This window comes from Eurosta solidaginis, chromosome 2 (genome assembly GCF_040869045.1).
Source record: "Eurosta solidaginis isolate ZX-2024a chromosome 2, ASM4086904v1, whole genome shotgun sequence".
Taxonomy (NCBI): domain Eukaryota; kingdom Metazoa; phylum Arthropoda; class Insecta; order Diptera; family Tephritidae; genus Eurosta; species Eurosta solidaginis.
Window position 1 is genome coordinate 9,088,447 of NC_090320.1, and position 487,587 is coordinate 9,576,033.

General features: G+C 36.2%; 4 protein-coding genes and 3 long non-coding RNA genes across 10 annotated transcripts in view; 3 read left to right on the forward strand and 4 right to left on the reverse strand.

Annotated features, from left to right (window-relative positions):
- The window catches only part of nAChRalpha6 (nicotinic acetylcholine receptor alpha6), a 694,673-nt gene extending 682,811 nt beyond the window's left edge, over nucleotides 1-11,862 (reverse strand). For both annotated transcript variants that reach the window (XM_067764329.1, XM_067764328.1), the window contains exon 1: nucleotides 11,566-11,862. The gene's annotated coding sequence lies outside the window, so the exon portion shown is untranslated. The remainder of the gene's footprint in view (nucleotides 1-11,565) is intronic.
- Nucleotides 11,863-23,795: 11,933 nt separating this feature from the next.
- dgt1 (dim gamma-tubulin 1) lies at nucleotides 23,796-28,474 on the reverse strand. Its single transcript, XM_067764317.1, has 2 exons — nucleotides 24,908-28,474; nucleotides 23,796-24,105 (listed from the first exon to the last, which is right to left on the reverse strand). The coding sequence occupies exons 1-2, from the start codon at nucleotides 25,127-25,129 to the stop codon at nucleotides 23,908-23,910; spliced, it is 420 nt and encodes a 139-aa protein (XP_067620418.1). The 5' UTR covers nucleotides 25,130-28,474; the 3' UTR covers nucleotides 23,796-23,907.
- An 8,225-nt stretch (nucleotides 28,475-36,699) lies between these two features.
- On the forward strand, nucleotides 36,700-480,009 carry LOC137239250 (uncharacterized). The gene is made up of 3 exons (XR_010949311.1): nucleotides 36,700-36,887; nucleotides 199,879-199,939; nucleotides 479,900-480,009. It is a non-coding gene; the product is annotated as an uncharacterized lncRNA (long non-coding RNA).
- LOC137241964 (uncharacterized) lies at nucleotides 72,093-73,092 on the forward strand. Its single transcript, XR_010950038.1, has 2 exons — nucleotides 72,093-72,557; nucleotides 72,630-73,092. It is a non-coding gene; the product is annotated as an uncharacterized lncRNA (long non-coding RNA).
- On the reverse strand, nucleotides 138,976-286,904 carry LOC137239247 (putative uncharacterized protein DDB_G0293878). 2 transcript variants are annotated; one of them, XM_067764318.1, is made up of 8 exons: nucleotides 286,709-286,904; nucleotides 265,906-266,851; nucleotides 231,654-231,887; nucleotides 167,973-168,079; nucleotides 165,976-166,072; nucleotides 146,636-146,773; nucleotides 143,520-144,222; nucleotides 138,976-140,259 (listed from the first exon to the last, which is right to left on the reverse strand). In XM_067764318.1, exons 2-8 carry the CDS (start codon nucleotides 266,359-266,361, stop codon nucleotides 139,649-139,651), a joined length of 2,346 nt encoding a protein of 781 aa, XP_067620419.1. In that variant the 5' UTR covers nucleotides 266,362-266,851; nucleotides 286,709-286,904; the 3' UTR covers nucleotides 138,976-139,648. The 2 variants fall into 2 exon arrangements, with proteins under 2 accessions (XP_067620419.1, XP_067620420.1); XM_067764319.1 differs by lacking the exon at nucleotides 231,654-231,887.
- LOC137241965 (snaclec coagulation factor IX/factor X-binding protein subunit A-like) lies at nucleotides 159,777-163,668 on the forward strand. Of its 2 annotated transcripts, XM_067769335.1 has the most exons (5): nucleotides 159,777-159,937; nucleotides 159,998-160,102; nucleotides 163,014-163,066; nucleotides 163,152-163,260; nucleotides 163,392-163,668. In XM_067769335.1, exons 1-5 carry the CDS (start codon nucleotides 159,859-159,861, stop codon nucleotides 163,640-163,642), a joined length of 597 nt encoding a protein of 198 aa, XP_067625436.1. In that variant the 5' UTR covers nucleotides 159,777-159,858; the 3' UTR covers nucleotides 163,643-163,668. The 2 variants fall into 2 exon arrangements, with proteins under 2 accessions (XP_067625436.1, XP_067625437.1); XM_067769336.1 differs by lacking the exon at nucleotides 159,998-160,102.
- On the reverse strand, nucleotides 309,749-310,645 carry LOC137241966 (uncharacterized). The gene is made up of 3 exons (XR_010950039.1): nucleotides 310,495-310,645; nucleotides 310,247-310,433; nucleotides 309,749-309,892 (listed from the first exon to the last, which is right to left on the reverse strand). It is a non-coding gene; the product is annotated as an uncharacterized lncRNA (long non-coding RNA).
- Nucleotides 480,010-487,587: the final 7,578 nt, after the last annotated feature.

Below are 487,587 nucleotides of genomic sequence, written 5' to 3' on the forward strand. Positions count from 1 at the left end.
TGTCCATGTTGTAAATAAGGACGCGGCGGTTTTAGTCGGTGATAACGCCATGTTTCGCGTGGCGGAAAAACTGAAGAGATCAGGGAGGTAGCCGTTTATTCTGTGGCAAAGCTCATCGATCTGTGGGCCTGGACCTGTGACCATTATTGTGCAGTCATTGGCTTAGGAAACGATAGTAACTCCTTTTGGTGGCGAAGCTAGCTTTGATATGTAGAAGTTAAACAAAAGTGGGGATAGAACACCACCCTGTGGCACCCCTTGTTTAATTCTTCTTGGTTTTGATGTTTCGTTTCTAAATTGCACCGATGCCTGCCGACCACCCAGATAATTTGCGATCCACCTTTTAAGACATGGGGGAAGGGTAGATAGGGCAGGTATTGCAGTAATGTGCCATTAGTTAGTTAGCTAGTTAGTTTTTGGAGACACTCCTACCGCAATCGCTTTAATTTTAATTGCAGCTAATCGCTACCCAGAACCGTTAATTGTTTCTAGAACCGGTAAATTGATTGGAATCAGTTTTTTCCGGAACCGCTCCCCTTTTATTGGAACTAGTTACTTCTTGGAAGTTAATATTTTTGAAACCGGTTGGTTTTTGGAACAGCTTAATTTCTTGAAGCCAGTTGTTTTCGTTGGAAACGGTAACCTTTCCCGAAAAAGTAGCTTTTTAAGAACCGGTTACTTATTTAACACTGATAATTTTTGTGAGCTTACTTATTCGGAATGGGGTCATCCTACAGGAGAACCTTGCAGAAAATATCTAGGAATCATCCCTGACAGTAAGGTGTCGTTGAAGCTCAACGTAAAGGAGAGGGTGAAGAAGGCCTCGACGGAACTTTATGTGCATGTAAAAGAATGTCGGGGAGTACGTGCGATTTATCGTCCTCTCTTTCTCATTGTGTATTTACAGCGATTCTAATGTCTATCCTCTACTATTGAGTTCTTGTTTGGTGGAAAGCCACACAAAAAATAAGCTACCTCAAAAATTATAGGGGGTATGTAGGCTATCAATGCTTAGCATAACGTTAGCCCTGATAACAACCCTGACGGTTGCACTGTATGCTATTCTGCACATTCCACCTATAAACCTGAGCATAGCTTTAACAACTGCAACGACGATCAGTGCCTCGGGCAGCTTGAGCGCAGACCATACGGCCATAGTACTATAGCCTCATCCATCACAGGGCCAACAGACTACTTGATTCCTATCTCAGCTTAGAGGGGGATCTTAAAGCCACAACATAGATAGAAATAATAAACAGATCCTACATGCTGCCAGATCACTGGAGCGCTTTTCAAGCTGAAGTATTAGCCGTAAATAAAGCAATAGAAAGACTGGAAGGAAATATCTTAAACTGCAGCCGTGTTAACTTTTATATTGACAGCCAAGCAGCAATTAAGGCAATAATCTCGCATAGCACCTAAAAGTCTGTTAGAGTATAAGCAGTCCCTGGAAAGAACCGAGACTGGGAAAAGCATCACGGGCATGCTTGAAGCTTGCTCCGTGGACGTCCCAATTAGATTGGACGTGATTAAGAGAAGAAGCGAGTTGCACATGATCGACGAAGCGGGAAAGGCGTGGGTCCAAGCGCGGGGCTTTAAAGTGTCGAATATTATGTGTGGGTCTTACAACCTTTGACTAACAAATTGCTTCTGTTATTAAAAATAAAGGACTGTAGACTCATGACTGTTAGTCTGACTTGACACTGCCTCGTGGCATCACATGCCCTTAAATTAGGCTTGGTCAGTCATAGCAGATGTAAAAAAAGATCGAGCACGTTTTGTGCACGTGCCTTGCGATTGCAAGGCTAAGACTCCAGCTATAAGAAGTGATATAGCTGTCAGAGCCAGAAGCAGCAAGTGACATATTTCCTATTTGCCAAGTGGACGGAGTTATTTTATAATATAGGTCCTGATTTTTATTGTTGTTTTTCATTTTGGTCGTTGAATAAAGTTCTGGTAAATCTATGGTCTCATTCAGTCTATGTAAGACCCTCATGGACCGGTCAGTTCAACCTAACCTAACCTATTCGGTATCGGTTACATATTTCCATTTCATTTAGAACAAGTTAAGTTTTCGAACAAGCTGCTTTCCTGGAACAGGTTTTTTGTGTGTAACCGGTAATTTTTTGGAGCAGGTTGTTTATCTTGACCCGTTTACTTTTTTCAACCCCTCGGTTTCTGAAAAGAGATTACCAAGCAAGTAACCGCTTCCTAGTAAATACCCGTTTTCATAATGGGAGCAACGTTTCAATGAGTGCTTGGTTCAAAATAACATTTGCATGAAAAGGCTCTGCTACAATTCGCTATATCTATTGTAAAAGTAAAGTGATGATCTATTACAAAATTTTGTTCAAAAATTGCTCTCAATAAAAATTTAGCGCATCGCTGCTTTAAAAGTTAATTACAAAAAAAAAAAACACCATTCTCCAGACCACTTTCTTTTGCCAACTTTCATATCTCTTTTGCGACGTAAATTCGAAATTCCATAAATAAACTTTGCTTCCTCTACAAATTCGCGATTAATGCGCATGCAAAAGAGTGTGAGTGAAAACAAAAATAAAATACTCTCCCTTGGCAGCAGCAGTTAGATGGCGTGAAAATTAAATTCATACAACCTTTTGCTGACTTTTAACATTTGACAGTCTGACACTAAAGGAGCAGACGCAAATTGTTGGTCTTTGCAGAATATTTGACATTATACAAAAAGTTATTGTGAGTAACAATTAAACAAAAACAAGGGAAGTGAAAAAATTTTAAAATTTGCTGATGGACATCAAATATTTAGAAGTTTGAAAAGGGAAAAGATTCGAATTTTATTTTATTTCACGAAGTAATGCTCATAATATTTTTAACAACTGAAGGTGGTACATAAAACACTTTCTCTAAAGTAGATTACAACTTATTTTCTATAAAAACAAATATCACTTATTTCAAGCAATCCTTGGTCCTTCTTTTCAAACGCATCACTGCCAGTTATAAGAAACTAATTGCGAAATTTAACTCTTTCTAACTGTTCAAAAGTTATTTAAAAAAAACAGGCGTTTTCGATGTCAGCTTAACACGGACTTTACATCGCCCAATTTACCAAGTTATTAAAACAAAACACTAAAAGGAAAGTTTAATAATAAATTTATATGCGCACTTTGCATATTTTTATTTTATTTTTTCAAAAATTAATAATCAACAATGAATTCAAATAAAATGACCCTCAAGTTTTTAAAAAAAGCAAATTGTCCAAAAAAGGTGGCGATTTAAAAAAAAAAATTTATATTCCGATTGGTTGAAAGAATAAGCGAAACTGGTGATGCAAAATCATTTATCCTTAATCCTGATTCTTACCTCATACGTTGGCAATACGAACAAGTTTTACATGGAGCTTTGCGAGTCATTTATTGCAGCTGATATCCCATTATTGAAGTTAACGAACCAGCATTTAATCAATTTTTTCAAAAAATACACCACGGAATCCATTCCATCTGAGTCTACTTTGAGAAAAACCTATGTCCATGATATCTATTTATCGCAAATTGAAGAAATCAAAGGGCAATTGAAGAACCACTTTTTGTGGGTATCAATTGATGACATACAAGGCCGTTTCGTAGAAAACGAATTAGTGGGAATATTACATCCAGACAAAAGATGTGAGCTCCAAATTTTTTTTATTAAACGTCGTTTATCTAGAACGCACAAATCACTCCACAATTGCAAGAGCATTTGATGATTCCATGCAATTATTGGGCCCTGACTTCGAAAAGTCGAAAATTCTTTTATATGTCACTGACGCAGCTCCATATATGGTAAAGTCAGCAAAAGCGCTGAAGGTATTTTATCCAGAATTACTGCACGTTACTTGTTTGGCACATGCAATGCATCGAGAGGCCGAATATGTTAGAACCCGTTTTAGTGATGTGGACGACTTAATATCTAATGGAAAGAAAATATTCTTAAAATCTGCTTTGCGTGTTGAAGCGTTTAAAAACATGTTTCCCAATATCGCTCTTCCGCCACAGCCAATATTAGGAAGATCAGGAACCTGGTTAGAGGCGGCAAAATATTATTGCGAAAATTTTAACGAGTTTCAAACCTTTCTTAAAGATCTAAATTATGGCGACGCTTCTCTATATTGAACGCAAAAAAAGCAATGGCTTCAAATTCTGTTGAAGCACATTTAGCCTATATTAATTCAAACTATATAACTTGCCAGATATTATAATTAAATTTGAAGGGAAAAAATCGTTGGCTGAACAATTGTATATTGTGGAGGCTGCTGTTACAACTATTGAAGGGGTGCAAGGTGAACTTGGTAAAAAGATAAGTGAGAAATTGAACACCGTTCTGCAAAAAAATATTGGGTTCCAGGAACTTAAGGTAATATCCGGTGTGCTAAATTCAAGTGACCAAATGGAATCAAGTGGCAGCTGTAACGAAAGTAGTTATGACCCCCACGAATTATCTTGCTTCAAGTACACCCCAATCACCAGTGTTGAAGTAGAAAGAACGTTCTCCTTGTACAAAACATTTTTACGCCCAAATAGGGAAGGCTTTGACTTTGAAAATTTTAAAGAACAATTTATCTTGTTTGCCAATAAAGCCATCAACAAAGAAGACTGAAAATTTTAAGTATGTGTACATATGTATGTATGGATTTGAAAATAATTTATTGGTATTTTACTTTTAAAAGTGCTTAGCTATTTATTTTATTGTATACTTTAAAAATGTATATGTATGTTTATTTTATTAATTTGGAGTCTTTCACACTAAGAGTACAAAATATCCTTGCGTTAATTAAAATCTTAAAAAAAAGTAAAAACGAATAAAAAAAATTAAAAAAAAAAGTGAAGTGTTTTTGCATATTCTTTATGTGTTTAGTGCATATTTTTGATTTTTAGGTCATATTATATGCGCATATTTTCCAGTTTATAGTGCATAAAAATCCGGGCCCTGGTAATGATCATTTGAAAGCGAGTTAAAGTCAGTGACATTGCGGCAATGGCAATGTCAGAATCATTTGGGAATCAACTGTTGGCAACTCATGTATTTGATATTGACTTTTGAAGATACATGGCAAGCATACATGTGAAGCTATGTTAGTTAACACAGATAATATTCAAGAATGTTCTACATTGCATGACAAAAGCAAATTGCAATATTCATTATAGCAATGTTAAGTTTATATGCTATGTAAAACTTAACATTGAAAGATTGATTCAGTTTTGTAACGCCTGTGTGACAAGTTTTCTGAAAGAATTAAAATAAGAAAAGATAAAAGAAATTTAAGTGGAATCAATAAATTTTGATAAATAGCTAATGTGTTGTGATTTTTATTGTCTCTGTACGATGGTGTACAAAGTGTTCCTTAAAGTTTGATTATTATAAAGGAAATCTTGGTTGCTGTTGTTGTCTTTGTTGCATAGGAGTTGCTGAATGTGGTGGTCTGGTTGCTGTGGAGGATTGGTCTGTTTGGACTGCGGTGTCCTGGTTTGGTGTTATATAATATAAATTTAATAGGTTATGGGCCCAGTCCATGCCTAGGAACTTCAGATAAGTATCAATACAATTTATAAATAGAAATGGAGAAAGGTAAGCGCAATATTAAACCATTTGATGGGGAAAAATATTCCATATGGAAATTTCGTGTTAGAGCACTTTTAAGGGAAAATGACGCGCTTCAAGTTGTTGATCAAGATGGTGAAAAAACGGATGAGTGGGAGAAACTAAATAGATGCGCTAAAAGTTTGATTATAGAGTATCTAAGTGATTCCTTTCTTGGTTTTGCTAAAAGCGAAAGCAGTGCTAGAGAAATTTTCAAAAATCTGGATGCAATATATGAAAGGAAAAGCTTAGCTTCACAGCTCTCTATACGCAAACAATTATTATCATTAAAACTAAAGGGTGAAACAACATTGCTAAATCATTTTAATACATTTGATGATTTAGTAACAGAATTGCTGGCATCCGGAGCTCAAGTGGATGAAATGGATAAAATATCCCATTTGCTTTTAACCCTACCTTCCCCATATGATGGGATTATTACAGCGATTGAAACTTTGTCTGAAAGCAATTTGACTTTAGCCTTCGTGAAGAACAGATTATTAGATCAGGAAATTAAATTAAAGCAATATTGTAAGGACACTAGTCTTAAAGTTTTGCAAGCGACTAGAAACGAAAATAAACACGCAATAACAAAACACAGAAATCAAAATTTTCAAAAGAACAAATACAAGTTTAATAAAACTAAATTTAATAGTAAACTAAAATGTTTTCATTGCGGCAAAGCAGGACATTTAAAAAGGAATTGCTTTATATATAAAAAAGAAAAAGGTGGAGAAGATAGTCAGGCAAGCCACAAACAAGTGCAAATGGTGTCTATTCAACCAGAGTCAGGCCAGTCAGGCCAGGCAGGCCAGTCAGGCCAGTCAGACTTTGCATTTATGCTAAAACGTGTGTGTTATGCAAATGACAATATTTCTTTTCTCTTGGACTCCGGAGCGTCAGATCATATAATTAATGACGAAAATCTTTTTACCATTTTTACGTATTTGGATTCACCTATCAAAATCTCTGTGGCAAAATGTGGTGAATTTATATATGCATCAAAGAAAGGAGAAATTGAGCTATGTAGTAGTACTCAAGCTAAAATTTGTTTAAAGGAGGTATTGTTCTGCCCTGAGGTTCCTCACAATCTAATATCTGTTAAAAAGATGCAGGATGCTGGTTTGACAGTTATGTTTCATCCAGGAGGTGTAATGATCAATAAAGGTCATACAACTATTATGGAGGGTAAATATAGTAACAATGTTCCTATTGTTAATTTTAATTTACCAAATAGGGCATACGTATCGACTGCAAATAAAAATAATTATAGTTTGTGGCATGAGAGGTTAGGTCATATGAGTAAAGGAAAATTTGTAGAAATGAAATCAAAGAAAATGGTTGATAACATTGAGTTAATTGAAAATATACAACCTAATGATGATTTATGTGAGGTATGTATAAAAGGAAGACAGGCTAGGCTAAGTTTTAAAAAATACAAGAATAAAGACCACATAAATAGACCGTTGTTCGTAGTTCATTCGGATGTATGTGGACCGATATCACCTTCAACTATGAATAAAAGAAATTACTATGTAATTTTTGTTGACGAATATACCCATTACTGTGTTACATATTTACTAACTTATAAGTCTGATGTTTTTGCTATATTTAAAGACTTCCTTGCGAAAAGTGAAGCACATTTTAACCTTAAAGTTGTAAATCTATATATTGATAATGGAGGGGAATATTTGTCGAATGAAATGAGGGAGTTCTGTGTTCAAAAAGGCATTAGTTACCATTTAACAGTTCCGCATACCCCGCAATTGAATGGTGTATCCGAAAGGATGATTAGATCTATAACCAAAAAAGCTCGTTCTTTGGTTATAGGAGCGAAATTACCAAAATATTTCTGGGGCGGAGCTGTATTGACAGCTACATATTTAATTAATAGAAGCCCAAGTAATGCATTGAGAGAATGCAATAAAACACCATATGAAATGTGGCATAATAAAAAGCCAAGTCTCAAATATTTAAAAGTTTTTGGTTCAACAGTATACGTTCATAAAAAATAAGAAAAGGAAAGTTTGATGAAAAATCATGGAAAGGTTTACTGGTAGGATATGAACCAAATGGTTATAAGGTGTGGGATGCGGAAACTGGAAAATTTGAGATTGCTAGAGATGTCATTGTAGATGAAGCAAATATGATTAATTCTAGAGCTGTGTTTGACCATAAGAATGCTGAATTAAATAATGAAGAAAGCATGGTTGATATTGGAAACGAGAATACACTCTCAGATATGGGTACTTCCTCAGGTATCTGTGAGAATAAAACTGTAAATAAGAAAAATAATAAACAGTTAGATGAACAGCCTAGAAATATGGTAACAGAAGAATTAAATGCCGATCCAGTTTCGACTGGTGATACTATATGTGAAGATATAGGTGAACCAGGTAATAATAAACTGTTGACAAATATAAGAAAAAGTGATAGGTTAAAAGATAAACCAAAAATTTCATATAAAGATCTTTTGGAAAATTGTATTATGAATGCTCAGTCTTCTATAGAGAATACCCCTCTTTCTTTTGATGAGATAAAATATAGAAGTGATAAGAAAAGTTGGGAAGAAGCAATAAGGGATGACCTAGACTCCCATTTGATTAACGAAACGTGGTCATTGGTTAAGATACCAGATAACAAAAATATAGTAGATTGCAGATGGGTATTTACAATTAAGCAAAATGAAGTTGGCGAACCAATTAAGTATAAAGCAAGGCTTGTTGCGCGTGGATTTACGCAAGAATACTTGATTGATTATGATGAAACATTTGCGCCAGTTGCTCGAATTTCGAGTTTTAGGCTTATGATGTCTTTTTCAAATCAATATGGATTGAAAGTACATCATATGGATGTAAAAACTGCATTTTTGAATGGTGTTTTAAAAGAAGAAATACACATGACAGTTCCCCAAGGAGTAGATTGTGAAAAAGATCAAGTATGTAAGTTGAATAAAGCTATTTATGGGCTAAAGCAAGCTACTAGATGTTGGTTCGAGGTATTTGAACAAGCTTAAAAAGAAATTGGTTTCATAAATTCGCCTGTGGATCGATGTATATATATATTAGTAAAAGGGAATATTAAAAAGAATATATATGTTTTATTGTATGTTGATGATTTAGTTATATCAACAGAAAATATTCATACAATGAACAATTTTAAATATTATTTGAAGAATAAATTTCGGATGACTGATCTTTTAGAAATTAAATATTTTGTCGGAATAAAAATTGATAGAGACGATAATCAAATAAGATTGAGTCAATCAGCTTATATTAATAAGGTTTTAAATAAATTTGGAATGGTTGAATGTAATCCAGTAAATTCTCCACTTCCAAGCAAACTAAATCAGGAAGCATTGAATTCTGATAATAAGTATGATGCACCGTGTCGTAGTTTGATAGGATGCTTAATGTATGTTATGATATGTACAAGACCGGACTTAAGTACATCTGTTAACTTGTTAAGTCGATATTGTCAGAAAAATAACCAAGAACTATGGCAATGTTTGAAAAGAGTTTTAAGATATTTAAAAGGAACAATAGATTCAAAATTAGTATATAGAAAGAATATTAACTATGAAAATCTCTTAATTGGATACGTAGACTCAGATTGGGGTGGTAGTGAGAGTGATAGAAAGAGCACAACAGGGTACTTATTCAAAATGTTTGAATCGAATGTGATCTGTTGGAATACACGAAAACAAAATTCTGTAGCTGCTTCATCTACTGAAGCAGAGTATATGGCTTTATTCGAGGCAGTTAGGGAAGCACTGTGGCTTAAATCATTATTAGAAAGTTTGAAAATAGAATTTACAAAATCAATTAAATTGTTTGAAGATAACCAGGGTTGTATAAGTATTGCAAATAACCCCTCTAGTCACAAACGATCTAAACATATAGATATAAAATATCATTTTACTAGAGAACAAATTGAAAATAAACTAATAAAAGTTGTTTATATTTCCACAGAGAAACAGATTGCAGATATATTAACTAAACCACTTCCAGCTCCACGTTTCAATGAACTAAGATGCCAAATGGATATTACTGAAGAAAACTATGAGACTGAACTTGGCATATACAGTATTCAATTAATATTTTATATAATATATGTAATTTTTTTATTTTGGTCTGATTAGGTTTTTCTGGATTTTTCCTAATCCTTGCAACAAATGTTGGACTAATATTATTACTCCCAGATAATATCAGGCTTGTCACATCTATATTTTAATTATAAGATTAAAAACAATGAATTTGGACTGATAGTATATGTAATTTAACTCATAGATATATATATTTATCTAAACTTTAATATATCTAAACTTTAATATGATTATTGCAATTTGAGGAGGTGTGTTGGTAACTCATGTATTTGATATTGACTTTTGAAGATACATGGCAAGCATACATGTGAAGCTATGTTAGTTAACACAGATAATATTCAAGAATGTTCTACATTGCATGACAAAAGCAAATTGCAATATTCATTATAGCAATGTTAAGTTTATATGCTATGTAAAACTTAACATTGAAAGATTGATTCAGTTTTGTAACGCCGGTGTGACAAGTTTTCTGAAAGAATTAAAATAAGAAAAGATAAAAGAAATTTAAGTGGAATCAATAAATTTTGATAAATAGCTAATGTGTTGTGATTTTTATTGTCTCTGTACGATGGTGTACAAAGTGTTCCTTAAAGTTTGATTATTATAAAGGAAATCTTGGTTGCTGTTGTTGTCTTTGTTGCATAGGAGTTGCTGAATGTGGTAGTCTGGTTGCTGTGGAGGATTGGTCTGTTTGGACTGCGGTGTCCTGGTTTGGTGTTATATAATATAAATTTAATATCAACGTCGTTGAAATTAATTTGCTTGCGAAATGAGAAATACTTTACCTCGCTAAAAGGGCGTAATTTTTTTTTCAAATTTTCGAGCACAGCGCGTTTTTGGTAAAAGTCTAAAACGGGGGTCGACTGCTAATATGCGTCAAAAATTTCGAGGTGTCAAGAACCGCGTGTTGACTTCGACAACAATAACCCCGAGCGGAAAAGAAAAATTGTGTCTCTGTCCGGAGATATCTGCACTTGAAGTTGGCACTTTCATGTAGTTGTTTTAATGTTGTTGTGCACTGAAAAAAAATTGTGCATGGATTTAATTTTGATCCCACCCCATTTGTGGACCGCCCAGGGTAATTTTTTATAAGTGCCAACGCAGAAATGGGTTCTGCGTAAAAACACTATGGATCCCATCCCCGATTTCGGAGGGACCCCGGGCCATTTTTCGGTTTTTTGTTACTATCCTTTGAACGAGTTAAATTTTTTTATTTTCCGCCTTCGAATTAATCAAGACGCGTAGTTTGAGACCTCTCTAGATATTTTTGGTAGCGTATTAGCAGTCAACCCCTGTTCTAGACTATTACAGGCCGATTCAACCCCGGTAACTGAAATAACAGTATATTTTTGTCCGGCTGCGGTTGTACACTATTCAAATAATTTTTCGGTAAATCTCTTTTGGGTTGCGAAATAGGAAATTAAATATTTTGCTTCTGGGAGACCCATAGTATTTTTACCCGAAAAAAAACAAAGAAAAATACTATGAGCTTCACTCCCCATTTCGGAGTGGCCCGGGTAATTTTTTTTCGCATTTGGATTATTGATGCTGATGTAATAACGCTTATTTTAAGAGAGCGCTCCCGATATTTTTGGATGCGCATAAGCAATCGGTCGCTCTTTTAGAATTTTTTTCGCCACATTTGTATGCATTCGACCTAATTGTTAAACCGAAAGTTATTCCATAATGGGATTCTAATTTGACCTTACACTTATCTAACCGTTACCGACTAGATTACAATTCTAGTTTTCCAACACTAGCCAATGAAAATGTATCTGCCGTTAGAGATTTTGTTTGCTCTGACAAACTGGCAAAGGGTAAGTGCGCTTGTTAAGAATTTTTAAACATATTTAAGTCATAAATTCTACCTTTTTTGATTTGCACCCCAAATTTGGCCGTCTAACAGCTTTCCGAAACACTTGTTGCTTTGGCCGCCATTTTTTCATTTTAGTGGCTCATATTCTCCATTTTTCACTAGACCTACGCAACAATGCACATACCGGTAAAATGCTTTGAAAACTTTTCCACAAACACTGGCACAATTTATTTAACACAAACATAGCACAATAACAACATAACATCGATTTTTAACTAAAACTAATACAAACACACGCGCCGCACGTTAATACAAACAGAAAATTCGCGTTGTTTAAAAAATGAACAGCTTTTTGCTTAACTACAGATGGAACTAAACATACGCGTCTGTTATCGAAAGCGATATAAATAGCGATGCAAGCAAGCGACGATTTTTTTGTTGGACCAATTGAATGTTTGAACAAGGGTGTGGCAAGACATTTTGGAAATTCAAGTGCCGGAAACGGATGTTCATCCATATATAGAGCGAAATGAATGTCGCTAGGTTGCACGAGGCGTGCGTCCGTAGTTCCGTTTTACGCCATTCAAGTCTTGAATTCAACTCTGTTGGCGTTACCTTTTTTGTTTTACTATTATAAATTTTTCTTGAAAGCAAGGAAAAAGTTGAAACCAATTTTTTAAAGAGCCAAAACGCTGTTATTTTCATCAGGCGAGCACAGAACATGAACGCAGAACGCGCTCAATCGCTTCCTCTTGTGTCATTTTTCACCCTCGCGCTTGACTCCACGCGTTTCATTTTTATTTGATCATGTACAACTCTAGCCTCATTTTTATCTCGACCAATCTGATAAGGGCATATACGGCATGATCTTCGGAGGTGAGCCTTCCTTAGCCAGCACATCTGCTATTTTATTACCACGTATATGTATTTCAGCTTTGAAATAGAGCGAAGAATCACTCTTGCCAATAAATGCTACTTTGGACTAGGTAGGCAAATGAAAAGTAAAGTCCTCTCGGCAAACGAAAATCATACTCTAAAAGTCACTTATCGTACCCGTCGTGCTATATGGGGCAGAAGCATGGACCATGACAACAGCAGATGAAGCGGCTCTAGGAGTGTTCGAGAGAAAAGTTCTGCGAAAGATTTATGGACCTTTACGCGTTGGCGATGGCGAGTACCGAAGAAGATTTAACGATGAGCTGTACGAGCTATACGCAGACATCAACATGGTCCAACCAATTTAAATGCAGCGACTGCGCTGGCTAGCCATGTTATGCGAATGAAAGATGACGCTCCGGCCAAGAAAGTGTTTCTATCGGAACCCGCCTATGGAAGTAGAGGTAGAGTGCGGCCGCCACTCCGTTGGAAGGAACAGGTGGAAAACGATTTAAACTCACTTGGTGTGAGAAACCAATTGGCGCCCTTTGGCAGAGAGAAGAAGCGACTGGCGCGCCTTGTTGGACGGCCATAACCGTTTAAACGGTTAAGCGTAAATTAGGTAAGTAAGTATTCCCATATGAGCTGGCAAAGCAATAAGAATATACTGGCGGCAAGTATGCCTGTCGAAAGAAGCGACTAAAATACCCAATCGAATCGAGAGGTTGTGTAACGCAACCCTTTCAGGGGGATGAGAGTGCACTTTATAGCTACTCCAATCCATTGTCAACCACACCTACCCATGGTGAATACTATTTATTAAGAAGCCGCCTGGCGACCAAAGTTCCTCATGGTGGACAGCATAGAGTGCAAACTTACATGTGGTCAAACTAGATCCTTCCCGAGATGATCGGGATAGTGTCTTAGTGGTAATTAAAATCGGTAACACTCCCAAAAACTTACGGGAAGCGTATTTTCCAGCAACAACAACTTCAAAGTCGATGTAGTGTTTAATTTTAAAGTCGGCGCCATAAAGAACCTTACGTACAACTTTTATTTTGACAATAAAGTTAAAGCCTACGAATTTCGTGAATGAATGGTTTGGCGCAAACGCGTAACGAAAAGTTAGGCTACTTCAGTTTTTTTATAAATTTGACATCTGTCGTATTTTATTTTGGTTTAATTGCAGTGGTTTTCAAGTTTTAGAATAACAGGAACAGCAGATCAACCTAAAATTATTTCTTGGAACTAAAATTACTGAAAAACATGTTTCAGTACAATTTTTACTGGTGCAAAAAGTGTGCTGTGATGTTTGTTTTTGACATAGATTTGTGCTCGTCGCTTTGAAGCCCTCATTTCCGAAAGTTCAAGTGTGGTGACGTAAAATGCTTTCTGCCGCGGCATTAAGTGCTTCAAAGAAACGAACAAGCTATCGAAAGTGCTCGTCGATTGCTCACTACTATAGGAGTGACGTATTTGAAAACAGCTGATAAATTCAATGAAGATTTATTTTGATTTTGTTCCACCAGTTGGAATTCTCGTATTAATACGCATCACATTCCAGCAATATTTACAAAGTAATTTGAACCATTCGGATTTTGGACACGAGTCTGTGTGGTCTCGAGCGCGCTTTATTTTTGTGATTAATTTTGGTGATCTGAGCAAGTTTATTTTGGCTAATCTAACGGCAAATTTGATATTAAATATAGACGCATCATTAATTAATGCATTTTCCAAAATTAACAAAAGCTGCAATCAGGTGAGTGTTTTTGGCGTCCATTAAAGAATTTTTGTGCTAAATAAAACGGCATTAAGTGCCTTAAGCATTGCTGACAAATCTTTTCTAAAGTGTTGTGAAAAAAAAAAAAGGCTGCATAGTGCCTTCAAAAAAGAGGTATAAAGTGCGTTTAGCACTGCTGAAAAGTACAAGACGGAAAATGGCGTCGCCGGCACAAAAGTCGGTGGCGTCACTTTCAAATGAAGATAAAGACAAAGCCACTATGGCAAAAAAACCTAAAATATTGGAGAACTCCAATGTGACAGGTTTTTATGAATTATCACCAAATGGTTTAGTGGAAATGAAAAAAATGGAAAATGACCAATTAGCAACCGATATAACTGTGCAAAGCAGCGACATGGAGACAGAAAATGATACAGCAAACATAACGGTGAATTACAATTCGGCTGAAAAAGTTCAGTCAAAAGAAGAGGAAAAAAAAGAAGCGGTAAAACCAACAATAACATACCCGCCAAATTTTCGCGGAGAAATTTTTGTACTTGTGGACACCACAGAGTGTCACGACATGAAAAATGAAAAAGTAACGAGTGGCTTAACTTTATACAGCCAAATAAAGAATTTGCGTATTAAAGATCTTGACTTAATATACTCAATAGGAAAATCCCTTTATAAAGTATTCTTCAAAACCACATATGCAGCAAACAGCTTCATAATCGATGATAGAGTAAGAAAACGTGGACTAAAACCATTCATTCCCAGGACAGCACTGGAAATATATGGAGTAGTACGTGGGGTTCCACAAAGCTACACAGAATATGATATACTCAAAAATTCAATTTCTTCGGTACCTATAGTATCAGTACAGCGCTTCACGCGCAAAGATCGCGATAGCGATTCCTGCATTCCAACAACCACATTAAAGATAGGTTTTATGGGAAATGAAATTTCCAAAGAAATCATTTTCGAATATACTCGTCTAACAGTCGAGTTTTATGTACCTACATTGAGACAATGTAACAAATGTGGCAGATTAGGACACACCAAATTTGGATGCAAATCCAAAGAAAGATGTCTTCAATGCGGAAAAAGTGAGTGTAAGAATGGCGAATGTAACAATAATACCTGCATTCTCTGTGGCAGGGAGGGACATACAGCCAAAAATAAAAATAATTGTCCACATTGGCAAAAGGAGTTGGAGGTGAACCGCATCAAAACGGTTAAAAAATTGTCCAGAAAGGAAGTTTTAGATAAATACTTCCCAAGAAATACAAATCGTTTTGATATATTAAGTGAAGATGATGAAGAGTTTCCTGTTTTAGTGCAGGATAATGACATTTTAGACACAAATAAATATATAAATAGGCATTTAATTAAAAAATCATATAGCTCTGTAGTAAAGAAGACTAGTCCGGCTAAACTAAAAAGGGAAAATTATAAAACGGTAAATCCAAAACCACAAATCATTCCTGTTTTTAACTCTTTTCATTACCAAAAAAACTTGGTTACACAATATGAAAAACTAATGAGTGAAATGATCAATATCACTCAAAAACTCTCACAACAACAAGGTAGCTCTGGTACCTTACAAGAAATTCAAAAAATCAAAAACACTTTCGAAGCTCTAGTAATGAGTCGCGAAAATTCTAACATACAATCTCTAAACTCTTTTTACTCTAATCATGAAGATGATGCAATATAATTGTCAAAGCTTTAAGGCAAACATAGATACAATAGAATATTATATAAACAAGTATAATATAGAAATTGCAGCTTTTAGCGAAATTTTCTTTTCAACACAATCAACACATAGAAAACTTTTAAATTTTAATATTATTAAAAAACATAGAAACGATGGGTACGGTGGCGTTGCCATTGCCCTTAGGAAATATATCAAATTCAAAAAAATAACTTACAATACTGACTACGATATTTTAATAATTACAACATCAAATCTTCAACCTAATATCACAATAGTTTCAATTTACCTTCCTCCTAATATCCCTATAGGAAATTTTAAATCGGAAATTCACAGACTGTTGGAATTTCTAGAACCTTTTTCAAACACCTTCATTCTTGGAGATTTCAATGCAAGAGCTGCTTTGTTTGGTGATAGAATTGACAAATATAAGGGTAAACATTTGGTTAGTATGATTCAAGAATCCAATTTTCATCATTTAAATAATGGAAATCATACCTTCTTAATAGATCTACGCACCATGAACACATCTGTGCTAGATCTTTCTTTTACAAACTGCACCTTTCACTGCTCCTGGAAAGTTGACACAACACGAATAGGAGGCAGTCACCATCTACCTATCTTAATTGAAACTGATCATTGTGCAATCAAAAAATCGGTATTTCTAGCGAGAAATAAACTTTTACAATCTCTAGAAGTTCTTGAAAATTACACTACAATCACAGACTTAGAAAACAAAATCCAAGATGAAATTAGAAAAGCAACTTACACGATTGATAACACCAGAAACCCAAAATCTTGGTGGAACAAAAGTCTTGACAAGAGCTACCGCTTCCTAAAAATAGCAAATCAGAAGGTCAAAGCTTTACCGAGTCCGGAAAATATGGATAATATGATAGCTGAGAGAAAGAAATGGAAAAAGGCAGTTAAAAAGGCCAAAAAAGAAAATTTCAAGGAAAAAATAGAAGAAATAAATACCAATATGGGAAGGAAATCTTGGCGCTTTGTCAAGTCATTGAGGGGAGATTTTAATCAAATAGAAGTAGGCATGTGGAATGAATCCAACAACCAAAATTTTTTAAATATGCTTAATCAACAAGTACCAGTTATGGTTCAAAGACTACCTCTTAACAATGAAGTAGAACCAAATACCAATCTCACGTTTTCATTTGAGGAAATAAAAGAAACGCTTTTTAAAAAGAACATAAACTCAGCAGCCGGTACTGACAAAATATCGTACAGGATGTTAAGAGCACTTCCTGATATAACTTTAGACAACATCAAAACATGTTTGAATGACATTTTTATTTCTAATACCATTCCAGAACACTGGAGACAAATTAAAGTAGTACCTATACCCAAAAAAGGTAAAGATCTAAACAATTTTGAAAATTTCAGGCCAATGGCCTTAATAACAGTTTTTCTTAAAATAATAAATTCCTGTCTTAAAGATAGAATTAACTTATACATGGACAACAACAAAATACTCCCAACCACAACCTTTGCCTTCAGGAAAAACATGTCCACATCAACCTGTTTAAATCACATAATACATCAAATCACTCTACTCAAAAGCGAAAATAAACATGTAATTTTTTGCACAACTGACATTTCAAATGCATATAACTGTGTGAATATAAATATTTTAAAAGATCAACTTTTTGATATTGGCTTAGAAAAGTTGTATACTGAATGGATAATAAACTTTCTTAGCTATAGGATTCTCAAAATTGGCGACAAAACAACAGAGATTTTCAATGGTCTTCCTCAAGGCAGTTGCCTTTCACCACTTTTATTTAATATATACACTGCCAAACTCCATGATCTTCAAGATGAAAATATTCAAGTATACCAATTTGCTGACGATTTCTTTTTTATATCCTCAGATTTTACATTAGAAAATGCAAAATCCAATCTTCAAAACTTTCTTAACTCCTTTGCATCAAATTGCAACACTCTTAATCTGAATTTTAATGCTAGCAAAACTAAAGTCATGCACATAACCAAAGGTCCAACGAAGGAAGTCAACGTAACCATAAATGGTTCAACACTTGAACAAACAAAATCAGCAACAATTTTAGGCAGAGTCATAAACAGTTCCTTAACTGCAAAAGCACACTATCAAAAAGTAATAGAATCATCTTCAAACAACTTAAAACTTTTTAAATACATTACCAATATCAAATCAGGGTTACATCCACAAAAGGCATTAAACATCTACAAAGCAATGGTCAGATCAAAGATTGAATATTGCAGTACCACACTTGCAAATAGGGCCAATGCATCATTTCACAGTATACAAGTCTTACAAAATAAAATCTTGAGAAGATGTTTAGGTCTAACACCATCAACGCCAATACCATTAATATATGCTTTAGCTAATGAACTACTTCCCAATGAACGAACCCTATGGCTAGTTGCCAAAGAAGTAGTGAAACTAATTGCTTTTAACAATCCAATAGCAGATACTATAAAATCTAACTCACACCTCAATACCAGTTATGCAATTGCATACAACACTTTCTCTAACGTCATTGATGACATTGATGCGGTTCACCCCCATCCCCTGATCTCCAACCTTGTCATTTTTGAAAAAACTACAAATACTAAAAAATCTAACATGACACAAGAAGAGATTATTGCCCAGCACTCATCAATGCTGGCAGAATACAGAAGTACAAGTTTTAATTTAATATATACTGATTGCTCAGTAGGAGAAGAAAAAACAGGCTGTGGAATTTATTTACTAAACACAGACACCGAACACTCTTTCCATATTTCATTTAAATCATCCTCAGCTTTTGGAGAATTACTAGCAATAGAAGAAGCTATCGACATTGCAATACGAAACAATTACTCATCCGTCGTTATTTTTACAGATAGCCAAATAGCATGCCAAACACTTAAAAAACATACATCTACGAATAGCATTGCAGCTAAAATTCTTAATAAAATTTCAAATCACAATTTCAGCAATGTACACGTCAGATGGATACCCAGTCACAAAAACATATTTGGCAACGAAAAAGCGGATGCTTTAGCCAAATCAGCTATTATAAACAGCTCTTGTAAAACAGTAAAACTTACGATAGATGAAGCTTGCAAACGTATAAAGAATTATATATACGACCAGTCTTTTCAAAATTTTTTAAATTACTCCAATACAAACCAAAATCTGTATGCCACCATCTGTCCTTCTAGGAGGAATTTTGCGTGGTTCAAAAATTTTAAATTTAATCCAAAAGACATCAAAACCTTAAACCGTATACTAACCGGACATACATATGATAAGAAATATTTAGTCAAGATCAAAGCTACAAATTCGTCTCTATGTCGCTGCGGTGATACAGATTGCTATGAGCATCAAACCTTCCAATGCCCACTTTTAAACAACATTAGAGTCACCTTCAATGTCTTTAATGAAGCACATAATTTTAAGGAAGTCTTTAAAGACAAAAACAACGCCAAAATCACTCAATTAGTAAAGTTTTTCCAAAAAGCTGATCTTAAATTTTGAAAAATAAATTAAATAAAAAAAAAAAAATCTAAGACAATAATAATAAAAGCAGCTATCATAAATACACATAAAAACTTTTACTCTGTTTATATTTTAATGTTCGTCTTATATGTTTTTATGTTTTTTGTACATAAATCTCGATTCCACCTTACTCAAAAATTTTTTTTTATGAATAAAACTTCGAAACAATTTTACATAAATTTCAAACTGCAATTTTCATTGCATTCATCATTAACTGCAATTCTCATTGCATTCATCAAAATGCAACTTTTTGCAATCATCAAATAACTGCAATTGTCATTGCAATCATCAAATAACCTTTTATACAACTGCAATACTCAGTGCATTCATCATAAAATCAACAGTTGAATTCAAACAAGTACATAAATGAAAAACACATATATAAATCACCAAGCAATACACTTTGCATTCATTTCATCTACAACGCCCTGTGGATCTCAAAATCAATACATTTTACTTTGGTTTTAATCATCAACACGCTCATTGTGAAATAGTACAAATAGCAAGCTGCTACACAGGGTTCTGGCCTTGTTGGTATTACCCTTGTGTACTAGTGGAGCCAAAGTTACACATACACATTGGAAAGTTAATCCAGTAATTAATCATTACATACCTTGGACAATAACCTGGAACTGGGACTTTCAATTATAAGAAGGTCTTCATCCATACAACCAAATCTCAAAAAAAAAAAAAAAAAAAAAAAAAAGTAATTTGAATAAGGAAATAAGTACACTAAAAGGGATATAGCAAGTATGCATTATTTTGATTGCCTGTGCCGAACTTGTATGCAGGAGGTAGCTGAAGAGTCCTCGAAAGACGCAAACACTAGACAAAATCAAAGTTGGATGTGTATATTTGATACAATTGCTGAATGTGACGCTTTACTTATCGCAGAGCTACTGACCAATACAATACCACAAATAGAAGTGCAGCTAAGTGACCTGCTGCCAAAGAAAATTTGTTTTAGTTGTCTGGACCAATTGCAAACTATTTACCGATTTCAGCAAATGTGCATACGATCCGATACAAAAATGCGTGAACTGATTACTCAAGGAAATGTGGAATCAAAAATGTTTACAACGCATCCCTCAAGCGTAAAATGTGAAATAAACAACAGCAAAGTTCTAAAACATGAGGCACATATATCAGCTACTGAAGAAACCGTTGAGTTTGCGTCGGTGAACACTTTATCAGAAACACGACAAATACATTCTGTGGACCCACTACACCACATCGAATTTGTAAAGGAAGATTGTGCAGAGGATGCTAGCACATTTGTTAAAAATGAACCATGTGATGAAAACAGTATTGAATATAACGATGATGTAATCCCGCTTGCAATGCTAGCAGTATACAACAAAGTTTTGAAGGTAGATAAAGAGACAGGAAAAGTAAACTTGCTGTGAGTACCACTTGCCTTTAGATATATTACTTCCAATCAGTTATATGCACATACGTATGTTTATCACTATCTACAGTACGTCCCAACATAACTGTCACCTATGCGATGAATCTTTTGAAAAGGAACGCTGTTTAAAAAACATTTGAAGCAACATAAAAATAAGAGTAAAGAAAAAGGAAAGCCTGTGCAGCACAAGAAGAAATACGAATCTTATCGTTTTAAATGTGATATTTATAATCGCCACTTTCATAAACCTGAATCTTTACATAGTCATCGACTGACTCTTGCTGTGCAAAAGGATAATCAGCAAACGGACAATACTTGTGAAATTTGTGAAAAGGCATGTAGCTCGAAGCGTGCATTAGTGAGTCACAAAAAGAATCATCACAATCCAGAAAACTCAAAGAAAATTTTGAAACAACATCCTTGTGAATACTGCGATAAAAGTAAGATTTTTGTTTTAAGTTTAATAAGTAAAAATTTATTTACCCAAATTAAGAAATTAATTTACAGGTTATAATAGGTGTGATTCATTAAAGGTTCATTTGCGTACACATACAGGAGAAAGGCCGTACTTATGTCCTGAATGTGGCAAAGCATTCAGTCAAGCGGGGTATTCATTAGAGGATAGTAACAAAAGTTCGCTGAGTCTGCAATTTTTTTTTTATTTTAAAAAAATACTTATCATTTTCTTTCTTTTTGATTTTCAGAATGATGAGTTGAAATTCCACCAGCTAAAATAGTTTTCTGCTAAAACTAAAGATATTGCACACATTTTTAAAGAACGCTTTATTATCCCTACATATTGTCTTGTTTCAAGACAACAGAAAGATTAGAAAGCTGGATCGGTTGGTTCTATGAACCCATTGCAGCATATTTCCTTTGTCAGCCATTTAATTTACGTAGATAATAGCAGACGCTTAATTGTAAAGTACAAGCAGTTATCTAAGTTTTCGGTTTAAATGCAGAACTTACTAAGCCTAGAGCTAGAGCTTTAAGACGATGCACTTCAGGGCCTCATAAATTTATTAGAATAAATGGCGGCTATTTGAAAAAGACTGAGCAAACTTTTCTTAGTCCCCTTTACATATAAGTACTTATATTCTATACTATATTTTATACATTTTATCCTCAGAAATCTGAAACAGCATCGCTTACGCCACAATGGCGACAAGTCATTCGAGTGCCCATACTGCCCAGCAAAGTTTACTTGTCCGAATGATGTATGTAAACATAAAGCAATACACGTAAGGATCAAAAGACACATTTGCGATATTTGTGGTGCTAATTTTGGCATAGCGGGTGACTTGAAGCGTCATAAAAATATGCATAGCGGTGTAAAGCCGTATAAATGTGACTATTGCGAAATGCGGTAAGTTGTACTACTTTTATAAATATATAACATAATTTTATTTTGGTACTATCTAATAAAGATTTCCTCGCATGGAATATCAACGAGTTCATAAGCGTATTCATACAGGAGAAAAACCCTACAAATGCAAATACTGCGAACGCGTATTTGGTCAAAGTAAAAATCATATTAAACATTTACGTATCCATCTAGGTGCTAATGTCCTTAGGTGTGAGCTCTGCCCGTTGACATTTCGTTTGGCTGCAGAGGTGCGTACACACTTTGCTATTCATAAAAATGAAGATCCTGAGACATGTGAGCGAAATTTAAATGCTTTGAAGGAGGATGAGGTTAAATTGATATTAAAATGTGCTGAGTCAAAAATTACTAACTAGTATCTAGCGGTGAATATTTAGTTTATAAATTATATAAAAATAATTTGTTTAATGTACATATATTTTTGAATTGCCATTTATTTGATACTTTTATTATCCAATACAGAGAGGATAAGATACCCAAGGATGATAGGGAATTTGTGAAAACGTCAAGTTTGGAAATTCGTTTTTCGGTATGACAAACTTTCGTACAATTCTGTGTAGCTAACGATATTTTCTTTTAAATTTATTTGAAAAGACATTCATTACTGCAAAGATCGTACCGAAGGTATGAACTGGAGAAGTAAATAAAAAGAAACAGTACACAACGGCGCTAAGATCAAATCACAAACTTCAACGCAGGCATGGCAGCCATGTGGTTAATCACTTTTATTTCCTTATTCAGGGCTGTCTCACTCTGTTTCGCAGTGCAGTTTTGCGTTCAAAGCATGCTTGATTTGAAAAAAAACGTATGTCAGCTTGCTGCGCACTAGGGGATCCATTAATTTAGCCCTTAGCTTCCGAAAAGCGACTTGAAGGATTTTGCTGCTGCCCTGCACCTTAGATGGAATTAAGACAACCTTGAAGTTAAGACTTTTGACGAACGTTATACCTAAGATGTATTCGACTGATTGTATAGCGCCAGCGCAATTCCCTCGAGGAACTAGGGGGTGGGGGCGGGTTGGCTTATAAGGTTCAATGTGGTCATATTAAATCGTTCCTGAAATAGCCGGGCATATACCGTAATAATGCTTGTTACCGGATCTATATCCGACAAAATGTTGATGGTTAACTTCGATAACACTTGCCAAAACCTTCGGGGATGGTATTCATCGCTAAAACAACATACCTAAGATATTCCGTCCGGCAGTCAGTAGCGTAATACATCAACGTCCAATATTTGCGTCATCTTCTCTTTCCGCGTCGTGAAGATAGTGGTCATGGAACTTGGGGGTGGGGAGGGAGGGATGGCCTGAAGGTTTAATGTGGCCATATAAATCGTTCCCGATATGGTCGGGCTAGCACCTTAATGGTGCTGTGTTACCGGAGCGTACCGGATCTGTATCCGGAAAAGAACCATCACATCGATAACACTCCCCAAAGCCTTCGGGGAGTAACCTTATCGCTACAACAACAACAACAACAACAACAATTAACATGATAAATTCTATATTTCATAGGCCTAGTAAGTACATTCTCTTCTAAATAGTTCCCATGCAATGTTTTGAAGGTTGAAAGTCACAGATGGCATAGTAAAAAGCATGCCACATTACATAAATCAGGTGAAGCTAGTAATGAATACAAGATTAATTCTCTAAGATAAAATATATTAAAATGGAATTTTAATGTCTATTAAAACCGCTAAATGCCCTTATAGCTCTGTTTAAGGTTGGTTTAAGACATTGTTTTAAAAAGTAGCTATATTCTAGATAATCGATTTTGATATGATATCAACGCCCTTAGTATCGTGTGTAAAGTTATATTGGCACCTGGTGAAGCTGCTGCTGTACTACTTTGCGAATCGTCTTCGCTTGGTTTCAAACTATATTCCAACGACGGTTTCGGATCAACATCTACATCCTTCATATCGTCTTCCTCAGTTTCTGATTCATATTTCTGTAATGAAAAGTGATGAATGAAAATTTTAAAAACAATTAATACTAGGCGTAATCCACAGTTTACTTAGCGCTTAAGTTCCATAAAGTGGCAGTGCATTTTTACTTTGGTTTTGTTTTGTTAACATTAGTACCTAAATTTGATTTGATTTACGCGCATTACATACAGACATACATACATATTTGCCATAGTAAAAGCAATAATCAAAAACTATTTTTAAACAGATTTCATTTAATTATACAATAATAATAATAGAAATTCATATTTGCTCTTGTTTTGCTCTTTGCTGTCACAATTTCACAGTCTTAAATTACCCTTTCCCTGTATTTTTTAGGCTCCGCCGCTTGTTGGAGCATATTTAGGGTAACCCTGTAAGATGGAGGAGAACGTTTGTGTTTTTACAAAATTTAAGCAAACTTAGACATGTTTTGCAGATACAAAAAAAAAAAAAAATACAAAACTATAGAAAACTGTGTAGCAACAGACGCTAGATAAGAATGCATAAATTCTAAACAGTAACACAATGCAATGCTGTAAATTTCTTTATCTTTCTTGACAAGAAACCAATAAAAATTCAATCAATTCAAATTTGCCAAAGGTACATACAAAGCCTAAGCTGTAAGCTAAGCTCTAGTAAATAAATCTTGAATATTCAAAAGCATAATATTCAAAAAATATTTACACAATGAAATTCTAATGTAATAATTTTGCAAAGCAACAATACGCAAAAAAAAAATATTTAGCGCATAAAAATCTAATTTATAACAATAGTATATTGTGCTTATCTTCACGGCGCACACACCTTTTGTATATATTGACGACGAGCTGGTATGGACAAATGCAAGACACATGTCGCTGCATCATCAAAGATGCATGGTATTGGCTCCTGGCACACAACGCCGCTCTTCTCCACCTCACAGGCTCGAAATAGTATCTGTTTCTTATCTTCCAAAATATGTTTGCGACAAAATTTGCAACAAGGCATAGCACGTTCGCCGCACTTAACACCACCTTCTGTGAACATGCATTTGGTGAAGCTTGGTCCCTTTTGTACATAGCCTTCGGTGGCTCGCGAGCGTTTTTCCTTAAATTTCTTGTAGAGTACAGCCTCAACGCCATAGCGACGATGATAGGTATTGAGTGCTTTAAGTTGATCATAGAGTATACGCTCTTTTGGTGTGTCCTTCAGTTTTTTCTCTACATAAATCCACACACAAATAATTTTTTTTTTTTTTTTTTTTGGGGTTTGGTTGAATGGCACGGACGTTAGTCCATAACGCCAGGTTATATATCAGATTGTTTTTTCTTCAGCTTGTTGTTGTCTTCGGATTGTTCCTGTTTTCCGTTTGTTGTTTTCTTTGTAGAGGTTGGTTTAGTTTTGCCAGGATGAATCTTTACAATGATTGCTTTGCCTTTGTAACGAAATTACAAAGATTGTATGTTGAACGATAGCTTTCATGTACTAAGTAGGGTTGCATTTTTTATATCTGTTTTATTGATTTGGTTTTTGTCTTAAAGCGAAAACACATATGTTGACTTTTAAGTGCTTTGAATTTATACTGTATCGCGAATGAGATCAGTGGATACGTATGAATGCCCATTTTGGCATGTTCGTTTAAATGAAAGTTTTGTATGTACATATACATATAATTATCGATATTGGTATCTTGAAGTTTTATATTACAATAATATAATTAAAAATGAGAAAAGTATACAAAAGTGTATATTGCTCTTGTAATTTTTGATCACAGATTTTAGAATTTAACTTGTGCCTTTTTTAAAAATGAGGCAAGTTGAGTAATTTTGGTTGTGTTGTTACCACTAAAAATATCTTCAAAACTGAAGTTGTTGTTAAATAAATTGAATTCAGATCTTATATCATTTAGGTTTCTGCATAGGAAGGTTTGGTGATAGTAGCTGTCTGTTTGACCACAGCTACACCGTGTCGAGTTGATTGCCTTTATTTTTTGTAAGTATTGCTTGTCATAGGTATGACCGGTGAGGATTCTATTTATTGTTTTAATTTCTGTAGTAGGTATATCTATGTTTTTGAACCAAGTTTTGTTTTTTCTAATGGGGTATGTTGTTGCGAATAAGTTGAGTTTATCACTCGCATAATTTAAAAATTCTTCATACCAGTCATCATGAATATTAGTATTTATTAGCTTGAGAGCTTCGTCAATTGTAAGTTTAAAATTTTTATTCGGACTATTAATCGTTGCTTTTTTGGCTATTTCATCAGCTTTTTCGTTGCCTGGGATACCTTTATGGCTAGGTATCCAGACAATGTGGATCTGTCTAAAACTATAATTCATGATGTCTTGATGAATATTATATACAATGCTATTGGTTGCTTTTGGGTTTAGGAGTGCTTGGCACGAACCCAAACTGTCCGTAAATATCACCAGTTTATCACATTTGTTATTTATGGCTATGTTGATGGCTTCTTGTATAGCCATCAATTCGCCAAAAATAGATGAGGATTTAAAATTAAAATTAAAGCTATGTTCTAGATTCGAGGAATAGTTATATATGCCACATCCAGTCGTGTTGTGTGAAAGAGATGTATCGGTGAACATTATGTGAAAAAGATTGGCTTTGTAGTCGTTTAGAATGCTTGAGAAATTGGCCTGAACACTTTCACTTGTCATATTTGCTTTCTTTCCAGAAAACAATTTATCTAGTACCACCAGGTCAGAAATAGGACACAGTACATGGGGATTCACCACGTCAAGGCTGTCAAGAATCGCAGAGAAATGATTGTAGGTTTTGGAGTAGCTAGAATTGAGACTAGCATTATTGCAAATGGAATCCTTGATAGGATCATCATATGCAAAAATTTTTACCAACTCTTTAGCTGTCAGCCACGTTGCACGTTCAGAGGCAGGAAGTTCATTTGCAATTGCATAAAGCAAGGGAATGGGTGTGGAAGGGGTGACTCCTAAACACCTTAGAAATTTATTTTGCAAAGTAATTATTTTCTTGGTACTTGAGTTAGGGCTATTGGATGCCGTGGTACCACAGTATTCTATTTTTGATCTAATTAACGTTTTATAAATATTTAAAGCTTTTTGTGGATGTAGCCCTGATTTAATATTGGTGAGATATTTGAAAAAGTTAATGTTGTTGTCTGTTTTTTTAATTACAGACTCGTAATGATCTTTGATTGTGAGGGAACTGTTTATGATTCTTCCCAATATTTTTAAGTTTTGAACTTGTGGTAGTGTTTGGTTGTGAACACTAATTTGAATATCTTTTATCGGGCCTCTATTTAGGTGCATAATTTTTGTTTTACTTGAATTGAAGCTTAGGTTCAGTTCAGAGCACTTGTCTGCAAACCGGTTTAGGGTATATTGTAGATTTATCTTGGCGGCATCTATGGTTTCACCAGAAGCAACAAAGAAAAAATCGTCTGCGAATTGATATATTTGAGTGTTGGTATTAGTAGTATCATGAAGTTTGGATGTATAAATGTTGAACAGTATGGGAGATAGACAGCTACCTTGGGGAATTCCATTGTAAATATTAATGACCTCCTTGCCTATGTTAAGAGTTCTGAGGGCTAGGAAGTTTGTTATCCATTCAATGTATAGCTGATCAATTAGTAGTTCAGAAAGCATATCTTTAAGAGCGCTTATGTTGACGCAGTTGTATGCGTTGGATATGTCGGTGGAGCAGAGAATTACATGTTTTTTATCATTTTTTGATACACTGATATTGTGTAGGATGTAATTTAGACATACAGAGCATGATTTGTTTTTCCTGTAAGCAAAGGAATTTTTGGGAAGGCAATTGTTGGTTTCTAGAAAGTTGTATAATCTGTTTTTTATACATGAATTAATAATTTTTAAGAGTACAGGTATTAAGGAAATCGGTCTGAAATTTTGATATTGACTGAGATCAGCATCTTTTTTTGGAATCGGAACTACTTTAATTGCTCTCCAATGGTCAGGAATTTGATTTGATAAGAAAAGGTCATTTAGTATTGTTTTTAAATTGTTTAGTGTCAGCTCTGGTAACGCTTTGATCATATTGTATGAGATGCCGTCAATACCCGCAGCAGAGTCCTTTTTTTTATTGGCCAAAACTAGTTGGATTTCTTCAAATGTGAAAGCTAAGTCAAGGTTTGGTTCCACTTCGGTGTTTATTGCAAGTCTTACAGAGTTACTTGGTACTTGGTCATTTAACATATTCAAGAAATCTTGATTGTAGTTATCACACCATGTTTGAGAGATATTTTGACTGAAGTCACCTCTAAGGGCCTTTACAAATTTCCACGCACCTTTGCCTTTACTCAGATCTAATTCTTCAATTTTATTATTGAAATTGTTTTTTTTTGCCCTTTTCACATCTTTTTTCCATTGTTTTTTGGTTGTGATAAAATTTTCAAAATTTTCGGGATTGGGGATGAGTTTGGCCTTCTTGAATGCCACAATAAGAAGTCTGTATGACTTGTTTATTTCCTCATTCCACCAAGATTTGGGGACTCTGTTATTCTTAACAACATATGTAGCATCTTTGATTTCATCTTTGATTTTTTCTTCAAAAACACCTAGAGACGAGTCGCATTCGAGTTCACTTAGTGACTTGATAAGTTTTTTTTTGGAAATGAATTTAGTGATGTATGTACTAACGTTGTTAGTTTCTATTGTAATAGGAAAGTGATGGCTTCCTCCAATTCTGGTTTGATCTACAGAGAATTTGTATATGAAATTGTTATTGACGAAACATAAGTCGAGTACTGATCCGTTGTTTGTACGGATGTCACTTTTAAATGTGTAGGTGCCATCATTTATATTGGTAAAGTTGGATTGTTGTATGAGATGATTTAAGTGCTTTCCCTTATTTGACTCACATGTGTCACCCCAAGCAGTGGATCTTGCATTAAAATCACCAATTAAAAAAACATTGTTGTATCGTTCTAAAAAATTTAAAATTCTGGAAATTTCACCAGTGAAGTTACTGGTATTTATATTTGGAGGGAAGTATACGCTGCAAATTATTATGTTTGGACTTAAGTTTTTTGTTTGTATAATTAAAACATCATATTCACTATTGAAATTAATTTTGCGGAATTTGATTTCTCTTTTGACAGCTATGGCTACGCCACCATAGCCATCATTCCTATGTTTTTTACATAAATTATAATTGAGTATTTTTCTATGAGATGTGTTTCTGGATAAAAATACTTCGCTTAAGCAAGCGAAGTCAAAATTGTATTTGTTTAGGTAAAATTCTATTGTGTTTATATTAGCTTTTAATGATTGACAATTATATTGCATTATTTTCATGATTTTTGAAGGGATTTGATTGTTGAATATGGAGGGTATCTTTTTGAGCAATTATTGCTTCAAATTGGCCTTTGAGGCCTTGAATTTCTTCAAGAGCGTTGGAATTGTTATGTTCTAGAGATATTTTTTGGGAGATTTTAATTAATTGATTTATGAACTTTTCAAATTGGGATACTAATCCTTTTTGGTATTCAGGAGAGTTGAATACAGGATTAATTGGATTTTTTTGTCTAACTATTTTGGGAGGAGATTCTCTGAGAGGTGGGGTTTTGTATCTTTCATTGCCCTTTTTGGCCACATGGCTATATTGTTTTTTGGTGAAATTTCTATTTATTTCAGTGTCTTTATCAACAATATTTGAATATTCATTTTCCAACGCAGGGAAGTCTGTTTCCTCAACTTCAAGAATTTCAAATCTGTTACCACCACGAGGGTAGTACAAATCCAGTGCCTCCTTTCTTGTTAGCTTCTTGACAGCCCTGACGCGGGCAATCTTTGCTTCTTTTTCCCACTGTGGGCATATATTCCTATCTCTGGCAGAGTGGCCCTGATTGTTGCATAGAATACAGGTGTTAGATACACATTTTGGATTTTGACATTCAGCTTTACCACATGTTAAGCAACGTGTCTTCGTTTTACACGACATCTTTGTGTGACCAATTCTGCCACAATTTTCACATTGTCTGAGGGAGGGATGAAAAACTCAACATTTAGCTTTGTGTAGTTGTATATAATGTGGGTAGGAATGTTATTTCCTGAAAAACCAATTTTTAAAGTCATAGTCGCAATATACTTGTCAGTGTTGGGGTCTTTTCGTGTAAAGCGTTTCACCGACACTATAGGTATAGTCGTGATTGCTTCTTTGGCAACATCATCATCTGAGAAGCAGAGTGGGACTCCTTTTACAATTCCGTATATTTCCAAGGCAGTTCTTGGAATGAATGGTTTCAAGTCTCTTTGGATGACACGTTGGTCTATAACAAAGTTATTAGCATGATATGTACTTTTGAAGATAATTTTATATAACGTTCTTCCAATGGCTTGGATGTGGTCAATGTCTTTTATACGCAAGTCTCTTATTTGACTGAATAGTGTGAGACCATTTGTCATTTTTTCATTTTTCAATGTGGTATGTGACGAAGAGTCTACTAGCACAAAAATTTCACCTTGGAAATTTTGAGGGTATTGTATTAATGGTCTGTCCTCATATTTTTGTCTTGCACTGTTTTGTGCATTACCTATATTTGTGGTTGTAACTGTACTTATGTTTGGGTTCGTGCCCTTAGCTGTGTCTGTTTCATTTCCTTCCATTTCTACACTACCACTAGCATTGCCTAATGTCACACTACTATTGTTGCTTTCTTCTTTCCCGCCATTTTTGGCGTTTTTGGCGCCTTTTTTGCTTTCATCATCCCCAAATTTCAATTCTATATCCATGGCTTGAGCCATGTTGAAATTAACATTAGAATTTTCATTTGCTTTGATGGATGCAACACTCGATTTTTCATTGATTTTGGACATTACCTTGCACATGGAATCCCCACCTTTATATTTCACCAAACCCTCACTACTAAGCTCAAAGAAACCAGTTACATTTTCATTTTTTTCTATTTTAGGTTTTTTGTTAGCTCCGGTTGCACTAGGTACATCCTTTGCATCCGTGGACGTCACCGACCGTCGGGTCGGCGACGCCATAGTGTCTTTAAGATTTCTAGGTGCCTTGTAAGACACCTTTGCCTTTTTTTCTTTGGGCACTGTAATAAATTGCTTCTTTCTTTTTTTTTTTATTAATTTATCCAAAAGTATACTATATATTTTTTGTCACACAACCAAAATACTCACCAATTTAATATATGTATCGTACACAATAAATTCAACTTGAGAACAGTTCTAAATATATTTGTCACACACAAAACTTGTCAGTCACTAACACGCAACACTTAAAGAAAAACGCGGGACGATCCAATTTACTCCACGATTAAAGTCCGAATGCACACACAAATAAAATTACAAATTTCGTTTAACGTTTGCAAATTAGAGCTGGAATCATATTGATAGCCAACTTCTTATTATGTTATCGATTATTTTAGCGCTTTACGTAGTTGCCGGACACTAATTACCACCCATTGTGAATAGTTAAATGATGTCCACACTATTTAAGTATGAAGAGAAATAGTTTAAAAAGTAAATCTCAAAAAAAATTTTGGACGATTATTCAAGGTTCTGCCATTCATTGCCTTATAATTACGTTTGAGCATTAAAAAATCTTGTAGATAATTTACTAATAATGCACAAGGGCACAAACGCCAGACAACAATGAGAAGTATCAAACCAGCCAAAGGATTATCAAAAAAGAACGTTGTTTTCGTTGAAACTTCACAAAAAAATAAATATACGAGTTACATAATATTTAAATTTTCTGTCAATTGTTCTCTATGCTTCTTCTAAACTAGATTCTCTGGTTTAGAAAGATACCGTCATGGAAATTGAAGGCATGTATTTGGATCAAAAGGTTGAACCAAAAAATATCGATGATTTGGGATTCACCTCAAAGCATTGTGTTGCTGCCGCTGTCTGGCCTACACAGTTACGTGAGTTGAAATCCAATTTAGAAGGAAACTTTTTTTTACATGAGAACCAAATTACATGTTAAGTACTTTCGCAATTCGCGTTATACAACTATCATAAAAAATGGTAGTTTACTTTATAAACATCTGTAAGGTCTCTACCAATTTCCGGAAAAGAGCTTTGCACTATAAAGGACTCAGATCAACCCGCGACTAGAGCCAACTCCTAGTCATTTGCCATTTCATGAAAATGAAATGAAATGTTTGATCTTTCAAATAACTCCAGTAACGTGCATAAACTAGAATTAATCCAAGACAGAGCATTACTTCATTAGTAGGTAAGATATGGGACGTGAAAGCCTCTGTGTCCACGAAAAGTATTTGCAATTATCAGCAGATAGGAGTCGAACTAGTGATACATTGATAGAGTCATATCTGTTTATCTAAAAATCATTGAACCATAATACTATTTAAATTTATGCATAACCTGCAGCTGGTTTTTCGAATGATCAATGAGCTGTAATACTGCTCAAGATTTTCTCCTCTGTTCTCTGAGCTTTGATACTCCTATCAGCATCATTTATTTTTTCGAGCATTGGTGTGCACTTTTCAACGCAACGTATCGATTGACATTCGAATACAATGGTCGCTTTGTTATCACTTGATAAGTATTGCACAGAATTTATTGCTAATGAACATCAGCGCTGCAGAGACCCGAAACCGTGAAACCGGCTCCTGAGTCCAGAAAATTTATTTTCGTATGGGAAAATTTAGAACTAAATTTGTGATGACGGTTCTTATCATAGGAACTATTGAGCCCCTATGGCTTGGTTTCTCAGTGCAAGTTTAGACAATAGTTAAAGTTGACAAGAAGGTTGAAACCATGCCAATTCAGTCATTTGCATACAACTTTCTTCCTCGTCGTAGTTTAAAATTTCCGGCTTATATTTAAACCTTGACAGATAAGCGCCATATGCCAAAAACACTTTAACCTTGGTTTCGCTTTCGATTCCACAAATTCTGTGTGGTATACATCGCCTTAACCATGAATTGAATTTATAGGTCAAAGGAAAAGGATTAATTGTATATCCACCTTTACGGCGTATAAAGAAGATTCATCGTACATCTTCAATATGTAGTTAAAATAGCTACCCGAAATTGAAACATTCCAAATACTCGGGTCTACCTCGAACCAAGTTCGACGAATGCGGTTGTAAAAATATTCGAAATATCACATCACCAGTGGGCATGTCCATATGCAGATTTCGCGTATATGTCTGTTTATTGTGTGGGTTTCTTATCTTTCCTTTATTTTACCATAAATGTCTTTATCTCTTGTGAACTCGGTTTTACTTTGAAAACGATGAGAACGGAAATCAAATCCTAGATAATTATGTTTTTGCGTCACATTAAATACATTTGCAAAATACATTCATTCATACACACTTTTGTGGTGATGTAATGCGGGGTGGACAACTCCAGGTCTATTGTGCTTTGATTCTATGCATCCACCCGTGGGTTTATAATTTTTAATGGCCTATAGCTTGGTCAGCTGATATGGGAATATTTGATATGTTTGTGTGAAGATTATAACTCTCACTCGAGAACAGTGGCAGATCTAGGGGGGGTGGCTATGGGGCTAAACCCACACCACCCCTCCGTCCGAACTAAGTCATTACGTGCAAGGTTGAGGTATCATACGTGCGAGTTACGTGCATTTTGCACGTAACGGCATACTGAGGACACACGGTATGGTTTTAAATTTTGTATGCCAACATTTTTCTACTGTGAATATTTTTACCGAATGCATCTCGCATTTTTTACAGAAATTTAATTAAACTCACTTTCTTATGGTTAGGAAGCTCTGAAAGTTCAATTAAATGGCATAGAGGGCTCTACTCGTTAAAAACTTAACAGCATGTTGTCAGCCCCGTCCTTACTTGTTATAATTATATTTATATTTTTTAATAAAAAAAATACGTTAAGTAAGCAGTAATTACTTTGTTCCGACAAATATAAGAAACAACTTAATGCCGGCACATATGGCTCGTCTTGTCATCGAAACGACTTTCATCCTTTCATCGCTTTCTTCATTTTCGAAGTTTTCTGCTGTTGCTGGCACTTGCTTTTTTATTAAATATCTGATAAAAAAATTCTTTAGTGGCGTTTTATGCAAAATATTTCCTTACCTTTTCATTTCTACGTTGTGTAAGTCATAACACTTTATAATCGATTAATGTTTTATTATCAGCTGATTACCAAGCTGCCGCATCATCATAACGAAAAAAATAAAACTAAATGTCAGTGTCATTTGATACACACATTACAAATTTCACAATCCGAGTTGCCCAAATAAAGTTGGAGCCAAAAAGGGCAAACATTTTAAAGAGGGCAAAAAAAAAAGAGCTAGGGGTTAAACCCGAATTACAGAGCTACAATTTACTACCCTTTCCTGGACTACATGATTTCTTCCTTGACGTCAAGGTTCAAAGGTGAATTTTTGAAAATACTGCCTCTGGAGGGACTGATTTCAGCATACTCTGCAAGAGTAACGATTGAAGAAATTGTACTTGCTGCTAAAGTTTATAAAGAAGATCTCACCAGTCACAATGAGACAGTGCTGAAAAATGAGATTTTATTGTGGCATAACCATTGCAAAAGTGATCCATTCAAGAGTGCTCAAACAGCTACTGATGCCTTGAAAATCATTAAATCAGCACACTTTTCTTCATTTTTTCCAAACGTGACGACACTTTTGCAAATATTTGCGACTATCCCCGTGATATCAGCGACCGCGGAGCGTTCTTTTTCTGTTCTTAAGCGCTTGAAGACTTATCTGAGAGTCAATATGTCTGAAAATCGACTGACTGGCCTGGCACTAGGGAACGTCCACAAAGAAATATAAACGGACATTGAAGAAATAAGCGATCTTTTCTGTAAATCGAAGTCCCGGCGACTCGAATCTTTGAATTGGTCGATAGAATATTGAACCAGCAATAAGTGGGTTTGAAAGAAATGTTTTTATAACTATTTTTATATGGTTGTTATATCATTATGCCGAGTGTGCTGAATAAAAGAAGAACTTCATTTCAGAAAATATTGCTTGTACTTTATTAGTAAGTTATTTAATTTTTTTAATTTTTAAAATCCTCTTTTTGTCATGTCATTTTATATTCTATATGCATTTATTTAACACATCATGGAAAACAAAATTTAAAAATGAAAAAATTTCAAGCCCCCACCAGTACCAAATCCTAGATCTGCCACTGCTCGAGAATAATTGCTGTTTCGGACTCGCTCTTTGCCATAAAAAAGACGATTCTATCTCTTAATAATTAAAAAATTATATTTATACTTTTAATCTATTGTATTTTGTGAAACTTTATTTCTCAGCTTTTCTCAGCTGATGAGTTTCTTTGTAGCTGAGCGGTTTTGGATCTCGGCGCTTAAGAAGCTACTGCCTGTCAAAGACTCGGTAACAAAACAAATTTGAAATAACACATAAATAAGACTTAGGACCAAAAAAAAAAAAAAAAACAGGATTAGCCTGGTTTCATCGGGCTACTTGAGGGCAGTGCGCTGCCACAACGTCCGAGAAAAAAAAAAAAAAACAGCGGACGGGATAGGTAAGGAAGGCTCAGCCCCGAAGATTTTACCATAGACATCCTAATCAAGCGCGAGGCTGCAAAACGTCGCAGTACACAGCAATTGGGCACGCTCTGTATTCGTGTACTGAGCTCGCTAGATTAAAACAAAAGTTACTAGGAATAAAATAGCTATCGAATCTATTTTCTAATATTTGACAAGAGGTCTGAGTAATTTTTTCACAAAAGTCCTGGTTTTTGAAGGAGTTATCTCAGATAGCCATGAAGTAAACTTCTGGTAACACTATGGAGACATTCAGTCCATGTAAGATATTTACAGACTGCAATCTTCAGCGGCCACCGTGGTCTGATGGTAGCGTTCTCCGCCTACCACACCGTATGCCCTGGGTTCACACCCCAGAAAAAGCAACATCAAATTTTTAGAAATAAGGTTTTTCAATTAGAAGAAAATTTTTCTAAGCGGGGTCGGCCCTCGGTAGTGTTTGGCAAGCGCTCCGGGTGTATTTCTGCCATGAAATGCTCTCAGTGAAAACTCATCTGCCTTGCACATGCCGTGCGGAGTCGGCATAAGACATGTAGGCCCCGTGCGGCCAATTTGTAGGGAAAATCAAGAGGAGCACGACGCAAATTGGAAGAGAAGCTCGGCCTTAGATCTCTTCGGAGGTTATCGCGCCTTACATTTTAATCTTCGAAATAAACCTCACTTTGAAATATTTTAACGTCATTTATTCACCTTTTGCTGCTGGCTGCTCCAAATACAAAAGCTTCGATGTTTGCAATATACGTTTTTTTCTTTGATATCAATGTGTACACATTTTTTTAAAATCAAATTGGGCTATTTTTTATTCCAATTGGATTTTGAGCAAGGAATTTCCAAGGTGTCTTGCTACTCCTTTGATCAAGCATTCAAATTGGGCCAATAACAAAAAATCGTTAGTTGCTCTCATCGCTATTAATATCGCCTTCGATAACGTACGCGTGTTTTCTTGTTCCATCTGTAGTTAAGCAAAAAGCAGTTATTGAAACCGCGTATTTTTTGTTTGTATTACCGTGCGTCGCGTGTGCTTAATATTAGTTTTAATTGTTAATGAAAGTAATTGTGTTGTTGTGATGTTTGTGTTTAATGTGTTGTTTATTGTGCTTGTGTTTGTGGAGAAGCTTTTAAAGCATTTTACCGGCGTGCATTGTTGCTTGGCCAGCGAAAAAATTAAGTGTCAATGGTGGAAAGAATATGGGCCATTAAAATGAAAAATGGCAACCAAAGCAACAAGTGTTTTAAAAAGCAGTTAGACGGCCAAATTCAAAGCAAATTAAACAAGGTACTATTTATAACTTAAATATTTTTGTTTTGCATGAATTCTTTGTCCGAAAATTGTTAACAAGCGCATTTACCCTTTGTCCCAGCAAACGCAATCTTTAATGTTAGACATTTTTTCGTTGTCCATTGGATACCTACTGTTGGAAAACTACGATAGAAATCTAGATAGTCAATAACAACACTAGTGAGAAAACTAGTACAATTTCAAAATCACATTAGAAGAATAGGTAACGTTTTAAAAGAGGGTGCACCACCTAATTTTTATTAAAAATTATCGAACTTGGCATCAAAAGACGCGTTTCGACCGTTTCCGTTTTTAACGCGCTTATATTAGCTTCACTTGTATGTTTGTAATTCTCTAGGCTAGGCGCGCAAAGAGACCCATCTAGCGGCAGTTATTGAAGATGGCAGTGATTAATAGCGGAGACTGCGGGGTGTTGGTTCGTTTTTTAAACTATATTTATGTTATTAGAATCCGAAAGCGAAAATTAACACTAATGCAGAAATTTGTTCTGCGTGGATATAATTTTGATTCCAAAACCGGTGTTGGACCCACGCAATGTTATTTTAAATCGCGACCGATGACCTCCAACGCAGAAAGGTGTTCTGTGCAAAAACCATATGGATACGGCCCCCGATTTCGGACCCTCTTGGGGTCATTTTCTGCTTTTTTGTAAATATCCTTCGATAGAAACAAATATTTTAATTTTCGCTTTCGGATTCTAAAAACGGAGCCGAAACGCGCCTTTTGATACCACCTTTGATAATGTTTGATAAAAATTAAGTGGTGCACCGTCTTGTAATACGTTACCGAAAAATGCATTACATTTCAAAAGGAACATAATGTTTTTATTCGATTTGATGATTAGGTCCAATGCGTAAAGAGAAAAGCAACATCGAAACTCTAGAAACAAGTTTTTTCAGCAAGAAGAACGTTTTTCAGAGCGGGTTCGCCCTTCGGCAGCGATTTGGCAAGAACTCCTATTTTATTTCTGCCATGTAAAGATTCTCAGTGAAAACTCATCTGCCTTGCAGATGCCGTTCGGAGTCGGCGTAAAACGTATAGGTCCCCTTCCGCCAATTTGTAGGAAAAATGTAAAGAGCACGACGCAAATTGAATAGAAGCTCGGCCGAAAATCTCTTCGAAGGTTATCGTGCCTTACATTTATTTATTATTTATTTGTTACCCTATAATGTCATTGGAATTAAAACCATTTGACATTATTTCTCTTTTAATGGCGATAAAATGTCATTGACATTAATGCTCAATCCAAAAGAGAATTAATGGCAAATGACTCCAAGGTGATTTGCCATTGTTTCCCGCCTCCAAAGTAAAGGTGGACAAAAAAAAATACTGTTATTTAAGTTCCCAGTGTTAAATCGGCCAAATTAAAAATGCATTTAAATTTAATATACATACATACATATGACCCGATTTGAAAACAATTAATTTAATGATTGAAAAATAAAGTCCTTTCCGCCGGGTAGAATTATGTACATACTGAAGAAATTAACATCAAATAAGTATTGGGAGATTCGGGGAAAAGTGCTTCTAAGGCAGCCCACACCGAATGACTGTTTGTTGATGCCAAGCTTTCAGCGGAAGGGTAATTGGATTTTTGACGGAGCGTTGTTGAATACATTTGATTCGGGTCAGTGTTTTGGATAACCCCAGCTATGTTAGTTCTGTTGAGGATGACGAGAGGGAGTGGTCTAGTCTCTTTGCTTAAGTGCCAGGTTTTCCAAAGGCAAGATGCAAATATCTACGAGTAGATATAAACGAAGAATGGAAGGAAATTTAAGGGCCGATGTTTTGTCTTATGTTGTTTTTGTTGTTATTTTAGCCATAAAGACACATTCTGAACGTTTTTGGGAGAGTTATCGATGTTAAAGGTCCTTTGCGGGATATAGATCCGGCAGGTTCTGGTAACAAGCACCATTAGGGTACAAGCCCAATGATCTCGGGAGACGATTTAATTAGACCACACCTAACCCGCTATACCATCCCGTCCCACCCCCTACTTCCATGAGAAACGTGGGGTCGCCAGAGCTTCGTCTGCTAAAAAACAGCCTTCGTCACGGGTGTGTGAGCTTGACAATTAGGTTGGAGAAGTCTTTTTTTTTTAATGGACGTTGGGGTAGCGTACTACCCTCAAGTGGCCCAATGAAACCTCGCTAATCCTGTTCATGTGTCCGCACCCCGTGGGATCGCGTTTAGGCATAACGTCACGGAGGTGGGAAAGGCGAATTAGTCGCCACTACTTCGTATGCGCATTTTTCTGCGCTCCCTTTCAGCATGCATCAACTGCGTCATAACTATAAAGGCCATCTTGCTCACAGCAGTCCAACAATCTATTTGTCCGCACATTCGGGGAACTAAATTCCTAATGGAAGGCTCCTCTCCAAAAACTCTGTGTACAGAGAATCTTTAGCCGTGAAAACGAGGGCAGTGAAACATTACATGATCAGCGTTTTCCAATTTGAAGGGACAGTGTGGACAGAAAGGATCCTCCTCTATCCCACGCATATGTAGATATTCCTGGAAGCCGCCGTGCCCGCTCAATATCTGTATGAGGTGGTAATTTAGTTCGCCGTGTTTTCGCTCGTACCATTCCGCTATATTCCGAACTAGCATTAAGATCCAGCACCCTTTTCTCGATTCTTCCCACTGTTCTTGCCACCTAACTATTGTTCGTGACTTTGCGCTTTTCTTAGCATCTTCAGATGGTCGGCTGATTTCAATGCCATACAGATCGGCCATTTCTCCTGAAAGTAAATCTACTGGGATTTTCCTGGATAAAACATGGATCGCGTTACATCTTTACTTCATCTGCAGTGGTCATTATGCGTAGTAGCTATCTTTTTCACATGCGTTACTAAAGCCCAATGATCTGTGCAGATCGTTATTAGTTTTTGGGTGTCTACTTAGCGAACTCTTTGTTTTTCTTTCTTTATAGTGCGGTCAAGTAACTCTTGAAATTGCAAAGCTGGTAGAGCTCTTCCTCCTTTGCTGAGCTTTGTACATGTAAAAGTTTCGAGCTTCCCCCCTGCATGCCCCTAGGAGTATGCCAACTTCGACGTTGGTTATTTCCTCATTTCATGACTAATTCAAAGCTGGGATCATTTTTTATCTAGAAACACATGTGTATGTAGCTACAAAGCAAAGATTTCATAAGTAATTGGAAGCTGGTAGATAATGTGAGTTTCCGCTTTAACGGAGAGCCGAACCCCCAAACGAATTGTTGTGCTGACGTCCTTCGAAATCCAGTCATGCATAATACAATTTCTTGCTTAGCCGTATGCCATTTTTCTTTGCCCTTCCATGAAGCGTAGTATTCCAGTTAAGTATTTCCATTAATTACCGTGCAAAAAATGCGAGTAGTCTAGGATGAATTCGGAATGAATTGCAAAGGAGTATACGACTATAGTCAGTTATGATATCTTTATATGGGTTGGGGTGTTCCCTTTTGTTTGAGCATGTCCTATGGAGAGACCAATTGTACCTGTTTATGCCTGAACGGGTAGTGTCGGACTGGTCCTCTTTATACCCTTATGGGTACTGTCCGTTTTGTAATGTTTGACACTACCTTTTTGTTCCTATTTGGGTACTGTTCGACACGCCCTCTTTTTACCACTACGGGTACTGTCGGAAAGATCTTTCCTGTACTGTTCGACACTTCCTCTTTGTACCCTGTGGGAAGTGTTTGACAGGCCCTTTTTGTATCCAGACGGTTAACGCCGGACATATTATCTTCGTGCCTCTACAGCCAGAGTCACACACGCCTCTTTTATTCGGCTTATGGGTACTGTCGGACAAGTCCTCTTTCTACCCGTACGAAATTTCTTACGGATTTTATAATTTTTTTTTTTAACTCTAATGCAATATTCTTATTTTTTTTCGTATTGGTGTAGAATAATAAAAAGAAAAACAAATATTACGATAATGGAACATATGGTCCTAGTATTTTAGGTTCGGTATAGAGCTGCGCATTTTTCTTAAATAACGCTTTTCAATCACATTTGAAACTTTTTATTTATTCATTCCATTGCTGTTTATTTTTTTTGTTTTTTTTTTTTCAATTGGCTACATGAATTTCAAACTGACTGATGCCAAATATAGCCAAAAGGGACTATAGGGGATCAATTATACCCCAATATGGACAAAAGAGATCAAACGCAGACCGCTCTCTTTAGGGATATATCGCACAATTTTTTGCAAGGTATCGAAACTTATTTCGAACCATTTTTTTAGGAATAGTTTTGCCCCTCTTATTTTCCCACAAATAAATTTTATACACTCCCTTAACTAACTTTTCTGAGTATCACTCTATTTGGTCAGAACGTGTTTAAGTGTTCGTCTAGACCACGGCAGGTAAATGAGCAACATATATGAACCGTTGAAGTTGCCTTTTCAGTTTTTACTCATTGAAGCGTTAATGACTCGGACTTGTGTTGAAAACTTATTCAAAAAGCACGAAGGAAAAAAAATGAGAAACTCGGCTATGTGGGAAAGTACTTACACTTACCAGGTAGTAAACGCCTAAAAGTGTGCTAACGAAATTATGCACTGTTGTGAAGTATTTGCATAATAATTATAAAAGCGAAAATTTGCATCTACGTAAATACATATATATGAATTTTGAAGCGGTAGATTTTTATATGTGTAAATGCATGTACATACATATATACTCCTCGTATAGTGCATATATGAGAGAGAGTTAAAAAAAGAAATAAATAATAAAATAAATTTAAATAGGGGCAAATTAATGAAATGTTTATACATACGTACATACATTCCCATATGATGTAATTACATATATAAATGGAAATGTTTGCTTTACTTCCCATTTTATGTAAAAATTCTCACTCCGAAGTATATAAACAAGAGGAATTGAAAATTTCAAAAGATTCGTTTGTTTGTTTTTATTTTTACTTTTATTATTTGCCGCTACTCAAAATGAGTGGCAACAGAGCAAAGCACCCGGAAGCACATTATCATCTCATTTTATAAAGGCAAACTGCAAAAAACAACAACAAAATATTAGCAAATGATGCAATTGGCGATGCTACTGCTATATAAAACTGCCAACTCTATCACACATACACACACACACACTACTGTGCATAACTTATATATTTTACATATAGATCTACCTTTTTTTGTGCAGACAAGTTAATTTCAAAAGTTGACTGCACCAAAGCGAATAAAAACGCTTGAGGCTTTCGTTTGAGAGCTTTGTTAATATTTGCAATTGTCATGAACCTAAGCGACACTCAATCGATGAAATTTACTGGGATGGTGGAAGGCTTGGAGTATATTTAGGATTAACTGAAAATGTATATGCATATATGAACTAAATTAAGGAAAATGTGACTGACTTAATCGTCATGGGCTTGTTCTGATTTTAGAAACTCGGCAAAATTTTTTGGAACCTTAATTCCAAAAACTTGGACTGAATTTTGCATTTGGGCTCTTGTAAATAAATGAAGTTCGATATGCTGAGTCTGAATCTGATGTCACTTTAGCTCGTATGTAGCAGCAATATATAACGTTTTTAGCAATAAGGTCGTAATTTGGGAAGTCTTCCAGCTCTACGGACTTCAAACATATATAGACTGACTGCTAGGAAATATGTACGTGCATAGGTCAAGTTAAATGCGCAGTGAGTGATAAGTTTGACTTGAGTACCTGCCACTGTCGGCTTTGCCTCATAACCCTCATTAATTACCACTTATCTGCCTGGGTGAATTTGGCCGTTGTCGAACAAATTGTTCCCGTTATGCCTGTCTCACAATAACTAACGTCAATTGGAAGATCCAAGGGACTTCAAGTCTTCCCCACCTGTCCGTCTTCATTCGATAGAAGGCTCCCCCTCCTTTGCGTAATTTAACATTGCTCACGAATACTCCCAAGAGCTTTACATCAGGCCATATAGTAAATGTGAGAAATTTCTAGAATTCGACCGTGGAATTGGTGGCGGTGCTCAAAGTCATTTGGTGAAATCTTCTAGGCCTTGCAGCATACAGACTACTCTCGCTATCAAGAGCTACCTTGAAGTCGACAAACAGATGGTGCTTAGATTTTCTTGTAGTAAGTCTTCTACAAGATCTGGCGCATCGTGACGATCTGGTCGATAGCATATTTATCAGATACGAATCCTTACTGATAAGGTTCAATCGCTTCCTTGACTTTGAACTTGAGTTTTTCCCACAATACTGTAAATAGAACCTTACATGCGACATTTAGCTGGCTGTTTAGGTTCTGCAAAAATTTGTCCCTACTGGCAGCGCAACATTCCTTTTAACCAGTTTATTTTGCGGGCTAGCTCGGAATCCATGATGTCTGCGACAGTTTCACGTAAGAGAAATGTGAACTCACTGCTCAGTTATATCATCAGATCGAAGATTGATGTAGTGAGCAGCTGTGATAGCCGAGTGGAGTGAATATCAGCTGTAGCTTTTCGACGACGAAATTAGCATGTGCGTATCTTGGCAGCCACAAGGCAGTGGTCCGAGTTAATAACTAGACTTCGTAGCATGTGAAACTGCATCAATCTAGAGCAATGTCTGACGTCAACCAAGACGTTATCAATTTAGTTTTGTGTTCTTCCATCCGGAGACATCCCAGTAGCTTAGAGCGTTTGCATTCTGGAAGACATCAACCAGCCGGGCATTTTCACCTTCTCCTGCAACAGTTCGGATGTTCCAGGTATAGTTCTTTTAGTTGGACGCTTTTCAACCTTTCTGAAATACATTTGCCGTCTTCTTAAAAATATTTGCTTTATCTCAAACACATTTGCTGTTTTCTCAACAAAAGTTGGACAATGTGTAGTAGTAAATGGCAGAAGTCAGCCTATTTTTCGGTTTTGTCAACAGAGCTTCAATAGAGTGCACACAAAAACTATATTTGTATCATATATGTACCAATTAAACCATTTCTCCTACTAATACACTCACGTACAATATTTCCATAGAACACTTTTATTAATAAGCATCAAAGACTAAACAAATACCACAGGTTTGTGGTGGAGAATCGTTAATTCAAAGCATATTTCATGGCGTTTTTGCAAATCAGTAAGCAGCTACTGATTTGTAATCTTAAGTAAGCGATAAAATGCATACATCTATAGGGACACATTTACATATATATGTACATATCAGGGGCGGATTCAGGTCTCCAGATGAGGGGGGCGATCATGGCCGAAAGCTCAAAATCCATTTTTGCCATGGAAGTCAGTAATATAAATCAATGATTAACTTCAGAACACCATTTTGACATAATTACAAATAAACGTATCGAATTTATCTTTAAGCACTCAAATTAGCTCAACTAATTGAAAGAATTCGAACAAAAAACAATCAAGAAATGATTTTATACAGCTCAAAGGTAGAAGCTAGTTCTTTCTGATAAGAGAGTTTCACTTGTGGCTTTAACTAAGTGGAGTTATTTTGAATCTATATCTATTGCAGCAATCAAAAAAGGAAAAAAAGGGATGAATAATTTGACTTCAGACCCCATTCTTGGAAACGAATGAACTTTTGTTTACAACGAATGAACTTTTGTTTACAATTGAATGAAAAGACAGCTGATTTCGAGCCCCATTCCTGGAAACGAATTGAGAGAGAATAAAAGTTTCGTATCAGGTCATCAGTGGCTCTGATATTGCATAAACGAAATGACATATTAGGTGTGTACCGGAACTTTTATAAAAAAAAAATGAAGTTGGTTGGTGATATGAAGAATTTTTGTTTACAATTGAATGAACAGACAGCTGATTTCGAGCCCCATTCCTGGAAACGAATTGAAAGAGAATACAAGTTTCGTATCAGGTCATCAGTGGCTCTGATATTGCATAAATGAAACGACATATTAGGTGTGTTCCGGAACTTTTATAAAAAAAAATGAAGTTGGTTGGTGATATGAAGAATTTTTGTTTACAATTGAATGAACAGGCAGCTGATTTCGAGCCCCATTCCTGGAAACGAATTGAGAGAGAATAAAAGTTTCGTATCAGGTCATCAGTGGCTCTGATATTGCATAAATGAAACGACATATTAGGTGTGTACCGGAACTTTTATAAAAAAAAAATGAAGTTGGTTGGTGATATGAAGAATTTTTGTTTACAATTGAATGAACAGACAGCTGATTTCGAGCCCCATTCCTGGAAACGAATTGAAAGAGAATACAAGTTTCGTATCAGGTCATCAGTGGCTCTGATATTGCATAAATGAAACGACATATTAGGTGTGTTCCGGAACTTTTATAAAAAAAAACGAAGTTGGTTGGTGATATGAAGAATTTTTGTTTACAATTGAATGAACAGACAGCTGATTTCGAGCCCCATTCCTGGAAACGAATTGAGAGAGAATAAAAGTTTCGTATCAGGTCATCAGTGGCTCTGATATTGCATAAATGAAACGACATATTAGGTTTGTACCGGAACTTTTATAAAAAAAATGAAGTTGGTTGGTGATATGAAGAATTTTTGTTTACAATTGAATGAACAGACATCTGATTTCGAGCCCCATTCCTGAAACGAATTGAAAGAGAATACAAGTTTCATATCAGGTCATCAGTGGCTCTGATATTGCATAAATGAAACGACATATTAGGTTTGTACCGGAACTTTTATAAAAAAAAATGAAGTTGGTTGGTGATATGAAGAATTTTTGTTTACAATTGAATGAACAGACAGCTGATTTCGAGCCCCATTCCTGGAAACGAATTGAGAGAGAAAAAAAGTTTCGTTTCAGGTCATCAGTGGCTCTGATATTGCATAAATGAAACGACATATTAGGTGTGTACCGGAACTTTTATAAAAAAAAATGAAGTTGGTTGGTGATATGAAGAATTTTTGTTTACAATTGAATGAACAGACAGCTGATTTCGAGCCCCATTCCTGGAAACGAATTGAAAGAGAATACAAGTTTCGTATCAGGTCATCAGTGGCTCTGATATTGCATAAATGAAGCGACATATTAGGTTTGTACCGGAACTTTTATAAAAAAAAATGAAGTTGGTTGGTGATATGAAGAATTTTTGTTTACAATTGAATGAACAGACAGCTGATTTCGAGCCCCATTCCTGGAAACGAATTGAGAGAGAAAAAAAGTTTCGTGTCAGGTCATCAGTGGCTCTGATATTGCATAAATGAAACGACATATTAGGTGTGTACCGGAACTTTTATAAAAAAAAATGAAGTTGGTTGGTGATATGAAGAATTTTTGTTTACAATTGAATGAACAGACAGCTGATTTCGAGCCCCATTCCTGGAAACGAATTGAGAGAGAATAAAAGTTTCGTATCAGGTCATCAGTGGCTCTGATATTGCATAAATGAAACGACATATTAGGTGTGTACCGGAACTTTTATAAAAAAAAAATGAAGTTGGTTGGTGATATGAAGAATTTTTGTTTACAATTGAATGAACAGACAGCTGATTTCGAGCCCCATTCCTGGAAACGAATTGAAAGAGAATACAAGTTTCGTATCAGGTCATCAGTGGCTCTGATATTGCATAAATGAAACGACATAATAGGTGTGTTCCGGAACTTTTATAAAAAAAAACGAAGTTGGTTGGTGATATGAAGAATTTTTGTTTACAATTGATTGAACAGACAGCTGATTTCGAGCCCCATTCCTGGAAACGAATTGAGAGAGAATAAAAGTTTCGTATCAGGTCATCAGTGGCTCTGATATTGCATAAATGAAACGACATATTAGGTTTGTACCGGAACTTTTATAAAAAAAATGAAGTTGGTTGGTGATATGAAGAATTTTTGTTTACAATTGAATGAACAGACAGCTGATTTCGAGCCCCATTCCTGAAACGAATTGAAAGAGAATACAAGTTTCACATCAGGTCATCAGTGGCTCTGATATTGCATAAATGAAACGACATATTAGGTTTGTACCGGAACTTTTATAAAAAAAAATGAAGTTGGTTGGTGATATGAAGAATTTTTGTTTACAATTGAATGAACAGACAGCTGATTTCGAGCCCCATTCCTGGAAACGAATTGAGAGAGAAAAAAAGTTTCGTGTCAGGTCATCAGTGGCTCTGATATTGCATAAATGAAACGACATATTAGGTGTGTACCGGAACTTTTATAAAAAAAAATGAAGTTGGTTGGTGATATGAAGAATTTTTGTTTACAATTGAATGAACGGACAGCTGATTTCGAGCCCCATTCCTGGAAACGAATTGAAAGAGAATACAAGTTTCGTATCAGGTCATCAGTGGCTCTGATATTGCATAAATGAAACGACATATTAGGTTTGTACCGGAACTTTTATAAAAAAAAATGAAGTTGGTTGGTGATATGAAGAATTTTTGTTTACAATTGAATGAACAGACAGCTGATTTCGAGCCCTATTCCTGGAAACGAATTGAGAGAGAAAAAAAGTTTCGTGTCAGGTCATCAGTGGCTCTGATATTGCATAAATGAAACGACATATTAGGTGTGTACCGGAACTTTTATAAAAAAAAATGAAGTTGGTTGGTGATATGAAGAATTTTTGTTTACAATTGAATGAACAGACAGCTAATTTCGAGCCCCATTCCTGGAAACGAATTGAGAGAGAAAAAGAGTTTCGTGTCAGGTCATCAGTGGCTCTGATATTGCATAAATGAAACGACATATTAGGTTTGTACCGGAACTTTTATAAAAAAAATGAAGTTGGTTTGTGATATGAAGAATTTTTGTTTACAATTGAATGAACAGACAGCTGATTTCGAGCCCCATTCCTGGAAACGAATTGAAAGAGAATACAAGTTTCGTATCAGGTCATCAGTGGCTCTGATATTGCATAAATGAAACGACATATTAGGTGTGTTCCGGAACTTTTATAAAAAAAAATGAAGTTGGTTGGTGATATGAAGAATTTTTGTTTACAATTGAATGAACAGACAGCTGATTTCGAGCCTCATTCCTGGAAACGAATTGAGAGAGAATAAAAGTTTCGTATCAGGTCATCAGTGGCTCTGATATTGCATAAATGAAACGACATATTAGGTGTGTACCGGAACTTTTATAAAAAAAAAATGAAGTTGGTTGGTGATATGAAGAATTTTTGTTTACAATTGAATGAACAGACAGCTGATTTCGAGCCCCATTCCTGGAAACGAATTGAAAGAGAATACAAGTTTCGTATCAGATCATCAGTGGCTCTGATATTGCATAAATGAAACGACATATTAGGTGTGTTCCGGAACTTTTATAAAAAAAAATGAAGTTGGTTGGTGATATGAAGAATTTTTGTTTACAATTGAATGAACAGACAGCTGATTTCGAGCCCCATTCCTGGAAACGAATTGAGAGAGAATAAAAGTTTCGTATCAGGTCATCAGTGGCTCTGATATTGCATAAATGAAACGACATATTAGGTGTGTACCGGAACTTTTATAAAAAAAAATGAAGTTTGTTGGTGATATGAAGAATTTTTGTTTACAATTGAATGAACAGACAGCTGATTTCGAGCCCCATTCCTGGAAACGAATTGAGAGAGAATACAAGTTTCGTATCAGGTCATCAGTGGCTCTGATATTGCATAAATGAAACGACATATTAAGTGTGTTCCGGAACTTTTATAAAAAAAAAATGAAGTTGGTTGGTGATATGAAGAATTTTTTTATGTTTTGCAAGGTCACCATGTTCCAACTATTTTATTCACAAACCATGGCATATCTGCGTCAATAAGCGGAAAAAGCAAAACTCACTTATTTATTATTTACCTTTTTTCGCTAGACAAGCAGACAAAAGAAGATAAGAAATATTTCATTCAATCTCAATTTTACGGAAATCTAAAAAATGCATTTCAATTTCTGGCAAATTAAGCACGTCCAATATTTATTCAGGTAGGTCTGGGGGTATCCGCCATTGGTACATATACACATGACATTAAGGTAAACAAAATTTGGTAAATAAGTATGTGCAAACCAGGGACGTATATGTATATAGAATCACCAATGAGGAACAGAATTGGGAGGTTCCAAACTGGCGATGGGTGATTCACTACCTTATCTGCCTGAAGACAATTGAAACAAGTAAGGAAGTCTAAGTTCGGGTGAAACCGAACATTACATACCCAGCTGTATACTTGAAATGCTGTTGTTGTTTGTTTTGTGTGCTTAATAGTGTTACAAGGCTGCGCTATAATACATATAAATATGGTTCTATTCTGAACTAATTTTCGTTTAAAAGAAGCAAAAAGGATAAAGAGGCTAACACCAATGACTTCGATCGTGTAATAATGCAGTTTTCCTTCAGATATGGAGATTTCCGTATTGTTTATTTTAAAATAAAAATATAACAGAATAATAAAAATACGATTGGTACAAAACTATTTTTCGCTAAGACTTAACTTATTATTTTTCCCTACGACCCTTTTTAAAGTCATTTATATAAAAGTGGGCGTGGTCCTTAACCAATCGTATAAATTTTTTCTAGAAATATTTCCTTCTATAGGGAAAATTTGTGTACCCAATTTTATTACGATCCGTTAATTTTTCTTCGAGTTATGGCTCCCGAAACATAGAAAATTGCTTAGTCATACAAGGGGCGGTGCCACGCCCATTTTTTAATTTTAAGTTTTTCCTATTTATTGTTATAAATCCACTTGGGAAATGAAATTCCATCGATATAAAGCTATTTTTTGCAAAGATATAGCTTATTTTATTCGTCCACTACTCTTTTAAAAATCTTTTATATAAAAGTGGGCGTGGTCCTTAACAGATTACGTAATTTTTTTTTCAAAGCATTCCTTATAGAAAAGGCAACCTCTCTGCCGAATTTTGTTATGATAGGTTTAACGATTTTTGATTTATGATTAATAATATTTCATCACAAGTCGGCGGTGCCACGCCCATTTAAAATAAATGTTTTCAAATTTTTATCAAGAGTCTCAATATCAGTCCACACGTCAAATTTCAACATTCTAGTTGTATTATTTACTATAAAATCAGGTTTATTTGTGTTTTCCAAAATGTTATATATATAAAAAGTGGGCGTGGTTATCAAAAACTGAATTTCAATACCCATCTATTCTGGGTCCAGATAAGCTCGTGTACCAAATTTGGTGAAGATATCTCAATATCTACTCAAGTTATCGTGTTAACGGGCAGGCGGACGGACATGGATCAATCAAATCTTTTTTCGATACTGATGATTTTGATATATGAAAGTCTATATCTATCTCGATTCCTTTACACCTGTACAACCAACCGTTATCCAATCAAAGTTATAATACCCTGTGGACAAGTACAGCGGATATAAAAAGCACAGTAGTTATCTGTGATACAAGTGTTTATGGCGTTAAAATTGACCTTGAGTAAGCTTCCTACCAAAAATGTGTGAAAACGATGTATAATCAGGTCTTATTTTAATGTATCAAAAATTTGCCATAAATAAAATTCTTAAAAATTTCAATCCTTAATTGACCATGTTGTTCTAGCAACAGTTAAGATACCCAATTCGACAAGCACTTTCCCAAGGTCCCATTACCATGCCCATTATTAAGGCCCTTCGGTGAATATTTTTTTTGTGTATAGGCGGTGTTGCCTCTGCTACAATGGCCAAAAGAACTCTCATGCCTAGTGGCTGGAGACCTGCAAAACTACAGGGAAGTTATTATCTTCCAATTTTCCATGTAGCTCCCTGTTGTTCTAGCAGTGGCAAGATATCCAATTCGTCAAGCACTTTCTCATTGCCATATTACCATCAAAGCATTTGTTGCCGCACGTCCAAGTTATAAGGGCAAGGATGTGATATTTCCCAAGGTATTTAGTTTGCTACGTGTCACAGGGCGCCACCTCCAGTGACATGCAAATGTTAAAAATGCAAAAAATGTGTATAGGCGGGGATTATCACTGGTACAACGGTTATAAGGATTCCCATGCCTGGTGGCTGACCTGAAAAACTTCAGGGTTGTCAACGTACAGCCTATTAAATCTGCAAAAAACTCAAAACTATAACGTAACAACGTCTACTAGTTTGAATAGCTTTTTATGAGTTCTCGGTAGCGATCTATTGAGAACGGTTAAAGGTACATTGACGAAATTAGGTGTACATGTTTCCTATGCAAGGCGAAACCTGAACTCTGAAGAAAATCGCAAGAACCGTAAATAAGTAATCCCCACTTTCATTATGAAAATAAAATAACACGTACTAGAGGCATATAAATCGTGAAATCTATATAATTAAAAAAAAAAAAACAATGCCAAAACAAAGGCACACACAATTACAGTTCCTTATCTCAAATTGCAAGGTAAAACGCTCAAAAGGCTGGCCTATTAATTTTCTTTTGAATATCGATAAAATAAACCAAAATTGAACTTATTTACTAATATTTAGTGCGAAAAGTTCAAGTTCATCTCAATTTCCGTGTAACCAACACGTAATGTTTTGAACATTCAACACGCTCTTCTGGAAATCATTTCAACTTTGGCTGTTATGACTTGTAGCCATAGATATATTTTGGGAACACTGCTGACATTTTTTTTTAAATGGAATACAGTTTTCCTAAGCGGGTCGTCGGTAGTGATTTAGCAAACACTGCGACGTGTATTTTTGCCATGAAAAGCTTCCAAGTGAAAACTTATCTGCTGCTGCCGTGAAGACGCCATTAAAATTTTTTTAAATATGTATTTTCTGAAATAATATATTCCTTTTTATATAGTTTAAACAACTGTATTACTTATACCAATCTAACATGTGCAGGAATACTTACCCCTTATTTCGCTTCAATTAAAGCAAAAGCAAAATAATTGTTATGTGCATAAATTCTCAGAAAATAACAAGATTAACGTACGAGTATATAGCTTTCTCGGATAGTCGTACATATAGTTGCGGAATATGTAATATGAAAATGTAGCTACTTACTTAAGCTATGTTCAAACTAAAACACAAATTACTTAGTTGAATAGAAATTGCCAAGAGCGTTTATATTTGATATATTTGTAAATATTCTAACGATAGCGATGCTTATACTAGGATCGTAAATTGATCAGTCGGTAGCTGATTGTTTTTTTAAGTGTATTTTGCTTTCAAAATTTTATCAAATCGCAACTCAAAATACACGTAAAATATTGCCGGCTAACGACCAACTGAACCAGGTATGAACGCCGTCTAGGAACTAAGAACATAAGTGTAAATATAGTTTTAACTATAGTCCACATGACAGCTTATTGTGTTCCGAAATTATTCAGTACATAGCTCGCGAAAATTACGTTAAAACATTACGTTCTTGAGAGGTTTCTTTTAGGAAATTTCAAAAGTGTGTGTGGATCAGTAGCGGGTTTGAGGGGGGGGGGGGGGCGAATCTTAAGAGCTTGTCCAAGATCTTGGTAAAGGATACGCATCTCTTATTGGAGGAAATAAAATTAATCTAGATGGAGAGTACGAAGTGTGGTCAGAACGCTGGTCCGATAAGCAACACATAATATCAATTCCACTATCACCTGAAAAAGTTTTAAATGATTGCAATGAATATGCGTTTCCATCAATAAATGCTCTTATCAAAATTCTGGCCACGCTTCCAGCTAGCAATGCTTGTGCTGAAAGCAGTTTTTCGACACTTCGCCGGTTGAAAACGTGGTGACGGTCCACAATGTCCGAGAAGAAACTCACTGGTCTTGCACCTTTAAACACTCATTTCGATATTGAGATTGATATTGATCATATAATTGAAAGATATGTAAACAAGTAAGGAAGGCTAAGTTCGGGTGTAACCGAACATTACATACTCAGTTGAGAGCTATGGAGACAAAATAAGGAAAAATCACCATGTAGGAAAATGCACCTAGGGTATCTCGGGAATGTGTTTGCACGACATGGGTATCAAATGAAAGGTGTTAATGAGTATTTTAAAAGGAAATGGGCTTTAGTTCTATAGGTGAACGCCTTTTCGAGAATTCGCCATTAAGGTGGACCAAGGGTGACTCTAGAATGTTTGAACGATATGGGTATCAAACGAAAGGTGTTACTGAGCATTTTAAGATGGAGTGGGTCTTAGGTCTATAGGCGGACGCCTTTTCGAGATATCGCCATTAAGGTGGACCAGGGGTGACTCTAGAATGTGTTTGCACGACATGGGTATCAAATGAAAGGTGTTAATGAGTATTTTAAAAGGGAATGGGCTTTAGTTCTATAAGTGAACGCCTTTTCGAGATATCGCCATAAAGGTGGACCAGGGGTGACTCTAGAATGTGCTTGTACGATATGGGTATCAAATGAAAGGTGTTACTGAGCATTTTAAGAGGGAGTGGGCCTTAGGTCTATAGGCGGACGCCTTTTCGAGATATCGCCATTAAGGTGGGCCAGGGGTGACTCTAGAATGTGTTTGCAAGACATGGGTATCACATGAAAGGTGTTAATGAGTATTTTAAAAGGGAATGGGCTTTAGTTCTATAGGTGAACGCCTTTTCGAGATATCGCCATAAAGGTGGACCAGGGGTGACTCTAGAATGTGCTTTTACGATATGGGTATCAAACGAAAGGTTTTACTGAGCATTTTAAGAGGGAGTGGGCCTTAGGTCTATAGGTGGACGCCTTTTCGAGATATCGCCATTAAGGTGGGCCAGGGGTGACTCTAGAATGTGTTTGTACGATATGGGTATCAAATGAAAGGTGGTAATGAGTATTTTAAAAGGGAGTGATCCTTATTTCTATAGGTGGACGCCTTTTCGAGATATCGCCATAAAGGTGGGCCAGGGGTGACTCTAGAATGTGTTTGTACGATAAGGGTATCAAATAAAAGGTGGTAATGAGTATTTTAAAAAGGAGTGATCCTTATTTCTATAGGTGGACGCCTTTTCGAGATATCGCCATAAAGGTGGGCCAGGAGTGACTCTAGAATGTGTTTGTACGATATGGGTATCAAATGAAAGGTGGTAATGAGTATTTTAAAAGGGAGTGATCCTTATTTCTATAGGTGGGCGCCTTTTCGAGATATCGCCATAAAGGTGTACCAGGGGTGACTCTAGAATGTGTTTGTACGACATGGGTATCAAAAGAAAAGTGTTGGTGAAAATTTTAAAAGCGAGTGGGCCTTCGGTGTATAGGTGGACGCCTTTTCGAGGATTCGCCATTAAGGTGGACCAAGGGTGACTCTAGAATGTTTGAACGATATGGGTATCAAACGAAAGGTTTTACTGAGCATTTTAAGAGGGAGTGGGCCTTAGGTCTATAGGTGGACGCCTTTTCGAGATATCGCCATTAAGGTGGGCCAGGGGTGACTCTATAATATGTTTGTACGATATGGGTATCAAATGAAAGGTGGTAATGAGTATTTTAAAAGGGAGTGATCCTTATTTCTATAGGTGGGCGCCTTTTCGAGATATCGCCATAAAGGTGGACCAGGGGTGACTCTAGAATGTGTTTGTACGATATGGGTATCAAATGAAAGATGGTAATGAGTATTTTAAAAGGGAGTGATCCTTATTTCTATAGGTGGGCCCCTTTTCGAGATATCGCCATAAAGGTGGACCAGGGGTGACTCTAGAATGTGTTTGTACGATATGGGTATCAAATGAAAGGTGGTAATGAGTATTTTAAAAGGGAGTGATCCTTATTTCTATAGGTGGACGCCTTTTCGAGATATCGCCATAAAGGTGGACCAGGGGTGACTCTAGAATGTGTTTGTACGATATGGGTATCAAATGAAAGGTGGTAATGAGTATTTTAAAAGGGAGTGATCCTTAGTTCTATAGGTGGACGATTTTTCCAGATATCGCCATAAAGGTGGACCAGGGGTGACTCTAGAATGGGTTTGTACGATATGGGAATCAAATGAAAAGTGTTGGTGAAAATTTTAAAAGCGAGTGGGCCTTCGGTGTATAGGTGGACGCCTTTTCGAGAATTCGCCATTAAGGTGGACCAAGGGTGACTCTAGAATGTTTGTACGATATGGGTATCAAACGAAATGTGTTACTGAGCATTTTAAGAGGGAGTGGGCCTTAGGTCTATAGGTGGACGCCTTTTCGAGAAATCGCCATTAAGGTGGGTCAGGGGTGACTCTAGAATGTTTGTACGATATGGGTATCAAATGAAAAGTAGTAATGAGTATTTTAAAAGGGAGTGGGCCTTATTTCTATATGTGGACGCCTTTTCAATATATCGCCATAAAGGTGGACCAGGGGTGACTCTATAATGTGTTTGTGCGATATGGGTATCAAATTAAAGGTATTAATGAGGGTTTTAAAAGCGAGTGGCCCTTAGATGTATATGTGAAGGCGTTTTCGCGGTATCGACCAAAATGTGGACCAGGGTGATCCAGAAAATCATCTGTCGGGTACTGCTAATTTATTTATATATGCAATACCACGAACAATATTCCTGCCAAAATTCCAAGGGCTGTTGATTTCGCCCTGCAGAACTTTTTCATTTTTTTCTATTTAATATGGTAGGTGTCACACCCATTTTACAAAGTTTTTTCTAAAGTTATATTTTGCGTCAATAAACCAAGCAAATTACCATGTCCTTTTTTTCGTATTTGGTTTAGAATTATGGCATTTTTTTCATTTTTCGTAATTTTCGATATCGAAAACCTGGGCGTGGTTATAGTCGGATTTCGGCAATTTTTTATACCAAGATAAAGTGAGTTCGAATAAGTACGTGGACTAAGTTTAGTAAAGATATATCGGTTTTTGCTCAAGTTATCGTGTTAAAGGCCGAGCGGGAGGACAGGCGGTGGACTGTGTTTAAAAACTGGGCGTGGCTTAAACCGATTTCGCCCATTTTCACAGAAAACAGTTACCGTCATAGAGTCTATTCCCCTACCAAATTTCAGAAGGATTGGTAAATCTTTGTTCGACTTATGGCATTAAAAGTATTTTAGACAAACTAAATGAAAATGGGCGGACCCACGCTCATTTTGAAATTTTCTTTTATTTTTGTATTTTGTTGCACCACATCATTACTGGAGTTGAATTTTGACACAATTTACTTATATACAGTAAAGATATTAAATTTTTTGTTAAAATTTGACTTAAAAAAATTTTTTTTTTTAAAAAGTGGGCGTGTTCTTCATCCGATTTTGCTCATTTTTATTCAGCACATATATAGTAATAGTAGTAACGTTTCTGCCAAATTTCATCATGATATCTTCAACGACTGCCAAATTACAGCTTGCAAAACTTTTAAATTACCTTCTTTTAAAAGTGGGCGGTGCCACTCCCATTGTCCAAAAACTTACCACTTTTCTATTCTGCGTCATAAGGTAAACCCACCTACCAAGTTTCATCGCTTTATCCGTCTTTGACAATGAATTATCGCATTTTTTCGGAGCGCCCAGGAATCTACATACCAAATTTCATCAAGATACCTCAAAATTTACTCAAGTTATCGTGTTAACGGACAGACGGACGGACGGTCGGACGGACATGGCTCAATCAAATTTTTTTTCGATACTGATGCTTTTGACATATGGAAGTCTATATCTATCTCGATTCCTTTATACCTGTACAATTAATAAATTTACCCCTAAAAAATAATGGTCTGCTATACGTTTCCCTTGTTGTTTTGTCCTGGATCCGCCACAGGTGGGGATCATATGAGAGGATCGCATTTGCAGGCCAAATAAGTAATTTCGGAAATACATGTAAATGTAGCATTATGCGTAAATTGTAATTGTATCATGCTAGTCTGAACCTTGTCTTACGTTTGCTATTTAGATGCATGTGCACTCTAATCTATGACAAGAAAACAGATATTTATTTATGTACATGTACGTATATGCAAAGGTATTAATGTGAATTAACGCGCTTGTGTCAGACCACACAATACGACAACCAAGCTTGTGTGCTTACTCTAAAGTACTCCTAAAGACATTAAGTGAATTGTTGATGAAGTACTTGTGTGTATTTCGAGAATCAACGTTATTGCTTCGTATCTAGAAGAACATGGATTTAAGTAAGACTTATTGTGAATAAAAATGGAATTAAATTCAAACGGATAAGAAATCTTTAAAAAATTATTGTAATAGAAAAAAATATTATAGTTCGAATGTAGTAGATAATATAATTTAAAGTTTACTAAATGAATAAAAAATGATATATAATATGACGTTAGAGCCACCAGTTCGGTATTGCCAAGAGTACCACTTGAATATTAAGTGACGTGAAATTTTTAAAACTTCGAAAAGCCTAGGATTCGTTATCTATTTGGTTCACGTCTATTTCCACATGATCACCAAAATATATTGCATCCTGTTTCCTGTATGTATTAGAGTCCCTGCTCGAGCGCCGCAAAATTAAATGTAATATTTTTGGAATTTAAAAAGCGGTGCTATGTTCCGGCTTTCGCAATTTCCAGGTGCGTCAAGCTGAACCCCCCTACGCTGAATTCGCCAGGAATTATGTGCTATTTATGTGGTAATGGTCGAAACTTCAGTACTTATTTCTTAGTCTCAAAATGGGGGTCCAGCTGGACGTCCAGCACATAAAAAGCACAAAATGTTGCACATATCCCGTTTCAATTCTGTCGTTTGGGCTATATCCTCCGCTCCCCTTTGCCACTCCCTTTGTTTTTCTGGGCAAACCGTAGCTCATCTTCGAGCACATAAATAGTACATAATTCCCACGTTTAAATTTTTATACTCAGCTGAGCACAGCTCACATGGTATATTAATTTTATTCGCATAACGGTACTCCGTAACTGCATAAACTAATCGAGATAGATATAGACTTCTTTATATCAAAATGGTCTGGGCGAAAAAAGAAATTCATTCAGCCAACTTAAGTAAATTTTGAGGTATCTTAATGAAATTTGGTATGTTAGTTCCTGGGCACTCATCTCAGATCACCATTTACAATTAACGAAATCTGACTATAACCACGCCCACTTTTTCGATATCGAAAATTCCGAAAAACCGAATAAAAATTTAATATCTTTACAGTATACTAGCAGAACCGGCAGACGTTGTTCTGCCCTAAATTTGGCCTATCTGCATACATTTTAATAAGCTTTTTCCGTCTAACTCTGCCCTCCCCCTCTTCACTTTTTCTTAATACTTTTATTCACTCCATCTTTTTCCCTTCATCTCCATCTTCGTCTCATTCTATCTCTTTCTCAGTCTCCTTCTCCCTTTCTCTTCTCCCAAGTTTTTCTCCTTCTTCTTCATCTCTTATTGCCAGTCCCAGAGGGTGGTATGTATTTTGGTTCAGTCCCATTCCGAGTCTCAGTCCCAGTCCCACTCCGTCTCTGGTATACTTCCCGGAAAAAAGCATCGTAAATACTAATATAGGCAAATTTATATACGAAATTTCAGGCAAATCGAATAGGACGAATGTAAATAGGTATGTGGGTATTATTAATTCTTGTCTTTATTTCGGCTTCGCATGCATATTTATCAGTTTTGCCAGGTTGATGCGACTAAATCGAATCTCACAATGCACTTTAGAGCTCTCAGCAACAGCTTTCATTTGATATCCATAATACACACACATTCTAGGGGTATCCGGGTCCATGGTTTGGCCTATATCTCGAGACCCTGGTCACCCAAGGGTATGAAAATTATCCTGTACTATAGCACTCATCAACGGCTTTCATTTGATATCCATATTGTTTAAACACATTCTAAGGGTACCCGGCTCCACGTTTTGATCTAAAGACCCTAGGCACGTAGCGAAAAAAGGTAGACGTTGGCCGATTCTCAGACCTACCCAATATGCTCACAAAATTTCATGAGAATCGGTTCAGCCGTTTCGGAGGAGTTAAGCCTCTAAAACCGTGACAGAAGAATTTCATATATTAGATAAGTAAATAATGTCAACATTCAACTTCAGTAATGATATGGTGCAGCCAAATAAAAACATAAAAGACAATTTCAAAATGGGTATGCCTCCGCCCTTTTTAATTTAATTTGTCTAGAATACTTTTAATGCCATAAGTCGAACAAAAATTTACCAATCCTTGTGAAATTTGGTAAGGGCATAGCTTCTATGACGATAACTGTTTCCTGTGAAAATTGGCGAAATGGGTTGAAGCCACGCCCAATTTTTATACACAGTCGGCCGTCTGTCCTTCCACTCGGCCGTTAATACGATAACTTGAGCAAAAATCGATATATCTTTACTAAACTCAGTTCACGTACTTATCTGAACTCACTTTATATTGGTGTAAAAATGGCCGAAATCCGACTATGACCACGCCCACTTTTTCGATATCGAAAATTACTAAAAATGAAAAAAATGCCATAATAATATACCAAATACGAAAAAAGGGATGAAACATGGTAATTTGATTGGTCTATTGACGCAAAATATAACTTTAGAAAAAAACTTTGTAAAATGGGTGTGACACCTACCATATTAAGTAGAAGAAAATGAAAAGGTTCTGCAGGGCGAAATAAAAAACCCTTGAAATCTTGACAGGTATTACATATAAAAATAAATTAGCGGTATCCAACAGATGATGTTCTGGGTCACCCTGGTCCACATTTTGGTCGATATCTGGCGTCCACCTATGGAACTAAGGCTCACTCCCTTTTAAAATACTCATTATCACCTTTCGTTTGATACCCATATCGTACAAACAAATTAAGGCGTCCACCTATAGAACTAAGGCCAACTCCCTTTTAAAATACTTATTAACACTTTTCATTTGATACCCATATCGTACAAACAAATTCTAGAGTATGCCCTGGTCCACCTTTATGGCGATATCCCTAAATGGCGTCCATCCATAGAACTATGGCCTACTCTCTCTTAAAATACTCTTTAATACCTTCCATTTGATACACGTGTCATACAACCACATTCCAGGGTTACCCTTGGTTCATTTTCCTACATGGTGATTTCCCCTTATTTGAAAAAGGATGTATGTATGTATGTATGTATTTATTTAATGATCAAATTATTAGTACAATAAGATTTGAGGTCTTTTATAGTACAACATGAAAGGAAAGATAGTTATAAGTAGTAGTACAAAAAGAAAATAAACAGTTACATGATACTGATATAAACAGATATATATAAGCCTATCCATAAAAGCTAATTTGTAATTTATTCTAGTATCGTGATCAAATACACGGTCAGTCTACATACTATTATCAGAAAAATAGTTATAGATAACATTCTTATAGTTGCTCCTACTTATACTATTTCTTATAGCATTGGGAATAGAATTCCAGGTGCGTATAGTGTTCACGAAGAATAGTCTAGTCGACGCAACAGATTTAAATGTGGGTACTATAAGGTCGTTTGAACGAGCGGATCTTGTGAAAGAAAGCTTTTATATTATAAAATAAGGGCGTCTTAGTGAGCATGAGTCGGAAAAGTAAAATGCAGCTCCTGGCTTTGAGATAGTCGGATATTTGACATCCCAGAAGGCTAGATTTCCAACGGGATATGTGGTCGAACTTCGAAAGCCCATACATATAGCGTATTATATGGTTAAAGGCCACGTCTAACCGATGAGCCGAGTGCGAGTCTAGCTTATTATATATCAACTCGGAAGATGTCAAATAAGGTAAAATTAATTGGATAGCCAATTTATGGCGGATGTTACGAGGAGTAAACATCGCCGATAGCCTCAGATTTCGCAGTGTGCCATACACCCTTCCTATAGCCTGGTTAACGTGGTCAACACAAGTCAAACTGGAGTTGACTACAAAGCCAAGGTTTGTAATTTTACTGACCAGTTTAATTTGGTCGGTACCAATACAAATCGGCGGAATACCCGTCTCAGCCAACTTTTTCTTTGATATAGGTAAGACGTAAGTTTTATTTGCGTTAAAGCGAAGCCCGTTGTGATTAGCCCAATGGAAAATTTCTGAGATGTCAGCGTTAAGTTTAGAACCGAGATCATCGACGTCATCAGTACGACTAGAAAGGTAAAGCTGAACATCGTCTGCATAAGCGTGCATAGTAACAAATTTACAGACTGTAAAAATGTCGTGGATAAATAAGCTAAACAGCAACGGCCCAAGAATTGACCCCTGAGGCACACCGCAGACTACTGCACTAAGTCGTGACATTTGGGACCCAATAATTACCCGTTGGTATCGGTTGGCTAAATAACTTTTAATTAACGCTAATGAAATGAACAAAAGTAGGACTTCAGCTTAGCGCAGAGCAAATCGTGGTCAACTGAGTCAAATGCCTTGGAAAAGTCAAGCAGACACAGCAAAGTTAGTAAGTTTTCATCGAAGTGACTACGAATATCGTCGAGGATCTTAAGCATAGCTGTTGCACATCCATGATTAGCCCTAAATCCAGACTGCAAAGGTGACAGAAGTTGATATCTATGCACGTGGTTTGAGATTTGTTCGGCTATTAATGCCTCAAATGCTTTGGACAGGGCAGGTAGTATACTAATAGGACGGAACTCAGAAGGAGTGCCGGCATACTTCTTCTTTGCAATGGGTCGAACTGATGCAATCTTCCATTGATTAGGGAAGTTACGGCTCCAAAGATGAATGGTAACACCATTTTTATAAATCTTATGGGAATCCCTTCCACACCAGTTCCATTCGATTTAATTTTTGATATACACTTTATGACGTCCAAGTACGATACAGCTTCAAATTCAAACGTATTAATGGAATAACAGGCGTTATCAGGGTGGTTTAACGCACGGTGATCGCCGGGTGTAGGGCAGATAACAAAGGATTCATTAAGCAGGTCAGGATCTAGTGTGTAAGCTTCATCATTGTCACTACCACATACACGCAGGCGTTTAAGGTTACGCCATAAAACATTAGGAGGCAGGGAGGGGTCAAGCTTGGCAACATAAAAATTACGCTTTTCACATCTGATAACGGAAGTTGCTCTGTTCCTCGCGGCTTTCAACGAATTCCAGTTAGACTGGTAAGGCTTTGCTTTCCATTTAGATAAAGCCTTGTTACGCGCCTTGATTGCTGCCAACACTCTAGGCGTGAACCAGGGCGACACCGATGATTTTTTCTTACCAAATCGCTCGGGGACATGCTTGTTAAAAATACTTAGCAGATTCTCATTGAGGAACTCAAGCATATCATTAACACTACTAAAATACCAACAATTGGGCCAGTTCACAGAGCTAACATCCATAGCCAATAAGTTCACGTCAATGTTTCGAAAGTCCCTAAATGAGAACGTGACTTCAGACTCACATTGTCCAAGATTTAGGTCAAGTGTACAGAATATTAAGTCATGATCCGATATAAATGCAAATTGGTCAAATGCAGAGACAAAGGAAAGTTCAGAGACAATAAAATAGTCCAATAAGCTTGGCTTATTTATGTTGAAATACCTTGTGGGAATGGATGAATTTACTACAAAGAGACCAAACACAGACAAATTGTTCAACAAGCTAGAAGTATTGGAGTCACGAACAAGAAGATTAACGTTAAAATTACCGTATAAGATTATACTTTGGTAATCAACAACAAGCGGAGATAGGGAGGCAAAGAACGGTTCAAGACCACTTTCTCTCTATAGACCACATATCAAATTTAGACGACTATGGATTCGGTGTAAGCCAGCGGTAAAGAGTACATGTGCTAAGGGAACAAAATCCACTGACAGGGTAGTCAGGATAATACTAGAAAGTGTTGGTATCGAAGCATACCAAAATATCTCTGTGAAGTTGGCACCTACATGTGCGAGTAATTAAAAAAACCATATCTCATTCGTTTGTCCATCGTTTGTCCACGTTTGTCCAGGAAACATTTTCGATTGTCCACCTTTTGTTCCCCCTGTGGGTTAGGGGTTAGAATATGCCCACGGTAAGTATACCGGTCGTAAAAGGCGACCATAATACCATGGCTAACCAATCCATGAGTAAGGTGATTTTACTCGAAAGGGAGCAGGGTGGACGCTGGTATCACCCTGTGGGACCCTAGGCATGGTCTTTATAAAAACTGCTACCGCGGGAGCAGGAAAAGCCAGTTGTGACCTGATGCACTGTATCGTACGATGCTTGTATTCAGGCCTCATCTCCTGTCCTGGGATGGCCCTTTGTGGGAGCATCGCGGTGGCTGTGGTTTCAAATAAGAGTTCACTTTATGACACGCTCTGAGTAGACTTGTTTTCCCTTGGGGCGTGCAAACCCATGGGAATTCGGTCTCTTGCTTGTCACAGTATATCTAATTTCATTGAAAAACTGACCGTGAGGGGCAGACGAAAGAGTTGGTCACATCCCATAATTGTGGCAACCGGAGTGTAAACCGTTGAGAGATGGTGAAACGTATGTCTATCGTCAGCTGAAAACAATCGATAATTGTACGAGCGGGCCGGTGCTCATCTGGTTTTTTGAGATATTTGAAGCTGCTTTAGACTGCGTTGCGAATAGGAGGCGTTCGCAGAATGGATGGCTACATCCAAAAAATGTGGCAGATTTGACGTTGTCAGATCAGTGCAATGTGGCCGACTGCTATGCGAAGATATTGCTGAGGCAGGCACTCGGTACTTACAGGTCTGTGTGTGGAAAAGGTTGATCACATCCCTTGATTATAATTGTAATGGAGTGTAAAACGGAGCATAATTGGTGCAGTAATTGGAGTGGAAATTGGAGTGAAGATAATGGTAGCGAAAATGGAAGCGAAAGTGAAACGCAATAAGGCTCACATTGTTTGTCAACGTAGTGCGGCCTTTAAGCAATATCCCAGCAAAACCAGCTCCGTCGTCAACAATGTATTGTACATTGTTGTCACACTGCAGGACAGAAAAGGTTGGTCACATTCCTAAATTGCGACAAAACACAAATCTCAATCTGATTGACTTGTCAATTAGATGCTCGAGATTATAAAATCAATGAAAGAGGGACACTGAGACAAGAACGGAACTCGCGGTGGAGTTGCCATGCAACCGGGTGCCATTAACCCGAAATGGAAGGGAGGGTGGATAGTCTTCCCCGGCCAAACCAAGGCTGGTCGACTTGAACACCCAGCTCACCGATTGGTACCAACTTGTTGGGCCGAAGATCAACGGACATTAATCTGTGTTTAACACCGTGGGGTAGGTCTTCTAAGATAGGTACCCACGTTAAGCACTTATCGCCTATCCACCTTTTGTTAAAAAGTTATTAAAAAAAAAATCGTGTGTGAAGTTGCTACCTCCATTTGCGAGTAATTAAAAACCATATGTCATTCGCTTGTCCATGTTTCTCCAGGAAAAATTTTCGTTTGTCTACCTTTTGTTAAAAAGTTATAACAAAAATATTTTTTTTTTTCGAAAAGACCCCAAAATTTTCTTTTCGCTTTATTGTGCTAAATCATATGTCCGTCGTTTGCTCATCGTTTCTTCATGTTTTTCCAGGAAAGATTTACTATTGTCCACCCTTTGTTAAAAAGTTATAACAAAATAATTTTTTTCGAAAAAACCTAAAAAATTGCTGCTCATGAAATGATGTTTAATTCAATACCGGCATTTAGTGTTTTTTATGTGGAAATATATGAAAAACATTTTCTAACGTAACGGGTTATAAAATTCAGCTTGCTCTTCTAACTCTGGAGGATCGATGGACAAACAAATGACATCTGGTTTTTTAATTACTCGAAAATGGAGGTGCCAACTTCACACACAATTTTTTGTTTTTGAAATAACTTTTTAACAAAAGGTGGAAAAGCGAAAATGTTTCCTAGACAAACGTGGACAAACGATGTGCAAACGACGGACATTTGGGGTTTTTGATTACTCGCAAATGGAGGAGCCAACGTCACACGCAATTTTTTTTTTTAAATAACTTTTTAACAAAAGGTGGACAAACGAAAATTTTGCCTGGACAAACATGGACAACGATGTACCAACGAATGACATTTGTGTTTTTCAATTACTCGCACATGTAGGTGCCAACTTCACAGAGCTTACCAAAATTCTATAAAGAAAGGAACTATTAATATGCGTAACTAAAAGCCAAGGCTTGTATTTGGTTTTCAACACAGATTCTTGTATAATGAGCTTATCCTCCGCTTCTAGTCCTCATCCTCCTCCTAAAAAATTAACGTCTCATTAATACTTAAGCAAGATCTTGATTATGTCGGCCCATTTAAATTGTAAGTGTTGTTACTCAAAATTTAGTGCACTGCTCCCAACTCTGGTTTTGTAGTTGTGTACGATGGAATAATACCAACTTGAAAACAAATACAACTAATTAAGTGTCCCCTTTGTTCTTTTCATTAAAAAGACATACATTGTACACATGTCAACTTAATAACACACTTTGCAAATTTTTATGGGCAATTCCTTGGCAGCGGGGACGGCATTCGCACTCACTTTAATTTGCATAAAAGAGAACATGTGCCGCGGACTGAGCGGATATTACAATATTTGAAGCAACAATTGGGTATATATATATGACCATATATATATATGACCATATATATATGACCATATATGATGAGGTTCGGACGCGGCAATAATTGAAGAAATTTTTTAATGCTTGTGAAAGTATGCAAAACTTAAATGAGAGACAGATGGTGAAATAAAATCCCAGTGCCCGTAATTTTTCGAAATCTGATATATATTTTTAAAACGCTGGATATAAGCTTAAGTACGGTTACGGACGCGAAAATATTTTCTCAATGAATTACACTATATGACATTGAAAATATATTCTTTGTGAGACATCAAGTTCTGGGTCTAGTAGAGTAAACAAAATCAGCATACCTGGAATTTCGAATACGCCCTCAAATTCCGGACTAAGTGCCCAAAACCCCTTTCCATGAACGGAGACGTATACTTGTATATAACTTTCCCTCCGTTTATTCTTCGATAATTTTCTAGGTCATTAAATGTTAGTTTTATAGAAGAAATAGAACATAAGTACAAAATAAATTAAAACTTTAAAAAGGCCATATAAAATTTTCCGTTCAATAATTCACGAATATAATAAATACCTATAAATTGATAAGATATTCCCATTTAAGAATTTATGGTCGACAAATTCAGAAGAAAAATGCAAGCTAGTTTATTCTGCTTTATTTTGTGTCTTCATATGAAATTATTGAATACACCAATAAAGCCTATATTAATCTTTAAAATTCATATCTTATTGAAATCAGAACTGATTTGAGATAACCCTTTGTATATATAAATTAGAAAAGAGATACAACAATTTAAATTTTCGTCATATTTTTTAAGATTTTTCTAACATCTCCAAGAATCAATTACCAGTTTATACTCTGCCATTTCGGACAACATTTTGTTTGTTCGCTAAACAAAAATAAAGTTATAGGCCAATATATGGATCAACTAAAAAAAGGGGGGTAATGGACTTTGCAAACGTTAGACACCAACAAAAAAATGTTACCCGAACTTTCCGGAAAAATTTTAGTAATCAGACCTATTTAACATCTGAAAGCTTTTTTAAATTTAAATCGACCTTTGCTTACTAGGAGAATAATAAGGGTAAGGGCAGGATCTATTTATAAAACCTCCGTTTCCAAAGTTTTTTTAATGCTAAATAAATGCTAATGCATGAAAGGACGTTATATTTTGTTAGTAAAATATCCATATTTGCAAAACCGATGAAGCCTTTCTTTGAAATTATGTTTCTTTGCCCAGGATGAGGGGAAAGAATAAACTATTTGATTTCCACATCATACACATATTTGACCTTTAATCTCAAGAGATAGGAATAAAGTCGGACCGCTTTTGATTTTCGGTTCGTGATGGACCTTATTTGGGATTTGCCCACATATAAATAAACAAACAATTCCAAGGAAATATTGTTTTGAAAAGGTATAGCAAAATGCGTCATTTCATTTCGCTACAATATCAATAAACACATTTGCTTTACTATTTTGATAGAGCAAAATCTGTTTGTTCAACTAACTAAAACAAACAAAAAACAAGTAGGGTATCTAAACATTATATACCCAGCGTGACTTTGAATTTTACAGTTCATTTCAGGTGAATTACTTTTTTGAATTATGTTATTTTTTTTTGGCTCTAGAAATATTTTGTAATGCTTGATCAGAAAAGGGGCGTGGCACCGCCCATTAAAAAAATGTCTCCTAATTTCCTCCTACAATAAAACTTGGTAAGTGAAATATCATTGATACAAAACTATTTTTCGCTAATATATATCTTATTATTCGAGTCTGCGACAATTTTAAACATCTTTTATATAAAAATGGGCGTGGATCTTCCCCAATTTCGTTAATGTTTCTTCGAAGCATTCTTTATAGTAAAGGCAACCTCTATGTCGAATTTTGTTATGATATGTTTAACGGTTTTTGATTTATGATTTATAATATTTGTAAAATTGTTTTTATCACAGGTGGGTGATGCCACGCCCATTTTCAAAAAAGAATCACCAGTCTTAATTTCAGTCCAATAATCAGGTTTTATGTGTTTTCCAAAATGTAATATACGTAAAAAGTGGGCGCGGTTACCATCCGATTTCGCTCATTTTTAATAGCGATAGGAGATGAGCGCCAAGGAACCCGTATACCAAATTGCAATATTTTATTCTCAATATTTACTCCAGTTATCGTGTGCACCGACAGATAGACGGACGGATTTAGTGCACTGCTCCGAACTCTGGTTTTGTAGTATTGTACGATGGAATATTACCAACTTGAAAACAGATAAAACTAATTAAGTTTAGTTTGTTTCTTTCATTAGAAATACGTTCATTGTACACATGTCAACTTAATAACACACTTTGCAAATATTTATGGGAAAGTCCTTGTTAACGGGGACGACATTCGCACTCATTTCAACTTGAATAAAAGAGAACATGTGCAACGGACTGAGCGGATATTATAATATTTGAAGCAACAATTGTGGGTACCTCAAAAATATAAGTTCATATATATGTATATATGACCATATATAATTAGGTTCGGACGCGACAAGAATTAGAAGTAATTTTTAATGCTTGTGAAAGTATGCACAATTTAAAGAAGCTAAGGGGAGATTTGACATTCCATAAATGAGAGGAAGATGGTGAAATAAATACCCAATGTCCGTAATTTTTCGAAATCTGATATATCTTTTCAAAGCGCTGGATATAAGCTTAAGAACGGTTACAGACGCGACAATATTTTCTCAATGATTTACGCTATATGACATTGTAAATATATTCTTTGTGAGTTATCCAGTTCTGCATAGCTGGAATTTCGAATACGCACTCAAAATCCGGACTAAGGGCCCAAAACACCCTTTCCATAAGCGGAGACGGATACTGGTATATAAAATTACAAAATAAATCAAAACTTTAAAGAGGCCATATATAATTTTGCGTTCAAAAACTCACGAATATAATAAATGCATTAAAATTTGGATAAGATATTCCCATTTAACCATTTCTAGTCGACAATTATATATATATATATATATATATTTTTTTTCAAGCAGATAAGATTCACAATTCAAACTAGTTTGTATTGCTTTCTTTTGTGTCTTCATATGAAATTGTTGAATACAAAAATAAAGCCTACATTAATCTTTAAAATTCATATCTTGTTGAAATCAGAACTGATTTTAGATTTCCCTCATATAATCCTTTGTATATATAAATTAAAAAAGAGATACAACAATTTAAATTTTCTTCATATTTTGTAAGATTTCTCTAACATCCCCAAGAATCAATTAACAGTTTATACACTCCTGAAAGCGCAAAATGTCCTCTTTCTGACCACATATAAGTTTTGTACGTTGGCTTAACAGAAATACAGTTATAGGCCAATATATATGGAAAAACTAATGGAAGAGAGGTAATGGGCTTTACAAATTTTAGATTTAATCCCAAGTCATAGAAATAAAGTCAGACCAGTTTTGCCCACATATAAATAAACAAACAATTCCTAAGAAATATTGTTTTGAAAAAGTATAGCAAAATGCGTCATTTCATTTCGCTAGAATATCAATAAATACATTAAATAAATCTGTTTGTTCAGCTAATTAAAACAAACAAAAAACAAGTAAGAGTGTCTAAGTTTGGGTGTAACCGAATATTATATGCTCAGTTCATTTCAGATAAATAATTTTTTCGCGTTTTGTTACGAGGGTTTTTTTAGGCTCTAGAAAAGTTTTGTAATGGTTGATCGGTGTAGGGGTTTGGCAACGTCCATTAAAAGAAATGTCTCCTAATTTCCTGTTACAATAAAACTTGGTAAGTGAAATATCATTGATACTAAACTATTTTTCGCTAAGATATAGCTTATTATTCGAGCATGCGACAATTGTAAACATCTTTTATATAAAAATGGGCGTGGACCTTCCCCGATCTCGTTAATGTTTCTTCGAAGCATTCTTTATAGTAAAGGCAACCTCTATGTCGAATTTTGTAATGATATGTTTAACGGTTTTTTATTTATGATTTTTAATATTTGTAAAATTGATTTTATCACAAGTGGGCGGTGCTACGCCCATTTTCAAAAAAAAAAAATTAAAGGTCTTAATATCAGTCTTATAGTCAGGTTTTATGTGCTTTCCAAAATTTTATATACGTAAAAAGTGGGCGCGGTTACCATCCGATTTCCCTCATTTTTAATAGCGATGGGAGATGAGCGCCAAGGAACCCATATACCAAACTTCAATATTTTATTCTCAATATTTGCTTAAGTTATGGGGTGCACAGACAGACAGACGGACGTCTCGACGGATCTGGCTAAATCAATTCCTTTTTTCAACCTCAGCGAACTTAAGTTGTAAGTGTTGTTGCTCAAAATTTAGTGCACTGTTCCGAACTCTGGTTTTGTAGTAGTGTACGACCAACTTGAAAACAGATAAAACTAATTAAGTGCCCCCTTTGTTCTTTTCATTAAAAACACATTCATTGTACACATGTCAACTTCATAACACACTTTGCAAATATTTATGGGAAACTCCTTGGTAACGGGCGCGTAAGTACGGTTACGGACGCGACAATTTTTTCTATGAATTACACTTTATGACATTGAAAATATATTTTTTGCGAGACTACAAGTCTTAGGTCTAGTAGAGTAAACAAAATCAGCATAGCTTGAATTTCGAACACAGCCTCAAAGTCCGTGCTAAGGGCCCAAAACCTCCATTTCATAAGCGGAGATGTATACTGGTAAATAACTTTCCCCCTGTTTATTCTTAGTTAAAATTTTAGGTCATTAATTGTTAGTTTTAGGGGAGAAATAGAACAAAAGTACAAATTAAATCAAAAATTTAAAGAGGCCATATATAATTTTGCGTTCAATAATTCACGAATATAATAAATGCATTGAAATTTGGATAAGATATTCCCATTAAACCATTTCTAGTCGACAATTATATATATATTTTTTTCAAGCAGATAAGATTCACAAGAAAAATGCAAAGTAGTTTGTACTGCTTTCTTTTGTGCCTACATATGAAATTGTTGAATACAACAATAAAGCCTACATTAATCTTAAAATTCATATCTGGTTGAAACCAGAACTGATTTTATCCTTTCCTCAGATAATCCTTTGTATATATAAATTAAAAAAAGAGATACAACAATTTAAATTTTCGTCATAAGATTTCTCTAACATCTCCAATAATCAATTAACAGTTTATACACTCCTGAAAGCTCAAAATGTTCTCTTTCTGGCCACATATAAGTTTTGTACGTTGGCTTAACAGAAATACAGTTATAGGCTAATATATATGGAAAAACTAATGTAAGAGAGGTAAGGGGTTGACAAATTTTAGATACCAATAAAAAATGTTACCAGAACTTTCCGGAAAAATTTTAGTAAACAGACCTATTTAACATCTGAAAGCCTTTTTAATTTCAAGTCGATGTTTGCTTACTAGGAAAATAATAAGGATAGGGGCAAGGTCAATTTATAAAACCTCCGTTTTCTTAGTTTATAAATAGAAAAAAATTTTAGTAATAGGAATAAATTCTGCCCACTTTTAATTTCCGGTTCGTGATGGACCTTATTTGGGACTCGCCCACATATAAATAAACAAACAATTCCAAAGAAATATTGTTTTGAAAAAGTATAGCAAAATGCGTCATTTCATTTCGCTAGAATATCAATAAATACATTAAATAAATCTGTTTGTTCAGCTAATTAAAACAAACAAAAAACAAGTAAGAGTGTCTAAGTTTGGGGGTAACCGAATATTATATACTCAGTTCATTTCAGATAAATAATTTTTTCGCGTTTTGTTACGAGGGTTTTTTTAGGCTCTAGAAATGTTTTGTAATGCTTGATCGGAATAGGGGCGTGGCACCGCCCATTAAAAAAAATATCTCCCAATTTCCTCTTACAATAAAACTTGATAAGTGAGATATCATTGATACAAACAATTTTTCGCTAAGATATAGTTTATTATTCTAGTCTGCGATCCTTTCAAACATCTTACATATAAAAGAGGGCGTGGTTTTTAACCGATCCCGTCCATTTTTCCTGCTATATGGAAAAAACGTGTACCCAATCTTACGATCCTTTAGTTTTTCTTCGAGTTATGGCTCCCGAAACATAGAAAATTGTGTGGCCATAAAAGGGGCGGGCCACGACCATTTTCAAAAATGGAACCTTTTTCTTATTATAATTTCACTTGGAAAATTAAACACCATTGATATAAAGCCCTTTTGTCCACAGACATAGCTTATTTTATTCGTTCACGACACTTTTAAAAATATTTTATATTAAAATAGGCATGGTCCTTCACCGATTTCGTTCATTTTTTTTTTCGAAGCATTATTTATAGTAAAGGCAACCTCTTCGTCGAATTTTGGTATGATAGCTTTAACGGTTTTTGAATTATGATTGATAATATTTGTAAAATTGATTTTACCACAAGTGGGCGATGCCACGCCCTTAAAAAAAAAAATAAAATCAAGAGTCTTAATATCAGTGCAATAATAAGGTTTTATGTGCTTTCCAAAATGATATATATGTAAAAAGTGGGCGTGGTTACCATCCAATTTCCCTCATTAATAGCCATGGGAGATGAGTGCCAAGGAACCCATATACCAAATTTCAATATTTTATTCTCAATATTTACTCAAGTTATCGTGTGCACCGACATATAGACGGACGGATGGACGGACATGGCTAAATCAATTGCCTTTTCCATCCTCCGCATTTTGATATATGGAAGTCTATATTTATATCGATTTGTTTATGCCCGTTATGTTACCAAAGTTAATATAATCTAAGTGCAAAGCACACTGAGTATAACAAGATTGACCACGTGTAGCTTTAACTTAAATTTAAATGTATTTTTGTTATTTCAAATTTCTGGAATCTCATTTCTTATTTACACAACTCAATTAGGTATAAATAGCGCCCACAAAATTAACCCCGGTGTAGTTTATACTTAAAAAGTGATAGAAGAAGTTTTAAATGAAAATGAATATTCGAAATCAATTGGCGGTGTTGTTTGCCTTGATTTGCTGCGTTTTAAGCCATACGAATTCGCAGTTCCGCATTATAAATGGGGAAGATATAGACATAACAGAAATCCCACATACAGTGGCTATACTTGAATGTAATCTCTATAAATGTGTTGGATCCTTAGTAAGTTATAGATCGGTGGTTACAGTTGGGCATTGCGTAAAAGATAGACTTCCGATTCATATCACCGTTCTAGCTGGTGTAACCCATTTAGAGAAAGAAAAAGGGCAACGACAATTTGTGAAGGAAATATATGTTCATCCTGATTATGATTGTGAAAGGAGATATATGGATATAGCAATGGTTATAGTGAAAGAGTCCTTTGAAGACAATGTTGCAGTAAAAACAATAAAATTGTGCGAAGAAGGTACATTAGCACCCGGCTTATCGATGCAAGTTAGTGGATGGGGGGGGGGGGGTGTGTTAGATTTAAATACTGAAGATTTTTCTCCTCTTCTCAAAACTAAGCGCGTGCAAATAGCACAATGTAGGAATGTAAATATACCAGCGCCGAATGCTTTAGCAGAAACACTCATATTTGCTGGAATTACTGGGAACGATTTGAATTATGGAGATTCTGGAGCAGCAGGCGTTCGAGATGGACGACTTTGTGCGGTGGCACAAAATTTGTGGGAAGCCGGAATGCCGGTTTTATTTATAGATGTAACACATTTTAAAGTTAAAAGCTTTATAGAAAAATATATGTAACTGAATTGTGTTATTATAAATTGACTGCTGATTGGAATATCACCCTAACTCGACTGAGCGCCGAATTTCGAAACATTTTGAGATAGGGCGTTTTCGAAAAAGCAGTTGAAATATGGTGGTATTCCGCTCGGCAGTCGAAATGATGATTTTTTTTTCTTGTATAATGTAAAAATAAATTGTTGTAATTGTGAGCAAATAAATATTTTTACTGTATGCAATGAAAGTGTGACGCATGTAAATGAATTTAGTTGTTAGACCAAACTTTGATCACAACTTCAAAGATCAATCGTGTTTGAATAGATCATGAGATGAAAACAAAATTGCGGAATGAATTCTGTGGTAGTAGTTGGTCCAATAGCTGCGACCGATCACAAATTGTCATCAATATCCTCAAACGGGAGTCCAAGGAAACTTGCAGTTCCAACTGGGGGGACCATAATGAGAGGGGTGTTAGAGGCGTTGGTTCCACATTACAATTAAAGAGATGGTTGGTGTCATGTGCGGACACATTGCAAGCGGGGCATACGTTTTGTACGTCGGGGTTGATTCTGGATAGGTAAGGGTTTAATTTGTTACAGTATCCAGATCGAAGTTGAGCTAGGGTGACTCGCGTTACCCTGGCGAATATGCGTTCCTCTTCCACAAGTTTTGGGTACTGTTCTTTCAGTACTGGATTCACCGGGCAATTCTGGCATAAAGTTCCGACGCCTGTTTGTAGAGTTCGCTGAGGACCTGCTTGTATTTTTTGGCTTCATACGGCTGAGTTCTCAGGTGTCGTATTTCCTCATAATGCTTACGAGGATGACTCCTTAGGCCCCTGGGCGGTGTTGGCTTATCAATCAGATGTCTGTTGGGATGCTCAGGTTTCTGGGTATTCAATAGGAACTGTTTGGTTAGCATCTCATTTCTCTCCCTGAAGCCATGTAGCTTCTTCCAGTGAGTAGTTTTTAGGCTTGGCGACCATATAGGGGACGCGTAGCTTGCAATCGGCTGGCCAATTGCTTTGTAAGTGGTAATGAGCGTTTCTTTGTCTTTTCCAAGTACTGGCAGCAAGAGATTTGAGGATTTTGTTACGGCTCTGGATTTTCGGTACAATTGCGGCTGCATGCTCACCAAAATGTAGATCCTGATCAAACGTCACACCCAAGATTTTGGGGTGTAGGACAGTCGGTAGCGCAGTGCCATCGACGTGAATGTTCAAAATGGTCGACATTTGGGACGTCCATGTTGTAAATAAGGACGCGGCGGTTTTAGTCGGTGATAACGCCAGGTTTCGCGTGGCGGAAAAACTGAAGAGATCAGGGAGGTAGCCGTTTATTCTGTGGCAAAGCTCATCGATCTGTGGGCCTGGACCTGTGACCATTATTGTGCAGTCATTGGCTTAGGAAACGATAGTAACTCCTTTTGGTGGCGAAGCTAGCTTTGATATGTAGAAGTTAAACAAAAGTGGGGATAGGACACCACCCTGTGGCACCCCTTGTTTAATTCTTCTTGGTTTTGATGTTTCGTTTCTAAATTGCACCGATGCCTGCCGACCACCCAGATAATTTGCGATCCACCTTTTAAGACATGGGGGAAGGGTAGATAGGGCAGGTATTGCAGTAATGTGCCATTAGTTAGTTAGTTAGTTAGTTTTTGGAGACACTACTTCCGCAATCGCTTTAATTTTAATTGCAGCTAATCGTTATCCAGAACCGTTAATTGTTTTTAGAACCGATAAATTGATTGGAATCAGTTTTTTCCGGAACCGCTCCCCTTTTATTGGAACTAGTTACTTCTTGGAAGTTAATATTTTTTGAAACTGGTTGGTTTTTGGAACAGCTTAATTTCTTGAAGCCAGTTGTTTTCGTTGGAAACGGTAACCTTTCCCGAAAAAGTAGCTTTTTAAGAACCGGTTACTTATTTAACACTGATAATTTTTGTGAGCTTACTTAATCGGAATGGGGTCATCCTACAGGAGACCTTGCAGAAAATATCTAGGAATCATCCCTGACAGTAAGGTATCTCAACATAAAGGAGAGGGTGAAGAAGGCCTCGACTGCACTTTATGTGCATGTAAAAGAATGTCGGGGAGTACGTGCGATTTATCGTCCTCTCTTTCTCATTGTGTATTTACAGCGATTGTAATGTCTATCCTCTACTATTGAGTTCTTGTTTGGTGGAAAGCCACACAAAAGATAACCTACCTCAAAAATTAGAGGGGGTATGTAGGCTATCAATGTTTAGCATAACGTTAGCCCTGATAACAACCCTGACGGTTGCACTGTATGCTATTCTGCACATTCCACCTGTAAACCTGAGCATAGATTTAACAACTGCAACGACGCTCAGTGCCTCGGGCAGCTTGAGCGCAGACCATACGGCCATAGTACTATAGCCTCATCCATCACATGGCCAACAGACTACTTGATTCCTATCTCAGCTTAGAGGGGGATCTTAAAGCCACAACATAGATAGAAATAATAAACAGATCCTACATGCTGCCAGATCACTGTAGCGCTTTTCAAGCTGAAGTATTAGCCGTAAATAAAGCAATAGAAATACTGGAAGGAAATATCTTAAACTGCAGCCGTGTTAACTTTTATATTGACAGCCAAGCAGCAATTAAGGCAATAATCTCGCATAGCACCTAAAAGTCTGTTAGAGTATAAGCAATCCCTGGAAAGAACCGAGACTGGGAAAAGCATCACGGGCATGCTTGAAGCTTGCTCCGTGGACGTCCCAATTAGATTGGACGTGATTAAGAGAAGACGCGAGTTGCACATGATCGACGAAGCGGGAAAGGCGTGGGTCCAAGCGCGGGGCTTTAAAGTGTCGAATATTATGTGTGGGTCTTACAACCTTTGACTAACAAATTTCTTCTGTTATTAAAAATAAAGGACTGTAGACTCATGACTGTTAGGCTGACTTGACACTGCCTCGTGGCAACACATGCCCTTAAATTAGGCTTGGTCAGTGATAGCAGATGTATAAAAAGATCGAGCACGTTTTGTGCACGTGCCTTGCGATTGCAAGGCTAAGACTCCAGCTATAAGAAGTGATATAGCTGTCAGAGCCAGAAGCAGCAAGTGACATATTTCCTATTTGCCAAGTGGACGGAGTTATTTTATAATATAGGTACTGATTTTTATTGTTGTTTTTCATTTTGGTCGTTGAATAAAGTTCTGGTAAATCTATGGTCTCATTCAGTCTATGTAAGACCCTCATGGACAGGTCAGTTCAACCTAACCTAACCTATTCGGTATCGGTTACATATTTCCATTTAATTTAGAACAAGTTAAGTTTTCGAACAAGCTGCTTTCCTGGAACAGGTTTTTTGTGTGTAACCGGTAATTTTTTGGAGCAGGTTGCTTATCTGGACCCGTTTACTTTTTTCAACCGCTCGGTTTCTGAAAAGAGATTACCAAGCAAGTAACCGCTTCCTAGTAAATAACCGTTTTCATATAAGGAGCAACGTTTCAAAGACTGCTTGGTTCAAAATAAAATTTGCATGAAAGGCTCTGCTAAAATTCGCTATATTTATTGTAAAAGTAAAGTGATGATCTATTACAAAATTTTGTTCAAAAATTGCTCTCAATAAAAATTTAGCGCATCGCTGATTTAAAAGTTAATTACAAAAAAAAAACACCAGTCTCCAGACCACTTTCTTTTGCCAGCTTTCATATCCTTTTTGCGACGTAAATTCGAAATTCCATAAAAACAACTTTGCTTCCACTACAAATTCGCAATTAATGCGCATGCAAAAGAGTGTGAGTGAAAACAAAAATAAAAAAATACTATCCCTTGGCAGCAGCAGTTAGATGGCGTGAAAATATGTAAATTCATACAACCTTTTGCTGACTTTTAACATTTGACAGTCTGACACTTTGTCTAAAAGAGCAGACGCAAGTTGTTGGTCTTTGCAGAATATTTGACATTATACAAAAAGTTATTGTGAGTAACAATTAAACAAAAACAAGGGAAGTGAAAAAATTTTAAAATTTGCTGATGGACATCAAATATTTAGAAGTTTGAAAAGGGAAAAGATTCGAATTTTATTTTATTTCACGAAGTAATGCTCATAATATTTTTAACAACTGAAGGTGGTACATAAAACACTTTCTCTAAAGTAGATTACAACTTATTTTCTATAAAAACAAATATCACTTATTTCAAGCAATCCTTGGTCCTTCTTTTCAAACGCATCACTGCCAGTTATAAGAAACTAATTGCGAAATTTAACTCTTTCTAACTGTTCAAAAGTTATTTAAAAAAACAGGCGTTTTCGATGTCAGCTTAACACGGACTTTGCATCGCCCAATTTACCAAGTTATTAAAACAAAACTCTAAAAGGAAAGTTTAATAATAAATTTATATGCGCACTTTGCATATTTTTATTTTATTTTTTCAAAAATTAATAATCAACAATGAATTCAAATAAAATGACCCTCAAGTTTTTAAAAAAAGCAAATTGTCCAAAAAGGTGGCGATTTAAAAAAAAAAAATTATATTCCGATTGGTTGAAAGAATAAGCGAAACTGGTGATGCAAAATCATTTATCCTTAATCCTGATTCTTACCTCATACTTAAGTTGAGGATATATGTACGTATGAGAAGGGTATGAAAAATCACTTGGGCTTACATTCAAACATCTGCTGTTTATTTGCGAAAATATAAAATAGCGTCTGAAATTTTAATTTTGATTTTCACACGTTATCCTTCAACACCCAAGTCGCCCGGTTTGACATTTCCTAAAGTTGGCGGCCCTATCCAAAACTAGTGCCTTGGAGTGAATCACATTGATTATAGCCTATCAACCAAGTTTAAATATCATCTACACGTTACGGCTCCTTTTACAAATGTGAATACGTAGGCACATATATTTACCATGTGAGGCTTTGTCCTTCGCAAGAACACTCAAAGTGGTGAGGCAAAAGCTTTCCCAAGACAATCGAAATAATGACCGTGTGTGCTACTACCCTAACGTAGCGGACAGTCGAACTAGTCTGAAAACTGAAGCTACGCCATCAACCATAAAGAGCTCTTATATCATAAGACCGGAAAACCACAGTTAACATCTTTCAACTTAAAATCGGTCTTCTTTCATTCTAAAATATCGTTTTGATTTAACGAAGACTATTGAAATCAATGTTGTGAAGACAAACGTCTGCAAACTTTGGTCTACATTTTAAAAATTTTATCCAGGGTCCTTGTAAAATTTTAATTATATAGACGCGCCGAGGATTATACGATTTTCACCCATTCCGCAATGACATACACTTATACTGCTTATCATTTCGAGGGCGGCATCCTTGGCCGAATAGTCACTCCCTAACGTTTCAAGGTGCTTCTCTGGTATAGCTCGGAAGCATAGCGTGACACAAACATCCCTTAGAAAGTCTTCGGAGATACACCTAGAGCTTCTAGGAAGGTGACGTCGACGAAGGTATGACTTCGAAGTCGCAGTCCTATAACTTCTGTGCTGGCATATGGTGTGAGGGCTAGGAGGCGTGGTAGCGACTGGTCGTCGAGATTGCTACTGTTCGCACATCGGGAATTGTATCTCTTAAAAACAGCCGAAAAAACTGGAGGCTCCCTGTGCCACGAGAGTCATGAGTATTTATAGATCCTTAATAGCAACCGTAAGTCACCTTTGTGCGTGACCGCCAAGGAGCCACAAATGATTTAAAGAAATTGTGCTCGCGATGATTATAAGGTTTTTACCCTAGGTGAAACTACGCTTTGCACGAGATATACAGACAAAAGTGTGACTATTTTATGTATCTCTATTTCTTTTCAGCAGACGCAACAGTACCAATTCGAAAGGCCGGGGTTATGTTCGAAGCCCCTCTGTAGTAAATGAACGAGGGAAAATCCCTCGGCAAGGAGCTACTGCTGAAAATTTTTGAACGGTCTGCGAGATCTTGAGGCAAAAACCCCGGATCTTTCCGAAAGGGCCGACGCGTTGTTTTCCTTAAATACATACAAACAAAACCTTTCCTAAATATTATATTTTTAAATAGAAAAATCAAGCTTTTTAAAGTAAGAAAACCGGCGTACGCCGGCGCGCCGCTCACGCCGCCGCCGCCGCCGATAAAGTGATCGGCGTAAGCCTCTACTGTACATATAAATTAAATGCATTCCTGCCATTAACAATCAAATCATTAAGAGCACAATGCAAATACACTTACATGTATTGCATATGAAAATATGCCAAAATTACAATTCATTCTTCTCGATCTTCTGGCTTGTGCGTAGATGCCTTAGTTCGAAACTAATAACTGCCACTTTGACATATTTAATGCTACACCTTCAGGCGTAGTAAGTTAAGGCAATAAAAACAGGACCGGATTAATCCTCAATGGGGCCCTAGGCAACCATCAATTTGGGGGCCCTTTTCTCACATCCGTTCCCTTCTTTTTTCGATTAAAAAATACAAACTTATATCTTTCATAAAAATTTTATTGTCACAATGTAATAATATGAATAAAATTACTATCTACATTTTAAACATGTCGTTTTCTACATTTGTTTTCAGAAAATTCATCAATTATATCATCAATATCGATTTTGTTCAATAAATCTGACTCAATGCAAAGTATACCTAACATCCCGAGTCGCTCTTCTCGCATTGTAGCTCTTTCAGCAGCTTTTATTATTTTTAATTGCGACAAGGATCGTTCGGCAGAACAATTTGTGACCATTAATGTTAAAAAAATCCGAAGAGCTATTTCTGTGTTAGGAAATACATCGGCTAATTGATCTTCCATTAGAATGTTATACAAATGACAATGAGTTTTTTGTGCATCGGTGTATCTGGAGTTCACGTAACTTTGAAATTGTTTCATTTCAAGGAAACATTCTTCCAAATCTCTAGAATAAAAATAACTAAGTTATTTATAGCTTCGTGGAGGTTTCCGTCATTTAAAGAAAAGTTGATGAGAAATGCAAATCTCTCTGAAACTTCCATATACTTTCACTGTGAAGATTGTCAATGATTTGGAGGAAACCGTTTGTCCTAAAATCATCGCGAGGCGAAAATTATACTTCTGGAGCATTTCCGTCATTAGGTTGTTTTTTTCAACGACGAGTACGTTTTACTATTTCTGTATAACCTACACCAGGTAATAATTGTTTTGTTTTTTCCTAGACATCATTGAACTCACCGAATGAAACTAAGCTCTCTTCTAACGATCCGTACGAAAAAGCACACGCTTGCAAATCTGCTTTATCACTTTGCAGTGACTTAATCACTGAACGCATAACCGCCAAAAATAACTGAAATTTTTCAAAATAAAAACAACCAGTGTATATTTTGAGATAATTCCTTTTTAGTATTCAATATACTCTTCTTTAACTTCGATACACTTCTTTGCATGCTAATACAATTTGTCAAATGAGTCGGAAATGTCCTTTTTAGGAACCTTGTCTAGTTCGTCGGTCGTCGCCTTTTGAATGCGGTCAATTGAGTTTTATATATTTGAGTAAAAATTACGTTCAGTTCTGATTATATTTTTCTTCCACTCTCTAGAATTTTATGTTTGTAAAAAATTTTAGAAGTCTTTTTCATTTTTCGGGGGCCCCCTCAAATCGGGTGCCCCAGGCAACTACCTACTTGTTAATGCGATCCTGAACAAGAACAAAAACGTATACAGCAAATATTCGTTAGCATACATTCTAACGGTTAATTAATTTTGTGTTTGTCAACGCCTTCAATAGCCGATCGGATTAGCGTTTGTTTCGTCTTCTGTTTGTTCACAAGTAATTAAATGTTGCATACACGCCACGGTGGCCTTTTGTTAATTTTTGTTATGCAGAAAGCATGCTGGGATATTTGATACGTTCTCAAACGCACTAATGAGTGACCTGCGGGTTTATACAACTAAAAGTAGTCTTAACTATTGATATTATTTAGATAAAAATCAAGTATGAAGTGATAGGCGGCATAATATTTCTATCTAAATGCTTGATTTGTGGCAACCTTTGGGAAATTTAATACTGATTTTCCATCATTCATTTTCCATATTTTATTCTTAGGTATAGGTTTAACTAGCAGGTCAATAAAGACCTCACATAGACTGAATATGTTCATAGTGTTACCAGAATTTGTTTGACGACCAAACCGAAGAAGCCCAATGAGGTACCAGGACATATATATTATAGAATAACTCCGTCCTCGTGGCAAGATATGTGCCAACTCTGCCGCCCCTGATAACTGTGGCCTCTACCTGGCGAGCGCAGGACACGAGCACAGAACGTGTTCAGCCATTTCTTCCGGCAGCTCGCACTGCCCACACTTGCTGTTACTAACGTTTTATTCTTGAAAGAAATAAAATATTTGATGCTTGCTTTCGGACTCTTGAGGCCGAGAATAAAGTTTGTATTTTGAAACATCTCCGGATATTTTTGGATTTTTTTGACAGTCGGTCCACGTATCAGTATGACAATGGGTATAAAACTGACAATCCATATATTGGTAAACAATAAAACAAGTGTTTCTTTGCTCATGTTTTAGTTAGGACTGGTGACAAAGGATGTTCATGAGATGCCAGAGCAAACTCAGGCAATTGTAAGCATTAAAAGATGTAACTAAACTCGCCTTCAAGTGAAACTTTGCGAAAATTTGACGAAGTTCATTGGGTAACTTTAGGTATAAGAATATGCATGTTCGCAATGAATTCGGAAACTGCTGTCAGTAACTTGTTCGAACTCAATTATTGATAAACGGAGACGGTGTTATAAACCCAGGCAAAAATGGGAAGAAAAAGGCGACAGGAGAGGAAGAGATGAGGTATGAGAAGAGGAAGGGAAACTGTTTGGAAAATGAAGGAAGCAAATTATTTATTGCAGAGAGGAGAAAAGGAAGAGGAAGAGATCTGGAAAATCTGTGGTAAAAAAGAAAAATGAGCAGGGTAAAAGTTGAAGCTGAAGAAGTATACCAAAATAAACAGAATGGTTAGGTTAGGTTAGATTGAAGTGGTTGCCCGAGGGCACAACTAGGCCAGTAATATTAGGCCCGTTGTGTTGTCACGAAAAAACACCATTTTGGGAGTCTGCTAAAAGCTACCAGGTGCTTGAAATCATGCTCCATAACCCGGCTCAGATTACCTAGAAATGGAGCACAAAGTAAGCGCTTTCATGCGCCACTTAGTGCCGGCCAGTCGCAGACTCATCCTATTTACAACTCTTGAAGCTTCGACAATAAGGTGTTCCTAACCTTTCTGCATGCCTACCTATAAAGCAATGCTGTTGTTGTTTCAACAGCACAACTCCCTCAAGCGCAGGGCTAACGTCACCGCCGCTCGATAACCAGGAAGATCCAATTGAAGGATGTTAAGAATGATCTGAAGAGCTTTGCTAGAAGTTTTTCTTAGAGAACCGCTTATGCTGATCATGCTAGATCTGTGGACTTTACCCAACAAGTTTAGGTTGACGCCCTGCTCAAGGCTGGCCACCATACGACTATCCCTTACTGAAGTATGGGTCGGATAATCACGGTATAAATCCATTTGCATATGTTGGGGGTGAGTCCCCATTTTTTGGCAATGGCTCTGTTACACGTATAGAATGCGATGTACGATTTCAGTTTTTCAGCGGTTTATTTGGCAACACGCACTAAACCGAATGCCGTGTTGACCCTGAGCAAATCTATAAAATAAATAAATGCAAGGCGCAATCCGAAGAGATTCCTCCTCCGAAGAGATTTTAGACCGATCTTCTCTTCTAATTTGCGTCGTGCTCCTTTTGAATAACATGGCGGAAGGGGACCTACATGTTTTACGCCGACTCCGAATGGCATCTGTAAGACCTATGAGTTTTCACTGAGAAGCTTATCATGGTATAAATACACTCGGGGTATATGTCAAATCACTGTGGAGGGGTGACCCCGCTTATACAAAACTTCTTTCTAATTGAAAAAACTTGTTTCTTAAGATTTGATTTTGTTTTGCCCGGGACTTGAACCCAGGATCCTCAGGGTGGTAGGCAGAGCAACAACTTTAGAAAAATTTAAAGCCTTCAATTGTTACATTGTCTTTAACTGTAGAGAAAAGCGTATTTTTCGTAGTCTTGCCTTCCATACTATTTCCACGCATACAAACGCGTCTTTGCGCCTCAAAATCAACTTTGCTAATTAAATTGCTGGCATTTGCATTGTAACAAAGGAAACTATTTTGCCATACACAAGATTCTTTAACTCTTTTCCCCTTCGCTTTGTATGCATGTAAATGCCTTCTGTGAAGTATACACGCCAACTTAAATTAGTCTAATTAAAATATGTTAGCACAATATAAAACATTCTAAGCAGTTGAAAACTCGTTTTAATATACTAATTACTTATTTCAAGGTCTTTGTTAAAACCAATGAAGGTACTTGAGAGAGTGAGAGACTAATTGCACATAATAACATAATTTTTTAATTACAAAAAAAAAACCGAGTATAATTTTCTGTGCTGACCTTGTGTTTAATATCATTCAGCTAATAGCAGCACTTGAAGTTATTATAATTTTTTTTTTATGTAAGCAAAATATTTTTGAATTTTACCGTTTAAGCCTGATTTAATTTTCGTTCTTTTTCAATTCGACAATTTTTTTCATATTTTTAATGTCAATTACATCATTCCCCCTTTTGTTTGTTCATGTCTGAATCATAGTCATACAGTCCGTATGAGTGATTACAAATTTCATTCTAAAACCGAAAGCTCGAGCACAAGTCACGTATACGCCACCCCTCTTGTCAAGAAGGAGAAAATCATACTTCCACCCTTACACATCAAGCTCGGTCTCATTAAACACTTTGTTAAAGCTTTGGACAAAGAAGGCGAAGCATTCGACTATTTGAAAACAATTTTTCAAGATATTTCTCAAGCCAAGATAAAGGAAGGTATTTTTGTTGGACCACAAATAAAAAAGTTGATCAACAATAATCAGTTCAAAGGACTACTCTCATCAGTTGAGGCAGCATCGTGGGAATCCTTTGAAAAGGTCGTTGCTTCTTTTCTCGACAGACACAAAAGCCCTAACTACGAGCAGATAGTGAATGACTTAATCAATAATTATGCGAAAATGGGTAAATATTAAAGGCCTATTAAAATTAATTTCCCAAAATTCTATAACTTGTTTACCTAACTAATATTTTCTTTCCAGGCGTAAATATGTCGTTAAAAATTCACTTTCTGCACTCACATTTGAGCTTTTTTCCGGAAAATCTTGGTGACGAAAGTGACGAACATGGCGAAAGGTTTCAGCAGCAAATGAAATAAATTGAGAATCGATATCAAGGATTCTGGGATGTCGCAATGATGGGTGATTACTGCTGGTTTCTCATAAGAGAAACCGATCCTAAACTGAATAAGCGTCAAAGTCGAACACATAATTATTTCGACTACATAGTAAAATAAAATTAAGATAAAGATTGTTAGAATATAGTATAAACATAAAGAAATTAAAAAAAAGTTAAAAATATGGGTAATTTCATTCATAAATTGAACTTTTAACTAAATAGAAACAGAGCATAGCTAGATATTTCACTCTTCTTTATACCATACATACGTTTTGAGGTATACGTTGAAATTGCGCAACCTGGGTATTTTTATTTGATCGCTTATAACTTACGTAGTTTTGCATCGATTTTCTTCGATGATAGCTTATCTTTTTTCTAATTAAACAGAGCTTTACGTAAGATATATATAATAAAGTATAAATATCTGGAAAAGAAGTTGTGGTTTTGGAATGCTGCCCTCGCAAAAATATTTTTTTCATATTTTTTCATAAAAAAAAACAAAAATCTGAAATGATAAGCTAATATCTCGAAAACTATCTGGTTGGGCAAAAAACAATCTATGATGCATTTATAGAAAATTTTATCGTCTTTCCGATTCTGTTAACCTTTTCGCAATTGTTTCACCAGTTCGTGAGATATACGTAATTAAAGGGAGCCATCTTTTTGGTTTTTTCGAATAACGGTAAATTGCAAATATCTCAAAAACGGTACCATAGAATCAAAAGTGAACTCGATTTTCGTAATCAGGGGGTAGTTTTACATATGAATTTCATAACGGCGTCTCTGGTAAATTTTGGCCGTCGACCAGTGTTATTGGTTGAAAGAGCCGCCGGATCTGAGCTATAGGCTGCAGATATATACTGACGGCACCAAACAGGAAAATAAGGTGGGTAGCGTTGCCTTTGCACCTCAACTAGGGCGAAATGTATGCTTTAGCATACCCGATCATTGCAGCGTCTTTTAGGCGGAGGTGGCTGCTATTAACGAGGCCCTTGATCAACTGAGAAAGGCTGTTCACGGCTATAACCAAATTTGTATTTACTCTGACAGCCAGGCTGCACTATAAGCGCTTGGATCGGTCACACGTAAGTCCGACCGTAGGACAGTAGAAAAGTGTCGCAAATCGATGAGTCTGGTATGGGTGCCTGGGCATTCGTATATACCGGGCTATGAGATGGCTGACGAACTTGCAAGATGGGGCACATTCGTTCCGATTTCGTTGTCCTGGAAGAGTGTGAACATGCCACTTGCTAACTGTAAGCTCGCTTTGAAAGGGATTTTCCTTAGGGAAGCGGGTGCGAGATGCAGTAATCTTGAAACCTACTAAGCTCGTGTGGCCTAAATGGGACGCGAAACGAACGATAAATCCATTCTTCTGGAAAGAGGTGGCATATCTCTGGTGTTGGACTTATAACCGGCCACATAGCAATCGCTATAATGATTACTGCAGGAGCTGCAAAGACAAAAAGGAGATAGACACAGTCAAGTATTTTCGGTGCGATTGTCCTGAGCTTTGGCACAAGTGGTAGAAATCTGTGGAATCTCCCTTCTTTGATGATCTTTGTGATCTGCCTATGTTGGAACCTAAGAAATTCCTAAAGTTTGCCGAAACGACCTGTTGGTTTGAGTAGGGGAGAGATGCACGTGGTATCACAACGGTACCTTTATGGGCCTAAGTGCACTGGTGCTCGCACAGGTGGCCACTCTAACCTAACCATTTTAACATATTAGTTATTTGTATGCCGAAGCTACAATTTAAAGTTTTTCCCATCTAGCAGATCATGTAGCGACCTACGCTTTCGAGTGCCATATTACAGCGTAAACGGCGCTTGAAATGATTGATCAATTTTATTTTATTGATTCACATTTGGTTCACCACTTGTAAATAAACTTCGAAATAGACACTTTTATATAATTTCGGCTTATTTTGCTTCTTGCAGCAAATATAATTCATTTGCTCACATATTTCATACCCATTTTTGCAGCCAATCACATAAAATATAAATTAATATTAAAATTCATGTCGAATGTCGACAAACGATTCTCGTTAAAAGCAAATTCGTGTAAAGTAGAAAACTTCAGAGACTGAAAAAAAGCATGAAAATTTACTCTGCTCGAAAAGTGTAAATTATTTCACGACGCTGCATATTCTATTCAGCAAAAGAGCAAAATAATAATATATAATTAAACAGAGCTTTACGTAAGATATATATAATAAAGTATAAATATCTGGAAAAGAAGTTGTGGTTTTGGAATGCTGCCCTCGCAAAAATATTTTTTTCATATTTTTTCATAAAAAAAAACAAAAATCTGAAATGATAAGCTAATATCTCGAAAACTATCTGGTTGGGCAAAAAACAATCTATGATGCATTTATAGAAAATTTTATCGTCTTTCCGATTCTGTTAACCTTTTCGCAATTGTTTCACCAGTTCGTGAGATATACGTAATTAAAGGGAGCCATCTTTTTGGTTTTTTCGAATAACGGTAAATTGCAAATATCTCAAAAACGGTACCATAGAATCAAAAGTGAACTCGATTTTCGTAATCAGGGGGTAGTTTTACATATGAATTTCATAACGGCGTCTCTGGTAAATTTTGGCCGTCGACCAGTGTTATTGGTTGAAAGAGCCGCCGGATCTGAGCTATAGGCTGCAGATATATACTGACGGCACCAAACAGGAAAATAAGGTGGGTAGCGTTGCCTTTGCACCTCAACTAGGGCGAAATGTATGCTTTAGCATACCCGATCATTGCAGCGTCTTTTAGGCGGAGGTGGCTGCTATTAACGAGGCCCTTGATCAACTGAGAAAGGCTGTTCACGGCTATAACCAAATTTGTATTTACTCTGACAGCCAGGCTGCACTATAAGCGCTTGGATCGGTCACACGTAAGTCCGACCGTAGGACAGTAGAAAAGTGTCGCAAATCGATGAGTCTGGTATGGGTGCCTGGGCATTCGTATATACCGGGCTATGAGATGGCTGACGAACTTGCAAGATGGGGCACATTCGTTCCGATTTCGTTGTCCTGGAAGAGTGTGAACATGCCACTTGCTAACTGTAAGCTCGCTTTGAAAGGGATTTTCCTTAGGGAAGCGGGTGCGAGATGCAGTAATCTTGAAACCTACTAAGCTCGTGTGGCCTAAATGGGACGCGAAACGAACGATAAATCCATTCTTCTGGAAAGAGGTGGCATATCTCTGGTGTTGGACTTATAACCGGCCACATAGCAATCGCTATAATGATTACTGCAGGAGCTGCAAAGACAAAAAGGAGATAGACACAGTCAAGTATTTTCGGTGCGATTGTCCTGAGCTTTGGCACAAGTGGTAGAAATCTGTGGAATCTCCCTTCTTTGATGATCTTTGTGATCTGCCTATGTTGGAACCTAAGAAATTCCTAAAGTTTGCCGAAACGACCTGTTGGTTTGAGTAGGGGAGAGATGCACGTGGTATCACAACGGTACCTTTATGGGCCTAAGTGCACTGGTGCTCGCACAGGTGGCCACTCTAACCTAACCATTTTAACATATTAGTTATTTGTATGCCGAAGCTACAATTTAAAGTTTTTCCCATCTAGCAGATCATGTAGCGACCTACGCTTTCGAGTGCCATATTACAGCGTAAACGGCGCTTGAAATGATTGATCAATTTTATTTTATTGATTCACATTTGGTTCACCACTTGTAAATAAACTTCGAAATAGACACTTTTATATAATTTCGGCTTATTTTGCTTCTTGCAGCAAATATAATTCATTTGCTCACATATTTCATACCCATTTTTGCAGCCAATCACATAAAATATAAATTAATATTAAAATTCATGTCGAATGTCGACAAACGATTCTCGTTAAAAGCAAATTCGTGTAAAGTAGAAAACTTCAGAGACTGAAAAAAAGCATGAAAATTTACTCTGCTCGAAAAGTGTAAATTATTTCACGACGCTGCATATTCTATTCAGCAAAAGAGCAAAATAATAATAAAATGTCGTGCAATGTCGTATTTCATGCAGAAATTGATCGATTTAGGCGGATATTTAGAGATATTACATGCCATTGATATTCAAGCGGAACAGTCTGGCACTTAAGTGACACCGATCACACTCCGGAAAAATCCCGAAATGATACCAAAATCGATATGGCACCTGCATTGACTTTGAAAACAATATCTACTTGAACAACAATAGTTCACGGAAATAGTCCCGACTTGGTTGAGAAGGAATACGATTTTGAAAAAAAAAAACACTTTAAATGTAAGACGCGATAATCTCCGAAGGGATTTTAAGGCCGAGCTTCTCTTCCAATTTGCGTCGTCCTCCTCTTGCGTCGTGTTCCTCCGAACGGCTTCTGCAAGGAAGATGAGTTTTAACTGAGAGCTTTTCATGTCAGAAATACACTCGGAGTGCTTGCCAAACACTGCCGAGGGGACGACCCCGCTTAGAAAAATTTTCTTCTAATTGAAAAAACTTGTTTTTAAAATTTTTGATGTTGCTTTGCCGGGTGCGTTCACCCAGGATCTTCGGTGTGGTAGGCGCAGCACGCTACCATCACACCACGGCGTTCACCTTAAAGTTGTTTCGAAAAATACCCCTATAGTGCAGAAGAAACTGTATTTGGTCTCAAGTTCACCCTATTTCCAAACTCCCACTTCCACTTTACTAATTTTGCGATAATACCGAAACTTGTACCCCACTACACTCTACACGCCATGCGTGACTGTGAGGTGCTTTTCCCAAACCATTTAATGGATGAGGTGAGCTTTTAAGACCGGGACAATTTTCTGCCCATAGCGAAATAAGACAAAGAATACCGTAACTAAGAAATTACAAAGTGCCGAAAAATTGACGGACTACCGGGCGTGCTGTTCAAACACGTAAGGCATTCAAGTGTGCTCTGCCCAATACAGAATAACAGTGTTAACGAAATCCGTTCTAATTACAGTGGCATGAGTCTGTTTAATATCACATATAAGGATTTATCTACCGTACTGTGTGAAAACCGAATCATAACAGCAACGGATTGATTGGACTCTATCACAGCCATCACACCTACTATCCGCCAAATCTTAGAGTTATGGCAAGTCCTGGAGAAAACACGTGATAAGAAAATCTTTTTGTAATCTTCAATGGACAGCGCGAAAAGGAGTTGTTTGCAAATATGCTGCTTTGTCTGAAATTAGGTACCAGCTTTTGACATTGAGCAATACTATCATATCTGCATAAGGATTGATAATGACCTCTCCAAGCGATTCAGACACAAAAACGACTTCAGGCAATTTGACACCTTCGCGTGGTTCCTTTAATGTATTGACATGTTTACTGCATTTGTAGGATGTGTAAAATGGCATGCAGTGCAGCTGTAGGAGCTAAATCCCGTTTTTCTAAGTATTGAATGTCTGCATACCCCTCCTAAATTCTTGAACTGGATTCTTTTTTGTGTGGCTATCTTCCAAACACCCGATTCATAAAGTCGTCACGAAATAAGTCTTCGTTTTTTCCAGTGATAATAGTATTCGAACTGCAAAAATTAAATTACGCTGTGTTAACCAGAAGCTTCAATATAAAGACGGTATGATTGATGTATATTGGAACGATTTTTTGTCATCCCTTGTCAAATTTGGATTCAAGACAAACCGGTTTTGGCGTTGTGCCATCATCGGTGTCGATTTTTGTTCTGATCTGTTGTTGTCATTTGTCTTGTATTTATAGTTCGTAGGTATATGAGCAGGTATTGTCAAAATGAATGCTTGTGTATATTTAGTTATGTGTATATGCTGTGTGTTCATTGAGAACCAGGGGTTGTTTTTACTGATCGATTTGTGTGGCTGACTGAGGCAGGTAAAAGTCAGTACTTCTAGTCGTTTGACCTTCTGTGTGGGTTTGTTGCTTTGGTGCGTATATGGTATGATATTGATTTGTGTTTCTTTTTGATTGCGAGTGCGATGTGTTTTTAAAACTTTTTAAGAAGAAGTCGTTCCATTTATCCGACACCAAAGCTGCCGCTCCTTTCATTTCTCGCCATTGATTATAGCGCTTCTGCATTGGCGAGCAAACCAACCAGACGTCCCTGTATCTTAGTATGTCTGCAGTCGGTAAAATATTACGTCAAGTTCTTGTTCACCTGTTGAAATGGGTTTTTAAGATCTTGACTCAATATCAGCACTTAATAATGCAAATTAAGAGCAACATGTAGAAGTAGAAACTTTATACGCCTCAATCGTAATTAGGAAAATAATGCACGCCTTATGTTTTATTTGGAAAACTCATAAGGACTGATGCAAAATCAACATTATTTATTCCTTCAGAAAAACCTTTTAAAAATTGGCTTTGTAAATAGAAAAAAGTAGGTTTGTTTTATTGTTGGTTTTGTAAAAATGTTTGGGTAATTTCTGAAATTTATATACATTCTGCTACCGTTCGAATCACTGAAGTGTCGAATAAATAAGTGCAATATTCAGTTTTGCAAAATGGTCTTGATTAGACTATTTTGGGAGTAGTACTTCACAATTATACTTCACTTCACAACTAATACCGTGTTTAAATCAAACTTATTAGTTATTCCTCAGCTTGCGCTGCTTTTATACTCTCTGTTGCCTCGTTCGCATATTTTTCCTAATGTCTAGACGTTTCAACCTCCAGAATAGTTGTATCTCCTGCTTGGTTATTTAGTTATATGTGTGTGTATGTGTGAGTAACAACTCTTAGCTGATGACCACATATGTGTATGTGAGATAATTTCTTTGCTTTAGGCTGCTGATTATGTGTGTGAAATATTCTTCGTCGCCTTCTATGTATGTGTGTAAATGATGATTGATGTACGTCCCTTATTTTAGCGGCGATAGGTTGGCGGAATAAGTTGAAAATTTTACATAATTAGTAGCTAATTAAATGCAAATTAAGTGCGAGAAAAAAAATTTATAGCTTTACAAATTTTTTTTTTATGACATTCTGCGCTAAAATAAGACTGAAGTTAGCGAAACCAATCGGCGAAAGGTTGGCGGAATAAATTGAAAATTTTACATAATGAGTACCTAATTTATTGCAAATTAACTGCGAGAAAAAAAAAAATGTATAGCTTTACAAAATTTTTTTTTATGACATTCTGCGCTAAAATAAGACTGAAGTTAGCGAAACCAATCGGCGAAAGGTTGGCGGAATAAGTTGAAAATTTTACATAATGAGTACCTAATTTACTGCAAATTAACTGCGAGAAAAAAAATTTATAGCTTTACAAAATTTTTTTTTATGACATTCTGCGCTAAAATAAGACTGAAGTTAGCGAAACCAATCGGCGAAAAGTTGGCGGAAGAAGTTGAAAATTTTACATAATGAGTACCTAATTTATTGCAAATTAACAGCGAGAAAAAATATTTATAGCTTTACAAAAATTTTTTTTATGACATTCTGCGCTAAAATAAGACTGAAGTTAGCGAAACCAATCGGCGAAAGGTTGGCGGAATAATTTGAAAACCGGACGGCCGGACGGGACCTACATGATTTTATGCAGGGATGCACCTTAACGTTAAGCTAATCGTTTATCAAAACATTTCCACCGTTTCCGTTGAAACACTTCGAAATATTATCGATAAAGAAATTATCAAGATAAATTGTATCTCGTTTTTAACCGAAACGAAAAGCTTTCGTTAACGTTAAAAACGTTAACAAAAACGTGATACTTTATGTTTAAATTGTGCTGGCAATGCTATAGCCATGTGCAAGGTGGTAACAGCGAGCGGACATACACACACAAACTCCATGTAATTTGTTTGTGTAATTCGTTGGTGGTAATGTCAAAAATACTCTGAGAAATGGTCGTACTGTCAAAATTCATTAGAAAAGTTGCAATCAGCTTGGCTAATGCTTTCACCTTTAATGACTCCGTCATCAATCAGCTTTGCCAGCATAGTTTGAAATTAATAATCAGCGATTTGATTTCGTTTTGATATGGCACAAAACGAAACAAAATCATTTCGTTAATTTAACGTTCTTAACGTTAATAAACGAAACGAAATGACTTTGTTTCATTTATTAACGTTAATTATCGTAACGAAATGATATCGGTTCGTTGGTTATGCATGCCTGATTTTATGCCGACTCCGAACGGCATCTGCAAGGCAGATAAGTTTTCACTGAGAGCTTTTCATGGCAGAAATACACCCTGAGCGCTTGCCAAACACTGCCGAGGGGCGACCCCGCTTAGAAAAATTTTCTTCTAATTGAAAAACCTTATTTCTAAAATTTTTGATGTTACTTTGCCCGGGGTTTGAACCCAGGGCATCCGATGTGGTAGGCGGAGCACGCTACCATCACACCACGGTGGCCGCCATAAATTATACTTCAGATAATAAGTAATATAAATCCATAAATACCAGACTCATTATTTAAAAAATTGGTGAATTGTCGTTTGCTTAAGGTTTTTTTTTTTTAATAAAACTATTTTTCAAATGACTTTCTAATTTTTGCAACATTTCGAACGCAAAAAGGTCTTCGCTGCAAAATCTTTTTAAATTTAAACAGCATTCAAGGCGGTTTCGCTTGTGGAAGTTTCATTAACTTCATCTGTATCTCAGCATCAGTGCTATTGTCATCAATTGTTTCTATGTTGTCAATAACAACATCTAACTCGAGGTCTGAACTTTCAGTCCATGCATTGTTATCTATATCCACAAAGTCATCCGGATTCGAAGAAGTAGAATCCCCAAAAGCTTTCGATAAATCAAAAATTGAAGCTAGCGGTATATCATCTTCGGGCTCGAATTCAAGTGCCGGATTACAATTTTTGTCGAACACTGCCTTTTGAAAGTAATTTTTTATGGTTTCTGCTTGAACTTTTGCCCGGTCTTCCTTTATAAAGTGTTCTTATTTTTTTTTTAGTGGAACCAGTTTCTTTGCTCACCAATATGTTTTTCACTTACAAGTTGCGGTAGTGAATTTTTAAATTTTGGATTATTCCTTGATCAAGAGGCTGGCAAACTGAAGTAGTGTTGCTAGGCAGAAATAGTATTTTTACATTGTTCAACTTATATCTCGTGGGTGGGATGCCGCGTTATCTAAAAGCAATAGAAATTTTCCGTTTTGCAACTCCATTCTCTGGTCGAAATCTTTCAGCCACTGTGTCATAACATCACGCGTCATCCAAGCCTTTTTATTGGACTGCCAATTTACTGGAAGATTTTTCGTATGTAATGATGCAATTGCTCTCGGACGAGCAGCCTTCCAAATAACAAGAGGTTTTTCTTTTTCGCCGGCCCTATTTGCAAAAAAATGGGACAGTCAGTATTTCTTTCGAAAGTTTTCCTCCACGGCACACTTCGTTTTTTTAGAGCCAATGTTTTGTTTGGCAAAGTTCTGAAAAAAAGACCTGTCTCGTCAGCATTGAACATATTTTTGTGGCGCTATACCCAATCACCAAATACGGTAGTTTTTCTAAAAATTGCTGTACGTCTTGCATATTAACAGCAGCAATTTCACCACAAAGGTATCTAAACTTTATATTATGACGGGTTCGCCATTTTTGTAGCCTTGTATAATTGGCCCAGATATGGGAATGTTTTGGTTTCTTGCCCTAGTAAACCAGCCAGAACACATTTCATAAAATACCTTTTGAATTCAACATTGCTGCCAGACAGCCATTTTATTCGAAACAGGCTGCGTTCCAATTTTCCAATTTTGAACCTGATCAAAAAATCGGGCAGCTTTAATCAATAACAAACAGATCATAAATCAAAATAGGGTTTGTACGATTTTAATTTCAAACTTACCTTTCGGGTAATGTACGAACAGACAAATTATTTTCCTCACTAGCGTTAATTATTTCAATTTTTAATTTTTTTTAAGCTCAGGATTGACCTCGCCATCTTATAACACATCTAATATTTACAATATGACTGAACACAATTAACTCACTGTCACTAGTAATCGTTTATCCTGAAAATTTATCTAACGAACATTTTATTATGTAATTACATCTCCACTGTGACGACTTTTAAATTTGATTGTTTATCTAACGCCCACTTGGTTTTATTCTGGGAATCCCCATTTTTTATTTGGTAAATACATATGTACCATAATATTTATGTATGTATATACATTTTTTTCGCTTAGGGGGGTTCCAGTCCGCTCAAGAGAGGTTTATGATTGATTTGCTATGAAAACTGATAGCAGCGTCCGTTGATAGAGGTTCGTGTCCGCTCAGTAGAGTTTTTTTCCAATTTTAAAGCAAATAACTGTCCGCGTCCGGACAAGACAATGTCCGCCTAAGGGAGGACAATTTGTTCTAAAAAATGTACTTAAAACTTGGTGCATGAAAAACTGTCCGGCCAAGGGAGGTGTCCGTCCAATAGAGGTGTCCCTTAGGAGGGGTTTCTCTGTATATTCTTTGAACTTTGTCTTCATTTCAATGGCATCCAAATATTTTTCATAGAGCAATTAAAAAGAAAGTTATGGGCCAATATATGTCTTCACCTATGGAAAAGGGATTTTTGCCCCCTTACTCCAGTTTTTGGCGGAACTACAATGTGAGGTATGTCTCGCAAAGAGTACGGTAGTACTCAAATTATTGTGGGGTCTAGCAGCAATTCCCACGGTACTGCTGTCGGTGGAAAATGTAATAGATTGTGAGAGAAATCTCGGAATTTGGTCGGTAATTTCGACGGCAGTCCCTTCGGAATTGCTGCTAGTCCGCTATATCTTTAGAAGTCAGTAGAGTTATCAAAAACTAAGAAGAAAATGTATCTTAGAATTTATCCAAGAAAATCCAGTTTTATTTTGTAATGGTGACGTTCGGACACTTACATCATAAATTATGTAATCCTTCTAAGGAAAAGACAGCTTTTTTAGAATGACGTTATTTCACAGGTCATTGCAAATGTGGGTCCACGTTGAAAGGTATTTTGACGAATAACGAAAACTTCGTCAATATTAATTGCTCAGCAAGTGTTGGAGTGAAACAATGCGGAAAACGCAATTTGAGAGGTGCGAAAAGAATGGAAGTCGCAGAAATGTTGAAACACACAAGTGCAGAAGCGTTTCGAGCTCAAGAGGCAAAACGTCTTATGGAACCAGGACGGCCTGAAGCTCCATTCTTATTCAAAGCAAACGTCCTACATAAGGCGAAACATGATAAAACTACTCGCGAATAATTGGATCCCGACCCTATTCGTGCTTTGGACATCCTCAAATCTCTAAAACCAAATACCATCCATAAAATTGGCCACAATCCCTTCGATGTCTTTTATATGACATCGCATCAACTCAACATTTACAAAAGATTGACAAAAACAGAAAAGGTGACACTATGTATCGATGCGAGTGGAGTTCGCGTACCCAAATTAAGAAGACCGGATGGGACATTGAGCCACGACGTCTTCTTGTACATAAGTGTCATCAATTGCGATGCTGGTCAATTTTCAATTTCCCAGTTTTTGTTAGAGGCACACTCTACTGTCAGTATCCGAACGTGGTTGATGAACATGTGCATGATTGGCGCTCCTCACCCGAAAGAAGTTGTTACCGACGGCTCAAGGGCATTGCTGACAGCAGCCATAAGAGAGTATACGGAATATTTCACTATCGAAGATTATGCTGACGGTTATAAAAGCAAACTTCCAAAATGTTATGTGCGAATCGATGTAGCGCATTTTATAAAGAACTACTCGAGCGAATTAAAAAAATGTTCCAAACCAATCCGTACACTTTTACTCGCGGCCGTCGGACAACTCATAATGTGTCGAAATGTAGATGATGCAGAAAAAATATTTAAGGCATTGCTGACAGTTACGCAATGTGAAACCGAAGGTCAAATATCAGGTACTGAGGAAAGCACAGAATGCGAAAAACAGTTGAATTTTTTGATCCACAAATCTACGGGCGCAGGCAATATTTTGAAGGAAAACGATGCTACGGAAAAAGATTATGGAGTGAAGGAAGGAGTAATCTCTGACGATGAACACGGCATTTCAGAAAATCGGAGCCGTTCTAATTGGTGGTTTACATGGGCAAAAAAAATTAATGATCAAGTCGCTCTTTTTACGTCCGAGTCTGGTACAAAAGCCAATGCCTATTATTTACCAAATTTTTCTAACCGTTTACTCCGCGATTCCAGTAAGTCATTTTTTAACTTTTAAGGTCGGTGTACATAAAACTTTCGTTAAAATATTGACGGATGCACGCTTCATTTTTGCAAATGGCTTAAAATTTTTCTCGGGTTTACATTCCACAAACTTTTTGTGTATAACAATGGGAGCGCAACTTATGTCAAAGTTTTCAAAGTTCTATGTAATTGGGCTTTTATGGTTTAATAGTTATAGCACAGTGTGTCAAAATGGGGGTTCATATCACCGTAATTGATAAAACCACAAGAAAAGAAAACCAACATGGATTGTTTTCACTTATATTTTTATTGTATATTTATAAATTTGTTAACCCTATTCATAAAGAAACTTCAGTAACGCTCGATCTTATTAAAGAATTTGTATGTTATCGTATATTGCTCTTATATTGTTACACTAAACCAAAAAAGTGCATGTATACTAAGGAAAAGTGCGTATATTTTAAGAAAACCTCTTCCAAAACCGTATTCATAGAATTTAAGAATATAAATAATATGGTTTCTTATATTATAAGAACGAAGTTTTGTCATAAAAATAATTTTACGATTTTTTTCCTAGACCATACGTAAATTTTGAGGTAAAAGTGAACGTCAAAAAAGTTTTAGGTAAAAGTGAACATCAAAAATGAGTTCCTCTAACCAAAATAGGAAATAGGAAAAAATCCGTGATTGAGTTTTGTTATTCGAGGGATAAGACTTTCTTTGCTTTTGGTTTCATCAATTACGTATAACCTTGTTGCACAGTGCAATTTGTTATCATCGAGAAATTGATTTTGCTTTAAGGTACAATTCCATTATGGACGTTAAAAGTTTCCCTACCACAGATAGATCGAAAATTTATAGAGGATTGCACTGCGACCATTGGTCTGTTGTGCCCTCATCAGATTACGTCGCCTTCCAGTAGGATATGTCCGCCGTCTCTGCAGATCGATCACAAAATATCATTAAAAAAAAATTCTAAAGCTATACATTTTTTTTCTCGCAGTTAATTTGCAATAAATTAGGTACTCATTATGTAAAATTTTCAACTTCTTCCGCCAACCTTTCGCGGATTGGTTTCGCTAACTTCAGTCTTATTTTAGCGCAGAATGTCATAAAAAAAAAATTTGTAAAGCTATAAATTTTTTTTCTCGCTGCTAATTTGCACTAAATTAGGTACTCATTATGTAAAATTTTCAACTTCTTCCGCCAACTTTTCGCCGATTGGTTTCGCTAACTTCAGTCTTGTTTTAGCGCAGAATGTCATAAAAAAAAATTTTGTAAAGCTATAAATTTTTTTTCTCGCTGTTAATTTGCAATAAATTAGGTACTCATTATGTAAAATTTTCAACTTGTTCCGCCAACTTTTCGCCGATTGGTTTCGCTAACTTCAGTCTTATTTTAGCGCAGAATGTCATAAAAAAAAATTTTGTAAAGCTATACATTTTTTTTCTCGCAGTTAATTTGCGATAAATTAGGTACTCATTATGTAAAGTTTTCAACTTATTCCGCCAACCCTTCGCCGATTGGTTTCGCTAACTTCAGTCTTATTTTAGCGCAGAATGTCATAAAAAAATTTTTTGTAAAGCTTTAAATATTTTTTCTCGCTGTTAATTTGCAATAAATTAGGTACTCATTATGTAAAATTTTCAACTTCTTCCGCCAACTTTTCGCCGATTGGTTTCGCTAACTTCAGTCTTATTTTAGCGCAAAATGTCATAAAAAAAAATTTTGTAAAGCTATAAATTTTTTTTCTCGCTGTTAATTTGCAATAAATTAGGTACTCATTATGTAAAATTTTCAACTTCTTCCGCCAACTTTTCGCCGATTGGTTTCGCTAACTTCAGTCTTATTTTAGCGCAGAATGTCATAAAAAAAAATTTTATAAAGCTATAAATTTTTTTTCTCGCTGCTAATTTGCAATAAATTAGGTACTCATTATGTAAAATTTTCAACTTCTTCCGCCAACTTTTCGCCGATTGGTTTCGCTAACTTCAGTCTTATTTTAGCGCAGTATGTCATAAAAAAAAATTTTGTAAAGCTATAAATTTTTTTTTCTCGCAGTTAATTTGCAATAAATTAGGTACTCATTATGTAAAATTTTCAACTTATTCCGCCAACCTTTCGCCGATTGGTTTCGCTAACTTCAGTCTTATTTTAGCGCAGAATGTCATAAAAAAAAATTTTGTAAAGCAATAAATTTTTTTTTCTCGCAGTTAATTTGCAATAAATTAGGTACTCATTATGTAAAATTTTCAACTTCTTCCGCCAACCTTTCGTCGATTGGTTTCGCTAACTTCAGTCTTATTTTAGCGCAGAATGTCATAAAAAAAAATTTTGTAAAGCTATAAATTTTTTTTTTTCGCACTTAATTTACATTTAATTAGCTACTAATTATGTAAAATTTTCAACTTATTCCGCCAACCTATCGCCGCTAAAATAAGGGACGTGATTGATGTCTTCATGTACAGAAGTGTGGCTGCTGGCTTTATTGTTATTGTGCATTTATTTAATATCAGCATAGTTATGTATACAACTGCTAATGTTCGCCACAGTATTATTTTTTCTGTGTATGCAGTGTTACAATTAAGGCCTGACAACAGCCTTACCTCAGCCCAGTTCTCACTTCTACCCAGTTGTCAGTATTCCTACATATGCTCTAAATTTTGGTAGTGAAATTCTATAATTCATACAGAGAGCCTTGTTGAATAAATATGCAAATGTATGTATGCATGTATGTATTTAAAAAAATCAAAAACTTTGAAATAGCTGAAAATAAATATCAACTCATTCATGAGGGAACTTTTTTGTTTGATTACATTACCCCACTTGTTTATTTTATTTAAGTACTAGCAATTATCTTAACAATCCTCAGTCCTTCTCCCTTCATATCAAGTTCCTCACAACATTGTGTTTTTTATCCATAAAAGAGCTCTACAACACACAAAAATGTGTAACTTTATTACTGTAATAAACTCCAAACAATTCAAGTGCAAAGGAGTCATATAAAATTCATTTGAATGTGTGTATTAGTGGTAAAGCGCTTGTGGCAACAACAATGGCGACAATAAACAGAATTAGGTCACGACATAAATCTTGCACAATATCATGATGGCACATTTTTCGGCGGGCGACAGTTGCAGCTGATGCCATAATTCGGTGCTTCAATGCAAAAAGAATATTTTTCAAATTAAAAAAATATTTTTTTTTGGCCATAATGCAACTTTAAAAAATTTAGTGTTATGCTTAAGCTTATAACAGCTTTTTTCTTATCGGCCAAATTATAAAAAATAAAACCACCCTTTCTAGCCAGTCTACAGGTTTACAAAGTATCAGCAGTTTGCGAAGAAGTACCCGGATAGCTGGTTCCAACGTTTTCCAAAGGAGAAGTCGCACAAGGTTGCTCTGTTTATTCCGGGTTGTATGAACTCGAATACGACAAATGGTAGTCCAATTAGTACATTTTGGTCGATAAAATAATTTTTCGGGGTAGTGGTTGAATGAAGGCCCCATTTAGATACCTAAGGAAGGGTCGAATGTTGGTTAGTTGAAAAAATTCCGTACACCTTTAACAGGAGGAAAACAACGAGCTAAGATGCCTCCTTATTATCATCAAGTTAAAGTGCTGACGAAGTGGAGCGAAATGTAGGCCAAGTTGTCTCAGATAATCATCTACTTAGTGTTGGTCAACCAAAAAGCTAGTCCTTCCTCCATCGAGGTTGTCTGTGATTACAGGGAAATCAAATGCGTCAGTCAAAATAGTTTTTGGAGCAGTGCGTGCTAGCCTCAGGCTATATATTGGTGATCAATGATTGAACTTATTTTTGAAGCTAAACTTTACTTCAGTGTGAATGCCGAGCATGAATATTGGCAGCGAGGAGGTAGTAAAATATTTACAAGCTCACAACCTCGAGGTGATTAAACAAGTATCAATGCAGAGGATAAGCACAGTCTTAATGTGGCACTTCTCTTATCCGAGGATGGGTCGATGTGACCAAAAACTGCTGCAAAACCGTCCAGGACAAGTACGAGATTTCGAGTTAAGGTTATCTCAAATGTTCAAGATTTTGAAATAGCTTACCCGGAGCTTCACCTAAAGAAAGGTACGATGACTGGCTGGGCTTGGTGATTCAGTTTATCTGAGCAGCTGCAAAATCTCGAGTTTGTGTAGCTAAATTTCTGCTTTGTTAGAGCGCGACCATGTCATTGACTCACTCTGCTGACTCGTACTGCTTCCAAATATATCTGCGCTCCATTTACTTAGACTGCGTAAATTTGTCCTAAACACCTTTTTTATTTATAAATAAGGACGCGAAATTCAGGGGTGCGATATTAAAAAATCTGCTTGCCTACACACGAGTGAGGCTTTGGGATGATTATATGATCATCAGAGAAAGATACACTGACTTATGGTAACTGGAAACGATATTCTTCCACTGGGAAGAGTGTTTTCGTTTCGGTTTGCGGCGCGCTAAATTAAAAATCCTAAAGCCCCATTCGGAGTATTATGAACAATCGGATGGTGAGTAGAAAGTATGCAGTTTGTCGTGTTAACAACCGTTACGTTAAGAACTACCACGGCGACCGGGTACCGGCAAGATTACCACCTTCCTACTGCACAAAAGGGGAAGTCTGACATCAGAACTTTCGGCATGGATATACATGCCGGTTATTGTAGTGATTCTAACCTACAGCGCTCTGGTGTGGTAAAAGTTAGTCGAGATGAAATTCTTGAAACTCGGAATGGAGCTGTGTGTGATACGCGCATTGGGGCAATTAGATCATACTCTACAGAGCCTCCCTCTACTCGTGGTAAACTATGTGCCAGCAATTGGTGTCTTCATCAAGTATATAATACTAAATTTTTCACAATGACAGTATAACAAAATTTATAACAACAAAATTTATAACAACAAAAAATATGACAGTTTTGTGTAAAATCTGTTGGACCACCTCCCCTACAAAGAAGAAATGGAAACATGAGCAGCTCTCTCCGAAATCTGTCGTCTTAGTTTTATGGACGGATTCACAATTTTCTACAGAGTGGAAAACAAGGCCTTGGCTGCCTGTCGATGGGGCGTCTCAAATTGTTGTCTATAACGCAAGAGAGAATGGGATGGACGATGAGCAAACACAGAGCCCTAATCTAAGCACCTAACGAGGAAAGTACTGCTGAGTTTCTCTGAGCATGTGATCATCATAAAAAGAAATACAATACAGATATATTCACATAAGTTCCAGTACTCGGCAGGCACTGGACTATTAGGGCTCTCCCGGCATGGATGTGGATGTAGAGCAATAACGAATTTCGCAGCTGAAAGAATGTTGGGCTTGTGAAGTTCCTCAAATATTTAAAAGAAACTTGATCAATGAAGTGAGACGGAATTCCCCCGAGTGCTTTTAAACATTCGCCATTCTCTTTTGTTTGTTTATTCACGAATAATTGTTTTGAAATGGCCGAGTATTATTACTCGTCCCACCAAGCAACAGCAACCGCCCTAAACAACTCTTTATTATTTGTTATCCTATTTGTCTTTTTATAATACTTATTGCCTGCCTCTATATACTTTTTCTCTGCGAATAATTTTAATGAAAAAGAGTCATCATATTAATCACCATTCCCCTTTTCACAAGCCGTAATTTCACTCAGGTTTTAAACTCTTTCAGAAATTCTAAAATTTAAATTTTAATATCAGTTCTCTCAGCACCTTTCGCTCTATCCATTCATCATTTTTATGTTTGGCAAAAAGTTTATAGCTCACTAACTATCGTATTTTATGTGCACTTATGCGGCTAGAATAGTACCGCTATTGCCATAATGGCTTTGCATTTTAATTTTATTTCAACCCCCAATCTCCACCACCTCTATATTCTAAGTATCTTTTGTAACTCTTTACGGCAGCGTTGTGCATTTTAGTTCTCTCACTCGTGGGTACGCACTTGCTGAGCTTATGTGCTGTCTTTGAAGCTTTAAATTTCATTTCTTGCTGTCTTCTTACTTTACAACAATTTTTACTACTTTTATAATTTTTTTAACATCTTTAAATCCACAAATATGAGAAAAGGCTTACGTTCTTGCTGAGTTTGCAAAGATATGAGGAGAATCTAAGTATTCAATTTTTGAAAATGGTAATACTAAACTTTGGACTTTAATTCATTTTGCAAGGAAAACTTTGACAAAGAGTTTGCAGGTTAGTAGGCTGGCACAAAGCTTTTGTTAAGGATGCACAGCTGAATTTGTAGCTGTATTTCTTGTGTTGCTAAATTTCTGCTTTGTTAGAGTGCGACCCTGTTGTTGACTCACTCTGCTGACTCGTACTGCTTCCAAATATATCTGCGCTCCATTAACTTAGACGCGTAAATTTGTCCTAAACACCTTTTTTATTTATAAATAAGGACGCGAAATTCGATAACATACGATACCATATTAGTCCTTTTTTCACTCGATTTTTTACGAAATACTTTTGTGCTGTATAATACAGAATGTAATTGTAAGTGGAGTCAATAGCATGTGTTAATATAAGCGAAATCAGACAGCAAATTAGGGCAAGGCAAAAGAAGACGCGCTATGAATTTTTATCGATGAGATATTGGTTTGTTTTCGAAGAGTTATGGGCGTCTTATCCATTTTTTATCGACAAGTTATCCGTTATATATGTTATCGAAGTGTTATAAATTTTCCATCGATAAAAAATGTTATCATTAAGTTATCAAATTTTTTCGGCGATTTATCGGGTTTTTATTAAAAAGTGGTCAATTAATTCTATAAAAATTGTCAAAAAGTTATCGACATGTTTTCAAAAACACATTGATTTGTTATCGAAAAGTTATGGATTCTTCTATAGAACAATTACCGTTGTATTGCCAAACAGCTATCGATATGTTAACAAAAATCTATGAATTATCTATTGAAAAGTTATGGATACAAAGTGTTTGATTTTTTATCGAAAAGTTATCGAACATTTATGGAAAGCTATCGATTTGTTTTCAAAAAGTTATCGGTTTGATATTCCAAATTTATAGAAAATTCATCGACATGTGCTGGCGCGCAATTGTATCCACACACAGTCGTTGGCTTTCTCTAAGAGTCACTCCCAGTAAACCTCGATATTCGTGATTCAACTTCGATCAGGATACTGTATATAAGATTAAACCCTTACTTATACAGAATCGCTACGGAATACCACACCTCCTGTGTGTACCTTCCCTCTATGGCACAATTCATCTCATCAACTTTAAACTGGTTCAAGCCTTATCGCCCAAACCTGGTGTAAGCTTCTTTGATTTCTTGGGTGACAGAGCCTACTGAGTGGGGCAAAGCATTGCCACAAAAACAACAACGATAAAAAAAGTTTTCTTCTCCATATCCTCCTTCTTCTCTTATCATTATCCTTACCAAAATCAGTATCATTATTACTATTGTCATATTCATCTCCATCATTACGCTATAGAGAAGGAAACTGGTACGTGACGTATCACGTACTTATCGCTTACTAAAATATACCCATCACAGTTTCTATCCAATTATATGAAGAAAAAAAACCGCAAAGAGACTATGGTGGTAAAACTGTGATAGGTTGAAGGAACTAGTTCCTAAAAAAGACAATAAGATAAGTTAAAGATCTTGGCCCTTTCCAAGTACTTGTTCTCGTATCTGCTGTTTTCTTTTCCAATATTTATAATTACTGCAATTTCCGCTTTTGGATAAAGCGCATTCTTACACTTTTAGAAATATTTTATACTGAAATACCAAACTCTTTTCATTTCTCAATATTCGGAAAAATGTGAGAACACACTCAGCGTTAAAAACAGAAAACTGAAGTATTCAGGAAAATGAGGACAGTCGTTCCCCCATTGACGACTCTTAGTGTTGCGGACATTGGTAATTCACAACTTCTGCATAAAAAGAGGACGTCCTAGTAGTGCTACGTTTTCCCCAGTTGTCCAGTGCCTAGTACAATCACCATTTGACTGCAGGGTAATATTATTCTGACCTTTCCTAACTATATGTTCTGATATGGTTTATGGTTTATGATCATATAAACACATCTATGTAGGAACTCCGTACTAGTAACGACCGATTCGTAATCAGAAACTTTTAACCACAATAATGAAATTAAAGCTGATGCAAACATTTAGCTTCCGCAATCATTACGATATTAAATTCATTTCCACTTAATACTCCATTATTATTATTATTATTAAAATCTGCGAAGTCACTGCTTTCTGTCTGATGCTGGTGTTGATGCGGCTTTGACGAGTTAAGCTGCTCAAGTATGGATTAATGTGAATGTTGGTAGACTGATAGCAGCCGTCAACTGTCTGTGCAATGCAACAAAATATGCAAAGAGAGCAAGGACGTACAAAAAAAATAAAGGGATTTGCAAAGGAATATCTGCTTACATACGTTTAAGTAGAAGTAGACTAACGGTATTACAAGAAGGCAAAATAGATGAATAGAAAAAATTATTTTACACAAAATGATGGCGGATCAACAACAAACTGCTTGTGTTAAAATATTATCATCCTTGCTTCTATCAACTGATGACGGATAATTGTTGTTACTGTTGATTGTCTGAAGAAAATTTGTGACAGAAAAAAGTTGAAAATTTTTTCTCAGCTATGTATGTGCATATCTAGGAACTCATAAAATACTATCAGTAGTCTACGAATTTAATACACCAATCTCAAAACCACTGAAGTGAATGATGAGCAGTTTTATAAGAATGATGAGTACACAGCTGCGTTGTCGACGGTTGAAAAAAAGCATTAAAATTTGTTGTTTGAAATGCGCAAATTACATGCCAAACACAAAACAGCTGACGAATAGCAGGGCATAGATAGACTGTCTATGTAATCTGTTGCGTGTTGAAAGAGCTGACTTTGGTAGCATGTGATAAGGATTGCTTAATATTATGCTCATAAACGCACATACGTATGTACATATTCTAACTAAAATATACATGAATATGCAAATATGTAATCTTTTACCGACATCAACTACATGACAGCTGTCAGTTGGTAAAGGGTTAGGGAAAATGTCAGCGAAAATAGAAAAGAATAATATTTTTCGGTAATATCCAGTATGCCTACATTGTACATATGTATATACAGACATTAGTGGTAACAGTCTACAGTTAACGGAAATGAAATTTAAAATTTCTGTGACTACATATTTTTTTGCTCGATTTATTCATGCGGTTTTGCGGCTATCCGCAAATTATAAGTGTGTACAGCTTGTTAGGAAGCAAGTAAAGTCACAATAGCTAGTAGTCTGTTGAGAATATGAAATGTCTGCTTCTATTTAGGCAAGACCTATACATAAATAAACATATAGACGTGACTACATACATATATACTTACCTATGTACATATAAATAATATAGAATGGCTGTGTTTGGCGCTTCCTGCCAGACAATATAATTTCCTTTGACGAATGCACTTGTAATCTGTTAAATTAGCACAAAGCTGCCTTGGACTTCAAGTTAGCTTCATAATTGTGTAAAATTCAAATTACAAATAATTTTTATAAATTTTCTCGTTAAGTGGAGTCTACCTGATTTGCTGTTATATTATTAATATTGTTAAAATTTCAAAAGAAAAATTCATCAAAATTATTTCTGTATTTAAGGATACATTTTTCGCTATTTCTTTGTTCCATTTATATAAAGGAAGTGTTTAGATTTGTTTTGTTTTCCTTTTATTTTACTCTTCTGTGTCATTGTCTCATTGCTCTGAACTATTCGTGAAGTGTAAGGTTTGTAGCTTAATGGCATGCCTTTTAATCATTGATCGCAAGCTCGAGAGGGGTCGCAGATCGATGTGCCTAGTAAACTCGTGAGGAAGGAGAGGAACCCTTACTAGTTAACTAATTACATCGATCTCCCTTTAGCCACTGAAATACGTTTAAAATTTGAAACCTGTACCTATCCAAGGAGGTTACATAAAAATCAATCGAAAGATTTCCAACCTTGTAAGTAGCTACATTTGTCTGGACTGATGCGCCACCTAGCGCATATTTTTCTGCTGTTGTTTCATTGTGTCGTTCTTCTAAACTTTGCATGAAGTTTCAAGTGTGTAAATCAATAGAAATCTTGAAACTTCAACCCTTTTGGCGAACCTTTATATTATCTTGTCCTGGGCGCCACCTATCGGAACTTTTCTCCTTACGTAATATATTATCATCGGGATTTTTAAATAGACGTGTGCTATAAGGTTTGTAGCTCAATCGGAAGTATCTGAAACATTTATCGAAATATTTCAATTGATCCGTACAAGTTTCCCAAAATATCTAGATCCGTGCGCAACCTAGCGATAATTTTATCTCCTCTCTTTTTGCATTGTCACGGTGCCATGAACATAGAGTAAGTACTCAAGTGTCTGGCTCAATAAGAAGTTATTTAAAAATCGATCGCAAGATTTTACATGATAGAGTTCTAAGCTAGCTTCAAAGTTTGAAGCATCTAGCTCACACTGCAGTTATCTTAAAACCGGGGCCGAATCGTAACATACGATCCGTGATCGAATGCCGTTTTTTAAATCACAATAGCTCCGAAATGGTGTATCGGATTAATGAAATATGTAAACTAGGGACAACGCGTACACACTAGATCCACAAAATATTATTATTTTTTTAAATAGTTGGATAGCCTTTAAATAGTTTTATCGCCTGCGTGAATATAGTTTTCGATCCGTGATCGTATGTTACGATTCCATAGCTGGTCTTTAGATTCATAGGCTTGTAAGAGTTTTCTAATTGTCTCGAATTGTGCGCATCTAGCGCATTTTTTCTCCCCTTAGTGGCATTGTCAGAGTTCCCAGATCTAGGCTCTGCATTTTAATGGAATTCTAAGCTTTGTTAAAAGCTCTTAGTCTCTATTCACTGGCAAGTTATTTCAAAACAGCTTCCAAGATTTCTTATCTCATATGAATTTTTTTTATCTCCACCTGTGCACCTCCTGTCGGAAATATTTTTCCTTTCGTTGCATTGTCAAAGTGTGCCCGGGTCAAAGTGTAAGGTTTCAAGTTTCCAGCTCAATTAGAAGTTGCTTTAAAATCAATAGCAAGATTTCACATGCTCTGAAGTTATTTTATAATATATCGATCCCTGCTCCATCCCGAAGAATTTTTATCCTTACTAATGCATTCTAATAGAACCTTTAGGTTTGTTAAAAGATTCAAGTATCTAAATCACCCGCAAAGTTACTTAAAACTCGACCGCAGCATTTCCAAATTTGGGCGAGCTTATCAAATATCACCATCCCTCCGCCACCAGCGAAATTCCTTTCTCCATGTAGCATTGTCAACGGTTCCAAACGGTATTCCAAACTTCAACACTCTAGCTTTACGAAAAATACCCAAAAATAGATTTCAATATTCAATAGTCTACAATTGTGTACTGTTTGTGAGCAAACATGAAACGGACCTTACATACAGAAAGTACAGGCGATGAGAGTGAGAAGGCGTAGGAAATGGGGAAGGAACGTACGACAGGTGGATAGTGACCTAGCTTCTCGTGAAGTTTCTAATTCAGGTCAGGTACTGACAAGAGATGATGGCTTTTAGAAATTATCTATTTATCAAAGTTAACGTCAACGGTGAGGAAAAGTAGAATAAAAGAAGTTAAGTGCTAATACCACCATACCCCCCAGCGGGTTAGAGGATCAGAATATACCCGCGGTAGGTATGCCTGTCGTAAGAGGCGACTAAAATATCAGATTGAAGGGGCTGTGTAGCGCAACCCTTCAGGTTGCCAGCGCAATATATAGCTTCTCCAAACCCAATTGTCAACCTCACCTATCCGCGGCGAATCCTGTTTCACTAACAGACGAGGCTCCGGCGACCCCAAGCTCCTCATGGAACTTGGGGTGGGGAGGGAGGGAATGGCATGAAGGTTTAATGTGGCCACATAAATCGTTCCCGAGATGGTCGGGCTAGCACCTTAATGGTGCTATGGTACCGGAGCGTACCGGATCTGTATCAGGCAAAGGACCATCACATCGATAACACTCCCCAAAGCCTTCGGGGAGCAACCTTATCGCTACAACAACAACAACAACAACAACCACCATACTAGATTGTATTTTCATCGAGGATATGGATATTTCATTAATCAACTGAAATTTTTGTTTGCAATAAAATCTTATCAAATATACAATAAATACACCAATCTAGACATTGCTTTCAATCAAAATACGTCTGGATTTTGGGAAAATAAACAAAACAAAAGAAGAATTGATACAGATTAAGAAAGAATCAACAATCCTTCGAAAACTGCATGCAATCTGAATTGCTTCTCAAAATCCAATAGAAATGCGCTTAGTTGCTGCATTCTTTTATAAAAACTAACACATACAATCAATTGCCAACATAGACAGACACATATGTACAATATTATACAAAATTTCTTGTGCTAATTTAACAAAAACAAGTAAGGAAGGCTAAGTTCGGGTGCAACCGAACATTACATACTCAGTTGAGAGCTATGGAGACAAAATAAGGGAAATCACCATGTAGGAAAATGGACCTAGGGTAACCCTGGAATGTGGTTGTATGACATGTGTATCAAATGGAAGGTATTAAAGAGTATTTTAAGAGAGAGTAGGCCATAGTTCTATTGATGGACGCCATTTAGGGATGTCGCCATAAAGGTGGACCAGGGCTGACTCTAGAATTTGTTTGTACGATATGGGTATCAAATGAAAGGTGTTACTGGGCATTTTAAGAGGGAGTGGGCCTTAGGTCTATCGGTGGACGCCTTTTCGAGATATCGCCATTAAGGTGGACTAGGGGTGACTCTAGAATGTGTTTGTACGATATGGGTATCAAATGAAAGGTGGTAATGAGTATTTTAAAAGGGAATGGGCTTTAGTTCTATAGGTGAACGCCTTTTCGAGAAATCGCCATAAAGGTGGACCAGGGGTGACTCTAGAATATGTTTGTACGATATGGGTATCGAATGAAAGCTGTTAATGAGTATTTTGATGATCATTAGTTCCATAGGTCGACGCCGTTTCGAGATATCGCCATATCAAACGAAAGGTGTTACTGAGCATTTTAAGAGGGAGTGGGCATGAGGTCTATAGGTGGACGCCTTTTCGAGATATCGTCATTAGGGTGGGCAGGGGTGACTCTAGAATGTGTTTGTACGATATGGGTATCAAACGAAAGGTGTTACTGAGCATTTTAAGAGGGAGTGGGCATTAGGTCTATAGGTGGACGCCTTTTCGAGAAATCGCCATTAGGGTGGGCCAGGGGTGACTCTAGAATGTTTGTACGATATGGGTATCAAACGAAAGGTGTTACTGAGCATTTTAAGAGGGAGTGGGCATTAGGTCTATAGGTGGACGCCTTTTCGAGATATCGCCATTAGGGTGGGCCAGAGGTGACTCTAGAATGTGTTTGTACGATATGGGTATCAAATGAAAGGTGGTAATGAGTATTTTAAAAGGGAGTAATCCTTAGTTCAATAGGTGGTCGCCTTTTCGAGATATCGCCATAAAGGTGGACCAAGGGTGACTCTAGAATGTTTGTACGATATGGGTATCAAACGAAAGGTGTTACTGAGCATTTCAAGAGAGAGTGGGCATTAGGTCTATAGGTGGACGCCTTTTCGAGATATCGCCATTAAGGTGGGCCAGGGGTGACTCTAGAATGTTTGTACGGATATGGGTATGAAACGAAAGGTGTTACTGAGCATTTTAAGAGGGAGTGGACATTAGGTCTATAGGTGGACGCCTTTTCGAGATACCGCCATTAGGGTGGGCCAGGGGTGACTCTAGAATGTTTGTACGATATGGGTATCAAACGAAAGGTGTTACTGAGCATTTTAATAGGGAGTGGGCATTAGGTCTATAGGTGGACGCCTTTTCGAGATATCGCTATTAGGGTGGGCCAGGGGTGACTCTAGAATGTTTGTACGATATGGGTATCAAACGAAAGGTGTTACTGAGCATTTTAATAGGGGGTGGGCATTAGGTCTATAGGTGGACGCCTTTTCGAGATATCGCCATTAGGGTGGGCCAGGGGTGACTCTAGAATGTGTTTGTACGATATGGATATCAAATTAAAGGTATTAATGAGGGTTTTAAAAGCGAGTGGCCCTTAGATGTATATGTGAAGGCGTTCTCGGGATATCGACCAAAATGTGGACCAGGTGATCCAGAAAATCATCTGTCGGGTACTGCTAATTTATTTATATATGGAATACCACTAACAGTATTCCTGCCAAGATTCCAAGGGCTGTTGATTTCGCCTTGTAGAACTTTTTCATTTTCTTCTACTTAATATGGTAGGTGTCACACCCATTTTACAAAGTTTTTTCCAAAGTTATATTTTGCGTCAATAAACCAATCCAGTTACAATGTTTCATCCCTTTTTTCGTATTTGGTATAGAATTATGGCATTTTTTTATTTTTCGTAATTTTCGATATCGATAAAGTGGGCGTGGTTATGGTCGGATTTCGGCCATTTTTTATATCGAGATAAAGTGAGTTCAGATAAGTACGTGTGCTAAGTTTAGTAAAGATATATCGATTTTTGCTCAAGTTATTGTGTTAACGGCCGAGCGGAAGGACAGACGGTGGACTGTGTATAAAAACTGGGCGTGGCTTCAACCGATTTCGCCCTTTTTCACAGAAAACAGTTACCGTCCTAGGAGCCAAGCCTGTACCAAATTTCACAAGGATTGGTTAATTTTTGTTCGACTTATGGCATTAAAAGCATCCTAGACAAATTAAATGAAAAAGGGCGGAGCCACGCCCATTTTGAAATTTTCTTTTATTTTTGTAATTTGTTGCACCACATCATTACTGGAGTTGAATGTTGGCATAATTTACTTATATGCTGTAAAGATATTAACTCTTCTTTTAAAATTTGAATTTAAAAAAATTTTTTTTTAAAAAGTGGGCGTGGTCGGTCTCCGATTTTGCTAATTTTTATTAAGCAGACATAAAGTAATAAGGGTAATGTTCCTGCCAAATTTCATCATGATATCTTTAACGACTGCCAAATTACAGCTTGCAAAACTTCTAAATTACCTTCATTTAAAAGTGGGCGGTGCCACGCCCAATGGCCAAAATTTTACTACTTTTCTATTCTGCGTCATAAGCTCAACTCATCTACCAAGTTTCATCGCTTAATGCGTATTTGGTAATGAATTATCGCACTTTTTTGATTTTTCGAAATTTTCGATATCGAAAAATTGGGCGTGGTTATTGTCCGATATCGTTCATTTTAAATAGCGATCTGAGATGAGTGCCCAGGAACATATATACCAAATTTCATGAAGATACCTCAAAATTTACTCAAGTTATCGTGTTAACGGACAGACGGACGGACGGACGGACGACTGTGTATAAAAACTGGGCGTGGCATCAACCGATTTCGCCCATTTTCACAGAAAACAGTTAACGTCGTAAAATCTACTCCCCTACCAAATTTCAAAAGGATTGGTTAATTTTTGTTCGACTTATGGCGTTAAAAGTATCCTAGACAAATTAAATGAAAAAGGGCGGAGCCACGCCCATTTTGAAATTTTCTTTTATTTTTGTATTTTGTTGCACCATATCATTACTGGAGTTGAATGTTGACAGAATTTACTTATATACTGTAAAGATATTAAATTTTTTGTAAAAATTTTACTTTAAAAAAAATTTTTTTTAAAAGTGGGCGTGGTCCTTCCCCGATTTTGCTAATTTTTATTAAGCGTACATATAGTAATAGTAGTAACGTTCCTGACAAATTTCATCATGATATCTTCAACGACTGCCAAATTACACCTTGCAAAAGTTTTAAATTACCTTCTTTTAAAAGTGGGCGGTGCCACGCCCATTGTCCAAAATTTTACTAATTTTCTATTCTGCGTCATAAATTAAACTCATCTACCAAGTTTCGTCGCTTTATCGGTCTTTTGTAATGAATTATCGCACTTTTTCGGTTTTTCGAAATTTTCGATATCGAAAAAGTGGGCGTGGTTATAGTCCGATATCGTTCATTTTAAATAGCGATCTGAGATGAGTGCTCAGGAACCTACATACCAAATTTCATCAAGATACCTCAAAATTTACTCAAGTTATCGTGTTAACGGACGGACGGACGGACGGACGGACGGACGGACGGACGGACGGACATGGCTCAATCAAATTTTTTTTCGATCCTGATTATTTTGATATATGGAAGTCTATATCTATCTCGATTCCTTTATATATGTACAACCAACCGTTATCCAATCAAACTTAATATACTCTGTGAGCTCTGCTCAACTGAGTATAAAAAAGATACTCGCTTATACTTCTTTTCAAGCACTTCACTTGTTTATTCTCATTTCCACTCATTTATATTTAATGCTCTACGATTATGTATGTTTGTATGTTTGTGTATTGGTTGCATTTCACACCGATCTGATTTCCCAAAATTTTTTTGAGCATTTTCATTCCATTAGCCACTTTTGTGGGAATTGCTTTTGTACGTGATTTCATTTAAGCAACCAAAATAAATCTCGGAGATTTCTCATGTTTCACACAGCAGCTTAAAGGACAGGCATATTATATTGATTTGCGTTTGCTTTTTTATTTGGAAGAAGAAAAAGCTAATAAAACGAAATGAATAACTAATAGCAATTAATGAAGAAAGGTTCTGGGAAAATATTTCGATTCCAACCTCAAACACGGTACTACATCCAAAAAATATTGTTCATAAAAAACCGATATCAAATCGATCGTTAGGTTAGGTTAGGTTGAACTGACAGGTCCATGAGGACCTCACATAGACTGAATGAGTCCGTGGTGTTACCAGAAGTTCATTTTATCGATAGTACGCCAATAAAAAATTGGTAGCACTACGAGAATAAATCGATAGTTTTTCGAAAAAATTGATAGTTTTTGGATAATTTTTCGATAATACACCGATTGGTAGCACTACGAGAACGAATCGAGAAAAAGGCGATACCTTTTCGATAACATGATAAATCGGTAACACTCCGATTAAAAATCGATAAACTTTTGATTTATTGTTAAACAGTTGTCGATAAATAATCGAGAGTTCTCCATAATAAAAGAATAACTTTTTGACAAAATATCGAGACAACCTTTCGGTAACAAATCGATAACTAACCGGTAGCAAATTAGTCGCAGTACGATAACAAGTCGATAACTTTGCTATAAAAAATCAATAACTTTATACTAATAATGATATTGTGGCGAATATTAGCAGCTTCGATAAGTCACTATGCTGCTAGTAAATAAATACACAACAACAGCGAAATAATCAGCCACACATCCAATGTAAACAGCTAAGCTAAGAGCGAAGAAGAAAGAGAAAACAGACACACATACATATACACAGCAATAAACGACGCATATTACTCACTAATATACCCACATATGCATTGAAGGCAACAGTGCGAGTGCATGAGAGCTCAGACGTTATTACACATACATGTAAACCACATTTTAAAGCGAAGAAGTTATTACTCGCACATATACACGCATATTACAAGAAGACAGACGTGAATATGAGTACAGAAATGAGAAATAAGTAAGAAATTTTTCGAGAAGGCTGTTTGTGAAAAGCCTGGACAACATTAGAAACGAGGCAACAGGGAGTATAAAAGCAGCGCAAGCTGAGCAATCAGGAATCAGCTTGATCTTAACACGATTTTAGTACGCTAATAAATAAATTGTGAAGTGCTACTACCGCAATAGTATTGTGAATAAAAAACATTTTGCTGTACTGAATATTTGAGTTATTTATACGACAGTTCAGTGATTCTAACTATAAGAGAAGGTGCGGAATAATCAGAATTTCCCAAAATTTGTTATTTATAAGTTATTACTAATAATAAATAACTAATAGAAATTTTGCTGATAGTGAATGAATGACTTTTCGATAACAAACAGATAAATCATCGATGAAAAATCGATAATTCATCAATAAGCTTTGATAGGTTAGACAATTTTTAACACTTCGATAACAGATTTATGACTCGTCTATATATCGTAGGTATGACACCTATAACAAGCACCTACAAAAAACCGATAACTCGTCAATATGAAGAGGATAACTCATCGATATTAAACCCTTATCAAACCATTGCACTGTTCCCACATTATGCTACAGTGTAATAACTATGTTAACACTTACATTACCTCATGCAGTATGCAATACCACATACGACGCCTATGCTTACATTCTTTATTACCCCATATAGCACCAAAGACTACTCTTGCATTTACTTTATGCTTACATTCCGAATTCTCCCACATCGTGAGCAAAAATATTGACATATAGAAAAATCCGCTAATTGGCGAACGTGCCCAGATTATAGAAAAATCGTACTAAATGTGTAATTTCGTTATTATAGTACAGAAATTTCGGAAAGCTGGTTCAGAACCTATGCCACTTTGCAATTACATTTAAAAAAACTTGCCGTAAATCGAGAAACTTGAAGTTTGGAATAAGTTTCGAAAAAGCTCCGCTAGATGAGTCACGGATCAAGATATTTGGAAGATTCTATACCATCTGCCGCATTTAGGTAACCACCCGGTAGGCTAGATCAGCCCAGCTAATCGATATTTCAGTACTCGGTGATAATGCAAAAAAATTCCGCTAGGTGGCTACGGATCGAGATATGTAAGAATACCTATAAATTTAAGCAATCTTACGATTGATTTCCAAGTCACTTCCTGATGAGCTTGATACTTGAAAAATTTACGGTTGTTCAGAGTTAAACGACAATGGCTTACCCTGAAGAAAAAGGCGACGTGCAATAATGTCCACAGAATTAAAGTCGATTGAAATTGTATTACCTTTTGAAAACAATTAAAAACAAGTAAGGAAGGCTAAGTTCGGGTGCAACCGAACATTACATACTCAGTTGAGAGCTATGGAGACAAAATAAGGGAAATCACCATGTAGGAAAATGGACCTAGGGTAACCCTGGAATGTGGTTGTATGACATGTGTATCAAATGGAAGGTATTAAAGAGTATTTTAAGAGAGAGTAGGCCATAGTTCTATTGATGGACGCCATTTAGGGATGTCGCCATAAAGGTGGACCAGGGCTGACTCTAGAATTTGTTTGTACGATATGGGTATCAAATGAAAGGTGTTACTGGGCATTTTAAGAGGGAGTGGGCCTTAGGTCTATCGGTGGACGCCTTTTCGAGATATCGCCATTAAGGTGGACTAGGGGTGACTCTAGAATGTGTTTGTACGATATGGGTATCAAATGAAAGGTAGTAATGAGTATTTTAAAAGGGAATGGGCTTTAGTTCTATAGGTGAACGCCTTTTCGAGAAATCGCCATAAAGGTGGACCAGGGGTGACTCTAGAATATGTTTGTACGATATGGGTATCGAATGAAAGCTGTTAATGAGTATTTTGAAAAAGAGTGATCATTAGTTCCATAGGTCGACGCCGTTTCGAGATATCGCCATATCAAACGAAAGGTGTTACTGAGCATTTTAAGAGGGAGTGGGCATGAGGTCTATAGGTGGACGCCTTTTCGAGATATCGTCATTAGGGTGGGCAGGGGTGACTCTAGAATTTGTACGATATGGGTATCAAACGAAAGGTGTTACTGAGCATTTTAAGAGGGAGTGGGCATTAGGTCTATAGGTGGACGCCTTTTCGAGAAATCGCCATTAGGGTGGGCCAGGGGTGACTCTAGAATGTTTGTACGATATGGGTATCAAACGAAAGGTGTTACTGAGCATTTTAAGAGGGAGTGGGCATTAGGTCTATAGGTGGACGCCTTTTCGAGATATCGCCATTAGGGTGGGCCAGAGGTGACTCTAGAATGTGTTTGTACGATATGGGTATCAAATGAAAGGTGGTAATGAGTATTTTAAAAGGGAGTAATCCTTAGTTCAATAGGTGGTCGCCTTTTCGAGATATCGCCATAAAGGTGGACCAAGGGTGACTCTAGAATGTTTGTACGATATGGGTATCAAACGAAAGGTGTTACTGAGCATTTCAAGAGAGAGTGGGCATTAGGTCTATAGGTGGACGCCTTTTCGAGATATCGCCATTAAGGTGGGCCAGGGGTGACTCTAGAATGTTTGTACGGATATGGGTATGAAACGAAAGGTGTTACTGAGCATTTTAAGAGGGAGTGGACATTAGGTCTATAGGTGGACGCCTTTTCGAGATATCGCCATTAGGGTGGGCCAGGGGTGACTCTAGAATGTTTGTACGATATGGGTATCAAACGAAAGGTGTTACTGAGCATTTTAAGAGGGAGTGGACATTAGGTCTATAGGTGGACGCCTTTTCGAGATACCGCCATTAGGGTGGGCCAGGGGTGACTCTAGAATGTTTGTACGATATGGGTATCAAACGAAAGGTGTTACTGAGCATTTTAATAGGGAGTGGGCATTAGGTCTATAGGTGGACGCCTTTTCGAGATATCGCTATTAGGGTGGGCCAGGGGTGACTCTAGAATGTTTGTACGATATGGGTATCAAACGAAAGGTGTTACTGAGCATTTTAATAGGGGGTGGGCATTAGGTCTATAGGTGGACGCCTTTTCGAGATATCGCCATTAGGGTGGGCCAGGGGTGACTCTAGAATGTGTTTGTACGATATGGATATCAAATTAAAGGTATTAATGAGGGTTTTAAAAGCGAGTGGCCCTTAGATGTATATGTGAAGGCGTTCTCGGGATATCGACCAAAATGTGGACCAGGTGATCCAGAAAATCATCTGTCGGGTACTGCTAATTTATTTATATATGGAATACCACTAACAGTATTCCTGCCAAGATTCCAAGGGCTGTTGATTTCGCCTTGTAGAACTTTTTCATTTTCTTCTACTTAATATGGTAGGTGTCACACCCATTTTACAAAGTTTTTTCCAAAGTTATATTTTGCGTCAATAAACCAATCCAGTTACAATGTTTCATCCCTTTTTTCGTATTTGGTATAGAATTATGGCATTTTTTTATTTTTCGTAATTTTCGATATCGATAAAGTGGGCGTGGTTATGGTCGGATTTCGGCCATTTTTTATATCGAGATAAAGTGAGTTCAGATAAGTACGTGTGCTAAGTTTAGTAAAGATATATCGATTTTTGCTCAAGTTATTGTGTTAACGGCCGAGCGGAAGGACAGACGGTGGACTGTGTATAAAAACTGGGCGTGGCTTCAACCGATTTCGCCCTTTTTCACAGAAAACAGTTACCGTCCTAGGAGCCAAGCCTCTACCAAATTTCACAAGGATTGGTTAATTTTTGTTCGACTTATGGCATTAAAAGCATCCTAGACAAATTAAATGAAAAAGGGCGGAGCCACGCCCATTTTGAAATTTTCTTTTATTTTTGTAATTTGTTGCACCACATCATTACTGGAGTTGAATGTTGGCATAATTTACTTATATGCTGTAAAGATATTAACTCTTCTTTTAAAATTTGAATTTAAAAAAATTTTTTTTTAAAAAGTGGGCGTGGTCGGTCTCCGATTTTGCTAATTTTTATTAAGCAGACATAAAGTAATAAGGGTAATGTTCCTGCCAAATTTCATCATGATATCTTTAACGACTGCCAAATTACAGCTTGCAAAACTTCTAAATTACCTTCATTTAAAAGTGGGCGGTGCCACGCCCAATGGCCAAAATTTTACTAGTTTTCTATTCTGCGTCATAAGCTCAACTCATCTACCAAGTTTCATCGCTTAATGCGTATTTGGTAATGAATTATCGCACTTTTTTGATTTTTCGAAATTTTCGATATCGAAAAATTGGGCGTGGTTATTGTCCGATATCCTTCATTTTAAATAGCGATCTGAGATGAGTGCCCAGGAACATATATACCAAATTTCATGAAGATACCTCAAAATTTACTCAAGTTATCGTGTTAACGGACAGACGGACGGACGGACGGACGACTGTGTATAAAAACTGGGCGTGGCATCAACCGATTTCGCCCATTTTCACAGAAAACAGTTAACGTCGTAAAATCTACTCCCCTACCAAATTTCAAAAGGATTGGTTAATTTTTGTTCGACTTATGGCGTTAAAAGTATCCTAGACAAATTAAATGAAAAAGGGCGGAGCCACGCCCATTTTGAAATTTTCTTTTATTTTTGTATTTTGTTGCACCATATCATTACTGGAGTTGAATGTTGACAGAATTTACTTATATACTGTAAAGATATTAAATTTTTTGTAAAAATTTTACTTTAAAAAAAATTTTTTTTAAAAGTGGGCGTGGTCCTTCCCCGATTTTGCTAATTTTTATTAAGCGTACATATAGTAATAGTAGTAACGTTCCTGACAAATTTCATCATGATATCTTCAACGACTGCCAAATTACACCTTGCAAAAGTTTTAAATTACCTTCTTTTAAAAGTGGGCGGTGCCACGCCCATTGTCCAAAATTTTACTAATTTTCTATTCTGCGTCATAAATTAAACTCATCTACCAAGTTTCGTCGCTTTATCGGTCTTTTGTAATGAATTATCGCACTTTTTCGGTTTTTCGAAATTTTCGATATCGAAAAAGTGGGCGTGGTTATAGTCCGATATCGTTCATTTTAAATAGCGATCTGAGATGAGTGCTCAGGAACCTACATACCAAATTTCATCAAGATACCTCAAAATTTACTCAAGTTATCGTGTTAACGGACGGACGGACGGACGGACGGACGGACGGACGGACGGACGGACATGGCTCAATCAAATTTTTTTTCGATCCTGATTATTTTGATATATGGAAGTCTATATCTATCTCGATTCCTTTATATATGTACAACCAACCGTTATCCAATCAAACTTAATATACTCTGTGAGCTCTGCTCAACTGAGTATAAAGACAGTATAATTAATATGCAACCCGAAAGAGAATAAATGTCAGAATCATATTTTTTTAAAGCCAAATACACACAGGCATATACAAATAAATTTTTTAACTTAACATTATTTGCCTACAATATTATTATTTTTTCCGCGCATTATGCGCACACATTGGCCGCGCGTCTGAAGGTATGCCTCGGCTGTGCTTAAGGATAAAGAAGATGAATATAATTTTCGCGCTTTAAAAAGAGTAAACAAGATAGCACACAAAATGTATTGAAATGTGAGAAAAGGCCTGACAACATCAGCACACACACATACGTATTTTAACTGATACACACACATAGACACTCGAGCCTCGTATGACCACAAAAGGCAGTCAGATAGAAAACACCAGCAAGCAACGCACAAACAGCCACGTATGTACTCGTTTGTTTACACTACAACCACACCAGAAAGCAATGGCAATTTTCACGCAGAGCTACGAATGTGCAAAGTTTCGCAAACAAATTTTGTTACGTATAAAAAGCAAAAAATAAAAATAAAAATTTTTTGCACAGTGAGAAAATGAGTTTGCCAGCGGAACTTACTGGCTAGCCACACAAAAAAATAGAGAAATGCTATGTGAAAAAAGAAAAAATGTAGAAATTCAAATAAAATATTCAGAGCACATAAACGCTGACAAAGCGCGCAGTTTTTTCTATATTTATGCTAAACACACACACATATATATATTTACACCTTCCTGCGCGAATCTTGTATGTGCGCTCACAAATATCCATTCATTCAAGCATTGGCTTTGAGCGATTGACAGCTCGTGTAGAGGACATGCACTCATTGTCTCTATAGAGTTTACATATCTACATTTTTAAACATGTTTGTTTGGCACAAAAAGCTTTTGTTTATTTTTTTGTGTAGGTACACTGGTTTGACGGTGAGTCGTTTCATCTACTCCCTTTTAAGCGTGTAAATGCACACATGGCATACTTTTAGGCGCTGCCTTGGGGCTTTGTATTAAAAAGAAGATAAACATGCGAAAGGGAGCGTTGTTAATAAGTTCTTGTGAATAAGATAATTGGGGTAAAGGACTACTAATTAGGGCACCGTTATTTGTTACTTGCGCCATTTTCTTTGGGAAGCATTAACGATTCTTCAGAGGACTTTAAAAAATTAAGTTCAATCAACTGATAGCACCTTAATTTACAACTGTAATTTATCCTAACGCTGCGTCATACATAACTCGCTTATCATATCAGGCATAACATTGCCTCATTTCATAACACGTGATATAAAAAAAAAAAAAATAAATGTAAGGCGCGATAACCTCCGAAGAGATCTAAGGCCGAGCTTCTCTTCCAATTTGCGTCGTGCTCCTCTTGATTTTTCCCTACAAATTGGCCGGACGGGACCTACATGTTTTATGCCGACTCCGAACGGCATCTGCAAGGCAGATGAGTTTTCACTGAGAGCTTTTCATGGCAGAAATACAATCGGAGCGCTTGCCAGACACTGCCGAGGGGCGACCCCGCTTAGAAAAATTTCTTCTAATTGAAAAATCTTATTTCTAAAATTTTGATGTTGCTTTGCCCGGGAGTTGAACCCAGGGCATACGGTGTGATAGGCGGAGCACGCTACCATCACACCACGGTGGCCGCCGTGATATAATATCGCAAAATCATGCATTTGTGCTAATAATTTCACATAATTTTATTATTTTATGTTATTGCACTTTATATTGCACATTATATAATATTGCTATAGAGCATATCACATCATATCATATCGAAAATTGCATAACCCTTCATGTTCTTATCTTGTGTCATAATATATCTTATTGAATTACGATCAGAATCATGTCACACAAAAATTCATATTATAAAAATGCATCACATCACATCAGTTAAGATGATATCATGTGATATCATGCAATATCATATGAATTTAAGGCCTGCACTTAAATGATAACTCATCATATCAAACCAAATATTTAATAAATATCATCTAAATGGTAAAAATATAAGCAACAAGCAGTAATTAGCATGAGGTTTGGCCTTTAAACAAAAAGGCCAATCTGGGAAATCTTTTTTTTTTTAATTTATAGCTCTATGCAGAACTTAGCTCAATCCAGTTTTTCTGGATATCGATCCATCTTCAAAGGTGTAGATCAACATTTTATGACATAATATACTACCATATTATATCTTACATTATGATTATGCATGCTGTAATCTAACTTAGTGCATCACATCATATTATATCACATCATATCATCGTGTAGTATCGAATCATATGAAATACATATACCTATATTACACATACATATATATCAAATTATTTTACATCATATGACATCATATTACTTGTACATATCATATATATTATATACATATCGTATCGTATATAAGGTGTGATCATGTCGTGTAAAATAAAATCACACAATATTTCTCCCTTCACAATCAGTATAAACTATGTCACATCAATACATATCATTCAAAACACCACATCACATCATAGCGTATCACATTACATGAAAAATACATATCACATTACAAGCATATGTCATATCGTGCTCATAGCCGAAAATCACATCATAACCAATCAAATCATAGGGTATAAAATTTTTTTGTCATACCCAAATTAAAGTTGAGATAATATTTATTGAGAGTTATTCACATTAAATTACATCTTATGGATGTCATATTGTAATCATAAATCCAAGTTATATCACTAGCTCACAAATCACACGATATAAATTCACATGCAAAATATACATCACATTTCAAGCAAATATCAAATCGTAGTCAAACCACCAAGTCATATTATAAGTATCAAATCACATGATGTCCGTTACATCAAATAACATCTTATGCATGTCAAAAAAAGTCGTATCGCAACACCTCACCTCGTATGATGTGATGTCACATCACCCAAAGTTTTGAAAATTGGTGTATCTGTTTTCGATTCGCATGTTGAATTTGTATCATTATTTTTATATTTTTTTGGCAAAATTTTCAATTTCAGGGAAGTACTCTTCTATATCAGAAGTATATTATCCGTTTATTGCTGCTAACGCTACTCATACTTACTGCTTTTTGATCTTAACCAAAAAGTTCCATGTAAAACTCTCCTTATTTTCTTCTCTCGAAAACTCTACTACCATTAGTCACGTAGCAAATAAAATCACCACTTAATCTTCGATGAAATCTATGTGACGTTTGCACCACGTGTCCTCACACGACACTCTTAATAGATTCACTTTACGCCTGATTTTTTTCTGTCTAACACAGTTGTAAGTAAAATTGCAAAAATGTGCGAATACTTATACTAAATAAATATATATACTTTGTACATAATTGTGCATTAGTTAAATGAATGTGGATTCGGCCAAATTTTACTCTCAAATTGAAGACGTCGTCAAAACGCGTGAGGAGAAAAAAAACAAATGTGGGAATTGTGGGAATACAGGCAGGATTGAAGGAAAATATAGAAAATACTGAAACAAAGAGCAAAGAAACATACATACTAATACAAAGTACAATAAAAATAATTGCTATCTCAGCGTTTTTTTTATTTTGTATTGTTATTTAGAAGAAGAGTCAGCTGATTTGTTCTGTTGTTATGTTGTGCTGTCTTATATACGGAAGAAGAAAATATAACAAATATCTACCAAAATAGTTGATTAGTTAACATTGCGAGTGTTTATGTGACTAAGCAAACAAAACAAACACGCATACATAAATATAAATATAAATGGTAAGATATATATAAAAGAATCTGCTGCACATGAAAGCAAGACAGCATCAAACGAACGTTAACTATTGATTGGCAGCACAAAATTATCTAAAAGCGTAATAAGCACAGACAAAAGTAAGTGAAGTAAATCGAACAAAGACAAAATCCCAGCAAACGTTTTGCTATCCTCACATAGCCATTACCAGTCATACAAACGTACACCAATAATGACTATTGTGCGCGAGTAAATGTGCGAAAATGTACGTGATCTCATGATGTGCACCGCTTAAATCTATACTGTATCTGTAGTATAGAGACATACATATCTACTTAGGCACATATGTGTGTATTATTTATTCATTTTCCATAAAACTGGAGTGTTGTTATACTATATAGTGATTTTATGGCATTATTTTGCTTACTACTAAGACTGTCTTATGATTTTATCAGCCTACTCCGCAGGGAGTAACTAAGCAAACTTAAAGAACAATATGCGTCCAAATACATTTTAGGGAAAATTGAGGCACACTAGTGCAAACCTGGACTTAAGCTGTTAGCGATAGCAAGTTAGGGGTCTCAGACAATCTTCAAAGATCTTCTGAAAGGGCTTTTCTGAAGGATAGCTAGATCTGGACATCTACTCAGATAATGTTTCACACGATATATCGTTGCTATGTTCTAACAGATTCGACATTGCGGAATAAAAATGTGATCGCTTTTGTTCTGTTAAAAAGAAAAATTACATATCTAAGGAAGGTTTAGAGCGTAGGCGATGGGAAGACATTTTTGATAAGGACTACAGGACTGTTTGGCCTCTATGATACCGAAAACAAACCTTATTTCATACTGCTCCAGTGCCTATTTGGATAAATTGCGTATGCGCATTATATGTTTAGCTATTTTTAGAGCGGCCTGGTCGTCCATTAAGTTGCCTAGATTCTGTAAGTACCCTCAAATTAAAATTTCTATAAATTAGCGAATCCACAATAGAAATTGTGCCAACTCGAAAACAGAACTACAACGATACCAAGAATTCTTTTAATGGACTCGAAAACGCTCTGAAATGAAACTTATATCGAAAATCCGAAGCTAACACGAAATAGCGACTGAGATAAGCTCGTAATTTTAATATTCTGAAGATGGAAAAAGAGCGAAGAGTTTAGAGGAATTAATTCCGAAAATTTCTTTGAAACGACACGAAACACGAACGGAATCGAAACCAAAAGAAAACGAAAACCGGTACAAAAGGAAACTGGAAAGAAAAGGAAGCCGAAAAAGATCAAAAGCTGGAGCGGAACCGGAAACCAACACAAAACGATCTCGAAGTCGGCATAAAACATGTAGGTTCCTTCCACCAGGAAGGAATTAAAAAGAAGCAAAAGGAGTACAACGCAATTGCTTTTCCTATTAAATTGTCACTTGAAAAGCGTTGCGCCATTTTCACTTTAAATAAGCCAATTTGTACAATAATCGTGAAATGATGCTCGTCAGACTACAACTACAAAGGATAATCGTGTTCAAACAGCGTCAAGAAAAGCAACTAAAATAATCAGAAAGCACTTGAAGGTATCGCAAAGCATTGTGCTCTGTAAAAAAAGCAACAAAAATCCAATGGCCAACTCTGCAGCAGAACTATTTATGTGAAGTGCTTTAGCAAAAGCGCGAACAATTTTTTCTAGGAATGTAAAACAATCGTAATGCCATGAACTAAGACAGTGAGGTAGATAAAATTCGAGCTGGAGGGTTGAGAAATTCATTAGAAATTTAGTAGCGTCCTTATGATTTTTAACGTTAAACGGCATTGAAATATATATACAAATGCGAGAAGTCTCTTTCGCATTACTTCCAAACGATTTTCAGCAAATAACGTTAACGGCTATCATCTCCCTCACATCCCATTAGATATGCCACTGCAGTGAAGCAAATATCACAATCTCCTTAGATGTATTGTAAAAGAGCGAAGAGGCAAAGCAGTGGATAGGTAAATCATCAACCTCCTTGTATGATGTTGATACTTGCACAAGTACCATTAAGCTCCACAATCAAATCAGCTTAAAATTTAAAGGATTCTGAACTATGAATACGTAAAAGGAAGGCTTTGTTGGAAGTTTGGTTTATATTTTCTATGTGTGTACTTAAAACGCCATTGTTTGTAATTTCATATAATTTTTTGGAGTGTATGTAAGGTATACATCGAATTTCGATTGAAAAATTGCAGTTAAAGAAAAAAGGCGCGAGTTACACGTACTTGCGGATTTCAAAGGTCCAAAAGGTCATAACTGTAAATTCTAAAAGTTAAATGTGAAATTGTGGTTAAAAAGGAAATTCGGTAATTTACCGAAGTAATCCCGACAATACCATAAAGCTTATTGTTCCAAAATGGCTTAAAAATTTTGCTTAAACAATTCTAAAATCGTGTCGAAATGATCTCAAAATATTCCCAAAAGAATACAAATTGGTCCTGAAAATAAAGGAATGATACCGAAAAAGTTAAGAAAATACTTTCGAAATAGTTCTAAAATAGCCTCAAACTAATATCGAAAACAATTCAGTAGTGTTCTTGAAAAAGTCCTAAAATAATGAAATAATTCCAGATTCACTGCAAAAATAATCACAAAGATTTCCAAAAAACTAATCCAAACTGCTTCCGCATTGAAATTTAAATATTTCTAAAATTATTCCGCAACGGTCCCGAAAACCACATTGAAATCATCCTGAAATAGTCCAAACTCCATCTTGGAAATAGTACGAAAATGATTCCGAAAGTGCCTAAGAAGATTTCGAAATGCTCCCTAAATAGTCCCAAAATTTCGATATGCTTGCGGAATGATTCCGAAATAGTACCGAAAATATTCCCAAAGAGTCCCGAAAATAGTATAGTAATCATTCTTAAATAGTCCCAACTGTATCCTGGAAATAGTACCGAAATGATTGCGAAAGTTCCAAATACTATTCCGAAATGCTGCGTATATAGTCCCAAAGCAATATCGAAAATTTCCAAAATACTATTTTGAAATGCGCTCTAAACCATATTGAAATAGTCCTCAAATCATTCCGTGAGGGTCCCGAAAACATTCTCGAAATCATACTAAAATTATGCCGAAAATAGAAATGATGACAAAAGTGACAAAGAGTATTCGAAAACGCTTCCGAGATGGTACCGGAAATGTCCAAAAGATCATTCCGAAGTTTTTTCAAATTGATTCCGAAATAATCCTGAAATTATTCCGAAAAAGTTCCGCAAATATTCTCAAAGTCATCTTTAATTACTTCAAACTTTATCATGAAAATAAACCAGAAAATGCTTAAGTCATTTTTGAAATGCTCCATAAATAGTCCTGAAATGTTGCTGAAAATAACAAAAATCCATTTGGAAAGAGTCCGAAAAATAGTCCCGAAATCATTTTGAAATACTCCAAAACCTTATTTTGAAGACAAACAAAATAGTCCCGAAAAGAAAAATTTGAATTGATCCTGAAATATTCTCGAACTCACCCTTAAACGAAATGTCAACCCAACCAAGTCAAAGTTCAAAGTCACCTTCACTTCGATGTCCGGTTATAGTGCTCTTACGTTTCAAGTAAAGACCAAACGGCCTGTCGTCGTTTCTGCTAGAATCGCTGGATCGCTTGATATGTCTGCGCGGGGATTAATGTCGACATTTCAGCATTCCTATGGTAAGGGTAGGACAGCGGAAACAGCTCTCAAATTGATTAAAAAAAACGGAGTCCATAGAGCACAAAGAATTCGCATATATTTTGCTAGGGTCATGGAAAGAGCTCTAGTTGGCTTATGATTAGAATGGGATAACTTTGAATAAACTGGCTGTTAATCGCTGCCGCCGTGGTGTGATGTTAGCGTGCTCCGCCTACCACACCGAAGATCTTGGGTTCTCGCCGCGGGCAAAGCAACATCAAAATTTTAGAAACAAGCTTTTTCAATTAGAAACAAATTCATTTATTTATTTTTTATTTTTAATCCTGCCCAAACGGAATCGGTTTTTTTACGAGGAGATATAAGAATGCCTCTTTAAGAACTCCTTTCATTGAACCAATACCGCTGGCTAATTTTAATAGAGCGATAACGATAGATGGGATTCTATAAAACGCTATTACGCTTAGAGAACTCCATATATCTAGTCGGATAGCCAAGCAACTATTTAAGTTCTAAATTCAATAGTGTGGTGATCGAGGTGGAACTGGAACTGCCTTATTACTTTGAGATTAAGGTATCTGTTAGCTAACTGTGGTCTTGTCCCTTATAAATAATAATGGAGTCAGCGAAGAAAACCATGGGCAAACAGAACCTCTTGCAGGGTCTTTAGGTACTTAAGCCCCAAAATGGATAGCAGCCTATTAGAAGAAAATATTCTTTTTACCAATGATGGTTGGGGGTTCTGGCGGGTCAGTGTCCAATGTGTGTGCATGTGGTACATTTTAATATACATGAAAATCCTTCTTGCTGCAGCTACATGTAGAATGATAAGGTATAATCATTGAGTCATTTAATGCATGACTTAGACGAATATTTTTCGATCTAGACACACTAGAAACCCTGTAGAATGTACGTAACTTCACAATGGACATTCAAGCTGCCCAATAGAGCTTCAACTAACGACGTAGCTACCAAATAACCTAACCTCACCAATTCTAACTGATGACAAACTCAAATTTCGCTTTCCCCGCAACTTCAAATAATTCCCTTTAACTCAACAGCATATACGAACATAATTTTTCACAGTCCTCGTAACAACCAGTGCTAATTAGTTGTGTAAAATGTCTTTGTCTTTGTTTGCCATATAATTACCTGCATAGTTTTGTACTAAATAAAACAATAATATAATTTTTTCAATTCCTTGAGGATTTAAAGGTGTACACAAAGTAAATGCAAGTTTGTACCAACATTGGCTTATAGTCGTCGTGTCTTATCTTTGAAGGAGCAAAGAGCAACAAAGTAGACATATATCGCAGCTAACCTATGACACCTGCCAACTGCAGGGGCGTGGTGTAACTAAATCAGCTTCCGGTTGCTTTCAAGCAAATTTATCTGTTGCAGTTTTTCATTTCTAATTGCTAACAAGTTGTATTTCTGCTAATTCGTGTTAACTTTATGCTTGTATGCATGTACTATGTAGTATTTATTTTACGTTACATGTACAATCGCGGTTTTGCAAATTCTCACCCACAAAACGTAATATGAGTTACTTTCTTGTAGAAGACCTTACGTACTTGCTTCATTGTCTGCGGCGATTTGTCTAGCGCGTTTGCTTGCATTTTAATTTTACTTGTAGAAAATTTAAATTGTCTGCAGCTGTTGAGCAATTAAGCTTTTCTAGCGAATTGTTGGACGTTGCGTATACGTAACTTTTGCCGTTGGCGCTCGCTTACTTTAAAAGTCAACAACTGAATATAATTTAAGGTGCAGCTCGTCGGGGTTGCCGCAAGAGTATAAGAAAAAGGCCACTAAAGTAACAAAAAATTTTAAATAAAATAAGTTCAAAATAAACTTTGAAGCGAGCATGGCCATCGTTTGTTTGTGCGCATATTGTTGTAGACACCACGTAATAATAAACGAACTTTGATCAGGATACTCTTAATAATTCAGACAAAGACCCTCCTCGAAGGTTTTGGGGAGTGTTATCGATGTTGATGGTCCTTTTTCGGATATAGATAGGCATTAGCCCGAGAATCTCGGTAACGATTTATGTGACCAAATTAAACCTTCTAGGCCATCCCGGCCCCACCCCTCGTTCCATGAGGAACTGTGTGTTGCCAGAGCCTCGCCTGCTAAACATGTTTATGATACATTCATATTTGTAACAGCATTTCCCTCGCGTAGGCGAGGTTGACAATTGGGTTGGGGAAGCTTTGAAGCTATAAAGCTTTGTATTGCGCTTAGCAACCCCTTGAATTCCTCAGAATCAACCTCGACTTACGCAATGTATGCCCTGCATGTAATGCATCCCCACATGGCACCAACCATCTTTTCAATTACAATATATAACCAATGTCTTTAACAACCAGTCAAACCCGATCGAAACTGCAAGTTTCCGCGGACTTCCATTAGAGGATATCGATAAATATTTGTGAGTGATTCCGCATATTGCATTGAGCGATGCACTGCTACAATAAGAAGAAGACACAGAGAGAAGGGAAAGCTATAGTGAGAAAAGGGAGAGAGGTCCTCTTCTTATCATTAAGACATAAATGACTGAGAACCTTTGTCAAAGGCAACTTCAGATAGGTACCTACGCGAGAATACGATTTTTTACAGAAAAAAGAGAGCACCACCTACTCGTGAAGCTTCAGGTGTAAACGTCTGGGCACTCAGTGAGTGAAAAAGATGCAAATCACAGCTACAAAATCGGTTGATTAGGATAAAAGGAAACAAGTGGGAAGGCAACAAAAAACAGTAAGAGTCAACGGAAAGCGGTGAGATAGATTGTGTAAAATAAAGAAGAAGAAGAGAGATAAAAAATGGAAAAGTTAAAGAGAAAGGACTGAAAAAGTCAATGTAAAGTAAAGGGGAAAAAGAAAGATAAGGAAAGGTTAAAGAAGATAGAAGAGGTGGAAGAAGTAGAAGTATTGTAATGATGATAACAATGAATGATCACAACTTTACTGATGAATGATGAACAGCTTTCGGCATGGATACAGCGCTGTCATATTACTTATTAAATGTATTCATCTGCCTTTTTCTTCTACTTCCAGAGGCTGATTCCAATGAGAACTTCTTTTTGGTCGGAGCATTATCTTGAGTTCGCATACAGTACACTGTCATATTAGGAGTTATAATTATGGGAATGATTATAGTTATGATGCCGCTTCGCTAACTGTTACGGAAATTTGTATGGTTAATGCTATGCTCATGTTATATGGGTTTGGATATAGCTATTGTTATGGTTACGGTGATGGTAATGGTTATGGTCATGGTTATGGTCATGGTTATAGTTATGGGTATGGTTATGGTTTCGGTTTTGGTTTTGGCTATGTTTATAGCTATGGTTATGGTTATACTTATGCTTATGGTCTGGAATTTGGTTATTGTTATGGCTATGGTTTCGGTTTTGGTTAAGGTTAAGGCTATGGTAATGCTTATGGTTATAGTTTGGTTATGGCCATTATTATGGTTATGGTTATGTGTATGGCTCTAACTATCATTATGGTTCCTTCATTAGTACTTCGAGGCTACGAAAATTTTTTCTTAATTTCATTTATCTCTTCTATTCTTTGTATTTCTCATTTTCGGGTTGTTTCCAAGCAGCTCTTGAAATTAAGGCAAACACATTTAGTTGTAGCTAATTTGCAAATAACGAAATTCATTTACTCTTTTTCCACCAAATAAATTAACAAAAACTTTAAACTTTTCTTTTTATTATGTTTTTCTTCTTCCAACGCAAAAGTGGCAGAGTTACATTTCGACATTTCACCCAAAGCGCTTTTCCTCAACAATTTATTTTCTGCTTTCATCAATGTGTTCGCTACCTTTTCACGCCAACCCATCTTACAGCTCCTTGGCGCTCCTTAAAAAAATATGCCTTGAGATTTTCACTTACACATAAACATAAATGCATAACACAACGTGATGTGCCTCTACATTTGGTCGTATATTTGTGTAAGTACTGTTTTTAGAAGCTCTTGCATACACATTCTTGCTTATGATATTCCTCGCCGAACATCCTTAGGCAATGCGCCTTCTTATCGATTGATTGCGTTGTCTTTAGCGCGGTCACCAGTGATTTCTGTGCCCTCGCCTGTCTGGTGATTAATAGCATGAGAAGATTTATGTGAAAAGTTTTGTTGGAGGCGGATTTCCTTTTTAAAATCCAAAGCACTCTTGAAAATTATTTATATTTAGGTCAATCAATGTTTTGTGTCTTTATGTCTCTTTCTATTATTAAATCTTTTTGAGATATTTTTGAATAAAAAATATGTGATTTTCGCATGCATCAATAATAAGTTGTAGCTAAAGTTATTTAGATTTACTCAACAGAGAAGGGAATAACGTTAACAAGGGTAATTCAATAACTGTAAATGATATATGTATATCGATGGATTATAATAAAAACGTTAGGTTGAACTGGTCAGTCAATAAAGATCTCACATAGACTGAATGTGTTCATAGTGTTACCAGCCAAGACTTATGTTAGAACAGCTCCGTCTCCATGGAAAATAGTAGAAGTTTTCTAGTACCTGCTAAATTTCTGCTTCGATATCTGGCAACTCTACTGCTCCTAATAGCTGGAGCCTTGACCAGGCCCTTTCTTCAGTTTCTTCCTGCAGCTCGCATCTTCCTACATCTGCTGTTACTGACGAGACCTAACTTATAAGCACGTGACACCAGAAATGGCGAGTTCGTATGTCCATCGTGAGCTTTAAATCTTCTCTCTTCAGATATGTGAGCCACTTTGTGAGTCTAATATCGTTGGATTTGCAGTCTTATAAATTTTGCAGCACCGCGCTTCTTTCCCGCGAATTGGGATTTCTAACATCGATTCAGCAAGTTTTGCACTTTCCTTTATAAACTCATCGCCCTTTTTGTTACTTTCTATCCCTTTGTGACCGGTGTCGCCTGAGCGAACTTCTTCCCGTTTCTTTGCATTTCAGGACACTTCTTGATGAAGTACTGTGTGAGATTATTGCCTTAATCGACGTAAATTCGCATTCGTACCATAGAAGCGACCGTAGTCGTAGTCCCTACGATAACCGTACAATAACTGTAAACATAACCGTAACCGTAACCGTATCCAAAACCACATATATAACCGCAACCTATACGTGCACGTGGCCAAAAGCCTTGAGATTACAGCGCAGTAGAACCGTTACCGTTGTCGTAACAAATGCTCTATCCTACGTAGTGGCCGTGAAAGTAAGCGTAACAGTAGCCCTAAACATAACCACGACCTTAATCGCAGCTTAATCATAATTGAGCTTTAGAGTTGCATTCAAGGCTTCAATTTCTGTAACGACTACAGTCACTATGATTCAGTTATGCTTACGGTTACATTAAATATTACAGTAACGCCTACTTCTACGTTTGCTGCTAAGGTATCAGTTACTGTTTGCGGACATGGAAAAGGTTATGGCTATGGTCAGTGTTATGTTGAGTGTAATGGTTACGGTTATGGTCAGGATTATTAATATGGTGATGGTTAATGCGACGAATTTACTGACTGTTATGATTACAGTTACGCTTGCGGTTTTTGTTAAGGTTTCTAACACTGCTTCGGTCATTTTTATTGGCGCGGTTATTTGCTTGAGTCACCAAAAGTAAAATATTATAGTTGTTCATAAATTCTTCTATCTCTCACTCACTAGAGCACGTTTTGTGCACGTGTCCTGCGTCTGCCAGGCTAAAACTCCAGCTATTAGGAGTAATACGGCTGTCAGATCTAGAAGCAACAAGTGATATATGTAGGTCATAGAAAGCTTCTAGTATTTGCCTAGAGGACGGAGTTATTTTATAACATCGGTCCTGGTTTTTGAAAAAGTTTTTCAGACTGGTCGTTAAACAAACTTTTGGTAACACTATGGTCTAATTCAGTCTGTATGAGGTTCTAATGGACCGGCCAGTTCATCCTAACCTAGCCTCTGTTTCCCACTGAGAACAAAGAGTTTCGAGCTGTTGCAACATTTCCTGAGCAGTCGATATTTCTTCCTCTTAGACGCCACAATTAGTTTAATAATAATAATAGTAATAATAGAATGGCGCTGTAAACCTCCGCGGAGCTTTTCCAACAATTTGGGGTGTATTTCTTTTTCCTCCAAATAAAAAGACTTAATTGCTTTATCCTTATTGAGAAAGGCATTTATAAGACCGATGAATTGGCTGAGAAACTTTTTATGACAGAAATAAACTCGAAGGGCTTGTCAACCCCCCCAGCGGGTTAGGGGGTTAGAATATACCCGCGGTAGGTATGCTTGTCGTAAGAGGCGACTAAAATGCCATATTCAAGGGGTTGTGTAGCGCAACCTTTTCAGGTTGCCAGCGCAATATATAGCTTCTCCAAACCCAATTGCCAACATCACCTATCCGTGGAGACTTCCTGTTTCATTAACAGCCGAGGCTCTGGCGGCCCTGAACTCCTCACGGATCTAGGAAGTGGGAGGGCGCAATGGCCTAGAAGGTCGCATGTGGTCATAACAAATCGTTTCTCGAGATGGTCGGGCTTGGTACCGGAACGTACCGGATCTGCATCCGGCAAAGGACCATCAACTCGATAAACCTCCCCACGGCCTTCGGGAAGTGTCCTTATCGCTACAAGAACAACAACAACAAGGGATAGTGAAAGAACTGCCGTTTAAGAAAATTTGTCTAAATTATTTTCACGTTTGATGTCGCGTCACTTGAGCCGGAGACAATTTATTTGTTAGGCAAGCAAACTAACACCACACTACGGTGGCCGCAATGTATTTACGTTGCCAAGGATATTTTGGAATGCTTGCGTTGTCCGGTTTTTTTTAGTTTTTCTTTCAAATTGACAGGACGTGACTTAGATGTTTTTTCCGACTCCCAAATTTCCGCTGAGAAGCCTTTCATATCAGAAAAATAATCTGAGTATTTTTTGTTTTCAAACCACTGCCGAGGGATGAACTCACTTGGGCAATCCCTTCCCATCTAGGATATTCGGTGTGGTAGGCGAGGACGCTACTCCCTCACCACGAAGACCGCCAATATAAGCGCTGTTGATTTTTTTGCACAGAACCAATTGCACGTCAGTGCTCTTGGTGGCACCACGTTTCTGCTGGTGTTCACCTTCTGCCAATAAACCATTCCTACCAACTCAAACTCGAAACTTTTACAGACATTTTCAAAATCCATTAGCTATATTTCTATTCAAAGGCATCTAAATTGAATCAATTTTCAACACTTCATGCTACGTGCATACATACAAATTAAATTGGCTCCTATTTAACATAGAAAAATATTGACACCACGTTGTAAACTACACGGCATTCTGAGGATCAAACTTTTGCAACGGTAGCATTAAGGTGTCATCTTGTTGGCGCTCAAGTAGCTGAACGTGACAATAATACCAAATAATGCTATTAGAGTTGCTGGCGATGCTAAATGAGAAGTTTGCTCCTTGGGCTAACTTATGACAAAAACATTCGCTATTTGTTGAAGTGACTTTGAAAATTGGGAAAAAATAAATGAATGTGTGAATCAATATTTTTTTCAGCATATTTTGGTATATACTTTTCTGCGCGTGTAAGTGATTGTTTTTGTGTGCAAAGTGGGAAAACAAATTGGTGATATGCAAAAGTCTACTAATGCCATGCTTTCACGTGTATTTACTTTAAAATAAAATGTAGATAGATGTAAATGGGTTTGTCTTTTCTTGTGTAAGTGTGCAAATATATATGTATATTGCGGAAGAAAATTCAATCAAATTTCTACGTGCAAAATGTGCTGCCATGCATTCATATGGATATGAACTGAGCAGCTAAGCACTTCGGCATCGGCAGCAGCAGCAACGTGCACAATTGCATATTTTCAGGCTTACCTATGTTTGCACCTTTTTGTGAGGCTTTTTGTTGCATTTTTCTATTTTAGTGTTACATGTGAAATTCCTAGTGAATGGCAGCTGTAAGCTATCAGGCATCTTACATCTTAGCCACGTTCTACATATGCATTGCCAATAGTTCGAAGGTGTGAAATGTAGCATTTGTATGCTTCCAACAACAACAGCATTCGTTCACTTACGCTCGAATGCTGATGATTTGAGTGCTGCTTAGCAAATCGCCTGCTAGTATGTTGAAATTTTCTTTCGACATAGCCTGATTACATGTAAGACGGCAACTACAGACCACAACGACAATAAAGCAAAGCTTCACGACAACCAAAGCCAAGCATTCACCCTTATTGTCACTGTCGTCGTCGTTTTTCAGTCGACGTCACCTCGTATAGACGTCATCGTCACTTCGACACCAAATCGGTATTGGCTAAGCTTGTTGCGACGACGGCGACAATTTATCGATAAAACGAAAGGAAAATATACCATCTCTGACATTTCTGGATCAGCTGTTGGATTTTTTTTACTATTTCTGTATCTTTTTTCGCGATTAGAGAGTTGTTTAAATATTTCATTTCAAGATTTTACAAATTGTTTTATTATGACAGTAGTGCGAGCTCTAGTGACGAAAATAATAAAGAGGAGCTTAGACTCAATAGAAAAAAATCAGAAATAACTCCGATTTTTTCTGGCTCAGCTACAAGAACCTCGATTTGTTGCGCACTCGTTATTTTCAATATTTTGAATATCTAATATCAAGGCATATTACATGTTTGTATATTTAATTAATTAAAAAAGAAATGTTTTACTTACAAATTTTCCTTCTGTCGTCAGCAAAAACAGAGTCGACAAAAATGGCGTCGTGTGAGGGCGACGACGACAGCAAATTTGCTTAGCTAATAGTCGATAGTCGTCAATAGTTATCGAAAACGACGATGGCAATGCCGAATTTAACACGTCGTCGTGAGTCGTCGTCGTTCAGTAACGACGACAATGACAATAAGGGTGATTGGCTACTTAATTACATTGAACACGGCAGCCGCAATTATAAATTTTATAAAAAAGTTGGGAATAATTGTACTCCTTTTTAATGAGTGAACATCTCTGCTCACGGTAGGATGGAGGAATACAGAATATAAGCCAAAGTGTTGTTATGACACTGTAGGGTAATGTGGGAGCGATGTAAATTTGATATGAGCAAAATCAGACACCGAATAAGTTAATAGAAACTAACTAAGACGGAAAAACAAATAGATTATATAAAAAAAAAAATGAATAACTACAAAGGAAAAGAAGTAAATATAAAACAGATGAAATATGATGAAGAAGGGGAAGTAAAAGGGCAGCATAATAAAAATGGCAATAATGATGTGGACGGTAATAACAATGACTATGAGTATTGTCACGGTTGCGAAGATAAGGCAAGGAAATGGGAGGAGAAGAAGGAATAGGATAGAAAAGGAAAGGAACAAAGAAAAGGAGGGGAGAGGAAAGGAATGACTGAAAGTCAAAAGCGAAGCCGGAACCGAAAACGGACGGCGTATGGTCGTGTTATCCATTTCTTATCGACCGTTTGTTATCGCTGTGCTCAATATTGACTAGCTATCCATTTTTTATCGAAAAATAATCAATATATTATCAAAAAAATCGTTAATTTAGTTATCGGTATACAATCAAAAAGTTTTCGATTTGTTATCGGTGCATTATGGAAAAGTTGTCGATTTGTTATCGAAAAGTTATCTATATGTTATACAAAAGTCATCGATTTATTATCAAAAATTGATCGTTTATTTATCGGAAGGTTATCGATGTTGTCAAAATGTATCAAAAAGTTATTTGTTTCTTATCGGAGTGTTATCAATTTATTATCTTTTATCGATTTACTATCAAAAATTTATCGTTTTGTTATCGAAGTGTTGACAATTTCTTTTTGGCTTGTCTCCGAGTTATTATCGTTGACTGATCGGATGCCGATAAAGTTTCAATACAAAATCGATGACACATCTGTAATCTGTCGATAACAGGCCGATAAAAAGCCAGTAAAAATCAGATGACTCGGCGATAACAAGCCGATAAAAAACCGATAGCTTGACGATAAGTAGATAGGTAAGAAGATGATAGTAAAACAATTAAGGAAGGCTTAGTTCGGGTGAAACCGAACATTACATACTCAGCTGAGAGCTTAGAAGACAAAATAAGGGAAAATATCCATTTAGGAAAATGGACCATTTTGTGATATCGCCATAAAGGTGGACGAGGGGTGACTCTAGAATGTGTTTGTACGATGTGGGTATCAAATTAAAGGCATTAATGAGGGTTTTAAAAAGGAGTGGCCCTTAGTTGTATATGTGAAGGCATTTTTGAGATATCGACCAAAATGTAGACCAGGGTGACCCAGACATCATCTGTCGGGTATCGCTAATTTATTTATATATGTAATACCACGAACAGTATTCCTGCCGAGATTACAAGGGCTTTTGATTTCGCCCTGCAGAACTTTTTCATTTCCTACTACTTAATATGGTAGGTGTCACACCCATTTTACAAAGTTTTTTCTAAAGTTATATTTTGCGTCAATAAACCAATCCAATTACCATGTTTCATCCCTTTTTTCGTATTTGGTATAAAATTATGGCATTTTTTTAATTTTTAATTTTCTTCGATATCGAAAAAGTGGGCGTGATCATAGTCGGATTTCGGCCATTTTTTATACCAAGATAAAGTGAGTTCAGAAAACTACGTGAACTAAGTTTAGTAAAGATATATCGATTTTTAACGGCCCAGCGGAAGGACAGACGGTCGACTGTGTATAAAAACTGGCCGCGGCTTCATCCGATTTCGCCCATTTTGACAGAAAACAGTTATCGTCATGGAATCTATACCCCTACCAAATTTCACAAGGATTGGTAAATTTTTGTTCGACTTATGGCATTAAAAGTATTCTAGACAAATTAAATGAAAAAGGTGGAGCCACGCCCATTTTTATTTTTTTTGTATTTTATTGCACCATATCATTAGCGGAGTTGAATGTTGACATAATTTACTTATATACTGTAAGGATATTCAATTTTTTGTTTAAATTAGACTTAAAAAAAAATTTTTTTAAAAGTGGGCGTGTTCTTCATCCGATTTTGCTAATTTTTATTTAGCACATATACAGTAATAGTAGTAACGTTCCTGTCAAATTTCATCACGATATCTTCAACGACTGCGAAATCACAGTTTGCAAAACATTTAAATTACGTTCTTTTAAAAGTGGGCGGTGCCACGCCCATTGTCCCAAATTTTACAAATTTTCTATTCTGCGTCATATGGTCAACCCACCTACCCAGCTTCATCGCTTTATCCGTTTTTGGTAATGAATTATCGTATTTTTTCGGTTTATCGAAATTTTCGATATCGAAAAAGTGGGCGTGGTTATAGTCCGAAATCGTTCATTTTAAATAGCCATCTGAGATGAGGGCCAGGAGCATACATACCACATGTCATCAAGACAACTCAAAATTTACTCAAGTTATCGTGTTAACGGACAGACGGACGGACATGGCTCAATCAAAATTTTTTTCGATACTGATGATTTTGATATATGGAAGTCTATATCTATCTCGATTCCTTTATACCTGCACAACCAACCGGTATCCAATCAAAGTTAATATACTCTGTGTGGAAAGCACGCTGAGTATAAAAATCACTAGAAAGAACTCGGATAAGGAGAAACTTACATATTTACTGGTTCTTCGGTCATATGAAAGTTGATCGTATTGTAACGTATTCTGAGGATTTCTGATATTTATGCACCTTTTGCTAACGTTCGACCCGCTAACTGTTGAATAAATCACTCCAATATTCAGTATTGCAAACTGCTTTTATTAAAATTACTTTGGGAGTAGTACTTAACAATTATACTTCACAACCAATAGCGTGTTTAAATCAAAACTGATTAGTTAATACTCAGCTCGCGCTGCTTTTATACTCTCTGTTGCCTCGCCGGCATATTTCTTCAAAGGTCTAGTAATTTCTCGAACAGTTTTATCTCATTTTTTTTTTAAATAAGCACTATTCGCTTATCAAATAGTAGAATCTTAAATTTGTAGTCTATTAATTATTTTATTAAATTAATTAATTATTAATTATTTTCCTTATTGACTACAAAATTATTTTTCCAAATAAAAACAATTGTATGTTTATTGATAAACCGTAAAGCAACAATCTTTATTATTTATTTAACATAAACAAATGCATTTCGGGGTATCAGCGACACGCTACTAGATCATAGATACATTCTAGTATCGCGTCGCTGATGATGGACAGCAGGTCTGCCCGAAATGCATTTGTTTATGTTAAATAAATAATAAAGTTTGTTGTTTTACGGTTTATCCATAAACGTACTATTTTTTTTATTTGACAAAATAATTTTGTAGTCAATAAGGAAAATAATTAATAATTAATTAATTTAATAAAATAGTTGTATCTCATGCTTAATGAGTTACCAGCTATATACATGTGTATCTGTAGTCCACGCCTCGCCCATAGCCATATGCGTGTGTATGTGTGAGTAAGTACTTCGGCTGATGAATACATATTTGTGTGTGTGAGATATCTCTTCATCGCCCTCTACAGAGTGGCTGCTTTATTATTGTTGTGCATTTATTTAGTAGCAGTTTAGTGATGCTAATATTCGTCACAGTATACTCACCAAAATAATACAAATCTTGAAGAAAATACACTTTTTCCAGTTCATACATCTAACATAATTCGTTTCATTTTATTCATTTAGTATCAAGTTTTTACATAAACTGATGCGTTTACTTTTAATTTTTGGCATTCTAATTAAAAAAAAAAAATTAAAAACAATTCATACTCTTTTTATATAATAACGAACGCTGACAATTATCACAGAAAAATACTTCTCGTATATTAAATCAGCAAATTCTACTAAACGCAAATAAGTGATAATAAAAAAAAACATGGAACACCCTGTGCGACCTTAATATTCTAAACTTCATAACGCAATTAATGTTAAGCTTTCACTAGGAGTATTTAGGCTAATTAATACTACATAGTATGAGTATACATTGAACGGATTAGCTTACGTGTGTATATCTATTTATTACAGTGGTGCACAGCGCCGGGAGAGCTTCGAATACAAATGCAACCTTTATTCTTGAAGTATGTCTTTACATGGAGAATCCTTGAGCATAAAATTCACGCATGAGCAGTATTACAACCTAAAACTGTTTGAGTGCTTGTGTTACACGTACCAGTAGGTAAACGCCGAATAGTTTTTCGAAGCTCTCGAGTGCACCACTGATTTATTATTAATATTTAATATTATTTTGTATAAGAAAATAATTGATATCCATATTTTTTGCATTTCATATCATTTAAATTTATTGTTTATCAGTAAAAAGCTTTTATTGCCGCCAATGCGGGATGCTGGAAACGTTCACGTAATATCGATGAACCCTTCATTTGTGAATTCCCATTCATAGTACCGTTAGTGTCGTGACTAATCGAACGCCCATAACCGATGAGTGAATGTTTCTTGAATGGAGTACGCTGTGGCGATTGATTAGCGCTCTCCGGATATGGATTTTTATTTTGATCATAAAGTGCATTATGACTATAACGATTAGCTTCGGATTTCAACGAACCCCAACGATTCTCTTCGTTGCGCATTTGTAGTATACGCTCTTGCACGCTCAAATGTGAGCTATGTAGAGCATTAACTTGATTCAAATTATTTGTTAGATGAGTAATTTGTTTCGAGCGAAAACTGCCATTGAGTAAATTACCATGTGATGAGCGAACGACTGTTTCGTTGGTGACGTCACGTGTGCATGGAGTACGCGTAATAACCTCACGATAACTGGATGGACGTTGATTTGTTGAGGGTGGCGTATCAAGACCGCTATCGTGTGCAGAGTGATCCAAATCGGTAATGGGGATTTTTGAAGAGCTATTGGAGTTGTTTGTATAATTATTGTTGGTTGTTGGTAGCATTGGTTGAACTAGAGAAGGAGAAGAGAAAAAAAGAGAAAGAAAAAAATTAAAAAAAGTTGACTAGTTTTGTTACCCTATCTGTCACTAGTCGGGGATCCCTACTATTTAAAACCATCGCTTCATTCTTCTGTTTCATAACAAAGCTTGTAAAAGAAAAAATAGGCCAACTTGGCTGATAGCCCGATCCACAGTTTTCCTATGGTATGTAGTGCTCAATCTCCTGGAACAACTTATAATCTACTGGAAGTACACAGACTGAAACTAAACAGATATTGCTTTAGATATCAGAATGATCAATGCCAACAGATAAAAGGATACCGTGCTAAGGTGTGGTTCAATTCAAGCGGTAACCCTGAACAGTGACGACGTCGTGGAAGCTGACATCAGCTAAGGGATGCAATCATTGTCAAAGAAAGTAACAACGCTTTATCACTGAAGTTCAACAAATTCGTCCATGATGTAAGCAAAAACTACACTGGATTATTCTTTGAGGAAAATGAAGCATTAGGGAACTTGATGGTTGCTAGATCTCAAGGTCCCAATGACTATGTGTACACGGTAGAGGTTTACGCCGATCACTTTATCAGCGGCGGCGGCGTATTCTCTATTATATACCGGCAGCGGCGGCGTGAGCGGCGCGCCGGCGTACGCCGGTGTTCTTACTTTAAAAAGCTTGATTTTTCTATTTAAAAATATAATATTTAGGAAAGGTTTTGTGTGTATGTATGTAAGGAAAACAACGCGTTGGCCCTTTCGTAAAGATCCGGGGTTTTTGCCTCAAGATCTCGCAGACCGTTCAAAAATTTTCAGCAGTAGCTCCTTGCCGAGGGATTTTCCCTCGTTCACTTACTACAGAGGGGCTTCGAACATAACACCGGCCTTTCGAATTGGTACTGTTGCGTCTGCTGAAAAGAAATAGAGATACATAAAATAGTCACACTTTTATCTGTATATCTCGTGCAAAGCGTAGTTTCACCTAGGGTAAAAACCTTATAATCATCGCGAACAAAATTTCTTTAAATCATTTGTGGCTCCTTGGCGGTCACGCACAAAGGTGACTTACGGTTGCTATTACGGATCTATAAATACTCATGACTCTCGTGGCACAGGGCGCCTCCAGTTTTTTCGGCTGTTTTTAAGAGCTACAATTCCCGATGTGCGAACAGTAGCAATCTCGACGACCAGTCGCTACCACGCCTCCTGGCCCTCACACCATATGCCAGCACAGAAGCTATAGGACTGCGACTTCGAACTCATACCTTCGTCGACGCCACCTTCCTAGAAGCTCTAGGTGTATCTCCGAAGACTTTCTAAGAGATGTTTGTGTCGCGCTATGCTTCCGAGCTATACCAGAGAAGCACCTTGAAACGTTAGGGAGTGACTATTCGGCCAAGGATGCCACCCTCGAAATGATAAGCAGTATAAGTGGATGTCATTGCGGAATGGGTGAAAATCGTATAATCCTCGGCGCATCTATATAATTAAAATTTTACAAGGACCCTGGATAAAATTTTTAAAATGTAGACCAAAGTTTGCAGACGTTTGTCTTCACAACATTGATTTCAATAGTCTTCGTTAAATCAAAACGATATTTTAGAATGAAAGAAGACCGATTTTAAGTTGAAAGATGTTAACTGTGGTTTTCCGGCCTTATGATATAAGAGCTCTTTATGGATGACGGCGTAGCTTCAGTTTTCAGACTAGTTCGACTGTCCGCTACGTTAGGGTAGTAGCACGCACGGTCATTATTTCGACTGTCTTGGGAGAGCTTTTGCTTCATCACTTTGAGTGTTCTTGCAAAGGACAAAGCCTCACCTGGTAAATATATGTGCCTTCGTATTCACATTTGTAAAAGGAGCCGTAACGTGTAGGTGATATTTAAACTTGGTTGATAGGCTATAATCAATGTGATTCACTCCAAGGCACTAGTTTTGGATAGGCCCGCCAACTTTAGGAAATGTCAACCCGGGCGACCTGGGTGTTGAAGGATTACGTGTGAAAATCAAATTATTATTGTATAGTTTCGCAAATAAACAACAGATGTTTGAATGTAAGCCCAAGTGATTTTTCATACCCTTCTCATACGTACATATATCCTCAACTTAAGCATGAGCTAAGAATCAGGATTAAGGATAAATGATTTTGCATCACTAATTTCGCTTATTCTTTCAACCAATCGCAATATAAAATTTTTTTTTAAATCGGCACCTTTTTGGGTAATTTGCTTTTTTTAAAAACTTGAGGGTCATTTTATTTGAATTCATTGTTCATTATAATTTTTGAAAAAAGAAAATAAAAAAATGCAAAGTGCGCATATAAATTTATTATTAAACTTTCCTTCTAGTGTTTTGTTTTAATAACTTGGTAAATTGGGCTATGCAAAGTCCGTGTTAAGCTGACATCGAAAACGCCTGTTTTTTTAAATAACTTTTGAAAAGTTAGAAAGAGTTAAATTTCGCAATTAGTTTCTTATAACTGGCAGCGATGCGCATCCGCTGATACCACTTTCGACCATATCGGACCAATTTTCGACATGAACAATAAATGGTCTAAACAGTCTTAAACGAGAAAATATAGTATCGCGCCGGACGCCGCCGCCGCCCCGGCGATATTTTTGACATTCGGCGGCGGCATGCGAGAAACGACCAAAGTCGGCGGCGGCGGCGGCGTTTATCGGTGGCGTATATCTCTAGTACATGGGAAAAAACTGAGCTTATTTGTTAAACTTAACAAATCTGCAATGAACGTACTAACGGGCGTTTCATAAGCCATTGTACTTTATTGCGCCTATTGTTCGACGATTGCTATACCAGCAAGTCACCTCTGCAGAAACTGTCAGAATGACGAGAGGAATTATAAAATTTTAAAGATCGTCTTTTCCGATCTTACAGAGTAGAGTGTAGCAGTCTTCAAACGTAGATCCATTTTCTTACTCAAAAGTAAAAAAGTAAAATTTTAGAGAATAGCTTAAGAATGGTTGGTGCTTGTGTGTAGAATAATCCCAGGAATCGCACAATGCAGTCTAATTACTAGAAGATGGAAAACATTGCCGTTGGTCACCTATAGCGGCCTAATCGAAGAGCTGAGATTGCTTCTCTATTTTGCATCACCTCAAACTTTGTATGGCCGACTTGACAGCCCATGTCCCTATCTGCTCGAAATAATTGACTAAGACTTTAAAAAATAATTGCTGACTCCCTCCGGAAAAGATCATTCATTATTCTGATGTTTGGACTCACAAGCATATTCACATCAACGAAATACTCACCAGAATGTCTCATATCAGTTGGTGCCCTCGGCTTCCGATACAACCATTCGCCATCCACAACATTTCCATTCTCTAAATCGTTATTGTTGCTATTACCCTTGCCACTGCTGCTACTGCTACTGCCATTATTGTAAACATGCGGACGACGTAATTCCACCTTCTCCTCATCATCTGCCTCTTCGTCGACCACTTGATTCGTTGTAAAATCTTTATTAATAAAAATTCGTCTTGGTGAATCATAAATTCCACTACCACCACCAATACCAACACCACCACTAGGACAATTGCTGAATGAATTATTTTGCGAGGCATAACCATTCGAATAGCGACTATTAGTACATGTCTCGTTGAGACGCGAGTATGGTATCTTTTGTGGTGTAGAATGATTGGTGGAATAACCTGAGATGCGTTGTTGATGATCGTTGTTCAATGCACTCAAATCGGGTACAGAATCGGAGAAGAGGAATGGATTGGTGCCACCACCAAAACCACTACAACCTGTTGCAATTTTATTACGTCCACCAATACCGCTGCCGTTCGTCATCAACCAATCTTCCAGCGCGCTTGAGTAGCTGCTACCTAAGCCGAAGTGTTGCGATTCGAGTGCAGCATGCGAAACTGGTGCAGCGAGCGAGGCTCGTGAGCGTGGTCCTTGTGCTATTTTGAGTGCATGACGTCGTTGTTTCGAGAAGAGTGTGCATTCCTGTGGAGAAGAGGAAATAAAGGGAATTGCATAAAAAACTTTGTTAAGATGGTTACTTTTAGAAATATTTTGCTCAGTGTTGGGCTCACTAAGTTTTAGCAAGGTATTAACTCCCCGCTTTGTGCCAGTGGATAAAATGAAATCAATCGAAACTCTTAGAAAACTCTTTATACGGAAACTTTGAAGATAATGAAAAATTGCACCAAGGATGACAACGACGAATCGGGTTTGTGTCCAAACCAAATTGGGCAAGGTTTGATGGAAAAACGTTTCAATATACATCAGCCTTTGAGATATTTACAGTCCTCAGGTTGAATATGAAGGAACAAGATTCTTACCGCTGTATTCCCTTTTGTCTATAACGCTAGTATGTATCAAGACGGTATAAAAGTCTCCTAATTTTTTTAATATTTTTCGACACCCATGGAATTTGACATTTTCTTCCAAATATCTGCTAAAAGAGAGCTGATATGGAAATCATCCATCTCAAAGCTATCCTTGTATCAAGTTTAAGACTTAATTCTAACCATATTACCTCGTGACTTCAAGATGCTAGTAAGTACTGTTTCCTAGTCCCTGTCTAGCGCTTTGAATATTTTGCGTTCTACCTGTTTTTGTGGTTTTAGAGCGACGTTCTTTCACGCTGCGGATTCAGAATAAGAACTGTGATTGAATGTTTTAGATTCAGCAGGCTTGCTGATGTAACTCCGATACTACACCGTCATACGGCTTTGTGTAAATTTTGACAGGGATCGTAAAGTGAGGCCACTCCCAAGGAGGGTCCCATCCATGTAGAAAAAACGCAATCACGCTCTACACAGATGGGTCCAAAATGGATTTCATTATGAGAACTGGTGTTTTATCTAGCTCAAGGCTTCACTTTCTGCCCGCCTTACTGCCTCGAGTAGTTTCTCTCAAGCGGAAGTATGTGTTTGGGAAGGGTGTGCCTTAAGATTGAGTGACGCCTATCGCAAGGCTCCGTGAGAGGGCGCGATAAATGCATTCATGCCATCAGTAAATGAAAGATGATATTGCGTGATCCAGAAAACTTGTCAAACACCACCCTCATATGACCTTATGGTCACAGTTACATTGAGATCAGCGAGTAATCGGATTAACCTCCAATGGCTTGGGTATAGCTAGACGCTCTTGAGGGCGTCCAACGTAACTAGCTCGATAATATTATATGCAGCACCAGTATGGCACGAATCTAAAATGGCCCACCGAAAAGATATACTAGCAGCCTACCGTATTACTGCTATACGAATAGCATGCACTTATCGGACGTTGTCCGACGATGCGATCCATGTTTTATCCAGGAAAATCCCAGTAGATCTACTCTCAGGTAAACCGGCCTATCTTTATGGCATTGGAATCAGCCGACCATCTGAAGATGCTAAGAAAAGCGCTAGGTCACGAACAATAGTTAGGTGGCAGGAATGGATGGAAGAATCGAGAAAAGGGCGCTGGATCTTCATGCTAGTTCGGAATGTAGCGGAATAAAACGACGAGAACACGGCGAACTAAACTACCACCTTACACAGATATTGAGCGGGCACGGCGGTTTCAAGGAATATCTACATAAGCGTGGGATAGAGGAGCATCCTTTTTGTCCAGACTGTCCCAACGAATTGGAAAGGGCAAAACACGTAATGTTTCACTGCCCTACTTTTCACGGCGAAATAATCTCTCTACACAGAGTTTTTTGAGAGCAACCTGCCATTAGGAATTTAGTTCCCCGAACGGGCAGACAAATAGATTGTTCTATTGCTGTCGGAAATATGGCCTGAAAGGGAGCGCAGAGAAATGCGCAGGCGAAGTAGTGGCGAATAGATCGTGATTTTGTTCGCCGAGACAGGACTTTAATTTTCAATTTCGTACTCAATTCAAAGTAGCATTTGTTGGCAAGAGTTATTCTCTGCTTAGTTTCTAGGCTAACATTGTTAGGTAGGAGAAATTTCCAGTTGTAGTTGTCCGACCAAGGGTAAGGAGGAGGTGAGGTGTATAAACTTTGAAGATACTCTTGTAGCGGGAATTTTCAATATCATTTTTTTAAAAGCATATAATGGTCACCAATAGAGGGAACAACCAAAGGCAAAGTATTAAAACTATATTCTTCCAAGTCCTAGGTAATGCCGATGCGCAACTCAAGGGTGGTAGCCAGCCAGCATAAAATATGGAATGTAAACTAATTTATCGAAATAGGAACGAACTAATCTTTGAATTTAAATATTAAACTCAAAACACGAACTCGAGCATCAAAAAAATGAATGCTAGCTGGTGTCCCTTGATAATAATAAACGCAGTCAAAAAGTCAGCTGAAATCACTGAAATGTCGGGTACTTTGTTTAATGCTTTTAATTTCGCTTTGTCGGCATTCCAGCAAAGCCAAACAAATCTCATTAAAACTTACCTCCAACAACTCGAACCAATCTTCCAAGCCATTATCGCAACGCAATAAAATGCGACCCTCACGTCCCAACAGCAAACCAATGGCGCTATATGAACGCCTATTCAACCACTCAACCTTTTCCACATCAACCAGTTTAACCTGCAAAAACAAAGAAAAAAATAAATCTGAAAATTGTTGCAAAGTAAACAATTTAATAATTTGTTGTTTTATTGTTTTTTGTTTTTTTTTTTGAATTCAAAGAAATTCTCTCATGCAACCCAACCAGGTTTGCAGTTGTAAATATACAGCCCATTTATTGTTGTTGCAAGTTGCGCATTCGCACAAAAGTTAGCCGTAACCAACGGTAGTAATAACAGTAATTGTGGGAGTTAAGTTATGACTAGTAGTTGCCCCGTCATTTTATTACGACTTTTCTTTATATTTCATTGCATTTCGTTGAATTTGTACATATTTATAGCCATTAAATTGGTTACATTGGCCACATTTGCCATTATGAACGCATTCATCTTTATTTCGCAGTTTGCTGTTTTCTAAACAAAATTCAATCCCCCCCCCCCCAACAGACATCCGTTTTTGTTAGTCTTGCATTGTTCTTTCAACGTTTGCTTGTTTGTTTTTCAACACCAACTAAATGCATTTTTGCAATTTTGATTTATTACAATGCGCATGCGCAAACCGCCCAAGTTTTCCCAAACTAACTGCAATTCACTTAGATGCATGCAAGTGCAAATACATACAAGCACCAACGTTACACACACTCATGCTGACATGACTTGCTGTCGTTACCTGGCGTTTACTGAATATATCTACCGTGTGGTCTCCTCCTAATTGGAATTGCTGATGAAGTTACGCATTTCGTAGTTACTTTTTGCTTTTATTGTTGCACGAATGATTGGGTAATATCTTGGGAAAAGCTCCAGCATGTAGAGAAAACAATGCAGTAATTTAGTTTTTCTTAGGTATATACTTGCACAAAGTTAGTTGGCTTTGTTAGAGATGAGAAAAATTACACTAAGACAAAAAAAGGTTGGATGCATATTTATTTCCTGGTAAGATGCATAGTTGGTTGTTGCAATTTGAGAAAATTAGCGAATTCAGTGAAAAAACAAAAGAAACTGTCGTTTGCCATGGCGCAATAGTATTCACGCTAAGTTAGTGACTACATAATAAAAGAATAACTTGAATAAAAATATATCGAAAAACTGTTTTTTCATATTTTTATAGTAGGAAAACGTTAATAACTAAACGGTGATTCTCCCAAGTCTGTGGGAAAAGCATAGACAGCGGAAGCGATGGAAGTGAAGACAAACTCTTTATTTAATTACAAATAAGAAAGTCCAAATCCGATTTAAAACGAAGCTTCTATTGATACCATCATCACGATTTTTCGACGCTTCTTCTAGGTCGCTGCTTAGCATCTTATGTCAGTCATCTCTGCTCCGAAACAGCTGAAGCCAATTGGGTCACACGAGAGAAGATTAACCTATTTCTTCCAGCTCAGAAGTGGTCTTCTGCTGCCATAAACGAGTATTATCTAGACATCGCCACCTTTGGGCTTTTACACTGTACACTATGCTCATATTTGCGAGAAGCTCAAGCAGCTCATTGTTAAATTTTCTTCGACGCGTACATACATAGTTGGTATCACGTAGAGGACAATAAACATTCTGGACAAATTTCTCTATCAAATACTTCAAGGCGTAAACCATGGTGTGGTGGTAGCGTGCTCCCCTACCACACTGAAGACCCGGCTCAAGTATTTTTATTCACACGCCTTATTACTGGCACAGCCATAAATATTTTTTCTCCTGAATACTCCTTGGCTCATTTTATATTATTTTAAAAGCTATCTTGCTCGGGCGCCATCTTCTACAAATAATTTTCTTCACAATGCAACATATATGACCTCATGTGAAAAATTCGCCAAGTGATTGTCATTCTTACTTCTGCACAGTCTGGTGACACAAAGTTTGCCATATTGTCGAAGATTGGGATATCGGGTTCTTCACCTCACTACCAATCTAACAATGCAAAAGAGTATTCACTTAATAACTTTAGCATTATAATTTCTGTGGCAACTTGACCCGGTGTTGAAATCTTCTGTCCTCCACTGCATTTTCTAGTAAAGCATTATGGCATCTGAAGCTCTTAGCACTCATACCATTCGGTTATATTTTCGTCTACCTGGCCATGTATACAGTTTGCTCCTTTTCCGATATAGCGCTATATTCTTCTTCCGAAATCCCCTTATTTCCTTAGTAGCGGTTGGGTTTATTCAGAGGAGAAGGCATCGAAATCATAAAGGTCAATGTGGGTCTTAATCCTCATTAAACTTTCTATTATTTAAGTACCATTACCCCCTTCTATCGCCAAGTATTCCGCCGAAGGGTGTGTTGGATACTATGCTACATGTCTGTTGGGATGACGTTGGTCAATTATTTCACAGTCACGAGGCATTCGGTAAGCTGGGGCTGCACAGCGGCGGTACGTTCTGTGTGCGAAATGTTAGTTTTTGATCGGGGTCGCCAGAGTCTTGCCTGTTAAGTATGTGTACGATGTATTCATGCTTGTAATTGAATTCATCTATAGCGAAATATGGTTCCACTGCTTGGTTATGTCGTTACGTCAAAGACTGCTGCCATCTGAGTGGACGAATCATTGGCTGTCTGCTTCGTGGGCACGCTCTTTTGCTGCCACAAGTTAGTGGTCCGAGTCAATACTTGGATGTGGGCGTACGCGCATATCCACAAAACGGGCGCATTATCTGCCATCGATCACGATCAATTTGGTTTTCAGAATGCTCAAAGTGATAATTCGGCAGATTTTGAGTGAGTAGCGCCTCTTAATGCGATAGTTCTTGGCTAGTTTCAAATAGCGCGTTTTTCTCTCCAGGAATCGCTGCGACAGCTTAGAATAAATCGCCATGATTTTTTGGCTGTGTGACAATTTGCGACTCGTTTGCAATATCGCAAATCAATAATCGCTATCACAGACACAGTTATACCCCTGATCAAAAAAATATACAAAATTTAGAGAATGGATAACACTGTAGGGAAGTCATGAAATGAGAAAGAGTCGCGAAAATCGACAGCTCAACATTAGAGGTTTAATGAATACCTCCAAACTGGTGCTAATCGGGTGTAGAGCGGGACAGGCGATAGCTTTACTTGTACCAACAGCGCAGCAGGCGTGTAATGCTGGTTTCAGGTATATATCTATAGCTTAATTGGCGGCCGCCGTGGTGTGATGGTAGCATGCTCCGCCAACCACACCGAAGATCCTAGGTTCACGACTAGGGCAAAGCAACGTCAAAAATTTAGAAACAAGTTTTTTCAATTAGAAGACAAGTTTTCTAAGCGGGGTCGCCCCTCAGCAGTGTCTGGTAAGCACTCCGAGTGTATTTCTGCCATGAAAAGCTCTCAGTGAAAAGAAGCTCGGCCTTACAGGTGCCGTTCGGAGTCGGCATAAAACAAGTAGGTCCCGTCCCGCCAATTTGTAGGAAAAATGAAAAAAGGAGCACGACGCAAATTGGAAGAGAAGCTCGGCCTAAAATCTCTTCGGAGGTTATCGTGTCTTACATTTATTTATTTATTTAATTTTCGGACAGTTTCGAGTTTGAATATTTTACTATTGGAAAATTCTATTACAATATTGTTGCTCAATTTTGTAAATTTTTTATTGAAACTGATACCTATTGAGTTCTGTAAATTTATCACGAATTTCCGCTTCACTGTTTTCTCACCAATTTATCTGTGAAAGTACGCATGTATGTGCCAAAGTATGTATGTATGCATTTATATTAACTAAACAGCCTCATTTGCGCTTTTGACTAATTGCTGATTTCCCTCGTGGCCGCATTAGAACCACCAACAAACAATTGCAACAAAAACTTTAACCACGACAGTGCAAAACCTCACATGACAGGCAGGCTGTCAATCAACGATTTTATTGAAAGAGTCATTGAATTTGAGTGCTAACTGCAGTTTGGCTTAACAATTTTTTCTATCCAACTTTTTTTTTGGTTTGACTAAAAGGTAACTAGCAAAGTCATTGCAGGATACATGTCATTAGCTGCTGAAGTAGACTTACAATATAAAAGTATTAAGCTATGTAAAGTTTAAAAGTTTTGACATTGCATGAAATATTTGATGATGATGACCCAAAACAGATACATATATCGAACTCTCGGCATAGCAATGTACATATTGAATTGCAGACTTTGAGAAATCCAAAGACACATGATCTAAAGCTTTCATATGTTATAGGAGTCCAATGCCGCTCCTTAGCTTTCGATTAGTTCGATTCGCTTTTAAGCCTTTTTCATTTCGATTCCGAAATTTCTTTGAGAAACTCTTTCTATTTAATGGTATGTATGCAAACTTTGCAATCGATATTCGCAAACGGCTATGGTGTAGCCGTTGATGTAGCGGTGAGAGTGAGCAGCTCGCATTCCGGAGGTAAGTGCTTCAAATCCGGACAGCATAATTATTTGAGCCAGAACTGTGCTACCAACAGGCATACGCTATGCTTATGATTATAGGTAAGGAGGGAATATCTTAGATTTTACTTCGAGACCTTCCGCACATTTATTTCTATTCGCCGACTGTGCGGTTCCAATCATGCGGACTATCTGTTATAGTTAGAATTTTACCACAGTACGGAGAACGCCGAGACGTGTTAAATAAGTCACTGCACGCTAAGCCGCCTTACTTTTTTCCTGTAACGAATTCGTTGAGTCTCCGACGACTCAACCTACATCAGTCTTATTCGGGATGAACCATATTGTATGCAAGTTCAACGCCTGCAGTAGGTAAGATAAAAAGCTCTCCGAAACAAGTTCTTCAAAACAAAAAAGTTCTCCGTTAGGGGTCAATTCGCCGTATAAGTAAATGTGTACCATGGAAAGAATCTCCCAGTTAGAAGATGTATTTCGAAGTCAGTCAATTTGGAAGAGAAGCTCGTATTCTTTAGAGCTTCTCAAAACTGTAAATAAATTAAATTTTCGCTAAGAAGCTTTTTATGGCAGATATATACAAATCATGATATTGAAGTGTTTAACATAATTCCGACTAATATTATCTCAAACAAATTCCGGTCTTGTTATTACGATAAAACAAAATCTGAACGAAAAATTCCTACTAAAAATGAACTTAATTTTGAAAAATTCCTTGAACTTTCATTGAAGATATAAGGATTAGTGAAATCTGCCAAAAAAAAAAAATTAAATAAATGCAAGGTGCGATATACCTCCGAACTTAGGCCGAGCATCCCAGCATCTTTTCTAATTTGCATTTCTTTGCCCGGCAATCAGGGCCGCAGAGAACCGAGCCGGGCCCCCGGGACAGTTCGCGTTTACGGGCCCCCTAAAAATAAACTCAATCCAGTAAAAAAGATAACATAACATACATAAATTTTTCAATTCACAATGTCAGTGTTATTTCATATAAAATAAGATTTACTGAAGCACTTACATAAATGAAATGTTAGATTTCATTGTTTGATTTACTTACATTAACATTTTCTAAATATATACATTTTAAGAGCTTGAATCAGCCAAGGAAAACCTTCCGTGCTTTTTGGTCTGCAAATATGAAAATTCACCGATTCAAAACTAATGGTGCGAGCAAGGCTGGATTCTAACGCCAATGTTCCAAGGCTTGTCAAGCGATTTTGGCTCATAGTAGAACGTAAAAAATGTTTCACGAGAGACAATAGACTAAAAGAACGCTCCCGCTCAGCCACACTGACTGGAAGTGTGCAAAATATTCTTAATGCTATGCAGATGTTCGGAAATAATACTTCCATCTTCAATTCATGAAATTTGTTCAGAAGTTGAAATGGTAGCAGCGAATCACATCCCAAATTTGCTAAGTGGATCGCTTTGAGATGAATGATTTCATCTATTAGATCCGTAGAAATATCGATACCATAAATCGTGCAGAATGCCGCTGCCTTTTCTCTGTGCTCTTCTTCCGTCAGATCCTGATACTTCCACAACAAAATAATTTTAATCGCAATGTCATTTACGGCTTCGAAACGTCTTGTCATGTTACCAATCAAGCAGTCCAAAAGAACGTAAAAAACTTGCTGTTTGAATTGAGTTTCGGAATCACACTCAGGTAATTCGCCAGGTAATTCATTAAACTGGCGCTTTCTTATCTTCTTTCTTTTCTCTGCGAAGGTATTCACAACTCCTAAACTCCCTGCCAGAACCTTACATTCTTGAAGTATGATTGACCATTGATCCCTGAACTTCTTCAACTCACCACTCAGGCTACGTATATTTTCTGTTTCCACGTCCAGTGTGGCATTTCTAGCCTGCAGTACCAGATTCCGATGGTTGATTACCGTCAAAACTTTGAGCCAAATGGAGGCTAAGAGGATACACTTAAATTTCCCCATATATGCTTCAATACCTTTCAAATCCGTTACTGTATCTGAACTCAGATTCAAAAGCTTGATTTCATCAATAGCTTTCAATATTTGGGGAATGTGAGTTGCGAAAGGTTTCACACTATCCACATGAGCAGACCATCGTGTTTGTGACATGCTGTGTAAGGAGCAATTAGTTTTTTCCTTGAGAATTCATCTCTGAGGGCATGTGCTAAAGATATTATAAAATTTCTGCATAATACCGAAAAATGTGATGACTTCTGCACAACATTCAGCAGCTTGCACTCCACATAAATTTAAACTATGACAAGCACAAGGTGCAAATATTGCCATGGAGTTATCTCTCAGGATATGACTCTGCGCTCCTTTGTAATGACCGCTCATGTTACTGCCATTATCCTTGCCCACGGACAATCGACAAAATCTAAGAAGCGTTCTTGGATTTTCCATTTTCCGGAGTCCCTGTCTAATAAAACATAATGGAAATAAAAGCAGTGAATCAGGGGTTGCATCCACTATTACTGTGTAATACTTGACGGACTTTCTCTCGCCTTCTATCTTTCTAATTACTTACCTTGCACAGATTTCTATGAACTCATTTTGTATTCCATCAGACAAATAATGTGCTTGGAGACGATTCTTTTTCGTTTGAGATTCCCTCACCTTCTCCAAATGTTCATGAAATAGGGGGTCAGTTCCAAACTACCAAGAAAGTTTCCATTTTTTGCATTTCCGATCAATGAATTATCCCCTCTAAATGCCAATCCTTTTTCTCCAAGAAATAAAACAACATCAAGAATTCTGCGAAGTATCTCTCTCCAGCGAGCTGCTTAATTTTTAAGGGTTTCTGCTAAGAAAAAATCCACTGAACTTGCATTTCGAATTCTCATTTCATATTGGCGCCACTCTATATAGCAAGTTTTATGATTTTGACTATTTTCATGTTCAGGAATTTTGTCGTATAACCTCTTCCAACATTTTTCTTTAGAATAATCTGAAGACTTTGTCAAAGCTGATCGGGTATTTTCGGAAATTTTGCTGAAAAGCCGGCATGGAAAACAAAAAAAGCGCTTCTTTTGTTGCACTCCAAACGAGCCAATCACGCTTTACTTTTTCCCCGTTTTTATACTAAGCTGAGCAGACCTCACATAGTATATTAACTTTGTTCGCATAACGGTAATCCGTAACGGCATAAACTAATCGAGATAGATATAGACTTCTATATATCAAAATGATCTGGGCGAAAAAATAAATCCATTTAGCCATGTCCGTCCGTCTGTCCGTCCGTCTGTAAACACGATAACTTTAGTAAATTTTGAGGTATCTTGATGAAAATTGGTATGTAGGGCGCTCATCTCAGATCGCTATTTAAAGTGAACGAAATCGGACTACAACCACGATATCGATATCGCTATCATTTAATTCGTCTAGAATACTTTTAATGCCATAAGTCGAACAAAAATTTACCAATCCTTGTGAAAAATCAAACTGATCAATCATTCTTTAGATTACACTGCTTATATATCACTAGTTGTTTTGAAAATTTTTCCCTCAGGGTCTAGTCTTTTCGTGAACAGCATTCCCAAATCGTTGCTTATTTAGTTCTTCTTCTTTTGTGTCTCATATCGCTATGGCTTTATACATTCGGGTAATTTATCTAACGACCTTTAATCTGACTAGGCTCGTAACTAATGTGTTCGCGTACATACTCGATATTATGTAAATCTTTGCTGTATGATTGTGTGTGTAGCTGGTGTTATTTCGCCTGCTAACATCGTTTTTGTTGTTTTCAAGCATTTACTTTCTAGCGACAGAGAATTCGCTAATATTCGGCACAGTAAGAAATTACAAACAAAAAAAATAGAACAAGGCAAATATCTAATTTGATTTTTTCTTTAGAATTTCATTAGGCAAATATCTAATGTGAGATTTTCTTTTCAATTTTAAATGTTTCAAATTTCGGGACTGAAAATTATTTTGATCTGTTTTTTTTTTCATATCTAGGGTAGAGCTATTAGCTACTAAGTTATGAGTATATAGGATGGCCTGCAATTTGGTTTCTGACCTCTCATAAAATTTCTCTATGGCATACAACCTTTTTGGCCTCTAATTCGTATCGTTCCTCAACTCAGCTCTTCGCTAATGTACGTGATATTTAGAAAGTTGTAAGCCAAAAAAAAAGTTTTTCTTTTTCTGCAAACATATTGACACATTTGTGCTTCATTGTACCAACAAACATATTTTAATACATCAAATGTATGTACATATGTATGCACAGTTTGAAGCTAAAAGTTATTATCACGCAAATTACTTCAGTTCGTAATGAAATGACCTTTATGAAAAAAGTTGACTTAGCACCTTGTGGCGATTCGCAAATGTTAACATAGCTAGTAACTAAATAACTAATGAGTGTATACATGTATATATGTATGTGTGTGTGTTAATATCCCTGCCAATAATCGTGCGATTAGTCCCTAAAAATATTGGTCTGCGATTAATCTCTTTTGTCTACATTTGGGCATAATTGAACCCCTTTAGTCCTCTTTGGGTACAGTTGGGATTAGTCTGTTTGAAATCTATGTAGCTCATATTAAGAAATATTAAAAAAAAAAAAACACGGCAACGCAATGAGTAAAAGATTACATGTGATTGAATCGAATTATTTAAGAAAAATTCGGAGCCCTTATCGAACCTAACCTAACACTATGTACAAACAGAAAAATAAATTGAGGCAATTTCGATTTAATTGAGTGGTGTTCATACAACTCAATTTATCTTACACAATAGTAATTTGATAGCAGATTGGCTCATCTCTACAGCAACAACATAACTTTGTTCAGACTGTCAAAATGTGCGTGTTGGTATTAGGCGACTGGAATGGAATGAAAACATAAAACTTTGAAATTTTTGTGTGTTGTAAGGAAATGTGTTCAATGCTTTGGTTTCATTTTCAGTTTGCCATCTTCTTTTGACAATCCCTACTCCAGTGAAATGAAAAAAATAAAATCAGCTGATGAGATGATCCAACCATATAGTTGAGCCATGCATAACTGACGTTTAAATCTACTCAATAAACACACTTTACAAGGTTGCATTTGCGGGTTGAAACAAATTATTGCGCAATTTTTTTTCAATTGGCAATTTATTATTACAATTTTTTATACGATAAATTGCGTAATAAATTGCCCAAATGGTATAAATTGCCAATTTGGTGTGTGTTTGTAGATAGTATAAATTACTAGGACTTAACATCTACGCCGGAGTTAGGATAACATTTTCGGAGAATATTTTTTATTCCGTTTTGAAAAGCGAGCGAACAGCTTACATCAAATAGATTTGGTGGCTTGGCAAACCCTTCCATTGTGTTTCTACCATAAAAGTTTCTTTTCAAAAAAGTCGTCTGCCTTAGCAATTGCTTATTTCAATATAAACCGGAAATGAAACTAAAACAACCCGATTCGAACCCGCGATCTAAAACAATTTCAATTATTATTTTATTTTAAGATGGATTACATCAGTGAGTAACATTCTACTAGTATTGGGGTTGAAAATGCGACTGGGCCCTATTCGAGTCCTTATTGAAACGAAAAGGGACTAGTCTGCATATGTTCTCATATGGGTACAAGGGGGATTGGCCTATAGAACCTTTTCGGTTTAAATGGGTACAATTAGAACATGCTGCAACAAAAGGAAACAGTTCAACTCATATAAAGAGATCAACACTGGCATTGGTCGCATACGCCTTTGCGAATCATCCCGGATTCAGCCTAGACTAATCGCTTTTTTTGCATGGATGTATTTATCTATGTGCCGAAATATGTTTGTTTGTATATTTATTTTTGAAAAAACAACCGCAAAAAGTTTTTCGGAAAGTTTTTGTAATTTAACCGTAATTATGGTCAACATTTTTCCACACATTTTCCGCTCCCTTTGCTTTGGTTCTCTCTTCTCTTTCTAGCACGCGTAGTAACCAAATTATTATTGAGAATCGTTAGCAAAATTTGTGAGCTAATTTCTGCATAATTAGTTGGTATATATTTCAGTCATGCCTACGCAACTTTATTACTAATACTTAATGCACCACAGTCTAATGTCTTCTAAAGCCCAACCCTAATTGCATCATTGCTGATATTGAACTTTTCAAGCGTAGGCTATTAAATAGTTACAAAGTGAAGAGGGTATAAAAGTGACATTTTTGTGAGCAAAGTGAAATATGTATGTTTATGCGAATTTATAAAATCTATTCTTTTCTTTTCTTCAAATAAGATGCAAATTTACGCTGATATTAAATCACTTCCAAACAAAAGCTTGAAATCAAATAAAAAAGTGATATGAATATTGGACATTTTTACTTTCAACATTTTTCTCAATTCTTTAGATGTAAATGAAGTATGCTAACTAATTATATAATGACGAATGTTTTCTGTATATTCCCCGCTGGAAATCGAAACAGAAAGTATGGTAGTTACGGTAGTAATCCGATTTCCGTTAATGGCTTTGCTCGGATTGTTGTGCATACACTTAAAGAAAAAACCATTCTAAACGAACGAGTGCTGTTTGGCGCGACTCTAGCAATACCGGGATGTGAGCCGCACTTCGGACCAGTCACGTAAAAACAATCCCCATTTGAAATTTGTAACAAGCTTTGAAGGTAATCACCTTCTGTGATGGCAACCACATTTTAAGGCCTATACGTTGGGAGCATGAATCTGAAATGCGCAATCTCCTTTGAAAGAAAGTATCGCTTCCCGGCGCAAAACGTAGCTTGTTGTTGGGTGTTGTGTTGTAAACGAGCGTCTCACCACCACGCCTTTTATAGTAAACTAGAAAATGTAAGTGATGGCTGTCCGTCATAACAAAAAAACAGTGATTTGACGCGTCAACGCCATTATGGACAAGAAAGGAGTCTTTGGCCTTAGAGTACAGTTCTCGAGAAAATAAAACTAGCCGATGTAACTTCTTCAGTGGATTGAGATTGATTGACTACATCGCTGCTCAAAACTACTTAGCTGTGCCTCCAAATCAAATATCGTAAAACCAAGTTGATCACGACGTTTTCGATGGCAGTAACGCCATTATCCTGGCTGTGTGTAATCTACTGTTTCCAAATGTATGCTCGGATTTTAATACTGTGGAATCATCAAGTACGGTGAGATATGTTTTGTCGTTCCGAAAATAAAAAAAAAACACTGTGCACACGGCGATAGCGCATTCTAGCGTAGGAACGTGCGACGTAGTGGCATTATTGTGACGCGAAGTGGTGAGAACTACGGAAGAAAGAAATGTTAAGCCGAACGGAGAAAACAGAAAATTCGGCTGATGGTAGAAGAAGACCGCAGAAAATTACTGCAGAACTGGCACTGACGATTTGGCTGTAGTGCTAGGCGTGCTTAAGTTATATATGGCAGAAACACTTTTCCTCATTTTTAGATAGCAGTGGAGATGACGAACCCAATATCCGAAACCGTTACCATGAAACACATGTTCCGACAGCCTGGAACCGATAACAAGGAAGTATCAGTTGCTACCGTTGACAAAGTGCTCACACAACTCGATTACACGCCAATAATTCGTCAATAGCAAATCAATGTCTTTTCGAAAACAGTCCTTAAACAAACCGAAAATACTTCGATAACTCGTCGATAACAATAACAAATCGACAACAAGCCTTTAACTCGGCGAAGGCAACTCGATTACAAACAGATAATGGTTGTTATCGATAACTCACCGATGACAATTAGATAACATACGTTGAAAACCGTTAATTTTTCAATAACAAAACAAAAACGGAGCAATAATAATAACGTCCCCCCTAGAGTGTGTCAAAATAATTTCGAAAAGTCGCGAAACAGACCTTATATAACCTCGCGAATATGGGCACTGATCTCGAGGTAGTATCAACATTAATACGACTAAGTCTGAAACTGGTTACCGAATATACCATTACAAAATGTAGCTATATTTCAAAAGTGAGTAATTTTTCAGAGAATAAACCCAATTGATTCCTCAAATGTTTAGACATAATTTTGAAAAGATGAAGAACATCCCGAAGACTACTCATAAATAACGCAAAATATCATTTGAAAAAGTAGTCAAGAAATATTCAAAAACTTATGAGGCATTAGTTTTCTGCTTAGTCAGAAATTTTCCAGCAATTTAATGCTAAAACTAGACTAAGCAATTTCAAAAATAAAACTCCGAAATTTTATACCAACTAATTTGTTGCCCTAACTGCCTGAACAAGGAAGGTACAAAACGCCATCGAAACGAACAATTCAAGTACAATTCAAGTTTTGTATTGTTTTCTACGATGTACAGAACAATTAAAATTGAATTTCGTGCAAAACCATGTACAGAACAAGGGTGATATCTTACTGACAGTGTGTTCAGTGTGGCGCCAAACTCACACTTGTGCAGTGTATCGGAGCATCCAGCCAGCTATCATCAGCGAGTGATAAAAAGAGACGCAGAATGAGACAAAGATAGTAATAAGCAGGTAGAAGTATCTGTTTATTATTTTCATGAATTTCCTTTAGATATTACACTTGCCTCACCAACCGAAAACAGAATCGAAGCTATGTTATGTTCTCTATACGGTAGCTAAGTTTGGTTTACGCCTCAAGAAATATTAAAAAAAGTTTGTCACGATTAATTAAGTGGAAAATTACAATTTCTTGCAAATTTTATATGCTTTACTGCATTTAAAATAATTGTGATAATATTTCTTAATAAAATGTTCAACTTTCAATAAAATAATATCAGTTCTCATAAAATATTCACTTTATGCAGTTGTAAAGAATTTAAAAAAAAAAAAACGGATAAATTGAAAAATGTACACAGTTGTGTTAACATTAACTTTGGCAATGTGTTTTGCAAACATAGCGGCACAAGGCACTGCACAAGGCAAAGGTGACAAAAGTTAATTAAAATTATTATGAAAAAAAAAAAAAATTATAATCTTCACAACAGCACAGGTAGAAACTTTGTGGCTGGATCCCTCCGATTATTCTGAAGAGAAACTTCCTTTGGCTAATGAAGTACCAGAGAATATCTCCCGTGATCGGACAGAAGCACGTAACTATTTTTTTTTTAATTGTGGGAAATTAAGGATTTGCGCAGCAGTCCAAATATCTCACGAATATTAACTTATTCTAAAGACCTTTATAGTTTTGGATAACACACGTCAGACAAGTTTTATGAGTTTAGCATTCCATATAAAATACTTTTTTATGTCACAACAAAACTGCCATGGTAGAACAGAAACACTCAAATCAGACATACGCGCTTTTAACTTGCTATAGATTTTCGAAATCCCGGGGGAATAGGCACTTTAATGTGTTTTTTTTTTAGAAACGGATGCACGACAAAAGCCAGCAACATTAAAATAATGCCAATTATGCTTTTAGCCAAAAAATTATCACAGATCAACTCTGTTATAATCTTAAAAGCTCCTTCAAAAGTTTCGTTATCTATGCACCAATCGGCTTTGAAACTTCGGCGTTGAAAAAATAGCTAAAGTTACGTGCTTTTGTTGAAGCACAAACAATTTATATGTATGAAAAAAATGTTGTGTTATAATTTCATAGATGTTACTTCCATGTTGTTTGCTTTTGTTGTGATATAAAAAATTATTTGACATGAAATGCTAAAATTGAGTCAATGATCGGGCGCGAACCGTAGTTTTCTAGTAATTACTCCAAAAAAAAAGAGCAAAAATGTCATCCCCTGTTTTATAAAAACTTTAGAGCTTAGGCGATCCCAAAGTATAAAAGCCTTACAAAAACTTTTTATTTGTGAGAGATTTCGACTGCCGCGGAAATCCTTAATGTCCCATAATTTTCAAAGAAAAAAAAAAATATTTTGTTCTTTTGTTCTATCACGGAGAAAAGGTAGCGACTTGACTGTTACTTCTTTGAAATTATAACACAACATTTTTTCCATACCTTTTATTTTTTTGTACTTCAACAAAACACTTAACTGTACATATCTGAACAAGATGAATTTAGATTCCATGGCTGATAAAGCCAAGAAAATTTTGAGACGAACTTCTAAGGGTATTTGAGAATTGCTGTGTTAGTTTTTTAGCCAAAAGTGAATTCAGCTCGTGAGACACAAACGTTATTTGCTTATGCCTTGTGAGTTTATATTATTTAAAATCTAACGTAATTTGTGACTGTGATTACTTAGTAGGTTTTTTAACGGTGATAGTGACTTAACAGTAGTAGAAAAGGAGTTTAATCTATATCGCAGCTCATAGTCCCGCTTACTTATAATCGCAATCACAGCTCCCGTCGTAGATGAAAAATTGGTAGCGACGCTATGAATCAGTGATTGTTGATGCGACCTATAAGCTAGATGTCGCAGTAAGCTGCTACTTAGTTCCAGCACAATTACAGATCGGCTTATATTAGCGCATATTTTTTTCCATGGCGAGAGCTGTGATTTCGTCTGTGATTGCCATAAATTGTAAGCGGAATTGAGTCAATCAGTTCTGTCAAGCTGTTCCTGCGAATCACTGTGATTTCAGAGTAGGAGAGTAGACGTGGCTAAAACGCAGGTACGCGCATATTTGCAGAGCTGTGACATTGACCTTGTGATCAAGTCAAAAAGCCAATTTACTTTGAAAAAATATGAGCTGTAGGCTGTAAGGTGCCCGCTATCTTGCCGTTTCTAGGGCTTTCTGCCTGTTCAGTACCAATTTATCTAAACGGTGTTATAAAACTGTGTGGTTTACGGGGCCATGACGAGAAAAAACTTACCTCAAAAGATATCCAAAAACTTAAATATATTTGATACTAGTGAAATGACTAGGTTTCAGGCGTGGGAAATCACACAACTCTAGACAGCACCTTTAGGTTAGTAAATAATGTCAGAACTTCGTTAAAGTAATTGTCCCCATCGCTTTTTGTAACGGTAAAGAAACTGCCTGCAGGTTTCGGAGGTGTTATCGATCGACGGTCCTTTGCCGATTATAAGAACTAGAACCTAGCCCGACCATCACGGGAACGTCTTGAATCTTCTAGTTCATTGCACCACTTTTTTTGTGAGGAGCTTGAGGCCGCCTTCTAAATATGTATATGATACGTTAATATTTGTAATAGGATTCGCCTAGTCTCGAGATGGGCACTCATCGGAAAGTGAACGAAAGCAAGATAACTAAGGAAGGGATGGCAATGCTAATCGATGGCTGTACGCTACCGACTACGAATTCATCTCCGTAAGCATTATGAGATAATACGACACCTGAGAACACAGCCTTATGAACTAAAAGAACACACAACAGGTCCTCATGATATCCTGATATCCACAAACAGGCGTCGGACCTCCAAGCCAGGAATTTTCTTGAAGAAAAATACCCATAATTCGCAGAAGAGGAACGCGCTCTCGGTAAGGAGGCGCGCTCGATTTCGATCTGGGTACTGTAACAACACCGACATACATAATGTATGTCCTGCTTTTAATGTGTCCCCACATGACACCAACCATCTCTTTAATTGTCATGTGGAACCCACGCCTCTAACAACCCTCTCACTCTGGTCCACCCCTGTTAAATCTGTAGTTTTTCTTGGACTCCCGTTAGAGGATATTGATGACAATTTGTGATCAGTAGCGCCTATTGGATGGGGCGAAGCACTGCTACAATAACGAAACAACAACAATACTAAAACTAAATAAAAATAGGTACAAAGCAGATGCAAAGAGAAATAAAAACGGCAAAAAGCTAGGTAGAAAAAGAAAAGGGGTAACAACACCGACAGAAGATAACGAATAAAAGCAAAAGAAAAATCCACAAAAGCAATAATATTAACTAAATAGAGCTTTGTCAAAGTTTCTATGCAGGAAAACTTAAGTTCGGACATATCGATGGCACTCAGTGATTGAAATTTTAAAACTTCTTATAGGAACTCTTTCATAGAGATGATATTTATCAAAGTTATCACAAATACATACAAGTATAATTCGTTTATTTTTTTTTATATTTAAGAGGGATTTGAGTTTAAAACTAAAGATGGATTGTACAAGGTGGTGAATGAAGCGGTAAATATAGCTAAATGAATTTGAATATGCTTTTTAAATTTAGATACAACAGATTATTAAAAAAAATGTGTCAACCCTTTTTCAGAAAAATTGGAATGATGCCTTGGAGGATTGTAAAGCCAATGGTATGAGTTTGGTTAGTCTACAAGATCAAGCAAAAATGATAAGAATACACTTTCCTTTGTTTAAACATAGTAAGTCAATTGATTGAATCAATTTGATTTATGTATATTCACATCTAACTACATCATGTGGTTATGGTGTTGTTTAGGTCGTCTTTTCACGTTTTACCTTATCCTCAACTCATAAAATATTAAAATTTCAGATTATCTTCGTAGTGCATCGCTTCAACCTGATGCTAAATTCTTTTATTGGATCGGTGGTAACAATCTTAAGGACCCAAATAGCTTTGTATGGGCCGGTACTGGCAAAAGAATTACCTATTTTCATTGGCAGCACGTCAACGAGGAACAACCTGGCAATTGTATTGTAAGCGGCTTACACGCTTTTAGTCGTTGGTCGAATGCAACATGTGAAAGTGAATATTTTTACATTTGCGAGAAGCGCAAAAAATAAACATGACATGTATTTTTTACAGTGTACTTATATTTTCAATTTTTGAACTGACGTCAAGTTAGATTCTTAGAAAAATCAGGCTTAAAACAAAATTCATTATAGATTTCGGTGTTTTGAAGTTACTACTTTGCACGATTTACTTTCGAAGATATTTATGTCGAGCTTCTCTTTCTCTTAATTTTCCTTGCAAATTGGCGAAACAGAATCTTCATGTTTTCTGCCGAATTCCGTATTTTCACTGATAAGCTTTTCATGGTAGAAATATATTCAGAGTGTTTGTAAAAATTAATTTTGAAAACTCTGTTTAAAATAAAACCATTTTTCCAAATCTTCGATGTTGCTTTGTACGGGACTTGAACCGAGGACCTTCATTGTCGTAGGCGTAACACGCTACCACCACTACTAAATGACGCACATTTTAGTGGAATAACTCGGTAACTACATAGTTCACAGTTCTCCAACTTATATTTTGAAAATTTTTACCTAAACATTTTCTCAGCGGAAGTGCTATAAAGACGACGTAGCAAAAAGGTCGCGAGTTAGGCATATTCCAAGCGGTCGGATTGGAAAGGCTCCAAGAAGGCTCCAGCAGAGTTGATCTACATGAATAGCATGCCATATAAATTTCAACCAGCTGCCTGTATTGCGATCACAGCAACAATTATATGGTATCCTAGAGGCTCTGCATGGAAGTGTCATCAAGAAAATGTTGTTTAGGGGTTCTTTTTACTGCGAGCAATTGAACTTTTAACCCCTTCTACATCGAAACAAAAGCCTACCACAACGGTATGACAGCTCTTTAGAAAATTTATATGAATATATTTATTTTATACCTCGAGCTAGATCGAGGAATCGCCATTTCACCTTTTATGGAAACTTCCAAAATGAACTTAGAGGCGAGGTAGAAAAGTTTTTTTTTAGCACTTCCGATCACTTCCATACCTCTGTAGATCACGAATTCAAATATCGTAATTCAATTCCATGTCTTAGCTATAGTCAGGATTGCAGTACGTTATTGGCTATAGGCGGGGCTGATAACGAGACAGCCGTACGTTTTGATAACCAGCCGATTTTTGGGGTTCTTTGAACTACAACGGGTTGTATAGAAGTGATACTTTCAAGTAGAATAACTATCTCAAAAAAAAAAAAAAACGTTTTGAATTGAGATGACCTCACATGTAACTCCAAAACATGTTTTTGAACTTTTGTATTTGAATATCTCAAAAACTTTAAATGCCGGGACTGCCACGCATTCGGGTTCACCACATCAAAACTTTTGAGAAAGTATAGTCCTGCTTCTGGTTATAAAATTTATTTTTATATTTGTCGGCATTTTTTGCAATTTTTGACCCAAACATCTCGAAAGACTTAACCAATTTGTTATGTTTAGGCTGGCTTTGAGTTAACCAATTTGAATAATTTGACCTCATATTTAGATTCTGTGCAATAAAAACCTTTAGAAGGTTGAACTGGCCGGTCAATAAAGACCTCAGACCTCTTTGAACTGCAACGGTTTGTATATTTTGGCAACCCCCAGCAAATTACTGTTACCTTTAGCGAAGTGTTTCCGCACGGAAAAGCTTTGAGCGCTGTGCGGCTGACAGACTTTGGGTCTAAAGTTTAGATTGTACTATGTCTTTGCCTCTCTCGCGCTGGAGTATTTTTTTCTTACAGAGAGGAGTCATAAAGTGTGGTCTCTTTGACATAAATTTTCGAGAATTGTCCCAACAATGCTGATGTGGCAAAATCTGTTGGTACTCAAGAGGCGATCTACATGCAATCTTTGCTAAGGAGTTAGAACTTTCCTGGACCTTAACAAACAGGTACATCGGTAGTAGGTGGATGTGTAGGGCAGGGTACCACATATTAGCAAAGCGGCCATGGTCATATCGCATTTGTGCTGTTATTATTTTATTCCCACACTTCTGGACAACACTATGGACACAGTTAGTCTATGCCCTCACTGATCGGCCAATTCAGCCTGCTGTGCTGGGCACCATGCCTCAGAGCAGGATGGGCCTTACAGCAGCGTTTGCATTAAATGCTCTAAGCCACACATTCTACTCACGACTGTTATAGAGGTTAAAGGGCAGCTCTAGTATTTCTAAATCTCTCCATCACATTCTGCTGCAGTTAAGTTTACTCGCTGAATTAAAGACGATGTGTTATAGGGGAGGACAATTTTTACGTTCATATAAAGTCCTACACTCGGTTGAAGTCTAACAATGTAAGTATGTATGTTTGTAATCATCCTGATTTAACTTTTTTTTTAAGTTTTTCGATAAGCACGTACAAAAGATATGAAAATATCAAAAATATAAATCAAAACTTACCTTAAATATAAATTGTCCCATATCAGAGGCGCGCTCATTAGCCGAACCGGATGCTCGTTTGAAACAATGCAGATAATCGCGTGTAAGCACAAAGTACCTAAAAGAAAGGCGAGATAATTAAAATGGAATTGTGCGTAATCAACAAAAGAAATTTTGTTAAGAAAAAAATAATAATAACAAAAGCAAATCGACAGACAAAATTATTTGGAAAAAAAATTTATCACATAAGCATCTGAGCAGCGTGAAATTCTTGCACGCTATTAGCGCATAAAAATATTAACAAGGATTTGGTTTCATATAACATTATTTATTTTTTTGTTTTTTTTTTCAACAGAAATATCATCTCTTGTTTTTCAAGTGTATGCGCCTTCCACTGAATGCATCAAAAATTTGATTGCACTTATAACGTTTGAGCAGCAGCGACCACCAATTGATATCCCAATTAAATTGTCATTTTATTCTGCCTTCCACTGCATCGTGTCCACCTTTTTCACAATTTTACAGTCAACAATTAGGGCAGATTTTCAGAGCGCAACAAAAAATTAATTTCATTAGTTGACAATTCATGCTGCATGCGGCTTTATCTCACGTACCAAATATTTTTTGTCCTTTTTACTTTTCTCTTTTTATACCTTTCATGAACATGAAATTGTATATTAACTTTGGTCCGATGTTTGTAACGTTGAGAAATATAGAAGATAGACTGACCATTAAGTATACCGAATTGATCAGGGCGAAGAACTGAGTTGATATAGCCATGTCCGTCTGTCCGCCCGTCCCTCTGTCTGTTTGAACGCAAACTAGTCCCTTAAATTTTGAGATATCTCAATGAAATTTGGCACAAGGATGTATTTTTGTATTATATTAAACATTTGTCAGATCCGGTAGGATCGGACCACTATAACATATATCTCCCATACAACCGATCGTTCAGATAAGACGATTTTGGTCATTCCTGCCGCAATTTAGAAAGTATAAACGTGAAACTCGGTGATGTATATTCTAATATATCATAGAAGATATCCTGAAAAAATCACTTTGATCGGAGCTATACATAGTTATATCCCATACAACCGATCTTTCAGATAGAAAGATTTTTGGCCATTTCTTCCTTAATTTAGAAAGTATAAACGTGAAACTCGGTGATATATATTCTAATATATCATAGAAGATATCCTGAAAAAATCACTTTGATCGGAGCTATATATAGTTATATCCCATACAACCGATCGTTCAGATAGAAAGATTTTTGGCCATTTCTTCCTTAATATAGAAAGTATAAATGTGAAACTCGGTGATATATATTCTAATATACCATAGAAGATATCCTGAAAAAATCACTTTGATCGGAGCTATATACAGTTATATCCCATACAACCGATCGTTCAGATAGAAAGATTTTTGCCGTTTCTTCCTTAATTTAGAAAGTATAAACGTGAAACTCGGTGATATATATTCTAATATATCATAGAAGATTTTCTGAAAAAATCACTTTTGATCGGAGCTATGTATAATATATATCCCATACAACCGATCGTTCAGATAGAAAGATTTTTGGCCATTTCTCCCTTAGTTTTCAATATAAAACGTGAAACTTGGTGATATATATTCTAATATATCACAGAAGATTTCCTGTAAAAATTATTTCGATCGGAGCTATATATAATATATATCCCATACAACCGATCGTTCAGATAAAGGGGTTTTTTTGCCATTCTTTATTTTATATTTATCTTAAAAATCGTTTAGGTATGTACATATGTATCTTATACATCCGATTATTTGGAGACTACGAACGGGATAAGATTATTGTTCAGCCCCATTCATGAAAGGTATGAAGTCTTCGGCACAGCCGAAGACAGTCCCATCCTTGCTTGTTTTTTTACTTGTTATATCAATTTTCACTCGCTGTTGCTGCCAGTTGTTTTTAATGCAATTGGTCAGCTTTTACTTTTATCTGGTTTTTATTGTACATATTTTTTCACTTTTTCACTTACCTTTCCTTCCAGCGTGAAAAAAGCCGGTCACGTTGCTGCCAAAGCAGTCCACGTTTAATTGGACCTGTCATTGAGGCGACTGGTATGCGACCGGCTAGCAGTGATTGCTGTAATGAAATAAAAAAAATTGAAATATTTTAGTAGGGGGCTTAATGCTTTGTTATAAACAAAATAGAGTCATACATGTTTTTTAAATGTTTGTAATTACTTCAATTGAATTTCAGTCAAACATTTGCAGTTTTCGAGAATGGTTAAAATGTGCTATTCGATGAATTTAATTTAAGCAAAATAATAAAAATATTTTGTTTGCATTTATTATGATAGCGGTGATTTTGCTTATCAAATCGATATACATATGTATGTATAACTGAACGGTTCGCAATAAAAACGGCTTTCATATTAAGAGTGAATAAAAGCAAATCACATTAGTTTCGAACTAGCGTACTAAACCCTCATTTAGAAACAGTACTAGTTCTAAATTTTTCCCCACGCAGTGCTTTCATCTCACACTTTTAACATTGCAATGTCCTACGATATGAAAATGTTTCCACTTTACATGCCTTTTGAATTTCAGTAAACAGTCATTTTTAACTGGTTCAGTCGTGGGTGGTGCTGAAATAGTCGCTGCCTATGTTTAATTAATTCAAATTCATATAGCTAAGACTTAAGCGTTGTTGCTACAAATGTAGCTACCAACTGTCCCGCTCTGCATGCGATTAGCACCAGTTCGGAGGTAGTCATTAAACCCGTAGGGCCAAACTGGTTCCTTGCATGACTGCCTTCTATTTTTGTTGTAGGGTTATAAAAGCGCAGTAAAGGAGGAGAAAGGGACTTATCGCCTTTTCCATTACAATGAGGATACACTGATTCATATAATAATACAGTGAATCATAAATTTTTCTATAAGAACAAGACATACCAGAACATTCAATTAAAGGTGGACATATCATGTTATTAAGTGGGAAAGGGCGTGATTAACATCATAACATCACATCATAATATGGAGCTGAGTGCCACCGCTGTCCATGCGTAACTGGTTGACTGACTTTGATAAAATATTGAATGGAATTCTACCGTATACCACTTTCGAATTATTGTAAGCATCATTTCGAAACTATTGTTATGCAATTTCGAGGCAATTTCAACATCAGTTCTGGATTAGTTTCGAAATCATTACGAAACTGTTGTCAAACCATTTTAGTATTGCTGCGAATCGTTTTGAAGCTTTTTTCGGTATAATTTGAGACTATTTCGTGACCAATTAGAAGCGATTTCAGGATAACTTCATACTTATTTTAGGTATAATGTCGAGAAAAATTCTGCATCAGTTTGAACTATTTTAAAATAATTTTAGAGTGGTACAGGATAATCATCATCATTAAGTTCCGCTTAACCGCCTTAGCGATGTATGCCGTTAGTACAGGATCACTTCTGTATTGTTGTAGGTATCATTTCAGTACAACTACTGGATCATTTCTAGAGCATATCCAGATCATTTTGGGACTTATATGGAATACTCACAATAGTTTCGATGTGATGTTTTAACAGCTTTAAAATGGTTTTGCAATAGTCTCGAAATGATTCACAAGTTGTTCCGAAATTATACTTAAATAATGCTAATGTGTTTTTGAAATTGTTACAAATTGGTCACGCAACAGTTTTAAAATTGTTTCGAAATAATCTCCAAATAATTTGAAAATAGTTCCGAAGTGTTTAAGAAATTTTTCCAAAACGGACCCGAAATAGTTTGGAAATAGCTTGGAAATAGTTCACAAGTGATCCTAAAATAGCCCAATTTGCATCGAAGTAGTTTCGAAATTATCCTTAAAACTGTTCCTGTAGTCATACCGAAATGTTCACGAAACAAAATAGGAATATAGGATAAAATGCTGTCCACCTTAACTATATTGTAATAGTAAATAATATTTGCCATATGTAAGCATTCGTCTACGAGCATATCATGGCAGGTCTCCGGCGCAACGCATTTTTTGTGTGCCAATTCATTATTTATATATCACACTTAAATTCGTCTATATTTACACCATTTACAAATAATTAAAGCAACATGAATTACTCGCACAATTGGGTTGACAGGTGTGTCGACCAAACATATCCTGACGTACTACATACCATGATATTTATGTACCAGGGATGACGATTTTCGGAATTTTTTTTGCTCTCGTGATTTTCGAAACCCATATGCTTCTTTTTCAATAAAAAAAAAAAATACAAATAAATAAGTTTGGCAAAAACACATCTTCAGCATGGAACATAATTTTATAAAGCAGGTATAACACCTAATGATTTTCTAAAAACTCGAAATGGAGTTTGAAGCGTAGGAGTGACACTTTCAAGTAGAATAACTATCTCAAAAAAATATTTGAATTGAGATGACCTCAAATCTACCCCCAAACCTTGTTTTTTTGCACTTTTATGTTTGAATATCTCAAAAACTTTAAATGCCTACACATGCCCGTTCACCACATCAAAACTTTTGAGAAAGCATAGTCCTGCTTCTGGTTATAAAAATTTTATATTTTTCGGTATGTGATTTGGCAAAAAGAGTGTTTTTTGCAATTTTAAATCCGAATATCTCGAAAACTTTAACCAATTTGTTATTGTTATGCTGGCTTTAAGTTAACAAATTTGGATAATCTGACCTCACATTTAGATTCTGTGAAATAAAAACCTTTAGAAAGTTGAATTGGCCGGTCAATAAAGACCTCACATAGGCTGAATTTGTCCATTGAGTTAAAACCTTTAAGACTTTTTTGCTCCCCAGTGTAAAGGCTTGTTTTGTTTTTAAAAGAGATATGTTTGTGGAAAAAAATTTAAATTATGTAAATGGTTAAATATCCATGCTATTTTCAACAAATATTTTCATAGGTAAATATAAGGGATGACGATCGCGTCAGCCCAATAGTCCCGGGATTTTTGACATCTAAAAAATACCGCTATCCCCAAATCATCATCCCTGATATGTACCTTTAAATGTAACAGTAATAACATTATTTATTACGAAACAACAAAGAACGAACACACACAACGTAAAATATACATCCCTTAAAATACAATACGTACAAAATCAGTGTCAGCTGTGTACTTTGATTTATAAAAACGAAATAATATGAAACAAGAAAGAGAAAATTTGTTGCTGAATAGATTTTGGCATGGGAAAATTTTTCGGTGCTAACCGTTGATAAATTGATTACTTATGTATAGTGGGATGAGAAAAAATGCTGGTGGAAATCAGGTGTGCTGGTAGAATATTAATTTGTATTAGCAACGGGTTGTTTGTAAGTTATATAAGTCAAAGAGATGCTTTCACTGAGAAAATTGAACATATTACCCACCCCCAGCGGATTAGGGGGCTTGGAATATACCCACGGTAGGTATGCCTGTTGTAAGAGGAGACTAAACTACCAAATTGATTCAATGGGTTATGTAGCGCAACCCTTTCAAGGGGTTGCCAGCGCAATATATAGCTTTTCCAACCCAATTGTCAACCTCATATAACCATGGCGAATCCTCTTTCTTTGACAGCCGAGCCTCTGGTGACCAAAACTTCCTCAGGGCAAAAGCCCAAAGACTTCGGGGAGTGTCCTTATCGCTACAAAAACAATATCAACATGAGATTACTCAAAAAGGCCTGAATTAAGATCATTCACAACTGTTATTTCTCTGCTGGGGGAGTATGTTTGAATAATGACTTAGAACTGTTTCTTTTCATGATATTTGAAAGATAATATTTTGATTCTGATGATTGTAATATGAGGAGAGTATCCTCACAACAACCAACCAGATTATTTAGTATGAAAAATTTTTCTTCTTCTTCTAAACAAAAGGTTAGTTATTATCCACGCATACCAAATCTCTTATATCTAGCATACGATGTGAATGTAAACTTTTCTACTATATTATTACTTAATGTAAGGCGCGATAACCTCCGGAGAGATTTTAGGCCGAGCTTCTCTTCCAATTTGCATCGTGCTCCCTTTAGTTTTTCCTACAAACTCGCGAGACGGGACCTACTCGGTTAATATCGACTCCGAACGGCATCTGTAAGGCACATGAGTTTTTACTGAGAAGCTTTTCATGGCAAAAACACAATCGGAGTGCATGCTAAACACTGCCGAGGGGCGACCTCTTTTACACAAATTGGCTTCTCATTGAAAAAACTTGTTCTAAAATTTTGATGTCGCTTTGCCCGGGGTGTTAAGCAAGGATCTTGGGTGTGGTAGGCGAAGCAAGCTACCATCACACCACGGCATCCGACGCTTCGTTTTAATTTACCCACAGATATTTTGCGTCATTTTATACCAAATACTATATCTCTTTATACAAAAAATTAGGACAATAACTCTAGCGCTAGGTGTAAAAAATGCATTACTAGACCGAAAACCTAGCAATTAACCAATCAAATATTTAATAACAGTAATTTACTGAACGCACTACATGATTAAGTCAGCAACCATTAAGTATTGCACAGCTGACTGAATGGCATTCAATGCGCTCAGCCGATGGTAACGCATGATTAAAATCACATTATTGTTATTTGCCTATAGGCTTTGTATGTATTTGTATACCCCTGCATTTAAATATTGTTTGTCTATAGCTATAAATACTTTTTGTTTTACCTACCGTTAGCATTCGACTCATAAATATATTTGGCGCCATTTTTTCCTCCAAAGAAGCTTTAATTATTTTTATCACTTAAATGTTGGGAAGATTTGCACGGTTTATTTGCGTAATCTTAACAATCTTTGTTTTTATATTTATTTACCGTTGCATTTTAAAAGTAATAAAAGTTTTTCAGCCAAATATAAAACACAATAAAGCACAATTTTTTTTTTCAAATATACATAATTGTTAAATAGAAACAATTTGCTTTTGGCAAACGAACAATTGACGTCAGTGGCATTGAACTGACAAAAATGATGTGGCGCGTGGCATGCGGGGTTTTAAACAAAATTAGTGAATATATGATGTAAATTGTTTTAATTTTTCTTTGGTTTAAAGCGCAGTTATATGCAATATATTATGTGAATAGACTTGGTTAATAAGTATACAAAAAAAAAAAAAAATGGTAAAGGTCCTCCCTTAAGTTTGAAACTCATGTTGAGTACGGTGTGCAAATTCTATCTTGCTAAAAATCGTGTTATTTCTTTCATTTTTCATACTAACTTATACCTTTTCTTTGACATATCAGATCTAAAATTAATATGCTGTTATTTAACTTTTAGCATCTACTTATTTGCTACTAGGGCGGCCAACTTTAAGTAATGTCAAACCCGAAGATCTGGGCTTCGGTATAAGACCAAACGATATTTTAGTCCCTTTTCATAGGTATATTTCCAGCTTTAGGTGAGAATTATTTCATAAGTGGATTAAACACCATTGAAATACCGTCAAATTTTTCAATCGTATTTAGTATCTAAAACAGCAGCAATAGGCGGTTGAGTGTTGCTATTAAAAACGAAAAAGGTAAAATACAAAGTTTTTAGGATTCGTACATTTTACTTAAATAAATAAATAAACTTCATAGTAGGTGCAAGTATTAAATTTTGAATAATCACGCCTCTAGAGCCGGGTATTATCGTCCATTACCCGGAGACCGGAGAACCCATATTTACTACTAATGTCCGCGGTCTGTTACAACTTTGTTTTGGACAAACTAACATAGACATGTTGCCACGTAATGCGACGTAAGTATGTAGATCAGATGAGCATCGAATCTTAGCACCAGCCTCAGCCAAGTTCCACGCATTTCCGTGCTTACTGGTTAGCTTACAGTAAGCATCTTCAGTCGGGCTACTTTCATAAGGAGTTAGTACAATTCGTATCCGGCAAGGATTGCCTGCGACAAGTGTTATTGTGCTTACAACAACAGTTTATAACAATAAAAATTAAGTCTTTAATACCAGCTCAGGAAACCTTATCTACCCTGAACAAAACGAAAAACCAGGTCTAACCGCAGTACATACTAGCTTGACGGCTCTGGCAAGACCGCATCCGCCTAGTCATCTATAGTAATCAGCTCCACAAAAGTGAACAATTTCCAAATAGTAACCAGTTCCAAAAAAGAACATTTTTCAAAATAGAAACCGGTTTCCCAAAAAGCAACCGGTTCCAAAAAAAAGCTGGTTCGGAAAAGGTAACCGGTTCTAAAAAGTAACATGATTCGATAAAAGCACAAACAACGTAAAGAGTACAATAATGTGACTGAGTCAAATTAATTTGTAAGTAGTACTCCATTTGTAAGCAACCCCTTTTTTGTTTGCGTCCTGTTGAAGGACCTCCTTTGCGCAGAATTCTGATGAGCGACTGGTTTTTGTTTGCTTTGGCTTGGTTGGAGCCTATTAACTCTTTCAACGACTTCATATCCCGAGGTGAGAAAGTCGTACATTTGTGACCATGAGGGTAAATCTCTTCGCGAAGAGAGAGATTATTCCCGAAGTGACAGGGTTGTTTCGGGGAGCTTTGATGAACAAATGTACACCAGAATCGGATCCCAACTGTCTCCCTGTGAGTGAAGGGCTGATAGGCAGTTGTTGATTTTATTTTGCAATCTCTTTAGTTGCTCACTGTTTTCGGAATGAATAGTGGCAAGAGTCAGTAAGGATTTGATCTAGTTGTCAACAAGGATACGCTTGTTTTCGTATCGGGACCGTAAAGCTTCCCAGGCAAGGTCAAAGTTATCATCGCTGAACGGATATTGTTTGAAATAATCGAGATAGTGAGAAGCATGCATCTATATTGGGTTGCAGGGCATATGAAAATAGAAAGGAATGAATGCTTCTAGTATTTGCCAAGAGCACGCAGTCAATTTATAACATACATAGGTCCTGGTTTTTGATAAAGTTCTTCATCGTTTGATAGTGGCAATCACGCACCGGCCAGTACAATCTTACCTAACCTAACTCCGGCTGTTTTAGTAATAAAACAAACATTTAGTGTTTTTTCATAGCTACGCGTTTCGACGCAATAGCGCCATCCTCAGTCTATTCTGTTTTTATTAACAATAAACATGAAAAACAGCAACTAGTCACAAACACACTCAATTACAATATTATTTTTTCTCAATATAATTTTTTTTCCATTGCATATTGACTCACCATGTAATGGTATTTACAAAACTATAAAGCTAAACCCGCAAGTTTCTCTTACTTCGTATATGATTTTTTTAAATCACACAAGCATTAATAAATTTTTTCATGTTTATTGTTAATAAAAACAGAATACCCTGAGGATGACGCTGTTGCGCCGAAACGCGTAGGTATGAAAAAACAATAAATTTTTGTTGTATTACCAAAACGGCCGAAGCAGCTCTCTATGCAACAGGCAAATTAAAAAGAAATGTGGCACAATTGCGCACTTCATAACCTAACTCCCTTTGCCGCTTCAGGCTAATTTTATATTTTTTGCAAAAAAAATATTTGGCTTTGGTTTACTTCATTATTTTATTAAACAAATTTTTGTAACTTTGTAAAAAAAAATTTACAGTAGATAAAGCATAAAACAAGAATTTTAAACGTTAGATTTGCTTTAAAGAGTTTAACGCTTCTTTCTTTTGAACAAAGATCTAAAAAAATTTGGATTATTGGTTAAATCTTTAAACATTAAATTTAATACACTCTTTTTGTTTTACGAAATGCGCTTTTCTTTTTCCATACTTTATAATTTTAAAAATTTCGAGTTTCGAGTTAAATTTTTATAATTTTAACTAATTACACATTCACTCCACTTAAACGCTAGCAACCGGTCGCCTTTAATGTAAAACTGCAAATAAAATTTTTTATTCTTTCAAACATTCCTCTACTGCCAATTTGGTCATTTATTATGATCTTCATGCAGCAGCAGGTAACTTCATGATAGTCAAAATCCATACACGGCATTGGCTCTTTGCATGTGTGATGAGCATTTACATGTATGTATGTGTTTCGATATCAGCATGCTTCTCAATAAGAACGAATTCTAAGCACACTCACACATGTTTTAAAGTGTTCGGTGGTGTGGCGCACATATGTCTACACCGGAAGCACTAATCACTTAAAAAGGCAATATGACAATAACTATAAAAATTAAAATAACAACAATGATGCTTATTGTCAGTCAAAGTGGCATTTTGCGACTACGCAAAAGAATGTATGGCAGCATCTCAACAAAATGAAAAAGAGAAATAAGAATAAAAAAATTAAAAAGGATGATTATTGTTAAAAATGTGTATTTTTGTTGCTGTTTTTCGTATACGTGCGAGTGCTGTGATTTTTTTGTTGGACACCCACAGTTTTGGCGCATATGCCAAATTAAATAAATATAAATATATTTAATACATAAAAAAGCATATGCCACAAGTATTGTGAACAAAAACAAAAAATATGAAAAAATAAAAAAGAGTTTCGTGGAATCCATGACATAACCCAAGTTTCAAAGTATTTTTTTCTTGTATTTCTTTACTTATCCTACTATTTGATCCTATTTTTGGAAAATGCAGGATTGCATCAATTGTTGTTAAATAATTTTCAAGTGATATTACTACAATAATTTGAAATAGAAGGCTTTTTGGCCCCAAAATATGAACAGCTATATTTGGAGCGTAATGGGGGCATGGCTATAGTGCCGCTGAAGCTCCGCGGCTATCCGCAATCTCAAATCTTGCATCCTCCTTCCGCCAACATGAGTACTCTGGATGTTAGATGCGGTAATCAACACGTGTGGTACCTAGCAACACTGATGAAAGTGAGAGAGCTTAGCATACCCGGCTTAAAGGCTTACCAAACTTTGCTGAATCATTACCGTATAAGCACTCCCCAGAGATATAGGGGATTTTAACTGGTACTTCTAGCCCGTCTTTGTCGAAAACAATTTTTTGGCACCTCCAACATTACGGTCGAAGGATTTTACCTTTTACCAGAAGTATACCTTATCTTATCCTGCAGGAGTTCTGTTGTTGATCAAGTGACTCGTTATATAAATGTTTGCGTTGGGATCGGGTAAAAACGTAAAAAATACTTCCACTGAAAAAAATTGTACTGCCTTGGAGGAGAAATCGCATTCTGAGGACGACTATGTTTCGAAAACTATTATTTGAGAGCATATCTATAAAGTGTTCAGGTCAGTTTTAAAGAGAATCTCACTTCCGGATAGTTGAGCTGCAAGGCTGACATCACTGCGTTACATAAAATTACGAGGACGATACAATGCAACATCAACTATAGAAGGCAAACGGTTTTGGTTTTAACATCTGACAACGGTTTGAGGTAGATCGACTTCGCCGCAGATCGAAATGTGGTCATTTTGAGTATCAGATTCAGCATGAAAGGATCCACCAAGCTTTTGGTCATATCGCGAAATATAGAGCCAAATATGAAGCGACGAAAATTTACGCGAAGATGATCATAGAATAATAGACGCCCATTTTCCATTCGGCTGTACCACGTATTTACTGAGAATCATTTTCGACCTCATGATACTGCCACTGGGGCCATTATAGGGTTCAAGTGAGTCGGAGACGATAGATATGGCGGGTGCTGGAGCGGAAACGTATGCTGTGTGCGAGCATTTTAGTTACACTGAGAAGAAAGAAATACAGCCAATTGGCAGAATGAAATGTAAGACCGTAAGGCGTGGCTGGGTGAAGCTTCACATGCTATCTGATAGGAAGAATGCTGAAGAACATGTGGTCGATAGAAAAGCAATGTACACGTGATAACTGTGGACTAAATAGAAAAAGAAGAATATCTTTCATTTTATTTACAGTTACAGTTACACTTACAGTTACGAGAATGGTTAAAGTATAAGATGGTGGTAAAGGCTAAGATAACAGCGTTTAGTACGGTTTGGGCATACTGATATGGTTAGAACTGCGCTTATGGTTTTAACTTCAGCTAGGGTTAGAGTGATTGTGATCCTTACAGTTATAGCTGGGGTTACGATAATTTTTACGTTACAATGACGGTTTTTATTACAGTACAAGCATCGATAATAATATGAATGCGCTTACGAGTAAGACTATGGTTACAGTGCCTTTTTCGGTAACTGTTATAGTTACTGTTCCAGTGGTGATAATGGTTACGATAATTGTTTTGGTTAGGTTTAAGGTAATGTTTACGGCTACCACTACATTTACGCTAACGGTTTTATTTATATTAAGGATTATGTCTACGTCCTACGGTCAAGTTACGTTTTAGTTACCAGTTACTGTTAAGTTTGGGGTTACGGTTACATTTACGATTATGATTACAATTACAGTTTGTTAAAAATATTTTTTTAAGTGGAATTGTTCAATAGTATTTGTTATCTTTGCATCCGCTTCTCTTATCATATACCCTTATGTTTACGTATCAGATTTCAACATCCTCATTGGAAACCCCTATACTTGTTACTAAATTTTACCTAGACAACTTTCAACAAAATAAATTCTTGAATACCTTTTTTTTGTCAAAACTATTTACCTCTACGCAATACTTTGTAGTGATATATAAAAATATTTCTACAAAAAATTGTGCTTTTCTGGTCACCGCCTCTTTGGATCGCAAATAACTTTATCCATATATGGGAATTCCTAGCCATTTAAGTCGTCTAAATAACAATTGTCGCAATCACTTAGCAAAATCCACACACACATACATACGTCTAGTATATAATGCAATTTTGTGCTGCAATTAAGTTTTCATATACATATTTGTTTTATATACATTTTAAAGTAACAATCTTTTTTTGTTGTTACCTAAACAAGTTACCGTATTTGGGAGTACTCTACGACCAATCTATTGTTGCGCCTGCTGTATTGTAGAGTGTCGTGAAATTGAAATATGCGCATACCAGGCATAATGTAGCTTTTTTTACTAATAAGTGTGTATGAATTATATTTCAGATGAGGTTTTTTTTAAGCAAAAAATTTAATATGCGAGCATTGTGGCTTATTAATTATTTCTGTTTTTGGGGATTTTCGAAGCAAAATTTTCATGTTTTTTTTTATGTATTTGGCTTAGATGCTGATGATCAACAATTTGTACAAGAAAACAATACTTGCGGTAAAGGAATTTGAAAAATATAAAACAGGATATCAATTATATATAAAGTTTGTGTATGTATGTATAAACGTACATGCATATGTATGCATCTACAAGAAAAAAAGAAAAAAAACAAAATACAGCACTAAGCGCGAAACCAATTGGTATTCTTATTGTTCCTTTGACTTTTGCTTATAATGCATGGGAACCAGTTCCATATTTTGCAAAACACAAATTCCCATATAAATTTTAAGGGATATGAAGAAGCATAAATGGGAATTTATGTATGTGCGTTAGTATTTCTATCGCACATTCGGGTTCACAATGTGATACACTACCAAATAAATTCATTTCAATAAAAAAAAAAAACAGCCGCCAAAGGAAAATGTATATGTATTTATGTCTATGATTGTATGTATTTATATATATTAGGGTATGCAATTTATGGTGCGACTTTTCATTATACCAGAAAGATATAAAAAGATATACACATAGGTATAAACAATTGTTGGCGTGATTTGTCGACTAATAAATCCGCAAGATTGTGGTTTTGAATCCAGCTCAAGGCCTTGCCAGTAATTTTTGTAATTATTATTTAGTTGCGGCCATTAAATAAACACGAAGTAGAAAAGACGCACCCTAATATAAATAGAAATAATCTTGGCTGCATAATGCACTTGACCTTAGTTTTGGTTATGAGAATGAATATCCTGCTGGCAAAAATGGTAAGAATGGTATGGAGGCTCAAGCTGGAATAGAATTTTACAATAGCTGTGTGTTTTTTTAAACGGTTTTATTTAGGTTGACTTGACAGGCTGCACGGCTAGCGCGAATTATGTAATTAAAATTTAAGTAACTTCCCGATAAGCTTGAAACTTGGAATATAGTTCAGAACCCGATGACAATGCAATAATAAGAAAAAATCACCGCTAGGTGGCGCATGGATGAAGATATTCACAAAAATTTGTGGTATTTGTGGTCCGATTTGGCTCATATTTGGAACACATATTACATACAAGAATAGACAGCGACCTATGAAAAAAAATCGGCGCTAGGTGGCGCATTGATCGAGATATTCACAAAAATCGTATTTGTGGTCCGATTTGGCTCATATTTGGAAATCATATTTGATATACAGAAATAGAAACCGCTTTAGTAAAAAAATTCAAGCTGGGTGTCGCAAAAATTGATTTGGCTCTTTGAACAAATATTTTATACAGTCCGGTAGAAGTGACATCAAAATACTTTGGAGCACATAAGTTCAAATTTTGTTTGTGAAATTTCAATATAATAAAATAAATAAAAAAAAATTTTAAGTTAACCGGTTTTATTGAAAGCCATACTTACATTAAGTACTAATAATACAAAGAGATAGAAACTAATTAGTTAGGTCCTAGGTACTAGTCATCACAGTCCTCATCAATCGAGGGCGTTGATCCGACAATTAAATAAAAGCGTTGGGCGCGTGAAATTTCTGAAAATGTGAGGCGTAGCATAACCTGATTAAGGTTCAGTTGGTCTTACTTACGACTATCAATAGAAATTTGACGCGTCCAACGCTTTTATTTAATTGTCTGATCAACGCCCTAGATTGATGAGGAGTGTGATGACTAGTACCTAGGACCTACCTAATTATTTTCTATCTTTTAGTATAAGTATTGTTTTCAATAAAACCGTTTAACTTAAAATTTTTTTTTTTTATTATTTTATTACATGTATATACATATGCACTTGAACTTTATATGGACTGCTAAGTGTGTAACTTTAAACTTATGAAATGGGTGCGCAGAAAATTAGTACTACTAAATTTCAGTATACATTATACTCAGTTGCAACTGAAATGTGTCGCTCAATTTTTTCTCTATAGTATTCCCCACTTCTATGGCCGAAAAAGTTGTGCACCGATTCAGCTGTAGGTTATATACTATGACCAACAGAGGCGCTTGTTTCCGCTATACAGTACAACCCGTTTTATAGCGAATTATTTACCAATGCCGCGAGTCTTCAATAATTGCCGCTAGATGGGGCACCTAAACATTATCTAAGTGATGGTAAGCGTTTTTTTTACCCATAAATGTAGATGTATTTACAGATTTATTGTTGAAAAGGCACATATAGTTTCTGAATCTACGGGTCATACAGTATTGGGCGCTTTCCTACTATTTTTCGCATTTTATCGCTTCTTTTTGGGGGAAATCGACGAATTTGTTGCAAAAATCGACGAATATTTTACTTTTCCATATTGCAAATTCAATTTTTAAATAGCCCAAAATATTTTCCAACAAAAATAATAATAAAAACTTCTAAAAAAAAAATTTTCCTAACAAAATTAGGGATGCTCGAAATTCATTTCATACCTATGGTCCCATGGACAAGATTACTCAGTATGACCCATAGATTCAGAAACTGGATGTGCACCTGAAGTTTTTTCCCCATACAATTTGACTCGCCCTAATATACGTGTAAAAAAACAAAAACACCGCTTATATGCGCATTAGGGTAGAGTGATACCCTATGTATTTTTGTTTTTTTTTTGTAATGGCCTATCAATGAAAATTTGTCTTTATAAAAGTTTACCAAAACCACCAAATATTATCTTCGTAGGATGGCGTTTTGAGGTGCCCCAGCCCCAAGAAATTGACCAAAATAATCGCGATATTATATATTATATTATAACTAAAAACGACAAATTTTAAATGGTGTTTTACAGCTTTTTTTGATAATAGTATGTTTGTAATCAAGTGTATAAGTAAGAAATTTACAGGCACGCAGTAGGCCATGAAAATCAGCAGGCTTTGAAATCAATGAGTACAATAACAACAAGCGAAAGTAAATCAATACAAAAAAATTGTACCTGCCTTCTTTTTCAAAGTTTAGTTGCATTGGGGCACCTCTAAACATACGATGAGTGAAATAAAAATGTTCAACCTTATTTCTAGTCTAGAAAGGAAACTTTCTGGAGGTCAGCCAAATGCGATTTCGAAAAAAAAAATTCACTCCACCCTAATGTACATACCCTGCTGCCAATATGGGAGACAGTCATTACACTTCTGAGCTGCTGTGACGTATATATGTATACTGTCCAGAGTATATATTTGAACCGTACTCGCTGATGAGAATATTTTCAGCGACTTGGGCCCACGTTGGGTGCCTTTATCGTTTATATGTAAATCATAAAAGGCACACAAGTTATTAGTTTCTAAAAGGATTCAGCATATAAAGAATCAAAAGCTAAAGTTGATTGCATATTAAATGTTTTTTATAAAAACATGAAAATAAATGAGAATGTGAAGGTAAGCATAAAGTTATAAAGTTGGCTTTATTGACGGCTTAATCTTCAAGTTTAATTGCCTGCCAATCACCTTCCGGATTCTAGGCCGGCTCGGTAACTAAAAGATTTACGGTAACGGTTTTCCTCTATATTCAGTATAAAACTGCTGAGCTAGCTTTTTCGGAAAAGACATCGCTTTAACATCTGTCGGCAGTTTAATCGCCAACCACAGAGTTGACCGAGCTAGTCGTCTTTGTAGACGATGTGCGGTTGTGAATTGGTGCATTAGTGACAACTAAAATTTGACAGGCAGACTACCTAACCCTTGCCTATGAGTCGACAGGGATCTTAGAACCACAAAAGAGGTAGGAGTTCGACGCAAAGGTGTGGCAATGGCGGAATGAACGATACACGGTGCGCATTTCGTCGAAACTCATCCGGTAATAAGCGCATTCTGAAAACTGCTGGATCACTGCATCATTCACGACTTCATCGGGTTCTCAATCAAAAAGGAAATGAAAGAAAAGAATGAAACCGTTTGTGCATATACCGGCAGTCATGTTTATTAGGTTTGGGAGTTAAACAGTAAACAAGAGTTGCTCATGATCAACTTAGCAGTAAAGGTGTATAACCAAGCGCTCAGGGTCAAAGTTTTAAACACCAAATGCAAGTCTTTCGATGTACGTTCTGACATGGTACTACGCTTTGATAACGCAGGCATATAAATTAAGTCTGGTCAGTGACAATATATGTAGAAAATGCGGGCTGCTGGAACAGTATTAAAGCTCTAGGAGGGGACCGCTCTGAGACCTCGAAGAAGCAAGTAAGGCACGGCTTAAAAGGCTTCTAGTATGTGCAAAGATGGCAGAGTTATTTCTTAACATAAATCTCTTTCTTTTACAAGAGTGATCAGATTGGTCGTCGAGAAAGCTTCTGGTAACTACTCTGTGGACAGAATAGTAAATCACAATGGTTGGGCGTAGATCTCGTACTGCAAGTTTTGCTGCCATCGCTGCAAACGCGGTTTTTTCTAAGCTAAGTTTTGTTCTTGCCTCTTCTGTTTTTTAAACAACTTGAATAGTTTTCCTAATAAAATAACTTTTTCTTGCCTATTAAAATATGATTCACTTGCATAGAATGCCGTTATAATTAGCGGTTCCTCAACAGCATTAATAGGAAAAGCCAGTGAACTTAAAGGGAGTTACTCGCAAAACTCTGCCGCACCGTTACAAATGCTACTAAACATTTTCCGCTTCAATTGCCAAGTAGCAGCCCAAGTTATTTGCGCAATTAATTTAAATAAAAAACAAGTAAGGACGGGACTTCATACCTTTCATGAATGGGGCTGAACAGTAAATTTATCCCGTTCGTAAGCTCCAAATAATCGGATGTATAAGATAAGAAATATATAGTGAACAGATGTACATACCTAAACGATTTTTAAGATAAATATAAAATAAAAAATCGCAAAAACCCCCTTATCTGAACAATCGGTTGTATCGGATATATATTATATATAGCTCCGATCGAAATGATTTTTTCAGGAAATCTTCTATGATATATTAGAATATATATCACCGAGTTTCATTTTTATACTTTCTAAATTTCGGCAGGATTGACCAAAATCGTCTTATATGAACTATGGGAGATATATGTTATAGTGGTCCGATCCTACCGGATCCGACAAATGTCTAATATAATACAAAAATACACCCTTGTGCTAAATTTCATTGATATCTCAAAATTTGAGGACTAGTTTGCGTTCAAACAGACAGACGGACAGACGAACGGACGGACGGACGGACAGACGAACAGACGGACATGGCTATATCAACTCAGTTCTTCGCCCTGATCAATTCGGTATACTTAATGGTCAGTCTATCTTCTATATTTCTCAACGTTACAAACATCGGACAAAAGTTAATATACCATTTCATGTTCATGAAAGGTATAAAAATTAAAACAAAATGTCAGTGAAAGCAAATGTTGGAAGTAGAAGAGGGAGCTAATGGACTAAGAAATAAAAGCTATGAAATATTTGCAAGCTAAAGAAGGAAAGGAAGGTGCGTAGATAATAAGAATCTATGGGTCATAAACTACTTAGTTAAGATTTCTCGAGTTTAAACCTTAAAATTTCATAAGCGTTAAGCTTTGCATTCACGCAAAATGTGAAAAAATATTTCATATGGTAATATATTTACTAAGCCGCTAGGCGTTCTACATATTTAGATGCTAAACAAATTATATACCTAAATATTTACTAAGTTCAGCTATAATCTTAGTTCATTGACCTTTGAGTTAAGACTGCAAAAGGCGCAAAAATTTATTTATTTCTAAAGCACATTCACCTGACACAATTCTCACAATCAAGCGCTCACATCTGGGCACTTGACTTAAGACTGCAAAAAACGTTCATATTTACTTTTATACTCATATCATGACAATATTACAAAAACAAAAGCAAAAATAAACCGGAAAAAAGTTTCCACTTCACAGCCATAAGAATGTTGCTCGTTTAAAACTTAACGCCAAGAAACAAGTCACTTAGCGACTTATGAAAGGGTGAAGGGTGCATTTGAAGTGTGTAGTTTTGTTAGGTAAATACATGAGCACTTACAGCTGGAAGCTTGAATTTGTCAGTATGTAAAGCAAAGGCTAGTCACTCACTGCGCATGATTACATTATGAAAATTTAGGCGGTCTTATGGAAGTACTAGTGCAACTTGACGAGAGAGTGGTGAGTGTTAGTGCGGGTGTGTAGGGTAAGTTATATGCAGAAAAACTCTTCGCTAACGAATGAAAGAAACAAACACATTTAAGTAAGCGCAATGATAAAAATACACCCGGAGGACATTGTTTGTGAAGGCAGGTGCAGCCCAGGCTGTAGTCAGGCTTCAAGACGCAGGATTTAGACTCAGTGACAATGGGCACTCCAGAATTCTTACTAGCTTCGACAGATTACTGTGCGACATGTTAAGACCCGGCGAGTAACACATTCAGGCAGAGGTCTTGTGAAGCTGGTTACGGATGCGCGTAAGCTGATTGAAAAGGTAGGAGTGTGTGTATTGTTTCAGGAACTTGAAGTCAGCCGAAAGTTTAGGCTGCCTGACCATTGCAGTGTCTTCAAGATGTGGTCTACGGGATGCTTCAAGGTTGACCGTAGTCGATGAGTGCCTGAAATCGCTCGCGGTGACAGCAAAGCTACTTTACAAAAAATATTATTTGGGTGTCACGGTCGACTTTCCTAGCAACTGTTACGCGTATCTTTTAGCCCGAGCTGCTACGTGCGAACTGGAAGTGAACGCCAACGAGGACTTGGGTACACCGAGTGCCACTGGCAATTTGCTTCTAAAAAGGTGGGCTAAGCAAGTTTCGACACCTCTTGCAGTTTTCGAACCAGTTCATGAATGTAACATCGAAACCAAGAAGAAATAAAGAACGATGTGCCTTAGCGTAGTGTCCTAACTCGACTTTTGTTTAAGTTTTACTTATCGAAGCTCTATTCATCAACCGAAGGAGTAAACATTGCTTCTTACGCAGATGAATGCACGATAATGGCAACAGATCCTGCCCCTGACATTCATGAGCTATGCTGCAAAATTGTTACGCCATCTATCTAGTGTTTCCAATTTTTTACCTCGCGTCACTTGGCACCTTGGCACGGCGTGGACGGCGGTAATGTCGGAAATATTGGATATCCATGTCGATGGCATTACGCTACCAAAAATATTGGCTGTGACGTACGATGATGGCCTATTATTTTGGCGAGCATATATCCGGTATTGTGACTAACTTTGAGAGACATCTACACAGTTTGTGCTAAATATTCATAAACCTGGGCATCCCAACATGCATCTGAATGAAGAAGCCCCACTGCTTAGGCGCATGGGAGCCACCTCTGCTAGTTATGTAAAAAATCCGCCACATACGAACTCAGCCATTTGATGATAATGATGCGTATCAACTGGCCCTCATCCGCGATGAGTCGAAAAAGTTCTATGCCGAAAAATGCACGGCGATGCCAGATACTCGCAGTTGAGGAAAGCAGACTCGGCAGGGAGACGCGCGTAATTCTGGCACAACTTCGATCTAACCTAACCTAACCTAATCCATGTCCTGCATGTAACGTGTTACCAAGTGCGACGAACCATATTTTTAACTGCATTATGGAACAAACGCCTCTAACATGCACGTCTCTTTGGTCCAAATCTACTGAAACTGTTTGTTTCCTTGGACTTCCATTAGAGGATAGTGATGAAAATTTGTGAGTGGACGAACCTATTAGAACGGGCGAAGCACTGCTACGAGAAGAAGAAGATAGGACGTTTCTGAAATATTCTCAGATGGAGCTATACATACCATAAAGCTCACGATTATCTAGAACTGAAAATTTACGAATATTCGTCCCCTTAAATCTTGAATCTTAACGAGAATGAACTGAGATAAGATGAAAATTGTATGACGTAAGTTTCAACCGCCTAGTATTGCTTCCAAAGGAAGTAGTTATGAACTAGTTAACTGATAGCTGTCACAGTATTTTTAGCATATCTTGTATGTACATAAATATCTATTGCTAAGTGCTGACAATTAGTTGCGCCAAGTAAATTTTAACTTTATTATTTGCTTTTTGCAGTAGCTGCTGTTGTAAAAAGTGCACTTCTTCTGTTGTTGTTGCTTTATAAACTTTAATGGTAAATGCAAAACAAGAGACAAGATTATTTACTTTTAAATACAAACATATTTGTATGGACTACTTATTATTTAAATATTGCTTATGCAAATACACCTTCTTATATGTATTTTTTTTTTTTTGTACGAGGAGGAAGCATCGAAAGCCTCAGAGTCAGTGTGGGACTTTAACCGCACTAAACCTCCTACCGTCTGAGTACCATTTACCCCCCGGTACTACCATCAAGTATTCCTTCGGGTATGTATGTATACATATATGCGAATGTAGGTGTAGGTGTAGTGGTGGTGTAAATATGCAATACTACTGCACTTTTATACAAAACGGAGACAGAATGTCGCACAAAAGTCGTCACTGCATGAAAGTGATTAAATATTTACGTATTTTTGATGCGCTGCTCTGGTTGGTTCGACGGTTGCATGTGGCAACTTTTGCATTTGTCTGTTAAATGTTCGCATGTCATGCGAAATCAATGTTACGTACTTACGTAGCTACTTGCATGGCATATTGCAAACGGTAGCGTAAATAGAGAGTTGTAGCTGAATTAATTATTTAAAAGGGTAAATGGTTTATATCAGGCATGCTTAACCAACGAACCGATATCATTTCGTTAAGATAATTAACGTTAATAAACGAAACAAAGTCATTTCGTTTCGTTTATTAACGTTAATAACGTCAAATTAACGAAATGATTTTGTTTCGTTTTCTGCCACATCAAAACGAAATCAAATCGTTTATGTTGATTATTAATTTCAAACTATGCTGGCAAAGCTGATTGATGGCGGAGTCATTAAAGGTGAAAGCATTAGCCAAGCTGATTGCAACTTTTCTCATGAATTTTGACAGTACGAACATTCCTCAGAGTATTTTTGACATTACCACCAACGAATTACACAAACAAATTACATGCAGTTTGTGTGTGTATGTCCGCTCGCTGTTACCACCTTACGGCTTCACCATGGCTATAGCATTGCCAGCACAATTCAAACATAAAGTATCACGTTTTTGTTAACGTTTTTAACGATAACGAAAGCTTTTCGTTTCGGTTAAAAACGAGATACAATTTATTTTGATAATTTCTTTATCGATAATATTTCGAAGTGTTTCAACGGAAACGGCGGAAATTTTTTGATAAACGATTAGCTTAACGTTAAGGTGCATCCCTGGTTTATATGCAGTTAGCTTTAATCATACGCAAGTTCAATAATGGCAGTGAAACAAACAGCTGTAACAGTAAAAGAGTAGACAAAATATGAGTCATCGCATTTTTGGGGGCGTTTCGCTATATAACATATACCTACATAACTATTGAAATGATCATAGTTGCTGAGTCTTTGAGAGGTTTGACATGTCACGAGAAGATAATAATGCGCCAATTTGAGTTGCGTGAGATTTTTTTGAAAAATACCTTAACGAGCTTGCTTGGTGTGTACCTTTTTGGAAAGGCTATTCTATTTAGTTATAACCTATGATGAATACTTAAATTTCTTACTCCCATCCTCCTCTCCCGCTGTCCTTTCTTCCACCATCTTTCCCACTGCCTTTTGTGACACTTTCTTGCTTTCTTCAAAATCGATCCTTCTTCCTCTATAACCTGATTAAACTATCTATTTTCTCATCCCTTAAATTTCTTACTCCCATTCTCCTGTTCGGCTCTTCTTTCTTCCACTTCCTTTCCCACTGCCTTTTCTTGCACTTTCTTTCCTTCTTCAAAATCTTTCTTCCTCTATATCCTGATTTAACTAAATTCTCATCCTTCATCTCTTTTGCCTTCTCACTCTTATTGTTCCTTCTTTCCTCTATCTGATTCTGCCTGAGATTTTCTCCATCACCAAGCAGTGCGCTTTGGTATCCTGGTCCAAAGGCAAGCCAAAATGTTTATACTTTTTCGTTTCTCTCAATCCCTAAGTGATGTGGAGTAAAAAGCCTGAAGCGTTTACTTAAATACATTAAGTATCGTAAAAGGCTGAAAGGTCTAGCATAAAAGATCTAAATTAATCTTAATCAGACCCTTTCTCGCTTCACGTCCGTTTCCTCGTTCGGAACAATTTACCGCTCTCTCTCTAGCAAACACCTAAGGACACACATATACTCTACTGGGCTGATTTTCTTAGTTCAAGTCTTAAAATATGGCATATGTCTGCTCTAGACTTACATAGGGGTATTTTTTAATAGTAATTTTAATAAAAATACCTATTATTAACTTGTTTCATTGCCAAGCATTACATAAATGGCTTGCCATGCAACCTAACTCCAACTTTCTTAAGTGGCACTTTAGCTTATAGAAGCCTGTCAAGGTGTAAAATAAATCCTGAAGTGTCATATATCTCACTCGATTAATACCCCTCCTAGTCAAGTGGCTTTTCCATGGCGCTCATTGAGGCTTAGTGACTGTCGGTATTGGATCTCTCAAAACTGAGCAGTCGATAGTAACCAAAATTGGTACTTGTATCTTCGTACAAGTACTTTCGCATTTTTCGTAGCGACAAAGGCATTCGAAATAGAATGCAACGTGATGCACAAATCCTTAAAATGCAACATTCCCACGCCCTTGAGAAGCGCTACATGTGCGTAATTTTTTTCTTCTTCAACCAAGAATACATACAAATATGTTTACAACAATAATATTAGTACAAATGTAGCACATGGAAAAGACCTTGAAAACTAGAAATCTCTTCATGTCTACTTATGTACGTATTTATATTACATTAGGGCGGTTCGAAAGAAACTATTGCGAAAAGCGAAAGTGTTACTTCGTAATTTCAGTATAATATCATAGAGAACGATAGACAGATCGAAATGCTAGCCAATACAAATTAAGGCTCCAGCTAACCCATTTCGATTGGTAGCTTATTAGTTCAATTACATTTTGACAAATATCTCCTGTTTAGACATATATAGATAAGCAAGCCCAAGTTAAACCATCGGCTAGTCTCTTTCATTTTATATCCAATTTATTTGCATGTATGTATTAAGGCTTTAGGGCATAACTTTTTTGGCCGACAATGGCTGGCTTAGGCGGCCGCCGCACAGTGGGCTGGATTTGGCTTTCAGTGGACTTAGGGAAATGAAAAAAATATTAGTTAATAACACAAACACTTTGATGGGGATCGATTTTAAGTCTCATTATATGACATTTTTGTATATGAGTATTTTTCATAAAGTCTTAAACAAAAAAGTTATACCAAATAAAAAAATTTTATGTATGGGAAAAATCACATTTTACCATTAACTCATTTTCCTCACATTTCCTCAAAACTTCATTAATTTATTTATATAGTTAGGGTTATATACTATGCAATGTACTCGGTTCATGGTTCGAAAGGGTTCGCGTTTTTTGTTTTTTTTTTTAGTATTGCAAATCACTTTTTAATTTTGAGTAGAATTTAAAAACAAAAACATTTGTTTTTTGTTTTTTTTTTTCGTTTTTTTTTAATGTTAGTATTGCGAATCACTTTTTAATATTTAAAAACAAAAATATTTGGTAATTCATATTATGCATTTAATTTTTTTATATTGAATTTGCATTTAACAATCCAAAAAAGTTCAAATCAAAAATTTAGCTATTCTAGCTTGTTCGTAAATTTTTTTTTTTTATATGATGCTTACTATTCCAGCTTGTTCGTTAGCACCAAAAGAGTAATTAAAAGCAAAAATTATTCGATCGGTCAATAGTCCATGAAATCTCCAAATATACATATAGGTATATGACCAAAAAAAATAAAGAAAAAAACAATTTTTATTATTTTAGGTAAATGTTGCGTTTCATATGTAGTATGTATATTTGTACCCAATTAAAATTGAGAAACTAAAATATTTAGTTTTCTGTATCATAGTCGAGGTTTTGCGGTAGGAGTAGTAGAGATTTCATTTCTTCGGATAATTTCTCATGCTTACTATGTAATTTCGATCTCCTCGATGAAATAAATGGGTCAGAAGTAACTAACAAATTATTTAAAATGTCCTCATTTGTAGCTTTGCGGCTAATTTTTCTTGCATGTTCTCGACGATATGCTCTATAATCTTTATTTCTGGATTCAGCTGCTTCTGCGGACAACTTTCCGATATGAATGGAACCAAAATGGTCTATTATTGAAGCTCCGTGTACTAAAATTTTATGTACACTTGAAGGCATGTAATACCATTCATATAGTTCGACGTAAACTCGAATGGTTTCTCTGGCGTACATGTTGAACATTTGTACATTTATTGGACACCCACACGAAAGTGCCCCTGATATTATAGAGAATCTTTGAATGAGATTTTCACTAACACCAGTTATAGAGGCGGTAGTTTTAATGTCAGCGAAAAATTGTCTAGCGGTATTTCCATCATTCGTTGTACCGTGCCCTTGCTTCATCACGTGTACCAATAAACCAGTCTGAATAGCAAAATTATTTTAGTGAAGCCAAAATTGCTGGAAATTGGAAAAAATACCTAGATGTACATATATGCTCGTTAGGATATGTCGATATAAAACCCGGTTACTAAAACTGCCATGACTTTTTTAAATTAGGTTTTACGAAGAAATGTTATATAACAATAAATTATGGAAAAAGATCACAGAATATGTACGAAAATGTACATTTAAAGTCCTAAGTCCCAAATTTTCAATTTCGTTGCACTGTGCACCGTGGTGTGGTGGTAGTATGCTCATCTACCACACCGAAGATCATGGGTTGACGCCCCGGGCAAGCAATTAAAAGTAGCACGACGTAAATTGGACGAGAGGCTCGGCGCACTTCGGAGGTTATCGTGCCTTACATGAATTTTTTTACATATATGGCTGGCTTACTTCTAAGTGCATGCTTTTCTGCTAAACCCTGATTGGAATGGTTCTCTTTATACTTCTAAGCGTAGGATGGGCCATGATTCCTTTCTACTTTTCTTCATACCTACGGGTGCTGTCGAACTGACACTGTCAGACGGCCGTTAAGTGATTTGTTGCAAGACTCACTATACCCAACAATCAGCCGTGAGCAAATAGACCAACTTTAAGACGTCCTTGTTAGGGCCACCCTAATGCACACAAATATGCCTACATGCTACATAATAAATCGGAAGCCATACAAAATCGAAGAAAACTCTGCGAGTAAACCAAACCTACGCACATAAGTATCAAAATATATACACAAATACAATATATAATTACTCATGTAAGCATTTTGAATGACTTGTTGGTTTGTTTGAAATATGCATCCTTGGAAATCGAGTCACAGCAGGTAGCTAAGTTCGTTTTAGTTTGCAAGGCTATAATTCACAAAAACTCATGCCTTAAATATTTTACTACACTTTGCATCTGCGCTGATGAATGGTTTGGAGGGAGTGATGTATTTTGTGGTATTAATTAAATACATAGCTACGTATGTATGTAAGCTACTTGGTATTGTATTAACTTTTGCTTCGTTCGACTAACAGGAAAACACCTTAGTTAACTAAGGCATGAGTAAATAAAGGCGCAGCCAAAAATATGATACTAAGGCATTTAAAATGTTTTGTTTAACAAGATGTTTTGAAGGCACTCCTACAAGTAGATATGTGGAAGAGATCTGGGACGAGAATAGATTGGAGTTCATACCACAAATTTTGTTAGACATGCTGCAGTAAAGTACGGTCGAGGCACGAGTAGAACAGCAGTTCTGGGATAAAGGCTGCTCCAACAGAGATCTGTACGCTAATTGAGACCATGATTTTGATTTGATCAGCAAATCAACTTACTACGCCAAGCTGCAGAATCTTCCGAGAAGCACTCTAATGCTGTTAAAAGACAAATTAAACCAACTGAGCTCCTTTGTGCTAAGCTTTTTATATTCATGTTTAAGTATGTAATTACTTGATATTCATCACAAATTAGATTTACGACCCATTTCCATAAATGCCTACTTTTATTGCAGAGATGCAATGGTGTCGAAATTAATCTTCAAAGCAAAGATAAATAATTAATTATTATTTATGTGCAAATGCACAAATAATTGGAACCTTATGATGCATAATTAATCTTTGCTGTCGATTTTTCAATCAAAACATTTTACTTTCACTTTATGCAGCTATCAGTGTAGACTTGCATAAATTAGGATTTGTCCAAGAAAAATTGTTTGCTTATGTTGAAGTGGCAATGAAAAATTGATGTTGAAAGAGAGACAGATAGATGGCCGTAGAAACTAAATTCAATCTGAACAATATTTTGCCATTTTGTTACATCTAGATTAGCGAATTGATTTTGTTTGGCATGTTGGTGAGAGCAGACAATCTTTTATCTAAAAATTTGCACGTGCTCTACGAACTTCTCTGAACAACTTAAGGTGCGATACGCTGAGTCTGAACCAGAGTACTTCAAAACTGGAACTATGACTGTATTAGTACGAGTATTATAATTGTAGGGGTAAAGGTAGATATAGTCGATGATTAACGGGAAACGAATCAAGACGAAAGCACGGACTGTTTCTTAAGATTCAAAAAATGTTTAGTATATATGCTATGAAAAATATTCTTTTTTACATGAGAGTACCAAAGAATTAAAATAAAATATATAGCTAACACCTAAATTATGCGCTTGAGCTTCTGTTTGCAAAACATCTTGTTTTGAGATGCGTAAATAAACAATAATCATCCGCTGTTGCTATTCTACTACTCGGACGAAATAGCTTAGCAATCCGTAGGAATCGAATGTACACAATTGTACTGTGACGACCCGTGGTCTAACCTCAATCTCGGCGCCAGGATTTTTAAGGAAAATTGTACTTGTTATTTCGTATATATTTTGCAGCCCCTGTAGATGTTGTTCTGCCGTAATTTTGGTCTATCTGCATAACTTCTAAGAAAATTTTACGTCTTACTCTCTCCTCCCCTCTCTCCCCTTTTCCTTATCCTTCTAATCACTTCTCCCACTGCCGTTCGCTTTCTCTGCTTCTCTTTCTCCCTCTCCGTCATTTATCTGACTTCTTTTGCGCTCTATCTATACCTATCCCTTTATCTTCGTCTAACTCTATCTCTCTTTTAGTCTTTTTCTCCTTTCCTCTCTTATTTTCTCTCTAGTTCTTCTTATTCTTCTCCATCCCTTATTCCCAGTTGCAGTTTCGGCTACAGACCCAGCCCAAGTCACACTTCCAGTCGGTCCCTGGTCCGTTTCCCGGAAATAAAAGTGTCGCAAATACCCATCTAGGCAAAGAGCTACCTATATACCAAATTTCAGGCAAATCGAACCGTGAATAGAATTTGTTCGAATATATCGGTCCCTAGTCTACTTTTCGGAAAGAATTTTTCTCTTTATAAGAACCATTCCCATATTTCAAGGAATATTCTAAAAAAAAAGAATAAGCGAAATCCGTCCAACCGTTCTAGAGTTTTGCGCTTAGCAACACATTCAGCTACTCTTTTTTATGTTATAGATGTATAAGCGACTTTAAACTTGCATCCTATCATATAAAAATGAAAAATGTTGTATTCTATAAAACTGAATATTTGAAATTCATAAAAATTTGCTTTAAAACAAGTTGCTCACAACTAACAATAGGACTGAATATGGCACAACTACAAACAGATTTTGAAAGTGATTAGGAAAAATCGTCGCATATACAGAATGGTTCGTAAAGCATTCATTCCTAACAATTAAGAATTCATGAGCTTAATACCGGCTTATAATAATTGAATATTCATGAATTCTTAAATATTAAGTAAAAATATTTTTCTTTCATCTGTGATGTTGAATTTCGAGAAGTCGGCTATAATGCAGTAAAAAACCGAAACCTGTACTTAATGAGTTCTATCTGTCACCCCACGATATACTCTATTAAACAATAAGGCGTATTAAATTTTTATTAATAAATCTCCAGCTCAACTTTGGCAATATGATATCAATATTGTATAAATTTTGCTTAATACCCAATTAAGTGATTTACTGTGTTCGTTCTTAATTGAATAAGGCTAAGACTTGACAATACCACATTGACATTTACACTTCATTGAGAAGCATACAAAATTCAGTGATATATGACACTAAATCTATATAAACATACTTATACATGTATCATTTATTACAGAAGATTATTAAAGCGTTAAGAAATTATCGTTATTCAAGTCTTGTTACCAACCAACGAAACTGTCAACAACATTTGATTAATTGACAACTTAACGCAGCACATCTGCTTATGAATCATAAATTATGTAATAATAAACAGTAAAAATTCAAAAATCTATACTCAACGTGTTAAAGACATGACACATAGATGCGTGAAGAGAAAAAATTAATTGAAACACGGTAAAATATGAATTTGGTTGTCTTATTGAATCATAACCATATGCAGCAAAAATCTTTACGTTTCATGCAAAAAAAAAAAAAAAAACAAGGCTGCAAGAACTTGCTAATAATGTAGAAGATAGGTATAAATGTATTTAAATGTTTGCTGACTAATTTCGTTTGTTTTTGTACCGAATACCTGGTTCAAGTACGTTTATTTGGAAGCAGTCTATTTTACTCTCCAGAAAAAAATCAAGTTGAAACTACATAAAATATTCGGCCTCCAGTTTGTTTGGTTCTGTACTCATACAAAGTCTCCAACTGCGCACGCAACTAACGGCATTTTAACAGAACATAAACTACGAAGAAAATCAAAAACATGTCTTCTTTCATAAGAGATCCCTAATGGACATATCTTATGGTGGTCCTTAAAACATTTACCAAGCCCAGAAATTGTCACAGAAAAATATTACAAAGGCGTCCTATTTATTCTGTAACTTTCGTGCCATAGTTTAAAACTTGTAGTTCAATATCTCTTAAAGAGTAGATATTGTTAAAAATGCATCTCAAACTTGTTTTTTGGCCACATACCCTATTATATGATTTCTATTCGAAACAATTTGCAACGAACAAATTTTGGCGTTGTGGCATTTCTTCTTGTATTTTAAAGTTTGCGGGTACTTTTGCAGGTAGTGCCAAATAATTATGATTTTCTCTCGGTGAGCTGTGCAGTAACTTAATTGTGACAGAAGTCATAAATTTTCTGCTTCTCGTTTCTTTCCTGCATTTCTTGGTTTGTTGTTGCGCGTTTTTTTGTTCAAAGTTTCAAATATTTCGAAAGAGTAGTGGCGTTGGTTCGTTTGCTTTGTGCGTTTGTTGGTTTATTGTTACGTGTTTGAAATTTTTGTTTGGTTTGTCATATTTGTTGACTAATCTACAATTTTCAAATATTGCGACAGAGTTAGTGTTTTTTCGATTTATTATTCGTGTTTTTTTTTTGGTTCGTAATTTTCGTAAAACAGTTTTATAGATTTAAATATTTCGTCAGAGAAAGTGTTTGTTTGTTCGTGTCCATCTGGATTACTTTTTATATTTGGTGCTTTTTGTTAATATTTTTGTTTAGTTTGTTATTTTTGTAAATCAGTTTTGAAGTCTCAAATATTTCTTCAGAGTAAGTGTTGTTTTGTTTGTCTTCAATTTGCTTATATTGTCTGTTTGTTAGTTTTTAGTAACGTGTTTGTCTTTTGTGTTCGGGCTGTTAATTTTTTAAACCATTCTAAAGGCTTAAAATATTTCGTCAAAGTTAGTGTTTGTTTATTATTCAGCCTTCGGTGGTTCTTTAATGCCTGGCTCTATCTTTATAAAGTCTTTTTCTTAACTTATTTTGTTCTTAAGTTTCGGCAGTATAAAATTTCAGCCTTCGGTGGTTCTTCAATGCCTGGCTCTATTTTATAAAGTCTTCTTCTTAACTCATTTTGTTCTTAAGTTTCGGCAGTATACATTTTCTTTAGTTACATAGTTAGTAAAGCTCAGTTGTGTTTAAGTCAACCACTGCACGGTAATTTTATTCCTTAGTTCGTTCAAAACATTGAACTGGCTTAAAGTACATTCTTAGTTCAACAAACTGATTGAAATCTGGTACAAGCAATTGAAGTGACTGTACATAGTTGGTAAAGAGAAGGTTAACTCCCCCAAGTGATCGATCTATCGAATCACTTCAGTTAAAAGACTTAGCTCTTTTGTTGTATGTTCCGCTATATATGTAGATGAATTTGGTATTCAAGAGTCAAGTTCACAATATTCAAAAAAGCAGCTTCGAAATTTTTCGTCATTTGTTACTAACAACAATTTATACATAGAAATCTCTCACCCACACAAAAACACGTGTGAGTATTACTCATAATATTACTTGAAACAAAAAAGGAAAAATATTTTATTTAAATGATGCGCAGACAAACAAAATGATGATCCACAAATTGAGTTGCCATCAACTGCGTGATTCATATATTAATTCCATTTAAAAACACTCGAAATAAAATAGAGAAACAATATAAAGTTAAAACAAAATTTTGCACATGGAATTTGCGTACGTAAGTGAGAAAAGATGACTTAATCGGAAACAGGTTTAAATTGTAAATATTTTCATTCTTGTTGTACCTTTTTAGTTTCACTCGAGTAACCGTTACTATGTGTATATAGTATAAGGCATTTAGTGCGAGGTGTGAATAATTTATATAAATTTAATTTGTTTTACAAAATTGTAAAAACAATATACAAAACTGACATTTTTTTCTATAAACATGCGAATATTTTTCTGTGTAATTCCAAATCAACTAGTCTAACTAGAAGAATCGACTATCTTGATTTTGTATACATTTTTAAAAATCCCTTTGTGTTTATTCAAACTTTAAAGGAAAAAAATATACAACTTAAAAGTGATATTCAAAAAAAAAAAACAACAAATATTTAAAAATGTAAATTGGAAAATCAAATTTTCTAGTTTCTTTAAAATGCAAAATATAGAATTAATAGATTTATAATTTTTTATTTTGATAAATTTTATATAAAGTAGCCCCCTCATTTGTAAAAAATAAAATAGGTTGATAAAGCTCTTTTAATTCGAAACTTTGTATGGAAATGTTATTTTAAAAAGCTTTATAAATCTTTTATGTGTTTTTTTTGGGAATAAGTGGATAAGTATTTTCTGCAAAATAAATATTCAGTATAAAAATTATTAAGCAAGTATTTGGTTTTTCTTGTTTAGAATGTTAAGAAATTAGATACTTGTTTTAAAACCATTTTCGAACTTTTAAAATTATTTCATGACTAAAAAAATTGTGTTTAACTTCTCTTTAAAAAAACTTCGAAACTTGAAAAGTGTTACAAAAGAAAGTTTTGAACTCGTTTAAATAAAATTCTAAAAATTGTGAAAACGTTTTCTTTCTTGGCCACAACATTTTTTTAATATTCCTATTTTTAGCCCTTTTTTTTAAAACAACTTTATAAATTAAAATTTTTTTAAACAACTAGTAAATTATAAAAGAAACTTTTTGTTTTTGGCTCCTTAAGTGCGTTTTTCACAAAACAACTTTAAAAATTATTGATAATTTTTTTTTAAATAAATATTTGAAAAGTATACGACCTTTTTGTAAATAATAAAAAAAATAATAATAAATGTAAGGCGTGATAACCTCCGAAGAGATCTAAGGCCGAGCTTCTTTTCACTGAGAGCTTTTCATGGCAGAAATACACTCGGAGCGCTTGCCAAACACTGCCGAGGGGCGACCCCGCTTAGAAAAATTTTCTTCTAATTGAAAAACCTTATTTCAAAAATTTTGATGTTGCTTTGCCCAGGGTGTGAACCCAGGGCATACGGTGTGGTAGGCGGAGCACGCTACCATCACACCACGGTTGTCAAAGAAAGTTTTAACTCATACCAATTTTTAAGTATGCGCTCGAAATAATTTCTTAAAACTATTTTTTTCAAATATAATTTTTTAATCAAATTTCAAAATTTCAGTTCTAAACTGATTTCTTTAAATTAAAGTTTATGCTTTTCAAATCACAAATTTAAGTTTATGTATTTCAATTCCTATATCACAATTCGAATTTATTTTTTTTGAAATTTCAAAACTTACTATAAAATTTCTTAAAATTGTATTCTTCAAAATAATTTTTCAATTAGTTCGCAAGATTTAAGTCTCAAAAGTTATATTTTACGTTTTTTTTTATAAAAGCGCACAAGTTCTTATACCACAAATTAAAAAGTTCACTTATTACTATTATTATTATTATTATTATTATTTTTTTTTTTCAAAATACTTTTAAATATTCGCCAATTCTATTTTTTAAGAAACTTTTAGAATGTGATTATTTTTTCAAATGCTCACATATTTTTAAAATTAAAATGTTTGCAAAATAAATTTTCTTAATTTAAAAAGTATTAAAAAATTCAAATATTTTTTATAAATCTATTTTTTTTTGTTGTTATATCGGCCTACTGATTTTAAGATCGCGGGTTCGAATCGAGCTCAAGGCCTAACAATAATTTTTTATCATTATTATTGTTATGATAAATTTTTTCTTAATTGAAAAAATTTTTAAATTAGAATAGAAGAAAGAAAAAATTTTTAGATAACAATAATTTTTTATCATTATTATTGTTATGATAAATTTTTTCTTAATTGAAAAAAAATTTTTTTTCAATTAAGAAAAAATTTATCATAACAATAATAATGATAAAAAATTATTGTTAGGCCTTGAGCTCGATTCGAACCCGCTATTTTATAAATCTAAATTTTTTGTAAATTTTGTAAAAATTCGAAATTCAAGAAAAAATTTAGTTTTGATTTCTCTTTTCAAACAACCAAAGGATTTTTCGTGCTGCAACGTGAATTTAACAAATTTTAAAACTTCTAAATTAAAAAAAAAAAGTTAAAAAGCTATTTTCGAACTGGGTTCTTAATAATTTACAATTTTTTTCCACAAATACAAAATTTTTTACAATTTTCGGTATTTAAAATGTATTTTTTATGCTTCATCGTAAACTCTAACCCAAAATTTATGCTTTTTATACCCAGCTGTACATGTTAATTTTTTTAATATTTTTTTTGAAGTTTTACAAGAACAATTTTCCTTTAACAATTTTTTTCCGAAAGTAAAGCTTATTAAATCTGCCAATTTTAATTTTTTTTTCAGATTTTTGTGCCGTAAGATACAGCTTTTAAAATATACATACATATAATAAATACAGTGTAAGGTAAGAAATATTTTTGAAATTTCACAAAAGCTTTTTTAATAACTATTTGTATTGCTTCGATTGCTTCATATAGTATATAGCCCATCCCCAACATTGATAAATTTTTAATCGAATTGCCCATATTCATGCTTATTTATCTAATTTGTATAATGAGTCACATACACTTGTTAGCGGCTGCTGCGTAGAACATCATTGAGCCCCATGTGACCTGTATATATATATATACATACACACATATGTACATACATCCAAACATACAACTAGCGCATTAATATGATGCCGGAATTACGTTTACAGTTTGACATAAATTTATTTATACCACTTAAAGTGTGACAGTTATAAGAGCAGAAAATTAATAACACTCACTGCATTCACACACACACACGCACGCACACTAACACTTTGTTGTGCTAAAATTAGCTTAATTTGTTTTTTTCATTACTCATACATAAAACAATAGAAATTTAATAGCTTGCGTATGTGTTTGTGGTTGTGTGAACGTGGGTGCCATAAGGTCAATCGTTCACCTCCAATAACCTTACAACGCCGCCCAACATACGCTACGGGTTTTCATCTTGTTTTTGTCCAGTTTCTGTTTTTGTAATTGCTTGTACGTTATTGTTTGTTGTTGCAGTTATGTGGTTAATTTTTGCGTTAAAAAATACAAAATTAAAAAGATTGTAACGTCACACCGTTAGAGCGGCATAACGGTAATAGTTTATTTGTGCCACTAACCCAAAGTGATGCCTTTGCTCTAAATTATTATTTTTATTCTTCTTTTTAAATTTAATTAGTGTTAGTTTTTTTTTTTGTGTCTAAAGACTGTGATATATCACCAGCTTAACTCGCAAAGGCCCTACCCAACAGATTTTTCGAAACTGCGTTTTTCGCCGATTTGTGGTATGAGTTTTATATTTAATGTGCGCTGAATTGTCGCATTTGTATATGAAGTGCGGGACTGTCACGAATTCTCCCCATCGCATCTCATTCAGCTGTTGATAAAAGGAATCACCGATGCCTTATGCATTTTGGATCCTTATAGCCACCTCAGAGCACAATCTCTCTCTCGAAAAGGAGTTCACTTTAAGAATGGTAAAAGCTTGTGAATACAAGCACTCTTAAACTATAGACGCTCAATTGTAGCCATCTTCTTCGATGAACACAAGTATATTAAAGTTTTGACCTGAACGATTGCGTTTACGCAGTCTTCGGTTTTGCTGAAGAAACACATTTAAGGCAACGTGACCGATAAGTAAATATTATAGACTTAGATTCAAACTGAAGCCCCCCGATTTTCCGCCAAAAATGAAACGGGACGTACTCGTTAAAACTCTTCTCGTTGAGACTATCTTTTTTTATAGTCTTTCCTATTGGTTCGAGGTGCCTTATCAGCATCCTGTTTAGACAAAAAATGGATCCATGGCGATAGCCATCTACCTTTGCAATATCGGCGTTTGCAATCTCTTCTAGATGTGTTCTATGTCGCTATAGTTATGAAACCAGATGAGATTTACTGACGGCCTTAGACCACGCTATGAGAAAATTTATGATAGTAATTGAGAGACTCTCAAATAATAAAAAAGCCCGTGATAGCAAGTCTGTAGAGTGTCCACGCAAAACTAAAGCTTTATCGATATCGCTTTCTTGTTGTACACTCTGTTTCCCTAAAATCTTCTCTTGAGGAGAGCTTCACTTTAAAGGTTTTATCAAAACTTATCAAACGTGCATAGTAATCTGATGCCAAACGCAAAAAGTAAGGCATGTTGCTCAAACTGCAATGAGCGCTAGCAATCGGACTCATATAGTCTTAGAGCCAAATAACCAGTAACTTATTAGGGATCATATTTAGCGCATCAGTTCGATTCCTTAGTCTCTTATTTTTGTATTCCTTATCTAGAGCTGACCACTACATTATGTGTGGGATTCATCAGCTCTGTTTTGCTTAAAGCTTACGGAAAATTGACCAAAGCCAGCGATAACAACGTCATCCTAAGACGCGACTACATTCACTCCATTTTCAACGAGTTGTAATCTAATGGAATGTTAGAAAGATTTCTGGGAGCAAGTTTTTATAGCATATGTAAATATGTCTAATATGTTCCATATAAGCTCAAAAGGGACAGCCCCTCTTGCACTTCATTGTAAAAATGTGTGCCAAATATATGATAAAAGGCCACAATCCAGTAATATTCCTAAAATAATAACATATTGATCTTGAAGACAATCCCGGAAATAATTCCGAAAATAATGCCGCAATTATTGAAAAATAGTCCAGATATGATCTCCATCATTTCCAAGAACAATTCAGTAACTAATCTCAAAAAGTCGGGAAGACAAAGCCGTATCGTCCAGGAATGATTCTGTAAATATCTCTAAAGTAATTGCGAAATGATTATGAAATAGTTCTGAATTGATACCAAAAACTAATTAAAGAGAATTGGAATATGATCTCAAAATCAGTCCAAAAACAGTGATGAAGTTATCACAAAAATATCCCGAAAGCAAACCCAAACGAGTTTCGAAAATAATAACAAACTCATTCCAAAAAACTGCAGGGAATCAAATCGAAACCTTCAAGAAATAATTGCAAGATAATTGCAAAAATCATTTCGAAGTGAACCCGAAATAGTCCTAAAATGGTAATGTAATAGCAGACCCGGCAGACTTTGTTCTGCCCTAAATTTGGTCTATCTGCATAATTTTTAATAAGCTTATTCCGTCTAACTCTGCCCTCGCCCCTCTACTTTTTCCTAGCCTTTGTATTCCCACCTCCCTCTGTATTTTTCGCTTCATCTATCACCATCTTCCTCTCATTCTATCTCTTTCTCAGTCACCTTCTCCTTCTCTCTTTTCTCCTCTCTCAAGTTTTTCTCATTCTTCTTCATATATTATTGCCAGTCCCAGAGGGTGGTATGTATTTTGTTCCAGTCCCATTCCGAGTCTCAGTCCCAGTCCCACTCCGAGTCTCAGTCCCAGTACCGCGTTTGATAGGCGTATTTTATAAACGAATTTTACGATTGCCCCTCTTCACATTTTGTGTGAAATCTCCGAAATAATTTGAGATATTGAAATAGATCTCACATCACAATGTAGTACTCATGTCTACCTTTCGTTTGACACCCATGTTGGAAAAACTAATTTTGGGTCACATTTGGGTCAATAACTCTGGAACCGGATAAGATATCCTGATGAAGGATGTCTTAAATTTTAGGATAGACGTCTAGTAATATAATAGTGGAGGTTTCATTCAATTCAATGGAGTAGTTTTTGTGTGTGGCGGGCATAGTGGTAAAAAAACAACATTTTTGGTCACCCTGGGTCCACATTTTGGGCAATAACTCGGGAACTGGGTGAGATATCCAAATGAAGGTTATCCTAAGTTTTAAGTTAGACGTCATGTGATGGAATGGTGAAGTTTCATGCAATTCTAACCAGTAGTTTTTACGTGATGCCCGGACAACCATACAGACAGACAGACAGACAGACAAAAATTCTAAAAATTGTAGATTTGGGTTCCGTTGGTCCAATAACGACCTCTCCTCTCAGGTTTTCTTGAATATCTTCAATGTACAGACATCAACCTGTTACAATTTTATTATATGTAGAGATAAAATAAGCTTTGAAATAATCCCGAAATCAATGAATCAATAATAAATATTGCCAAATGGCTTTAAAAAGGCCCTAAACTAAATCTGGAAATAGTTCCGAAAGAATCCCTAAATAGTTTTAAATTGATCTAGGAAATATCAAAAAATTATGCCAAAACTGACCTTTCCCGAAACGTTTCCGAAATAACTCCGAAATCAATCCCGAAACTTGTATGAAAAAACATAAACGATGTAAATTTCTTCTTGTTTGATTTTTATGTTGGAATGTCAGTGATTATTAGTTTTTTCTTTAAATATAACTAAATATTTGGTGAAACGCTTACTGCGCTGAAATTTTAGTACACTACACCTAACCCTGACTAGCAAACAAAATTGTTAAAATAAAATAAAAACCGGTAGCATAACCTTCCAACTAAATGATTCGTTTTACATATTTTGCATATTTTTAGGGCTACTTTACATTTCAAAAAAAAAAAAAACAAAGATAAAATATATAAAATAAAAAAAATAAAAACGACTAAACAAAATATCGTTCAATAAATTTACGATTTAATTTTTATTAGCTAAAAACCAGATTAAGGCACAAAAACGTAAAAAATTAGTGACAAGTATTTTATAAATATTTTTGTTTTCGATTTTCGTATATCCAGTTTTTATGAAATCTCCGAAGCTTGTCAAATAAAAACGGTTCGTTTAAATTGTAATTGGCTTTATTAAATAAAAGAGCTAAATACGCGTTGAAACTAGTTAAATTTTGTCACAAATTATAATACAAACTGGATTTGTTTTTAAATTAGAAAAAGAGATTAAAAACAGGAGCTCACTCACACCAGCAGATAAACATGGACACTAGAGATGGAATTTTGCGTCGTATTTTAATAATTTTAATGCACTCGTCTGAATGCAATGACATGATTTAACTATTTATGGTGTTAAAGCAAGTGTGAAATGTGTGAGAAATAATTTGTAACAATTTTGAAATGAAAATATAAAAAAAAAACAAAAATATATAAGGAAATAATAAAGACTAATAATAAGTATTTTTTTAATAAAGCTAAAACGAATACAAATTCTGCTTCCACACTGAATTTATGTTAATTTTGGCTCCATTTTTTAAATTTTGCTATTATCATCAAAAAGTAAAGCAGTTAAATATGTTTAACGTGAATCAAATTCATTTATGTCCCACCACTCTACTACTCGTAAGAATGTGTGCCCATCTGTTTGCATGTCAATTTGTTTGTTAATGTAATAAGTATATGACAAATGTCATTCAGCTAGGCGCTAATTTCATTAGCGAAAACGTGCTGAAAATTTGATTCATTAAGTGACTGAGTGATGGCATGAATTAAGGAAATAGAAATATACAGGGCGACGCGAACAGTAACGTATTAACTACACCAGAAGTTTTGATAATTTTGACATAAATAAACAATCCTTCATCACGAAATTATTTCAGTTTCAACAACTAAATTTACTGTTCAATAATCGCAGGGTGGCCCCCAAACATTTTGCTAAAAAGTGGATTTTTTATTGAAAAATTGAGACAAAGTAATACATTTTTTTTTTTTTCAAACATAGCGATCCGTGCATTACATGCACCGGAACCCGCCGATCTTTCTTCGGTTCGTTTTCGGGTACTGGGGCTATGCTACGATAGCTACATCAACCCAACATCGACCATAATTGAAACAGCTGTTGCCTTGTCCATCCTGATGTCACGTTGTTTAGATTTGTTCAAATTATTAAATATATTAAAAATTAAAAAAAAATGATTAAAAACAATGTTTTCAGACATTAAAAGCAATAAAGGGCACTCTCTGCTTAATAATAGAAATAGAAACCATGTCTGTTTAATATAATAACTCCGCACAAAAAGTTCGGATTTAAAAATGGCTTTTTGAATTTTAAAGCGTAGCTATGTGAAATGGTTAATTTCAATTTAATCTGAAGTAGGTTTTGATTGGGGCGTAGCAATTCGCCAAAATGTAGTAAAACATCATAAAATTGTAGTTTACACAGCTGTGTATAAACCAGTCACCCGATTGAATTATTTTTTACTGGCAGTTAAACATTGAAATATATTATTTTGTTTGTATCCAATACACTTAATGATTCCTCTCTTATACAGCAAAAATTATTTAAATTATTAAAGAAAAACCAGTTTGCTTGTGTGTTCGCTGTGAACCAAACAAACGTTCAGTCAGAACATTCTACCACATCACATTGTTGATGTAGATCTAATATTGAAAAAGGCCCGCTAGCGAATGCCTCCTCTATATTAGGGCTTGATGATCTTTTTAAAGGTATGGTTAATAACTAATGATCTTAAGCCGCGTTCTAGACCTTAAATTTTTCGCAAAAGTTTGTAAGTAGTATGTATATTCTATTGGCGCATAGCCAACAAATTTTGTGTGCCTCATTCAAGACAAAAAAGTTTAGATTTTTTTACCCACCCTATTATCTGCTAGTAAATAGTTAGATATCTATTGCTACATGCTAAACTATCTTCAAAAAAGTTAAGGTTGAACAATTGTTATGTAACCCGGCGCGTTGCTGCTGCAAATAAACTAATTTCATATATTCGTATCCATTTTAAAAATCGATTTAATTTCGGTATAGCTCTAATAACGTCCTTTCTCTCATTTACTCTCCACCAGCTTTTCTCTCTCGCCTTGTTCGTGCTTCTACTTTTCCTCCTACTTGTTTTCCTTACTCTATTTTCAAACATCTCAATTGCCCTCCACCTCTCCCTCTGCCGCCGCTCTCCCCCCTCTGCTCTTCTTTCTCTGAACATCTCTTTTCTTATCAATATCCCCATTCCTCCCACTTTCTTCCTTCTTCTACTGAGATTGTCTTTCTCTGTACCTGGCTCTCTCTTCGTATCTGGACATGTGCCTGTCCCTTTCGTGTAGATTTTCCTTTGCCTTAACTTCTCCGTGCTGCTCCATTTCTCTCTCTTTTTCACTTCCCCTTTCTCTCAATCACTGTGTCGAACTAATACGTATAAAATAAAATAAAACAAGTAAGGAAGGCTAAGTTCGGGTGTAACCGAACATTACATACTCAGCTGAGAGCTTCGGAGACAAAAAAGGGAAAATCACCATTTAGCAAAATGAACCTAGGGTAACCCTGGAATGTGTTTGTATGACATGGGTTTCAAATGGAAGGTATTAAAAAGTATTTTAAAGGAGAGTGGGCCAGAGTTCTATAGGTGGACGCCATTTCGGGATATCGCCATAAAGGTGGACCAGAGGTCACTCTAGAATGTGTTTGTCCGATATGGGTATCAAATGAAAGGTGTTAATGAGTATTCTAAAAGGTGGACGCCTTTTCGAGATATCGCCATAAAGGCGGACCAGGGGTGACTCTAGAATTTGTTTGTATGATATGGGTATCAAATGAAAGGTGTTAATGGGTATTTCAAAAGGGAGTGGGCCTTAGTTTTATAGGTGGACGCCTTTTCGAGATATCGCCATAAAGGTGGACCAGGGGTGACTAGAATGCGTTTGTACGATATGGGTATCAAACGAAAGGTAGTAATGAGTATTTTAAAAGGGAGTGGCCCTTAGTTGTATATGTGAAGGCGTTTTCGAAATATCGATGAAAATGTGGACCAGGGTGACACAGAACATCATCTGTCGGATACCGCTAATTTATTTATATATGTAATACCACGAACAGTATTCTTGCCAAGATTCCAAGGGCTTTTGATTTCGCCCTGCAGAACTTTTTCATTTTCTTCTACTTAATATGGTAGGTGTCACACCCATTTCACAAAGTTTTTTCTAAAGTTATATTTTGCGTCAATAAACCAATCCAATTACCATGTTTCATCTCTTTTTTCATATTTGGTATAGAATTATGGAATTTTTTCATTTTTCGTAATTTTCGATATCGGAAAAGTTGGCGTGGTCATAGTCGGAATTCGGCCATGTTTTTTACCAAGATAAAGTGAGTTTAGATAAGTACGTGAACTAAGTTCAGTAAAGATATATCGATTTTTGCTCAAGTTATCGTGTTAACGGCTGAGCGGAAGGACAGAAGGTCTACTGTGTATAAAAACTGGTGGTGGCTTCAAACGATTTCGCCCATTTTCACAGAAAACAGTTATCGTCATAGAATCTATGCCCCTACCAAATTTCACAGGGATTGGTTAATTTTTGTTCGACTTATGGCATTAAAAGTATCCTAGAAAAATTAAATGAAAAAGGGCGGAGCCACGCCCATTTTGAAATTTTCTTTTATTTTTGTATTTTGTTGCACCATATCATTACTGGAGTTGAATGTTGACATAATTTACTTATATACTGTAAAGATATTAAATATTTTGTTAAAATTTGACTTAAAAAAAAAATTTTTTTAACAGTGGGCGTGTTCATCATCCGATTGTGCTTATTATTTTATTAAGCACACATACAGGAATAGGAGTAACGCTCTTGCCAAATTTCATCATTATATCTTCAACGACTGCCAAATAACAGCTTGCAAAACTTTTAAATTACCTTCTTTTAAAATTGGGCGGTGCCACGCCCATTGTCCAAAATTTTACTAATTTTCTATTTTGTGTCATAAGGTCAACGCACCTACCAAGTTTCATCGCTTCATCCGTCTTTGGTAATGAATTATCGCACTTTTTCGGTTTATCGAAATTTTTGATATCGAAAAAGTGGGCGTGGTTGTTGTCCGATTTCGTTCGTTTTAAATAGCTATCTGTGATGAGCGCCCAGGAACCTACATACCAAATTTCATCAAGATACCTCAGAATTTACTCAAGTTATCGTGTTTACGGACGGACGGACATGGCTAAATGAATTTCTTTTTTCGCCCAGATCATTTTGATATATAGAAGTCTATATCTATCTCGATTAGTTTATGCCTTTACGGATTACCGTTATGCGAACAAAGTTAATATACTCTGTGAGCTCTGCTTAGCTGAGTATAAAAATAATTGCCGCAATTTACATCGGAGGAGATTTAGGCCGAGGTTCTTTTCATTTTCCCTTGAATTGCCGGGACGCGACCTACATGTTTTATGACGACGTATTCAATTTTTTAAAAAACAACCAACTTCGCCAACTTCCCGAAAAAAGCATCCTAACACTATCTGAAAGAAAATTGTTTTCCAAATTTTAAGCAATCCCTATCATGATTAATATTGGTTAGATAAGGTGAGTAGATCGGAGTACTTGCCGGAAAGAAAATACCCGAAATATGAAACTGATCGAATATGCACTGTATCAAAGTTCAAGGAAACAGCATGGTAAGTACGATTTTTTTTATATATCGGCCACTGGTGCACTTTTGGGAAGAAAAAGTTTCTCAAATGCTTGCCTAGGCAAGGAGGAACCCCTGCACCAAATTTCAAACAAAACGAATCATAAATTACATTTTTCGATTAGTTCGGGATTTGATCCACTTCCCGAAAAGAAAAATGTCGTAACTAATAAGCTGGAGAACGAGCCAATTTATCTAACTATTTTAAGCAAATTGCTTCATGAATCATATTTTTTGTAATATCCTAGTCCATGGTTTATTTGCCGGAAAGAACGGGTCCCAAATATGTACCTATTCGAAATGCTACCTATGTAATTAATTGATCTCAAACAAATTGCACCATAACTACGATTTTTAAGAAAAGGCGCACCATAAGTTAGATTTTTGGGAAAGAGTCGATACCTGATCTACTTCCCGCAAAGAAAAAAAACTTGAACACATATAAAATTGCTCCAGTCGTTTAGGTGGAGTCCAGTTACATACTTACAAAGCTTCAAAAGTATATAAATAAAAACATACTAAATAATCTCAGTACAAATTTGTAAATATGCAAATAAACAAAAAGCGATACATTTGTTCAATCATCGTCAGAATTGCAAAAAGAGAAGGTTTATTAAATTTTTTTTTTTGTATTCAATTACACTCTTCAATTATAAATAAAAGTAAATTCTTATGTTTCTTCGTTGTTGTTGCTCACTCACCCACTTTCTCCTACAAAGTAAAGAAAGCTTAAAAAAAAACTTGTGCGAAGCTGCAACAAAACAACCAAAAAAAAAAAATCATAAAACATATTATTCGCATTTTAACAGTTTGTTGACAAAGTCAAGTGATAATTGTGCACTTCTTCACAAACACTTACGGTAATTATTTTTTTTTTTCTCGTTTACATATTAACTGGTTTTCAAAATCTTTATTAAGAGCTTAAAATGAATATTGTGAATTTTTAAAATAAATAAAATAAAAAACAGCAGCTTTAGTCACCACTTGATATGATGAGTGATTTCTCTGCTTTTCGGCCTATATCTGTCCATTGCTTGAACTATTTATGAAAGTTGCATGAGTGGAATTTATAACGCAGTTCTTTTGTGAGTATAGCTCAGGGTATTTTTTGGTAGAACCTTTTTGCAATGTTCGACGTCCCGTACATTGAAAATTTTGTTGGCTATTGGTCTATGACTCTTCAACTTCTTTTAAGGATATTTTAGCAAGATATTCAACTATAAGCCAGTATAAACTATTGACACTAACTACAATATGGACATCATTTACGATGGAAAACAAGATTCCTTTCAATAGAAAGTCCAGACCATCTACAAATAACGACCAACCGACTTACAAACTTTAGACATTCGGCGAGTAACATGTGAGCTTGCGTCAGAGCGTTACCACCTAGTTGTGAATATATGGCGCGAACACTTCGGAATAGCTGTCACGCTAAACTTGCTATTTTTAGAGTGTAGTATAAAATCTTTAACATTTTTGAAAGCATACTTGATTTGAATCTTTTTAAGCAGTTCAAAACCAGAACAGAGCTGAAAACTGCGATATGACAGACCTTGTTAAGTCCGAACTTTCTCTTTATTAACACATTTGTACCACTAGTCTCTAACGTTCCTCCTTCCGATGCCATTCTAATTCCGCCTCCCATTTTTTCATTTCCGACTACCACTCTTACTCTCAACCACACTCAAAAACCTTATATAACCCTTTACCAACTTTCTACTATGAGTTATTCCAGTAACTCCCACTTTTATGAATATAAAAATAAAATTAAAGAAAAAAAAACTTTTTTAAAAATAAGCTTTTATTATTTTGGTTAATAAAATTAACTAAAAAGTAAACAATAAATTGACTCTAAAGAAATATAACACTTTATAAGTTCATTGTAAGCTTAAACGATAATTAGGCTTTTTCGTCTGCGACAAAAAAATTCTATATTGTACATAATTATATATTTTTAACATTAAAATTTTACACCTAAATTATTAAATCTTACAGTTTATATCACAGTCCTAATTGTTCTAATAAAAAACGTGTTAAATTTTGATGGTATAATTAAGAACATTTAGGATCTCCTTTTCTTGCTATCGCAATGTAACACGCTTTTATTAGAACAATTAGGACTGTGATATAAACTGTAAGATTTAATAATTTAGGTGTAAAATTTTAATGTTAAAAATATATAATTATGTACAATATAGAATTTTTTTGTCGCAGACGAAAAAGCCTAATTATCGTTTAAGCTTACAATGAACTTATAAAGTATTATATTTCTTTAGAGTCAATTTATTGTTTACTTTTTAGTTAATTTTATTAACCAAAATAATAAAAGCTTATTTTTAAAAAAGTTTTTTTTTTTCTTTAATTTTATTTTTTACTTTTTAGTTCGTTTTATTAACAAGTAATAGAAGCTTGTTCTTAGAAAAGCTTTAAATATAAGTATAGGGGGTGAAACAAAACCACATATATCAGTTACATCTGCGTATAATGCGTATTGGAATTTATTAGTACACATTTTATGCGCAGCAACTTCAGAGGTGTATTTAAAGTTTAAAGCATTGTAAATATAAGCATTGAAGTCATGAGCCTGGGCATTCGCGTAATTTTAGTGATGTAAATTGCATGGCGCCAGCGCCAATGCGGTGCCAGCTCAATGGTAGCTCATTGACGAAATTACTCCAAGCGAATTTTTGACGCTTCTTAGTAGTGAGTGCGTAGTACATTTTACTTGCGCTATTGAGTGAAACGACTTTTGTGTGTCAGGCACGAGTTTGGTGTTATTGGCGCTACTGGCAATGATGACACTGAGCTGCTGACGGTAGCGCTGGTAGTTCAGATTTTGAATCAGAGAAAGAATTGATGACCCGTGTAAATTATTATGGCTTTGGCCGTGTAAATTATTATGGTGTATTTGTATATTTTATATTTAATGCACAATTAATATGTGTGTGTTTGAGCGGCCAAATAATAACAGTAGTATTGCTAAAGTCCTGCTTAGTTGATGGAATGTCGCTAATTTCTTAGCGATGATCAGCAGATTGTCAATATTTCGTTCAACGGACGCGCGAAATTGCCACATCTGCTAAAAATTTTCAAGATTTTCCATTCTTGATTTAACTTAAGCTGTTATGCCAATATTTTTCAGCCAGCTTTTTTCAAATAGGTAATTTTTCCAAAAGCAAAATAAATTACAGAAAAGATTACAGAGTTAAACAGCCTTAAAAATTCAGCTATGTTGGTTATACACAGAAATACAACAGAGGGTTGTGTCACCGCTTTTCGCAAGCGTTGAGATTCACCACGCGTGATACGCGTGATTCACCACGTCCAAATATCACAATCCACGGATTGGTACCGGCGGGTTTGTATGGGACTTAGGCTGTTATGCCAAAGTAAATACAAATCTTTACCGATAACTGTGTTATCGATTAATTTATCGAATTCTAACAAAGTAATATTGCATTGTCGTCGGAGTTATACATGTGTGCAAAATTTCAGCTCAATCGGACACCGGGAAGTGTATCAAATTTAACTTGCAAGATTCCATTACAGACAACAAAAGTGAAACTAAATAAAAGCTTATAATATATACATATTCATCCCAAATAACATCGAAAAAAGGTCTCTTAAGCTAGCCCAATGTTTTCAGCCCAATCAAAAAACGAGACCGTACTAAATTGCACAACATTTAATGTCTCGTTTTTATACTCAGCGTGCTTTGCACACAGAGTATATTAACTTTGATTGGATAACGGTTGGTTGTACAGGTATAAAGGAATCGAGATAGATATAGACTTCCATATATCAAAATCATCAGTATCGAAAAAAAATTTGGTTGAGCCATGTCCTTCCGTCCGTCCGTCCGTTAGCACGATAACTTGAGTAAATATTGAGATATCTTCACCAAATTTGGCACACTAGCTTATCTGGACCCAGAATAGATTGGTATTGGAAATGAGCGAAATCGGATGATAACCACGCCCACTTTTTTATATATATAAAAGTTTGGAAAACACAAAAAACCTGATAATTTAGTAAATAATATACCTACAATGTTGAAATTTGACATATGGACTGATATTGAGACTTGATAAAAATTTGGAAAAATATTTCAATATGGGCGTGGCACCATCAATTTTACAAATATTATTAATCATAAATCAATAATCGTTAAACCTATCGTAAGAAAATTCGGCAGAGGGGTTGCCTTTACCATAAGGAATGATTTGAAGAAAAATTAACGAAATCGGTTAAGGACCACGCCCACTTTTATATAAAAGATTATAAAAACGGTCGTGGACGAATAAAATAAGCTATGTCTTTGCAAAAAAAAGCTTTATATCAATAGTATTTCATTTCCCAAGTGGATTTATAACAATAAATAGGAAAAACTTCAAATTTAAAAAAATGAAAGTGGCACCGCCCCTTTTATGACTAAGCAATTTTCTATGTTTCGGGAGCCATAGCTCGAAGAAAAATGAACATATCGTAATGAAATTGTGTACACATATTTTCCTTATAGCAGAAAATACTTCTAGTAAAAATGGACGGAATCGGCGAAAGACCACGGCAACTTAGATATAAAACAAGTTTGAAAGGGTCGTAGACTAGAATAATAAGCTATAACTTAGCAAAAAATAGTTTTCAATCAATGATATTTCACTTATCAAGTTTTATTGTAAGAGGAAATGGAGAGACATTTTTTTTAGACGGGCGGTGCCACGTGTTATGTAGAAAATTAATTTATCTGAAATGAAATGTACAACTGAAGCTCACGCTGAGTATATAATGTTCGGTTACACCCGAACTTAGACACCTTTACTTGTTTGATTGTGCATATGGGTTGGGCTAGCTTAAACTTAATTTAACTTAAGCTACCCCAACCCTCGATATTTTTTAAAATTCGAGGGTAAGCTTAAGAGACCTGAAAAAAACCCTTCGAGAAATTTATAGGTCCCAAGTTGTTATCCAACCTTTGAGAAACTTACACATAGTTCTCGAGTTGATCTGCAACATCACTCGACTGTTAAAAAACAATACAATTGCAAAAATGTGTTAGTTCTCTACTTGAGCTTTAATATGACTCAAGCTTAAATGTTTATTGGGTATTTTAAATTGTCATGCGATAAAAAAATATCTCGTAAAAAATCTCTCAAATGATGCAGCGAATGGCAAATATTTGCTATTTCAAGGTTATATAGACAATTTACTCAATAATTTTTTTTTACCATAACTTTTCACACCATTTAGCTATTTAAATAAAAACTCATTATTTAAATTATCAAATTAAAGTTTGTTTTCTTTTTATATTAAGTTACTGGGGTTATGAAAATGCGATCGACCACAACGAATGCTGTTTTGTTTTTACCAAATTAAAAGTTGTAACTACACAACGTAATTTCCATGTAAATTTCTACAAACATTGATCATCATTACATTTTAAATTAAAAATCTGTAATACAAGTTCAGTATTTGAAAGTTTAACTACTCTTTCATTATGCAATGGATTGCATGCTGTTTCGCACTTGCTGACGATTCACAATTACTAGTTTGCTCTTCAAATGTTTGCTTCGCACATAAATTTTGTGCCACAACTTGTTTAATTTGTGTTTAATTGTATGATTATTAAACCAACTGTTCAAATTAATGCGCTTAATTAAAAATGCCGTAAGTGGCGCTCACTTAATGTGAATAGTAAAAATGTGGCATAGCAACATTACTCATACACACTTGACTTTTTTACATATAGTTCAACATTGTTGTAATATTTGTAATAGAGCAAAATGATACAGAAAAAAATTGTTTAATATATTTTTTTAAATAAATGCGTCTTAATGAGTTGCGTAGTCGCATGCGATTTTAATAACGGCAGATTAGTTAGTTATAAGCCTGGCCAACATGTATTTTGACATTTGCTACAGGAAAACTTTAAAACGACAATTGAGGCGTAATCGCAAAAAACGTTGCAAGCGACAGTAAAAATTTTGCACGAAAGCAAAAAACCGTTTTGGAGTAAAGCACAAGTTTTTTGTACTACTTAGAAAATCGTAATTTCGAACTAGTTCGGATGAAATTTTTCTCGAGTATCGGATTCTCCCTAACCTCGAAATGCTATCAGGGCTCGCGGGCTACTCGAAATTCGATTTAAGCGCTGCACTGACAGTATTATGTATAGATTAGGATTTTTTGGAACAAAAATACGTGTCTAATAAAATAGGCGAAGGAACAACATACATATTGTTATGAATATTAGCAACACTAAGGGGTACTGTCATCTCTAAGCCGATGCTAAGAGTGATTTGTATGCACATCCATAAATCAATCATTATCTATCTACATAAACGAATCAATCATTAGGTCTACACATATGTACGTACACGCAGCGGAGAAGCAACGCACAAACACATGCAGATATCTTATCTGAGATATGCAATTATAATTGTGGAAGTTTCGCTCACTAACACACGCGCATATGAGAGCTATACACGTACATCTGTAGTTATAATTATAACAGATAACCAACTAGTAGATTCTAGAACAGAAGCGCCTAGAAGATGCAACGAGGAAATCAAAGAGTATAAAAGGCAGCAATAGTAGAGGCGCTACAATCAGTTTTGATTAACCACGCTATCTGTCGAGCAATAGTAGAGTTATTTATTGTGAAGTACTTTAATAAAGACCATTTTGCATTACTGAATAGTGGTGTAATTTATTCAACAGTTTAGTGATTCGAACTTAGCAGAAGGTTGCAAATAAGGGGATTTGCAGTAAATTTGTTACAATATTTCAGTGAAAAGGCAACCATTCCTTTTTTTCTCATTTTGAGGAGTTTTCAGACTGAAAACTATTTTTAACTAAAAAATAGCGTGGACTATCCTTGGCTAACCTTGAGCAAACGAACCAAAAGCGAGAAAATAATTTTGCTGCTTTTTTAGGTTTGGAAGTTTTTCAACATTTTTTTACAATTTTTTTCCAAGGGTCTAACGAAAAAAAGTGGACTATGCTTATCTTTGGCAGACGAGCGACATAGTTTAATTTATAAAATTCACTTTTCGTGGAGCCAGCTTTACATAGTTTGAAAATTTTTTTCCAATGGTGTTCTAACGAAAAAAACTGTGGGCTATCCTAGACTAAGCTTAAGCAAACGGATGGATAGTTTTCAATACAAAAGTATTTCGGGATGCCACAGCACAAGGGGTTACAGAGGTTATAAAAACTGGCGCGTACAATGTTTTGCTTACTTCAATTATAGATTAAAATGCTAGAAAACCTATTTTTTACCACCATCACCAATTGCTACAATTTTGTAAGGAACCCGCTATTTCATAAAATAAATAAAACTGTTTCCTTACAACCCTTCAGTCTAGAACTCTTACACCGCTCGTTGAAGGGGATACACATTAAATTCTCGGCACTTTTCCAGTGGTAGTCTAACCAACTTTGTTTGGCGATTTTACAGGTATTCGTATTTTACTAGTTACGAATCGCGGTTTTCTTGAGATTGGTGAAAATGTCTGATGTAAGTGGTCGATGCGCCGTAACTGCCTCCATGATATTTAACAATGCACTGCCCTTTGCTAGTTCATCCCCTTTTCCATTGCCTTCAAAATTCCTGTGCCCAGGTACCCAGGTGAGTGTGGTGGTCACCAAATTTGCTGGTTTCGTAGCACCTTCTTACAGCTCAACAGCCTTAGAGGAGGTGAATGATCATTTAGGCGCATCTTGGCTATATGAGCATAGACCATATCTGATAATCTCTCGAATCCACATCGGAAATCCTTCTTTGGATACAACTGCGGCCATACTGCTTTTTGTTCCAGCACATAGACAACCGAAGCCTTGTGGATGAGCCCGTAACTGTAGGGCGTATGTGAAGGTTTAATGGCAGCTGGTTAAGGACAACATTTAATGCTTCAGTTAGGCACGTCCTACGTGCTCCTCGTACCCCTACGCAGTCTGCCTATTTTTTTTGTTTAGTTTTTAAATATTGTATCGGTGTTGGGCAGGCCACTACACTAACGCTCCGTACGCTAGAATGGGCCTTATGATCGCTCTATAAAGCCCCATCATACGTTTTGGCGTTAGGCCCCGGACGCCAAACTCAACCCTCGCTGAGATTTGCACACCAATTTCAAAAACGTTTTCGAAAAAAATCGAAAACTCGAGAAAATTTCATAAATACTTCGCACAAAATTTTTCCACTTTTTTTGAGTATGCAGTTTTTTTAGTCTAACAAATAACAAGTAGTAGGCCCATATAAAAAAAAATCACACTTTGTATGGAGAAAAATCTAAAATCTGCTTTCAAAAAGGATGTTCGAAATTTTATGTTAAATTTTCTCTAATTTTCGAAAACGATTTTGAGACTGGTTTGCTTAGTTTCAGTTACAAAATTCATAGAAGTTTCTTCTCATAACATAGAAAAAAAAGAAAGAGTTTAATTGACGAAAATTGATAAATAGGTGCCACTGCTTTTTTTCTTTTCGCTGCTGTACATATGTATGTAGTGAACTTGAAAGTTAACTGGGCTTAAACGGCTATCGTTGATAGTGTATATAGATATGTTTCTGTAGAAGTATGTTACTATCTTCTTGTTGTCTATTTATGATTGTAATTCTTATATTTCTTTATCTTATTTGTGATAGTTTTAACAAATAAGATATGATGTATTCTTGTTCTTTTTTTTTTGTCAAAATGATAAAAGTATAGCTATGAATCGAAGTTTATTCATAACTATTTGTCAACTTCATTATGACTACGAATAGATGTTCAAACAAAGAATTGAAATATATATATTTACAAAGTATTGTTTACTTTAAAAATCATTTTTCAGCATTAAGCAATTTGGTTTATAAACTGGTGTGACAATAACAACAACGTGTCTAACCCGTCTATATGAAAAAGTGAAAATTAGAAGGAGAATAAGACTTTCGCCTACAAAAAACTTATCTGCATTTGCACAAAATGCGCTTGCTTATCCTGAATGTTCATTTAATTTTCTTTTCATGCAATCAAAATATTTGTTAGTGTATGTAAACTTCATAAATAAGTATTTAAGTGCATTCATCCATATTCGTATGCAGATAGCTAACTAGGCATACAAGTTTTACTGGCATACATCTGATCTCCATCCGCTTCGATGGCCCCAAAAGCTGTTTTCTAGTCGAGCCTGCCTGTACTAGATTGGCATTTCCATGTCTACTTTTCAAATTTATATGTATTTACTTATTTGCTTTAGCTTTTTTGTGTTAGTGTACATAAGTTTGTTATCTACCGGCATGAACGTGTTAAAAGAGTGTTGACACTTTGTTGCTTAACAGACATTCAAATGCGCATTAATTACTTGATAACTTCAAGTCACAACAACAAAAATATGCTGTACCCGTACTAAGCGTGTTACAGTATACTCGAAAAACAGTGGTTTTGTAATGCCATAGAAAGGTCGACAGGGGTATTGAATTCCTTACATCGAAATTATGAGCATTGAGCCCATGTCCGTCCGTCCGTTAACACGATAAGTCAAAAATTTAAATCTTTACTAAATTTCATACACTGGCTTATATGTCCAAAAAAAGATTTGTTGATATGCTAAATGAGCACAATCTGACGACAATCACGCCTACTTTTTTGATATCGAAAATTTCGAAAAGTGGGCAAGTTCTATAATCCATTACTAAATTACTGACGAAACTTGGAAAACAGGCGGGCACTGTCCACATTAAAATGGAGAAAATTTTAAATTTTTCCAAGCCGTAAACCAAAAGTCCTTGAAGACTTTATGTAGAAATTTGGTTTCTAAACGTATACCTACTGCGTGAAATTCAATAAAATTGGCTGACGACCACGCCCACATTTTAAACAAATTTTTTTAAATACAAATTTAGAAAAAAAAAATTCACTACTTTCGCGGCACATAGCTACATTTCACTGGTATTCCACCTCTGTATTGATAAAGAGGACCCAAGTACGAAAATCGACACAACTTAGATTGAACGTGGCCCCGTCCTTTTGAGATTATCTATTAATAATACCACTAGGGCCATACATCGAGTTATGAAATTCTGTACGAGCACTGTTTTTATGGCGATAACTGTTTGCTGTGAGAATAGGCAGTCGGTTTAAAAACCAAACCCACTTCTCATACCCAGATTCACGTTTGTCCTTTCGTTTGTCCGCTTATACGATCCCTTTAGCAAAAACGGCAATATCTTCACCAAAACAGAGCTTATCCGAAATAACAATTTATTGGTTTTGAAAATGGTATAGAACAAATTATAACCTCGCCCACTTTTTCGATAATGAAAATTTATAAAACTCGAAAAAATTACAAAACATATAAATACATTAACATATACTAACAACGTCAAAAAAATTGGTACGAGGGTTCTCCAACCCAGTAGTCAAAATCTATCCCACTTTATCTAACAAAACGTTTCACGGTATTCTATATCAAAGTAGAGCAAAGCTATGATAAACATTTTTCGTGGAGCTCTTTCTTGTAATTGTAATTTAAAAACAGCATTACATACGAAAAATCCATTACTTATTAATACTTTACTTTCTTTGATAGCCGCACTCAAATTGTAATGTATAATATAAACTCACCTGCAAAGACAAGAATAGAAAAGAAATCGTTAGTCAAACTTTTATAATTAATATACATTTTTTATAGAAATGCAGTTTTAATATGCAAATTTCGCAACTAGTTTTCTAATTTACCACAACTACTTGACCGAAACCACAAAAGTTGAAAACATGCAATAATTTAAAATAAAAATATATATTTATCGAAAAGTTATCGATTGGAATCAAATATTTATCAAATTTTTATAAAAATTTATCGATCTGCTATCGCAAAGTATCAATTTACTATCGACAAGAGACCGATATGTTGTAGAAAAGTAATCGCTTTATTATAGAAAAGTTATCGATTCGTTACCTGTGAGTCACCAACTTGTTATAGAGTGTCATCGATTTCTAATCAAAGATATCTTTTTCTTATCAGAGTGTTTCAAATTTGTTATAATCGTGTTATTGATTTGCTATCGGCGACTCATCGGTTTGTTATAAAACCGATACCGATAAAACTTAAAAACAAAATAGATGACATATCTGCAACCCCTCCAAAACAAGTCGATAATAAACGAACAGGAGGATCATGACTCACCGATAAAAAACCGATAACTCTACGAAAATCGATTGATATCCATATTAAAACGATAATAGCGCAATAACTTGTCGATTCCGTGTGTTATTGCTAAGAAGCCGACAAAGTTTTTTTCAAAAACCCAAAACTGGTATAGTTACCTCTGTTGTAGTTCAGCTTCAACCTCTGGGTGAGCTCTAGATAACTTAAAAAACCAAACATTTTTAGACATGAACCTGTATGTTTATACCTCGAACTTCACGAGTACTTAGTACGCACGTATTTTTTTACTTAACTTCGGAATGATATTTGTAATTTGCAGAAAAACAAGAGAAAGCCCACCAATATATATATAGATATAATCAGGATAACGAGCTACATGAACCAGTCTTAACCTCTCAGCTGCCCAAAAACTCTCGAATTTCCACTTAATAAGGTGGCTACGTCTGAGACGTTCAATTGAACATTATAACATCAGGGCTGCCTAAAAAATTTAAACAATTAAAACTTTCCTACATAAGCCCAGAACAATATATCACATACAATCAACTGAAGTTGTATGGGAATTTTTGAAAATTTGTTTCTTGAAAACAATGATAAAATGCGTTCCTGACATATATAAGACTGCTGCAAATATAATCAGATTGTAGTCCAGTTACGTACATACATGAAAGATATAGGTAATAACTTCACCACATCCGAAGTAAGTTCAATGTTACTTAGTTATTTTCCAACGGGACAAATACTTGTAACCAAGTAACTGTTCCTGAATGCCCTTTAACATTTTGTAACTTTTTTGCCATCATAAATCCATTCAATATCAATAAATGTCAATCAAAAGCTTAATACGTACGTACTCCTATTTTAACATCTGCTTTCTTTAACAATTCACAATCCTTACTACTTTCTTTTATTTCTTTTGGCCGCATTTTAGATTATCAGTGTAAAACTCATTGCACAAACAGTCTTACGTATATATAAATATGTATGTCCGTCTGTTGCAAATGTTCTATGATACGTATGGATGGATGGAATTGTGAAACCGCAGTCCACTGGACCATGCCGTGCAATGCACTCAGCAGGCAACAAAATATTGCGCAGTAACGCTTGTTATTGTCGATGCTGAATAATGATTCTGAAGTGCAACAATTTGCGTGTTGTTCAACAACAACTGCAATTGACTAGCACAAAAGCTAGATAGACATATGTTTGTATTTATTATATATGAAAGTATGTATAAAAAATAAGCTCGAGAGGCTGTGTAAAAGACATCGACCCAGTGTCCATGAATTGAGTGCTTTCACACCAGCTGATCAGACCATAAAACTGGTTTTTCCACTTCAAAAACTTGTCCTCATGTGTCTAAAGTGCGTTTATGGATTTATTTATTGGCAGATAATAATTGAATGCACATACAAATCTGTAAAAATACAAACACACATACATGCATGCATACGTTTATTTGTTGAAAATAAAAAACAATAATTAAGTTCTATGAAACAAAACAAAAGAACATGTGAAGTGTGGCCTTAAAGCTTTAAACTTGAAAATATTGTTCATCGCATGTCAAAAACGTTGTCCCTTTTCTAGCTTCATGTCCATTTGACTGGGAAATATAGTGTATATGAGCTTGTGTTAACTCTAGCTCCAAAAACATAGTTCAAACCAGCTGCAAGCTTATCATTGATTGTTTTTTGGTATGCTGAGCCTCCATGGACTCCGAATATCGTATTGTATTACTGTGCTAATATCACAACAAGTGCTTTACCCACGAAACCACGCGTTATTAAGGATTACATACAAAAGCTTTTGAGATTCTATCGATTATTTAGGGCTAAAATACCTGACTAAGAAAATAGGTCCGATCATATATATTATTTCTAATTGCTGTTTTTATGTGCGGGTCCCTTTTTCGCTCTTACTTGGAATCCAATTATATAAATAAAGTTTTGATTGTAAAGATGGAGATTCGGGCTATTAGCGAGCTTTGGGCAATTTTGGCCGTAGTGCCTTTGTTTAGCTATATTTTATTAAAATAATTTTTTAAAAATAAAGGATTGTGAGCACACAAAGAAATCTATTTGTACTATGCCACTATTGTGAATATTTGCACTTTATTACCGGCAGTTGCTCCCATATGCAAGATGGCACCGCAAGCTGTATGTTTCAATTGATTGATAGAACAGCTGATTTCTGTAGATATTTGATAAGAGACTTTTATATTGGTTGCGCAAGAGTCCGGTTCGTATTCTACAATTCTGAACGACTCTCAAAGAAACGAATATTAAAAATTTTCTATCGATTATTGCGACATCTAGCCATGAACAGCGTGAGAGCAAGGTTCTTCAATTCATTCTTTATTGGCGCAATAGAATAAAAGAACGACGCGAAGAACGCCTTGTTCAATGATAAAGTAGAAGAGTAATCAGTAACTATAAGTAAGAAAAGTGGACAAGAGCAATCAAAGCCATAATTCAGCCTCAACAATGTCACATATTCCAATATAGTTGATCAACTTCACCTTACCGAGGGAAAAACTTGAAATAAAAGCTATTGCCAAGTATTCGACGGTAGTTCCAGCGTTCTCTATGTACGCAGGTTAGGAGTACTCACAGTCGACACAGGCCACCAAAATTTTGTGACAGCCAACATTTTCAAGCATCTACAAATTCGCCCCGAAGAACGTTAATTAAGCAAAGAACTCAAAAATTCTCCATTAGTCTTTCAGACGTGCACTCTGAGGCACAGAACGGAGCAAGGAGTAGTGATACCATACACTTCAATTTCTTTGTTGATAGGTACGTATCGAATATGTGACTGCAACGCCTCTTTGGAAAGCAGTTTCAGGATCAAATATAATATCAACTTAGAAATCTATATAACGTCGATTCGGTTTAAACATGCACCTAAAATGGAAACTGCCCTCCGCAACAAAGAAAGGTGCGATCAAAATCCTTAGACGCGAAGGTTCGGTGGCTTTAAAAATCGTTCTCGAGGTAGTCGGTCTAATACGTAAGGATGCATATTAGATTCAAGTAGCATTCGGGGAGTTATTCTCCTACCAAAACAACAATATAATCACGCTTCATATATTTTGAATCATACATGTCAAATATGACTTGGAAGATTGTACGTTCTCACTCAGCGTTCGCATTTTACTCACCTCCGTGACATTGTGACAGGCCACCTAAAAACTTTAGGTTTCTCTTCACTATTCACCGCTATATCGGTTTGCATGTCGTCATTCACCGATCTATTGATTATTTGGCGTCGGTTCACTACTCAGCGATGCGCCGGCGGTTTGACACAGCAACATCGGTCAACAATTCACTGATTGTTTGGGCTGTGATTCATACACTGATCAACCACTTATTTGGTTCTCGGCTCATCATTTATAGATTCATCGGTTGTTTTTTCGCTGTTTATCGACCCAGCAGTAATGCGTATGGGCTGAATATTCGTCGGTGTAATGGTCTTTTAAACACCGACTTATCGGGTAAAAATCGAAAGTTTGGTCATCAATTCGTCAACCACTAAATGTTTAGCTATCATTCTTCGATCCCCCAGTTTATCCAGTTATCATTCACAGACCCAACGAGTTTTTCCAGTCGGCTAATAATTCGCGCATTCAATGGATCTTAGCGGTTGTGGAGACGAAGGTTTCCCATTGATCGACCCACCGGTTCTTTTGACATTGCTACTCGCTTATCGATACACCATCCATCAAGTGCACCATCAGTCACCTGTTGACCGAGTCACAGTTCGCCGATAACAATGGTAATTCTGTGGTATCCGTTTCCCGATTCAACGCTTGGCCTCGTAACTGGCCGCCTGGTATCCACCAAACGTCCAGTGATTTCACCGGCACATCATTAATTGGAGCTTAACCTCATAGCTGACTTTGGTATTGAGTTACGCCATTTAGCCCTGTTTCACAATTAGTTATGCTATTTGGGAGCGCAAAGCGAATCAAAGAGTTCCTCTACCTATACCTAGCAATAAACCTTCTTCGTTTTACACCGTAGTCCAAACGGACAAGACCATACGCCTTGCGGAGAGCTTATCTCATGAATACTCTTAGAGTCGTCCCATTTCCTTATGACACTGTCTAAGTTTTACGTTAGGATAGATATGATGGGAGGCTTTTAAAGCAGGATTTTTGTTCGTCGTCTTTCCATTTCAATAAGTGACGAATTACTGTTTCATATTTTAAAAAATGTTTTTTCATTTTTTATTTAATAAATTTAACTATTCTACTGCCGACAGCTGTAGAGACCCATTGAAGCGTTTAAATTGCTCAAATTTATTTTTGAAAAGCAGTAAAATATATTTTAATGGATATATTCGTAAATTCAATCAATTTTATATTTGCTTTAACACATTCACACTTAAAGCCACACATAAGGTGGGTTCACTTCTACTCGCCAATAAAAGAAGACGAAAATATAATAGGCCTCAATTTTTGTTGTTTTTTTACAGTTATTCTCATACGCACCAAACATGTTGCACGAAAATTGCAAAAAAAAAAAACAAATAAATTGAATGAGGGTAAAATAAAAAAGAGTTCAACGATTTTTTATTATTATTTGTATGATGTGTGTAAATTTTTGCTGTCGGAAAAGCGTTTATATAAAAAATGAAAAAAAAAACAAGTAAGGACGGGACTGTCTTCGGCTGTGCCGAAGACTTCATACCTTTCATGAATGGGGCTGAACAATAATCTTATCCCGTTCGTAATCTCCGAATAATCGGATGTATAAGATAAGAAATATATAGTGAACAGATCTACATACCTAAACGATTTTTAAGATAAATAAAAAATAAAAAATAGGTAGGTACTTTGTGTGAGGATGCAAAGTTTCAGGGGTTTTGTGGTCTGCGTGTAAAAACTATGACTACGAATCACGTATTTCAACAATATATTACGTAGACGTAACTATTTGATGAAATTTGATGAATTTTGAAGCTTCTATCCGTAAAAAAGGGGCAGAAATTGCGCAAAGTTTCTTATCTGAACAATCGGTTGTATGAGATATATACTATGTATACCACCGATCTCAATGATTTTTTCAGGCAACAATATGTGCAATATACGAAAGTATATGGTGAAGTTTGAAGCTTCAATCTGTTAAATTGAGTAAGATATTACAAAAATCCTCTTTTTCTGAAAAATCCGTTGTATGGAGGATATATGCTATAGTGGTCCGATCCGGCCGGTTCCGACAAATGTCTAATCGGACACCCAAATACACCCGCTCACCAAATTTTATCAAGATATCTCAAAAATTGAGGGACTAGTTTGCATACAAACAGACAGACGGACAGACGGACATGGCTAAATCCACTCAGCTCTTCAACCTGATTATTTCGGTATACTTAGTGCCTATCTATTTTCCTTTCAGGACTTACAATTTTGGGTTTCGTGACGAAATTAATATACCATTTCATTTTCATGAAAGGTATAAAAACAAAAACAAAAAAACAAATAATGGCGCATGCATAATAAAATCAACATAAAGATTGAAATTACAGCGCGCACACAAACTCGCAAAAATTGTTTGTTTACAGCGAAACCACTTTTTTCATGCTTTCGCCATTTTCATTGTTGACAGCCGGTACCATCAAATACGTAAATAAGACCACCTGAGGCAAACGAGCGAACGTCACGTTTTTGACAGTTGAATCGAGTTTGTATGTAGAGTTGATGGAAAATTGTCGTCGATACGTTTGTAATATACCTACAAATTGATTGATTGAAGCGTGTACCTCGAAGCATTTTCCACACATTGTTGTTGCAAAGTCAGTTGCGCATATGCCATTTAGTTGTCTGTTAGAGTTGCTACAAACACAAAATTGATGTCGCTTTACAGCATCCATCGATTGTCCGTGGGGAGTCGAAATATTTGTCGAAATGAATGCGCTTACTTAAATTTGCAAATATAGCGTTTGTAAGAGACTTAAAGGAAAAGCAGTATAGTTTTAGTTTGCTAACAGCAGAGAAACCCTATACTAAAAATCTTGAAAAACCCTGGACTTTGTTAAATTTGCCCAATGCTTGATTTCTTCCGTGACCTCTTCAGTCTAATATGTAAGTTAGTCACACATTTGGAATTGTTTATTCGTTACTCCTTCGCCGACTAAACGGTCAGAGGTTGCGTTATTTCGGGGAAAGTCTCCATGTGCAAACAGCGCTATTAAGATAGTTTTAATTTAAAATGAGTCCACGGCAGAGAAGATGATAGCTGTAAAAACCACATTGTTAATAAGGTTCTTATAAAGTGTCAATAAGGTTCAATGAAGGACCGAAGCTCAAGTCCCCAAGGCAATGCAACATCAAAAACTTAGAAATTTTTTCTTTTCAGAAAAAAGTTCCTCGGCGTGGGTTGGGCAAACAGTCTAAGTTTATTTCTTCTTAGTGAAAATTCATCAGTCCTGCGGAGTTGGCCTTAAAAATGGAGGTTCCGTCCAGCTAATTTGTAGGCAAAATCAAAATGGAGCACAACGCAAGATGGAAGAGAAGCTCGGTCTGAATCTACTCGTGGATAATCGCACTTAGTATTTTCTTACCTACTTAGCATTATTGTTGTTGTAGTGATAAATGCACTTCCCGAAGCTTTGGGGAGCATCAATGGAGGTCAAGTCTTCATCCATCTACCTACCTATCGACTGAAATCCTTTCTTGGTCGGAGCGTCTTCGTCCATTCGAAGTGTGTGGGCATTTCTTCGTTGCACTATTTTTATATCTAGGTAAATCTCATACAGCTCATCATTATACATCCTCCGGATAACTTTTCTCTCTAACACTCCAAGAGCCATTTCATCTTCACCTAGCCAGCGATGCCTTTGGGCTTTCATTCGCTTCATTATCTTCATTTCATGTGTTAATCTCATACAGCTCATAATTATAGCTCCTCCGGAGAACACTCCAAGAGCCATTACATCTTTTCTCGACACAGTCCATAATTCCGAACGATACATAAGAACAAGTATGATGAGCGACTTGTAGAGCGGGATTTTTCTTCGTCGAGAGAGGTGGGAGGAGGAATGTATCTTCAATAACGTTAAAAGGGAGGCTACCTGCAGGGAACTTGTGCGACATGCAGCCTGATGGTCTATAGTTGCATGAATGAACTCTATTTTCTGGAATAAATTCCTGAACATAACTAAATGGTGGCGCTTAGTATGTGAAAAGGTAACAAGTGGCGCAACTCGCCTCTCCTATATATGTTAGTATCTACCGCAATCCTAGAAAAATTTTAAGAAACAGGATAGTAGGCTAGCGACGTAGACAAACAGGACCAGCTTGAAGTTTTTCAGACGGTTAATGAGCTCATGGAAATGGTACCTTGCAGCATTTCAGGATACGCAAGCCGAAACGAGTTGGGATGACTACTACAGAAAATTTTCCTCTATACTAAAAAAACCGAGTTCTTCAAATTGTTTTAACAGAACCATTCTTAAAGAAAATATATTCGTGAAATCCGCGATCCGTGTTATACCTTCAAAAGGGCCTTCGAGAGGAAATCTTTTACTGATGACATTGTTATAAGTGACCTGGAATCATGAAACGAACCTATTGTGCGAAAACAAGTTTTCGTGGAAATCGGGTTTAAAGTTTTTGTTTAGCTTGACTTGGTGTAGCGGCTGGCCGTTGTGAGCGAATTTTGTAATTAAAATTTAATTAACTTCCCGACAAGCTACAAGCTTGAAACTTGGAATATAATTCAGAACCCGATAACAATGATAAGAAAAAAACTCCGATAGGTGGCGCATAGATCGAAATATTTCAAAAATTCGTATTTGTGTTCCGATTTGGCTTTAAATGCGATTTGTGAAAAAACTAAGAAAGATAGAAAACTGCGGTTTGTTCCATTGGAAAGAGAGTTAAATTTCCTATCAGAATCACTAAAAATGTGAAGAACGGTATTTTCGCACAATAGGGTCGTTTCATGATTCCAGGTCACATATATGATATTTGTTATGGAGTTCAGATGGAGTCCTCAGACTTGATCGCGCTGCTACATTTTCAAATTACTGTCGAAAAGTGCGTTCCTAAACAACCTGAACCTGAAAAGCACCGCCCAAAAAAATATGATAAACAAAACATATTATCAGGCTCACACTAAACTAAAAATGTATTCACCCTTATTGTCATTGTCGTCGTCGTCACTGAACGACGACGACTCACGGCGACGTGTTAAATTCGGTATTGCCATCGTCGTTTTCGATAACTATTGACGACTATCGACACATGCTTCGTATTGGCTAAGCAAATTTGCTGTCGTCGTCGCCCTCACACGACGCCATTTGTGTCGACGCTGTTTTTACTGACGACAGAAGGAAAATGTGTAAGTAAAACATTTCTTTTTTAATTAATTAAATATACAAATATGTAATATGCATTGTTTTTTAGATATTCAAAATGAAAATAACGAGTGCGCAATAATTCGAGGTTCTTGTAGCTGGGCTAGAAAAAATCGGAGTTATTTCTGATTTTTTTTCTATTTAGTTTAAGCTCCTCTTTATTATTTTCGTCACTAGAGCTCATAATAAAATATTTTTGTAAAATCTTGAAATGGAATATTTAAACAAATCTCAAATCGCGAAAAAAGAAACAGAAAAGGTAAACAAAAATCTAACAGCTGATCCAGAAATGGCAGAGATGGTATATTTTCCTTTGGTTTTATCGATAAATTGTCGTCGTCGTCGTCTCAACAAGCTTAGCCAATACCGATTTGGTGTCGAAGTGACGACGATGTCGATACGATATGACGTCGATTGAAATACGACGACGATGTCGACGACGACAATGACAATAAGGTGATTATCTGAAGATGGCGCCAACTCCATTGGTTTTGCTGATTTGCATTAGCCAAACCTAATAAGAAATATTATTGTTTATGTATTTCTAATAATGTTCTCCTTGTTTAAATTTAAAATTTCCTGCCCAAATCCAACTATTTAATTACCGCAAAGTATTTCTGCCCAAACCAGCAGTTTCTCAAAAGAAGGGTTTGACTTTGTTCGCTTTTTGTAATTGGTGTTATAAACTACAAAAGTGGGTACTCACTGAGAAGTGCAAGATTGGCCTATAAAACTGTCTAGTTAATGCTAGCTGCACATGTGACCCACTCTGTATAGAAGAAAAGAGTCAGTTTGTATGTTCATGTGATATTTAAGTTACTGTTTTGTTTGTACAGTTATAATCTGTTTGTTTACAAACCAACATTATTTACTTGTCCATGAGCTCATTTTTAGAACAATGATTATTCAGGTGCATTTTCGTTAGGGTGAACTCAAATAAAATCGAAGTTTGTTTTTATTGAATGGGCCGTGTGAACAAAATCTATAAACTTAGAATTTCGACAGCCTTGCTAGGAAATTGAAAACTGTTATAAAAATGTACTGTTCCTTAAAACTAGAAGCCCTTATTTTGTGCGTATATTCTACAGGTTATCTGTGCCCACTTCATGAATAATACCCACCCTAATGCACATACATGTGTACTTACATTTGAATGAACTTTAATAAATAAATACATTTGTGGGTAGATTTCTACAAACAACAAGAATATACCGGCACATTACTTATAATTAAAAATTTAGATCACATTGGACTTCTCTTTTAAAAGAAGCGAACTTATTTGAAATATTACTTTAAGCGCCCGTTACTCATACTTAGTATATACTTGACTTGTCTTGAAAACTGTCACTTACAGTTCTGTTAAATGAACATTACATGTTACTGATTACTCAAAACTTAGCAACACTTAACTTGACTTAGAAGTCTGTTGAATTTTGATTTTCTATGTAAGTTCTAAGTGACGTTTACATTTTGAGAAGCCGTTTGTTTGTTTTCATTTCATTTTAAAACTTTGTCATACAAATTGACATTTACTGATTGTTTTAAACAATTTTTACACTCATAAAATAATTGTATCACTCAAAATTAACTTTGTTTAAGAACTACAACTTTTTGTAGCAAATATTTCACAATAAAATGACAGCTGGAAAACAGTTGTTTAAGATGCCAGATTAAGCATATGCGCTAAGTGGAGTATAATCGTGGCTAAGTTGCCAAGTTTACGCCAAGTCAAGTCTAGGCTAAGTATCAGTAATGGACCCTTTAGATACTTAGTTTTGTATTCCATTTACCGAGAGTTAAATAATTGAACTTCTTTGATGTACATTGCAAGTACTTGCGAGAACGTGAAAAGGGTGACAAGAAAGTAATCGGATTTCTCGGGAAGTTGGGAACCTTTTTTTTTTTTGACAATTCACAGTTGATTCCCAGAAGTTATGATTAACAGATGTTGGTGAGCACGGTCTCCTCACATAAGACTTTAAGATACCGATCTACTTTATCGAAACCCTCGCTTTGAAAAACTTGTAAAACTTAATTGTTATACTTAATTACAAATGAAGATAAACCGTTTGAGAAGTTTTCGCGTTTTCAATGGTAGACAATGTCTGAACGAAATACTTGGAAGCGTTGGTATGTATGTATTGTGCATGTATCTAGTGTGCGCTTACTGATTGCTTATAGCAGTGACGGCGCATATGGTGGTAAAAACTAGGGGCTGCTACTGCAGCAGTGCGAATTACATAATGGCCGAGACACAATGAAGTTTTTCATATAGATGCGCTCAACGCAATGTTATGCATGTCAGTAACATCGCCACAATCACGCAAGATGTTGCGTTTGTAAATATGAAGGAACTTCGAACTTGCCAATTGAAGTTCATTTCGCCTTGCTCATTCACGTACAAAATTTTGTGAATCATTGTTATAAAAATGTTCACTGTACAAGAAATATATTTGCAAACATATACTGTGTCCCATTTATTTGTTATATTGCAGTTTTTATTTGAGAAAGATATTAGAAAAGTTACCAACGAGTGCGAAAAAAATTTCACTTCCAAAGTATGAAAGCACCCTTAGCCAAAACAAATGCCAAATTCTTCTTCTTATGCTTTGCTTGCAACAAAAGTTGCGAGTTGGCAACTTTTTTCATGTCAGATGGCGCCATTGCCGCTCAATCTGCCGTTATCCATAAAAATACGTGCAATCTACTCATTATGCATAAGATTGAGTTAAACGCATCTATATCAAAAATTGCTTATGTCGGTGCTCTAACAGAGTTCTTAGCACCTGGTAGACTGGGTTTGTTCGCATGATTCATCTGTTTTCTATTCGATTGAATTAACATAATCTTGGCATTCTTATATATAAAAGATACAATTGTTATGAAAATGAAAAAGTTATAGCCATAGTCGTGATAATACGGAAAAGTAATTAATATTATAGTGCGAATTGTTGCAATTTTGATAAGATAATTTGTAGAGAAGGCAAACAGAAGCAAACAAAAATTTTTAAATATTTTTTTATGAAAAATAGAATTAATAAAAACACTACAATCGACAAATTCCAGAAAAAAACCACAACCACAATAACTAACTCAAGTATTTCTTATTTGTTTGCTTTAAAGTGCTGAAAATCATATTAAAAGTGTGCATGAAGATTGAAATCAAATTTAAATAATAAATATAATTAAAATTTAATTATTAAAATATACAATAATAACCATCAAATACCAACGCAAACCCATTCAATTTAATCGAAAAAAACCAACAACCAAGCGAAATTTATATGGAATTTGAATTTAAAAATTTTCTACTTGCATACCACATCTGGCTTGTAGTAGACTTGTTGTTGTTGCGCATGCGCAGACATCATGGTGCTCTTCAAGGATGCTGTCCGATTAGCATATAAATTATTTGGACATTTGCCATTCGTACCACTCAAATCAGTCTTCGGTAAAGTAAATGTCAATGTATTTGTTGAATTCACTTTGGAATTATGCGATAAACGTTTCATGTGTGACCACATTTGTTGCCAAGGCGGTGCTGCCACATCGCGCTAAATATTTGCGTTTATATTGTTGTGATGTGTTATGAAATTTATTTTATTGTTTTTGTTGTAGCCAAGTTTTTGAAGATATTTTCCATGTTTTTTTTTTTTTCGTTTGATGTGTTTGAAGCCAATTCGTTCGTTGCGTTTTTGAAATTTTGTTTCGTTCATTATATAAAATAGAAATAAATAAAATATTGCCTTGATTAGTTAAATTTTACTTAGTTTTCAGATGTGATGTTTATAGTTTTAAATTATTGTTTAGGTAATATTTAAAATTTTGTTTTTGGCACAGTTATGAGAATAACAAGCAATTGTGTTGGATAATAGTATTGTAACGAATATTAGCAGCACTAAGGGATACTATCATCTCTAAGCCGGTGCTAAGCAGTGACTTGATGCACATCAATAATTCAATCATTATGTCTACACATATGTAGTACACGCAGCGGAGAAGCAACGCACAAACACATGCTTATATCTTATCTGAGGTGCTCACAAGGGAGGGCAATAATTTGTGCAAGTATTACTCACGCGCATATGAGAAGCTATAAACGTAGTTGTGGCTGGTGATTTTGTAGCTGATAACTAACTAGTAAGTTCTGGAATGGAAGAGCCTAGAAGTATGCAACGAGGAAACCACACAGTATAAAATGCGACAACAGTAGAGGCGCGAGAATCAGTTTTGAATTAAGTACGCTATCTGTCGGGCAATAGGCCATTTTCCATTATTGAAAAGTGGAGTTATTTATTCAACAGTTTAGTGATTCGAACCTTAGTAGAAGATTTGAAATAAGCGGAATTGCAGTAAATTCGTTACAGTATCTTCGTGGAAACTTTGGACCTCATGCATAAGAAGCGAGCATTTTCTTAGACCATATTTTGACTTTTTAAGTAAAGTTTGTTTCTTTTCGTTTCTGTAACAAAAAAAAAAAATCGCCATACATTCAAATATTTCGTCAGAGTTATTCCGTGTTTTATATTGGAACGATTTTCCGTTCTCGAGAAAGAGAATCGACACTGATGATGGCACAACGCCGAAACCGGTTTGTCTCGAAACCAAATTTGGTAAGGGATGACGGAAAATCGTTCGAATATATATCATTAATTCACCATGTCCGAAAATCAACAAAACAAAATAAGTCAATTGTTTGTTTCTTCGTATATAATACTATCATCGTATATTCTTAGTAGTAAAGTAGTTAAAGTTGGAATTGGCTGATTACCATTTTCCTGCTCGTTCCATTGCATACCTTGGCTCCCTATTTCACAGCGATGACAATGCTAAGAGCTCATTATTTACTTCCTTCTTATTTATTTAACATACTGCGGTTTTCCTCATTTTAGAAATTGCTTCAAAATAAGTGCGGATGGAGAGAAGACATTAAGAAGATATGATATTTGTGTCGATCATTAGGTTTATGTTCTTTACAGTCGTTCAAGTAGCCGAAAGTCCTATTAGTACAGCAGGCAAGATCTCAAAAGTTCTCTTTAACTCATGTTTAAGGCCCTTAAAGACCTTAAGAAAGAGCCAAATCCTGAGATAGGTTGTCCAAAACTAGGAGCACCGAGAAGGCATCCTAAAACCCGGAGGACTCAGGCGAAAACTGGAAGGTGGTACGAAGCTACTGTCACTTTCCCATGCAGTTTGGAAGAAGGCAATGCAACTTGGGTTCAGGATTTGGGAATTATGCCATTACAAAAATAGTGTCTATGAAGAGTTTACAGTCATAAGTGTAATGAAATAAGTGTGCAACTGTGCCTTCTAGCGAAGTTTATCCGATATGATTTGAACGCAATTCTTTTATTTGTGCTACGAGAACTTTGATAGTGTTTGAAGGAAATGCTTCTGAAGGATGACATCAACTATGAGCATTAGCTCCAGACTTAATAGCGACATACTAAGCAGCAAATACCTTTTTAATCTGATTTAGACTTATATATCTTCCAGCTCCACTTGGCAGTCGTGGCTTAAAGGATGGCTTTGTTCAACTTCTGGTAGGGCTAGGTAGGGTTGGTTATCACCCAGGGTTTCGACCTATTATTATATTTACTCTAATTTATCTCTCATCTCGATTTAACCGATTTTGGAAAATATGATATAAAGTTAGTGTGTAAAATTGAAAGACTTTCTACGTAGGTGTTGCCACTGAGGCAGTTCTACACAAAGTTCCTTTAAAATTAAACTAGGTATAAATTAGGGGTATAAAAAAGATAGTCCTAGATAGAGTTGCTACCTAGGCTCACCACCACAATTTTTTTTTTTTCATTTATCTAATTGAATATCCACTTCTATCTTGTAAACGCCTTAACCGATTTCGATGAAATTTATAGTGTTTAAGGCCTAGATGTTGCCACTCAGAGTGGTTCTTCAACGTTTCTACCTGTTAAAATTAAACTTCTTAGGTATTAGGGTGGGTCGATTTGTATGGACGAAAGTTAACCGATATCGCGCCATCGATTTTTCGATAGGATTTGGGCTCAGGAAAAAGAGTTCCACTACCCGCTCCCAAAAAAATAATTTTGGAGCCTGCGAAATTTAATTTTTTTGACTTTGATTTTTAAGGTTTTTTTCATGACCTGCTAAAAAATTTTCAATGTATACCCTATCCGACCCAAAAATGTCCGCTAAAAACGTTGGTGATAACAGTTTTTTGAAAAAAAAAAAAAATAATAATACACATGAAAATTTTACAATCAAATGAAAATTTGTTTAGTAAGTCATGAAAAAAACCTTAAAAATCAAAGTCGAAAAAAGTCAAAAAAAAAAATGAAATTTCGCAGGCTCGAAAATTATTTTTTTGGGTATGCGTACTGGAACTTTTTTTCCTGAGCCCAAACCCTATCGAAAAATCGATGGCGCGATATCGGTTAATAAATCTACCCAGTGTAATAGGTATGCCAATATTGATATCATACGAGAAGAATTTTGCATCGCAGGTATTGCCACCTGGTCTTGTTAAAGATAGATATTCTTAAATAAAGTTTCCATCTAGCCATATTATTTAAGTTGCCTTGTATATTCGCTACTATCTCGAAAAGGACTAAGCTCTCTTTGTTGTTGCTGAGAGGTTGCCTGTCATTTTTGTTTTATCAAATGAAACACGACAACCTAAAGGTTCTTCTCTTAATTATTTTATTTTTTGTTAGATTTCACACCTAAACTGTAGCTATAGAATTTCTAAGCAAAATTCGAATCACGCCTAGTGAAGGGATGTATCAACGTAACGTACTAGGGTACCTTCTCAATAATCGGAAAAGACAGTTGATAGAATTGAAATTGCACTATCGGAAAATGAGAATTTTTGATTATATTTCTACAGTAATCTGTAAAATTATGCTAGAATTCACTAAGCACAATTGAAAACTTATTGTTATACACATTTAATAACAAAAGCAGTCAAATTTTACAAATCGTAGCAGTATTCCTTTTTAACTAAAAAATCTGTGCATGAAATCTTCACAAAGGGTACCCCACACTACACATTTGCAAAGAAATGACGTTATCTGAAGTAAGCTCAACAAAATGACATATCAAATAAGCCCTTCAAGTAATGTTTGCTTGAATTAAATAAAATTACTTACTTAAGGAAATGATATCATTGTGTGTAATACGTCAATTCTATCATCGCAAAGGCGTAGTGTAAATTAAAAAAATATTTATAGAACTTAAATAGTTTGGCAATTACGCTATATTTGTCAACAACTAGTTAAATTTGCTCATCTCCGCACCCAGTAATAATTAGGCAGTACGGGATTAGAAATATATGTATATGTACATATGTATGTACGTGCCTTTGTGTATAATTATAAATATGTCATAGCTTCCCACCCTGTAGGAAAGTGAAGGTTGCGTGGCTCTATGTCACCATTTTGTCAACTATATTTGGTTACTCTTTCCAATATCGCTATTTGCATAGTTACCCCAGATATGTTTGCTATACTGTCGCATAATACTGATAACAATACAGTGGATAACTTTAAATTTTTCTTGTTGGTATTTTTCTTAGGGCGTATACGCATGTGTGTAGGCGATGAACATTAGACTGGGTTGGTCCCCATACAAAAAAAAAGTTGCTAATGTCCGCCCCTAAATTTGAAGATTATGTCGAGAGGGTTTCGGAAAATTTTTTTTAAATTTTTTTTGTTGATCCTTCGAAATACAGCCAAAAAGGTTTTTTCGTTGTAACTTGGTTATTTGACGTCCGATTTTTAAAGTTAATATGTCATTATTTTGGCCATGAGAAGCTTCACAGTTCTGTTTAATGTCCTTTTAAGCTATGAAGTCGTTTTCACATGATTAGGTCAGCTAACAAAAGTTTTTCGAAGTTAGCCTCCAAAAAATAGATATCGGCTTACGAAGTTTGAAGTTCGAAATTCTATATTTCGAAATTTTATTTTATTTTTTTGTTAACGCGTTCAGCAAATTGAACAAGTAAAAATGTGGGCGTGGTCCGCCCTTTTCCCTTATTAGAAGGGCTGGATTCTCTTTTGAGGAATTTAGTATAACAGCTGTTATACGAGGTGAAAAGTCAGACTATGACTTCTGAATACGACTTCTGACTTCTGACTTTTCACATTTACTTTTTCAATTTGCTGAACGCGTTAACAAAAAAATAAAATTAAGTTTTACTTAAGCCTCAATCTCTGCAAAAAAGTGGGTTTGGTCCAATACCCAGAAAAAAAGTTGATTTTGTCGCATAGCGTTATTATTATAAATACGAAAGTACAGGTTTGACTCACTTATTTACTTTGACTATCTCTATTACTGATATTTGATATATCTTTTTTAACTGTTCAATGCAAACCCTGCGATTTTTCCTCCAAAAATATCATGAGTTTCAGGTCTAAGTATAATAAGAAACAGGTAAAATAACAGTTGCAATAAATATTGAAAGTGCTATAACTTCTTTGTTTATTATTTTAGTAATATGGTTCCAAAGCAAATTTTTTTTGAATTTTTAAGTACTTTCGTTTGGTAAGGAAAAAAACATACATTAGGGGGAGGGAGGGGGGTAAAATTTTGTTAGCTGACCTAATCATGTGAAAACGACTTCATAGCTTAAAAGGACATTAAACGGAAATGTGGAGCTTCTCAAGGCCAAAATAATGACATATCAATTTTAAATATCGGTGGTCAAATAACCATGTTACAACGAAAAAACCTTTTTGGCTGTATTTCGAAGGATCAAAAAAAATTTAAAAAAATGTTTCCGAAACCCTCTCAACATAATCTTCAAATTTAGGGGCGGACATTAACAACTTTTTTTTCGACCCAGCCTAATGTACATGCTCGTCTTCTTAGCTAACTAACCAAATTTTGATTAGCATAGATATATGTACAGCAATTGTGAGTACACATGTTAATTATTGAGGGTATTCACAATGTAGAAGAGTTGACTAACAGTAGTCGCATTCTAAACACGCATCTGATATCGATACGGTAACCACATGACCCAACATATATCTATGTAAAGCAAACGTTGAAGGAGATTCAGAGCAGAAAAGTGGTGGTTGGTGTAAAAATATAAAGCGGTAGAGGTTTTACAGCAACGATGTTTCAACAAATCAGAACTTATAGATTTAACTGATGGCAAAAAACAAAAATTCAGCTTATCTGAACTTTATTTTAAACAGCTCTGGCTATCCCTGGAAACATTTAGAGAAACATACCCCCAAACACGACAGACATTGCTTTGAATTTCTTTATCTATACACCTGCATTTCCTCTGTCTAACCCTCTTCCTCTCCCCCCTGCATTTTATAGGTTATTCGGCTCATTAAATTTCTCTATCTCTTTCATTCTCCCGTAAATCTTCCCGCTTTCCTTTTACTCTTCCCGCTCTTGTTCCTATTCAAATATTTTTACTACTTTGTCTCAGACCATTACCCTTATTCTTACTTTTACTGGCACTATACATCTTCCTGTTATTTTTTTTTTTTTTGTTTTTCCGACTTGCCTCCAAATTCTTCTTCTTCTTTCTTCCCATTTCCTTTGTTTCTCTTTGTTTCTCTTATCTTTTCCGTATAATGAGGGCCGTCAAATCTTTATTGTTGTTCTACTAGGCCAGACAGGGGACTACTAACTAGTTTTCAATACAAATGGCGCAATGTTGCTCTGCAAATGTAACATTAGATACACTTTGTAGCATCGAGTCCCGAACCACTTTTTGCGCTATCGGGACGAGCATTTTTAGCTTGCACAAAAAATCATCAAATATTTATGTTCACTTCATGATTCAATGTGTGAATTGTTGATAAATAAAGTGTTTTGCGATTCTACACTTTCAGGTGTTAGTGTTGTCTCTGATAGGCATTCTTAGTTGAAAGAGATATTGCTCAGCACAACGCGATTAAATTATTGTATAGGGTGACGCAATTTATAAGTGTTGATAAGATAAGGAAAACTTGAACTATGCAGCTGACCAAAAAGATGATATCATTAAGTTTCAGATCTATTTTTTCATTATTCACCTTATTCCATAGAAAATTCAAGGTTCTTCATATTGCTGAGCACCCCAGGTAGTCGGTTTCTAAAACTAAAATGTCAAATACTTTGAGTTATGACCTTACAAAAAAATTCCTTTAGTTTATGATGAATCCGGAATGAGTCACAAAGCGCATATGACTATATCCAACTTTGATCTCTTTATAGGGGTTGAACTAATCCCTTTTGTTTAAGGATAGTCCTATAAAGAGACATATTGTACTCTTTATGCCTGAACTGGTGCTTTCAAGTATTTACCCCCTTGAACACTGTCAGATAGGGCCTAAGCGAGCCACTGCAAACCACATATCGTGCAGGACCTCTGAAGTGAAAACGGCGTTGGCCTCAAACTATCCCCGGTGGTTGAGGACTACTGTACTATTTTAGAAAGAACCTGTCGAGAACAAGTCTAAACTGCTATAACTACCCTCGATGACACCACTGCAGCAGTTGGAAAATGTGTAGGTTAAATCCACACATTTATTCTTCTACGGCATTATCGTATTGCAAACAGTACTCGAAAGTTAAAGCAGAAACTGTGGGATTAGCGGAGAGCTTTTGTCAGAAGCACTTCCCTCTACATCCACACAACCTCTGCATGTTATGCTTCACTTTCTACCGATATACTAACACTATGGGCTCTTTGAAGGTATGTGAAGCCACCACCGACCAGCCAGCTCAACCCCCGATAGACATGCAAGGTTAAATCCAAACAAATTGTAAGACTGAATGCATCTCTACCCTGGGGAGGATATTTTGTCATGCAAACGTCTGCAGACGACTTCCGAAATTTGACGTCCGGTAGACTGCACCGTTTCTACACTCTCTCCATGAATCATTCAATAAAATTCCAGATATCCACGAATGTCACTTTTCCCATCCTATATATGTAGAGTCTTTACAGCTGCCTCAAAACAATTGTAAAGTATGGTATTACTTGTAGGTAATTTTACCATTCTTAAGTATAAATCTGCTGAGCCGTTGCAGCGTCTTTGGGAAGAAAAGTTACACTGATGATGGCGCAATGCCGAAACCGGTTTGCCTCCAAACCATTTCACACGGAATGATGGAAAATCGTTCCAATATACATACAATATATATCTTTTAGGGAGATACATTGAAGAGGTCACTCCATGGGTATATGAAAGTCAACCCGTGATAAAAGCTCTTTAGGGCAAGAAACGTAATCGAAGGTAGCATAACAGTCGACGAATAAACTGATCACGCTGTGCAGCATATGGTAACGTGGGTGCTAAGTCACGGTATCACGGTAGGAACATAGTTCTTCCTCTCTCTGCGTACAAACATTGTCTCTTAATTCACCATAAAGCTTATGCTAGATGGATGTTGGAACACAGGGGGGAGGTGTCTAGGTAAACATGGTCTCATATCAATGGGAAGCGGACCAGTTTTCTCTGCACTCATTAATCTTAATCGCATATCTCTAGGTCAGTAATAGTATCTATGTTTTAGATATACTTAGTTGTCCTGTTAATTGAGTCGAAGTTCTTCGGATAGTTATACCTAATAGGCGACTTTCTTAGTTAAGTTTATGATAAATGCATGATAATCCCTAGGTAATAGTTCTGACACAGCTGTTAGGTCGAGAAGGCTATAGAAAGAACTGAGCAAATCCATATTAGATGCCTAGTTATGGTCCAGACCACGCACTTCAACAACTGTTTAATATAGGTTTGATCAACTGAAATTGTTCAACCTTTTTCCTGCTCAAAAGCGGAAAGCCTCTAGCTCATTCAGCGGCATCTCAATGGGCTAGACGTTCCTTTACTATGCAGTGCGGCAGCGTCCATAACCTAACGTAGCAGTTGGGCTACTTCCTCGAGAGAAACTACACAACTCTACACTCACAACACCTGCAAAATTTTTAACAGAATCCAATCCTTTTTTTTTAAGTAAAAAAATTAATTTAAACTAACCCCTCGTTGTGAAAATACTCGGCTCGTAAACTGACAACAAAAGGAAATAAATCTATGACCGGATAGATTATCGAGTTAACGAATACAACATAACGTACAAGCACAAAAATATTAAACAAGTAAAGGAATGGAAATGATAGACTGAAAAAAGCGCATGCAAATAATATTTCCAAGTATTGTACGAATCAAAAAATTAGGGATCTTAAAAAACTGTGCAAAAAAATGAGACGCAATTCAAATGCAATTTTGGCCATAAACTATGTACATATATACACACATGTACAAAAATTGTTCTACATAAACATGTAGATATGTTGCCATGAGTAAAGCACCAGTAAAACGAAACTTGCTGAAACAACGCAATTGCACGAAATTTTTCGCGCGAAATTGTAAAACGTTTTTAAAACAATAGCGCCAACAGGAAATAGATCTTTTATATACCGTTAATTGCAACTTACCAAGCGAAAACATAGAAATGCAATCAACGGTTGCAGACTCTTCTGTTTTTTTTTTTTTTTTTTTTTTTTTTTTTTTTTTTGTTGTTGGCAGTTTTACTTTGTTTTGGTTCGCTCAGTGGCAAAGAATTGAAGAGCTTTGGGTAATTAATGAAATGGCTTTCTTTTTATCGAAGTTTTGCCAAAAAAAAAAAACTGTTAATCAATGCCAAAAATAATTTAACTTTGCGACGAACTGTGCAAGCGATAATCAATCAGTTTGATTTAAACACGCTATAAGTGAAGTGCGGCCACCGTGGTGTGATGGTAGCGTACTCTGTCTGCCACACAGTATACCCTGGGTTCGCACCCCGGGCAAAGCAACATCAAAATTTTAGAAATAAGGTTTTTCAATTAGAAGAAAATTGTTCTTAGCGGCGTCGCCCCTCCGCAGTGTTTGGCAAGCGCTCCGAGTGTGTTTGTCTCAGTGAAAACTCATCTGCCTTGCAGATGCCGTTCGGAGTCGGCATAAAACATGTATGTTCCGTCCGGCCAATTTGTAGGGAAATCAAGAGGAGCACGACGCTAATTGGAAGAGAAGCTCGGCCTTAGATCTCTTCGGAGGTTATCGCGCCTTACATTTATTTTTTTATAAGTGAAGTACGCGATGATTGTAATTGTGAAGAACTACTACCAAAGTAGTCTACATAAAGAACGTTTTGCTATGCTAAATATTCGAGTTATTTATTCGACAGTTCAGAGATGCGAACGTTAACAGAAGCTGCAAAATAGTCAGGAATTCACCAAAATTTGCTACAATATGCTTTTTGGAAGATATTTTTTAATTAAAAACAAGTAAGGACGGGACTGTCTTCGGCTGTGCCGAAGACTTCATACCTTTCATGAATGGGGCTGAACAATAATCTTATCTCATTCGTAATCTCCAAATTATCTGAAAGATCGGTTGTATGGGATATATATTATATATAGCTCCGATCGAAATGATTTTTACAGGAAATCTTCTATGATATTTTAGAATAAATATCACCAAATTTAACGTTTTTATATTGGAAATTAAGGGAGAAATGGTTAAAAATCTTTCTATCTGAACGATCGGTTGTATGGGATATATATTATATATAGTTCCGATCGAAATGATTTTTTCATGAAATCTTCTATGATCTATTAAAATATATATCACCGAATTTCACGTTTATACTTTCTAAATTGCGGTAGGAATGACCAAAATCGTCTTATCTGAACGATCGGTTGTATGGGAGATATATGTTATAGTGGTCCGATCCTACCGGATCCGACAAATGTCTAATATAATACAAATTTCATTGAGATATCTCAAAATTTGAGGGACTAGTTTGCGTTCAAACAGACAGACGAACGGACGGACAGACGGGCATGGCTATATCAACTCAGTTCCTCTCCCTGATAAATTCGGTATACTTAATGATGAGTCTATCTTCTATATTTCTCAACGTTACAATAATCGGACCAAAGTTAATATACCATTTCATGTTCATGAAAGGTATAATAATCTAATTAAATGTGTTAGGAATAAGTTTGCCCATACATAGCGTCGGCCCTAAACGTGATTCACGTAAATTTTAAATATAAATAACGCTTCTTAGTACATAACGAATCGTGAATTAATTATAAACATATAAACTAGGGATGGCTTGAAGTACCTTTAAAGTGTAGCCTATTTTTAGGCGCAGGTATACCGGGACAAAACCATTCTAAGCTGACGCACTGATGAAATAAATTATTTTAAGACGAGAGTGTTTGAGTTCACATCTACTTAGCCAAACACCCAAAAAGCACTTAAAAAATAGTGGCAAAACCCTTCGTTTCGCAACTAATAACGCGCCTAAAACGTGACAAAATACCAGCTAAGTCGCATTTCGATCAAAGTCATATAAATCCACTTTTAAGAGGATGCTTCGCTAACTTCACGTGAACTTAGCGTAGCATTCCAAAAAAATACTTAAAAAAGCGCGCCTAATTGTTTCTCTTCGCACCTAATTAGCGATAATTTTCCGGCAAAATACCGACCTATTAAATTTTCTAACCGCCAAATGGTCTTCGTTAACTTCGCGTTCATGAAAAATATGACTATGATGACCATGACTCGCTGTAGCATGCACCTTCAGTAGGTTCCCTTCATTTATTAGTTGCTGCTTTTGGCTGTTGAACAGCAAGTCACTCCTGTTTTTCTTGTTCCGCACCAACTTATGCTTCAAGCAATATCAAGAACGAGCGAGCGTCTTTATGAATTCGCACTATATAACCCAGCTAGCGATATTAATGGCATCAATGCAACTTCTCAATAACTACTTGAACAGCTTCATTCGCAGGCTTTCCCCTTACCCATCTACGTAGTAAATCAACATACTTCAGGATTTGGAGCTCTTAAAATCTCGAATGAAGAAATAGAAGCTAACCTTGTTTACTACGAGTCGTTTCACTAAACATTCTGGGAACTATCTACCATAACTCGTATTTTCCTCTTCACAAAATTGCGATTATGATCGAGCTACAATAACAACGATAATCTTGCATATTCCGGAAGATCGAGGCAATTGGCTGGCCATAATATGCACTTCACTATTCCGAAATGTGCGCGTATTTTGTAGTCATAAGGTAATTTTATTTAAAAATCTAGTATGAGTTAATACTCACTCTTTATACTATGTACAAACACACACCAAATTGACAATTTATACCATTTGGACAGTGTTTTATAATAAGTTATAATAAGTTGTAATAATAAATTGCCAATTTCAAAAAAATTGCGTAATAAATTGTTTCAATCTGCAAACGCAACCTTGTAAAGTGTGTTTATTGAGTAGATTTAAACATCAGTTACACATGGCTCAACTATATGGTTGGCTCTTCTCATCAGCTGATTTGATTGTTTTCATTTCACTGGAGTAGAGATTGTCAAAAGAAGATGGCAAACTTAAAATGAAACCAAAACAACGAACACATTTTCTTACAACAAACAAAGATTTCAAAGTTTTATGTTTTCATTCCATTCCATTCGCCTAATACCAACACGCACATTTTGACAGTCTGAACAAAGGTATGTTGTTGCTGTAGAGATAAGCCAACCAGCTATCAACTTACTATTGTGTAAGCTAAATTGAGTTGTATGAACACCACTCAATTTAAATCGAAATTGCCTCAATTTATTTTTCTGTTTGAACATAGTATTAGGCAAGGGGCTCAATGTGCTTTTGCGTTGATCGCTGCTGAGACCTAAGTATGTTATATAACTAAGCGCATGACCAACAACATTTTACCGGTCATTGTACATAGTTCACCTTTACAGTCTCTGATTTGAACTCTTCAAGAGAATTCATCTACGCAATCCCAACTTATATTCCCACCAAAAAAACTTCAATTTTATGTCACAATACCATACAGTATGACTAAACACTATGCTGATATTTTATATATCCCCCATTTTGCATTTCGAATGAATGTCATCTGTCGCATTTGCGAACTTAGAACGCGGCTATTCTGCAATTGCTGCGAAATGTGGAGAGCAAGCAGCAGCAGCAATAAAAATAAAGATAAGCAAACGTGCAATCGAAATCGAGGCCAAAAGGGCAATCAACTGACACACCAAACTAGCGCAATTTATCATCGGCCGTTTCCTCTAATTTCTTAGTTAATATCCGTTACACAGCGGCTTTGGCACTAAATGGAATGTAATGTAATTTTGTGGGCGGCGTGAAGAACAGTTGGGTAATTTTCTATAGCTTAACTTGAATTTAGTTAAGCTGAGCGAGTTGAGATGTTAATAAGTGCCTCTATGTATGTGCTTTAAAAGTACGACGTAGCGTTAGAGCTTTTCTTGGGATGTTTCTTAACTAGCTTTTTAAAACCTCCAAGAAGTTACAACTTTATTTGAATATGTTTACATATCCCAAATAAAACTAGCACGTTTCTATTTCCACGGAAGACTAAAACAGGGCTTATCCCACTTCGAGTTTGGAAACACAAAATGACGAATAACACCCACACGCAACACAGACCATATTGTGGAAGGAGAATATAAACTTGTATAGCTTTTGAGCTTCCGCAGATGCACGAGAAATACAACACCAAGTAGAAGGAGCTGTACAAAAGGAATATACATACAGTTTGGATATAGAGGGACTAGCGCACGAACTGTGACTTTTGGAATTATCTTCGATGTGGTGTTATTGTCTGGTCTTCTACAATATACGACTTGCGTCAGACCTTTATTATGCTTACCAGTTCCTTTTCACAGACCATCTCTCGAAAAAGGAATGTCAGGTAATGGACCACGCTATAAAAGATTAAAAGTTTTTATTGGATACTGCTTTGCTTCCTTAACTTCCTTGCTTCATTAAATGGTCCTACCCCTTTTGAATTATCGATTCGCATGTCGGTATCGCCAGAACGCTTCTCGAGCTCCCATCAATTCCGCTTTAAGTTGCGGCAATGAAAATTTGTGAAAAGCTGCAGCTAAGAGATGATGTGCTGATTTAGCTTTCTCTCTACCATACTATGAAATTTTCGGCACTCAGCTTTATTTTTACCATATAATTCGATGCGCTATTTCTCTAAGTCTGGCTTTCTCTATATTAGCGCACATTCATATCTCTCTCATTGTTTTACTTCCTTGGCCGATTGGCATACTATTTCATCCATCGTTCGGCTCAGTTGCTGTGTGCTAGGTATTATTGGCTGTGTCAAGCACCATTAGATCCCGAAATAGTCCTAAATTGATCTCGAAGTGATCATAAATATCCCCGAAACGATTTCAAAAATAATGTCCAAACCGCCCTGGATTGATCCCGAAATAGTATTGAAAACAAATCCGAAACTGCGTTGAAGTGATGCTGAAAAATTTCTGAAATTATCTTAAAATAGTTACGAATTGCCCCCCGGGTAATTAACAAATAATTCAAACCCAATCACGAAATAGTCCGGAAAGGATCCAGAATTAATCCCGAAAACAATTCCTATGAAATATTCCCCAATCGATCCTGATAAAATTCCGAAAAGAGTCCGCAGTAATACGGAAATAGTCTTGAAATCATATCGAATCAGTACCGAAATTCCCCAAAAAAATAACAAAAACAATCTGACACTGATCCAGAAAATTCCCCTGAATGATGCCAAAAACCTTTCGTTACCGAGTTATCTCCAGTTACAAAAAATAAAATTATAAAGACAAGTTTTATGTAATTTCTATTTTTATATATAAAATAAATATATAAAAAAAGTAAATGTTTAACCCTAATTTTGGAGTTTATAATAAAACGCAAATTTTAACTGTTATTTTGTTGTTTATTATAAAAGTTAAAAATAGTTCCAAAAATTGAAAAACAAAAATTTTACTTTTATAATAAAAGTCAAAACCGTTATGAGCTCTGATGATTATTTCGAAAAATTTTGTTTCCATCGTTCTGTAGAACTCAGCAATAAACACAGAGTGCGTAAAAATGTTTAGTTGTTCGGTTAGGTACTCAAATTAGGAAGTAAAGTACTCAAGCGGGGCACACTGTAAAACGTTTCTAGCTTGATTTCTGAAAACTGAGCATCAAATCAAGTTATTTAACTTAAACATTCCAAATACTTGTCTAGTTCCTCTTGCTTTTTTTTCAGAAAATTTGAAATACAAAACAAGTAAGGAAGGCTAAGTTCGGGTGTAACCGAACATTACATACTCAGCTGAGAGCTTTGGAGACAAAATAAGGGAAAATCACCATATAGGAAAATGAACCTAGGGTAACCCTGGAATGTGTTTGTATGACATGGGTATCAAATAGAAGGTATTAAAGAGTATTTTAAAAGAGAGTGGGCCATAGTTCTATAGGTGGACGCTATTTCGGAATATCGCCATAAAGGTGACGAGGGGTGACTCTAGAATGTGTTTGTACAATATGGGAATATAATTAAAGGCCAATAAACCAATCCAATTACCATGTTTCATCCCTTTTTTTCATATTTGGTATAGAATTATGGTATTTTTTTCATTTTTATTAATTTTCGATATCGAAAAAGTGGGCGTGATCATAGTCGGATTTCGCTCATTTTTAACACCAAGATAAAGTGAGTTCAGTAAAGTACGTGAACTAAGTTTAGTAAAGATATATCGATTTTCGCTCAAGTTATCGTGTTAAGGGCCGAGCGGAAGGTCAGACGGTCGACTGTGTATAAAAACTTGGAGTGGCTTCAACCCATTTTCACAGAAAACAGTTATCGTCATAGAATCTATGTCCCTACCAAATTTCACAAGGACTGGTAAATTTTTGTTCGACTTGTGGCATTAAAAGTATTCTAGACGAATTAAATGAAAAAGGGCGGAGTTACGCCGATTTTGAAATTTTCTTTTATCTTTGTATTTTGTTGCCCCATATCATTACTAGAGCCGAATGTTGACATAATTTACTTTTATACTGTAAAGATATTGAATTTTTTCTTAAAATTTGAGATACAATTTTTTTTTAAAAAAGTGGGCGTATTCTTCATCCGATTTTGCTATTTTTTTTAAGCACACATATAGTAATAGGAGCAATGTTCCTGCCAAATTTCATCATGATATCTTCAACGACTGCCAAATTACAGCTTGCAAAACTTTGAAATTACCTTCTTTTAAAAGTGGGCGCGCACATTGGCCAAAATTTTACTAATTTTCAATTCTGCGTCATAAGTTCAACCCACCTATCAAGTTTCATTGTTTTATCCGACTTTCGTAATGAATTATCGCGCTTTTTCGATTTTTCGAAATTTTCGATATCGAAAAAGTGGGCGTGGTTATAGTCCGATATCGTTCATTTTAAATAGCGATCTGAGATGAGTGCTCAGGAACCTAGGTACCAAATTTCATCAAGATATCTCAAAATTTACTCAAGTTATCGTGTTAACGGACAGACGGACGGACGGACGGACATGGCTCAATCACATTTTTTTCGATACTGATGATTTTGATATATGGAAGTCTATATCTATCTCGATTCCTTTATACCTGTACAACCAACCGTTATCCAATCAAAGTTAATATACTCTGTGTGCAAAACACGTTGAGTATAATTACTCTTTAAAATGTAGCTAAATCGTCATAAATTAGAGCCCAATTGTTTTTTTTTTTTTGCTGAACTCGTTAAATTTTTTCCCTTTTTAACTTTTGTCAATCTTTTTTTTTACCTCCATTTTCAATCAGCTTTTGTTCTCGTTGAATTGTGCGCTGTTTCCTGAAAAAGTTTTTTCAACTTTTTTCTCATTTCAAAATCTGCAAAAACTTTTAGTTTAGTTAAACTCACAAATAAGAGTCAAATAAATATCAGCACTGACTTTTTCACACAAAATAATCGATTTTCGACTTGGCTTAATACCATTGAACAGCAAACTAAATATAAATTTTCCAGAAACGTGTCCTTGGTAACTGGAAAAGTAAGATGTAACTTTTAGTGAATGCAGTAATTTCACATAGGAAATTGAAAATTGGCAACTGTTACACAAATATTTTCTGACATACACACATATAAATATATATTTTAAATTACATACCCCGTTATAAATATATATTTGAAATAACATACCCCGTTTGGCGGTAAGATCAATTCACAAAGTGCATTTATTAGTTGCATTTGGACGGCAGCCTGTTTTGACTGGGTTGTGTAATCATTTTTTCCTAGTTGCCTTGCACATTGAGGTGACTAGGCGCCCAAGTACCTACACATGGCCGGAATAGCAAAGATCTAAATAAAGGGCCTTCTTCATGTATCATACACAAAGTCAAAAGATTTATTTATAAATTAACTAATAAGGACTACTCAGGTTCTATTCTTTCACGACCATTCTTCCGATCCATTCATCAATTTTTTTAAATTAACTGGTTCTTCCAATGGAAGGCATTTGAACGGAGGCCGCCACTCCTAGTTACAGGTCTACTCATTTACAGAATTCAAGTTCTTTTTGGAGCCTAAAGCGAGTTTAGTCTAGGCTGTGACCACTGCCGAGGAGTGGCGCAATTTAGAAACCTTTTTTTTTTAAATTTTTGATGTTTCTTTGTCCGTGACCTGACTCCAGGACCTTCGGTGAGGTAGGCAGAACAAGGTAACACCCAACCACGACGGTGACTGCGTTTCATACACATTGTTAATATCCTAACATCGTAATTGATCCCATCCTGTACACACATACAACTAAATATGCGCTTATGTAAGAGCTAAACTATTGAACAAATGGCTTGTAAACACGCGCTAACAAGAAACCTTTGATAAAAGTTCAAAAGGCAAACAGAGGGAGGGAGAAAGTGTAATTGACAGTGGGTAGTTGTGCATACAAAGCAAAGTATTGCTAGGATAATATAATGAGCAAAAATTTATGTGTGAGTGTATTGGTGAGCAAGAGCGGATGGAAAGTACGTTTATACGAAATTTGTAGCAAATTTGGCAAAAGTTGAATTTTTGCGTAGTTGTTAAGGATTCAACTAAAAAAATAAAAACCTGGGCATCCAAATTAATGCGGCCCCGCATCCCAGAGATATAAGAGGACATCTTCGTAAGTACTACCAAGAGATCCTGCACGCAAGACTTCAGCAGCTTAAACGAAAATAACATGAAAAAGCCTCAGCCTCATGCAAACTAAATTGGCAAAGTGTTGTGTTGATAAATGCCCGTCGAGCCCCGTCCTCAAGGTCCATTACCCGAAACTCGCAGTAAAGGAAAGACGTTTTCTCAGCAAGACACGCGTCACTCAACCGTCAAAGCGTCTACTATTTTCCAAGCGAGCAAAGTTATTTTATAACATAAGTATTTAACTGGGTTGGTCATTAAACAGATTGTGGTATCACCATGAGCACATTCAGTCTATGTAAGGTCTTATTATTGACAGCAAAAGTCGACCTAAATTGCTTCACCCAGCCGGGTTAGGATGACTATGATAAATACTTTATATATTCAGCGGATGCAATAAAATTTCGCAAGTACCGACGTTGTACCAGTTTCACACAGAGGCTTAATTACATTTTTTTTAATTAAACAATTATTTTTCCTTTTCCCATAGGCTTCATCAACGAACAATATTCAGCCGAATTCTAAACAAAAATTCCGTGCGAGTTTTTTCCCTTCTCCCATTCCTCCTATTCTGAACAATGTTCGGAAAAGCGGAAACGGTTATTGGAGAAAAGTAGGTATTATGAATGTGAGTAAGAGGGAGATTTCTCTGCCTTACTTAGGATTTTTTTCACTTGTTAAATTAAAAGGAATGTATAGAAATAATTAAAGGAAATTGGTTCTTTTGAGAAAGAACACTTATTTGTACAAATTTGTGCTAAAATATTGTAAAGAATTTCAGGGAACTCCGCTTATTTGCAACCTTCTGCTAACATTCGAATCACTAAACTGTTGAGTAAATAACTCCAATATTCGATAATGCAAAATGGTCTTTATTAGACTACTTCAAAATAACATTTATACTTCGCAACGATAGCTTGCTTAAATCAAACTTATTGTCGTGCCTCAACTGTTGCTGCTTTTTATACTCTTCGATTTCCCAGTTCCATATTTCTAGGCGCTTCTATTTCCAGAATTTACTAGTTAGTTATCAGCTATAAATTTCTCAGCTATAACTACAGATGCACGATTGTATAGCTTCTCTCATACCCCATGCGCGTGTATATGTGAGTGATACTTGCACAAATGAATGCATACTTTTGGGAGTATCTCAGATATATGCATGTGTTTGTGCGGTGCTCACCGCTGCTTGTATGGACATATTTGAAGACATATTGATCGATTTGGTTATGTGCATACAAGTCACTGCTCAGTATCGGCTTAGAGATGATAGTACCCCTTAGTGTTGCTAATATTCGTCACACTATGTACATTCTACCACAAAATTCTTTATTTCAAGTCGAAAAGTACATCATAAGCAACGGAAGAGCTCTTGGTATATTTGATGCAGCCATACAGATATTGCGCAAGGATTTTTTAAGAAATCTTAAATAGATTTTGGCATATGGCGAAAGGCGAACTCAACTCGACTTGGCCGCCAGAATATTGCTTTGCTGAATGGAAGCACGTAACTCCGGCGGATTTGTGTTATCCCGCCGTCTTTTTCTCTTGTGTTCCTCCGTTTAATGTTGCTGTGGCACCAATTCATTACTCATTTCTATGAATATCACATGAAATGCAATACTGTGTATTGTTTATATTTTATTTCTTAATTTCAAACAAATTCACAACAATAATTAAACTTTTCAATTTTTAAACAAAATAAGAAATGCGTTACGAAATTACAGTTGAAAAAACAGCTGACTTCGAAAATTCGAAATTCCTATTCCCCAATTATTGTTCTCCCTAGGAGAAAATAATTGGAAAATTTTTTCCGCGGGAATAAAAAAATCCACGAGAACAAAATTCCGAGGCAATATTTAGAATTGGGCTGATTACCTGTTTGACAATAACATATGAAACACCAAGCAAAACCGCCTAGATTTACGACTACATTAGGTATTCAATAAAGCAATAATAAAGCAAATAATAATTTGATTTTGTATGGGAGATTGAGCTGAATTGAGTAGATAACTAATTAATTCATTAACTCTCGTGTGAAGGTGATATTACAAATCGCCTCAGCTTGCCGCTCATTTTCCGTCCGTAACCAAACATTTTTTTGTTTGTTTATTTACTTATAATTAATTTATGTAAAAAAAATCAGTTTAATTTTATTTAAATTCACCACTAAATAGATTTTTTATTTATATTTGTACATTAGAGTGAGCACAAAAAAAATATTTTTGTTTTGGTATGGGAAAAAAATTTTTCAGGACATTCAAAAAGATAGAAAAATGTAAGCATTTTATTTTGATTTTTAGAGGTGTCTAGACGAGTCTTGATTTTTTTTTTTTCATACAAATCGTATGAGGAATTTTCAAGTTTTATAAAAAGTGTGCCAGAGTTCTAGCCCTTATTATTCAAGCCATAGATATTGTTACAGGAAATTGAACGGTCTACAAAAAATATTCCAACATAATTTTTATTAAGTTGAATCTTTTAGTATTTATTCGAGGCTAGAGTTCAACTACAAGTTGTATGTGATCCCCCGTGCGGTTTAAATATTTAATTAATTTTTTTTTATCCCACCGTAATATACTTATGTATATTTTCGTAAAAGTCATGGATGTATTTAAAATTTTGTGTGCGCTTTTTTCCACGCGCTTTGTTTATTGTTTATCAATGAATATGCTTTTATGAACATATTAAACAAATGGTCTTTAAAGCGGCGGCGTATTTTAAACACATTCAAATTTCCTTGTGATAACAATAGAGTTCAATAAAATAAATGGAAACAATATTTTAAATAAACTGAAGCTTTTGTTAGTCGGTGACCAAAAGCATATCGAGGAAGTTATTATTATATAATGAAAATAAATGTCTACTAAGGCCGGGGTTTGCAGTGTGAGTTTAAACCCTGCCACTTCGGCCTCTTTTAAGCTGAGATGAGCAGCAAAATTTTTATGGTATTGAACAAAGTGGCAATGTTAAACTCTAGTCAACTTCAACTAGCCGATTACTGATGAATTCGCCATTTAATTTCGTATTAGTTTATTATGGTGGGTTAACATTCCCCTGTCTGGTAGCTAAGCGCTAGTTTCAAAATTTTAATAAAGATTCAAAAGATAATTGCTAATATCGCGCCCAACACTGTTGATGCACAATTTTTGAGTATGTATTTGTGCAAGTACGTTTGTTTGCATGTTTGATTATACATATGTATAAATTATACAGAACGCCTGTTGCATTGAATAATTACACGAACAACTGTGAATAATTTTCCAAAATTGATATCCCATAAAAACGAGAGAGAAAAAAATGTGCCGGAAGTTGATTGTGCGTCGACTAAAACTTGTGGTTGGAGGGAATGTTGCAAATGCGTATGCGTTTTGTGATAAAACAAAACCAAGAAACAATAAACAATACATTCAACATGCTGCGCCTGCAACTGCATGATAAACGAGTACAAAGAGCTATACAACGGATTCAAGTGCAAAGAGCATAAATGATAAAAAACACGCATAAAAAAATTATAGAGAAAGACTTGCAGCTTGAATGCTGAAGCGAATTCATTGCGTTAATGTGATTATATCATATTTCTTTTTAATTTTTTGCTTTTTTACGTGTATTATTTTTATTATCTTAAATTAAAAATAAATAAAAAACTAAACAAAATTATTAATATCATAAAACAATTTAAATCAACATCATTTCATAAAAGCTAACTTTTTTAATATTTTAATGGAATAAACCACAAACTTATTTCCCTTAAAATGTTTAATTCTTAAAAAAAAAAAAATAAAAACACAAAATTCGAAAACTAATAAAAAATAATTTCTTTAATTGTATTTAATAATTTGTCCGTTCTGATGTCACGCTGTTTAAAATTTTCCCAAATTATTGAATAAATTAAAAATTGCTTCAAATAAATGTTTTTCATACAATACGCATGTTTTTCAAGCAATAAGGGAAGTCCCTGCTTAATTCATGACATTTTTTTAACATTAAAAATTTTAGATTTAAAAATAAAATTACTTAATTTTAATCATTTGTTTTCGTAATCTGAATTAATTTAACTTATTTTTTTTTTTAATTTTCCTGGTTTTTTTAAGACTTTGAAATTATGTAAATTTTATTTTAACAAAAATTGCCAAAATTTTGTTTTTTGTTTTTTACTTCCTTTTTTGCTTTTTTCTTCATTTTATTTCGTTTGGACGATCCAAAAAATATTATCCCGAAGAATAGTATCTTCCTTTTTTACTTTATTTAAAAACTTATTTATAAGTACATTTACTAGAAAATCAAAAAATTTCCAAATTTTGTTTTGTAAAATGCAAACAAATTCTTTCGCGCAAACTTAATTTTGACTTTATTGAAAAGGGTTTAATAATTTTGGATTTTTGACCATTTTTTTACTTTTGAGAAATATTAAAAAAAAACAAGTAAGGAAGGTTAAGTTCGGGTGTAACCGAACATTACATACTCAGTTGAGAGCTATGGTGACAACATAAGGGAAAACAACCATGTAGGAAAATGAACCGAGGGAAACCCTGGAATGTGTTTGTATGACATGTGTATCAAATGAAAGGCATTAAAGAGTATTTTATGAGGGAGTGGGCCATAGTTCTATAGGTGGACGCCATTTAGTGATATCGCCATAAAGGTGGATCAGGGTTGACTCTAGAATTTGTTTGTACGATATGGGTATCAAATGAAAGGTGTTAACGAGTATTTTAAAAGGGAGTAATCCTTAGTTCCATAGGTGGACGCCGTTTCGAGATATCGCCACAAAGGTGGACCAGGGGTGACCCTAGAATTTGTTTGTACAATATGGGTATCAAAAGAAAGGTGTTAATTAATATTTTAAAAGGGAGTAATCCTTAGTTCCATAGGTGGACGCCGTTTCGAGATATCGCCACAAAGGTAGACCAGGGGTGACCCTAGAATTTGTCTGTACAATATGGGCATCAAAAGAAAGGTGTTAATGAGTATTTTAAAAGGGAGTAATCCTTAGTTCCATAGGTGGACACCGTTTCGAGATATCGCCATAAAGGTGGAGCAGGGGTGACCCTAGAATTTGTTTGTACAATATGGGTATCAAAATAAAGGTGTTAATGAGTATTTTAAAAGGGAGTAATCCTTAGTTCCATAGGTGGACGCCGTTTCGAGATACCGCCATAAAGGTGGACCAGGGGTGACTCTAGAATTCGTTTGTGCAATATGGGTATCAAACGAAAGGTGTTATTGAGTATTTTAAAAGGGAGGGGGCCTTAGTTCTATAGGTGGACGCCTTTTCGAGGTATCGCAATAAAGGTGGACCAGGGGTGACTAAAGACTTTGTTTGTACGATATGGGTATCAAATGAAAGGTGTTAATGAGTATTTTTAAAAGGGAGTGGACCTTCGTTCTATAGGTGTTTGCCTTTTCGAGATATCGCCAAAAAGGTGGACCAGGGGTGACTTTAGAATATGTTTGTACGATATGGGTATAAAATGAAAGGTGTTAATTAGTATTTTAAAAGGGCGTGGGGCTTAGTTCTATAGGTAGACGCCTTTTCGAGATATAGCCATAAAGGTGGACCAGGGGTGACTCTAGAATGTGTTTGTACGATATGGGTATCAAATTAAAGGCATTAATGAGAGTTTTAAAAGGGAGTGGTGGTAGTTGTATATGTGAAGGCGTTTTCCAGATATCGACCAAAATGTGGACCAGGGTGACCCAGAACATCATCTGTTGGATACCGCTAATTTATTTATATATGTAATACCTGTCAAGATTTTAAGGGTTTTTTATTTCGCCCTGCAGAACTTTTTCATTTTCTTCTACTTAATATGGTAGGTGTCACAACCATTTTATAAAGTTTTTTCTAAAGTTATATTTCGCGTCAATAAAACAATCCAATTACTTTACCATGTTTCATCCCTTTTTTCCTATTTGGTATAGAATTATGGCATTTTTTTCATTTTTCGTAATTTTCGATATCGAAAAAGTGGGCGTGGTCATTGTCGAATTTCTTTCATTTTTCATACCAAGATAAAGTGAGTTCAAGTAAGTACGTGAACGAAGTTCATTAAAGATATGTCGATTTTTGCTCAAGTTATCGTGTTAACGGCCATGCGGAAGGACAGACGAACGACTGTGTATAAAAACTGGGCGTGGCATCAACCGATTTCGCCCGTTTTCACAGAAAACAGTTAATATCATAAAATCTATGCCCCTACCAAATTTCAAAAGGATTGCTTAATTTTTGTTCGACTTGTGGCTTTAAAAGTATCCTAGACAAATTAAATGAAAAAGGGCGGAGCCACGCCCATTTTAAAATTTTCTTTTATTTTTGTATTTTGTTGCACCATATCATTACTGGAGTTGAATGTTGACATAATTTACTTATATACTGTAACGATATTAAATTTTTTGTCAAAATTTTACTTTAAAAAAAATTTTTTTTTAAAAGTGGGCGTGGTCCTTCTCCGATTTTGCTAATTTTTATTAGGCGTTCATATAGTAATAGGAGTAACGTCCCTGCCAAATTTCATCATGATATCTTCAACGAATGACAAATTACAGCTTGCAAAAGTTGTAAATTACCTTCTTTTAAAAGTGGGCGGTGCCACGCCCGTTGTCCAAAATTTTACTAATTTTCTATTTTGCGTCACAAATTCAACTCATCTACCAAGTTTCGTCGCTTTATCTGTATTTGGTAATGAATTATCGCACTTTTTCGGTTTTTCGAAATTTTCGATATCGAAAAAGTGGGCGTGGTTATAGTCCGATATCGTTCATTTTAAATAGCGATCTGAGATGAGTGCTCAGGAACCTACATACCAAATTTCATCAAGATACCTCAAAATTTACTCAAGTTATCGTGTTAACGGACGGACGGACGGACATGGCTCAATCAAATTTTTTTTCGATCCTGATTATTTTGATATATGGAAGTCTATATCTATCTCGATTCCTTTATATATGTACAACCAACCGTTATCCAATCAAACTTAATATACTCTGTGAGCTCTGCTCAACTGAGTATAAAAAAAAACTTTTTAACCTGCTTTTTTTCAAATCTTAAATATTGTAACGAATTTACTGAAATTCCGCTTATTCCAAATCTTCTGCTAACGTTCGAATCACTAAACTGTTGAATAAATAACTCCAATATTGAATAATGCAAAAATTGTCTTTATTAAACTACTTGAAAATAACACTTATACTTCACAACTGATAGCTTGCTTAAATCAAACTGATTGTCGTGTCTCAACTGTTGCTGCTTTTTATACTGTTTGGATTCCTCGTTGACATATTTCTAGGCGCTTCTATTTCTAGAATTTACTAGTTAGTTATCAGCTATAAAATTACCTGCTATAACTACGTTTATAGCTTCTAATATGCGCGTGTATATGTGAGTGATACTTGCAAAAATGATTGCATACTTTCGGTAGTATCTTAGATATATGCATGTGTTTCTGCGTTACTCTCCGCTGCTTGTATGGACCAATGGGTAGACATAATGATTGATTCATTGATGTGCATACAAGTCACTGCTTAGCGTCCGGCTTAGAGATGATAGTATCCCTTGGTGTTGCTAATATTCGTCACAATATAAAATAAATTTTTTTATTTTTGTAGCATATACAAATTTTTCATAACAAATTTCTTTCTTTTTTAATGTGTTCTGATTGTTTGTGTACTTTCCTTGTTTCGTTTTTTTTCTCTTTTGTAACAATTTTCTTTATTTTAAAATTTTGTTTCTCAAATGTATCTTACAAAAGGAACATACATATATATATTCGGTTTGAATTTTTTTGGATAAAATAAAAGCAATACTTTTAATTATAACAAAATAAATATGAACACATTAAAAATGCCCATGTTTTGACCAGATTTGCTATATTAAGATGTAAGCTGCTCCTTTTTTCTAGCATATAAAATAGTTTCATTTTTTTTTTTTTTTTTGGTTTGCAAAAGCAAAATTCTTGATAGATTTAAAAGCCAAAGCTAAAGTTATTGATAAAACGAATTTTTTGCTTTTTCCTAGACAAAAAATCAATGTTTTTATATTTTGCACGCGCTTTGCTATATTTATATTTATATATTTTGTGATGCGAAGGAATAAGATTTCTTCTGATTTTAAATTTCCTTTTTTTAAAAATTTGCGCAATTGAACAATTTTTTTTTTAATTTTTTTCTTTTAACTTGAATATGAGATTTCAAATATTTTGGAAAAATTTAAAACTTTCTTTTTTGTAAATGACCTCTGCACTTTCCTTTCCAAAACACTACTTTTTTTAATTTAAAGAATAAAATAGTTTAACTTTTATATTTTTAATTTTGTTTTCTGAATGGATATTTCTAGCACATCTAAGAAATAACTGTTTTTCTTTGTATGTATTGATTTCGAACTTTTTTGCAAAAGTCCACTGATTTCTGTTAGAAAAAAATAAACACATTTTTTTAATCAAAATTTAAATTCATTTTGAAAAAAAAAAAAATTATAATTTATAAAGAAATTGTATCTACAGAAAAATGTTGGCATGAACATTCTAATTTGCAGCTTTTTATATGTTTTTGAATAGAAATTTTTTGCATTCTGAAATTTAAAAAAATTTGTTTTTGAATAGTATTCACTTTTTTTAAATTTCTTTTTTTCACGTAAATATTTTCAAAACGCAAAACTTTTTTTGGTTTAACTTTTTAAGAAAGTTGTAGGTTTTTTATTTTTGATCTAAGGAAACTAATTTGAAACAAATTACGGATAATTCCTATAATTTATGATATTCAAACTTATTAACTTTTTGGTATTTGTTAATCAAAATATGAATTTATTCAAAAGAAAATTTTAGAAGAACCGCGAAACTTTTTAGACCCTTTCTTCGTTAAAAATCTGCGATTCTTAAAATTTTTAGAAAAACTCAACAAAATTTTTTCTTTTTTAGAATTAGGTCAGCAAATTCAGTTTCTTTTAATTTATCAAAATAATTTGATAAGACTAAAAGGTATCTGTTTATTTTCATTTATTAAATTTTTTTGTATAGTATCAGTATTTTGATTTAAATTCTTTTTCAAAATTATAATTAAGTCCATTTTTAGAAAAGTCTTGGAAAACTACCTTTTTTTATTTTTTTAAAGTACTTAATGCAAAAAATTTTGTTCGTGTATTTTTGTAATAATTTTTATTAGTTATGAAATTTTGTTCAGCTTTTAATTTCATGCATAAAAATTTGTAACTAGCACTCTCCTCCATCTCAATGCAGGCATACAAAGGCGCATTGGTCTTAAGACAGACATTCACATTTTAAAATTCCAAATTAATTGTGCCACAAACGCAGTTAGCTAATATCGCACAAAAAATTATTTTGTGCAATTCATTAAACGGAAATTATAATTAAACTCAATTCAACAGCGAAATATTATATTAAATGGGTGGCGTGCAGACTGGTGTCGTATTAATAAATATCCCCTCCCTTTCACTTCCATTCGTGTTGTTGCATTCAACTGCAGCTATTGCAATGACCGGAAGCAAAACAGCTATGTTATTACATACTTATGTACATATATAAACATAGGACTATATATACTATTATTTATATATATATGGCTGTATGCATGTAGATATGCACCATTCTTTATGGCTGCATTAATCTTTCTCTGCAAACTGTAGCACTCTTTGATGCCATTATTTGCTGCAACTGAAAGCGATAAAATGCTTTCAGTTGACTTTGGTCATTGTTCAATTCAAATTATGCAGACAATTTTAATTGTTCACAATTTTTGCTTTTGATTACTAAAGAAAAAATGACATTGTAACTGTATGTATGTATATATGTGGAATGGAAACCATGTACCATGTGCATTGTAAACCAAACGGAAATAGTGGGAAAATGTCAAGAGTAAACAGTTAATTTGCATGGGTTAGAGTTTATTACCAAGGGCGTAACAAAGAAGAGGGCTGGATCTTCGAAAAGCTGATGACCCTCGCGAGATTTAGAGAGTTTTGCCATTACAGAGCACGAGAAGCAACAAGCCACCCCAGCGGGTTAGGGGGTCAGAATATGCCCGCGGTAGGTATGCCTGTCGTAAGAGGCGACTAAAATACCAGATTCAAGGGTGTGTAGCGCAACCCTTCAGGTTTCCAGCGCAATATATAGCTTCTCCAAACCCAATTGTCAACCTCACCTATCCGCGGCGAAACCTGTTTCACTAACAGATGAGGCTCTGGCAACCCCAAGCTCCTCATGGAACTTGCGGGTGGGGAGGGAGGGGATGGCCTGAAGGTTTAATGTGGCCACATAAATCGTTCCCGAGATGGTCGGGCTAGCACCTTAATGGTGCTGTGGTACCGGAGCGTACTGGATCTGTATCTGGCAAAGGACCATCACATCGATAACACTCCCCAAAGCCTTCGGGAAGCAACCTTATCGCTACAACAACAACAACAGAAGCAACAAGCGTTGACAATGTAATCTGCGTGACTTACAACTGTTAAACTCAAGAATATTGGGACTCTACAATCATTTCTGTTGATTTCACTGAAAGAAATAACGCTAGTAAAATCAGCAGATGGGGGTTTTTGTTCTTGAATGAACAGACGTTCTGTAAAATTGATCGCATTACGATTAATTGAGTTGTTTCTCAGCAGAACAAATTTGGTCTGAAATTGACAATATTCAAAATTAACAATATTCAAGTCTAGTCCGATGTTTATTGGTACAAGGTTTCGTCATTCCAGGTCAAATTTGGTTTGACGACGACACGGTTTGGGCGTTGTTCCATCTTCAGTACCTTTTTTCGTTTTAGATAATATCCTTTTATAAAAGACCGAAGTACCCACATTTTTCAAAACTTAGTGAAATTAAGGACTTAGTTAGCAGTTCAATTCTCTCTTAGATATCAGACTGTTTAATTTACTTGGAAGAACTGATATGACTTAACATAACAATATGTATGAAATAACTTAACATAACATAATAAAGCATCTCATTACAAAACATATCTATCAAAAGTTAACATAAAATTATTCTAATTTGCATAATAACTTCACAGCAAACCGGACAGTGTTGACGTGAAGTTTCTATCAGGGAAGTGGATAAGGGACCGATCTATTCGAACATATTGTATTTCTATTCATGGTTCGATTTGCTTGAAATTTGTCATATATGTAGATAGCCCTTTGCCTAGATTAGTATTTTCGATACTTTTTTTCTGGGAAGTGGATAAGGGACCGATTTATTCGAACAAATTTTATTCATGGTTCGATTTACCTGAAATCCGAAAAATAGGCAGTCCTTTGCCCACCAACTTTAGGACCACCTGCGACTGGGATTGGAACTTGGCCTTAGGCTGGGACTGTAACTGTAGCTGGGACTCGGAATACGAGATGGAGAAGAATAAGAAGAACTAGAGAGAAGAGAAAAGAGAGAAGGAGAAAGAGACTGAGAATGAGATAAAGATATGGTTAGACGAAGATAGAGATATATGGAGCGAAAAGATGCAAATGGAGAAAGAAACGCAGAGAAAGTGAATAAAGAGATAAGGAGATCGGAGGGAGGGGAGAGAGGAGAGTAAGATATAAAAACTTCTTAAAGGTAATGCAGATAGACCAAAGTTAGGGGAGAACAACGTATTTCGGGTCTGCTAGTAACTGTATAAAATTTGTCATATTATAACACAACTTAGGTTGAGCTTTGCTAAGTCAAGTTGAAGTAACGAAAGGATAGTTTCATTGCTCATATAATTTTGTTCTTTTTTCTGAAAATTTTGATTTACGTTTTATAAGTATGAATCTAGTATTTTACGTTCAATCGTTTCCTTTTCTTGGCATAAAAAGTGTGTTAAACTGATAAACAAACAAAAATATATTTTGAAACCTACATTTTGCATAAAAATTGTATGCATGCCTATGTATGTATGTACGCTATTTTACACACTTGTGGTAATATTTATAAGCATAAGAATTTTTGATTACTTATGTACAATAACACTCGTAAACATACGTCAAACAAAAGTTCATGCGTCTTAGATTTAATGTTGGTTACAGACCGTGACCATTTGGCACACTGACTCAAATTGTTTGCTCAACGTAAAGCTGGGCTGAAATCATTTTATTTTTTCTCTAGATTTTATTTCTTTTTTTTACTAGCAAGTTAAATATTATATGTTCGAGCCAAGTTCTAGGTATGTATGTATATATGTAGATTTTATTTGAGCTAATATAAACAACGAACACATAATACACGGCCAAAATAAATTTGTAGACTTAAGCGGTTGTGCTCGTTTCCATGCAAACGGTTTGCATACAACTTTTATGTACAGAGATTTTATTGCTAAGAATTTTTATTTATTTGCTTTTATTTTTATTTTGTTTTTATTATGTACGTACTGAGGTCGGTTTATTCCTGAAGCAGTTTAGGCAACTACCAGGAAGCCAACAAACAGGCATCGTAAAAGTTATGAGAGTTACAGTAAAAATCATAATGCAACAGTTACTTTGACACATTTATTTTATCTCTCTTTAGATAACAGTTATATTTTTTTAACATTAATTTTCATTTCTTTTAAAATACCCCTTTAATAAACTTTTCTTCTTATTGTTTTTGCGGGTATTTTAACTAGAGTCATCAATAATCGTCAATCAATGACTTATTTTATTTATTATAATTATGACAAATATATAAAACAGATTTCAATTTTAAATTCAAATATAACAGTCATATCTGATTTATTTTTGTATGAATTAAGCGGGAATTGCCCTCATTGCTTTTAAATGTATGAACACATTTATTTGAAGCAATTTTTATACTCAGCTGAGCAGAGCTCACAGTGTATATTAACTTTGTTCGCATAACGGTAATCCGTAACGGCATAAACTAATCGAGATAGATATAGACTTCTATATATCAAAATCATCTGGGCGAAAAAAGAAATTTATTTAGCCATGTCCGTCCGTAAACACTTGAGTAAATTTGGAGGCATCTTAATGAAATTTGGTATGTAGGTTCCTGGCCACTCATCTCAGATCGCTATTTAAAATGAACGAAATCGGACTATAACCACGCCCACTTTTTCGATATCGAAAATTTCGAAAAACCCAAAAATTGCGATAATTCATTACCAAAGACGGATAAAGCGATGAAACTTGGTAGATGGGTTGACCTTATGACGTAGAATACAAAATTAGAAAAATTTTGGACCATGGGCGTGGCACAGCCCACTTTTCAAAGAAGGTAATTTGAAAGTTTTGCAAGCCGTAATTTGGCAGTGGTTGAAGATATCGTGATGAAATTTGGCAAGAGCGTTATTACTATTACTATATATGTGCTAAATCAAAATTAGCGAAATCGGATTACGAACACGCCCACTTTAAAAAAAAAATTTTTTTTAAGTCAAATTATAACAAAAAATTTAATATCTTTACAGTATATAAGTAAATTATGTCAACATTCGACTCCAGTAATGATATGGTGCAACAAAATACAAAAGTAAAAGAAAATTTCAAAATGGGCGTGGCTCCGCCCTTTTTCATTTAATTTGCCTAGAATACTTTTAATGCCATTAGACGAACAAAAATTAACCAATCCTTGTGAAGCTTGGTAGGGGCATAGATTCCATGACGATACCTGGTTTCTGTGAAAATGGGCAAAATTGGTTGAAGCCACGCCCAGTTTTTATACACAGTCGACCGTCTGTCCTTCCGCTCGTCCCATAACACGATAGCTTCAGCAAAAATCGATATATCTTTACTAAACTTAGTTCACGTATTTATCTGAACTCACTTTGTCTTGGTATAAAAAATGGCCGAAATCCTACTATGACTACGCCCACTTTTTCGATATCGAAAATTACGAAAAATGAAAAAAAAAATGTCATAATTCTATACCAAATATGAAAAAAGGGATGAAACATTGTAATTGGTTTATTGACGCAAAATATAACTTTAGAAAAAACATTGTAAATTGGGTGTGATATCTTCCATATTAAGTAGAATAAAATGAAAAAGTTCTGCAGGGCGAAATCAAAAGCCCTTATATATAAATAAATTAGTGGTACCCGACAGATGATGTTCTGGGTCACCCTGGTCCACATTTTGGTCGATATATCGAAAACGCCTACACATATACAACTAAGAGCCACTTTTAAAACCCTCATTAATACCTTTAATTTGATACCCATATTGTACAAAAGCATTCTAAAGTCACCCCTGGTCCACCTTTATGGCGATATCCCGAAATGGCGTCCACCTATAGAACTATGGCCCACTCCCTTTTAAAATACTCTTTAGTACATTCCATTTGATACCCATGTCATACAAACACCTGGATACCTTAGGTTCATTTTCCTACATGGTGATTTTCCCTTATTTTGTCTCCAAAGCTCTCAGCTGAGTATGTAATGTTCGGTTATACCCGAACATAGCCTTCCTTACTTGTTAATTTATAACTTATTTAATAATTTTGGAAAAATTTAAACAACGTGACATCAGGACGGACAAGGCGACAGCTGTTTCGATTATACCTTGTAAATCTCTTCAAAGTCTTTTGTCGCGGGAGTGAAATTTGAACCCGCACTCCTACGATGGTTGAATTGTTACAAACGTATTCAGCCACTTCATGCCTAAGTTGTTATAAACTTATTACCTAAACTAGTCAAGAGTCTTGTTCCAGTTTCTGTTCGGGTTTCGGCTTCAGTCGTACTTTCGGTTACGGTCCCATTTTCAGTTTCGATTCTGCCGAGTTTTGTTGTTTGCTTTCCAGTTTTTGTCTCTACCCCAGATTCCGTATATATTTCAGTATCAGACTCGGCACGAGTTTCTATTCGGTCTTAGTTTAAGTAACATTTCCTGATTCCATATCGGCATAGGCTCTAGTTTCGGTTCCAGCTCCTGTTTCGGTCTTGGTAACAATTGTAGTTTCGTTCTTCGTACATGTTTCGGTTTCTACTTTCGTTTTGAACTACGATCTAGTTTTAGTTCTAGATTCGGTTTCGTTCAGGGTTCGAGATTTGGTTTTTACTCTCGTCTTGGATCTAATTTAAATTCCGTATTAGTTCCAGTTTCTTTAACGATTTTAGTAGTGGCTTTGGTTTCGGTTAAAGCTTTGTTTTTTATGAAGGTTCCAGCTTCGACTTAAGGTCTTGGTTTAAGCTGAAGTTTCGGTTTCGGGATCAGTTTGCTTTTAACTTTTGTTTCAGTTTTTGTTCGCATTTCTCATCGAAGTTAAGTATATTGATGTAAAATACTGCTATGGAAGCCTCACTTTGAAAAGAGAAAAAACTTCACATGCCTTATTTTGCTCAGAATAAGTTGTGAGGTAAGAGTTCACGCATCTTTATTGACAACATAGTTACTTACGGCTCTCAGGTCTGCTCTATTCTGCAAAGAAAACTTGTGCCTTAATTATGTTACCAAACATAACATCAAACCCAACTCTGGCTACCAGGTTACACAGAATATTCTATGAAAGAGCAGGCTGACCACTCGAAAGCGTGCACTCTGAAAATGTTTTCTAAGGTCCTTTGACACTCTTAACCACGGTGAGAAAAATTAAAAGTATTTCGCTCAGTTATGGTCATTGTGCCCTCAATCTCTGCATATGTCTTCAGTTAGCCGAGAAAGCATACAACTGATGCTGTTGAATCATACTCCAGGGCTTAATGAGTGCTTGTCATAGACATGCATATATGACAACCTAATCTGCCCTCCCTGCATCGAGAAAATTATGAAGATTGAAGGCAGCGAAATGTATTAGATATGGCTAATCCGGCCCTGAATAAATAGAATAGCTATCCATTATTTTCCATTGTTGCCAAATGGATATCAGTTTCGTTTGCTATTGACAATAACATAAAGTTAAAAAAAAAACAATAAACACAAAGAAAATAAAAATAAAAAACTTACATACAAATTTAAGAAAGTAAAATAAAGCAAATTTAAAAAAATAAAGAAAAGAATAAAACAGAATAATATACAATAAAATAAAATAAAAAATGTGAAACGAGAAAAAAACATTAAAAAATTAAATAAAATTCAATAAAATCAAATAAAATGAAATATGTAAAATTAAATACAAAAATTTAAATAAAGTAAGAAAGCAAAATAAATGTAAATTTAAAAAATAAATAATTTAGAATAAAATAAAAAAAATCTAATAAAAAAATAAAACACAATAAAGTACAATAAAATAATATAAAATAAAAAATGTTGAATTAAATTGAAAAAAACAAACAAACAAAACTAAAATAAAGTAGGAAGTAATAAAATAATATAAAAAAAACAAAAAAATATTCAAAAAAGAACACAATTTAAACAAAAAAAAAAATTATAAAATAAAATAAAGAAGTAAAAGGATGGATAAAAATCAAAAAAGAAAATATAATTAAAGAAAAAGGATTAAAAAACAAAAAATAAAGCGAGAGGGTAAAATAAAGCTTAAGTAAGTAATTATGAATTAAAAAATAATTGACATTCCTGAACTTAATCAATTGAAACTTACAGAAAAAGAAACTATGTTATACATTATCAACTAAATTTACCCACACTATATTTTGATGTGTAATTCATAAATTTTAAAAACAACTCATATTGAAGCCAATATAAATTTTCTATCCCTTCACCTAACTTACCTTCGGATCCAAAATGCTGCGCTCCAAACTACCTTCTCTATTCAATGTTGTTGCATTACTACCACTACTACTGCCATTCGCAAACATCTGTTGATGTTGTTGTTGCTGTTGCAGTGTAGTCGCTTCGAGGCGCAAGCGAGCACGTTCCACGCGCGCCAAGGTGGGACTATCCAAAATTGAGGGCGCACGTGATGGTGGACGTGAATTACTTGGCCCGGCAGCAGCAGCAGCGGCTAACGAAGCTGCTGAGGTGCTGACATTGGGCAGCTGTGGCCATGCGGCTGAAGATTCTAACAAAGTATGATTTGATGATGTGGATGAACAGCCCGGCGTGGGTGTGGATGTTGACGTTGAATTGTTGGTAGTCATGCTGTGGTTGCTATTATTACCGCTGCTATTCATGTGTTTGTTGTAGCTGTTATTGTTGGCGGAATTGTTGTTCGAAGAGCTAAACATTTTGAGTGATTTTTTAAGTATTTGCTTTGCACTGGAATAGTTTGTTATTGATGACAAAGGGTGCCTGTATTTTTTAGAAATTTTTTTATTTATTTTGTGTTGGTAGTTAAAATTTTTTACTTTGAAATAGTAGTTTTTAAACTAAAATTTTTTATTATTATCTTTATTGTTTTTTGCTTAATATTTTAATCGTTAAAGTATGACTTATTTTTATTTAAACTATATTATTAATACTTTAAGTTACTAAATTTTTTTTAAATTGAGTTTCAATTATTTTTGCTACTGATTTAATGTAATATTTTTTTTTTTTTAATTACGTAGTGTTTTGTTTAATTGATGTTTTTTTCGTTGAATAAATTTTTAGGATAAAATCATATCTTTTATCAGCTAGATGTTCTTATTTTTCTTTCGCCTTTACTTTAAATATTTTTAAAATTTCTTTGCTATGTAAAAGAATTTCTAATCCAATAGAATCACTTTCACTGTTGCCCTGGAAATAGATAAAGAAAGAAAGAGGATCATTACTATTTCGTTAAAGTTTCTTATTAAAAATCTAATACTGTTTTCACACAGAAACTTAATGATCTCATTTCACCTGCTAATGAAATTGTAAATTTTTTCCTTTCACACAGAAGTAACTGCTCGATTAGTATGAAGGATGAAATGTCAAGCGAATAAAATGACAATGCTATATGACAGACAATCATGGCGGAACGATACAAGGTGGCAGCATGGTGACATACCTACATACATAAATAAGAATTCCATGTACTTTGTTTTTGTAAATTCGATGGACAAATGTCAAAATTGTACTGCGCCGGAAGTAGATGTATCAAATCAAATAAAAAAAGGTTATAATCAGCTGTTCGATGCGGCCACCTTGTATCGTTCCGCCATGCAGACAATAACATTTACTTTGACAAATGACATTTTTAAGCACTGAACACACCAAAAACTAAGGAGCGGAACGCTGCCAACAGAGTTTGCATTGTGCTTTTGACTTCATTAGGCATTCGAATAACTACTAATGAAATAATTATAGATTCGAATTTTGTAGGGAAGATTGAGCCCAATAAGCGTCTTAATGTAGAAAACTGCCTTTATTATTCAATAAGCCGTTTGTGTGAAAACAGTATAAGTTAATATGCTTTTTTTGAGAATAAATTTAGGGAAGATAACAAAATTTGCTGCGTTATTTTTACTATTGTGATTTTTATTTATTTATTTTTATTCTATTTTTTATTTTATTTTTTTTTAATAAAAATGACTGGTAAATTGAGTATTTATGTCGGCCATTCAGCAGGCAACATTTTTTTTCAGCCGCATAACTTGATAACCATGGCTACGTGAATATCCCAATACTCTACAAAAGTTATCTAGGCAGAAAATGAGATCAATTTAAGCCACACAAAGAATGTTCAGCATACATTTATGTTGAGCTCTCAGAGGACAAAGTGGAAAATGAACTAACAAAATGTAAACAAAAATGTGACCGGACACAAACAATGAATCGGCCTCTAGTCTTAACATCAGAGCAGGGGTCTGCATACCATAGCATTATTGTGCTATTATTACGTATGCGAACGTGGAATAACTTTTATTTGTGCACCAGAGTTTAAATTGAGAAGGACAGGTATATAGATTTTTCGTTCCGGACCAGCACGCTTGAGGACCCTCCCCCATTCACCATAAAACAGTTACGACGTGCATCAAGAAGCTTTAAAACCAATACGATTATAGCGGCAGAAGTCATTTAATAAATTACAAAAAATTGCATTCAGAGGTCTTACCTCATATCAATAGAAAAATAGAAAGAGCAGCAGATAGTGTTAATTGGCAAGAGCAAAAATGATCTGAATTCACAATTAGCATGCCATGCTCGACGCATCCCAAGAAATGTTTTAATGGCTCCTAAAACCACGTAACACAGAGGCTATAGAACAAGTTGACTATCACCTAGGCAACATAGCTCCTGGCCTGGACAAGCGTAGAATTAGCACATGCAAGGTACTAACAATTCCAATCGAGTTGCCTACGTTGCAACGCTAGACGTAAGAAATGCTTTTAAAAGAGCGAGATGGGCACATTAGAGCAGCCATTCCAAATCTCGTACTATCTACAGCTCGTAATTACAAGCTATCTCAGTGATCCTAACCTTATATACCAAATTTCAGCAGGCCCAAAGACAATGAAACTCACTTGCACTGAGATAAATTCTCGATCCAGAACTACGGAACGTCAGCTATGATAAAATTTTCAATCTTGAAATGCTTGACAATTCATTCTTAGTCCGATGCGCAGACGACATTGTCGCAGTCATAACAACCAGAAACACCGAACAAGCATGCATAAAGCTCTGCAAGGTCATGATATACACACACAGGAATGGTTAGACTTGCACGGACTGCAGTTGCCAGCAGCAAAAACAGAGCTGGTACTTCCGACCAAAAAAGAACATGTCGCTATTGAGGAATAAGGTTAGACTTCCGACTAACATATTGAGCTGGAACTTAACATGCGATGCAGAAGGCATGTAGACAGATATAGCTGCTAAACAGGTTAATGGCAAGCATCGGAAGACTAGCAGAAAGCAAAACGAAGCTACTGATGGACATCGTCAGACTTAAGTTACTGTACGGCTCCGAACTGTGTCCAGTGTGTCAGAAGAAGAAGCACTTTATGCTTCAGACATCAGTATAGCAAACAGTAGCGCTGAGAGTAGCGCCCGCTTACGGCGTTGTATCAGGACAAGCCGTGCAAATGATTAGCGGCAAAAAAATACCCCCCGCTGGAAAGAAGAAGGTTATAAGAAGTAAAAAACAAAGGGATCAAGAGCGCATGAAAGTCGTCAGCAAAGAGAGCAGGAAAAAACGTTTATTTGTGGGAAGAGCAATGTGAAAATTAACAAGGAGGCAGATGTACGACAAAACTAATAACAGATATTGATGCTTGGAGCACGAGAAGCAAGAGTGGCGTAAGTTTCTACGTTACCCAGATGGCCTCTGAAAAAGAGTACTTCAAAAAATACCTGCACTGAATAAAAAAGGTCGAAATGCGTTTACTGCGTCCGTCGTAGTGGAGACAAAAGCGACAAATGCTCGAGAAAGAGTCGTCCAAATCACTGCCGAAAATGTTAACTGCAAAATTGCGGAGTAACCCAGAAGAGTGGCAACAAATAAACAACTTCGTAGAAACTACACTCAGAGCAAAAAAGCGGAACCTATAAGCAATAAATATGGAACGCCACCTTGAAGTAATGGAAAAGCGATTCCAGGTGGGGGACGGTCATAGGCGGATCTACCTAATGGCTTTTTGGGCTTCAGCCCAGGGCCCCTTGGATGCAAAGGGCCCCCAGCCACCAATAAAAATAAAAGACGAATGCCCTACAAGCCGCACAGTACCAGCTCCGACACATAAGCAGTTTTTCATATAGATGAGTTTAACACATGCGTATACATTATGAGTAGATTGCATATATTTTTATGGAGAATGCTAGAATGAGCGACACTAGCGCCATCTGATATTGAAAAGTAGCCAACTCCCCAATTTTGCTTCAAGCAAATCATACGAAGAAGAATTAGACATTTGCTTTGGCTAAGGGTGTTGGCACACTTTGCAAGTGAAATTATTTTGCCACTGGCTGGTAAATTTTCTAACATGTTTCACAATTAAAAACTGCAATATTACAATCGAATACGACACAAAATATGTTAGCAAGTATTTTTGTTGTATAGAGAGAATGTTTACAACAGTGCTTCGCGAAATTTTGTATGTGAATGGGCAAGGCGTAATAAACTTCAATTGCCAAGTCTGAAGTTCCTTCATATTTACAAACGCAACATCTTGGTTGATTGCGGCGATGCTATTGGAATACATAAGCTTGTGTTAAACGCATCTATATGAAAAATGTCATTGTGCCACCGCCTTATATGAGGAAGTTACTGATATTATGGGCAAACAGATAGTGAAACAAATTATAAATCAATAAATAACGACGACTCAAAGTATTATTCAATCGTGATGAATTTAAGTCCAGATCTGTCTCACAATGAACAACTTGCTATTGTATTACGATACTGTTTTCAGGGAAATGTGTACGAAAGATGTGTCTCATTCATCAAAACTAGTAGTCATACTGGTTTACACTTATTTAATAAGCTACAAGACTTTTTAGAAAAAATGGGCTGATACTGGATAATTGTAGGGGACAGTCTTATGACAACGCAGCCAATATGTCGGGCCAGTACAAAGGTGTTCAAGTATTAATTAAACAAAAAAATAAAAGTGCGGATTATGTTCCATGTGGTGCGCATTCCCTTAACCTAGTTGGTGAAGAATGTATTAAAGTTGCAACCGAAATTGTAAATTTTTTGGAGTGGTGCAAAAAATATATGTTTTCTTTGCATCTTCAACCCATAGGTGGGTTTGTTACATCGTGAAATGCAACTAAAATTTACGTTAAAAAGTTTAAGCCAAACCAGATGGTCTTGTGATTATGAGGCTGCCAAAGCTTTAAAAAATCATTATTCTGAAATTATGAAAATTTTAAAAACTTTTAGCGAAAATGAGGATGAGAAAGCTGATTTCAGAAAATAGGCACGAAGTTTATTTAATAAACTGGCGAAACTCTCATTTGCAATTTTAATCACATTTTGGGAAGAAATTTTGGAGAGATTTCATGTAGTAAATAAAAGAATACAAGGCCCTGGCTTAAATATTTGGGAAAGCAATAAATTAGTTGTTTCGTTGAAAGAGTTCGTGTACAAGATACGACAGCATTCAGATCAGAAGCTAGAAGAGTACGAAGAGAAAGCCAAAAATTAAGTACTAGTGTGGTAACAAATTACAGCGACGTTTACAAGAGAGGTTTACAAGTCTACAGCTAAAGTCTCAGTGTGCGGCGCAGAAAAATTTAAGAGAGACACGCGAAACGTTTCATTGGATAAGCTGATTATGGATATGGGTCAAGTCTATGAGACAACCAGCCAAAAATTTAATATTTTAATGGATTTGCAGAATAAAACCCAGGAAAGCGTGGATCTGGAAAGAGTACGCAATATTGTAAAATATTATTCAGATGACGTAGATGAAAATTTAGTAAATGAATGCATTCATTAAAATCATATTTACTACAATCTAAATCAGACTGCTACACCTCTTGCAGTGAAATTTATAAGCTTATCTATGAAAAGGAACTTGTTGGTGTATTTCCTAATTGTTACACCATTTTAAAGATTTTAGGACAACAATGTCGAACGATCGACTTAATCATTTATCTCTTCTTTCTATAAATTGTGGTCTAACAAAGGATTTAGCAGTTGATGAGCAAATAAAGGAATTCACCGCACGAAAATGCAGAAAGGTTGATTTGTAATTTAATATTCTTTATTGTCATATTTGTTTTGATAAATAAATGTTTTATAAGCTGATTTTTTTTCTGATAACTATATACTGCATCACCATAGAAAACAGGCCCCCCGAGTAACATTAGTCCGGGGCCCCACAATGTCACGATCCGGCCCTGGGGACGGTTCCCAAAGTAGTAGTTTTTAGTCCACGGACACACGGTTGCTGCGACGGCAGCAATTAAAGTGCATTAGGCATTTTCGATACCAACCAGCAAACCAATTTATTTAGCATTTGATTATCGTTAAAAGTTATGCGTATATAAAAAATACGCAATTAAATCGAAAGAAACATTATAGATAATTCAATAAAAATAATTAATTTTAAACTGATAATCCCAACAATTAAAACCGTGCCCGCAAAAATATATATGTATTTATACATTCCTTCATATCGATTTATTAATACCTTTTAAATTAAATGATTGCCTTCTTTTTCTTTGCGTTTGGCTTCCAAATGAATCAGTCAAACTATTAGGTCACGATAAAGTGGCTTCAATAATTTGTTTGTTCGCCTTATACAGATTTTCGTTTGTGCGAAGGAAGCACTGGGTGACGTGTTTGGAATTTTAAGCAAAAATATTGAAATTCCATAAGCATTGCGGTTGACAAGCAAAACAATTCAAGAATGGCATAGAATGTAAAAACAAATCATAAGAAAAAGTTTTAAGAAATATCGCTATCTACACACACATACATATGTATATAAAAATGTGCATTGACCGCATATGAATTTGATTATTTTATGTACATCCGTAGGTATATATACAAATATACTTATGTAAATGCAGTTAAATACAATAAATGGCAAGAAAGGCAGTAAAGAATTTTTCAGTAGAACAATGCGGTAAAGTGGAAAAGAAAAAGTAGCAAATAACAGGCGCCCTAAATGCGAAGCAGCAGTCTTTATGCCTGCGTTTTGCAACAACATAACCACCCAACAAAACATACACACACACACATAAGCTAACACACAACCAATAAGAGATTAACATACTTGCTGCATTTTTAACGTTCAACATGCAAACGAAATATGCGGGGTTTCTAACAAAAGTTCGCTAATTTTGTGACTCCTTAGATCTGTTTACTTTTTTAACGAGACATGCATGTATAAAAAATTACATTACTTTTGGGGACGCAATAAATCCAATGTAGTATGAACCATATAATAAAATCGCTAAATCGAAGTATTTAATCAAATTTATTTGCTGTGCCCATTTTAAATTCACACCTTCTCCAGTTAAGTTCAGAAAATTACAATACTGTGGCGAATTTTAGCATCACTATGTTGTTAGTAAATAAAAGCATAACAACAATAAAGCAAGCTGCCACTCTTGTGTACACATCAATTTAATCATCATTTACACACCAGCAGCTCGAAGTGAAGAGATATATCTCACATACACACATGCAATCATCCGCTGAAGTTCTTACCCACACATACACACGCATAAATGTTACTAATTACGAAGCAGGAGATACAAGAGTTATAGACCTTTGGAGAAATACCGGACGAGGCAACAGATAGTATAAAAGCAGCGCAAGCTGAGTAATAACTAATCAGTTTGATCTAACACGCTATCAGTTACGAAGTGAAGTAAAATTGTGAAGTATAGTTGTACTACTCCCAACGAAGTCTAAGAAATACCATTTTGCAATACAGAATATTGGAATGATTTATTCAACAGTTTAGCGATTCGAACGTTAGCAGATGGTTTCAAATAAGCTGAACTTCCCTAAATTCGTTACAATACGTATTCATGTTCAGAATTTTCAGTTTAAATTCAGACATTTTCAATTCAAATTCAGAAATTTAAACTTAAGCTAAGAAACCTACACCGTGGTGTGATGGTAGCGTGCTCCGCCTACCACACCGTATGCCCTGGGTTCACACCCCGGGCAAAGCAACATCAACATTTTAGAAATAGGATTTTTCAATTAGAAGAAAATTTTTCTAAGCGGGGTCGCCCCTCGGCAGTGTTTGGCAAGCACTCCGAGTGTATTTCTGCCATGAAAGGCTCTCAGTAAAAACTCATTTGCCTTGCAGATGCTGTTCGGAGTCGACATAAAACAGGTAGGTCCCGTCCGGACAATTTGTAGGGAAAATCAAGAGGAGCATGAGGCAAAAGAAGGTTATCGCGCCTTACACTTATTTTTTAAGAAAACTACAATCCAAGTCCAGAATATTACAATTCTTCTTCTTCTTTCTGATATAAATTGAGAAAGTTATAATTCAAGTTGAGAAAATTACGATTCAAGTTCAAAATTTCCAGTTTGAGTTCAGAATATTACAATGCAAGTTCACAAAATTATAATTCAAACTAAAATTTAATATCAGGAAATTTCAGTTTAAATTCAGAAAATTACAATCCAATTCTAGAGAATTACATTTAAAATTCAGAATTCCCAACTTACGTTCTGAAAATTGCAATTCAAGTTCAGAAATTTCAACTTAAACTAAGATAACTACAATCCAAGTACAGAATACTACAATTCTTCTTCTTCTTTCTGATATAAATTGAGACAGTTATAATTCAAGTTGAGAGAATTACAATTCAAGTTCAAAAAATTATAATACAAATTAAAATTAAATTTCAGGAAATTTCAGTTTAAATTCAGAAAGTTACAATACAAGTCTAGAAAATAACATTTCAAGTTCAGAACTCCCAATTTAAGTTCAGAAAACTGCAATTCAAATTCAGAAACTGCAATTTTAATTAAGAAAGTCACAATTCAAGTCTAAAAATTTACAATCAAAATTCAAATTTCGAATTTAAACTGATAAAGTTATAATTCAAGTTGAGCAAATTACAACTCAAGGTCGGGGCTCGTATCGCATTATACGATCCGTGATTGAAATGAATTTTTATTTCACAAAAGCTCTGAAATGGGTAGTCGGATTAGAAAAACATGTGAAATGTTGGCTGACAGTACTCATTAGATATATAACTTATTATCATTTTTACGAATCTGTTGACAGTTTCTGATTTATCGTTTGAGTGAAATTGCTTTCCGATACGTGATCGTATAACACGATACGCGCCCAGAATCCTCAATTTAAAGTCCGAAAGTTTTCCAATGAGCAACTCGGTATAGGTGCAGCTTTTTCTACGCTTTACAAAAGCAATGTCTACGTATATGACGCATACCTATAAATCGAAATTCGACAGACTTGCAGTATAATGCGCTGCAAAGAGTTATAAATTACACGCAAACACCACAACAAAGTATTATGGCAATGGAAGATCGTATTAAACTTCCTTCTACGTCACGTTGGCGTCACGTAAGGTTAAGTTAGGTAGAACTGGCAGTTACGGACGAACCTGTGCCCGAAGTATGACCAAATGTGGGAAATACGGAAGGAAATATGACCATTCTGGATAAATTTGTTTTTAATTTACCAAGGTCTATCCTACTATCATTCGGTACTCACATTAATGCCGAACCTACATACGTGAGCGCAGAGACTTATAACGCATGAGTTTTGTTCGTCGACAGCGGACTCATCGACTCCCTATACATTAGATTGGGTCGGTTTATTGACCGATGTAGCGCCATCGATTTTTCGATAGGATTTGGGCTCAGGAAAAAAAGGTCCACTACGCATACCCAAAAAATAATTTTCGAGCCTGCGATATTTAATTTTTTTTACTTTTTTTCGACTTTGATTTTTAAGGTTTTTTCATGACCTACTAAAAACATTCTCATTTGATTGTAAAATTTTCATGTATACCCTGTTTGGATGCCCGCTAAAAACTTTGGCGATAACAAACAAAAAATATGTTTTTTTTTTTTTTTCAAAAAACTGTTATCGACAACGTTTTTAGTGGACATTTTTGGGTCGGACATGGTATACATATGAACATTTCTTTAGTAGGTATGGAAAAAACCTTAAAAATCAAAGTCGAAAAAAAGTCAAAAAAATGAAATTTTGCAGGCTCGAAAATTATTTTTTTGGGTATGCGTAGTGGATATTTTTTCCTGAGCCCAAAATCCTATCGAAAACTCGATGGCGCGATACCGGTTAACTTTCGTCCATACAAATCGACCCAGCCCACTATACATACATATGTATATGTAAATATGCTTGTTAAAGGCCGTGATACAATGACATTTTTCATATAGATGCGTTTAGCACAAGCTTATGTATTCCAATAACATCGCCGCAATCAACCAAGATGTTGCGTTTGTAAATATGAATGAACTTCGGACTTGGCAATTGAAGTTTATTACGCCTTGCCTATTCACATACACAATTTCGCGAAACACTGTTATAAACATACTCCATATTCAACAAAAATACTTGCTAACATATTTTGTGTCGAAATCGATTGTTATATTGCAGTTTTTATTTGCGGAAAATGTTAGAAATTTACCGACGAGTGGGAAAAATAATTTCACTTGCAAAGTGTGCCAACACCCTTAGCCAAAGCAAATGTCAAATTCTTCTTCTTATGGTTTGCTTGGAACAAAGTTTGGGAACTGGCTACTTTTCAATATCAGATGGCGCCAGTGTCGCTCATTCTACCTTTCTCCATAAAAATACGTATAATCTACTCATAATGCATAAGCTTGTGTTAAACTCATCTATATGAAAAACTGCTTATGTGACGGAGCTATAAGGCAAATGAAGTTAGTATCACCCGCATGTGCCAGTTGTTGCACTTTGCTGCTTCTATAGTGGAGTTTAAACTGATTTGCGAGTCGCAAGGGAAAGTATCTTTCTAACCGTGTTTAAAACATCTTATATTATGAATTTGATGATAAATATTTCCAGAAAATTTCAGCTAAGTGTTTTTTGCTTGTTCTGTTCAACTAGGCGAACTTTTTTTAGGCTCTTCCGTATATACATTCATATACATATTTATATATACATCTACACGTGCACAGTAATTGTGCAGCAAGCATAAACACATTGAACGCTGAATTATTGAAAGGCCCGAGCCAACGCCAAAGCCAGCCAACCTACGAGAATGTTACTCAATGTGCAACGAACTGAAGCATATGAAATGTGCATGTCCATGTGGGTGTGTATCTATGTATTAGTGCTCGTATGCCAACAACGTTAATGTGCAAATCTCTGATAGCAGCATGGGTCTGCACATTGCGAAGATAGTTGGTAAAGCAGAAAGGAAGAAAGAAGTAGAGTGTAGAATTAAGAAAAAAGAAGCAGCGATTAAAAAAAGAGTGCAGCTAAAGGAAATGTGAAAAATGAGTTGGCTGCAAAAAAAAATGCATATATATGTACATATGTAGGTGCACAGTGGTGTGCAATTATGAAGCACTTAATTTAGTTAGATATAGCGGTTAAATTAGACATATCCAGTTGAAAAGAGTAAGATAAATTTTGTAAGATTGCGTTCAAACACACAAATTTTTGTTGTCAAATATTTGCAAATTGTGTTTTAGAGTTGCAGATCATCCATAAACACATATCAATATCTGCATTGAAAAAGGTTTTTCTCCTTATTGTTAGGATTGATGGCGGTTAGTTAACCGCCGCTGCAATTCAAGAGCATCTCAATTGGACTCTTTAATAGTCCGTTGTGTTACCATGTCATCAAGCTGTGTTACTAGCCTCTCCAATAGAGTTTCAAAGTCACGTGCAACTCGAGAGAGGCTCCTTGAGTTAAGGAATCTGCTGGACAGTTTCCAGGGATGACACAGATGCCTACATACTTTTTATCGTAAAGTATGTATTTCAGTTTCTAATAGGCCACTAGATGAATGCGCCAAATATTATACAATCTGCCCCTTTTGGGCTCAAGTGCAACAGTAATCGGACAGCCTGAATTTCTAGAAAACATCGAAGCTATGACAGAATACTCTCTCGTTTTCCACCAACGCTTTCATCTAGCTTATCCGCAATCATAACGAAGTAGAGGCAATATGATTAATCAAGCTAAAAACTACGGCAGAAATTAACGCAGACTTGTTTTTGTTGCTAGGGCTAAAGCCGACTAGACTGCTGGAGAGCTCAAGCTTATGCTGCACCTCGATATCGTTCGCCCAATTCTTGGTATTACCCAATTGAAGTTCGTCTAAATTAAGGGACCTTGTACCTCTCAGTGAACATAACTATTCTTGTTTTGCTTGAGTTGGTAGGTAGTTTGCGTCCGACCATCATACCATTTAAATGATTCATAGCTTATCAGCAAAGACACTTGGCAGTTTCCACCCTCCAGACCCTTGCGTTCCAAACCAGAGGAGCTGAGAAAAAGCAATCCACCTTTGTCGCTTCTTCGGCTCAGCAGTCTGCAATCGGGAGGACGTTCGACTCCCTTTTTTCCACTGGCACCATATTGTTTAAAACTCCGTTTGATCTCTCTGTTAAGCTAATAGAGGACTCAGTAGACATATCCTCACAAAATGCGTGTCAAATGCCCTGCACGCTCTTGAGTGATTCTGCTTCTCACGTAAAGATCAATCAGCCGTTCCAGCGTTTTAAAAGAACGATGGTAGCTGACTTATTTAACGTATATGGGAGATAATGCATTTGGAATGAAGCAAATTTTGACCTGGTGTCAAAGTTTATGGGTAAATCGCGACCTCACGACGGTGACGTCAATGGGAGCAAGCCGCCTGCAACAAATTCCTAGTGATCTCTGAAGTCGCATGTAAATTATGCCATTATGCCGCGTAGACTTTTAGAGCTTGAGAGAGTTAATAGAATAGACAAGTTACTCTTCTTAAGGGATATGGATGGCAACTCTCTTTAGCCAGCAATTGCCGGCAGTGAATCAGATTACTGTGGAGCGGGGGCCATCCGTAAAATGAATGTCCATTAGAACCATAATTGATTCTTCGCCTCTTCTTCTTCATGTAGCCTTAAGGAAACTTCCTTTTGAGTAGTTTTAACGTTGTTTACGGTCTTTTGCCGGATATTGATCCAGTACGTTCTCCAAAAAAGCACTCTTATGGTACCAGCGCTACCATATCGGGAGCGATTTTATATGACCACGTTGAACCTTCTCGGTCTTCCACCCTATCCTTCCCTGAAGAACTTGCAGCAGGTTGCCAGGGTCTCTCCTACTAAATAAATAAGATTCACCTAGGGTATACGAGGTTGATAATTGAGTTGGGGAAGCTATGAAGTGCGCTGGCAACCTATTGAAATGATTTCGCTACACATCTCCGTGAATCCACGGTGAAAGTGGTGGTATATGCATTTTTAACCAAAAAAAAAAAAAACGTTTCGAGTATTTTTGAAAATTTAAGATAAGAAAATTTACTCACGTCCTTGTTAGAAATATTAAACATTTGTGGCCGCCGTGGTGTGGTAATAGCGTACTCCACCGAATGCCCTGAGTTTAACTCCTGGGCAAAGTAACACCAAAGTTGAGAAAAACGTTTTTTTTTTTTTCAATGAGAACAAAATTTTTCCGATCAGGGTTGCCCCTCGGAAGTGATTCTGCAAATACTCCGAGTGTAGTTTTCCCATGAAAAGTTTCGCACTCCCGCCAATTCGTAGCGAATTGGGAAGAGAAGCTCGGCTTAAATCTCCTCGGAGGTAAATCGTGCCAAGTATTTATTATTATTTTTTTTTAACATTTGTTATTGTGAAAGCATAAGTTTTCCTTTGTTAAAAAAATGTATTAACTTTGCTTTCGTTTCTAATTGGGGTCAATAATCACGACTAAGAAGCAACCGACCAAAAACATCTTAGCTGCTTACACTGCCAACCTCAAGAACTATTTAAACTAAAATTTACCAAGGTTTAAATTGCCTTAAAATGGTTATGCTGTATGTCTGGCATTGTTATGTTCTTGCCTTCTTTGCTTGCCACATTCAGTACTATTTGTAGCTCAAGAAATTCTTAAGAAGACATCAAAAGAGAAGAAAAAAGATTTTAATGGTTTTCTTCTTCATTCAAACCCAAAACGCCACCTCACAGACAATTGCAGTGATCATTAGAGGTTCATTATTACCACAACCGGTTTAACAACACCGACTCAATAAACAAGTATAATACATAAAACATAAACTCATGCGCAAACATACTACATAAATACATACGTATGTATGTAGTACATATTTAGTTGTTGGTAATATACTGCCAAGCCTGTAGAGCAGGCCTAAAAAACAAGTCTTCTTTTCAAATATGCAATAATCGTAATTTCACTTCTTTATTTCATTTTCAATAATCTTCTTCTTTTGCTTATTGGAACGCTGTCTTGAAATAATTGTTAACATCGTCATATGCACAGTGTTGTGCTATACAATAGCAGTAACAGTTATTGACGAGCTGTGAGCGCTTAAGTAATTATAAGCTGAATAGAGCCAGGAACATACGGCTACCGTCATCGGCTTGGCGGTCATGTCATAAAAATTCAGGTCTACATATTTTTCGAGCCAATAATAGAAGTATTCGGTGCGCTAAATCTGAATCCGGTGTCAGATTTCTATATCCATATTAGATATCTGCGATATACTGACTTATCTGGAGCCAGAATAGATTGGTATTGAATATAGGCAAACTTAAACTACAACCCGGCCAATTTTTCGATATCAAAAAATTAGAAAAATCAAAAAAATCTAATAGTTCATTACCAAAGCCCGACGAAGTGATGGATGGGTGCAATCTCTCACAAATTGTCATCGATATCCTCTAACGGCAGTCCAAGGAAACTTGCAGTTTCAATAGGGTTGGACAAGTATATCAGTGTTAGAGGCGTTGGTTTCACATTGTAATTAAAAAGATGTAGGGGCTTATTATGGATAAGTAAGAGTTTAACCTTGATGTATTTAGTTCGAAATTGTGCTAAAGTAACGCGCGTCACGGCAGAGCTTTCAGTTTTCCTCTACTCCTAGATTAGGGTATTGGACATTGAGGGCTGAGTTCGCCAGGTATAAAACTTTGCCGACTCATCGTTGATGAGGGTCTGTTTATGCTCATCTCGTTCAAATGACAAAGTTCTTGTGTGTGGATTTCTTCATAGAGCTTGCGTAGATGACTCCTTATGTTCCTAAGAGGTGCCTTTTCAATCAAAAGTCTCTTTGTCTGCCCTGGCCCTGAGTATTTATCAGAAACTGTTTGTTCATCATTTTTTCTCTCCTTTATAGAACGTATTCCCGCCCCAATGTGTAGATGATGTTCTGATGACATAAGAATGCATCTCGTGTCAATTCCAAGCGCGGTATTTTGACAGACCTGCAGTTTTCTCCAATGTGTTTCTGTTTGGGTCGGTGTTCATATCGGAGAAGAGCCAAGTAGCTGGCCAGTGATATATATGTAGATATGAGCGTTTTTTGTCTGTTTTGAAACCAGCAAGGGGTGAAACTCTCAAACTGTTTTAGCCGTCTAAAATCGCTAGATCGAACAGCATACTTGTTTCCCCTCAAACTGTTTAATTGTTATTATAATAATATCAGAGTAATAACTTAACTCGCTATATAAATATAACTGATAACGATAAACCATTTTTAAATTGGAATCTTATTTCGAATGGGTTTTATTGCACTATCACAACCGATATCTATCGGTTATCGGCAAAAATTTAGTTAGACAAAAGTCCAAGATACTCGAAAAAAGCATGCATCGCACCACAGTCGAGCTTAGAGCCCAGAATACCGCTTGGCTAGCCGGGTAGAAGTAGCACAGGATAGCATTCAATGCACCGCATCCTTGAATCAATCTTCAAACTTTCTTTCTAACTTCGTCCAGTAATTGAACCAGTTAACTGGTGTACTGCCCTAGTTCCATCGATCACCCCACTCTTTTCTCGAGGTGATGAAGGTATTGAAGCCAGCACGGAGGGCAGTTGTCTTCACACAATTTTCTGCCTTTCCTGGGATAAAATCTAAGAAAAAATATTTTCTAAGCGGGTCTGCCCCTCGGCAGTATTTGGCAAACACTTCGTGTAGTTCCCGTCTTGCCAATTGTAGAAAAATAAAAAAGTAGCACAACACAAATTGGATAGAAGCTCGGCCTAAAAGTTCCTCGGATACATATCGGTATTTATGTTTTTATGTTAAGCATTTCATTAAGAGCCGCGAATTATTGAATATTATCAAAAAGTACCAACGCTACTTCTCCACTCGAGGCAAGCAGGTATCATTATCACTTTGTAAAAAGAACTAGGTAGTTCAGTTTTGCAGGGATTGGTCAACAATAATTATGACCCGACCCAGTTCTTTACCATATCCAGATTCAGGATGCGCCCGAAAGCCCGTTTACGACTTCGAATCAAAGCTGAGGAAACACAAAAATTAAAAAAAAAATTGTTTCATATACGGTTACTCACAAAAATAAGTACACACTTGGTATATGCTGCAAAAACTCAAATGCAGTGGCTCACAGCTTAATTGATAATTTTCATTTAAAATATCACAAATTCCCTAACAGAAACAACATTCAAAAAAATGTCAAAGATTATTCAAAGGTAAGGAGAATTAATAAAAATTTCAAAAATGACCATCATAATTTTCAAATTTTGTTTCAGAATTTCTAGAAAATTTTTGAGTATGCAGTTTTATAGCCCAATAAATTTTAGTATAATAATGTGCAAGTTAGAAAAAGCTCAAAAATTTTCCTGAATTTTCAGAATTTTTTTCGGCGAGGGTGTTGAGCAATTTCTTCCATACATCGCATGGACAAAAATGCGCTTTGTATGATTAATTATCCTTACCTTTGAATAACCTTTGACATATTTTTGAATGTGGTTTCTGTTAGGGGATTTGCGATATTTTAGATGAAAATTATCAATTAAGCTGTGAGCCACTGCATTTGAGTTTTTGTTCAGCATAAACCAAGTGTGTACTCTGTGAGTAACTGTACATACATATATATTTTTTGGCTGTTTTTCTTCAATTTATTTCATTTAGAACAACAAAACAAGAACTCCGAAGAAAATATGGTCGCTCCAACATAAACTGCCTTAATTGTTTTTTTTTTTTATTATTTCAAAGATTTTTCCATTTGACTTTGTAGTTTTCAGTTCTCCACAACTTTATAAAAAAAAAACAGATTTACTCTTTAGGTACCAAAAAATAGTAAAAAAATCGTTTCTTTATGCCAAAAAGAATAACAATTTTTTTGTTTGATGTTTGTAAATGTACGCATTTTATGAGCAACTTTTATTAAAATATCATAAAAAACCAAATTTTTCGACAGAATTATTTCATTTTCCTTCCTTTATACTAGGTCGGTTGAATGTTTATCCGCTTTTATATAAATCTTGCAATCGATTTTTAAGTAACTTCTCATTGAGCTGCAAACGTGAAACTTTGCACATAGATTAGAACACCGTGACAATGCAACAAATGGAAAAAAATTCGTTAGGTGGCGGACGGGTCGAAATAATTAGATAAGAATTAGAAAATTTTCAAACCAGCTTTTAAGTGACTTCTCGATGAGCTAGAGACGTGAAATTTCAAACTTAATTCAGAGGTCGATGACAGCCGGTGACACAATATAAAAATTTTCGCTAGGGAGCGCACGGACTGAGATATTTAGAATAAAATTAAAGAAAAAAACTTTTTTAAAAATAGGCTTTTATTTTTATAATAAAATTAATTAAAAAGTAAAAAATAAATTGACTGTAAAGAAATATAACACTTTATAAGTTCATTGTAACCTTTAACGATAATTAGGTTTTTGCGCCTGCGACATAATTATATATTTTGTACATAATTATATATTTTTAACATTAAAACTTTACACCTAAATTATTAAATCTTACAGTTTATATCACAGTCCTAATTGTTCTAGTGGGAAGTGTATCAAATTTAACTTGCAAGATTTGATTACAAACAACAGCCAAGTGAAAGTAAATAAAAGCTTATAAAAATCCAACGGAACGGAGGGAATTTTGAGATTGATTTTTATGTTAGTTTTCATTGAGCTACAAGCGTAAAACTTAACAGATAGGTTAAGACACTGAGAAAATATAAGAAAAGGAGAAAATAAAAATAAAATAAAAAATTTTACGCACTTCCTTTTTATAAATGGACAAAAATCAGCGAAAAATGTTTCGTTATATAATGACATATTCTTGTTAAACTTTGATTTTTAAATTTTGACATAGAAATAGCAAAAATATTTATGAGAGGTAAAAATACAAAGGCGGAACGCAATTGTTTGACTAATAATATCTCCTTTCCTACCAACTTTCCAATCCAAGTAATGTGCGCTCCACTTTTATATTGTAACGAATTTACTGCAAATCTTCTTATTTGCAACCTTCTACTAACGTTCGTAACGTTAAGCTGTTGAATAAATAACTCCAATATTTAATAATGCAAAATGGCCTTTATTAAAGTACGTCACAATAACAGTGATACTTTACAACCAATAGCTTGCTTAAATGAAACTGATTTTCAAAATAATACTGCTATTGCTCGCTAGATAGCGTCTTAAATCCAACTGATTCTCGCGCCTCTACTGTTGCTGCCTTTTATAGTGTTTGGTTTCCTCGTTGACATTTCTAGACGGTTCTGTTCTAGAATCTACTAGTTGGTTATCTGCTATAATTATAACTACAGATGTACGTGTATAGCTCTCATATGCGCGTGTATTTGTGAGCGACGCTTCCACAATTATAATTGCATATCTCAGATAAGATATCTGCATGTGTTTGTGCGTTGTTTCTCCGCTGCGTGTACGCACATATGTGTAGACATAATGATTGAATTATTGATGTGCATACAGTCACTGCTTAGAATCGGCTTAGAGATGGCAATAAAAATCAAAGTTTACCAAGAATATGTCTTTATATAAGGAGACATTTTTCGCTGATTTTTGTTCATTTATATAAAGGAAGTGCTTAAAATTTTTTTATTTTATTTTTATTTGTTTATTTTTTCTTGTTCTTTTGATCTTTTTCTCATTGTATTTTATTTAGGACGAACAAAAATACTTCTTTTGGTTTTGCAAAAAGTGTTCGCTCGAACTTAAGACTTCTTTACTTTTTGTCTTAAAATTTTTAATTTTTTTTGTCTTAAAATTTGTTTTCAGTTCGGCGCATCTTTATAAAACAAATTTTTCAAAAAAAAAAATAGTTTAACTTTAAATTTAACAAAAAAAAAAACTATGACATAAGCAAATCGTTTCGCTGATATCAAATACATATGTATACCCATTGAGAAAAATGTTTATTCCTTTTTTTAAATTTTGAGCACTTTTTGAGCAAATCTTACTGAAAAATATTTTTTTGATATTATTTTTGACATGAACTAAAATATATTCATTTTTTCCCTTGACCTATGACACCAAACGCGCACACAATAACAAATGAAAGCCCAGATTTTTTTCAATGAAAATAATCTTAATTTAAAAAAAATTTAAATCGTCTCTTTCATAATTTTGTTTATTTATCAACATCTGCTTTTGGTTTATGCATAGTTTTTATTTAGGACGTATTATGCATACAACGCGGTCGCCGTGATGTGACCGTAGCGTGCTCCGACTATCACACCGAAGATCCTAGTATGACGCCCGGGCAAAACAACATCAACATTTTAGAAACAAGGTTTTTCAATTAAAAGAAAATTTTGGCAAGAACTCCGCTTGTATTTCTGCCATGAAAAGCTCTCAGTGAAAACTCATCTGCCTTGCAGATGCCGTTCGGAGTCGGCATAAAACAAGTACGTTCCGTCCCGCCAATTTGTAGGAAAAATTAAAAATGAGCACGACGCAAATTGGAAGAGAAACTCGGCTTAAAAACTCTTCGGAGTTTATCGCGTCTTACATTTATTTTAATTTTATTAGGTATACAAATAGATTTATGTATGAACATACATAGGTACATACATATGTATTTACCTACAAATCATGTCTAAATATCAAATTGTCTTACAAATTATTTCAATTCATTTTCTTCGTTGTTGTATTATAGTCTCTGAAATTGTTGTTACTGCTGATTTGCACATTTCATATTGCAACCACTCACACTTGATTCATATAAACAAATGTTAACATACAATTTTTTCATGTTAATCCAAAAGCACTAAAATAACATTCGCACTTAAACATTTGCATGTTCAAAAGCATACGTACATATATGTGTATTAGACTGGGTCGATTTATTAACCGATATCGCGCCATTGATTTTTCGATAGGAAAATTTTTGTCAAAAAACTGTTATCGCCAAAGTTTTTACAACAGTTTTTTGAAGAAAAAAAATATTTTTTGGGTTTTGGGGAGTGTTTTGGTCGGCGGCCACCGTGGTGTGATGGTAGCGTGCTCCGCCTACCACACCGAATGCTCTGGGTTCACACCCCGGGCAAAGCAACATCAAAATTTTAGAAATAAGGTTTTTCAATTAGAAGAAAATTTTTCTAAGCGGGGTCGCCCATCGGCAGTGTTTGGCAAGCACTTCGAGTGTATTTCTGCCATGAAAAGCTCTCAGTGAAAACTCATCTGCCTCGCAGATGCCGTTCGGAGTCGGCATAAAACATGTAGGTCCCGTCCGGCCAATTTGTAGGAAAAATTACAAAAGAGCACGACGCAAATTGGAAGAGAAGCTCGGCCTAAAATCTCTTCGGAGGTTATCACGCCTTACATTTATTTATTTATTTTTTTTATTATTTTTTGGTCGAAAAATTTACCCTTTTGGCATTTTTTTTGCAGGCTAGAAAATTATTTTTTTGCGTATGCGTAGTGGAACTTTTTTTCCTGAGCCCAAATCCTATCGAAAATTCGATGGCGCGATATCGGCTAACTTTCGTCCATACAAATCGACCCAGGTTAATGTGTATATATGTATGTATTTAAATGTTTATATATGTATGCATGCCTCACATTTCAAAAGTAATTGCAGCTTCAACACTCAACTAATTTGCCACACAAAACATTCAATCAATTTCTTAATCAAATTGCCCCTATTAACAATTGCATAGCTTTAAAAATATATACAAAACTACATGTGTAACTATGTATGTATGTATATTTGTAAGAACAGCCAATCCTTTAAAAGGTGTACTATTCCAATTAACTCAATTACCATTTATAGCTTGAAAAAATCACTTTTCACTTTTTCACACTCGCGTTATTGTCGTTTTTCTTTCTGTATTGACCGCAAACAAATACAAAAAATTCAAAATTAGTTTTCACCGAGAAGTTTTGTTTTTTTTTTTGCTTTTCGATTTTCTTCCAAATTTCAAATACCGCAAGCAAACAACTATCCACGAGTGCTGTTCGTTGTTGACTACTCTGGCAGCGCCAACTGAAACAAGCAGTCAGCTCCCATTCAAGCAAGTTGCAGATAAGCAAGTGTATATTGGTTTATGTGAATGTGTGTTAACGCATAAAAGAAGTATTTCACAGATACAATCATGGCTGCCACACCATGTTTTCATTTGGACCAAAATTCACCGAAAAAAGGACCAAAAATAAAAGAAATGGACCAAATTGTGTATTCTTCAATTGGCTTCACTAATTCACAAATGTGTCAAAATCTTTAATTCCAGGTTGTGGTAAATATCACACAATGTCACACGCACATTAATTTTAACAAAAAGGTTATATAAATTTATGTTTTAACGAAAAACTTTAGAGGAAAGCCCGTGCCACAAGCCAAATTAGTTCTGTTTTATTTATATAAAAATCTTATTTTTAAAATAAATTGCTCCAGAACACGGTTGAATCAGTTTATCATAAAAACAGTCCTAAAAGTTAAGAAAAATAAAATTCTCCAATAGCTGGGTGTTCCAATTGAGAAGTATTGAAAGTGTCAACTGTGTAGTATTGGAATTTTGATCAGATATTTCTAGGTACGAGAAATTAGTTAACAATGTTACTATTACGTTTCTGGGGTTTTGCTCACCAACGGGAATAATTTGGCACAAAGCGTTTATATCAGATCTACGTGGTGCATTTTTAAAGTTATCGCTTTCGAAAAATATTTCTGCCTTGCTTCCAATAAAAATATTCCGTTAGTTAAGACGCTTAGTACTCTAAATTATGCACACTTAAATTTTTTAAATATCCATGTGGAGATTTTCCACAATAATCCAAGAATTCCTTAAACTCATCAATTTGTTTGAGCTGTGTAAGAAAAGTTTTAATATTGACATCCCAAACGAAAAGTAACACTTTCAAAATTTTTACATAGGATTTATTTGTACAAATTTTTTTAAGGATGACTTATTTTTGGCATGTCGATATATTGTTTCGCGAACTCGCAATGCCTATCGGAATGCTTGCACTATATAAAATAAATTAGTTTCATGCTTTGATTTAGTTTTCAATTTAGGAATGGCTGCATCAGTGGCAAACTCCGTCAAATTTCTTTAAGGTACACGTGCATATGCAATAATTTTTTTCTAAATCAAGAAGTGACAAAAATCTATCACGAAAAGTGTTTGATAACATATCGAAATATCTATCCTCCAAAACAAGATTTTCTGATTGACCGTTTGTTTCATCAACAATTAACGAAAATTGGTTTGCTTCAAGATCCAACAATTTTCTAAACTATCTGCTAGGTGAATTGCCATTGTTCTGCTAAATTTTAATAACAGCAGTTTTTTCGTAAGAAGAAAATTGAGGTAAATTGAAAATTATATGAGGGTTAACGAATGTGTGGAAAATTTTGTGTGCAGTATTGAACATTTTTATCTCAGTGAAAAAAAAAAAAAACAAAAGTACCAAAATCATGATTACAGCATAAAAAGGACCAAAATTTAAAAAAATGGACCAGCGGACCAAATAGGATTGGAAAGGACTATTTTTGGTCCAAATGGACCAAAAGTGGCAACCGTGGATACAATATATGCTGTAGAATATTTAAGCATGGTTGCCACTTTGTTGCGATTGGAAAAGAGTCGATGGCTTTTGTTGAAGTTTGGTTCATGGGTTCATCTTTTAGTTTAATTATTTAATTGGCTCAAACGTTTTAACGGTTTTGGTATCACAAATTGCGTCATTCGAATCTTAACTGTGCTTTTTGGCACCCACTGGCAACATCAAGAGAACTCAAATCGATTTGCAACTGGTCCTCCGTGCGCAGTTGGTGTCGCCCTTTTCCGCTGCTTTTATAGGTAGGTATTGATAAGAATACATTCTGCTTTGTGGTATATTTCTTCATTCGCATAACGTGCAACGCAACTTTAGTTAGCTAAAACTATATCGAAATCTGCATAAAACTCGTACAATTCATGATTAAATTTTATCTGGTCACGTAGAGGTCCCTAAATCTTTCGAACAACTACCCAGAGACGACTCATCTGTTGTTGTCAACGTCCGTGCTTCCCTTATTAAATAAGGAGCATGTCGGGTATGATAAGTAACTTGTTTTCGTTTGCCGAGGGATTTCTAGCACAGTTCAAAGTACCATTATTAACAACAGTGATTATTTGCTGGATTTTTTGGCTAACGATATTCACTGGTTTCCAAATTTCCTTTTGAAATTACGGCTTCCAACAGGGACGTGGTTAGCAAGACGCAGATGCTTTTATGTACATATGTTTACATGTAGCTTATGGACCTTACGGACTCCGAAACAACACCGCAGAGTTTGCTCAAATTTGCGGGATAGCTTCACTTCTTTCCAGGAAGTGGACCAGGAACCTAACTTTCCAAATAAACTCTATTCTGTGCCGATACTGCGCCGAAGCTGCGCCGATTTACCTATGTGTAAAGCACATGCACTGACTTCAATACAAAATATATTCCGATGAGTGCATGTCTAGCGATTAGGATCTAAGTGTTCTTCGAAGAATCAGCCATATTAGTATTGCATATAAGGTCACGTACAGTGGCGGATTTACCATAGAGGCTACGTAGGCTAGAGCCTTGGGTGGCAAAATTGAGGGGCGGCAAAATTCGACTCAATTAAAAAAAAATTGCATTCGGTTATTTCTGCACTTAATATAGTATTGTTACGATTTTACTTGGAAATCCTCTTCTTTGCAACCTTCTGCTAAGTTCGAATCACAAAACTGTTGAATAAATAACTCCAATATTTAATAATGCAAAATGGCCTTTATTAAAGTACTTCACAATAAATAACTCTACTATTACCCGACAGATATCGTGCTTAATCGAAAACTGATTCCAGCGCCTCTATATTTGCTGCCTTTTATACTCTCTGACTTCCTCGTTCGCATCTTCGAAGCGCTTCCATTTCCAGAATCTACTAGTTGGCCATCAGCTATCTAATTTCTCAGCTGTAACTAAAATTCCACTATTTTATAACTTCTCTCATTGCATACTTTCGGGAGTATCTCAGATATATGCATGTGGTTGTGCGTTGCTCTCAGCTGCGTGTATCTACATATGTGTAGACATAATGATTGGTTCTGTTATGTAGTAACATAATGATTGATTTATGGATGTGCATACAAGGCGCTGCTTAGCATCGGCTTAGAGATGGCAGTACCGCTTAGTGATGCTAATATTCGTTACAGCATTTTTGTCTGTATATTATAATAAATAATTCATTCCTTTTTATGCATTTTGAAATAAGAATGAAGCTGTAAATTATTTTCCCGCATAGCAGTCGTAAAATATGAATAAAACTTTTAATCACGCACCTTAGAAACCTAACAACGCGCCTGCGCGTGGCGTAAAGAAACAGCCGACCCGCCACCTTGAGAATCAGAATCATCTAAGAGGTTACCACACTTGACATCACTGCCAAAAAACAAGCGTGCATACGTGCATTCGATTAAATTCTTGAGCTCAAGCCCTTCTATTCTTCACAAGTATATTAGATGTATAACATCTGAGGGTAAAGTCTGGTCGTCTTAACAGACAGTATATAATCTTCTGTTTGTCTCTCGCGATACATTTTCTCTTGTCACTGATATGAAACATCTAAGCAACGAAGAATTACGTAAGAAATCCACTATATTGAGCACCTACTACACCCAAGATCTTGAGGAAAATTTGGGAAGTGAAACGCTGTTTTTAAATGCATACTGCATCGAAAATAACATTTCAAATTATTCTCCGCTGGAACCGTTGAAAATGCTGAGACAGGATAATTTGCATATCTCTTACTCTAATATTTACATTACGTTGCGAGTATCTGTTTCAATTCCTATTGCCAATTGTAGCGCAGAGAGATCGTTTTCTGCTTTAAAACGCTTCAAAAACTACCTCAGATCATCATTGTGCGAAGACAAACTAAATACACTTGCGTTGTTGACGACAAAATAAGAATTGTATTTATCTATCGATTGTGATGATATCATGTACGAATTCGCATCTGAGAAATCAAAACGCAAAGAAATGTAAATGAGGAATGTTATGAAAAAAGTTAAGGTTAAATACCTTATTAATGCAAATGTCGATTATCTTGATTTCATTAAATAAATAAGGGCGGCAGTTTATGTATGGTCTGGGGGTGCCGTATATTCAAATCCGCCACTGGCCACGTACCAAAAATTATTGTGTTAAAGTGGATCGGCTGAATGAAGCTTTTCGTGCAGCATATAGCCGGTAGTAAACTTAGATATAGAACAAAAAATAGGTAACGCAGTGACAACAACATGCTCTGCCAGTAATATTGTTTTACCTGCTTGCAGTAATGCAAAATTACAACAATTTTAAACGCACAGATTCGTGTGTGATATTTGAAAACATTTTCAAAGCAATTTTAACAAAAAGGGTTATATAAATATATGTTTTAACGAAAAACCTTAGAGGAAAGCCCGTGCCACAAGCCAAAGTAGTTCTGTTTTATTTATATAAAAATCTTATTTTTAAAATAAATTTCTCCAAAGCTCGGTTGTATCAATTTATCATAAACTAGCAGACCCGGCAGACGTTGTTCTGCCCTAAATTTGGCCTATCTGCATACATTTTAATAAGCTTTTTCCATCTAACTCTGCCCTATCCCTCTACACTTTTTCATAATCTTTTTATTCACTCCCCCCTCCGTCTTTTTCGCTTAATCTCCATCTTCGTCTCATTCTATCTCTTTCTCAGTCTCCTTCTCTCCGTTCTCTTCTCTCAAGTTTTTCTCCTTTTTCTTCATCTCTTATTGCTAGTCCCAGAGGGTGGTATGTATTTTGTTCCAGTGCCACTCCGAGTCTCAGTCTCAGTCCCAGTCCTAGTCCTAATCCCAGTCCCAGTCCGTCTCTGGTATACTTCCCGGAAAAAAGCATCGTAAATACCAATATAAGCAAATTTATATACGAAATTTCAGGCAAATCGAATAGGACGTATGTAAATAGGTATGTGGGTATTATTAATTCTTTATTTCGGCTTCGCATGCATATTTATCAGTTTTGTCAGGTTGATGCGTCTAAATCGAATATCATAATGAACTTTAGAGCTCTCAGCAACAGCTTTCATTTGATATCCATAATACAAACACATTCTAGGGGTATCCGGGTCCATGTTTTGGCCTATATCTCGAGATCCTAGTCACTCAGCGGCGTAAAACTTACTCTGTATTATAGCACACATCAACAGCTTCAATTTTATACCCATAATATAAAAACACATTCTAGGTGTATCCGGGTCCATGTTTTGCCCTATATTTCGAGACCGTAGTCATCCAGCGGTGTAAAACTTACTCTGTACTAAACGTCAATTTGATACCCAAAAAAAAATATCTCCAGGGAAATATATCTACTATCAGATAGTTCTCCAGTTTATATTCAACTTCATTCTCCAATCACTATCCAACCTTTAAGAAATTTTGTAAAATGTATAGTTCTCGAATTTCCATCGTCGAAACCTTCCTTAAACGTCATTCTTAAATCATTTTCCGACCTTTGAGAGATTTTGAGAAATATACAGTTCTCAAATGAATATTCAACACATTTCTCCAGTTGATATCCTACATTGGATATCGAGTTGTGGTGGAGTTAAAAACAAAATCTCCAATCAGGTGCCACTAGAACCAACAGCCGTTTATTGTGAGAAATAAACACCTGGTTGATAGCAGCAATGAAGCGTAATTAAACAAAAATAAAGAACATATATTTTATTTTATTCTCGTGAAAATACTGTGGTATGTAATCTTACATTGGAGTCCAGTTAGAGAAACAAAGGTTGTGAATTAAATTTTTTCAACCTAAATAATAGTATTTTTTGTTTTATAAAAAATCTCCTCTTTTGCTGAGTTCGCTATGATTCTCGTTCCACTATTTCGAAACAACTCTTGGGATTTTAGAAGTATTAACAAGGCAACTACGGCAACATGAGATCTAATGGTACTCAAGCCCAAATGCTTATTGGGTATATTCGGCGCCATTTCGAACAACCGCAAATAACTGATAAGTTAATTAGAGTTTAACCCAGCGAGACAGGCCGCTTAAGCTCAGCTTAAACTTCAGTTAAAGTAGACTGAAAAACTGCACAGTAAGGTTAAGCGTAGTCTAACTGACAAACTGAGTTTAACTTGTACTGAAAACCCGGGCCTTAGTATCTTTGATTTAGTTCTCAATTTAAGAATAGCTTCATCAGTGGCAAACTCCGTCAAATTTTTTTGAGGTGCACGTGCATATGCAGCAACTTTTTTAAGCTCAAGAAGTGACAAAAAAAAAACTATCACGAAAAGTGTTTGATAACCCATCGAAATATCTAGCCACCAAAACAAGATTTTATGATTGACCGCTTGTTTCATCAACAATTAACGAAAATTGGTTTGCTTCGAGATCCAACACTTTTGTAAACTATCTGCTAGGTGAATTGCCATTGTTCTGCTATATTTTAATGACAGCAGTTTCTTCGTAAGAAATCCATTGAAGTAAATTGAAAATTATATGAGGGTTAATGAAAGTGTGGCAAATTTTGTGTGCTGTGTTGAACATTATTACCTGAGTGAAAAGAAAAAACAAAAGTATCAAAATCTTGATTACAGTCTAAATAGGACAAAAATTGGAAAAATGGACCAGCTGACCAAAATGGGTTGGTAAGGTAAATTTTTGGTCCAAATGGACTAAAGTGGCAACCGTGGTACCAAAAAAAACTTGTAGCATACATTATATGATAAAACCAAAATACTGGTTTGGAATGTATCGGAATTTCTTATTGCCTCCAATTGTATGCACATTACATACATATATCTTCGAACATGTTCGATGCGAACAACGAGCATGTATTGCATACCTGTTCGTTTGTTATTAAATATAAATTCCCAATATTTATCGTCTGGTATTGCTTGTTGTTGTGCTGAGGTCGTTTATGCCAGGCATGCTTAACGAACGAAACGATATCATTTCGTTACGATAATCAACGTTAATAAACGAAACGAAGTCACTTCGTTTCGTTTATTAACGTTTAGATCGTCAAATTAACGTTAATTTGGCGTTCTTAACGTTAATAAACGAAACGAAATGACTTCGTTTCGTTTATTAACGTTGATTATCGTAACGAAATGATATCGTTTCGTTCGTTAAGCATGCCTGGTTTATGCTAACCGCCATATAGCCGTTACTTCGCTGAAATTAACAGTATTTCTTTGATTCAAAAACATGCATACCTTAACACACACATCCGCATATATATGTATGTATATATGTGTGTATGCAAACTACGTAGAAGATGTGCAAGTTTCTTTATTTCTTTATTCATTTACATACATATCAACATTATTTATTCTTTCTTGTCGCAAACCTTGTAAAAATCAGGTTATATTACTTTTATTCTCGTATTACTTACATACATACATACATAAATACATACCTGCATAGCAGCATTGGAAACGTAATGCAATACTACTCAGCTGAAACGCATTACAGGTTTAAATGTTGCTGCTCTTATGCAAGATCTGCCTCTGAGATATGTTGTTGTGCATATATATATATATATATATATATATATATATATATATGTACATATTAATATATATATGTACATATTAATATTTGTCACATGTAGTCTTAACATACATACATACATAAGTACATATGTAAATACAAATTTCACGATTGCATATTTTGGTACATATTTTATCTCATGGTACAAAATCATGGAACCACTGATGCATCGCTTCTCGACGTACATATCCCATCATCGCGAGATAATTCAGAAGAGCCAGCAAACAGCACTTATCACGGAGCGGGTAGTGCAGGGCTTGGTGACGGATACCGAATGGGCGGTGAGGACTTTTAAGTTTAAATCACCATATATTCCCTGCCATGCTACAAATTTCAAGTAGAGCAATCGGAGAATGGCTTACAACAATATTCGGCAAGTACCCAACTCTAAGAGAACTGCTCGTGCCGTTTTCCTACCAAAGGCGGGAAAGATCACTCATATATGTATGTATATGCCAAAGACTACAAACCCAATAGATTTACAACAGTTCTGCTCAAAACATTCGATTGGCTGATAGATGTCTATATAAAGGCCAACATGGACGGAAAACTGTTCACCGAAACACAAAATGCATACACCAAGAGCAATTCGGTAGAAACGGCACTACATAGGGTGGTTATAAACATAGAGAAAGCCTTGGAATACAAGGAGTACCCGTTAGGAGCCTTCTCAGACATTGTAACAGTATTTCTTAACTTCCTGCAAACTGGACCGGCGTATAGATGTGGGATTCGGCAAACTTACGGCATACGCAGACGACGTTGCAGTTGCCTTAAATGGAAAGAGTCTTCCAACAATTAGCTCTTTGACGGATCGGGCGCTTCGGGATATACATACCTGGGCGTTTATGTGGCGCTGACCGCCAACGTGAATATGGTCTTGTTTACTAGGGATATACATAGGTATAGGTTTCGAATTGATGTAGACCTAAGGTAGGAGGTGTGACCCTGCAGGAGAAACTTTGACCATTCCAAACAGTAAGTTGTCGTGGAAGCTCAACGTGGATGCATGTAAAAGAATGCTGGAGTATACCTGGGGGTATATCGCCCTATCTTTCTCTCATTGGATATTTACAGAGATTGTAAAGACCATCCTATACTATGGGGTCCTTATTTATTGCGCGCGCACTCAAAAACGAACATACTTGAAAAGATTAGAGCGGGTATATAGGCTATCAATGCTTAGGATAACGGGAGCCCTGAAAACAACCACGACGGCTGCTGGGTATGCTATTCTACACATTCCACCTGTAAACCTGGTTGCGAAGCACCTAGTCTTAACAACTGCAACGACTCTCAATACCTTGGGGCAGCTTTAGCGCAGATTGGATGAACAGACTACATTGTTCCCTATCTGCGCTTCGACAGGGCTTTTAGAGTCACAATAGAGGTGCAATGCTGGCGCTGATTGCTGATAAAAATAATGTCATTGATAGATGTTAAATCGATAATCTGATAAGGAATTGATCTATTTGTGAAATAGTTTACAAAATGTCGGTTTGGAAGACGAACAGTTCATTAATTTTGGCAGCAGGATCGCTTTGGATTGAGAAGGTAATTTAAATTAAGGTCTCGTGCTGACAAGAAAAATGTATATCAGGTGGGTTTTGTGGAAGGCTGAGATAGTATTCGCTCAATCTAGGATCAAGTATATGTCCGAGAAACAACTTACCGAATAATAACACAGTATTTAAGTGCTAAGCAGCATGAGAGGACAGCAAATTTCCATACCAAGAAATGGGAAGAACGAGAGTGAGATGAATTGTATTGTCAGTATGCAGCTGGTGATGGGTGGTCGGCAACTTAGACTAACGATTACTTAGTAGTAAGCGGCGTTATGATAGCATTCGACGGTTACTATATGACGGTATGATACTGGATGGTGGTCAGATAGGCGTGGTGGGTAAACGGGTGAGCGGGGCTGAAGGGCGTGGAATAGCGACGATATAGAAGCGTCACTTTACTCACTGCCCGTAACTAAGCAAGCCTAAGCCTTTTATCGCTCTTCTGCTAGTGGATCATGTTTATGCGAGAAAGCAAAGGATCCATGCCGTAGCCGAATTCGGCTGCACAGAGAAAAGGCACTCTGCATTGAGTTGGGAAACTAGTGATCTGTCTTTATGCTTGCAACTACCGTCAGTTATGGCAAAAAGGAATGACTGGCATAATTTCGTACATAAGTACGAATAACTAAATGTGTTTTCTTAGTTAAGAAGAACAAGAAATGATAAGTATTTATATACAGTAGCGAACAGAAAAATAGCAGTAGCACTTGTATTAAATTTCGTCTATTAAATTCTTTTTTTTATATTTGCGGTTAAAAAAAGCTGAGGAAAATTGTTTCCCTGTTACGTCGTTTCCACAATCATTACAGCTGCGTAACGAGACTTTTTAGTTATTGTGATTAACATCGAAAATTCCTTAACTTATTAGGTGGTATCTTAAAACGAGAAAGCTAGAAAGTTCCTAGCAGTTTTCGTAGAAGTAATAATATTTCATAAAAGTAATAATTTTATCCTTGAAGAAACAATTAATATAATTTTCACGCAAAATATGGAAATAGTAGGCGGAGTACATTACAATGAATTATCCGTAAAAAGATTATGGACGAAACATATTAAATAGGTGACTTTATCCTCTCATTTTCGAAGTGGACGACTAGGAAAGGCCACTGAACGCGTTGATAGGAAAATCGTCGCGATAGCTCTTCTGAATACATTTAAAACTGTTCCATATTGTCCGTGGCTAGAATAAAACTAGCTTCTTACCACAAAAATTCCATTCCCTCACTAAGCTGGTTCCCGCGAAAAAAGAAACTGGCCTCGGAGCGACTGGGGACGAGTCATATTCTCTGACTAGCGCAAGATAGATATATTCAATTAGGTTTTTGTATGCGTGGTTAGCCCCAAAAATACAAATATATGGATTCAAAGTTGCATTCAGATTTCCGTGCTCGATTAGCCCCCCAATTCTTGAAAAGATACCGTCGTGAATGCTGCATGTAGGCGGCGTAGTTAGCTTAACTCTCCATTAACAAAATCTAAGGAACTCTCACGGTTTTTATGCGTACCACATCATTATATACGGATAATCCTTCACTGTTGCCTTAAGCAGTTTTGACTCAATCTTCCTGATTTTTTGGACTTACTACGCATCGAGAACCTTAACTGAATAAAATGTATTATGCACTCATAAGAGAATATGAATTATAGCCAATCGTTCCCTGTCCAATTTATGTTTTCGTAATACGAGCTAACGTGCGGGATCGATTTTTTGTGGTGGAAAGCGGGTTTTTTCTTGCCATGGGCCATCAAATTATTTTTCCACAAGAGCCGCTGTACCGTTGCGATTCTAATCCTTTCGTGGTCATCCACATCGAAAATGAGAGGATAAAGTCACCTATTTATTATATTTGCGTTGCCCAACCATTTATGAGCCGATAATGAAACCAGTAACCGTTTGATAACAAACCGATAAGAATTTGAGTTATCGATAGCAAACCAAGAAGAATAAACCCATTCGAATAAACGATACTTTACCAATTACTCTTGTGTAATGTTGTTAGCGAAAATATACCGATAAAACTTCGATAACAAACTTATAATCATTCGATAACAACCCAGTAATAGCCAATGACGTAGTTATTGATAAAGAGCGATGGACGCCCAGTCAAATCATCACATTGGTTAATGGTTAATGTTCTCTTGATGGAATAGTAGACTGGGGCTATTACGAATGGAAGAATTATCTAAGTTAGATGCTGGATTGACTCTCGGCGTGTTTATGTTCAATTTTTGTAGGAATATCAATTCAGTCTCGTCTACCTTAACTTTTGACCTACCTTCACAGAGCTTATGTTATATCCACAACCACAGTGAAGAAAAGTTTTACTCAAGTGGAGTAGCTTATGCCATAAATTTATCGAAAAGTTATCGATTACTTGTGGAAAAGTTATCACAAAGTTACAGATTTGTTATTAAAAAGTTATCTACATCGTATAATTAGGCGGGGATTGCCCTCATTGATTATTATGAATGAAAACATTATTTTTTTTTCTTGTTTCCTTTATATTAGGTCGGTTGAATGTTTGCCCACATTTTCAATACAAATCTTACAATCGATTTTTAAATAACTTCTCATTGAGATACCAACGTGAAAATTTACACATATGTTAGAACACCGGGACAATGCAACAAAAGTAGAAAAAAATTCCGTTAGGTGGCGCACGGTTAAATAAATAGATAAGAATTTGGAGCGCAATTAATTGACTATATATTGATAAGTTGACTCCTTGTCTACCAACTTTCCAATCCAAGTAATGTGCGCTCCACTTCTATATTTTTATTTCTCATAATTATTTTTACACTTTCTTTGTCAATATTTTAAAATCAAAGTTCAATAAGAATATTTCTTTATATAAGGACAAATATTTCGCTAATTTTTGTCAGTTATATAAAGGAAATGTTTACAGTTTTAAAATAGTTCTCTAATCGAATACTATCTTAGTTTTCTGTTCTAGCTTTCGATTAGAGATGCACTAGAGAACTAACCTTAGAAACTGTGTATGCTGGGATGGTAGTAGCGTGCTCCGCCAAACACACTGAAGGTGTTGGGTTAAAGTCCCTGGCAAAGCAACATTAACAACTTAGAAAAAAGTTGTTGCAATTGGAAAACACGTTATTCTAAGCGGGATTGCCCCTAAGCAGTGGTTTTGCAAAACACCCCGAGTGTATTTCTGTCGGCGTTATACATAAAGGTTCCGTCCTTTCAATTTGTAGGAGAAACTAAAAAGAAACACAACGCAAATTGGAAGCGAAGCTAAGGCTTACATTTCGTTGGAGGTAAAACGCGCCAAGAATTTGTTTTTTGTAAATAGTGGCATCGCTTTCCGATGGTTTTCTAAAAAGCTCGATAAGTTCGACATCCAGCGACACCTATTGCCAAAGTACAATGCCATTTTGGTAAGATATCGCTTCTTTAAAGGCCCTGGAAAACTTTCAATATTCATAACGCCCAATTCGTATCCATATTTTCACTTAATCATAGATAAAGTGTATTGGCATCGCTTATTGGCGCCTCAACCTAAAAAATGTCATAACTTCATAAAATAGAAAATACGAAAAACTTCAAAATGAAAAATACAATATCCAACAAATTTTAATAAATTCGCCAACGCAAAAATTTATAGATTATGGATATGGCGGAAAACCAAAAACTAATTGGCTAGCTCTGTTATCGTTATGACTAAGGCGTTATTCAATGGTTTCAATAACCGATTATAATGACTTCCATAGAATTTGTTGAATCAGCTGTTTTACAATTTGTTTGCCAGGACCTTACAGTAGTCATTCCGCAATTTTGTTTTCATCTCATAATCAATTCATACACGAGGAATCTTTAAAATGGTGATCAAAGTTTGGTCTCACAACTTAAATTATTGACGCATGTAGTCACACTTTCATTGCATATAATAAAAAATATTTATTTACTCAGAATTATAACAATTTATTTTTACATTATACAAGAAATAAATATAATCATTTCGACTGCTGCCTGAGCGGAATATCACCATATTTCAACTGCTTTTTCGAAAATGCCCTATCCCAAATGTTTCGAAATTCGGCGCTCAGACGAGTTAGGGTGATATTGCAATCATCAGTCAATTTATAATAACACAAGTTAGTTACATATTCCTTTCTATAAATCTTTTAACTCTTGGATGCGTTACATCTATAAATATACCCGCACGATATCTGGGTTCCCATACAATTTGTGCCACCCCACAAAGTCGTTCATCAATAACTCCTGATGCTCCAGAATCTCCAATACCCAAATCTTTATAACTTAATCCAGCAAATATGAGTGGTTCTGTTAAATCATCCTCCGTTTGTATATTTGCATCCCTACATACTTCTATTAGCACGCACATAGTTTTGAGAACAGGATCATCGTACGAACCCCATCCACTAATTTGCATAGGTAAGCCCCGTTCTAATTGTTTATTGCAAAGTTGTATTATATTTACTATACCATTCAGTGCATAGGCACTATCCACTTTAACCACTGCAATATCCATATATTTTGTTACCGGATTATAATCAGGATGAGGATATATCTCCGCCACACCGTGTCGTTGCCCTATTTCTGAGTTTATATTGGTTGCACCAGCTACAACGTGGAAATACCGCCTAACTTTATCAGCTACGCAATGCGCCACTGTAACTACCGATGTATCACTTACTAAGGATCCAACACATTTTTAAACGTTTTCGTAAAGTATAGCAACTGAGTGTGCGCTGTCCTTTATATTTATTTCTCGGCCACCCATGATCCGAAATTGCGCATTCGTATAGCTCAACACGCAGCAAATCAGGACAAAGAACAGCACCAATTGATTTCGTATATTCATTTTTTTAATTTAAAACTTCTTCTACCACTTTTTAGGTATAAACTACACCGAGGTTAATTTTGTGGGCGCTATTTATACCTAATTGAGTTGTGTAAATAAAAAATGAGATTCCAGAAATTTTAAATAACAAAAATACATTTAAATATAAGTTAAAGCTACACGTGGTCAATCTTGTTATACTCAGCGTGCTTTGTACTTAGATTGTATTAACTTTGGTAACATAACGGGCATAAATGAATTGAGAATATATAAAAATTCTGACGATGAAAAAGGAATTGATTTAGTCAGGTCCGTCCATCCTTCCGTCTATATGTCGGTGCACATCATAACTTGAGTAAATATTGAGAATAAGATATTGAAATTTGGTATATGGGTTCCTTGGCGCTCATCTCACATCGCTATTAAAAATGAGGGAAATTGGATGGTAACCACGCCCACTTTTTACATATATCATTTTGGAAAGTACATAAAACCTGATTATTGGACTGATATTAAGACTCTTGATTTTTGTTTGAAAATGGGCGTGGCACCGCCCACTTTTGGTAAAATCAATTTTAGAAATATTAAAAATCATAATTCAAAAACCGTTAAACATATAATAACGAAATTCGACAGAGAAGTTGCCTTTACTATAAAAAAAATGAACGAAATCGGTAAAGGACCACGCCTATTTTTATATACAAGATTTTTAAAAGGGTCGGCGACGAATAAAATAAGCTATATCTTTGCAAAAAAGGGCTTTATATCAATGGTGTTTAATTTTCCAAGTGAAATTATAACAAGAAAAAGTGTTAATTTTTGAGAGTGGGCGTGGCACCGTTCCTTTTATGGCCACACAATATTATATGTTTCGGGAGCCAAAACTCGAAAAAAATCGTAAGATTGGGTACACATATTTTCCTTGTAGCAGGAAATATTTCTAGGAAAAATGGACGGAATCGGTTAAAACTAGTGCTGCGAACTGAATCCGGATTTTTCAACTATCCGGATAAACCGGATGTTCTAAGCAAAAAATCCGGATATCCGGATTCATAACCGGGAAATCCGGATATCCGCTGTTCGGCTATCCGGATACGTAAACCGAAAATCCGGATATCCGTATGTCCGGATACTGTAATATAAAAGTTGAATATCTGCATATCAGAATTTATGTTTGCGAAAAATTATTCACAAAATATGTTTGTAGATTTTTAAATTAACGTCAAAATTAAAAAGCTGCAAATTTTACAAACAAGTGAAAATAAGAACAGTGCCATTTGCTTATATTGTGAAAAAACGCTGTTAATTGATTTAAATGCCCCACGAATTTTTTGTTATTAATGTTAAATAAACATATATGGTACATCAATTTGTTGCTTTCACTGGATATCCAAAAATACGGTTATTTACCGGATCTTCACAAATCCGAATATCCAAATAGTTTCACAAACGAATATTAACCGGATATCCATGCCGTCCGGATTTTATCGGTGTCAACGGATATCCGTATGGATATCCGGATATTAAAATATGCGGATAGTCCCAGCCCTAGTTAAAACCCACGCCCACTTTTATATAAAAGATGTTTGAAAAGATCGTACACTAGAATAATAAGCTATATTTTAGCGAAAAATTGTTTTGTATCAATGATATCTCACTTATCAAGTTTTATTGTAAGAAGAAATTGGGAGATATTTTTTTAATGTGCGAAGCCGCATCCCTATTCCGATCAAGCATTACAAAACATTTCTAGAGCTTAAAAAATCCCTCGTAACAAAATGCGAAAAATTTATTTATCTGAAATGAACTGAGTATATAATATTAGTTTGCACCCAAACTTAGACACCCTTACTTGTTTTTTGTTTGTTTTAATTAGCTGAACAAACAGCTTTTGCTCCATCAAAATAACAAACCAAATGTGTTTATTGATATTCTAGCGAAATGAAATGACGCATTTTACTATAATTTTTCAAAACAATATTTTTTTGAAATTGTTTGTTTATTTATATGTGGGCGAGTCCCAAATAAGGTCCGTCACGAACCGGAAACCAAAAATGGTCAGAATTTATTCCTATTACTAAAATTTTTTTCCAATTTATAAACTTTAGAAAACGGAGGTTTTATAAATTGACCTTGCCCCTATCCTTATTATTTTCCTAGTAAGCAAACGTGGAATTGAAATTAAAAAAGCTATCAGATGTTAAATAGGTCTGTTTACTAAAATTTTTCCGGAAAGTTCGGGTAACATTTTTTGTTGGTGTTTGTAAAGTCCATTACCTCTCTTCCTTTAGTTGATCCATATATTTTGGCCTATAAATTTATTTTTGCTTAGCAAACGAACAAAACATTTTTGTTGTCAGAAAGAGGGCATTTTGCGCTTTCAGGAGTGTATTATAAACTGTTAATTGATTCTTGGAGATGTTAAACAAATCTTACAAAATATGAGGAAAATTTAAATTCTGTGTATCTCTTTTTTAATTTATATATACAAAGGATTATCTGAGGAAAATCTAAAATCAGTTCTGGTTTCAACAAGATATGAACTTTAAAGATTAATTTAGGCTTTATTGGTGTATTCAATAATTTTATATGAAGACACAAAATGAAGCAGTACAAACTAGCTTGCATTTTTCTTGTGAATCTTATCTGCTTAAAAAAAATATCTGTATATATAAAAATTAATTTTTGTATGTATGTCATCGACGCCAAATTCTTGCCAAAATACCTTAAGTGTCGCGTGCTCCGAAAAATAGGCAATGCACTGTATGATCTCGAGGACCTAAACGGGAAATTGATAGGTCGCTTCCATGCTTCGGATATTCGTCCACAATGAACCAACAAGATCATTTTTTTTTTCCAAATTACAATTAGATTTTTTTTATACCTACCCATTGGATTTTTTTTGTTTGTCTGGGCGTTTTGGCGGTCGGGGACATCTCGCACAGTATTCTCCTCGAGCACTGAACTCATAGGATGTTCACACGCGTACTCACTCCAAGCTTGGGTCGGACTAGCCTTTAGGAGTTTTGACGAGTTCTCCATAACAAATGTCTACTTGCCGCAAAGCCTTAAACTAGGAAATAGAATTAATTCCCGATTTGACTTAACTTTTTTTGATGGACCTATGTTGCCCGACTAGCTTCGTAGTAGGACTCTGAGACTCTTATCTCAGGGGTGAGTCGTGCCCCACGTTGATTGGCATCGGAGGTCCCTGGCAGTGGCTTCCCACAGATGATCCGGTTTCCTGTTCGCTTCATCGTCAGGTCTTCAAAGCGAAGCAGGTTTGTTACGGTCTGCTGTTATCGTCTACGGTTACGGTCCACTTGGGAGCGTTTTCTTTGGAACGGTATAGTGGCTGGTGATGGGACCTAAAAAATGACGATGAAAAGAATCGAAACGAAAAAGGGCGATCGCCAGAGAAAAATAACCATGCTGTTTCCGGAAAAAGTTGATTTTGAGGCTTTTTTCTTTCTTCGCTTGGGCAACACCACCGTTCAGATCATAAAATATCACTCAAATCGTAAAGAAATATAGCAGTCTATTTGGCTCACAACAGTTCAAGTGATTGTATTTCGGGGTACACTTCGATATCGATCGGTAATTACAAAAAGGATTCCAACGTGGTAAAATATGCAAATAGTATAAACTGCACAAGCACCATTCGCAAATGGTCATGAAAATACCAAACGACAGCAGCCATTCCGGCAGGGACCACATTTACCGCAAGAACACTTACCAGCAATAACGATTACCGGCAACCACCTTGGGATTACCAAATACACACTCTAGAAATCCGGGTGAGTTCGTTCCTAATAAGGAAAACCAAATTTTTTTTATGGAAACAAACTAATCTGTTACACCTGAATTGTAAATAACCAACTGCCCTAGATAAATATGGGGAATATTGTTATTAACTTAATCGAGATAAATTTTGCTGTTAGTAAGTAGTTGAGTACACTTTCAATTTTTATTCAAAACGGAAAATGTACTACCGTGTTAGTAATTACAACAATAGTAAGAAAATCACACTAATTCAATATGGGAATGCTGACTTCCTTTATTGACTTAGAAGGAACTTAGGGCATACACCCGCCGCGCCCCCAAGTTATATTCGGCCTTTTGTATTTATTCCCTTTCAGCTTTTTGTTTTAATTTTCAGCTTGTTTTTTTTTACTTCCACAGTTAGTAACCGGTCATGTCCGGTTCGGTAATTTTTTTGCGTTTAGTTTTCTTTTGCGGTTATTTTTTTTTTTTGAATTTAAATTTTTGAAGGTTTAACGGTCCGTCCGTGGCATCCGGTTCGACCGGATGTTATTTTATTTTGAATTATAAGCGTTTTGAGTCGGCTCTGCGCTTTTTGACGGTTTTTTTTTAAAGGCATGATAGGATTTTCTTTTTGTTATGGCTCAGGAACAGTAAGGTTGGCAAGGACCCCGCCCAGCCGACATGACTAGCCACTGTGCACCACCAGATCATGCCGACTGCCTTCCTTGCTGCTCCCGTAGAAGATGCGTATTCCATAACAAAATCCAATCCGGCACACGTACTTTACAGAAGCGTGGAATATTTCCTGAACCAGTGCATAAAACGTCCATCAATTTAAAGCAATAATTGTAAGTATATGTTATAATAGAATAAATAACATAATATGTTGATGCTTTTATATATTTGCGGAACAGGTAACATTTGTTGGCCAAGGTAATTCTCGCTGAATTTTACATCTGAAATTGATGTTGGTGTATAGCAATCAAAAAGGTGCTACAAAAAAATTAATGTGACTGTGTTATCATTTATTTGCAAGGGAAATTCTTCGCTGGATTAATGTTTGGTCCTACGTAAACGAAGTCCTTTAATACTTCGAACTCCTTGTAGCCAACAGTGGCGTAGCAATCAAGGCGCGAGTGAATTGACTCTTTGCATGATGACGGAAGGTACTTAGTTTTGTCCAAGGTTAACCTCCAAACTCACTAATTTCGAGTCGGCAGAGCTTATGTGGCGATTGGCTGTGCCAATGATGTCAAAACTGTCAGTTTTTACTAGGACATTTTTGATGAAAATTAGGTACTGCACCATAAAGTAAAACATTACCAAAGTAGTTTTTGAAATTTTATTATTTATTTATCATTATTCATAAATTTTTTCAACAGGTGGCCATACTAATCATGAAACGAGCAAGAAGCTTGTGGACCGCAGATGCAGAGGAGGCTTTTATCATGTTGTGGGAATAAAAATTGGATGAGATAAGAGGACACAGGAAAAATCACCTCGTATCGACATCAACGTCACGTCAATGCGAAACGGGTATTTACTAAAGCAATTTATTGACGTTGATGTGTTATCAATAGTTGTATAGAAAAACTATGATCCCCATACTTTTGACAAGTGTTTATTTTCAATTTGTTCAGTGGTTGCTTGGTAGTTAGTGTAAAATTTGTGATTTAAAATGTTTTTTTGTATGGGACAGCGAAAATTTGAGTGATGACGAGTGCAAGGAGATGTTACTTTTCCAAATAAAAGAGATGCGTGAAAGGTCTGACATTTTAAATTTGCCAGATAGGAAGTTTGTACTATAATTGATGATTTCCATTTGTAAGGTCATAGTTAAATCTGGCATCACAGTGGTAACTCTATATAAATGCATCTCTGCATAGAATGGATTTGTTGTCTATATATTACTGATTGCTCTCTTTTATCTTTTTAATGTACTAATGTGTTTAAAATGAATTTCTATCTGATATGTTAATTTGAATGAAAATGAATAAAAAGTCTTCACCTAACAGCCATCCTTACAGGTCAGAAGTGAGACCGAGACCTTTACGCGAAGTAATTGTTTAATTGGAAAATGAAAAATTACAATCGGTTGAGCAATAGAAAACGTATTAAAATATCGGTGTGCGAAAATTGATAAAGAACAATAAAAGAAAAGCGTCGCGAAGTGAAATTGCGGTATAGAAATGAATTTCTTCTATAACTTTTGAGAAAATTTAAATAAATGCTATAATTTTGTGATCGAATGCGCGTACGAATGGGCGAGCATCGTATACATATATACAAGTGTTAAACGCTAAGTGTTAAGAGCGATAGTGTTGTTGTTGGTGTTGAATGCGCGTATGAATATCCGAGCATTGCACATACTGATATACATACAATCGAAATCGGTTTCGCGTTATAACATTTGTTGTGCATATATACAAACGTTTGTTAAGGGTGTTTAGAAAATAACATTGACGGTCCTATTCTACAGTGGTAACAACTTAATTTTTTACCGGTTACGAAATCTTCTGGCAACTTTTACACCTTTTTGGTATTCTGAAGGCAAAAGTTGCCGGATAACAACGTAACCACTAAAATAGGTGGTAACATCGGCGTAACCACATAAAACAGCTGATGTTTACTCTGAAAAATAAATAAAGCGAAGGTGAAAATTAAATCGAGCATTTTAAAAACAAATACAATAAACAAATACAAGGAAAAGTAAAAATTAGCCAAAACGTTTCAAACGTCAATAATCAGTTTAATATAATAAAAATGTCTAATTTAATATTATTGCTGCTTGCTGAAGATGAAGAATATGATGAAATTTTGGAACGGAGACATAACTTAAAGAGTCTTCGGGACAGTAGTGATCCTTTGAACCTTCCTTGTAGTACCTTCAAAGAGCATTTTCGTTTACCGAAAGAAGCCTGTAAAATAATTATAGAAGAGTTGTGGCCAAAGGATGACCAACCTACTTCTCTGCCTTTTGGAGTACGATTTTTTTGTTGTCACATTTTTAGCACATGGATCGTAACAAAAATACGCTGCGCTCAGCCAATCTTCTGCATCACGAGCTATCAAATACATTACAAAATTAATTGTGAAAGAAAAAGCATCTGAAGTAAGTTTTCCTACCACAAACGAGGAGCAGTTGGCTATAAAAGCAAGGTAACGTTGAACGTGGAAACTTACAGATAGTACATGGGATAATATTTTTTGTTTCTACTTATTTAGGTTCTACGCAAAGTTTGATTTGAAGGGCGTTATCGGTGCAATCGATTGCACACATGTGGCGCTCATTTGTCCACCAAGAACTTTTCCGGCCAGACCGTGTAGCCTCTACATGAATCGCAAAGGATACTACAGCGTTAATGCTGAAGCTGTTTGCGACGAAAACTTAAAGTTTCTGGCAATTGATGCAACTTTTCCTGGGTCATGCCACGACTCAGGTATATGGACAACATCAAACGTGCGTGCGTTTATGAGCGGGCAGAGAGGAAGCTTACTACTAGGTGATCAGGGTTACCCCCTAGAGCTTTGGATTATCACACCCTTAGCTCAGCCCGCAAATCCTCGGGAACAAAAAATTCAATAAAATACTTTGTAAGGCAAGGAATGTTATTGAAAGAGGATTTGGAGTGGTTAAGTCACGTTTTCGATGCTTGGCACAACATCGCACTTTAAATTATAGTCCCGAAAGAGTAACTATAATTGTAAACGCCTGCTTTATTCTTCACAATGTTGTAAGAAAAAATTTTCCGAGTGACGAAGTGGAAATTAAAGAAGTGGAGCCAGACGAGGAAACGACTGCACCAGAAATTGCCACTAACACCCATCTTCACCGCCAAGGCGAAAGGATTCGCCAGCAGTTAATCAACCATATACCCTGACTGTGCCTGCGAATAGGATAATAAAATAATATATGTAAACAAAACACAAACAAATACTGAAGAATGAATAAAAATTTAGACACAATTTAAAATTTTCAAAACTTTTTATTAATTATATGATTGACTTGCAGGTTTCTTATTTGTGGGTTTATATTTCTAAATAAGTCAATAACAAAAAAATAGTAGTGAGTATATTCTTTGATAATTTTGTTTCATAGTAATGAGTTTTATCACATTCCATATTGCTTACTTAAAAACTAATATAGATTTGTTTATAAAGTAAATAAAATAGCAAAAAGTACAGAATAGTCTGTTTTTAAGTTTGTAAATAAGTTTATCACATTTTGTATTGGTTACTTAAAAAGCAAAAATTACTGGACTATATTGATACATTTAAAATTAAAAGAAATTCGTTTAAAATGAAATAAAAATTCAATAATATAAAACAAATAAAAATTAATTCAGTCTTTTTTAATTTCTTAAATTACTTAATATTTAAAAAAAAGGAATTCAATGTTCTTAAGCTAAACTTAAAGCATACTGGCTGACATCATACGAGCTTAGTCCCGGTGTTGTCTTTGCAATGCCACCATCTCCTGAATTGCCGCAGCCAACGACATCAACCCATTTCCCAAATTATCTAGGGACTCAGCCAGTCTTGACTGTTCATGACGTCTGTTCCTCATGTCCTGTTGCACCAATTCTAAAATTTCATCCTTAGCGCTCCTTCTTCTGTTGCGTGACGTTGACAACACAACTTGTCTGGGCGTATCAGCATTCAGCGCGGCAGAATTGCTCGCAGCAGCACTACGTGGCACGGGATTGGGAGTAACAGGACGTGAGGAAGTTCGACTGGGCGATTCACTTACCACTAAGCAAAACGAGGCAAACTCGTTCGGATCTTCCGCAAAAGCAAGTGGTGGAATTTCCAGTGGTAATTCCTCTGGCGTTGGAGGAACATTTTCGGCATTGTTGGCGTTCTACTAATAAAAAAAAGTATTACCGTCACACATTTTTTTACAATATAAAAATATAATACTACAATATCGGCAGTATAGTTTAAGTATATGAAAACATATTTCAATTCTTAAATAAAAATGCAAGAAATGCATATATGTACATGGGCATAATAATTACACACATACACTACCAGCGGTTATTATTGTATTACACAAGTTTATTACAAATATATTTACCTGGAAGCCGAGCCTTGAGGTTGAATGGCCCTCCACAGCAGCAATCCCAAACACCTCTAACGCTTGCTGCTCGAAGTCAGTGAGCTCTGCCACAGGATTTTGCCCACCACCTGTCTTTCTCCTCTCGGCAGAAAATTTTCGGGCCCGGGAACGCAACTGTTTTCACCAGTTTCGCAAACTCTGAAATTATAAATAAAGACAAACAATCAGTTCTTACCCTCTTTCCAATAATAATTTAGTAGTATGTAGTTATGTATGGTATTATTCTAGTGTTTGTGGCGCTCCTACATGCTTTGTTCTGCCAAGTACAAATTTCAACAACTAATAACTTATAAATAAGAATTTTAGTATTTAATTACACAGGTGCGCTCTTCTATGTTATTGGACATTAAAATGTGTACTTGACACAGAAATCCTGCAGTTTGCATTACTCCGGCTACGTGTTTGAACGCACAATCACGCTGTAGCCGGAGTAAATTTTTGGCACACAAAACAACACAAAACCCTTAATTATATAAAAATCAATTTGCTTACCTCTCGCCAGGTATCGCATGTTCTTGGTGGCCCCACCATCGCATTCAATTTTGATGTGAGCTCCTCCCACATCCTTTGAACCTGATTTGGCGATGTGGGGCAGTTTTTACCTTGCAGGAGCTCGGGATGATCCCTACAATATGCCACATATAGTCGCAACTGGGACGGGGTGGTACGTGCATATTTTCTATAATTAAAATAAATAATTAATAATGAATTTAACAAAATATTTACCAAAATTTACTTACTTGTTGATTTCCATTTTCCTTTTTTCTTCTTTTGATTGCAAAAACATATGTTTTTCAATTCCACCATACACACTGGTGAGTTTCTTCGTCATGACAGCGGTACCATCTGCTCAGAATCGCGGTTACATTTGGGGGTTACGACTTTTGGTAATTTTGTTTACCGATAACAATTTTACCGGATACGCGCAGCATAGGGTCGTGAGTGTGAAACATTTGAAGGTACATATAATCTATGTATGCCAAATAAGCGTGTGCGTAGAAATTCGCGAAATTTCTAGACCAATCGGGAAAAGACAGTGACAGTGAGTTCGTAGAATAATTCATTTTAGTGAGAAGTGCTAATAAGAATTAAAATGTCTTTGAGAGTAAAGATAAGTTCACTAAGAGTGGATGAACTCAAAGAGCAATTGCGTGCTCGTCATCTCTCAACAGTAGGAACGAAAGCTGAGTTGGTACTACGGTTATCGGAATGTGTGAATGCCGATGAAATTGAAGTTCAAAATAATGAATGTGGATTGCAAGAACAAGTGAACGATTTGCGTAGCATGGTGGAAAACATGCTGACAGCTGTTCGAAGCTTAACTGACCACATGCAAGCAAACAATAATAACGGTACCAGTGTAGAAAGACAAAGTGATAATGTTGGTAGAGAGGGAATAAATAACTCACCACATAGTTCGAATGTTACAGTGGGACGAAATGTAAGTGTGAAGGAAATTGCCGAAACAATTCCTGAATATAACCCCACTAGTGAGAATTCTTTGACAGTGTATCAATTTGTTGATCGTGAAAACAGTGCGGTTGATGCATATCAATGGGACGAAAAGTGTTTACTTTTAGCTGTGTATAGTAAGATAAAAGGTGCTGCAAGAATGTGGCTTGATGCATCACCTCAATTTCACTCAAGTTGGGTTGAATTTGCAAACGGTTTAATAAGTGAATTCGGACATGAATTAAATGAAGCAGAAGTGCAAATGGCAAGTGCAACACGTAAACAAAACGAAAACATTATGGGCTATTGTTTTAGAGTGAGTGGACTTGGTCGTCGATACGGGTTGAGCAAAAATGCAATAATTAAATATTGTCGTGACGGGCTTAAGCATCGCGAGCTACAGTTGGCAATATCGGCGGTTCGGTTCAAATCGGTTAAAGAAATGCGTGAAACAATCGAGGACTATCTAGAAAATTCGGCGGTGACGAGGAATGTTATAAGTGATACTCGTGGCACCCCGCGTGGTAACAAACCATATACGAGTGGAATTAAAAGCGAATATGAGAAAAGTGATATACAGAAGGAAAAAGTAAAATGCTTTAATTGCCAAGAACTAGGACATTACGCGCAGGAGTGTAAAAAGGAAAAACAGCCACGTCGTTGTAAAGATTTTACCAAATTCCACGGTAGCGGTGAACCAGAAAATTGTGGTAAAAAGAGTAGTGTTAAACTAACTCAAGTTAATGAGCAAACGAAATTCGGCGAGAAATATATCAAAATAAAAGGTAAGTCATTTTTGGCTTTTATTGATACCGGTAGCGAATGTAGCATGATAAAGCGGTCAATAGCAGATACTTTGCCGATACCACATCAAGAGTGTTCGATGGTAATTTATGGTATATGCGGCGGTAGAAAATGTTTATTTGATTTAGACAATAAGGTAGTCAACATAGATTTATTTGTTGTTGACGATGGTGTTATATCGACTGATATTCTTCTTCGGCAGGATGTATTTACAAATAAAGACGTAGTAGCAAGAATATCGAATAAAGATTTCCAGTTTTCATCACAAGTAGCAAAAGCAAACGTAGAAAAAACAGACAGAAAAGCGGATGATATTGTGAACAGGGGCGATGAGCAAATTAAAGATGAATTTCAAAAACTTTTAAATGATAATAGCGATATATTTTCTGAGCGCTTATAAAACATTGGGTTAACTGATGCAATCGAAATGAAGATCGAGTTGACGACGAATGAAGCTATAGCACAAAAACCTTTTAGGGTTCCAGAGCCGAAGAAAGAAATTATAAGAAAAATTATTAATGAACTTTTAGAATGCAACATTATAACGAAATCTCAGTAGGAGTATGCTAGTCCAGTAGTCTTAGTAACCAAGAAGAATGGGGGTGAGCGCCTCTGTGTAGACTTTAGGCGAATCAACAAATATACAGCGAAGGAGGTTTATCCAACTCCAAACATCGAGGAGCGCTTGAGTGAAGCGATGAAGTTTAAGTATTTTTCAATACTTGATTTAAACAGCGGTTATTATCAAGTACCAATAAAAGAAGAGTGTAGGAAATTCACAGCGTTTATAACTACCGAGGGCTTGTACGAATTTAAGCGAATGCCTTTTGGGCTTAAGAATGCGCCAGCGGTATTTCAACGGTTAATGCAGAATATTGCTGAGAAAACGAGACCCGGCGATATGATCCATTATATGGATGACATCTTAGTAGGTGAGCAACAATATTCAAGAAATGAACGAGAAGTTAGCGAGAGTTTTCAGAGCATTGAGACAGCTAAACGTAACATTAAATAAAAACAAATGCCAGTTTTTCAAGCAGACTATCGAGTTTCTAGGCCATGAACTTCACCCTGATGGAGTAAGTCCAGGGAGTATGAAGACAGCAGCGATTGAATGTTTCCCTTTTCCGAAATCAGTTACAGATGTTAGAAAGTTTTTAGGGTTGAGCGGATACTTCCAAAGATTTGTGGCGGGGTATTCAATTGTGAGCGAACCATTGCGGAAATTGTTGCGGAAAAATCAGCCATTTGAATGGGCTGAAAAACAAGAAACGGCTTTTTGTAAGTTAAAACAAGCTTTGACATCAAAACCAGTTATGACAGCGTATAGAGTTGAGGCAGAACATCAGATTCATACGGACGCTAGTTCAGTAGGAATCGCAGGCGTTTTAATGCAGAACGAAGATGGTGACTGGAAGCCAGTTGCCTACTACAGTAGATCCACTACGGAGTGTGAGCGAAAGTTTCATAGCTACGAGCTTGAGGTTTTAGCTGTGGTTAGTAGCTTAGAACGGTTCAGATTTTACGTGCAAGGCAAGCATGTTGTCATAGTTACTGACTGCAGTGCGGTGACATCGACTATGAACAAAAGAGAACTAATACCAAGAATAGCGCGTTGGTGGTTACGTATACAAGATTTTGACGTAACATTTGAGCATCGGGTAGGTAAGCGTATGGAGCATGTTGATTTCCTGAGTAGAACACCATACGAAGAAAACGAAGAATTATATATAGCATCTTTAAAAGTAGCAAAGACATCACTAGAGACCAACGATTGGGTTTATACGATGCAGCAGCAAGATACAAATTTACGGGATATCATCAATAAAATTATGAACGGCGATAAAACATTGAACGACGAGTACAAGGTGGAAAATGGTAGACTTTATCGTAGAAATAAAGGTAAATTGTTATGGGTAGTTCCAAATTCGATGAGGTACAAAATTATACAAAATATACATGAAAAGGTAAAGCACCTGAGTACAGAGAAGATTTTAGAAGAGACCCAAAAATATTTTTGGTTCCCCAGAATGCGTTGTTTTGTGAAATCGTTTATCAAGTCATGCATAGAGTGTGCGTATAATAAGCAGCGTGGTGGTAAGCAAGAAGGCGAGTACCATTATAGCGATATGGAGCCAATACCTTTTAAGACAGTCCATCTAGATCATCTAGGACAATTCCCTAAGAGTAAGAAACAGAATGAACACATATTAGTCTTTGTCGACGAATTTACAAAATTTACAATCGTGAGAGCAGTAAGAAGTACAGCGACGCGACATGTGGTGGCGATATTAAATGAGGTCAGCAGTTATTTTGGCATACCAGCGAGAATAGTGACTGATAGAGGGACAGCGTTTACGTCCAACGACTTTAAGAAATATTGTAACGAAAATGACATAAAACATATTTTGAATGCAGTACGAACACCAAGAGCGAATGGACATGCTGAAAGTGCAAATCGAACGATTATGAGCATGTTATTGACATCAACAAGCGAGAACAGACTGCGGGACGATGAACTTCGAGCAATACAATGGACATTAAATTCAACTAAGAATAAAACTACAGGTCGATCTCCACAAGTATTACTTTTTAACTTTAAACCACGAGATATACTACAAAATAAACAAATACTAGCATTACATAAAGACGAAATGATAACCAGCGATGAACTACAGGACGTACAACTAAAAGCAACAGCAAGAGTAAATAATGAACCAGTTAAAGCAAAGAAACGTTTCGATGAGCGACATAAGAAACCAATAAACTATAGCGCTGGTGATTTAGTCTTAGCAGAAAACGAGCCTGCCAGTACCGGAAGTTCACGTAAACTAGAACCTCCGTACAAAGGGCCATTCATAATAACGAATGCAATTGGGAACGATCGATATTCAATTGAAGATGTGCCAGAATCGAGTCGTAAGAAGCGGCACTATTCTTCGATATATGCATCTGACAAATTAAAACCATGGTGTATACTTCCAAATTTTGATGGGTACAGTGATGACAGCGGTGGATCCGAGGGCGAATCCAGTGATCAGGATTGGCCGAATGTAAGGTCATAGTTAAATCTGGCATCACAGTGGTAACTCTATATAAATGCATCTCTGCATAGAATGGATTTGTTGTCTATATATTACTGATTGCTCTCTTTTATATTTTTAATGTACTAATGTGTTTAAAATGAATTTCTATCTGATATGTTAATTTGATTGAAAATGAATAAAAAGTCTTCATCTAACAGCCATCCTTACACATTAGAGCACGATTCTCCATTCCGGGCAAGATATAAAGAATTTATTTACATTATTAAATAAGTCAGATTCTTACAAAATCTTAAAACAAGTCTTTGCTTCGCCCAACCAGCGGTAAGGGGAATACTTAACAACGTCAAATCTATGCAGAATGACTATTTACTAAACCAATCACCCCTATTATGCTTGTCAATAGTGAGAAATTTACTGTCGACGCTCATGAATTGGTATCGGCGTTGTCAAAGTCGATGATAACTATTGATGGGTGTTGATGCTTTTTTAGCATCGGCTAAAACAATATTGAAGTTGTGTTGACGTGACGTGACACAAAATTTGTCAACACAGTTTTTGGTGACGACAAGTGCTGCAATACGAAATTCGGCTATTAAAAATTGGTAAAATAAGCCTTATTTATTCCTATAAATACACGTTATTTATTTATTTTTAATATAATTTCAGAAAATGGTAAAAATAACCAACAACCAATTCACGGAGCTTGTTGCAGAAGTTCCAACAAATTTTAAGTCCCAATGGCAAGGTATTGCAGCCAAATTGGAATGCTCTCGGACCGCCATTCAAAAATGCTGAAGGTTGGCAAAAGGTGAAAAACTATTTATTTTACTTCGTATATAGTTTAACCTGGAGATCAAAAACATTTATGCTGGATGTGGACTAGTCCCTTTGGTGACCGAGGAGTATACAGCTTTGGTGGCCCACACACGTTCTCCGTTAAGCGTTCCATCCCCCTATCTGGTTACGGCTACTATGCAGCGTGCTTAACCTGGGCTTGTCTTCTTCAAATCGACGCGAAAAACGGTGGCGAGTTGAGTTTCGAGGAGCGTCAATTTATTGACATGTGTTACAAGTTTCGACCTCCAAATTCAAGGTTTGGAGAGACCTTAAATGCAAGGTCAAAAGAAAGCTTGTCCACAATAAACAAGAGTGCCGTGCCTCCAGGCAATTGGTGCTAAGCCCACTGGAGGAACAGGTTGCGAATTTAGTACATTAAAAAAAAAAATCACAAATTTTAAACTAAACATCAAATATCAACTGAAAAAATTGTAAATAAACAATTGTCAAAAGAATAGGGATCATAGTTTTTCTATAAAATTATAGATAACACGTCAACGTCAATACATTGTTTTACTAAATACCAATCCTGCCTTGACGTGACGTTGTTGTCGATACGACGTGATGTCGATGACGATACGAAGTGATGGTTGACATTGACAACCATAATAGGGGTGAATGTATTGACGTTGATGTGTTATCAACCATTTTATATAAAAACTATGATCCCCCATACTTTTCACAATTGTTTATTACAATTTTTTCTGTGGTTATTTGGTGTTTAGTTTAAAATTTCCGATTTAAAACGTTTTTTGTATCAGAAAGTGAAAGTTCAAGTGATGACGAGAGCAAGCAAATTTCGCTACTTAAAGGAAAGAGATGCGCCAAAGATCTGACATTTTTAATTTGCCAGATACGAAGTAGTATAATTGCTAACTTGTATTAGTGCAAAATTAGCCATTTACAGAAAAATATAAGAACTTTGGTGAAGATATTAGTGGAACGAATTTCTCATAAGTACGCCATTAACGATTCCTGTACATCCCAGGGTGTGGTGCACTAATGGAAAATTTGAACGTATTAGATAATTTCTGAGCTCTCTTTCGACGTTTTAGAACCTGTTTAGCAGTTGCGAACCAATGTAAACAATTACATACCATCAATTGATAGATGTTTGCTTAATTGTAAAATTTGTTGGTTGCTTTAGACTTAGTAAGGCCGCATTTACATGTGTTCTGGAGCAAATAGAGCCGTATATGAAATTAGGGAAACGCCCAACATTTTTTTCCAATAAAATGAAAGTAGCAACAACATTGCAATTTTTAGCCCAAGGATCATACTAGTAAGTGCTGGGAATGATTTCAATTTGGCTTTATCACAGCCTACCCTATCTGCAATATTGACTGAAACGCTTGAAATTTTAGAGCATATAATATGCACCCTGTTTATAAACTTCAAAATGTCCAAGAAGGAAAAAACGTGATTTACCATACGAGCGGTTCATCTCGAGATAGCGCACGACCTCAGTACAGATGCTTGTATCCTTGCTATACGAAATTAAATTTAATAAACCGTTGTGGTGTGCCTATACGATTGAGATTGGCAAGAACTTTGTAGCAGTCAACGAAGCAAAGCGATTCAACGAAGGCTTCGATAGTGTACATATACAATTCGAATTGTCAAATAAGGGTGTCGGATCAGTACGTCGCGATAAATTAAAAAAAAACGATTTTTGGCGCCAGACTTGACCAGACGTGTACCGCTTGAACGGAAAATTTTGACAAATTTGTGGGCTTAGCTAAGCAGAAGTGCTGTTTAAAGCTGTGAATTTTAACTTATTTTAACTTTATATATACACAATTATCTAGTGATCTCTCTTGCGTTTATAAAAAATTACCGGTGTTAAATTACGTACCTCCACATGGAGGCAAGACAAACTGCAAAATTAAGAAAAAAAAGGAAAGAGAATAACCAGCGACAAATGTTCTATAAGAGAGCGGAATTATCAGTCTTCCATGGCGAGGACATTGAAATCTTGTCATGAAATTCGGAACAGGGAATCCAGTGAAGAAGATGACTCTATGAGTGCTAGTAGTACAGAGGCCACTTTTTCAGCTGCTGCCGCTGCTGTTAGTGCCACCTCTGCTACCGTACAAAGCAATTTGAAATCAAATATGTCAAATACTATTAGTGATGAAATGGGTGCAGTAGGCGGTGTCACGGTTGCTGCGAAGGAGGCCGCTGGTACTGGCTTGGCTCGTGCTGCTCTGACTGAGGAGGCTCCTGCTCCCTCTGTAGAGGAAATAAGAAAAAAAAGTATGAACATGGCAAAGAAGGATCCATTTTTCTATAACCCCAATGACCAGGTAACATTTATTGTATTGCTTGAAGTGCTACCGGATTCAAACGGTATTAGAAAGAGAATTTTCTCGAATTTATTTTTTATGGCTCTGATTGACGACATCTCCCTTATAGGATTAAAAGATTTAACAGCAATAGGCAATGGCCAAACTAATTTTTGATACAGCAATCAATGCAAATAATTTTATCAAAAATAATGATTTTGATGCCAAAAACTTGTCGGCATACATTTCTAGATCACTCGTACATAAGTATGGTACCATTACGGTAGTCCCAGTGAAGTACACTGTTGACTTCATTATGAAAAAACATTGAAAGTGAATATCCAATTGCGGAAATTAGTAGACTAACTAGGAAAGATGGTGACTCTTATGTTGAAACCAGCTCGATAAAGATATCCTTTAAAGGAAATAAAATACCAAAAGAAGTTAAACTATGTAAGTGCATATGTCAAGTAGATTATTTTGTACCTGCCGTGAAACAATGTAGGAAATGTGGACGACTTGGACACATTGCTAGCTTTTGCAAGGCTAAGAGACCAGGTACCTCCAGTGTGGCAATACCCCACGATGCGATCCGGCATGTGGGATTTTAAAATGTATTCTCTGTAGTGCAACAACCCATGATACGCAAAATAAGTCCTGTCCGGTTAAATAAAAAGACAAGACATTCAAAAAATAATGACATTTGAAAACTTATCGCTCGAAGAATTTAAAAACAAATACGGTTCTGAAAACAGATTTGCCTTCTTAGAGACTGCTGATGATGAGTTCCCTGAAATCAATAGTCAGGCCATAGCCGAAACAGAAAGGAATACTCAACAGGAAGTGAATAAAATTCTCACAAAAAAGAAGTATAGCAGTGTAGTCAAGGAAAAAGCAGTTAAACAGCCAAGTCAACCGTACATATATAAAGCACCAGGGGCGCAGCCTCGATCACCTTCAACAAGTTTTGTGAATCCACACCGGATTACAGAGCTTGAAAAGATAATCAACGACCTAGTCAAAATGTGCGCACATTTGTGCGAATGCGTTAGCGAACCAAAAATCAAAGATATGTTTGAGACCCTTATGACTAAATACAATTTACACCATGACACCATCTGAAAATTACCACAAAAACTTTAATGCGGTTCCTCCAACATAATATCCAAAGTTATAAAGCAAATAAACTTAATTTAGAATATTTTATAAATAATAATGATATTGATTTCATAATACCTTCGGAAATCTACTCTTTCAATGAAAATGATTCAACCCTTAAATTATTAAATTACAATCTAATGTACTTTGCGAAAGGCTCCAAAAAAAGAATAAATTTACGAGTAAATGGGTATGAAATTAATCAAACTAACTTTATTAAATTTCTAGGCAGATACATAAATAGCAGTCTCACTGTACATAAGCATTATGCGAAGATAATCAAAGACACCACGTCAAATGCAAACGCGATTAAAATGATGACAAATGCGAAGGGCTGGTTACCGCCGAAGCCTGCTGTCAATCTGTATAAATCTCTGGTAAGATCGCAGTTAGAATACGCGAGAACGACTGCCTGTCACTCTCCCAAATATATAGACAAAAGGATAGAGACTTATCAAAATCATCTTCTTAGGAGGTGCCTAGTTGCACTCCGTCAACTCCCAACCATATTCTCTATGCCTTATCAGGTAAACTCCCGACTAAGTTAAGAACTTTATAACTATGAGCTTTTTTTAAAAATAAGACATAACATGAATGTAACTTCGAGTTACAGCTTCTGTTACAATAAGTTCAGAGAACTTTTTGACAAAGTAGATAGAAATATAAAGTTTGAACCCTGCAGTAGGCTCTCCGTTGACCTTATTGTATTGACACCCGTAGCTGCAAAAAAAGAAAATATATCGAATAATATAATCAGAACATTATGTAAGGTAAAGGTACACCGGGCCGGGCACCCCTAGAATGTGTTTATACAATATGGATATCAAATGAAAGCTGTTGCTGAGAGCTTTTAAGTAATTTTCATTGTGATATTCGATTTAGTCGCATCAACCTGGCAAAACTGATAAATATGCATGCGAAGCCGCAATAAAGACATAAATTAATAATACCGACATACCTATTTACATACGTCCTATTCGATTTGCCTGAAATTTGGTATATAAATTTGCATATATTAGTATTTACGATCCTTTTTTCCGGGAAGTAGACCAGAGACGGGCTGGGACTGGGATTAGGACTGGGACTGAGACTGAGACTCGGAGTGGGACTGGGACTGGGACTCGTAATGGGACTGGAACAAAATACATACCACCCTTTGAGACTGGCAATAAGATATGAAGAAGAATGAGAAAAACTTGAGAGAAGAGAAAAGAGAAGGAGAAGGATAATGAGGAAGAGGCAGAATGAGACGAAGATGGAGATAGATGAAGCGAAAAATACGGAGGGAGGAGTGAAAACAAAGACTAGGAAAAAGTGTAGAGGGGCGAGGGCGGAGTTAGACGGAAAAACCTTATTAAAATGTATGCAGATATACCAAATTTAGGGCAGAACAACGCCTGCCGGGTATGCTAGTATATATATATTTGTCGACTAGAAATGGTTAAATGGGAATATCTTATCCAAATTTCAATGCATTTATTATATTCGTGAGTTATTTAAGGCAAAATTATATATGGCCTCTTTAAACTCTTAAAAATAACATTTAATGACCTAAAAATTTAACTAAGAATAAACAGAGGGAAAGTTATTTACCAGTATACATATCCGCTTATAAATCGAGGTTTTGGGCCCTTAGCCCGGACTTTAAGGGTGTGTTCGAGATTCCAGCTATGTTGATTTTGTTTACTCTACTAGACCTGAAATTTGTAGTCTCGCAAAGAAAATATTTTCAATGTCATAAAGTGTAATTCATAGAAAAAAATACACGTGTACAATGAAAAAAGGGGACACTTAACTAGTTTTATCTGTTTTCAAGTTGGTCGTACAGTACTACAAAACCAGAGTTCGGAACAGTGCACTAAATTTTGAGCAACAACACTTACAACTTAAGTTGGCTGAGGACGAAAAAAGGAATTGATTTAGCCAGATCCGTCCACACGTCCGTCTATCTGTCTGTGCATACCATAACTTAAGTAAATATTGAAGTTTGGTATATGGGTTCCTTGGCGCTCATCTCCCATCGCTATTAAAAATGAGGGAAATTGGATGGTAACCATGACCACTTTTTATATATATAAAATTTTGGAAATTACATAAAACCTGATTATTGAACTGATATTAAGACTCTTGATTTTTGTTTGAAAATGGGCATGGCACCGCCCACTTCTGGTAAAATCAATTTTACAAATATTATTAATAATAATTCAAAAACCGTTAAACATATCATAAGAAAATTCGACAGAGAGGTTGCCTTTACTATAGAGAATGCTTCGAAGAAGCAATAACGGGATTGGGGAAGGTCAACGCCCCTTTTATATACAAGATATTTAGAATAATGAGTTATATCTCAGCGAAAAATTGTTTTGTATCAGTGATATTTCACTTATCAAGTTTTATTGTAAGAGGAAATTGGGAGACATTTTTTTAATGAGCGCCCTATTCCGATCAAGCATCACAAAACATTTCTAGAGCCTAAAAAAATATCCCTCGCAACAAAATGCGACAAAATAATTTATCTGAAATGAACTGTAAAATTCAAACTCACGCTGAGTATATAATATTCGGTTACACCCAAACTTAGACATCCTTACTTATTTTTTGTTTGTTTTAATTAGCTGAGCAAACAGATTTTGCTCCATCAAAATAACAAATAAATGTGTTTATTGATATTCTAGCGAAATGAAATGACGCATTTTGCTATACTTTTTCAAAACAATATTTCTTTGGAATTGTTTGTTTATTTATATGTGGGCGAGTCCCAAATAAGGTCCATCACGAACCGAAAATCAAATGTGGTCTGACTTTATTTCTATCACTTGGGATTAAAATCAAATATGTGTATGATGCGTAAATCAAATTATTTATTCTTTCCCCTCATCCTGGAGAGAGAAACATGATTTCAAAGAAAGGCTCCATCGGTTTTGCAAATTTGGATATTTTGCTAACAAAATATAACGTCCTTTCTTTAAATTGTTGCGCTGTTAAACCCTGATCTATATTTTTGCTTTTAATAAAATTTTTCCTAGACTTTTTATTTAGCATTAAAAAAACTTTGCAAAACCGAGGTTTTATAAATTGTACCTATCCCTATCCTTATTATTTTCCTAGTAAGCAAACGTCGACTTGAGATTAAAAAAACTTTCAGATGTTAAATAGGTCTGTTTTCTAAAATTTTTCCGGAAAGTTCGGGTAACATTTTTTATTGGTATCTTAAGTCCATTACCTCTCTTCCTTTAGTTGATCCATATATATTGGCCTATAACCTTGTTTTTGCTTACCAAACGAACAAAACTTATATGTTGTCAGAAAGAGGACATTTTGCGCTTTCAGGAGTGTATAAACTGTTAATTGATTCTTGGAGATGTTAGAGAAATCTTACAAAATATGACGAAAATTTAAATTGTTAAATCTTTTTTCTAATTTATATATACAAAGTATTATCTGAGGAAAATCTAAAATCATTTCTGATTTCAACAAGATATGAACTTTAAAGATTAATGTAGGCTTTATTGGTGTATTCAATAATTTCTCTGAAGACACAAAAGAAAGCAGTACAAACTAGTTTGCATTGTGAATCTTAGCTGCTTGAAACAAAAAATATATATAATTGTCGACTAGAAATGGTTAAATGGGAATATATTATCCAAATTTCAATGGATTTATTATTATGGCATTTTTAAATTTTTAATTTGTTTTCTACTTTTGTTCTATTTCTTCTATAAAACTATTATTTTATGACCTAAAAAGTTATCGGAGAATAAACAGAGGGAAAGTTATATACCAGTATACGTATCCGCGTAACCGCACTTAAACATATACAGCATTTTAAAAAGATATAGTGGAAAATTACGGCCATTGGGTCTTTATTTCACTTTCTGTGTCTTATATAAGGAATGTAAGATCTCCCCTTAGCTTCTTTAAGTTTTAATTCTATTTAATTCTATTGATGTAAATTTGTTTCACAATTATAGAATCAGTATGCGGCCGCCATGGTGTGATGGTAATGTACTCCGCCTACACCACGAAGATCCCGGGTTCATGCCCCGAGAAAGGCACCATCAAAAACTTTAGAAACAAATTTATTTCAATTAGCAGAAAATTTTTCTAAACGGTGTCGCCCGTCGGCAGTGTTTGGCAAGCACTCTGAGTGTATTTCTGCCAGGAAATACTCTCAGTGAAAACTCATCTGCCTTGCCGATGCCGTTCGGAGTCGGCATAAAACAAGTAGGTCCCATCCCGCCAATTTGTAGGAAAAAAGAAATAGTAGCACGACGTAAATTGGAAGAGAAGCTCGGCCTTAGATCTCTTCGGAGGTTATCGTGCCTTACATATTTTTGTTTTTATTTATGCTATTTTTCAGAAGTACATTTAAATGATCCATAATTGCAAATGGCAAATTGTGCTCGGCAACAAAACAACTTAACTATATATTCGAAAAATTTAAATTTTTTTGTACATTAAGAGCTGCTTTGCAAATGACTTGAAGTGTAGTGCTGTATTTTACAAAAATGTACCAAATATGTCAATGTAGTACCAACGTACTTTCGGGAAGCGAAATGTATCAAAAAAGGTACAAATGTACCATGATTATCATCACTGGTATCGACCCTTTACTTCGCTCCGCTCTTACATATACTTTGCCTCTTAAACTAAAGCAGATGCTATTAGTTTTTGACGTTTCAGCATTGTGGCATGGTACATGACTTCTCTATTTAGTTTAGTTAAACTCTCATGCACAAAAATATTACCATAACCAACTTCGTCGATGTCGGATAGTATTACTGGAGGTGTTAGGACTTAACGTCATATAGCTGCTTACCAATTTTCACTATCCTACCATTACTACATCCAGAGATATACAGTATGATACATTCCATTTGTATGGGAGGTGCCACGCCCCCTTCTCCCCCACCCCACATTTTCTTGGGGGTGTTAGGGATTGGCCTCATATAACTCCTTACTGAATTTCAATGTTCTAGCGTGAATATTTTCAGAGTTATGTAGTACCAAATATGCATTTTGAATGGGAGGTGCCACGCCCCTCTTATATATCGATATTATTTTTAGCCTATGACCATCCTTGGAAGGTTTCAAGTGGGTTGCGCAATTTGGTTGTGATCGGTCGATCCGTTTAGGACGCAACTCGATTTATACCTACATACATACATATATATGTATATAATTTGAATTTTATATATATAGATTTAATAATTTGGGAAAAATTTGAACAACGTGATACCAGGACGGACGGGTGACATCTGTTTCGATTATACCTTGTAAATCTCTTCAAAGCCTTTTCTCCCTGGAGTGGGATTTGAACCCGCATTCCTACGATGGTTGAAGTGTTACAAACGCATTCACGCCACGTCATGCCTTAGTGTTGTAAACTTTATCCCAATTGTCTTCTTTGCATATTTTATTCTTTTGCACAGTACATACTTTGTATATAATCATGTGTTAGGTTAGGTTGAACTGGCCGGTCCATGAGGACCTCACATAGACTGAATGAGTCCGTAGTGTTACAAGAAGTTTGTTTTAATGACCAAACTGAAAAACTGTATCCAAAACGAGGACATATGTTATAAAATAACTCCGTCCTCTTGGCAAATACTAGAAGCTTCCTAGGACTGAAGCCACTTGCTGCTTCTAGATCTGACAGCTGTACCACTCCTAAAAGCTGGAGTCTTAGCCTGGAGAGTGCAGGGCACGAGCACAGAACGTGCTCGATCGTTTCCTCCTCAAACCCGCACATCCTACATCTGCTATCACTGGCCAAACCTAATTTAAAGGAATGTGACGCCAGGAGGCATTGTCCAGTCAGAATACCCGTCATGAGCCTACAGTCCTCTCTTTTTAATGATATAAGTAACTTTGTTAGTCTAAGGTTGTAAGACCTACACATAATTTTCGACTATTTGCAGCCCCGCGCTTTAACCCACGCCTTTCCCGCTTGGTCGATCATGTGCACCTTACGCCTTCGATTAATCTTGCCCAGTCTACTTAGGACGTCTACGTAGCAAGCTTGAAGGGATGTGCCCTTTTAGCTAGTTCATCCGCTTCTTCATTCCCATCTATTCACATATGCCCTGGGACCCAATATAGATGTATGCTTCTCCCTGTCCCCATTCTCTCCAGGGACTGCGTACACTCTAACACGCATTTAGATGCTGTGCTATGTGATATTATTGCCTTAATTTCTGCTTGACTGTCAATATAAAAGATAACACGATTGCAGTTTGGGCATTCTATTCCAGGGTATCTACTGCTTTGGTTACGGCTAATATTTCCGCTTGGAAAACGCTACAGTAATCCGGAAGCCTGTAGGATCTGTTTATTTCCGGATCAGCACAGTATACCGCAGACCCTACTACTTTGGAACCATCTGTGTACCCATGTATCTCCTCGTCCGCCATTTGAGCACCCTTGCGCCAACCGTCCACCTCTATTGTGGCCTTAAGATTGCCCTCGAAGCGCAGATAGGGAATCAGGTATTCTGTTCGTCTTGTGATTTATGACGCTTTACATCCGTAAAGTTGGCGCTCAAGCTCTCCCGAGGCACCGAGCCTGGTTGCAGTTGTCAACGATATATTCTTTGCTATGAGGTCTACAGGTGGAATGTGCCATGGGGTTGTTTTCAGAGCTCCCGTAATGCTAAGCATTGACAGTATGCATACCCCCTATAACTGTTTGAGGTAGGTCGTTTTTTGTGTTGCTTTCCACCAAACAAGAACTCCATAGTATAGGATAGGGCTTACAATCGCTGTAAAAACCCAATGAGAAAGAGAGGGCGATAAGCCCAACGTACACCCCAGCATCCTTTTACATGCATAAAGTGCCGTTGGGACTTTCTTCACCCTCTCCTCCACGTTGAGCTTCCATGACAGCTTACTGTCTAGGATGATTCCTAGATATTTTGGGCAAGGTTTCTCCTGTAGGTTCACCCCTCCTAACTTAGGCCTGGTCCAGTTTGGGACCTTTTACCTCTTTGTAAACAAGATCATATCCGTCTTCTCCGCGTTGACTTTCAACACGACATTAGATGCCCAAGTATGAATATCCCGAAGCGCCCGATCCATCAATGAGCTAATAGTTGGAAGGCACTTTCCACTTATGATCCACCTGGTTAAGGCTGCATGTACTTCAATATAATTAAGACCATCCCTAATCGCCCGTTTAGAAACATTATTGAAAGCCCTGGCAATGTCTAAGAAGACTCGAGTATATTCCTTATATTCCAGGACTTTCTCTTTGCTTATTACAACCCTTTGCAATGCGATGTCTACCGACTTGCCTTTGGTGTACGCATGATGTGTTGTGGAGAGCAGCTTTTCATCCACCTTGGACTTTATGTACACATATATCAGCCTCTCAAAGGTTTTGAGCAGAAACGATGTTAAGCTAATGGGTCTATAGTCTTTGGGATTTGACCGATCTTCCCCGCCTTTGGTAGGAAAACTACACGAGCAGTTCTCCAGGAGTGCAGTATATGATTCAGTTTTATGCACCCATCGAATATTATTTTAAGCCATTCCACGACCGCTCTACTTGAAACTTTAGCATGGCCGGGAATATACCGTCTAGGCCCGGCAATTTAAACTTATAAAACGTCTTCACTGATCACCTCAAGGGATTCCTCACTATTACGTGACCATTCCCCATTCTCTTTATTTATTAGTCCCTGGACTATGTTTCCCCTTGCTAGGACTTTTTTCAACCGTGCTGTTTCGCTGGAGCACTCTATGTCCGTACAGACACTTTTCCATGAGATTCTCTTCGCCCTGGAAATTTCACGGTTGTAGATCCTCAGTAGATCCCTGTACTCGTCTCTACATGCTTTGCTTTCCGCGGTCTTTGCTAGCTTAAACATTTCTTTTACCTGTTTTCTTGGAGTTCGCTCGACGCCACTTTACTGTGTTGGGGGTTTACCTTTAAGACTCGCAGCACCATTGGGCTGTTTGTCCCCTCCAGCACCTTCGTCGTGTCGTCGTCCTCCCCTCCGGGTGTACCTCTCCGGGTGTACCTCTGTGCGACTCGCAGCACCATTTGGCTATTCGTCCTCTTCTAACACCTTCGTGGTGACGTCGGCTACCTCCACCTGTCTTTTTTCTCTTAGGCTTTTGAGGTCCTTATCGACTTCGCCAACTTCCGACGTTTTAGGATTTTTATCCTCGGGACTTCTTTTCCTGAGTCGCATATAAATTTTGCCTGTACCAAAGGACATTTTTCCAAGCTGCGTGTAGAATATATCCTCCGCCTGCTTGTTTATTTGGAAGATGTAGAACTGACCTTCCTCCGTAGGTCGATATACAGTAAATACCTTCCAATCCTGTGTCGGTATGTTCGGATTCTGATTCTGTAGAAGCAGCGGTGCATCCTCCAACTTCATCACGCATGATATCCATACCTTAACTTTTGGTACCGTGGGGATTTGCGCTTTATCCACCACCTCAAATCGCGCGTTCGTGCGTTGCCTTTGGAGGTTTGGAAGCACTCCCTCCAAGCTCGCAATGTTGTCGCACGCTATCATCTTTACACCATTATACTAAAAAGAAGCACAACGCAAATTGGAAGCGAAGTTAAAGCTTAAGTTACCTTGGAGGTAAAACGCGCCTAGTATTTTTTTTTAAATAGTGGCATCGCTCTCCAAGGGTTTTCTAAAAATATCGAGTGCGACATCCAGCGACACCTATTGCCAAAGTAAAATGCTATTTTGGTAAAATATCGCCTCTTTAAAGCACTGGAAAACTTGCCATGTTCATTACCTCCAATTGTTAACCATATTTTCACTTAAATAAATAAATAAATGCAAGGCGCGTTAACCTCCGGAGAGATTTTAGGCCGAACTTCTATTCTAATTTGCGTCGTATTCTTTTTTTTAATTTTTCCTACAAATTGGCGGGACGGGACCTACATGTTTTATGCCGACACCGAACGTCATCTGGAAGTCAGATGACTTTTCACTGGGAGCTTTTCATGACAGAAATACACTCGGAGTGCTTTCCAAACACTTAATCATAGATAAATGTAAATTGGCATAGATAAATGTAAATTGGCATCCCTTGTTGGAGCCTTAACCTAAAAAGTGTTATCTATAATATAAAAACAAGTAAGGACGGGACTGTCTTCGGCTGTGCCGAAGACTTCATACCTTTCATGAATGGGGCTTAACAATAATCTTATCCCATTCGTAATCTCCGAATAATCGGATGTATAAGATAAGAAATATATAGTGAACAGATCTACATACCTAAACGATTTTTAAGATAAATATAAAATAAAAAATAGGTAGGTACTTTGTGTGAGGATGCAAAGTTTCAGGTTTTTTGTGGTCTGCGTGTAAAAACTATGACTACGAATCACGTATTTCAAAAATATATGACGTAAACGTAACTATTTGATGAAATTTGATGAATTATGAAGCTTCTAACCGTAAAAAAAGGGGCAAAAATGACAGTTTATATGAAGTATATAATATATATACCACCGATCTCTATGATTTTTTCAGACAACAATATATGCTATATACGTAAGCATTTTGTGAAATTTGAAGCTTCTAGCTGTTAAAACGGGGCAGAAATTGCGCAAAGTTTCTTATCTGAACAATCGGTTGTATGAGATATATACTATATATACAACCGATCTCTATGATTTTTTCAGACAACAATATATGCTATATACGTAAGCAATCGGTGAAATTTGAAGCCTCTAGCTCTTAAAATAGGGCAGTAATTACGAAAAGTTCCTTATCTGAACAATCGGTTGTGGGGGATATATACTATATATACGACCGATCTCATCAATTTTTTCAGGCAACAATATGTGCAATATACGAAAGTATATGGTGAAGTTTGAAGCTTCAATCTGTTAAATTGGGTAAGATATTACAAAAATCCTCTTTTTCTGAAAAATCGGTTGTATGGAGGATATATGCTATAGTGGTCCGATCCGGTCGGTTCCGACAAATGTCTAATCGGACACCCAAATACACCAGCTCACCAAATTTTATCAAGATATCTCAAAAATTGAGGGACTAGTTTGCATACAAACAGACAGACGGACAGACGGACATGGCTAAATCAACTCAGCTCTTCAACCTGATTATTTCGGTATACTTAATGGTGGGTCTATCTATTTTCCTTTAAGGACTTACAATTTTCGGTTTCGTGACGAAATTAATATACCATTTCATTTTCATGAAAGGTATAATAAGTCGGGTTTTCCTTCCTGACGCTATAACTCCAGAACACACGAACCGATTTCCACGGTTTTGCATTCGTTGGGAAGGTCTCGGGCTCCGTGAGGTTCGTAGCAAAGAAAATTCGGGACCGACGCTCAAGGTCTCGAGATATAGTCCAAAACGTGGACCCGGATACCCTTAGAATGTGTTTATAGAATACGGATATCAAATGAAAGCTGTTGATGAGTGCTTTAGTAGAGGGTAATTTTCATACCCCTGGGTGACTAGGGTCTCGAGATATATTCCAAAACGTGGACACGGGTACCCCTAGAATATGTTTATAGAATACGGATAACAAATGAAAGCTGTTGATGAGTGCTTTAGTAAAGGGTAATTTTCATATACCTGGGTGACTAGGGCCTCGAGATATAGGCCAATACGTTGACCCGGGTATCCCTAGAATGTGTTTATAGAATATGCATAACAAGTGAAAGCTGTCGTTGATTGCTTTAGTAGAGGGTAATTTTCATACCCCTGGGTGACTAGGGTCTTGAGATATAGGCCAAAACGTGGGCCCGTGAACGCCTAGATAGTGTTTTTACATTATGGGTATCAAATTGAAGCTGTTGATGAGTGCTTTAGTACAGGGTAGTTTTCATACCTATTGGTGACTAGGGCCTTGAGATATAGACCAAAACGTGGACCCGGTACACCTAGAACGTGTTTCTACATTATGGGTATCAAATACATACCATATCCCAGTCCCACTACGAAGTAGAACAGGGACGGTCTGAGACTAGGATTAGGACTAGGACTGGGACTGGGGCTGAGACTCGGAATGGGACTGGAACAAAATACATACCACCCTCTGGGACTGGCAATAAGATATGAAGAAGAATTAGAAAAACTTCAGAGATGAAAAAGAGAGAAGGAGACTGAGAAAGAGATAGAATGAGACGAAGATGGAGATAAATGAAGCGAAAAATACGGAGGGAGGAGTGAATACAAAGATTAGGAAAAAGTGTGGAGGGGCGAGGGCAGAGTTAGACGGAAAAAGCTTATTAAAATGTATGCAGATAGACCATATTTAGGGAAGAACAATGTATGCCGGGTCTGCTAGTAACTTTATAAAATAGAAAATACGAAAAATTTCAAAACAAAAAATACAATACCCAAAATGTGAGTAAATTAGCCAACGCAAAAATTTATGGATATGGGGAAAACCAAAAACTAATTGGTTGGCTATGGTATCGTTATTACTAATGCGTTGTTCAATTGCTGCAATAACCAATAATCTCATAATCTATTCATACACGAGGAATCTTTAAAGTGGTGATCAAAGTTTGGTCTCACAACTTAATTTATTGACGCATGCAATAAAAATATTTATTTTTACATGATACATGAAAACAATATAATCATTTCGACTGCTGAGCGGAATATCACCATATTTCAACTGCTTTTTCGAAAACGCCCTATCTCAAAATGTTTCGAAATTCGGCGCTCAGTCGAGCTAGGGTGATATTCCAATCATCAGTCAATTTATAATAACAGAATTCAGTTACATATATTTTTTTATAAAGTCTTGAACTCTTGGATGTGTTACATCTATAAATACATTCGGATAATCTTTGTCTATATATACTTGTGCTGCAACCGCACAAAGTTTTTCATTCCGAACGCCTGGTGCTCCACCATCTCCATAAGCCAAATCTTTATTACTCATTCCAGCAAATATGTGTGTTTCTCTTAAATCATTTGTCGTTTGTATATTTGCATCCCTGCATTCTTTTATTGCCACTTTCTTAGTTTTGAGGAGCGGAGAAGTAGTTGGACTGTTTACATCTAAACGACCCCATCCACTAACTTCCAATGCTAAGCCCGGTTTTAAAGGTTCTTCGCAAAATGGTATTACATTTACTGTATTATCCGGTTCAAAGGGTGTTGCCACTATAACCATTGCTATGTCCATATATTTTGTTATTGGATTATAATCAGGATTAACATGTATTTCCTTCACAAATTTTCGTTGCCCTTTTTCTTTCTCTAAATGGGTTACACCACCTAGAACGGTGATATGAATCGGAAGTCTATTTATTACGCATTGTCCCACTGTAACCACCGATGTATAACTTACTAAGGCTCCAACACATGCATAGCGGTTACAATCAAATATAGCTACTGTATGTGGGATGGCGATTATATCTATATCATCCCCATCTATAATGGCATTCGTATGACTTAAAACGTAGCAAATCAGGACAAACAACACCGTCAATTGATTTCGAATATTCATTTTCATTTAAAACTTCTTCTACCACCTTTTAAGTATAAACTACACCGACGTTAATTTTGTGGGCGCTATTTATACCTAATTGAGTTGTGTAAATAAAAAATTAGATTCCAGAAATTTGAAATAATAAAAATACATTTATATTTATGTTAACGCTACACGTGGTCAATCTTGTTATACTCAGCGTGCTTTGCACTTAGATTCTATTAACTTCGGTAACACAACGGGCATAAACGATCGAGATAAATATAGACTTCCATATACATATCAAAATGATGAGGACGAAAAAAGGAATTGATTTAGCCGTGTCCGTCCAGACGTCCGTCTATCTGTCGGTGCACACCATAATAAGCTATAACTTAGCGAAAAATTGTTTTGTATCAGTGATATTTCACTTATCAAGTTTTATTGTAAGAGGAAATTGGGAGACATTTTTTTTAATGGGCGATGCCCCGCCCCTATTCCGATCAAGCATTACAAAACATTTCTAGAATCTAAAAAATCCCTCGTAACAAAATGCGAAAAAATTATTTATCTGAAATGTACTGAGTATATAATATTCGGGTACACCCAAACTTAGACACCCTTACTTGTTTTTTGTTTGTTTTAATTAGCTGAACAAACGGATTTATTTAATGTATTTATTGATATTCTAGCAAAATGAAATGACGCATTTTACTATACTTTTTCAAAACAATATTTCTTTGGAATTGTTTGTTTATTTATATGTGGGCGAGTCCCAAATAAGGTCCATCACGAACCGGAAACCAAAAATGGTCAGAATTTATTCCTATTACAAAAATTTTTTTCCTATTTATAAACTTTAGGAAACGGAGGTTTTAAAAATTGACCTTGCCCCTATCCTTATTATTTTCCTAGTAACCAAACGTCGAATTGAAATCAAAAAAGCTTTCAGATGTTAAAAAAGTCTGTTTACTAAAATTTTTCCGGAAAGTTCGGGTAACATTTTTATACCTTTCATGAACATGAAATGGTATATTAACTTTGGTCCGATGTTTGTAACGTTGAGAAATATAGAAGATAGACTCACCATTAAGTATACCGAATTGATCAAGACGACGAACTGAGTTGATATAGCCATGTCCGTCTGTCCGTCCGTCTGTCTGTTTGAACGCAAAGTTGTCCTCGAATTTTGAGTTATCCCAATAAAATTTGGCACAAGGATGTATTTTTGTATTATATTAGAAATTTGTCGGATCCGGTAGGACCGGACCACTATAACATATATCTCCCATACAACCGATTGTTCAGATAAGACGATTTTGGTCATTCCTGCTGCAATTTAGAAGGTATAAACGTGAAAATTGGTGATATATATTCTAATATATCATAGAAGATTTCCTGTAAAAATCATTTTCATCGGAGCTATATATAATATATATCCCATACAACCGATCGTTCAGATAAGGGGTATTTTGTCAGCTTATTAAAATATATGCAGATAGGCCAAATTTTGGGCAGAACAACGTCTGCCGGGTCTTCTAGTTTTATCTAAAATTTGTCAAGTCCGTTACCTCTCTTCCTTTAGTTGATCCATATATATTGGCCTATAACTTTATTCTGTTTAGCCAACGAACAAAACTTATATGTTGTCAGAAAGAGTGCATTTTTCGCTTTCAGGAGTGTATAAACTGTTAATTGATTCTTGGAGATGTTAGAAAAATCTCACAAAATATGAGGAAAATTTAAATTGTTTTATATCTTTTTTAATTTATATATACAAAGGATTATACGAGGAAAATCTAATATCAGTTCTGATTTCAACAAGATATGAATTTTAAAGATTAATGTAGGCTTTATTGGTGTATTCAACAAATTCATATGAAGACACAAAAGAAAGTAATACAAACTAGCTTACATTTTTCATGTGAATCTTATCTGCTTAAAAGAAAAAATAAATATATATATATATCCATATCTGTATCTATATATATATATTTGTCGACTAGAAAACATTAAATGGGAATATCTTATCAAAATTTCACTGCATTTATTATATTCGTGAATTTTTGAACGCAAAATTATATATAACCTCTTTAAAGTTTTGATTTATTTTCTACTTTTGTTCTATTTCTTCTATAAAACTATTATTTAATGTCCTAAATATGTATCGAAGAATAAACAGAGGGAAAGTTGTATACCAGTATACGTCTCCGCTTATGGAAAGGGTGTTTTGGGCCCTTAGTCCGGACTTTGAGGGTGTATTAGAAATTCCAGCTATGCAGATTTTGTTAACTCTACTAAACCTAAAACGTGTAGTCTCGCAAAGAATATTGTAACGAATTTACTTGCAAATCCTCTTATTTGCAATCCTCTGCTAAGTTCGAATCACTAAACTGTTGAATAAATAACTCCAATTTGTAGTAATGCAAAATGGCCTTTATTAAAGTACTTCACAATAACACTCAAACTGTGCAACGAATAGCTTGCTTAATAACCACACTGACTGATAGCTCAATGAAACTCTGCTATTCAAAATAATACTGCTATTGCTCGCTAGATATCGTCTTAATCGGAACTGCTTGACAACTCAAATCAAACTGAGTTACTTCTTACTCGCTTGCCCCGCTTTTATAGTTTACACTGCATACTTCTAGGCTCTTCGATTTCCAGAACTTACTAGTTGTTTCGGCTACAAAATCGCCAGCCACAACTACGTCCACAAATTATTGCTCTCTCTTGTGACAACTCAGATAAGATATATGCATGTGTTTGTGCATTGCCGCTCCGCTGCTCGTATACGTACATATGTGTAGACGCAATTATTTATTCGTTTATGTAGATACATAAAGATTGAATTATTGATGTGAATGTTTGTAGTTTACAGTCTCTCGCGCGCACATAGGCATATAAGTAAATGCATCTGTGTGTGACATCTCTCTGGGCTGCCTTATATATGTGTATACTTGATTTGATTATTAACGTAAATACTGCTTGGCATGGCCTTAGCATCGCCTTAGTGATGGGATAATTTAGTGATGCTAATATCCGTGACAATATATTTTCAATGGCATATAGTGCAATTCATTGAAAAAAATTGTCGCGGCCGTACCCGTACTAACGCGCCCGTTACCAAGGAGTTGCCCATAAATATTTGCAAAGCGTGTTATTAAGTTGACATGTGTACAATGAATGTGTTTTTAATGAAAATAAAAAAGGGGCACTTAATTAGTTGTATCTGTTTTCAAGTTGGTAATATTCCATCGTGCACTACTACAAAACCAGAGATCGGAGCAGTGCACTAAATTTTGAGCAACAACACTAACAACTTAAGTTGGCTGAGGATGAAAGAGGAATTGATTTAGCCATGTCCGCCCATCCGTCCGTCTATCTGTCGGGGCACACGATAACTTAGTAAATATTGAGAACAAAATATAAAATTTCGGTATTGGGTTCCTTGGCGCTCAACCCCCAATCGCTATTAAAAGTGAGGGAAATCGGATGGTAACCGTGCCCACTTTTTACATATGTAAAATTTTGGAAATCGCATAAAACCTGATTATTGGACTGATATTAAGACTCTTGATTTTGTTTTTTTGAAAATGAGCGTGGCACCGCCGACTTGTGGTAAAATCAATTTTACAAATATTATCAATTGCCTTTACTATCAAGAATGCTTCAAAAAAAAAAAATCGGTGAAGGACCACGCCTATTTTTATATAAAATATTTTTAAAAGGGTCGTGGACGAATAAAATAAGCTATATCTTTGTAAAGAATGGCTTTATATCGATTGTGTTTCATTTTCCAAGTGAAATTATAACAAGAAAAAGTTTTAAACTTTTGAAAATGGGCGTGACACTGCCCCTTTTATGACCAAACAATTTTTAATGTTTCGGGAGCCATATCTCGAAAAAAATTACAGGACCATAATAAGATTGGGTGCACATATTTTCCTTATAGCAGGAAATATTTGTAGGAAAAATGGACGGGATCGGTTAAAACCCACGCCCACCTTTATATAAAAGATATTTGAAAGGATCGTAGACTAGAATAATAAGCTATATTCTAGCGAAAACTAGTTTGTATCAATGATATTTTACTAACCAAGTTTTATTGTAAGAGGAAATTGCGAGAAATTTTTTTAATGAGCGGTGCCACGCCCCTGCTCCGATCAAGCATTATAAAATTTTTCTACAGCCTAAGAAAAATAAATCCCTCGCAACAAAATGCGAAAAAGTTATGTTCATTTCAAACACATGCTGGATCGGACACACCCAAACTTAGACAACCTTACTTGTTTTTAGTTTGTTTTAATTAGCTGAACAAACAGATTTTGCTCCATCAAAATAACAAATAAATGTGTTTATTGATATTCTAGCGAAATGAAATTACGCATTTTGCTATACTTTTTCAAAACAATATTTCTTTGGAATTGTTTGTTTATTTATATGTGGGCGAGTCCCAAATAAGGTCCGTCACAAACGGAAAATCAAAAGTGGTCAGAATTCATTTCTATCACTTGGGATTAAAATTCAAATATGTGTATGATGTGGAAATCAAATAGTTCATTCTTTCCCCTCATGCTGGACAGAGAAACGTAATTTCAAAAGGCTCCATCGGTTTTGCAAATTTTGATGTTTTACTAACAAAATATAACGCCCTTTCTTTATATTGCATTAGCATTTATTTAGCATTAAAAAAAAAACTTTAGAAAACGGAGGTTTTATAAATTGATCCTGCCCTTATAGTTATTATTTTCCTAGTACGAAAAGGTCGACTTTTAATTAAGAATGCTTTCAGATGTTAAATAGGAAAATTTTTCCGGAAAGTTCGGGTAACATTTTTCATTGGTGTCTAAAATTTGTCAAGTCCATTACCTCTCTTCCAATAGTTGATCCATATATTTGCCTATAACTTTATTTCTGTTTAGCCATTTTGCGTTTCAGCAGTGTATATACTGTTAATTGATTCTTGGAGATGTTAGAGAAATCTTGCAAAATATGACGAAAATTTAAATTGTTGTATCTCTTTTGTAATTTATATATACAAAGGATTATCTGAGGAAAATCTAAAATAAGTTCTGATTTCAACAAGATATGAATTTTAAAGATTAATGTAGGCTTTATTGGTGTATTCAACAATTTGATATGAAGACACAAAAGAAAGTAATACAAACTAGCTTACATTTTTCTTGTGAATCTTATCTGCTTAAAAAAAAATAAATATATATCTATATCCGTATCTATATCTATATATATATATATATATATATATATAGATATATATATTTGTGGACTAGAAAACGCTAAATGGGACTATCTTATAAAAATTTCAATGCATTTATTATATTGGTGAATTTTTGAACGCAAAATTATATATGACCTCTTTAAAGTTTTGATTTATTTTCTACTTTTGTTCTATTTCTTCTATAAAACTATTATTTAATGTCCTAAAAATGTATCGAAGAATAAACAGAGGGAAACTTATATACCAGTGTACGTCTCCGCTGATGAAAATGATGTTTTGAGCCCTTAGTCCGGACTTTGAGGGTGTATTAGAAATTCCAGCTATGCAGATTTTGTTTATCTACTAAACCTAAAACGTGTAGTCTCGCAAAGAATATATTTTCAATGACATATAGTGTAATTCATTGAAAAAAATTGTCACGTCCGTACCCGTACTAACGCGCCCGTTACCAAAGAGTTGCCCATAAATATTTGCAAAGCGTGTTATTAAGTTGACATGTGTACAATGAATGTGTTTTTAATGAAAAGAACAAAGGGGACACTAATTAGTTTTATCTGTTTTCATGTTGGCCGTACACTACTACAAAACCAGAGTTCGGAACAGTGCACTAAATTTTGAGCAACAACAATTACAACTTAAGTTGGCTGAGAATGAAAAAATTAATTGATTTAGCCATGTCCGTCCATCTGTCGTTGCACACCATACCTTAAGTAAATATTGAGAATAAATATTGAAATTTGGTATATGGGTTCCTTGGCGCTCATCTCCCATCGCTATTAAAAATGATGGGAATCTGATGGTAACCACGCCCACTTTTTACATATATACAATTTTGGAAAGCACATAAAACCTGATTATTTGATTGACATTAAGACTCTTGATTTTGTTTGAAAATGGGCGTGGCACCGCCCACTTGTGGTAAAATCAATTTTACAAATATTATAAATCATAATTCAAAAACCGTTAAGCATAAACATATCATAACAAAATTCGACAGAGAGGTAACCTTTACTATAGAGAATGCTTCGAAGAAGCAATAACGGAATCGGGGAAGGTCCACGCCCCTTTTATATACAAGATATTTAGAATAATAAGTTATATCTTAGCGAAAAATTGTTTTGTATCAGTGATATTTCACTTATCAAGTTTTATTGTAAGAGGAAATTGGGAGACATTTTTTTAATTGGCTATGCCTATTCCGATCAAGCATTAGCAAATATTTGCAGAGCCTAAAAAAATACCTCGTAACAAAATGCGAAAGAGTAATTCATCTGAAATGAACTGTACAATTCAAACTCACGCTGAGTATATAATATTCGGTGACACCCAAACGTAGACACCCTTGTTTTTTATTTGTTTTAATTAGTTGCACAAACAGAAGTGTATTTATTGATATTCTAGCAAAATGAAATGACGCACTTTGCTATACTTTTTCGAAACAATATTTCTTTGGAATTGCTTCTTTATTTATATGTGGGCGAGTCCCAAATAAGGTCCATCACGAACCAAAAATCAAAATTGGTGAAAATTTATTCTTATCAGTTGGGATTAAATGTCAAATATGTGTATGATGCGTAAATCAAATTATTTATTCTTTCCCCTCATCCTGGAGAGAGAAACATGATTTCAAAGAAAGGCTCCATCGGTTTTGCAAATTTGGATATTTTGCTAACAAAATATAACGTCCTTTCTTTAAATTGTTGCGCTGTTAAACCCTGATCTATATTTTTGCTTTTAATAAAATTTTTCCTAGACTTCTATTTAGCATTAAAAAAACTTTGCAAAACCGAGGTTTTATAAATTGGTCCTGTCCCTATCCGTATTAATTTCCTAGTAAGCAAACGTGGACTTGAAATTAAAAAGCTATCAGATGTTAAATAGGTCTGTTTACTAAAATTTTTCTGGAAGTTCGGGTAACATTTTTTATTGGTGTCTGAAATTTGTGAAGTCCATTACCTCTCTTCCAATAGTTGATCCATATATTTGCCTATAACTTTATTTCTGTTTAGCCATTTTGCGCTTTCAGCAGTGTATATACTGTTAATTGATTCTTGGAGATGTTAGAGAAATCTTGAAAAATATGACGAAAATTTAAATTGTTGTATCTCTTTTGTAATTTATATATACAAAGGATTATCTTAGGAAAATCCAAAATCAGTTCTGATTTCAACAAGATATGAATTTTAAAGATTAATGTAGGCTTTATTGGTGTATTCAACAATTTCTCTGAAGAGAGGGAAAGTTATATACCAGTATACGGCTCCGCTTATGGAAAGGGGATTTTGGGCCCTTAGCCCGGACTTTGAGGGCGTATTCGGAATTCCAGCTATGCAGATTTTGTTTACTCTACTGAACCTAAAACGTGTAGTCTCGCAAAGAATATATTTTCAATGGAATATAGTGTAATTCATTTAAAATAATTGTCGCGTCCATAACCGTACTTAAGCTTATATCCAGCGTTTTAAGAAGATATATCAGACTTTCTGTCTCTAGTTTAAGGAATATAAACTCTCCCCGTAGGTTCTTTAAGTTTTGCATACTTTCACAAACATCAAAAATTACTTCTATATTTGTCGCGTTCGAACCTCATTATATATGGTCATATATATTGTTACGAATATTAGCAAAACTAAGGGGTGCTGCTATCTCTAAGCAATGCTAAACAGTGATATCATGCACATCCATAGATCAATCATTATGTATCTACAGAAACGAAACAATAATTGCGTCTACACATATGTACCATGTACGTATACGAGCAGCTGAGAATCAATGCACAAACCCATGCATATATCTGAGATACTCCTGAAAGTATGCAATGAGAGAAGCTATAAAATCGTGCAATTGTAGTTACAGCTGAGAAGTTTGAGAGCTGATGGCATCTAGTAGATTCTGGAAATGGAAGCGCCTAGAAGATGCGAACGTTGAAATCAGAGAGTATAAAAGGCAGCAAATGTAGAGGCGCCGGAATTCAGTTTAATTTGAGCTATCAAGCAGTTTCGATTAAGACGCTATCTAGCGAGCCATAGCAGTATTATTTTGAAAGTCAGTTTCATTTAAGCTATCAGTTTGGTTATTAAGCCAGCTAGTTGCAAAGTATAAGTGTTATTGTAAAGTACTTTAATAAAGGCCATTTTTCCATTATTCAATATTGGAGTTATTTATTCAACAGTTTAGTGATTCGAACTTAGCAGAAAATTCGTTACAATATGTAATTATATTCTTGAGGTACCCACAATTGTTGCTTCAAATATTGTAATATCCGCTCAGTCAGCTGCTCATGTTCTCTTTTATGCAGGTTAAAATGAATGCGAATGCCGCGCCCATTACCAAGGAGTTGCCCATAAATATTTGCAAAGCGTGTTATTAGGTTGATATGTGTACAATGAATGTATTTCTAATGGAACGTACAATGGATACACTTAATTAGTTGTATCTGTTTTAAGACGTGTAAATAAAAAATAAGATTTCAGAAATTTGAAATAACAAAAATACATCAAAATTTAAGTTAAAGCTACACAAGGTCAACTTTGTTATACTCAGTCCGATCAAAGAGGATAAAAAAATAAGAAGGAGCATTGTTCAGGTTATATTACTTTTATTTTCGTATTGGTTACATACATACCTGCATGGCAGCATTGGGAACGTAATGCAATACTACTCGCGAGCTTAAACGCATTACAGGTTTAAATGTTGTTCTTATGCAAGATCTGCCTCTGAGATATGTTGTTGTGCGAATACATAAACTTGCAGACCCAGCAGACGTTGTTCTGCCCTAAATTTCGGCTATCTGCTTACATTTTAATAAGCCTTTTCCGTCTAACTCTGCCCTGCCCCCTCTTCACTTTTCCTTAATCCTTTTATTCGCTCCTCCTTACGGATTTTGCGCTTCATCTATCTCAATCTTCGTCTCACTCTATCTCTTTCTCAGCCTCCTCCTTCCCTCTTTTTTCTTCTCTAAAGTTCTTCTCATTTTTCTTCATCCCTTATTGCCAGTCCCAGTCCCATTCCGAGTCACAGTCCCAGTCCTAGTCCTAATCCCAATCCCAGTCCGTCTCTAGTCTACTTCTCGGAAAAAAGGATCGTAAATACTAATATGGGCAAATTTATATACCAAATTTCAGGCAAATCGAACAGGATGTATGTAAATAGGTATGTGGGTATTATTAATTCATGTCTTTATTTCGGCTTCGCATGCATATTTATCAGTTTTGCCACGTTGATGCGACTAAACCGATTATCACGATGAAAATTACTGTAAAGCCCTCAGAAACAGCTTTTATTTGATATCCATATTACACACACATTCTAGGGGTACCCGCGTTTGGTCTATATTTAATTAAATTTAATTTATTTGGATTAAAGTCGACACAGACACAATGCGGTCGACTACTAAGATATATAAAACATAAAATTAATGTTAGAATTAAAAATATTTAAATTCAACCATACATAGGAAAGAAAGTACAAAATATCAGGCCAGACGTGACAGTATTGAATTATGCAACTCGGAAAACGAACATTCAAAACTGATGCAGTTATACAAGTTGTTGTAGTGCGAACACCAACTTCGCAGTAGATTATTTTTGCAAAATTTTGCCGGCAAAGTGGTAAATAAAAAGGCACAAAGTGCCTGGACGTTCTACCAGGAACAGCAAAATTTAGTCGACTAACAAGATCAGATGAGTCGATCTCGCCCATAATGAGCTTGTGAATGAACATTACCCCGAGTAAAGTTCTTCGATTTTCTAAAGTTGGCAGATTTATAAGGAGAAGCCTATTTCTATATGGTGGCAAATGCACACTAGAATCCCAGTTAAGACCACGTAGTGCAAATATAATGAATTGCTTCTGTACTGACTCAATACGCTTTATAAAGTTTTGATACACTGGGCACCAGACACACGAACAATACTCTAAGATTGGTCGTACCAACGATGTGTAGAGGGTCTTAGTCAGATACGGATCATTAAACTCCTTAGCCCATCGCTTCACAAAACCGAGTATACCCGTTGCTTTGCTTACCATTGATGAAATATGCGTATTAAAAGTCAGTTTAGGATCAAAAAGAACGCCTAGATCACTTACCACAGATATACGCTCCAAAGGCGTGCTGTTTAACGTATACGATGTCAAACTTGGCTTCACTCGGTGAAATGTCATTAGTTTTCACTTCGAGCAATTAGTCACCCACTAGTCACCCAGGGATACGAAAAATACCCCGCAAAGTACTCATAAACAGCTTCCATTTGATACCATTATTGTACAAACACATCCCAGCATCCAAGACCCTAGCCAGAACGGGATAAAAAGTATCCCATCTCCGTCTCCTGGTTCTATGCTACATCTTCACCAATTTTCAGCCAAATCGGTTTATCCGTTCTTGAGTTATAAATAGTGTAACTAACGCCACTTTCTTTTATATATATGGCTATATATATATTTATATATATATATGTACATACATACATATATCCCGTCATTGGGAGATAATTCAGAAGAGCCAGCAGACAGCACTTGCACATCGATCACGGTGAGGGTAGTGCCGGGCCCAGATGGTATATTCCCGGCCATGCTGCAAGTTTCAAGTAGGGCGGTCGTGGAATGGCTTAAAATAATATTCGGCGAATGCATTAAACTGAATCAAGTACCGTACCCAACTGTAGGAGACCTGCTCGTGCCTTTTTCCTACCAAAGGCGGGAAAGATGAGTCATAATATCCCAAAGACTACAATTTAGATTTACAACATTTATGCTCAAAACATTCGATGTGTATATAAAGTCCAACATGTATGAAAAACTCTTCATGGAAACACAAAATGCGTACAACAAAGGCAATTCGCTAGATACGGCACTATACAGTGTAGTTATTAACTTAGAGAAAGTCTTGGAATACAATGAGTACTCGTTAGGAGTCTTCATAGACATTGTAACAGTATCTTTTAATTTCCTGCAACTGGTCGGGCGTTTAGATATGGGATTCGTCAAACTTACGGCATACGTAGGCGACGTTGCAATTGTCATAAATGGAAAGAGTCTTCTAACAATTAGCTCTTTGATGGATTGGGCGCTTCGGGATATACATACCTGAGCGTTTATGTGGCGCTGACCGCCAACGTGGAGAAGACGTATATGGTCTTGTTTACTAGGTATATAGGCAGAGGTTTCGAACTGATGTAGACTTAAGCTAGGAGGTGTGAACCTGCAGCAGAAACTTTGAACATTCTAGACAGTGAGTTGTCGAGGAAGCTCAACGTGGATGCATGTAAAAGAATGCTGGAGTGTACGTGGGGGTAAATCGCTCTCTCTCTCTCTCATTGAGTATTTACAGAGATTGTTTCTTTTATAGTCATTACCGGCCTTAGGGTTGTTGCTTATTAAATACATTTATTCGAGATCGAGGCCACACAAATATATATATCAAAATATCAAAAACCGATTTTGATTTTGCATATAAAATATTTTACTTTATTGTTGTCGATATTTGGACCTCAGTTTGAAGTCATTTTCAGGTTTCCAGTCCTGAAATTAAGATAAATATTACACTAAAAATATTAAATGCACATAAAGATTAACAACTTACAAATATGATTGTTGTTTATCGACTAATTTTAAACATAAAGTAAAACAATATAAGAAGCACCTAAGACAATATGTAAATAATTAAAGAACCGTAATGGTAAACAAAATTTAACAATAACAACGATATAATATGAACTAATAAACTGTAAGCGACGCTCAAAACATATTTATCACCAACAGGTTAATTGTTGTTGTATGGCGAGAAAACATACAAAGGTGGTAGGACAGAACACGAACAAATGAGACTCAGCATTGCTTGTATTTTTGATTAGTTGTCTGTAGGCTTGTGCACAGTGGTCCGTATCACTCTTAAAATTCATACGTATATCCGTGGCAGTATTTATAATGAGCAACATTTCCAGAATGAAGGGTTTATTATAATGCTTTTCTTATTCTAATATCGCTACACTTTTTAAATCTGAATAGTGTTCTGTGGTCCTACAATGTTTGTTGTCATTAGGGTGGTCGCGCTTTTTTAAATTCGATTTGTGTGCGGAAATTCTTGTCTTTAATTTTGATTTAGTTGTCCCCACATATACCTTATTGCATACGTGGGACCCGTCGCCATTTCATTTGATTTTATAAACTACGTCGAATTTCTCGTATTTTTCGATTTTACTTTTCGTGTTACTATACATTTGTTGCAAAGTATTGTCATAGTTAAATGCTATTCTAACGTTTTCTTTGTAATACATATTAGAATGCGTCATTCTGCTTGACAAGCCTGGTACAAAGGTGTATTTGCCTCCTTTTTATTGTTTTCAGTTTTATATGTATTTAATTAGCGAGCTTTGCTCATATTGCTTTATACAATGGTTTTTGTAATTGATATTAGAGAAAAATTGTAAGTTTACAAACGGCGATGGTTACTAGGACATGTTTCTGAATTTCACTTCTTCATCAGCTAGCTTTTCGGGAGCTGAGCGTTGAACTCGAGTCTCCAACATTCATATCAGTGCAAGCCTTTTAGCTGCTACGCCATATGAATGTTCCGTTGTTCGCTGTACAATTGGTCTCTAAGAGTTGCCTTTTTTTTGTTTATATTCCTTTTGATCACCATGTAGGCACATACACTCTGTATGTAGTTTATTCCTAATGGTGTGGATATGATTTTTAGGCGTGCTTTTGAAAGCTTAGTAACATTTGTTCGGATATTTACAGTATTTGTTTTTAATACTTCCGCTGTTACTATTATATCAATATGATCATATGTATTTAATTAGCGAGCTTTGCTCATATTGCTTTATACAATGGTTTTTGTAATTGATATTAGAGAAAAATTGTAAGTTTACAAACGGCGATGGTTACTAGGACATGTTTCTGAATTTCACTTCTTCATCAGCTAGCTTTTCGGGAGCTGAGCGTTGAACTCGAGTCTCCAACATTCATATCAGTGCAAGCCTTTTAGCTGCTACGCCATATGAATGTTCCGTTGTTCGCTGTACAATTGGTCTCTAAGAGTTGCCTTTTTTTGTTTATATTCCTTTTGATCACCATGTAGGCACATACACTCTGTATGTAGTTTATTCCTAATGGTGTGGATATGATTTTTAGGCGTGCTTTTGAAAGCTTAGTAACATTTGTTCGGATATTTACAGTATTTGTTTTTAATACTTCCGCTGTTACTATTATATCAATATGATCATATGTATTTAATTAGCGAGCTTTGCTCATATTGCTTTATACAATGGTTTTTGTAATTGATATTAGAGAAAAATTGTAAGTTTACAAACGGCGATGGTTACTAGGACATGTTTCTGAATTTCACTTCTTCATCAGCTAGCTTTTCGGGAGCTGAGCGTTGAACTCGAGTCTCCAACATTCATATCAGTGCAAGCCTTTTAGCTGCTACGCCATATGAATGTTCCGTTGTTCGCTGTACAATTGGTCTCTAAGAGTTGCCTTTTTTTGTTTATATTCCTTTTGATCACCATGTAGGCACATACACTCTGTATGTAGTTTATTCCTAATGGTGTGGATATGATTTTTAGGCGTGCTTTTGAAAGCTTAGTAACATTTGTTCGGATATTTACAGTATTTGTTTTTAATACTTCCGCTGTTGCTATTATATCAATATGATCATATGTATTTAATTAGCGAGCTTTGCTCATATTGCTTTATACAATGGTTTTTGTAATTGATATTAGAGAAAAATTGTAAGTTTACAAACGGCGATGGTTACTAGGACATGTTTCTGAATTTCACTTCTTCATCAGCTAGCTTTTCGGGAGCTGAGCGTTGAACTCGAGTCTCCAACATTCATATCAGTGCAAGCCTTTTAGCTGCTACGCCATATGAATGTTCCGTTGTTCGCTGTACAATTGGTCTCTAAGAGTTGCCTTTTGCACTGATATGCATGTTGGAGACTCGAGTTCAACGCTCAGCTCCCGAAAAGCTAGCTGATGAAGAAGTGAAATTCAGAAACATGTCCTAGTAACCATCGCCGTTTGTAAACTTACAATTTTTCTCTAATATCAATTACAAAAACCATTGTATAAAGCAATATGAGCAAAGCTCGCTAATTAAATACATATGATCATATTGATATAATAGTAACAGCGGAAGTATTTAAAACAAATACTGTAAATATCCGAACAAATGTTACTAAGCTTTCAAAAGCACGCCTAAAAATCATATCCACACCATTAGGAATAAACTACATACAGAGTGTATGTGCCTACATGGTGATCAAAAGGAATATAAACAAAAAAGAAGGCAACTCTTAGAGACCAATTGTACAGCGAACAACGGAACATTCATATGGCGTAGCAGCTAAAAGGCTTGCACTGATATGAATGTTGGAGACTCGAGTTCAACGCTCAGCTCCCGAAAAGCTAGCTGATGAAGAAGTGAAATTCAGAAACATGTCCTAGTAACCATCGCCGTTTATAAACTTACAATTTTTCTCTAATATCAATTACAAAAACCATTGTATAAAGCAATATGAGCAAAGCTCGCTAATTAAATACATATGATCATATTGATATAATAGTAACAGCGGAAGTATTAAAAACAAATACTGTAAATATCCGAACAAATGTTACTAAGCTTTCAAAAGCACGCCTAAAAATCATATCCACACCATTAGGAATAAACTACATACAGAGTGTATGTGCCTACATGGTGATCAAAAGGAATATAAACAAAAAAGAAGGCAACTCTTAGAGACCAATTGTACAGCGAACAACGGAACATTCATATGGCGTAGCAGCTAAAAGGCTTGCACTGATATGAATGTTGGAGACTCGAGTTCAACGCTCAGCTCCCGAAAAGCTAGCTGATGAAGAAGTGAAATTCAGAAACATGTCCTAGTAACCATCGCCGTTTGTAAACTTACAATTTTTCTCTAATATCAATTACAAAAACCATTGTATAAAGCAATATGAGCAAAGCTCGCTAATTAAATACATATGATCATATTGATATAATAGTAACAGCGGAAGTATTAAAAACAAATACTGTAAATATCCGAACAAATGTTACTAAGCTTTCAAAAGCACGCCTAAAAATCATATCCACACCATTAGGAATAAACTACATACAGAGTGTATGTGCCTACATGGTGATCAAAAGGAATATAAACAAAAAAAAGGCAACTCTTAGAGACCAATTGTACAGCGAACAACGGAACATTCATATGGCGTAGCAGCTAAAAGGCTTGCACTGATATGAATGTTGGAGACTCGACTTCAACGCTCAGCTCCCGAAAAGCTAGCTGATGAAGAAGTGAAATTCAGAAACATGTCCTAGTAACCATCGCCGTTTGTAAACTTACAATTTTTCTCTAATATCAATTACGTTTTCAGTTTTAGCGAAATGATCTTGTATGTATCTGTTTATAAGATGGGTTGGAAAGTCATTATCCTTCAGTGTTCGCTTAATGATTTCTATATTTTTCCTATGATATATCTCATCACTGATTGAAACTACCCGTTTTACAAAATTTTTGGCAGTATTTATAATAATTATCAGGCTTGGAAAAAAATGTATTAATCTTTCAGACGCAGTCGGTTTTTTATACTAGTTGAAGGTTAGGTGGTTGTTTTTCCTTATTACCAATGCATCTAGGAACGGCAGTCGTCCATCGCCCTCAGCCTCAAGTGTAAATTTTATGGATTTATTGTACGAATTCAAGGTTGCCAGCATGTCTCAATGGCATCTGTTTTGGCAATAGCAAAGAAATCGTCAACGTACTTGGTTAGCAGACGTCGTTTGTGCTTACATTGGTCTTCAAACTTTGATAGTGTAACGTATTTGCTGCAAATCCTCTTATTTGCAATCCTCTGCTAAGTTCGAATCACTAAACTGTTGAATAAATAGCTCCAATTTGTAATAATGCAAAATGGCCTTTATTAAAGTACTTCACAATAACAAACTATGCAACGAATAGCTTGCTTAATAACCACACTGATTGATAGCTCAATGAAACTCTACTATTCAAAATAACACTGCTATTGCTCGCTAGATATCGTCTTAATCAAACTGCTTGACAACTCAAATCAAACTGAATTACTTCTTACTCGCCTGCCCCGCTTTTATAGTTTACGCTGCCTATTTCTAGGCTTTTCGATTTCCAGAAGTTACTAGTTAGCTTCGGCTACAAAATCGCCAGCCACAACTACGTGCACAAATTATTGCTCTCTCTTGTGACAACTCAGATAAGATATATGCATGTGTTTGTGCATTGCCGCTCCGCTGCTCGTATACGTACATATGTGTAGACGCAATTATTTATTCGTTTATGTAGATACATGATGATTGAATTATTGATGTGAATGTTTGTAGTTTACAGTCTCTCGCGCATACATAGGCGTATAAGTAAATGCATCTGTGTGTGACATCTTTCGGCTGCCTTATATATGTGTATACATGATTTGATTATTGACGTAAATACTGCTTATCGTGGCCTTGGCATCGCCTTAGTGATGGTATAACTTAGTGATGTTAATATCCGTGACACTGCCCTCCACCTAAGTCTGATCGTCCCGATCAGACAAACCTCCCGATCTAAACGTTTCCAGCCTTTCCAAATGGACCACTTTCATTTTGGTTCGTGGTTTACCGATGGTTTGTATGCGGTACACTACATCGTTGATCCGTTTTACAACTTTGTATGGGCCTTCCCAATTACACTGCAATTTCGGGGACAAACCTTTTTTTCGTTGCGGGTTGTATAACAGCACCAAATCTCCTTCCTGAAAACCATCTGAATTAATTGCTTTATCATATCTGGCTTTCATCTTGTCACTCATAATCTTTGTTCGTTGCCTTATCAGATCATGTATTTCTCTTAATTCTTCTTCCAAATCACTAGTGGATTTCCTAACATTTCTCTCCGCATTGACATCTATCTCAAACTTCAAATCAGCTGGCAGTCTAAGGTCATTGCCAAAAATTACTTTTGCAGGGGTTTGGCCCGTTGTCTCGTGCACTGCTGATCGGTAAGCCATCAAGAATAATGGTATGCGGGTATCCCATTCTTTATGGTACTTGTCCACTACTTTCCTTAAGTGCTCCTCCAATGTTCTATTGAATCGTTCTACCATACCATCGGATTGAGGATGCAATGCAGTTGTCCGTGTTTTTCGAATGCCCAATGACTTACACATTTCCTGGAACACAGCTGATTCGAAATTCCTGCCTTGGTCAGAATGTAACTCCATTGGTACACCATACCTTGCAACCCAATTGTTTATAAACACTTCTGCTACCGTTTCCGCTTCTTGATTTGGGATTGGGTATACCTCTGGCCATTTGCTGAAATAATTCATAACTACCAGTACATATTTGTTTCCGCCGTTGCTAGTAGGAAATGGACCGGCGACATCCATAGCGATCCTTTCAAATGGCGCACCTGAGTTATATTGCTTCATCTGGCCATGACTTCGTGTTCTGGGCCCTTTCGCTCTGCTGCAAACCTCGCAGTTCGCAATCCACTCAGTGACCGACTGACGGCAACCAACCCAATAGAATCTCTGTTTAATCTTCTCAAGCGTCTTCGTGATTCCAAGATGACCTCCGCTTGGACCGTTATGCAGCTCGCTGAGCACATCAGGAATCCTCTTTCTGGGAACAACTATCAGTTTATTCTTGTATTTACCATCCTCACTCTCCCATACTCGATGAAGGCAACCGGATATCAATTCTAAACTGTTCCACTGTGCCCAATATGACTTCGCAATGGGACTCTCTGCTGACATCTCTTCTCTGTTTGGTCTTTCATTTCGTTCGAGCCCTTGCATAACACGTGACAGATCTGCATCTTCTAGCTGACACTTTCTTAGCTGTTCCTTTTCCCATTCATCTGTACATGTTATAGTCATTAGCCGGACATCTATAATGTCTTCTTTAGCCTCGGCTTTTGAACAGTGCTTGCATTCCAAACTACATGGTCTTCGTGACATTGCATCGGCATTTCCATGGGTACTACCTTTTCGATGCTCAATGGAAAAGCCATAGCTTTGTAGTCGCTCGATCCACCGTGCCAATTGTCCTTCCGGATTACGGAACTGCAGTAGCCATTTTAAAGCTGCGTGATCTGTCCTGACACGGAATCGCTGGCCGTAGAGGTATTTGTGAAAATGTTTAACGCACTCTACCAATGCCAACAGCTCTCTCCGCGTAACGCAGTAGTTCCTCTCTGGTTTTCCGATCGAACGGCTGTAATATGCAACTACCTTCTCCTGTCCATCGACCAGTTGTGATAAAACGCCTCCTATAGCATATCCACTCGCATCTGTATCTAGAATAAATGTTGCTCCTGGAATCGGATATGCTAACATTGGGGCAGTGCACAAACGCTCCTTCAATGTTTGGAAAGCCACTTCTTGCTCCTTCTTCCATTCAAAAGCTTTATTTTTTCTTGTAAGCTCATGGAGGCTATGGGCTACGCTGGAAAAATTTTGTACAAATCGGCGGTAATATGTGCACAGCCCAAGGAAACTTCTTAATTCATGTAGGTTCTGTGGTCTTGGCCAATCCTTTACAGCCTCTATCTTTTCGTTCGCAGTGCAGATGCCCTCTGTCGTTACCTCGTGACCCAAATAATTTACTTCCTTTTTAAACAGCGCACACTTTTTGGGACTTAACTTCAGACCAGCGCCAGCTATTCTTTGGAAAACTTCCTCCAAGTTCTTAAGATGTTCATCGAAATTCATGCCCAATACGATGATGTCGTCCAGGTACACCAAGCATGTTTTCCAATGTAGTCCTTTCAATACCTGATCCATGAGTCTCTCGAAAGTAGCTGGTGCATTACATAGTCCAAAGGGCATTACTGTAAATTGCCAAAGACCATCTCCGACGCTGAAGGCTGTTTTCTCTTTGTCTTCCTCCTTTACCTCCACTTGCCAGTAGCCGCTTTTCAAGTCCAGTGTGGAAAACCATTTCGTACCAGAGAGCGAGTCCAGAGTGTCGTCAATTCTTGGCAATGGGTAGCTATCCTTTTTCGTAACGTCATTCAACTTCCGGTAGTCCACGCAAAACCTCATTTTTCCATCCTTCTTCTTTACAAGTACTACCGGTGAGCTCCAGGGACTAGCTGATGGTTCGATGACGCCGCTGTCGCTCATTTCTTGTATAATTTGACTCACAACTTCCCGCTTCGCCAGTGGAACACTACGTGGAGCTTGACGGATCGGCCTCGCATCTCCAGTGTCAATTTGATGTTTCACAACGTTGGTGCGGCCTGGTTTAGAACCATCCTGGTCAAATATGTTCGCGTACTTTAGGAGCAGTTGTTTTGCCTTACTCTGATATGCTTCCTCTAGCCCCTGCGTACATGCCGTGATGTCATTTGAAAGATTAGTATTACTAGCTGAAACGTGTTCCTGGAGCTGTTCACAGTTAATAACTACTTCAGCCTCTTGGCATCTTCCCAAAATAGCTCCTTTAGTCAGTTTGAGTGGTGAATTGAACTCATTGAGTACTCTTACCGGAATACGTCCATCTTGTTTTGTCATAGCCAGGGTTTTTCCTACAAGTATGTTCAGTGCTGATTTGTTTGCTGCTTCGACAACCCACAATTTGTTTGTCCCACAATCTCCATCAACCTTTGCCCAGATGACTGCTTCGGATTTTGGTGGTATTCGTTGACTCTCTTCCACCAGCACTCGTTTACTGCTGTAGCCTCTCTCGTAGCCGAAATTAAGTGGTACATCCATGTTCTTATATCGCATCGTCTTGCTTTGCATGTCGATCTTGATGCCCTGGTCGATTAAGAAGTCCACTCCAATTATGATTTCATCAACAATCTCTGCCACTATAAAATTGTGTACTACCGTGACGTTCCCAATTGTGACTTCACATGATACTTCTCCTAGAACCGTGCTGTCTTTTCCAGTGGCTGTACGCAATCTTGCTCCATGCAATGGTGTTATCTTCTTGTTGACTAAATCCGCTCGAATGATGGAATGAGATGCACCCGTATCTACAGTCAGTAAATGTTCCTTTCCATCCACATGTCCTCCGACAGTAAGATTGTTTGACCTTCTTCCAATTTGTGAGATAGAGATTATGGGGCATTCAATTGACGGAGCCAGCTGTCGCCCCTTGCGGCTGACTCGCTTTAGTTTAACGATTGAGTGGACTTGGAGATTTGCTCATCTCCTTCAGCTCTGCGTTTACGGCCACCCACATTGTTGGAGCTATTGGGACCGGTGCTGCAATGTCGTGCAATATGACCTGGGTTGCCGCACCTGAAACATTTAATAACTCCGGCATTTTTCTGTTGTGATCCCTTCAGTGCTTCCAAAATTGTGTCTACCCATTCTGGCCTTTCTACTTCTACACGATGAGCCTTATATGCTGGTTTACTCAATAGGGAGACAGTTTCCTGAGTCAATGCATGTGATACCGTTTCAGCAAATGTCAGTTTTGGGTTCGCGTATGTAGCTCGCTTCGTTTCCACGTCTCGTATGCCATTTATAAAACTCTGGATTTTTACCCTCTCGGTGTATTCCACGGGTGCGTCCGCATTTGCGAGATGAGCCAAACTTTCAACATCTGAAGCAAACTCCTGCAATGTCTCATTTGCTTTTTGGTAGCGGTTTTGCAACTCAATTTGAAATATCTGTTTTCTATGCTCGCTTCCATAACGTCGTTCTACAGCAGCCATCAATGCTTCATAATTGTTCCGCTCTCCTTCGGGAATCGTCTGTAGGATTTCCGCTGCTGGCCCCTTCAATGCCACGAACAGTGCAGCAACTTTATCTTCCGCATTCCAGTTTTTCACTGCTGCGGTCTTCTCAAACTGTAGCTTGAAGACCTGGAAAGGAACAGAGCCGTCAAAAGATGGAGTTTTTACCTTCGTATTACTCGCTGAAGCAGCCGGCCGATTAAGTTGCAGCTGCTCCATACGACCTTTTAATTCATCTACTTCTGCCTGAAATTGAGCCATTTTTGCATCCTGCGCTTCCAGTTTTGATGATACCTGTTCCAAAATTTCTGCCGACATTTCAGATATACGTGCCTCTTGCGCTTCCAATTGAGATGCCATATATGTCTTTTGATCTTCCAATTGAGATGACACTTGCGACATCATTTCTGAAATACGTGCCTCCTGTGATTCCAGTTGGGATGCCATATATGTCTTCTGCTCTTCCAGTTGTGATGCCATATATGTCTTCTGTTCTTCGAGCTGTGTTTCCACCTTGGATGTAATCTGTGTCGACATTTCTTTTACAGTCGATGTTTGTGCAGATATTGCAGCCAAAATCATGCTCAAGTCTGTGCTCGTAACTGACTGCGATGTTTCGTTTTTCTCTTCAATATTTGTTGTTGTCTCGTCCCCATCAGGATAAAAGACATACTCATCCACATCAATTCCTTCTGCTTCCATTGCCTCTCGTAGCCGTGCCTGAAGTTCAAGTTTAACGCCGCTTGTATTCAATCCACGGCTCTCCAACTCCCTCTTCAGTTGCTGGATCTTCAATTCACTGAACTTTGCCATGTCCTTGTTGTCCTCTGGAATTTATTCAACAATTCCTCTTCTGACACCAATTGTAACGTATTTGCTGCAAATCCTCTTATTTGCAATCCTCTGCTAAGTTCGAATCACTAAACTGTTGAATAAATAGCTCCAATTTGTAATAATGCAAAATGGCCTTTATTAAAGTACTTCACAATAACAAACTGTGCAACGAATAGCTTGCTTAATAACCACACTGATTGATAGCTCAATGAAACTCTACTATTCAAAATAACACTGCTATTGCTCGCTAGATATCGTCTTAATCAAACTGCTTGACAACTCAAATCAAACTGAATTACTTCTTACTCGCCTGCCCCGCTTTTATAGTTTACGCTGCATATTTCTAGGCTCTTCGATTTCCAGAAGTTACTAGTTAGTTTCGGCTACAAAATCGCCAGCCACAACTACGTGCACAAATTATTGCTCTCTCTTGTGACAACTCAAATAAGATATATGCATGTGTTTGTGCATTGCCGCTCCGCTGCTCGTATACGTACATATGTGTAGACGCAATTATTTATTCGTTTATGTAGATACATGATGATTGAATTATTGATGTGAATGTTTGTAGTTTACAGTCTCTCGCGCATACATAGGCGTATAAGTAAATGCATCTGTGTGTGACATCTTTCGGCTGCCTTATATATGTGTATACATGATTTGATTATTGACGTAAATACAGCTTATCGTGGCCTTGGCATCGCCTTAGTGATGGTATAACTTAGTGATGTTAATATCCGTGACAATAGTAATTTTTATTACCCCATAGGCATTCCTGAACGTTGTTCATAAATTTTATTGTTGTATTTAAAGTATCTGTTTTCTTTATGCTAAAACGTTCTGCTCCTAAATAGAGTTCTTTGGTTAGAGTTGTGTGTTGTCTTATTAAATTCCATTTTGACGAAATTATTTCTATGGCATGGTCTATCAGTATAATGGGAAACAAAGAAACAACATCAAACGAAACAAGGCTCTCTTCGTCAATTATATATGTCAATGGCGTCTTTGACATTGTATCTAGAGGTTTTATGGATATATCTGAGAACCTGAACAACATATTTAAATAAATTATGCGACGGAGAATTAAGGGACGAACATATGGGTCTAAGTGGAACTCCCTCTTTATGAATTTCCGGCAAAGCATACAACATAAGCTCATTTTACTGAAGATACTATATTTATACCTTTCATGAACATGAAATGGTATAATAACTTTGGTCCGATGTTTGTAACGTTGAGAAATATAGACGATAGACTCACCATTAAGTATATCGAATTGATCAGGGCAACGAACTTAGTTGATATAGCCATGTCCGTCTCTCCGTCCGTCTGTCTGTTTGACCGCAAATTTGTCCTCAAATTTTGAGTTATCCCAATAAAATTTGGCACAAGGATGTATTTTTGTATTATATTAGACATTTGTCGGATCCGGTAGGATGGGACCACTATAACATATATCTCCCATACAACCGATCGTTCAGATAAGACGATTTTGGTTATTCCTGCCGCAATTTAGAAAGTATAAACGTGAAACTCGGTCATATATATTTTAATATATCATAGAAGATATCCAGAAAAAATCACTCTGATCGGAGCTATATATAGTTATATCCCATACAACCGATCGTGCAGATAGAAAGATTTTTGGCCATATCTCCCTTAATTGAGAAAGTATAAACGTGAAACCCGGTGATATATATTTTAATATATTGTTACGAATATTAGCAACACTAAGGAGTACTGTCATCTATAAGCCGATGCTAAGCAAAGACTTCATGCACATCAATAATTCAATCATTATGTCTACACATATGTACACACATATGTACGTACACGCAACGGAGAAGAAACGCACAAACACATGCATATATCTTATTTGAAGTGCTCACAAGAGAGGGCAATAATTTGTGCGAGTATTAATCACGCGCATATGAGAAGCTATAAACGTAGTTATGGCTGGTGATTTTGTAGCTGCTAACTAACTAGAAGTTCTGGAATGGAAAAGCCTAGAAGTATGCAACGAGGAAACCAGACAGTATAAAAGGCGACAACAGTAGAGGCGCGAGAATCAGTTTTGATTAAGCACGCTATCTGTCGAGCAATAGTAGAGTTATTTATTGTGAATTACTTTAATAAAGGCCATTTTGCATTATTAAACATTGGAGGTATTTATTCAACAGTTTAGTGATTCGAACTTAGCAGAAGGTTGCAAATAAGAGGATTTGCAGTAAATTCGTTACAATATCATAGAAGATTTTCTGAAAAAATCACCTTGATCGGAGCTATATATTGTATATATCCCATACAACCGATCGTTCAGACACAAAGATTTTTGCCAATTTCTACCTTAATATCCAATATAAAAACGTTAAACTTGGTGATATTTATTCTAATATATCATAAAGGATTTCATGAAAAAATCACTTCGATCGGAGCTATATATAATATATATCCCATACAACCGATCGTTCAGATAAGGGGGATTTTTGCCATTTTTTTATATATATCTTAAAATCGTTTATGTATGTACATCTGTTCGCTATATATTTCTTATCTTATACAGCGCATGATTTGGAGATTACGAATGGGATAAGATTATTGTTCAGCCCCATTCATGAAATGTATGAAGTCTTCGGCCCAGCGAAGACAGTCCCGTCCTTACTTGTTTTCTTTTATATTTATCATATTATTTTTAAACAGTTTTTCTGCAATTTCATTATTCTTGTCCTGTGACTTGTTTGTAGGGTCGCGTTTCAAAACCCGATATGAGGAAATATCGTTTACCATTTCCTGTAATTGCTTATCATAATCAGATTTTTCCATCATAGCTATTACGCCGCCCTTGTCAGCGTTCAGGACTAATAGTTCTTTGTTGTTTTTAAGAGCTTCTTAGGCGTCTGTAGGGTATTTTAAACAAATTGGTCTCTCATATCAATATTTGCTTTATTAAAATGGTCACGTATTAGTATGGACAAGTTAATTCTCTACATTTCCTGTTGCTCTTTATCTTTAATCGTTTGAATAAAATCTTCGCCATCTGCTATCAATTTAAATAGATATCTGTGTGGTCTAGAGCTCGAATAAACGTTTTTAATATTTACAGAGATTGAAGAGCCCATCCTATACTATGGGGTCCTTATTTAGTGCGCGGGCACTCAAAAACGAAAGTATTTCAAAAAATTAGAGCAGGTATGTAGGCTATCAATGCTTAGCATAACGGGAGCTCTGAAAACAACCACGACGGCTGCACTGTATGCCATTCTACACATTCCACCTGTAGACCTAGTTGCGAAGCACATAGTCTTAACAACTACAATGAGACTCAATGTCTCGGGGCAGCTTGAGCGCAGATTGGCCTGCCTTTCCTGGGGCTCTTAGAGTCACAATAGTGGAGGAAGGTTGGCGCTGATTGTGATAAATTTCATTGATATATATTAAATCTATAATCTGATCAGGAATTGATCTATTTGAAAACTAGTTTACCCAATGACGGTTTTGAAGACGGACTGTTAATTAATTCTGGCAACAGGTTCTCTTTGGATTGAGAAGGTAATTTAAATTTAGGTCTTGTGCTGACAAGAAAAATGTATTTCAGGTGGGTTTTGTCGAAGGCTGTGATAGTATTCACTCAATCTAGGACCAAGTTTAGGTCCCAGAAACACCTAACCGAATAATATCACAGTATTTAAGTGCTAAGCAGTATGAGAGCACAGCAAATTTCCATACCAAGAAATGGGGAGTACGAGAGTGAGATGAATTGGATTGTCAGTATGCAGCGGGTGATCGGTGGTCGGGAACTTAGACTAACGACTACTGAATAGTAAGCGGCGTTACTATGTGACGGTATGATAGTGGGTGGCGGCCAGTTAGGCGGGGGTGGATAAAAGCGTGACCGGGACTGAAGGGCGGGGCATAGCGACGATAGCGAAGCCGGCTGCGAACGGTCGTAGCAGTGGTGGCGATTCATCCCAAAGCGTCACTTTACTCACTGCCCGTAACTAAGCAATCCTACGTCTTTTATCGCTCTTCTGCTAGTGGATCATGTTTATGCGAGATAGCAAAGGATCCATTCGGTAGCCGAATTCGGCTGCACAGGCTGTTTAGGCCCGACGCCTAAATTCTTATTAATTTACGCCACCCTAATAGCACCATATTATCGACGACTAGTTCGCCCACATGCATGTATAGGTGTACATGGGTAGGGTTATGTTGTCCGTACACATATACATGCATGCCGGTACAACTATGTGGGGAAGCTTCCCCTTAAAACCGGAGACTTTTTCCACGGTTCAACGGTTGTCCTCGACAAGGCAACCGTCTACTTTTCCAGCGATCGTTGAGCGAACCACAGCTACCACCGTCTGAGGAGCCCCGCCACATCTTATTATAAAAGGTAATTTATTGTTCGAACTTAACTTTCACTATAATAAAGAAATTATTATAACGAGAAATATCTCTCGCCTTTCTTTTTCTTTTCCTTTTAAATTTAACCCAAACGCAATTGTGGTGCCTCCACTCCGTTGCCGAGTTTGCGACACACCAGAATTGACCATGGTTCATTCTCCCCGAAAAAGGATACAAAAATACAGTCCACACCCATTAAATTTTACACTTAATACGCATTTTTGGTGATATTTTTGGATAATCTTGGTGATACACGCCTTCCAAATTAAGCGGAAAGTCATACAAAGAGGTGATACCAGTTTTTATTTCGTGGTGATACACTCAACATTTTTATTGGTGATATACACTCTTGGTGGTATTGCTGCAGTTTTTTGGTGATACGCGTTATCAACGTTATTCAACAATTTTCAAAAAAATCATCTGGTGATACATTACTGGTGGTACTTTACGTCGTCCACATATACACAACACTTGGTATACTCGTGCAATACAAATCACTACAAACTTCACGCAGCTACGTACGTAAGTGTATATATTTCTTGCCACTTTTTTTTGGTTAGTTTTTTATTTAAAAAGTGCCGCGAGTGCTCCGAACCACTAAACAGTGGAAAGTGAAAATTATCAGTGAAAATTATCTGTGCGATATAGTGCCTCAATTTTTGTTTTTGTGCAATTGCTTTCCCCCTACCGTGTGTCGATCCGGAGTATTCCAAGACCACGGCAAGTTAATACACAAAGGTACCATAACTCCACTTTTTTGAAGGCACCAAATATTTTCTGTGAAAGCAATTACAGTGAGTCTGCACGAATATATCCACTCACGCGCACAATAATTTCTTTTTCACAAACTTTAGCACTGGTAATTTTCACTAATTCAAAACATTCGTTGATATATCGCGCACTTTGCACTTTGTCCTCGGCATACAACCCCCTCACAAATAAATTACCACATATAACATATATAAATTTGCGTGCGGGTGGCGAGTAAGCCACACGGGTGTTTTATTCTTCCCTGGGAAAAATCAGACGATTCGGCCAAGTCTGACCCAAACCACATAAATCGCGCACAATCTACTAGAACACCGTAATTAACACAAAGTCATTATACATACACATAAATCAGACGAGTCTGCCAAGTCTGACCTACCTAAATAAATAAAAGCGATCTTTTAAAACATTGTCTCCATTTTTGTTCAAAGGATTAATTTGTTTTTAGTTGGGTAGGAATAATTTGTTGAGAAAATGGAAAATTATGTCCGATCAGCTGAGGTAATCACAGAGTTTGAGAAACAGTACAGCCTTATTCCAGAGGAACATCATAATAAGCACACTCTTGCGATACAGCAAGAAGAGTTGCGCTCCTTATGGAAGCAGGTTAAGTCTGTGTTTGACTCACTGATGGGATCAGACGATGTCGACGCGAATGATTTGTTGGCCATCCGGAAAAAGCATATGACTACCTACTCAATATATATGCGATGCTCATCCACAATATCTGCTGAGGCAGAGAAATTTAAAAAAGTAGAAAATAGTGCTATCCCTGAGCAAGCACCCCCAGCCGCACCTCGCGGGCATAAGATCCGCCTCCCTCCTTGCGACACGGAGATTTTCAAAGGTGATTATTTATCATGGCCAAACTTTCGTGACCTGGTTACGGCCATATACATAAATAATTCCGACCTACAGGGGGTGGAAAACCTATTCCATCTGAACAACAAGACACAGGGCGAGGCCAAAGATATTGTAAAAAAAATGTCCTCTAACAAATGATGGGTTCGATATGGCCTAGAAAAACCTGTGCGAAAGGTATGAAAACAAGCGTATATTAGTCAACACGCAATTGCAAATTCTTTTTAATTTAAAGAAGGTAGAGAGTGAGTGTGGGAGCGCGTTAAAGAAATTACATAGCGATATAAACAATTGCCTATCGTCGCTCAAGTGTCACAAAATCGACACATCCAATTGGGATGCAATACTAACATATTTGTGTTCGACAAAGTTACCGGAAAGTACCCTGGCTCTATGGGAACAAAGTATAGGCCATAAAATGGACATATCTAAATGGGAAGATATGGACAAGTTTCTATCAAATAGGTTTCAGACACTGGAAACAGTGTCTAGCTTCACTGGCACTAACGCCCAAAAGGGACAAAAGCCATCAAGTACTCGGCATCCAACCGAAACCCCCATAAAAATACTTGGTGCCTTCCAAACGAAGGTATCAAAACCTACTTCAAAATCAACATCTAGGGTTTTTTGTAAAATGTGCAAAGCTGAACACAGGCTACGGAATTGTCCCCGATTCTGTGATCTGACCCCAGTGGAGAGAATCAACTTCATCAAGACCACGGGGGTATGCCTGAACTGCTTATCCCCAGGACACACAGTGACGAGGTGCACCAGTTCGTACAACTGTGCTAAATGCCACTCTCGTCACCACACGCTCCTGCATGCGGATACAGTTCAGCAAACTACGAGGCGCAATCCTTATAAAGACGCGGATAATATCCCGTCAACTTCAGCACAAGCACAAAGAAGACAGGAATCGGGGCAACCAAATTCTTCTGCGAACCAGAATGTAAAATCCTGTCATGCTAATTCCACCACAGGCGTGCTATTAGGAACTGCTTGCGTACACATTCATCATAATGGTACCGACTTCTCCGCGCGGGCACTAATTGATTCAGGGTCTGAATGCTCTTTCATGACAGAAAGACTAAAACGCAGAATCAATTTGCCGGCAAGGAAAATGCATGCCCAAGTTTCAGGCATCACCAACGCAGTACCTGCCCAAGTTAAAGAGGCATCCACCATCGAGCTATGTTCACCAGTGGACCCATGCTTTAGCTTGACTACTCCTGTTCTAATTTTAGCCAAACTAACTGGGAATCTGCCATCCTGCCATATCGAAACAATGACTATGCAGGCATTCCCTGACTTAGTTTTGGCAGACAAGAGGTTCTACGTCAATGAAGATGTAGACCTCATACTTGGTGGAGACATATATCCCCAAATTATACTAAGCGGTCTAAAAAAGAATGTACTAAATACACTTCTGGCCCAAGAGACAGTGTTCGGCTGGATACTAACCGGTCGTATTGAAGCACCGAATCCAACAAAGAACATAGTGTCGTTTTACAACGAAGTCGCGCTGGACAACCAACTAAAAGCATTCTGGGAGATAGAAAATTTACCAAAAGGCAAAAGCATTAATGCAGATGACGCATAATGCGAAAAGCTGTATAAAGAAACAACAAGAAGGAACGAAGATGGGAGGTATATAGTATCCCTCCCATTCAAGCAAGGCTACTCGGAAGAGTTGAGTTTAGGAGGATCCCTTAAGCGCGCATTCTCACAATATTATCGAAACGAGTCCCGGTTAACAAAAAATCCGGACTTAGGGAAAGAATATATTAGGGTACTCTCAGAATACGAGACTCTTGGACATATGGAAAAAATCAGCAGTGTCGTCGCGGCAGATGAAACAAATAATTACTTTCTGCCACACCACGCCGTTGTCAAAGCAGAAAGTATAACGACGAAAGTCCGAGTCGTTTTCAATGCCTCAAGCCCGACGGCTAATGGCACCAGTCTAAACGACATTCTCCTACCTGGTCCAGTACTACAAGAAGATCTCCCAATTCTTATTCTACGTTGGAGACTCAATCGATATGTCTTCAATAGTGATATAGAAAAAATGTATCGACAAATTTGGATGGATGCCAACCATACCAAATTTCAGAGGATTGTTTTCCGAAAGGACATTAGTGAACCAATAGGCCTCTACGAGTTAAAGACTGTAACGTTCGGAGTTAACTGCGCTCGATACCTGGCCATCAGAACGCTTCTACAGCTAGCTGACGATGTTGAAAATTCCCATCCAACAGCATCGAGCATCCTGCGAGAATGCATGTATGTAGACGACGTATTAGCCGGAGGACACACCATTGCATCGACCATTCCACTTCGGAAATGGACATCAAACTCGGAGGCAGTTCTAAAAGACATACCGAAAACTGATCGACTAAGCGAAGACTTTCTGGCGTTCGAAGACACCAGCATCGTGAAGGCATTGGGCATAAGATAGAATGCGCACTCCGATCTCTTTTATTTTAAAGCAGGACCACTGGATGATCCGGAAAATTTAACTAAGCGAGAAATATTGTCAGCCATCGCCAAGCTTTTCGACCCATTAGGGTGGCTCGCCCAAATGGTCATATTGGCAAAAATATTAATGCAGAATATTTGGTTAGAAGGCACCGGATGGGACGAACCTGTCTCACCAAATACATCAGAACGGTGGAAAACATTCACCCAACACTATGGCAACATAGATAACATACGGATACCGCGGTGGGTAAATTTTTCCCCGGAAGACGAAATAGAAATCCACGGCTTCTGTGACGCTTCCGAGAAAGCATATGCTGCAGCGGTATATATGCGCGTAAAAAGAGACGATCAGGTTTTCATACACTTACTCTTACCAAAAACCAGAGTAGCCCCAGTGAAAACCATCTCGCTACCACGTTAAAACTCTGCGGCGCCGTGCTGCTCGCCGAAATTATGGAATCAATATTCCGAAATATTCATTTGGGACCAGTAAAAGTTCACCTCTGGACGGATTCAACCATCGTACTCGCATGGATACGCAAGCCGCCCTGTACTTGGTCAACCTTCGTCGCACATAGAATCACCAAGATCCTCGAGATGGTCGGTAACAAGGACTGGCTTCACGTTGACTCGGAATCTAACCCAGCGGATTTAGGAAGCAGAGGACTACTAGCGTCAGATTTGGTCAACAATTCGTTGTGGTGGCAGGGTTCTTCTTGGCTACAAGAAGACAATTCTCACTGGCCAGCACGAGATGCCGATTACAACACGTCCGTTGATGAAATGAGGGCACATTCGTATGCTACGACAAGGGTAGATCATATAGATATTCTTGAACGATTTTCATATTTGCCACGAGCTTTGAAAGTTCTATCTTATGTTAGGAGATTCTATAAAGGAACGCATCCTAAAACCAAAGCAGTGTTCCAAGAAAAGTCGTGCATAATCTCAGCCGATGAGATTAAGGCAACGACTCAAGCACTAATAAAAGTATGTCAGAAAATATCCTACGGTACAGAATACTTGCAATTAAAAAATAGGGAACCTATTGATCGGAAGAGTGAAATCCTGTCACTCAACCCATACATCGACAAAGATGATATTATTAGAACAGCGGAGCGTCTTGGGTCTTCAAAAGACATGTCATACAACGAGCGTCATCCGATCATCTTGCCTTACAATTGTAGGCTGTCTCGCCTTACAGTTATGATGGCTCATCATGACTCCCTTCATGGCGAGAACCAGCTCATGCTCCGTCTTATCCGAACCCAATACTGGATACCGAATGTCAAGACCATGATCGGAGCCATCATCAACAATTGCAAAACCTGCATTATTCACCGAAAGCAGGCACAGTCCCAACTTATAGGTACCCTTCCCTGCGAACGGACTACTTTTACCCGCGCATTCACCAATACCGGGGTAGACTTTGCGGGGCCTTTCGACATCAAAAGCTACCGCGGTAGGGGATGTCGACTGTCAAAAGGCTACGTATGCCTTTTTGTCTGTTTCTCCACTAAGGCCATCCACTTAGAAGCCACTAGTGACCTTAGTACCCCATGCTTTCACGCAGCATTCTCGCGTTTTATCGCGAGAAGAGGATGTCCGAAAAACATCTACTCCGACAATGGTACGAACTTTGTCGGAGCTTCCAGATCTCTACGATCGGAATTCAAAGCCTTCCTGGCAGAAAGCCGAGACAAAACAGTCTCCAGGTATAGCCACCAAGCATTAACTTGGCATTTCATTCCGGCCGGCGCTCCACATATGGGCGGCCTGTGGGAATCGGGAGTGAAGAGCTTCAAAAGCCACTTCAAAAAGGTCGCTTCTCTCCATAAATATACCATGGAGGAGTTCCAAACCCTTTTTTGCCGGATCGAGGCATGCCTAAATTCACGGCCTCTCAGCGCGGCGTCCAATGACCCAACGGATCTGGAGCCACTAACCCCAGGACATTTCCTAACTGGCAGCCATCTTCTGGCGCCGCCAGAACCGGATGCGAACGAAAGTCCTGCCTCCATGATAAATAGATGGCAGAAGCTCAAGGCCCTCCATCAAACCTTCTGCCGGCGATGGAAAACCGAATATTTATTCGAACTTCAAAAGCGTGTGAAGTGGAAACACCCCAAACAAAATATACAAGTGGGTGATCTCGTTGTCCTCAAAGAGGACAACTTATCTCCCAACGAATGGAGGTTAGGTAGAGTCGTCAACGTACACCCCGACGAAGATAACCGAGTACGTGTAGTCGACCTTATAACCGAGAAGGGTCAAGTCAGACGACCTTTGGTCAAACTGATCCTTCTACCTACGGAGATCGATTGTGAGAGGACCACGGGCTCCTCTTAACAATCCCTCCTTTCCTCCCCATCCCTCTTTTCAAAAAATTAACCCTAACCTAACGAAGATCCTCTATCTGCCACAGAACCTACAGGGACTCAGCCCATTCTACCCTTAGGCTTACAAAGCAAACCCAAATTCACTCGCTCACCCAGAGCGAGGACACCAGAAACCATCCACTCACTCGTTCTCCCATAACGAGGATACCAGAAAAGCCCTCAGGCAGATCCCCCATCTGCCACAAAATACTTATGTTTAATATTCAAGATCAAACCCCAAGTCACTCGCTCACCCCGAGCGATGACATCAGACCCCTTACGCAGATCCGTTGTCTGCCACAGAATTTGAATGCACTCGACCAACGGCACGAGGCCAACAGGAATTTGTCAAGATTTCCCGAGTCAATATGTGTCACAAAACCGCCCCAGATTAGAGTTGGATTGAAGAGCGCTTCATCTCGGAATGCTTTTCATTAACCTCTAGTTACGACCAACCTACAACCAATGGCACAAACTCCATTGAATCACTTAACACCATACCGCCATTACCAACATCATTCACCAAATACATAAGTTTCATATCGGGCATTGAATAAATTTCTAAAGTGCCCGATTCACGCGCGGTTATTAGCCAATAACTGGGTTTGACTTGCGGCAACAAACGCCGCCACCAAGCCCTGTTACGTTGTCCTGATTGTTTTGCACAAATCAGCCAAACTATTCATTTTGAATGCATTGCCTGCATCGCCGTATAGCAAATCTTCCTCATCTTCATTTTTCATATGCGGTTCCGCCTTCATATAACCCAAACCAGCATATAACGTATTACCGCCGCTACCTGTCAAATTGTGCACATCATAAGATTTCGCCGTAAACAGACCCGGCAAGTTCTTATGAGCTGAAATAGCAATCACTGGCGGTACGCTGCTTATGGTATTCTTATTAATAGCAAGACGTGGTGTACCTCTTGTTTCACGCAATGCCAGTGTTATAACTTGCCCATTTAGCACACGCAAGCAAACATATGGATCGGCAATAGATACCTGTACTACAGGAGAACCTACATCAATGGGTACATTTTGTATGAGGCGTGCACCTTGCAACATGCGTACATTGCGCGTTGTCGCCTGTATTATAAAACGATTTTGTCCTAGCTTCCCCACAAAAATAGTTGGTTGATTGTAACTAAAGCCAGTATGCTCGATTTCGTTGATCTCATCGTCAGTTTGCAATACCAAAGATGTTGTACGTTGTGAGAGTATCATAAAATCGTGATGATCATGACGTTCCGACGTCTTACTTGCATCATCATATACAGTCCATACATCCAAACATCCAGAGAGCGCCATTCTTCCTATGACCGCTAGAAGCTACAACTTCAAATTTGAGTTGACTAAGATTATCTACATGCGGACGCAAAGTAACGCCGTCCTCTTCGAACTCAACGCGTTCACCAGCGCACATAAAATATTAATGGGACCCACATTCAGCAAACTGTCACATACTTCAAAGATATACTTGCGTAATTGGACGAACGTTTTCGCGGACCGTACGCATAGAATCAACACATAGCGTTAGCACATAAAGTTCTCCACCTTTCAGCGATATAACCAATTTATCGATATCAATAAAAGTGGCTGAGTCTAATGAGATTCGCACTCCATCCTGCGGTTTAAGTGGAAGGCTGGTACTGTGATCAGCAGAGCTATTGAGACTAACACCATGTGGTGGCACACTCTGATCAAAATAAATTATGTAGTTTACAATTGTAACCAAGCAACCACCACGTTGTGGATGCCACTGGGAGCGTTGACAAAAAACAAAAAAAAAAACATAAAAAATCGTTGGTATTCAGCTCCACGATATAAGTTCAATGGGCTACGCCAAATTTTGCATTCGGGCAAGAAAGAAGTGCCCAGTATGGCTCGGGTATAGTGCCGCTGCCCTCGCGTATTTCTAACAATAGCGAAAGGATTTGAAAACCATAAGGCATAAATTCCAATATTTGTTGCTGCAATATGCCCTGGAAATAATGCCTCTAAAATGCGGCCGTGATGGATTTCCGGGACCAAAATCTGCAAAGAAAAAAAAGAGAATCCATTAACACAAATTTATAAATGGGCAGCGCAAAGAAGATGACAACTGACGGCGCGGCCGACGCCGCAGTTGGAGCACCCTTTTTGCGATGCCGGTTTACCTAACACCAGAACGAAATCTGACACCAACCGTCTCCTGGACCTATACCACCAGCCACCTAGAAAGAAAAGAAAGTTAATTAATAACATTAAATAAAAGAAATATTTACCATTAATAAAATTAATTCATGAATTTACCATACTTACCGCTGTCACCATTCCCCAACCACGCGTAAAAATGAAAAGAATGATGCAATCTACCGTTTGCTTCAATTCTGTGGAATTTACGTTATATACATAGGTATGTATCAATGTTCGCGAGTATTTTTTTTCGTTTCTGCCTTTGCCGCTGGTAGGTTATACCAGTGCGCGGTACTTAAAGTCCACGGTGGTGGTAGTGGTGGATTTTTCCAATGTGCCAAAATACTACCATACAACCACCGACAGGTTATCTTACTTTTAAATTTTATTTTCGTTCAGAATTGTGCACACAAACCGATGAAAGTAGCGTAATCCTACATTTATTTTGCGAATACGCATATATTATATGTACTATGGTCTGTAAGTCCCTTTGAAGCAAACTAGTTTATTCTTAATTATTTTCCTTCATCTTATTAGTTATTTCTTTCATTTCCGGGACGAGCAGTAGCAAATAAAATTTCGAACTGAAAATAGTTGCAGATATACCAATCAGCTTATCATAACCAGAAGAAACATCTTTTTGAAAGAAAGAACTTACGATTCCTTTGTTAAAATTGAGTTTTTTCTTCAAACAACGCAGAAATGCTCGCAAAATTGGGTAGTTGGGTTGGTGTCACCTTGGAACTTTATTTGGGTGTACTCGAAAAATCAATACATTGACCTAATGATAGCAGTATTCAGTGGGAGTAGGAAATTAAAACGGGTCAAAAATTTATCCACCTATTAATGAAGTGCTAAAGTCCGTGCACTGACTGCTCATATACTTGTACCAACGTATGTACATATATATGCCGAGTTTTAAATGTACATTGTATTAGGGATGCATAAAAGGATGCAAACGGGTACCCAAAAACCCGTTTCTGGCAAATCGGTATCAGAGCCAAATACACTTCGGGAACCGTGCTTTTTAGTAAAGACCATCAATAAAACAGGACTAGAAGCGTAATTGGCAACAGTTGAACAAATAATCGAAGGGCAATACAAAAGAATGGTTGATTCGACAAATTTTTCGCCTCGTCCAAAACGAAGATTTTATATTTTTTCTTTATATAGCATAAAATTTTGCAGACCAAACATTTTTTTTCTGTGGCCGGCAGGAAAGTTGTTGGTTTTTAGCACCAACAACACAAATAACAATGACTCGCAAGATCCCACATTATACACTCTCTACCCGGTTCGGTACCAAAATGTGAGTACCAAGCAACTTAAATGTCCATTTTTCTGCAGCACTAGTATGCCTGACTAGCTGAAGCGCTACCGGATGACACAAAAATAAACAGAATAAGGCAAAAATACCCAGGCACATAACGTACGCGAGATGAATATATTCTCGTAGGCATTTAGACATGTTTTCACCCTACTCACGCGCGAAATCTCAAAAGCGCCCGATAATAGAATTGGGGCTTACTCGCCGCCGAACGCGTGACACAGTCATAATCACCCAACGAGGTTCCTTTATTTTTTCTTCCTACTTCTCTGAATAGAATGGCTCGCTACGCTTCGTTGCGCAAGAGAACCGAGCGCCAGGCCGCTCGCTACGCCAAACCATGCCCGCTATATAACGCGCGGCATCCGATTCGATCGTGCACTGTTTATAGGGCGAAGACCCCTCTGCAAAGACTGCGCGAGATCATTCGCCTTGACTACTGCCAGAATTGTCTATCGATGGTGCATCGGGCGAAAAATTGTACCAGCGACGGCAGGTGCCGACGATGTGGCCGACAACATCACACCACACTGCATCTACCAATGGACGATCAACACCACACCAAAATACCTTCACCGATAGAAGACCTTCCACGGCAAGCAGAGCGTTATAAGAGTTGGGCACAGCAAGTGGAGGAGGAGGAAGAAGAAGAGTGCGAGACGATACATCCCTCCCAGGAGAGTAGGAACTACCGAGCAGGGGACGATGCAGAGGAAGCCCTCTCGATTCACGCTTCCGAGTCTAACTTCTATCGCGACGCCCTAGAAAACTGCCAAGAGGAAATGTGCACACGGTCGCTGCAACGAGAAATCGGGGGATCGGACCCACGGCCGTTCCGACCCCTGTTAGCCCACGAAAGACGGAGCCAAAGTGGCACTGAACCACGGCCTTCCCGCACGCTCCATCAACGCCGAACGCGTAATCATACAAGCGGCCACGAACGCCGACTGGTCATGCGGCCACGCCAGCGACAACGCACAAGCAACAACGCCCGCAACCAAGCGAGTAGACTGGCCCCACGGCCGTGCCAGCTACGTGCCATACGCAATTGTCATGAGGATAACCGGAACGGTAGACTGGCCACTCGGCCGCGCCAGCTACCGCAACACAGTTCCTTTAGGAACGGGATCATTGCAGCCCACGCTACCGCCGCCCCAACCCTACGACCAATGGCTACTCTGGCGCCAACTGCGGTCGTGAAGGTGGAAGCCGGGGGGGCGTTTGCACCTCATCCGTGCACTCGTAGACGCATGTTCCCCTCGCACAATGATCGACCGTCGGCTGGCGCGAGAGTTAGCACTGCCGAAGGCAGAGCAAGACGGTGACCACACATGCAGTCTGCGTCCATGATTTCAAGCACGTCAGCCCAACCTATCACGTCGACCCCCGCGTCGCGGCTCCGTACGACCATATCCGATTGGCGGATCCACAATTTTATGCTTCAACGCCCATCCGCCTCGTTCTCGGCGGCGACTTTTATGCCGACATTATGACGCCGGGCACGTTACCACCATCGTTTGGTTCGTTGCGCTTTCGGGGACACACCCGATCTAGCATACCCTAATGGTTATTTAGGATTATTTAGTTTAGTGCAAGTTTAAACATGTAAATTGTACTTCTTCCGAAATAAATGAAGTTTTATATGAATGAAAAGAAATATATCATACGGTTTCCATTAATTTTTCTCATCGTCCTAGCTCTAAGTTACGGCGAAGGCAAGGAGGATGCCGTCGCGCTATCCGGCGCGCACCATTTAATTTTAGAATCTACTTTTAAGACAAATCGTAATCGGGGACGCTCGAGCGGAATCTGGGCTGTTGCGTATCGCAAGGGGGCCGGCATGTTTAGGCCCGACGCCTAAATTCTTATTAATTTGCGCCACCCTAATAGCACCATATTATCGACGACTAGTTCGCCCACATGCATGTATAGGTGTACATGGGTATGGTTATGTTGTCCGTACACATATACATGCATGCCGGTACAACTGTGTGGGGAAGCTTCCCCTTAAAACTGGAGACTTTTTCCACGGTTCAACGGTTGTCCTCGACAAGGCAACCGTCTACTTTTCCAGCGATCGTTGAACGAACCACAGTTACCACCGTCCGAGGAGCCCCGCCACATCTTATTATAAAAGGTAATTTATTGTTCGAATTTAACTTTCGGTTTTCCATCGCCGGCAGAAGGTTTGATGGAGGGCCTTGAGCTTCTGCCATCTATTTATCATGGAGGCAGGACTTTCGTTCGCATCCGCGGGTGATTTAGTAATCTTTCCTTATGTTTGCAATTGCCATCAGTTGTGGCAAAAGGAATGACTGGCGTAATTTCAGATATAAGTACGATTAACTGAATGTGTTTTCTTAGTTAAAAAGAAAATGAAATGTTAGATATTTTTATACATTAGCGAACAGAAAAATAGCAGTAGCACTTGTATATAATTTCGTCTATAAAATTCTTCTTTTTTCATTTTCGATATATGAAAAACAAGACGTTTTTGAATTTTAACGTAGTTTCAGTTAAAACCAATTTTTAAAACCTTTTCACAAAAATTTTAAGAAATTTTCCTTCGCCGTGCTCTTAATTATTTTAAATATGTAGTTGTATAGTTCAATTAAATATAGTCTCACAAAGTTCAAGTTAAAAGAAAAATGTGTGACATTTCTTTATATGGAGGAAAAGCTAAACCACCCTCTAAAAAAATTTACAGAAATCAACGCGAATTTGGAGAGAGCTATTACTTGCTCTTTGTTCAACTTTAATTCATTTGGATACTGATTATTTTGATATATGGAAGTCTATATCTATCTCGATTCCTTTATACCTATACAACCAACCGTTATCCAATCAAAGTTAATATACTCTGTGTACAAAGCACGCTGAGTACAAAAATCCGGTGGTATGGGTAAAAGGGAGTAGAAAGGAAATTCAAAGCAGGAGCAAGAGTGAAAGTGTAGGAAGGAATGAGTGAGAGTGAAACAAACATTTTAAATTCGTTCATTTCCAAGATCGCGGGTTCGAATCGAGCTCAAGGCCTAACAATAATTTTTTATCATTATTATTGTTATGATAATTTTTTTCTTAATTGAAAAAATTTTCGAATCGATTCGAACCCGCGATCTTACAAATCAGTAGGCCGATATAACAACAAAAATTCGTTTATTTCCTTTAATATATATTTTCCGTTTGTGGAGTTATTTAGCCAGGAGAGGCAAAAGGGGTGAAAGTGAGGGTGAGGGGGTGAGGTGAAAATGAAATGAGAGTAGGAGTAGAAATAAAACAAAAATTTAAATTATATCTATGTAATTATCTTAAGGGGGTATACAATATTTGACATATAAATTCTATACATAAGGTTATTATGGTGGAAGAGGGAAAGCGGTTAGTAGTGGAAACGCTAATGGTAGACGAAACAAATATTTAAATTCGCTAGGTCTGCGTAATTATTTGGAGGGGGTAATAAATATTTGATATCTATTTAGATTCTATATATTTAGTAATTTAGGTGTGAGAGGTAAAGGCAATGGTAGTGGGAGTGGAACAAAAGTGTAAACTTATGTTATCTTAGTAATTACTTGAAAGGGGTATCCAGTATTTATATACTTCCATATATGAGTTTATTTAGGTAGAAGAGGTTGAGGCCGTGGAAGTGGGGGCATGAGTGGGAGTGTAAATGAACAAAAATTTTATTCTAAATGCCTCTGTAATTTTTTGAAGCGGTATCCAATATTTGGTATATAGATTCCATGTATGAAGTAATTTAGATGGGAGCGATAGAGAGTGGAAGAGGGAGTAAGAGTCGGAATGGGAATGAGAGTGGAAGTGGAAATGGGCTTGGGAGCGAGAGGGAAATTTGGAATTAGAATGCAGTGGAGATAACGACAATAAGGTAAGGACAGTAATAAGAATGGGAAGTGGAAGAAAAATTAGTAAAGTTGTATTGATAATATAGAGAGGGAATGAAAGTCCAGTATTCAAATATAGGGAAAGACAACGTCTGCCGGGTATGCTAGCATAAAATAAAATGCTATGAATTTTGTATAGAAGAAAATATAAAACAGCCTTCGGAAAAAATTGCCAAAAATAAATGCGAATTTTGAGAGGCCTATAACTTATAAAATTTATAAAATTCTTTAAAAATGCCCACTGCTTCTTTCATGATCGCTATTGTATAAATTTAATTGACTGGAACTCAGAACCAAAGAGTCGTGTAACTGTTTACAATAATTCTAACACGTTTTATTTTCAGATATATTTGTACATACATACACACATTCCTCATAAGCAAGCATGCGTTTATCATATAAAATTCTATTCATCATATAATAAATAGCTTTACACAAATATCATATCGAGCCATAACCGCACAAAGGGTTTAACCGACATTATTTTTGATTTTTTGTTTTTGATGGAAACCAAAAGGCCATTACCATATGCACCAGCTCCAAAAAAATTAAAGTCCTACGAAATACCGATACGAAGTTATAGATAAGCCAATTTTAGCTCAAGTGCACAAAATACTTTGTTTATATTTTTTTGTGCTCGCAATGTGTAAGCTAAGCCTTTTTCCGCGAAAATTTTGTCATTTTAATACAAAGTTTTTACATTTTGGTATGCATGTTTCGTAATTTTCGTGTTTTTAATTTAAATATGGACTTCTTGCAAACACAGATGATTATTTTTTAGATTAAGATTTTTCTTAATAAGGATTATAATGAATATAGCCAGATGATTGTTGCAGATTTCAAATAAAGTTGCACTAGTTCCATACAGCCACACCGATTCTTCAGAGGGAATAGTTGAAGAAGATACTTGTGTTGGGAAACGAGGTAGGAGGATCCCGAAACTACTATACAAAACACTTCTGCGGAAGTAGGGACCTTCTACTTCAATTTATACAGGAGCTTACAGAGAATTTCATCGTTAAATTGTTAAGATTTGAAATCACTTTGTGATAAAAATATAATTCCCGAAATTTTCCACAGAGAGTACCTCAACTTAAAACACAACTCTTTTAACACAGATACATTACCAGTTACTGATGTAGAAGACGGAAATGTGGAATGAATAGATTGTACCTTAGTTATATAGTTTTTATTTAGAAAAACTTAGTTTAGTTGTAAATTTAAAATATTTGTTAATCAGTCTGCATCTTTAAATATGAATTCCGTCTTGAAATCTGAATAAAAACATTGACCTGCATCACCAACCACTGCTTTCATTGTTTTCAAATGTGTATTTTTTGTTAGTTTAGTTTTGGCTTAACCGACAATTTCAAGTAATGAAGTCTTTTTTTGGAAAGCAAAAAGGGCGTCAGCGACAAATGCGCCATTATTATTAAAGAATTTCAAAAAAATCCCACATTAGTATACGTCAATTATATAGTCTTATGTACACACCAACTTTCACGTTATTATCTAAAGTAATCGCAATATAAATACAAAAAAAGCGTCTTTTGAACAATTTTGTTTATGCCGGTTAAGCCCTTTCTGCTATTATGGTTCGATATGAATACACATTTTTTGCACAAAAGTCATAAATCTCGTCACATTATAAACTGTGCGCTGTGCGGCTTTGCCTGGCTTTCAAACAGGGATGCACCTTAACGTTAAGCTAATCGTTTATCAAAAAATTTCCACCGTTTCCGTTGAAACACTTCGAAATATTATCGATAAAGAAATTATCAAGATAAATTGTATCTCGTTTTTAACCGAAACGAAAAGCTTTCGTTAACGTTAAAAACGTTAACGAAAACGTGATACTTTATGTTTGAATTGTGCTGGCAATGCTATAGCCATGGTGAAGCCGTAAGGTGGCAACAACGAGCGCACATACACACACAAACTCTATGTAATTTGTTTGTGTAATTCGTTGGTGGTAATGTCAAAAATACTCTGAGAAATGTTCGTACTGTCAAAATTCATGAGAAAAGTTGCAATCAGCTTGGATAATGCTTTTACCTTTAATGACTCCGCCATCAATCAGCTTTGCCAGCATAGTTTGAAATTAATAATCAACATAAACGATTTGATTTCGTTTTGATATGGCAGAAAACGAAACGAAATCATTTCGTTAATTTGACGATCTTAACGTTAATAAACGAAACGAAATGACTTCGTTTCGTTTATTAACGTTGATTATCGTAACGAAATGATATCGTTTCGTTGGTTAAGCATGCCTGCTTTCAAATATGCTAAATAATTTTAAGGGTACGCTGTCGTATACGTAACTTTGAATTGCCGCCGCAAATGACGTAATGGTTCAGCAAGCACAAAATTAATTACGAGCTCGTAGGGTGTGCTTGCAGTTACATATGTACATATATACACAGTTGGAATTAAAAGATGTGATGAGTTGATATGGATCAATACCGATAAAATGTAATGGAGGCAATGCTTTTATTCTTCTAACGAAATGAAAATTCTAAAAATTATAATAAAAATTATGTTTTCTTCGAAGGTGATAAATGACATTGGTACTAATGGGCAAGGTTAGGCTAGGTTAGGTTAGATTGAAGCGGCTGTTCCATGGCACACATAGACCAGTGACATAAGGTCCGTTGTGATACCATGGAAAGACATCATTACCTTAACTCTTCGATCCAATTTTAAGGACCTGATAAAGCCTACCAAGTCCTTCATGTCATACTCCACTATCTGGCGCAGTGGCAGACGAGGTGAACCACTGTTATCTTCAAAAATCTTGCAGCAACGACGACCTAAACTTTCTGTATGCCTACCAATAAGACAGTGCCCAGTTAGTACTCTTAGGCCATTCCCATTTGGACCAGGTTTTCCTATATTACCAACAACCGGATGTAGACATCTCTCATCGGCTTGGCGGTGGATGTGCTCATTTAGCATTGGCTTGGGTTTGGCAAGGAGCATGCATACGCGTTCTTGGTTTGGAAGAATCTGCTGGTCGTACCCTGCCTGGCGAGCTCGTCTGTAATGCAGTTACTCTCGATAATAAGAGTACCACTTATGCTGATCATGCTAGATATGTGAACTTTACACAAGAAGTTTAGGTATGACGCCTTGCTTAAAGGGCTGGCCACCAAACGACTCTCCCATACAGCAGTATGGATCGGATAATTGCGGTATAACCCAATCTGTATATCCATAATGGTTAATGGGGTCATATTTCTTACCAATGGCTCTTTCGCTCGTATATAACGCAATGAAGGCTTCCTTTTGGCGTTGAATGACGTTGTTCTTCCAACCAATGGGCAAGTTAAAGAAGGTGTTACAACCTAAAACTAAGGCCGCCGTGGTGTGATGGTAGCGTGCCTCGCCATCCACACTGAAGATCCTGAGTTCACGTCCCGGCAAAGCAACATCAAAATTTTAGAAACAAGTTTTTTCAATTAGAAGAAAATATTTCTAAGCGGGATCGTCCTTCGGGAGTTTTTGACAAGCACTCCGAGTATATTTCTACCATGGAAAGCTTTCTGCCTTGCATATGCCGTTCGGAGTCGGCACAAAAACATGTGGGTCTCGTCCCGCCAATTTCTTGGACAAATTAAAAGGAGCACGGCGCAAATTGGAAGGGAAGCTCGGCCTTAAATCTCTTCGGAGTTTATCACGCCTTACATGTATTTTTTTTTTATTTATAGTCTTTCGTAAGGCGTTTTATGATATAATCTAATAAAAACCCAAAATTTTTTAGTAATAGGATATGTGACTTATACTCAACAAACTTTCACTCTCTATATTTAAATGCTTCGTAAATAATTCAAACATTAACTGACCACAGTGAAACAAATTGATCTCTACTTCATCTCTATAATCCCTACTGCATCACCACAATTTAACTTTGTTTCAACTTACTTACATATCTACTTACTATAGTAATCTTCTGCGTAATTCATTCTTTGTCTGCGTTGTTAGTTCAAGTGTCAGTTTGTTGAATGTCAGAAGTCTTCCTCAAAATGTCGTACTTTGCACATACTCAATCTATCAGGCAGGACATTTTGACATCAAGTTTCACTTCTCCATTTGTTGTTTGATTGGCTGAGACAAAATATTTGCATACAGAGACCCAACTGCATTATGCACCTAGAAAGGAAGCCACAAAACAAAAGTGCTAATAAATGTTAGCTTAATATGCAACAAAATTTTGACATATTGGACACAGAAGTTGCTTAACTCAATGCAAATGTTTAATTTGCAATTCAAATGGAGTTTAATGTTGTGAAGTTTGCGATTGAAGTTTAGTAGGATTTACTTTTGCTTACACACATATATCATTTGGAGCTCATCACTTAAAGAAGGTTCAGTTTTGCGAGTCCTTTGCCTAGATTTTTAACGGCATTAAATAGCTCTGAGAGTCATCGTGAACTGAAATCTGAAGGTATTTAAAATAAATTACTTGCCGCGATCTACCTCCGAGGAAATATAGGCCGAGCTTCTATTTACGTCGGAAATATTTTATACTGCTCCGAGTGACAGCTTCAAGCAGATAAATTTCCCCTAAAAAGCTTTTTATGGCAGAAATACACTTGGAGTATTTACCTAATCAATTCGGAGAGGCGAATCCGCTTAGACAGTTTTGTTCCTAAATAAAAAATGTGTTTCTAAACTTTTGCTTTGCCCTGGTCTTTAAGCTAGGTCCACACCACCACAGCCTCTGGGTATTTTCGAATGACTAAAATTGATAGTCAACAAACACTTATGAGTTCATCTTGGTTGGGATAGATTTGGCTTCATTCTTTTAAGCATCTTTATTGGAACGGAACCGCACAGCTTTCAGATCGTTACCAGCCACGTTTCTAATCTAAAATATATTCTCTTCCTCATGCCTGTTTGACTTACTTTTTGTGGTACAATGCTTCATCTACCTGTATCTCAAACTCTGTCTTATATTCGCTTCCAGCACGCTGCAATATTTCATCATGGACTATAAGGCAGTTACAATTATTGCATTGATTGGTGCTTTTAGACAAGATCCGCCTTGAGCCTCACCTAGATATTATCTCATCAACCAAAAGTATAAGAGATGATAGGCACCTCAACCTGGCTGCGCAAATCTTAATACTTCTTCTCAGTTTCGACTTATGTAGTGGCGGTTTTACTCAACGTCATTTATCATAGCCGTATACGATTTTTGGGGAAACCAAACTCTGAGAAAATGGCATAAAGGTGCGTCATTTGGTTTTTCGCTGATTTTTTCGGATTTGCTGAATAGTGAAGATTAGTTCGATAGTAGGTTGGGTCAAAGGTTGCAATAGAATGCAGATAGTCGCTAAATAAAATAGCCTCTCGGTGCACTACAATTTTGATGTGAGCTCCGGGTGTCACAGTGGGGCACCGGAGAACTGTACAGACGATGCAGATGAACTGGTGAGAAAAGCAACTGAACAGACCGAAGTAATTCAGTTAACGCACATAGCTTCTTGTTTTGCCACGTGCAAACATTTCCTCCAATCGAATAACAGATGGGCACATGGCCTCGCAAGCCGACGGAAGCACATGACAAACCCAACGTTGAGAATTCACAAATGCCTTCTGTCGAAGCTGTAGGCACGAGGAGGAGATAGAAAGTGGCAAACGTTTCCTCTGTAGATACCCTGTTCCAGCAAAAGTAAGCCTGGAATGTCTTAACAAGCACTTCATTGGCGGTTTAGAAGAACTTGGATTTGCTGAAATTGGGGACACCATGTGCTACATTAGACGTACAATTTGGTTAAATTTTCAGTGGTATCACAATGGGCTAGCTTCCTGACATCATCATCATCATCATCATCTTCCTCAACTCCTATCCATAGGGCCTCCAGGCATAGGGCCGACCACCGACTTAAATCTTATTCTGTTAGGTGCAGTTCTTGTGATGTCATTCCACGTGTATCCTGCGTCTTTGAGTTCTTTATCCACAGTTCTGCGCCAAGTTTTCGCAGGTGCACTATGTCGTCGGCTTCCTTGTGGATTCCATCGCAATGCTTATCTGGCTGCTGACAGCCATCCAATATAACCTAAACTAGCTAAGCCGAAATAAAAAGGTCAAATCAGTGGATCCTCGGTAGGGTTTTAATCTTTCGCACAAAATGCTTCACAGGGTCTTTTTGCAAAACTAAGTGGGTTGATTCAACGACAGTTTTCGCAGTTTGTTGCAGTATTTGTAAATATCCGCAGGCAATCCGTCATCATATTGTGAGCTCGGGACTAGTATCATTCCTGGGTGCTTCATTGTGGCATTCATTCAAGAGTTGTTCTTAATGGTAACACTCTGTAGATATGGGTTGCTAGGTTGCTGTTTTCATCCCAAAAGAGAAAGCTCTCGTCTTCCAACGAATTGTTTGGTGAAAAACACACACCCGAAGATCTTTCTATGTGGAACTTGAAACGCCAGAGGCTCGCTATATTTTTAATTTTGAAAAAAAGCCCCTCTTCCTTGTTCAATTTGCGTTTAAAGCATATTACTTATTATGCCAGTCTCTCTAGGTCTAATTTTCCCTTAGCGATGGCACGAACTGCTCTACAAATATGATGCAACTATTTATCCATTTAGCTTAGTTGACTTGAGTTCGCCGAGAGCAGGTGTGTGCGACATTTGTCTGCGATTTCATATTAGCGCTTGCCAGGCTAAGACTGCATCTATTTGGAGTGATACGACTGTGAGATCTAGAAGCGGTAAGTGGCATAGGTCTAAAAAGCTTCCAGTATTTGTCGAGAGGACGGAGTAATATTATAACATAGGTCCTGGTTTTTGTTAGCGTTTTCCAGCTTGGTCGTTTTACAGCTTGGTCATTCAGTCTATGTGAGGTCCTCAAGCCAAGTCCACCAAACCTAACCTATCGACGAGTGTTTGCTCTGATATCGAAATCTTATATATTCGCTATCGGTAACAAATGTTATTGATGAGTTATCAATTTATTAGAGAAAATTTCTTGAAAATGTATCGATAACATATAAAGAGAATACTGTTTTCTGATATCGAAAACTAGTCGATTTTTTTCCGTAGTCTTATCAGTTTGTTCTTGGAGTGTTATCGAGAACTAATCGGTTTGTTATGAAACAGACGAATATAAAATCGATAACCCTACTGTAGCCGTCCCACAACAAGCCGATAAGAAACCAAAAAGAAGCCAAACCTCGCGCTCCAATGGACAGAGATCCAGATCTGGATAAAAATTTAACATGCAAATGCAACAACAATGTGATCCATTTTGCTGGTGCATTGGCATGCTGAATTTTTAACGGGATCTGGATCACTCTTTATTTGAACGCGGCGCATGATTCGGTAACAACAAGCCAATATCAAAAACCGATAACCGGACGATGCTAATACTATAATAAGCCTATAACAAAACAATGATGTGTTAATAACGGTTATAATTGATAAGAACACGACGACGTTCTTGACAAAAAGCTCGAAATTATTTGTTTGTTAAAGTTACCTCGATTGTGGTTTGACTTCAACACCTGGGCAAGGTTTAGTTAAATTAAAAACACAGAAGTTTTTATTGCTGACTGAACTTTAACTTTGTTAACTTAACTTGTTTCGGGTTTGTACACAAGTCTTATATACAAACGCAAACATTTATACTCTGCATATGTTTAATTCATGAAAAATTAAATTCATTTTTTTTTTGGGAATATTGCGTGGGTATATGGCTGCTTTTCCATTAGGGTTAATATTCTTGTATACATGCTGGTAATTGTCCCAAATCTCCCGTTTGTAGGTACTTAATGCCGTGTTAACGGCTCGTAGGATATCTGATCTATGCTGTGTGGATTTAAGTTTTAGTGGGGCTGAGGTGCTGAATTTTGCTGCCTCGTCGGCCATAGTGTTACCATGAATACCGGCATGCCCAGGGATCCACATAATTTTAATTTTTTGCGGGAAGCGGATGAGTATATCTCTTATTTCGCAAATGGAATCATTATGGTGTGATATGTTCATCACAGCTTTTATGCAGGATTGTGAGTCGGAGCACACCACGTGCTTGCCTTTTTGGCTTTTTAACCACTTTACAGCATCAAGTATAGCTTCGGTTTCAGCAGTGAAAATTGAACTGTCTGGACTGAGTAACGAAAGTTGTATGGTATCATAGTTATGGTTCACAATAGCGTACCCTGTAGCTGATGCGGTTTTGGATCCGTCTGTGTAGTGGAATTGCCATCCGGCAGCGGTGTAGTCTTCGGCTGTCTTTCGGAAGAGGGTAATGTAGGCATTTTTACTTGTAGAATGTTTCGAGAGATTCATAAGGGTTGTTATGATGCAAGTTTTTTGAAAGAACCATGGTGGTCGGTATGGAACGAATTTTCGACGAGGTGTTTCATTCAAAGCAATCTCTTGAATCTTATAAGCGATTCGTTCTATTGTTGACAAGCAGTTGTTTCTTGTGGATGGTCGGTAGCCCTGCGAGTGGCTTTTTTTAAAGTGAAGCAGTGTTTTTTCGGTGGGAATCAGAAGCTTTGTTGCAAGCTTGGCCGTGTTGATGTTTATTCTGTCGTACAGGCTCCCTAGCCCGCTCTCAGTTTGTAAATTCAAAAGTGGGGTAGTTCTGAATGCTCCAAGTGCATATCGGGTAGCAGAATTGTAAATGTTTTCTATAGGTCTAAGCCTTGATTTGGTGGTGTGCCCGTAAATTGCAAGCCCATATTCGATCTTTGAAATTAAAACTGCTTTTATAATATTGATTACAGTGTTGGTGTGTGCGTTGCTGTGGAAGCTGGTAATGCATTTAATCAGATTCATTCTTTTGGTTAGTGCTTCTTTTAGATAAGTTATATGTGTTGTAAAGTTGTATTTATTATCGACAATTATTCCTAAGATTCTTATATCTGTCATGTACTCAATTTTATCTAGGTTAATGTAAATATCAATGGGAGTGCAATTGCGTTTTCTGCATATATGAATTGCCTTTGTCTTGGATACGTTGAGTTTAGCCCCTGTGTTATTACCCCATTCGAAGATTTCGGCAAATAAATTGGTAATATTACTTTGAATTGCATTTTGGTTTTTGTGGTTGACTATGATGCAGAGGTCGTCGGCATACATACAGTGGTTAAAGAATGGGTGTTTGGTGATAATCCTATTTAATTTTTCAAAAGCTATTAAGAACAGTGTCACGGAAAGAGGGGAGCCTTGTGGGATTCCATTAGTCAGCGGCACTATATTAGAGTAGTAATTATCTACTTTTACCTTGAACTTCCTATTGCTTAAAAATGAAATAACAAAATTAATTATTTTTGGACCTAGTTTCCATTCCTTAAGTTGGTCGACTATAGCATGAGCCCCAATACGGTCGAAAGCCTTTTCAAAATCTATGGAGAGGATAGAGATATGATTTTTGGCCCGAATGCTTTTTGCAATTTGATTATCCAAATACAATAATGCATCGGTGGTTCCTGAGCGCCTTTTAAAGCCAACTTGCTTCGGATGAATTAAGTTATTACGCTGTAAGTACCAGTTAATACGTTTGGAAATAATTTTTTCTAGAACCTTGCTAGTACATGATATGAGGGAGATGGGTCTGTAGCCTTCTATTTTATTTTTTGGCTTGTTGCTTTTATGAATGGGAATAATGATGCTTGTTTTCCATTCCTGTGGAATGATGCTGGAAGAAAGAATGTTGTTAAACAAGTTAAGCATATAGGTCTTGGCTTGCATGGGGAGATGTTTAAGCATAGAGTAGCAGACTCTATCGGTACCTGGGGTTTTCCCTTTTGTTTCAGTAAGGGCATTGTTAAGTTCTATCATGGTAATTTCGGACTCGATAAATTTGGCCGTTGGATGGGGGACGTGTGTTATGTTTCTCCCAAGGCAATTTTTGTTATGAACAAATTCACTAGAAAAGCTAGGGTCAGGGGAGTCATCTGACCATGTTCCTGCAAAAAGCGAGGCGATATCCGATTTACATGAAAAAATGTTAGAGTTCTGGTCTTCAATACAGCTTATTGTGAAATGGGAGTTTTTACCATAGAGTTTGTTGACATGGTTCCATAAATGTTTAATGGACGTGTCAGGGTTAATCGATGATGTGAATTTGTAAAAGGATTCCCTTTTGGCCTTTTTCACTTCTCTTTTGAATACCGCGTCTGCTCTTTTGTAGGCTAGACGATTTTCCGAGCTGATGTTGGATTTAAAAATGTGCCATAGTTTTTGTTTTTTATCTCGGAGTATGCTAAGGTTGGGGTTCCACCAATATATTTGTTTTTGGGGAGAAAATCGTGGTGATACCTTCATCGAGTCGTTGGCGGCAGATATAATAGATTTTTTGAGTAACGCCGCGTCTCTATTAATATTGTTTGTAATGTTGTAGTTCTCAATCTTGTGTTCAACTAGTTTTGCGTATTTTTCCCAATTAGCAGAGCTCGTATTGAATTTTGGAGCAATGAATGCTCACGTTGGTTCATTTCGATATCTCTCAAGTGATATGAATATTGGAAAGTGATCGCTGCCGTGTAGAAAAGTGTCGATATTCCATGAAAGAAATGGAAGTAAACACGCTGATGCTAGTGTTATGTCAACATGCGTGAATGTGGAACGTGTTGAGAAATGGGTAGGTGACTTGTCATTACATACAATGAGATTTGACTGCTGATAAAAGGTTTCTATTATTTTTCCCCGTTTGTCTGTTTTGATAGACCCCCATATGGTACTATGAGCGTTAAAGTCACCAAGAAAAATAATTGGGTGAGTTGCGCTGTCGCAGATTTTATTTAGATCATTAATGGTAAAATTTGTTTGAGGAGGGATGTATATTGATATTATGGTGATTATCGTTTGTGCACGAATTGTAACACCGACAGCGCAAAGATTGGTGGAAAGAGTGAAACGAGTGTGTTCTATTGAATTTTTGATGAATATTGCTGTTCCACCTTTTGCAAAGGTTGATGGTGTGTTACAGGTGATATGGGTGTAGTTTTTAAGTTTACTGGGATCAAATTTTAGGTGTGTTTCTTGTAGGGCTATTACATCAGGGCATTTCTGATGAACTAATTGTTGAAGCTCGTACAGGTTGTTATGGTAACCGTTTATATTCCACTGGAGAATACTTAGGACCATAAAAATTAAAAGAGAAAAAAGAGAGAGGAAAAAAAAACTGTCAAAATATTGACTCTTAGAACGATATATACTTATATATATCGGAAGGAGACAATATTTTAAAAGTTTTCATCAAGGTCAGAAATTCCTTCTATTTGTGAGGAGATTGGATTAATGAAGTTAGTTGTGTTTTGAAGAGTAGTGTTGTTGTCGTGAATGTTATTAGTTGAAAAGTTAAATGTGAATTGGGTTGGGTTAGTGATGTTAGATATTGAGTTTTCTGGAGGATTAGTTATAAAGCTTGTTTTTTGTTGTTGACGTGATGTGCAGTTAATTGGGTTTGCTTTTGTGGTGGGCATTTGATTGCTATGATTTTCGCTTTCGTTTTGATTTTTGTATTTGTTTTTTAGTTCAATTCTTCTTTTGTGTTTTTCTATTGCTTCGTGGAGTTCTTCTTTAGGTATGTTTTCGGTGGTGGATGTATTACTGTTTACAATATTTGCTGCTTCACTGAATGTACATTTGCTTAGTATTTTTGTTTTTAAGATTTCCCGTTTTTTCTTGATGGAGGGACAGTCTTTATGTAACGCATTATGCTCATGTTGACAGTTAATGCATTGTACTTTTACACACGGACTAGGGTCGTGGCTGCTGCCTGCGCAGACTTCGCATTTTTCCTCGTTTTTGCAGAATTTTTGGGTGTGACCGAGCTTGAAACATTTTTTGCACTGCATTGGCGCTGGTATATATGGCTCCACCTTGAAATTGAGAAACCCTATTTTGATTTCTTTGGGAAGCTCATACAGGTCGAACGATATGATATGAAGGGACGTATTTGTTAAATTACCATCCACATGTTTCTTAATTTTTTGGACGTCCTTTACCGCTTGCTCCCGTAAACCTTCGATTATTTCTTCTGTTGTAAGATTTTTCAGCGGAGGAGCAAAAATTACTCCCTTTATGGTGTTCAATGTGGGATGCAATGTGGAGGTAACCGGACATACGTTAGGAAGATTGGTGACTTTTAAGAAACGTGTTGTTTGAGCAGCATTTTTCGTCAGAATTAGAAGGTCACCGTCTCTTGTGAATGAGATATGATTGGGCTTTTCACTGCTTATATTTTCAATTGCTTTTGAGATGAGAAATATGTTGAAGCTTTGGATTGATTGGTTCTCTAGTTTGCTTTTAAGGAGTACGTATTTAGGACATTGTTTTATATTTGTTTGGTTCACATGTTTATAATTTGGAAAATCGTATATATTGTTCACCCACCCCCACATATTTTCCCGAACCTCGCCGCCGATATGCAGCCTCTGCGACCAAGCACAATTAACTGTACCACATCTAATATTTGATTGCAAAACAATCTCTAACATTTGTAATAACCACAACAAAACCATGGCAGAACTATTAACAATTACATCTGAAGAAAATATTAAAATATTTACAAAAATACTGAGAACTTGTCAACTATATTTTGATATTTGACTTTTATAATTGCAGGCTGAAAACCTTAGTCGTTAGTGCCTAGCTTTAAGTTTATTGTATAATTTATTATGCAAATAAATAAATAATAATAATAATAATTAAATTCATTTTGTGTAATCAATAAATCTTCTAAATATTTATTGTGTTTATGTAAACATTATCGTTCATTCTTTAAGTAGCTTTTATTTCAAGAGTGATACAAATATCTTCACATCAAAAATGTGACAACATTCAGACACTACACACGCATACACACACAAACATTTATATACATATATGTAAACAAGACAAAATTGTGTCAAACAATTCACCTTTGGGCTTTTTTCGCAAACTTGTAATTTATGTTTTCTTATACGTTAAAATGGGGGCGGCTGAAAACGAGCAAGTAAAAATGGGGGAAAAATATTGAAATAACAGGAAATCACGCTTCACATATCAAATGAAGAAAAATGGCCTTTCTATATCCGGTTAGGCATGTGCGTTGCGTGTGTGGTCGTATATATAAACATACATACAAATATGAATGCAAAACTGACTTATTGATATTTACTTATCTCCGCCCATCTATTTGACTTTTGACTTTACTTGACTACTTTATACAATACTTTATGTCTTTACATTTATATGTAGATATGTACATATGTATATATATGTATAAGCGCATATACATATATACTTATATAAAGTAGCCTGCATATGCTTATGTGTGAGAACGGAAATGTGTCAACAATTGTTTTGTGTTGTTGTAGTAGTCATGCCAGTGACACTGTTGCCATACCCAAAGGCAAAAACTGGCACGTTCTAAAACCTACTTATCAAGGCACATTCATTTACACGTAAGCACATACACATACATACATGTGTACACATCCTACATGCATTTACAGCAGACACGCCCTAAAGGATCGATTTGGCTTTTTGCTTTGTCAGTTTGATAAAAAAAATTGGTTTGGACAAGAAGCCAAATATGAAAGAAATAAAAATTTCCCAAGCCTATCTTTATATAATTGAACAGTAACTCAGCAGCTTTTAGCTAAACAAAGGCTACCGGCTCAATGAATTCCACAATCCATCGGCTTTAAAGCTAAATTTAACCTTAAAAACATTGCCCGCTGCTTTTTGCATTTATAAGGCTGTCTGGGTATGTTAGATTGAGTTTCGGCTAACCTTAGTAGAAAAAACTCTCGTGAACTGCATTAGGGACCCTACAAGTTACCACTAGCATCGAATAGCCTACCACATCGCAATAGCCTGCCAAGTCCGGTTCACAAATATCATCAGATCTTCCCCAGATATTCTTTTGCTCAGGGTGCAGATCATCCTAAAACTAAAATATTTCGAGACAAGCAAGATTAGGTATGCGCATACTACTTGCTGAGTCTGATTTCACCACTATTAAGTTCTTGGCCTAAGTGACCACTTTACTATCCTAGTAAATTTAAATTTAGTGGAGGACGCTCTTCTGTCCTCTCCTCACATACAACCTTCCCTGCTGACTTCGAGCCATACGTCAACCAGCTCGACCATCCACTCCTCCAATGAGTGGCTCATACTCTCCTTTCCACTACCAATCTTACTCTTTTGTTTATGTTTGGTATCATCGTTAACTCTCATTTGGAAAACAGATAAACAAGATGAGTTGATCCGAAAATTTTAGAGTTAAAATATATTGGGCTACTGTCAGAACAAGCATGTCATATACCGGATCGTAGTGTATTAATATCCCGCAAAAGACTGCCATCTTCGGAAACTCGCGCATGAACTTTTACGGATGCAGCAGTCGAATGCGACTGAAATTCTCCTTGGCCCATTCTCCATATTCAGTTTCCAAAACAACTTTCCAGCCAAACTTTACCCTATCAGTTAGTATAAGAGGTTTAAAGCAGCATATTTATCGCTTCTCGGGAAAATAGTTACTCCATACTGAGAATGTTAACAGGTAGTTGACTTCCAGTATCATCTCTGAGTATCTGGAAAATTTAATCTTAACATACTAACTGGGGTTCTACCTAATTGGTGGGAATGCAGAAAACCTAGGAGTGCCCTAACGTCAATGCTGTAGGATTTGTTAAGATGACGAAGAAGAGGAAACGTTGGATTATCTTACGTACTACTGCCGTGTGTTAAGTGGGGAAAGACTGTACAGCGTGGAAGAATCCCTTTTGATTAATCTACGCCATGCCGCGGAGTATGACCTCAAGAACTTGGTAGCCTTTATCAAGGGTTATGGCGTCTCCTTCTGGTATCACCACGGCTTACCTTACACTGTCTTATGTGTGCCTTCGTGGCAGCCACTTCAACTTAACCAAAATTTATCATGTCTGCAGCTTCAGTACTAAAGTTCAATCAAGTCGTACATGGTGGGCTTCAGCTTTTCGAAAACTTAACTGTATATGTGATATACAGTAGCCAGTTCTGCGATAGTTTGGACCAGTCTAACATTTGTTGTGAATTGATAAGAAGACACTTACGAATCAATTTTCATGCATTCACTTGTGCTGCATTGAATCATAATTTCCGATTGTGATTCATCATTCCCTGGCAATTCTTCAGTTGTTCCATTTAAAAGAGTGAGAAGAGCTTCTTTCAGAGGAATTTCTTCACAGCCTTAAAACCTTGCATCATTCGCCAAATTGTTTGATGTTATATCCGCGTCCAGAATTGCAAGCAACGAAATTGTAGGTTAAAGTTATGTATTCGGGTTTTTTTTTTTTTTTTGATAAGAATGCCGACACTTGCCGAGTACAGCTGGAACGACTTTTTTCATCCCTCGAACTATTTTGACTTCACTCATGACATGCAACTTAATGCTGGTATTTTTCTAGCCCGACTGGAGTATGAAATATTGCATTCCCAGGCACAGCATCGTCCTGCACTGAAAGAAATGGTGCGTAAAATCAACAAATCGGTTCTGTTGTTCTTGACTTTATGGAGATTCGGTGAAATTGATCGAATTATGGTTAATTCGGCCTCAAGCGAACAAATTAGTTTTGTCATATCAACAGAAGAGAAATTGTCGCTCTTAAGTTAACAAAATTCTGTAAAATTGACAGGTTCCTAATCAATCTTACTGATTTTTTTGTAAACACAACTGATCTCACTCGTCATTTCAACAGCGATCAACAGTCAATACATGAGCAAATTTCGAAGAGAATTTTACGCTCACTGCTCTCTCTACTTTGTACTTATGTATGCTTTTTACTATATGTATGCACATATTTACGTACGTATATGGCGGCCGCCGTGGTGTGACGGTAGCGTGCTCCGCCTACCACACCGAAGACCCTGGGTTCACACCCCGGGCAAAGCAACATAAAAATTTTAGAAATAAGTTTTTTCAATTAGAAGAAAATTTTCCTAAGCGGGGTCACCTCTCGGCACTGTTACTCCGAGTGTATTTCTGCCATAAAAAGATCTTAGTGAAAACTCATCTGCCTTGCAAATGCCACAACGTAGGTACTTTCGTACAAAGCTGTCGCAACAACTTTTTTTTTCATTTGACTACTAAAACGGCAGAAATTTCGGTTGATTTTACCAGTCTTTTTCTTTCAGTGTATTGGCAACCTCCAATAAGTCATTCTTCGGTATTTGAGGTATTTATTGATTTGAGTTTTTGATATGCAGAGACATTCATTCTTTGCTCACAAATGCCGTGCTCTTAGAGAGCAAGTTTTCCAGGCAAATAATATGGAATCTTGTTTGAAAATTCATCGGCAGGAGGTTCAAAAACGTTCTATTTCAGAATATTTTTGGAGAATGCCATATCTGAGAATTTCTTTAGAGCGTTTTCGAAGCGGAAGATATAGACGCTGACGATGGATAAAAAATGTACTGCCCGTACGATTGAATCGTCTATTATAATGTGCACATATAGTCTACCTGAAGATTAGAATGCAATCTTTTTTTCATTACCATCTGTCTACTAAACTTAGCATTTTCCAACAAAAACCACTAACACTAATACAAACTAGCAATTTGTGGCTGACAGTACAATACGGCGCATTTTCTTCACACCAAGTGCATGTAGAGATGACTAAAATAAAACAAATCAACAACAAGTCAACAAGAATAATTACCACAATGACGACCACAAACAATTGTGCCACTACAAATAGAACAATATTACAAAACAGCTAAATTACATATTAAAAATACAACAAAACAATAAAAAGTAATACGTAAAACGCCAGAGACTTGAAAGCAAGTCCTTTGTATACCATTGTACTCTCTTTGTTGATAAGTAAATAATTTACAACTCATTTGAATTTGAAGAAAACTTTATAATAATAGAAAGAGAAAAACATTAAATAAAGAATAAGAAGTAGAAATACTGTTGAGTGAAGTGAAAATGAACAACTGGGATTTGTCAAAGGAACAATCGAGTTGAGTTGAGTTGAGCTAAGTGTTAATAGAAAAAGGTATTATGATGGAGGGGCAATTGAAAGAATTGTAGTAGGCACCCACCACTACATGCATGATTAAGTGTATGTGCGGCGACTTGTTATCGTCCAGACAGCTGACGATGGCAATGAAACTTCTACGTTTATACTAAACTTGAGACCCTTTTACTTTTGTATTACTACATAAAATATAAAAAATTTGCTAAACATCCGCTTCGCATCTCAATTTCGGTATTTTGTCTCACTTTGAAATTTGTTGGCCAAAAAGAAATCAGGATTGACAATTGGTGTGTGCGTAGGGTTTTGAAATATTTCATGCATGTATATTAGGGTGGATCGATAAGATACAGGATTAAGAGTAAAATAGAATTTAATTCTATTGAATAGAATTATTTTGAATTGCATTGATTTAAATTGATTTGAACTGCAATGAGCTGAATTGAATTGAATTACTTTAAATTTAAGTCAATTGAATTGAACTGAGCTAAACTGGATTGATTTCAATTGAATTTAATTGAATTGGTTGAGCTGAATTGAAGTAATTGAGTTGAATAGAGCTGTGCTGGATTGAATTAAATTGAATTTAATTGCATTGAAATGCACTGACCGGAATTGAATTGAACCAAATTTAATTTAATTAAACTAATTGAATTGAATTTAATCAAATTGAAGTGAATTGAATTTAATTAAATTGAATTGATTTGAATTGAAGTGTCTTAAAATTATTGCATTTGGGTTATGTCGAAATTAAGTTGGATTAAATAAATTTGAATTGAATTAAATTTGATTGAACTAAACTGAACTGATTTTATTTTTTTAATTGTTTGGAAAAAAATTTAAACAACTCGACATCAGTACGGTCTAATTTTAATTGAATTGAATTAACGCAACTTCAAACTAAATTAATGTTTCTTTGTTTAAATAGAATTGAACTGGCTTGAATTGGATTGAATCGAAATAAGTTGAATTGTGTTGAACTGACTTGAAGTGAATTACATTGAATTTAATGCAATTGAATTGAATGGAAATGAATTGAGTTGAATTGTATTACATTGAATGAATTTAATCTAAATGGCTATAAAATTTAATGGCAATGAATTGAATTAAAGGAATTGTGTTGAATGAAGTTGATATGAATGAAATTTAATAGATTTGAATAAAATTGAATTTAATTGAGCTGAATTGGATGTTCTTAAACTGATGTGATTTGAAATTGAATTGAATTGCTGAGCTAAATTGAATTTAAAAAAATGCAAAAGAATTAAATCGAGTTGAGTTGAACTAAATTGTACTGGAATACATTGAATAGAATTAAAGTAAGTTCATTTGAATTGTTTTAAACTCAACTAAACTGAAAATAACTAATCAAAATTTAATTGAACTGTGTTGAATTGAAATGAATCCGATTGCATATAATTGAAATAAATTGAGTTGGCCTGAATTGTACTGAAATGGATTGAATCCAGTTGAATTTAAATGAACTGAGTCGAATAGAATTCTTGCAAAGTATTCTTCGATTTTCCTAGCAGATCGCCCAGATGCTGACGTACAGCATTATCTACCTCGCTCATGACCCTGATTTGCGAACTCATTCCCTATGGAAAATCACATACAGCGATAAAATTTTCAGAGACTTCCTTGCAACATATCCAGTTTCTTAATTTTTTTTTATACTCAGTTGAGCAGAGCTCACAGAGTATATTAAGTTTGATTGGATAACGGTTGGTTGTACATATATAAAGGAACCAAGATAGATATAGACTTCCATATATCAAAATAATCAGGATCGAAAAAAAATTTGATTGAGCCATGTCCGTCGGTCCGTCCGTCCGTTAACACGATAACTTGAGTAAATTTTGAGGTATCTTGATGAAATTAGGTATGCGTGTTCCTGAGCACACATCTCAGATTGCTATTTAAAATGAACGATATCGGACTATATCCACGCCCACTTTTTCGATATCGAAAATTTCGAAAAACCGAAAAAGTGCGATAATTCATTACAAAAGACAGATAAAGCGACGAAACTTGGTAGATGAGTTGAACTTATGACGCAGAATAGAAAATTAGTAAAATTTTGGACAACGGGCGTGGCACCGCCCACTTTTAAAAGAAGGTAATTTAAAACTTTTGCAAGCTGTAATTTGGCAGTCGTTGAAGATATCATGATGAAATTTGGCAGAAACGTTACTCCTATTACTATATGTACGCTTAATAAAAATTAGAAAAATCGGAGAACGACCACACCCACTTTTAAAAAAAAATTTTTAAAGTAAAATTTTAACAAAAAATTTAATATCGTTACAGTATATAAGTAAATTATGTCAACATTCAACTCCAGTAATGATATGGTGCAACAAAATACAAAGATAAAAGAAAATTTCAAAATGGGCGTGGCTCCGCCCTTTTTCATTTAATTTGTCTGGGATACTTTTAACGCCATAAGTCGAACAAAAATCAACCAATCCTTTTGAAATTTGGTAGGGGCATAGATTTTATGAAGCTAAATGCCACGCCCAGTTTTTATACACAGTCATCCGTCTGTCCTTCCGCATGGCCGTTAACACGATAACTTGAGCAAAAATCGACATATCTTTAATGAACTTAGTTTACGTGCTTACTTGAACTCACTTTATCTTGGTATGAAAAATGAACGAAATCCGACTATGACCACGCCCACTTTTTCGATATCGAAAATTACGAAAAATGACAAAAATGCCATAATTCTATACCAAATACGAAAAAAGGGATGAAACATGGTAATTGGATTGTTTTATTGACGCGAAGTATAACTTTAGAAAAAACTTTTTAAAATGGTTGTGACACCTACCATATTAAGTAGACGAATATGAAAAAGTTCTGCAGTGCGAAATAAAAAACCTTTGAACGCTTGGCAGGTATTACGTATATAAATAAATTAGCGATATCCATGTTCTGGGTCACCCTGGTCCACATTTTGGTCGATATCTGGAAAACGCCTTCACATATACAACTACCACCACTCCCTTTTAAAACTCTCATTAATACCTTTAATTTGATACCCATATCGTACAAACTCGTTCTAGGGTCACCCCTGGTCCACCTTTATGGCGATATCTCGAAAAGGCGTCCACCTATAGAACTAAGCCCCACGCCCTTTTAAAATACCCATTAACACCTTTCATTTGATACCCATATCGTACAAACATATTCTAAAGTCACCCCTGGTCCACCTTTATGGCGTTATTTCGAAACGGCGTCCACCTATAGAACTAAGGCCCACTCCCTTTTAAAATACTCATTAACACCTTTCGTTTGATGCCCATATTGTACAAAAAAATTCTAGGGTCACCCCTGTTCCACCTTTATGGCGATATCTCGAAACGGCGTCCACCTATGGAACTAAGGATTACTCCCTTTTAAAATACTCATTAACACCTTTCTTTTGATACCCGTATTGTACAAACAAATTCTAGGGTCACCCCTGGTCCACCTTTATGGCGATTTCTCGAAACGGCGTCCACCTATGGAACTAAGGATTACTCCCTTTTAAAATACTCATTAACACCTTTCTTTTGATACCCATATTGTACAAACAAATTCTAGGGTCACCCCTGTTCCACCTTTATGGCGATATCTCGAAACGGCGTCCACCTATGGAACTAAGGATTACTCCCTTTTAAAATACTCATTAACACCTTTCTTTTGATACCCATATTGTACAAACAAATTCTAGGGTCACCCCTGGTCCACCTTTATGGCGATTTCTCGAAACGGAGTCCACCTATGGAACTAAGGATTACTCCCTTTTAAAATACTCATTAACACCTTTCTTTTGATACCCAAATTGTACAAACACATTCTAGAGTCACCCCTGGTCCACCTTTATGGCGATATTTCGAAACGGCGTCCACCTATAGAACTAAGGCCCACTCCCTTTTAAAATACTCATTAACACCTTTCGTTTGATACCCATGTTGTACAAACAAATTCTAGGGTCACCCCTGTTCCACCTTTATGGCGATATCTCGAAACGGCGTCCACCTATGGAACTAAGGATTACTCCCTTTTAAAATACTCATTAACACCTTTCTTTTGATACCCATATTGTACAAACAAATTCTAGGGTCACCCCTGGTCCACCTTTATGGCGATTTCTCGAAACGGCGTCCACCTATGGAACTAAGGATTACTCCCTTTTAAAATACTCATTAACACCTTTCTTTTGATACCCATATTGTACAAACAAATTCTAGGGTCACCCCTGTTCCACCTTTATGGCGATATCTCGAAACGGCGTCCACCTATGGAACTAAGGATTACTCCCTTTTAAAATACTCATTAACACCTTTCTTTTGATACCCATATTACACAAACAAATTCTAGGGTCACCCCCGGTCCACCTTTATGGCGATTTCTCGAAACGGCGTCCACCTAAGGAACTAAGGATTACTCCCTTTTAAAATACTCATTAACACATTTGTTTTGATACCCATATTGTACAAACAAATTCTAGGGTCACCCCTGGCCCACCTTTATGGCGATTTCTCGAAACGGCGTCCACCTATGGAACTAAGGATTACTCCCTTTTAAAATACTCTTTAATGCCTTTCATTTGATACACATGTCATATAAACACATTCCAGGGTTTCCCTCGGTTCATTTTCCTACATGGTTATTTTCCCTTATGTTGTCACCATAGCTCTCAACTGAGTATGTAATGTTCGGTTACACCCGAACTTAACCTTCCTTACTTGTTAAATATGTGTTTGTATAACTGTCTCTACATTATTCTCAAGTCACTATGTGCTTCATATAAAATGCTGCCAAAGGGTTTGCTTGGTCAAAGAACAATCTGACCTCACTCCCATCCTACAGAGTCCAGCATTGTTTAAATATGTACGTATTCCAATTGAAGATGCAATAAGTTTTGTAGTTGCAGCACTCCCGGCTTGAATAGTGACCTACAGCTTATCTAAGAGTTACGGGATCAGGCTTCTCATACATTGCTATTAATTCAAAGGTAATGGCAAAAATTTAGGCATTCTGCTTGCAAAGATTTGGGGATCACACCAAAAGAATATTCTTTTGTGCTGTGGGTTCACCATGTCCTTCAGAGCTTCGGATGTACTAGGTGGGGCTTTAACACTAAGCTCTTTCATAGCGGTTTCAAAGCAGTTTTTTGCTGTAACACAATTAATTTAGACTCCCGGTTCTGTTACGCTTAAAGTATGGGTTATATTACACTCAGTCACACTTCAATTTTGAATTTAATGATTTGCGCTCCACCCTAGTATACCTATTTATATTTAGTAGTCGTTTGGTAGACACTGAAAACGCCTAATTCCCTATGGCACAAATTGTATTTTAAATGTGAAAAGTTTATTGTTTTGTTTTGCAACATTCTCTCGGCTATTGTGTGTCGGAATGCATACGTACCCAGTTTACATCATGCATATGCATGAGTTTGTTTGTTAGTATGTATGTGTGTGCGGTTGTCTGCCGGCAATAGCTTAGCACGCACAAAAGTGCAAAAATGTCCCCAGGGTGGTTGGTATTACAATTTCGCTCAACAAAGCATATTTACCCCGACAGCTTGAAATGATGATGTTTCCTATCAAATGAAGTGAAATATTTGTAATGCCCTTAAGGATTGGAAAGGATACTTAAAAGTTTTTGGCGCATGTCGCTGCTACTCTTAGACGTTTTCAAACTTTATTCAGAATTAAATTTAAAGTTGCTAAATTTTAATAAAAAATTTTATCAAACAAAAAATTCCGAAAATTATTGTCGTATTTAAATAAGATCAACATTTTTTTCTCATTTCAGTAGAAGCGAAAGTATTACGCAGGTAGTGAAACTTATATAACTCAATTTTAGAATATAAAATTTTCTATTCGAATTTTGCATTAGTGACAAAATATTATTTATATTTCGATGTATAGACCATACTTTATATATTGTGACGAATATTAGCATCACTAAGCTGTTAGTAAATAATCACGCAAGCCACTCTTATGTACGTGTACACATTAAAGCTAGCAAAGCTTATGTAGAAGGCGACGAAGAGCTATCTCACAAACGCAGATGTAGTCATCAACCGAAGTAGTTACTCACACATGCACACGCATATGGCTATAAACTACAAATATGCATGTACTTACATAGCTAGAAACTAACCAAGCATGAACTACAACTGTTCGGGAAATTATTAGACTTTAGGAGAAATGGATTAACGAGGAAACCGAAAGTATAAAAACAGCGCAAGCTGAGTAATAACGAATCAGTTTTGATTTAAGAACGCTATTAGTTGTGAAGTATAATTGTGAAGTACTACTCCCAAAGTAATCTATATAAAGCCCAGTTTGCAATACTGAATATTGGAGTGATTTATTCAACAATTTAGCCATTCGAACGTTAGCAGAAGGCTTCAAATAACCGAAATTTCCCAAAATTCGTTACAATATGTAAGTCTCTAGAAAATTTTTATTAGAGAACGATGGACCTTCAGCTTTCTCTTTCAGTTTGCTTTCCGTAGAAAACGAATCCACTCAGACCGTTCATTGATTTTGAACTGCTTAAGCCTTACTGAGGAAAAAATGAGGCTTTAAGGCAGCTGCAGCTAAAACTTGCTTGGCGTAACTAAGCATTGAAGTGCTTCAATCAAATATCAGGTGTTTTACATTCTCTTTGGAAATTTACGAGCAGGATTAGAAAGATTATCTTTCTAAAAATTATCCGCAAATATTTTAAGTGACACCTGTATGTATGACGGAATTACTTTCGATAACTTATTTATATTGAATTGACAACTTTAAGATAATAAACAGATACATTTTTGAAAAACAATGGGTGACACTCCAATAACAAAGTTCTAGCTTTTCGATAACTTTTCAATGGTATTTGGTTAACTTTTCGATAAATATAAAATAATAAATTGAGAACTTTTGCGAAAACATCTCGATAGCTTTCTTATAGCAAATCGATAAACTTCTGATAAAACCCCGTTCACTTGTCTCTAGCAAATAGATAATTTCTGTGCAGCGTATCAATAACTTTTGGATAAATTATCGATGATTTTTGAATTATAAATCGATAATTTCTTGATAACATATCACTAGCTTTTCAATAAAAATCGATACACTTTCAATAACAAAATCGTTGTTTTGTCGATCAAAAATCAGTAACTCATCGATAACCTTTGCTCTCAATGCATAACAATTCGATAACTCGCCAACTGGCCTTTTTCCAGCGTCGGTTTTGACCTCTTGCCTTTCCTTTTTTCTCCTTTTCTGTTTTCTAATTTTTCTTGTCCGTTTCTTTCCTTTTCCTTGCCTTAATTCGCCACCTAATTTCGTTCATATCACGTATATTGTTCCCTTATTACGCTACTGCGGCCACCGTGGTATGGTGGTAGCATGTTCCGCCTACCACACCGAAGATCCTCGGTTCGGCACCGGACACAAGTTTTTTCAATTAGAATAAAAGTTTTCTAAGCGGGGTCGCCCCTTGGCAAACACCCCGGGTGTATTTCTGCCACAAAAGGCTTCTCAGTGAAAACTCATCTGCATTGCAGATACCGTTCGAAGTGAGCGTATAACATGTAGGTTCCGTCCCGCCAATTCATAGGAAAAATTTTAAAGGAGTCGACGCAAATTGGAAGAGCAGGTCTGCCTAAAATCTCTTTGGAGGGTATCGCACCTTGTATTTTTTATTTACGCTACAGTGTAATGACTACGCTTACGCTTACATTTCTTATTCCTCTATACAGTATACCATATTAAGTAAACAAGAGCTTATATATTTGCTGTCTTAAAGTATCACTTCTTTGGTATAACCCATTTGGGCTCTTGTTTTATTTGAATACATAATGTCTTTTCAAACATACATCTAACTCAGTGCCACTTGCAATAAAGAACATTCATTTGTTCCAATATAAGCCGCTAAAAAGGTCATTTTCGTGAATGAGTAGTTCATAGCAAACATGATTTACTAGGGATATATGTGACCCGGTCTATCAAAAGGTGGCTTATGACTCAAAAAAATTTTTTTTCTGGTTTCGATAGTTTTTGAGACGCTCTTTCACGTAGTAAAAGTCCTAACTTGCTTAGAAATGTACTAAAAATGTAGAGAAAAAAGAGCACAATTGAAAGACGATGAAGCCTTTGGTTCCTTCGATGCCACTTTGGTGGCTGTGAAGCATCCTCAGATTTTTTTGATAGCATTTTTTTCGATGGCAATGGAGCCAAAATATCGGTCAGAAACTGGTTTGTGCTTTGCCTTTTGGGCATGACTGTTCATAATGCAAAAGAAAAACTACTAAGAAACTTAAGAAATTCATTGTTTATCTTTAACAGCTTTTTCTCGCAATTTCTTTTTTGAGTAATAAGCCACCTTTTCATAGGCCGGGTCACATATAACCACAGATTTACTGTCACAAATATATATATATATATATATATATATATATATATATATACGGATAGATGTCATATGATACACCAACTCAATTGTTTGATGCCCATTAGTCCATTGAGCTACCGTTTCTTAGATAACAACAAAAAAACATATTTATACGATGTAAATATTACATATGTACTCTCTATGTACATACATTTATAAAAATCCTTATTAATAAAGGTTCAGGAGTAAGTAAGTATAAATTAAAGCGCATGCCTTCTTTGTTTTCATAATAAAAGTAGTAACTGGGGGTGACATGAATGATTTTTTAAAGTGAGTACATATAAGAAGGCATTTTAAGAAATCCTATAAATACTAGCAAGTAAACATGAACTTAAGTAAAGCAATTGTTTTTACATTTACATATGTACATATGTAAGTATTGGCCATATTGTATGGATACAATGAAAGTATTATATGTTATGTATAGACGGACTCATGCGGTTGGAGTACTCATTATGACGTTAAGTGAATTGGTAATGTGTTGAACGCTTAGGACTGCTATAATATTATGTACGTTTTTAAAAGGTTAATATGTATAGAACTTCTTTACGGCTTTTCAGGATAATTAAAAAATAATAATTTTTCATCTATGTATTAAATTTTATAGAATTTTTGGAAAGTGAATATATTAGGCGGAACTTTCCATTTATGCTTTTATTTTTCAAAATTAAAGGACCACCGAAAAGTAATTTTGACTTTTTTTTTTTTTTGATTTTTTCTACTATCAGAAAAATGTGAATCTTTAGCGAAATTTTGCAAGTCTTTCTTCCTCTTATCAAAAATTCTAAGAGGCTCCATAAAACGTTTTCTGTTTTTTTAAGTGTGAATATTTTTCGTAGTTTGCAGCATATATGTTGTCCTACACGGGATCTTTTAGAGTTTTAAAATAAATGCATGCAAAATATTTCTACCCTTTTTTTCCAAATTACCAATATTGCTATAATTTTGCAGAACTTTTCTCTTCCTTTAACGAAATTTAGAAAAAAAATCTTACCTCAAAAGAATTTGTTTGTTTCCGTTTCTTTTAAATTTTAAATTTTTTTTTTGTCTTTTAAAATAAACATAAATTTTTCGCTTAGCGTTACAATCCTTTTCAGCTTTACAAAACTACGGAAGTATTAAAAAGTTACATAAACTATTTTTTTTTGTTTGATTTTCAAACTTTAGATTCTTTTTTGAAATTTGAGATTTTGCCGAACTTTTTTTCCATTTACAAGATCTTCAGTGCTATCGAAACCATGGTATAAAAAATAAGGTAGTTCCACTCAAAATTTTTTGGCTTATTTGGGGATTTTTGAAGTTTCACAATGTTTGTTGTATTTCTAAAAGCGTTCCCATACCGTTACGTTTAAGGCGAAATTGTGGTTTTTCGGGATGGAAATTTCCTTCAGGATGAAAACGCAAAGACAATAATAATATGCTTTAGCACGATTTATGTGCTTGCATATCTATTGAGAATCAGTAAAACGTGCAATTTTATTGAAAAATAGTGGACGACTCATACATTGGTTAATGACTCATATCTTTATGGCAGCTTGACCCCTAGACAGAAAAAAATACACGGAAAATCCTGTCGTTCTAGCAAGGCCCTATTATCATGCCTCTACAGTGGATATTTCTCAAGCCATGTTGAGAAAAAGTGTACCTCCAAAGTCTGAAGTGAGTGAGAGGTGTTTAATTTGTTACGTTTGTGGAACGCCACATCCATGTTAATGCCAAAGGGGCACGGAAGGTGTATAGGCGGGTCTTGCCCTAAGGTGACCCCTGGTACAACGGGCAAAAGAACTCTCATAACTAGTGGTAACCTGCAGATATACAGGGCATGTCGACTTGTAGCCAATTTATCACCATTCAATTTCATAAAAATTGCGTTTGAGTGTGCTAAACTCTTTAGAAATTGCGGTTTCGGTTTATAAGGACCTCCTTTGGGCAATCAATTGACAAACGTGTTTGTTTTGTCAACATGTTCTGAGCAAACTTACGGACACTTTAGAAGGCTATATTCCCTTGCTTTGTATACTTCGATTAATGTTTCTTCAACCAAAGCAATTTTCGGGAGCTCTGAAAACTTATTGAAAACCTTCTTTCTTAGGCTGATATTTCGTATTAAAATATTTCCAACTCATGCGGCTCATTTTTTTCTTTTTTATTTAAAGTAACTATGAAAGTAATTTAGTCGTATCCGTTATTATGAAATCCATCAAAATTAGCAAAATTCGTACCATTTTTCAATCTGGTAGGTTGTTTTTGGTGAACTTGTCATTGTCCCCGCAAAAGTCAAGTGGCTAACGTCACACTAAATGGAACTACCTCCATTTTTTGTATCATGATCGAAACTAATAAAACTGTTTTTGAATTCTTTGAAGTGTTTCAGAAATAAAAATATTTAGAGTAATTTTTCAATATCTTTTTTCTTCAATCCAGTTCTGCAGATTTTCTCATCATTTCAAGTTCTTTAGAATAATTATTATCTAATTTTTTTCAAATTTTTGAAAACCGCAAATATCTGTCGTAATTTTTCAGAACTATTTTCTCTTTTGTGACACTCTTTCTTATTTCTTATCTTATACAGCCGATTATTTGGAGATTACGAATGGGATAAAATTATTGTTCAGTCCCATTCATGAAAGGTATGCGTCCTTACTTGCTTATTTTTTATAATTTTTTTTTTTTTTTTTTTTTTGTAAGAAATTTGTATATTATAAAATTTTTGAATTATTGAGAAAGTGGGAAAACTTTTCTTCAAGCAAATTAAGAAGCCAAAGCAGTTCTTTTAATATTTGCTAATTCTAAATTTTTCCATCTTATGAATATTTTATATTTTTTGAATTTTAAAAATTTAAGACTTTTTCGACAAGTTCGAATACTTGGCGTTCTTTCAATAGTCCTTTGAGAGTTTTTGGAGTGCTGCAAAAATAGGAAAATTTTGCATAATTTTACAAAATCTTTTTTCTTCTATTCAGAAATTGTGAAACATAGAAAGCGAAACCGGCTTTTAAAATTTTTTTCACATACATTTTTTAAACATTTTTTAATTTTTTTCGTTGATTTTTTTTTCTTTTTCAGTAACAATAGAACTATTTAAAAGCAACTGAGAATATTATTTCCTAACTTCTTGCAAAATTTAAATCTTATAATTTTCGATACGTTTTCAGATCCATTTTTATTATTTTCCGAAACTCTAGAAATATTGAGAAGGTACACCGTTTTAGTTTTGAATTTTATATTTAGTTTAAAGTTTTTATATTTTTTTACAAAATTTGAATATTTGGCATAAGTTTGTCAGAACTTTTTATGGTCGTCAGGAACTCTAGAATCACTAAAACGCTGTTCAAATTGATCTTTTCTTTTATAACCTTCTACTTTTTAGAGAAACTTCAATTATTAACGTTGCTCTTTAGGATCAGGTTTTGTTTTATTTTGATCAAAATTTTTAAATTTTTCGACTTCGCGTTATTTTTATTTTAAAATATTATTTTTGTTCGCACATCGAATTGATTCCCATAAAAAAAACTTTATATTCTAGTTGCTTTAATTGCAATTCAATTACATTTAAAGTTTGCTAATGAAATTTTCTGCTTGAGCAACGTAATGTAAACTTCGAACTAATACTTTTTTTTAATCTCAGCACTCGCTATGTTAGTTATGCTTGCAGTGCTTTCAATTAGCTGCGTTACTCACATTTAGTGAATCTGTTGCTAGTTCAAATTTCATTTAAGTTTACAATACCTTTTTACTATTTCTGCTGCATCAAGAATATACTTGTAGTTGGTAGTATACAAATATATATATATATATATACAGTGGCGTATCCAGGATTTTGCCAAGGGAGGATGGGCAATAATTTATTTTAATTTAAATAGAAATTAAGACACACAGTAACTAGGTTTACCATCTGTGTGCATTTCTTTATAAATAAGCAATACTTACCATCATATATTTGCATATACTTATGCAAAATCGTTCACTTCAAGGGAAATACTTGAATTATTTCAATTATATTGTGTTATTATTCATTTATTTCGCATTGAATCGCCAACATTGTCAAACCATTCAGCGGCTCCTTACATGGAAATGAAAAAAAGCTAAGATATTAGCTATCATCCGGTGGCAGAATCCTGAGCTAGATAAATAATTTTGCATGTGAATGCAACAACAACGATTTGAGCCAGATAAATCCAGATAGAAGTCTGGTTCAATTTGTGAGCCAGATAATTTGTTAATTACCTCTTTTTAGGTTGGCAACGCGGCTTTTAATATACCTACTTTTTCAAAAATAGATGTCGCTGCTTAGCCTTTAGCTGTATGACTTAAATGAAATACAGCGGCGACATCTGCATATCACATTTCACGTGTGCGAAAATTTCACGACATCTGGTTCTCAAGTCTCTCAATGATCCAGAGCATTCCCGTGAGAATTGAGCGTGAGCCGAAGCTGTAAAACTCACTGAAAGACGGCAGTTAATCTATATAAAGCAATGTAGTGATATTTCAAATACCTGTCCGGTAGAATTGCGAAGATAAGTCTTTAATCTTTTAAGGGTTGAAAATGTACGCTCTGATGTGGAAGTGGAAACGGGAAGTGTTGCCAAATTTTAAGCAATTGAAATAAGTTATTAAATGACGTTTTGTCGCAGCTTTGAAGTGCGTCCAGCGCAGTTTGTGGTGAAATATTTTGTCGCTTTAAAAACGCCCTCCATACATTGGTTTCTGCTACAATATTTTTACTATCAATGTACGGCTCAAAAAACTGACCTAGTTTCAATAAGTTCGCGTCATTAACATCAGTGCGGTTAGCCGAAAAATTTAAGCAAATCCTTTGAAGATTGTTTTATGTTCATTGAATCGAGTACTAATTTCCATTATTATATGATCAATAAATGGGTAAAAGACCGATACCTTGAAATAATCAGCTAGATCTTGCGAAACTTGGTTAGATTTCCATCGTTTCTTTTTGATTTCTATACCTATGTCACTTGCATACTTTTCACAATTTTTGAACAAGTTTTTAGATAGTCTGAGATAGTCTTCGACGCAATAACTAACTGAGATAGTCTTCGTTGGGACCGAAGATATGGAATTTCATGAGTACTATATACCCCAAGTCAAAATTAAACATTAATATTACCTTCCCACATACGTACTTATATAGAGATTTTGATTTTCTCTTGTATTTTTTTTGCTAAATCAGAAGGAAAATTGGTAATTTAATATAAATTACGAAGTAAAATAAGAAGTTGAGCGACGAAGGGGGATATATCCCCCCAAATCCCCCACCCTGGATACGTCACTGTATATATACATATATATATCAACATAAGGTAGAGAAAGAAACTTCTTTATCATGAAAGAAAAATTAATACGAACATACACTCAAGTAATTACTCCCCCATTAAATGAGAGAATCGCATTTCACATTTCACACATCAGTTGGTGGCATTACAGTTAATTCTTTTAATTTGTTGTTTGAGATGAATGCAGTTGAAAATATTTTTTTTTTAATTTTTATTTTTTTTAATGCTTACGCTTACATTTTACAACTTAACAACACTTAACACTCAGCTCAAGCGGCGTACTGTGAGGTACTACACTGCGTATGAGCGATATTTAAGTGGAAGGTGAAGCGCATTGTAAAGGTGGCTTACACGCGTTGGTGGGCATGTATTCTTAGCTTGCAGATTTAATTCAAGCATATATATAAAGAGATAGACCATTCGAGGGCAGGCTTAATTCTGAGAAATTAAATTTAATTGTAGAATTCATTACCTACATGTTTACACAAATACATACTCAACATCTTCTCTTGAAAAATTTTGACTCTCAAAGGACTCATTATAAACGGCAACATCCTGCTTCTCAGAAATGTTTAACCCAAATACAATAAATAAATTTAAATATTGAAAACTCATGCAGAAACACAACTTCATAAATACGCTTAATCCCCACTTGCCTTGCTCCTTATATCGCTTAACAACAACAACAAAAAAATGTAACCTTTTTCACTGGTTTTCACCTCTTTCTTTGATTTATATCCATATTGCTTAAACTTCAACATTTTCGTATTTGATTTGTTATCTTCGTTATTGTAAAGTATATTTTATTGTAAAATACTACAAAAGCTACTTCATTCAATATTTAAAGCACACAATCATGTAATTTGCTATAAATTAATAATAACTGCTCGAAAAAAGGTACACAAAATGTGGTGTGCTTTAGGGGGCACGCTGGTATTTTAGAAAAAGTTGTATGTGCACACTAACCAACTACAAACCCTTTGTAATTCAACTACGATGTAGTGGCTATGTAATAAATTTTAGTGTCAATTTTAAATATTCAGGAGCGTGTTACCTGTAGTTGGCACGAAACGAATGAATTGCGTTTTTGTGTTTTATAGTGGCAAAAACTGCACAAGCAAAAAATATTAAAAGATATACAAGATATATACAGTTTAACTTGGGGCAACGGCAAAAACAAAAAATAAAAGCATGAAAGAGATAATAGATAAAAAATATGCGCACAGCAATAAATGTAAAAGCTATACTAAAAGATATTTCGTATAGTGACAAATTGTGCTATGACACACCTTTTATATTTGCGAAAAAAATTTATTGAGTTTATGACAAACTAACTTTTAAATATTTGATGTACTTAGAGCGGAAATTGGATCACAAAATTGACGTCTTCCAAGTACTGGTGAAGTACAATGGGCGTAGCAAAACCCCAAGTAAGGAGGGAATGTACAATGATTTAATGTAGGTAAAATGTAGTATATGCTAATACTCCTATTGTTGTTGTTGTTGTATTAACGATAAAGACACTCCCCGAAGGCTTTAGGGAGTGTTATCGATGTTGAAGGTCCTTTGCCGGATATGGATCCGGTAAGCTCCGGTAACAAAGCGCCATTAAGTTACTAGGCCGACCATCTCGGGAACGATTTATATGACCACATTAAATCTTCAGGCTATCCCTCCCTCCCCATCCCCTAGTTCTATGAGGAGCTTGGGGTCGCCAGAGCCTCGTCTGTTAATGAAACAGGATTCGCCGCGGGTAGGTGAGGTTGGCAATTGGGTTGGAGGAGCTATATATTGCGCTGGCAACCCCTTGAGAGGGTTCTACACAACCCCTTAAATCCTTTCTAATACTCCTGCCAAAATGATACGTAAGAAAAGAGGTTTTATATAGCGATAGCCCTGCTATGGAAGTAGCGTGCTAGCCTCTGATAACGAAGGTCCTAGCTTCAAGTCCTGGAAAAGTTTTATAAAAAATACTTAAGAACTGTTTTCTAAGCGGTGTCGCGCCTCGGTAGTGGAGATACGTCTTTTTTATCGAGTTAGTCGAATACCGCACAGTTGAACCCCTACAAATTCGAATTTTTGTCTAGCTTTTAGTTTCTATTCGATTTATGAAACGATCCAAAGTATTCGAGAGACTACCTTCTAATTTTCATCAATTGATGCTTTTTGATCTAGGGTTTGCTTCACAAACTCTCTTGAAAGTAACTTAATTACTTAAATCTTTTATCCACTATCACTTTTTTTCCTACAACTTACCGAGGCTAAGCGGCACAAAGATAACTCTCTCTTCAGAAGCCAAAGATCTCGGCAAGGGACGTTGAGATTAGCTCAAAAACTATTTTAGTAGCATACTACACCTGCAAAAGAGCTGTGCAAAAGAGAGTGCAAGGTGGTAGACAAAAATAGCTGTCTACATAGGTTTGGGAAGGTGTAAAGGGTAGCATGTTTGGGAACGTCAGCTGCAGTGAGTAGCGCGCTTCGGGAAAGGTTTGTCACTAGATTTATCTCTTGATATCTTTAAAAGTGCTTGGGATTAGTGGGGAAAGGGGATCTACGAATAAGCGGGCCTTACTTGTGGAAGTCAACGCGAACGCAAAGTTTATTTTCAAGAGCAGAATATATGATATACTTTAAGAAAGGGAATGGAAAGAAATGGATAAAGGCCTAGACAGGGTTAGCGGCATTAAACTCTGCACACTCGGCTCGAAAATGAAAATTGGAATTGGAGCTGGACTGTACTTAAAGTATATGCAAATAAATCAGTCGTACCGACTTCGTGACTCCACCAGTGCCTTCCAGATGGAGATCTACACCAAAGAGAAAGCAGCCAGGCTACAGCAGGACAGTACGGTCACAGACACCACTGTAACGAAATTTTATTGGCAGCCAGGCCACCAAAAAGATATTGAAAGAAAAGTGATAAAATCGAAGATAGTGCGGTGATATCAAGCCTTGCTGACATCCATAAGGCAACTCAATTTCTGCCTTTGCTGGGTCCCTGGGCAGAGCGCTATTAAAGGAATGAATTTGAGATGGCTACAAAAGGTTCCGAAATGTACATAAGCGAGGCAAACAGCTCTGTGCGATCACTGCTGTGTGATCTCTTGAGGAATACAAGATTAGCGCAAGATACTTGCCGTAGACCAAGCGAGCTGATTAAGAGGTGTCAAGGTCCTTATGGCCATGTTTGGATAGAAAAGGTACTGGCTTCTTTTTCCAGAAAAACAAATATACAGTGTGAATACATACGGTTGTCATCTCAGCTCTTTGCGCTATTGCACCGATGCTCCGACGGTGTCGTATAAAAAAAAAGCTCCCTTTGCAGAAGCTGTCAGGGTGGAAATTATGAAGAGGAAGTGGAGTTGATCTATCCTTTTCTCTGCCGATTTCCAGGATGGCAAACAGGACGACTCCGAATTCTGATCATCCAGTTGTCGACAGGTTGGATAGCTGGATCTTTTGTTCCTACATCAGTTCATCACAAAAGCAGGTGGTTCGCTGTGAACTCCTAGGAAGTAATCTGGTTGTCCAAATGTGTTGCCAGTCGGCACTCACTGACGCCACTCCTAAAGTAAATGTAAGGTGCGGTAACCTCCGAAGAGATTTTAGGCCGGGCTTCTCTTCCAATCTGCGTCGTGCTCCTTTCAGTTTTTCCTACAAATTGGCGGGATGGAACCTACTTGTTTAAAGCCGACTCCAAACGGCATCTGCAAGGCAGATGAGTTTTTACTGTGAAGCTTTTCATATCAGAAAAGAAGAAATACACTTGGAGTGCTTGGCAAACACTGCCGAGGGGCGAACCCGCTTAGAAAAATTTTCTTCTAATTGAAAAAATATTGTTCTAAAAATTTGATGTTGCTTTGCCCGAGGCGTGAACCCGGGTTCTTCGGTGTGGTAGGCGGAGGACGCTATCATCATACCACGGCGGCCGCCACTCACAATAGACACAAATGGCTCCGAATGAAAGTGTAAGAAATTGCCATGACCGCCCTCTCAAATGGAAGAGATGCAAATTGGAAGAGAAGTTCGGCCCAAATCTACTCAGAGCTAAGCAAGATGTGGAAGTAAAATAAATATAAACAAATGCTTGCTATGATTTATTCAGAAAAAATTTTGAAAATACATATATAAATACATTTTATTAATATGGAAACACTGATTCAAATTCGTTTTATACTAAAAACTAGAAGACCCGGCAGAAGTTGTCCTGCCCCAAATTTGGCCTATCTGCATACATTTTAATAAGCTTTTTCCGTCTGACTCTGCCCCCCCCCCCCCTCTACACTTTTTCCTAAACCTTTTATTCACTCTTGCCTCCGTGTTTTTCGCTTCATCTATCTCCATCTTCGTCTCATTCTATCTCTCTCTCAATCTCATTCTCCTTCTCTCTTTTCTCTTCTCTCATTTCCTTCTCATTCTTCTTCATATCCTTTTGCCAGCCCCAGAGGGTGGTATGTATTTTGTTCTAGTCCCATTCCGAGTCTCAGTCCCTGTCCTAGTCCTAATCCCAGTCCCAGTCCGTCTCTGGAGCATCAACAGCTTTCATTTGATATCCATATTGTATAAACACTGTCTAGGCATTCAGTGGCCCACGTTTTGGCCTATTTCTCGAGACCCTGTACCTGTAGTAACCAACGCGTGAGGTTTACGCAACTTGTGTGAAAGTTTGAACAAAATCGACTGTCGCATCTCTTCAAACATCGGCGACCAACTAACATACATTTTTGCCTTTCTTTTTATATATATAGATTTTTATTTTTCACACTTCACTATAATATTAAAACGAAATGCAGATTTTCGTTGCTTTTGAAATTCGGCTTAAAAATTGCACATGGAACAACTAAAAACTCTCCTGTATTAAAAAAAAATGTCATACTACCTCTAAATCGTGGCCCCCTCAGAAAACCCCCTCCCCCCCCCCCCCCCCCCCCCCCCTTGACGGGCCTGATGATGTGCTATACGTGATATCATTCGCTATAATATTTTTATTGATAAGCAGGTTGTTTAATTAAACACCAAGCAATTACACGGAAGTATATCCGCACCACCTGAAAATATGAGTGCCACTGCGTATACGTAACATTTTAATATTACGTATAAACAAATAAAAAAATTGCAATAAAATAATATTGCGTCTATAAACTGAGATATAACCTATCCTATATTTCAAGTTAGATCAAACTACACACGGGGTGCAAAACAAATTCAAAATCGGTTCAGTAGTTTAGGAGTCCATTGGCCTCAAACCTGTGACACGTGTTTTTTATATATTAATATATATTTGAACGCATCCCAATATATTTGAGATTAAATATCTTACCTTTAAACACACATGTACATATGTGAGTGTGTTTGCACTACTTTGTTTCATTTAAATGTAAATTGGGAGCTTTATAAGAAATTATTGCTCTAAAACGTGCAAAGTGACGCATTGGGATTAAAGGGACCGTGTAAAGCAAACATGCATTTTGGGTGCTCAATACCACAAACACTTGCACCTTAACTCAGTCAGTATTCCTCTCATGCATATATGTATGTGTTGGTGCTATACATTTGCCAAAGGGATTTTGGTAAAAGCCCAACAAGCGATTTGCGTGACCCGACGTAGTAATGAACAAATAAACACAAAAGGAAAATGCTACTAAATTAAGGGACCACCAGACGTTGGAGCGGAAGTTAAGCCGGCGCCACAAAGTATGCACCTGCCGACAAAAGCAATATTTTGCTAAACGAAGCATTTTTGCCGAGTACCGAACAACAATTTTTAGTGCTTCAAATGCTAAACGTACTGCATAGTAGCCTAGAAATATGTACCTATTTAAAACAACAGGCGGTCGGGGAAACTAACGCAATGCTTAAAGTTGCAGTGCTTATGTAAATCTGTCAGATGAGTATGTAGATGTGTATGTTTGCGTTAATGCAAAACTCCAAAGAACGCCATTAAGTAATTTTGTATTGCGTTGAGTGTCTTAATGTGATCGCTTTTATTGTCAAAGCCAAAACGAAGTTTGTATATTTTAATTTTCCTGAATTGACTTAATTGAGGTTTATTACACAACAACATTGCGTTTGGATTATTAGGAGTTTAAGTGAAGTACAATTAGTCTAGGTTAGAGTGGTTGCCTCCCAACTAACATAGCGGCACACGTATGCCGGCTGGTCTATTGTGATATACATGGCTGCTAGAGCTATGGTCTTTCCACCTCTAAATATTTTGAAAATACAGCGAATTCTTCCGCAGAATATCTCAAAATTTTGCAGAGCCAAAGTTCGCAGTACAATGAAGTGCATGTTCAGATATTGTATATGTCTTCTGACTAGAACGTGGTACCTGCTGAGAAAGTACTCACCACTTTCTATTTCTCCATCGTCCCAACAGCTTCAAATCAAATAAAATGTCAGCTGATATCCACACTAATGTACCTACCGAGAGATGATAAAGATTAATTGTGAACCTAACCCGGATCTTATTTATATAGGGCCAAGATTGTCTTGACACGTGGGCTCTTCTGTAAATCTGGCATTAGCTTTCTTTATGAATACGACGCGTGTCAGTATGTGTACGATGCACACAGATATAGGAGAAATGCCGCTCAGCTGACTTAACGTGGTATGTTCAGTGGCCTTCACATTGTTTTTAAATTTGGAGCCATCTATGAAGACGGACGTGTACTAAGCTGTTATGGATAACTAATCTAGTTGACGTAAATCTTCGAAAATGAACGGTAGAATATACGCATGAGAAGCGTTTCAGATGACCGCTGAACTCTGGGAATTTTGCTAACTATGATGAATGTTAGGCCTGAAGGCATTCACCTTTGCATGCAAAGTCCTTCCTTATTTGGCGTGAACACTACTTTGCATATGTATATCGTTGTGGAACGTGGCTGAGCCTCAGAAAACCGTCTGAATTAGACAAAGGATGTCACTTGCCTTTTGTAGCTCCGAAGCAAGGATTTAAGAGGGCGCGGTACATGTAAACTAGGGCGGGTCGATTTAAAAATTGCTCATTGCTCTGTGAAAATCGTATTCTAGGGATCAAAATAAGAAACTTTGCCGAAGGAACCATACCTCTGAAACGAATTCTGATGTCCCCCCCTTTGGGTCGAACTTTTGGGTAGGGGTAATTTCAATTCTACCTGCTGTGTCTTGTGCTGGCTTAAAAAAAACAACACAAGCAATTTTACGATCTGCAATTGTGTCACAGTGATACCTTCATTTTTTTAAAACGGTTGAATAAAAAACCCACGCAACTATGTTTACGACATGCAAGTGCATCACAGTGATGCCTTGGTTTTAAAAGGGCGTTGTAAAAACGCTAATTTCTAATAATTTTTTTTAAATTTCTTTTCTATTACTAAGTTAAATTCATTTTTTCATTTACATATGTTCTGACTAAATAAATTTCTAAAGAGAAATATAAACTCCAAAAAAAAAAAAAAACATAGGCATGTCAAAGTGGGATTTTTCAAAATTTGCCCCTACGACCCAAAGGGGGGGAAATCAGAATTCGAGGTATGGTTCCTTCGGCAAGGTTTCTTATTTTGATCCCTAGAATATGATTTTCACAGAGCAATGGGCGGATGTTTTGCCTCCCCAAAAATCGACCAGGCCTAATGTAAACGGTTTAAATGATATGATGGCGCATATGGCCTATGAAGGATGATTCAATGTTTCATGAGGTGGTGCATAGTTGACCGAAAGTTAGCAGTTGGTAGTTTTGTGCCTTTACCTGAAAAATGTGTTTCTATTAGAACCACAAACATTTCGTCGCTAGATGGGGCCCCCTTTTTGGCTTCATCTTAGTGGAAGAGATGTAGAATGAAACACTGGGAGGTTTTAAAGTGCTTAAACAGTTTGTATAATTTTAGTCTTATTTCAATAAAGAATGGCCTTGTTATGTTAACAAAATGATCCTATTAAACTTCTCCATGGAGCGAATGGAAGGCAACCGGTTTTGAAATTTACCGCATTTCATAACTAAAAAAGGCAGAGAAGCCTTTATCCATAATTCAATGAAATCTCTGAAATTTGGTCTCCAGATCGCCACTTTTTTATGGGAGTGTCCCTAAGTATAAAGTCATACGCCCTTTGACTTTTCCTAGTAATCAATTCCGAAAACAATTTGCACGGAGGTTTTAAATAATCTCCTTTTTCTTTCACAAAATAAGCCACTCTTCATCTTCAACCATTGCTCTAGCACACTCCGGTTCATCTAAGGTTGACAGCCAATCCAAATTGCTCTGCCATTTCAGCATAATCAGATATCCCTACAGAACAGCAGGATGTTGAGGAATGTACCCTTGACCTGGATTGGCAGTACATCTGCGGAGTAAAGCACTCGACAAACAGTAACTACGAGGTGTACCACAATCTTATTTTCTACCACCGACCTAAGTAGAACGAGCAGAGCACCTCCTTGTGGCGTACCTCTCGGATGTGGTCTAACCCGATCTCGCTTGATTGCTCACATGTTTGTTAATATATCAAGCCAGAAGAATTTGGAAAATCTATATATCACTTGCGTATATAGCTAATCTCGATAGATCGTTATCGTGTTAACTCAGAAAATGGTGCGGGGTAACTGCCTGGTTTCTCGTAATTTATTGCTGAATGTTACTAAAACCTTAGGTGGCCACCAGCTTCGCATAATTCATGAATGGAATACGTTTAAATGCAATTTTCTTTGCTCTAGTACTCGGTTTAACAAAAAAAATTTTCCTAAATTTTCAAGCACTCTTTGGTTTTTATAACTTTTTTATCTTACGGCTTCCTTTTTGACTACTTCAGCTCATTCTCCAAGCGATTTGTCCCATTCTTTTTTCAAAATTTTTTAAAAACCAACAATGTTTTCCTCATCCACCAATATATATCATTTCCTGTGAATCAATCATTTCGGTTTCCTCCTACTCAAAACATATTTTAACCTCTTATGCGGTATCATATTTTAATGTAGCTGCACTTAAAGTAAAAAAAGACTTCATAGCTTTCAAACTTTATCTGCCACAATCACAAAAGTAATGTCGTTATGTCCTTAATGGCCATTCATTTCCGTTTTACGCTTCCACCTTTGGCAATCCTTTTGTGTGTTTTTTTTTTTTTTTTGAATTTTTGCTGCGGCGCTACGTTTTCAATCGTATTTTCCTTGTTGCCTTCCTCTGTTGAGGTTATTGCTGCTTTATTCGTTGCTGCAAGAACTTTTAAATTGCATTCAACTGTGATCGCCTGCAAATCCTTTTCTACGTCTTATTATGAGTAATGCAATTTTCAGAGTCAATAAAATTGCCCAACAACATACTCCATAGTGAATGGTGATAATATTTGCTACAAAATACATTGTTTAAGGCCAGCAGTTTTTATTCCAATGCAAGCTGTTGTCTTCGGGATTTTTCTATTGCATGCAACTGCAAAAGTTTGATGCAAGCTCCTCACTCCAAGTCGATATCAAATATATTGTGGCGAATTTTAACACCACTAAGCTGTTAGTAAATAAAGGCACAACAACAAAAACATTAAAGCAAGTTACACTTGTGTACATGAACACATCAATCATCATTTATACACATGCATATGAGGCGACGAAGAGATATCTCACACACACATCATCATCATCATCACACACACATCGTCATCAGCCGAAGTAGTTACTCACACATACACATGCATATGGCTATAAACTACAAATATATGAGATACAACTGTTCGCGAAATTATTAGACCTTAGGAGAAATGGGTGAACGAGTAAACAGAGAGTACAAAAGCAGCGCAAGCTGAGTAATAACTAGTCAGTTTTGATTTAAACACGCTATTGGTTGTGAAGTATAATTGTGTAGTACTACAGCCAAAGTAATCTAAATAAATTCCAGTTTGCAATACTGAATATTGGAGTGATTTATTCATTTGTCTAGCGTTTTGAACGTTAGCAGAAGGTGCATAAATATCAGAAATCTCCAGAATTCGTTACAATATTATGAGACAAATTATCACAGTCAGCCTCAGGTATTCGACGACGAATTACCTGAGGCTTCCTCCTTTAGGCTTATTGCAAGTCAGACAAAGTATTCTGCGAGCTCGAACGAAAAAATAATGTTGAGAAGTGCACGAAGCTGAGAGGGAAGGAGCCCCCTTAGTGTACCGGGGCATTAAGCATTGTCCAGCGCTTGTGAGGCGTTGTCGACCAAACACCCCATAATTGCGAGCGCTGGCAGGAGCCTGTGAGATAGTTCCCTTGTAGGGGCTTTTCTACGGTCCTCGATTGAGAAGGGAAAACCTCGTGCGGGAAAACGCGGAAGCAATTAGCTGAAGGTAACAAGCTTGCTTATAAGAGACAGAAGGGAAAGCGGCAAAGCATTGTTGATTAGGGAAGTAACAGTAGTAACGAGGAGCTTTTTGGGAGAAATTGAAGTTAAAACCTCCAGTTGCACCCTAGAAGACAAAGTAAGTGAAGAAGCAGCTCCTGACGGCGCGAGTGTCAACAGTTCTTAAAAACAACTATTTTGACGGTAAAAACAATTAGCTGCTATGATTCCATTAATCCGTGTTATTGCTGCGAGTAGGCTGCGAGCGGGATCGTTTGCATAGCCGATTTATTAGCAGTACGAATAAGTGCAGCTTGCTGCAACTTCTACCGTTATTTAATCGAAGCACAAATGGTTCACAACAAAGCGAATTTTACTTGGGAAGAAAGCAGTGACAATGCCTGTTTCTGTCATTGCTGGGAAGCGGGATAGCGTACGAGATGCAGATGTCATCATAGTCAGCCAGTGATTTATTCGAAGCTGTCGCTGTGATTAACTACGACTTTCACTTGCTGTGACAAAATCACAACAAAGCGAATTTTACTTGGGAAGAAAGCAGTGACAATGCCTGTGGCTGTCATTACTGGGAAGCGGGATAGCGTACGAAATGCAGATGCCATCATAGTCAGCCAGTGATTTATTTGAAGCTGTCGCTGTGATTAACTGCGACTTTCACTCGCTATGAAAAAATCACAGGTTCATAAATATTGGCAAATTCTAATAAGAACTGCTTAAAGCGTCCTTCAAACACCAGAAGAGTAGGCAGGTTCAGACACTCTACAATAATAACTCGAATCCTCTGCGTGTAAAGTAGCCACATTCGTTTAAATACTGATTCAATATCTCCTAGCTGAAATAGTACAGCGACGATCTTTATCGGTGATTGCATTTAAGCCAATACAATCAAAACTGATAAAATATAGACATCAAAATCTCTGCAGGGTATTCGGTCATAGCAATGTCGAGGGAACCGTGCGGGTGAGAAAATCTCCGAAGAAGGACCAATTGAGGATAAGGAAAATTTAAGTGTATACTTTAAGCGCAACAGACTTGCTATGAATCCACCTTTTTAATGTAAAATGCTACGCCCTCCATGAATTTGATTGGTTCATCAACGTACAAGACTACTGACAAAGACTGCTGTGGGTACAACCTCTCAATAATCCAATCCTCAATTACAATTCGGTGGTAAGAAAAATTGCACTTAATTTCCAACTCATAATTCAAACGGGTGAGTTGGTGACTCAGTTGGAATTAATGGCCAGATTATCTATGACTTCGCAGTTTACTCACATTCACAGTAACCACTATATAACACCAAAAATTTCATAAAGGCATTCAGGTTCACTGTCACTCGCTCTCATATGATAAGAGTTTTAGTTCATGCGAGAAAAAAATACTCCTTGCGTTATACATAATTTGAGGGTTCTATATATATAAAAACAAATTCTGTGTGTGTTGCCTATGGAAACGTATTTCTCACACTTCAAACATCACCAAATTTTGGCTATAGATTCCTTCGATCAAGACGAAGGGTTTTCATATGTAAGAACTAAGAATTTTAAATTAAAAACATTTTTTTTTTCAATTTCACGTGCGCCACTGAGTGGTGCGAAAAATTGTGTATGTCAGCAAAAGTTACTCATACGCTATGTACGTACTTAAGCAGAAGTTTTATTTGGTTATAGCATTGAATTCACAAAAAGTTAAAACGATTGCATTGAGTGATTTAAAAGTTTTTACTAACTTTAAGCATTCCATTGTAAAAATAGCTGTCTATATTAGATGATAGACAAAAATTGTGCAGCTAAAATTGTTAGGTAATGAGATTTTGGAATTGTGTGACAAAATAAAATTTGAAAAATAAAGAAAAGAAGGATAAATTAGAGGTTTGAGGGATCTAAGAAAAAGAAGGAAAGAGGTAGGGGGTGTAAAAAAGAAGAGAGAGGGAGATAAGGAAATTATAAAGGGTAAGAAGGAGAAAAATCGGGAGATAAATTTTTGAAGAAGATCAATAAAATCTTTTATACTGATTGCTTGACTTTGTGCAACGGGCAGGAATGCGTTAAAACACACCTTATTTAGATTAGTACTAGCAGACCTGGCAGACGTTGTTCTACCCTAAATTTGGCCTATCTGCATTTTTTAATAAGCTTTTTCCGTCTAACTCCGCCCTCCCATACCCCTCTTCACTTTTTCCTGATCCTTTTATTCACTCCTCCTTCCGTCTTTTTCGCTTCGTCTATCTCCATATTCTTCTCATTCTATTTCTTTCTCAGTATCCTTCTACTTCTCTCTTTTCTCTTCTCTCACCTTCTTCCCATTCTTCTTCATCCCTTATTGCCTTTCCCAGAGGGTGGTATGTATTTTGTTCCAGTCCCAGTCCCAGTCCCGCTCCGAGTCTCAGTCCCGGTCCTAGTTCTAATCCCAGTCCCAGTCCGTCTCTGGTTAACTTCCCGGAAAAAAGGATCGTAAATACTAATATAGGCAAATTTATATACCAAATTTCCAAATTTTGAATTTTTTCTAAAAAAAAAAATCATAACTCGAGAATGGCTAAACCGATTTGGGATTTCAAAATCAACTAACCATCATCCCTCCTTCCTGTATCTTTCCTAAAAATGTCATGGCAATCCTTCTATCCCTTCTCGAGTTATGGAGTGAAAATCAAAATGTACACTGCTTTATATATATATAGATATGCCCAAACCGAGCAACGCCGTGTACCCTGCTAGTATAAAATATCTATTAGTACATATACGTTTCCAGTCAACACTAACTTAGTTCATTTGGAATAGACCTAACTGTTTCCCAGTGAAAGCGTGTTCAAACGCATGCACACCCTCTACTTAACCTAACATAACCTAAGTTCGCCGACGCTACCAACCTTCGCTATGACTTCTTGATCTCTACATATCTTACAAGTACTTCACTCGTTATTTACACATTTCAATAACACACATTTCGTAGTTTCTTTCAGCCATTATAACGAATTCAACATGCACTTCTTTCATCTGACAGAGTTGTCAGCATTTGTCTTCATAATAGCATATAATCTTTCTTCCACGCATCAGCTTTTTTCTTAAGTCCTTTACAAGCTCCAGGCATGCTCGTATCTTTAAAACAAAAAAAAAACAAAAAAATACAATTTAACCATTAGCAGCAATCAGTCATCGGATGCCAACATTGAAACTTGGAAGCACTATTATATTCTGTTTTCATCACTTTACGCGACACTCCTTTCGCTCTTTTGTTTTTATACTTTTTTGGTTTTCTTTACGTTGCACAGCTGATGCCTACATAATGCCTCCAAATCCTTTTTCTTCTTCATACCAATTTATATGACTACGCTCGCATTATTCTGCACTTCCTTCTTTTGTAAAGTGTGTTGTTGTTGTGTCGATTTAATCGTCAAACCCGCATCAACCGATATGGCAAGCGCATTAACTTCAGATGTTAACACTCTTACCAGCAATCATAACTCATTGCAGACTTTCATCTTTTATCCTTAGAATTGTGAGGCTTAAATTTACTTATTAAATTCTATTTAGCGAATTTAATCGGTTTAAATGTTAAGTCGCTTCAAGATTTAAGGAAGATACAAATTCGTTTTGTGGTACTCCAAAAGTTCTAGGGTTTTTCGATCTTCTACTTCTACTCTTACGCTTCCGTTGATGTTTGTTTTGACCACAAACTCAAGAAAAGTTTTGACACGAAATTCGTATTTTCACACCTGAACCTGACCTTGGTCAAGAGCCAAATTATTCGGAACACCAATATTATCACAAAATGTAATCCTTTACACAGGTACACTAAGTTGCCATAATTTTATTATATTAAGCCAATGTCTAGACAAAAAACCTCTTTTGTGTTTTCAAAGTTTTTTAAATTTAATTATTGGGTAAAGCAACAGAATATACAAAATTTTACAACAACTTAACTAAGATAGCAATCAAAGCCTGCAAATATGCGTTTGCGTTAGTGATGTACAGAACCATGGTTTCGAATATAGAGAAACCGGTACTTTATCGGGCCAACAGTTTTGATATTTGCAAAAATTTAGAGAGTTCAGTATAAGAAGACCAGAAAATGGATTACGGACAATCTGTGCCAAAATGTACGAAAACATTTTAAAATAATCGAATAAATTCATTATTGTACTTCATTTATTTACTCATTAACTCCAGTTTAGTCAATGATATTTTATGTGCATTATATGTGCATTAAATAAATAAATGAATGAATGAACGAATGTTCTATTCTTGAAGAAAATGTTTGCCTTCTCGTGATTTCTCATTTAAATCTTTACAGTCAGTAATATTGTGAGCTAAAATAAAATTTTCGAGTAGACTTCTACGGGCTTCATCGTTCTTGCGTCAGCTTTAGGGAGTCTATTGAGGGATTAATTAAAATTTTTTTAAATGTAGGCAAAAAATTGTTAGGATGTAATGTTGATGGGTTGTATCAAAATAGTTTATTTTTATTTTTCTAGGCTCCCTGAAGAAGACGCCGCTCATCGAAACGCGTATTTTATAACAGACGTATTTTATATAATGTGTGCAATTCGGTTAATATTTATAGACCATGATGCAGATAGTTTTAGAGTCAAACCAAAATCTTGAGTTTATTTATCTTGGCAGTTCTCCGTTGATATTCCCAAGGTCTGAGTATATTTCAAAAAAGTTGCTCCATTCTCCTTCGATATTGCGCTGAAAAGTCGCACTCACTTTCTGATGCTCTGTTAAAGTTTTAGCAGAAATGTATGATCATATACATATTTCAATCCCATCCACGTCACGTGGGTACCACTATTTCAGAGCATGGTGTTGGTTGTTAGTCTAAATATAGCCCACTTGTTCATCTCAAGAATGTAAAGATTTATATTTTGTTATATGAAGGATGTAGTAACTGCAATCTTTCCTACCAATTATAAGCTTTGTTAAACCAATGCTGTGGCATCAAATGCGGAGTCATGATGCTCTAACCTAACCTAACACTCGCCATTCGGTACGAGGTCCAACCGATAACGTTTTAAGTCACGCAAGAGCAAGAAGACACCACATGTATATCTAAGAAGTTGAGGTCCTATTACACCCTGTCTTTAGCCAGTAATATGTTGCATTCTTCCGTATTATCGCAGAATCGAATCATCACAAGGAACTCTTTGAGAAACTGTTAGCGTAGCAGTGATGTGCCGAGAACATGTTATATGAATTTACTCTCCTCTAAACCTTACAGCTCCTCATTTCTTCCATGTTTCAGGATAAAGCTCAGCTGGTATACCTATCATAAGGGTTACGTCTTAACTTGTGAGGAAATATAACACTCGAGAAGGTTTGCAATTCTACCGTCGCCATATTTTCCTTGATAGATAGCTGATTGCATGTGACAAAATCCCTTCAAAAAGTGCCCGGAAGAGAAACAGTGTGTGTGGAAAGTATTGCTCTATATCGAGAGGCCAAAACTGGACTATAACGTCGGAGCTGGTGTTTGCGCCTCGCAGGGATATCAGTAAATGTAAGACGCCACGCCTTTTTGTGGCAAAATTTCTCAAGTACTACGCTTAATTATTAAGGTTGCTGGTCACAGGAACATTAGGGAGAAATAAACATAACAGTTACCAGAAGGTGCAACTGGTACTCCTTGGACACCACTAGGACAAGCATTCAAACATGACGGTTTAGGATATGGAGTGAACAGACGCCTACTAAATAGGTAAAGAAAAGAAATCTTTAAAATCATGGGACCCCAAAAGATGGGTCTGCACACTCTAGATTCCAAATATTCGATTTCACTTGAGACCGAACCAGACTTAACCGGTGTTTTAAATATTCTTATAGTCACATCACCATATTGTTCATTCCTACAATCCTACAAACATAGATTTGCATGAAGCGATTTTCGTTCACGTTTTTATAAGGACACCTTGGCCTTTGCGGTCTGGTTGGCGCCTAAATTTATGCAATATTTTGAAAGGGTGCAAAATATCAGCGTGTTCATATGCAATTTGCATGACCTTAAGTGGCAGATGGAAAAAGTTTTTGTAGTCCTAATTGAGCATTCCAATTATGTTTTGCAATTATGCACTTTGGTTAGTTCGCCAATAAGCATATATGTATATGCAGCTGTTTGCATTCACCAAGGGTTAATAGGTAACAACATATCGTAATGCAATTTCAAAATATCGGTAAATTCAACCAAAGCTTTTAAGTAGTGGACAGGGAAAATTGATTACTAACTGCATTCATTACAAGCCGTAATAGTAACAGTGCTCACTTAATTCGATTGTCGATGCACAAAAACGTGGTAAATAGAAATTAAGTTACTTAAGGCTTGGCAAAGTATATTGCTGTTCCACTTAGACCAGAGGGTTTTGTTTAGTGTAGACAACATTGTGAAGAGAGATTCCTCAAATGACAGTATTTGCCATGAAATCGCACATTAAAATGTATATAGCGCTTTGTGCGAAAGAGAGTGTGATTGGTATTTACCAGAGAAGCTTTAGACATGGTTACTCTACTATCCAAAATATTTCACTTATCAGTCCAAATGCATATGCTTATGAAAATGATAAGAATCATTTTTATGCCTACTGCAAAGCAGCTGTTGAGAGTACCATTTCGGTGGAGGAACATTTACTCTATTATTTTCGATTTTGGCGTCGGATCCATCATCGTCGGTAGAAAATGTGTGGGCCTCAGTTTAGTCACCCTTTCGCATAACATATTTTAGCGTAACAAGCTTAGCAATGCCCTCTATGCCAGCAAAACAGGATAACCAAATCTTTCTAAAATCTAAAATCGAATGTTGAAATTAGACAGGCTGTTAGTAAATAATCACGCAACAATAAAAACATGAAGCAGCCACTTTTATATATATGTCGACGATAAACTACAAATATACACGTATATAGCTGGTAACTAAGCATGAGCTACAAGAGTTCTAGAAGGTGAAACGTCTAGGCCTTTGGAGAAAAATGTGGAAGCTGAGTAATAACTAATCGGTTGTGATTTAGGCACGGTATTAGTTGCGAAGTGCAGTATAATTGTGAGTTACTACCCCCAAAGTAATCTAAATAAAGACCAGTCTGAAATACTGAATATTGGAGTGATTTATTCAACATTTTAACGATTCGAGCGTCAGCAGAAGGTTTCAGATAAGCGGAATTTCCCAAAATTCGGTACAATATTAAATAAAATTCTTTGGCCACGTAAGACAGTACCATCTGCACTTCCAAGAAAGAGATCATTTAATATTTATATGTATACGGAAAGAAGAGGTAGGAAAATAAAAGGGATAGGATTAGGGGAGGGAGAGGAGTAGGGAAGAGAGGCTAGAGAGAATGGGAGAGAGAAGTAACGGATTTTACCTTATCTAGGCGCTTAGCCTCGACCTACATTCTCAGATGATTTACACTGAAAATTACTATATTTTTGTCACCAAAAAAGTTTATGAACTTTCATTGTTTTCTCCATACAACCGGTGTGGTACTCACTGGCTACTGAAATTTTGAAATGAATGATGAACTAATCGTGGTCTTCTGCTGTGAACAGTGAAACACACACACTTACATAGCTATCAAGTAGCGCAGCGCATGTAAAATGCTTTTGTAGAAGTCCCAACAAAATTCAAAAACAAAAAATAAGCCACAAATGCTTATATAATTGCGCAAAGGAGCCCATCGCCTTGGCTAAATTCAGATTAAGCCAAGTCAATGGCCATGAAATGAGATTGTCCAACAAATTTAATATCATCATTAGGAGTACTGGAGTAAAAACTAATAACCAGACAAAAAAAAATTATTTAAATTTATCAAGAGGTTAGTAGAAATATGAAATGTGAAATCAAATAGAGGATTATAATCATTTTTGTAGCGCATATTTCTGAATTTCAATTGGTGTTCCTAACGCAGTGCTACAAATCCAATGTCAAGTTCTGTTGAACGCGTCGAAAAATATCCCTCACAATTTGGGATGAAAACTATATATTATATATGCATATATATATATATATATATATATATATAAAATTAATATCCCATAATATATATATACATATATGTGTGTATGAAACCTATAACAACAAAAAGAAAAAAACTTGATACAAATTACAAAGCGTGCAGCCGGGTGGAAAGAGGTATCTTATCACTAGTATGAGTGCAGGTGTACTCAAATTCAAAGCTTAGCGCCCGAAAAGCTAACTGATGAAGAAGTAAAATTCAGAAATGTCTCCTAGTAACAGTCACCCAGTGCAAGTTTTTCAATTGTATAAATCAACAAAATAAACAAAAATGTTGTTCAAATTTTTTCACTTGCATTTTCACTTTCTCTCTCTGTCAAAAAAGGTTCATATGTATCAAACGGTTTCTTTACCATACCACACAATAATCTAAGTACCTAACTTACTAATAATCGAAACAAGTTAGGGCGGGACTGTCTTCAGCTGTGCCAAAGAGCTCATACCTTTCGTGAATGGGGCTGAACAATATCTGATCAAATTTCAAAAAGTTGTAATATCTGTTATTCGCTCTATAAGATATATAGATATCAGAAATAAGGGACAAAGTTATTGCTGTCCACATAAGATAGTCATGACTATGAAAAAAAACTTATCTTAATAATCGGTTGTATAGGATATATATTAAGTATATATACGGCTGATCTTGGCGATTTTTCCAGACAAGAATTTTTGTCATATAAAAAATCATTTGGCAAAACCTGAAACTTCTAGCTCTAACAACCAGGAAAAAATGGTTTTATGGGATATTAATTTTAAAAACACCTCATCAAACTTCTTTAAGATATCTTCTCCCCTAAGGACTTATAATTTGGAGATTCGGACCCGGCCTTATATACCATTTTATTTTCGTTAAAGGTATAAAAATACATATCGGCTGCTAAAATCAGTCCATATTGACTGCTGTTTCAAAAAGTGTCTCATCTCACACCTCAACTTCCTAAATGTTTTTTCGAATTCACCTTATATGTTTTAGGCCTTCTGCAACCAAGTTAACCGAGTTAAGGCGTTTTGATCTATAATAAGTAACATAATTATGTTAACCTTTTGCATTCCTTCTTCATCTGCCTTTTTCATTTTCTAATTCTTCATTTTTGTTGCACTGATTTAGTTTATAATAACAATGCAATACAATTTAACTGACAACTCTATTAAAAATATATATGTTCAAATGATTATTTCATAGTCATCGTATTGAGAAATCAAAATCTACACTGAACGGGAACAGGCATTCTTTGGGCATCGCACAAACGGCGGTGATGATGAACTTTTTGGACTATACAAAATAAGTAGGAATTTAAAATTATTAAAATTTAATAACACTTTCTACAACTGCTATCACTAACTAGGCCTAACTTGAAAGCATGTGACGCTAAAAGACAGTGTCCAGTCAGAACACCCGTCATGAGCATCTCTTTTTAAGGATAATAGTAACTTCGTTAGTCTAGTATTGTAAGACATGCACATGAACTTTGAACTTTATCAAAATAATTTCAGACTTCCTTGTAAAATTTTGTTTTATTTCGGAAATATTTGAGGATTATTTCATAAAAAAATGTTCCCGTTTCAGAACTAATTCGAAATATTAACCATTTTGTTTTTCGATTCATTTCGAAATAATTTATGTGGTAATTTCTGCACTTTTTCGGGCTAAGCAATCTTTTTCACGAAACCTGGTATTATATAAATTTTTAACTAAATTTTGTTCCGTCGTAAAAGTAGTGTAAAAAGGTTTGAGATTTATGGTAAAATTTTCAATAGTGCAGGATTCTCCAAACTATTAGCGAATGACATCACCGGTTTTTGTAAATTTTTCGAAACTATTTTCATGTTTAGTGTCGCTTACTTCAGGATAGGAACCTGGTACCAGTTTAGTATAAAAGGCCAGCGCACTGCCTTCTACTCATAACGCCAACCGACTGTATGGCCGTTTTGCACAATAATACAGAAATATAAATAAACCAATGTTGTTACATTATCTCAGCAAAACTCAATTTAAGAAATCAAGAACAAGCAGATAGTCCAACGCACAATTTTACAGATAATCAATAAATTTATTTGCACCATCACTACTCGCACAATAAACCGCCCCACGAAGTAGAAGGACAAGATAGGAAGAAGTCAAGTAGCGCAATTTATGTGCATTATTAAACGCAAGTCAAAGTGACAGGAAATATATTTAAGGAGAAGAAAAGCAAAAAATCAAATAACTAGTAGAAATAAAAGTGACTGCAAAGCATAATACAAAGCCAAACGTTTTCGAGCAAAATACCAATCTGATAGCGCTAATAAGGCAGACAGACAGACAACCGAAGGTAAGGCATGCCATGCACACAAACTTAATTCGATGTGAGTCAGCTCTGTAGTATGACTTGAAAGCAAAATCATTTTATTGTGCTTTATATATTTGTTTAGATATTTATTTGGCTTAAAGAGGAGCAAACATCACATATATAGATATCGTGTTTTGGAAGTGACCCATCAATAGCATTTGCACGTAAAGAGGAGTGCCAATTAGGTATGAAAATATCATTTCTTCTTGAACTATTGCGCCTCAAATGTAGGCAAAGCTTCTAATGGATTTGCTAAATAGTATTTGAGAGGTGACAGTCTCTTTGGAAGTTTTTCTGTCAAATTAAGCGTCTAAGAATAAATAAAGTGCCCAGCTGCATACATATTTAGCTAAGCACTTACAGGTATCTGCAAATATACTAATAAATATATTTCTAGTCATAGTGGCATGCTTCGCCTGATTTCGTTAAGTTTGTAAGCATAGTTGTCAAGGAATGTACTCGAATAATCTTCATTTAATATGAAGAACAAATTTCCATTCCAGATCCACACAATAAAGAACTTTCCTTTACGCCGCAAAATCTTAGTTTATTGTTTATTCACAAAAATCAGAATACTATATAGTGCCCATTGTTGATCCACGGAGTGCGACTCCAGCAACAGCAATTTTTAAAGCGCGATACCTCCGACTCAGAATGAAAGACCCATACACATATAGTAAACCCACGAAATCATTTTCATTCTTTGGTCAAATTTCTTTGCTATGATAATTTTAAATTTTCCATGTTTCACCTGAGTGATTTTAGAACAAGTGAAAATAAGACTCAAAGATAGTAAAATTTTACGAGGGATAAGTTTGTAGAATATCTTAACAGACACCTCTCCAAAAAAGTCGTTTATGGAGGATTCGCTTGAAATATCATTCCAGTGACAGCTAGAGGGTTAAAATGGTCTCGAAAATCATTCGTGGTAAAATTTCACTAGAGAGGAAATCTTTGTATACAGAACAAGGAAGACCTCACAGGTGAAAAACAAAATTGTCAGCCTTGAAGTATGCAATAATTTTGTAAGCTTTATTTACTTTGCTCTTTTTTAAACGGTTTTGTTTAACTTGACTTGACAGGCCGGCCGCGCCAGTTTTGTAACTAAAATTTAAGTAACTTCCCGATAAGCTACACGCTTCAAACTTGGGATATAGATTAGAACCCGGTGAAAATGCATTAATAAGAAAAAACTCCGATAGGTGGCGCATGGATCGAAATATTTAAAAAAAATCGTATTTGGGGTCCGATTTGGCTCATATTTGGAACACATATTACATACTTGAATAGAAAGCGAGATATGAAAATAATCGCCGCCAGGTGGCGCAAGGATCGAGGTGTGAAAAAATCGTATTTGTGCTCCGATTAGGCTCATATTTGGAACACATATTACATACAGAAATAGAAATCGCTTTACGAAAAAAAAATCCGCTAAGTGCGGCAAGGTTCGAGATATTAAAAATACTCGTATCTGTGGTCCGATTTGGCTCATATTTGGAACAAATATTACATACAGTCCGATAGAAGTGACATCAAGATACTATGGAGTTCGAGGACTTAGGTTGTAACAAATTGTCAGTAAAGAGTCCTTGTAATAATGAGTCACTAAATGAACTAAATAGAATGGGAAATAATAGGCAATTAAGACTAAAAACTTGAAAATAAAATAATTTAAAAAATTTTAAGTTAAACGGTTTTATTGAAAACAATACCTACATTAAGTAATAATAATACTAAAAGCTAGAAAATAATTAGGTAGGTCCTAGGTACTAGTCATCACACTCCTCATCAATCTAGGGCGTTGATCAGACAATTACATAAAAGCGCTGGGCGTGTGAAATTTCTAAAATTGTGAAACGTAGCATAACCTGATTAAGGTTCAGTGGGTCTTACTTATGACTATCAATATAAATGTGAGGCGTCCAACGCTTTCATTTAATTGTCTGAACAACGCCCTAGATTGATAAGGAGTGTGATGACTAGTACTTAGGACCTACCTTATTATTTTCTAGCTTTTAGCCTTATTATTACTTAATGTAAGTATTGTTTTCAATAAAACCGTTTAACTTAAAAAGAATTTTTTAATTATTCTATTTACAAAAGAACATTACTGGTATGTTATGTAGCGCCTGTCTAATCATTTACTTGCGTTTGCTGAAAACAAAGCTTCGATGATTACAAAATATATTGCATATTTATAGGCGCGAGCTTCCTTTTTTATTCTCTCAGTCTTTTCACGTCCTTTGTACTTGGATTTCGTTTAAGGGCAATTTTAGTAAATTTTCCTATGAATATTTTTTTAGAACATTTTGACCCTATAGCGACTTACGAAATATGGTTGTATTGATTCTGTCAAAACGGAAACCTCTCTTATAAGAGAACTAAATGTTTAACATCATCATCACTAATTGGCTCATAATCATCTTAGCGATTTTGGTCGTTTCGTAACAAGTCACGTCAGTTATCCCTGTTTCGCGATAACTGGAGCCAATTGGGAGCAGTAAGAGAGGTAAAGGCTTCCTTTCTTAGGATGAGCTTTTTCGTCCATTCGCATGACATGACCTAGCCAGCATAACATGACTAAGTCAATCCACATCGAAATATCAATTCCGGTTTCTTGGACTATAAAGAGATGCTGACCACGATTTTTCCGCTTTTTCGCAGTCTGACTATATACATAACTCTCATTTAATATTTATTATATTTCCTCGATCTGTACCAATGCTAAGATTATGACAAAAAAAGGGGGAGTTTCAACTATGCTAGAAATTGTCATGTCATTTGTTTGGACATCTACATAAAATGAGAATAAGAATATCCGAGTGGTGTTTTCATTTTGGCTAAAACCTTTCTGTGAACCAATTTAATCAATACCAAACTTTTTAAGTCAATAAGAAACCTACTCCTCTTTAAAATAGCAGAGCTTTTTTCAAATACAATGAAATATTCTTTTATTGCTACAACAATCGCACGTTCAAGCTCCAAAATGAAAAAAGTCTCAAAAAAATTTACGGTTAAATTTGATAACGTCAATGCACTCGCGTTGTAGGCAGCCTGGTTGATATTTGATTACAGCGAAAAAAGAGGATTTGAAATGTAAATATGAAGAAAATGGTCAATAACCCGAATAGAAAAAAATTTAAAAGAAAGAATAGTTTTTAGTTGCTACTCGCACAAAAGACCCGACAAACACACAAGCACTCGAAGCGCAAGTACGTGAACATTTGTATACCCTTCACAAACATGAAACAGCATCAGTCTTGTACTTAGGTAGTCAGAATGCCATTCAATACCAGAATGAGTATTGCACGAAGCTGCCACTAATTTCAATCATTAGCTCAATGACTTAGGAAGGGGAATCGGTCTAGCCAGCATTTCATATTTTCCTTGGACAGTATCCTCTGTGGTCTTATAGAAACTAATAATCGTGGTTTTCCGGCCTCGTATACGTTGCTAGGACAATAAATTTCACTTTACTTACGTACAGTTAGTCTGCTGAGCTCAAGTCATAGAGTATATCAATAATAAATGATCATACTTTATATTTTTATTGGTAAACTGAAACTAGAACTGGAACTGAAAAAAATAAATACTTTTAAACTTAGCGGCAAATTATGTATAACGCAACGAGTCATTTTTTCTCGTGTGGTCGAAATTTCTATCACATAAGAGCATCAATTCACTTCAATGAATGACAGTAAACCTTAATGCCTTTATGGAATTTTTGGTATCATGTGCAAAGCCAAAGTGTCACGGCGTCATACATAATCTGGCCCTTAAACCCTGAATAAATTAAAGAAATGGAACCAAGCCCGAATTTGAAGGCCAGCCAGGAAAGAAACCGAAATTATGTTGAAGAAAAAAGACAAAACCAATTACCGAAGGCCATACAAATACCGAATTCCAACTCGAAACAGAAATTATCTTTTGGAACAGTCCAAAATATTTTCACCATTTTAAATACAAAAAATTTTGAAAAACGGAACTAAAACCGAAATCATTTTGAAGACGAAGCCAAAACCTATACACGAAACTGTAAGAAAACCAAAATAATCTTGAAACACTTCAACCCAAACAATTTGCAAACCCGAAAAACTTTCTTGAACGAAACCCAAACCGAAACCGAAAGTCGAACAAATAGCCTCATAACCTTTGACGCTATCGTGTCCAAAACTATCGGCGTTCGTCCATTTGTAGCATGATTAGCCATACGACGTGCAAAATGATAAAAAAAAAACAATAACAGCCGACTCTTACGTCATATAGGCATTCTTTATCACGAACAGCTGCTGTGAAAATAAAAACGAAGTGTCAGATGCAAAGAACAAAAATAAATTTGACAATTGCTTTCGTGAAGCCGAATCACGTAAACTTAGACAATAAACGAAAACTTAAGCTTCAGAGTACCATTAGGAGACGATGTCGCCAACGCAAGTATCGTGCGTTAAGCGTCCCATTCGCCAAAACAGAATGATGCTGAAAATCAAAACATCTTGCCCGAATCCCATACAAGAAGGGAATTGAAATAGTTTTGAAGAACGAACGCAAAACTTCAAAAAGTTGCAAACACGAAAAATTTATAATTTTGAAAGACGAAATCAAAGCCGAAACTGGGGGAAAACTTTGCGACTAGAATTGGTTTGAAGAATGAAACGTAAACCAAATACGTAAACGAAACAGGAACGGAAGTGGAGTAAGTTTAAGGACCAAAACTAAAACTGGTACGCTTTGCTTACGGCCTGAAAAGAAGCTTAAATAATTTGTAAAACCTAATTTTTAAACCAGAAAACGAAACACCAAAACACTTTGTAAACCTTAAATCGGAATACTTTATAAACAACATTAACAAAAGGAAAATCGATACATTTAGCGAATCCGGAGCGGAAAACAAAAACATGTTTGAAAAGTAAGCCAAAGTCAAAACACCTTACATACCAGAAAACGGAATAACTGAAAACCAAAAATTGAATTCCAAAGAAAAACTTTAAAGTTTTTTGTTAACAAAGCCGGAATGAACAAAAACATTTTTAAAGCGCAAAACGAAGCTAAAACACTTTGTAGCACTTAAACCGAAACGGAAAGCAAACCTAAATCATTTCAAAGTACGAAAACGAACTACTTTGTTGACTCCAAACTAAATGAACAAAATTATATCTATATAAAAACCAGAGCTCCAGGTCAACGTCAACGCTGGCAATGGAAAAGGTCCAAATATAACTTTTATGTGAGGATATGTAAATTTGGGTCACCAAATGCCACTTATTTTTTCTAAACATGGTTTTCGGTTCTTCTCGGAAAGAAAACCATATCAAGAAAGCATTAACAATACAATTCCTTCGAGGAGAGAAAAAATAATTAGACAACTTTTCAAAATCATCCAAATCTGGTAGACGTAACCAATTTACTTATAAAATAGAGGCCTCGCATGCTACCGATGTTTTTCAAAACAAATTTTGATTCACGAAAGCTATGAAGTTTTCGTAAGACTCACACAATTTGTATTTCATGCAGAAGCAACATAAAATATTGGGTGGCCAACTGCAAATACTCTTTGGCTCTAACCTTTTTTATATTTAAACAAAAAAGCGATTCTCCACGTTCCCATGTGTTTCGCTGACTTTTGATAGTTCTGCTTCTAGTTGCATAAATTTCACGGATTGCAAAAAAAAGCAAACGAAAAACTACAGCAAATAGAAAAATTTACAAAAGGATACAGACAGCTAACCCAACAAGTCAGACGGTCAAAAACGGAACACAAAAAATTTGCTGGTGCCAACAAAAGCACTTAGGTTCCAAGTACAAATGTTTGCACATATACATATGTATGTAAATATATACCATGATATGTGTGTATATTTATATTTTTATCCTTGCATCATGTGCGAAATATTATGCAGTTATCATACAGAGCAAAAAACAAAAACGATACGAATATCATGTTAAGTGGAGAAAATGAGTTTGCCGACGTATGTTATTGACTCGCTTCAAATGAGGAAAAAAAATATTATTCCAACGGTCGTATGGTCAAATAAAATATTCAGAGCACATCTGCCATTGTTTGGTAATCATATTGTTACTATGAACTTACAAGGAAGGCGGCGCATTGGTAATGATTACTCTTATGGGCTTATTACATTTGTATTTATACTTCTGCTCGCTTCATTCGCCTCATCGACAGCAAGAACATAATAGCCCATCTTCATCCCTTAAGGGAGAACATAAGCTATGCAATGTAGCTCTTGATGCTGGTTTCGTCTATATGCAAACGGTCAGTTGGCACTACTTGCTAAGTGGCGAAACCTTTTTTTGTTAATTGATCTGTGGATTCTATGTAAGGTGATCTAGTCAGGAGTATCTACGATATGTGCATATTCTCTTAAAGCAGAGAAACTTTGTTACTTGTACCATTCTTGTACAACCTGATAAGGTACAATAATGAGGGATCTGATTTCTGAATTGATACACACTCAAAGCCTGACGTTATTCTGCATTCTTCTGCCGACAAATGTCTCTTTTCAAACTAGTAGATAGGAGCCAAAATTGAGGGTTAGGTCTCCAAAAGCATTGGCATTTTCTCGGAGAACATGTCTCTGGTGATGGCGAAATAACTTTTTCCCGTCTAATATGAACCCTCTTGGTCAATATCATACTTATTAAGCTCATATCTTCTGGTTCCCCAGTCAGTTAACGATGTACTATTAACGACTTTGGAGAGAGCATCTGCAAACTCCCAGATACCTTACTACTCACTATGAATAAATCTCCTCTGTAAAGATACGCTGTTGTTCGGTGATGAATGGACACATCGACAACATATATAGGGCCTACTTCACATCACTCTGCGGACTGGCATGTAAGCTGAAAGCACAACCCCACTTTCATCTCTAAACATTCCACCTTTCATTCAAGTAATAGAAGCGGTGGTGGGTAGCAAGGAAGCCATAACCGCAAGACTATAGATTTAGTTTCCTCTGTAACATATTTATAACTCCAATAGCTCCGAAGGTGAGCCTTTGTGTAAGCACGAGGTTCAACCGTTGTGCCTCTAAGGTCCACTCCTTTCAGCCAAGAAATCGACCTAAGAAATGCGGCCTGGTACAAATCCACCTTATATTCGCGTACATTAAATGTAGCGATCATTTGTTGCGCTGCTGTTGTCCAGTAAAGTATGCTGTCTAGGGCGATTTATGCATGATTTATGCCTGTCATAAAAGGCAACTAAAATCTATAGATCAGTAAGTTCTAAGGGCCAACACTTTGTTCTCGCGCCAGCCCCTAACTTTCGAGGTACATCTTCTCTGGGTGTAAGTGTCCAACAGATTCCCACACTTGAGCTTCGAGTCGGACCAAGTCCTCGAGCCTAGCTGTCACATCCTTCCACGTCTTCGAAACAAGCTTCCTCTAAATCTCCAAAATCAAAAAATTCTTCTCTTAAAAATAGCGGCCGACCGTCCATCAGCACCAGTAACTAGACTGAAATTATGGTAGCACCCCGAGTATTCAAACTCGGCGTCCTCGGCTCTCTATAACGGCGGTTATTTAGCCCGACGATATGACACTGTCCACCCACCCAGCGAACTCCCAAGGTCATTAAGCCTTTAAGCTTAACGGTTTCGCTGAAAGTAAGAGCGACACCAACTCTCTAGGCTCTCATGATCAAGATTGCTTTTCCCACACACGAACTATGTCCCTTCCTGGCACCGTCAACGGCTTAACCCTTCTGCTGACCCTTATGATTCGATGCCCGTATGTGATCGTTACTGCAGACAGCGTCACTCCAGAGTCCGGACATGTTTCTTTCGAATCTGAGAGACACCCTCTCCACTGCAGCGCGGCCCGGTCTTCTGAACCAAGCTTCAATCGCACAATACCCTCTACTTACACGTAGCTCGCTTGCACCTGTCCGCAACCTTCGGTTTCGTAGCACTGTTGCTCGTATCGCTGAAAAATCGACCTTGGCTGGTACCAGTTTCACCATTCAGGTTGCCTCCGGAATCGCAGCAGAGCTTTTCCCCTGCTGCTTAACTTCACTTTCGCCGAATCTCTCAATCCTCAGCAACTTTGCCCCATTGGCCTACTTGAGGATAAGTACATAACTATTAGGAACCTGTTTCGGAGCCCTTTCATCACATTTCCTGGTTAAGCTTGGGCTCGATTATGACACCCTATCCATTTAACTTCAACTGGGGCTCCACGTCATGCACCTGTCTCACATTCTTCCCTTGGTTTATTATATATTTATATTTAATTTTTCTTACATTTAAAAAAAAAAAGAACCCTTGAGGCCCACCATGGTTTTTACAAAACGTGTGTAGGTACGATGGTTCGGTGGCAGCGTACTCCGCCTACCACACCGAAGTCCACAGCGGGTTAGGGGGTCAGAATATACCCGCGGTAGGTATGCCTGTCGTAAGAGGCGACAAAATACCAGATTCAAGGGGCTGTGTAGCGCAACCTTTCAGGTTTCCAGCGCAATATATAGCTTCTCCAAACCCAATTTTCAACCTCACCTATCCTCGGGAATCCTGTTTCACTAACAGACGAGGCTCTGGCGACCCCAAGTTCCTCATGGAACATGGGGGTGGGGAGGGAGGGACGGCCTGGTCATATAAATCGTTCCCGAGATGATCGGGCTAGTACCTTAATGGTGCTGTGTTACCGTAGCGTACCGAATCTGTATCCGGCAAAGGACCACCATATTGATAACACTTCCCAAAGCCTTCGGTGAGTAACCTTATCGCTACAGCAACAACCACACCGAAGGTCCTGGATTCAATTCCCGGTCAAAGTATCGAAAATTTAGAAACTAGTTTTTCTAATCGGGGTTGTCCCTCGGCATTGCTTTGACAAACATTCCAAGTTTGTTTCTGCCATGAGAGGATTCACATTGAAAGCTCATCTACCTTGCAGATGCCTTTTCGGAGTCTGCATAAAACATGTAAGTTCCGCCCCGCCAATTTGTAGGGATACTTAAAAGAACTTAACCATGCAAATTGGAATGGTAGCTCGGCCTAAATCTCCTCGGAGATAAATCGCGTCAAGTTTTAGTTAATTTGTGTAGTTACGATATTACCCCGCCATCCATTTCGATTGGATTTTGAGCCAACCTCTTGAGATGGCAGCATACCCTCTGAGTTGTAAAAAGTCTTTCTACCTAAGATATAGGCATAATAGTTCAGGGTTGTGGGTTTTATCACTACGATGAGTATAAGATTATTTATAGAACGAAAATCGATACTGATGATGACACAACGCCGAAACCGTTTTGTCTCGAAACCAAATTTGACAAGGGATGACGGAAAATCGTTCCAATAATCATCATTTATCCACCCTGCCAGGTTTCCAGCAAACCAAAATAAGTTATTTACAGCCCCTGATCCAGAGCCTGGTTCAACGTATGATATCCAAGCTAGGCTATCGACAACCGGAATCTTAGATCTGATAATCTCCCAACTACTCCCGTTCTCTTATATGTGCACATGCAAGACCAACTCCCTGTTTCACTTCTGAGTTTGTGGAATCTATACTCAACCCTGAATCTACAGAGACCTACCTTAACTTGTAGCAAAACTCGCCTCATGCAAGAGAAGTAAAACTTATTTAATTCACATAAATATTCAAAATTTTTAATTAATAAGCAAAAAGACCACATCTAGTAGCTGTTATTTATATCACAATAATTATATTTCTATCCCAGTGCTCCAATTTCTTTCTATTTGTTTTTGGTTTATGAGCTCATTTGTTGCACCTTTAGAGTCTCCCCACCCACATTCTTAGCTACATGAGCCACATTATTTCTTAAGCTCGACTGCAATAAATTCTTGTTTAACAACAAATTAATAGCAAATACAATACAACAAAAACCCACATACCTACATCTAAACGTAAACACCCCCTAAAAATTTAAATGGGTCAAACAAACATAAATTTAAACCCCCCCCCCCCCCCGCCCACCCAAATATTTGACTTCATTCTGCATTTGTTGGTCTTCACGGCAGTTGAAATGACTCACTTAGCTATGTGTGTGTGGAAGTTTTGTATATATGTGTGCGTGTGTTTGATGTTGTTCTAAACTGCCTTCTTTTGACCTAATAAAATGGTTACTATTAAATATTTAATGTCCAACGTTTTGGTTCTGCCACAATAATAAATGGCAAGAAAATATACTTATTTCTCTATACTCTTGTATGTTTGTATATCAGTAGATATCATTTCCATAGGCTGCCTAGATTGCATGCTAAGCTGTATTTTAGTTACAAAACCATTTAAGGATGTCTACGCATGGATCTTGGTCAGGTGTAATGCACAGATTTGAGTTTCTGTAAAAACGTTTCTTGAAAGCTTAATATGAAACTTGTTGGCGCAGCAGTCATTTATGTGTTCATTTGTTTACACCCCCCAAGATTGCGTGGTTGCGTAAGATGGTTTGTATGTACATATAAGATTGGCTTAAGAGGTTATTTACTTCCCACAATTGTTAAGAAGACCTTACAATAAATTAATTTGAAATGATGGATGTATTAAAGTCCTTAGTAAAGATACTAATGTATAAACTTTGTGCAGGTGCTCACATAATTGAGTAAATTTTCTTAAACAAAATTTCGAAATACAAAAATTTAATGGGATATAATATAATATGGCATCGCAGGCAACTTGAAATGTGAACATGACTGCCTTCGGAATCTTTAGAATTCTGTCCGCGAATTGCTTTCTACATCGAGTCTACTTGTCTTCCATAGTTTCGATTTTTCGAGGCCGCGTTCTCGCGTAACGATATCGATATGGAACTTGTAGTTTTCCGAATATATTTTTCGGCCTAAAACAATAACATATTATTCTAGTCTGCATCTAAATTAAAGCTGTTCTAAAACCGACTTCCTCAATAACAGAGTTGACTGCACCAATAAGAACTTCGGCCACCTTCAAATGTCGTCAACTATCCTAAACCTTTATAGGGTACGCATTTCTGGAAGCTAAATACAATTCGGCGAATGATGGACAGAAAATTAATCCCCAGAAGGCCGACTAGAGTTCTGGCAACTCTTCGGCGCCTCATATGACAATAAAAAGAAAGAAAGGAGTATTTGGGCTTCATTCCCGCTGGGAGAATTCCCGAATTTGGCCTCACTTTCGGGCGGAGACCGTAAATATAGCGAGAGAACGTGACCTTATAAGACAGCTCGATCCCGACGATCCCCAAATAAGGGACAAAAACCAACGCATCATATTGCTAGTAGATGAACACAAGCGGGCGAAATGGGAGGAGCACCTAAGCGGTTGTAACCTCTCTGCCGGTGTAGGTAAACTTTGGTCCACCGTAAAGTCCCTATCGAATCCGTCTAAGCACAATGACAAAATTCCCATCGCCTTTGGCGATAAAGTGCTGTCGGATGCGAAAAAAAGCGCGAGCGTTTTCTGCCCACAATATATAATGCATTATACGGTCGACAAAGATAGACGGAGGGCCAACAGACAGGCACATAAGCATAAATTCAGCGCGTCTCCGATTACCATCACCGCCAAAGAGGTTGAGGAAGCCATCGGTCATGCTACACCATCCAAAGCAGTGGGCCCAGACGGCATAGCCATGCCGATGCTTAAAAGCCTAGGTAAAGAGGGTTTCAAATATTTAGCGCATGTCTCCAACCTGTCTCTTTCCACCTTTGTCATTCCCGAAAAATGGAAAATGGCCAAGATGCTCCCGCTACTAAATCCTGGGAAATCAGCTAACATAGGAGAGTCATATCGCCCGATATCTCTCCTATTGCAGCTAGCCTGTCATCAGCATGGCTTTAGAAAACTCCATAGCACCACCACCGCGCTAAATTCCATTAGCACCCAGATAAATTGTGGTTTAAATCAGAAGCCGCACCATAGAACTGTACTCGCTGCGATAGACCTATCAAAATCTTTTGATACGGTCAAACCTTGGCACGCTGCTGCAAGACTTGGAAGGGTCTACTTCCCCCATGTGAACCGCAAATTATCTGGGTGGTCGGCAGGCATCGGTGCCATTCAGAAACGAAACATCAAAGCCAAGAAGAATTAAACAACGGGTGCCACAGGCTGGTGTCCTATGCCCACTTTTGTTTAATTTCTACTTATCGAAACTACCTTCGCCACCGGAAGGAGCTACTATCGTTTCTTACGCCGATGACTGCACAATAATGGCCACAGGCCCGGGCCCACAGATCGATGAGCTTTGCAACAGAATAAACGGCTACCTCCCTCATCTTTCTAGTGTTTTCGCCTCGCGAAACCTGGCATTATCACCGACTAAATCATACGTGACCTTATTTACAACTTGAACGTCCCAAATATCGACAATTTTGAACATCCACGTCGATGGCACTACGCTACCGACTGTCCTACATCCCAAAATCTTGGGTGTGACGTTTGATCGGGATCTACATTTTGGTGAGCATGCAGCCGCAATTGTACCGAAAATCCAGAGCCGTAATAAAATCCTCAAATCTCTTGCTGGCAGTACTTGGGGAAAAGATAAAGAAACGCTCATTACTACTTACAAAGCAATTGGCCAGCCTTTTGCGTGTTACGCGTCCCCTATATGGTCGCCAAACCTTAAAACTACTCACTGGAAGAAGCTACAGGCCTGCCAAAATACTGCTCTCAGAATCGTAACGGGCTGTCTTCTTATGTTCCCAGGGCACCATCTACATAATGAGGCGCGGATACTCCTCTTCAGGGAGAGAAATGAGATGCTAACTAAACAGTTCCTGTTGATGACCGCCTAGGGGCTTAAGGAGTCATCTCCGTACGCATTATGAGGACATACGGCACCTGAGAACTCAGCCATATGAAGCCAAAAAACACAAGCAAGTCCTCAGTGAACTCCACAAACAGGCGTCGAACTTTTATGCCGCGAATTGCCCGGAGAATCCAGTACTCAAAGAACAATACCCAAACCTTGCGGAAGAAGAACGCACACTCCCCTGGGAAACAGCTCAACTTCGATCTGCATACTGTAACAGGTAAAACCCTTACCTATCCAGAATCAGCCCCGACATACAAAATGTATGCCCCGCTTGCAATGTGTCCCCACATGACACCAACCATCTCTTTAATTGTAATGTGGAACCAACACCTCTAACACCCCTCTCATTATGGTCCACCCGTGTTGAAACAACAGGTTAGAGGATATTGATGACAATTTGTCATCGGCCGCACCTATTGGATGGGGCGAAGCACTGCTACAACAACAACAACAACAACGTGGGATTAGATTAGGTTGAACTGACCGGTCAATAAAGAGGTAGTGTTACCAGAATTTGTTTGAGGACCAAATCGAAGATGGATTATAGAATAATTCCGTCCTCTTAACAAATACTAGGACCTAGATTGATTGATGCCTCGAGATCGGCTACTCTGCTGCCCCTATTAGCTGGAGCCTTGACCGGGCGAGCGCAGGACACGAACACGTTTCCTATTGCATCTCGCACTTCCTACAATTCTTTGTTTGCACTTTACGGCGATTCTATCCTAAAAAGCGAGGAAAATTATGTACCTTACATACACAGATGAAGCGAAATATGTGAAAGTTGAGCTAGGCAAACCTAACGTGACACTGCATTTAGAATGCAAAGCATGAATAACTTTCAATTTCAAAGAGTTCTCAGCTCAGACTGAAAATTTGTTCATATTGCTTGGAATATTAAGTAGATTTTTTACTCGCGTCATAATAAAGTTGTGCTCTTGTCTTACAAGATGCTTGATAGAGCGAATTAGTGGAAGCGTTCATCCTGAAAAGAGCAGCGAAAGTGTTGGAGAAAGAGGAAAGAAAAATTGGTTCACACGTTTGGATTTCGTATTTAAATTGCACCTCTTCTGTTAAAGAGCATCGCACTTCTTGCCAGACCAACGTGTGAACTTAGTACGCAAGAAGTGTGAGAATGAAGGCATATATGAATGGTAGCATTTTTAAAAAACCAGATCTTATAAGACTTCACCTTTCATTTTCAATTTATTTAAAACAATGTATTAGTGCGGCAAGATCGATAAATGATTTAATGGCAATTATTTTTGAACCAAGGACTATACTTAAAATGAATTTTGCTTAATAATCTACTTGGTCATTGCAGACCCCTTCGAATTAGACATCATCATCTTTATGGCTAACTTATAACCTGATGCCTTTGAGCTTACAGCACACGTTTTTTCAATGCTCTTAGACTAGAGATTGTAGAGAACTCAACATTTTAGGATGAGCGATGTAAGCCAAACATAAAATATAATATATTATATATTATACTGTAACGAATTTTGGGAAATTCCGCTCATTTGAAACCTTCTGCTAACGTTCGAATCGCTAAACTGTTGAATAAATCATTCGAATATTCAATATTGCAAACTGGTCTTTATTTAGATTACTTTGGGAGTAGTACTTCACAATTCTGCTTCACAACCAATAGCGTGTTTAAATCAAACCTGATTAATCATTCCTCAGCTTGCGCTGCTTTTATACTCTCTGTTGCCTCGTCCGCATATTTGTAGTAAGGTCTAGACGTTTCGCCTTCTAGAACTGTTGTATATCCTGCTTGGTAATTGAGCTATATGCGTGAGCTATATGTATGTGTGAGTAACAATTTCGGCTGATGACTATATCTCTGTGTGTGAGAGATCTCTTCGTTGCCTTGCACATGAGTGTTGCTAGCTTTAATGTGTATATGTATATAAGAGTGGCTGCTTCATATTTTTATTGTTGCGTGATTATTTACTAACAGCTTACTGATGCTAATATTTGTCACAATACGCTAAACAAAAAAAGAACTGCATCGGCTGCCTTGACTCATAAGGTTGAAATTTTCACAGTAGCTCCGGAATGGTGAATTAGATTTACGACATATATGAACTATTGACATCGCGGACTCATTAGATTTAAAAATGATAGTCAGTTTTATAAAAGGCTTGTTAGTTTCATATTTGTCATTTGAGATATACAGGTTTTCAATCCCTGATCGTACAACACGTTACAACACAGATTTGTGAACTTAATTGATAGCGGGATATAAACAATCCGTGCAATTCATGCAGCTTGCAAAACATAACGAGTCTCTCTATTATTTTATAAAGATCTTAAAATCTTTGCTCACGGTATGGAGTACTTCAGCATGTAGGCGTAAGTTAAGAGTTAGCGTAATGTTTGGAAGTGATATGCTGTGGGCGAAAGCACAGAATACAAGGGTTTGCTATCAATAACAATAGTTATCGATGAGTAATCTGTTTGTTATCGGTTTTTGGTAATCGAGGTAAAGACAAGTTATCGATTTTTTATCGAAGTGTTTAAACTTTGTTGTAAATAAAAAACGTTGTCGATTATCGTGGACTATCGATTTTTTATAGACAGTTTATCGATTTTTACTGGAGATTTATGGGTTTGTTATCACAATTCTATCGATTTATTATTGAAGAGTTTGTTGTCGACGAGCCATGGAACAAATAGCGATAGCGCTTCAATGGAAGCCGTGTACATTGTAAGCTTAAATGATAGTTTGTTATCAAAAAGTTATCGAAAAAGTTTTTGGTTTACTATCGCAGTATTGCTTACTTGTTGCAGATGAGTCATCGACGTGTTATTGACAAACAATTATCAATGTAAGATCGATCAATAACAAGTAGAAAACAAACCGATAACTGGACGATATTTTCGCTACTTATTAAATGTAGTACCCGCAGCCCATAACCTTAACAGTTTTTGTAACAAATAATAAGACATATTAATAAATTTTTTTATGATTCGCATCATTTTCACTTTTTTGACAACTCTTCATCAAAGTGGCCACCATAGTGTGGTGGCAGTGTGCTCCGCCTACGACAACGAGGGTCTTCGGTTCAAGTCCTGTGCCAAGTAACCTCAAAAATTTAGAAGATAGTTTTTCTTAACGGAGTCGCCCCTAGGTAGGTGTTTGGAAAACACTCCGCAAAACTTTTCAATGGAAATTCATCTGAGTTGCATAAAAAATGCAAGTCCCGTTCCGCCAGTTTGTAGGAAAAATGGAAAAAACGCGACGAAAGATAAATTTTGCCCTTAACTTTAAACATAACTGTAACTCTAATGAGACACATTAATAAATGTCCCCATGGTCTGCTTCTTCCTTCATTTTTCGACCCAATTTTCAACACCTCTTCATGTTCTCCCATCGGCAGCCAATATGGTCTTTATCCATTACGTTAATCATCTTCTCAACAAAGATGTATCTGCCTTGCAAAGTCGAATTCAAACGTTTAGGGGAAATCACAAATTTGTGGGAAGAAAATTAAAAAGGAGCTCAAGAAAATTGGAAGAATTTCGGCTCAGATCTCGTCGGAAGTATATCGTGCCCATTAGTATTATTGTTTTTTCTTCCTACGGCTTTTCCCCAACCTTATTCATTTTCTTCATTTTTCTCTTCTTTTTCCAAATTATCAAATACTTTGGTTCTTCTTGCTCAATGTACACCTCTGAGTCATTCGCTAGGTGTCTGATCGCGTTTGTAAAGATCGATACTTGTTCGACCCATCTTATAATCTTCATACAAAAAAATAATTACAAAGAAAATTTAGCAACGCCTGTACTGGAGAGTAAATACGACAGCTATTTATCCTATGTCGTGTTATTCGCAAGACGAGCATTTGCCTTGAAGGCAAGGCTTTGATTTTTTGTATATTTATAGAGCATATATAAATAAATTTTATAGATAAGATATGTTATAACCAAAAAAAATCGACTTAGAAAGAAGTTAATAGCCTGTAAAAAGTGATAAGATAAGATGTTTAAAGAAATTTCATATGGCTAGGATTTGAATATCTGCAATACAGCACGCAGAACAAGTCAACGGCTTTTTGAAATATTCTTCATTATTTTTATAATTCAAAGTACAATCTTTATATTACCAGATAAAGTCCTCAATGCTAAATACCTATATAAAGAAGAAAAGGCATGCATTCTGCCTAGCTACCATATACTTCTGTATAAGCTACCAAATCGAATACCTGTCAGTAGTGTAATAAAACCTTGTTAACATCATGTACTGTAGAAGTATATGTATATGTGAAGTTTAAAACTCTTAGCATCTTTAAAGAAGAAGTTGTCTGCAAAATTGTTGAGTTAATTGCTTTTACATACTTTTTATCCGTTTTTACATGTTATTAAGGATATACCTAAGTCATAAGCACTTCCTTGCAGCAAAATATTTTGAATATACAACTACAGATGCATTTATGTAAGTCTATGTACAGGTATCAAAATAAACCAACATTTATCCTTTCAGAGCCAGCAAGTCTTCATACACAAACACACACACATCTTGTTAGAGGATATCTCTTTTTAGCTATTTTTAAAGTTTTCACTGTACCTGTGGATAATTTCCTTGCATTTATGTATGTTTGGGTCGTTGTACAAGCCACAACTTTGCAAAGTACGTGCTATAACATGCCACATGAAGAAACCAAACGATTTGTTTACGCTACTCTGCTTTCATGCAATTTTGCTTCTGAAAAAAGTTATAAAAAGTCGTCTGCAGTTATGGGCACCGTTGCCGTTTTCTCAAATTTACAAAATTTTATCTTTTTTTGCCGCTGATATATTGCTTTTAAAATAATACAGATAGTTGTTATCCAACACTGCACAAATCATATTAACAAAATCCTAATAGTCGGAAAATACCATTCTTATGTCGAAAAACTTAGCGAATATTGAAAAATGAGCTGAAAGTATAAGAACGATGAGCAGAACGAAAATCGACGCTGATGATGGCACAATGCCGAAACCGGTTTGTCTCAAAACCAAATTTGACAAGGGATGACGGAAAATCGTTCCAATATACATCATTTATCAGAAAGCTTTCACTTGCTGAGCAGCGCCTTATATTTAGTTGGAAAAATTAAAATAGTAAGCAAGTCATGCTTGTTTAAACCAGACCAGATCAAGTCTGGCATCACTAAATCACATTAGTTCCAGTGGATGAGTTCTTACCAAATATTATTTTATCATATCACACCTAATAACATTAACAGTAATTACAATAACAGCAATACAATGATAAGTGCCAAATCTCTGATTGGAACCCCATGATTGCTTGACTACACACTGATTCATACCCTTATCACCATATAAATATGATAACATATAGGCCATTTTAAAATACGTAAATTTTTATAATTTTATATCACTTGTATGATCATGTCCTCATGTCGTGCCGATATAACAACTCACATGAATACTTTTTTATTTTTATTGTGATACTGTAACCCCAGTAAGTAGAGCAGTAAGTTTAAATAGAACCAAAATTAAAGTTTTTGTCTAAGCTTTGGTGATTCGACGGGGGCATAGTTTTTTTGTTATTATATTATTTGTTATTTCAGTGGGCGGTATATTATTTTATTTAGAGAGAGGTCGCTATGCGCCTGTTACACCTTGTATGTATTCATTGGGGCGAGCACTGGAGGCTCCAAGGTATTGGCTGCGGGTTGAGCCAATTTGTTTTGTTTTGAAAAACCCCGCTTTGCGATACAAAATTTAAACTATGTCTTTAGAACTAACCAGTTGAGCATTACAAGCACACTCAATGGCCAATGAAACAAACGAACGAAAAATGTTGATAGTTTAAGTCACTTAAACAGTTTTTAACTAAAAATATCAACTGGCCAAAGTGACTTTCCATCACATCAGTATACATCATATGATATGATATCAGTGCACCATACTACAACCCTGCAAAAATCGCGAGTACTTCATACATGCATGTATGGGGTACTCGCTATGGACCAAGCGAGTGCTCCAAAATTAACCACAATTCATAAAAAAAATATGGTCCAATTAACATTGCGATATCCTAGGACTGGACCATGTACTCCAGCTCAGCATTACATCAGAGTAATCCATGGAGTACCCACAGTCCAATAAACATCATGTAGTGTTTACAATCGTTAAAAATGAGCAATAGTGGGCTTACAATATGTTCGTGTAGAAACATGAGTTGGTCCATTGCCGCATTACAGTGGAGTATAATGATAAGTACTCCAGTTAACATAATCCAACATTTTTGCAGGGAAGATACCAGTACTTCAATATTACGGCACCAGTTCATATCATATCACAAAATCAAAATATTGTGACACTGTAACCCCAGTAAGTAAAGCAGTAAGTTTAAAAAGAACCAAAACTAAAGTAACTAAAAATATCAACTGGCCAAAGTGACTTCCCATCACATCAGTTTACATCATATGATATGATATCAGTGCATCATACTACAAGATACCAGTACATCAATATTATCACACCAGTTCATATCACATCACAAAATCTAAATAACAAACAAGTCACTTAGTACCATAACACCCAATATCATATTGAACAATATTATATCGCACTATATAAAATCATATCAATCAGGCTATAATATATTACATCATATCGGCTGAATGGGCCTTTCGAAATCAATAGTACCTCTGTAACAAGTCAAATTTTTAGGATGCATCAAGACAAGCGCATGAGTTAATCACATAACATCACTGCGCTTCACATCATTACGCTTTAGATCATATCATACCATATTGATATCACTTTTTTCGGGTCAATATAATAACTAAGAAGATTTATTTGTTTGATTTTGCAGCAGTATAACGCACCTCAAGAAGCAATTCATTAATTATGTAAACCAAAACATAGGATTAAGCTCAAAATATCAACTGACTAAAGCGACATCACATCATGTCGGTTCACATCATATGATGTAATATTAATTCATCATGATTAAAGAACAATTTGAAATCATGTCAGAGAGTTTCAGTAGGGAACTTACATAACATTATGCCGGACTAAGCAATGTTATTTAAGATCACATCACACATTTTTTAATTTTTAATTTAATTAGTTGAACCGATCAGGGTAAATCACATAAAACAATGCCATTTTACATTCAATATTATATAGCAATATTTGATAGAGGCAACGCATTAATTGATCAGATCACATCGTTACCCTCAACATCATATCAGATCAAATTGAAATGATATCACCTCATGACAATCATTGCCATATGTGATGTGGAGATGTGATAAGCGGCAACCATGTTGACTACTAAGGCGCCAGTGAGCAGCACTGCGTATACGTAACATTCGTTTCCCCCAATTATAGACTGCATAATTTTTGAAGGCTCTAGCACAATATTCGCTTGTCTTCTGCCCAAAATATAAAAATATACCCACAAAAATGAAAATAATTTAAATTTTCTTTAATGCCACACTAGCGTTCGCTTCAACAGCTGTTTCCTTTGAGAAAATTTAATTATACTGCCACCAATTGGTGGAGCAGTGAAAAAAAATTATTAAAATTGCTTTGCGCCCAAATTTAAGTGCGGCATTTAAAGTGAAATTTCCTGCACAATGAAACAAATCTATTTATTTTTTTTTTTTTGCATTTCTACTGTCATTTTCTTTCTATTATACACAATCCCGCGTAGTACGAGTGTATACGTTTAATATCTCTGTGAATTGCTAATGCCTGAAATTAAAATTGCGACAATCTTTTTTTTTATTGTTTGCTTTTATTTTCATTTTATTGTGATTTTAAGTGGCACAGGCAGCCAATTAGTTTCTTCATTGCTTTAATCACTTCATCCATTCTTTGCGCTGAGCGACTGCTCATTGGGTCGCTTGCTGCATCAGATAATAACAATGCCAACCATAAGTTCTTTGCACGATGACGCCAACTATAAGAAGAGATAAAAAAGCAAAGCATAAGCAAGAAAAGCATCACTTGATGACGAGTAAATGACATTAAGTGCGTGCAAGTTGAGAAATTTTTGCAATAATCGCTGATAGTAAAGGTTATGACGCAAGTCTTGAACTTTATTAACGTTGTTGGGTTGAACAAGTTTGAGGTCTGAAGAATTCAGGAGGAGAAACATTTATGTATTTTTTTTAGGACAAGATACCTTTTGAAGTCGCTCACATTATTCAATGCAATTTTTTTTAAGTATATTGCAATCATCCCTATTAGCTCATTATCTAACTCACAGAAGGTCCACAAAAACCTCTTAGGGCAAAGACAATTTGAGGCACCAGCATCGTCTCTTTGGGTGCTAGGAAGGGTTGTGAAGCATCCGCAAGATAATCTGATTATTCGGGAGCAATAAATTGATGAGGTTAGGCGAAATTTTTTGCCTTTAATATAAGGTTACGAGCAAGCCACTGTCGGAGCAGATGCAAACAAAAAATATTAAAAAAAAAGTTGAAAGCCGCTGTTATGAACTGATTGAAGCAGAAGTGTGAGGGTCAGGCACACGTGGCTCGTATTGCAACAACCATAAAATAATCAGAGGAACTATCACCTAGGCATTATGGCCTTAGACAGAACATTTTAGCTTAGGCGTATTGCAATGTAAAGCTCAAAATATTTTTGAGATAAGAATGCATCGTCGAAATTTCTAAACAAAATCAATCTCCAGGCAGTCGGGTTAGTATCGAAGCGAACCGAATGCATATCCGCCAAAGACCTTCCCATATCCGCTAAACTTTTGGAAACTATTTTTGCAGTTATAACACCAACAGTACTAATAGGGATAACAAAAAGCGCAGGTGAATTTGGCGCCCTGTAACTTTTGACGTAAGAATGCTTTTAACATCACGAGATGGGCAGATATACTGGTCACATTAGAACAAAAATTCCGAGTCCCAAGCTGCCAACATCACGGTCAAGAACCTTATTGGATATCGTCATATATCAAATTTGAGAGAGTCCTCTAATAATAAAAGTAACATCCGGAGAGCTGTTCAGAATTTTCGGTCTCGCCTTATAGAATGTCAGCTGTCATGAATTTAAAATCTTGAAATACCTGGTGAAACATTCTTATACGGATACGCAGATGATGTCGATGTGGACATTATAGGTCGAAATACTGAAAAGCTACGTGGAAAGCTCAATCAAGTGATGATGCGTATGAAAAAATGGCGTGAGTACCAAGTACTCGTGAAGTTCGATGTGTAAACATATAGACGTACGGTAAGTCGCCGAGGAGTTGAAATTAAACCAGAAACAACTAGTTTCGGGCATTTTGAGAAGGGCCGCTTTTCTTCGTTAACAACCGATACCAGTGAGTTATTGGTTTATTATCGGATTATTAGCGGATTATTAGCGATAGCGAACTATTATCTCCCAGTTATGGGTTTGTTATCGGTTTTTGTTACCAAGCTACCGGCTTATTATTTCTTTCTTATCACCTTGCTATCGACTGATTACAGATGTGTCATCGATTTTATATTGAAATTTTATCGGTATCTGTTTCATAACAAACCGATGAGTCGTTAATAACGAATGGAATTTTTTCACATCAAACCGAAAACTTTTTTATAACGAATCGATAAGTTTTCGATAATACGCCAATAAAATATTTACGCACTACGATAATACATCGATAACACGTGAATAGCAAACTTGTCGCACTCACTTTAATTTATGGATAACTTTTCGATAAATAATCGATAACTTTTTGATAATATATCGATACATTTTTGTTAATATATTGATAGCTTTTCGATAACAAACAAGTTACTTGTTTATTTCACTCGTATCCGCTCTACGTACATTGTTTCAGATTATGCTTCAGTGTAGTGACTACACTCGCACCTACATTCTGTATTCTCCCTCAGAGCATACCAATCCCACACACTACGCCTACGCTACACCCTACGCTTACCCATATAGCATACGACTCCCAACGCTTAACCTTACGCTTACACTTAAACCGATTTTCTAGAAGTTAGTGTTTATAGATCATTTCATGTAGAACCTAACCAAATTTCCATCAACGGCAGGTAGTATCTATAATAAATATTTTCTTTTAATTTGTTTCCCCCACATCGGCTTCCGGCATAATTTCAATGTAGAGTTTGTATACCACATTCGTACACTTCCACTTCCTTACTTATGTACCTCTTACCCTTATGAAAGTGTGTAACCCAGCTTCGCCGCCTCAAGGTATGCTGCAACTTTCAAAAATCGTTATAAATCCACAGTCTTGTTTTCCAACAACCTGTCTTAACTAACTTGTCTGTAGCTTCGAGACAAGTTGTTTAGCAATTTTCTCAATTCACACCTACTAACACCTACACAGTACATACACATGTATGTATGTACGTCGCATTAACGTATGTCTTCATTTTTCTTAGCTGCACATTTCAAGTTAAGATACTTCAGTTTATCTATGTGGCATTAGTGTCGTTAGTTGTTGTTGTTATTATCATGATTAGCGTTACTTGCTGCAAGCAAAAGTTTGTTTTCTGTCAAGCGTTTGTTAAATAACGTCACATGTACTTACATATATTTATAAGCGCATTTGTGTGTGTGTGTGTGTGTGTGTGTGTGTGTGCAACTGTAACTGCCAAAACCATCTCTTACAACAATTTCTAACATCGCTCATTTCCTATGTGTGCTTGCGTTTATTTACGCTTCTCTTCCTTTAAGTTGTTCGTTTGTTTTTGTTTTATTATTTGGCTTTCGTTTACTTTATGGTACGTCGCTGTTATTGTCACCACAATATGTGCAACGGATGCAAATTACTTGTACGAATATTTCTTACGTTAGCTGAATTGTTTCGTCTTCTTCCGTGAAATTTTAGTTATGGGAATGTATGTATGTGCGTTGGTGGTCTCGACTATATGTGCATGTGTGTTTGTGCATGTGTGTGAATTTATTTTGTGGCAAATTGCTTGTGTTAGCAACATTTCTTGTTTGCATGAACGACTATATAGTTCCTCTTAATTTTCGCAAGATAAACATGCAGTCCAGTTTAGGATGTGCACTTGAGGTAGCGTTTATTCTACTCACAGAATTGTTTGTTTCTCTATTTTACTCCAACTCTGCAATGAATGCGGTTTTGTTTTTGTTTTGTTCATTTTATGTTTATAGAATTATATTCCTTTTTTTTTTGGTATATTTAAAGTATTTCATAATTGTACTTATGTATACCGTTTTTTGTTTTTCCAATTTGAGCAAATATTTTGAAGTGATATTTAATAATAAGTAGTAGTTATTTGATGATGTTCATGAAGCAAAAATAAGAACCCCGAATGTGTTTGTAGAAAATTTTTGGAAGGGAAAATTTGGTACTTATAATATTGTAATGAATTCTGGGAATTTCTGATATTTATGTTGAATAAATCACTCCAATATTCAGTATTGCAAACTGGTCTTTATTTAGATTACTTTGGGAGTAGTCCTTCACAATTATACTTCACAACCAATACCGTGTTTAAATCAAAATTGATTACTGATTCCTCAGCTTGTGCTGCTTTTGTACTCTCGGCTTTCTCGTTCACCGATTTCACCTAAGGTCTAGTCGTTTCGCGAACAGTTCGAGAACAACTGTATCTCATGCTTGGTTAACAGCTATATACATGTATATTTGTTGTTTATGTATATGCATGTGTATGTGTGAGTAATTACTTCGGCTGATGACTAAAACTGTCTGTGTGAGATATCTCTTCGTTGCCTTGTACATAAGTGTTGCTAGCTTTAATGTGTACATGTACATAAAAGTGACTGCTTCATGTTTTAGTTGTTGCGTGATTATTTACTAACAGCCTAGTGATGTCAATATTCACCACAATATGATTACTAGAATTCCCCGCAGACTTTGTTCTGTCCAAAAATTAGTTTACCTACATTTCAAAAGTAAGTCTCGCTTTCCCTCTATGCTCTCCATCCAGGTCTTCCATTTATCTACTTCTTCTTGTGCATCCCTTATTGCATTTATCTTCCTCCTGCTTACGCAGCCATTCCCACTCCATCTTCCACTTCCATTCCCATTTCTTCTCCCACACCCAATCACCCTACGATTACCTCAACTTCCTCATATATGAATTATCTATACCAAATATGGAATACCTGCTTCACCGACCGATTTCAATATCCTTGCTATCATAAACCCCTACCAAAGTATATACGATGTACCTGTCTGTTAATACGGCATTTGTATATATTGTATAAATAGATAATTGAGACGTTCGCCTGCTCGATAATATTCCTCTCTGGCATGAATCCACTTTCGCAGGCATATTTCATATTCTAGCTACTGCAAAAAAATAAAAATTTAAATGTTCTTGCCTCACCACTCTATGTTTGATCCCTGTCTCTCCTTCTTTATATCCCCTTTTCAATTTCTCAATTTTATCTCTTTGACTCCAACTAAATTTCAATCCCTCAAACTCCTTCTATTTCTCTGCATCACCTTCCCTTCTCTAGATTTATCTCTCTTTTCCAGCCTATGGATTTTTGTATACCTATCCTTTTCTTTCTCGCTCTTCTTAAATAGCTCCCTTGTTAAAATTATCAGAAACACATTTCCTATTTGATACCCATATCCTGGTCCACATTATGGTCTATATCTCAGAAATGTGTACACAACTGGAACTAAAAACAATTTTACAAAATCAACAAAGCTATGGTTTTCAAAAATGTGCCTCCCATTCATGAATTATAAAATAACCAACAGATTTTGCGTTCGCTTTTATATAAAAGGTTACGCTATGCCAAGCAGCATTAAAGGCAATAATCACGCATAGCACAGCATTTTAAAGTGTACTAGGGTGTAAGCTATACTTGGAAAGAATCGGGATATAGATGGAGCATACATCTATATTCGGTCCAAGAGCATATGGGAATAGATGGGAATCAACAAGCTAAAGACGGGGCATCCAGCGAAGGTTAGTCCGTAGACGTCCCAATTAGATTAGGCGAGATTGAGAAAGGGCGAGAGTTGCACATGACCAACCAAGCGGGGAAGGCGTGAACCCAGGTGCGGGGCTGTAAAAGTTCGAAGATCAGGTGTAGGTCTTACAACCTTAGACTAACAAAGTTACTTTTATCATTAAAAAGAGTGGACTGTAGACCCATGGTGAGTATTCTGACTGACTATTGCCTTCTGGCGTCTCATGCCTTTAAATTAGGCTTGGTCAGTGAGCGCTGATGTAGAAGTGCCGGTTGGAGGAGAAAACTATTATTTTTAAACTTTTTTGAAGAAGTACTTTGATAAGAGCACAAAAGCAAAGTTTACGCTTAAAAGACGGATCTACTACAGGCAAGTAAGTCTCCGTGCATTTATAATAACATTAAGTTTATCACAGATAATTGTTTTGTTTCTGTTTTTTTTTTTTTTTGTTTTTTGGTTGAAAAGAATTGATATTGAATACATGCTCAAGGTAGATGTTATATAAAGCGTAGTGTTTTCCATTTCTTTCGAGAAAGCTAATAAGAAGAAAAAGGTAACAAATTGGGGAAGAAGCTCCTCCATAAATTTCAATAACATAGTCCGTTAGAACTTGGTAGTAGTGGCGATTTCCCCAAAATGTTGGGGCTGTTCGAGAGATGACTTCAGATTCCGCACCTTGAAATATGGAGATTAATGTTATGGGTCCGGTCAAATATAACTAAAAACTATTTTTTTTTTCACTGCGCCAGTTTTAATAACAAAAGTGCCATCTCCTAACCATGACAGGCTTTTATTATCTTAAAAATTTTAGTTAAGTAGGTTTTGATTGTTGGTCTTTGGACGCGTCTTATAGATAACGTAGTTTACAATTGAAAAAAGACCAAGTTTTCTTGAAGAAAGCCAAATTCGCTGCATCTCAGCAGCTTTTCAAGTAGACGTCCGAAAAGGTAGAAGTGGTAAAGGTAAAGGTATAAAGAAAGAGAAAAAAACAGAGGATGAAGTGGTCGAGAGTGTGATTGGAAGAGGAGCACACAAATGTAGCAAAAGAAAGCGAAGGAAAAGGCGATGGAAAACTAGGGTAACAGAGTGAAAAAGAGAACGAACCAGTGCAGAAGGACCAGTATGTACAAAACCGTTGTTGGGAATAATCAAGGCCCCGTTTCACAAAACATACAAGCTTTGTAATACAAGTAAAGTTCTTCTGAAAAGAAATATTTGTCAGGGCAAATTCACAAAACTTGTATTTTTGTGAAACGGGCCCCATCAAGAGAAATACACATCAAAAATATTTCCAATGGCGGTCTTTTTAAACATTCAATGTAAAATATAAATAGAGTTAACAATGGTTATAACATCACAAATATTTAAATCATTTTAAATCTGACTGGGGTGCGGATGCACGAAGCAGGATTTGCTAGTGGTAGATATGCCCTTGCACAAGTTTGTGTTGATCAAAAACATATTGTGTAATTTAATTCCTTTCTGTGGGTTTTTTAATCCTAAAAGATTAATAAGCAATTTCTAATGTACATTTTGATAAAACCACTAAAGAAATAAACTAACATCGCAATATTGTTATATATTTACACGAACCCTAAATTCATACAATTTTCTATATTTGAGTAAATGTAAGTGATTATATCTGCAAACTAAAATAAATACAATCCCAAGCAAGGAAAAAACTTAATAAATGAACGTAATCTAAAATGAAATACCGACCAGCCAAGCAAAGTAATCAAGGTGCAGCCTAAGAAACTCATCTGCCTTGGTAAGCGAGCAAATGAGGTGCTGTGGTGTGATGCTAGAATAGTGAAAGAATAATAAAGGCATCAGTGGAAGGACATGAAGGAGTGTTGGTAATTTCATTTTAGCAAAATTATTTACAAAAGTCACACATCTATACATATATGTACGCGTAAACGTAGATATGTGTACACATTTCAGTGGGGAATAGTGAAGCTTTTTGTATTTAATAAAGAATAAGCTTTAGTTGCTATAGCAAATTAAAACTTCCTATATAACTGTGTAGTTTGTGTTTATTTAGTTGTAATAAATGAATTTGACTTTTAAATGTAATTAAGTGTTATATGCATGGGGGCCACCGTGGTGTGATGGTAGCGTGCTCCACCTACCACACCGTATGCCCTGGGTTCACACCCCGGGCAAAGCAACATCAAAATTTTAGAAATAAGGTTTTTAAATTAGAAAAAAAGTGTCTAAACGGGGTCGCCCCTCGGCAGTGTTTGGCAAGCGCTCCGGGTTTATTTCTGCCATGAAAAGCTCTCAGTGAAAACTCATCTGCCTGGCAGATGCCGTTCGGAGACGGCATAAAACATATAGGTCCCGACCGGCCAATTTGTCGGGAAAATCAAGAGGAGCACGACGCAAATTGGAAGAGAAGCTCGGCCTTAGATCTCTTCGGAGGTTATCGCGCCTTACATTTATTTATTTTTTAAGTATTTTATAAGAATGAAATGTGTTTAGTATGTATGATAGATTGAAATGAAAAATGTATATACTACAGCAGCGAGCACGAAGATGGCAATGGCAATTTTTATCAAATTTCGTCAATTAAATTATTATTTTTTCGATAATTTAAGAAAAAACGCCTAAGTGTTTTGTCACTGAAACGGTAAAAACCAATCTCAAAAATGTTTTGGAAAAAATTCGAAAATACGAGAAAATCTTCGAAATCGAAAATAGCGATGGTAATTTTTATCAAATTTCGTAAATTTTTTTATTTTCGATAGTTTAAGAAAAAACCTTTAAGTATTTTGTCAGAAACCAATAAAAACCAATAACAAAGAAGTTTTTGAAAAAATTCGAAAATACAATTAAATTTTCGAAATCAAAAGTAGGGGGGGGGCAATTTTTATCAAATTTCGTCAAAGAAATTCTTCTTTTTTTATTTTAGATAATTTAATTTGATAATTTTAATTGAGCTTTAGGCCAGATTGTTGAATAAAACTTCTGTTTTTAGTACTATTCAAAATATATTTATTTGTTCGATATTTCGACTTCAACCTGAAGTCATCATCAAGAACACATATGGATATGTATTGTGGCGAATATTAGTGACACTAAGTGATACTCCCATCACTAATCTGATACTAAGTAAATGAAGCCACAACAACAATGAGGCAAGCTAAGTAAATTCTGGAAGCGCCTAGAAGATGCCACGAGGAAATCACAGAGTATAAAAGCACCGGCGGTAGGGGCGCTAGAATCAGTTTTCAGTTAAGCACGCTATTGTGGAACTGTCGCTCACAAATACACGCATATCAGAAGCTATATACGTGCATCTGTAGTTATAATTATATGGCGGTAACTAAGTAAGTTGTGGAAGCGCCTAGAAGATGCCACGAGGAAATAAGAGTATAAAAGCACCAGCGGTAGAGGCGCTAGAGTCAGTTTTCAGTTAAGCACGCTATCTGTCGGGCAATTGAACAGTTTCATTTAAGCTTTCAGTCAGTTTGGTTATTAAGCAAGCTAGTTGCAAAGTATAAGTGTTATTGTGAAGTACTTTAATAAAGACCATTTTTACATTATTCAATATTGGAGTTATTTATTCAACAATTTAGTGATTCGAACTTAGCAGAAGATTGCAAATAAAAGGATTTGCAGTAAATTCGTTACAGTATGATCGACTACATATAAATTATGACAAGACAAAATTATCGTGTCATAATTTCTGTTTAGTCGATCATACATATCCATATGTATTCTTGATGATGACTTCAGGTTGAAATCGAAATATCGGACAAATAAATATAATTTGAATAGTACTAAAAAAAAGAAGTTTTATTCAATAATCTGGCCTAAAGCTCAATTAAAATTATCAAATTATATTAAACAAGGCTATTAAATTTACCAAGAAATTAGATAATTTAATAAAAAATTTCTAAGTGTTTTGTTACTGAAAAAAACCAATCTCAAAAACGATTTCAAAAAAATTCGAAAATACGAGAAAATTTTCGAAATCGAAAAATCAATGGTATTTTTTATCAAATTTCGTCAAATTTTTTTATTTTCTGATAGCTTAAGAAAAAACTTATAAGTGTTTTGTCACTAAAACTGTAAAAACCAATCTTAAAGACGTTTTCGAAAAAAACTCTAAATAGAAGTAAATTTTCGAAATCGAAAGTAGAGGTGGCATTTTTTATTTTCGTCAAAGAAATTCTTCTTCTTTTATATTTCGATAAGTGTTTTGTCACTGAAACTGTAAAAACTAATCTCAAAATATTTTTCGAAAAAATTACAAAATACGAAAATTTTCAAAATCGAAAATTGCGATGACAATTTTTATTAAATTTTTAAAAAAATTTTAAGAAGTATTAAGTGTTTTGTCCCTAAAACTGTAAAAACAAATCTCAAAATATTTTCGAAAATACGATAAAAATTTCGAAATCGAAAGTAGCCGTGGCAATTTTTTTCAAATTTCTTCAAAGAAATTCTTTTTTGTGTTCAATAATTTAATAAAAATTTCTGTGTTTTGTCACGGAAAAAATCAATCTCAAAAACTTTTTCGAAAAAATACGAAAATACTTGAAAATTTTCGAAATCGAAAATAGCAATGGCATTGTTTATCAAATTTCGTAAAATAAATTATTTTTTATTTGCGATACATTAAGAAAAAACTTCAAAGTGTTTTGTCACTTAAACTGTAATAGCCAATCTCAAAAACGTTTTCGAAAATACGAGAAAATTTTCGAAATCAAAAAAAGTAATGGCATTTTTTAATAAATTTAATGTTTTATTTTATTTAGTGTAAGCAGAAACTTCTAAGTGTATCACTAAAAACTTTCTCGAAAAAATTCGAATATCCCAAAAAAGAAATTTTTCTAAAAATTTCCAAAAAATGTTCAGCTCATTTTTCGTTTCCGCTACTGTATATGGAAGTATAAATATATGATTTCCTAAAAATTTAACTGATTTGCAAACAAAAATTCTGTTTTTAAATGTTTCATTGCTCAAATTTCCATACATTTATTTTATTGTTTAAAGTACATTTTTAATCTGCTCACTATACTCTTCCACATAGCCACAAACACAAGCTAAAAGCAAAGATTGCTATTGATTGCAAAAGAATTACGCATAAATTACAAACCAAATGAGAAATTGGCTTGAAGGCGAATAAAAGACTTTTCATGAGCTCTGCCAAATATTGTTGAATGCTTACATTTTCGCAACAGAAGCGTTTTTTATTTCTCCCTTGTCTGATTTCCAACTTGTTGGTTTGATGAAAGAACGGCAAGTTGAAAGGAAAGCAGGAAATAATTTACATTTCACATTTGGCAATTTCCATATTTACACCAATTTCTTCGCTGCATACTTTCATTATCATTTTCTTCATCAGCAGCAGCATTACATGTCATAAACTGTTGTGAGATTTCCAGACATATCATCATTTAATCTTCTACATATTGACACATATATATTTTTAAGTATATACAGAAGCGATGTAACTCTTAAATTTCTTATTTGTGGCTCCCAATTACATATCAATGAACGTTAAAAGCGATTTAATGATTGGTAAGTGAGACGAAGCGTATATGTAAAGAAGAAATTCAAATGGTGAGGCAATTAAAGAGGACAGATTTTCCCGTGTGAGTTTTTAGCGTTTTATTGATTCAATATTGAAATTACAAAAGGAAAATATTTTTTTGTCTGTTCATTCATATTTTCTATATACAGCGTTATGTGATATGATATGTTGCCAAGTAGAAGATGTGATGTGATATACTCATTCATCATTGATGGTCGCTAAAACGCTTGGCGATAACTAACGAAAACTGAGAGCCTTAGAGCGATTAAGTCTTCCCCCAACTATTTCTTGCAAGACGGTAGCAGCTTACCCTTTCTCTACTCTACAATTTGGGTATCGATAGGTGTTCATTGAGGATTGTTTATCCATTCGTGTTTTTGTTTCTTTTCGGCTATGCTCATATCCACGTGAATCTCGTGCAGCATGGCATATATATAAATATACTTAAAGTGTTCAAACATCATAGCATGTCTCAAGAGCATGAATATTTTTCGGTGAGAGAGAAATTTATTTACTTGTCTAACCTTATCTATAGTGACATCTGGAATTATTTCAGTATCTGTATGTGGTGTGGAGAGCTTGGGAGCGTTCTTGTAAGTAGCGCTGAAGTTTTGAGCAGATTACCACCTACGAGTCGTTTAGTATGAGCTTTTTTCAAGCTTGGTGCGTACCCTCTCCATTTCGTCAGTCCAACAAGACGCCGTCACATTACACATGGCTTACGCAATATAGTTAGTACACTGCCTGCGCTGTTTGAAGCGGAACCCATAAGGTGCAAATAACTTAAAGTCATATGATAGATTAGTTCCGTTATAAGATGTTGTGATTTAGCAAATATGGCTTGCGAAATTAATGAAATAAAGATCTTGAAGAAAGCAATTGCCATTCGTTATAATGTGATTTAATATGATCTCTTCTTCTACTATGTTGTGCGGTATGATATGATGTACTCGTACGTGATTGTGCGAAGATTTAAGGCAGCTGCAATGATACATGTGTTTTTATTTGAATATTTCTATAAACTTATAAGAGGTGATTTTTGTTGAGTTAATGTAAACGATTTGTTGCGTCATGTTTGATGTGATTTGTGTTAAGTAGGATACTTATAAATGGTCGATAAGATATGATGTGATCTGTTCATATGCGTATGTCGCTTTTATTTTAGACATCGTTCACAGCACATCCCGATTCAGCATTCTTAGAAAAAAACATATTTGGCATGGCCTTCTCTTTAAATTTAGATAATATGATATCAAATCACAACCAATTACATCACAAAGCAAGTAGCATATATCGCATCACCTAACACCAATTTCCCATAATACTCATCGCATGACACAAAAAAGCAGATATTATGAAATAACAAAAAATCATATCAATCGCATCCTTACACATCATGCGAAAATCATCACATCTTGTCAAACCAAATGTCACCGACAGTTTGCGTGTGAGAGCATTGAGCGGCATTCGCTGGTTGACTGTGAAGCAGAACGGTAGTCAGTTCGTGGTACAATCAATTTCCTTAACATTTGAATTATAATTTAACCTAAACCTTTTGTTAATTAAATAAACAAATACATGTATTACTTTTATAAACGTGGTGAGACTATTCATTTTAATCCATTTGGACATTCCTGACATCTCAGAAGTGATATGAACATATTTTACATCCATTCCTACATACGAATTGAATTTTCAATCAACGACACAAGCGAGGGGAAAAATACCACCAGTAAGCGAATCAACGAATAAGTTTAAAAAGTAAAAGAGCAAACGAAATTGCTTCAAACGTCTCTTAACATATTTAAGAGATCATTTGCAACAGTTACAATCGAAAAATTATAACGGCGAGTGACTTTGTATACGTACACAACAAAAGGTAAACGCAAAAGAATCAACAATCGAAGTAACGAATGTATGAACACAAGCAGAAGGTTAGTTTGTGTGTTTGCAACGACTTCGATACAAATAAAACGACGAGAACGCAACAACAAAAACAAGACAAAAGCAAGAGTAGATTTTTTTTGTTTTGTGTTTTTGCAACGGTTTAAGAGCAACGTAAAAGGGGCAGTGGTGTTTATAGCTGCAATATTAAAGAACGTTCTGGAATTCTATTGAGGAGAATTATTGTGTGCCATACGGGCTGAACAACGGCGAGACGTTCAAGAAAAACCAACGTGATTACAAGTGAATTTCGGCAGAACTGGAAAAAAAAGAGGCAAGACAATTTTTTTTCATTTTTTGGATGACAATTGCATGCAGAAAAGTTAATTGCACTATAATATGGGAAAAATGATCAAATTAAACACTTTAAAGGTTGATCAAATCAACAAATTGCTACAAAACCAAGGCGTGACGGTAATGGGCAATAAAGCAACAAAAATTATTAAATTGACAGAAATGTACGGCGTTGATGAAGTTGATGCTGAAGAGTTGGAGGAAAGCAGCGAAGTTACAGCTATGCAGAAGCAAATGGAAGAAATGCGTGGCATTATTGCGGGACTAGCTAAGTCTGTAAACGATTTGGTGACAGTACAGACAAGGCAAACGTTAACACCGTCGAACGCCACAACGATTCCAGCAGAAGCAAGTTGCCACGACAACCATTCAACTGCCACAACAGAGGTTCACGCTGAAATACCAAGGAGTTCATCGGAACATGATTTTAATGGTACACCAATAGCAGATCGTCCATTGTTAGTCCCAATGACGCAACGTGAATGGAAAAGAAGCGCAGTACACGACATCATCGCAATATTACCGGATTTTGATCCATTAAAAGGGAGTTTAACATCGAAACAGTTTGTTGATAAAGTTATACAGCTACGAGAAGCATACGGATGGTCTGAGCAAGAAATTTTGTTAGCCGCTCAATCAAAGTTGAAAGGGGTGGCCAAAGAATGGCTCGATGCACAAACCGTATTTCAACGATGGTCAGCTTTTGTATCAGCATTTCAAACAGATTTTCCTTTCACAATGTGTACGGCAGAAGTGCACACGGAATTATCACGAAGAAAGAGGCGAACAAATGAAACTTATAGTCAATACTATTACACTATGTTAAATATTGGTAGGCGAGGTAAGGTTGATGAAGAATCAATCAATACATATATTATTGGGGGATTAAATGACAGTAATTTAACACGAACCCTTATGGCAATGAAATTATCAACATGTAACGATTTATTGCGATCTCTTGATAGTTTAGCAAATGTATATTGTGCGTTCAAAGGTACAGATAGTGGTAATAGAAATGTAAACGAGGTAACACGAAATGTTACTACAGAAAAAAAATATACAAAATGTTTTAATTGCAACGAGTATGGACACATTGCAGCAAAATGTCCAAAGCCTGCAAGAAAGGAAAGATGCGCAAAATGTAACAAGGTGGGACACGATTCTAAGTCTTGCCGCTATGAAAAATCAACGGTTGCGAAGGTAGTTAGTGAAAATTTATATCCACCGTTAATGTCAAGGGTCTTGCTGAATGGTGACCAGTATTCGGCGTTTATCGATACTGGCAGCGACACATCAATCATATCCGAATCCAAAGTACCAACCAATGTGGAAAAGAAAGTATGTGTTAGAAAGTTAGAGGGATTTGGGGGTGCAAGCGTTGAAAGCAAAGAAGAGATTGAAGTAGAATTAGTTATAGAAGGCAGCGCACTTAATACGAACTTGCATGTAGTACCCGACGAGTTTATGCCATACGATCTGTTCATTGGACGAGATGTTTTGTGTCGAAAAGATTGTTCACTGGTTATACAGTCGGGAAATATGCAAATACAGAAAAATACGGCAAAGGATTTTAATGTTAATGTATCATTAAGCAAAGAGGAAATGCATGAAGTACTTCATTTACTAGAAAAATACGATGATTGTTTTGCAGAAGATTTAGGAAAGCTTGGACGTTGTAAAACAACAACTATGGAAATCGTTGTCAGCACCGAGAAACCAATTACAGGTAGGCAGTACCAGGTACCTTTTATCCAAAGACCTGTACTTTCCACGATAATTGACGAATTGCTTAAGCACAATATAATTCGTCAGAGTTCATCACCTTACGCAGCTCCAGTTGTAATAGTGAAGAAGTCAAACGGGGAAGATAGAATGTGCGTTGACTTTAGGGCACTTAATGCGGTCACCATAAAAAAACAATTCCCAATGCCAATAGTAGAAGAGCAGTTGTCAAAGCTTGGGGGTAATACGTTTTTTACCACCCTTGATATGACTGCAGCATATTATCAAATTCCATTACATGAGGAGAGCAAGAAGTTCACAGCGTTTTTGACGCCTGAGGGATTATATGAGTATAATGTAATGCCATTTGGACTGCGAAATGCACCAATGGTCTTTCAGGAGATGATTATTCAACTTGTACGTGGTTTGAGAAACCGAGATAAAATTATAAGCTACGTTGATGAGGTTATAATTGCAACAAAGAATGTTAGTGAAGGTATTGATGTCCTAGCCGAGTTTTTGGATGCAGTACGAAATGCTGGTCTCACGCTAAAGCCAAGTAAATGTACTTTTATGTCAAGAAATGTTAAATTCTTAGGCCATGTCATCAGCCAAGATGGTATTAAGCCTGGTGAGGAGAAAACAAAATCAATTAAAGCTTTTCCTCAACCCACTAATGTAAGTGAAGTCCGTCGATTCCTTGGCTTAACAGGGTTTTTCAGGAAGTTTATACCAGATTATGGTAGTACCGCTATGCCGCTAACAACGTTACTAAAGAAAGCACAAACATTCGTGTGGACAGACGAACATGCCATAGCTTTTGAAAAATTAAAACATGCACTTTGCACTCAGCCGGTGTTAGTTTTGTTTGACATAACAAAGAGCCACGAAGTACACACCGACGCTAGTTCCATAGGGCTATCTGGAGTGTTGTTGCAGCTAGAAGGCGAGGATTGGAAGCCGGTACACTATTACAGCAGACGATGTAATGCAGCTGAGTCTACGTATCCATCACATGAATTAGAAGTATTGGCGATCGTAGAGACGCTTGAACGATTACGAGTTTATTTAGTCGGTACTCCATTTGTTGTACGAACGGACTGCAATGCAATTGCAACAACTAAGTCCACTACAGCATTGAAGCCGCGCATTGCCAGATGGTGGCTAAAACTACAAGAATTTGATTTTACATGTACATATCGACCTGGGTCTAAAATGCAGCACGCAGACTCACTTAGTCGAGCGCCTGTTGAAATATCGAAAGGTACAAACACTGTTGCAGAAAAGGTATTGAAACTTAACCGAGGCAATACGATGGATGATTGGATTTACTCAATGCAACTCCAAGATGAAAATTTAAAACGAATAAGCGATATAATTACAGGGAAAGAAACGGCAGATGAAGCTACAATTAAGCAAATGAAAACCGATTATACGATGCATAACAGTCGATTATTTAGAAAAGCTAAGGGCGAAATGAAATTAGCAGTACCAAAGGCAGTAAGATGGCGAGTTGTTAAGTCATGTCATGATGACTCTGGACATTTTTCTTTAGAAAAAACATTACAGCGACTATGCAAATATTTTTGGTTTCCACGCATGAGGAGGTATGTCAAATCATACATAGCAGCTTGTGAAGAGTGTTGCTTAAATAAAATGACGGGAGGTAAACCGCAAAGCCAATTGCACGTAAGCGATGTGTTGCCGATCCCATTTAGGCACATTTTTATTGATCATGTGGGTCCATTCCAACGCAGCAAATCAGGGTTTTCGTACATATTAGTAGTTGTATGCGGATTCAGTAAGTACGTAATCCTAAAGGCAGTCAGAACTACGAAAACTGAACCAGTCGTAAAAGCACTAGAAGAAATCATGGCCATTTTTGGTCAACCACTTAAAATAACATCAGATCGAGGTACGGCGTTCACTTCGAGGCAATTTGAAGAATTCATTTCCAATCATGGTATTCAACACAACAAAACTGCAGTACGAACACCGAGAGCTAACGGACAGGCCGAACACGTAAATAAAACAGTTATCAACGCTTTGAAATGTATGAGCTAAACGGCCAAAACATGGGATAAAATGCTTCCAAACATTCAATGGACGATTAATTCCCAACGTAATGAGGTAACAAAATACACGCCTAATGAACTTGTGTTTTATTTCAATCCCAGAGATGTAACATACAACCGAATGATACAAGCTATAAACGATGATGATAAGGGTAATCCAGATATCGAGGTGAAACGTGATGAAGCAGCAAACAATATAATGGCAGAGAGACATAAGTGGAAAGAGCGTTATGACAAAAGACACCAAACTCCAAAGAAATATGATGTTGGCGACTTGGTGGTCATTGATCATGTTCCAAATGCAACCCATAGGCTGGATCCCGCATTTAAAGGACCATATATTGTTACGAAAGTACTTAACTACGACAGATATATTATCGAAGATCTACCAGACTCAACACATACACAAAGACGTTATTGCAACATATGTAGTGTGGGTAACATAAAACCGTGGTGTGCATTGATTCCTGAACTTGATGGTATCGACAACGACGATGATTCGTCCATGCAGGACGAAATGTCAGGAAAGGCCGAGCTGTCACCGACAGTTTGCGTGTGAGAGCATTGAGCGGCATTCGCTGGTTGACTGTGAAGCAGAACGGTAGTCAGTTCGTGGTACAATCAATTTCCTTAACATTTGAATTATAATTTAACCTAAACCTTTTGTTAATTAAATAAACAAATACATGTATTACTTTTATAAACGTGGTGAGACTATTCATTTTAATCCATTTGGACATTCCTGACACAAACTTGAGAACCAAAATCATGATATTCAATCAAATATCTACAATTTAAACGTCCTACTAAGGGTTAGTTCATAGTGTTGAGTTAAGGGGGGAAGAGCGCTGCCAGTACCCTACTAGTGGCTTCATAAAATTTGTAACAACGAATAATATTTGGCATAAGAACACAGCAAATGATATACCATCTCTTAGAGAAGAACACGCTACATCACATGACACGAGCTACATTACGCGCACAGCATATGACGCAATTTAGAAAAATAACAAGTTTGTTTAAAAAGAAATTAATAGATTCGCAGTTAAACTTTAATATAAGAAAAATAAAATCAAGCTTATTTATATATTTTTCTTTTCTTAAATTCCAATTCAGCTTTTAGTATCTAAAGTACTCTGTCCTTATCGACTACCTCTTTTACCATTTATTATTTCCACATGATCTCTTACCACTACATGCACGTGGTGTGCTGGCAGTCACCACAGAAAATCCGATAAACATCTTAATCGTTTGCAATTTGTCTTCATTTTTTTTTAATATAAAAAAATACTCCAAAGCGATTAAGTGCAAAATACTTGTGCATTGAGTTGTTATTGTAAAACTTTATTGCTTTAGTGCGTGTGGCATGCGTTTATATGTATTTCCTCAAGTAAAATGGGTCCAATGGCTTTTGTTATAAATAAAGTATAATAATTTTCTTTTCCGTCGACATTTACTGCACAAACGTTTCAATTATCTTTTTATTTACTGCAATCACTGTTTGGCCCATTGTGATGTTGTTTATCATAAATGTTGCGAAGTACAAGTTTACTGAATTGGAAAAAAGAAGAAATTTATAAATTGAAATTCTAATGCTGACCTTTCGCACAAGTAAAAGTCATATGATTCCAAATAACTTCACTAGTGCCCAGATAAAATCATTAATTTACTTACAAGGAATTCCAAAATCAATAAATAAATCTTTTACCTAAACGTTCAAACAAGCGCTTTCGGTTTTTTATCAATGGGTTATCGTCTTCATCCATACGCATAACATATCCTCGCCAGCGAAGCGTTTGGGCTTTTAATTGCTGCACTATCTTTATATCTGCGTAAAGCTCATACATATTATTATTGTACCGCCTACGATACCTTTCGTTGGCATCACGGAGAGGACCATAAATCTTAGGGCAAACTTTTCTTTGGAACACTTGAATAGCTATCTCTCTCTAGACACCGTACATGATTCCGAGCCATACATCAGGACAGGTATGATTAGCGACTTGGGGAGCGTGACTTTTTCTCGTCGAGAGAATACTTCTCTTTGAAATTTAATACTCATTCCGACATATCCTTGCTGGGATGAGATTTCCCCGTTTGGTTTCTACGCTGGATTCTTTTCGCTGTTAATGCTGTTTCCTAGATAGATGAAGTCCTTCATATCATATTAGATACATTGGATTAGTTATTATGTCACATACAACATGACATCAACTCATGCCGCATTCCAATTTATGACTTAATAATAACATAATCAGATACACATGATATCAAATTATCTGATCAAGCTATAAACTTGTATCACACCAAATATCACGAATAATTTTCACACTATATCAATCTACAAGCCATATTACTACAAAAACTGAAATCATCACTTTAATGCCGTATTTCCGCATAATTTATATCACAACATATCATTTCCAAGCACATATTTCAATTCACATTAACTGCACTTCAAAATTTGATTGGCATCAAAGGACAATGAATTACCTTACATAAAAAAGTGGCACATATTGTAACACCTAACACTAATTTACCAAAATCCTCACCGCATGATCCAAAAAATCAGATATAACTCAGCATGTAAAATCATATCATCAAAATAATATTGACTCAAATCGAATTCCAATGCAGAACTCATCACATCTTGTCAAAGCACATCACCTTAAATCACGTTACTTACAGTATAAAGCAGAAAATAGTATCACATCAGATGTTCTCAGCTCTAACCACATCATACCGCATTAAAGATCTCACATTAACTCATAGTAAACCATATTAACTTTGTAAAATCACCTCAGGCTCATAAATGTGCACCAAATTTTTATTACTCTAAAACACATATTACACATGACTATCTGTCAAAGCTCGAACATCAGATACACTACACTATACCAACTACATCTTACACCAATCTCATAAAATGATATCAGCCCGATATGTGTATTTGCATCAAATCATATCATAAGAGAACGTATTATCATAGTCCAATTATATGAAATCACCTTTAACAAATTCACATCACCTAAACCAACTCTCATCACATCATTTGCCATAAACTTACCTCACACCAGTTCATTTCACTTTACACAATTTACAGTCATTTAGATAATCAAACAACGTTTTGTGATATATCGTATGAATATACATCACATTGCACAAAATCGCATCATATGATATCGCGACTGCTTTGATATCACAAAACACGTTGTAGATATATGTATACAATAAAATTTGTACGTCGCAGTATTATAATATTGAAATGGATAATCTATTATCGCTATTAACAAATAAATTTCTATACAAATTAAATCAGAACAATCGTGCCTTTGTATATTTATAAAAAATTTTAAGCTTGAATTAGTTTTAACTACTTTTGTTTAACAAAAAAGCCTTTTTCAATGAATGCAATTTCACTTGACAATTAAAATTTTAATATGGTGTCACGTAATTGCCTTAGTTCAGAAATGTATAAATACTTGTAAACGTCTGAATCAAACCAAGATCATTCTAACAGTTGTCTCTAAATGCTAAAATGTTATTACTTAACAAAATTATGTTCTTAGGAATGGCAGTATTGCTTCTCATGTCAACTACTCAGGTGAGTTGATTTAGATCATCTGAATTTTTTCTTTTTAATCTAATGAACGACAATTTCTTTCATATGTCGGAAAAGGCTAAGGCAGATGACGTAAACTATAAGGATTTAGTTTGGAGCTAAACTTATTTGAAAACCACCTTTGTAAATATGCAAGAATAAAAATTATAACAAAAAATCAGTTGTACGTATCTCTTGAGAATGTTGTTTTAGTCGTCACGGCGTGTGAATGACATAAGTTTGCGTATTTCGGCGGTCGGATTTGTCCATTTTGTCATCCTAAACGCAATACAAACGCGGCCAGTCAACCTTTAATTGCGGTTTTCACTGAGTGCTGGCAGAAAACTACATCACTAATCTCTCCTTCCTACTGCGTCCCACCTACCCATTAGCTTGTCTACTGCCCCAAATGAGTAACTACCCATGATACTCTCTAAAGGCAATGACCGTATTGAGACTTGCACATGGAGCAATTGTCGATACACATTATGCTGTCCTACCTGGGGTATAGTGAAAGTTGGCATGAATGCTGAAGTTCTCGAAGTCATTAAGTCATTTGGCGGAATGACAAAGAATAATCAATCCAGGATAACTATTGTTCAAAGAGTTCCGCTGACACTAACTAACTAGACAAAGAACTAGGTATGCCTGTCTTAAGAGGCGACTAAAATACCAAATTGATTCAGGGGGTTGTGTAGCGCAACCCTCTGAAGGGGTTGCCAACGAAATATATAGTTTCTCCAACCCAATTGTCAACCTCACCTACCCGTGGCGAATCCTGTTTCATTAACAACCGAGGCCCTGGCGACCCCGAACTCCTAATGGATCTAGGGATGAGAGGGCGGGATGGCCTAGAGGATTTCATGTGGCCATACCAAATCGTTCCCGATATGGTCAGGCTAGTACCTTTATGGTGCTTGTTACCGTAACGTACCAGATCTGCATCCGGCAAAGGACCATCAAAATCGATTACACTCCCCAAGGGGAGTGTCCTTATCGCTACAACAACAATAAAGAGCAGAATCGACTTGAATACCATTACCTAAAGACATTGTTCAACCCTTACGGGGATTCCAATACTACCGATGGCACTCCTGCGGCAGTGCAATGCTACCGATATCTTCCTAGCGCTATCCTCCACCTTGTGCATCTAGGATGGATAGTCCTGCAAAACATCGCGCAGATTGTCCACATAAGTCCGGCTGATGAAAATTGCTGAGTTATCTGCGTGGTAAAACACCGGGCAGCCAATGGTCATTTACTACTACAACGCAGGATAGGGTAGACTGAAGGGGGATATATAGGGTCATATGGGGTGCCTTTGCACATATTTCACTATATCAAGGCCCCACCATACACCTCTGCTACAGTCGTATCTCTTAATGAAATCAATAGAGGCCACCTCGACACCTAAATACACCGGGTCCTTTCATCGGCCCCAGGCACCTTTGATATTTACAGCGGCACACATAGCAAGAGATATAAAGAGAAAGAAGGCAATAGATATGAATAGAGGTAGGCAAGAATAACGAAGGGAGGATAAGTTGAAAGAGTGAGGGTAACTAGAAACGAAACGGATAGTGAAATCAAACTGGTCGCATTGATTTGGTTCCTCACCGCTTATGTAGCCTGCCATCACTATTGTTTTCTCAACAGGTTATTTTTAATCGTCTCTGGATTATTCGCGTATCAAACTCTCGAATACTTATCTTGATTTATGTATTTGTATCTCCCTTTTTTAGAATGTACTCAACGAGATTGAGGTGCATTTCTTTTAAAGTGCACCAGTTTTATTCCTGCCTAGAGGGAATGTATTTATATATAATCCCTTACCACTACATGCACGTTGGGTGTTGTCAGCTCCGATGCGAAATCCGATAAGCATCTTAATCGCTTGCTATTTGTCTACATTTCCTCCCCAAAAAAACACAACAGAAATTAAGTGCAAAAAGCTTGTGCAATGAGTTGTTATTGTAAAATGACATGTCTTTACTGCGTGTGGCGTGCATTTATAGGTATCTGTTAAATCAAGATGAGATCCCTTGCTATTGTTATTATGAAGGTTTAGTAACTTTTCAATTTTAAGCAATGACAATCAACATTTACTGAGGGCACAAAGGATTTTGTTAAAGTTTCTGAAGTTGTTTGTCAGAAATAACTCGAAATGAAAGTTTTCAGAATTAAAAAACAGGGATTATGAATACATGGTCAGATGTTGGCATTTGCCAAACAGTTGAAAGTCATATGATTCCAAATTTAATAACGCAAACTCTTTTCTTAAAGCGATAGCATGCACAAATACAATACATACATCAGCAGCTTCCTCAAATCCTATTGGAGCAAAGGGCCTCGACCACCGACTTAAATCGTATTCTGTTAGGTGCGGTTATTGTGATATCATTCCACGTGTATCCTGCGTCTTCGAGTTCTTTATCCACAGTTCTGCGCCAAGGTGGACCAGGTCGTCGGCTTCCTTGTGGATTCCATCGCAATGCTTGTCTGGCTATATTACTGCAGGTCTTCTGAGAGTGTGGCCAATCCACGACCATTTACGCTAGGTTATTTCTGTGGCAGCCTTCGGTTGATTTGTTCTAGACAATAAGTCGTCATTTGAAATTCTTTCCGGCCATCGAATTTTCAGGATTCGGCGCAGACATTTATTAATAAAAACTTGTAGACGTTTCTGAATTAAAGTTGAGCTTTTCCACGTCTCGCAAACATAAAACAGTACTGATTTAACATTCGAATTAAACAGTCGTAGCTTCGTTTTTAAAGACATTTGGCTGGACCTCCACACATTTGTCAGTTGCCCAAAAGCCATTTTTGCTTTGTTTATGCGAGACTGAACGTCCTCATATGCACCGATTTTATTTGAGACAATACTACCAAGATAAACAACGGACTTTACACCTTCGATTTCATTTTCGTCGACCCTAAGCATTAATGGCTTTGATGAAATACTATAGGCGCATCTTATGACTTTCGTTTTCGCTGTATTGATGCTCAGTCCGGCCTCCTTTGCATGTATGTTGATAGCTTATAAATTGTTTTGAAGGTCAATTCTTCTGTGACTTAGCAGACAGACATCGTCTGCATATTCTCAGTCCTCTAGCTGAGTGAAAGGCATCCACTGTACACCGTGTCCACCATTTTCTGCGTTCCTCATAATCTCGTCTAATGTCCAGATGAACAAGAGCGGCGAGGGTATGCATCCCTGTCGTACCCCGCTTTTAACTTCGAAGGGTTCTGAGAGACACCCATCGTGACTGGCCCGGCACTTAAATTCGGCATACATTGCCTTTATAATGTAATTTATTTTCTTGGGTATCCCTCGTTTTCGTAGTATTTCCCAAATGTATTTCTTGTTGAGGCTATCAAAAGCTTTTTCAAAGTCAATAAAAAGTAAATAAGCTGATATTATGTATTCACAGCATTGTTCGACAATGATTCGGATGGTATTTATTAGATCAACACAGGATCGGTTTTGTCTAAAGTCAAACTGATTTTCTCTTAGAGTTCAGTGCACCGCCTCTTGAATTCGGTACAGCAAGATCGTGGGGAACACTTCGCTAGGAATCGAGAGTAAGGTGATGCCTCTGTAATTGTTAAAATCAGAGGTATCTCTCTTTTTTGCGACTTTTACAAGTATGCCTTCATTCCACTGATGAGGGTAGGATTCTTCTTCCCATACCTGACGGAAGATTGGAAGTAAGGTTTCAGCTGCGGTATCCGGATCTGCTACATGCAACTGAACAATAATATTGTATTTAAAGTAGTATATTATTATAATAAATTTTATATTCAATATGTTTACTAGCAATAACAATAATTGCCTGCCAACTCTTATGAAGCAACAAAATCACAATACAACAATACAATTTTATATGACCTGTTCAATTTGTTCACACACTTTAACAAATCAGTGCGCCTAACGCAACTAAAATTCGAGCTTTTTGTGTTCTATTTCAAATCTACACAGATTATGTACTTCAATGTGATTATAATCTTAATTAAGTGCCAATTGTAATGGAAACATTTTAATTTAGTAATAATACTATCATACTTTGCTCAAAAGAAAATGTATGAGGTTTAGAAGCAGATAGGACATATGAGTATTATTATGGTGGAGGTAGTGATTATTGTGCTGAATTTGGTTTAATGAGTGTTAGTAATATCAATTCGTGACTTTAAGTGGATATTTTGAGTTGAGGGAATACATCAAAAAAAAAAATAAAATTTAAAACAAATTAAATACGGGACTATTTGTATGAGTTTTTAAGCGGGGATTATCCTTATTGCTTTAAATGTATGAAAACATTTATTTTAAGCAATTTTTAATTTATAATTTATTTAATAATTTGGGAAAAATTTAAACAACGTAACATCAGGATGGACAAGGCGACAACTGTTTCGATTATACCTTGTAAATCTCTTCAAAGCCTTTTCTCCCGGTAGTGGGATTTGAACCCGCACTCCTACGATGGTTGAAGTGTTACAAACGCATTCAGCCACGTCATGCCTTAGTTATTGTAAACCTTATCCCAATTACCTTCTTTGCATATTTTCTTTATTCATAGCCCATACTTCATATGGCATCATTTTCAAAGGCCGGGTCACATATGGTAAAGTTATGCGTTGGTAAGGCGGTTTCAGAGGAACTTGGTGTTACATGCTGAAAGGCATTCATCTTTCGTGATCGGCCGCCTTGGTGTGGTGTTAGCGTGCTCCGCTTACCATGCCGAAAATTCGGGGGTCGATTGCTGGGCAAAAATTTGGAAAGAAGTTTTTTCTAAGAAGGCTCGCCTTCGGCAGTGATTTGCAAACATACCGAGTGTATTTCTGCCAAGAAAAGCTTCTCAGTGAAAGTTCACCTGCCTCGCCACCTTGCTGTTCGAAATAGGCCCCGTCCGACAATGTGTAGGAAAAATTAAAGGGAGCACGAGGTTAAGCGGAAGAAAAGCTTGGCCTAAACTCTCTTCGGAGCTTATCGTGCCTTTTTTTATTTATCTTTCGTGAATGTACATAACTGAACTATAATATTATTGTAACGAATTTGTTGATTTCTCGATTTATATTGTGACGAATATTAGCATCACTAAGCTGATACTAAATAAATAATCACGCAACAATAAAAAACATGAAACAGCCACTCGTATATACATACATGAACACTAGGGTGGAGTGAATTTATTTTTTTCGAAATCGCTTTTAGCTGACCTCCAGAAAGTTGCCTTTCTACACCAGAAATAAGGGTGAAAATTTTTATTTCACTCATCGTATGTTTAGAGGTGCCCCAACGCAACTAAACTTTGAAAAAGACGGTAGGTACAACATTTTTTCTTTTTTTTGTCATTGATTTACTTTCGCTTGTTGTTATTGTGCTGATTGATTTCAAAGCCTACTGATTTTCATCGCCTAGTATGTGCCAGTAAAACTTTTACTTATACACTTGATTAGAAACATATGACCAAAGTTATGTATATTAAAAAAGAAATAATATAAATAATGAGCTTTGTAAAATCGCGATTATTTTGCTCAACTTCTTGGGGCTGGGCGCACCTCAAAACGCCATCCTACGAAAATAATATTTGGTGGTTTTGGTTAACTCTTTTTTAACAACTTTTCATTGCTAGGCCATTACAAAAAAAAAAAACAAAAACAAAAAAGGCCATAGGGCATCACTCCACCCCAATGAACACATCATTTACACACATATATATTAAAGGCACCGAAGAGATAACTCACACACAGATATAGTCATTAGCCGAAGTTGTTACTCACACATAGACACGCATATATGTAGCTGAATTACCAAGCAGGAGATACCGCAGTTCTAGAGTCTAGACTTTAGTAGAAATATGCGAATGAAGCAACGGAGAGTATAAAAGCAGCGCAAGCTGAGTAATCAGGAAACAGTTTGATTTAAACACACGCTATCAGTTGCGAAGTGAATTTTAATTGTGAAGTATAATTGTACTACTCCCAAAGTAGTCTAATAAAGACCATTTTGTAATACAGAATATTGGAGTGATTTATTCAACAGTTTAGCGATTCGAACGTTAGCAGAAGGTTTCAAATAAGTGTAATTTCCCAAAATTCGTTACAATATGCTATCGGCTTGCTTGTTCATACTGTATACAGAAAATTAACATAGTATTGGCAGTAGTAACAATGCGTTAAAATCAAACTGATCGCCATACCTCGCTTCCTCGTCGCTTATCATCGATACGGTTCACAAATATTTTGTTGCCATTCTAAAGCGTATAGCTTGCCAGATCGACAGCCTTCCCACCAGATTATTTCGAGGCATTTGTGTATTATTTTCGTATCACATTCTCGAACAATTCTCTGATGTATCCATGTCATTGAGACAGATAATCTATATTTTTAAAGAGCGCTAGTCTCGATGATGTCTAATGAGAATCTTAAATGTTGCTATCGGAATGGCTACCGAAGGCAAGGCAAGCAAACGAAATGAACGGAAAAGAAAAAGAAAAACAGCGAGAATGAAAGTAAATGAAAGGTAAGTAAAGAAAAGGAGCAAAGATTTTGGTAAGGATTGGAGGCGAAAGAACTGATAAGAAATCGAAGCCTAAACTGGATCAAAACCGGGGCCGAATCCGTAACATAAACTGTAACGGTAGCCGGAAACCACACCAAAACTGGAGCATTCGAAATGGGATCCAAATCAGAGCCAAATCCGGGACCGAATGCAGAACCAAAATTTAAATCAAAACCGAAAGTTAAACCAGACTAAAACCAGAATGGAATCGAATTCTGATATTACATAAATCAAAGTTAAAATTAAAGTCACGAGTATAAAACGTAAAAAATTGAAACTGGAGCCGTAAATGATGTAGTATCATATTATGCTAGTTCAGTTACGTAATTGGGTTTATGTCTATACGTGGTCTTGGTCACTTTAAAACCATTAAACATGAAACGTCCCGAGTACTTAGTTCTCCACTTTTTTTATTAAAGATATAAGAAACAAAAAATTTATTACAGGGGCTGAAGCTGTTATTCCTTTTATAATACAATTCCTTGCAAAACTATTAATTTTGGACTTTAAATATATTTGGATCAAGATAAAAATACAGAGTTTACTTTTATATGTGGACTTTTATGGAAAAAGTTCGAAAAATATAAAGGATTCATGGTTCGACATGATATTGCAATAGGGATACCTGGGAACTCAAACATTTTGACCTAGGACAATTTTGTGACCAGGACTTTTTCGAATCCGAAAAAAAAATTATTATTATTTTCCGTCCCTGATTTATTAATAACTTATCATAGGAATAACCATTTACAACTATTGCAACGGTTCCTTATGAAGGAATGTAATGCAATGGTTGCTACTTACTCGTATCAAATGAATTTGACACTAAGTGCTCGGCTACGTTTTATAATCGTGATTTCCAGCTCTTGGAATGCCTCTGTGAATTTCCCCCGCGATGATAAAACCGACTTTCAGTTAAAAAATGTTAAATTATGGGTACAAAACATTTGAATTCTGGTTCAATGCCAACGACATCATCATCATTAATTGGTGCTTAACCGTCTAAGCGATTTTGACCGGTTCGTAACAAGTCACACCAGCTGTGTGACGTCAATTGAGAACACCAAGTCTTCCTCCAGCTGCCTTACCCAACTCTGTGAAGGTCTACACCTTCCTATGCTTCTAAACTGCAGTGTCGACTGAAATACTTTCTTGGCCGAAGCTTCTTCATACCTTTTCGCTTAACATGACCTATCTAATGAAGGTTTTGTACTTTAATTTGCTGCACTTTTTTCATAAAGCTTGTGCAGCTCGTCATTATAACTTTTTTATACTTCCAGACAGGGGCGTAAATCTTACGAATAGCTCTTCTCTCGAACACTCCAAGGTCCAATATTGAATCCAGAATGTCACAACCAATACAGCCGTTTATAAATTAAGTTAAAGCAAAAATACTTTTTATGTTCAATATTTCAAACTCAATTTAGCGCCAAGTTGCTGCCGCCCATGCTTGCTTGAATTCCTAGGTCATAGTGTGAAATCAAGAAAAGAAAACTGTTTAAAAAGAAGTCAGTCTCATCTTATCTATACTCATACACATGCACAAATAGATTTCAATGTAAAGGAAAATAAAAGAATTGTTTTTTTTTATATTTCTGGCATAGTGATTTATCATCCGCTGTTCAGCAAATTAACAATTAACTGATTAGCATTTAGATGAGATGTCAATTTGCCTATTTATTTTAGTTTATGACTGGATGAGATGTTAAAAGGATTAATGGCATTCAATTGCGAAAAGATTGGTGGATTGATTTAATTTTAGAACTGACTTAATGCTAATGAAGTGCTTTTTAAACGGTTTTATTTAGCTTGAGTTGACAGGCCGCATGGCCGCATGCACGGCTGCACGGCCATTGTGAACGAATCTTGTAATTGAAATTTAAGTAACTTCCCGATAAGCTAAAAGCATGAAACTTGGAATTTAGTTCAGAACCCGATGACAAAGCAATAATAAAAAAAAAAAATCGCCGCTAGGTGGCGCATGGATGGAGATATTCGCAAAAATCGTATTTGTGGACCGAGTTGGCTCATATTTGGAACACATAATACATAAAAGAATAGAAAGCGACCTATGAAAAAAATCGCCGCTAGGTGGCGCATGGATCGAGATATTCGCAAAAATCGTATTTGTGGACCGATTTGGCTCATATTTGCCACACTTAATACATGCAAGAATAGAAATCGACCTGTGAAAAAAATCGCCGGTAGGTGGCGCATGGATCGAGATATTCACAAAAATCGTATTTGTGGCCCGATTGGGCTCATATTTGGAACACTTAATACATACAAGAATAGAAAGCGACCTATGAAAAAAATCGCCGCTAGGTGGCGCATGGATCGAGATATTCGCAAAAATCGTATTTGTGGACCGATTTGGCTCATATTTGAAACACTTAATACATACAAGAATAGAAATCGACCTGTGAAAGAAATACGCCGCTAGGTGGCGCATGGATCTAGATATTCGCAAAAATCGTATTTGTGGCCCGATTTAGCTCATATTTGGAACACTTAATACATACAAGAATTGAAAGCGACCTATCAAAAAAAAATCGCCGCTAGGTGGCGGAAGGATCGAGATATTCGCAAAAATCGTATTTGTGGACCGATTTGGCTCATATTTGGAACACATAATAAATAGATACATGAATAGAAAGCGACCTATGATGCCCGATTTGGCTCATATTTGGAACAAATATTGCATACAGTCTGGTAGAAGTGACATCAAAATATTTTGGAGTTGGAGGAAGAACAAGCATACGTGGCGCAGAGTCGAGTAAAGTCTTTGGAAGGAATATGTATTGAGGACTTAGGTTGTAACAAATTGTCAGGAAAGAGTCCTTGTAATAATGAGTCACTAAATGAACTAAATAGAATGAGAAATAATAGGCAATTAAATAAATACTAAAAACTTGAAAATAAGATAATTAAAAAAAATTTTTTAAGTTAAACGGTTTTATTGGAAACAATACTTACATGAAGTAATAATAATACGAAAAGCTAGAAAATAATTAGGTAGGTCCTAGGTACTAGTCATCACACTCCTTATCAATCTATGGCGTTGATCAGACAATTAAATAAAAGCGTTGGACGCGTCATATTTCTACTGATAGTCATAAGTAAAACTAACTGAACCTTAATCAGTCACATTTTTAGAAATTTCGCGCGCCCAACGCTTTTATTTAATTGTCTGATTAACGCCATAGATTGATAAGAAGTGTGATGACTTGTACCTAGGACCTACCTAATTATTTTCTAGCTTTTCGTATTATTATTACTTCATGTAAGTATTGTTTTCAATAAAACCGTTTAACTTAAACAATTTTTTTTAATTATTTTATTTGTGAATACATTTGAAATTAGGTTCTACTGCAAGTCGAAGCAGCAGTGAATCTATCTTTTTGGAAAAGGTTATTTTAATATTCACAGAAGCTTTTCATCAATTGATAAATTATAAAAAAAAAGTTTTGCCCGTTAATTTCAAAAAATTTAAAAGTTTTCATGGCTGGGGTAAATTTCTTAGATAAATAATCATACGCCTTTCGCTTGTAAAAATATATGACTTAGACAGACATCCCGTCAGACAGCAATACTCGGCCCTGTTAGGTTAGGTTGGGTGGTAGCTTCTCTGATAGGGGAAGCTCACTTGGACAATATGAAGGTCCGTTGTGATACCACATATAATAAACTAAAATAACGGTGACGTAGATATAACTACTTAGAGAATCGTTGGGTAGCAATGATAAAGTTCCGAATGATACCGATCTCAACCTTGGATAGCTCCTCGGGAGATCCAAGTGAGTCGCGACCGAAATACGTTCGCCTAGTCCTGGCAAAAGCTGGGCAATCAAGTATAAAGTGATTCGATGATTCCAATATATTTATACGTACCGCATGGATACCCATGGGACAGTCCCCTGTCAAAACCCCAATGGCCATTGATAGGTGAGTCCTAGTGAACCCAATTATTTCAGCAGACCTCTTGCCATCCACTTTCGGCAAGAAAGATCTTGCTACCCTGCAAGATGTAGTGTCCGCCCAACGTTTCCTGAGCTGACTCGAGGCCCAGCTATGGAGGAGCAATCCACAGGTGGCTAGCGGAATCCCGAAATCCCTACAGCCATCTTCATCCGGTTCAGTTGTACCGATTTGGGGCTAAGAGATCCGCTTGACAGTTACCCGGAATATCACTATGGCCCGGGACCCATATAACCTTTATTGTAAATCGATCGCACTGTAGTTGAGCTCAAGGCCTTTACAGCCGCATGGCTATCAGAGTAGATGTTAAATTCCCTAACCGTAGAAGCACTGGATAGTATTTCATCCACCGCGTCCTTAATCGCAGCAACTTCCGCTTGGAATACACTGCAGTGATCAGCCAACTTAAATTTGCGGCTTACATTTAGCTCTTGACAAAAGATCCCCCCCCCCCCCCCCCACCAACCTTTCCGTACAACTTCGACCCATCCGTGAACAAATTAACCGGTCCCATGCCCCAGATAATTCCTCTTCCCCATTCCTCCTTCCTCCTCCCCTATCCTTCAAATCCAATTGTATTACATACTGAAGAAATAGATTTTATTCAGAGGGTACATATAGAGTCGATCGGAATCTAATAGGTATAGTATTCACGGAAACAGGCACGCAAAGCCTCTTTTTGATTTGGAATGTCTCGGAAAGGTCTTATCCAATACTTATGAGGCTGATGGTGCTGCTCAATGAGCTAAACAGTTTGGCTTTGTCCTTCTTTGTCGAGGCAGCAAGACACTTATTCTCATGCCAGCAGCAGTACATCGCTTGATAAATATACTTTCGGTACTTGATTCTATCGTAAGTTATTTCTTAGTAAGCAGGTGCTAGAGCCATGTATATTTTATGAGCGGTTTCTTGACAACAAATTTTCCTTGTGCCACAGCCCTCACCGTCAAAGTTGCAAGAAGGAATTTCCCTTTCTTGGTTGCCACAAGCTCGATTCAAGGAGTACATATGTACGTTCAGCAAACTGATGCACCACTTTCGTTCGATCACTATGTGATCAATATGAATATATGTTCTTTGATCAGGAGACAGAAATCGGTTAATGTCAACAGGAGATGTTACATTGTAGAGGCGGAATATTTCGGCTTCCTATTCCTCAAATAAGATATTGTAATGAATTTTAGGGGAAATCCGGGTTATTTCTGCAACTTCTGCTAACGTTCGAATAGCTAAACGGTTGAACAAATCACTCCAATATTTAGTATTGAAACTGGTCTTTATTAAGATTACTTTGGGAGTGGTACTTCACAATTATACTTCACAACCAATAGCGTGTTTAAATCAAAATGACTGACTGATTACTCAGCTTGCGCTGATTTTATACTCTCCGTTGCTTCGTCCGCATATTTCTCCAAAGGTCTAGACTTTTCACTTCCTATAACTCTTTTAGGACATGCTTGGTTACCAGTGGTATACAGGCATGACTTCGTTTCGTTTATTAGTACAGGAAGTGACTTCGTTTCGTTTATTAGCGTTGATTATCGCAACGAAATGATATCGTTTCGTTCGTTAAGCATGCCTGGTGGTATACATGTATATTTGTAGTTTATAGCCATATGCGTGTGTATGTGTGAGTAACTACTTCGTCTGATGACTACATGTGTGTGTGTATGAGATATCTCTTCGTAGCCTTCTACATAAGTGTTGCTAGCTTCAACGTGGACATGTATATAAGAGTGGCTGCTTCATGTTTTTTTTGTTGCGTGATTATTTTCTAACAGCCTAGTGATGTTAACATTCGCCACAATATTGCTGCCAACTCGTGGGCAGGGATTGTATCTAGTAGACTGCGGTAAACGTTGAGTAGGCATGGCTTTGATGCGAATGGTGAGAAATCACTCATTCATAACCGCAAAGTACAGTACTTGGTGACGTAGTCTCTTTATACTAACCTTTGTCCTACTTTCATGCATCGGCCATCCCATTTTCTGGGTAGGAGTACTATCAGACTTTGCATTTTCGATGTTATTAACCACTCGTGCATCGCCACTAAAGCTGATAAAGCTATAAAACAGCTGCCCGTTGTTTTTGAGTAGTTTTGATATAGTTTGAAGGGTCTGAACACGTTCATTACGGGAATACAAATAAAAAATTTATGTGTGAAACCGCAAGCGCTTCTTCAGCTTTAACTTGCCCAGCCCACGATTACTTAGTGCAACCTTCACCATTCTTACCGCCCACAGCGGTATAAAGCTACGTTTTTTTTCGAAAAATTTTTCAAAAACTGTCAGACCTTCAACATAAAAAAACTAATACACAGTGTTGTAGCTCATAAAATAGCAGTGTCAATTTTTATCAAACTAAAAAAAACTGTAAGGCGCAATAACCTCCGAAGAGATTTTAGGCCGAGCTTCTCTTCCAATTTGCGTCGTGCACTTTTTTAATTTTTCCTACAAAATGGCGGGACGGGACCTACTTGTTTTATGCCGACTCCGTACCACAATCTGCAAGGCAGATGAGTTTTCACTGATTGAAGCTTTTATCAAATTACGTCTATTAAATTATTATTTTTTTTTTATTTCCGATATTTACTAGGTATTTTAAAAATTTACACTGATGTTTGGCAAATTTTTTCAGAAGTGTTTTTCTGTTTTTTTTTTTTTCATATAAAGAAAACGTTGACCCTTTTTACTTAGGAAAATCTAAAACACACTTCGGAATTTTTGTTTTTTTAATCAATGTAAATTTTGAGAGACCTATAACTTATACTTTGTTGTAATAAAATTGATTTGGCTAAAAATTTACAACTTAAAAAAATCTGAGACTCCCAAATAAAAAGTTCAAAATTTTCGTAAAGTTTTCGTGGAATTTTCAACTTTTTTCGAAAACGCTTGAGGTTGGTTTGCATAGTTTCAGTAACAAAATTCATAGAATTTTTTCTTAAAATGTTAAACAGAAGAAGGGTTAAGGAAAGTGTCCCCTACTATTTCTCTGCGCGCTGTTGTACTGTGTGGTTTTTATATGGGAAGAAGTCATATGCTTTCAGAATAAGATACCAAAATTTAACGGCTAACTTTAGACTATCTTATTTTCTTTATTCTCATTTGAAAACATATTTCCATCTACAGTTATGCGCAATTAAACTAAACAAATTAGAAGTAAAAACAAGGAGACGTCTTCTTCAACAGCCAAATGCTCGTACGATGAAAAGATTATAGGCAGCAATAACATAGACTGAGAAGAAACAGCATATTCTTGTCATCAAATTTACTTGTTTTTATTGCAGCAATTGAATTTATAGTTATTGCGTCAAGATAATTTGTCCCCATAAGAATTATGTACATTATGGTGGGTCGATTTGTATGGACGAAAGTTAACCGATATCGCGTCATCGATTTTTCGATAGGATTTGGGCTCAGGAAAAAAGTTCGACTACGCATACCCAAAAAAATAATTTTCGAGCCTGCGAAATTTCATTTTTTTAATTTTTTTCGACTTTGATTTTTAAAGTTTTTTTCATGACCTACTAAAAAAATGTCATATGTATAAAAAAAAAATATTTTCGAAAAACTGTTATCGACAACGTTTTTAGTGGACATTTTTTGGTCGGACAGGGTATACATGAAAATTTTACAATCAACTAAAAGTTGGTCATGAAAAACACCTTAAAAATCAAAGTCAAAAAAATTCAAAAAATTAAATTTCGCAGGCTCAAAAATTCTTTTTTTGGGTATGCGTAGTGGAACTTTTTTTCCTGAGCCCAAATCCTATCAAAAAATCGATGGCGCGATATGGGTTAATAAATCGACCCAGTCTAATGTTCATACTATATATATGTATGTATGTATGTGTACGGTAAATATTTCATTATTATCTTCTATGCCTGTCGCCAATGCTTCCGCTTCATTGACTTAACTTTCAATCTTTTTTGTTCTTACGCTTAAAACAGCTTTTGGTTTTTGTTGCTAAGCAAGTCTTGGTTTTCAACATATTTTTTTTCGCAATTATTTTTGCTCATTTAAGTAGAAAAGCGCTGAGCAGACTTGCATGCTTTGTATAAAAAATTTATATATTGCCTCAAATGCAGTGAAGCTCATATACCCGTACCTATGTATGTATGTATACACAAATACATGGCAATAAATAAATACACACACAAAAATATGTAAAGAAAATTGCAGACATGCATTTAAACTATTTGCCAGCCACACAATAGCTTTGGCGACTGACAATACGCTCGAACGGATGGCGCCAATGCACACAGCTTTGGCTTATGCCATACTTAGCACAAACGATTTCCCAAAAGGTTTAGCAAAGGCGAAAAAATATGCAATAAAATGAAAACTGTTTTATTGTTAGCCTTTTCTTGACTTGTGTACACCAAAATACAAATACAAACACATATATAACGTTTTATATGTATGTGTGTACTTTCAACTCTTCCTCTATTCAACTTCATTGCCAAGTAAAAATAAACGACTTTATATTTTATTTAGTTACTCATACGCCCCGTTTCACTGCTACTCGCAACTAAGTATGAATTTGTATTTATTTGTGCAAGCTTGAGTGCTTACCAGTTTGGTCGCAATGCCACAAACTATTTTTCAATACAATATGTCAATTGCAAATGTTAGACAGCAATGTTCATTTGAATTTTTCTTTATTGCTGTGCAGATTTTTTTTTCTTCTTTTTTTGTGATTGTCAATATCATACTGGCGGCCACCGTGGTGTGATGGTAGCGTGCTCCGCCTATCGCACCGTATGCCCTGGGTTCAACTCCCGGGCAAAGCAACATCAAAATTTTAGAAATAAGGTTTTTCAATTAGAAGAAAATTTTTCTAAGCGGGGTCGCCCCTCGGCAGTGTTTGGCAAGCGCTCCGGGTGTATTTCTGCCATGAAAAGCTCTCAGTGAAAACTCATCTGCCTTGCAGATGCCGTTCGGAGTCGGCATAAAACATGTAGGTCCCCTCCGGCCAATTTGTAGGGAAAATCAAGAGGAGCACGACGCAAATTGGAAGAGAAGCTCGGCCTTAGATCTCTTCGGAGGTTATCGCGCCTTACATTTATTTTTTTTTAATATCATATTGAATAGAAAAACATATGCATACATACTTATGCATGCAAATAATCTCATTTGGAAGCGACGTATACTCCCTCAGGCGTAGTTTTAAGCAACAAATCGTTCTTTGTTGCAAGAATATTTTTATATTTTTTTCACTAAACAGCAATTTTTTTTTTTTTTTAGCAGTCACGGGTACTCAAAATACTAAGAATTATATTCTGGCATTGGAAAACGTGCTTGTCAAAGTCATATAACGGTACTAGAACAGGATCTAAGTCCTAAAATCAACAAACTGTAAGTATATACAAGTAAAATTTGTTAAAACTATAATTTATACTATTTTCGTTGCCTCATTTATAAAAAAATTCAAATCTGCTTTAACCCATTTGTGGTTAGGGTGCCAATTTGGAACACATGATTATTGTGCATAGAAACACAAAGTGTTGGTGACTGTGCAAATATAATTTCAGTTTTGGGTAGCCAGAAGGGTGGTGACTAAATTTACTATAAAAATATTAATAGGTTGATTTTGGTCTTTGTATATTTATTTGCTGCATTTATAAAATACGCACGTAAGGGTGTGTTTTACGTGTGAATTGCAATCATTTAAAAACATGAAAATTTTATACTATTTTGCTAACAATATATTTTTCAATTACTAAGTAATCAATTATAATACCATAGAGTAGAGTAGAAAAGAAATATAACCAATTGCGTTATTCAAAAGAAGACTGTCTCAATACGGATACACGGCTACATGTGTACTATATTTGACCCCTCGTTTGCATAAGGACTGGTACAGAAAGTTCTGCAATTTTATAACTCTCTATAAGTTTTTAAGTGAGGACATACAATGAAAGAAATGGTGATAGCAAAATCAACAAATCAATTCTGTTGTTCTTGACTTAACGCAAATTGATCGAATTATGGTTAATTCGACAGAGTTCTTTGTCAAGCGAACAAAATAGTTTAGTCATTTCAACAGAAGAGAAATTGTCGCTCTTAAGTTAACAAAATTCTGTAAAATTGACAGATTCCTAATCAATCTAACTGATTTTTTTGTTAACACAACTGATCTCACTGGCCATTTCAACAGCGATCAACAGTCAATACATGAGCAAATTTCAAAGAGAATTTTACGCTCACTGCGCTCTCTACTTTGTACTTATGTATGCTGTGTACTATATGTATGCACATATTTACGTATGTATATGGCGGCCGCCGTGGTGTGATCGTAGCGTATATCGCCTACCACATCGAAGACCCTGGGTTCACACCCCGGGCAAAGCAATATAAAAATTTTAGAAATAAAGTTTTTCAATTAGAAGAAAATTTTCCTAAGCGGCGTCGCCCCTCGGCACTGTTCGGCAAGCACTCCGAGTGAATTTCTGTCATGAAAAGATCTCAGTGAAAACTCATCTGCCTTGCAAATGTCGCAACATAGGTACTTTCGTACAAAGCTGTCGCTACAACTTTTTTTGTTCATTTGACTACTAAAACGGTCAATTACGAATCAACAATTTGTGCGCAATTGATTCAATGCGTTGTTGTGAAGGATAACAATTGACAGAAATTTCGGTTGAATTGTTCCGTATTTCGGTTGATTTTACCAGTATTTTTCTTTCAGTGTAGTAGGCTTTAAATTTATTATCCCAGATTTGGTGTTTTGTAGCATTATTAAAAATAAATAAGCTTGGAAAGTCAAGCCTTCAACAACGCGGAAATTGAGTAAGAATTAAGAGCGTCGTAAAAAATTGTTGTACATTTGTATGAATAAACCCAATGTTTTGTTACAAAAAGTTGACAAAACTCACAAGATTGTCCTATGATACTGCCCCAAAAACGGTTGTGCTCTTCAAGGAGTGCTTAGTGAAGGACAAGCCAAGAAGTGGCCGCCCAAATCCGGATCAACAGATGTCTAGTTAGAAAAAAATACTGCATATCTCGGGAGTGTTAATGGTAGAAGCAAGAAAATTGATATAGTTATACGAGGTCTTTGAGTAGAGGTAGGAGAGGAAGTCAACAATGAAAACGGGAAGGGTGGACGTAGTAAGTGAGAAATTAAAATAAAGGAAAGAGAGGCGATGTATAAGAATGGAATGAAGGGGCAAAACGGAGGGCGGAAGTGCATAAAATTTGCAAATACCCAAAAAGTTCGGTCGAAACAGAGTCTGGCGGGTCTGCTATCATAAAAAATCTAAAATGTATATATATATTCTGCATACAAAATTCTATAGAAATATGGAGCGAATAATAACTATTACTATAGTCTTGTTCTGTACTTAGATCTTTTTATCACTCAAATATTATTAGTTTTTTCTCAAATAATGAAAATCATATGGAACTGCTTTCTACTTACTAAAATTGTTACACCAAGTTAATCAATGTCTCAAGTTTTTCTAAATTTTTCTATTTTTTTATAATACTAAACAATTTTAACTTCAAATCCCACTCCCGGTATAAAAGGTTTTGAAGAAGTTTACAAAGGTTTAATCGAAAAGCTGTTACCTTGTGCGTTCTGATGTTGACTTGTGTCAATGTTTTCCAAAACATTTAAAAAAATAGTTTTAACTTCAGTTACAACTAAAACCTGCTGCGGTGATGGTTACTGGAGCATGTTTCTGATCTTCACTTCTTCATCATCTAGTTTTTTGGAAACTGAGTTTTGAATTATAAATCCCCAACATTCTTACTTCATACTGGTGTAAAAGCAGAGCCTTTATCCACTCAGCCATATGAATGCCCCTCTGCACGCTTTGTAAATGATCTCTGAGTATTGGCTTTTTGTTGCTATTCCTTTTATGCACATTTGGGTACATATGTATACTATATGTCTTTAATCCAAATTGTGTGGAATATTTTCAGGCGCGCTCATCAGAATTTAGTAACATAGGATTTTCGGCAGTACGTTATTAGCAAAGCTTCCGCTGTTCACTATTATATGTGTTCTTTTTATAATTTAAAGTTCATCTTAAATCCCAATAAAAGTTTAAAATGCGCTACTCTCCCGAAAATCTCTTTAAAAGTACTTTAATTGTTATTGCAACTGTGGCTGTGCACTTAATTGTGTGACAATGTTATTACGAGCTTAATTAATATCATGATGTGTACGAATTTTAATTTTTATTATTAAGCAGTGCAAACACTGATGATTTTACAATTTTAAATTCATAACAATGGTTGTTGCATTTGAAGATAATTGATACATTTATGTATGTGTAGATATTTACCATCAAATTATCACAAACCATAAACAATGCTAATTTAGCAACAATTGTGTGGGAAAAATAATTTATTTTCACTTTGTGTTTCATATTTCAATAAACTTACCTGCAACCACAAATATAAATATGGAATATGCAAATGGCGTAGACAAATATATTTAAAAAAAATTTATTATATGAAAAGTTTATTAATACAGATGGATTTTGGTTGTCAATGTGCATTAAATTTTCATTTTTCATGAATCCATATATTTAAAACAAAATAATGTATGTAAATAAATGCGACCTCAAAACGTTATTTATCTATGCGGATGCTATTGTTTTGCTGTTTATACCTATTTTAATAAAATAAAAATAAAAAAATAAAACAAGTACGGCGGGACTGTCTTCTGCAGTACTTTCATGACTGCAGCTGAACCTGTTGTAATTTAAAAAATTCATGAAATCTGAACAAGCTGATCCGTTACCGAAAGTATCAGCCAAACTCATTAACCTAAGCAGGGAGGACCTAAGAACTCTTACTGTGAACTATACGGGACACTGCGGTCTACGATATCACCTAAGTAAATTAAATCTATCTGATACCCAAATTTGTCGTTTCTGTGAGCTGGATGATGAAACGCCGGTTCACATTCTCTGCGAATGCGTCGCTCTAGCTAGGCAGAGACTATCCCATCTAGGTGGTGGGACTCTTAATCCCTATGTGATATGGAGTAAAAAGCCTGAAGAGGTACTTTTAGATACATCAAAAGCCTCCAGATACAAAATTAGGCTGAATTGTCTTGCACAATAAATCTGCACAAACGTTGCAGTGCTTCCAGACCTATCAATAATAATAATAATAGTTGTGTAAGAGGTATATGCCATAGGCTGGTTCCGACAAATGATTAATCAGACACACAAATTATCAGATATCTCAAAAATTGAGGGACTAGGTTTTGTTTAGGCACACAGATAGACTCACAGACGGACATGGGTAAATCAACTCAGCTTCTCATATTAGTGAGTCTACATCATCTTTTTTAGGGATCTAACATTTCATTTATATTTACGATACCAAAAAAAAAATATTTAAGTTTCGTTACAAACTTACTTTTATGCACAGTAGGGGCGAGAGGGCAACTACATGCAAAAAAATATATACCTGCCGCGGTTTATCCCCAAGGATATTCAGGCCGAGCTTTCTTTCTAATTTGTGTCATGCTTCTTTTTAATTTTGCTAAAAATTGGTGGGAAGAGATGTTTATCGCTACTCCGAAAGGTATTGGCAGATATGTTTTCACTTAGAAGCTTTTCAGGGCAGAAATGCACTCTGAGTGTTTTCCAAATCACAGTAAAGGGGCATCCCGCTTAGAAAAACTGTTTTCCAACTTGTTTCTAAATCTTAAATATTTTCCGTTTCAGCTAGAAGTAAACCTCTTTGTGTGGTCACTTTAACCATGAGCTTAGCTGGGGTTTAAATTCCCTAGTTCAATTTTCTCTAGCCCAGCCAGCATTTTTTGAAAATTTTGATCAAAAAATATTCAAATATCATACCCCAAGGTGATTAAAAACGTTCAAATTTAAAAGCATTTTCTGTTCGAAAATTAATGTAGCGTCGGGAGAAAAATGTACCTTAAATGTGATTATTCTTGAGTAATCATTTATGATTCATATTTCGAAACGCTTTTTATTGATATTTGGATATCATTGTAAAATCGAGCTTTAATTTTTTTAGAGCAATATTTGACTACTTTTCAGAGTCATTTGCTGATCATATTCGTGAACATATTTCAATCGTTTTGGTTGAGATTTTTGAATCATTTTTGAATGCGATTATGATGCATTTATTCTTCATATCTCATTCTAAATAGATACAACATAATAATCTTAATTCATCAGGGGAAGAAAGCATGCGGAAGTGAGCTATTTGAACCACAGGTCCCTCTCAAACAAACTTGGCCTATATACACCTGCGACTACAACATCCAACATCAGGTATGATCGTCAATATCTTAAAATACGATACGGCACGGGATGTTGAAGACATATCCAGGTACATATGTCAAGAGAGTTTCACTTACCTGGTCAAATAGCTCACAACTTTTGTATTGTCCAACTGTTATGTATTTTCTTGGAAGCCAAAGGTGGAGAAATGGTTGGGGAAATCTTCGGGCACGAGCAGCATTTGCATTACATTTTCTTGAAGAATGTCTTAATAATAAAAATTTTATATACATATTATTTCTGAACTTCATGATTGAAAAAATATGTGTATGTGAAAAAAAATAATATTTTCAATGAAAAGTAAAGTTTTAACAAGTATAAAACTCATTATTCAGTCAACAAATATAGTCAGAAAACATTCAGAAATCTGATTGAAAAATGATTATAAATTTTTGATCACCTAAAGTAAACACATCTGATTCAAATATGATTCCAAAATGTGATTGAAAAACTATATTCAGTTTTTGATCATCAAAAGTAAGCATATTTGATTATTCTTTTTGTTTGTTTTTATGAAATATCAAAATTTAATCATCAAAGGACTTCAAAAATGATTCCAAAAAGTGATCGAAAAATGCTTTTAAGTTTTTCATCATCAAAAGTATTCATATTTGATTATTTCTTTTATTCAATTGTATGATAACTCATTATTTAGTCAGGAAGAGTAATGAAATTGTATTTATATGTAGGGAAATTGAAAATTTAATCATCTAAATGCTGAGTGGGAGTACTACTACTCCACTGTTGTTAGCGGTTCTTCTTGTGCCTGTATAGTAACTGCATCTTCACTCCTTGCTCCTCTGATCTCGTATATTACAACCAAGACACCTGTGGGGATACCCCCTTAGTTGGAATGAGATAAGGGCGGCTCTTGCAAAGGCCGGCTCATTGCATTCGCCCGAATTTCTGGCACCATTAGACGTATAGAGTCCGAGGCTGGTGCAAGTAGCTTCCTTTCCACATAGCTTCGGTTCGCCTGTGTTACCACAGGTCTACTCTACTTCCCTAAAGCGTACGTATTCCATTGGAAGGCTCTGTGAGAACGTGAGCTTTTTACCTAACCTTACGCGCAGGCTCACCGAGCAAACTGTCTAGCCTTGCCTCCAGGCATTACATTGAGCTACGTGCTTGCATTTGCTAATCCCAATCCATCATATTGGCAACTAAATACCATTTCCTGGTCTACTGTAAACTATGGGTGCTCGCAGCTTCGTGCTACTTCAACAGCAGCCAAGTCACCTGTGAAATAGATAAAAAAAAAGGTGATTTTTGACATACCCAACCAAAGAAGACTGTCGTAAACAGCATTTCAAAGATGGGAGCCTTACATCGTACCTTGTACTAATCCGTTGTCTTGAGCTTTCTTTGGCCGAGTATCACTTCGTATATTAGATACCGGTCTCACAGATAGTCCCTCAAGATATTGTGGTACATTGATATATTGTTCCTCTGCGCCAAGCACGTCACTCCGCCTGGCTGAGTTAAAAGCGCTTTTGATGTCCAGCGTCACCAGGCTGCGTCGAATATATCGATAACGTTTATCACCTTTGCTGCCCTCTTCGTAAACCATGCAGTTGGAAGGCAGCAATTTCCTTCTCTCTCCATCAACATCACTGTGCTGTTCAACATGCACGAAAAGTGGAAAATCGGTGGAGAGGTTTTCTTTTCCTATCTGAATAAGAATTAGCTGTGGAATCTTCCATGCGGTCCACAATTTCTCTCATATCGTCCTCGTTCATCATCTTATTCGGTGGTCAAAATTTGTCATTACTATTCTATATCCACGAGCCCAGCGGTATCAATCCAATTCCTTAAAAAATTACAATAATTTATCTCAAAACAAAAACGGAATTAAGGCTTATGTGTGGTTTCATGGGCAAACTACTCTACCTAGGACATTTCTTGGTCGGTAGTATTAATCTTCGTGCCAGTTAAAGTCACTTCAGTGCTACGCCGTGGTTGCAAAATGAACTGCGAAGTTACATTATTCGATTGAAGATTGCTATCGATTCAATAGGGTTTATAGGATTATCGACGGCAAACTTGCTTCATGATTCTGTCGTCACATGTTTTGCTGTACAGAAGCGTTTGTGTATCTTGGCTGCCAACAAGACCATGGTCCAAATTAAGTTTCGAAGTACAGTGCACTGCTTATTCGGTGAATCCCCGATTTGAGAATGCCGGTATGGGCTCGTCGAGTATATGGTATCGATACTAGAGCAGCTTGGTATAAAAATATTGTCGCTTAATGTTACGTATACGCCTAGGACATCATCATTTTAATATTTTGAATGGCGTGGGAATAATGAAGGTGAATTAATTTTTAGAAATATACATATATAATTTTTGCAAATATTCATATTTTGGTTGACAATTGATGCACATTCAAATTAAATTAATTTCGAATTTATAAATAAAAGGGTTTCAGTCGATTTTTTTAATGTTTTTTGATTCACAGACATTGCACAATTTAAAAATGAGAAAATTATTACATCAAAAGTATATTTAAATAAAAATCGTTTAAAATCATATAAATAAATTGAATAAATTCGCATCACACCAAACCCCCTGCTGAGGCCGCATATGGAAATGTAGAACCCAGGAACGCAAGAAAGCGTTCAATCTGATTGAGCGATCAGGAGGCATAACCCTCACTGCACCCCA

Bases quoted from the DNA above. Each gene is read 5' to 3' on its own strand.
- LOC137239247 (XM_067764318.1), bottom strand. From the start codon at position 266,361: ATGTTTAGCTCTTCGAACAACAATTCCGCCAACAATAACAGCTACAAC. The intron at 166,073-167,972 runs GTAAGTGAAAAA...CCTTTCTTTTAG, and splicing joins TTTTCACGCTGGAAGGAAAG to GTACTTTGTGCTTACACGCG. The intron at 144,223-146,635 runs GTAAGTTTTAAT...TCTTCTCCACAG, and splicing joins ATTGGTTCGAGTTGTTGGAG to GAATGCACACTCTTCTCGAA.
- dgt1 (XM_067764317.1), bottom strand. From the start codon at position 25,129: ATGTTCACAGAAGGTGGTGTTAAGTGCGGCGAACGTGCTATGCCTTGT. The intron at 24,106-24,907 runs GTGTGTGCGCCG...TTTTCATTACAG, and splicing joins GTCGTCAATATATACAAAAG to AAATATGAATCAGAAACTGA.
- LOC137241965 (XM_067769335.1), top strand. From the start codon at position 159,859: ATGTACACAGTTGTGTTAACATTAACTTTGGCAATGTGTTTTGCAAAC. The intron at 163,067-163,151 runs GTAAATATAGCT...ACCCTTTTTCAG, and splicing joins ACAAGGTGGTGAATGAAGCG to AAAAATTGGAATGATGCCTT. The intron at 163,261-163,391 runs GTAAGTCAATTG...TTAAAATTTCAG, and splicing joins CTTTCCTTTGTTTAAACATA to ATTATCTTCGTAGTGCATCG.